Raw genomic sequence first — 576,716 nt, forward strand, 5'->3', positions numbered from 1 at the left:
CAGTATCACAATGTCATCACCAGAATGCCCTTTTGGATTTCTCCCACCCTATGATCCAGGGAAGGATTTCCTCCTTTCCCACACGATGGGCCATTATACATGGATGCCCATCAAGCCTGTACAGTTAGGTCTTCTCATTTAACTGCCACTGAGGCCAGTGCCTTCCTTGGAATCCTGGGGCAGGACCCTTCCAGCCTCAGGGAGCAGCAGTTGACCTCACACCGGCAGCTCCTTTGGACAGTTGCAGGACTTGGAGCTAGACTTTCAGGCCTCCCTGCTCCACCAAGATCTCCAGGAGGGGAAACCCTGGGACTGTTTGTGTCACTATGAGCAAGGACAGAACGCCCTTATTCTGTAGGGTGAATGATTTTAAGCCCCTACAGAATGCCTCAGGAAGGTACTTAAGGCCCACGTCTGCAGTTCTTTTCCTATTAATTTACCAGTAATAACTCAATTACACTTTTTAAAAATATATGCTAAATAGTGTTTATATTTAGAGCTGGGTTTCAGGGCTTCTGCTTTCAAAAGAATACTTTTTTTTTTAGCTAAATTTCTATTTTCTTTTCTTACAAATTATAACAGGAAATGGTGCTTTGAAATACAGGTAGCACTATATTTAAATACATCATGAAATTAATGAATTAGGAAATTAAATGTGTTTATTACTCTTAAACATTCTTCAGCTCACTTTCCTGAATTATCAAGTCTAAAGTTTTGACTGAGATTAAAAATTAAGACAATTTCTGTAAGCTCTTTTTTGGTGTGTATTTAACAATAACAACAAAAAAGCTGTGTGTCCACAATGTACAAATATATATATACACACACACACATATATAAAGAAAATTAACAAAATTTAAATATAATCTATATTTTAGTTAATAGTGTTGTGTCGATGTTGGATTTCCAGGTTTTTATTTTTGTACTGTGAGTATGTAAGAAGTGTTCTTATACTTAAGTATTTAAGGGGTAGTAAAACGTAGTGTCTGTGACTTATTTTCAAATGATTCAGAAAGAAAAACATATGGAGAAAGAGAGTGAACAAGAGATAAAATAAATGGGGCAAAATGTTTATGTGTATATATGTATATATATGTCTATATATCTATCTTCTGATGCATGTATACACACACACAATTTTTTGAATGTATATATTTCAGATGCTTCTAACTACTCTGCCAGTTAAATACATATTAATACTCCATTTTGTGTCTTAATTCAGAGATGCTTTTTAAAAATTTTATTTCTTATTTTTATTTATTTTTTGGCTGCGTTGGGTCTTCGTTGCTGCACATGGGCTTTCTCTAATTGTTGTGAGCGGGGGCCACTCCTCTTTGCAGAGCGCAGGCTTCTCACTGTGGTGGCTTCTTTCGTTGTGGAGCACGGGCTCCAGGTGCTCAGGCTTCAGTAGTTGCAGCACGTGGGCTCAGTAGTTGTGGCGCACTGGCTTAGCTGCCCCGCAGCATGTGGGATCCTCCCGGACCAGGGATCAAACCCGTGCGCTCTGCATTGACAGGTGGATTCTTAACCACTGTGCCACCAGGGAAGTCCCCAGAGATGCTTTTAATATACTTAGGTTCACATAAATCCTAGCAGCTAGAACCAAATTGGTTCCCAGGAATATGTGACCCAATGCCCATACTAGTTTCACTGTTGTTTCTTCCCTGCACGTATTTTGGTTTGCGTTTGTCTTGTGTTTTGCCTAAACTTTTTAAATTGTGATTTGTTCGTAGGCAGTTATTTCCTTTTAAATTCCATAAGAATTTGTTCAAGCTTGTGCTAAGTTTGCTTCTTTGATTATTAACATGCAGGGAAGCCACACAAGAAATATTTTTTTCTCCTGAAAGCCCTTCATATCATGTATCACATGTAAGTATATGTGAGATGCAGCTTTATTTCAAAAATTTCCACTATAATCACACTTAATACAAAAACATCATAATTGAGCCTAACAAAGTTTCTGGAGATCAGATTCGAAGAAATGTATTTTTCAAGTTCAGTGATATGAGAATCTGTGATATTACCTCTTACTGTAAGGATACAAGATGCTCTAAGTTTTCCTTAACAATAAAAATATTCAAAATTGTGTAATTTGTTTCTATAGGGCACATCTTTTCTAAGGTGCTCAAAGAATTTGCTTATTTACTGGTAGGCGTTGATTTTGATCCAGCAGAGTCATTATTCTATGACGACTGCTGCTTCACGAAGATTGAATGGCCAGTGGAGCCAGTGAGAGTAGGGCTCTTGTGTTCTCCCTGCATTTGGCCCAGAACTCTGAGAGTTCCACTCCAGATCTAACGCTGATATCATATGGGATTTTAGATCCAGATTATAATTTACTGACAGTATATTAGACTTAATCATAAGTTACAATTATAGTTGTTGCCACTGTTCTTGTATCCTGTTTCCCTCTCTCTTGAATTCAGCTTTTGTTTTGCAATAGAGAACATCCTGGAAGAACTCTTTCAGAAAAGTCTGTGTGTTATAAACTTTCTACCTCTTTGTATGTCTACAATTTTCTTTCGTTCTCTTTTATACCTGAGTTTTTATTTGCCAGCACAGAACTTGCTAGGGAGTGATGGGACTAACCATCTCATTAACTGAGCAATCCTTCTGGGAACGGAGGTTTAAGGCTGTTATAGTAATAAGTGGTGTAGACTGTACGTAATGCTTACCAGTAAGCTATTTTACAGATGGGTGTAGTGTAGATTTTCAATGCTTACATTAATATTTACATTAATCTCTAATTAAGAATAAACAGTTCGGAATAGTGACATTTCTTAATTAAGTCCATAAAACTGTCTTTGCCTTGAATTAATGATTTCCCCAACTACGTGGTCTGAACCTAGGAATTCGTCTACTCCTGTTCAATGTTTCTTAAATCCAGCCAGCCACTTCACATTTTCTAAGAGCATTGTGAAAATCCAGGGCTATATATTTTGGTAGCATCTCTAGATTTTTACTCTTTTCTGTTGGTCGTAAATTACTTGTTATGACTCCTTAAACAGTCTTATGCTAAGATTTGCTGTCATGTATCTTTCTCATATCCTCATTTAGGTTGATTAATTTTTTTCCATGTTTGCATTTTATATCTGTTTTTTCTTTCTATATTGCAGCATCAAGGATGAAAAGGATGCCCAGGACTTGATCTTAGAAAAAACCAAAGAAGTGGAGTCTTTACGAAATTCCAGCTTGGTTAAAGGAGCAAGAGTGAGTGTCAGTCACAGCCCAGGAAGACTCATAGAATGGAAAAAAGGAAAGCTAAAAATGATGATACTAAAGTTGCTGAATAATGTCAATTTGTCTAGATCTCAACCTGAAAAATGCCTTTTCATAAGAGATGAGCCCTGCTTTTTTGGGAGGGGAGGCATCTATCGTAGTTATAAGCAGAAAAATGAGACTGTTCATATGAATCTTTAATAATATCCCCAAATTTAATGAAAATAATACAATTTAACAATCAGTTTTTCTATTCACTATTCAAGAAAACTAATGGTCCCCAGCACCTCCTAAGTTTTTCTAGAAGTGATTTAAAATTTTGTAAATATAAGATGGAAATCAAAACCTTCTTATCTGATTTTGTAGAAAATGCCAGGGGCAATGGAGCGATTTGATAAACTGGATATGTCAGCTATGCTTAAGTTGGAGCCGGCTTTCGACAGAGAGCGAATTTCCAGAAAGATCCTCCCAGAGGCTGCTCCAAGCACTCTAAACTGGTGAGACCGACTGACACCATTTTTAAAACGACTTATTTATAATCTGGTTGCAAAGTACTTAAAGCATAGTTATGTGTTTAGTTTCTTCCTATGACATAAAGTTTAGTGTTTTTTTTTAAAGAATAGTTTTTTTCTGTGAAGTGAAAAGTAATGAAAATTTGAAAGCAATTAGTTACTTTTAACATATGTACTTTCAACAGGCTTTAATTGATTCTGGCATCTCTACAAAATGGTATCAATAATACTGAAAACTGAATCATCTGTGAATGAAGTTTCTGTTGTTTTCTCCTTATTTGCAAAATTTCCTTGATTCACAGGCACCCAAAATCCTCTAGTAAGAAACACCTCGTATATGTAGGAAAAAAATTTTTGAATGAAAATAGAATGAGGTAAACTCAAAATGTGGCCTATTTCCCATAGACCTTTAACTTCTAAAGGGTCTACTGAGGTTGGTTTTCTCATATTTTTAATTATAGCTTGTAACTTGTATATTGCAACATGTATATTTTTTAAAGGGCTCCTCTCTCCATTCTGTTTGCTGGTTAGTGAAGCAGTTTGTTTCATTCTTACCACAAAAATAGAGCAAATTAAACTCCAACACTGTGGATGATAATCATACAAATAGACAATAAACATAGCTAATGAATACATCAGTGTAGGTGAGGTGGTGTAATATTGGAGAGTAAAAGGAAGAAAAGAAAGAAAATTCAAACCAGTGTGAAAAACTATATATGACATCCGTTTCTTACATAAACGTGCTCCAAAAGAGTCATTTTAGTGAGATGAGAAGAAACATAAGCCTCTGAGGGCCACTTTCATGCCTAAAGCCTTATTCACTTAACTGTAATCGTTAACATGTGGATCAACTTCAGTGCAAGAAGTTGAATTATTTAAAGCCAAAAGCTTTATATGCTGCAAATGACCCAGTTATAAGACCAGTATACTTTATTAAACATGAAAAGGAAAAGACATTTCTCATTGTGTGAATGATACAGTGTAAAGAGCTATCAAATAACATCTGTGTAATCGTCCACAATAAACATGTTATTTCATCTTATGCTTAGGGCATCTCAGTTCTCATATCTGCTCAAAAGTAGGCATGTAAATCAGATTGAAAGTTAATATATATACACATTTATTTGCTCCATTATTTGGGTTCCTTATGAAACAAACCTTGATGCAGTTGTCAAATCTTTCAGTGGAACTACTTTTTTTCAGCATCATGATATATTTCGTAAAAACATGTTTGTCATTGGTAAAATTTTTCAATTCATACCAGACACTTCCCAGTTTTGGAATGCTCCCATGTGTTGCAGCATGAGGCAAACCACTCTGGCGATGGGGAAGTCGGCTGTTGTTCAAATTGGACAGAGTCGAGGCAACACGGGTCCGTGTGTTCAGAGCTGTAAGAGGCAGAGTGGGATACGGCAAAGCGCAGCTGCGGAGACGTCATGGGAGACTCCCTCAGACTTGCATCACGATGCCCCTCATCCTCCTCCGCTCTTCATCCTCCGCGAGCCCGCTTTAAGCCATTTTCAACTATCTCTTAACCTTTTTGTTCTCCACTAAGATTTCCTGACATTTGCCCATGACTCTGGAAGCTAAGAATGTGTCACCCTTTTCAATACATGGATTTCTTAAATTTTTTTCATTATGAGGGTATTAATAATATGAGAATTTAATTTAAAAAAACAACTGTGGATGTTACCTTTAACTGAAGGGGTATTTTATTGTCTTAACAGAAGCCACTTCTTATGCAAATGAGTTAGTGGAGCTTCTACCTGTGTGAGTTCCCCTTTCCTTTCATGCCACAGTTTTTTGGCTCACATTGGATTGGATTAGAGTCCCATGACTCTGGGCCTGTGCCAGCTGATGAATATTCTGGAGGGGAGGGAGTAGGCTCATAAGGAATTCAGGATAGGCAAACTCTGGAAGTAAATATTTGTCCAATAAATAGTTGTGAGTGGACTTTTTTCTGGACAATAGAAAAACCAATGTCAATATATAGAAATAAATACATATCACGTTGATATACTCAAATCAAATGTATTTCTATATATGAAGAAGAAATATTAAATAATTACCTTTTTAAACACACACCATTTACAATAGCATAAGAAATCAAGTATTTAGAAACAAATCTAACAATAGCTAAAAGGCCTCTAGGAAGAAATATTATAAAATTTAAAGAGGGACACTTGAAAAGGCCTAAGTTACATAGAGAGTTATACTATAATCCGAGATTGAAAGACTCAATATTATAAAGATATTAATTCTCCCTTAACTGATAATGTATCAATTCAATCAAGATTCCATCAGGATTCCAGTTATAGGACTAGTATACTTTATTTAAACATTTCTCAGTTTGTGAATGATACAGTGTAAAAAGCTATCAAAGAACATCTGTGTAATCTTTCAGAATAAATATGTTATTTCATCTTATGCATAGGGCATCTCAGTTCACACATTTGCTCAAAAGTAGGCATGTGAATCAGATTGAAACTAATATATACATTAAATATATATACACATATATATATTTGCTCCATTATTTTGGTTCCTTATGAAACAAGGAATGTTATTTGGAATGTTGTAAGACGTTCAGCTTGACTGAAGACTAACTGTATTAGCCCCACATTCCAGTTATGTGGGATCCAATTATAGGTCAGTCTCTTGCACTTAGCACTTAATGATGTCTTCCCTTCTTTCTGCCTCTTTTAGTAAAATGAAAGCCAGAGAGAAGTACCAATCTGACCTGTGGTTAGAAATTGAACACCTGAATAAGGGTGAGGAACTCAGATCTAAAAGGGTATGGGGCTAACTGTTGCCTAAATCAGGACCTATTGCGCTACACTTCCATGGGCCCAGCTGGCTACAAGGGAGCCAGTTTACTATGAAGGTGGGAGATTAGCTCTTGTAAGCCAGTTTAGAGCCCAAGGTTAGTGTGTGTGTGTGTGTGTGTGTGTTTCTACTCTCATTTGGTAAAATATTCGAAGAGCCATTTTGTTGGGTTTTATTTTATACAATTTAGAGATTTTTCTATCACAAAGAAAGCAAAATATTATGCTTAACTGGAACTACCTTTTTTTCAGCATGACGAAATATTTCATAAAACATGTTTGTCATTGGTAAAATTTTTCAATTCATACCAATCACTTACCAGTTTTGGAATGCTCCCATGTGTTGCAGCATGAGGCAAACCACTCTGGCGATGGGGAAGTCGGCTGTTGTTCAAATTGGACAGAGCCGAGGCAACACGGGTCCGCGTGTTCAGAGCCGTAAGAGGCAGAGCGGGATACGGCAAAGCGCAGCTGCGGAGACGTCATGGGAGACTTCCTCAGACGTGCATCTCGATGCCCCTGATCCTCCTCCGCTCTTCATCCTCCGCGAGCCCGCTTTAAGCCATTTTCAACTATCTCTTAAACTTTTTGTTCTCCACTAAGATTTCCTGACATTTGCCCATGACTCTGGAAGCTAAGAATGTGTCACCCTTTTCAGTACATGGATTTCTTAAATTTTTCTCATTATGAGGGTATTAATAATATGAGAATTTAATTAAAAAAAAAAAACTGTGGATGTTACTTTTAACTGAAGGGGTATTTTATTGTCTTAACAGAAGCCACTTCTTAGGCAAATGAGTTAGTGGAGCTTCTACCTGTGTGAGTTCCCCTTTCCTTTCATGCCACAGTTTTTTGGCTCACATTGGATTGGATTAGAGTCCCATGACTCTGGGCCTGTGCCAGCTGATGAATATTCTGGAGGGGAGGGAGTAGGCTCATAAGGAATTCAGGATAGGCAAACTCTGGAAGTAAATGTTTGTCCAATAAATAGTTGTGAGTGGACTTCTTTCTGGACAATAGAAAAACCAATGTCAATATATAGAAATAAATATATATCACGTTGATATACTCAAATCAAATGTATTTCTATATATGAAGAAGAAATATTAAATAATTACCTTTTTAAACACACACCATTTACAATAGCATAAGAAATCAAGTATTTAGAAACAAATCTAACAATAGCTAAAAGGCCTCTAGGAAGAAATATTATAAAATTTAAAGAGGGACACTTGAAAAGGCCTAAGTTAAATAGAGAGTTATACTATAATCTGAGATTGAAAGACTCAATATTATAAAGATATTAATTCTCCCTTAACTGATAATGTATCAATTCAATCAAGATTCCATCAGGATTCCAGTTATAGGACTAGTATACTTTATTTAAACATTTCTCAGTGTGTGAATGATACAGTGTAAAAAGCTATCAAAGAACATCTGTGTAATCTTTCAGAATAAATATGTTATTTCATCTTATGCATAGGGCATCTCAGTTCACACATTTGCTCAAAAGTAGGCGTGTAAATCAGGTTGAAAGTTAATAAATATACACATTTATTTGCTCCATTATTTGGGTTCCTTATGAAACAAGGAATGTTATTTGGAATGTTGTAAGACGTTCAGCTTGACTGAAGACTAACTGTATTAGCCCCACATTCCAGTTATGTGGGATCCAATTATAGGTCAGTCTCTTGCACTTAGCACTTAATGATGTCTTCCCTTCTTTCTGCCTCTTTTAGTAAAATGAAAGCCAGAGAGAAGTACCAGTCTGACCTGTGGTTAGAAATTGAACACCTGAATAAGGGTGAGGAACTCAGATCTAAAAGGGTATGGGGCTAACTAACTGTTGCCTAAATCAGGACCTATTGCGCTACACTTCCATGGGCCCAGCTGGCTACAAGGGAGCCAGTTTACTATGAAGGTGGGAGATTAGCTCTTGTAAGCCAGCTTAGAGCCCAAGGTTAGTGTGTGTGTGTGTGTGTGTGTGTGTGTGTGTGTGTGTGTGTGTTTCTACTCTCATTTGGTAAAATATTCGAAGAGCCATTTTGTTGGGTTTTATTTTATACAATTTAGAGATTTTTCTATCACAAAGAAAGCAAAATATTATGCTTAACTGGAACTACCTTTTTTTCAGCATGACGAAATATTTCATAAAACATGTTTGTCATTGGTAAAATTTTTCAATTCATACCAATCACTTACCAGTTTTGGAATGCTCCCATGTGTTGCAGCATGAGGCAAACCACTCTGGCGATGGGGAAGTCGGCTGTTGTTCAAATTGGACAGAGTCGAGGCAACACGGGTCCGTGTGTTCAGAGCTGTAAGAGGCAGAGTGGGATACAGCAAAGCGCAGCTGCGGAGACGTCATGGGACACTCCTTCAGACTTGCATCTCGATGCCCCTGATCCTCCTCCGCTCTTCATCCTCCGCGAGCCCGCTTTAAGCCATTTTCAACTATCTCTTAACCTTTTTGTTCTCCACTAAGATTTCCTGACATTTGCCCATGACTCTGGAAGCTAAGAATGTGTCACCCTTTTCAATACATGGGTTTCTTAATTTTTTCTCATTATGAGGGTATTAATAATATGAGAATTTAATTAAAAAAAAAACTGTGGATGTTACTTTTAACTGAAGGGGTATTTTATTGTCTTAACAGAAGCCACTTCTTAGGCAAATGAGTTAGTGGAGCTTCTACCTGTGTGAGTTCCCCTTTCCTTTCATGCCACAGTTTTTTGGCTCACATTGGATTGGATTAGAGTCCCATGACTCTGGGCCTGTGCCAGCTGATGAATATTCTGGAGGGGAGGGAGTAGGCTCATAAGGAATTCAGGATAGGCAAACTCTGGAAGTAAATAAAACTGTCCTATAAATATTTGTGAGTGGACTTTTTTATGGGAAATAGAAGAAACAATTAAAGAGAACTTGAGTACCCTTGCAAAGATGAGAACCAAGACAGGTTCTAATTCAAGAGAGGTGTAGGAAGCACTGAATGTAGGATAAGTGATGTAGCGTGCTCAGGTGGTGGTGCTTCCGGGGCTGAGGCTGAGGCTCCAGCAGAGAAGTCAAGGCCAGAGTATCGCTCACTACACAGCACCAGCGGATGGGGTACTTTGGATAACAAAACACTGATAGGTGGGAGTAATGATAGGTTTGACAATTTTTAGAAGGAACCTAAAAGAGAAAGACTACATATCTATCTATCTATATCTATCTATCTATATATATATAATCACAATACTTTATCAAGTTAACATTTTTATCCTGGAATTTTATTTTTACCATTAGTTTTTCTCTAAATGCTGCAGAGCAATACAATCTTTGTGCGGTATTATGTGGCATTTCTGAACACCTTTCCTTATTTGACTATTAAGCAATTGTGTTTAGTAATTTATAGCTGGAAAATTCATACTCCCGGCAATGTCAGTTGCTAAAGGTGTGCTTGTTAGAGAAAGTCTGAATTCGTGCTTTTTCTTCTCTCATATTTAAGTAAAATTATAATCTTACAATAAGAATTCATTTTGAATATATTTAAAGTTAGTAAAATTGCTAAGTGATAATGCATGGAATTTCTTTAAAGTTCCTTTAAGGAAAAAAACCTTGTAGTTGGATATTTTATTCTGTCTAAATAAATAAAGCCTTGACAATATGATAAAAGTTTTAAGTATAATTAACATTTGTTTTATGTCTGCCTGTGTTCTTCTTATAGAAACTTAGCCAAAGAAATGCATACATTTGACCCTCCATATCTGCGGGTTTCGCATCTGTGGATTCAACCAACTCAGATCAAAAACATTAAATTAAAAAATTCCAGAAAGTTCCAAAAAGGAAAACTTGAATTTGCCATGCACCAGCAACTATTTACATAGAATTTACGTTGAATTTGCCACCTGCCAGCAACTATTTACATAACATTTACATTGTATTAGGTACTATGAGTAATCTAGAGATGATTTAAAGTATACAGGAGGATGTGGGTAGGTTATATGTAAATACTACATCATTTTATATAAAGAACTTGAGCATCAGAGGATTTTGGTATCTGCAGCGGGTACTGTAATGAATCTCCTCTGGATACTGAGGGGTAATTGTACTAGGTACCTAAGAGGAATCATTTGAAATTGATTCCTGAAGTGGGGAGAAACTAGCATAGGAAAAGCAGCCATCATTGGCATGACCATATTGCTGAAATCCCCTTGGGGCTTCTAAAATTGTTTCAAGTTCTATATAAACCTAATACTATTAGGGAAAAGAAAGCTGTGATTTGACACGCAGGAGTTAATTCATGAAAACTTATATAATTTATTTATATACTTCCATTATAAGTTTACCATAAATTTGCTAAAAATTATTGTTTCGTTTGAGATGCAGAATGCTTAGATATATTAAATGTACTTAACATACACAAATAAATATAAACATACTTTGACTTAAGTATATATAGATGATAAATCAGATTACCTCTGAAAATATGGTTTGAGAACAATTTTAAAGAGATAAAGGTCCAAAAAGGCATGAACGTTAGTTTCAATTTTCTGAGTTTAATAAATGTTTGCTGTTGTGTTCCAGGTTTAGTGCTACCAGACCCAAGTTCATCTTCCTTGGCACGTTTTAATACAACTACCTATGCCGTGGCTCAGTGTGAAGTAAGTACTAAACTTCTTGAGTATGTTCTACAGCCACTTCAGAAGTCACTGATGTGCTCAGAGTAGCACTTTCTTCTTGCAATAAAACTGTTTTTAATATTATTCCCTGAGAGAGGCCTGAAGTCTTGATATAAGCACATAGGAAAGAAACAGTTTTCATGGAAAGTAAGGCTGCAAGTTTATGTAAGTTACAAGGTCATCTGTATTAGAATTAAAATAACAAATAAAATATTTTACACTGTGAACTATGACACACATACAGAAAAGTGTAAAAAACACCTCTATAGACCGCACTCAGGTGAAGACAGGAAACACGACTGATGCCCCAGAAGTGTGCCCTTCTAGTTGGTAGCAAGCCCTCCGTCTCTGCTGTGGGCAACTGCTACTCTGCTGCTCATGGTAAGGACGTCCTTGTTTTTGTTATGTTTTTACACTCGATGTATGCATCCCTACACAAGAGGATTTAATTTTAGAATGTATGTAAGTGGAATCATACTGTATATGTCCTTTTGTGTCACAGCATGGGTGAGTTTCATCCACGTGCAGCAATAATATGTTCAACTGTATTTCAATATATATGATGGTCCATTATATGAATATATTGTAGTTTATTTACCCATTCTATTATTGAGGAACCCTTGGATATATGTCTGGCTCCAGTCAGAAAACTAGGAACTATATCAGTTATTTTAATGGAGACATTTTATTTTATCTATTTATTTTGAAAAGCTTTATTTAGGTGCAGTTGATATACAACTGATGTACCTATTTAACGTATATAGTTTGATGACTTTGTACATACACATACACCCATGAAACCATCACCACAAAGTAATAGATATATCAATTACCTCCAAAAATTTCCTTGTGCTTCTTCTTTGTTGTTGTAAGAACACTGTTTTTGTTTGTTTGTTTTTTATGCTTCTTTGTTGTGTGGCATGCGGGGTCTTAGTTCCCCAACCAGGGATTGAACCCTGGGCCCCAGCAGTGGAAGCTCGGAGTCCTAACCACTTGACTGCCAGGGAATTCCTGTAAGAACACTTAACATAAACCCTTTTAACACGTTCTTAAGTGCATTTAACCGTATGGTTAACTATCGGCACAACGTTGTACAGCAGATCTCTAGAATTTATTCATCTTGCGTAACTGAAACTTTGCACTCACTGACAGACATTTCCCCATTTTCCTATCCCCGCAGTCACTGACATTCACCATTCCACTCTCTGCTTCTATGAGTCTGACTATTTTAGATTCTTCTTATAAGTGGAATCATGCAGTATTTGTCCTTCTGTGACTGGCTTATTTCACTTAGCATAATGTCCTCTGAGTTCATTCCTTCATTTTAAAACAGAGAATTGGTTAAACAGACATTGGAGGACTAAAAGTGCAAAAAGCAAACGGTGAGGTGACACAGAGGCAGGAGAAGCTACCATCTCTGGAGCTTGAAAAACAAAAGGAAGGGGTTGGGGTTTAAGAACCTAGAAGCTTAGAAGATGGGGCTGGTTCACAGAGTGTAGAAGGAGACTGCAGACCAGGACCCACTGCTGCTGGAAGGAAGGGCTCTGCAGGCAATTACAGAATCGTTGTGCACTAGGCAAAAGGAAACACCAGACTTTTCAGAGATGGTAAACACTGGCTCTTTGTCAATGCTAATTTCTGGGACACAAAGCACCACCAATGTCCACAAGTCAGCCTGGAGCTACATCATATAGGAGGTAAATGACATTTTGGGCTGGGACTGTGTCTCAGTGGACTCAAAGGGACCGTGAATTTAACCTGTGGTTACTGAATATATAATTTGAATAAATATACTAAAAAACTGGTATGATTCATGCATGATCTCTGCAGTCTGGGGAGTGAGGGAGGCCTATTACAGTAAGAAGAGCCAGATGGAAGCCCTGAGGCCTTCTCTTTGGGGTAGTCTGGTAGGCAGAATTTGAATTGACCTTTAGAATTAGTTTTTGCCACCTGCTGTACATACCCTGTAAAATCCCCTCCCCTTGAGTGTGGGGAGGATCAGTGAAAATGATAGAATATCATTCTTATCATTAGGTTACTCATCAGTTGACTTTGAGTTAATGAAAAGGGAGACTATGCTAGGTGGACCAGACATAATAAGGTGAACTCTTTACAAGAAGGTTGAGTGTCAGAGAGATGCTATTATGCTGACCTTGAAGATGCAGCCCCCGTGAGTTTTATAGCTGCAAGGAAATGAGTTCTGCTAACAGCCACATGAACTGGAAAGAGGACCCCAAACCTCAAATGGGATACCAGCCTTTCTGATACTTTGATTTCAGCCTTGTGAGACTCTGAGCAGATTACCCAGCCATGCCAAGCCCAGATTCTTGACATGCATGACTGTGAGATAATAAATGGGTATTGTTTCAAGGTGCCACGTTTGTGGTAAATGGTTACTCAGCAATAGAAAACTAATGCAAATAGTAAAGCAAAAGCAATACCAATGTCCTGGGGGCAGTTGAAGAGGGTAGTGCAAAGATTTGAAAAATGCAGGGCTGGTTGTCTTTTTCAATCTCTTTTAATCACCTACTTGCCCTGTGCAAAAGCACATAGATATTGGAGAATGCAGTAGTTTATTGAAGCTTAATCAAATGGTGCCTGTAGTTTCAGCTCTTATTCTGCATCTCTTATATTTATGGGAGAAAAATTTTAAGAAGCTCTTGTACCTGGTTCATAGTTACCAATCTTACAAATGCTTTTGTTCCTTTTATACCAATTTGTAGGTTCGGTTTTGTGCACAAAATGATTTGGTTGCTTTTTTGGCTGATGATAATTGTAAAATAATAGTGATTTTCAATGTACTATAAGAAAATAACTGTAAACCTATCTATCAAAAATGAGGATGAATTTTTTATTTACAGATAAATGAAAATTAAGAGAAGAGGATCTGTCAGCAACAAAATCTCATTAAAGGAAATTCTAAAGAGTGTAGTTTAGGCAGTAGGAAACTGATCCCAAATGGTAGGTCTAAGATAGGAAAGGAAAAAAGAACAAAGAAAGTGGTAAATATATAAGCAAATGTAAATTAGCATTGACTGAATAAAACAGTGATAATCTCTACAGAATTAAAAAACAAACCAAGATGGACTTTCAAATGGAGATAATAACATTTAATTCAAAAGAGGGGTAAATGAATTGAAAGTATTCCAAGATCCATGTATTGCTCAGGAGGAGGGTAAGGATTTGATCAAATTCAGATTTGTGGAGTTAATTGTACATGCTTTAATTTCTAGGGAAACTACAAATAGGATAGGAACAGTATTAACAAGTTCAAAGGTGAAAAAATAATTATAACCATATTTGGCTAATCTAACAAGACAAGAAAGGAGAGGAAAAGAAACAAGGAATAGATGGGACAAATAGCACAAACTAAGATTATAGAAATAAATCTCAGTAAGTCAGTAACTAAAATGATTAAAAGTGAAGAAAATTACGCCAGTGAAAAAATAAAGATTGTCAAACTAGATAAAAATAAAATCTAACATATACTGTCCATAAGGGAAACATCTAAAACATAAGTATACAGAAAGCATTAATATCTAAACAGTAGCTAAAACAAGTTACATAAATATCAGATAAAATAAAATCTAAAGCAAAAAAAATTATTGTAGGTAAAGAAAGTCAATTATATAATAAAGGTTATTTTACCTGGAAGTCACACTAATCTTAAATATATATTGACCATATAATGTAGTCTAAATATAAATAATATGGAATTTGACAGAACTACAAGAAGAAATAGACAAACTGACAACTATAGTGGAAGATCTGAACACACATTTCTCAGTAATTGACAGACAATATTTGAATAAAATGATTAACAAAAGTGGACAAATATGGAAAGTGGACAAATATATACAGTTCACATAACACATGCTGAATGCATTTTCTCTTTAAAATCACAAAACATTAACAAAAATAAGCAGATGGACCACAAACTAAGACTCAACAACAGATGTAAATGGATTGGACTCATGGAAAGTATGCTCTCTGACCATGAGAAAGCTAAGTTATAAATCAATATTTTAAAATACATGTTAAATTCCTAATGTAAATCAAGAAATACCTTTTTAAGTAAACTATGAACCAAAGGAGAAATTCTAATGGATATTAGAAAATAGTTTGAAGTCAGTAATAAAATACTACATATCAACACTTGTGGAATGCAGCTAAAGCAGTATTTAGAAAAAATTTATAGCCTTATGTACATAAGCTAGACAAGAAGAAAGCCTGAAAAGTTAATGGACTAAGCATCCATTTTAAGAAGTTACAAAAAGAAAAGCAATTTATACCCAAAGAAGGTGGAAGGCAAAAGTAAAAAAAATAATGAAGTAAAAAAGTAACATAAAATAGAATGGAACAGTAAAGCCAATAGTTTCAACCTTGATAAAACTAATAAAATTGACAAAAGTGCGACATGGTTCATTAAGAAACAAACAAAGACACATAAAACCAATATGAAAAATGATAAAACAGACATTATATCTGGGGCAGATAATTAAAGATAATAAAGTATATAATAACTTTAGACCATTTCAAAATATGCAGAAAATCATGTCAATATATGAAAAAAAGGACAAATTGTTAGAAAGTATCACTTATCGTAATCAACTCAAGAAAAAAAATGGAGAAAAGCTTATATTCCTATAATCATTAAAGAAATTGAATCTGTTTTTAAATATCTCCCCACACATAAAACTCCAGGCCAAAATAGCTCTATCAAACATTCAAGATGAAATAATTTTAATTTACACAAAATCTTCCAGAAAATAAGAAAAGAAGGAAATCCTTGTGATGGTTAATTTTATGTGTTAACTTGAGTAGGCCACAGGGTGCTCAGACATTTGGCCAAACATTATTCGAGTGTGTTTGTGAGTGTATTTTTGGATAAGATTAACATATAAATTGAGGGACTAAGTAAAGAAGATTGCTCTCCCCAATGTGAGTGGGCCTCATCTAATCAGTTGAAGACATGAATAGGTCACAAAGACTAACCCTCCAGAGAATCACTTCTTCTGATTGACTACTGAGCTGGAACATCAGTCTTTTCCTGCCTCTGGATTTGAACTGGAACTTTGGCTCTTCTTGGGTCTGAAAGCCTGCTGGCTTTTGGACTGGAACTTACACCATCAGCTCTCCTGGTTCCCAGGCCTTCAGATTTGACTCGAACTACATCATTGACTCTTTTGGGGCTCCAGCTTGTTGACTTCAGGTCTTGAGATTTCTAAGTCTGCATAATCATGTGAACCAATTCCTTAAAATAAATAAATATATATAAAATATACATATAAATATATATTTATATAAGATAAAAACATATATATATATATATATACACATACATAAGGATACATAAAAAGATACAAATATTAAAAAGAATTGGCTCACATGATTATGAAACATAACCAATAGGAGATATACATATATAGATACAGATACTGATATACATTCCTGGTGTTTCTGTTCCTCTCGAGAACACTAAGACAGATTTTGGTGCTTAGAAGAGAAGTGCTGCTGTAACATATACCTACAAATGTGGACGGCTTTGGAAGTGGGTAAAGGAGAGAGGATGGGAGACTTTTGAGGTGCATGTTAGGAAAAGCCCAGATTGCTATGAAGGGATTGTTGGTAGAAATATGGACATTAAAGGTGATTCTGCTGACAGCTCAAAAAGAAAAAGGGAGAGGTGGAGAGAAAGCCTCCATCTACTTAGAAAAATATATAAATATTCATGAACAGAATATTGGTGGAGTGTAGATGTTCAGGGCCATTCAAATGGAAATGAGGAAGAGCTTATTGGAAATTGGAGGAAAGGTGATCCTTGTTATAAAGTGGCAAAGAACTTGGCTGAAGGGTGTTCTAGTGTTTTGTGGAAGGTAGAACTTGCAAGCAATGAGATTGGATATTTAGCAAATGAGATTTCTAAGCAAAGTATTGAAGGTGTGGCTTAGGTTCGCCTTACTGCTTACAGTAAAATGCAAGAGGAGAGATATGAATTGAAGAAGGAATTATTAAGCAAAAAGGAACCAGAAATTAGAAATTTAGAAAACTCTCAACCCAGTCATATTGCAAAAAAAGAAAGCTTGTTCTGAAGAGAACACTGAGGGTGTGGCTGAACAGCCACTTGATAACAAGATCATGGGTATGACGCAGGGATTTAATGAGTCATCTCAGCAGAGGCCAGGAATAGAGATGGCATTAAACCAGCAGAGACACTGCCAGTTTGAAGTAAAGGGGACCGAGAAAGCCAGGGAGAATGAAGGAAAGCTGTCAGACTTCTTGGGTTCTACAGAAGAGGACCTAGAGCTATGTGGCTGTGAACTTGCACTATTCTTAAAGGAAAGGCAAGAATGACTCAAAAGGCAATTCAGAGATCATAAGGGCTGCCACTCGCATCATAGCCCCAGGGGACAAAACTATTTGCTGCTCTGTTTCAGAGGCAGAGCTTCTGTAGAAAGCCATGTGGGCAGGTCCCATCTAGCTGAAGGGGCAGGGTCACCCCACAGAGGAGTGGGGGGTGAGGGTGATGCTGCCACCTCGGTGGTCCAGGAAGGTAGGACATTGAGGCAAAGAGGATTATTCTGGAGCCTTAAGATCTAATGGAGTCTGCCTTGCTATTTTTTGAACTTGCTTGGGAACTGCCACCCCTTCCTTCTCTCCTATTTCTCCCTTATGGAGTAGGAAAGTCTATCCTATGCCTGTCCCAACATTGTATTTTGGAAGCACATAATATGTTCGGATTTATAGATTCACAGCTTGGAGAGGAAGTTTGCCTCAGGGTGAACTGTACCTCAAATCTCAAACATACTTGATTTAGATATTTTGATGAGACTTTGGACTTCAGGCACTAGGGATGATGCTGAAATGAGTTAAGACTTCGTGACTGTTGTGCTGGAATGAATGTATTTTTCATATGAGAAGGACATGAATTTTGTGGGGCAGAAAACTATGAAATGAATTTTGTCCCCTGCTAAATTCTCATATTGAAACCCTGATCCCCAGTGTGACTGTATTTGGAGATAGTGTTTTTAGGAGGTAATTAAGGTTAAATGAGATCATAAGGGTGAGACCCTAGTCTGATAGTATTGGTGGCCTCTTCCATGTGAGGGCATAGTGAGGAGCCGGCTGTCTGCAAACTAGAAAGAAAATTCTCACCAGAAACCAACCACGGTGGCACCCTGATCTGAAACTTCCAGCCTCTAGAACGAAGAGAAATAAATCCCTGTTGTTTAGTCACCTAGTCCATGGTATTTTGTTTCGGCAGCTGTAGTTGACTAAGACACTCTCCAAATTATTTTATGTGGCTCCTGTAACCTGATACCAAAACCCGATAAGGACAATATTAGAAGGGAAGATTGTAGGCTAATCTTACTTGTGAACATACAGAATTCTTCTTTTGACATTAATGAGTATATTGTTGGTTTTATACCTGTTGTGAAAAATAAAGGTTTTGTCTTAACTGAAAACAGAGCTTTAATTTTTAGCCACTGATTTAAAAGATTATTGAGGGTAAGGCTAGGATAACAATGTTCCTATGGCTGTTAAAGACAAAGGTACACAATCCAGGCTTTTGGCTGAAAATACAGAAGCATTCTTTGAACTGTAGTTGGAATTTTAAGAAGAACATGTATGACTTTATCTGTGCTGATAGCAATGACATTCCTTGGAACACTTCAAAGATTATATACATTGTTTTCAGTATATTTCATCATTATTGCCCAATGGTAGAACATCTTCATAAAACACATACCAAATCTGATCTTTTGTACACTCTTAGCTCTACAGTGGGAATTCCCATGAAATGCTGAACATAATGAGTTCTTTAAAAAACATTGCTAAATGGAATCCAGTTGTATATAAAAAGAATAACACAGCATGACTAATTTGGTATTATCCCTGATACACAAAGTTTGACTTTAGAAAATGAATGAGCATAACATAGTAACAGATTAAAAATAAAAACCATATATCAATAAAAGCATAAGAACATCTGATAAAATTCAACATACTTTTATGATACAAAAACAAAAGCAAAACCCCTCTTCCCAACTAGAAATAGAAAAGAACTTCCTTAATCTGATGGAAGGTATCAGCATCAGCAACAGAATTCATAGCAAACAGTGTAATTAGTGGTAAAATACTGAAACTTTTCCATTTTTATATTTAGGGACACCACAAAGATGCCTGCTATGACTATTTCTAATCATTATGAAATGGAGGGTCTTTCAATAAATTTTTAGAATTAATAAAAGAGTTTTGCAAGGTGGTTAACTACCATGTCAATGTACAAAAATCAATATACAGAGTATATTGTATGTACAGAATATATTGACTACAATGTCAATATACAGAAATAGATATATATCATATCAATATACTCAAATGTCTTTCTATAGACGAAGAAGAAATATTAAATAATTACCTTTTTAAACACACACCATTTACAATAGCATAAGAAATCAAGTATTTAGAAACAAATCTAAAAATAGCTAAAAGGCCTCTAGGAAGAAATATTATAAAATTTAAAGAGGGACACTTGAAAAGGCCTAAATTAAATAGAGAGTAACACTATAACCCTAGATTGAAAGACTGAATATTATAAAGATATTAATTCTCCCTTAACTGATAATATATCAGTTCAATCAAGATTCCATCAAGATTGAAGATTCAATATAATATATCAAGATTCAATATAATCTTGATTAAAATCCTATTTTTTTATGGAATTCACAATTTATATGGAAACACAAAAAGCCAAGAAAGTAAAAATGCTTTTGAAGAACAAATTGGCACTAAAAAGTATCAAGACATTATAAAACTACAGTGATTAAAACTGTATGGTATTTGCAAAAGCATAGACACATAGACCAGTGGAACAAAACAGTTCCCAGAAAAAATGTATTAGGAATACTTAATTTATTATAATGCTAGTAGTGTAGAACAGTGGGAAAAAGACCATTAAAACACAAGCCTTAGAGTGGAGATAGATACTTGTAACACATACAACTAACAAAGGCTCATATCCAGAATATGTGAGGAGCCCTGTAAATCAATACAAAAAAGACAGTCAACCCAGTGGAAAAGTGGCAAGAAATTTAACAGGCTACTCATAAAAGAGGAAATCCAAATAGACAATAAACGTATTAAAAGTTCTAAACCTAATGAGATGTCACTAGTTAAAATAATTAAAATAAAATGACTATAAAAGCAAGTGCTGGTGAGTATTTGAAGCAATATGAACATGCATATACTATAATTTCATTTCTAGAAATACATCCTACAGGAATGCTTGCACATTTTATGCAAGGAGATACGTAGAAGAATGTTTGTAACAGCTAAAACACAAGTGTTCATCAAAGTGTAGAATGAATAAAGAAATTATGTTATGTTAATATAATGGAATACACTATAGTAATAAAAATGAATAAATTATAGCTGCATACAACACCATGAATGAATCTCTCAGCATAATGTTGAGTGAAAAAAGCCAGGCACAAAAATGAACACACTATGAGCAAAATTAAACTATGGTTTTTGTGTTAGTCTCAGCCTATTGGTAGTGATGCTCTTGTCTAGGAATGCCCGGGGCACTCACCTGGGCCATAGTACTTGTAGTGAGTCCCACAGACATTCCTCTCCACCACCACAGGGGCCATTGTTGTGGCTGGACCAAGCCTTGTGGTTCTTATTATGATAGCAGGATGTGCTTCAGTAAACACTATCAGGGAACTTTGAGGAACAGGATTGATCACTCACAGGTCCTGGAGGGTACATGGCCTACCCAGTGGCCACACAACGAGGTGGCAGGTAGAGAGAATGGGAGAGAAAGTGGACCCAGGGCTCTGCTTTTGTTAGGATGGAGGGTAGGGTGTCTTGGGTTTCAGGGTTTCACTATTGTCTAATTTAAAGCTTAAGAGCAGGATTCAGGGCATGGGAAGGGATAAACGGGTGGCTCAAGTGGTCAGTTATCTGGGTTGCTGAGGGCTTTCTGAAAGGAAACTTCATGGCTGGGGGTGACAACTCCTTATATGGTTGTTATGCTGGTAGCTGAGTCATAGGCAGGCAAGATGTTTATTCACGATGGATGTCTTTTGTAATGGATGCCTCAGCAATCCAAAGTTTAATATCATGCACTTACACTACAATCCAAAGTTTAATGTCAGGCACTTGCACTACAGTAGTGTTTAGGGATGCAGATGTAATGTGCTAAAATTCTAAGCAAATGCAAAGAGATGATCAAAGGTAGTTTCCTTTGGGGAAGGAAGGCAGTTGACTGGGACACAAGAGGGGCTTCTTTTGCCGTAGGCGGTATGTCCCTGGTTGTTTGCATCATAATACTTAATTAGCATTATATATTTGAGTTATGCCCTTTTTCCATTTAGTTGCTACACCTCATACTGAAAACCTAGTTTGCAAAAAAAAAAAGGAGAGAGAGAGAGGATATAAACAGACCAGCTGGTGAAGTAGAGGGTAGTGATTGTGAAGAATGTGGCTGTGATCTGAGGGTTGGAGGGTGGCATATGGAGAAGGCAGCTAATGGAGGTGGGAAGACTTGAGTTTCAGTTGTGCCAGGCATTGTGCTGAGAGTTGCACACGCACGGTGGATGAGGACTCTGTCCCAGTGAGGCTCATGGCCCTACCAGGAAACACGTCTATTAGCAACAGGCAAATCTCGCTGGTTTTAAAGTTCCAGCCTTCAGTGTTAGGCTCAAGTATTTTGTTGGGAGACTTGTTGATCTCTAAAGTATTAGCCACATAGAAAATTGTACCAGGAATCAATCCAAAAGCAGACTTTTAAATTCGCCACACTAAAAAAAAAAAAAAAAAATTAATCATGAATTAATTATATGAATAGTAGTACACTGTATTTCATAACAGTGGTCACATGAATTAACAATGGAAGATACTGAGAAAATAAACTGGGCATTTGGGGATTTAAGCCACATGTCTGATGCCACCTTGAAATGAAAGCAAGCTTAAGAAGTAATTTACTAACCAAAGGTTTTTGCTTTGCACATCATCTATTATTTCTGTTCCTTATTATTTGGCCTTATTGTCTAAAGAGAGTTTATTCTGTTAGCCAAAAAACGTGCTCATACAAACCCATAGGACTTTCTAAGAGTCTACGACTAAGGTGTGCTCAGGGCTGTGTTAGCCTTTCTATAATCTCTACCAGCTCCCCCCACCCCTAAATCCCAGTTACAACTGCTATCACCACCACAGCCATCTCATGTATATTACATATTATGTGTAAAGAAAATAGCAAAACACTATTTTTATTCTCTAGAACCATATGAAGTACCATATGGAGTGTATGCAACTCCAGGAGGGCTGCCCTATAGCCTCCTCACTAAATTATGCACTATAGTGTAACAGGGAAGAGCAAATTCTGACTCCATGATTCTGTTTCTTTTACTTTAACGTTTGCTTTTCATTGTTTTTGTTATTGTTACAATCACTGGCCTGCCACAGGGAACCCTGCCCCTCTTCCTGACTGTTAAACTAAAAGGCCTTTGTTCACCTCACAGGGAGACATTCTGACCCTGCCCACCTGTGAATTGCTACAGAAAAGAAGAAATTAACACATCCCCTCCCCAATGAGGGCCAAGTGAGCAGGAGATATTTTGCAAGATAAATGGCCTTTTCACTTTACTTCCTCCCCTCCTCCCCCTCTCTGTTCTATAAAAGAAACTGGCAACCAGACCCCATAAGATGGGTTTTTTGGGTACACTAGTCTGCCATTTTCTCAGTCCGATGGCTTTCCGAATAAAGTCCTTATTCCTTGCCTCAGCACCTTGTCTCCCAATTTATTGGCCTGTCATGTGGCGAGCCGGCTTGGTAACAATATGATCTTCCAAAGTAAAGTTTAAAAATTTCTAAACATAAAAGATGGCGACCCCTGAGTGCCAGTATTCCTACACTGTGAAATAAGCAGGGGTTTGCATTTGCACCATTAGTCACAATTATTAATCACAATGATTAGTTTCTTTTACTTTCATTTAATGCCTAATCTGGTGTGGGGGAGGAAAAATTCTTGTCTACCTTCTTTGGGTCTTTGGCTGGGCCTAAGACTTAAACTGACGTAAGACAGATTAACAGGAGAAAAGCATACACATTTTATTGAATTTTTACATGTACATGGGAGCCTTCCCAAGAGAAAGAAGACCTGAAGTGACCAGAGTAAGAAGCTTTTACACTTTTTTAGTCAAAGAAACAGTAAATTTGTGAAGAATTGATAGACAAAGTGGTTTGGGTTATGGGTAATGAATGGTGAAGTAACAAGGAAGATATGGGTTGTTTAACAAGGTTTGTTTATGCAGCCTTCATGGCCTTAAATTCGCTGTGTCTGGTGATAAGAATGTCTTCCCTCCTCCTGGTACAGGGAGGGTGCCTTTCACAGGGGAGGTCTACATCTTGCCTTCAGGAGGACAAAGGAGGGTCACAGTGTCCTTGCATGGCTGTTTCTCAAGTATTTTAATTCAAATAATTAATATGTCAAAGTGGCATATTTTGGGGTGATATGTTCTGAATCTTTTTACTAGGTACCCTCAGGGATAGAATTCTTATCTTTAGTTTCTAGTTCATTTCTCTATTACCCACTGTGGATGAAATCTACCTGCTCAATTTTTTTTTTTTTTTTTTTTTTTGATGTCATGGTACCTCCACATGGGATGGAATGATGGATGTGAAACAGCACCAGCTAAAGAGAAGGTGCAGGTGGGAACAGCTGTGTCCACTATTGAAGCATTATGGCTATGGTTTTGTAGGTTGACATATTTCTAACAAATATACTAAAATAATAATTTTGTTACCCATTATTAGGAAGCATTGTAATGTTCATGACTTCCATTAAGAGTCCTGAATTCTTCACAGTGATCTCTTAAATTTTTGTTTTCCCTAACTTGTTTTTCTAGGCTGATCCAATTGAGAACATATTTGAACAGAATCTAAATATCAAGTTTTACATCAGTTCCAGATCCACATCTCCATCCTCATACAGTGGAGACGAAGCAGACCCAGTGAAGGTGCCTCTCTGGGGTAGCTTTGCTTCAGAACTTTTCACTTGTAACAAACAAAGGGAGACTGAATCCCATTCAGAAACATTGCTGTTTCTCTCCTAATCAGATGCATTGCTTAGGAAGAGTCTATAGAGAATATTAAGTTTAACTGATAACACAGGAAGATTTGAAATTCAAATGAGAAAACTGCTCCTGAAAATCAGTGAAAAAAGAAAAAATTCTAGCTGCACTTGAACAGAGAACTTAATGATGGGGTCTACTATGAAGCGAGGATTTAAAAGAGCAGAGAGCACAGTTAGGTGAATGATGAAATGGTCAGTAAAACTTGTGGTACAAAGCATGAGGGGACATGGTCTGGCAGGGAAAATTTTCTTGTTATTTGCATTGTTTTAATTAACATTACAGAGTCATGCTATAACAGGAATATTTTACACAATCATATCATAACATCAAGTCTGGTATTATGTAAGGCATAAAAATACATTTGCTAAACAGACTCACAGACTTCGAAAACAAACTTATGGTTGCCAAAGGGGAAACATGGGGGGGAGGGATAAACTAGAAGTTTGGGATTAACAAATACACACTAGTGTATATAAAATAGATAATCAACAAGGACCTCCTTTATAGCACAAGGACCTCTACTCAGTATTCTGTAATAACCTATATGGAAAAGAATCTGAAAAAGAATGGATATGTTTATATGTATAAATGAATCACTTTGCTGTACACCTGGAACTAACACAACACTGTAAATCAACTATAATATAAAATCAAAAAAAAAAAAAACAAACAAAAAATACAAATAGCCCTCAGAGGCCATCCATCATGCAAGAAACCACAAACAAACAAAAACAAAACAAAGAAATACATTTGCGACTGCACTTAAAATTAAAGATAATTTCATATCTCCTATATAATGGGACATAAAACAACTATTTGCCCTTCATGTTAATCAGAGAGCTTGACTCTCTGCAAAAGAAAATGTTTCCTCAAGTGAAAGGGTTTGGTGTCTCCCAGCTCATATTCTCCCTCTTCAAAAATGCTATTCCCTTCTTTCTCTGCATCTCATTCACCCTGAATAATCTGGGCAGGGTTCTTTGCTGCACATTTTGGAATCCTGGAGGCTAGATGGAGAGTTCTTCTGGAGACATGTGGTCTGCTTTGGAAAATTTCAGTGTGGTTTATAGCCAGGCCAGACCTTGTTTTCATATTCTGCTCAGAGCCTCTAAAATTTTGATAACACTTTTATTTTACTGTTTTAAATTTTTAATAATAAAATATTTCCATCATGGAAGAAGGTACAAGGAATAATCTATCACAAGCCCATATACCTACTACCCACAAATTTAGCAAAACAGTTTGCCATTTTTGATTCAGATAAAAAGAAAATTAATTTGATAGTGAACAGTTGAGCCCATCTAACTTCATTCTTCTTTTTCCTGGGAGGTGATTGAATATTCTGAAATGGTGTGCATTCTTCCCTTCACATTCTTATATTTTATATCATAAGCATGTATCCTTCAAGTTCACAGGATTTCTTGGTCTGCTTAAAACACACAAATATTATCCCTATTGTTTTACAACTTATTATTTTCACACTATTTATTCATGTCAAAACATCTCATTAATTTTAACTTCTGTGTAGTATTCCAGTGTATAAATATACTTGGATTCACATAACCATGCTCCTTTTGATCGGTTGATGACTTTTTTTCCTTATTACAATTTCTCTATTATAATGAGCCTGTTGGGACCCACTTGCCTATATACATATGGGAGAATTTGTTAGTTGTTGGGTGGTGAAATGCATATTTTCAATGTAAAATTTTGCCAACTGATGGCTTAATTTTTTTGAAACAATCACAAATTTTACAGAAATATTTCAAGTAGAGTATAAATTTATTTTTCCTAGACTATTTGAAAGTTGTCATTTGATTTTCCATCACCTTGAGTTCTTTATCTTGTACTCTGATCAATAAGAATATTCTCCTACTTCCTATACATATATAATACAACCATCTCACTAACATTGATGCATTACTATCATCTAATCCTCAGACCACTTCAGGTGTCACCAACTGTCCCCATGTGTCCATTATAGCAAAAGAATACAGTTCAAAATTGTACTTTGCTTTTGGTTGTCATCTCTCATTAGTCTCTTTCCATATAGAAGAGTTTCTTAGTCTTTCTTTTACTTCAGTACCTTGATACTCTTGAAAGTCACAGGCTGGTGTAGAAGAGAATGTCTCTCTTTTTATACAAGTGTTTCCTCACGACTTGATTCAGATTATGCATCTTTGTTAAGAATATCACAGAAGTGATACTGGGGTCTTCTCATTGTATCCTATCAGGTGGTATATGATTTTGATTTATTCCATTATTCCATTATTCCATTATTGATGATGTTTACTTTGACCTCTGCACTAAGGTGAGATTTTTCCAGGCCTCTCCATGTTGAAATTACTTTTTCTCCTTTGTAATTAATAAGTACTTTGTAGAGAGGTACTTACCCCATTTCTCACCAAACTTGCAATTTATTTATATCTGTATGGACACATAGTATTTTTAATTTTATCCATGGCTTATAATCCATTATAGTCTTAATTTATTCTGGCGTTCAAATAGCTGTACAGCTCATCTGTATTTTCCCAGCCCTAGATTTAGCCATTTCTCCAAGGCACTCTGATTGCTTTTAGTGGAAAATGGTATTTAGAAGTCAATATCTGGGTGTTAGGTGTGTTTATTGCTATTGGGGTATCAGTATTCCAGAACTTTTTATTGGATAGAGATGGAGAAAAATATATTATATATCAGTCTCTCTATATGTATCTATTTATCATCTATTTGTCCATCTACCATCTCTACCTACCTAGCTGTCTACTTACTTACCTATAAAAACTATGAGTTCATACACATGTTCATACCTCTAATTTCAATCCAACGTTATAGGGTTCATTCTGGTTTTCTCTCTTTCCATATTTGTAGCTCCTTTCTGTGATGATAGTGAAAAACTTGCCTTTTATTATTCTCAATATGTTTTTTATTTGAGTGACTCTATTCTCTGTGACCAATCTGCCGTCTCTGCAGCTAACCCATCACTTCTCACACTACATGGGCTCTGCGTCCCCACCTTAAATTACCCTCCATGTGCATGCTCTTCTCACCTTGCTGGGCAATAGAGTCTTTAAAAACCAGTTTCCACTCTCACTTAGCAGCATGTAAGAGTTCTCATTTTGTTATACCCATGTCAACCGTTGCTGCTACTAGACATTTGAAATTTTGTAGTTCTGATGAAGTGGTGTCTTATTATTGCTTTCATTTTGTCATGCAGAGATTTTTAATTCTAATTACTAAAATTTATCAGTCTTTCCTTTTATTGCTTGAGCTTTTTAATTGTTTTCTAAGAAATCCATTTCTATAGTATCTTTCTGTCCCCAAAGCTTTGAAAAGATTTAAAGTTTTGCTTTTTTGCATTTAGGTCCTTAAATCACCAGGAAATTATATCTTTGTTTGCTATGAAGTAGGAATCTAACTTTTGCCACCCTGATACCATGAAAATTAGTTGTCCAAGTACCATTCACTGACTAGTCTATCATTTCCCTAATAATTTGTAATGTCACTTCTGTCACATACGAGCTATTTTTAGTTAGTTACTTATTTGTTTTGTTGTAAAATATACATAACATAAAATTTTCTATTTATTCATTTTAAGTGTAGAGTTCAGTGGCATAAATTACGTTCACAATGTTCTGCAAACATCACCATTACAGTATTTATTTCTCAAACTTTTCCATCTCCCCGCACAGAAGTAAGTTTTATCCTCATTAAACAATAACTTGTCATTTCCCTTCCCTTCAGTCCCTGGTAAACTCTGAAGTACTTTGTGTCTCTATGAATTTGCCTATTCTATATATTTTATATAAGTAGAATCATACAATATTTGCCCCTTTTTGTCTGGCTAATTTCACTTAATATCTTCACATTTCATCTATGTTATAGCACGTGTCAGAATTTCAATCCTTTTTAAGGCGAAAGAATGGACAAGTAGATCAATGGAATATAATAAAGAGCCCAGAAGCATACAGTGGACCAAAGAGAGTCTCTTCAACAAATGGTGCTGGAACAACTGGACATCCACATGCAAAAATATAAACCTAGACACAGACCTTACATTCTTTATAAAAATTAATTTGAAATTGATCATAAACCTAAATATAAAATGCAAAACTACAACATAGGAGAAAATCTCATTGACCTTGAGATTGGTAATGAGTTCTTAAATATAAAACCAAAAGCATGATCCACTAAATTATTGATAAGCTGGACTTTATTAAATTTAAAAACCTCTGCTCTGCAAAAGACAATGTCAAGAGACTAAGAAGACTAGCCACAGACAGGGAGAAAATATTTGCAAAAGACAAATCTGATAAAGAACTGTTATCCAAAACATACAAAGAACTCTTAAAACTCTACAATAAGAAAACAAACAATCCTGCAGTTTAGCACCTTGGTATTTACCCGAATGAAATGAAAACTTACCTCTACACAAAATCTTGTACGTGGATGTATATAGCCACTTTATTTATAATTTCCCAAACTTGGAAGCAACCAAGATGTCCTTCAGTAGGTGACTGGATAAATAAACTGTGATACGTCAAGACAATAGAATATTATTTAGTGATAAAAATAAATGAGTTATGGAGCCATGAAAAGACATAGGAATCTAAAGTGCATCTTACCAAGTGATAGTAGCCAATCTGAAAGGGCTACATACTGTATGATTCCAACTATATGACATTTTAGAAAAGGCAAAACTACATGCTGTAAAAAGATCATGTAGTTTCCAGGGGTTGGGGGTGAGGTGATGAACAGGCAGAGTAGAGAAGATTTTTATGATTGTGAAACTATTCTGTATGGTGCCATAATGATAAACATATGTCATTATACATCTGTCCAAACCCATAGAATGTACAAGGCCAAGAGTAAACCCTAATGTAAACTATGGACTTCGTGTGATTACGATGTGTCTGTGTAGGTTCATCAAGTGTAACAAATGTACCACTATGCTGGGGGATTTTGATAAAGGGAGAGGTTATCCTTGTGTGGGGCAGGGGCTGTATGGGAAATATCTGTACTCTCCCCTCAATTTTGTTATGAACCCTAGAGTGTTCTAAAAAAATTAAGTCTCAGTAAAAAAGTCTATTTCCAGTTATTTATTGCTCTTATGTAGAAATATGATTAACTTTTGTGTTAATTTTGTGTCATGAGTTTGTCAAATTCATTTAACAGTTCAAGATTTTCTTTTTCTTTGACATTACTAGGCATTTTCTATTCAGATAATTAATCATGTCATCTGCAAATAAGATAGTTTGATTTCTTGCTTTCTGATCTGTATGCCTATTATTTCTTTTTCTTTTTTTTAACATCTTTATTGGAGTATAATTGCTTTACACTGTTATGTTAGTTGCTGCTGTATAACAAAGTGAATCAGCTATACATATACATATATCCCCATATCTCTTCCCTCTTGCAGCTCCCTCCCTCTCACCCTCCCTATCCCACCCCTAGATGGCTTCACAGGACCAGATGGCTTCACAGGCGAATTCTATCAAACATTTTGAGAAGAGCTAACATGTATCCTTCTCAAACTCTTCCAAAATATAGCAGAGGGAGGAACACTCCCAAACTCATTCTATGAGGCCACCATCACCCGATACCAAAACCAGACAAAGATGTCACAAAGAAAGAAAACTACAGGTCAATATCACTGATGAACATAGATGCAAAAATCCTCAACAAAATACTAGCAAACAGAATCCAACAGCACATTAAAAAGATCATACACCATGATCAAGTGGGGTTTATCCCAGGAATGCAAGGATTCTTCAATATACACAAATCAATCAATGTGATAAACCATATTAACAAATTGAAGCAGAAAAACCATATGATCATCTCAATAGATGCACAAAAAGCTTTTGACAAAATTCAATACCCATTTATGATAAAAACCCTCCAGAAAGTAGGCATAGAGGGAACTTACCTCAACATAATAAAGGCCATATATGACATACTCACAGCCAACATCATTCTCAATGGTGAAAACCTGAAACCATTTGCACTAAGATCAGGAAAAAGACAAGGTTGTCCAGTCTCACCACTATTATTCAACATAGCTTTGCATAGTTTTAGCCACAGCAATCAGAGAAGAAAAAGAAATAAAAGGAATCCAAATCAGAAAAGAAGACGTAAAGCTGTCCCTGTTTGCAGATGACATGATACTATACATAGAGAATCCTGAAGATGCTACCAGAAAACTACTAGAGCTAATCAATGAATTTGGTAAAGTAGCAGGATATAAAATTAATGCACAGAAATCTCTGGCATTCTGATACACTAATGATGAAAAATCTGAAAGAGAAATTAATGAAACACTCCCATTTACCATTGCAACCAAAAGAATAAAATACCTAGGAATAAACCTACCTAAGGAGACAAAACACCTGTATGCAGAAAACTATAAGACACTGATGAAAGAAATTAAAGATGATACAAACAGATGGAGAGATATACCATGCTCTTGGATTGGAAAAATCAACACAGTGAAAATGACAATACTACCCAAAGCAATCTACAGACTCAATGCAATCCCTATCAAGCTACCAATGGCATTTTTCACAGAACTAGAGCAAAAAATTTCACAATTTGTATGGAAACACAAAAGACCTTGAATAGCCAAAGCAATCTTGAGAAAGGAAAATGGAGCTGGAGGAATCACGCTCCTTGACTTTAGACTATACTAAAAAGCTACAGTAATCAAGACAGTATGGTACTGCTTATTATTTCTTATTCTGCCTGAATAGGAAAAGTGGTAGTGAACATCTTTGCCTTGTTTCCATTCTTAGGGGAAAGCATTTGGGTTTTCATCATTAGTGGTAGTGCTTGCCTTAATTTGTTGTAAATGCCCTTCATCAGGTTAAGGAAGTCTCTTCTATTCCTAGTGTGTTGAGAGTTATCATGAATGGGTGTTGAATTTTGTCAAATACTTTTTCTGCATCAACTGATATGATAATTCCCCCCCCCCTTCGGACTGAAGATAGTCTCTTTTTAAATAAAATAAAATTAAATTGGAGCTAAGGCATCAATAAATTGCCTCATAGGAGGGATTCTTTATTATAGTCATTCTATGAATCCATATGAAAAAGTCTATTTATTGGGATGCATAGTAAAGAGGCATTTTTTTCTTCATAACTTTGAAAATTTGGCAAATGTTCTGAATCTCCTGCATTTACTATCAATTTCTTGTATTTTTTCTCCATTGTATTTTTCATTATTCAAGTCTATGTACTTATATGCTCTGCTCAGCTGTGCAGCATCTTCACTTACAATCAAACCTTATTCCCCAGTAACATCTGTAAGCATCCAATTCTTTCCATTTCAAAACGTATTTTCTACTATTTCCTCGGAAAGAAAAATTTTATATCATATAGACAGCCAAATTTCATATGCTTTTGAAGTCTAATTTAAGAAATGTAATCTAAGTTACCTGCACCCATTTTTAGATTATTAGTATTCACAAAATCTTGCTGAACCCTCTATAATTGATTTTAATGTATTTCTACATATTTACAGGCATAAATCCCTTCTACATTTATAAGACAAGTAGTTCAAGAAATCTTTTGAAGATTCTGATCGTATATCTACTTAATGAAAGTATCTTTAAATACGTTTATGATTAATATTCTCCTTTTAATGTAGTCTACATGCACATGCTATGACACACATTTAAAAATAGCCAAATTGATATAAAGTATATGAAATATACATATATTTTGTTTGTAGAAATTGAAAGCATAGATTTAAATTACTTAAAATATATTTTCAACTTTGTGAGAATTTTAGTTTTATTGTGTTTTTGTCTAACAAGTATTATTCTTTTGTCTTACTTGAGAAATAATTTAATTCTTATAATTTTGGTGACATAGGTAACTTGCCTATATTTATTTTTGTCTCTTTGATTCAGATCACAGATTCTGCTCACCTTCCAGTTCACACACCAACGATAAAGAGAAAGGAATATCATAATAGAATCCTCTTTCCAACTCAGGTACTTGATTTAGTTATAAACTTAGCAGGTCCTTGAAAAATGAGAATAAGTTCATTTCAGTCTCTAACCCCTCCCTCCCTCCTCTCCCCTTCCCTCCCTCCCTTTCTCCTTTCCTCCCTTCTTTCTTTTCTTCCTTTTTTCTTGGAGACTTCTGGTTAAACATAGTAGATTCAAAAATGCCTACACTTTTGCTTTCTAATGAAACTTGTTAAACAGACTAAAGAGAGAGAGTAGACAAATAAGTCAACATAATTTTGAAAGATGGAAGAACCTGAGTGAGGGGTTAGGAGAGCTGAGAAATATGAATGTCAGGTGCTTAGAAATGACTTGCCAAAAAGTCACAAGATAATTAATACTTTGGAAACCTAGAAGGATTCAGGGATTAGGGACACCAAGTCCTTTAGGAGGCAGAGGTGACATGTGGTGCTGAAAAGAGGGGAATAAATTGAAGATCTGAGAAAAAGCAGGTAGTCCCTGTACACACTCAGGGCCCATGGCAGGAACTGCAATCTGTCCATGTCACAAATCAGTAAACAGAGACAATGAAGGTGAGAAAATTTCCCAACTAGTATTTGGAGACACTGGATTTTATTGTAATTTAGATATTGCTAATTTACGATAACAGTAATTTCAAGCCAAAGAGGCATGATACAGAAATGGAAAATCCATAGTGGATTGTCAAATTGTTGATAATTTTGTGAAGACATCTGCAGTTTTATTTGTTGGGGTTTCTACACCTAGAAAGTGTAATATGGCTTGCTTAATCGGAGTGTTCCAATTCCCGGAGCACATTATTTTTTTATTGATAATAGAAAATGAAACATAATTTTCTATAGAGAAAAAATTTAAAATTATTCTTTTTTTTTCAAAGAAGGTAAAAAAAAACATATTATTTTTGCTACCCCTCCCCAGTAAAAATATGTATACATAGGCAATTCTGACTCCATTCCTAGTTAAGGAATCATTTGAAGAATTTATCAATCTAGAATTTTTAAATGTTCAGGATATATTAGCTCAAATAAAGGCCAGGCTTAATTTATTTGGTTCCAAATAGTAGTAATGAACATTTGATCACCACTTAAATAATTCTCCTTCTTCTTCTCCTCCTCTTCCCTTCTCTTCTTGATAATTTTTGGATCCTTTAATCAGTATTTTCCAACTATGAAGTAATTAAGGGCAAGAATCTTAAATGCTGGTAAGAAAAGGGGGAGCTGCTTTTCTTGGCATATAAAATGATATTTTGGGCAGGGTGGGTTGAAGGAATCACCAGAATCACCTTTTCATAGTTATTTAACCGTCGATGTATGTTTGGTCTCTTCATTTTGTAGCATAAGACCCACAGGTTTTTCCTCACGTCCTTTACCGTTCCCACCAAGTGTCACCAGTGCACATCTCTGATGGTGGGCTTGATAAGACAAGGCTGCACCTGTGAAGGTAAGACCCGAGGAAGGGACATGGAGTCAGAGCCATAATACTTGTACCTAAGTGTTTTAGTCAACTCGGTGGTTTAGTCAGCTGCCATAACAAAGCACAGAGACTGGGTGGCTACTAAACACAGTCATATATTCCTCACTGGCTGGAAGTCTGAGATCAGCGCACCAGTATGGTCCAGTTCTGGTGAGGACCCTCTTCTAGGTTGCAGACTGCTGACTTCTTGCTGTGTCCTCATGTGGTGGAAGGGGCCAGGGAACTCTGTGGGGTCTCTTTTTTAAGTGCATTAATCCCATTCATGAGGGCTCCACCCCCATGACCTCCCAAAGTCTCCACCTCCAAATACCCTCACATGGGGATTAGGATTTCAACATGTCAATTTTGAAGGAACACAAACACTCAGTCCACTGCATTTAGTTGGTAAGAAGAAATTTCGTTCTCTTTGAATTGTAGAAGCATGATGGTGAACTGATTACTTTACTAAAAATTCCTCTGAATCTGTTTCATATGAACGGGTGATCTTTGGGAGCATTTGGGGGGGACCTCTGCATTGTGCAGCTCCAAAGAGCCTCATGCCCTCATAGCCTGTGTGAACAGCACCCCAGGGAGGCATGCTGTGTAGTCTGCCCATGCAGGCAGGGCCACACTTATTAGGAAAATGTGTTTAATGAAATTTTGTTCTCTGTAGCACTAGTAGAGTATGAGGATGACATCCACCAGCTTATGTGACAGGAAAATGGAATACTATCCTTGAGTTGTAATCCTTTTATTTTACTCAATGAATTTATTACAGTAGATATCGTTGAAAGAAAGAAATATATTTTTTGGAAATATCAAACAGTGGATCACAGTGCTACACAGGCACCTCATACGTCATCCTAGGGAACAGACTCCGTACTCATTGGTTTCCCCAGCCAGTCCTGTCGAGTGTCCACTCAGGGACACACAGTGCTGAGCAGGACAACTTTCCTGCCCTCAGCATTGTGACCGTCAGAGATGCCTTAACCATAAATGTGTCCTAGCATATTAAAGCAAATAGGATTTTAAATGGGGAATTATGTGCCCATACAATTCTCCTAGGGCAGCAGAGGCAGGCTCTGAGCTGAGCTCCCAGGAGCATCTCCTGCTGCCAGCATTACTCAGTCTCTGCTGAGCCTGGGACAGCTCCACCTTTGTCGCAAGAAGATGGTGAATCTGGAAGCTGCCACCACTGCTGCAGCCCTCAAAACCTGCAACTTCTGCCAGAGTCAGGAAAGACCCTGTTGCTGCAGAGTTAAGAGAGCTTCCATCAAATTCAGAAACCACCACTGCAGCTGTGACCTCACACTCCCTCTGTCAAGATCCAAGCCAGTAAAATGGATGTGCTACATCAGGCATCTCTCCCATCTTGACTCAACTCAAAGTCTTACAGAGAGTTATCTTATTAGTGGAGCTTACATCAGGTCCAAAACTTAGTTCCAAGGGAGTCTGGGAAATGTAGTTTTTAGCATTTCACCTCTACAGTAGTAGACAGAATTGCAATGGGGGTTGAGGGAGTCAAACCATCATATCCCTTACAATCATATCTCTTTATTTCCCTCAAAAAGCATGTGGGTTCTCATGTCACACAACCTGTGTAGAAAAAGCTCCAAAAACTTGTCCCGTGCCTTTTCATCAGAAGAAAGGTGCCTTCTGTCTAGACTCACAGAAAGGCATGGGAACAGCCTATGAAGGCCATGTCTGGGTAAGTGTCAATATTTTTGTTTCAGATGAAGTCTTAAAGAGTTTATTATTCACTTTTCACAATGTGTGCACAATATTTTTCAGAAATATTTATGATATGTTATATGATATTAATTATATGCAATTGAAAATCATCTGAAGAATATGATTTCAGAATAAAGTTTAAGTGTCCCCGATAGGATATTTTCAAATTTCCCAAAGTTTTCTGTTTAGACCTTACTTTGCAATGAACGAATGCTAAAATCCCTTCTAATGGTGTAAATTTGACTTCCGGTCAGTAATAATAAATTATGAAACTAAAAGTGATAGAATCTTCTTCAGAAATATTTAAAATCTGAGTTGAATTTGAGGCTACCAAAATTGAATTTAATCTTAGGTAGAGGCAACGCTGTGACTAGTGTTAATGGAACTGGTATTGATCTTATTTTCACAACCTAAGAATTGTTTAGTCCTCAAAGGAATTATGTTATATAGTTCTGTTCCAATCTTTAACAAGTGGTAGATTTGTAACACATATTTTTTTCATTTTTATTATTTTAATTTTATATGTAATAATTGGGTAGTATTTGATGTTTCAGCTTGGATTGCTTTTATTTGTTTTTTGAAAAATAAAAACTAAAGACTCCAAAGAAAGCAGGGATGAAAAAAGGATGGCAGAGGGCATTGGCTGTAGTGTGTGACTTCAAACTCTTCCTGTATGATATGGATGAAGAAGAAGACTCAAAACCCAATGTTGTAGTTAGTCAAGTGATTGACATGAGGTAAGCTTCGAAAGGGAGAGTATTTTTTATCAAAAAAATCTGGGAATTAAAAATGGTTTCTGAAATTTTTAAAAATAGTGTTGTCATTTAACTTATGTTAAGTTTCTAATTTTCTCCATTGCCATGTGAACTTTAAAATAGAAGATTTTTGCCTAAAGTTTGCATCATTACCTCTTGGGTATGGATTATAATTGTGTAATATTTGTAATAGTTTTTTTAATTATTTTTTTTAGTCAGAAGTTTATATTCTTATGTGTGTGTGTGTGTATGTGTGTGTGTAGCAGAAAAGGAAATACAACCTTAAAACCAGATGCTCTTTATATTGAGATATAATTCATATATTATAAAATTCACCATTTAAAAATGGGCAACCCAGTGGTTTTTAGTATATTCACAAGGTTGTAAAACCATCACTACAATCTAATTTTAGAACATTTTCATCACACCAAAAAGAAACCTTTATTAGTTAGCAGTTGCTCTACATTCACCCCTGCCCCCAGCCCCAGCAACCATTAATCTGTTTCTATCTCTATGGATTTGCCTATTCTGAATTTTATATAAATGGAATCATACAACATGTGGAGTTTTGTAACTGGCTTCTTTCACTAAGCATAATGTTTCAAGACTCACCCATGTAGCATATATCAATACTTCATTATTTTTCATGGCTGATGCCCTTTATCAGGTTGAGAAAACAGCCTTCTCTTCCTGGTTTGTTGAGTGTTTTTATCTGTAAGGGGTGCTGGATTTTGACAAATGCTTTTTTTGTGTCTATTGAGAAGATCACATGATTGTTTTCCCCTTAATTCTCATGATGTATTACATTAATTGTTACTTGTATATAGAACCAATCATACATTCCTGGGATAAATCCCACTTGGTCATGGTATCTAATCTTTTTAATAATATGTTGGATTGGGTTCAATAGAATTTTTGAAGATATTTGCATCTATATTAACACAGGATATTGGTCTATAGTTTTGTTGCCTTTTGATATTTTTGCCTGGTTTTGGTATTAGGATAATACTGACCTCAGATTAAGTTGGAAAGTACTCTCTTCTCTTTTATTTTTGAAAGAGTTTGTGAAGGATTGGTATTAAATATGTTTGGTAGAATTCACTAGTGTGGTCATCTGGTCCTGGGGGTTCCTTTATGGGATATTTTTTGATTGCTAGTTCAATCTCTTTACTTGTTATAAGTCTATTGAGATTTTCTACATCTTCTTGAGTCAGCTTTAGTACCTTGTGTTTTTCTAGGAATGTTTCCATTTTCTTTAGATTATCTAATTTTGGGAGCATACACTTGTTCATAGTATTCCCTTTTATTTTCTGAAAGGTCAGAAGTAATGTTCCCACTTTACTTCTGACTTTAGTAATTTGAGGTTTCTTTCATTTTTTCATGGTCAGTTTAGCTAAAAGTTTATCAATTTTTGTTGATCTTTTCAAAAAACCAACTTTTGGTTTTCTTGATTTTCTCTTATTTTTCTATTCTCTGTTTTATTAATTTCCACTCTAAACTTTATTATTTCCTTCCTTCTGCTTGTTCTGAGTTTAGTTTGCTCTTCTTTTCCTAGTTTCTCAAGATGGAAAGTTAGGTTATATATTGATTTGAGATTTTCATTCAATTATCCTTTCTGACCCCTTTTCTTTCTCCTCTCCTTCTGGGACTCCCATTATATATATTTTAGTATTCTTCATGGTGTCCCAAGGAACTCTGAGGTTTTATTAAGTTTTCTTCATTCTTTTTTCCTTCTTTTCTTCAGACTGGATAATGTTAATTGACCTGTCTTCAAGTTCAGTGATTCTGCTTTCTGCCTGCTCAGTTCTGTTGTTGACCCCTTCTGGTGAATTCTTCGTTTCAGTTATTGTATTCATCAACCTCTGAATTTCTGTTTGGTTCTTTTTTGTATTTTCTATTTCCTTATTTATATTTCCTACTTGGTGAGACATCATTCTCATACTTTCATTTAGTTCTTTAGGCATGATTTCCTTTAGGTCTTCAAACATATTTAAAATAGCTGATTTAAATCTTTGTCTGGTAAATCCAACATCTGGGTTTCCTCAGAGATAGTTTCTATTGATTGCTTTTTTCCTGTGTATTGGTCATACTTTTATGCTTCCTTGCAAGTCATACAGTATATATTTTTTTAAACTGGACATTTCAAATAATACTATTGTCAGCTCTAGTTATCAAATTCTACTTCTTCTCCAGGATTTGTTATTGTTGTTTGTTGTAGTAGTTGTTTGTTTGTTCAGTGAATTTTTCAAGCTAATCTATAAAGTCTTTATTCTTAGTCATGTGTAGTTATTTGACGTCTCTACTTTGTTAGCTTAGTAGTTAGCTAATGATTTTGCAGAGATTTCTTTAAACATCTGGAACCAGTGAATCTCCCACACTTTGCTGAAGAGCTCTGTGTGCAAGTGGGGTCACTTCTTCAACACTCAGCCAGGCAGTTGACAACACGTTATACTTGTGCAAAGCCTCAAGAATATTGGAAGAGATAATGGCAGAAAACCTCCGAAATTTGATGAAAAACATTTATCTATGCATCCAATGTCAGCCAGAGGTGAGAACTTATGTCCTTCTCTGGTCTTTCCTGAGCATATGCATAACCCTAGGCATGTTCACAGTTCTATGCATGTGCATGATGCTCTAGATTCTTAGCAATATTTCAGACCTTTTCAAAACCCCTATGGATATCTCATTTTCTAACTTTTCCTTTTAAGAGTTTTGGTTAATCTATTATTTTGTCCAGCTGTTAAGCACTGCATAGGCAGCTATGCAGTTAAAATGCTTGCATGAAATAGTTTTTTATAAGTTCCCCTTGGGGAATAGACATTTCCCTGGGAGACCTCTGAATCAAGCCTAATACTCCAGCTCCTTTCTCCTTCCTCCTCCTCTTTCCAGGTCCCTCAGGTGTCCAGTGGCTTCTAGGATGCACTGTGAATGCAGGCTGCCATTTTTCAAGGCTACTGAGGAGGTGGAAATGGAGCATGGGACTAGGGCGAGTTAAGCTACCACAAAGCTCATACTTCTTACCAAGATTCGGCTTTTTTTTACTTTTTTATTTTAAATAAATCCTCCTCAGATTGCCACAAACCTTGGTTAATTTATAGAGTTCTAAAAAAGTTGTTTCTGATGAATTTTGCTAGTTTTCGCATTTCTTTTATGAAGGAGAGAATCTTCAGAGATCCTTACTCTGTCATTGTTGCAAATGTCACTCCAGACACTCTTTAAGTGTTTAATAAAGAATATTGAATCGGTGAACTTATAGAAAGTGTATCCTTCGGGGAAAGGCAATATGCTCTCTGCTCCCCCTGATTCTTCTGCATCTTTTCGGCTCCTCTACACTTTTCTCTTAGTGTCTCTGAGCATCTGTCCTTGGCCTTCTTTTCTTCCTTCTCTGCACACTCCCTGGGTGGTCCCTTCACTTCCTGTGGCTCCAGGTAGTGAGACATTTATTCATAGTATTCCCTTATACTTCTTTTCCAGGTGTAACCTGCACTGTGATGGCTGTGTGCTTGCTCAGCCTGAACTTTCTCCTTATCACAGATTCTGTGGGTCTCTACATTCATCCTGTCTTATTTTGATTCCTTACTCACAAACTTTGTTTTGTATTCTTCACCTCAGCTAATGTCATCTTTGTCAGAAATTTGGTATTACCTTGAATAACTGATACAGGAAACTAGATAATCTTGAAGGTGACTTTAGAAAGTTACTCTTGATGTAGATTTTTAATAAGTTGGTTTGGGAGTGTGTGTGTTTGTGTGTGTGTGTGTGTGTGTGTTTCATTTTGGGGACAGGGAAAATTAAAGTGGTGCTGGAGCCAAGGAGTCCAGCTTACAATTGTCCATCCTTCAGATCAAATGAGTGTCTGCATTAAAGCGGTGGCTGCAGGAATTACAAAACAAGAGACAGGTGCAGGAAATATTACTAAAGTGACCTCGTGGGACATGGTGAGTGGCAGAAAAAGGAAGATGAAGAAAAGAGTTGCAATACCAGATGGTACTGAGGTTTTAAGTCATCAAGACTGAAAAACTGAGGGTCACATTGACAGCTGTAGGGATATAATGGAGAATGGTAGCATTGGGGGAAAGAAATGAGTTTGTTTTAAGTGTTGGAGAAGCCAAAAATTATCAAGTGAGCTGAATCAAACGGACTTCTACTTTCAACCAAGACGGAGTAACAGGGGCCATATTTATATTTAACCTTCCCCATGAAATAACAAAAGAACTGATTTAAGGTTCTGGATATCAGACAATGAAGGGAAGTAAATGAGGTGAGCTCTATACTTGCCCCAGGTTACTGCCTTGTGAGAGTTTCCAGTATATAACACAGAAATTGGAATCCCAGGCAGACCCAGGTGAACTCCCTGAACTGAAGAGATGAAGCTGAGAGTCCAGAGAGACCCAGTAGCCAGAGTTCACAGGACAAAGTACAGAGCTAGAGAGGAGAGAGTGAGAGAGAGAGAGAGAGAGAGAGAGGGAGAGAGGGAGGGAGGGAGAGATTGAGAGCATGCACTAGCTCTGCATGGATCTACAGAGGATCTAGCTTGAGGATTCAGCAGATTACTGATCAGCACATGCATGTGAGGAAAACTACAAAATGTTAGCAAATCGAATCCAATATTATGTAAAAATTATATTGCATCTTGAGCAAGTGTAGTGTATCTCAGGAAAGCTGGTTTATATTAAAAAATCAATGTATTTTACCATATCAAAAAATGAAAAAGATCATGTCAGTAGATACAGTAAACACATTTGACAAAATCATATATTCTTGATGAACACTTAGAAGGGAGCTTCTTCATCCTGATAAAGGGCATCTATGAAAATCCCACAGCTGACATCATAATTAGTGGCAAAAGACTCAATGCTTTCTCCCTAAGATCAGGAACAAGACAAAGATGTTTGATCTCACCACACTTATTTAACATTGTATTGGAAATCCAGGCCAGGGAAGAAATAGAAATAAAATACATCCGTGTTGGAAAGAAGGAAGCAAAATTATTCATAGACAAAATGAATATCTATGGAGAAAATTCAATGTAATCTACAAAGAAGCTATTAGAACTAATAAATGAATTCAGCAAGTTTGCAGGTTGCTTGATCAATATATAAAATAAATTGCGTTTCTTTATACTCGCAACAAATAATCAGAAATCAAAATTAAATAAGTAATGCCATTTGCCATAGCATCAAAACATAGGGACTTCCCTGGTGGTCCAGTGGTAAAGAATCCGCTTTCCAATGCAGGGGACACGGGTTCCATCTCTGGTTGGGGAACTAAGATCCCACATGCCCTGGGGCAACTAAGCCTGCGAGCCCCAACTATTGAGCTTGTGCACCTCAATGAGAGAGCCTGTGTACTGCAAACTACAGAGCCCATGTGCTCTGGAGCCCTTGCGCCACAACTAGGGAGAAGCCCACACACCACAACTAGAGAAGCCCAAGCACCACAACAAAGAGACCATGTGCTGTAACAAAAAGACCCCACATGCCTCAAGGACGATCCCATGTGCTGCAACTAAGACCTGGCGCAGCCAAAAATAATTAAAAAATAAATAAATAAGGAAAATAAATAAAATAAATAAATATTAAAAAAAATACTTAGAAATAAATCTGACAAAAGATGTGCAAGACTTGTACACTGAAAACTATAAAATATTGATGAAAGAAATTAACAAAGATCTAAATAAATAGAGAGAGAGACTGTGTTCATGCATTGCAGAACTCAATATTTTAAAAATGTGATTGTTCTCAAAATTGGTCTATAGTTTTAACACAATCTTAATCAAAATCCCAGTAGGCTTCTTAATTCTTTTTGTAGAAATTGACAAGCCGATTCTAAAAGTCATAGGAAAATGCAAAAGAGTTAGAAGAGCCAAAACAGCTTTGAAAAAAGAAACAAACCTAGAAATATATATACAAATATATATAATATTTCTAATATACATATAAAATATATTTACATATATATTTTTAACATGCACATAAAATATACTTTCATATATAAAACATTTGTAACTATATTTCTGCATTTTCTGTTACTTTAATATATACAATATTTTCAACAAGTTGCAAAATCTAGCAACAAATGAAATTGGAATTTTAGATATCTATGTGTAAAAAAATCAACTTTGATTTATACTTTTTACAATATACAAAATTTAACTCAAAATAGACCATAGAACTAAATGTAAAACCTAAAACTATAAAGCACCTAGAAGTAAACATGGGAGAACACATTTCTGATCTTGGATAAGGCAAATAGTTCTTAGATACAGCATAAAGCACAACAGGTAAAATTTAAAAATTGATAAATTGGACTTCATCAAAATTTAAAACTTCTGCTCCTTGAAATACATTGTCAAGAGAAGTAATAAGAGCTGCAGACTGGGGGCAAATCAAATATCTGGCAAAGGACTTATATCTAGAATATATAAAAATTCTTAAAACTTAATATTGGGTTGGCCAAAAGGTTCATTTGTTTTTTTCTCTAAGATGGCTCTAGTAGCACTAAGTTGTCTTTGACTTCATTCGAAACAGTTTTGTTAGATTGTATGTGACAGCTGTCATATCAGCATGCATTAAAAAAAAACTTATCAAAATTGGTGGATTTTTGTGTAGCCTTTTTAATATTGAAGATGGAAGGAAAAAAGCAACATTTTCGGCCCATTATGCTTTATTATTTCAAGAAAGGTAAAAACACAACTGAAATGCAAAAAAAGATTTGTGCAGTGTATGGAGATGGTTCTGTGACTGATCAAACACGTCAAAAGTGGTTTGCGAAGTTTCGTGCTGGAGATTTCTTGCTGGCTGATGCTCCACGGTCGGGTAGACCAGTTGAAGTTGATAGCGATTAAATCGAGACATTAGTTGAGAACAATCAACGTTATGATTATGTGGGAGATAGCCGACATACTCAAAATATCCAAATCAAGTGTTGAAAATCATTTGCACCAGCTTGGTTATGTTAATGACTTGATGTTTGGGTTCCACATAAGTTAAGTGAAAAAAACCTTCTTGACCATATTTCCGTGTGCAATTCTCTACTTAAACGTCATGAAAAAGTTCCATTTTTGCAACAAATTGTGATGGGCGATGACAAGTGGATACTGTACAACAATGTGGAATGGAAGAGATCGTGGGGCAAGAGAAATGAACCACCACCAAACCACACCAAAGTGTATATGGTGGGATTGGAAGGGAGTCCTCTATTATGAGCTCCTTCGGAAAACCAAAGGATTAATTCCAAGTGCTGCTCCCAATTTGACCAACTGAAAGCAGCACTCAACGAAAAGCGTCCAGAATTAGTCAACAGAAAATGCATAATCTTCCATCAGGATAACGCAAGGCTGCCTGCTTCTTTGATGACCAGGCAAAAACTGTTACAGCTTGGCTGGGAAGTTCTGATTCATCCTCCGTATTCATCACACATTGCACCTTCGGATTTCCATTTATTTCGGTCTTTACAAAATTCTCTTAATGGAAAAAAGTTCAATTCCCTGGAAGACTGTAAAAGGCACCTGGAACAGTTCTTTGCTCAAAAAGATAAAAAGTTTTGGGAAGATGGAATTATGGAGTTGCCTGAAAAATGGCAGAAGGTAGTGGAAAAAAAGGGTGAATACATTGTACAATAAAGTTCTTGGTGAAAATGAAAAATGTGTCTTTTATTTTTATTTAAAAACCAAAGGCAATTTTTGGCCACCCCAATAATAAGAAAATAGCCCAATTTAAAAAAAATGTGCAAGGGATTTGAAAAGATACTTCAATAGAGAAGATACATATGTCAAATAAGCACATAACAGATACTTACATGCTCAACACCATTAATTATTAGGTAAATTCAAATAAAATAACCATGAGGTACCACTTCACATCATAAGAAAGACTAAAATTAAAAAAGATTATTTCAAGTATTGGGAGGATGTGGAGGACCTAGATCTCTCATATATTGCTTTGTAAATCATATAACCACTGTTAAAAAGAGTTTGGCAGTTTCATGAAAAGCTAAACACACACCTAATATATGATCTAGTCATTCTCCTCCTAGGTATTTCTACCAGAGAAAGCATATGTCCATAAAGACATACATGAACATTCATAGCAGCTTCATTTAAAATAGTCCCAAACTTGAAACAACCCGAATGCCCATTAATGGGTGAACAGATATGTTGTGGCATAGCCATACAATGAAATATTACTCAACAATACATAGAAATGAAGTGTTCATCCATGTGGCAACATGAATGCATCACAAAATTGTTATGCTGAGAAAAAGCCAGACAAAAAGACCACATATTGTATATTTCATTTCTATAAGATGTTAGAAAATGCAGATTAATCTAGAGTGACAGGAAGCAGATCAGTGGGGGAGGAGGGAAGAGTGCTAAGGATGGGGGGTAGGGGTTACAAAGCTGTACAAGGAAACTTCTGGGGGTGATGGACATGTTCATTACCTACAGTGTGGTGATGGTTTCACAGGTGTATACATAGATCAAAACTTACCTAATTGTTCACTTTAAAAACGTGCAGTTTATTATATGTCAAGTCTATCTTGGTAACATTTACAAAATATACAAATGAGCTGATCTGAGGGCACATGGCCCATATTCTAGGGACCATGGCTTTGGAGTCAGACAGGTGCTCCTTCCTAGTTCCCTGTGAATGGTGAGTCAGGGACAGCCCAGAGTTAACTTGCGTTTTCTGATAATATGCGACAGGCCGGGTACTGCTGATATAATATTTTGACCACTGTCAGTTACTACAAAAAAGAATGTTAAAAATCAGGGAAATTAAAATTGAGGATTATGTTTATGTATTGTTTTACTCACTTTCAGGTGACTCTACTCACTCCCAGTGTCTTGCTTTTCCTTCAGGGATGGAGCGTTTTCTGTTAGTTCAGTCTGGCCCTCTGATTTTATTCCTGCAAGGAGAAAGGAAATGCCTCGTATGTTTAAGGTAAGCTTGCATACTGTCATTGGATCCCTTGTATGTTTTGTTTCATCCCTTTTCTGCCTGTTCCTAGGGGTCAGGGCTCCTTGGGTTACTGAAGGTACCTGGAGGTTGAGATTTTAGAAGTGCTGTGGGATAGTTTCCCTCCCTCTCCCACTTGCCACAAGAAATCTAGCCCTTTATTCTTATTCAAAAATACTATAAATAGCTTTTTTGCAGGTGTCACATCTTTCATTCTACAGTTAAATCTGAGACTTAAGATACAAATGTTCCTGAGGGTGTCCATTCATTCCACACTAAGGTAACAGGACAGATCTAATTCATAGCTGAAAACAGGGGAAGCTTACAAAGCAGAATGGTACTGGGGTGGGGGGTGTGAAAGAAGAAGGAAAAAACAGTAACAGAGGAAGAGAGACCATATACTTCCGGATCAGACATAGAGGAAGGTCATCGATTCATGGACCTACAGTAGCATGAATGTGCAACTTCTAAAACTAGAGGTACTTTGTAAAATAAGTCTCCTCTGAGACAATATTTTGAAGTCATAATTCAGATTCAAACCAAGAGTACAAAATGGAAAAATTGGGGAAAGATGTTGTTTTGCAAACTCTAAAAAATAGACACTCTGCTCTTTAAAATTCATGTAAAAAATAAAAGTGATTCTGGAATGGATTAAATAAAGTGACAGAGAAAGCAAAGGACTGTTATCCCCTCGAGACCCATATGGTTACAGTCAACCTAGGAATCTTGGTTTAACAAAGGCCAGACAGGAGTATTCTTAGTTCCTTAGTGCAAAGATAGACATCTATTTAGACTGTACCCAACCACCAAGAGACTACAAAGACCTGGCCATTTGGAACTGACTTACAGTGGGAATTTATGATGTCATTGCTGCTAACTTCATGCTCACAAAAGAAAGTTTTATATATTAGAGTTCTGCTAGCTTAATTATATACCTTAAAATTTAAATCTGATTTGCCATTTACTAGTATAATGTAAGTTATAGGCATGTAGCAACCAGGAAAACATGTGTTTTTGAATATTTCTAACTTAACAACAAAAAACTCCTGAACATTCTGTAATATCACAATTGATTATGATGATTGCCATTGCAAAACACATTGCCGTTTCAGAGATAATCTAAAGATGCAAAGCTGTGTGTTAGAATTAAAGCAATAGGGAGACTCAGAGTGGAGGTTCTGGCATCAGACTGCCTGCATTCTACCCTGCTGTGCTCCTGTCCTCTCACTGATAAAATGGAGAGAATAGCAGTAACTACGCACTGAGGTTTCTGTGAGGATTTAATCAATTAACACATGTCAATTTCTTAGAGCAGTTCCTGGTACAGAGTCAGCATTCAATAAATGGTAGATATTTTCATTTGATGAAGTACAAGATTTTAGGTAGTCAGAGAACACTGGTGGTTTTATGAGGATCAAAATAGAAGTGATTCTGACACTTTGCTTTTGGCCTGCTTCTGATACTCACGTCATCTATTTTACTACCAGGAAGAGGGTAATGTTATTTAACATTTCGTTTAACAATGGTGAGTTTTATGAAAAATGCTAGACAGGCTGGCATAAAGAATGTTTGCTTTCTTATAACCTAGATATTCCTTAAATCATTCTAGGTCACAGCTTCCCAGCTCTCAGCACCTAGTAATAGATATTCAATCCCAATCTTAGCAGATAGCGAGAATGAGAAGAGTGAGTGGGTGAGCGTGCTGAGTGAATTGCACAAAATATTGAGAAAAAGTCATTCCAGAGACCGCTCAGTCTATGTTCTGAAAGAGGCTTATGACAACAATCTACCCCTGATCAAAACCACCCAGACAGCTGCAATCATAGGTATGGATTTACAACATTTATCCCGCTAGGTTCCTACCTTTCACCACAGTCCCAATGTTGAAATCTGAAAACCTTAACTTTATCCACAATTCATCTGTCAGCAAAACCTGAGTGAATGAGGCTTACCCGGAGGTGGAGGGTTGTCTTTCCACTTCTATCCCACAGCTACTCATCAGATTCTCTGCAAAAGTATACTTGATTATATGATGGCTCCCCAGGCCCTGCCTAAAAAGGTGTTTCTTTAATCTACCTTTCAAATCTTTTCAATCTACCTTTTCAAGTCTGAAAAATTATGAGCTCCCAAACACATCTGGCCCCAAACACATAAGGGGTGTGACCTTGTGTGTAACTGTGAACTACCTACCTTAAGGGCAGAGACTGTCTTTCAAATCCCAACGCCCAATACTCAATAAATAAGTGAAAATCAAGTGAATCAATGAATGAAATGCTAAGATCAATACTGAAAGTTTTATCAATAGACAAGAATACCTGCATTTCTTAAACAGCATTTCTTCTGCATTAGATACTGGTGACAATAGAGCCACTTAGCTATTTCCTCCTGGGGGTCACGGAGCTAGTTACTAAACTTCATGTGTTAAATGCAGATAATTCCAGTTTTTCAGTTATGGAGAGAATTAAATGAGCTTATATATGTAATATCTGTGCTTTGTATTCAAACCTTCACGTAATGTGCTATCTTTGCACTTTTTTAGTTCTTACTCTGTTGTGACATACCTCCCTATGCTGTTTTAGCTCAGGCCAAGGTCACCAAGTTATTTTATAAAATTTTTTCATTCATGAAACATCACTTATTTATAGCAAATTTGACAGTTTATCATTACTTGAATATTATACTTTCTCTAAGTATTCATAAAGATTACTTTGTAAAATGATCTTTCTGCTGAGAAAAGTAATGTTTTATTATGCTTATTTCTGTAATGTGAAAGAAAAATCCTAGTGCCAATTATTTATTTTTATGTTTCTTTTCACTGTAGTATTGCTAAATATATACTTAATTTGACTTCTAAACTTTTTCAACATTGATAAACTTGTCCAGTTTATCTTATTAGCTTCACTTAATGTTTACCCCCAAAAATACTTGATATTTTAATTTATGTGTCAAATATAGATCACAAAAGAATCGCTCTGGGAAATGAAGAAGGGTTATTTGTTGTCCACGTTACCATAGATGGTAAGGAGAGTATTTACTGTTCTGGAATAACTTTAAACTCTAATAGTAATAATATCAGGTTCTTCTCTTCTTTTCTGTAAAAGAAATTTTCCACATCTGGGTCGATGTGTTTTCAAGTCAACTGATGACTTTTCTACTTTCAGAGATCCATAATCTTCCAGAGTCCAAATATCTTTTTAAAAAAAATTTTATTGGAGTATAGTTGATTTACAATGTTGTGTTAGTTTCAGGTGTACAGCAAAGTGATTCAGTTATACATATACATGTACTCATTCTTTTTCAGATTCTTTACCCATATAGGTTATTACAGAAGATTGAGTAGAGCTCCCTGTGCTATACAGTAGGTCCTTCTTGGTTATCTATTTTATATATAGTAGTGTGTCCAACTATCTTCACAAGTGATTTTATCTAATAAGTGCACTGTAAGAACTTAGTTTACCATCTTCAAGTTGGTGCATGAAAGGAAACACTTCTGCTTGAATCCCCCTCCCCCATTAGTACATTGACACCACAAAGAGTAACAACATAAAGTGAATACTTCCCAGATAAGACCGCAGAGTTCTCTGTTTCTGTTTCATTTGTTTTTGTTTGGCTCTCATGGTTGTTTGAGGGAGAAATGGGGGAGTAGATGAAATGAAGAGGAGTCATTGTAATATAGATGTTCTCTTGAATGTCTTGCACTCTAATGATAAGTTAGTTAAAGGAGAACCTGCATTTGAAGGGCATTAGCTAGTCTCCATTGAAGGCTTCCCATGCTGTGTGGGTGACCCAGTCCTGGCGAGGAGACCCATGAAAGGTCCACCAGGTGCCAGCATAAGAGCAGGGACTTGTCTCTTTTTGTTCAGCACTGTATCCTATGCACTTAAACAGTGCCTGGCACATAGTAGTCAATCAACAAATATTTGTGTAATAAAGGAATCAATTTAGTGCCAGAAAAAAAAGGACAGTTTTTTTTCCCTAAAGAAGCAGTATATTGGGAATTCCCTGGTGGTCCAGTGGTTAGGACTCGGCACTTTCATTGCCGGGGCCCTGGATTTGATCCCTGTTCAGATCTAGATCCTGCAAGCTGCATGGCAAGGCCAAAAAAAAAAAAAAAAAGAAAAAGCAGTATATTTCCACTTGTCAGACATTGAGGGTGTTCGCCTTGCTGTCTGGAATCTCAGGACTGAGTTTAGTGCTTTATTATGCTAATTTTATGTTTAAGGTAATTATGTTATCTATGGAATAATTATCTTTTTTTTTTTTAACCTATATAATTTTTGATCTCTTATCCTCTTCCTATCCCTTTTTGGTCCTTCTCAAACCTACCCTTTGAGTTTATGTCTGTGATTTTATTAGAACCTGATTTAAATCCATTGGAGTAAAAATCGGAAAGAATTTTAAAATAGGAAAACATTCTTCTGCACAGCAAAGGAAACCATCAACAAAAGGAAAAGGCAACCTATCGAATGGGAAAGAATATTTGCAAATCATAGCTGATAAGGGGTTAATATCCAAAATATATAAAAACTCACAAAACTCAATAGCAAAAAACCTAAGCAATCTGATTAAAAGATGGACAGAGGATCTGAATAGATATTTTCCCAAAGAAGACATACAGATAGCCAACAGATACATGAAAGGTGCTCAAGATCACTAGGGGAATGCAAATCAAAGCCACAATAAGATATCACCTCATACCTGTTAGAATAGCTATTATTAAAAAGCCAAGAAATAATGTGTTGGTGAGGATGTGGAGAAAAGAGAACGCTTGTTCACTGTTGATGGGAATGTATATTGTTGCGGCCACATGGAAAACAGTATTGAAGTTCCTCAGAAATTAAAAATAGAGCTACCATATGATCCAGCAATTCCACTTATGGATATTTATTCGAATAAAACAAAAACACTATCTTGAAAAGATATCGCACCTCCATGTTCCTTGCAGCATTATTTGTAATAGTCAAGATATGGAAACAACCTAAGTGTCTACCAATGGATGAATGGGTAAAGATGTGAGATATATATACATACATACATATATATATATATATATATATATATATATATATATATATATATAAAATTCAGCCATAAAAAAGAAAGAAATCTTCCCATTTACAACAACATGAATGGACTTCGAGGTTGTTACTCTAAGTGAAAGAAGTCAGACAGAGAAAGACAAATACCATATGATCTCACTTACATGTGGAATCTAAACAAACACGTTCATAGATACAGAAAACAATCTGTGGTTGCCAGAGGTGGGGGTAATGGGCAAAATGGGGGAAGGGGTTTTAAAGGTATAAACTTCCAATCATAAAATAAATAAGTCCTTGGTATATCATGTACAGAAACATGATCATAGTTAATAATACTATATTGTGTATTTGAAAGTTGCTAAGAGAATAGATCTTAAAAATTTTTATTACAAGAAAAAATTGTAATTATCTACAGTGTTGGATGTTAACTAGATTTATTGTGGTGACAATTTCTCAATACACACAAATATTGAATCATTATGTTGTACACCTGAAGCTAGTATAATGTTATATGTCAAATATACCTCAATAAAGAAAATAAAAAAATAAGAAAACATTGCTATTTGAAGGTGACTTGCTGTTTTATTTGTAGAGAAATTACTCAAGTTAATGACACTAAGAAGATTTATCAGATCATTTTTATTGGGAAAAATTTCTTAATTGCGTATGAGTAAAATTTGGAGAACAGTTGAAATAAGTAAACAGAAGTTATTATGAATTTTAAAATGACTTACAAATATGCTTATTTGTGTAGAAATTATTCGCATTGGCTACATGAAGAAGATTCACCAGATTGAGCTTATCCCCCATGGCCAGATGGTTGCAGTGATCTCAGGACGAAGTCACCATGTGCAGCTGTTTCCCATGTCAGCTTTGGATGGACGAAAGACTGATATTCACAAGCTGGCAGAAACCAAAGGGTGCCAGACCGTGACTTCTGGAACAGTGTGCCAAGGGGCCCATACATGCCTCTGTGTGGCTAGGAAAAGCCAAATCTTCTGTTACAAGCTGTTTCAGAGCAAGAAAATTTCTCACAGAAAATTTAAAGAGCTCCAAATCCCAACCAATATCCAGTGGATGGGCATCTTCAGCGAACAGCTCTGTGTAGGATTCCAATCAGGATTCCTGAGATACCCCTTGAGGAGAGAAGGAATTCCATACAGGATGCTGCACTCCCATGACCCTACACTGTCATTTATTGCACATCAACCAGTGGATGCTCTCTGTGCAATTGAGATCTCTAGTATTGAGTATCTGTTATGTTTTAAGAGCATTGGAATTTACACTGACAGCAGGGGCCTCAGATCTAGGCCAGCTGAACTGATGTGGCCAGCAACTCCAAGTTACTGCTGTAAGGCTATCTTACAATTTATTTCCTTGTCTCTCTGTACATTTCCAACCTTGTTATTACAATTCTATATCATATGACTAAATATTGTTAATGACGGTTTTATTTTTGAAAACTACATCACTGAAGAATTTTCCTAAGTTGTCTATGTCTTTTTAAGTAGAATAGCTCTAAAGAAGATATATCTAAGTCATACATGTGAAATAACTTAGCCTTTAATTTATACTATATTCATAGGATAATTTACCTTGAATATATTCTTAATCCAGGTTGTTGCTTTTTGTAAGCTCCTAAGTAGATATCTTCATGGTCACTGAAAACCACATAAGCATTAATTACCATAAGAAATAGTTACTAAGTAGATTACTTTTTGCCTTTTAGATTTAGCTTATGTAAAGTCTACATAGAATGTTCCTAAATAATTTTAGCCTATTTGATATTTCATTGATGCAGGCCATCATTTTATAAATTTAATATAGCATTTTTTATTCACTTAGAGAATAGTAATTGAGCACTTAATATGAACTTACTATGCTAAAAGTTAAGGGCACAATATTAAACATGGTGAAATAGTCTGTATCTTTATTGAGATTATAATCATGATATGAGATCAATAATTAAGCAAGTGCTGTGATAGGGGAGTACAGTATTCTACAGGAGCACGTACGAGGGACACAATCTAAACTGGTGAGTCTGGAAAGGCCAGCTAAAAAAGCGAGAAGCGTTTTTTTCTTTCAGCACTTAAAAAATGTCATTCTATTTTCTTCTGGTATCCATTGTTTCCAGTGAGAAATCAACCATTTTTATTGTTGTTCCCTCTGTCTTTTCTATTTGGCAGACATTAAGATTTTCTCATTATCTTTGGTTTTCAGCAATTTGACTGTGATATGCTTACATGTGATTTTCTTTGTATATATTCTGCTGGGGATTTTCAGGACTTTTTGGATCTGAAGATTGATATCTTTCATTAATTTTGGAAAATTTTTAGGCATTATATTTTCTAAAAATTTTTTTAACCTATTTTCTCTTTTCTGGAGATCCAATTACATGTATATTAGACCTCTTGACTTTGTTCCACAAATCGTTGAGGCTCTGTTTTTTAAAAATCTTTTTTTCCTTCTCTACTTCAGTTTAGATAATTTATATTGATTGTATCTTCAGTTTCACCGATCTTTTACCCCTGGTTTGTCCAGGGATTTTTAAGCATTTCAGGTATTATATTCCTCTGTTCTATAATTTCAAGTATTTTTTTGAAATTTCCATTTCTTTGCTGGATTTCTCCTCTCTGCCAATTTGTTTATATTTTTTCACAGTCTTAAACTATTTATATAATTATTTATAATTATTCCAACATATGGCCTCTATGGGTCTGCTTCTACTGAATTTTTTTTTTTTTGATTAAAGCTGTTATTTTCCTGCTTTTTTACAAGTCTTATTATTTTTTTATCTTTGCTGGACATTATGAATGCTATGATACAGGGACTCTGGGTTATATTATGTATTTCTCTAGAGAGTGTTGTGTGCTTTGTTCTGACAGACAATTAACGTACTGATGGATCACTTTAGTTTTTCTGAGGCTTGGAATTAGACTTTGTTAGGGCGGGCCTATTTTGGCTTTTCTTCTAGTCCTCATGCCCAAAGAATGACCTTTCTGGGTCTCAACTGAATGCCTAGGGTTTTCACCAACGTCTCTCTACTCTGTCTGGTTCAGAAATCTCATGTCTTTCCAGCACTGTACTACCTATGAAATTTCTGTTCACTCTCAATGCTCTGCGTGAGTCTTGTGGAATCTTGCTCTGTCTGTGTGCAGTTTTGGATTTGGCCAGGAACTTCGAGGGAACAGCTGTGCAGATTTCTGGGACACCTTTCTTTGTGGCTCTTTCCTCTGTGTACTCTGCCTTGCAAATTCCAGACACATTAGAATCTGTTTCCTCTGCCTGGCAAAACTTCAACTCTCTGCTTGGGTTCCATTTTCCTACATAGCAGTTTTGGAGATTTCCGTTAGGCAGAGAAACAGCGGAATGTGGGACCCACCTTATATATTTATCTTCTTTTAGGAATGGCAGTCCTGTGCTGTCTACTAACTAATGCCTAAAAACAGTTATTTCATATGACTTGTCCATTTTTATATTTTTATGTCCATTTTATAATTATTGATGGTGGGAGGGTAATTCCAATAGCAGACAACTCTGTCATAACTGGAAAAGGCCATTGATACTGCATTTTGTGAGGAACTATAATAAGGTCACTGTTTCAGACATGGAGTTCAAGATAAGAGTTCGAGAAATGGGACTGGAGGAGTTCTCATGAGCCAGATCACAGACGCACTGACATGGTTAGAGATGCACTTCAGAAAAATCCCTAGGCTCTAGTGGTGAGGTAAACGATAAACGAGAGATCAGACTGGAGCCCAAGAGACCAGCTAGGAGGTCATTGTAGAAATTGTGGATTAAAATTATGTACGGTAGAGACAGTTGGGATAGAGAGGAGACAAGTTGAGGGATATTGAGGAGATATAATTGACAAAACTTTGCTTTACAAAGCTTTGATTAGAAGTGGAAGCTCAGGGACCAGAGAATCAGGATTTCCTAGTTGAGCAAATGAGTGATGCCACTGATATTACTGAGATAATAAAACACAAGGTGGGACAGATTCAGATGGGCAGAGGAGGAAGGAATATGATAACTTAATTTTTTTCTTTTTTGTTGAGTCGTTGAAGTATTTGAAATAAAATCCCAAACATTATTTTCATTCCACCTCTACACACCTTAACATACATCTCTAAAAATATGGTCATTTTCTCATAAAACTATTACCACCTCTGAAGAAATTACCAATGATTCTTTTTTACCATCCAATAGTCCATATTAAAATATTGCTGATTATCATAAAGACATCTCTTTTGACAGTGTATTTCTTGGAATCAGAATCCAAAAATGGTCCACACATGGCATGTTGTGGTTAACTCTTAAATATCTTCTAATCCTGAGTGGTTTTCCACACCACTGATTTGCTCTCCTGTAGGATGTTCTACAATCTAGATCTGTCTGTTTCCTCGTGGTGCTTTCTAACTTCTTCCTCTATGTCCTGAATTTCCTACAACTGAAAATGAGCATTAACGGCTTCTAAATAGAGTAATTTCTTACTAGTTTTGTATGTCACACTGAACACATCAGAGCACACAATGTCTGGCCATCCCATTTGTGGTAAAGCTAAAATCAATGACTAGTTTCTGGCATTATCAGCCTGGTTCCTTGGACATGCTGAGTTTGTACTTCCAGTGCGAGAGTAAACAGAGTGAGAGAGAATAGGACATAGGCCAGAGGACCAAGAAACATAAATATTAGAGAGGTGGTCAGAGGGCAAGAAGCCCACAAAGGAAACTGAGAGGGAGAATTGTAGGAGGCAAGTATCGCTGAGCTTTCAAGTAAGACAGAGACTGAAACATGTCTGTTGGTTTTAGGAATAATTGACAGTTAATGACTTGTAGTGAGAGCAGTTTTAATGGATGGGTTAAGACACAAGTCAGATTGCCATGGACTGGGTGTCAGTAGGGCTGGGAAGTGGAGGATGTGAAACGTAAATGACACTTTCAAGAGTTGGCCACAGGAAAAAGGAAAGAGTGGCACAACATGAGTGTAGGAAGTGTTGTTAATTATATTGCTGTTGCTTTAATGGGGAGACATATTCATGTTGAGGTGAGTATTTAGGAGCCATAAGAGGTTATTATTAATAAAGTGGAAAGTTCCAAAAATGTTACTGGCTGGAAGTTCTTTCTGCTTTGTTCATTAATTTCACTCCCCAGATATACTTTTCTAATCTTACACCATATTCTTTTTGGGAGTTGACCTGGTTTAGGAGCCACAGATTTTGAAATGTTATGGAATTTCTTAAAAAAGCTGCTGTTAGATGTAGGTGTTAGAAAGATTTTTGTCAGATTTTACATACGTGTTGTACTATATAATTGGACCCATGTGCATCATTTATGTGCCATTTTAATTTATGTTAACCCTGTGTATCAAAAAAAAGATTTTGATAATTATAATATTATTATGGGATTCTCTTTGGATTCCACTCTGAAGGTGTTTTTATAATGTATTTGGGCGTAGCAGATATAATTAATCATGAATACCATATGATTCCATTTATTTATTTATTTATTTAACATCTTTATTGGAGTATAATTGCTTTACAATGGTGTGTTAGTTTCTGCTTTATAACAAAGTGAATCAGCTATACATATACATATATCCCCATATCTCCTCTCTCTTGCTTCTCCCTTCCACCCTCCCTATCCCACCCCTTTAGGAGGTCAAAAAGCACTGAGCTGATCTCCCTGTGCTATGTGGATGTTTCCCACTAGCTATCTATTTTACATTTGGTAGTGTGTATATTTCTATGCCACTCTCTCACTTTGTCTCAGCTTATCCTTCCCCCTCCCCGTGTCCTCAAGTCCAGTCTCTACCTCTGTGTCTTTATTCCTGTCCTGCCCCTAGATTCTTCAGAACCATTTTTTTTTTTTTTTTTTTAGATTCCATATATATGTGTTAGCATACGGTATTTCTTTTTCTCTTTCTGACTTACTTCACTCTGTATGACAGATCTAGGTCTATCCACCTCAATACAAAAAACTCAATGCCGTTTCTTTTTATGGCTGAGTAATATTCCATTGTATATATGTGCCACATCTTCTTTATCCATTCATCTGTTGATGGACACTTAGGTTGCTTCCATGTCCTGGCTATTGCAAATAGAGCTGCAATGAACATTGTGGTACATGACTCTTGTTGAATTATGGTTTTCTCAGGGTATATGCCCAGTAGTGGGATTGCTGGGTCATATGGTAGTTCTGTTTTTAGTTTTTTAAGGAACCTCCATACTGTTCTCCATAGTGGCTGTATCAATTTACATTTCCACGAACAGTGCAACAGGGCACCCTTTTCTCCACACCCTCTCTAGCATTTATTGTTTGTAGATTTTTTTGATGATGGCCATTCTGACCGGTGTGAGGTGATACCTCACTGAAGTTTTGATTTGCATTTCTCTAATGATGATTAGTGATGTTGAGTATCCTTTCATGTGTTTGTTCGCAATTTGTATATCTTCTTTGGAGAAATGCCTATTTAGGTCTTCTGCCCATTTTTGGATTCGGTTGTTTGGTTTTTTTGATATTGAGCTGCATGAGCTGCTTGTAAATTGTGGAGATTAATCTTTTGTCAGTTGCTTCATTTGCAAATATTTTCTCTCATTCTGAGTGTTGTCTTTTCGTCTTGTTTATGTTTTCCTTTGCTGTGCAAAAGCTTTTAAGTTTCATTAGGTCCCATTTGTTTTTTTTTGTCTTTATTTCCATCTCTCTAGTAGATGGGTCAAAAAGGATCTTGCTGTGATTTATGTCAAAGAGTGTTCCCCCTATGTTTTCCTCTAAGAGTTTTATAGTGTCTGGCCTTACATTTAGGTCTTTAATCCATTTTGAGTTTACTTTTGTGTATGGTGTTAGGGAGTATTCTAATTTCATTCTTTTACATGTAGCTGTCCAGTTTTGCCAGCACCACTTATTGAAGAGGCCATCTTTTCTCCATTGTATATTCTTGTCTCCTTTATCAAAAATAAGGTGACCATACGTGCGTGGGTTTATCTCTGGGCTTTCTATCCTGTTCCATTGATCTAAATTTCTGTTTTTGTGCCAGTACCATACTGTCCTGATTACTGTAGCCTTGTAGTATAGTCTGAAGTCAGGGAGCCTGATTCCTCCAGCTCTGTTTTTCTGTCTCAAGATTGTTTTGGCTATTCGGGGTCTTTTGTGTTTCCATACAAATTGTGAAATTTTTTGTTCTAGTTCTGTGAAAAATGCCATTGGTAGTTTGGTAGAGATTGCATTGAATCTGTAGATTGCTTTGGGTAGTATCGTTATTTTCACACTGTTGATTCTTCCAATCCAAGTACATGGTAATTCTCTCCATCTGTTTGTATCATCTTTAATTTCTTTCATCAGTGTCTTATAGTTTTCTGCATACAGGTCTTTTGTCTCCTTAGGTAGGTTTATTCCAAGCTATTTTATTCTTTTTGTTGCAATGGTAAATGGGAGTGTTTCCGTAATTTCTCTTTCAGATTTGTCATCATTAGTGTATAGGTATGCAAGAGATTTCTGTGCATTAATTTTGTATCCTGCTGCTTTACCAAATTCATTGATTAGCTCTAGTAGTTTTCTGGTGGCATCTTTAGGATTCTTTATGTATAGTATCATGTCATCTGCAAACAGGGACAGCTTTAAGTCTTCTTTTCAAATTTGGATTCCTTTTATTTCTTTTTCTTCTCTGATTGCTGTGGCTAAAACTTCCAAAACTATGTTGAATAATAGTGGTGAGAGTGGACAACCTTGTTTTGTTCCTGATCTTAGAGGAAATTGATTCCTTTCATATAGCATTTTTGAAATGACAAAATTTTTGAAATGGAGTACAGATTATACTGATTCCCAGGGATTAAGGAAGGAGGGGAGGATGGAAAGGAGGTGAGTGAGATTATAAAAAGGCATGATGAGGGATCCTTGGAGTTATTTTGTATCTTGACTGTGGCTGTGAACACCTGAACCTACACAGGTGATATAATTGTATATACCTTCACACATACAAACAGACACACACATGAGTGCTAGTAAAAGTGGGGAAATCTGCCTGAGATGGATAGGTCAGCTCTATCAATGTCAGTATGCTAGCTTTGCAAAATGTTACATTGGGGAAAACTGAGCAGAGCATGCAAGAGATCTTTCTGTGTTTTTCTTACAACTGCATGTGAATCTATAATTATCCTAATAAAAATTCCAATTAAAAAATGAATCATGAACCCCATGCTTGCTGTCACCTCCTCTCCTTTTCCCAGGTTACAATGCCCCATATCTCTCAGTGTACAGTGAAAATGCAGTGGATATCATTGATGTGAACTCCATGGAATGGATCCAAACCATCCCCCTCAAGAAGGTGATTTGACATTGAGATCATGTGACTGATGAATTACTGACTGAAAATGGAGACTCAATTGTGCCTTTGCTGGACTTACTAATGTGTACTTGGTGATTTGAAGGCTTAGCTAAGAGTGAAAATAACCACCAAAACCCACATGGGTTAATTTTTTTACTAGTACAAGAGCTATTTTGTGATATTTAGTTGCACTATATAAGGTAGGATTATCATGATATAAATAAATGTACTATTTATTTATATAGATAATATAATATGAATATTTATATCATACATTATAGATGTTACTTCCCACATTCAGTTTAGTTACTTGTGTTTATTACTAATTTTCACTTAGTATAATTTTGCATACTGTGAAGGAAAATTTTACTGGCAAAAAAAAAAAAAAAAAAAAGGAAAAGTATATAGCCAAAGCTGTTTTTAGGATTCTCAATTAGATTCTCACAGATTCATAATAAAATAAAAATTTTGTATCTTTACTACAAATAATTTAAAATTTATGTAAAATTTAGAAGTAAAAACCTCTATTTTGTTAAAAGACCACTGAAGATTTAAGAATGATTAAATTCTGGCATATGTGGAGTATACGTAGCAGGAGCCACCAAAAAGGAGTTTATACAGGAAAGGATGAAGGAAGTATTTACAATTATATGTGAGATTTTGCCTCACTTTAAACAATATAAGCAATGGGAAAAGCTTTTGTAAGGACGGTCCCACTATATAAAATATTAAAATACACTTTTCCAGCATTCTAAACGTGAACCAGTCACATTTATTGTTTGATAAAATGAATTCACAAGGCAGATGAATCTTCTCAGGATAATTTTTTAGTTACTAATAATGTTTTAAAAGTTAATATAAAAATTAAATAGATTGCTATTTAAGTTAGTAATGTTCAGATTTCTTTAATCTATGATATTCATGTTTCTGAAATTTTATCAATATGAGTTTGTAACACCATTTATTTTCTTTAATTGATGTTTTGGGGGGCTTTTTTTTTTTGAGACTACATTATTCTGAGGGGGGAGTTTAAGTAGAATATACTTATTCTTAATTCTTTATATGTAAGCAAATAGTCATAACTTAATTTTAAAAAAGTATTCATTGAAATGGTAATCTTGCTTTTTTATTATTTTAGGTTCAACCCTTGAATAGTGAAGGATCCCTAAATATTTTGCTTTTGGAAACAATTAGATTAATATATTTCAAAAATAAGAAGACAAGTAAGAAATGACTTCTTAGTAGAAGTAATTCTAAGAGACCATGTCTCTAACTGACTGCCCAAGGTCACAGAGCTAGTGAGTGGAGAGGGTCTGATTTGGACACCTGTGCCCCTTACACACAGTCCTGGGATGTGCTCCCGGCAAAGTGGTTCTCCTTCATCCTCGCATAGCAGTAGAGATAAAAGCATTTACTTGTGGCACACTCCAGCTATTTTTAAGCAGGACTGATGGTTGGACATAAGCACCTGGAAACACTAATCTACCATTTGAATGCTCACTGTGAAAATTCATTCACTTCCCAGCAGGCTCTGCGTCCAGATGTGCTCCAAGCTGCAGTGCACATGGGGGAAGCAGACGCGGCCCACCCCACCGCCCTGCTCCAACTTCTCCCACCTACATTTTAGACTCTAGCAGATTTAGAGTGTGAGAAAAGCCACAGGGATTCATTTGTCTTTCTTTCTATTTTATTTATAGGCTGGAATACTTAATGTAGCAGAGAATTATTTTGCTGGGGCTGCTAAAAAGTGCCACAGGGTTGGACAGCTTAAACCACAGAAATGTATTGTCTCACAGTCCTAGAGGCCAGAAGTCCGAGATCAGGATGTCAGCAGGGTTGGTTCCTTTTGAGGGCTGTGAGAGAAATCCTTTTCCCGGCCTCTCTCCTAACTTCTGGTGACTTGCTGGCAATCTGTGTGTTCCTTGGCTTTTAGATACATCACCCCTGATCTCGGCTTTCATCTTCATGTGGCATATCCCCTGTGCATGTCTGTGTCCAAATTTCCTCTTTTTATAAGGACACAATCAGATTAGGGCCCACCCCAATGATTTCATCTTAACTTGATGATCTGCGAAGATCTTAATTCCAAATAAGGTCACATTCACATGCTCTGGGGGGGTTAGTATGACAACATCTTTTGCGGGGACACAATTTAACCTATAAGAAGCTCTCTTATTTTCTTTTTGTAGTCTAAGACACTTTTGAGTGTTTCTGGGTGACATTTTGTTGACTTCTAGATATTAAGAACTTAAACAGAGTAAGTCTTAAGTCTAAAGAGGGGTGCATCTTTCCCCAAGATCAGAAGAGGCAGCAAGTAGAGAATGACTTTTACCTCCAGGAGAGAAGAAGTGGGGTCTCCTTACCCCACCTCAACACCTCTTCCTCCAGCAGTGGACCTCAGAAATGCTTTGCTCAGTTACAATTATTGTAATTGTTTTCATTTACAGAATGACTGGCCCTTTATGCTTGCCCCTGAAGCATAACAGACCGTTTTGATACCCTTTAGCCACAAAAATCTGATAGGAGAAAAACATAGCATAGAAATGTGAGGGCAAATCAAAGTGGAAAGACACCAACATGATTGACCTCTCCTTCCAGTGAAATGATGTCATTTCATAGATAAGAGTAACAATAAATTCATATTTAAGTGTTGCTTACACTGAACATTAATACTCTGCTTCTATTCTTGAGAAATTTGCATATTCATCCATTTTTAACTTCAAAAAAATCAGAGCAGTGTGATATTTGTGCAGTTAATGAACAGTTGTGAAATTAACATGAGAAACTGGGTGGGAGGCCTCTTAACAGTTTAAAGAATGACATTGCTTTTTTTGTTTTAAAATACGTATAGATGGAGATGAGCTGGTATTTCCAGAAACATCAGATAATCAACAGAAGCAAATGGTCCGACACCACAGCAGCAGGCATCGTTATTCCTTCCGGGTTCCCAGAGGGAAAGGGATGCTAGTGAAGGGGCTCTGATGACCACCCTCTCACGTGTGGTCCAGAGGGACCACTTGAGGACCACGTGATATTTGATGTAATTCGGAAGAAAAAGAAATAAATCTGTGAAACTCAGGTGGAGACATCTGTTTGCAGCAGTGTTATGTTTATTTTTCTGTGCAGCTTTAAAGAAAACATTGATGTAGTGAGTATGAATGGAAGTATAATACGTGGATACATTTCTCTGTGAATGTGGAATAACTGAAATTCGGTACCTAAGCCTCCACATAATGCAAATATAGAACACACGTGTATACACACCATAATGTATGCCACTGAGGCATTTTGCGAAGGAATAAATAGTACTGAGCTGCATGTGGATTGATTGCTCTCTGACTCTGGAGATGCCTTCCTTTGACTTTAAAAGAACAGTCATTCTCTTATTGCCTATTACTTGGTGGTAATTTCTATAACTGAATAAGTGGAAAAATAAGCTGATCTTCTTTGGATTACAAATAAAAACTTTTCTAGAGCAGTGCTGTTTCTTTTAAAGGAGCCGTAATTATACGAAAAATATATAATAGGACAGAGCTTCTTTGATGTCTGTGGCTGTTAAATGCCATGTGATTTGTACCAAAAACTTTAAGATACTTAATTTTTAAAAGTATCTGGGAAGCACAGAATAACTGAATATTCTCTCCATTCACCAAATTTGTAATTGGATATACCTATCATTTGCCCTTGAAAAAGTCACCAGTACAATTTTGTCTTTGTCTTTTAAAGTTGATTGCAGTAGCATCTCTGTTGATTAATACCTAAAGTAATAATTTTTAATAAAGTAGTACTTTTGAAAATGAGGCTGAAGATCTTCTGATTTCAAACATGAGAATTCATGAAGCATTCACCTAAATTGACTGTTTCCTTTTAAAAAAATTTTTTTTTCATCTTTATTGGAGTTTAATTGCTTTACAATGTTGTGTTAGTTTCTGCTGCACAACAAAGTGAATCAGCTATATGTATACATATATCCCCATATCCCCTCTCTCTTGCGTCTCCCTCCCACCCTCCCTATCCCACCCCTCTAGGTCACCACAAAGCATCGAGCAGATCTCCCTGTGCTATGCAACAGCTTCCCACTAGCCATTCATTTTATATTTGGTAGTGTATATATGTCAATGCTACTCTCTCACTTCGTCCCAGCTTCCCCTTCCCCCCCCCTCAAGTCTGTTCTCTAAATCTGAGTCTTTATTCCTGTCCTGCCCCTAGGTTCTTCAAAACCGTTTTTTTAGATTCCATATATGTGTGTTAGCATACTGTATTTGTTTTTCTCTTTCTGACTTACTTTACTCTGTATGACAGATCTAAGTCTGTCCACCTCATTACAAATAACTCAATTTTGTTCCTTTCTATGGCTGAGTAATATTCCATTGTAACTATGTGCCACATCTTCTTTATCCATTCATCTGTTGATGGACACTTAGGTTGTTTCCATGTCCTGGCTATTATAAGGAGTGCTGCAGTGAACATTGTGGTACATGACTCTTTTTGAATTATGGTTTTCTCAGGGTATATGCCCAGAAGTGGGATTGCTGGGTCATATGGTAGTTCTATTTTTAGTTTTTAAGGAACCTCCATACTGTTCTCCATAGTGGCTGTATCAATTTACATTCCCACCAACAGTGCAGAGGGTTCCCTTTTCTCCACACCTTCTCCAGCACTTATTGTTTGTAGATTTTTTTTGATGATGGCCATTCCGACTGGTGTGAAGTGATACCTCATTGTGGTCTTGATTTGCATTTCTCTAATAATTAGTGATGCTGAGCATCTTTTCATGTGTTTGTTCACAATGTGTATGTCTTTTTGAGAAAGAAAAACAGAGCTGGAGGAATCAGGCTCCTGGACTTCAGACTATACTACAAAGCTACAGTAATCAAGACAGTATGGTACTGACACAAAAACAGAAATATAGATCAATGGAACAGGATGGGAAGACCAGAGATAAACTCGCATACATATAGTCACCTTATCTTTGACAAAGGAGGCAAGAATATACAATGGAGAAAAGACAGCCTCTTCAATAAGTGGTGCTGGGAAAACTGGACAGCTATATGTAAAAGAATGAAATTAGAACACTCACTAACACCATACACAAAAATAAACTCAAAATGGATTAAAGACCTAAATGAAAGGCCAGACACTATAAAACTCTTAGAGGAAAACATAGGCAGAACACTCTATGACATAAATCACAGCAAGATCCTTTTTGACCCACCTCCTAGAGTAATGGAAATCAAAACAAACAAATGGGACCTAATGAAACTTAAAAGCTTTTGCACAACAAAGGAAGCCATAAACAAGACAAAAAGACAATGCTCAGAATGGGAGAAAATATTTGCAAATGAAGCAACTGACAAAGGATTAATCTCCAAAATTATATAAGCAGCTCATGAAGCTCAATATCAAAAAAAACAAACAAACCAATCCAAAAATGGGTGGAAGACCTAAATAGACATTTCTCCAATGACTATCTTCTGTTCTTTCCCTTTTCCACCATTAGAGAAGAAGTGGTGCTGGAGACAGCCCCACCTGAGACTGGCCTGTTCTCATGCCCAAGGACTGAAAAATGCACTAGTTTCCAGACATGTATTTTATGGCGAGGTATTTTTATGTATGCAATAACTAGTCTGGTTGCTTCTGAATTTTTTTCTCTGAAAAATTCCTGGTTTCATCTTTACTAAAAATATTAACATTAATAATTCAAATCTGTTTAATGTCTTATCTGTTGGAAAGTATTTTATTTTGAGAGATTTCTGTGACAGGGACAGCCAATTGGGGTTTTATTTTAATAGTAAATTCATAATCATGTCTTAAAGTAAAAATAATAATAAGTGAAATAATAATAAAATTCCTTATATTTGAATCTCATTCCTTTGAGGCAAGGACATTAAGTTAAGAAGTATTTACATGATATCTTCCACCAGTTTAAGTGGTTTTTCTTTTTTCTTTTTTTCTCACTACCTGTATACTCTTGAGACTTCCTATGTGCATTTGATAATGCTGGTGTTAGGATTTTCTGACTGCATTGCAATGCCTATATTTCTGGGTTGGAGGATTTGCAGAGGTTTCTCTGGACAGGCAAGGAAGGGGAGAAGCTTATTTGACTCTTCACATCAAAGAAGGAAGTGAGAAAGACAAATATCATATGATATAGCTTATATGTGCAATCTAAAAAAAAGGGTACAAGTGAACTTATATACAAAACAGAAGTAGAGTCACAGCTGTAGAAAACAAACTTATGGTTACCAGGGGGTAAGGGGGGGAGGGATAAACGGGGAGATTGGGATTGACATATACACTCTACTATATATAAAAGAGATAACTAATAAGAACCTGTTGTAGAGCACAGGGAACTCTACTGAATACTCTGTAACGGCCTAAATGGGAAAAGAATCTAAAAAAAAAGAGTGGATATACGTATATGTATAACTGATTTACTTTGCTGTACACCTAAAACTAACACAACATTGTAAATCAACTATACTCCAATAAAAATTAAAATAAAAAAAGAAAGAAGTGAGATGGTGAGGGGTGTGATGAGAGAGGGAGGGCACTAGGAAATCCATCTTCTCTGGAGCTCCTGCTCTCTGAGTCCCCTGCATACCTCTCCCAGCTGGTTTCACTGCTCTCTCCTTGGTGAAGTAGGCCTTTGACATGTGGTCTTAGCATAACCTGGGTAACAGTCTGTATCTAGGGCAGTGGTTCTCAAAGAATGGTCCTCTGACCAGCTGCGTCAGCCTCACCTGGGCACATGTTAGAAATACAAATCAGAAATGGGACGGGGCAGCAATCTGTGTTCTCACAAAAATAAACAACATATAAATCAAAACAGATTTCAGGAGGAAACAAGAGGGAAAGGAATAATAAACAGGACAATCTTAGTATATATGCATAATTATGGCTTAATAAATAAGAATATATGAGTAGTATTTTATATCACTCATGTTATAAATAAGAATTCTTGAAACAAAAGTGATGTGGTATACAGCTAAGCTTAGTAACTGACCAAATAGGAAATAAAGACTCCAAAACATCTTTGGAGATCTTTTTAGATAGAAGGCTCCTAATTGTCTCCTCCAGAAGATTATTTTCATTAACAGGAGCATGAATAATTGGAGCATGAAATATTCAAATATTAGGTACTACTAAGCAATCAAAGGAACTACGGACCCACAGAACGCTGTGGACGAATCTCAAAAACATTATGCTGAAACAGAGGAGCCAGAAACACAAAAACCACACAAAATGAACAACTATGTGACACGATTCCATTAATATGACGTCAAAAGCAGGCACACCTAGTATATGGTGATGGAGGTCAGAGGAGTGCTTCCCTCTGCGGAGGGGAGGGGTAGTTATTAATGTCAAAGGGGAATGAAAGAAATTCCTGGGGAAGGAAGTGTTCTACATCCCACTCTGGTTGGCAAATTACATAGGAGTGTAACCGAAAGTGGGGTCCAGCTTCTCACTGCTCAAAAGCCAATAAACAGGCAAGGTTGGTGGAAAGGAAAGTTTGCTTTATTTTGGATGCCAGCAACCGGGGGTGGACACCTGTCCAAAGGCTGAATCCACATCACTGACAATCAGTGGGCAAGAGCTTTTATAGATGGAGGGACGGGGCTACATGTAGAAACAGCACAGTCATCTCTGACAGTCATCTTGAAATTGGTCATTGGTGGTCTGACCAACGTCATCTTGATTGTTTTAGGTACAGTTAATCTTCAGTTCCAGGGCTGATTTGTTTCCATTTCTTTGAGGCCAGTTCTCAGAATTGTGGCAGCTTATGTCATGGCTACAGCCTGGTCATCATGTAGTTAACTTCTTCTACCTGGTGGGGGTTTCAGTGTCCATAAGACAGCTCACAGGACGTGGCTCAGAATATTACCTGAGACCTTAAGGAGGAACTAAATGTCCTTGACTATGCTTCATGACTAAACTATTATTATTTTGTCTCCTTTGACAGTTTTCCTTTGTTTCTGCATTTTCCCACTTCTCTGATTAAACTTATTCCTTGGCTAAAGTTTTTCCACAGACAAAAGCAGGCTGAGGACATGGCGAGGTGGGGGAAGGACCATAGGGTCCTGCTCCATTTCAGGAGTCTACGTATGGAAAACTTCATCCAGCTGTATATTCAAATACATGCCCTTTAGTGCTATTTAAACCATATCTCTATTAAAAGGAGTAAAAAGAAATGAAAAAGTAGAGAGCAAAAATATGGGACAAATATGAAAAATGTTTATAATTGATTCATTTGAGAATATGGGCATATGCTTATTACATTATTGATTGTAACTTTAAAAAATGTCTCAAAATTTTAAAAATTAATAAAAAAATAATGAATGAACTACCCATTCCCCCCAGATCCTCCCTCTTAAACTGAAAAAATCATGACCATAATACAACAAACACATATGGGAATGTCCTGAAAGGTGGGAAGAAGAAAGGGATCTCGGTCCTTGAGGAATGACATGGCAGTGTGTACCCTGGTTCCCTTATTGTTTCCCAGTATCCCAGAGAGGCTGCTGCAGAAGCTTCTTACCCAGAACCACTAACAGGCATAGGAAAAAAAAAATTCCAAGAAAAGCCTGTTTCTCCTAGCCAAAGGACTAGGAAAATTGTGCCTACTAGAACAGAAAACCTTTTTGACAATACATGATCTATTCACGTTAAAAATCAACAGGAAAAACACCCTCTCCCACTGCCATGTGGCTTTGGTGGGGCTTGGCAATGAGCTGCCCTTTCAGTCTCCTTACTCCTGCTCTGCAGAAGCTGATGGCAGTGCTTAGATTCCCCCACCCATGGTGTCAGGGGCCAAATAGGAATCTGATCTTCCATCTCCGGCTTGGCAGAAGCAGGAAGTGCTCTAATTCCCCAGCCTTCATAAAGCCAGAGAGCTGAGGGCTTCCACCCACCCTGAGAAGACAGAGGACTTAATGAAAGGTGTGAGTTGAGGCTGGTCAGAATTTCACCTTCCCCCATCCCCGATGTGGACAAAGTGCAGTGGAGAACTGAAGCCCCAGACCCAGCGGCTGCAATGAGACTGACCATGGCAGGGCTAGTCAGCACTCCACTGTCCTCCTTCCCCATCTGGTGTCAGTGGGGCTCAATGGGGAGCTGAGCATCTGCTCCCACCAGGCACCCACAAGTTGGGACATGTAGTGAAAAGAAGACTGGTCAACAGACTGCATAACCCACCCTGGTTTCAGTAGGACCTGGTATGGAGCTGAGCTTATACCCCAAATTGGAGGCAACAAGGTGGTGTGAGACAGTGCCCCTCCTTGACTGGGAAGTTTTCAGTAGAGCCAGAAGGGAGCTGGACTCTAGCCCACCCTTCAGCAACGAGACAATGGGAGTCAGCACACCAGTTTTGCAAGGGTGATGTCAGTAAGTCCTTGCAGGAAGCTGATCACACACCTGCCTGGCTCTCATGCTACACCTCAGTAAAGGGTCTGCCTGCTAAAATAGGATATTACATAGGATCCAGTGTCATAATATAACACCCAAAGTGTCCAAGATACAACTGAAAGTCACTAGTCACACTAAGAACCATGAAATTCGCAACTTGAATGAAAAAAGTCAATCAATATACATGCACATGGAGAGGGATCAGATGTTGGAATTATCTGACAAAGATTTCAAAGCAGACATCACAAAAACGCTTCAGTAAGCAATTACGGATTCGCTTGAAACAAATTTATAAATATAAAATATCCGTAAAGAGACAGAAGTTGCAATAAAGAATCAAATGGAAATTACAGAACATAAAAATGCAATAAAAACAAAACAACAAGTCTCTGGGTGGTCTCAGCAGTAGTGTGAAGGAGACAGAGGATAGAATTGGTGAATTTTAGGACAAAGCAACAGAATTTATCCAATCTGGACGACAAAGAGAAAATAGAGTGGGGTAAAAAATGAAGAGTCTCAGGGACTTCTGAGACTATAAAAAAAACCTAACATACGTATTACCAGAGTCTCAGAAGGGGAGGTGAGAGAATGAGTGAGACTGGAAGAGTATTTAAAGAAACAATGGCCAAAAATGTCCCAAATTTTCCTGAAGACACAAACCTACACTTTCAAAAAGCAGAGCAAAATCCAAATAGGTCGAGATCGATCAAGATAGCAGAGTATGAGGATGTGGAACTCACCTCCCTCACATGAACACATTAAAACTGTATCTACTTGTCGAATACTTCTCACTGAAAACTAACTGGAAACTTGCAGAAAGAATCCTGTACAAACAAGGCTGTAAGAAAGATATGCATGTAGATCGGGTGGGAAGGGGAGAAAAGTAATCAGGGCAGGATCTGTGCCCCGGTGGAAGGCTACTGCTTCCCATCCCTCAGCCAGGATGTCCCCAGTAAAGCATGGGGCCCAAGGGTCAGCACAGTTTGCCAAACCTCAGGCGTCATCTTAGCTCTGGATGCCCTGGCCAACCACTGGTCCCATCTGCACATTTTTACAAACTCTTGGGACATCATGCGATACTGGTCCCTGTTGGGTAAAGAACTCAGGGAATCTGTTGCCTCACAGATGCCCCAGATATAAATCAAGGTCACAGATGTCTCTACATGGACTAAGGCCACAGTTCATGGCCTCACCAGGACAGTTCTCATCCCCTTGGGAACTCTGATAGGACCAAGGTCCTCTTTTTGCTTCTCAAGATGCATCATTGCTGGCTCTTGACAAAGGTATTCTATAGAGCTTCCACTCCCCCAGAGGCCCCAGCAGCTGGTTTAACTGCGAGGTATAATGGCTCCTCAAAGACTCCTGTTTAAGTTATTATACAAGGTGGTGAATGGACTCCCAGGTGGGCGTCACTGTTGCCTCAGGCATTAATTAGTCTACATTCACAACCCCTGGGCACACACACGCCCAACATCAATGCCACATGTTTTCATAGGTCATTCAATTGCCTACAAAGGGGACCATCTCTAAAGTTCATGTTTTTGATGATCCGTTATCAAGGTTCAATATTAGGTGCTGCCTTGACATCTGGAATTGGGGTGGGGGACTCAAACAGCCTAACCATCACTTTCCCTCCCCATTGTGTTCCTACAGATGAGGTCCCGTAGTCAAACAACCATCTTCATCTCAGGGAACAGGCACGGTACTTGCTTATGCCCAAGAGGTGAGTTTTCATTCCCTGCCCACCAACAGCATTATTCCAACCAGCCCTTCCACTCTCCTGTGGGCACTTCTCCTTTGTTACTAGAAAGTTCACCTCTCAGGGTCCCTGCTGGTCCCCTCTGGTCCCAACACATCCCCTGTGTGACCATGGGTCCTCCTCTCCTGGGCTGTGAGTACATGTTGTTGTCAAATGCAAGTTCATGTGCCTGGTGCAAAGTGAGACCAAAAAAATGGAAACATTGGAGTTTGAAGAGAAAGGTTTATTGCTGGGCCAAGCAAAGAGAACAGTCAGCACATGTTCAAAAGTCCCTAACTCCCTGATGGTTTTGGGGAAGAGTCTTTATAGGAAAAATTTGGGGTGAGTGATGCAGGATGTGTGACTTTGTTTGGTGGTGAGGTAATAGGGCGATATTCCAAGAATTTTGTGCTCAGCCTGAAGTTGCCGTCCTCCACCTGGGTGGGAGCCTTAGTTCCTGCAGAAGAACTCAAAGGTATTGTCATGTATATTCCTTCAGGAGGAACCAGGACTTTGTCCCATCACTGCACTATTGTTTCTTGACTGCTCCTCCTTTGTTTCTGCATTCCCTCCCTTCCCTGATTAGTAACTGTTTGGATCTGCCCTTTGGAACTCAGAGAAGGTCTAGGAGGCTGAAGCCTTCTTCCTACAAATAAGAAACGAGGACAGGGAAAGGCTTTTGTACCCGGGAGGGCCCTGCAGGGTCCTGATTGGTTTCAATGTGACTAATAACCTGTTGACCATCCCATCTGTCCAGTATTGGGTGTCATGTGTCCAGGGCAGGAATCCCTCCCTTATCAATGGGGTGATCAGAAGGTGATTGCATCCCTTCTCACGGCAGCCACAGTGAGCCTGATAAACCAAGTCACACGCTCTGCTCAGAGCCCTCCAGGGCCTCTCCCCTCACTGGGGAGCAGCCTGTGTCCTTGTGGGCATCTTCGAGGAGGAGCATGGCCTGGCCCCCTGGCCTCCCCAGCTCAGTGCCCTGCCTCTCGCCCTCGCCAGCTGTCCGAGTCCCAGGCTCCTTCCTGCTCCTGGGAGCCCCCCTGAGCGTTTATCCCCGCTGAGACCTTCCTGGCACACTCTGCAGGCCACCACTGTGCCCTTTCCTTACTCCCTTTGTGTTTTGGCTCAAATGTCAGTTTTCAGCCACTTTTGCTAAGCATTCTATTTTGACTCCCAATCCTCACTTCATATCCAGCCCTCCTTGCCTTGTTTTCTTCGTAGAACTCACCATCAACATCTATGTGCTTTACTTATTCGTTTGCTTTTCTATCTCCCCACTGGAAAGAATTTTGTGCTCAGCAAAGTGTTGTGTGGTCATTAGAGTGAGTGGTCACATTCTAACCTCCCTTTGCCACCTGGCCTGGGTGGCTCCCTTTGCTCTTTTTCTAGCTCAGCTGTGTATTTAAAAGGTGGTTATCTACCCTATGCGTTTGTATGAGGAGGTGGGGCCTTTGGGAAGTGAATAGGTCATGAAGGTGGAGCCCTTACGAATGGGATTAGTGCCCTTATAAAAGAGGCCCCAGAAAAACTTCACCTCTTCTGCCATGTGAGGATACAGCAAAAAGATGACCATCTATGAACCAGGAAGTGGGTTCTCACCAGATACCATATCTGCTGGTGCATTGATCTTGGAATTTCCAGCTTCTAGAACCATGAGAAATAAATTTCTGTTGTTTATAAGCTACTCAGTCTATGGCATTTTGTTATAGTGGCCCCAGTGAACTAAGACACATAGTAAGTAGCAACACTGACTCCACAGCTTATGCTCTTTTGTGTGCTATTGTAAATGGAATTGTTTTCTTAATTTCTTTTTTAGATTGCTCATTGTTGGTGTATAGAAACACAACTGATTTTTGTGTGTTGATCTTGTACCTTGAAACTTTATTGATTGGTTTATTAACTTTAACATTTTTTTGTGAATTCTTTGTGATTCTCCATGTATAGGATCTTATCATCTAAATACAGTTTATGTCTTCCTTTCCTAAAAAAAATAAAAAATAAAAATAAATAAATAAAAAATAAAAGGTGGTTATCTAGGTGCTATTCAGTATGGGAATGTGTTTGTATAGTCTGCCTGTGGCTGGACCCAGAAATCCCCAAACCTGGAAATCATTTCTACTGCCAGTGTGAACTTGCTGGGGACCTCGCTGCATCACCTTCAAGAGCTGGTCTCAGGGAGATCTTAGGTTGCCTAGGCAATGATTGTAAACATGGTTTTTGAAATCCTAAGCAGTATAAAGAGTGTTGGCAGCCTGTTTACCAAGGCACATGGGGCTATGACCATTGTAGGCCTAGTAACATTATCTTTGACATAAACAATATTTTAACTCTTAAGATCTACTATTAGATATTATTTTCTTGACTGCTACTCATTTCTTTTTATTTCCTGTGTTCATAGGAATAACACTGGTGGCAGCTCTAGCTCTCTTTTAATTTGGGGAAGACAACGACACCCCCTGAATACGACACAGTAAAGCCTGAGTAGGCATGAACGAAATATTCATTGTGCAGTGTTTTTAGCAAAATTAAATTTGGAATGGGTAAAAGTGTAGGCGTGCATAGTAATTCCTATGTTTCATGGCAATTAGACACTCAAATGGAAAGGTCACAAATCACTGAGTAACGTTACTTCTACAGATAAATCAGTGTTTACATTTCTTCTTCTTTTTGCTTTGTCATATGTTAGTGTTCACTTTATCTCTGATGGCTTGTGGTTAATTATCATCGAACCACGTTAGTGATTACAGCTCTAGGCCCCAAACTATCTTATCCATCTGTATCTTAGACACAGTTTGGTTGGAACTCAGCAAACATTTGTTGAATGAGTGAATGAATCCCATTTCAGCTTCTTGCCAGCTAGTGGTCTGTACCTTTTCTCTCTGAGTACTGCAGAGACCCAGGTGTCTGAGTCTGGGGCCAATGGCTAAATTTGGATCAGCCTCTCCTCTGTGCTTTGGAAGTCACCCTCACTCCTCATTTATTAGGAGCCCAGTCCAGACTCAGGTGCAGGAGGGAAGGCAGAGGATAGTGTGGAGGCTGCGGTGAGCCCGAGGCGGGGGAGCATGTCCAGTCCCCTCTGCCCAGCCGGGGCCTGAGACCCACACGTGCAGGAGGAAAGCCAGTGTCCAGGGCATCCTGAAATCATCCCTTCCCACCAATGCCAATACCAGAAATGCTCCCAATGGATTTGGAACCAGAAGAATAAAATTCTGTAATTTCTAAATTTTCTGAAATGAGCATGTATAGCTTTATAAACAGAAAAACAGTGATTAAAACACACCACACACATAGCGTTCCATGAGTCCTGGGAAAGCAGAGTTGGTTGGGAGGTTAAGAGGTATCTGACATTTTTCTGTGTGTCTTAGTTAATGTTCTTTTAAAAACCTGTCAGAATTTAACTTCCGGAAATGCAATGTTCAGGAATGTAAACATTCACACATCACAAAATATTAAAATGTATTTGATGTGTGAAAAACATGTAAATATCCTAGTCCCTGTGTCTTTGCTTATGGATTGTATATATCTGGTTGCTTCAATTGCTGTTTATGATTTTTTTGAAAGATCGTATCTTTAATATGAATTTAATTTGGGGTTGCTGTGTAATAAGGTATTTGGCCACTAGGTGGCGGTGTTACACAGTGCAGACCTGGTCTAGGTGCTGATGAGACTAAAAACAGGCTCCTTTGACTATGTCCATGTTAAAGCTCTAGAGCAGTAAATACGACCAAAACACAAGACAAAAAATAAAAATAAAAAATCAATTATGTCATTAGGAGTTATTCATTGTTCTTTGTTAATGTTTAAAATTTGTTGTTTCAAATTCCATGTAAAGTATATGTACAGTATGTGAAAATTATATTAAAAGAATTCTGTACTATCTAAAATCAAATTTCTGTTTATATATATGTACATACACAGAAATATATAAATCTTACTGTTGTAGTTACAGCAGGAAACAATGACCTTTTCTGTCATTAAACAGCATTTGATTTTTCCACATATATTTCTCTTTTCCTCAGCTACCAAAAAAGTAACAATGAAGTTTATGTACTTATTTATTTTGTCTAGACAGTTGCTGATTACAAAATCAATAACTTGGACTATCAGGAAAGGTAAAGTTACATGTCAAAATGGCTTTTGAAAGTTCTGTCATGTTAATATCATTCTGTTGTCATACAGAACTCAAAAAGCCTTTGCTCTGAACAGATTTTTTTTTTCTTTTTAAAAAATATTTTTTCAATTTAATTTTATTTTTTTATACAGCAGGTCCTTATTAGTCATCAATTTTATGCACATCAGTGTATACACGTCAATCCCAATTGCCCAATTCATCACACCACCACGCCCCCCCCACCGTTTTCCCTGCTTGGTGTCCATATGTTTGTTCTCTACATCTGTGTCTCAATTTCTGCCCTGCAAACCGGTTCATCTGTACCATTTTTCTATGTTCCACATATATGCATTAACATATGATATTTGTTTTTCTCTTTCTGACTTACTTCACTCTGTATGACAGTCTCTAGATCCATCCATGTCTCAACAAATGACCCAATTTCGTTCCTTTTTATGGCTGAGTAATATTCCATTGTATATATGTACCACATCTTCTTTATCCATTCATCTGTCAATGGGCATTTAGGTTGCTTCCATGACCTGGCTATTCTAAACAGAGCTGCAATGAACACTGGGGTGCATGTGCCTTTTTGAATTATGGTTTTCTCTGAGTATATGCCCAGGAGTGCGATTGCTGGATCATATGGTAATTCTATTTTTAGTTTTTTAAGGAACCTCCATACTGTTCTCCATAGTGGCTGTATCAATTTACATTCCCACCAACAGTGCAAGAGGGTTCCCTTCTCTCCATACCCTCTCCAGCATTTGTTGTTTGTAGATTTTCTGATGATGCCCATTCTAACTGCTGTGAGGTGATACCTCTTTGTAGTTTTGATTTGCATTTCTCTAATAATTAGTGATGTTTAGCAGCTTTTCATGTGCTTCTTGGCCATCTGTATGTCTTCTTTGGAGAAATGTCTATTTAGGTCTTCTGCCCATTTTTGGATTGGGTTGTTTGTTTTTTTAATATTGAGCTGCATGAGCTGTTTATATATTTTGGAGATTAATCCTTTGTCCGTTGATTCGTTTGCAAATATTTTCTCCCATTCTGAGCATTGTCTTTTCATCTTGTTTATGGTTTCCTTTGCTGTGCAAAAGCTTTGAAGTTTCATTACGTCCCATTTGCTTATTTTTGTTTTTATTTCCATTACTCTAGGAAGTGGATCAAAGAAGATCTTGCTGTGATTTATGTCAAAGAGTGTTCTTCCTATATTTTCCTCTAAGAGTTTTATAGTGTCCGGTCTTACATTTAGGTCTCTAATCCATTTAGAGTTTATTTTTGTGTATGGTGTTAGGGAGTGTTCTAATTTCATTTTTTTACATGTAGCTGTCCAATTTTCCCAGCACCACTTGTCTTTTCTCCATTGTATATCCTTGCCTCCTTTGTCATCGATTAGTTGACCACAGGTGCGTGGGTTTATCACTGGGCTTTCTATTTTGTTCCATTGTTCTATGTTTTTGTTTTTCTGACAGTACCATATTATCTTGATTACTGTAGCTTTGTAGTGTAGTCTGAAGTCAGGGAGTCTGATTCCTCCAGCTCTGTTTTTTTTCCCTCAAGACTGCTTTGGCTATTCGGGGTCTTTTGTGTCTCCATACAAGTTTTAAGATTTTTTGTTCTAGTTCCGTAAAAAACGCAGTTCTAGTTCCGTAAATGGGTGCTGAATTTTGTCAAAAGCTTTTTCTGCACCTGTTGAGATGATCATATGGTTTTTATTCTTCAATTTGTTGATATGGTGTATCACATTGATTGATTTGTGTAAATTGAAGAATCCTTGCATCCCCGGGATAAATCCCACTTGATCATGGTGTATGATCCTTTTAATGTGTTGTTGGATTCTGTTTGCTAGTATTTTGTTGACGATTTTTGCATCTATATTCATCAGTGATATTGGCCTGTAGTTTTCTTTTTTTGTAGTATCTTTGTCTGGTTTTGGTATCAGGGTGATGATGGCCTCATAGAATGAGTTTGGGAGTGTTCCTTCCTCTGCAGTTTTTTGGAAGAGTTTGAGAAGGATGGGTGTTAGCTCTTCTCTAAATGTTTCATAGAATTCACCTGTGAAGCCATCTGGTCCTGGACTTTTGTTTGTTGGAAGATTTTTAATCACAGTTTCAATTTCATTACTTGTGATTGGTCTGTTCATATTTTCTATTTCTTCCTGGTTCAGTCTTGGAAGGTTATACCTTTCTAAAAATTTGTCCATTTCTTCCAGGTTGTCCATTTTATTGGCATAGAGTTGCTTGTAGTAGTCTCTTAGGATGCTTTGTATTTCTGTGGTGTCTGTTGTAACGTCTCCTTTTTCATTTCTAATTTTATTGATTTGAGTCCTCTCCCTATTTTTCTTGATGAGTCTGGCAAATGGTTTATCAATTTTGTTTATCTTCTCAAAGAACCAGCTTTTAGTTTTATTGATCTTTGTTATTGTTTTCTTTGTTTCTATTTCATTTATTTATGCTGTTATCTTTATGATTTCTTTCCTTCTGCTAACTTTTGGTTTTGTTTGTTCTTCTCTCTCTAGTTCCTTTAGGTGTAAGGTTAGATTGTTTACTTGAGATTTTTCTTGTTTCTTTAGGTAGGCTTGTATAGAATGACGCCATCAGAAAATCTCTCCCGTTTTGGATTAAGTCACTCTGAGTGGATGTTTATTGCTTTCAAACAAAAGAGCATTAGTTAGGGTAGTAATATGGGTAGAACATTCTATGAAATAGAAAAAGAATTGAGAGCTACGTCTGGGCAGAGATGGCTTTTACACCAGTCTCCTCTGCTCCCCTCTGTGAAAATCACTTAAATAGCCTCTTAAGAATGTCTTACCTAATACTAAGGAGTAATCAGCCATTTCAAAGTTAAACTAGTTACTGTTTATTAAATAATGTGTTTAAAAGGACGAAAAGCTAAATCTTGAGGATTTCAAGGTAAGATTTGGTGAGATCACAGAATCTTAGCACTGAAGGGTCCATGCAACCGTGCACGAATCTGCCTGTGATGTCCCTCTGAGTGCTCCTCCCTCCTTGTGGAGTGAGCCCCATGCAATGTGCCCTTTATTTCATTTGCTCTGTGTCTCAGACCAGGAAGAATCAATCCAATCCCACTGTGATCCACTGCTGTAAAGCTGCTTTTTGCCATCTTTGGACCTGGTCACCTGTAAACATATTCAGTGGTCCTGATGCTGGAACAGTGCCCAACACGATGCATGAGGCAAACGTGAGCTGGTTCTGCCCTCAGGGAGCCTCGGTGTGGACACCCAGACATCCAGCCTCTTAGCTCTGGCTCCATAGTCTTGAGCTCGTTCTAGTCCTTGAGGAATTCTTGAGATCAGAAGTGTTCCTGCAGCCACCCACACGGAGGCATGGACACAGGGCAGCTCTAAAATCAGGTAGACTTGGGTCAGATGTGACTTCAAATCAAGTTAGAAGGCAAAATTCTTGTAATTATTTTCAAAGGTTTCTCTAATTTTTACAAATTCCTTCAATCCTACCTCCACAGCAAATCATCAGAGGCCAGAACTTGCTAAAATGTTTTTTCTTTAATTTCATTTTTTTTTTAAAGCTCTTTATGCCCTTCTGCAATATGCATTTGCAGGATCTCAAAAAATCTGAACTGGTCTACTTTTGCACATTTACAACAGTGTCAACTTTTTCAAACAAACAAACATGCAAATTTTTAAATTGGGGTTTTAAATTTCAAAAACATGTTCTTATTTTTAACTGAGATAGAAATGAAAACAAAGTGTAGCAGGTGTAATAAAAAGAATTTCGCAATCTAGTGTCATTTTAAGCATAAACGTTCGATTGCGACACCAATAATCATTGGTGCACTATATTGATTATGCATTGATATAGCTGTTTCCTTTACCAGAAAAATTCAAAGATGGTTCAGAAAAAGATAAGTTTGAGCCTTTGGGGGAAGATCTGAAACAAACTGAACCTTTGAGTGACATCAGAGTAGGATTCCCTGTCATAGCTATTGGAGAACTGTATAAACCAACTGGATCGATAAATGACTGGGATTTGGCAATCAGAGGATGTTATCATATAAGTAGTGTGGTAGAATCCTGTTACTCCTCTTGATGTGACAAATTTTACTAATCATCCAGAGGGGATTTCTCCAGAGTCATGTCCTATTATGGGATGGATTGTGTCCCCCCCAACTTAAGTTAATATTGATATGTTGAAGTCCTAACCCCCAGAAACTCAGAATGTGACCTTATTGGGAGGAAAATTCTTTACAGAGGTTATCAAGTTAAAGTCAGGTCATTAGGGTGGGCCCTACTCCAATATGACTGGTGTCTTACTAGTAGGTCAGTTTGTTTATTTGAAATTTTTCTTGTTTCTTGAGGTAGACCTATATTGCTATAATCTTCCCTCTAAAAACTGCTTTTGCTGCATCCCATAGATTTTTGGGAAGTTACACCTTTATTTTCATTTGTCTCAAGTTATTTTCTGATTTCCTGTTTGATTTCTTCATTGACCCATTGGTTTCTTAGTATCATATTGTTTAGTCTCCATATGTTTGTTTTTTTTCCAATTTTTCTTCAGGTAATTAATCTCTAGTTTTATACTGTTGTGGTTAAAAAAAAAAACTTGATATAATTTCTATCCTCTTAAATTTGTTGACACTTGTTTTGTGGCCTAGCATGTAATTTGTCCTGGAGAATGTTCCATGTGCAGTTGAAAAGAATGTGTATTCTGCTGTTTTTGGATGGAATGTCCTATAGCTATCTATTAAGTCCAACTAGTATATATGGTTTAAGACCACAACTTCCCTACTGATTTTCTATCTGGATGATCTGTCCTTTGATGTGAGTAGGATGTTAAAGTGATCTGCTCTTATTCCATTATTGTCCATTTCTCCTTTTATATCTGTTAATATTTGCTTTATATATTTAGGTCCTCTTATATTAGGTACGTATATGTCAACAAATTTTATATCCTCTTTTTTATTGATCCTTTCATCATTATATAATGCAATTCTTTGTATTTTGTTTTAGACTTTATTATAAATTATATTTTGTTTTTCTGTTTGCTGTGAGTATTGTTACCCCAGCTTTCTTGTTGTTTCCGTTTGCATGAAATTGTTTTTCCATCTCTTCAATTTCAGTCTTTGTGTGTCTTTACCTCCAGAGTGAGTCAGATGTAAGCAGCATATAGATGGGTTCTTTTTTTATTTACCCAGTCAGCCACCCTAAATCTTTTGATTGGAGCAGTTATTCTATTTATATGTAAAATGATTATTAATAGGTATGTACTTTTAGCCATTTTGTTAGTTGTCTTCTGGTTGTTTTGTAATTCTTCTCTGTTGTTTTCTTTTTCTTTTAGCTTCTTCCCTGAGTTGATCATTTTCTTTAATAGGATAGTTGTGTTCCTTTTTCTCTAGTTTTTGTGTATCTATTGTTAGTTTTTGATTTGTGATTACCATGGAATTACCATGTTGACCTATAACTATATCTTCTTGTTTTAATATGGTAGTCATGTAAGTTAAAATGCATTCTAATAGATCTATATTTTTTCCTTCCCTCCCATGGTCTGCTTTGTTCCTTTGTAATACAGTTTATGTAAAGAAAAGTGTTAATCCATGTTAATATTTGTGAAAATTATTGCATGCAGCAGTATCTTCTTGAGTATCTCTTTTTCTTATGTGAATTGAACCTCTTTTCTTTTTAATTTGTAGATGTGTACTTTTTAAAAAGACAAACAAATATTGTTGTAGACCTATATGTACCAATTCCTTAGTCTTATATTATAGGTATGTTATAAAAATGGATATTTCACATGGCTTTAGAATGTTTTACAAGAAAAATAATTACATGATTATGACCTGGCTACTAAAATGCCTATATTTTTCATCATGACATTGGGTGATCCTAAATTAACAATCATTTTCATCAAAGAAAAATTAAGTGAATATATATTAGTCTTGGAAAATAATATTATAAATTTATAAGGTTATTAAAACTATAGAAGAAATAGAGAAATACAGAAGAATGTAATTATTTTAATCATAATATTACTGGCAGGATGAGAAACAGGAGCTCCTGCTGTGGTGAACAACTTGTAGCATGTTAGAATTTCTTTTTTGATTATTTTTTCTGTCTCTGAGATAAAACAAATTATTAATTAAAATTTGTAAACTCACATATTGTTTTGTTTCAAGGCAAATTGTGCTCAGACTGAGATGGTCTTTGCCATTATTTTATTCAACACAGGTTCACTCTGGGAATTATAATCATTTCACAGGCTAATAGCATACAGGATAATGTCTCTTAATAAGCCAATAAAGAAATAACATACTACAAACCAGCGAGGGATTAATTGCAGTATTTTTCCAGGTAAGGGGAGATGAAAGGAATACAGTCCAAATTTAGCCAAAGTGTAATTTTCTACTAGTTGCTTTTCAGGAGAGACAGCTTAGTGACCCAAAAATTGACATCCAGCTGTCGGTGCAAAGGTAAACTCCTTTGTTCGTACAGCACTTTATCTGGGAAATAAAGATGCTGATGTTGATAAAAACAAGATAAAATTTGCAGTTCTGCTTATGGTTTTCACAACTGCCATGTGGAGATTGGCTTTACCTAGACAGGAGCTAATGCTCCAAGGTCTGCAGAGAGCTATTCACTTCAGCAAACTTTGCCTTGCTCAGACCAAACACTCTGGAATAGTCCTCACAAACTCTCTGAATTCTTTTTCAGGTAGATTGCCTATTTCCCCTTCATTTATTTGGTCTTGTGGGTTTTTACCTTTCTCCTTCATCTGCAACATAGTCCTCTGTCATCTCATTTTGCTTAACTTACTGTGTTTGTGGTCTCCTTTCTGCAGGATGCAGGGTCATTGTTCCTCTTGCTTCTGCTGTCTGCCCCTTGGTGAGTGAGGTTGTTCCAGGGGCTTGTGTATACTTCTTCGTGGGAGGGACTGGTGCCTGTGCTCTGGGGCGTGGAGCTGGGTCTTGTCACTCTGATGGGCAGGGCAGCATCAGGGGGTGTGTTTCAAGTGTCTATGAACTTAGTACAACGTTCGGCAGCCTGTCTGCTGATGGGCGGGGCTGTGTTCCTGTGTTGTTGGCTGTTTGGCCTGAGGCATCCAGCACTGGAGCTTTCAAGCAGTTGGGTGCAACCGGATCTTAGTGCCAAGATGGGTCTTAGTGCCAAGATGGGGAACTCTGGGAGAGCTCATGCCAATTAATATTCCATGGGGCCGGGAATTCTCTGGCGGTCCAGCATCCTGGACTTGGTGCTCCCACCCTGGGGTTCCAGGCCCAGCCCCTAGCCACGGGACCAAGACCCCACAATCTGCACAGCTCTGCAAAAAAAAAAAAAAAGGAAAAGAAAACAAATAGTCAAACAAAACCCAAGACAAATAACAAAAACAAAAACTAACCAAAACACAAACAAAACACACAAAGAGAAGAAAGAACAAGAAAACCACCAAACAAACCAAAGAACCCCAAAACCAAAACAAACAATAAAATCAAAGCTAACAAAACAAAACACAAAACAAAAACAGAAAGCAAACTAAAAATATAAAGCAAAGAAAAAACAAACACACAAAATGACAAAACAAAAAATAGAAAAAAAACAAAAAAGGAAAATAAAAATAGAAAAATAAAAAATATACTAAAACATTTTTCTAAATCTAAAAATTGTTTTTAAAATAAAAACAACAACAACAAAACAAAAACAAAAAATTTTTTTCCTGAGGTCTTTGCTATCATTGTCCTTGCCCCCTCAGTGAGCGACAACCAACCCCTGCTTCCCCAGGAGGCCCTAAACTTAAAACCTTTTGCCCAGCAAAGAAAACCATCAACAAAACAAAAAGACAGTGTACTAAATGGGAGAAAATATTTGCAAATAATATGACTGATAAGGTCTTAATATAGAACATATATAAACAGCTCATACAACTCAACATCAAAAACAAACTAACAAACAACTTGATTAAAAAATGGGCAGAAGAACTGAATAGACATTTTTCCAAAGAGGAAATGAAGATGGCCAGCAGGCACCTTGAAAATATGCTGAACATCGCTAATCATCAGGGAAATGCAAATCAAAACCACAATGAGATATCACCTCACACTTGTCAGAATTGCTATCATCAAAATGTCTGCAAATAACAAGAGCTGGTGAGGATTTTGAGAAAAGGGATCCCTTCTACACTGTTGGTGGGAATGTAAATTGGTGTGGCCACTCTAGAAAACAGTATGGAGGTTTCTCAAAAAACTAAAAATAGAACTGCCATATGACCCAGCAATTCCACTCCTGGGTATATATGTGAAAAAAACAAAGACAGTAATTTGAAAAGATACATGCACCCCAATGTTCATAGCAGATTTATTTACAATTGCCAAGATATGGAAACAACCTAAGTACCCATCAACAGATGAATGGGTAAAGAAGATGTGGTATATTTAAATACAATGGAATACTACTCAGCCATAAAAAAAATGAGATTTTGTCAATTGCACCAACATGGACGAAATTTGAGGGCATTATGCTATGTGAAACAAGTCAGACAGATAAAGACAAATAGTGTATTATATCACCTATATGTGGAATCTAAAAAAATACAACACACCAGTGAATATAAAAAATAGAAACAGACTCACAGATATAGAGAACAAACTAGTGTTTACCAGTGGGGGTGGGGAGGAGCAATAGAGAATGGGGAAGTTGGAGGTACAAACTATTGGGTGTAAGATAGGCTCAAGGATGTATTGTACAATGTGGGGGAGTATATAGCCAACATTTTATAATAACTGTAAATGGAAAGTAACCTTTAAAAATTGTATAAAAATTAAAAATTAAAAAAAAAAACTAAATCAGGGAGCTCAGGAGACCCAATGCACCCTGACGCCTTGGACTATCTCATTGCCCCTTCACTGGGGGAGAACATTGATAACAATGTGCCACCATTAATAGTCCCAAAATCAAAGCATAAACTGTCAGACTCTTCTTTCATGCCATGTGCTAAAGAGTGCACCAGCAATTTGGAGAAGGGACTTTTAGGTAGAGTTTTACTTCAGAGTAAAATAAATTTCTTCCTGGATCTTCGAATAAGCTAGAATGAACAACAGAATGTGGGATGCAGGAAATTAAGTTGCGCACCTCTTGGGAAAAACATTTTCTGGTGAGGAAAGAATTGTGTGGATGTGATGGCTATCTCTCTGGGGTGGCTGCTGGATTTTGTCTAAGTGCTACATCAATGACAGCAGACATCGGCCAAAACATTGTATTGCCCAGTGAATCAAGAGCCATAAGTGGCAGCACATTCCAAATCAGTGGACAATTAACAACACAGTTTATTCTGAAATTCCAAATTAGGCCTAAAAGGTTTAGTGTAAAGAGGAAGGAAATGGAAATTCAAAAACCTGTGTTGCATTTTTAAATTTTTCATCCAAGGCCTACTTATCCATGAGGTAAGGTAGGTCAATGAAGTGGTTTAATTTTATTTATGTATTTGTTTGTTTGTTTGTTTGTTTTTTGGCTGCATTGGGTCTTTGCGGCTGTGCGTGGGCCACTCTTTGTTATGGTGCTCAGGCTTCTCATTGTGGTGGCTTCTCCTGTTGTAGAGCACAGGCTCTAGGCACGCAGGCTTCAGTAGTGTGGCTCATGGGCTCTAGAGCACAGTCTCAGTAGCTGTGGTGTATGGGCCTTCTTGTTCCGCGGCATGTAGGGTCTTCCCAGACTAGGGCTCGAACCCGTGTCCCCTGAATTGGCAGGCAGATTCTTAACCACAGTGCCACCAGGGAAGCCTGGTTTAATTTTAATTTCTTTTAAAATTTCTTTCTCTTTCAGGAGAAAAAATGAATATAATAATAATGAGTATATAATAAAAAATTAACTTGAATTATATTAGTCTTTATACTAAGGTAGTCTTACAATTTAATTTTTAATATTTTTAATTAAGGAAGTGGTCCAAAAGGCAAAAGTGCTCATTATGTTAGAGAGAATAATGGCCCCAAAGATGCCCACATCCTAATCCCCAGAACCAGTGGCTCTTTTACCTTCCACAGCAAAACGGACTTTGTACATTAAGGATCTAAGGATGGAAAGAGGATCCTGGACTATCTGGGGGGCCCAGTGTGATCACCATGGTACTTATGACACAGAGCAGATGTCAACGAGAGAGGGAGGAGATATGATGACAGGAGCAGAGGTGCAAGCAATGTGCTTCAAAGGTTGAGGATGCGGCCATGAGCCAAGGAATGTGGGCATTCAGCAAAATCTGGAAAAAGCAAGAAAATAGATTCCCCAGAGCCTCCTGCTGACACCTTGATTTTAGTTCAGAAGACTCACTTCAGACATCTGACCCCCCAAACTGTAAGATAATAAATTTCTGTTGTTTTAAGGTACTAAGTTTATGAGAATAGTTACAGTAGCCAAAGGAAACTAATAAACCTATGAAAGTCATAAAAGTCCTATTATCAGGACTTAGGCAAAACCCTTAAACAATCTGGTTTTAATTTTCTCCTCTGTCAAATACAAGGATTGAAGGCAATCTCATTTCAAACTCAGACTATTTCAGGGGCCAGACATGCAGCATAAACTGGTGACTCTAAACCGTGTCAGGGGAAGGAAACTGTGGGCCTGTGGCGGCGTGGTACTTGTGTGTCCAAAACACACTCAGAAGAATGTGTGTAAAGAAGGGCCCAGAGTTCCTCTTAAAATCCTCACAGACTTTTAAAGGAGACAGGTCAAATCCTCAAAACTGTACATGAACTCGGAACATTTTCACATCATATGAAATAGTAATATATACCAATGCAAGATTTTACAGTTGAATTGTTACCTGTGTGTACAAAGTGCGTTCTGAGATGTGGCAGAATATTTGGCATAATGTGTAGCCTACTGAGGAGATTACTTTGAAAAGAGAAGAAAGTCTTTAGATTAAAGGTCCGGAATTATCACAAAATCAGACCCTTTCCTATGTGCATCTGAGGTCCATCTAGTTTCACTTTGTAAAATGAGAAGTGTTTGCTTATTTGCTTTTACAAATGATTGGAAATCAACACGTTTTTCTTCCTTTAGGGAGGAAAAAGGATTCACTGAGCTCAGTTTTCTCTGTGTTCTCCCTTTCTTCTCAGAATCAAGATTGCAGTCAAGTTTATGTCTTGATACAACCAAAAATGACCCAGTCGGTATCGGCAAGCTGTGCCTTCTGCAAAATGAGAGGTCTGCATTGCAGATGAATATCACGGCTGCATTTTTCATCTGAGTGCAGTAAAGTGCAGTACTCATTTTGCAGTACAGTGCAGTACTCATTTTGATGAGTAATTTAAATATCACTTCATAACATTAAAATCAAATAAAATGTATAATTGTTGCCTAAAATCAAGCAGTCCTCAATGTCAAAATAATTCTTAAATGGCGTACTTCACCATTGTGAAAAAAAAAAAAAAAGCTTTTCATTTTAAGGATTTTCTCTCTTTCTTCAGAAAAGCCAGCAAAAAATATCATTTGGATATCAGAGCTAAAAAAAGAGTTAATACAGGTGACTAGTTAAGTATTTGCCGAATATTTCCCCACTAATTAAATTGTATTATATATATGATATTGAATCCATGTTCTCCTAACCTACTTGCACTTAAATTATAATAATAGTAATGATAGATATTTTAAGCCAACTTGACTTTTCAGAACCATGTGAAAGTCAATTTCTACTATACATTAACACCTAAAATAATAAATTTAATAATGATAGGAAGATATTATGTTAAGAACAATGACAATTAAACCAGAAAATTACTTCTTAAATTTTAAAACTTCAGTTACAAGTTTTTTCATTGATTTGGAAATTTCTTTACTAAGCCTTTCAACAATAGGACTTTTCATCAGAATCAGAAAAAAGGGAAGATGTATTATTAGTGTTTAATATCAAAGTATCTTTGGGAAAAATGTAGTTCTGCAATTACCAAAGTTATTTCAACATATGATATTTAAAATTCAGTAACAAATGAGTGGAAAACCAACAGAACCTAACATATAAAATTAGACTTTTAGTTAATTATCATTACTGAATACAAATCCTGGAAGATGAGTTTGTAGAAAATTAATATTATAATAAACCTATAAAAATATTATTATAAACCATAAATATGTTGATAGTACAAACCAAACAATGAGAGCATACATTGGTGCAATAGTTGATAGAGGCAGACTTCTAATCAGTGATCATGTCAAAGATCAATATTTAAACAGATATTTCTAAGTGCTCTCTTAACCAAAACATGAGGAATCAGTGGGGACAGAATTCAGTTGATAGCCTCATTCTTCTAACAGTATAAAATATGACGAATAAAGAAAGCTCATCGTTAAATTATCTCTTTTCTAGCAATACATAGATATTTACTTGCTTGTTATAAACCATTTACATATTTTAAGGTAAATGAATTAAAGATTTTAAAAAGTCAGGTAGAACAAGATAAGAAATTGTAGGTACAAACATGTTGAAGCAAAAACACATAAACCCCGCCGTTGCATGGTCTCAAAAATTCAGTTAGAGTTCTAAGGTCTGATTTAGGTTTCCACCTCTGGTTCATGCCATTTGCTCTACCACAACAATAGGGATGGGGTAGTATGCTAAAGTTAGGACATTAAAAAAACCATTAGAAAACAGATACCTCGCTAAACTGAATGTTTATTTGGTGTGAATTGAGGCTGTTTCTTCTTAACGATATGATTCGTATTAAAACTTGTCAGGACACAGTAAATTAACTAAACGTAACTTGGGGAGAAGTTTTACTTTTTACGGAGATAAAATTAACCGTTTTAACTCTCACGATTCAATAGCATTTAGTACAGTCACCATGTTGTGCAACCCTTACTTCTATGTGGTTCAAAAATATTTTTATCGCTTTAAAGGGAAGACCTACCCATGCTTTCTTCTACCTAACCCCTGGGCAGTCACCAATCTGCTTTCTGTCTCTATAGAGACATCTATTTGGATATTTCATATAAGTGTAAATTATACAGCATGTGACCATTTATGTCTGGCTTCTTTCACATAGCATAATTTTCAAGGTTCACCCATATTGTAGTATGTATCATTATCTCATTTCTTTCTTCTTCCCATCTTTAATGAGGTATAATAGAGAAATAAAAATATATATTTAAGATATACAACTTGATGTTTTGATATACATATACATTTTTGAAATAATTGCCACAATCAAGCCAATTCACATATCCATCACCTCATATAATTACCACTTTCTTTTTTCTTTCTTTATGGTGAGAACACTTCAGATCTACCCTCTTAGCAAATTACAAGTACACAATGCAGCATTGTTAACTGTATGCACATTGTTGTATACTAGATTTCCAGAAATTATTCACCTTGCATAACTGAAACTTTGTACCTCGTGATCAATACCTGCCAATTTTCCCATCCCCTCATCTACTGTCAACCACTGTTCTGCACCCCACATCTATGACTATTTCAGATGCCACATAAAAGTAGCATCCTGAAGTGTTTGTAGCTGTCTTTCTGTATCTGGCTTATTTCACGTAGCATAATCTCTTTCAGGTTCATCCATGTTGTCACAAATAGCAGCATTTCCTTCATTTTAAAGGCTGAATAATATTCCATCGTATACAGGCATACCTTGGAGATACTGCAGGTTTGGTTCCAGACCGCCAAAATAAAGCAAATATTGCAACAAAACAAGCCACATGAATTTTTTGGTTTACCCGTGCATATAAAACTTATGTGTATACTATATTATAGTGTGTTAATGTGCGATAGCATTGTGTCTAAAAAACCAATGGACTTACCTTAATTTTAAAGTAATGCTAATTGGGAAAATGGCACCAATGGACTTACTCAATGCAGGATTGCCACAAACCTTCAATCTGTAGACAACGTAGTATCTGCAAAGCACAATAAAACGAGGTATGCCTGTTTATATACCACACTCTATTTATCCATTCATGAATCTACAGACACTTCAGTTGATCCAATATCTTGGCTACTGTGAAAAGTAAACATGGAAGTGCATATGTCTCTTCACGATACCGATTTCATTTCCTTTTGCTGTATACCCAGAAGTGGGATTGCTGAGTCATAAGGTAGTTGTATTTTTAATGTTTTGAGGAACTTCAATACTGTTTTCCTTAGTGGCTGTATCAATTTACATACCCAACAAAAATGCACGAGGGTTCCCTTTTCTCCACATCCTCATCAACACTTGTTATCTTTTGTCTTTTTGATAATCGCCATTGTAATAGGTGTGAGGTGATATCTCATTGTGGTTTGACTTGCATTTCTCTGACAGTGATGTTGAGCACCTTTTCATACATCTGTTGGCCATTTATATGCCTCCTTTGGAGAAATGTCTATGCAAGTCCTTTGCCCATTTTTAAAAATAAATTTATTTAATTAATTTATTTATTTTTGGCTGCGTTGGGTCTTTGTTGCTGAGCGTGGGCTTTCTCTGGTTGAGGCGAGTGGGGGCTACTGTGTTGTGGTGCACGGGCTTCTCATTGCAGTTGCTTCTCTCATTGCAGAGCACGATCTCTAGGTGTGCGGGCTTCAGGTGTTGTGGCGTGTGGACTTAGTTGCTCCACGGCATGTGGGATCTTCCCAGACCAGGGCTCAAACCCGTGTCCCCTGCATTGGCAGGCGGATTCTTAACCACTGCACCACCAGGGAAGTCCCCCATTGGGATTTTAATAGGGATTGCATTGAATCTGTGGATCACTTTGGGTAGTATGGATATTTTAATGATAGTAAATCCTCCAGTTCATGAACATGGGATGTCTTTCCATATTATCAGTGTCATCTTTAATTTTCCTCATCCATTTTTTATACTTTTCAATGTAGAGATCTTTCACCCCTTTGGCTAAATTTATTCCTAAGTATTTTATTCTTTGTAATGAAATTAAGAAAGGGGTTGTTTTCTTAATTTCCTTTTTTGGGTAGGTCATTCCTTTTGTATAATGACTTCTATATGCTGATTTTATATCCTGCAAATTTACTAAACTCACTTATGAGTTCTAACAGTTTTTTGGTTTTTATTTATTTATTTATTTACTTACTTACTTACTTTTGGGTGCGTTGGGTCTTCGTTTCTGTGCGAGGGCTTTCTCTAGTTGCGGCGAGCAGGGGCCACTCTTCATCACGGTGCGCCGGTCTCTCACTATCGCGGCCTCTTGTTGCGGAGCACAGGCTCCAGACGTGCAGGCTCAGTAGCTGTGGCTCACGGTCCCATTTGCTCCATGGCATGTGTGATCTTCCCAGACCTGGGCTCGAACCCGTGTCCCCTGCATTGGCCACTGGGCCACCAGGGAAGCCCCTCTAACAGTTTTTATTGCTGTTGTTGTTGAATCTTTAGGATTTTCTACATGTATGATCATGTCATCTGCAAACAGGTAATTTTACTTCTCCCTTTCTGATTTGGATGCATTTTATTTCTTTTTCTTGCCTAATTCCTCCGTCTTCCAGTGCTATGTTGAAGAGAAGTGGTAAGTGTGGACATTCTTGCGTTCTTCCTGATATTAGAGGGACAGCTTTTAGTTTTTCACTGTTGAGTAAGATGTTTGCTGTGGTCTTTTCTTTTTCATATGCCTTTATTGTGTTGAGGTACATTCCTTCTACACCTAATTTGTTTAGAGTTTTTATCATGAGAGGATGTTGAATTTTGTCAAATCCTTTTCTGCCTCTATTGAGATGATCATATGATTTTTCCTTCATTTTGTTAGTGTGCTGTATCACATTGGTTGATTTGTGTATGTTGAACCATCCTTGCATCCCAGGAATAAATCTGACTTGAGCATGGGGTATGATAATTTAAATTTATTGTTAAAATTGGTTTGCTAATACTTTGTCGAGGATTTTTGCATCTATGTCTATCAAAGATATGGGCTGTAATTTTCTTTTCTTGTAGTGTCTGTGTCTGGCTTTGGTATCGGGGTAATGCTAGCCTTGTAAAATTAGTTTGGAAGTGTTCCCTCCTATCCAATTTTTTGGATAAGTTTGAAAAGGATTGGTAGTAATTCTTCAAATATTTGGCAAAATTCACCTGGGAAGCCATCTGTTCCTGGATTTTCTATTTTGCTTTTTTTTAAATGATTGATTCAGTCTCCTTATTTGTTATTGGACTGTTCAGACTTTCTGTGTTATCTTGATTCAGTGTTGGTAGGTTGTATGTTTGTAGGAATTTATCCATTTCTTCTAGATTATCACATTTGTTGGCATAATTGATAATGGACCCTTATGATTCCTTTATTTCTGAGGCATCACTTATATTGTCTCCTCTTTCATTTCTGATTTTATTGAGTTGTCTTTTGAATTTTTTTCTTAATTCGTGTAGTCAAGAGTCTTTCAAATTTATCTTTCCGAAAAACACCACTTAGTTTTGTTTCTATTTTCTATTGTTTTTCTGTTCTCTGTTTGATTTATTTCTGCTCTAATCTTTACTATTTCCTTCCTTCTGCCAAATTTGAGATTACTTTTTTCTTCTTTTTCTAGTTCCTTGAGGCATAAAGTGAGATTGTTTACTTGAGGTTTTACTTCTCCTTTAATGTATGCATTCATCACTACAAACTTCTCCTGTAGTACTGCTTTTGCTGCATCCCATAAATCTTGGTGTGTTGTGTTTCACTTTAGTTTGTGTCAAGATTCTCTTAAAATTCCCTTTTGATTTTCTCTTTGACCCAATGGTTGCTCAAGACTGTATTATTCAACATGATAAATATAATTATCATTGCTGTGTGTTATGTATGAAGGTTAAGAGAGTAAATCCTAAGAGTTCTCATCACAAGGAAAACATTTTTTTCTTTTTCTTTTATTTTGTGGCCATATGAGATGATGTTCACTAAACTTACTGTGGTAATCATTTCTTTTTTTTTTTTTTTCCTCTACAGTTTTAATTTTATTTATTGATTGATTGATTGATTGATTGATTGATTGATTGATTTATGGCTGTGTTGGGTCTTCGTTTCTGTGCGAGGGCTTTCTCTAGTTGTGGCAAGTGGGTGCCACTCTTCATCGCGGTGCGTGGGCCTCTCATTATCACAGCCTCTCTTGCTGTGGAGCACAGGCTCCAGACGCGCAGGCTCAGTAATTGTGGCTCACGGGCCTAGTTGCTCCATGGCATATGGAATCTTCCCAGACCAGGGCTCGAACCCGTGTCCCCTGCATTGGCAGGCAGATTCTCAACCACTGCACCACCAGGGAAGCCCGGTAATCATTTCTTGATGTACATAAGTCATATCTTTAGGCTGTACACCTAAAACTTATGCAGTGCTCTATGGCAGTTATATCTCAATAAAAGTGGAACAGGGGAAAAGAGTATATTGTTTAGTTTCCACATATTGGTAAATTTTCTTGTTTTCTTTTCTTTATTAAAATTTTGCTTTTAATTTAATTCTTTGCTGTGTTGGGTCTTCGTCACTGCATGCAGGCTTTCTCTAGTTGCAGTGAGCAGGGGCTACTCTTTGTTGTGGTGCACGGGCTTCTGATTGCGGTGGCTTTTCTTGTTGCGGAGAACAGGCTTTAAGGCGCGCAGGCTTCAGTAGTTGCAGCACTCGGGTTCAGTAGTTGCGGCACGTGGGCCCTAGAGCGCAGGCTCAGTAGTTGTGGTGCATGGGCTTCGTTGCTCTGCATCATGTGAGATCTTTGCTTACCAGGGATTGAACCCATGTCCCCTGCATTGGCAGGCAGATTCTTAAACACTGTGCCACCAGGGACGTCCAGATATTCCTGTTTTGTTACTCTTATGGGATTTCTAGTTTCATACCATTGTGATCAGAAAAGATACTTGAAACTATTTCAGACTTTTTAAATATGTTAAGACTTGATTGTGGCCTAACATATTATCTATTCTGAAGAATGGTGTGTGTGTACTTGAAATGAATGTGTATGTGCTGCTGTTGGATGAAATGTTTTGTATATGTCTGTAAGGACCATATGGTCCATAGTGCTGTTCAAGTCATGTTTGTTGATTGATTTTCCGGCTGGGTGTTCTATCCATTATTGTAACTGGGTTATTGAAGTCCCTTACTATTCGTGTACTGCAATCAATTTCTCCATTTAACTTCGATATTTCCTTTAGAGCTTTCTGTGCTCTGATGCTGGATGCATATATAATTGTTATATCCTCCTGTTGAGTTGACTCTTTTATTATCATATAGAAACCTTCTTTGTCTATACAATTTTTGACTTAATGCCTATTTTGTCTGTTATGCATATAGGAACTCTCACTTTGTTTTGGTTGCCATTTGCATGGAGTATCTTTTTCCATCCCTTCACTTTGAGCCTATATGTGTCTTTTAATCTAAAATGAGTCTCTTGTAGACAGCATAAGGTTGGATATTGTTTTTGTATCCATTCAGCCACTCTACGCCTTTTGATTGGGAAGATTAATCCATTTATATTAAACTAATTATCGATCAGTAGGGACTTACTATTGCTGTTTTGTTAATTGCCTTATGTGTGTTTTGCAGCTGTTTTGTCCTCTTTCTCTGTAGCTTTATTTCATTGTTGTTTGATTGTTTTTCTGTAGTGATTTACTTTGATCCTTTTCTCTTTATCTTTTGTTTATTTATAATAGGCCTTTTCTTTGTGGTTAGCTGAAGGCTACATAGAAACCTTGTAGTTCTAAACATCTATTCTTTTACTCCCACCCAAACTTTGTGTCCTTATAGTCAATTTCCTTCTTTTTATATTGTTAACAAATTTTAACTTTTATCTCAGGGTGAAAGTACTTTATACAGCACCATTACAGTGTTATTATGCTATATTTGTGTGTGTGTGTATGAGTTTACCATTGAAATTTATGCTTTTGTTTGCTTTTGCATTTCTGTTCACATGTTTTCATTTCAAAGTGATCTCCCTTAAGCATTTCTTATAAGGCAGGTCTAGTAGTGATGAACTCACTTTGATTTTGTTGACTTTATCTCTCCTTTATTTTTAAAGCATAATTTTGCTAGGTATGGTCATTTTTGCTCACAGGTGTTTTTTTTTTTTTCAGTACTTTGACGATATCATCCAACTCTCTCCTGGCCTGTAAGGTTTCTGCTGAGAAATTCACAAATTGTTTTCTGGGAGTTCCTTCATATGTGCCCAGTCACTTTTCTCTTGTTCCTTTCAATATTCTCTCTTTGTACTTCACATTTAACAAGTTGATGATAACGTGATTGTGTGTAGTCTTCTTTGTGTTGATCCTATATTGAGCCCTTTGATCTTACTTCTACTGCTACACTATTTATTTTCTAGATATCTTATATCCTTTTTGTTCTTCAGTTCCTTCATTATTACATTCTTTTGTGGTTGATGTGTTTCCCAGTTTACCATTTTGATTCTCTTCTTATTTCTTTTCTGTATATTTGTGAGGTAGTTTTCTTAGTGCTTATCCTAGGGGTTAAAGTAAACATCTTAGTTTTATGAAAAAACGAATTTGAAGTAATAACATTTTCATTTAATAATAACACAAATTCTGCTTATTTACATCCCGCATCCTCGTTTACACTGCACTTGTCACAAATGGCATCCTTATGTATTGTGTGCCCGTTAATAGCCTTATAATAACTATTTTATATATTTGTCTTTTAAATCACATTTTGAAAAGAGGCGTTACAAACCCTAACTGCAAATGTGTTGGCCTTTTAAACTTAGTGTAGTTACCTTTACCATTGTTCTTTAATTCTTCATATAGTTTCAAGTTGCGTTTCATTTCAGCCTGAAGGATTCCTTTAACAGTTCTTATTGAGCAGATCTACTAGTAATGAACTTCATCAGTGTTTCTTTATATGAATGTCTTAATTTTCCTTTATTTAAAAAAAATCTGGTAAAATATACATAACGTAAAATTTATCATCTTAACAATTTAAGAGTGCAGGCCAGAGGCATGAAATATATTTACACTGCTGTGCTATTATTACCATCATCCATCCACAGAACTTTTCATCTTGCAAAACTATAATAGTCTGTATTCATGAAACAACAACTCTCCATTTCCCTTGCCCCCTCACCCCTGGAAACCACCATTGTACTTTCTGTCTCTGTGAATTTGATTACTCTATGTATTTCATATAAGTGGGATCATACAGTATTTGTCCTCTTGTGACTGGCTTATTTTACTTAGCGTAATGCCTGAAGGTTGATCCATGTTGTAGCATGTGTCAGAATTCCCTTCCTTTTTAAGACTGAATATTGATTTGTTGTTTGTATAGGCCACATTTTGTATATCCCTTCATCCCTCAATGGACCCTTGAGTTTTTTCACCTTTTGCCTATAGTGAATAATTCTGCTATGAACATGGTGAACACATAACTCTTTGAGTTCATAATTTCAATTCTTTTTGAGTATTTAATAGGAACTCGAATTATGGGATCATATGGTAATTCTATTTTTAATGTTTTGAGGAACGACCATACTGTTTTCCTTTCTGCGTGCACCATTTTCCATACCCACCAACAGTGTACAAGTGTGTACATACTACTGGATATTAACCTTATCAGCTATAGGATTTGCAAATATTTTCTCCCATTCAGCAGGTTCGTTTTATTTTTGGATGAAAGAAGTATTTTTAAATTTTGAATACCTAGTTTATCTATTTCTTTTATTACCTCCACTTTTGGTATCATATTCAAGAACTCTTTGCCAAATTTCATGTCATGGTTTTCTTCCCAGAACTTTCTTCTAAGAGTTTTATAGTTTTAGGTCTCACATTTAGGTCTTTGATTCACTGAGTTACTTTCTGTATGTGGTGTAAGGTAAGGGTCTACCGTCATTCTTTTGAATGTGGATATTGTTTTTCCAGTACCATTTGTTGAAATCGCTATCCTTTCCCCATTGGGTGGTCTTGGCACTCCTGTTGAAAATCATTTGGTGATGTATATACGGGTTTAGTTCTGGGTTTCTATTTTGTTCCACTGGCCTATTCTCCGTCCTGTATGTGTGTTTATGCCAGTACTATTTTGATTACTGTGGTTGTGTAGTAGGTTTCGAAATCAAGAAATTTGAAACTTCCAATTTTGTTCTTTTTACACATTATTTTGACTATTCAGGCCCTTTAAATTCCATATGAACTTTAGGATGAATTTTACTACTTCTGAGAAAACCTCACTGTGATGTTTAAAGAGATTGGTTTTAATCCGTACATCCCTTTAAGTCGTGTTGACATATTAACAACATTAAGTCCTCCAATCTGTGAACACAAGATGCCTTTACATTTATTGGTGTCTTCATTAATTTCCTTCAGCAACGTTTTCTAGTTTTCAATGTACATGTCTTTTGTCCCGCTGGTTAAGTTTTTCCTCATCTTTTACTATATTTCATGATATTTTAAATGGTAATTTTTTTTAACTTTCCTTTTCAAACTTTTCATTCTTAGTGTATAGAGAAACAACTGATTTTTGAGTGTTGATTTTGTATCTGGCAAATTTTCTAAATTCATTTATTAATTCTAACAGGTTTTTTTTGGTGCATGTGTGTTGTCTCTGAACAAATATAATTTTATTTCTTCCTTTCCGATTTAGATGCCTTTTATTCTTTTTTCTTGCCTTATTTATTTGGCTAGGAATTCCAGTAATTTGCTGAATGGACGTGGTGACAACAGGCATCCTTCCTTTGTTCCTGATCTTAGGGAGAAAGATTTCACCACTGAATATAATAGCTGTTGGTTTTCTATCTGTGACCTTTGTTATGTTGAAGTCATCAACTTGTATTCTTGGTTTGTTGAGTTTTTTTTTTTTTTAATCATAAAATGGCATTGAATTTTGTCAAATGTTTTTTCTGCATCAATTAAGATGATCACATGGAGTTTAGTCCCTTCAATCTGTTTATGTGCTATACTACATTGACTGATTTTCATATGTTGAACCAACATTGCCTTGCAAGAATAAATCCCATTTGGTCGTGATGTATAATCCTTATAATGGGCTGTTCTGTCTCTTATTATCGCCACCTGCGATCAGGATGGTGCTGTTTTACCAAACATTCTTTTCACATTAACAGGTTTAAAAATTGCTCACTATCAAAGTATTTCTTCAAGTCATCCTTTTAGAAATTAGATTTCCCCACAAATGCAGAGCTTTGGATTCCAGCATATAATTTATCAAATTCTTTTTTCATACTTGAAATAATCACAAGAGTTGGTCGATGCCACATTTCTGAAGCCCTGACATTAAGGAACTAAGCTGAAAGGATATTTCCCAGGCTTAGGGTTTCAGGAAATTGCAGGTGGAGTAATGTCAACAATTCACAGGACTCTGATATAGATCACTAGTTTTCATTCTCCCAAATAGAAAAACTCGCCATGTGACCCTTCGTTGGCTGCTCTAGTAGAGCAATTTGAATTTTGCTGACCTAAAGTAAGTGAACAGTTTATACAAGCTTTAAGTATTGGTCATTTGAAAGAATTCTCTTGTTTCTGAGTATCGTGCCTTTTATGTTTCTAATGATACTTGCTTGGAATTCCTAAAAAGTATAATTATTTTTACTTTGGAAAGTGCTGAAGTATAGAGTACAGTATAGGATAGGTATGTGGTATGAGGTTTGTTATTTAATTTCCTTAATTTAAGGTTGTTAATAATTTTCCTGAATCAAACCATTTCATTTGTATACTGCCTTTGTCATGATTTTGGAAATGTACTCTATGTCTTATTGTCATTATTATTCATGAAATTCTTTAGGAATTTACATTCTTTCTTCAGTTGGGCTGTGCAAATGGGAAGCCACTTTTCTTCCTGCCATATACAAATTTATCCAGCCCACCAGAGATATGTAAAACTGCATGAGATTTTTTCAAAGAGAAAAGTTAATACACATCTTTCTTTTTTTATTTCCACAGTTACCTGAACCATAACCATTTTATTTTGAGGGATGATTAGTGTACTGAAGGAGAGTGATGATGACAACTGCTTTTCTTGCTGAACTTGAGAAAATAAAAAAAATAAAGAGGTGAAGAACAGGTTAATGAGGTAAGATTATATTTTTATTTGTTATTTCCATGCTACTGAACCTCAGTATTAAAAATACTTCAGGTTAAACATTATCTTCCTTATGATAGCAATTATACTGCCCTTGAGAATGTTTTACTATACCTTTAGAGCTATGAATCTGAGATTGTAAGTCTCCATGTCATGATAGGAGTTACTCATCTGTACTTTTGTCCAACTCTCCCATTTTTCTGCCATGTTGCCTATTTTTCATTAATTTGCAAGAGTTGTTTATATATTCTTTCAATGAGCTGTTTGATACTTACAGCGTAAACTGCTGATCACTTTTTTTGTGGTGGTTTATGATAAACAAAGTATTCCATTTTAAGTTCCTAAACTTCAATATTCTCTTTAAAGCTTAGGGCTATTTATTCATTGTTTTGGTGACACATTACAATTTTATTTCATTTTCTTACTTTTAAAGTTGAGGTAAAATTCATACATCATTACATAAAATTCAAACAAAACAAACCATTTTAAAGCAAACAATTCAGGGGCATTTAGTATTTTCACAATGTTGTGCAAACACTGTCTCTATCAAAACATTCAACACATATTCATCACCCCAAAAGAAAACCCCATAGTCACTGAGGAGTTACTCCCCACCCCCCTTATTGTTGGGGCTGAATAATATTCCATTGTATGCTTACAATGGATAAACACCACAATTTGTTTATCCATTCATGTGTTGATGGACATTTGGGTTAACTTTTTGATTATTGTGAGTAGTGCTGCTATGAACATTCAATAAGTTTTTGTGTAGACAGATGTTTTAAGTAATCTTGGGTATACACATAAGAATGGAATTGCAGGGTCATGTGGTAACTTCATGCTTTCCAAGTTGGCTGCACTATTCCACATTTCCACTACCAATGAATGAGGATTCCAATTTGTCCACATTTTTGCCAACACTCGATACTGTCTGCCTTTTTAATATATCCATCCATATAGGTGTAAAGTGCTATCACATTGGGTTTTTTTTTAACATCTTTATTGGAGTATAATTGCTTCACAATGGTGTGTTAGTTTCTGCTTTGTAACAAAGTGAATCAGCTATACATAAACATATATCCCCATATCTGCTCCCTCTTGCGTCTCCCTCCCACACTCCCTCTCCCACCCCTCTAGGTGGTCACAAAGCACTGAGCTGATCTCCCTGTGCTGTGCGGCTGCTTCCCACTAGCTATCTATTTTACATTTGGTAGTATATATAAGTCCATGCCACTCTCTGACTTCGTCCCAGCTTACCCTTCCCCCTCCCCTTGTCCTGAAGTCCATTCTCTACGTCTGCGTCTTTATTCCTGTCCTGCCTCTAGGTTCTTCAGAACTTTTTTTTTTTTTTTTAGATTCCATATATATGTTAGCATACAGTATTTGTTTGTCTCTTTCTGACTTACTTCACTCTGTATGACAGACTCTAGGTACATCCACCTCACTGCAAATAACTCAGTTTTGTTTGTTTTTATGGCTGAGTAATATTCCATTGTATATATGTGCCACATCTTTATCCATTCATCTGTCGATGGACACTTAGGTTGCTTCCATGTCCTGGCTATTGTAAATAGAGCTGCAATGAACATTGTGTTACATGACTCTTTTTGAATTATAGTTTTCTCAGGGTATATGCCCAGTAGTGGGATTGCTGAGTCATATGGTAGTTCTATTGTTAGTTTTTTTTTTTTTTTTTTTTTTTAATTTTATTTATTTATTTATTTATATTTATTTTTGGCTGTGTTGGGTCTTCGTCTGTGAGAGGGCTTTCTCTAGTTGCGGCGAGCGGGGGCCACTCTTCATCGCGGTGCGCGGGTCTCTCACTATCGCAGCCTCTCCCGTTGCGGAGCACAGGCTCCGGACGCGCAGGCTCAGTAGTTGTGGCTCACGGGCCTACTTGCTCTGCGGCATGTGGGATCTTCCCAGACCAGGGCTCGAACCCGCGTCCCCTGCGTTGGCAGGCAGATTCTCAATCACTGCGCCACCAGGGAAGCCCCTATTGTTAGTTTTTTAAGGAACCTCCATACTGTTCTCCATAGTGGCTGTATCAATTTACATTCCCACCAACAGTGCAAGAGGGTTCCCTTTTCTCCACACCCTCTCCAGCATTCATTGTTTGTACATATTTTGATGATGGCCATTCTGACCAGTGTGAGGTGATACCTCATTGTAGTTTTGATTTGCATTTCTCTAATGATTAGTGATGTTGAGCATCATTTCATGTGTTTGTTGGCAATCTGTATATCTTCTTTGGAGAAATGTCTATTTAGGTCTTCTGCCCATTTTTGGATTGGGTTGTTTGTTTTTTTGTTATTGAGCTGCATGAGCTGCTTGTGTATTTTGGAGATTAATCCTTTGTCAGTTGCTTCATTTGAAAATATTTTCTCCCATTCTGAGGGTTGTCTTTTCGTCTTGTTTATGGTCTCCTTTGCTGTGCAAAAGTTTTTAAGTTTCATTAGGTCCCATTTGTTTATTTTGGTTTTTATTTCCATTTCTCTAGGAGCTGGGTCAAAAAGGATCTTGCTGTGATTTATGTCATACAGTGTTCTTCCTATGTTTTCCTCTAAGAGTTTGATAGTGTCTCACCTTACATTTAGCTCTTTAATCCATTTTGAGTTTATTTTTGTGTATGGTGTTAGGGAGTGTTCTAATTTCATTCTTTTACATGTAGCTGTCCATTTTTCCCAGCACCACTTATTGAAGAGGCTGTCTTTTCTCCATTGTATATTCTTGCCTCCTTTATCAAAAATAAGGTGACCATAGGTGTGTGGGTTTATCTCTGGGCTTTTTATCCTGTTCCATTGATCTATATTTCTGCTTTTGTTCCAGTACCATACTGTCTTGATTACTGTAGCTTTGTAGTATAGTCTGAAGTCCAGGAGCCTGATTCCTCCAGCTCCGTTTTTCTTTCTCAAGATTGCTTTGGCTATTTGGGGTCTTTGGTGTTTTTATACAAATTGTGCAATTTTTTGTTCTAGTTCTGTGAAAAATGCCATTGGTAGTTTGATAAGAATTGCTTTGCATCTGTAGATTGCTTTGGTCATTATAGTCATTTTCACAATGTTGATTCTTCCATTTCAAGAACATGCTATATCTCTCCATCTGTTTGTATCATCTTTAATCAGTGTCTTATAGTTTTCTGCATACAGGTCTTTTGTCTCCTTAGGTAGGTTTATTACTAGGTATTTTATTCTTTTTGTTGCAGTGGTAAATGGGAGTGTTTCCTTAATTTGTCTTTCAGATTTTTCATCATTATTGTATAGGAATGCAAGAGATTTCTGTGCATTCATTTTGTATCCTGCTACTTTACCAAATTCATTGATTAGCTCTAGTAGTTTTCTGGTAGCATCTTTAGAATTCTCTATGTGTAGTATCCTGTCATCTGCAAACAGAGACAGTTTTACTTCTTCTTTTCTGATTTGGAGTCCTTTTATTTCTTTTTCTTCTCTGATTGCTGTGGCTAAATCTTCCAAAACTATGTTGAATAATAGTCGTGAGAGTGGACAACCTTGTCTTGTTCCTGATCTTAGAGGAAATGCTTTCAGTTTTTCACCATTGAGAATGATGTTGGCTGTGCGTTTGTCATATATGGCCTTTATTATGTTGAGGTCAGTTCCTGTATGCTTACTTTCTGGAGGGTTTTTATCATAAATGGGTGTTGAATTTTGTCCAAAGCTTTTTCTGCATCTATTGAGGTGATCATATGGTTTTTCTCTTTCAATTTGTTAATATGGTTTATCACATTGATTGACTTGCATATATTGAAGAATCCTTGCATTCCTGGGATAAACCCCACTTGATCATGGTGTATGATCCTTTTAATGTGCTGTTGGATTCTGTTTGCTAGTATTTTTTTAAAAAATAAATTTATTTATTTATTGTTGGATGCGTTGGGTCTTTGTTGCTGTGCTCAGGCTTTTCTCTAGTTGTGGCGAGGGGGTCTACTTTTTGCTGCGATGCGCGGGCTTCTCAGTGTGGTGGCTTCTCTTGTTGTGGAGCGCAGGCTCTAGGTGTGCGGGCTTCAGTAGTTGTGGCTCGCGGGCTCTAGAGTGCAGGCTCACTAGTTGTGGCACATGGGCTTAGTTGCTCTCCATCATGTGGGATCTTCCCGGACCAGGGCTTGAACCCACGTCTCCTGCACTGGCAGGCAGATTCTCAACCACTGTGCCACCATGGAAGCCCTGTTTGCTAGTATTCTGTTGAGGATTTTTGCATGTATGTTCATCAGTGTCATATTGGTTTTTAAATTTTTTATTTCCTTTGGACTTCCCTGGTGACACAGTGGATAAGAATCTGCCTGCCAATGCAGGGGACGTGGGTTCGAGCCCTGGTCTGGGAAGATCCCACATGCCGCAGAGCAACTAAGCCTGTGCATCACAACTACTGAACCTGCACTCTGGAGCCTGTGAGCCACAACTACTGAGCCTGCGTGCCACAACTACTGAAGCCTGCGTGCCTAGAGCCTGTGCTCTGCAACGATAAGCCACCACAATGAGAAGCCTGTGCACCTCAGCGAAGTGTAGCCCCCGCTCGCCGCAACTAGAGAAAGCCTGCACACAGCAACGAAGTCCCAATGCAGCCAAAATTAAATAATATGTGAATAAAATTTGTATTTCCGTAATGTCTGCTGTGGTTGAGAATCTTTTCATGTGCTTATTGGCCATTTGTATACCTTCTTTGGAGAAATGTCTACTCAGATCCTTAGCCCATTTTAAATTGGATTATTTATTTGTTATTGATTTGTAAGAGAGTTCTTTATATATTCCAGATACACATCCCTAAGATACAGGATTTGAAAAAAATTCCTATTGTGTGCATTTCCTTTTATCTTTCTTGATAGTGTCTTTTGAAACCCAAAGCTTTTACTTTTGTTTGATGAAGTACAATTTATCAATTTTTTTCTTTGGTTGCTTGTGCTTTAGTTGTCCTATTTAAGAAAACAGTGCCCAATCTGAAGATTTACATCTGTTTTCTCAAAGCTTTATAGTTTTACTTCTTACATTTATGCCTATGATCTATTAATTTGTGTGTATGCCATGAGATAAGGGTCCAACTTCATTCTTTTGCATGTGGCTATTCAATTGTTCTTAGCACTATTTGCCCATTGAATTTTCTTGGCACCCTTGTTGAAAACCAATTGACCATAAATGTATGAATTTTTTCTGGACACTTAATTCTATTTCATTTATCTCTATGTCTATTCTTATGCCAATACCACAGAATCTTCATTACTGTAGCTTTATGGTATATTTTGAAATGTGGTAATGTGGAGTCCTCCAACTTTTTGGGTCCTTGAGACTGGCCCTTCCTCTCTGAATGGTCTCAGCACTCTTGTCAAAAATCAATTGATCCTATATGTGAGGGCTTATTTCTGGGTTGTCTATTCTGTTCCATATATATATATATATATATATATATATATATATATCTTTATGCCAGTACCACACTGTTTTGATTATTGTAACTTTTTAGTATATTTTGAAATCAGGGATGGTGATTTCTCTAGTTTTGGTCTTCTTTTTCAAGATTTTTTTGGCTATTTAGGGTCCCTTGAGATTTCATATGAATTTTATTTCTGCAAAAACCTCTGTTGGGTTTTTGACAGGGATTGCATAAAATCTATAGATCTCTTTGGCAAGCATTTACCTATTAACAACATTAAAATTTTCAATTCATGAAAATAGCGTGTCTTTCCATTTATTTGTGTCTTCTTTAATTTCTTTCATCAATATTTTATAGTTTCAGTGTACTAGTCCTTCACCTCCTTAATTAGGTGTATTTCTAAATATTTTACTATTTTTGGTGCTATTTATTGTAAGTGGAATTGTTTCTCAATTATCTTTCAAATTGTTCATTGTTAGTGTAGAGAAATCTGATTTTTGTGTTGATTTTTTATCCTGCAACTTCACTGAACTTATTTAATGGTTTCCTTTGCTGTGCAAAACTTTTAAGTTTAATTAGGTCCCATTTATTTCTTTGTGCTTTTATTTCCATTCCTCTAGGAGAGGGATCTAAAAAAATATAGCTGTGATTTATGTCAAAGAGTGTTCTGCCTATGTTTTCCTCTAGGACTTTTATAGTATCCAGTCTTATGTTTAGGTTTTTGATCTGTTTTGAGCTTATTTTTGTATATGGTGTTAGAGAATGTTCTAATTTCATTCTTTTACATGTAGCTGTCCAGTTTTCCCAGCACCTCTTGTTGAGCAGACTGCCTTTTCTCCACTGTATATTCTTGCCTCCCATGTCATAGATTAATTGATCATAAGTGCATGGGTTTATTTCCGGGCTTTCTATCCTGTTCCATTGATCTATATGTCTGTTTTTTGTGCCAGTACCATACTGTTTTGATTGCTGTAGCTTTTCTGAAGTCAGGTAGTGTCATTCCTCCAGCTCTGTTCTTTCTCAAGATTGCTTTGGCTATTCAGGATCTTTTGTGTTTCCAGAGATGTTAAAATTTTTTTTGTTCTAGTTGTGTAAAAAATGCCATTGGTAATGTGATAGGGATTGCATTGAATCTGTAGCTTTCCTTGGGTAGTATGGTCATTTTAATAATATTGATTTTTCCAATCCAAGAACAGTAGATCTTTCCATTTGTTTGTGTCATCTTCAATTTCTTTCATCAGCATCTTATAGTTTTTGGAGTACAGGTCTTTTGCCTCCTTAGGTAGGTTTATTCCTAGGTATTTTATTCTTTTTGATGCAATAGTAAATGGGATTGTTTCCTTAATTTCTCTTTCTGGTATTTTATTGTTAGTGTATAGGAATGCAACAGATTTTTGTATATTAATTTTGTATCCAGCACTTTACCGCTGAGGTCTAGTTTTCTGGCTGTGTCTTTAGGATTTTTTATGTATAGCATCATGTCATCTGCAGACAGCGACAGTTTGACTTCTTCTTTTTCCAATTTGGATTCCTTTTATTTCTTTTTCTTCTCTGATTGCTGTGACTAGGACTTCCAATACTATATTGAATAAAATTGGCAAGAGTGGGCATCCTTGTCTTGTTCCTGAAGTTAGAGGGAATGCTTTCAGTTTTTCACTGTTGAGTATGATGTTAGCTGTGGGTTTGTCATATACGACCTTTATTATGTTGAGGTATATTCCCTCTATGCCCACTTTCTGAAGAGTTTTTTATCATAAGTGGTTGTTGAATTTTGTCAATTTTTTTCTGCATCTTTTGAGATGATCATATGGGTTTTATTCTTGAATTTGTTAATGTGGTGTGTCACATTGATTGATTTGTGGATATTGAAAAATCTTTGAATCTCTGGGATAAATCCCACTTGATCATGATGTATGATCATTTTAATGTATTGTTGGAGTTGGTTTGCTAGTATTCCATTGAGGATTTTTGCATCTATGTTCATCAGTGATATGGGCTTGTAATTTTCTTTTTTTGTGACATCGTTGTCTGGTTTTTGCTATCAGGGCGATGGTAGCCTCATAGAATGAGTTGGGAAGGGTTTCTTCCTCTGCAATTTTTTGGAATAGTTTCAGAAGGATATCTGTGAAGTCTTCTCTAAATGTTTGGTAAACTTCACCTGTGAAGCCACCTAGTCCTGAACTATTGCTTGGTGGGAGTTTTTAAATTACTGATTTAATTTTATTACTGGTGATTGCTCTGTTCATATTTTCTATTTCTTCCTGGTTCAGTCTTGGGAGATTGTACCTTTCTAAGAATGTGTCCATTTCTTCTAGGTTGTCCATTTTATTGGCATATATTGAATAGTTGCCTGTAGTAGTGTCTTATGGTCCTTTGTACTTCTGTGTATTTTTCATTTCTAATTTTATTGATTTGGGCCCTCTCCCTTTTTTTTCCTGATAGGTCTGGCTAAAGATTTGTCAGTGTGTTTAACTTTTCAAAGAACCAGCTTTTAGTTTTATTAATCTTTTCTATTGTTTTTTTAGTCTCATTTATATCTGCTCTGACCTTTATGATTTCTTTCTTTGTACTAACTTTGGATTTTGTTTGTTCTTTCTCTAGTTGCTTTAGTTGTAACATAAGGTTGTTTATTTGACATTTTTCTTGTTTGCTGAGGTAAGTTTGTATCAGTATAAGCTTCCCTCTTAGAACTGCTTTTGCTGTGTCCCATAGGTTTTGGATCATCATGTTTTCATTTTCATTTGTCTCTAGGTATTTTTTGACTTCCTCTTTGATTTCTTCAGTGATCCATTGGTTGTTTATTAGCATGTCATTTAGCCTTCACATGTTTGTGTTTTTTGCAGTTTCTTTGCTTATAGTTGATTTCTAGCCTCATAGTGTTGTGGTCAGTAAAGATGCTTGATATGATTTCAGTTTTCTTAAATTTACCAAGACTTGCTTGGTGGCCCAGCATGTGATCTATCCTGGAGAATGTTTCATGTGCACTTGAAAAGAATGTGTATCCTGCTGCTTTTGGATGGAATGCTCTATAAATATCAATTAAGTCTGTGTGGTCTCATGTGTCAGTTTCCTTTAGTACATTCACAATATTGTGCAACCAGTACCTATAAGTTCCAAAACATTTTCATCACCTCAAAAAACACCACATACCCACTGCACAGTCACTTCCATTCTCCCCTATTCTAACTCCTCATAACCATCCGTCTTCTGTGTCTATATGTTTACCTATGGATATTTCATATAAATGGAATTGTAAACTACATCATCTTTTGTGTATGACTTCTTTCATTTAGCATAGCTTTTATTTTTATTTATTGATTTATTTTGTTTATTTTTATTTTTGGCTGCATTGGGTCTTTGTTGTTGTGCATGGGCTTTTCTCCAGTTGTGGCGAGTGGGGGCTACTCTTTGTTGCAATGCAGGGGCTTTGCATTGTGGTGGCTTCTCTTGTTGTGGAGCATGGGCTCTAGGCATGCAGGCTTCAGTAGTTGTGGTGCACAGGCTTAGTTGCATCCATGGCATGTGGGATCTTCCTGCACCAGGGCTCGAACCCGTGTCCCTGCATCGGCAGGTGGATTCTTAACCGCTGCACCACCAGGGAAGGCCCTAGCTAGCTTTTAACTATTCACCCACATTGTAGCATTTATGAGTACTTCATTCCTTTTTATGGCTGAATAACATTTCATTGTATGTATATATTACAATTTGTTTATCCACTTATCTGTTGATGGACATTTGGGTTGTTTCCATCTTTTGGCTATTATAAATAATACTGCTGTAAAGATCTGTGCTCAGGTTTTTGTTTGAACCCCTGTCTACAATTAGTTGGAGTCTATAGTTAGGAATGGAATTGCTGGGTTGTATGGAGTTCTGTTTTTAACTTTTCAAGGAACTGTCAAACTGTTTTTACACAATGACTGAACCATTTTCTACTCCCTACAGCAATGTACAAAGGTTCCAATTTCTGCACATCCTTACCAACACTTGTTATTTTTTTCTTTCTTTTTTTAAAAATTTTAGCCATCCTAGCGCGTGTGAAGTGGTATCTCACTGTGGTTTTCATTTCCATTTTCCTAATGACTAATGATGTTGAACAGTTTTCATGTTGGAGAAATGTCTATTCAAGTCTTTTGCCCACTTTTTAATAGAGTTGCTTTTTGTTGTTGAGTTATGAAAGTTATTTATATATTCTGGATACCAAATACTTATCAGGTATGTGATTTGCAAATATTTCCTTCTATTCTATAAGGTTATCTTTTCACCTTTTTTTTTTCAAGAATAAGCATTTAATACTTAGTTATTATTAATGATACTCCATTTTTTTTAATATTAATTAATTTATTTATTTAGGCTGTGTTGGGTCTTCGTTTCTGTGTGAGGGCTTTCACTAGTTGCGGCAAGTGGGGGCCACTCTTCATCACGGTGCTCTTTTCACCTTTTGATAATCTCATTTGGTGCACAAAAGTTTTTAATTTTGATGAAGTCCAATTTTTTCATCCTCAATAATATTAACAGCTGATTTCTCATCGGAAACCATGGAGGCCAGATGCAGTAGTATTGCAGGAAAATGGGGCATAAGAGGATGGTCGGGTCTCAGGTGAGTTCCTGGGATGGGCTGCCAAGAAAGGGTCCCTGGCTTCACGCAGGAAAGAATTCAAGAGCAAGCCATCGTAAAGTGAAAGTGAGTTTATCTAAAGTGATACACCTTCAACAGACAGAACGCAGGCCATCTAAGAAAGTGAGAGTGGCCCCGAGGTATGGGATTGTTAGTTTTATGGGCTGGGTAATTTCATAGACTAACAAGTGGGAGGATTATTCCAACTGTTTTGAGGAAGAGGCAGGGATTTCCATGACATGGGCCACTGCCCACTTTTTGGCTTTTTATGGTCAGTCTTGGAACTGTCATGGCACCTGTGGGTGTGTCACTTAGCATGCTAATGTATTACAATGAGCATATAATGAGGCTCAAGGTCTACTGGAAGTTGAACCTTTTGCCATCTTGGACCTAATCAGTTCTAACCATGTTTTGTCGTATCCCATTCTTCTCAATGGCTATGTCATTCTTTTAATGGTTGTGCCCTGCCTCCTTCCATCTTGTCTCAGTATGAGGATATATTCAAGTGCTGAGAGGAAAGAAAGCTTGTCAAATGAAGTATTCTATATCCAACAAAACTATCCTTCAAAGATGAAGAAAAATTAACATATTTTGAGCTATACAAAAACAAAGAATTCATTGGTAACAGACCTACCTCACTAAAGGGGTGACATTAGCAAAAATGTCAGAGTAGATAGTTCCAGGGGCCTACCCCTCAATAGAAACACTGAAAAACCGAGTAAAAGTGATAAGAATCAACTTAGTCAGAATTGTTGAAAACAGGTTTATAGCAACCAAGAGAAGGCTGACTCAAGAGAAAGTCAACTTTAAAATGGTAGGAAAGCATTGCAACATTTTTACTTGTACTTGACCTACACCCTTCATCAGCTTGGCAGCGGTCTTGAGAAAAGAAGCTTTCATTCCCAGCATGGGACCCTGGTCCCTGGTTCTAGAGGGAGCAGAGAAGCCCTTATTTGCAAAGAATTGTGTTTGTCTGCTTTGACCTGTCTTGGATACTACCTGAAAGACTGGTAGAAGGTGCCTGTCTGTTTCATCTAATTTGGAATTCTCTCAGGCCAAAAAATTGACTACACAGATGGCATTCCTCAGAAACATTGTAAGGCAAATGAACAAACTTCTTCAGCCCAGGGCAAAGGATTACAGTTGAGGAAAATAATAAATACGCAAAAGCCTGGGAAGAAAAGCTAGGGAAAGACTTCCTTTGGGACATTAGGGCTTTCAAAAGTGCCTGTGTATAGTGGGTAATTTGGAAAGACATGCATATAACCTAGGCGTGGCACATGCTCAGAAAAGACCTGAGAAGATTCTGAGCTTTCATCTCTGGCTGATCTCTAGGCTCAGCACAAACAGGAAGTGAAGGTGAAGGCAGAGTTGTAATTGGCCTGGCTATGCAATAAAGGAGTGCCTAAACACGGAATCAATCTGAGAAAACTGGGAGAAGTTTTTATTTTCCTCTTTTTATTCTTAGGCATTAGGGGACTTTTAGCTTCCTAGCAACTTTTCAAACCCTTATGAACATCTCATTACCCAGTTTTTCCTTTTACACTATTTGGCTGGTCTATTGTTTGCCCCCACTATTATTCACTGCCTCAGGTCACTGCAAATGTAAACAATTGCCTGTAATTGTTCTTGACAAACACCCCCAAAGAAGGCTTTTCACACTGAGCTCTAAGGTCAAATAAAGTTAGTCCTCAAAGCAGGGTTCCCAGGGAACCACTGGTCAGATCATGTCATGATAATTCTCTGGTAATGGAGCTTTGAAAAATCTCCAAACTTGTTCTGATCCTTCCAGTGGCTGGCAGGCTGCTGCTTTTCACTGTGATTGGGGGCTGTTAGTTTTCAAAGCTACCATGGATCTGGAGAGTGGAGGATGGAACTTGTGCAAGTTAAAACACAACAAAACAAACTTAAAAGTTTTTGCACAGCAAAGGAAAACATAAACAGAACAAAAAAGACAAGCTATGGACTGGGAGAAAATATTTGCAAATGATGAGACTGACAAGGCCTTAATTTCCAAAATCCACAAATGGCTCCTACAACTCAATAACAAAAAAACAAGCAACCCAATCAAAAACTGGGCAGCAGATCTAACTAGATATTTCTCCAAAGAAGACATACAGATGGCCAACAGGCACATGAAAAGATGCTCAACATCATTAATTATTAGAGAAATGCAAATCAAAACTACAATCACCTCACACCAGTCAGAATAGCCATCATTAAAAAGTCTACCAATATAAATGCTGGAAAGGTTTTGAAGAAAAGGGAAACCTCCTACACTGCTGGTGGGAATGTAAATTGGTACAGCCACTATGTAAAACAATATGGAGGTTCCTTAAAATACTAAAAATAGAGTTACCATATGATCCAGCAATCCCATTCTTGGGCATATATACAGAGAAAACTCTAATTCGAAAAGATGCATGCACCTCAATGTTCATACCAGTACTATTTACAATAGCCGAGACATGGGAGCGACCTAAATGCCCATCGACAGATGAATGGATAAAGATGTGGTATGTATGTATATGTATATATATTGATTAACCAAGATGGCGGAGTAGAAGGACGTGCTCTCACTCCCTCTTGCGAGAACACCAGAATCACAACTGGCTGCTGGAGAATCATCGACAGGAAGACACTGGACTTCACCAAGGAGGATACCCCACGTCCAAGGACAGAGGAGAAGCCACAGTGAGACGGTAGGAGGGGTGCAATCAGAGTACAATCAAATCCCATAACTGCTGGGTGGGTGACTCACAGACTGGTGAACACTTATACCACAGAAGTCCACCCACTGGAGTGAAGGTTCTGAGCCCCACGTCCGGCTTCCCAAACTGGGGGTCCGGCAACGGGAGGAGGTATTCATAGAGAATCAGACTTTGAAGCCTAGTGGGAATTGATTGCAGGACTTTGACAGGACTGGGGGAAACAGAGACCCCACTCTTGGAGGGCGCACACAGAATAGTGTGCGCATTGGGACCCAGGGGAAGGAGCAGTGACCCTGGGGGAGACTGAACCAGACCTACCTGCTAGTGTTGGAGGGTCTCCTGCAGGGGTGGGGGCTGGCTCTGTTTCACCGTGGGGACAAGGACACTGGCAGAGGAGGTTCTGGGAAGTACTCCTTGGCGTGAGCCCTCCCAGAGTCTGCCATTAGCCCCACCAAAGAGCCCAGGTAGGCTCCAGTGTTGGGTTGCCTCAGGCAAAACAACCAACAGGGAGGGAACCCAGCCCCACTCATCAACAGTCAAGTGGATTAAAGTTTTACGGAGCTCTGTCCGCCACAGCAACAGTCAGCTCTACCCACCACCAGAGCCTCCCATCAAGCCTCTTTAGATAGCCTCAACCACCAGAGGGCAGACAGCAGAAGCAAGAAAAACTACAGTCCTACAGCCAGTGGAACAAAAACCACATTTACAGAAAGACAGACAAGATGAAAAGGCAGAGGGCTATATACCAGATGAAGGAACAAGAAAAGACCCCAGAGAAACAACTAAATGAAGTGGAGACAGGCAACCTTCCAGAAAAAGAATTCAGAATAATGATAGTGAAGATGATCCAGGACCTCGGAATAAGAATGGAGGCAAAGATTGAGAAGATGCAAGAAATGATTAACAAAGACCGAGAAGAATTAAAGAACAAACAAACAGAGATGACCGATACAATAACTGAAATGAAAACTACACTAGAAGGAATCAGTAGCAGAATAACTGAGGCAGAAGAACGGATAAGTGACCTGGAAGACAGAATGGTGGAATTCACTGCTGCGGAACAGACTAAAGAAAAAAGAATGGAAAGAAATGAAGACAGCCTAAGAGACCTCTGGGACAACATTAAACGCAACAACATTCACATTATAGGGGTCCCAGAAGGAGAAGAGAGAGAGGAAGGACCAGAGAAGATATTTGAAGAGATTATAGTTGAAAACTTCCCTAACATGGGAAAGGAAATAGCCACCCAAGTCCAGGAAGCGCAGAGAGTCCCATACAGGATAAACCCAAGGAGAAACATGCTGAGACACATAGTAATCAAAGAGGCAAAAATTAAAGAAAACATGTTTCTAATGTAGTTCACTTTGCATATCCACATAGCAATTTTAGAAAGTAATTGAAAAAATATTTGGATTATTTAAAAATGAGAACAATGAGGGAATTCCCTGGAGGTCCAGTGGTTAGGCCTCGCCTGGCCCTTTCACTGCCATGGCGTGGGTTTAATCCCCAGTCGGGAAGCTGAGATCCTGCAAACCGTGTGGCGAGGCCAAAAATAAAAATAAAATAAAAGAGAACAATGAAGAAATTGTTTTAGGGGTAGGACTTATTTTTAAGAGTATTAGATTATTTTAAAACAATGGGGAGGATTAACATAAAAGTAGCAGAATATATGACAACTGGGATATTTATTTGTAATTAATTAATTATTTATTTTTTGGGCTGTGTTGGGTCTTCGTTTCTGTGCGAGGGCTGATTCTAGTTGCGGCGAGCCGGGGCCCCTCTTCATCGCGGTGCGTGGGCCTCTCACTGTCGTGGCCTCTCTTGTTGCGGAGCACAGGCTCCAGACGTGCAGCCTCAGTAGTTGTGGCTCACGGGCCTAGTTGCTCCGCGGCATGTGGGATCTTCCCAGACCAGGGCTCGAACCTGTGTCCCCTGCATTAGCAGGCAGATTCTCAACCACTGCGCCACCAGGGAAGCCCCAACAACTGGGATATTTCTAATAATCTTGGAGGCATGATTAACTTGTTTACATTGCCATCCATTTAAGTAACTTAACATTTAAAATTTGTGACTTGCTTTTTATCTAAGGTTGAAAAAAAAAGAAGTAATTAGGAGCCTCTGTTGATCATTACAATTACAAATGTCTTCAAGCAAATATTTAGTGTGAGGATTTAATGGTCCTCAGTATGAAAGACTAGGGTTCGTGACAGTGCTCGCCTGCCCTGTCTCAGTGTTTCTACCAGGGCACTTGCTTCCTGGCTAAAGAAGTTATGTTTTTAAATTCTGAAGCCCGGTTTATTCTGAAGACTGGTTATTAAATGGTTTCCTCATTCTTGGGAGTCTACATTCATGCCAGAAATTTCTGTCTAAGACATCATAAGAAATCAAGCAAGTGAAAAATTCCCAGTTGGTTGACAGCTTCTTATACATTATTTTAGGTCTTGTAAACACTTCATTTGTTTTTTCAGCTTTTCTGATCATGAAATTTAGTTAATTCTGACATTGTTAGAATTGCTTTCCTGACTGTTCTGATTTATACCTGATTACCATTCATTATATTCGGCATGTATGTAGGTGTGATACAATTCAATGACAGCTACCTCCTTTCTAAAATGAGAGATTTGGGTAGTTTGTTGCTAGGGCATAATTTGCAGTAGAAAATAAAAGCTTCTACAATGACAGTAACGTTTGACTTTTTTTTTTTTTAAAGGATACTTATATGATCTCTGACCTTTCATTCCATCCCCCTTCATAAACTCCTTTTTTTTTCATAGTTTTTATGATACTATTTAATCATAGCATTTTATCTTAACAGACTACATTTTGTCAGATTTCTTTTGTGAGTTTTGTCACTTCTGCTTAAAGTTAAGGATTCCCTTCTCCTTCTCTATCTACTTTGCTAAGTGCTACCTTTTCTGTAAAGCTTTTTCTTTTCTCTTCTAAGTGAGAACCATTGCAGGGTCTTTCCTGTGCTCCCACAGACCCTCAGCACACCTCTGGTAGAGCCCTTACCTCCCCCTTCTCCATATAAAATTGTGAACTCTTGTGGGAACTCTCCCTCTTTACCTTTGTTTTTGTATTCTGGGTCCTTGAAACAATGTGACTTATAGTAAGAATTAAACATGTTTTTGGTTTGATGAAGGGGATTATGAGAAGTTGTACAGATGCAGGCATATTTTATCAATTCAATGAAAAATTTCATACTTTTTGAGTGTTCCATATAATAATAGATACGATAAAGTAGAGAGAGGTTCTTTTTGGTAGTACCAGAGAGGTCATTTCGACTGTTGTCCTGTTTGACAAGAACTGACTTTTTTGTGTTTCTTTCCAGCATACAAGACAGTATCGGGAGTTAATGGTCTACTAGTGATCTTAGATCATGTTAAGGTAATACCACTATCATTATCGTCTAACCATTTAAGAAGTTAAAAGCATAGTATTAAGTACTGTTTAGTACACTTTAAGTTTTTTGTTATGATTCTTTTAAGCCATTCCTTGGTCGGAATGTCAGTGCTATATGGAGACAAGAATTTTAGGTCCGAAGTCAGAAGATGGGATTCTAGTACTGGATCTGTTGTGGATTCTGTTTGTGGCTTTGAGTCCCTTGTCTGTAAAATTTAAAATTTTATTTGTTTGTTAATCATACCTCACAGGTTTATTAGGAAAACAACAGTAATATTTGTGTGTTTTATGACTTGTAGGATATTATTTAGATATACTGTATCTTGTGGCTCTTGTCATAGACTACTGTGTGTTCTAACTACTTGTTACATTTTTGTCTTCTCTACTAAATTTTAAGGTCTTTGAGTGAGTAAACAATGTTACTTTTGTCTTTGAGGGCCTGACACTGGTATTCAAGTAATGAATAAACAACAGATTATCTCAACAGTGACTAAAACCATAAAGCAGAGAATAGTTTTTACTTATTCAGTTTGTTGAAAGACTCTTTAGTTACATGGGTTTTTTTTTAGCCACACCTATACATAAGAATTATCTTAGAAAAAGAGGCATAGAATATAGTCTATAATTGAATAGACTTCACCCTGGGTGAAGCCGCCTGCCTGAGTTCAGTGATTAAAATATCTTCAGAGGAGATAATTTGTATAATATGCTCTGTAGAACAGTAATTCTGCATTGGTTGTTGTTGGGAGTGGATGAGGGGGAAAGGTACACAGTTATGAGTTTGTGGAGAGAAGTAATGGCAGAAGTATGTTTGGCATGTGGCCCCTCTGGAAGCAGAAAATAAAATGAAAACCATTTCTTAAAGGAAAGGGCAAAGTGCACTGTCTCTTCAGCTTTATCTCTAAGATATTTTTGTGCATGACAAGGTACCTATACAAATTAATTGCAAGATTAAGCATATAGCTTACTCCTGGCCACAGTTTCATACTAGTCTGCAGTTTGATTCAAAGCCTCAGTATACAAGTTGTACAGGGTTTAGGCAGGAGCCCGTTAATATTTTGTGAAAGGATGAAGCATACACTTTTATTTTTGGGGGAAGTATTGAAAGCATTATTTGCTTTTTTGTCCTTTATTTCTTCTTTTTTATATACTTTTTATTGGATAAAATTGTTGACTCATATTTTAAAAATATGGAGCTTTTATATTAGTAAATATATTTTCAAAAACAGTTAAAAATATTCATGCTTCAACTATGTTAAGCGCTGAACTCAGCACCAAAAATACACAATACAAATACGTTAAGTGTCTAATTGGTAAGTGCTATGAAGGGTGAGTGCAGGATGCTATGAGAGTCAATAATGGGAAGGACTTAGAAAACATCTTGGGGGAAGTAATTTTAAGAAAGCTGAAAAAGTTTTATTGAATGTTTGTTTGGGGTATAACTCCAGCTGAGGAAAAACTGGTAAATAAAGTTTATGTAGTTGTAAGAATGGCTTTATACCACCAGATTTAGAGTGTTTTTTGTTTGTTTTTAGTTTTTGGCTCCTGTTTTTAACTTAAAACATACACATAGGATCAAGGAATAGATAATTTTATACAAATTGTATCAGAATAGATGATGATGGAGACTGCTGTCCAACTCATTTTCTGAAGGTAGCACATCTTTGATTCCCAAACCAGACAAAGGCTAGTATCAGAAAAGAAACAATGTAGCTAGTCTCATTTACAAGCACAGATTCCAAAATTCTTAATAAAAATGTTCTCATGTATTGGATATTAGCAAAAATACACTTTAAAACTCAACAGGATTATGACAAAGTAGAATTTATTCCAGTAATACAAAGATGATTTGATATTAGCAAATGTCAGTATAATTCAGGTCATTCATAGATTAAGCTAGAAAAGCTTATGCTCTTCTCAGTAAATACGGAGTATGTACCTGATAAAATTACTTGTTTCTAAAAAACAAAACAAAACAAAAGAAGAAGGTGGTCTTAGAAATAAGGGCTAGAACAAACTTTTCAAACCTCTTTAAGGATATCCACCATAACCTACAGCAAACAGCGTACTTAAGGAGAGCCTCTAGCAACCTTCCCATTTAAATCAGGACCAAGGTGAGGACCGCTGTTGTCAGCACCACTGTCCGTCTGTGTTCTGTCTCTGCGCTTGGCCCCTGATCAGTGCTGTGCGGAGAAGGGATCACAAGGAAGAGGCACAGCTGTCAGCATTTCTCGGCGGTATGATTAACTAAACAGAAAACACAAGTCATTCAGTGGACAAACTATTAGAAACAATGGTGTAAAACAGTGTTGCCGGATACAGAGGATGTCTATAGAAATCAGTAGTGTTTTGCATGCCAGAAGTAACTACTAGAATAATTAGGAACTTTTTACAAAAAACTGTGAAACTTTGTTGAAAGACATAAAAGAAGACTTCAAGTAACTGGAGATTCCACATTCATGAATGGAAAGACTCAGAATAGAAAAGATGTTGATTCTCTCCAGGTAACAAAATCAGTTAGAAATACAGTAAGAATAAAGATTTGGTGAGGGAGTAAGCAGATAGTTCAGTGGAGCAAAGTTAAAATTCTTAAAACCAACTCTCCTCACACCTGAGAATTTGACTTGGTAAATGATAAAGGCTACATTACAAGTCGTGCTACTTGTAGCACAAATTACATTTGTGCTACTCAGTAAATATTGTTGGGGTATTTGGCTTCCTGTATGAAAAATAAAGATAAAAATGAGAAAAATAAAATTACATACCAAAAATAAATCCAGATGGATTAAAGACCAAAACATGAAAAACCTATTAGAAGACAGTATAGAAGGCCATTTTTATGACTTCAGATTGGAAGGTTTTCCTACACAAAAGACACAAATCATAAAGGAAAACAAGTCATTTTATTGCAAAAACTTCTGTATGATAGGATACCATAAACAAAATTAAAAGACAAGGAAGACTGGGAGCAGATATTCGCAAAAGGATTGATATCCAGAATCTATGAAACTTACCTAAAAGTAAATAAGAAGAAGCAGATGTAGTTGAAAAGTGAGGAAAAGATATTATTAATAAGGCCATTATAGGAAATGAAGTCTGAATTGTCAGTAAACATGAAAAGATGCTCAATATTAGTAGAATCAGGAAAATGCAAATTGAAAGATACTATTTTTTATTTTATCAAAATGGTAAAAATTAAAGTTTAATAATGTAAGATTGACAAAGATGTAGGGAAAAGATACTTTTCTATCCTACTAGGGAGTTTGTAAAGTAAAAGGTTCCTTTGCAGAGTAATTTCACATAACAATGGACACAGCCTATAGCCCACCACTACGGAACCAGCTACCTTAGGGAAACTTGGGCCCACATGTGAGAATGTTCATTGCAGCATGTTTGTAGTAGTTTAAATTTGGAACAACCTTGAACACCAGTGGTAGAAGAACAGCTGAATAAAATGTAGTGTCACTTGATTTTATTTTAGCTATATCTGTTCTAACATTGATTCTAGATGCCCATTTATTCATATTAGCATCGCCAGAATAAGTGTCCTACAGTCAGTGTTGATTCACAGATGCATTGGCAGATGTTTTCCTTCACATCACACAACGTAGTGATGCATTTTTCAAAAGATTCTGTTAATCAAATAAGGTAAATATGACTATGACAGATCCAAAACATACGGTGAAGTGGGAAAAAAACGAGTTGCAGGATGATACATTTAGTATGTTGCCATTTAGGTAAGTGAAACACTACAGTATATTTTTGGAAACATGCAATTTAAAATATTAAAAATGGATTAGAGGAATACATTTCTGGTTAGGAGAATTAGATTGAGGAGGGAATATTAGCATTATTTATTATAATAGTAATTATTTTATTGTTCAGTTGCATTTTATTCCTGTCCTCCCAAGGCACAAGGTGATTACACAGCCCAGAAGCAAACATCATTTCTGAGTAGTGGGAACATAGTTTTTTAACTTTCTGTAGTCTCAAAGCTTAAAAACATACACACAGAAGGAAAGAATTTAATTGCCGTGGTTTCATAGATTTAAGATCCTTCTCTCTGTACCTTATGCTGTGTTTGCCAGTATATGTGCCAGTGATCAGTGTTCTAAGGACTTACACTACCTGAGGATATTCTAAACTCTGGATGTATACCTGTGTGCTTCGGGGAGGTGTGGGGTCTGCATGTGCATACGTGCTGTGAAAGACAGAGCATATAGAGTATTTTGAGGAGCTTTTAAAATGTTGGTTATTGAGCCTTTATTTTTTTCCTATTTAGTTTCCCAGATATGCTGAGATTGTGCACTTAACACTACCTGATGGCACGAAGAGGAGTGGGCAAGTTCTAGAAGTTAGTGGTTCCAAAGCAGTGGTTCAGGTAAGCATCGCTTTCAAAACCTGGCCAGTTGAACGTTTTTCTGATCACAACAAACATAAGAAACACCAATAGTTCTTTTTAGTAATTATCACATAAGTATACAGATCTTCATCAACTTATAGGTGGGGTGACATCTTGATACACCCATCATAAGCTGAAAATATCGTAAGTTGAAAATGCATTTAGTACACAGAACCTACCGAACATCATAGCTTAGCTTAGCTTACATTAAAGGTGCCCAGAACACTTATATTAGCATACGATTGCACAAAACCATATAACACAAAGCCTATTTTATAATAAAATGTTAAATATCTCATGTGATTTTTTTTTTTCTCATGTGATTTTTCTGAAGTACGGTTTCTACCAGATGTGTATTGCTTTTGCACCATCATGAAGGTGAAAAATCTTAAGCCAGGGACCCGACTGTTTACTGGCTGTGAGGGAAGAAAAGTATTTTTTCATGTTTTCTTGCTAAATGCCAGCCACCAATATCCATTCTAGCCCAATAGCTCCACTGGTAAAATGGCTTTTTAAAAAAATTTTTTTAATGGATAAAATGAAACAGTCACATAGAAGGGGAGAGATGAAAAGTAGAATTCAGAGCTTATGGGCTGAAACCAAAATGAGATCTGAGTCTACTCCTTTAAATTGTCTCTGATAATTCCTAGTTTTTAATGTTACTGATTATAGGAAGTGCCAGTTTTCTCAAATAACATATTGCCCTAAAAAGTAATCTAGAGCAGAGGTCAGCAGAATTTCTGTAAGGGGCCAGATAGTAAATTTTTTAGACTTTGTGAGGGTTGCGCCTAAGGTCTCTGATGCATGTTCTTATGCTTTCTTTTCCTTTTTTTTTAAAAAACAACCCTTTAAAAATGTAAAAACCATTCTTAGCTTGCTTGATGGATTTGGCTGCAGGCATGACTCTGGGTCAGAGGTTGACAGTTTGGTTCGTCGTCCACCATGAACACGTCTTCAGTCATGAGGCTACAAGTAGTATATACGTTGATGTATTTTACTTTATAAGGGCTGACAAATAAATCTTAAGCGCTTATGATCTAAATTTCCTTTACCCTTCTGTTTACTTTTCTCTCTTGATAGGTATTTGAAGGGACTTCAGGTATAGATGCCAAGAAGACATCCTGTGAGTTTACTGGGGATATTCTCCGAACGCCAGTGTCTGAGGATATGCTTGGTAAACGGATATTATTATTCATGCTGAGCAGAGATCTGCTTCCTTTTTAACGTCTTTGCAGGAAGTCTTTTTAAAGATTGTGAAGATTTGAGTCATTGTCCACTCTGTACTGTCTCGTTACTGTTTACCAGGTCGGGTATTCAGTGGCTCAGGAAAACCCATCGACAGAGGTCCTGTTGTACTGGCTGAAGACTTCCTTGATATCATGGGTAGGGACAGAAAATGGGTTTCTGTGTTTTGGGGAAAATAGCATCTACCTATCTTATACCTTTGTCAGAGAAAGGGTGATTTTTATGATACTTTAAGTAGATAACCAACATACTCCATGTTTGATTAATTATGTTTTGTTTATTATTTAATAAATTTATTTTTCCTTGAGGTTATCTTAAATTTTTATATTTTATTTATTGTAAAATATCACCAGGATATATCTGAGATGTAAAAGCCATACTGGCTTTGAAATTAGGATTTCTCTCTTATTTGCTATACATTACATTTCACTTTACTACCATATAATTTGTGAATCTACAAAAGATTAATGGAAAAGAATATTTAAACAGTTTCAGATTTCAAAAATAACTGATTTTTTAAGAGTAGAAAGAAATGCTTTATATGCTTTATATGGTTGTAGTCTTAATGTAGAGACATATTAAAATTTTCCCTTTTGGAAATGCATTAGGCCAGCCAATCAATCCTCAGTGTCGGATCTATCCAGAGGAGATGATTCAGACCGGCATTTCGGCCATAGATGGCATGAACAGTATTGCTAGGGGGCAGAAAATTCCTATCTTCTCTGCTGCTGGCTTACCGCACAATGCGGTGAGACCTAGAATCTGTTTGGTATGAAATTTAAGGAGAAAGAATTTCCGAGTGCTTCACTCTTAGTGAGAAACCAAATATAGGATTTTCAAGGTAAATGCCCAATGTTACTGTTTATATAATCCAATTACATTGACTCTTTATCTACACATATCTGACTTCTTGCTTACTCTTAGGAATCTGCAAAAATTACAAAATAGTTTCATTGGGTAAAGCCCTTTAAGACAACCCAGTTTCATTTATGATTACAGTTCCCCAAAGTTTAGGGTAAAATTATTTTGTTGTAGAAATATTATTTTAGATTTTAACTTGGTTCTTTTGTACTCCTCATCAGATTGCAGCTCAAATCTGTCGCCAGGCTGGTTTGGTAAAAAAATCCAAAGATGTAGTGGACTACAGTGAGGAAAATTTTGCGATTGTATTTGCTGCTATGGGTGTAAGTATTATCTTTTTCTGTTTTAGTATGAAATGTAAAAGTGCTTGTGTTCTTAGAACAATGTAGAAAACTACACATATATTATTCGATTTATCTCTAGGCAGAGAAGTTGCAAGTTGGCATTTTGGGCAAACCATGGATTAGTATTTAGCATTTGACTGTGGAATGTAAAAATAATTCCCTTTGTGCCCAAAGCAAGCTGTTTACTCTGTTGGCTTTTGTGAACGTTTTGGGGGTACTTGAACCTTTAAAAGAAGGAGCAGTGCAGATCTATAGCTTGGCCTTCATCAGAAATAAATATTGGCGGGGGGGGAGGGAAAAAGAAAGAAAGAAATATTGAGAATTTTTCTTCTCCCAGCACTGATGAAGTCATTGCCATTTTGGTAAACATGGAAACTGCCCGGTTCTTCAAACCTGACTTTGAAGAAAATGGCTCAATGGACAACGTCTGCCTCTTTTTGAACTTGGCTAACGACCCAACGTAAGTAAACAAATAGAGCTGTTTTCCCCCTATTCATGCAGCCTTCTGGTCAAAAATGTCACATTACACTAAGGAGGTAGAACATTAGAGTGAAAGCTGCACAGGCCTAGGTATGAGATAACCGTATTTAAATTCCAGCTCTGCTTCTTGCAAGTTATTTGGTTTTGGGTAAGTCACTTAGGCTGTGAAGCTCAGTGTCTTCTTTCATAAAATGTGATAAATAATACTTGTCTCACAGAGTTGTTGTGCATATGAAATGAGATAATAATGTAAGTTACCTAGCACACAGTCCATACTCAATAAATGACCTTTTCCTCTTACCTGCAAAATCTGGCCCCTACTTCTTTCATCCCTTTCTCCTTCTCTCTCTCTTCCTTTCTTGCTCAGTTTTGAGAACTATATAGTTCTGAGAAATTATGGGGCATTTATAAAATAAATCAATTTAGCTGTGTAGCACTAAGTAATTCTTATTATGTAAATGCATAAAAGAACTCTGCCTTACTTAAGAACTTTTAAAGTAATAATTGCTTAACCTTCCTCAATTTATGTGAAACTTTAAAAGGGAGACTGTACTATTATTTCTGGAATCATTTTGTGTTTTTTTTGGCCTTTTTGTTTGAGTGACGTAGGACTTAATGTTTCATTTCAGTATTGAGCGAATTATCACTCCTCGCTTGGCTCTAACCACGGCCCACTTCCTGGCCTATCAGTGTGAGAAACATGTATTGGTTATCCTAACAGACGTGAGTTCTCATGCTGAAGCACTTCGAGAGGTAATTTTTTTTCTTAATTAAAATGGATTATCTTGTCAGGGTTATCTTGTCCCTCTGCAAGTTTTCATTTTTTTTAAAATCATGTTTTTTAAAATGCATTGCTCATATATTAGTAGAATACCTTAATTAATAAGAAAAGAAAATATTACTTTTGTCAACCTAGTTGAAATGATTAGAGGACGAGATTTAAATTATTAGCCTATTTATCATACTCTCACTGTCTCCATTGGTTAAGACTGGATTCTTAGAGTAAATGATGCAAGCTATTTAATCAGTTACTCTCCCAGGTAGTTCTGTCTCTGTCCAGACTGTAGTTTTTAGCCCTTTTCAAGAATTCCATTTTTAATGATGTAAGTTTTTATTTATTTACATAAGTAAAGACTATACTGTGGCAGAACCCTCTTCAGAACTTTTTTTTCCTTTAGAAAACTCAGTGATTATTTAGAAACAATATAAGATTCTAGCAGTTACCATCCAGAAGTGTGGGGTGTTTGTTCTAATGCAAGTTACTGAAATTTTGAGTGACTTGCTCTTTTAAGTGTGCAAAAAAGGGAAGAAGACTTTTGAAGAGACAGGCTTTATAAATATCTAGCTTAAGATTCCCTAAGATCCATCATCATATCTCACTCGGCTACAGTGCTTTTTCATCGAAGGACTTCTTTTCTCCCATCCATCACAGATACTTTTCTAAAAGGCAGTAAAAATAAGTATTAGAAAAGTGAAAATTAAAAAAAAAAAACAATTTACAAACCCTTTTATTAGTATTATTAGATTCGACAGACAATTATTCTATCAAATTGCCACTAAAGTTTTCTATATGTTTATCTTGCTTTCTGTATTATCTCCTTTCACATTGATAAAAGCTGGTCTGCAGGCAGGCCACGCTTTGAGTAGCACTGCTGGAGCATACTCTTGGAGGAACCAAAGTAGCGGTTAGAAGTTGGGCTTAATGACTCACAGTTCTTGTTGGCTGTAGATTAAAATGTATGCATATATTCTAGTGTGCATGTCTCTAAGAGAAAGACCATTTATTACTATTCTTGTCTTGTGCGGTGATCCAGGGAAATCATCTGGCCCTTGATTGCGGTTGTAAGTTGGGGTTAATAACATTAACTTCCTCATAGGGTTGTTGTGAGGATTAAATTAAATAATGTATGTAAAGTGCATCAGATGATTTCTGATATATGTATTTCCTTCCCTTTTGATCTTTTCAGGATTAGCTTATGTAAATCTGGCAAGATCCATAACATGAAGGAAACCTTGTGAACTGAGACTGTTCTCTTAGTTTTAAAATGTACTACCTTTGATTTATAAAATTGCAAGCAGATTTTCTTCTAGCCAGCTATTTGAAGATTTGTGTTATGGCAGTATGATTTTAGCAAAAAAACTTCTGGTCCCCAATTGTCAACATTTTTGTTGCAGAATAATCTGAATTTATGTCGCTAGATTTTTCTAAATCGTTTCTAGAGGTGATATTTAAAACGAATAAGATGATATTTCCAACTTTGTAATTTGGCATGTTCAAACAAATGTTTTCTAACCAAGCTTTAATTTTCATTTTCTGGTATGTGATACTGTTCTCCTTGACTCACTGTCAGGTTTCAGCAGCCAGGGAAGAGGTTCCTGGTCGACGAGGTTTCCCAGGTTACATGTATACAGATTTAGCCACACTATATGAACGCGCTGGTAGAGTGGAAGGTAGAAATGGCTCTATTACTCAAATTCCTATTATCACCATGCCTAACGATGGTAAGTTTTGGGTCTTTGGATTATAGCATCCCTAATCGTTGTAAGGACTTTGATTTGAAGAGAGAAGACCATCTATCTTTTTGAGTTGAAATTCTTTTGAGAGTTTATCCTCCAGAAGTTTACCTTACTTAGTGATTTGTTTCTAATAAAATTTTTCATTTCAAAATTACCCATAATTATTATTCTTTTGTAGAAAAATTTTCTTGTAATTTTAATTTTTATTTATTAGCTAGTATTTAGTGTCTACTATTTGCAGGACACTGGTCTAGATGAAAGAAATGAATTTTTAAAAAATGTATGGGCTCTACTTAATGTAAGCCTCTCATTCTAGTTGGATATTTTTTAAATGTCTGTGCATCAGTAATTTAAGGTAGCCAAAGTGCCAGATACGGAGCACAAATGGTAAATGCCACGAGACTCTAGAGATAGAACGATCATCAAAGACTTGCTAAAAATTACTTGGTTTTATCATGTGTGTGTAAGTGCACAGTGCAGTGCCTGCCTGGAGGTATGCCCAGCAGCTCCCGGGTGAGACTTGCAGCATTCCCCTTATGTTAGTGTCTTTTTGTCTTTATCTCAGTCTTTTAAAAACACTTTTTCAAACTATTTTCAGAAACAGTAATAACTCATTATAACTGAGCACTGTTCTAAGTGTTTTGTAAGTTTTGACTCATTTGATTTTCATAGCGACTTTTTAGATGCTCTCGTGTGAGGCACAGGGAGGTACAGTGTCACAGTTAGGAAGTGGCGGCTTTAGAACCCAGGCAGGGGCTTCCCTGGTGGCACAGTGGTTAAGAATCCGCCTGCCAATGCAGGGGACACGGGTTCCAGCCCTGGTCCGGGAAGATCCCACATGCTGCAGAGCAACTAAGCCTGTGCGCCACAACTACTGAGCCCGTGCGCCACAACTACTGAAGCCCGCACGCCTAGAGCCTGTGCTCCACAACAAGAGAAGCCACCACGAGAAGCCCGCGCACCGCAATGAAGAGTAGCCCCCCCACCCCCGCTCACCGCAACAAGTGAAAGCCGTTGCGCAGCAACGAAGACCCAACACAGCCAAAAGTAAATAAATTAATAAATTAAAAAAAAAAAAAAAAACAAAAAAACCCAGGCAGTCTGAATACTACCTCTGATGTGAAAATGATTTGTTCCAAGGAAGTAGCTACAAAATTACTCTCTGTAATTTAACAGACTTAGAGATGTCTTGCTCTGTAGGACCTGCGTGGTGCTGCCTGTGTAGTGTTGCTTAACTTGTTGAGCCTCTCCGTATTTTCCATGTTGAAATGTTGTGTATCCCTCTGGGATAGCTTATGGACTGAGAATGTTCTCTCAGTGTACATCAAATTGGCAAATCTCTGCAAATGAACTTTGTGTTTAAAATGGAACTTTATATTTGGGGGAGAGAGAGCATAACTAGGAGAAATAGTACTTTTTATGAAGATAGCTAATTTAACTTGTGCCAACACATGTCTAACTGTGCTGCAACCAAATAAGTGAGACTGGCCAATACGGTAACCTCTAGCCACATTTGGCTGTTTAAGTTCTAAAGTTCATTAAAATCAGATAAAGCTTGAAATAAAGTTTTTCAGTCACATTAGCCGCATTTCACATGTTCAGTAGCCACATTTGACCAGTGGCTGCCATATTGGACAGCACAGATAAAGCACTTTTCCATCATCACAGGAAACTATTTTCTATAGCACTGTTTTAAGTAGTGCAGATTGACTTCCTGTGGTTTTGTTTATATGAGATGGACACTTTAACTAACATCAGGTGTCTTTCTCTGGTAGATATCACTCACCCCATCCCTGACTTGACTGGATATATTACAGAGGGGCAGATCTATGTGGACAGACAGCTACACAACAGACAGGTATTTGAGAGTTGAATGATGCTCTAAGCCTACAGATCTATTCTTCAGTTATTCTTTAGTGACTCTGACGTTGCTCTTAGGAATTATTTATTTAGAAAATATCAAATTGAATTGTTTTTAATATGGCTATAAAATTGTCATTTCTGTAATACTAAAATCCTGGTGTGGAAAAGAGTGCCAGAATTAAGAATTAAATTTCCACTTTCTTTATTATGCCTTAAAATGGAGTGAGTTGTTCAAAGAACTTTTTTGGGTCTTCTGTTCCATAACGGTATAATCTACCACTTTTGTTATTAATACAAGAACAGATTTTTCAGAGTTTCTTCTTTGTCTTTTATTGTTAAAATGTTTTTAATTGAGGTATAATTGACGTAACATTACATTGGTCGCAGGTGTACAATGTCATGATTTGATGTTTGTATATGTTGCAGAGTGATCACCACAATAAGTCCACTTAACATCCACCACCTCACATAGTTACAACACTTTTTTTCTTGTGATGAGAATTTTGAAGAGCCACTCTTCTAGCTACCTTTAAGTATGCAATACAGTATTATTAACGTACATAGTCACCATGCTGTGAAAGTTCCATCCCCATGACTTACTCATTTGATAACTGGAAGTTTGTACCTTTTAACCTCCCTCACCCATTTGGCTCACTCATCCCCTGCCTCAGGCAGCCACCAGTCTGTTCTCTATCCGTGAGCTTGACATTTTTTTGTTTGTTTTTTAAGGTCCCATATATGTGAGATTATATGGTATTTATCTTTTTCTGTCTGGCTTATTTCACTTAGCATAGTGCCCTAAAGGTCCATCCATGATGTTGCAAACAGCAAGATTTCATTCTTTTTTATGACTGAATAATCAAAAACAGATTTTTTATTGGTTCTTTAGTAGATGCCAGCTTCTGATACCAGCTTTTAGGTGAAATTATTGTTAATCTTTTTATGTGTGATTTTATGAGTCAGAGTTCAGAAGACCATTTGGATTTGCTATTGTAGGCAGATGTTGAAAATTCAGTTTTTTAATAGAATCTTGTACTGTTTTGTAGATTTTACTTTTTGGATTTGATTCTCAAAAAGAAATCTTAACCTGTAAAATGTTTCTTACTTCCTTTTCTTACCAGGAAGAGATATTAGGAATCACCTAGGAAACAAATGTAGCAGTTTTATGCAATTTAAGCAATAAAAATGAGTTTCAAAATCCTCCTTTACTACCAGTAAAGCTGGAATTTTGTACTTAAATATAATATTTTCCCCCTTCCCCTTTTACCCAAGATTTACCCGCCTATTAATGTGCTGCCCTCGTTGTCTCAGTGAATGAAGTCTGCTACTGGAGAAGGTATGACCAGAAAGGATCACGCCGATGTATCTAACCAGCTGGTACGTATGTTTTCTCCAGGATTGTGTTTAAAGAAATGAATACTTTCTCAGTTCATGCTGCTGTCTTATACCTCTTGTCTTTCTTCCATATCACTTTTCTTCTCCCCCCATCAAAGTAGAATTTTAATATAGAATATATAATATAGAATACTGGAATACAGAAACATTCATTAGAGCCAAACAGTCTTTTTCATAAGGATAACTGCTCATGACAAAGATTAAAGATCACATGCTTGAAACCCACCTCTAATGATGTATGAGGTAGTTTTTAAATAAAAAAGGCATAAGACGATTTTGTTTTTATTAGTAACCTTTATTATAGAGTATTTCTGAAAGACTATTCTAACTAATTTTTTGTTTAACATATTAGGCAATCACCAGAACGCTAAGGGATACAGCTGTGTATATTCTATGAAATCCTTGGTTTCTATAGTCCTGAGATTGTATACCAAGCATAATTAAAGAAAAATACATTTGACCTTAAAGTAGAAATGATAAATAAACCTACTGATAACACAGATATTTTTTTTTTGAATAGAATTTAGAGATGGATTTCTCCTATTGTGTAAGTTGTGATTTTTAAATGCTCTACAAAATGGAAGCTCATTGATATATTGAGGGAGTGTATTTTTTGTAGAGTGTTAGTAATGTCTATGTATTGCATGCCTGAAGACTCCTTCCTTAGTGAGACTGCTGTATAATAAAGTCTTTCCAATACTTGCATATGTGAATTATGTTTGGAAATAATGTGAAATACTGTGAAGATAGCTACAGCAATACACTTACAATGCCCAGAGTACCGTTACCATTTATAAAGGTTCATGTAAACCTTTTTTCTCTTTAGTATGCATGCTATGCTATTGGTAAGGATGTGCAGGCCATGAAAGCCGTAGCTGGAGAAGAAGCCCTTACCTCAGATGATGTGCTTTACTTGGAATTTCTGCAGAAGTTTGGGAGGAACTTCATTGCTCAGGGTAAGATTACTATTTTCCTATGAATAGAAACAGCATCATATGTAGTTTTGAGGACTTCTTTCCTAGTCTGCGAGAATTTACATTGGTCTCCATACAATTTTCCTTCTGAGTAGAGAAGAGGTTCTTCCAGCCGCCTGCCATGTCTTTGTTCTTAGCCCTCTGGTTCCTTCCCCTCTACCTTCAATTTCTTTATCCATTTATTTAGCTCCTGTCTTATTTTTTATCTTCCTTACAACCGGCCTTCTGCTCTCCTACCTCCATTGCCACTTCTCCTCGCTCTTAACCTCTCTGCAATGCTCTCCTCTGGCTTTGGGGGTTTTGGACTTTCCCAGTCCCTCTGTTTTCATCCTCCTGATTTCTTATCTTCCTGCTTCTTAATTGTTAATGTTCCCAAAGGCTTAATTACCTGTTCTTTCTGTGCTTTTTCCCCCTATGCTGATGACTAACTTGCTATGTATGAGCCTTGACCCTCTTTCTGAAGCTCTAATCCCACATCTCCAGCTAGGAAGCCTGTGTTTATGCCACCATCCTCTCTGGCTCAGCGTGGTGAGAACCAAAGTCTTTTCCCAACTGACCACCTGCCTAGCAATTCCCTTTTCAATGTCTGTCTACCTCTGGCATGACCATTACCCTAGTTAGCCCAAGCTCAGGAATTGGGCATTCTTAACCCTCTTCATTTATTCTCCAGTCATCAAATATTTGCTAATTTCCATTGTTCTCCTTTGAAACATCTTATCCTGTTCTCTTTTCATTCCTATTAAAAAAACTTAGGCCAGTGTTTCTCAAAGTTGAATATGCTTTTGAATCTACCAGGGATCTTGTTGAAGTGCAGATTGTGATTCGGTAGGTGTGGGTGGGGCCAGAGAGCCTGTATTTTGACAAGTTCCTGGGCGATGTTGAAGCTGCTGATCTCTGACGACTCTTTGTGTCCCAAGACCTAGTCCAGACCTTTGTCCCATCATCCTTGGCCGTTAGTGCCAGCATCTTCACCAGTCTCCCTGACTCTCTATGTGCCATTGCCGGGGTAAATTTAGTATTAATTTTATTGATTGTCCTTCTGTTAAAAAGTCTATAATGGTTTTTATTACACAGCATGTGTAGGGCTTTCAAGCTGTTTTGTTTGGTCTCTTCCCTACCACCCCTGCTAATGCTGGTAAATTCTATTTTTGACCTCAGTGATACTTACAAACGATGTGTTTATTTTGGAATAATGCATCAGCTGCACACTTAGGATTTGTGCACTTTTCTATTTGTGTGATACATTTTTTAAGTACCATTAAAATCCCCAGAACATATGATTGTTGGGTTTTCTAAAAAAAAAAAAAAAAAAAAAAATTTATGCAGAACCTTAATATCTTAAAAAGATAAAAATTATTCTGGTCGAGAAAAGAATGCAGAACTCTAGCCACTCTAACTCCTTAGTTAAAAAATGAGATTTATTTGCAGGATAAGAATGATTCTGCTATTAAAAATAATAATAGCAATAGCAAGTTTGAAAACTTTCACGTGGACCTATTCAGGTGCTTCATTGGCATTTAAGGCCTTCTAAGTATCTGTACTAGCCTCCTTCAGGTCAGCCTGTGTTGCTGGGAAACTGCTTTTCTCACTACTCTCTGGACAAAACTCTGGGTCTAGTTTCCATTATTCCGTGGAGTGTTTTTAGATCCCACCCGTTGTTAAACACACACACGCACGCACGCACGCACGCACGCGCCCAACGTCTCGCCTGCGGGCTTTCTCCCTTTTCTCTGATTCCCAGGGGTACTTACTGTCTAGACCCTCATTTCCACATTTGGTCACATCCAGTCCTGGGAGACCTGACTGCTTTGTATCTCTTTTTTATACTTCATGCTCACAGTGCTAGACCCATAACAATAAATTTTGAATAACGCTGATAAGTTGGAAGTACTTGGCCTTTATTCATCTAATCTCAATTTTTTGTAAGGTCCTTACGAAAACCGCACTGTCTATGAGACTTTGGACATTGGCTGGCAACTGCTCCGAATCTTCCCCAAAGAAATGCTGAAGAGAATCCCTCAGAGCACCTTGAGCGAATTCTACCCTCGAGACTCTGCAAAGCATTAGCTGCTACTTCATCACTGGCTTGATGCTCTTGTGAAATACTGGTTCTGTTTTCTTTATTCCTTTTGCACTCCCCCATCCCCACCTTTGTGTTGGAGTTTACTGTGTTACCCTGTAATTAAAAACAAAGAATAGGTAACATATTGTGCCAGTGTTGCAATGTTTTAAACTGCTAGCAGACTTTAAAATATCCCCTGTTCCGAAAACCTGGAACTGCAGTGCTTTGTTTAAAGTAGCTGAGGGTTGGAGGTGAGGTTTTCTTACTGATGTGTGTATTTGTACGTAGTGGTGTAGTTAGCTGCCTAGTGTCCTCATTATTTGGGTCTCTCAGACCTTCCCCGTCCACCCCCTCCAGAGTATCACTATCTGAAGTTACAATGCTTTGATCTCCAAACTAGGGACAAGATAGGGTCTGAAAGACGCTTCCTCTCCGAGCCGAGACGCTTTCCTGAGCGCTTGTTTTTAGACTTTGGTGTGCCTCTGGGTCTGCTCTAAGCAGATGGCTTTTCCTGTCCACCTGCTGTTTCCTATTTAATGAATAGGTTAGAAAAGGAGTTTCCTTTTCCTCTTTGGTGGGGATAAGTTTCAACTCCTGTGTCTTACTGTTCTCCCTCCCTCTGAGTAACACAGAATCATGCAGCTTTTGCCCAACTGGCATTGATCTGATAGTAGTGAGATGCCCTGTCTTGATGATCCCTTACTGGGTTTCCATGCAGAGGAATCATAATGAAAATAATTAATAGAATTCTTGGTTGGAAAGAGTTGGGATACAATTTTTTAAGAAAGAAAAAACCTATATCGGTTCTACATTCGGACATGCTAACAGTGGTTTTAAGTTTCTAAAGTGTTGACCGGATGCTAAAGGCAAGGTGGGGAAGAGAAATCTCTTCTGTGTATGGAATCTTTTATATATATATATATATAATCTATGGATATTTTAAACTCTGTTAGATAGCAGCCTTTGGAAAATCCCCTATTTGGTCCTGCTTTCTGACCTATCTGCCTTTTCAGGGTAATCTTGTGGCACAAGTGATAGCATTTAAAAGCTTTAGTCTTTTAATTCCTCCTCCTTCCTGCTGCGAGCCCTGAGCTGTCTTCTGTGCACTTCTGACATGTCTACTGTTTGGTCTCTCTGTGTTCTTTGTTACTTGGGTGCAGTAGCAACTTCTCTGTGCATTCCATCTTTCTTTCAAGTTGTGTAAAGTTCTTCACTTTTTTTCTCTGAGGGTGTAGGGGGTGGGGGGAGTCAGCATGATTATATTTTGATGTAGAAAATGTGACCTGGATATAAAATGAAGATAAATATTAAATTAAATGGAAGTTACCTAAAGTGACTCTGTATCTTCTAATCAGAAAAGCAATAGCAACAAGCAAATATATAATAATGCACCTCTCTTTGATTGACAGTTTTGAACATCATAACCAGTATTGTGAACCAACCCCTTGATTCACAATATTATGAACCATGTCCCCTTTACAGGGACATGGCCCATGTTCTGTACTCTCTGCCTTTTAGGCTGCCCTTTCAAGCTCTTTTCAGTAATACCTCTTCCAACATATTATAGTTTGATCCAAGGTTGAGAGTTGCTAGGGTGTGGGGTTGTTTGTTTGTTTATTTGTTTGTTTTGCAGATCGTTAGTGGCTGTAAGTTCTCTGAAACTTGAAGTTTTGATTCAGGGTCCACTTAGCATTTTCGAGAGTTACTAAGGTGTTTTATAGCATTCTTTGTTTCAGACATTCTCAGGACCTCTAGAGCCTGTCTGCCATGAATGAAAGAGGGTAATAAATGGAAAATGAAATACATACTGAAGCAAGCCAAAACTTGCTTCAAATAAAATCTGAAATAGATGGTCCAGTATATAAAGGAAACATACTTGTTAAAGCACAGGGATGTGGCATCACGGTGGTCTCCCATTTCTTTCCCCTCTTCAACTCAGAGTGACATTTAGGAGATGTAGAGGAAGAGGCTCAGTCATAGCAAGAGTAGTTAGACCTGTGTTCTGATTCTGGTGCTGCCACTAACTGTATGGTCTTGCTTAGTCATTTAACAGATTTGTATTCCTTTTAGGTTATTATAAGGACTAGAGATTTTGCTTTTTATATCGCTTTTTAACTTATGTAAAAAAAAAAACAGTTTGTTGTATTGGCATGTGTCTATTTCTGTATTCTCTATCCTATTCATTGAACTATGTATCTATCCTTCCACCAATACCACACTGTCTTACTTATAGCTTTACAGTAGGTCTTAATATCCTCTAACTATATTCTGCTTTCTCAAAATTGTTTTACTTATTCTGGTTCCTTTGCCTTTACCTTTTGTTCATACATTTTAGAATAAGCTTGTCCATGTTGACAAAAAAATTCTGTTGGAAGTTGACCTTTTATTATGTTGAGTCTTCCAATCCATGAATGCGATATGTCTCTCCATTGATTTAGGTCTTGTTTGGTTGTATCATACAGATCCTCTATTAAAATATTTATAATCAAATATTTCATGTTTTGGAAGCATTGTGTTGGTTTTTTTTTTTAATTTTTCTTTTTTTATTTTTGTCTGTGTTGGGTCTTCGTTTCTGTGCGACGGCTTTCTCTAGTTGTGGCGAGTGGGGGCCACTCTTCATCGCGGTGTGCGGGCCTCTCACTGTCGCGGCCTCTCTTGTTGCAGAGCACAGGCTCCAGACGCACAGGCTCAGTAGTTGTGGCTCACGGGCCTAGTCACTCCACGGCATGTGGGATCTTCCCAGACCAGGGCTCAAACCCGTGTCCCCTGCATTGGCAGGCAGATTCTCAACCACTGCGCCACCAGGGAAGCCCCGGCATTGTGTTTTTAGTTTTGGTTTCCAGTTGTTCATTGTTAATATTTGGAAATATGACTAATGTTTTTGTGTTGATCTTGTATCCTGAGACTTTGTTAAAATAATTGCCACTTATTAATTGCTTCTTAGAGATTCCTTGGGATTTTCTATGCAGACAGTCATGCTATCCATGAGTATGGACCGTAATATTTCTTCCTTTCTAATCTGTGTGTCTTTCTTTCTTTTTCTTGCCATGTTGCACTGGCTAGTACCTACAGTACTAAGTTGAAAAGGAGAGATGAAAGAGGACATTCTGACCTTCTTTTGAATTTAGGAGGAAAACATTCATTCTCTCACCATTAAGTATGATGTTCACTGTCGGTTTTTTGTAGATATTCTTTACTGGGTTGAAGTAGAGCCCTTCTATTCCTTGATATCTGAGAGTTTCTGACATGAATGTGTGTTGAAGTTCATCAAATGCTTTTTCTTCATTAATTGATGTGGCCATGTAGATTTTCTTCTTCAATCTATTAATATGGCAAATTACGCTGATGATTTTTGAATAGTAAACCAAGCTTGTGTTCCGAGAATAGACTCCATTTGATCAGAGTGTATTGTTATTTGCTTCCTTCTTCATGTGTTGATTTTATTGTGCAATTTTTTTCCCGTTTCCGTGTGTGAAAGCTTAGATTATTGATCTGAGACCTTCCCTCTTTTCTATTATAAGCATTTAGTGCCATTCGTTTCCCTCTTAATAGTGTTTTGTCTGGATCCTTCCACATTTTATGTGTTGTATTTTCATTTTCACTCAGTTCTATTTATGTTAAAATTTTTCCTTGAAATTCCTCTTTAACCATGGATTATTTAGAAGTGTGCATCTTAATTTCCAAATGTTTGGAGGCATTCTACTTCTTGTTCTCATTTTTATACAATTTAAAGCTTAGACTGTGGACACAGTGGAATAAAATGCGATTGTGTTTGTTTAGTTATTTTATAGAGGTTCTTCAAATATCACTGGAGTGAAGTTTTCAAGTATTAGTTTTACATAGTAGTTCTCAGTCTTTTGCACTTGTAACCATAAGAGAGTTCCCTAAAAATATGTAACCCTGGCTGCTGGAGCCATGTTTATCAGGGGCAGTTCACAGTCACAGGAATAGTGGGGAGTTTGTGGGTCCCCACTGCACACTTTGTTCTGGGCCAGCACACAGGGATCCAGTAGGGATCCAGGGTCCAGGAGAGGGACCCAAACTTTGGGCTCTGGTGTTTATATTGCAGAATCAGGGAAGCCCAGGTCCCGTGTGGGCAGGAACTAGGACCAGCACTGGGACACACAGGACCCAGGTCCAGTCCCTCTCCATGGAACGAGCACTCAGGCTGAGGGAGGCCCAGCCTCTCTCCTGCTGGTCAGGGCTGAGCCAAGCTGCGGTTGCAGCTGTATTGCTCAGTAGGCCCATGGCTGAGTCACCAGCTATGACAGCCTTAAGCCCTGGCTATGGGTAGTGTCCATGAAGTCTTGAGGAAGGCCGGCCTTCCTCCTGCAGGGAGGCAGTTTTGAACAAGTTAGCCCTGCCCTGTCACTACTTCAACAACCAAAATTTTCATTACTCCCTCTTGCTCCCCAACCCCACTCAGATAAAAGCATAGTTTCTCATGGGGTGGCCAACCTTTTATTTTTCAAACATTATCAACATCATTTCATACAAGAAAGGACATTCGAACCCCAATTAACTAAGAAGCACATATTGCAGAATAAGCTCATTTGCCCTAAAACAAGACCCTTAGCTATTTCCATGGACCATCCTTGATTTCTCCATTATGCTGCTGAGTAGTGCAAAGTTGGTGCTCAAGAACTCCTTGGATGATGGTGTGCTATCAACAGCTGCTGTGAAAGCAAGAAGCTGGCACCCTCAGTGGCTATATGGGCAGAGGAGTTGAGGAGACAGTAGGTGATGGCTCTGTGCTGTCAGTGAGGGCTGTCCTCTGCCCGCACCCCTTTTAATCCCTTTGTATCCCTACCACCTGAGGAATGAAGGCAGTGATGAGTTATTGGCAGAATTGCCCTGTCTGATAAGAGGGTCACCTGCAAGCCAGAGGGCCCAAATCCTCCCTGGAACACATCACTCCCTACCCACCACTTAACAATTCCCTTCAAACAAAGGTGCAAATTTGTAATAGCTGTACCGTTAAGATATGCCGTCTGTGATTCGGACAACTGTGACTCCTTGCCCTGTTCTTGGAGGAACATGACATTTTGTAGGGAGAACCCAGGCCAGGTGGCCAAAGTCTCTGTCAAGTCTGTTTCTTCAGCCAATACTTTGATTCAAGTTGAGGGTGGTGGAGATGAGTGGGCCTTCACCATGATAGCCTTTCCCTGGTATCACTGGCCAAGGTTCCCTTTGGTGAACACTACATACAAAAGCTTGCCCAGCACATGCCTCGCTCTCAGACGAGCCGTGGCCATGCTGCTCCTGGGATTAGGCACCTCCTTTGTACACCCTGTGGATGGTGCTCATTTCCTTGATTCTGTAAATGGGTCATTTGTTAAACTATTATTTCTTGAGGCCTGTAAACTATTATTTCTTGATGTCTGTGCAAGTTTCAATTCTGCAATTTCTATTTCATTCTTCTTACGGATTGAAAAACACTAGTGAAATTCCTCATCTTACAATCTATGCTCCTTAACATTAACCGTAGTCTTCTTAAAGTCCTTGGTCTTGCTCTCTCAAAGGCTCCCTGGGGCTTGATTCCAGTGGGCTGGTGAGGTGGACACCACTGAGCTTGACAACATGCCATACTCCACCCAAGCCTGGAGATCTCCGGTGTCTGGGGGAAAAGGCAGGGGCCGTGAGACAGGAGACAAGAATGGAGGTAAATTAAGGGGTGAAGCCCAGGGAAGAGTCCATATGTCAGTTACAGGTCAGCTATGTGCCCTGTGTCCGAGAAGACGCCCCTCAGTGTGGGATGACCAGCTGCTCTCAGAGAGAGCGAGGCTCCTGGGCCCGGCTTCTCATGTGATACTGGGGCAGATCCTATGCACAGAGGCTGTGGCCTGCAGGGGGCGTGTATCAGCACCTCTGCAGGGTTGAGGGGCCAAAGGGGGCCATGGGCAACCTCTCCCAGGAGAAGTCACCTGCCCTGGGGCTGGGGCATCAGTCCCTCAGACCCACACCATCTACCTTTCTACCTGGGTTCCAAGCCCAGCAAGGCACAATCCTGACTTCCCCAGTGTAGGATTTCCCCAGTGTGTGACAAGCCAGGCTGTGGCCACCTACCCCGAGGGTATAGTTCAGCGGGGCAAAGCCCGTCACTGCCCCCTGGTGAAGCAACTACAACAGAAAGGTGAGCTTTTGAGAGCAAGGGTCAGGAGTCAGGGAGGAGAGGCAGAAACCCAAGAACGGACCCATCGCCTGAGCCCACATCCTTGTCCACCTCTGTGGGGTCAGTCAGCCTCCAGTGTCTGCTCTGAGATCACAAGACCCCACAGTACTGGCCATCACAACCACCTGCCTCAGAACAACACAAGAGGACACAAGAGCAGGAGGTCCATATGATAAGTGTGGTCTGTTGAGGAGGTGCTCCCTGGGCCAAGTGACAAGACATGTCTTCTCAGGGCACAGCTGCCCCCAGACTCAGCATAAATGTCTGGGCTGTGAGCCCATTGATTCTGGGAAGGGCACCAGCACAAGGTGAACAGATGCTCCATCCTTTGCGTCAGGCAAGCCAGGAGCCAAGCACTGACAAGCAGCCTGTGTTACACCCTCATGTTTCACAGGGCAGGAGCCTCGGGGTGGGGGGGGGGGGGATGGGGCCTGCCCTGAGGTCACAGCAGAGAAGGTTTGCTGCTGGAGGGCCACACACAGGACAGCTGTATAGAATGTGATCAAAGGCTCTCTGGTGCTTCATGCCATTCAAAACCAGGGGCTCTTAAACAGCCCGAGGGTAAGATACCGCCAAATCCTTGCTGAAATTTCTGAGCCCATCCTCAGATCCCAAATTTTGCCCAGATTGCCAAAAGTTTCATGGACTTCGGGTCAAGGACCCGATTCATCTGGACTGCTCAGTGCACAGCAAGATTGCCAGGACGGGGCCTAGGGATCTTGCCCACACAACCGTCCCTGACATTTGCTCCTGGAGAACCACCTGCCCAGCTACCGACATCTCCTCCTTCCCTCTCATCAGGCTAAATGCAACTGGGAGAAAGGCAACACAAAAGGAGGCAAATGTGGAAACATAAACCCGAGAGTGCTGTCTCCCCCAGCCAAGACTAAGAGTCCATGAGTCTACCCACTGCACTCACCTGAAAGCCCCCACATATCACCAGGAGCACAGAGAGCACACAGGCCATCAGATACACCTGACCTCAATTTCCTCCTGAGAGAGCACTCAGGGGCCTCCCTGGGATTTGGAGGTGTCAACAATTCACTGCACTGTGGCTTATGCCACAGAGCAATTTTGAACAAGGATTAGAGTACCAGTAAACTTTAAGCACTGCTTTAAGTCCAATCACTTTCTGTTTAAAGAGAGAGGAATTGGGACTTCCCTGGTGGCGCAGTGGTTGGGAATCCGCCTGCCAATGCAGGGGACATGGGTTTGATCCCTGGTCTGGGAAGATCCCACATGCCGCCGAGCAACTAAGCCCGTGCTCCACAATTACTGAGCCTGCGCTCTAGAGCCCACGAACTACGACTACTGAGCCCGTATGCCACGACTACTGACGCCCGCGCGCCTAGAGCCCGTGCTCCGCAACAAGAGAAGCCACCGCAATGAGAAGCCTGCTCACCGCGACTAGAGAAAGCCTGCACACAGCAACGAAGACCCAACGCAGCTAAAAACAAATAAATCAATTAATGAATTTGAAAAAAGAGAGAGAGGAATGGAATATTTTAAACAGAGACATATGAGCCTTTTAAAGGGCAAAAACATGTTGCTTACAGCTTTTCACATGGAAAAGAAAACAAAAAGTGACTGGGTTTGCCGTTTTCCTTGAATTTGTCTAGTACTAGCACTAGATAATATTGACGATCTTCACGCTTGATCACAAACAACATGATGCTGTAATATTCAAACTGTTGGTGAAACTTTTTTAATCTCATGATTTACTCTGGAACAATTGTGTTGACATAGGTACTGATGGTGCAAAAGCAAAGGTGGCAGAAGTGCTGGCACCTTAACCCAAATCAAGGCGTAGCACCAAACTGTACTAGTTGGGCTTGTATTCACTATCATACACTTGTATTAACAGTGCCAGTTCCAGTTAAGAATGTTCTGTCTTCAACAGTAAAAATGATTGATGTTAGTAAATCTTGACCATTGAAATTGAATATTTTATAGTGGATGTTGAAATTCAACATACAAACATCACACATCTGTATATCAAAGGGAGTGGGAAAAAGTTAGATCAGATACTGATAAAGAGAAAGTGGATGACATGGATGATAGATGTGAAAAATTAGCTAAAATGTAGCACAGAAAGGAAACGGTCAGAAATTATGAAAGAGAAATGTATGGACCTAGAGTCTGCTGGTGGCTTGATTTTGGACTTTGCAGCCTCCAGAACTGTGAGAAATATACGTCTTTTGTTTAAGCCACCCAGTCTGTCGTAGTTTGTTATAGCCCTTTGAGCTAAGACATATTTTAGTACCAAGAAGTAGCAAATACCTAAATATGTGGAAGTGGCCTTGGAATTGGATAGTAGGTAAAGGCTGAAAGAGATTTGAAGTGCATGCTAAAAAAGAGCTGAAATCACCATAAAGTCCTTTCAGCCTATACCTATTAAAAGTGATTCTGGTGATGGCTCAGAAAGCAAAGAGGCACACTGGAGAGAAAGTCTCCATCTTTGTAGAGAATACAGAAATAATCATGAACAGATAGAAATATGGACGTTAGAAGCTATTCTGGTGAGGTGTCCAACAGAAATGAGGAACACATTATTAGAAATTGGAGGAGAGGCAATTCTTATTATAAAGTGGCAAAGAACTTGACTGAACTGTATTCTAGCATTTTGGGGAAGGTAGACCTTGTAAGTGATGAAATTGAATATTCATCTGAGGAGATCGCTGAACAAAGTTTGGAAGAAGTAGCTTGGTTCCTCATCACTGCTCCTAGTAAAACACATCAGGAGAAAGATAAATTGAAGACCAAATTGTTAAGCAAAAAGAAATCAGAACTTAGAGATTCGGAAACTTCTTAGCCTATCCATATTTGAAAGTGAGAAAGCTTGTTCTGAAGAAACTCTAAGGGTGCAGCTGAGCAACCCTTTGAAGAAGAGATCATAGGTGTGATATTAATTTAATTAGTCATCTCAGCAGAGGCCAGGAGTAGAGAAGGGACACTTCCAGTTTGAACTAAAGGGGACAGAGAAAGCCAGGCAGAATGAGGAAGGCTGTCAGAATTCTTGGATTCTACAGAATGGGAGACTAGAGCAATTTGGCTGTGAATGTGTACTCCTCTTGACGAAAAGGGAAGAAGGACCCCAAAGGTGATTCCGAGGTCATCGGGTCTGTCAATCCCACCACAGGCCCAGGGGGCCTCAGTTTCAAAGTGTGAGATTGTCGCCCTCACAGAGAGTCATGGTGTAGGTGGAGGCCCTACAGAGAGCTGCAGTGTGGGTGGCACCCCACCAAGCTGAAGGAGTGGGGCTGCCCCACCGAGCTGTGGGGATGATGTTGCCACCGCAGCAGGCCTGGAGGGCAAAGCATCAAACTAAAGAGGGTTATTCTCGTACCTTAAGATCTAATGGGATTGGCCTTGCTAGGCTTTGGACTAGCTTGGAAACTGTCACCCCTTCCTTCTTTCCTGTTTCTTCCTTTTGGAGTAGGGATGTCTATCATATGCCAGTCCCAACATGGTATTTGGAAACACTTAACTTGTTTGGGTCACAGATTTACAGCTACAGAGGAATTTTGCCTCAGGATGAATAGTACCTCCAGTCTCACCCATATGTGATTTAGATGGTGTTTAGATCAGACTTTGGACTTTAAATTTTACAGTTGATGTTGGAATGAGTTAAGGCTTTTGAGGCTGTTGGGATAGAATGAATGTATTTTGCATACAATAAGGACACGAATTTTGGGTAGCAGGGGCAGAATGCTATGGACGTATATCCCCCCCACCAATTCTTATGTTGAAGCCCTACCCTTCAATGTATTTGGGGATAGGGCCTTTGGGAGGTAATTAGGGCATGGGAATGGAGCTTTCATAATGGGTTTAGTGCCCTTAAAAGAAAAGACACAAGAGAGATCCCTCTTTCTCTCTGCCACGTGAGGACGCAGTAAGAAGACAACCATCTGAAAAGTAGGAAGAGAGCTCTCGCCAGGAACTGAATATGGCACCTTGATCTTGGACTTCCAACCTTCAGAACTGTTAAGAAATTACCGTCTGTTTTTCAAGCCACCAGGTCTATGGCATTTTGTTATAGCCGTCCAAGCTGATGAAGACACAGAGAATCTATAAGATGGTCTAATATACATATATCCAGGGTTCTAGAAGTAGAGACAGGAGAGAATGAGTAGAAGTAACATATGAAAAAGATAATATTATGTTCTAGATGAGATGAAGAATGTGTATTATCAGTGAATGAAGCAAAATAGATCACATGGAGGATACATTTTTTTAACCTGAAACTAATCACAGGTCAAGAAACTGGAGAACACAAAAGACAACAGACAGTCTTCCAAAAAACAATTATCAAGGAAACTGATCACCCACCTTGAAAGAGTGTATTGATGGCATAATTTGAAAAAAACAGTAACAAAAACCATATTCGATGGAATAAATACTCAAAGTTCTGAAAGGAAAAACTTTTCCTCTGGAACTGATTACCCTGTCACATTATAATTTATAAAAGTTCACCAACGAGGGAACTGATAAATTATTTTTAATGTATGCATACAATGCAAAATTATAAATTAAAAAATTAAAGAACATCTAATATATCCATTTTTCTTAAAGTAAGAATGTTGAAAGAAGAAGCCAAAGGCAATATGATTTACATGACACCATATATAACCAAAAATATTGTTATTATACATAATTTTGATTATCTACAGCTCTGCCAAAAGCATAAACATTTTTATAAGATGGATATATACCAAGTTCTTGATGGTGGCTATCTTTCTCATTGTTGGTGAGAGGTGTAAAATGGGACAACCCTTACGGAAAACAATATGAAGTTTCCTCAAAAAATTAAAAATATAACTACCATGTGATCCAGCAGTCCCACTTCTGGGTATGTATCCAAAAGAATTCAAGGCAGGATCTCAAAGAGATATTTGCACACCCGCATTCGTCGTAGCATTATCCAAAATACCCAAGACGTGAAGAAACCCAAATGTCCATCAACAGATGAAGGGATAATGGGGTCTATAAACACAAGGAAATATTTCCTTCCTTGAAATAAAAGGAAACCATGTCTCATGCTACAACATGGATAAACCTCTAAGACATTATGCTAAGTGAAATAAGCCACTCATCAAAGGACATATCATAGCCACTCACATGAAGTAGCTACAGTAGTTAAAATCATAGAAACATACCAAGGTGATTGTCAAGATCTCAGGGAGGAGGAGGGAGAATTAGGGAGTCTCTGCTGTCCCAACCCCCGCCTGGGTCCTGGGGAAGGAATCAGAACTCAGAACCGGGAGAAGAGGCTTTGGCCAGCAGGGAAGGGGGGGGGTGAGGCCGAGGGCGGGTCCACAAAGGATCAGAGCATCTGAGTGCATTAGGAGGAAGGGGCTTCAGAGGTGGGCCAGCACAGGCCATGACGGGGGCTAAGCAGGCTGCGAGGGGGGGCAGTTCAGGGAAACAGCAGGGGTCTGCTCCCTGCCCCTCATTGTTTGCTCGTCTCACCCTTATGAGCGGGTCATTTCCCCTGCTCTGATGATTCAAAGTCTCTGCCGGCAACCGCAGGACGGTGACTGAGGCCTCCACACTCCTCAGCATGGATCCCAGCTCCCACCCAGATCTGGGGCCACAGACACCTCTCCCCCACCCCTGCTGCCCCTGTGAGCAAGCTGTTCTTGTGAAACACGGTCATAGTTTGTCAGGAGGAACTGTTTTCTATGGGAATACAAATCAGTGTTGATACCGATACACACACATGTCCAGCCATGGGTGGAAAGGGAAGGGACAGTAGTTCTGGGGTGTCTTTGCACACCCCTAGGCCCCTAAGGCCAGTCCCCACAGCCACAGCCAGATGGGTCCTCCTCCCTCAGTTGAACGAGATGCTGCTGCACGGAAATCCCACAAGTTCCACAAAGGGGCCCAACTGTCGTTTCCCTTAGACACACCTGTAACAGGTGCCCCATGAATTTCCCCGCGCCCATTCCCCTCGTTGCATCCTCACTGGGATTAAGAGGTAGCTGCCTCAACCACTCTCCACATTGCAATAATCCCAGTGGGACTAGAGAACGCTCCCGCTATGACGAGGCAGACAGTCCTGTCCCCATGGCCAAGACTTTTCCTGTCTGGTCAGGCCACCCACACAGGAAACCCTGGAGGAGCGGAGGGTCACCCCAGCGCCATCGCCTGGCCACTTCAGGGAAGCAGAGAGCAGCTCCATAAAGACAAGGGCCGTCTCCAGGCTCCGTCCTAGAAACTGGTTAGTGTCCAGAGGGCTGAGAGGCACAAAAGCAGCTATCCCTCCCCAGACGGTTCAGGGATGCAGAAGATGCTACAGATGCCCCAGAAGGCCCCTAGCCAAGCAGGCTTTAGAGAAGGGGATGATGAGGGGGTCCCTGGGGAAAGTGAGAGCTGTGCGTTCCCAGGGGCAGCCTGAGGAGTCCTTGTCTATGTGGAGGAAAGGTTTGGCCACCTGTAGATCCATAGCTCCTGTGACCTCCCTCACCCTTCCTTCCTCTCAGGATCGCTCTCTGTGGAGCAGCTCCACACGAAGAAGATGACAGTGGCCTGAGAGCATTTCCCACCAAAACTATCTTTATTCACCATTTTCATACATCACTCCGAAGGTCCTGCCCACACCCACCTCCCCCACCTCCCTAACCCCCCACATCCTCCAGGATCAGCACTGGGGTGAGGAGGAGCCCCTAGGCTCCCCTGGGGGCCGCCCTGGGGGGCTCGCCCTGGAGGGCCGGCCCGGCTGTTCCCTACTGGCTGCAGTGCTTCCTCGTCTTCTTCCTCCTCTTCCCTGTGACAAACGGGTCACGCTTTCTCTTTCTCGGCTGTGAGGGGCGAGCCAGCCCCAGAGCCAAGGCTGGCCTGGCAGAGACCCTGTGGCCAGCCCCGGGGATGGGCAGCTTCTCAGCAGCAGCTGGGCGCCCACACAGAGCCCGCTTCCTCGACTTGGGAACGGCTGGTGGAGCTGGGCTGGGGCCTCTTCTCTGAGGGGAGGGGGCCTGGGGAGCACTCTGGGCCCCCCAACCTCCAGGGGAGGCCAGGCCTGAGGCAGGGGCAGGTGTCTGGGACAGCCCGCAAGGCGGCAGGCTCTGCGGAGAGGCAAAGAGGAAGGCCAGGCTGGGAATCGCCTTCTCGTCCTCACTGGACGCGTCCCTGGGCCCTCGGGCCTCCGGAACAGGAGACGCCTCTCTGAGAACAGACGCATCCCTGGGTCCCAGTAGAGGGCCAGTGCGCCTTTGACCCTGGGGAGGGGAGGGCCGTCCGGCCCGGAATGGAGAGACCTCCTGACGTCCTCGAGAGGGAACAAAGACTTTGGGCCCGAACGGGCCAGTGTCTGTTCTGATGGGCCTATGAAGAGCCTCAACATCAATCTCTGGTGGGCAGGCTTCATCACTGACTCCTACATGGCGGTCTTGGTCGTGCCTCTGGGCATCTTGGCCGGCGTGGGACTCAGATGGACTTGAGCCCATTCCGGGTGCACTGTGGATCGGGGCTGCCGGCCCACCCTCGTCCTCTTTCAAGTCCAGGAGTTGTTTCTGCACCAGCTGGTAGGAGGGAGGAGGACAGTGACGGCTCCACGCGCACGTGTGAGAGGAGGAGCACTGGGCAGTGGGACAATGGCCCTGGGGGGGAGGAGGGGACGGGGGACCCCAGGACTAGACTCCAAATACAGACACGGTGGCATTCCTGGCATCCTCCTGCACCTTATTCCCAGCTGTGTGTCCTTCCCTCCGCTCCCGGCTCCCCATCCTCTCCTTCCTATCACCCTGTGCTGCACCCACCCCAGAGAGGGCCCTTCCCCATGCCAGGCCTCCGAGGCAGGGAAGGGATGGACAGAGCCATGTGGGCCTCCTGTTCTGGGGCCCTACCTCTCCCCTGCTCACTGGGGTCCCTCCGTGCCCTGGTCTTCCTGGGTGTCCCTTGTCTCCCCTGTTCTCCCTGCGATCCCTCCCTCCTCTGGCTCCCCTGGGCCACCTGGTTTCCCCGGTCCCCTGGATCACCTGGGGTCCCCTCTCCCGTGGAGTCCCCTGGCTCCCTAAGTGTCCCTCTCCCTCCCCTGGCTCACTTCTTCAGGGCTGAGTCCTTCCTCCTGCTTCAGCTCCTCAGCAAGGGCCAAGAGATCCAGCTGTGGGTCTGGGGAAAACAATTCTGCCAGGAATCGAGGGTGAATGACTGCCTCCACCTCGAACAGAAAGAAGAGGCTGTGAGCATCCTTGGCCAGGAGTGGCCTGTGACACAAGAAGACCAGGAGGGAAAGTGAAAAGCAGAGACCCCCCCCCCAACTCTCCTCCACAAGGCGGGGATGGTCAGCACACACACACACACACACACACACACACATGCACATACACAGTCACACACAAAAGAGCACATATACAGATGCACATACACAGACACACAAAGGCATACACACAAACACAAACATATACACACATACATCTGCGTAAACCTCCCCTAACACCGGGCTCAGGAACAAGGAGCTGAGCTCAAGTCCCATCGGCCTGAGCAGAACCCAGATCTTGGGTGCTGAGAGTTCCATGCCCTGGCATCTTGTAGACCCCAGGCTCCAGGCCCAGCCTACCTTGGTGACAGAGTCTTCCCGGGAACGCAGCTCGTCAATGTAGCTCAGGAGACACGGGTCCAAGTAGGTGTCATCCTCTTCCTGCTTCAGCTCATTTCCGTCCTTTCCACACTGTGCATGTGACTTGCCTCTGGCTGAGTGGACGGGCCCCACCAGCGCCTCCATCCTGTCCACATACTCCCTCACAGTCTCAGGGGGAATCTCCTTGGGCGCCTTGGGCACCGCGGTCCGCTGGGATCTGTGTGGCTTCGGGTGCGAGGGCTGGGCCCTGGGGCCGGACATCCTGGGAGCACAGGCTGAGGCAGAGCAGGAGGAAGGGAAGGAAGGTGAGGGACTCCCGGTCCACCTCCTGACCACCGAGTGCACGTTGGTGAGGGCATTGTTTGGGGGACGTTGATGTGGGAGTGGGAGGGGTCAGGACCATCTGAAGCCTCATGCACAGTTGGAGAGGGGAGGTTAGGGGGTCATCTAAGAGAGTCACAAGTAAGGAAGTGGGGAAGCTCCAATTTTCTAGGGGTCTCCCATCAAGCCCACTTCTTAGGCAGACTTCGTGTGGGGTCCTTTGACAGGGAGGTGTGAGAGGAGTTACAAAACTGACCAAGTCAATACCCCGTAGTGACAAAGGGCAGCTGAGACCCCACCTCCCCACACCCCGCCTCGGTGGCTGTTTTGGTTGAAAGACCAATGCCCCTGTCTTGAAAGAAAAGGATCCACATGGGGACGGTGGCCAACCCTAGGCCCCTGTTACCTGTGCCTTCAGCTCCAGTGGGAACCTGGGTGCCTGGCTGAAGGTGCACTTTCGGGGCTGGGGGCCCCCGAGGATCCAGCTTCGGTGGGGCTGGAGGAGGCAGGTCCTGCACGCACTGCATGCACTGCAAATGCTGAATGTGCATCTCCTCCTCGGCCGCAAATTCCATGAACCTGGGGGGTGACGGAGGCAAAGGCCACCCTGAGAAAAAGGCCTGGGTTCTGCAGCCCAACAAAGGCAGCCAAGAATGAGGCACTGGGACAGGATGTGCCTTGGGGCCGTCAAGGCCCTGTGAGGTGCTGTCCACAGCAGAGAGCTGCTCCTGGAAGTGATAACAAGATCTGGGACCCTTCCTGCCTCACCAGCACTGGAGGGCATTCAACAGCATAGACCCAGGTCGCTGAATTGAACCAGGTCAACGGGACACATGGCTGACCCAGGGGGCACCCTCCTCATGCCCCCGTCCCCATCCAGGACCACATGAAGGGCTGACAGCCAGAGGCTGGAACAGGCATGTGTTCCCCACAGGGGTCCTTGCCCGAATCCAGGACACTGAGCTAGGACTGAGAGTCCTGCAACATAGACCTGGAGACAGGGCCCAGGAGAGGCTGGACGATGTGGATGCTGAGCTTAGAGGAGAGGCCTTCCCTTCCTCTGAGAGGCGCTCGTTTGTTTGCTTTTGTTTCTTAAACCAAGGGGATTACCATGGAGCAAACACTGGAAGGGCCGGAGACCCTTGGGCCGATGACAGCTGGCTTCCCCAGCCTCTTCAGGGATGCCAGGGTACCCACTCAGGGCACTTTTCATGAGGAGAGGTGGTCCCAAATCTATGTTAGTGGCCGCCAGCCACCCACCACTAAGGAAGCAGCAGGCTGGCGGGTGGAGCTCTTTCCCCGGCCCAGCCCATATGGCCGGAGTGGGACCCCTACTGGACTCACAGCTTCACCCTGCCCCGTCCTGAGACCTTCATGTCAAGGCAAGGGTAGGTCAAAATCAGGGGAGGGCAGAGCTCCTGGTGGAGGAAGGACAGAAGTCTCAAAGTCTCAAGGTGAGGGAGGGGTTTCTGGAGGACAGTAGGGCCCCTGGGCTGCGGGGCCCCTGTGCTGGGTGACAGCCCTTCTCCTCTGTCCTCTCTGATGAGCACCCCCACGGCCAGACCCTGCCCTCACCCACTCGCCTCACCCTCCACGCAGCCCCTGGGCCCAGGACGCTGACTCACTTGTCCGCCCTGTCGTAGTAGATCATCCGGTCAAGGTTGCTCAAGCGCCGCCATTCCTGCACGGCCCTCCGCAGTCCCTCCTCCAGCGGCACGGTGGGATTCAGGCGGGCCACGGATCGAAGCACTGGGCTGTAAGCCCTCAGGGTCAGTCTCCGGGCCCAGCCCAGCCCCCACCTGCCTGACCCCACCCGCCCATGTGGACCACACATCACTCAACCCAGAATGACTGAGCAACAGGAGGGTGAGAGGCGGGCGTCTGGGAGGGCAAAGACAAGCCTTCCCGGCCACTGCTGTCACCGCCTCACACTCACTCAAGGACGACCATCCACTCCCAGGCTAGAGCTGGGACATTGTGCCTTGGGGAGCTCTTTTCCTCCTCAAGGCTGCATTTTCATCATAAAAATCACCATCATCAATGAGGCATGGCATGTGCCAAGCAATCTACTAACACTTCATAGATTAGCCCATGGCGTCTTTGGCACAGTCCTCTGAGTGAAGTGTAATTGTCCCCTGTTTACCAGGGACCGGAGGTTTAGGATGGAAATGCGTGCCAGGCTCACAACTCTAGTGGGAGAGAGCCCACGCCCTTAGGAGAGCTCTACCATCACCCTGTTCCTAGTGGAATTCTCCACAACGAAGTGGAGGCATGCATAAAGCGCTCTCCTGGGCCCCGCGCTGCTCCCCCTCCTCTGAAGTGACCTCCCCTGGCCATGTACGCTCACGTCCTGTATGAAGGACACGGCACCACAGGAGAGTGCGGCATCCACTCCTTGGCTCCTCACCTTACACCACGACCCTCTCTGACTGCAAGTCTTCAGTCCATATTACCATGAGAATCATGGAAGAGCAAGCTGGCCAGACTCACAGGGTGGTGGGGCCCGTTGAGATAGGGCACATTTCAGTCCTGATGTCACGGACTGGCAGGCCCACCCATGTGACCGACAATGTGCCCTCTCATAGCGTGGACATCGCCCTCACACCTTCCTTCCAGTATCCCTAGAAACCTAACGTGCGAGTCCATCCCCAGTTCCTCTTTATCTAAAAGCTCCCATAAGCTCAGGACCCCCTGCGCGTTCACTCACATGAGAAAGCAGGAAAAAGCTTCTGCATCAGGACTCAGGCGAAAGTGTCTCCGGGCCAGGGGCTTGAAGCGCTGCCAACGGCGGAAGTTACTGTACTCTCTCTGGGGGTTAGAGGAGCCATCCTGCGAGGCGTTGGACTGGTTGGTGGCCAGGCGGCCCTCCCTGGAAGTGCCATGTGGCCATGGCCCAGAGTTCACTGGGCGAACGATAGGGGCCAGCTGGGCAGCTGGTGGTGGAGCTTGAGGAGGAAAGCCTGGGGTCCAGCCTCCCTTGCCAGCCTGACGTCCTCGAGAGGGAACAAAGTCTCTGAGCACTGTTCGGATGGGCCTATGAAGAGCCTCAACATCAATCTCTGGTGGGCAGGCTTCATCACTGACTCCTACATGGCGGTCTTGGTCGTGCCTCTGGGCATCTTGGCCGGCGTGGGACTCAGATGGACTTGAGCCCATTCCGGGTGCACTGTGGATCGGGGCTGCCGGCCCACCCTCGTCCTCTTTCAAGTCCAGGAGTTGTTTCTGCACCAGCTGGTAGGAGGGAGGAGGACAGTGACGGCTCCACGCGCACGTGTGAGAGGAGGAGCACTGGGCAGTGGGACAATGGCCCTGGGGGGGAGGAGGGGACGGGGGACCCCAGGACTAGACTCCAAATACAGACACGGTGGCATTCCTGGCATCCTCCTGCACCTTATTCCCAGCTGTGTGTCCTTCCCTCCGCTCCCGGCTCCCCATCCTCTCCTTCCTATCACCCTGTGCTGCACCCACCCCAGAGAGGGCCCTTCCCCATGCCAGGCCTCCGAGGCAGGGAAGGGATGGACAGAGCCATGTGGGCCTCCTGTTCTGGGGCCCTACCTCTCCCCTGCTCACTGGGGTCCCTCCGTGCCCTGGTCTTCCTGGGTGTCCCTTGTCTCCCCTGTTCTCCCTGCGATCCCTCCCTCCTCTGGCTCCCCTGGGCCACCTGGTTTCCCCGGTCCCCTGGATCACCTGGGGTCCCCTCTCCCGTGGAGTCCCCTGGCTCCCTAAGTGTCCCTCTCCCTCCCCTGGCTCACTTCTTCAGGGCTGAGTCCTTCCTCCTGCTTCAGCTCCTCAGCAAGGGCCAAGAGATCCAGCTGTGGGTCTGGGGAAAACAATTCTGCCAGGAATCGAGGGTGAATGACTGCCTCCACCTCGGACAGAAAGAAGAGGCTGTGAGCATCCTTGGCCAGGAGTGGCCTGTGACACAAGAAGACCAGGAGGGAAAGTGAAAAGCAGAGACCCACCCCCACTCTCCTCCACAAGGCGGGGATGGTCAGCACACACACACACACACTCACACATGCACATACACAATCACACACAAGAGAGCACTTATACAGATGCACATACACAGACACACAAAGGAATACACACAGACACAAACATATACACACATACATCTGCGTAAACCTCCCCTAACACCGGGCTCAGGAACAAGGAGCTGAGCTTAAGTCCCATCGGCCTGAGCAGAACCCAGATCTTGGGTGCTGAGAGTTCCATGCCCTGGCATCTTGTAGACCCCAGGCTCCAGGCCCAGCCTACCTTGGTGACAGAGTCTTCCCGGGAACGCAGCTCGTCAATGTAGCTCAAGAGACACGGGTCCAAGTAGGTGTCGTCCTCTTCCTGCTTCAGCTCATTTCCGTCCTTTCCACATTCTGCATGTGACTTGCCTCTGGCTGAGTGGACGGGCCCCACCAGCGCCTCCATCCTGTCCACATACTCCCTCACAGTCTCAGGGGGAATCTCCTTGGGCGCCTTGGGCTCCGGGGTCCGCTGGGATCTGTGTGGCTTCGGGTGCGAGGGCTCGGCCCTGGGGCCGGACATCCTGGGAGCACAGGCTGAGGCAGAGCAGGAGGAAGGGAAGGAAGGTGAGGGACTCCCGGTCCACCTCCTGACCACCGAGCGCACGTTGGTGAGGGCATTGTTTGGGGGACGTTGATGTGGGAGTGGGAGGGGTCAGGACCATCTGAAGCCTCATGTACAGTTGGAGAGGGGAGGTTAGGGGGTCATCTAAGAGAGTCACAAGTAAGGAAGTGGGGAACCTCCAATTTTCTAGGGGTCTCCCATCAAGCCCACTTCTTAGGCAGACTTCGTGTGGGGTCCTTGGACAGGGAGGTGTGAGAGGAGTTACAAAACTGACCAAGTCAATACCCCGTAGTGACAAAGGGCAGCTGAGACCCCACCTCCCCACACCCCGCCTCGGTGGCTGTTTTGGTTGAAAGACCAATGCCCCTGTCTTGAAAGAAAAGGATCCACATGGGGACGGTGGCCAACCCTAGGCCCCTGTTACCTGTGCCTTCAGCTCCAGTGGGAACCTGGGTGCCTGGCTGAAGGTGCACTTTCGGGGCTGGGGGCCCCCGAGGATCCAGCTTCGGTGGGGCTGGAGGAGGCAGGTCCTGCACGCACTGCATGCACTGCAAATGCTGAATGCGCATCTCCTCCTCGGCCGCAAATTCCATGAACCTGGGGGGTGACGGAGGCACAGGCCACCCTGAGAAAAAGGCCTGGGTTCTGGAGCCCAACAAAGGCAGCCAAGAATGAGGCACTGGGACAGGATGTGCCTTGGGGCCGTCAAGGCCCTGTGAGGTGCTGTCCACAGCAGAGAGCTGCTCCTGGAAGTGATAACAAGATCTGGGACCCTTTCTGCCTCACCAGCACTGGAAGGCATTCAACAGCATAGACCCAGGTCGCTGAATTGAACCAGGTCAACGGGACACATGGCTGACCCAGGGGGCACCCTCCTCATGCCCCCGTCCCCATCCAGGACCACATGAAGGGCTGACAGCCAGAGGCTGGAACAGGCATGTGCTCCCCACAGGGGTCCGTGCCCGAATCCAGGACCCTGGGCTAGGACTGAGAGTCCTGCAACATAGACCTGGAGACAGGGCCCAGGAGAGGCTGGACGATGTGGATGCTGAGCTTAGAGGAGAGGCCTTCGCTTCCTCTGAGAGGCGCTCGTTTGTTTGCTTTTGTTTCTTAAACCAAGGGGATTACCATGGAGCAAACACTGGAAGGGCCGGAGACCCTTGGGCCGACGACAGCTGGCTTCCCCAGCCTCTTCAGGGATGCCAGGGTACCCACTCAGGGCACTTTTCATGAGGAGAGGTGGTCCCAAATCTATGTTAGTGGCTGCCAGCCACCCACCACTAAGGAAGCAGCAGGCTGGCGGGTGGAGCTCTTTCCCCGGCCCAGTTCATATGGCCGGAGTGGGACCCCTACTGGACTCACAGCTTCACCCTGCCCCGTCCTGAGACCTTCATGTCAAGGCAAGGGTAGGTCAAAATCAGGGGAGGGCAGAGCTCCTGGTGGAGGAAGGACAGAAGTCTCAAACTCTCAAGGTGAGGGAGGGGTTTCTGGGGGACAGTAGGGCCCCTGGGCTGCGGGGCCCCTGTGCTGGGTGACAGCCCTTCTCCTCTGTCCTCTCTGATGAGCACCGCCACGGCCAGACCCTGCCCTCACCCACTCGCCTCACCCTCCACGCAGCCCCTGGGCCCAGGACGCTGACTCACTTTTCCGCCCTGTCGTAGTAGATCATCCGGTCAAGGTTGCTCAAGCGCCGCCATTCCTGCACGGCCCTCCGCAGTCCCTCCTCCAGCAGCACGGTGGGATTCAGGCGGGCCACGGATCGAAGCACTGGGCTGTAAGCCCTCAGGGTCAGTCTCCGGGCCCAGCCCAGCCCCCACCTGCCTGACCCCACCCGCCCATGTGGACCACACATCACTCAACCCAGAATGACTGAGCAACAGGAGGGTGAGAGGCGGGCGTCTGGGAGGGCAAAGACAAGCCTTCCCGGCCACTGCTGTCACCGCCTCACACTCACTCAAGGACGACCATCCACTCCCAGGCTAGAGCTGGGACATTGTGCCTTGGGGAGCTCTTTTCCTCCTCAAGGCTGCATTTTCATCATAAAAATCACCATCATCAATGAGGCATGGCATGTGCCAAGCAATCTACTAACACTTCATAGATTAGCCCATGGCGTCTTTGGCACAGTCCTCTGAGTGAAGTGTAATTGTCCCCTGTTTACCAGGGACCGGAGGTTTAGGATGGAAATGCGTGCCAGGCTCACAACTCTAGTGGGAGAGAGCCCACGCCCTTAGGAGAGCTCTACCATCACCCTGTTCCTAGTGGAATTCTCCACAACGAAGTGGAGGCATGCATAAAGCGCTCTCCTGGGCCCCGCGCTGCTCCCCCTCCTCTGAAGTGACCTCCCCTGGCCATGTACGCTCACGTCCTGTATGAAGGACACGGCACCACAGGAGAGTGCGGCATCCACTCCTTGGCTCCTCACCTTACACCACGACCCTCTCTGACTGCAAGTCTTCAGTCCATATTACCATGAGAATCATGGAAGAGCAAGCTGGCCAGACTCACAGGGTGGTGGGGCCCGTTGAGATAGGGCACATTTCAGTCCTGATGTCACGGACTGGCAGGCCCACCCATGTGACCGACAATGTGCCCTCTCATAGCGTGGACATCGCCCTCACACCTTCCTTCCAGTATCCCTAGAAACCTAACGTGCGAGTCCATCCCCAGTTCCTCTTTATCTAAAAACTCCCATAAGCTCAGGACCCCCTGAGCGTTCACTCACATGAGAAAGCAGGAAAAAGCTTCTGCATCAGGACTCAGGCGAAAGTGTCTCCGGGCCAGGGGCTTGAAGCGCTGCCAACGGCGGAAGTTACTGTACTCTCTCTGGGGGTTAGAGGAGCCATCCTGCGAGGCGTTGGACTGGTTGGTGGCCAGGCGGCCCTCCCTGGAAGTGCCATGTGGCCATGGCCCAGAGTTCACTGGGCGAACGATAGGGGCCAGCTGGGCAGCTGGTGGTGGAGCTTGAGGAGGAAAGCCTGGGGTCCAGCCTCCCTTGCCAGCCTGACGTCCTCGAGAGGGAACAAAGTCTCTGAGCACTGTTCGGATGGGCCTATGAAGAGCCTCAACATCAATCTCTGGTGGGCAGGCTTCATCACTGACTCCTACATGGCGGTCTTGGTCGTGCCTCTGGGCATCTTGGCCGGCGTGGGACTCAGATGGACTTGAGCCCATTCCGGGTGCACTGTGGATCGGGGCTGCCGGCCCACCCTCGTCCTCTTTCAAGTCCAGGAGTTGTTTCTGCACCAGCTGGTAGGAGGGAGGAGGACAGTGACGGCTCCACGCGCACGTGTGAGAGGAGGAGCACTGGGCAGTGGGACAATGGCCCTGGGGGGGAGGAGGGGACGGGGGACCCCAGGACTAGACTCCAAATACAGACACGGTGGCATTCCTGGCATCCTCCTGCACCTTATTCCCAGCTGTGTGTCCTTCCCTCCGCTCCCGGCTCCCCATCCTCTCCTTCCTATCACCCTGTGCTGCACCCACCCCAGAGAGGGCCCTTCCCCATGCCAGGCCTCCGAGGCAGGGAAGGGATGGACAGAGCCATGTGGGCCTCCTGTTCTGGGGCCCTACCTCTCCCCTGCTCACTGGGGTCCCTCCGTGCCCTGGTCTTCCTGGGTGTCCCTTGTCTCCCCTGTTCTCCCTGCGATCCCTCCCTCCTCTGGCTCCCCTGGGCCACCTGGTTTCCCCGGTCCCCTGGATCACCTGGGGTCCCCTCTCCCGTGGAGTCCCCTGGCTCCCTAAGTGTCCCTCTCCCTCCCCTGGCTCACTTCTTCAGGGCTGAGTCCTTCCTCCTGCTTCAGCTCCTCAGCAAGGGCCAAGAGATCCAGCTGTGGGTCTGGGGAAAACAATTCTGCCAGCAATCGAGGGTGAATGACTGCCTCCACCTCGAACAGAAAGAAGAGGCTGTGAGCATCCTTGGCCAGGAGTGGCCTGTGACACAAGAAGACCAGGAGGGAAAGTGAAAAGCAGAGACCCCCCCCCCAACTCTCCTCCACAAGGCGGGGATGGTCAGCACACACACACACACACACACACACACACATGCACATACACAGTCACACACAAAAGAGCACATATACAGATGCACATACACAGACACACAAAGGCATACACACAAACACAAACATATACACACATACATCTGCGTAAACCTCCCCTAACACCGGGCTCAGGAACAAGGAGCTGAGCTCAAGTCCCATCGGCCTGAGCAGAACCCAGATCTTGGGTGCTGAGAGTTCCATGCCCTGGCATCTTGTAGACCCCAGGCTCCAGGCCCAGCCTACCTTGGTGACAGAGTCTTCCCGGGAACGCAGCTCGTCAATGTAGCTCAGGAGACACGGGTCCAAGTAGGTGTCATCCTCTTCCTGCTTCAGCTCATTTCCGTCCTTTCCACACTGTGCATGTGACTTGCCTCTGGCTGAGTGGACGGGCCCCACCAGCGCCTCCATCCTGTCCACATACTCCCTCACAGTCTCAGGGGGAATCTCCTTGGGCGCCTTGGGCACCGCGGTCCGCTGGGATCTGTGTGGCTTCGGGTGCGAGGGCTGGGCCCTGGGGCCGGACATCCTGGGAGCACAGGCTGAGGCAGAGCAGGAGGAAGGGAAGGAAGGTGAGGGACTCCCGGTCCACCTCCTGACCACCGAGTGCACGTTGGTGAGGGCATTGTTTGGGGGACGTTGATGTGGGAGTGGGAGGGGTCAGGACCATCTGAAGCCTCATGCACAGTTGGAGAGGGGAGGTTAGGGGGTCATCTAAGAGAGTCACAAGTAAGGAAGTGGGGAAGCTCCAATTTTCTAGGGGTCTCCCATCAAGCCCACTTCTTAGGCAGACTTCGTGTGGGGTCCTTTGACAGGGAGGTGTGAGAGGAGTTACAAAACTGACCAAGTCAATACCCCGTAGTGACAAAGGGCAGCTGAGACCCCACCTCCCCACACCCCGCCTCGGTGGCTGTTTTGGTTGAAAGACCAATGCCCCTGTCTTGAAAGAAAAGGATCCACATGGGGACGGTGGCCAACCCTAGGCCCCTGTTACCTGTGCCTTCAGCTCCAGTGGGAACCTGGGTGCCTGGCTGAAGGTGCACTTTCGGGGCTGGGGGCCCCCGAGGATCCAGCTTCGGTGGGGCTGGAGGAGGCAGGTCCTGCACGCACTGCATGCACTGCAAATGCTGAATGTGCATCTCCTCCTCGGCCGCAAATTCCATGAACCTGGGGGGTGACGGAGGCAAAGGCCACCCTGAGAAAAAGGCCTGGGTTCTGCAGCCCAACAAAGGCAGCCAAGAATGAGGCACTGGGACAGGATGTGCCTTGGGGCCGTCAAGGCCCTGTGAGGTGCTGTCCACAGCAGAGAGCTGCTCCTGGAAGTGATAACAAGATCTGGGACCCTTCCTGCCTCACCAGCACTGGAGGGCATTCAACAGCATAGACCCAGGTCGCTGAATTGAACCAGGTCAACGGGACACATGGCTGACCCAGGGGGCACCCTCCTCATGCCCCCGTCCCCATCCAGGACCACATGAAGGGCTGACAGCCAGAGGCTGGAACAGGCATGTGTTCCCCACAGGGGTCCTTGCCCGAATCCAGGACACTGAGCTAGGACTGAGAGTCCTGCAACATAGACCTGGAGACAGGGCCCAGGAGAGGCTGGACGATGTGGATGCTGAGCTTAGAGGAGAGGCCTTCCCTTCCTCTGAGAGGCGCTCGTTTGTTTGCTTTTGTTTCTTAAACCAAGGGGATTACCATGGAGCAAACACTGGAAGGGCCGGAGACCCTTGGGCCGATGACAGCTGGCTTCCCCAGCCTCTTCAGGGATGCCAGGGTACCCACTCAGGGCACTTTTCATGAGGAGAGGTGGTCCCAAATCTATGTTAGTGGCCGCCAGCCACCCACCACTAAGGAAGCAGCAGGCTGGCGGGTGGAGCTCTTTCCCCGGCCCAGCCCATATGGCCGGAGTGGGACCCCTACTGGACTCACAGCTTCACCCTGCCCCGTCCTGAGACCTTCATGTCAAGGCAAGGGTAGGTCAAAATCAGGGGAGGGCAGAGCTCCTGGTGGAGGAAGGACAGAAGTCTCAAAGTCTCAAGGTGAGGGAGGGGTTTCTGGAGGACAGTAGGGCCCCTGGGCTGCGGGGCCCCTGTGCTGGGTGACAGCCCTTCTCCTCTGTCCTCTCTGATGAGCACCCCCACGGCCAGACCCTGCCCTCACCCACTCGCCTCACCCTCCACGCAGCCCCTGGGCCCAGGACGCTGACTCACTTGTCCGCCCTGTCGTAGTAGATCATCCGGTCAAGGTTGCTCAAGCGCCGCCATTCCTGCACGGCCCTCCGCAGTCCCTCCTCCAGCGGCACGGTGGGATTCAGGCGGGCCACGGATCGAAGCACTGGGCTGTAAGCCCTCAGGGTCAGTCTCCGGGCCCAGCCCAGCCCCCACCTGCCTGACCCCACCCGCCCATGTGGACCACACATCACTCAACCCAGAATGACTGAGCAACAGGAGGGTGAGAGGCGGGCGTCTGGGAGGGCAAAGACAAGCCTTCCCGGCCACTGCTGTCACCGCCTCACACTCACTCAAGGACGACCATCCACTCCCAGGCTAGAGCTGGGACATTGTGCCTTGGGGAGCTCTTTTCCTCCTCAAGGCTGCATTTTCATCATAAAAATCACCATCATCAATGAGGCATGGCATGTGCCAAGCAATCTACTAACACTTCATAGATTAGCCCATGGCGTCTTTGGCACAGTCCTCTGAGTGAAGTGTAATTGTCCCCTGTTTACCAGGGACCGGAGGTTTAGGATGGAAATGCGTGCCAGGCTCACAACTCTAGTGGGAGAGAGCCCACGCCCTTAGGAGAGCTCTACCATCACCCTGTTCCTAGTGGAATTCTCCACAACGAAGTGGAGGCATGCATAAAGCGCTCTCCTGGGCCCCGCGCTGCTCCCCCTCCTCTGAAGTGACCTCCCCTGGCCATGTACGCTCACGTCCTGTATGAAGGACACGGCACCACAGGAGAGTGCGGCATCCACTCCTTGGCTCCTCACCTTACACCACGACCCTCTCTGACTGCAAGTCTTCAGTCCATATTACCATGAGAATCATGGAAGAGCAAGCTGGCCAGACTCACAGGGTGGTGGGGCCCGTTGAGATAGGGCACATTTCAGTCCTGATGTCACGGACTGGCAGGCCCACCCATGTGACCGACAATGTGCCCTCTCATAGCGTGGACATCGCCCTCACACCTTCCTTCCAGTATCCCTAGAAACCTAACGTGCGAGTCCATCCCCAGTTCCTCTTTATCTAAAAACTCCCATAAGCTCAGGACCCCCTGAGCGTTCACTCACATGAGAAAGCAGGAAAAAGCTTCTGCATCAGGACTCAGGCGAAAGTGTCTCCGGGCCAGGGGCTTGAAGCGCTGCCAACGGCGGAAGTTACTGTACTCTCTCTGGGGGTTAGAGGAGCCATCCTGCGAGGCGTTGGACTGGTTGGTGGCCAGGCGGCCCTCCCTGGAAGTGCCATGTGGCCATGGCCCAGAGTTCACTGGGCGAACGATAGGGGCCAGCTGGGCAGCTGGTGGTGGAGCTTGAGGAGGAAAGCCTGGGGTCCAGCCTCCCTTGCCAGCCTGACGTCCTCGAGAGGGAACAAAGTCTCTGAGCACTGTTCGGATGGGCCTATGAAGAGCCTCAACATCAATCTCTGGTGGGCAGGCTTCATCACTGACTCCTACATGGCGGTCTTGGTCGTGCCTCTGGGCATCTTGGCCGGCGTGGGACTCAGATGGACTTGAGCCCATTCCGGGTGCACTGTGGATCGGGGCTGCCGGCCCACCCTCGTCCTCTTTCAAGTCCAGGAGTTGTTTCTGCACCAGCTGGTAGGAGGGAGGAGGACAGTGACGGCTCCACGCGCACGTGTGAGAGGAGGAGCACTGGGCAGTGGGACAATGGCCCTGGGGGGGAGGAGGGGACGGGGGACCCCAGGACTAGACTCCAAATACAGACACGGTGGCATTCCTGGCATCCTCCTGCACCTTATTCCCAGCTGTGTGTCCTTCCCTCCGCTCCCGGCTCCCCATCCTCTCCTTCCTATCACCCTGTGCTGCACCCACCCCAGAGAGGGCCCTTCCCCATGCCAGGCCTCCGAGGCAGGGAAGGGATGGACAGAGCCATGTGGGCCTCCTGTTCTGGGGCCCTACCTCTCCCCTGCTCACTGGGGTCCCTCCGTGCCCTGGTCTTCCTGGGTGTCCCTTGTCTCCCCTGTTCTCCCTGCGATCCCTCCCTCCTCTGGCTCCCCTGGGCCACCTGGTTTCCCCGGTCCCCTGGATCACCTGGGGTCCCCTCTCCCGTGGAGTCCCCTGGCTCCCTAAGTGTCCCTCTCCCTCCCCTGGCTCACTTCTTCAGGGCTGAGTCCTTCCTCCTGCTTCAGCTCCTCAGCAAGGGCCAAGAGATCCAGCTGTGGGTCTGGGGAAAACAATTCTGCCAGGAATCGAGGGTGAATGACTGCCTCCACCTCGGACAGAAAGAAGAGGCTGTGAGCATCCTTGGCCAGGAGTGGCCTGTGACACAAGAAGACCAGGAGGGAAAGTGAAAAGCAGAGACCCACCCCCACTCTCCTCCACAAGGCGGGGATGGTCAGCACACACACACACACACTCACACATGCACATACACAATCACACACAAGAGAGCACTTATACAGATGCACATACACAGACACACAAAGGAATACACACAGACACAAACATATACACACATACATCTGCGTAAACCTCCCCTAACACCGGGCTCAGGAACAAGGAGCTGAGCTTAAGTCCCATCGGCCTGAGCAGAACCCAGATCTTGGGTGCTGAGAGTTCCATGCCCTGGCATCTTGTAGACCCCAGGCTCCAGGCCCAGCCTACCTTGGTGACAGAGTCTTCCCGGGAACGCAGCTCGTCAATGTAGCTCAAGAGACACGGGTCCAAGTAGGTGTCGTCCTCTTCCTGCTTCAGCTCATTTCCGTCCTTTCCACATTCTGCATGTGACTTGCCTCTGGCTGAGTGGACGGGCCCCACCAGCGCCTCCATCCTGTCCACATACTCCCTCACAGTCTCAGGGGGAATCTCCTTGGGCGCCTTGGGCTCCGGGGTCCGCTGGGATCTGTGTGGCTTCGGGTGCGAGGGCTGGGCCCTGGGGCCGGACATCCTGGGAGCACAGGCTGAGGCAGAGCAGGAGGAAGGGAAGGAAGGTGAGGGACTCCCGGTCCACCTCCTGACCACCGAGCGCACGTTGGTGAGGGCATTGTTTGGGGGACGTTGATGTGGGAGTGGGAGGGGTCAGGACCATCTGAAGCCTCATGTACAGTTGGAGAGGGGAGGTTAGGGGGTCATCTAAGAGAGTCACAAGTAAGGAAGTGGGGAACCTCCAATTTTCTAGGGGTCTCCCATCAAGCCCACTTCTTAGGCAGACTTCGTGTGGGGTCCTTGGACAGGGAGGTGTGAGAGGAGTTACAAAACTGACCAAGTCAATACCCCGTAGTGACAAAGGGCAGCTGAGACCCCACCTCCCCACACCCCGCCTCGGTGGCTGTTTTGGTTGAAAGACCAATGCCCCTGTCTTGAAAGAAAAGGATCCACATGGGGACGGTGGCCAACCCTAGGCCCCTGTTACCTGTGCCTTCAGCTCCAGTGGGAACCTGGGTGCCTGGCTGAAGGTGCACTTTCGGGGCTGGGGGCCCCCGAGGATCCAGCTTCGGTGGGGCTGGAGGAGGCAGGTCCTGCGCGCACTGCATGCACTGCAAATGCTGAATGCGCATCTCCTCCTCGGCCGCAAATTCCATGAACCTGGGGGGTGACGGAGGCACAGGCCACCCTGAGAAAAAGGCCTGGGTTCTGGAGCCCAACAAAGGCAGCCAAGAATGAGGCACTGGGACAGGATGTGCCTTGGGGCCGTCAAGGCCCTGAGAGGTGCTGTCCACAGCAGAGAGCTGCTCCTGGAAGTGTTAACAAGATCTGGGACCCTTTCTGCCTCACCAGCACTGGAAGGCATTCAACAGCATAGACCCAGGTCGCTGAATTGAACCAGGTCAACGGGACACATGGCTGACCCAGGGGGCACTCTCCTCATGCCCCCGTCCCCATCCAGGACCACATGAAGGGCTGACAGCCAGAGGCTGGAACAGGCATGTGCTCCCCACAGGGGTCCGTGCCCGAATCCAGGACCCTGGGCTAGGACTGAGAGTCCTGCAACATAGACCTGGAGACAGGGCCCAGGAGAGGCTGGACGATGTGGATGCTGAGCTTAGAGGAGAGGCCTTCGCTTCCTCTGAGAGGCGCTCGTTTGTTTGCTTTTGTTTCTTAAACCAAGGGGATTACCATGGAGCAAACACTGGAAGGGCCGGAGACCCTTGGGCCGACGACAGCTGGCTTCCCCAGCCTCTTCAGGGATGCCAGGGTACCCACTCAGGGCACTTTTCATGAGGAGAGGTGGTCCCAAATCTATGTTAGTGGCTGCCAGCCACCCACCACTAAGGAAGCAGCAGGCTGGCGGGTGGAGCTCTTTCCCCGGCCCAGCCCATATGGCCGGAGTTGGACCCCTACTGGACTCACAGCTTCACCCTGCCCCGTCCTGAGACCTTCATGTCAAGGCAAGGGTAGGTCAAAATCAGGGGAGGGCAGAGCTCCTGGTGGAGGAAGGACAGAAGTCTCAAACTCTCAAGGTGAGGGAGGGGTTTCTGGGGGACAGTAGGGCCCCTGGGCTGCGGGGCCCCTGTGCTGGGTGACAGCCCTTCTCCTCTGTCCTCTCTGATGAGCACCGCCACGGCCAGACCCTGCCCTCACCCACTCGCCTCACCCTCCACGCAGCCCCTGGGCCCAGGACGCTGACTCACTTTTCCGCCCTGTCGTAGTAGATCATCCGGTCAAGGTTGCTCAAGCGCCGCCATTCCTGCACGGCCCTCCGCAGTCCCTCCTCCAGCGGCATGTTGGGATTCAGGCGGGCCACGGATCGAAGCACTGGGCTGTAAGCCCTCGGGGTCAGTCTTCCGGCCCAGCCCAGCCCCCACCTGCCTGACCCCACCCGCCCATGTGGACCACACATCACTCAACCCAGAATGACTGAGCAACAGGAGGGTGAGAGGCGGGCGTCTGGGAGGGCAAAGACAAGCCTTCCCGGCCACTGCTGTCACCGCCTCACACTCACTCAAGGACGACCATCCACTCCCAGGCTAGAGCTGGGACATTGTGCCTTGGGGAGCTCTTTTTCTCCTCAAGGCTGCATTTTCATCATAAAAATCACCATCATCATTGAGGCGTGGCATGTGCCATGCAATCTGCTCACACTTCATAGATTAGCCCAAGGACTCTTCGGCACAGTCCTCTGAGTGAAGTGTAATTGTCCCCTGTTTACCAGGGACCGGAGGTTTAGGATGGAAATGCGTGCCAGGCTCACAACTCTAGTGGGAGAGAGCCCACGCCCTTAGGAGAGCTCTACCATCACCCTGTTCCTAGTGGAATTCTCCACAACGAAGTGGAGGCATGCATAAAGCGCTCTCCTGGGCCCCGCGCTGCTCCCCCTCCTCTGAAGTGACCTCCCCTGGCCATGTACGCTCACGTCCTGTATGAAGGACACGGCACCACAGGAGAGTGCGGCATCCACTCCTTGGCTCCTCACCTTACACCACGACCCTCTCTGACTGCAAGTCTTCAGTCCATATTACCATGAGAATCATGGAAGAGCAAGCTGGCCAGACTCACAGGGTGGTGGGGCCCGTTGAGATAGGGCACATTTCAGTCCTGATGTCACGGACTGGCAGGCCCACCCATGTGACCGACAATGTGCCCTCTCATAGCGTGGACATCGCCCTCACACCTTCCTTCCAGTATCCCTAGAAACCTAACGTGCGAGTCCATCCCCAGTTCCTCTTTATCTAAAAACTCCCATAAGCTCAGGACCCCCTGAGCGTTCACTCACATGAGAAAGCAGGAAAAAGCTTCTGCATCAGGACTCAGGCGAAAGTGTCTCCGGGCCAGGGGCTTGAAGCGCTGCCAACGGCGGAAGTTACTGTACTCTCTCTGGGGTTTAGAGGAGCCATCCTGCGAGGCGTTGGACTGGTTGGTGGCCAGGCGGCCCTCCCTGGAAGTGCCATGTGGCCATGGCCCAGAGTTCACTGGGCGAACGATAGGGGCCAGCTGGGCAGCTGGTGGTGGAGCTTGAGGAGGAAAGCCTGGGGTCCAGCCTCCCTTGCCAGCCTGACTAACTCCAACAGCTGGAGCAGTCACAACGGTCCCCATCACAGGGGTTGCTAAGAATACGGGTGCAGGACATGCAGCACTCCTGCTAAGGGCCCCTGGAACGCTCCAGTTGAGGGGGGCCTGAGTAACGACAAAGGTCTGAGTCTGGGGGGCCTCCACTGTCCTCCCCTGTGACCTGACTTGGACAGTGAAGTTGCAAGCCCCAGGGGCACTGGGGCCACGGCCACCATTAGCCACCAAAGGCGTCCTGGGGAAAGCTGGCAGCAGCAGGCTGCTGCCAGGAGGGAATGCTGGGGTGATGGGACGTGGCAGGTGCTCCTGCCAGGGTGGCCGGTGCTGGGCGCCAGGAATGGGTGGAGGGAAGGACACTGCCGTGAAAGTAGACAAGGAGGCACCGGGGTTCATGGTCACATCCGTTCCCAGCACTGGACATCCTGTTGAGGCAAAGGAAAGGAGTGAATGGAGGAGGAGAATGGGCAAGTGGGACTGAGGCTTTCTGTGGCATCAGAGTGTAAATCTCCACAGGTGAGGGACACTTGGCAAGGGAAACTGTGCAGCGTGCAAATGTCTTCAAGTGATTTTCATGCCCTGACCTCCAGTTGAGAATTATTCCACTGGTGACCCCGCGCCCATCCACCAAGGTCCCTGACCCCTGTCTGCCGAGAAGAAATCGCCTCAGCAAGCACTGACTTGGAGAGCCTCCCTAAGGCACCCCCTGGCACCTAAGCCTCACAGGCTGTCTCCTAAGACCTGGAACTGGGTGGACATCCGCTCTGTGAGAAATGCCCCTCAGCCGGCGTACTAGCAGGTAGGGACCTTCTCCAAGGTAAGTTCTAGGCACCCAAAGGCCCTTTGTGGACAGGTATTGTGTAAAATATTAGGGCCCCACCTCCTCCTCAGTCCTCCTTTTCCTGATGCTCAGTATAAATCCCCTCTTTCTTTCCTAGCCTCACAAAACAAAACAAAATGCTGGAAAATATCTCTCTAATGGAATCCCGATACAAACCCATAACATTGGCCCAGAATGCACCTGCATCTCAGAACAACCCACAGCAGACACGTAACATGGGCCACGTCCTGCCACCCCCTCCCCAGTGCCCAGAGTCACTGTCATCACTCAGGAGTTCTGTTCCTAGGAGGCGGGGGTGGGGGGGTGGTGTGTGAGAAGTAGGCACGTGTCCCTTAGATTCTGTCATTTCACAGCCAGTGATGGCTCCAGAGGATTAAACAAGGGCCAGGGAATTGTCATGTTACATTGGTCATGGGAGTACAGACCGCCTGTGGTCCTTCCCCTTCCAGCTCCCAATAACGGAAAGAAAATCTGAGAAGCAGGCATAAGCCAGTTGCCATGGCGATCAAATTGTCTGGAACACATCCCTGTTCAGGAGAACAAGGTACACAAAACGGTGCACCTAATTAATCAGAACAGGTGTCATAGGACGTGTAATAATAACACAGAAGATCTTCTTTCTGCCCCTTCCCCCTTTAAAAGAGGAAGCAGCCTTCAGACACATTCCACCCGAAACAACCCCACTCCACATCCGTCCCCTGTCCATGAAGGAGTGACAGGAAATATGAACAAACTCTTCCTCTCAAGGCAGCCTGAGGGTCCACCATGAGATACTGGATGAGATGAAGTAAGTCTGAAGAACTGCGATTCCACAAAAGGAAGAACAATTCAGAACAACTCAGGAACCTGAGCCCTCTCTTGGCTGCAGTTACACGGTTGCCCATCCCCTGTTGAATCCCAAGCAACAGTTGCCTGAACTGAGAAGTGAGCTCTGGGCTGGGAGGAGTGGACGAGGTGTGGGCTGCGGCAGTTAGAGTAACCTCCTGCCTAGCTCTCGGAGAGGGCACTTCACTGCAGGTGTGGCCACACACAGCCCCACTGAACAGTTTTCTCACCAAGACCATCTCTCCCCACGGCCCCCTTAGACACAGTATGCTCCTGTTCAAATCCCTTAGAAAGATACGGTGAGGCAAGCTTCAGGTGCCTCAGGAACACAAGACAGGTCTAGGCTTTCCTCATGACCCTCCCTGTGTCACCACCAGGACATCACACACATCCTTACACACACGTTTCAAAGTGGCTTGTCTCCCTTCTAGAAAGAATCAACCTGCCTGCTGCCATCCTTTCTCCATAGCCAGGGCAATTCCTCTTGATCCGCCTCCAATGACCCCTCCTCCCCAGTGCAGTCTCAGGTTTCTTCAGGCTCCCCAGTCTCCCCAGGTGAAATGTCCTCGTGTGTCCAGTGCTCTCTTCTCCCTCTACTTCAGTCCAACTGTGTGCCCACCGTGAAGTGTCACGTGTGAACCCGAAGGATGTGAGGGATGGCAGGGTCTCTGAGAACACACCCCCAGCCTATAGGCTTACCTCCTTCTGAAGCCATCCTGCAGGCTTGGGCACGGACTACTGCTGCCTGGTAGCCTCAATGAGAAAAGTCAAGACCAGGACCCAGAGAGTGACCTGCTTCAGCAGACGCTCAGGATCCAAGTGAAGGAGGGGCAGGTTTGAATCATAATAGTAGAATGTGGCTGAAACATTCTGCAGTGGGGGAGGGGCAGAGGGCACGTGGGTCTGGGTAGGGTGGGGGTGGGGAGACATTCCACGAGGGCTCTGGCAGGTAGGCAAGAACCGGAAGTTCCTTCCACCTCACACAGTGGCAACACAATTGGCATGTGCCTCTTTACGCAGTTTATAGACTGTTTTCTTGATTCACGGCACCGAGGTTGGACTTGACAGTCCCTTCCTTTCACTTCTTTTTCCATCAACCTAGTTTTGTGTCCCTCAACACACTCTGCTTCCTACCTGGCTCTTGACTTACTTCAACAGAGACTAGACTTTCTGAACAAAATTCAGAACGGTTAGTCTGATAAACACTTGGGTATTTATGGCCACATGGAACTGAGTATTTGAAATTAGGATTGTCTCAGCAGATCCAGTGTCTTTGACTGCTGTATGTACATCACTCCTAAGGGAGTGGTCCTTGTGCTCCAACCAACATCCAGCAGGACCAGCCTTACTAATGAGCCTTTGTGCTGGAAAGCCCCCGTCCATCAAAAAACCGTCATGCAGCCCCCATGTCCAAGACCAGAATTCACTAAATGTCTTTCTCATAATATTCCATGGTTGTAAAAGATTGAGTTTTTTACCTTTTAAATGATTTTAGTATAATATTTTAAGCGAGCAACACCTTCTCATGGTTCAAAATTAAATTGTGCAAAATGGAATATGCAGTGGCGAGTCCTCCTCCCACCTCTTTCCCCTGTCAACCCAATCCTCTTTCCCGGAGGAAACCAGTGTTATCTCTTTCACTAAAATCTTCCCAGAGATACGTCATGCAACTAAAAACGAAGGCAATCTGTTTTCAGTTTTTAAAATGCCTTCATTTTTTTTCTAGTTGAAAATTCATATATGTTCCAATATATCTGAGGATATTTCCAATGATTGTCTTTGTACGGGTATCGTGGCTCCTCTGTTTCTGCACTAGATTCCTAGAACAAGAATTTCTAGTCTCTTAAATTTCAAAGCACCTGAAAGAATAGGGTGGCTCGATCTAGTAAAGAAAAGTAACAAATGCCTAACTGAATTTGACTTTTGAATTTCACATAAACAATGAATTCATTTTTAGTACAACTTTGTCCCATGCAACATTTTGGACATAGTTTTACTGCAAAGTCTTTCCCTGTTTATCTGAAATTTACATTTAACTCGAAATCTGTATTTTATCTGGCAACACTACCAAAAAATCAGAACATACTAAGCTATTATCAGTTACTCATCCTTATGAGAAAGAGAACTTGGAGTGATGAGACTCAAGTGTGCACCTTGGCTCCAACAGAAAACACAACTGTAAACATACACAAAATCTGCAGGCTCTTTGGAGGAAATGGATTTGGAAGAGCCATCATATAGCACTGAACATCTTGGCTTAGTAGGGGTAAGGACAGAAGTAAGGAACAAGAAGGCAGAAAATCTTCTCTTTCCTTATGTTAAAGGGACTAAACATCCTAGAGCCCTGGTTTTTCCAGGTGTTAAAAGTCCACTACCCATGAGATGGATGTGCACCTTGACACAATGCCAAGAGTTTATCCACCAGTGTCCAATCCCCATTCAGACAAGCCCACTTCCATCTAAATCCTAGCCTGCAAGCCCTGCTTACAAGTTTGTTCATTTCCTGTCTGCATTACATACACTCACTCTTTACCATCTAGGCTCATCGTTGCATATGGCCCCATCTGCATGGGAATCATGGTAGCATTCCTTTTACAAAACTTGTTTGATTATTATTTTCATATTGAGAATCCATGTCAGTCAGTTTACCACTATCAAAATGATATGAAAGAGTATTCGTGTTTTGTGTTGTGAGAAGAGAGGACTGTTAGGAAACTTGTCAAGGGAGATGAAGGCTGAAAACCTCAGAGGATAGCAAACAAATCTCTTGGGAGATGAGATTCTCTCACTGCTGTAGCTGCAGTAGAACTCCAACTGATTGTGGGGTGTTGGGGAAGGAAACAGAGGTTTAGAAGGACTGTTCCACAGTGTGAAAAAGACTCATGTTGGTGCTTAAGAAGTTCCTTGCCCCTTGTCAGGAAAAATTGACTCAGAAGAAGATGAGAAGATAAGGTGAGAATATTTCAAGCAACATCATGGTGAACTTTATATCTAAAGAAACTCCTGTCGGGGACTGAAACAAATAAACAGTTTGGGAATATTGCTCAGTACTGGAGCTTTTACAATGAAGGAAAACTCAGATGATTTTCAACCAATAACTTCATACTAGAGGGATGGTGAGGCAAAATATTGTACCCAGGCACTCGAGAAAGGCAGGCTTCCTTGTTGCTTCCTCCCTTTGTTCAGTCATTCAACCAATTATTTACAAGATTCTCACTCATAATTCTGATACAGTATTTGAAGGACTCTTCTCAAGGCCACTGATACAAAAATTGCACTGTGCAAAAATTAGCCAGTCCCAATTCTGCAATCACTTTTGTAATACTTCAAAATCCTACACCCGAGAGACAGAGAGAATCAAATTAGCCCAAATGTAATTTGGGAAGAGCAGTCACAGAAGGGAGTATCTAAAAGTCCTTTGGATCATGGTCTCTGACTATTCCTGCACAGAGGCTGCGGGCAGGCATTGACTACTGAGAAAAAACAACTCTGGACATGCATCACAAGCCTCAGAAGACAGTTCATCTTCCACTCAATCAGGAAACGTTAAAGAAACAAAGAGATACAATGTTTGTGTCTTGTGGAGTTTTCAAGTCTGGGCACTTGGGAGGCGCTTAGTGCTGTTAGATGTGAGGGGTCTTCAGAGGCATCCTGTTGAGTGAGAAATGCTCTAATCTTGCAATTGACCAGAAAGAGGATCTGATGATTGAAGTTTCTTTGGGAAGTATTACAAAGTCAGGTCAGTAAGTTGATCCCGCTACTATTTTTGTTGTTGTTGTTGTTTTTAATGCCAACTGAAAGTCTGCAAGATATTACAAAAAAGGAGGGAGGGAAAGTGAAATTGTTCCCATACTACCTGCTGTGTTGAAATTGACCCAGATTGTCCACTCTCTCTCAAAGTTATTAAAAAAAAAAAAAAACCGTACAAAGGAAACACCTGTGAATCAACATTTATTGAAAAACCTCCATGTATTAAATACACTGAGAAAAAATATTCTAGTAGAGTAAATGCGTTTGGAAAAACTCTAGGAACGGAGTCAGGAGACAGTATCTTAAGAGTGTTTCCCAGGTCTGAATTCTTTGCTAGAATTGTTCTTTAAAGGAAACTTCAGGCTTGCTAGGAAAAAGGACCTACTGTTTTTTGAAAGGCATAAAGAAGAACCAAGGAACTGCAGTCCAAAGGGCATGAAAGCACTTGCCCCAATTTGAGGCTACTGTGCTTAGAGCAGAGCTCTCCAGAACTCTTTGTAGCTAAGTGCATGGGTTTCACGTGTGCAATAGAAAAGTCACGAGTGCACATCTCACAAGAGCTGGTTTTAAGAAGAGACCATCACGAAGGTTCCCAGCGAGGAGCGTCGCCAGAGATGCTCCCTAGCGTGCCCGACCCTGCATTTCTCTCCTCTCCTGCAGAGACCTCCTGGAACAGATCCCCGCGCGCCCCGCGCCTGCACGCCTGCGCACGCCCACTGGGGCGGGGCTCTCAGGCACGCGGACCGCCGTCCTCCAACAGCTCCTGGCGTCTGTTGGGGCAGTTGGCTCGGCTCCAGAAGACAGGAGCGCATGCGCGAGCGCGGAGGTTGGGGCCCCAACGGCCGTCCGGTGGGGGCGGGGCCTGTCATGGCCGCCTCTGGAGTCAATTCCAGGAACCCTGAGGTAAGGGGTACGGGGACTTTTCACCCCTCAGGTGTCACCGCTCTGCGCTGGTGTTCACCCTGTGGGTTATTTGTGCCCTTGTCCGTGTAAGGAGACTCCCCACAATGTGGATTCACGCCCCCATAGAGCTCGATTCCCTTGAGGGGTTTACCCCAGGGTTATTGGCACCACTGGGGAGCCGGCTGCATGAAGGGTTCAGTGATTGTGGGGCCTACAGTGGGGGGGAAATAGTGTGTGTGAGCTATTAAACAGGTGCCCAGGTGCCGTTCTAGACTGCGCGTTCTGAAGAGTACAAAAGCTAGAGGGACATTCTTGCGAGTTGAAAACCCTCATCTGGTTCCAAAGGTGTAGCTCGGGTGATTGGAAAATGAGTGAAGATCGAAGGAACACACTCATGGTTTCACTAGTGTCTTCCTTCTTATCATAAAAACATCAATCAACACTTATGTTCAAACTGCATTCTTTTGTCAGTGATGGGAGCAACTTTGCTGAATGTGGTAATAAACATGTATTTGTAGTCTGATGTCAAATCATGATTGATTTGCAAGCATAGATGGGGTCTGTACATATTTAATTGGTTGGTGGGAATCTGATATGTAGTCAAATGTGTGGGTTGGTTTTGTCTGTGGATGTTTGTGTCTGAAGGGAGGTCATGCCTGTGTTTTTGTGAGAGTGTGTAAGAGTGAGTGTTGTACTTGGAGGGTGTTGAGATGTGACGCAGGCATACTCAAAGAGTTGGTGGTTAGGTGTTTGTAATTTGGTGTTTGGGGAATATGTTTACATGTGTTTTTTTCACCCATGAATTTGGGGATTTATGTGTGTCTAATGGTGGATTTGGCAGGATTATCTGCATGTGCATAAGGGCAATGTCAGGAAAAGTAGTGGTGTATATTACTTTGGGTGTCCAGTCTGTTTATTTTGTATATTTGGGGAATGTAGGATGATCATTTGTGTATTCAGGGCATGTTGTATGGTTATGGGGTGTTTGTGTGTGTGCATTTTCAGGAGCTGTCTATGTATATTTGGATGTGTAGAGGGCAAGTCTGTGACTATTTTCTGGGACTGGTGGATGTTGTATATGTAGGTATGTTGTGTTTGTATGATTCTGTATTCTGCAAGATGGCAGAGTTAATTCTGTGTGAGAGGTTGGGAATGTGGGGTTATGTATATGCCAGTAGTGTGGTACTGTATGTGTATTTGGAACAAAGGGCATATAGGATGATATTATTGCATATTTGTAGTGTTCTGGGTAATTGTGGTTGCATTTGGGACTTGTGGAGAGTTATGTGTTAAATGAGTTTGTGTGTGTATTCAAGGGGCATGGCCACTTGGAGGAATGTTTGCTGAGGCTGTGCATTTGTAATTTTCAGTAGGAGCCTCTGAAGCTTATGTATTTTGGGAAGTGAGTATATGTGTATCTGATAAAGAGGTGGGGTTCTATGTCTCTACAGGGAAGTTGGACAATTGCATTTCTATGTATTAGAAATATGTGATACGGGTATTTGTTAGTACTTGCATATGTGTGAGCTGGCTCCTAATAGCTAGGGATAATTTGATATATGGAAGTTGTTTCATAAATGGTTTGCTGGAGACACTTGCATGTATCTTACTTGTGTATTCTAATCTGTGTGTGTGTCCATCATCAGGTTCATGCATTATCAAAGTTTGTTCATAAGGTATGGAGTTGTTAGGAGTATTCAAAGTGTATTTCTTTGGAGAATGCTAGGGTGTTTATACATGTGTTTGGTAGGAGTAAGAGGTGGTCTGTCTATATATTCAGGGTGAGGGCAGAAATATATATATATATATATATATATAAACACCCCCACACACATATACAGTTTATATGTTGGGGTAGTGGTGGGGAGCTTGTATTCTGGAGAGGTAGCATAATGTATAGTGTTTGGGAGGGGATCTGTATGTTCAGGGCTTGGGAATATTTGCATGTGTGTGTCCATAGGTGTGTGAGAATTGTGTATGTATATTAGTAAGACTGCAGAGGTTGTTGGTGTTTTTCTGTTTTGAGTGTGTCTGAGCATTTGGGGTGTATACTCATGAGGAGTTTGTGGGTGTGTGTATTTGTGATTTGTGAGTATATCAGGAGGCTTAGAGTCCTCTATGTGTCTATTTCCAAATGTAATGCCTGAAGAATTTAGTGGTGTTGCTTGTATGTGTGTTCTCAGTATTAGTGAGGTGGACTTATATGTACAGTTGACCCTTGAACAACACACGTTTGAACCACACGGGTCCACTTATAGTGGATTTTTTTCCCAGTAAATACTACAGGACTACTACACGATCCATGGATGCAGAACCACTGCATGGAGGGTTGGCGCCCTAACCCCCAAGTTGTTCAAGGGTCAGCTGTATTTGATAAGAATAGGTTATTTGTGGCTGTGTGTGTTTTTGAGTTCCTGGGGCTTCTGGGGTATGTATTCTGGGGGATGTGAGAGTTTAGTTTGTGTGTTTGGAAACCAGTAGACGGTGTAGGTTATGTGTGTGTGCAGGAATCCTGGAGTATATGTATTTTAGGGCTGTGGGATTGCATATGGGTCTTTTTTGGGTTGCCCATGAGACAGTTGTGTACTTGGTGAGCCTGTGTGTTTAGGTACTCAGTGTGTACATCTGGATGACATATTGGTTGCACGTGTTTGTTTTCAGGCCCATGTTGTGTGTGTATATATAGTTGTGAGAGTGGAATGTGATTATTCAGGGTGAGTAAGGTTTTGTCTGTAAAAATTTAGGTAGTAAGAGGTAGTCTGTTTGTGTATTTATTCAGGGTGAGGGTAGAAATGTACATGTGTGTTCAGGATATATATATATATATATATATATATATATATATGTATATGTACAAACACATGTGTATGTGGTATCCTTTTGGTTATATATCTGTGATGGGAGTTGAGGGTTCTACTTGGGGTGTAAGTGGATTGTGTGCACAAATTCATAGGAAAAGGTATGGGATGTGCTGGAACTGGTTCATACTATCCTGGGATAGTCAATGGTGCATGTCTCTTCCCAGCTCTGTGTTCAGTGATGTCAGGTGGGTAGCTTGAAATTGGTCATGCTGGGAATATTTATACCACGTAGATAGCATAGATGAAGTCTTTCCCACCTTTCTCGGAGAGTTTTTTAGCACTTACCAGCACACCACTGATGTGCGTGTTTGGATGTATGTATGTATGAAGCAAGAATATTTGGGCATCGGTGTGTACGTATGGGACACCCATGTGAATTGTGAGTGGGGCATCTGGGGCTATGGGCCCCTGTATATGTGCATTGACCCTGGTAATTGTGAATCATTGCATTGCTCCTATCAGGTTGGTCTGTTCTTTAGGGCCAAAGAATCCCCATAAATGTTGTTGATTCCCAGTAGAAATCATGCAGATGGATACAGGGGTGTCTGTACCTTAGGCAGGTGGACACTCCTTCAGCATTTGTGTGGTCCTAGCATCTGGGTCCCTAGAAGGGGGGGCCTGGTGGACAGATGGCCATGCAGAGCAGAACCTTCACAGGTGTGTTGTTGGCGTGACAGGCAGCAGTCAGAAAGTCACGGGGCTTCCTGGATAGGAGGTCAGATGACCAAGGGCTCTCCCAGGAAAATACCGAGAATCAGTTGGACAGCTACAGGCGTTACTGGCTCTTCTGGGGCACAGCTGACGTGCAAGGACACCCTCCACATGGGGTCCAGAGCCACGTGTCCCTGAGCCCAACTGCCCCAGGGTGGTGGGAACTGTTGCGTATCAGGCTGGTCAACTGTATCACTAGGTCTCAACCAACCTGTCTCCATGGAAACCTAAGTCCTCAGGGATAGGCAAGACCTCTAGGGATCAGTGAGCTGACAAGGACAGAGGTGAGGAGGCTTTGTCCCTGAGGGAGAGTTGGGGACTGAGACCTGGAGAGCCTGGGGAGTCCCACTCTGAGGAGATATGGCTCTGATGTTCCCAAACCCTTTAGACATGTTCTCTGTTCTTTTCTGAAGGCTCATGATGCTTCTAGCAGTGGGAAGCTTATCTCAGTTTCATGCTTCTCTGATAGGATGAACTGACCCTTTTATTCACTATTCCACATCGAGCTGCAAACCCATCAGATGGAACCACGTGATCATTGTGGCCACCAGCTGACCCCACAGCCACCTTGTGCCTCCCTTGGACCCACCCAAGAATTTCTGAGCCTTCTTTATGGTGAGTCTTGTGGCCTTTTCTCCCTCATTGTGAATCCTCCTGCCAATAAAACATGCTGTGAATGTTAACAAAAGGAAACCTCAACTAGAATTGGAGTCTGGAAGGCCCGTAGAGGGAGCTCTCATGCCGTGTCACTCATCATCAATTACCCCAACAGGAAGAGGTCATTTACTGACCCCAAACAGGAAGTGCAACCACTTTACTACCCCAGCTGGAGGAGGGAAGGCTTCCTTCCTGGCCAGCAACAAGAAATAGAAAATAGAAATAGCTAATAGAAAATTCCGCAGTTTAGCCAATGAGAAGCCATTGTCACCTGAAGTTTCACTTTCCTCCAGTGAACTTTCATTTTTTCCCTTGATGATGACTTTCTTTCCGTGTCCCACCCTCTTTACTTTAAAAGCCTTCTGGGACTTCCCTGGTGGTCCAGGGGCCAAGACTCTGCTCTTCCAATGCACGGGGCATGGGTTCGATCCCTGGTCGGGGAACTAAGATTTCCACATGCCATGTGGCGTGGCCAAAAAACAAAAAGCCTTCCATGTTGTGTAACCCGTTGGAGTATCTCCCTTTCTATCAGATGAGATGCTGCCTGATTCATGAATCGTTTAATAAAGCCAATTTATTCAAACTTCAAAGTAAATCTTCAAATTTACTCAGTTAAATTTTGTTTTTTAATACATTGGTGGCATTCAGAGGTGGCCACTAACAGTTGAATATGTATCCCTCCAGAAATGTTCTGTATAAAAATATGTATGTGCACTTTTCTAAAATCCACTCTCATGATTCCTCTTGCTAACAGGATGATTTTATGATTAAATGCTTATCTTTTTAAAAAGAAAAAGATAAATATATTGGTGGCAGTGATGGGATCTGAAGCAAATTTCTGATAGCATTTGGGACAAGGAGAAACAGGTGTGGTGCCCACAACTCCTTTGAGTTCACTGTCTTTCTTGCCATTCCTGAAGGTTGTTGGTAAGTTCCTCTTGGTTTGAGCTCCATTCTCTTTGATTGAGTTTGTGGTCGCAATCTAATTGGCTTTCCTTTACAGGGCAGGTCAGTTTGGCTGGTAGAGGATTCTCCCTGAGGCCAAACCCGTAGCCTTTCAGATGGAAATTCCCAGGACACAGTAACATCTCTTGGTTATTGCCAGTATATTTTTGAGTGGTAAACCCTAGCCCCTAATTTTGTTCCCTGGATTCCACATTGGGCACTGCTGGCAGTGTAGTCTGCACTTCCCCATCTGTTTGGCATCAGCCCTCAGTTTCCATGCTTGGAACTGTTGGTGGCGGCTATAGTTCTCCATTTTGTTAGGCATCAGTTTGCAGTCCCCATTCCTTGGGATTTGCGGGTTGGATCTTTTTCCTCAGTCCAAGGATCCCTGGGAATTGGCGGTGGTGCATACCAGGCCTTCTTTTGGCCAGGACATAGTAACATCTCTTTGTTACTGCTGATATATTAAGGCGCAGTTCTTTTGTGTGTTCTTTTGGGTTGACAAAGGCTAGCTAAGGAAATGAGATCCTTTATCACCAAAGAGTTGAGAATGCCAGCTTCTGGCACACCTGCTTATTTTATATTTGAGAACTATGGTCCTGGAGGCTGTAGATATTTAGAAAGATGGCAAAATTATACTAATATTGATCTAGAATTACAATGGTCATTGTGGGGAATGTTCCAGTTAGACAAGATTGTTCATTTGAGGAAAACACTGGAGAGCAAGGGTTCCCAAATTGGACAGGGAGAATGAGATGCCTGCTTTAATTGGTATGTAAAAGTTTACAGAAGGTTTCAAGATTCCAAAATAGCTTCGTTTAGAGACTTAGAACAAAAAGCTAATGAAAAATTAAAGAGACAAAAGGTACCTGAAACAAAAGACCATAGGACGGATGTGACTGCAGATTTAACTCCTACTGTCCCCCCCTTTCCTTTTTCACCTGAGTACTCTTGTTTTACTCATTTTCTGTCTGAAATACTTTTCTATTCCCAAGAGAATATTTAACAATTGCCATTTAAAGTCAAACTAGCTGAGGTTGCAGGTGAGCCCCCTCAGGTGTCCTTTATCCCTTGGTCAAAGACTGAACTGAGAGCTATAGTCAAAGAATTCTCTAAACCTAGGGAGGAACTCCCAACATTTTTTGAAGAATTTAGAGTCACTGTCACGGCCTATGTCCCCAGACTGCTAGATCTTTATCCGCTTGTACACATGTTGGTAGGACTGGGGGAAGCCCCAGAATGGACGCGGGAAGCAAAATGACATAATCCCTAGGATGATATTCAAGATCCTCAACCTAAAAAGGCTTGCAGAATAACAACTGACCTTTTATAAACTATTCCTAAAATCTTCCCTGCTCACACTTGGTCTATTATTAATTGGCCTAATAATGATTGGCCTGTTATTCACTCATACAAACAAAAGAGGGGTGAATCTGTGGAAGACTTTAGAGCCAGTTTGTAGGCTCTCTTTTTACAGCATTTGGGGTTGCAAGCAATAAAAAGGCCACTCAGCCTACTTTAACTGCCCTCTTTGTAAATGGATTATCTTCTGAGATTAGTGGATTGATAAAAGGGCAGAAAATAGGCTGGGAGGCTGTAGGCCTGACTGAACTCCTGACTATAGCTGAGCATTTTGAAAGGACCTTGGAGCAAGATCACAAACAGAAATCCACCAAGCTCATAGCCTTACAGTTACAGCAGCTCTAAGGCAAGAGACACAAAATAACACCTAGGCCTCCCCCCATTACAACCTCCTAGGGGTCCATGATCAATTCGATGACCCAAAGTTGATGTTTCATTTGTAATCAGTGAAGACACTAGAAAAAAAGGTGTCCTCAAAGGTCCTATGCAAACTCTTCACAAATGCTCTCGTATCTGTCTCAAAGGGAGGCCCCCCCCCATGACCCTCTCCCCTAGTTGGCAGAACTCCAGAGGTTCTCTGGTAAACTATTACCAGCAATTACCTTAAACAGCCCAGAGGAAAATAGAATGAAAATTGATGAAAAACTGCCAAATTTCAGTTGATACTGGAGCTATGCTTTCTACTTTAAACCCCACTCTCATATTTTACTTTGAAATCTGCATTAAACCCTAACCCTAACTGTAAACATAATTACCTAACCCTTTAACACCCTATCCCTAGCCCTAACCAGAGCTGTGCTTTCTACTCTAAAGCCCACCCTCAAAGAACAACAGGTCCCTCTGAGTCAAGAGGATGTTTCCATAGTGGGAGTACCTAATAAAGTTCAGAGAGAATTTTTATCTCAACCAAGATTCCTTTTTGCTATGCAGTATAGCCCCAGTTAATCTATTCGGTAGAGATCTCTTTTCTAACTTAAAAGGGCCAGTACATTTTGCCTCCAGTGGAGATCTCACCTTAAACTTTCCTGATCAACCTGAACCTGATTATTTATGTTCCTTACAATCTGTCCTGGACATAAAAGAGGAAGTTCAGCAAAAGTTCTCTAATTTGGTGGAGATGCCTGCAAATTTGGGGGCTACTTCTGACAGTGTTAACATGAGAAGAATAAAAAAAATGCAAACCTATAAAGATTCAGATAGATGTAGCTAAACCTCTCCCTAGGTTTCCTCAACAACTATTAAAGCCTGCGGTCATACAGGGTCTCACGCCTATTGTAGAAAACTTAATTTCTCGGGAGGTAGTCATTCCTGTACTCGTCCCTGCAGCATGCCAATCTTGCCTGGTTGGAAACCTGGCAGGATGGCGATTTGTCCAGGACTTGGAAGCCGTTAATAAAAATAGTTATTCCCTGTTTTCCTGTTGTTCCAAACCTAGCCACCCTTCTGTCACAAGATTCAACTGACTTGGAATGGTGTACTGTTGGAGACCTTTGTTCACCTTTCTTCAGCATCCCGGAGACCCAACAGCCAATATCTATATGCCTTTACTTGGAACAATCAACAATATACCTGCACTTTTATGCCTCAAGGGTTCACTGGGACCCCTTCTTTTTTCTCCCAAGTACCTCACCAAGATTTAAGTACCCTCTAGTTCCCTGAGAAATCAACCTTTTTACCATATGGAGATAACCTCCTGCTGTACTCAGCTACTGTAAAGATTCCATAAGGCATGCATAAAAGATTCCATTTATTTGCTGCAACAGTTAGCTGAGAAAGAACACAAAGGAAAAATTACAATTATCTCTAGACACTGTTCATTACCTAGGACATAATCTAAACACTGAAGGAATTCAGCTATCTGCAGAGAGAATTAGGCTGATACAGGAACTTCCTAGACTCACAACTAAGTGCTAGCATTGTGGATTTCTAGGTTTAGCTGGTTATTGCAAGCTCTGGGTTCCAAATTTTTCTCTGTTACCTCTTCCACTCTATGAACTTATTAAAGATTTAGTCCCTGAATCCTTTGCTTGGGAAGATAAACATAAGCAGGCTTTTATAAGGCTAAAACAAGCACTGCAAGAGCTGCCTGCCTTAGGGTTACCCAAATGATCAGGTTCAGGTTGATCCGGAAACTTTAAGGTGAGATCTCCACTGGAGGCAAAATATATTAGCCCTTTTAAGTTAGCAAAGAGATCTCTACCTAATAGATTAACTTTAGGTTATTCAAAACCTTTTACTTGATTTGTGCATGAATGGCATAATCAGGCCCCGCGGAACTATGTGAGCATGGTAGTAAACATAGGCCTTTTGCCTATTATAGCATGCAACTTGAGTCAGTTGCTTATGCCTATCTCAGCTGTCTTAAGGTTATAGCCACAACTGCAAATTTAGTGGAAGCCTTGGCAGATTTGACTCTAGAAAATGAAGTTTATTTGCAAACTCCACACATTGTCCACAGTCTTCTTAACTCTGAATTGACAACGTTTCACTGCAAGTGTCACTAGATTCACTTCCTGTGAAATCCTGCTTTCACCACCTAATCTTTATCTTAAACTTTACAACGTTCTCAATCCTGCTACACTACTACCTCTGTCTCACAAAGGTGAGGACCATGACTGCAAGGTAACAGTGTCCCATGGGAATTCCCTGGTAGGCCATTGCTTAGGACTCCGAGCTTCCACTGCAGGGAGCGCGGGTTCGATCTCTGGTCGAGGAACTAAGATCCCACAAGCCACGTGGCGCAGCCCAAAACAAAAACAAACACAAAACACAAAAACAAAACAAACAAACAGAAAACAATGTCCGATTTTGTGACACCGTGTCCTGAGTAAAGATGTTACCAAGTCCAAGCTTGCTGTGCTTGCCGCACGACAGGCCAATAAATCGGAGATGAGGTGTTGAGGCAAGGAATATAACTTTATTCGGAAAGCCAGCAGACCAAGAAGACGGTGGACTAAAGTCTCAAAATAAGCATCTTGTCGGGGTTTGGATGCCAGTTTCTTTTATAGCACAGAGATGGGGAGGAGATGAGGAGGTAAAGTAAAAGGGCCATAAGTTTTGCGAATATCCCCTGGAATGGCCAGCCTCAGGGAGGGGATGTGTTAATTTCTTCTTAATTGCAGCCATCCACAGGTGGACAGAGTCCGTATGTTTTCCTGAACAAAGGCACTTTGGTTTAACATTCAGGCAGAGGAACAGGGTTCCCCGAGGCAGGCCATTATGTACAGACAGTATCCTTTTAGTGAACAAAAGCAGCAGAAGGCAAAGGTTAAAGTCAAAGAAACAGATCCAACGTGTAGTCAGATTTGGCTCCTCCCTGTTACAATTCCCTACTGTCAATGTCCATTCCACAGTCTTGTGGAAAAGGGGGTGACGGCCCTTCTAATTGCTTCGTCAAATGGAACTTTCCGGCAGTGTCCACCATCGGTGCCAGTGTTCCAAACGTTGTTTTGTTTTTGTTGTTCCTCTCTGGAAAGTGTCTCCTTTACACCTGTAGCCTTAAAAAAATATTCTCAGCCTAAAAGTTGAGAGTTATGATCTATTTGACGGGAATTTTGAGAGCTTCAAGCCTGGGAAGCAGCATCTCAAGTTAAGGAATTTGGCAGTTTTCTATGTATGGGAAGATGCAAGAGTCTGGGCTCACTGAAATCATTCATTTGATATGTACCTCAGCTACCCGGGGCCTGTATCCTATATTCTCATATCCTGAGTTTCGTCAGGGCTCACCGGCTCACGTTGGAGGGCTGCAATCGCTAATGACTGATGTGTCAGGCAATATTCCATTTCTCAGATCCTCTCCTCTTGGTCAGGATTTTGACCAATATTTGGGAGACATTTCAGGATCAAATTTTGTCCCACGGTGCTGGGAGGCTCATCCCAGGTCAGGGGAGAATTCTTGATATGCCACTCCAGGTGCTAGTTTTTGGACTAGGCCCTATTGATAATTAAAGATCCTCTGGATCTTCTATCTAATTATGACCCAGGAGACATTTTCCCTTGTTGCTTCCTCCCATACCTAGAATCACACTATTACAATTATTTTATGTTATAAATGTGATCTATTTCCTCAAGATGTTTAGCCATAGAAGTATTGTTGCAGGCCTGGTTACATACTGGGTACTGTAAGAGACACCAATCTTATAAAATAGACAGGATATAAGTAATGCAGCTAGTAACGTTAACAAAGACACAGTGCAGCAGGGAGACACAAAGAGCAAACAATCTGGAAACAAAGAACAATGATCAGTGTAACTACTTGTAATCCAATTGCAATAGCGAGCGACCAGAGGTACCATACCTGATTTAGTGAGCCATCCGCTGTTTCAGTGTACCAGCAGTGCATACTTAGACATGCACGGCTTAATCTTTGAGACAAGCATACGCTACTGGAAGGATCAACCAGGTAGAGAGAAAAAGATAAATGTTTCAATTCTGCTTACAAGGGTATAATTTAACAAATTACTGTAAGTCATAGTTAGTTTAAGGGGAGGGTTTTGCTTACACCTGGAAAACACAGATTTAAAACAGTCATTTTTCAGATAGAAACCATAAAAATTATAACCATAGTCACCAGTTTACCCAGTCATGTGCAACTAATCGTTTTTGTTAACAGCTTTATGAAGCCATCAGGTTTCCATTAGAATTCTTCAAGATCTTACCCAGTTCACCTTTATGGTCTGAAAACCAGAAACTTGTATTTATCCGAAGGTCCCTTCTATAAATCTTCTTGAAGAGGAAGCATTTTTGCAAAGGCATCAGAGTGAAACCATAGCTGTGTACAATGACGAAAGACTTAAGAAGGCACTTTTTTTTTTTTTCGGGGGTGTAATTCAGATTTTATTGCTTATTATGTCATTCCATACAACTTTAGGTAAACACGTTGAGAAAATATACTGGGAGTATTAAACAGATGATGGCAATATTGATGAAAATGGTCAAGTGTTTTACATAAGGTAGTTAAGAGGCACCGCTGCCACCATCACCACCCCCCCCGAAATTTGTACATTTCGTATAAAAAGAGTAAAAATAGTTCATTGGCATTTAACTAGCATTATTCTTTGTAATCTATGAACCACGATATGCCTGAATAATTTCAGAATCTTCAGAGCAAAACAAAGCATTTTCTTCCACTAGCAGACATAGCAGTTTCAGTTACTTTAAAAAACAAGCAAACAAATCAGCACAACAAAAATTATACACACAACCCCAAAACAAAAAAGTTGGCATATTCCAGTGGTCCGGAATTTTGACGTTTCTATCGCATTAATTCAAGAAATAAAATGTGATTCAGCATTTTAAAATGAGACAAGCTTCTTCACCATAGTTATACTTACTTTATAATTGAAACGATTTAACTGAAGCCAATGTTAACCCAGCAAAAACCATGGCTATAACTCAAACTGCTCTTTTGATAAAGAAACTTCTTTAAAAGTTAACTATTCTTTAAAAACTCAGACCCGAGCTGCACAGGTGTAATTGAGGAACCAACAACTGACTCTTCCAGAAACCACAGCAGCAGTTCTAAGTGTTTTTGAAGCTGGGGAGTATATACAGAATCACTGTAAATAGCACATACACATCAGTAACTTCCTGCTAAAACAGCATTTGAAAGACTTCTATGTCTATTTTTACAAAGATGAGTGGGCTGAGACATACATTTGGCTACTTGAAAAGAAACAAAGAGAAGGCATGTTTAAATCTGATTACGATGCAGTTGACAAAGTAACGTGGTTACTGCGGTGACATGCAACACTTTCCGATAATAAAGAGAATTCTGACTGGTAACATTTTACCAGGACATACCAAATTTTAGGAACTCCATATAATCTGTAGAATACCTGTATCATTTGGCATACAATGTAACCTAAGAAGATTTATTGCTTATTTGACAACACTTCCGGTGTAATTCAACATACCAAGTCAACCCAATTAGTTAATATCTCTCTTTGGGATGTTTCAGGGGCCCTTTGAAGCACCCCAAAGTTAGCTAGAGCTCAAAGGAACTTCATTATAATTTGATTTGGGAAGTTTTGTCCGAAAAATAAGGGTTTAAAACAGTCAGATAGGATCACATGTCACTGTGAAACAATAGTTATTCAGTTAGCCAAAGTAACAATAAAAGATTTCAAAGGCAAGTACAGAACAGATCTCTTAAAAGGTAGAAAAACTTAAAATCTGGTATCAAAGGCAGTCCAAAATCTTAAGAAACCTTGTCTTCTTAACAGAGAGAAAAGAGAAATTCAAGTTTTGCACCAGCTTACTTTTAAAATTTATTGACTCAATTAAACTTATTTTAAACTTAGTCAATCCTGACCACGTACAGAACTCTTTTTTTCAGGGTCCACTTTCCATAAACCTTCTGTCACTTATTTTAGCACAATTCTGACTTTCAAGTGGTCAAATATCTGGAGAGACTAATTTTAGATAGACCTTCCTAAAAGATAAGTATTTTAAAAAGTTCACCTAAAGCTCTTATTTCATTTGCATTTTCTTTCCTTAAAAGTTTCTTCACATCAGGTTATTTCCTTGCTGTCAAATTTGCAATAGATATAACAAGATTTTATTTAGCTTATATTAAACCTAGGCACAATAAAAGTATTACACTTAATGTTGATGACTCTAACAGCATGTCTATATTAATTAGATCAACAAACGAACGTTAGTACCAGGTCTTAATTAATACTGAATATTTCCCAGTTGACATGAACCTGAAGCTCATTTAGCTCAATTTCTCTTGTATTTAGAATAGTTTGGTTTGTAAGTGCTCACTTTTCTTTAAGCCAATTAAATAGAGCTCATCCACAAATCAACCTCAGCAATGTTATCCAAAGGCAAAGACACATACGAGGACACAAACATACAGAGACGTCATAGTTGTCATTTCCAAATTTCAGCAGGGAGTCAGGTACAGCCATGTGAAACCCATCAGTTTACAAAAAGAGGTTGGATTCAAATTAGGTTTCTGACAGATGGAAAAAATCAAACTCACTTGTCTAGATGGCTGAATTTTTACAGAAAAGACACTTAGGTTTTTTATTTATCCTTGATAAGTCAATTTCTAAGTTACTTTACCCTCTTTTAAAAAGATGCATTTTAAAAAGATGGCAGAGATGAGGGTTCCGGAGAAGACCAGAAAGGACGTTTGCATCTCAAAGATACAGGCAAGTTTTTCCTAGGATGACTTTGTTTCCCCTTTGTTTAATATTTACAAGCCTCTTAAGATAAACAGGGAGGGTTTGGGGAGTGGTATCTATCGGAGAGTCAATCAACTAGTTCCCCACTGTCAAAGTTCCCTGGGGCTCCTGTGGGGAAATTGGAATCGGACGCCTCAAGTCCAAGGGCGTCGCCTGGCCTCTTATAGGTTGTCAGCACAAGGGAAATTGCCCTGCTGTGGAAGTGGCTCCCGGTCCAAATTGGGTGGCCTGTGGAGTCTTAGATGGTGATACTAAATCCGGCTCCTGTGCTCTGCGGGTTAACACAGAAACTTCTATTTGATCCCCGTGGGTAGGGGAAACAGGAGGTGGTGAATATGATGGCAGCATGGGGGGAGGGTGGGCAGTTGGAACAACTGCCGGTGCAGCTTGCTGTTTTGCAAAACACTTGTAACTGCGAGATCCTATAAAAGTTGAGTGAGCAATTCAGGGGCTACCGCCCTTCTGACCACATATTTTGGGTCCGCACCCTATTACAATAGTATATCATGTGTTTTTTAGTCATAGGTTCAGGGCTATGTTTCACCCATTTATCTAATATAGGCCCCAAAGGGCTCTCCTTCAGGGTAGATGGAGTATTTCCCATTGTGTACACCAAGACGCAAAAGACGCAAGCAAACTCTGGCATCAGTGCACACCAAACCAAGACCAAAACCAACGAACCAGTTCCCAAATCGGTTCTGAGGGGGTATAGTGGTGTAGAGAGCAGCCGTCTGGTCCAGAAGCCCACAGGCAGCTAGGAGGAGCTGTGTTAGTCCAAAGGCTCCGGGACACATAGTCCATTCTCAGCCCAGAAGGAGCAGCCAGGGGGAACCAGTGGGAGGGCTTGACTAATTGACCTTTGTGCCTGCTATAAAGCTTATTGTTTAGCTCTTCGCCAGTAAAATATGGAGGGTTTGTACGTGGCTGCATAAATGGGTCTACGAATGATGGACAAGTGTGGTATTTGTTGCCTCCGAAGTGTGAAGAGACCTAAGTAAGACGAGTTGGGCTTGCTATAGTGTGTTGGGGGGCTGAATAGTTAACAGCTGAGGTTTAGCTGCAAGAGGAATTTCCTGGCTTTTAAAGGATCAGTTAATGCCCAGAAATTTAATAGTTGTGGACAGCCCTTGAATTTTCTGTGGGGCAGTAGGCCACCTGTATGTTATAGATGGGTCACCAACCATGTTAGGGCCTCATGCACCAATCTCCTGAGGGGCTCTGGATTAGAACATCAGTATAGTGCCAGACGGTGCAAGGGGACACCAGGTCTTGCCAGCAAAGACTGTGGGCAATAGCTGGGCTGTTAAGATAGCCAGTAGGCAGACAGGTTAGAACACACTGGGTGCCTTCTGCAGTAAAAGTAGACTGCAGCTGGGACTCCTCAATAACTGGTACTGAATAGAACATAATAGCTAGATTGTCACAGCAAAGTAATTCCCTGGAGCCCTTTGGATATCCTTAATTAACTGGACAGTGTTGGAAATGGGAGCCTTAATAGTGGGGATCAGCATTGATATTTCAGTAGTTGCTTATAAGGCGCCACTCATTAATAGCAGGCTTTAATAGCAGCCAAATGGGGGAATTGAAAAGGAGAAATGGTGCGTTTAATGACTTCTTCTTGTCATAAATTTTGAATTTTGGGCTGCAATCCCACAGTGCCCTGTCATACATGTTATTGGGGGATATTTGCTGTCTTAGGTGGCAGTCTTATGGGCTCCCAGTATTCGGCTTCCACCAGGAAGATCAGGGATTTGGGTTTGTTCCAAATGGCGTTGCGGTACATCAAGGCATCCATAGCTGTAACGGGAAAGGGTAGGGCCAAAGGGGCTACCACCACTACAAGATTTTTAATAAAGATTGTTTCAGTAGTGACATTCAATGGAAGTTGAATGCTTTCTACTCCCCTATTATGCGTTGTAATCTAACGTGTGGCCCTTGCTTATAATTGAAGGGTTTCCCAGGAAGCACTGTAATTTGAGCTCCAGTTGTCAATGAGAGCCATAAGAAAAGTTGTTTATGTGTGTCCCAAGGATAATTAGAGAAGTATATGGGCAGTTGTCCCAGGGGAGGGCCACACTCCAGGGATCTGCCAGATCCCTAAGGCAGAGGCCTTGGCAGAGGTCAGGGTACAGGATTCAGAGAGGTGACAGCTGCCCATCACTCCAGTCTGCTGAAGAGTCTGTAACGCCTGAGCAAAAATTTCTACCTTGTGCTTGGGCTGTCCCAGGGTTACGTCATTAGGGACCCCGATCTCCAGAGCTGCCAATACAGGGAGGTCTGTTAGTCATCCCATGAAGGATGGAGCTGTGTGAAGCACCACCCCTTGGTGGAGACCAATAATGGTCCCAGAAGTCCCTATATCCCTTAAGGGTCCTCTGTTGGGTTCCTGGCTGATGGGGCAGCGGGGCCCATGTGCCTTTACTGGCAAGTGAGATTTGGGGCTTCAGAAAAATTATCTTTCTCATATCTAGCTACAACATGGATGCAGTCCAATGCCTGTTGTACTGTATCTGACGTTTCTTTGAGTTGTAACAGCATGGCTTTATAATTAGGGGGAACACAGTTCTCCCCCTTCCCTTGGAGAAATGTTTTCTAGAAAAATTTGCATTTCTATCATGGTATAGTTACATGTCTCTGTTTCTTGTTCATGCTGGTCATCCGATGTTTTGGTGCAGTGGATGGTGACAGGGAATACCTGGAAGGGAGTTTTCCTCTTCCCTGACTCATATGCTGCCACTTCCCATTTAGGGTGTCCCAGTCAGCCTCGGTGGGGTCAAGGGATGATTTGCAACAGCAGCAAGAATTGCAGCAACATAGGAGGCACTTACCTCAGCGGCATTTGCCCACTTGGGGTGCCATGATGCCCCTGGTAGAGCTGCCTCTGTCATGGGTTAGGGCTGTGTGGGGAACTCATGGATGTATGTTTGGGGTATAGGACGGTTTGGGGTAATAGTAAAGCTGTGCAGAGACTGTGTATGTGTGATCTGGGGAGAGATGAGGGGCCTGAGTGCCTTTATGAGTGTACGGTTGGTGTAGCATGGTGCGGCTGGGTGGTGGGGCTGGTTCTGGGTGTTTTGAGGCTCTGTGTGCAGGCATTTGAGAAGAGGTAGGGGTATGCATTTTAATGTTTTGTGTGTTGGATCTGTGTGTATTCAGAGTATAGGGGTTATACATATGCTCATCCTGTAGGGTAAGAGTTTAGGGAGTGTATTTTTGGTGTGGAGGAATTTGCAGAGACTGGGGTTGTCAGTGTAAATTGGGGTTGCTAGCTGTGTGTGTATAATCAGGGGATGTGACAGAGGCTGTTTATAGTATCTCAAGAGGGAGATGGGTGTATGTTTGTACTGGGGGTGTGAGTTCATCATGTGTTGTGGGGGGAGTATTTAGGAGAAGGTTGGAAACATTGTGTCTCTCTGATGGTATTTTGTGTTTGTCTCAGCTTCTGAGGCATTGTACATACGTGGATGTTCACAGCTGTGGGGGGACTGTATGTGTTATATTTGGATTTGGGGGGTTGTGTCTTATATTAAGAAGTATGTGAGTTTGGTTTGAATGTATTTGGCTATTGTTGAAGGGTTTGTGTGTTTGCATTGGGGGGTTATATGGGGTTGGGTGGATTTTCGTGGGATATAAGGATTTAGGTGTTTGATTATCGGGGGCCGTTGGGGGTGTGTTTTTGTATTCAAGACTGTGGCTGTGATGTTATTGGGGTCTGTAGTGCATGTATATTGAAGCAGGAGGGTTCTGGGCACACAGGCATCTGCTTATAGGTAGGGAGTTTGTGTGTTTGAGGATGTTTGGAGCTCTGTGGGGCTGTGTGATGGTGGCACAGGCGACTGTGGGCAGGTGGAGTGTGTGTTGGGCTGGAAGGGAAACTCGAGGGCATGTTGGTGACTGTGAGGCGCCCATGTGAACTCCCACGTGGACTGACTTTGTTCCTTCTGACCTTCTATGGCTTGTACCCATCCTGATCTTCTGTGGCAGCTACTCCCCTGGAATGGTCAGCAATACTCTGCTCATTCTTAGCCAGATGAGTCAGGAAATGTCACTTCCTCTGGCAGCTGGATGTGTCTCTTGCAAGTGAGTGGTCCTGGAGTCCAGGGTGCAGGACTGGTGGACAGATGCCGAGTGAGGCTGATTCCCCCATGAGCCCTCTCCTCAGTGAGGTGGCCAGGAGGTCAGGGCTGTATCTCCAGAGGGTCAGACATGGCCAGTCCTCTCTAGAATGTGCTGGAGGGGCCAACTCATTGAACGGACCCTGCCAGGAGATAAACAGACCCCGAGGACAATTCCTAAGGGAGAAGTCTATACCTACCCATCTTCCGCTTTCTCCTTTGGATGGCCTCTACCACAAGGTAAAAGCTAAGCCCCTCACACGGCCTTTCTTGGCCTGGTCTTACTGACCGGCCAGTCTCTCCCCACATCCTGTCTCACTCTGGGCCCTCTGGTGATACCAGCATGAGGCCCCCCTGCATGTCAGTTCTCACCTCCTTGCCTTGGCCCTTGCTGCCCTTGCTGTTTGTCCTGCTCTTCCTCCCCCAAGGCCGTGAGTCACCTTCTCCAGGTGGGAAGGATCCACTGAAAATGCAAATTTGGGTAATTACTGCATCACCTGAGTCTCTAGCACGTGCCAGGCACTATGACGCTTGCCAAATCCATAAAAACCGCACAAAGCGGATGTGCTATTAGTTGCACTTTGCAGGTGATGAAGCTGAGGTTCAGAGGTGAGCAACCATGACCAAGTACCCTGTACGTACCAGAATAGCAATCAGACTGGTCAACGTATCCAATAAAGCCAAACATTAGTCTGATCAGGACGCCTAGATGCCAGGCTGTAAAGGCGCAAAATATGTCCCAGCAAGAGAAGGAGCAGTGCCAAGTACCCCAGCAAAGAAGCAGAGTTCATATCCTGCTTTCTTAATCAAAATAGCTGCAGATCAACCCACAGTTTCCTAGTCTGTTAATAGGAGGAAAATACCAATGTGCGTTGTCCTATAAAACTACCTTAAGATAGTATGTATGATCCCGAGTGCTTTGGCAATGACCCCAAATCATCATCATGAAGTTGGGATACTTCTTAAAACACTGCAAGTCTTACACACTGGTATATAGAATCTGTAAAGTCAGTTCTTTGGGTAATGGTGGTAGGTAGAAGTGGCCCAGAAGGACAGAAGACAGAAAATAGAGCAGAAACTATTTGTCCAGAGGTGACAATGGGTCATAGCCAAGGTTCAAGCATTACTAGGGAGGTGGTGAAAATAGTAATGGGCATAGAGTGTAATAAGTCAAGGATATCTAATGTAGTTTCCAATGAAAGTTTGTGAAAGACATATAACTAAGAAGATAATAGGCTGGGAGGTGAAATAGTACAAAACATTTGATATATTTTTTACAAGGATAAAAGAAGATAGAAATGAACATTAAAGAAGTAGGTCAAATAGAAAAACTGTAAGATGGTAATAACCTCACAATATGATGAGGCAACTTAGATTTATTTTGTTTAAATAAATTGGTAGACTATATTTAGAGTAGTTTTAAGTTTAAAGAGAATTTGAGCAGAGTATAGAGTTCCCATACACCCCCTCACATCTATTCCCCAAACCAAAGTTTCCCCTATTATTAACGTCTTGCATTAGTGTGGGGCATTTTTTACAATTGATGAGCCAAAGTTCATACATTCCTATTAACTAATATCCATAGTTTACATTACAGTTTACTCTGTTGCATATCCTATGGGTTTTGACGAATGTATGACAAGCATTGACCATTACAGTATCATACAGAATAGTTTAAGTGCCCTACCTTTTCCAGGATGTCATATAGCTGAAATCATACAGTATGTATCCATTTCAGTTTGGCCTCTTTCATTTAGCAATATGTGTTTAGGGTTCCTCCATGTCTCTTCCATTTAGTACTCTTATAGCTCAAGCTGCCATAACATAATACTATAGGCTTGGTGACTTTAACAACTCACAGTTCTAGAGGCTTGGAAGTCGAAGATCACGGTGCTGGCCAATTCAGTGCCTGGTGAGGGCTCTCTTCCTGGCTTGCAGACAACTGTCTTTTCCCTGTGTCCTCACATGGTGGAGAGAGACAGAAAAAACTCTCTGGTTTCCTCTTACAGGGGCACTAATAGAGCCTAATCCTCATGACATCATTTAATCTAATTACCTGCCAAAGGCCTCATCTCCAAATACCATCACTTTGTTAGAGCTTGAATATATGAATTCTGGGGGGACAGAATTCAGTTGATAGCCTCATTCTTCTAACAGTATAAAATATGACGAATAAAGAAAGCTCATCATTAAATTATCTCTTATCTAGAGTTTCTGTCCCCATGTAGTTATCAACTCCTGGGTAAGATAGCCTAGGAAAGCAAAATTTTAAAAAACACATGAAGAAGTTTTTTTGAATCTCAAAATGATTTGAAGGCAAGAAACAGTGTTTGAGAGAAAATTGGGGAACCTTACTTGCATAAGAAAAGGTGATATTCCTGTTCAGAGTTGAATGCCATTTTGGAGCCAGTCAAGCCAGGCTGAGGAAGCACATTCTAAGCAGAAGCAATAAAAATTGTGTGCAAAGAGCCAGGCTTGTTCTAGAAATTAAACAAGCCCCACTGTGAATGTGGAAGAGTGAATGAAGGGATGAGAAGCAGGATAGGTGAATGGAAACTAGGTTACAGAGGCCTATGAGTACAGATGGGCATATGCATGTAAGAACACTACTCATGGCAGGGAAAGAACCACCTGGATGTATCAGAAGGAACAAGTTCTTAACACTCACAAAGGGAAAAAAAAAAAGAAAGCCTGGTATTCCCAGCTAGAATGGAAAACTGTTTAATACATGAGTATTCAGAGTAGTTTTCAATCCTGAAATGTGGGGAAAAACTTAACATGGTCTAAACATTACTTGGGTTCCACCTAAAAAGCTTAAAAGCAAGACTCAGAAGGATAAAATTATTTTTAAGTAATTTAATTGCATCCCAGAACAAAGTTCAAGAATATGTACAGAAATACTAAAATATTTAGCACCAGAAAAGGAAAATCTACAGTGACTGTCATCCAATAAAAAAATTACCAGGTATATCAAGAAGCAGGAATATAGAACCACAATGAAGGGGAAAAAAAACCTAATTAAAACTGACCCAGAAATAGAAAAATTAAAGCATTAGTGGACAACAAAACTAAAGTAGATATTATAATTATATTTCATATTTTCAAGAAGCTACAGGAGGGATTGGACACGTAAAGGAAGGTATTTTTAAAAAAGCAAATCAACGTTTTAGAGATTAAAACTAAAATAGCTGAGATTAAAAGTACATTGGATAGAATTAACAGTAGATTAGACATTGCAGAAAAGAATTAGTTAACTGAACAAAAAGCAATATACATTATTCAAAATAAACACACAAAGAAAAGAAAAAAAACTTTAAAAAGATATGAATATCAAGAGAATGGGAAGTCAAGTCATAGATGGGGAGAAAAAATTTGTAAAAGACAAATCAGATAAAGGATTGGTATGAAAATATACAAAGAACACTTACTGCTTACCACTAAAAAAAGAGGACAACCTGATTAAAAGTGGACAAAAAATCTAAACTGACACCTCAGTAAAGAAGATATAAAATATCAAATAGGCATATGAAAAGATGCTCAACACCTTATGTGTTTGGAGAACTGCAAATTAAAACAACAATGAGAAACCACTATGCAGCTATGAAGAGGACAAAAATTCAGAACACTGACAACACCAAATGCTGGTGAGGATGCAGAGCAATAGGAACTCTCATGATTGCTGTAGGGAATGCAAAATGGTACAGACTCTTTGGAAGACACTTTGGCAGTTTAATAAAAGAGTAAATATACATTTACCATAAAATGCAGCAATCAAGCTCTTTGGTATATACCCCAAAGAGCTGAAAATTTACGTCCATACAAAAGCCTGCACATGAATGATTGTGGCAGCTTTATTCATAATTGCCAAAAATTAGAGGCAACCAAGGTGCCCTTCCATAGATGGATAGATTAAAAACAAACAAACAAACAAAAACCTGTTCCACATTCATACAATGGAATATTATTCAGCAATAAAAGGAAATAAACTACCCATGAAAAGACATGGAGGAACTTAAATGCATATTACTAGGTGAAATAAACCAATCTGAAAGGGCTACGTACTGTATAATTCTTAACTATATGATATTTTAGAAGGCAAAGCTATGGAGACCATAAAAAGATCAGTGGTTGTTGGGGGTTTGGGAGGAGGAAGGGAAGAGTAGGTTGAATAGGTGGAACACAGGGGATTCTTAGGTCAGTAAAAGTATTCTGTGTGATATTACAGTGGTGAATACATGTTGTATTAGTCAGAATTCTCCAAAGAAGCAGAACCTATAGAATACATGCATGTGTTTGTAACAGGGAATTAGCTCTTATGATAATGGAAGCTGAGAAATCGCACAGTCTGCCATCTGTAAGCTGGAGACCCCAGAAAGCTAGTGATATAATTCAATCCTAGTCCAATGGCCTGAGAACCAGGGGAGGTGGTGATATAAATTCCAGTCTGAGGTCAGGAGAAGATGAAATATCTCACCTCACACCATGAGGCAGGAAAAAGGGGCAAATTCTTCCTTCCCCCAGCTCTTGTTCTATTCAAGCCCTCAACAGACTGGATGATGTCCACCCACACTGGGGGGGGGGGCAATCAACTTTACTGAGTCCACCAATTTCAATGCTAATTTCACCTGGAAATTCCCTCACAAAATATACCCAGAAATAATTTTTAATCTGGGTCCCCCATAGCCAGTTAAGTTGACACATGAAACTAATCATCACAAGTCGACCCTGTGTCAACATGACACCCATATGCATCTCCTCAAATCTTACTTAATCCCCAAATAAGACAATAACAAGGTCTTAATTCCACTTAATATGATACAACAATTCTGAGTCCAATCAAAATACACTAACCCTATCCCCAGAAGAGGAGGTAAATCCTTGTGATATAACTTAAAGTACTATAATGTAAAATTAAGAGTACTTCCATATTATGATATAAAATCAATACAACTCATGTTACATAATAAGGGAATATGAGAGAGAAAAAACAAATACACACTTAACACAAATATATTCATAGCAAAAAAAAATGGTGTACTCATGACAATTACAGTCCTCGTTTCTGTACGTGGTCAGTTATAGCTGGTCTTTGTAACTACTTTCTTATACCCATTCTGTATTCTTTCTATCTTCAGCAAGCACCTCAGCAGATCGTGGTTCTTCCCTGGTGGGTGACCAAATCCTTCCTTCTTGAATAGTCTGGGTCATTAGTAGCCCTGCCTAGACTGGGTTGTTGTAGTTTTCCACTGAGCTTAATCAAAGGACGTGGTAATACTAAGGGATGCCTTAAGCGATCTACTATATCCAGATACACTTTTCCTTACTTCCGTGTGGAAGAGTAGTCCGCAAGTAGTATCCTTGTATCAACAAACACTTTACTTTCCTTCTTTGTCTGTTGATTCAGAGGCATGAGGAGCCCAAGGTAGCTGGGTGTTAGTCTTAACTCCCAGTTCTTTGGAATCATTGCTGTGTCTCCTGGTAGAAGCATTTTCCCCTTTGGAACTCAGACCAGCAGAGCATAAGGTCACAGGAACAAAAAGCAAAAATTTGATAGTGGGTCACTAGGGATAATACTGAAGAGTTGAAAATAACTATTCTCATTTTTGTCCCTTAAAATTCCTGGACCCGAGAATCCTGGCTATGGAAGAAAGAGGACCATATATTGGACTCCAATTCAGAGCATATACAACCCTCTGGAGAACCTTGCCCTGGGACAAGCAGAGGTATTGTCACATAGCCAGCCCTGTAACTGAGTCTTCAGAAGGCCATTCCACCATTCTATCAAGCCTGCTGCTTCAGGTAAGACTAGTGAATTCCAAGGGCCCATTGCCTCACTTCATCTGCTGTGAAATGTATTCCTTGATCTTGAGCAACGCTTGCAGAATCCCATGACAATGATAAGTCATTCTGTAAGATCATGGATGGTAGTTACGCAGAAGTGACGTATGCAGGAAAGGCAAATCTGTACCCAGAGCAAATGTCTATTCCAATAAGAACAAAATCCTGCCCCTTGCACAATGAAAGCTGTCCAGTGTCATCAGTCTGCCACTGACTAGCTGGCTGATCACCCGGGGAATAACACCATATTGAGGGCCCACTGTTGGTCTCTGCTGCTGGTTGATTCTTTTTGATTGGGAATTCAGTAGTGGCTGTAGCCAGGTCAGCCTTGATGAGTGGAAGTCGATATTGCTGAGCGCATGCGTAACCTGCGTCCCTGTCACCATGGCCACTTTGTTGATGAGCCCATTGGGCAATGACAGGGGTGGCTGGGGAAAGAGGCTGACTGGTCTCCAGAGAACAGGTCATCCTATCTACTTGATAATTAAAATCCTCCTCTGCTGAGATCACCCTTTGATGATGAGCATTCACATGAGACACAAATATCTTCATGTTTTTCAACTATTCAGAGAAATCTGTTCACATACCTCTTCCCCAGTTTTCTTTATGACCAACTTTCCAGTCATGCTTTTTTCAATTCCTGACCACCCAGCGTGTCTGACCATTTCTCCTTCCAAGTGTTTCTCCCTCAGCCAGGTGCATGGCCTCAAGTTCTGCCCACTGGGAGGATTTCTCTTCACCACTGTCCTTCAGAGATGTCTCAGAGAGGGGCTGAGGGCAGTAGCTATCCACTTTTGGGTAGTGCCTGCATATTGTGCAGAACCATTTGTAAACCAGGCCTGCCTGAGTCTCCCTCCGTCAATTAATAGTAGGGAAGTCCCCTTGACGTCATAGGTGCAGGCTGGGAGAGAAAAGGTAGTGTAGCAGAAGTGAGGACTGTGGGCCTTTGAGCTACTTCTGCATGGAACTTACTTGTGCCTTCAAGACCTGCTCTGGCCTGATCACATATATACCATATCCATTTGACGATGGAGTGCTGCAGTGCATGTCCTCTGTTATGGCTTGGTGGTTAAGATACCACTTAGTTCATGATGGGCAGCTCAGGTCACATGGTAACTTGATGGCCCAAGGTTAAGTGTTCAGTCTCTACAAAGTTCAGTAGCAGACCTCTTGTTTCTCAAAAGGAGACTAATTACCAAAATGATGGAAGGGCCTTGCTCCACAGTTCTTAAGGCCTGTGCTTTGATTCACCTATGAGGGCCTTCAAAAGGCTCCAGACAGCATCCTTATTTGCCACAGACATGTCAACACCATTGTGTCTTCTGGATATTATGGCCCAAGTGGCAAAGCAGCTTGCACTGCAGCCTGGACTTGTTACACAGCCTTCTCTTGTTCTGGGTTCCATCCTAAACTAGCAGCTTTTGGAGTCACTTCATTAAAAAGTCTGGAGTAGCACATCCAGATGAGGAATATGTTGCCTCCAAAACCCAAAGAAATCACTAGGAGCTGTGCCTGTGCTTTGGTTGTAGGAGGTGTCAGAGACGACAACTTATCCTTCACCTTAGAAGGGATATCTTGACATGGCTCATACCACTGGGCCCCTAGAAATCTCACTGATGTAGGAGGCCATGGCATTTTGTCTTATCTATTGTCTGTCCTCTGACACATAAATACCTTACCAACAAATCTAGAGTAGTTGCTACTGCTTGTTCACTAGATCCAACCAGCATAGTGTCAGCAATGTAATAGACCAGTGTGATATCTTATGGAAGGGAGAGTCAGGTGTATTTTCTAGCAAACTAAATAATGGCATCAGGCTGGAAAGTTGATATACTCATGAGGTAGGACAGTGAAGGTGTATTACTGGCCTTGCCAGCTGAAAGCAATCTGCTTCTGGTGGGCCTAATGGACAGGGATGGATAAAAAGGCATTTTCCAGACCAAATCCATATACTTACATACCATTTACCAGGGTGAGTGTTAACTTTCTCAAGCAATGAAACCACATCTGCAACAACAGCTACAATTGGAGTCACCACCTGGTTAAGATTATGATAATCTACTGTCATTCTCAAGATCCATCTCTCTTCTGCACAGGCCAGATAGGATGTTGTAGGAATCACCACCCCTGCCTCCTTCAAGTCCTTGATGCTGGCCGTAAACTCTGCAGTCCCTCCATGAATGTGGTATTAAATTTTATTTATTGTTTTCCTAGGTAGAGGCAGTTCTCCTGGCTTTTACTTCGTCTTTCCCATCATAATAACCCTCCCTCCACAGGTCAGGGAACAAATGTGGAGAATCTGCCAGCTGCTAAATATGTCTATACCAAGTATACATTCCAGAACTGGAGAAATAACCACATGATTGGTTTGGAGAACCATTGGGCCCATGGTGAGACAGAACTGAGCGAAAACTCCATTAGTCGCTTGACTTCCAGAACCTCTACTCTGACTTTTGGGCCCCTGCAATGTTTTAGGTCTCTTGGAATTAGTATAATTTCAAAGCCAGAGTCCGTTGTTCCCCAAAAGGTCTAATAATTTCCTTTTCCCCAATGCACAGTTACTCTGGTAAAATGCCAAACATCATTCTGGGGAAGGCTGGGGCAAGAATTGACAGTATAAACTTTCAGAGTGCACTGGGGTCCTTCCTCAATGGGGCCCAGCCTCTCCTTCATTCCAGGGGTTCAGGATCCATAAACTGGCTCATGTCTAGGAATGTATTGAAGGGATGTGATTCTCTGTTTTTATGATTTAGGTTCGACTTTTATTCACTTGACCTAGAACTTTTCTGCTTATACAGAGAAGTACAAATTTAGTAGGCTTCCTATCTATTTCACTTCTAGGAACACCATGAGCAATTAATCAACACCATAAGTCAGCATGAGTCAGACTATTCTGATTGCTGCTTTGACTCTGCTGTACATTAAGGTAACCATGTCCACTTTGCCTTCAGTGGTTGAATATTGTCACTTGGCCCCTACCACCTCAGGATTCAATTACCCTCTTTCCATTTAGCTTTCCCAATGCAGTGACTGCATTTCCCACTGTGAGGTCTGATCTACAGAGAAAGCAACCATAGAGTATTCAAGGTGTCAACTGAAAAAAAATGCACAACTTAAAAGTTGAAAATTATGTTGCATTTGGAACATAACTGAGGACTTAAGCCTGGGATACAGCCTCTCAGATAGCTCTGGGGACAGTTCCAAAGAGAAACAGGATATATAGGAGTTTTGCAAAAAAAACCCAAGTAATCAAACATCAAAACTTTCCTGCTAATTAAAGGAAAACCAGACATCTCAAGTTAACGATTTTAACACTCTTCTATGTATGGGAAGATGTAAGAATCTGGGCTTAATAAAATTATTCCTTTGATATGCACCTAAACTATCTAGGGCCAGTATCCTGTTCTTCTACATCTTAAATCCCCTCAGGGTGCACTATCAGGGGTGGCTGCAGTGGCTGGTGGCTTGGTGGCTGCAAGATCCTTTGTTTACTGGTATGGCAGGTGACATTCTTTGTCCACAAAGGATATTGGGGATCCTCTCATAGATTTATTCCTCACAGTATTGATGGAAGGTAAAACTTCTGGAACCCCCCAGTCAGGTGAGCAGGTTTTAAGTGGCAAATCTACTCTAACATTCCTCTATCCCTAAGCCTCTGAAGTTCTTCTCTAGCTTAAACTGAGGCAAGTCCAGCATTTCCAGGGTACTCATGGGGGGCCACCTTTTGGCCTATGTTTCAGCCAACCAACCAACAAAACTGCTAGAGCCCCTTCTAATTCCTCAAGCTGCAACAGTAAATGCAGAAGCCCTATTTAGTGAGCCCATACATTCAGCCTCATTCAACCTTATAAGGAATTCCTTCTTCCATTTTCCCACCCCTTTAGTACTTATTCCCACACATTTCCCAAGATTTTGTCTGTGTAACTTAGAAAATGGAAGTCATTATTTTGGAATGTAATGCACTTCCTCATGAGTCACAGATTGTATCCCACCTTTAGGGACCTGCTGAGCTTGAGTCTAGTTAAAGGTCCAGAAGTAAGGTGGGGTGGTAGGGGTGGGTCCTGAGGAGACTAATAATTATGTTACATGACAATTGCGTCAGGGGAGGCTATGACCCTTTCCTCAGGCAATGCAGGGTTAATCCCCTCAGGAGATGGAAAGGCTGATACCCTGTATGTAGAGAGGCCGCTTCCACTGGGGTTGAGGAAGCCATCTCTGCTGGGGCCGGGGAGGCCAATACCACTGGTAATAAAAGATTCATCACAGTTTAGGGGCTCAATATCCCCAGCTTCATCAGGATCTTCCCACGGGTCCCCATCCCGACTTATAAGATCCAGTTCTTTCCCAATCAATGCCCTCACATTGATTCAACAGTAGATGCCCTTCAAAACTGGGAGTTCAACTTGCATTGTAATTCAACCAGTCGCACGATGAGGTTCTGTGCTTGATTTCCAGCCCTGTAGCTACAGGAGACAGTGGTCTCCTTCAGGGCACATGGTCATTTATGTGGCACTTGAGCTGGGAGTTCAAATCACCAAGTTCATCCTTTTCTTTCAGTGACATAAGAAGCAACAGAACAACATAATTATATACACTGGTTTTCCAAAAATGTTCAAAAGTATCATATACGTTCATCCCAGAGAAATTAAATTTTATGTCCATGCAAATATCTCTACATGATTGTTTCTAGCAGCTTTGTTTGTAATAGTCCCAAACTAGAAACAATAAAAATGTTCTAGAATAAGTGAATGGTTAAACAAACCGTGGTACATTAATACTATGAAACACTACTTAACAGTAAAAAGGATTAACTACTGATACATGCAAGTACTTGGATGGATCTCAAAAAACATGCTGGGTGAAAAAAGCCAACATTTGAGGTTGGTGTTTGAAGGTCACATATTATATGAATACATTTATATAGCATTCTCAAGATGACAAAGAAGGAGACAGATAAGTGGTTGCCAAGTTTTAGGGATGGTGCATGGGGGCCAGGGTGGGAGGAAGGTAAATGTGACTATATATCGGGGTAACAGGAGGGAGATCTTTGTGGTGATGGAACAGTTATGTATCTTGATCTTGGTGGTGGCAACACATGTGATAATATGGCACACATATACCTTGTAGCAATGTCAATTTCCCAGCTTTGATAGTATCCTATTGTTACATAAAATGTAACCAATTAGGAAAACCGGATGAAGATTACTTGGGGCTTTACTGTCCTATTTTTGCAACTTCCTGTCAGTTTATAATTATTTCAGAAGAAATCATTAAAAAAAGTAATGTGTTCAAATAAGAAAAAGTCTATATAGAAGTGTTTTTTTGAGGGTGCTAAACTCTTCAAGACAACTTCAACTTTCAGGCAGTCATTTTATCATTTGTAACATAATAAGAGAAGCAAAAATTGTTTTAGGGACTATATCTTGGGGAAAATTTAATGTAATTTTTGACACACTGTATTAGAAACATTCGTTTCTGCTGAATAATGTTTGCTAAATTTTGAGATAGGTTAACCACAGGTAGATAAGTCTAGTAACCAATGAATAACATGAACAGAAAGGCAGTCTCTTAAGATACGTGATATCATGCTCTATGGAATTTTTCATTAATTTAGACAATTTTGTAGAGCTCCGATGTCAAGGTAAGTGACAAGTCCAAAGCTGCTGAAACCTAATGAGAATTACAAGAGGCTGCATGGTAAATTGTGGCAAACCGATTCCAGCGGTCCCCAACTTTTTTGGCACCAGGGACCAGTTTCGTGGAAGACAGTTTTTTCCACGGAAGCAGGGGGGATGGTTTAGGCAGTAATGTGAGCTACAGTGGCGGGCGTGATTCAGGTGGTGATGCAAGCAGTGTGGAGCAACAGATGAAGCTTCTCTCTCTCTCTCTCACCCCCACTGTTCACCTCCTGCTGTGCCCCCTGGTTCCTAACAGGCCTCGCACAGTGGGTTGGGGACCCCTGGATTAAGCGATGAAAATAAAGAGTTACAGAGCTGGTATAGAATTTAAAGACTTCACAGTGACATATTGTTTGAGAGACTCTGAAGTGATTTCGTGGTGTTTCCAAGTTTGCTGGGGACTGGGGACCAGGCCCAACCCAGACTATTTGGCCCCTGTACCGTGATCTTCCGTGAGAGCCAAGTTCTGTTGCTTTCCTGCACACTCCCCGCTCTTTCCTCACAAGTTGTCTTTGTAGCACTGTGCAGCTTTAGCCAGATTTCAGGGCACAGAAAGCCTGCCTTGAACTGAGAGCATCTCTCCCACACATGCGCTTGAGGGCAGCCTGGGCTCTGCTCAGCTCTGAAGAGTCAGTCTTCCATGAACCCTATTACAGTTAAGGAGCTTCTCTGTAGCTTAAAATACTTGAGAAAGAGGAAAGAAAACTATTGTAGAAAGTATCTAATTGGAGCTATCCCAATCATATTTTTCATCAATGACTTTTGTGAATCCAGGCTTTTATAAGTGCAATGATTCTGACACATTTTTAGGGAGAAAAGAGAGTGTTCTTTCCTACTTTAGTTATACTCTTTCAGTCACTGTAGTTTCATATTATTGAATGTACAAGACCAAAAACATCCACATATTCATATTCGCATTTGGAAAGATGTGCTTTAAAAATTTCTTAAATGCATTCTCACTATCAAAGTCACAAGAATACCTTCTGCAATAGGGAGGAAAAGGTGACTTATTTCTCTGTAAAATCAAATATGATACAGACCAAGTGGTAGGCATTCAATGAACGTGGCCCCTGAGACCATGTGTGGTGGTGATAAAGCCCTGGGATAGGAGTGCTGGCCAGGTCCTTGGTCTCTGGGTGAGTTCTCTTCATCTGTTCCATTAGAGGACTGGTCCAGAGTCCTTTCAGCTTACGCATTCAATGATTCTGTCCCACTAGTTCTTAGGCAAAATAAAACAGAACAAAACAAAACAAAATCAATAAAAACCACTTAAAAAGTAAATGAGAAAACTCTGCCTGACCTAATGTGAAGGAGTCACTTACTGTTCCCTATTTTGAATGGTATCCTTGTAATACCTGTAAGTGGTTATCTATCTGGGTATTAAAATGTTTTCATAAGGACTTGCTGTACAGCACAGGGAAAACACTCAATATTTTGTAATAACCTATATGGGAAAAAATCTGCAAAAGAATATGTATATGTATATGTGCATATATATATATATATATATATATGTATGTATAACTGAATCACTTTGCTGTACACCTAAAACTAACACAACATTGTAAATCAACTATACTTCAATAAAATAAATAAATAAATTTTAAAAATTGTGTTTTCATGAGTAGATGCTCCATGAGCGAGCTGCTGGCAGGGGAAAATGCAGTGTGCTGCATCCGTGTGCTTTTTCTGTGCCAAGTATTATTTGAGGAAGGAAAAAAAACCTGCAACAATTCTGCTTTTGCAACATGACTTGAATCACCAGAATGTCTAGAATTCCTGTGTTCTCAAGGTGCTATCTTTCAGTTAGCATGGAATTAAGGAGATGAGGGGAATGGAAGTCTAAAATTCAATCCTTAACTGTGAAATGCTTATTAATGGAGGTACATAAAGCTTAATATATTGGAAAGTGTGTGGACTCGGTCATTTAGTACAAAATATTTAGGGCTTACTATGTGACAGGCACCGTGTGACTTGCGGTGGATGTGTAAGGCTTGGATGGTGTTCCCAGGAAGCTCAATATTTAGTGTGGCATCTTCACTCTAGTTCTGCCAATAATTAACCATGTGAGCACTTTGGAGGCTGTTTCATTGGCACTAAAAAGGAAAATGAGAGCACAGGGCCTGAGTCTCTCAGGGGTCCCTGTTTGCTTCTATGAACCTGCTGAGAGTAAGGAATGTATTCATGTGTCAGTTGGAGGATAAACTGTTACGTTCTCTTCTTCTTTTGATGTATGTACATATGTATGTATGTGTTTATTATTTATTGATTTAACTGAAGCTTAGGATTCTTTTTTTAATTTGGTTCTTCAATTATACTCTAAATAGAGTTTGTTTACAATAGGCTGTTCCTTGACAGCTTTCTTCTGGGAAGACATGAAAATACAACAATTAGGTGTATCAACTCATTCAGAATGACAATGAATGAAGGGAGCAGATTCCCCTTCTTGGTGCCTCTGGCAGCCAGTGTGAGGGCCTGAACCTTGGGCTCAGCCATAGGGATCCTGCAACCCAAGACTGAGAGTCGTGAAACAAGTGGGGAAAAGATTAAGAAGCAGTCGGATTTTATTGTTGTGATTGCAGTTGTGGAGTTCTTGGGGGAGGGGGGCACCACAGCAGGCAGGAGCAATGGCCTGTCCAGCTATATGGATGGGTCCAGGGCAGCTGAGCTAGAGCTCTTCAGTGGCAGAAGCAGTACCCTGGGTCACATCTTTCTTTTTTCTTTTTTTTTTGATTGGTATCATTTATTTTTGTTAATTAATTTTTATTGGAGTATAATTGATTTACAACATTGTGTTACTTTCTGCTGTACAGCAAAGTGAATCAGTCATACATATACATGTATTCACTCTTTTTTAGATTCTATTCCCATATAGGTCATTACAGAGTATTGAGTAGAGTTCCCTGTGCTATACTGTAAGTTCTTATTGGTTATCTATTTTATATATAGTAGTGTGTATATATACATCTTGACCATTTCTGTGACACATTGTTTTATAGGACCTGACTATTCTTCTGAACTAGTGACCACTTCCACTTTCACTTGTGAACCATTTAATGACCTGCTTACAAACCCTTTTCTTCCTGTCACTAAGTTGCAACTCTGATTACTTAGAGATGGTCTGACCCATAGGAGGGATGCGTCCACCAGCTGGCACAACAGTGGCTCCACTGAATTAAAGCTGATGCTGCCCCTGGCATCCTGGGCTCTGCTGATCACTAGGCAAGCTGGGAAAAAAGTGTTATGAGATGGGTGGGAGAAATCCTTTCTGATGATCAAAGGGATCTTGTGTCCTGCCTCCCTTCATCTATAGCTTATGAAAATTCAAGAGGCAACAACACCACATTGGCTGGGCTGTGAAGGTCTCAGTTCCTTCAGAAATGAAGGTCTGGATCATGTCACCAAGTGAAGACACCAATGAGCCTGGTGCTGGCTGAGAACAAGGTGACCATGGAGCAGAGAGTGGCTGAGGGACGTCACAGTATCACGAATGATGCAGAAGCACATGCCTACACATGTTTCCTTCCATGCTCCATAACTCATTTTCCTCCCCCATCCCTTTCCCTTGTCAGACCATTCTATATAGACCACTATAGTGATGGTTACATTCACCATTACTCTGTGGGTTTCTGATGATGTAGATGTGCCTGTGACCGTCTTAGAGGAGGATTAGACAACATCCAGAGACCCTAGGATTGGGGCTGGATGCAGAGACTTGAGGTTTTCTGCCTTTGGTGAGTGGGTGGTACCCTTCCTTATCTGAAAGAGAATTGTGTTCAGCAAGACTTACAATTTCTGGAATTTGAAGTGTGTATGTTACTGACCAGGGTTCTTGGCCTCCTTTATCAACAGAAATTGATCAGAGACCAGACAAGAAATTCAGGCAAAGCTTTATTGGGACCCCTGCTGCAGCAGGGGGAGCGAGAACAAGCAACAGGTTCCCTTGCTTGCTTCCTGGGGGTGGGGGTGGGGGCAGCTGGTTCCTTATATGGGGGGGAGGTAGTGGTGTGTCCCGGGGTTGGGCCGGAGGGGTGACTTAGGTGGTCTGCCCACCCCTTTGGTGGTGCTGAGTGCAGGGGGCATGCACAGAACCCAGCCTTTGCTCCCGACCCCCGTTTTTGCTTCTAGCTCTTCAGAAGTGGCAGTTGGGCTTTTTTGGTCTTTCTGTATCTTTTGTCCAGAATTTGCCCCAACTGTGCATGCACGCAGTTATTTTTAGTCCCTTATAGTTTCTTTGCATTTTGTTGCTCTAAGAGACATTTGTCCAGGTGCAAGCACTGCAGCACTGCAGCAAAGGCTCCCAGGTCCCAGCCTGTTTCATGTACATGAATAGATGTAAATCTGGGAAACTGTGCTTGTTATTTTTCGACTGTCCAGCACCCACCCGCCCCTGACTCTGCGGAATTAACCCAGATGTGATTTCCTATTGAGAGGCAGCGTGTTTCCTGCTACTGTGGAAACCACTTCACCTGCAGATGAGAGTGGGGCTGTGACCTGCACTCTGTGTTAAGCAGGTTGTTGTTCTTTTCTTCCACCCTTTTTCTTCTCCTTCTTCTTCTTCTTCTTCTTCTTCTTATTATTATTTTGGGATAAGAACACAACATAAGATCTATCCCCTTAGCAAATTTTTAAGAGCACGTACAGTGTTACTAACCAGAGGCACTATTCTGTACAGAAGATCTCTAGGACTTATTCATCTTGCATAACTGGAACTTTGTTCCCTTTAACTAACACCTTCTCTTTTCCCCCTCCCCTCAGCCCCTGCCAACCACCATTCTACTCTGTGCTTCTGTGATTTGACGATTTTAGATTCCTCACGTAAGTGGTATCATGTAGTATTTGCCCTTCTGTGTCTGACTTATTTCACTTAGCATAATTTTTCCACATTCATTCATGTTGTCACAAATGGCAGGATTTCCTTCTTTTTTAACACTGAATAATAGTCCATTATATATATCTCACATATCTTTTATCCATTCGTCTGTTGATGGACATTTAGGTTGCTTCCACATCTTGGCTATTGTGAATAATATTGTTGCAGTGAATGTAGGAGTGCAGAAATCTTAATGAGATCCTGATTTCAATTCCATTAACTATATACCCAGAAGTAGGGGAGGTTCCTCAAAAAAAACTAAAAATAAGAGGATTGTTAGCTCTTGGTTGGTCCTGAACAGGCAAAAATAAAGGGGGCAGCAGGGTCCAGCCAAAAGGCAAATATGGTCCTGCCCCCTCACCCACTCCCACCCTTGATCCAGGGGTATTTGGTTTCTACTTATTTCCCAAGCCCAGTCCTTCAGCCTCTTATTGATTCTGTGAGCCCATAAGATGCTTTAATAAATTCTCCGTTTCTTAAGAAAAATTGTCCAATAATGTTGCTCCCAACAAAGAATTATGCTACTCCTTACTGTCAAAAGGAATTTTAGCATTTATAATTCAGAGTTTACTGAATTGCAGTATAGTGCAGGCCTTGTAGTTTCATTACGAAGGAAATCCTGGTTTACTCCATTAAAAATCTGTGACCTAAAATAGAAGTTGAGTCAGATTTTTATTGACTCAAACAACAACGAAGAGTTCTGTTCTTGTGGAGTTTTGATAAATGCCTTAAGAAACTTAAGGATATCAAAGTGATTTAGAGAATTTCAATAACCTTCCCAAAACATGTTCATACATGCTATCCTTATTCTAAATTGAGAAATGTGTAATGCAGTTGTATTATTTTGTGTGTTGATATTAATAACACATAGAGGTTTTTCTTTACTTTCTGATCATGAAACTCCACCCCTAGGGAATTCTGGCCTTTCCATGAAAACAAAATTCTCCATAAAAAGCTGTGGGGTGGGACCCTGGGATCCCACTCCAGCAGATGCCTTTATTTGATTTGATTACTTGTGTTGTTCTTCATCCCATTAGTTCCTTGCAATAAAAATTTCAAATGTTGCTTGTGAGACTGAAATGCCAATTAGTTGAATCAGATGAGAATCTGGGTCGATGATGATGAGTCCTTATACCCTTCCCACCTCCTAGGGTGTGAAATAGGCAGTTATGCCACATGGTATTTCCATATAAACTCTATCAAAACATAAGCTTATAAGTAATGACAAAAACTGAGACAATGACTTACCTCTATAAAATATATTTTGAGATAGAAAGATATATGTGTAAGTCCAGCTGTAAATTCAGGCTCAATTCTGAAAGATGATTATTATTCAGACCCTGAAAGAGTTTTTTGTTTTAATTTATTTTCTTGAAGTATAGTTGACTTTACAATGTTGTGTTAATTTCTGCTATACAGCACAGTAATCCAGTTATGTATATATATATATACACACATATATATGTGTGTATATATATATATATACACACACACATATATATGCGTATATGTATATATATATACACACACACATATATATATATATATATACACATATATATATATATATATATATATATATATATATATGCATTCTTTCTCATATTCTTTTCCATTACAGTTTATCACAGGATACTGAATATAGTTCCCTGTGCTATATGGTAGCACTTTGTTGTTTATCCATCCTATATGTACTAGTTTGCATCTGCTAATCCCAAACTCCCAGTACTTCCCCCCACCCCCCCACATGGCAACCACAAGTCTGTTCTCTACAGACCTTGAAAGTGTTTTGAATATTTTGGATTAGATAAACAGGAAAACAAACATTCCATATTCTATCAAGAAGGATGAGAAAAAGGAATCAGGTAGATGTGTTCCAAATTTTGAAATTTTAACTTCAACTAAATATGAATGCATATCCTGTGCCTCCCCTCAAACAGATTTACATTTAATTGAGAGTAGGAGGAAAAATTCTGTTCTGAAAGAGACAGAGACTGTTTATGGGAATCGAGACGATTACTTCTGAGGATGGGAACAGTAATAATAATAGTTGAATCTATAAAGATCCTGCTATGGCCAGGCATTGTACCAAGTCTTTCACATGCGTTAATTCATTTAATCCTCACAGCACCTCTGTGAATCTGACATATTATTATCTCCATTTTACAGATGAGGAAGCTGAAGCACAGACAGGTAAATGACTTGACCAAGTTCCACAGCTTCTGTGAAAAGCTAATTTTCAAAGTAAACATTTTAGTGCTATTTGACTTTTTAAACTATGTGCCTCTATTAATTTTGTGACTAAAATTTAAAAATTCCAATTGAATAGAGATTTTTTGCTTCCATTATATTTTTTTCTGGAAAAAATATTATTAAGTTTGCCCCCAAATACCACTGAATTATAAAGTTGCTTTTTACAGTTATACATCCAAAACTTAATGCAAAATTGAGATCTAAAGATAATAGGCAATATTTTATATTGGTGTTTGTAATATCAGGGCACAAACTTTTAGAACTGACTTCGTTAGCCAGCCCTCCTGTAACTAAATCTATTTGGAAATCTCAGCCTATTATCTTAAGGTGTCTTTAAAATGAATTATCAGAGTGGCTGGGCACATCTGTACTTAAAACACTATTTGTCTAATTGCTTCTACTTAAGTAAACATTACATATTACTAGAGATTTCAAATTGATTTTAAATTAAATAAGATCTAGTAAAACAAAGAGCAACATAAACTGTTTTAACTTGCCCCTTGCTTTTGTTGTTTTGTTTTGTTTTTTCCTTCTTTTCAAAGAGCTTCTTACTGATTTCTTCAAAGGAAATCAGGAAACTCTACATGTTTAGATAAAGTTCTATCTATATCATAAGACCCAGGACTTCAGATGAAAAATGTTTTATAGATAATCCTCCTCCTCTTGAAATATTTATAATAATCCAGGACATACCTTCTGGTCAATCATATCATCTAGATAAATACTATTTTTAGTTTTTATTACTTATTCAGTACCTATGGAGTATTACATAATGCAGTGTAGTCCAATTTATATATGAAATACAAATTTAAATAACAGAATTTGGTGTATAGTGCACCTTTATTTCTTTTAAACATAGACATATTTTAAGAGGTGAACTTTATCAACTTTACATGGACATATCTTTTTGGAAGTGGAGTATTAAGTTTGAATAGAATAAAGGTTTCCAAATGGATATTGGCTAATATATGCATTTATATATATACATATGTTATAAAAATAATTTTGTTTTATTCTCTAAAACATCACATACATGTTTTCATCCTGGGAATCATTCCTATGTAAGTCAGTGCCTTAAAATATATATGCTAATAAACAATATTCAATGTGCTACAAAAATAATTTAGTTAAATTTTTAAATGAACTTACCTTCTAGTGACCTCATTTCAATATTTATAGATTATAGGAATGAAGTACAGGAAACTGAATTTTACCTTATAGGGAACTTGCATTCAGGAGCACCATCAATTTTAGCCTGCAATGATTGTGCAAATATGTCTAAGAAAAGAAGCATGCACTTAGATGCAGAAATTCTTCCATCTTACAGCTTACAGTGTTTAAGAAGTTGATCTATATGCATATATAATAAGAAAGCTTTTAAAAATATGCCTTTGAAATTCAGTTGTTTATACAAATATTTTTAGGACAATAAGTTTGAAGAATATGACAAGAATTTAGAGCACCAAAGTGTTTTGTTTTTTGTTTTAATTGCCAGGTGGTTAAACATCTTTGTCATAAAGCTACAGTAAAGGCACTCATGTGAAATGTACATGTGTGAGGTGTAAGAAGGGATCTCCTCTCTTGGTTACACTATTGCCAATAGCTATTTCAGTCTCGTGAATTCAGACATAATTGGTTGATGCTCCAAGCTTAGAGTCCAAAATCATCCACATGTTTTTGATTTAAATCTCCCAAGATCTTAGATAATACTAAAACAAGGGTGGGGAGATGTTATATGGAGAACAAATGGAGCACAAGTACAATGAAATGTGATTTTTCACTTGATGAAACACAGGTGAATTAGAAACTATAGAAGAGAGTGTACAAAATACCCCAAATAACAGCGATCTAAAGTCACTATTAAAAGCTAGCTTTTCATAGGATATTTTAAAAGAATCAAAAGAAATCATTTTTTTTGGTTTTAGTTCTTCAGCATTATTTTTTTTTTTTTTTTTTTTGTTCCTCTGTATGTGTTGTGTCTTTTATTTTCTGGATATTTTAAAGATTTTCTCCTTATCTTTACTCATCAGTAATCTGAGTATGATGTGCCCAGGCTTGGTTTTCTTTGTATTGATATTTATCATGTTTGGGGTTTTCTTTTTTTTTTTAAATTAATTAATTAATTTATTTATTTTTGGCTGTGTTGGGTCTTCGTTTCTGTGCGAGGGCTTACTCTAGTTGCGGCGAGCCGGGGCCCCTCTTCATCGCGGTGCGCGGGCCTCTCATTATCGTGGCCTCTCTTGTTGCGGAGCACAGGCTCCTAGACGCGCAGGCTCACTAATTGTGGCTCATGGGCCTAGTTGCTCCGCGGCATGTGGGATCTTCCCAGACCAGGGCTCGAACCCATGTTCCCTGCATTAGCAGGCAGGATGTAAACCACTGTGCCACCAGGGAAGCCCCCGAGTTCTTCAGCTTTTTTATAAGATAGCCTCAATTTAAAATAATTACACTAATTAGTTTCACTCAGTAAGAGAATGCGATTCTGTGCAATCAGTTTGTCAGACATATATCACAAAAGAAAACAACCGAATAAAATAATGGAGCATCCCTTCTCCAAACCGTCTTCCTCTCTGTTGCGCTCATGTTCCCTCTTTCTAACACCTAATTTCTATCCGTGGCAAGCCCTCCACCTCGGGTGACGCTTACTGTGTGAGTCCCCATAAACCAGACGTCCATCTGTTCTTTCTTTCTTTCGATTACTTCCGATGATAAAGCCACTCCTCTGTTACTGAGGTGGTGGCAACAATGGGTATTTGTAGTGCGCTCCATCTTTTGTATGCCCTTCATTGAAGGCTGCTGAGTTGGTAGCTTCACGAAGGAGGATGCACTCTTTGGCATTTGTACGTGTGTGTTTGGGGAAGAGGGTTTTGTAATCGTTTTCATTCAGAAAGAAATGCTGACAGCTTCACTCCAAATTAATAGTGTATACTTTTCCGTGTCATCAATATTGACATTTGGAAATCTTATTCATTAGTCTGTGATCTGGAAGGAAACTATTTTAATGGCTCTTGGCCCTTGCATCTGTGATTCTCTTGTCATTGAAATCTGTAAAAAACTGATATTAACTCTGAAATTTTATACTTTTAAACATTATTGACTTCCTGGGAAGAAGTCATATGTTAGAACCTTACAGCATACACTTCAGCTATAGAAAAACTATTAAGTGCTGTTTATTTAATTTAATAACACAGATCTAGGCCATTTAATTTTTTAGCCAGATTTATTAAGATATAATTCACATATGATTATAACTCATCCATTTAGAGTGTAAAATTCAGTCGTTTTTAGTATATTCACAGATATGTGCAGTGATCACGACGGTTAATTTTAAAACATTTTTGTCACCTCAAGAAGAAATCCCATACCTATCACCCTACTATCCCCACAAGCCTCCTAGCCCTAAGCAATCACTTACTGCATTTTTGTTAAATCTCTAAAACCTTCATGAATCAGCACTTTGCTACAAATCTACAACTCTCTCTGCCACTATTTCTTTAATTAGAAACTTTATTTTTTTGAGCAGTGTTAGGTTTACAGAAATATTAAGCAGATATAGAGATTCCATTTATTCTATTCTCCTGCCAACGCCCCATTCCCTTTTCCCCAATTATTAACGTCTTGCATTAGTGGTACATTTTTACAATTGATGAACCAATACTGATATATTGTTGTTAATTAAGTTTTACATTAGAGTTCACTATTTGTGTTGTACGTTCTGTAGGTTTGGATAAATGTATAATGACATGTATTGACCATTACAATCTCATACATAATAGTTTCACTGCCCTAAAAATTCTTGTAATCTACCTGTTCATCATTCCTCTCTTGTCCCTAATTCCTGGCAACCCCTAATCTTTTTAATGTCTCCATAATTTTGCCTTTTCCAGAGTGTTGTAGAGTTGGAAGATTTTCTTCCATGTTATCTTCCAGAAGTTTTATAGCTTTGTGTTTTATATTTAGGTCTGTGCTCTATTTTAACTTAATGTTCGTGAAAGGTGTAAGGTTTGTTTCTAAATTCACTTTTTTTTTTTTTTTTTTTGCATGTGGATGTCTAGTTATTCCAACATTGTTTGTTGGAAAGACTACCTTTGTTCAAAATATTGCCTCTGTTCTTTTGTCAAAATCAGTTGACTGTATTTGTCTTGGTCTGTTTCTGGGCTTTCTATTCAGTTCCATTGATCTATCTGTCTATTCTTTTGCCCATACCACACTGTCTTGATTACTGTTAACTTTATAGTAAGTCTTGATTTTGGGTAATGTTAATCCTCCAACTTTGTTCTCTCCCTTCAATACTGTGTCAGCCATTCTGGGTTATTATAAACTTTAGAATCAGTTTGTCAATATCCACAAGATCACTTGGGATTTTGATTGGGATTAATTAAATCTGTAGATCAAGTTGGGAAGAACTGACATCTTAACAATTTTGATCATCCTATACATGACCATGTAGTGTCCCTCCATTTGTTTAAATTATTTGATTTCTTTCATCACAGGTTTGTAGTTTTTCCTCATATAGATATTACACATATTTTCTTAGACTTATACCTAAGTATTTCATTTTTGGGTGTTAATGTAAATGATATTGTGTTTTTAATTTCAAAACCCAGTTGTACATTGCTGGTGTACAGGGAAGCAATTAATTTGTATATGTGAAAAATGTATCCTGCAACCTTGCTATAATTGCTTATTAGTTCTCAAAGTTTTTTGTTGATTCTGTGAGATTTCCTACATAGATGATCATGTCATCTACAAAAACAGTTTTATTTCTTCCTTTCCAATTTATATACTTTTAATTTCCTTTTTTTGTCTAATTATATTAGCTGTGAATTCTAGGACAATGTTGAAAAAATGTGTTGAGGCGATATCCTTGCCTTGTTCTTATTTATTTATTTATTTATTTATTTATTTATGGCTGTGTTGGGTCTTCGTTTCTGTGAGGGCTTTCTCTAGTTGAGGCAAGCGGGGGCCACTCTTCATCGCGGTGCGTGGGCCCCTCACTATCGTTGCCTCTCTTGTTGTGGAGCACAGGCTCCAGGCGCGCAGGCTCAGTAGTTGTGGCTCACGGGCCTAGCTGCTCCGCGGCATGTGGGATCTTCCCAGACCAGGTCTCGAACCCGTGTCCCCTGCATTAGCAGGCAGATTCTCAACCACTGCGCCACCAGGGAAGCCCCCTTGCCTTGTTCTTAATCTTAGTGAGAAAGCATCTATTTTCTCACTAATAAATATATTAGCTGTAGGTGTTTTGTAAATTCTCATTATTAAGTTGCAATAGTTCCCTTCTATTTCTAGTTTACTGAACGTTTTTGTCATGAATGAATGCTGGATTTGTCAAATGCTTTTTCTGGATCTATTAATAGGACCATATAGTTTTTCTTCTTTAACCTGTTTATATGATGAATTACACTAGTTGGTTTTCTTATGTTAAACCAGCCTTGTATACCTGGAATAAATCCCACTTGCCCATGGTGTATAATTCTGTTCATACATAGTTGGATTTGATTGACTAATATTTTGTTCAGGATTTTTGCAACTATATTCATTTGTCTGAATTTTTCCTTTTTTTTTGTAATGCTTTGTATGCTTTTGGTGTTAGGATAATGCTGGTTTCCTAGAATGAGTTAGAAAGTATTCATTCTAGTTCTATTTTTAGAGAATAAGCATACATTTTCCCTAAAATATTTGTTAAAATTCACCAGTGAACCAATCTGGCCCTAGTGCTTTCTTTTTGGCAGGTTATTAATTATAGTTTCAAATCCTTTAACAGATATAGGCCTATTGAGATTGTCTGTTTCTCCGTGTGTAATTTTGGTGCTGGAACAACTGGACAGCTACATGGAAAAAAAAAAAAAAGATAAAGAAGATGTGGCACATATATACAATGGAATATTACTCAGCCATAAAAAGAAATGAAATGGAGGTATTTGTAATGAGGTGGATGGAGTTAGAGTCTGTCATACAGAGTGAAGTAAGTCAGAAAGAGAAAAACAAATACAGTATGCTAACACATATATACGGAATCTAAGGAAAAAAAAAAAAAGGCCATGAAGAACCTAGTGGCAAGACGGGAATAAAGACACAGACCTACTAGAGAATGGACTTGAGGATATGGGGAGGGGGTGGGGTGAGATGTGACAGGGTGAGAGAGTGTCATGGACATATATACACTACCAAATGTAAAATAGATAGCTAGTAGGAAGCAGCCGCATAGCACAGGGAGATCAACTCGGTGTTTTGTGACCACCTAGAGGGGTGGGATAGGGAGGGTGGGAGGCAGGGAGATGCAAGAGGGAAGAGATATGGGAACATATGTATATGTATAACTGATTCACTTCGTTATAAAGCAGAAACTAACACACCATTGTAAAGCAATTATACTTCAATAAAGATGTTTAAAAGATGTTTAAAAAAAAATGAATCTAGACAAAGACCTTACACTTTTCATATACATTAAATGGATCTCAAAATGGATCATAGAACTCAATATAAAATGCAACAGGACTTCATTAAAATAAAATAATAATAAAATAAAATGTAATGCCCCCAGTAAGCCTTTTTAGATTCTTAAATCATGTGTTTCTCCCTAATTATGCCTTAATTTCCCCTGGTTTATACCTCTGCAATATTTATAAAAGAAATCTTGCATGTTATATGTACATGCCTATCAAGTCCATTGGACTGTGACCTCGTTGAGGGCTGGTAGGATGTGTCATTCATCTTTGGTGCCAGTTCAACATTTGTTCTGGTACAAAATAGTAAGTAGCATATATCCTTTGAATTGAACAATGCAGAGTTTTTGTTAATTTAAAATTCAGTTTCACAGGCCTACAATTACTAAATGGTATAGGGACACAAAACTCTTTATAACTAAAACATTCACGAGTCCATTTATGAAATCAGTGTCCTCTCAGCTCTCCTTTGCTCATCATAGTGGAATTGATCCCCACCCACCAGGTCAGGTGTTTGATTAGTTCTTTTTGATAGGGGAATGGTGCCAGTAACCACTAATCAAAACAATTGCAATGAAGTTGATTGCAAGGGAAAGAGTCCCATCAAAGGAGTATGATTAGACTTGGTAAAAGAGGGGCAAAGGGAAGGGAGAAGGAAAAGCAGAAGTGTACAAGCAATCTCCCCAAGTAAGGGGGAAGACCAAAAAGAAGGAAGAGTGGGGCAGTGGTGGAGGTTCTCCGCAGGGTTCTCTCCAGGCAGACAGTGGGAACAAGCAGGGCAGGGAGGTGGTGGTGAGTAAGGACACCTCAGTGTTGTAGGTGTAAGGACACCTACAGTATGGAGCTGCAGGCTTAAACTTACCAGAATAAATCTCAGCTTTGGATAGGAGCCTGTTATCAGACCCACCCTCAAATCACTAGGCACTAACTATCCTGTGGAAAAGGGCAGAGTCCAAAATTTTGATTAAAAATAATATATGAGCTTAAAACAAATATAAGCCTACATATTTTTAACAGAGAAACTTAACATATCTACTAGATATTGGGAAATCTGAGCTCTTATGAACCCAAATAAAAGCAGGGAAAAGATAGCAGAGATACTGTTTGAAAGTGACTGGTTTTTTGGTGTGTATGTCCATGCAGGTAGCCCTTACTTTGTGTGCCCATGGTTTGTTGACTGGTGCACATTGTGCTACTCACAATTGCTCCTTGTCAAAGTGTCATTTTCATAAACTCATGACTCTCATGCAAATGTAAAATGAGTATATGGCACAGATTTAATGAACCCATTAATAAGAGAACTGGCATGATGGTAGTGCTGATTCAAAAGAACTAAATGGGGTAGAAGCTTTTATAGTAGCTGGAAGAATTCTTAAATAGGATTACTGATTTTAGATAAAAAATAGCTAATGTTCTGTAGGGAAAATCAGCTAACATTCTGAATTTTGGAAATTGTATTTTCCATCAGAGAGGAATCATTTGCATCCCTACTGAACAGACATTATTTGTATTGCTATCTGACAGAAATCAAGGTACCAGTTAACATCAACCCCTTCAGAATTACACCATACCTTTATCAATAGTAAATAACGAGTTAAACAAAGATGCAAAGGTACATGCCTAGAGATTCAGATAATCCGCAGGCAGGCCTGATAATCAAACCCTAGCATAACTAAGAAAGAACAGGCAAAAGTCCCTTTAGTTTTTTTCAGGCTTTTGGATAATTTTCCTTAACACCATTTTACAAAGGTTTTTCTCTTCCGTATCTTACTGATGTCAAGGAGACTAGAATTACTGGGAAGGGTATTCTCAGATATATTATCAAGTTATCCCATTGTAAAAAATACCAAAAACCAAAAAACGAATCTTGAAGCTATCCACATGATTAAAGAAAACCTATACCATGTGGGGGACAATTTTGAGTGAGAGCAGAAACTGCTCTTAGAAAGCATAGTATTAGTGAGTTCTTACAGGCTCCCAGGTAGCTACATCATCAGAGAGAAGGAAGCACCAGAAGAGGTATTTTACCCATGTTTGGTCAATACGAGGGAGTGCAGAATTGCTTTTGACACAGTCTAGAGGCTGACATTGATACCATGCCAGAGACCCGTAAGCATGTTGTGCTTTCTCAAAGGTCTTCTCTGTGAGCTGAGCTGCCTTCGAACTTAGAACATGAATTTTATGGTTTTACCTTGAACAAGATTCTGGAAATAGTTTATAAAATAATATCTGCATATAGGCCTCACCTTGGAGAGAGCTCATTACATTCCTGGGCACTGCAGTGCTACCAGATATCATGAGAAATAGAGGCAGGACAAGAATACCAAGGGAGGGTTGCTCAGCATAGATGACTGATGTGACCATTGTGATGATTTGGCCAACTCCAAAGTTCATTCCCATGTCACCACTAAAACATTTTTTCCCCTTCATTGCTAATGTCTGAGAGGAAATTTCTTTCCTCTACCCTCTTAGGTTTATTCTTAGGGGCCTGCAAAGTAAACTGACAAATGACAGAATAATGGAAGAAAAAACATAAATTATTTTAATTAATATTTTCTGTGTGAACGACTCCAACAGGAAGGAAGTGAAACTCAAAGAAGTAGTTAGACTTGGGGGCTTATATTCCATTTTTAAGAAAGGAAAGGGGGTTTGGAGGAAAGTGAGTAGGAAATATATGGGGAACCTGATGGGAGATAAGCGCTATTTTCATAAGGTTTGTTTATGTAGACTCATCTCAGTGCCCATTCTCCACCTTTGGTGACAAGAGTCACTCTCTTCTTCCTGGTTCGGGAGAGGGGGCCCCGGTCTCAGGGAAAATTCATGCCCTGCTTTTAGGGAGAAAAGGGGAGGGAAGATTTCTTCCTGCATCTGCTGATTTTCAATTGCTTTCAGCTCAAAACCATATTTATGCCAAAGTGGCATTTTTTTTTAAATTTATTTATTTTTGGCTGTGTTGGGTCTTCGTTTCTGGGCGAGGGCTTTCTCCAGCTGCGGCAAGTGGGGGCCACTCTTCATCGCGGTGCGCGGGCCTCTTATTATCGTGGCCTCTCTTGTTGCGGAGCACAGGCTCCAGACGCGCAGGCTCAGTAGTTGTGGCTCACGGGCCCAGTTGCTCCGCGGCATGTGGGATCTTCCCAGGCCAGGGCTCGAACCCGTGTTCCCTGCATTGACAGGCAGATACTCAACCACTGCACCACCAGGGAAGCCCTCCCCAAAGATTTTTATTGTTCCTTTATAAACTTGCCCTCCCACCCCTCTTTGCTCTTCCCATCAACTGACCATTAGACATGATGCCATTAGACGTCAGGTTAATTTGCATATAGAATTTTATATAACTAGAATCATACAGTATATATTGTTTTTTGCCTGGTTTCTTCCACTGCATAATTATCATGTAATTAATCCACATTCTTGCACTTATCTATAATGTATTTATTTTTATTATCGACTATTCTACTATATGGATTTACCACAATTTGTTTATCCTTTCACTTACTGATAAATATTTGTGTTGTTTCCAGGTTAGGCATTATAAATAAAACTTTTGCTATCATTAATCTTTTTAATTTTAGCCATCTAATAGGTGTGTAGAAGAATACCATTGTGACTTTTGTTTGCATTTCCCTAATGACTATCATATAGAATAGCTTTTTATGTGCTAAATTGCGTTACATATATCTTTGGTAAAGTGTCTATTCAAAATTTTTGGCCACTTTTTCAAAAGGTGGGTTTTTTAATTTGTATTATTATTTAAAAAAATTAAAGTATAATGACACACAACATTATATTAGTCTCAGGTGTACACATAATGATTCAAAATTTGTATATATTGCAAAATGATCATTGCAATAATTCTAGTTAACATCCGTCACCATACATAGTTACAAAATTGTTTTTTCTTGTATTGACAACTTTTAAGATTTACACTCTTAGCAACTTTCAAATATGGTATACAGTATTATTAACTATAGTCTCAGTGCTGTAGTTTACATTCTAATGACTTATTTATTTTGTAACTGCAAGTTTGTACCTTTTGATCCCCTTTACCTATTTCATGCATACCACCATCCCCCACCTCTGGCAACCATTAATTTGTTCTCTAAATCTATAACCTTGTTTTGTTTATTTGTTTGTTTCTGTTTTCCTTAGATTCCACATATAGGTAAGATCATACGGTATTTGTCTTTCTCTATCTGACATATTTTGCTTAGCATAATGCCCTCAAGGTCCATCCATGTTATCTCAAATGTCAAGATTTCTTTCTTTTTTTATGACTGAATAATATTTCATTGTGTATATACACATTTTTTTTATACATTCATTCATCAGTGGACACTTTGTTTCCATATCTTGGCTATAGTAAATAATGCTGCAATGAACATGGGGGTGCATATATCTTTGCGAGTTATTGTTTTTATTTTCTTTGTCTAAAAACCCAGAAGTGGAATTGCTGGATCACATGGGAGTTCCAGTTTTAATTTTTTGAGTAACCTCATACTGCTTTTCACAATGGCTATACCAATTTACTTTCCCACCAAGAGTGCAGAGGGGTTCCCTTTATTCCACATTCTTGCCAATGCTTATCTCTTATGCTTTTGGTGATAGCCATACTAACAGGTGTAAAGTGATATCTCCTTGTGGTTTTGATTCCCATTTCCCAGTAATTAGTGATATTGAACATCTTTTATGTGCTACCTGTTGGTCATTTGAATACCTTCTTTGGAAAAATGTCTTTTCAGATTCTTTGTTCATTTTTTAATTGGATTATTTGACTTTTCTGCTATTCAGTTGCATGAGTTCCTTACATATTTTGGATATTAACTCCTAATCAAATGTGTGGTTCACAAATAATTTTTCCCATTCCATAGGTTGCCTTTTCATTTTGTTTATTATTTCCTTTGGTGCTCAGAAGCTTTTTAATTTGATATAGACTCACTTGTTTGTTTTTTATTTTGTTGCTTGTGCTTTAGGTGTCATATCCAAAAAAATCATTGCCAAGATCGTTGTGAAGAAGGATTTTTTTATGTTTTCATCTGGGAGTTTTATGTAAGCCTGGTTTCAGAGCTTACATTCAAGTCTTTAATCTATTTCGTGTTAATTTCTGTGTATGGCAGAAGACACTGGTCTTGTTTTATTCTTTTACGTGTGGTTGTCCAGTTTCCCCAGCACCATTTATTAAAAAGACTGTCCTTTCCCCATTGTATATTCTTGGCTCCTTTGTTACAAATTAATTTACCATATACATGTGGGTTTATTCCTGGTCTCTCTATTTTGTTTCATTAATCAATGTATCTTTTTTTTATACCAATATATATCATAGTTTTGATTACTATAGCTTTGGAATATAATTTGAGATCAGGGAGCATGATGCCTCCAGCTTTGTTCTTCTATCTCAAGACTGGTTTGGCTATTTGGGGTCTTTTGTGATTGCATACAAATTTTAGAATTTTTTGTTCTATGTATGTGAAAAATACCATTGAAATTTTGATGAGGATTGCACTGAACCTGTAGATTGCTTTGAGTAGTATGGACATTTTAACAGTATTAATTTTCCCAACCCATGAGCACAAAATATCTTTTTCTTTGTTTCCTCTTCAACTTCTTTCATTAATGTCATAGTTTTCAGTGTACAGGTCTTTCACCTCCTTGGTTAATAAAAGTGTGGGTATCCTTGTCTTGATCCTGATCTCAAAGGAAAATCTTTCAGCTTTCCACCATGGTGTATGATGTTAGCTGTGGACTTGTTATATAAGCCCTTTATTATGTTGAGGTATAGTCCCTCTATACCCATTTTGTTGAGAGTTTTTCTTAAATGAATGTTGAATTTTGTCAAGTGCTTTTTTTCTGCATCTATTGAGATGGTCATATGATTTTTATCCTTCATTTTGTTAATGCAGTGTGTCACATTGATTGATTTGTGGATATTGAACAATCCTTGCATCCCTAGAATAAATTCCAGTTGCTTAGGTATGTGATTCTATTAATTACTGTAGAATCTTGTTTGCTAATGTCTTGTTGAGGATTTTTGCATCTATGTTTACTGTTCATCAGGGATTAAATCTTTGGGAAAGAAATGGGTGATCCAAAATGATTAGGTTATAAAACATGTTCTTATTAGATTCTTGTATTTATTTTTATTAGTAATTATATGAGCCATTTATTGATTTTATTTTTTTGGCATCCTTTTCTGGTTTTGGTATCAGGGTAATGCTGGCCGCCTAAAATGAGTTTCAAAGTGTTTCCACTTCTATTTTTTGGAAAATTTTGAAAAGGATTGGTATTAATTCTTCTTTGAATGTTTGGTAGAATTTACCAGTTAAGTCATCTGGTTCTGGACTTTTTTGTTGGGATATTTTTGATCACTAATTCAATCTCTTCTTGGTTTGTTCAAATCTTATTATTGGGTTTTAAGAGTTCTTTATATGTTCTTTATAGATACAAGTTCTTTATCATATATGTTACTTACAAGTATTTTCTCCAGTCCATGGCTCCTATTTCGATTTTCTTAACTGTGAATGCTTTTTTCAAAGAGCAGACATTTTTATCATGATGAAGTCCAGTTGATTGATTTTTTCTTTTATGTATTGTGATTTTAGTGTCATATCAAAGAAATATTTGCCTAACCCAAGTTCACAAAGATTTTCTCCTATGTTTTCTTGTAAAAGTTGTATAATTTTAGGTTTTACAATTAGGTCTACAATCCATTTTGAGCTAACTTTTGTATAAAGTGTGAGATATGAATGAAAATTTATTTTTTGTTTACACAAGGATCAAATTGCTCCAGGACTATTTGTTGAACAGACGATCTTTTCTCTACTGAGTTGCCTTTGTAGCACAAAATCAAAACTATTATGTCATGAGTTTTGCCCAAACCCAGTCAGATTCCCATCTTGAAAATCCACCTTAAACCATTGGAGTTCAGACCCCTAATCTTGTAAATATGTTCCCACAACTCCTGCTTCTGATAACTGCTAAGATTCTGCCAAGGTGGTGTTCTCACTCGCTGATGGAGGTTTAAAAAACTTAGCGGTGCTTCATGGAGAGATAACCAACTGACAAATTCCAACCCAATCTGATAATTTCTCTATTTTAAATTGAAATAATTATTTAAGAATGTGTTTAGATAGGAGATATTATACATAATTAGGGTTCATTTTGTCAGGTGTGATTTCACAAGAAATTTTTTTATCATAACTTAAGATTTACTGTTGTGAAAAATATTTGACAGTAGCTTTTGAAAAGCACAATTAGTCAAATTTGCACTTAAAATTATAATTCTTTTATTTTTAAATTAGAACTGTTTATCCTTTAATATTTAATAAGGGCTTCATAGGAGTGCTTCTCACTTTTATTTGTTTATTCATACAAAAATTACTTTTGGGAAACATTAGTTTGTAACACTGCAACAAGAAACTACAGGAACTATAGGACTAAAAACAGTAACATTTGGTCACAGCAACTCGTGGCAAACATAATATAAACTACAGCTTAGAGACCACGATGGTATAGATTAAATCTTTGGGATAGAAATGAGTGATCCAAAATGCATTAGGTTATAAAACATATTCTTATTAGATTCTTGTATTTATTTCTGTTAGTAATTATAAATATAAGCCATTTATTGAAGTCTCATGATATTTCTAGCCATGACCATTTTCCAGGAAGTGTTTTTATAAAATACACGTGATTTTATTCTCATATTAAAAATGTGGATACTGAGGGCTTCCCTGGTGGCGCAGTGGTTAAGAATCCGCTTGCCAATGCAGGGGACACGGGTTCGAGCCCTGCTCTGGGAAGATCTCACATGCTGCGGAGCAGCTAAGCCTGCAAGCTACAACTACTGAAGCACACGCCTAGATCCCGTGCTCTGCAACAAGAGAAGCCACCGCAATGAGAAGCCTGCGCACCGCAAGAAAGAGTAGCTCCCGCTTGTCGCAGCTAGAGAAAGCCCACGAGCCCAAGGCAACCAAAAATAAAATAAATAAACATAAATACATTTTTTTTTAAATGTGGATACTGAGATTTAGAGAGCTCTGGTGAGGAGCAGAGCTCCAACGCCTTCCTCGTCTCCTATCCTGTTGGGCTCTGTACCCTCTCCTTCCCTAGGTCCACAGAGCCTCAAGTCTATTGAAACTGATTTGGTCCTCTCTGCTCAATGTCAACCTGCCTGTTTTCTTTGTTACTTCTTTGCTCTAATACACTACCCAGATCGTGGCTTGGAGGATTTGTATGCAGGGTTATTTACCATACACAAGTAGGAAACCCCTCCCCGTGTGTTCTTCGGTCTCTGGCCATGGCGTTGGCAGTAGTCTGGGCTCACTCTCACTTATCACTGAGCCTCTGATTGGAGTCCTGGCGGCCGAGGCACTGTCACTCATGACAGCACAGCCTTTCTCCTTCGATACTTTCATAATCTGAAAATGAAATGCACATCTTTCACTGGTAGATTAGAAATAGAATTTTCTTCTCTATTTTTCGTTTGCAGACTAGGTTTTAAAGCCTCAAGTGACTGTGTGAACTTTATCTTGTCTCTGCCAGCTGTCTGCATCAGCAGCATGGGGTGACTTTGGTTGCCAGACCTTTCTCATGCTATCCACCTATCAAATGGCTTCAACCCAGGGTCCCAGGAGTGTGCTGGTTTCCTGAGGAACAAAATCCTATCTTCCAATAGAACGCTTACTTCCAGCTACTCACTGGCACATACAGAGTCATACAGAGTTTGTAAACCTAGCTTTTCTTCTTACTACTTGGAGATTAATCCTATAATGCCCTCATTCTTCCAGAACAATAGTTCTCCACATGAGAATTAAACAATTGCTTCTTTAAGCCACATTGAGCCACATCTGGCAGGAAATGTTGTACTGAAAATTGGAAGATCTAACTGGTGGCTGGATTTGACATCGCTGAGTCTTTTGTAATATTCTCTGCTTCATTTTGCTGAGAAATGAAAGTTTGCATTAGGTGGTCTGGAGTTGTGAAACACAAATGTGGACATATGGAAAAAATTCTCAAAGCTCTTTTTATTTTTCTTGAAGTGACAATATTGCCTTATGTTTAAATCCATTGAGTAGAATAATATTACTTATTTAAAAGCCTACATATTTTCAGCTTTATAATATCAGGCATGCCTATGGAAAGAAGCCTTTCATCAGAGAGGGGAAATAGTGAGCATTTAGAATGACAATTGTAATTTTAGCAGTTTAACTGGGACTTTTTATTTTTCATTATTTGGTTAAAGGGCCAGATAGTAAATATTTAGGCTCTGTGGGCCTGCAACTACTGAACGCTGCCACTGCAGAGTGAAAGCAGCCTTGGACTGTACTTAATGAATGGGTGTGGCAGTGTTTCAATGAAACATTGTTTAGACAGGAACAAAGCAGATTTGGACCTCATGCCAGTTTGTTGACCCTTACCCTAGAAAAAACTCTGAGTTTCACATTCTTTTTTTATATCCCCATGACCCTCCTTTTTAAAATCATCTGCCATCTATACCGTGCAGTGCAATGTTAGGTTGCCAGATTTATCTTTGTTGATTGTAAGTATGTCTCCCAAACTATATATTTATATGAAATTCAAATTTATCTGGGCATGGTGTATTTTACCTGGCAACCCTATCCCAGTGACCTTTTTCCCACATATTCCACCTTAATTTGGAGCTTGATGTCCTTCCCTAGATCAAAATCTTCTTTGGAAAATGTCTGAAGTTCTTAAAGATCAGCTGAGGGGGAATTTAGGGCCACACTGCCTTTCCTACAATTGCCTTTGTTGCATGTTAGGAACAATAATGAAGGAAAAGGAACAAAGTTTTTGTCTCAGGCTAAATACAAACACATCTGTACTTGTGCAAGAGAGGTTTGGTGGAGCCGTAATTTCCTTTCCATTCCCTGAACATCTGCCCTGGTCACAGGTTACCTATTGTTTCTAGGTAAGTGAATCCTGATGGAGTCAACATGGAGGACGATATTCAGAGAAGAGGGGTCTTAAAGGGATATGATACAGAAGAGAACCTACCTAGTACAGAGTAAATGCTTCAGTGCATACATGTTCATTATCATTCCCTAGTCCTTTAACATCCCAATTATTTCAATTCATTCAATATAAAATATTCAAAGAAAAATTCTGCCCATATACTCTGTACTTGCTTAATAAATAAGCATCATTAAAGTTAAAATTTAGAAGAATGAGACTATACAAATCACAAGATCAAGGTATTATTTCAGTCATTCTAAATGATGTTGGTATTTGAGTTCAAATTACATTGCACGCTGGCTCTGAAAGGGGCAGAATTATTTTCCAGAAAGTGTTGGCAAAGATCTGCTAGGCTGTGAGAAGTTGGTTCTCATGTACTCTGGGCTGTGAGAGAACACTGTGTCTTTTCCCATAAACAAGAGGGAAGGTGAACGGGCTCTGGGGACTTCTGATGGGGAAGATAATGAAAGGTGCCTTCATACCTCAGCTGTTCAGCACCATTAACCTTCCCAGTAATTGAAACACACAAAAGGGGGTGGTAAGTGAGAGGCCTCCCTCTCATCTATTACCTGGCAGGTACAATTACTTAAGCCTTCAAATAAAGGAACGACTTTAGATTCCTTTTCAACCATTCTTTACAAAAAAATCAACCAAAGCTTTTTGTTTTTTAACTCTAATGTTATAATCATTTCTTTCTTTTGATTTGTGCCTGTGGATTAAAGCATACCCAGCTCAATAAGGTGGGCATTTGTTATTTAATTAATGTAACTAATAAAGTCCACCATGTAGAAAAGGTTACAGCAACAAAAAAAAGAGGTCTTAAAGGTTTACCATAGGAGACCAATTTACGATTCAAAGTGGTTTTAGACTGACAGGCAAAAATAAGATTTCATTTTCCACATGGAAATGAAAAATACAAATGCAAAATTTTAATCTAGTTCAAGCTGAGGAATAACATCATATTGTAATTACAATACAAGGAAAATGAACCTAATCCTATAAATGTGTGTATGGACATGAAGGAAACTAGTTTTCATCAGTTATGTCAATGACATAACAGTAGAGCAATGGAAGTGTGTGTGTATGTGTGTGTGTGTGTGTGTGTGTGTAGGGAGTTGTTAGTAACACTTCTCTATGCGAATTATACATGTACATATAAGAATGTATTTCTGTGATAAGACAAGAACATCTAGAAAAGCATTTTAAAAAGTAGTTATCTTTGCAAAAGCTAAAAGTTCCTATAATTAAAAAGCAAGTCATCCAGCTCATGTCACATACTCACAGTATCATCCAGTGGCATTTATATCAAAACTTGCTATTATAAGTTAGATTCTATTTGCTTTTGAATCTACTTGAATTATGCAGCCATTATTTGAGCTAAATTACAAAAATGTTAAATGTTTCTATTATCTAAATCAAGATGAAACAGAAAGATATTTCAAAGTTTCTGATACAATTTTTTTTTTTTTTTAAAGGGGAAGAGGAGGAAATGAGGAGTCTTTTTTTTTTTAATTGATTGATTGATTGATTGCTATGTTGGGTCTTCGTTTCTGTGCACGGGCTTTCTCTAGTTGCGGCAAGCGGGGGCCACTCTTCATCGCGGTGCACGGGCCTCTCACTATCGTGGCCTCTCTCGTTGTGGAGCACAGGCTCCAGACGCGCAGGTTCAGTAGTTGTGGCTCATGGGCCTAGTTGCTGGGCAGCATGTGGGATCTTCCCAGACCAGGGCTCGAACCCGTGTCCCCTGCATTAGCAGGCAGATTCTCAACCACTGCGCCACCAGGGAAGCCCTCTGATACAATTTTAAGTGAAAATGGTGAGAAAGTGAAGCTGCCAGATGGCAAATATTTAATTTCTGCTCAGTTTTCTTACATCACAAATACCCTGTGCTGGGCAGAGACTGAGGTCTAAATGGTCCTCATTCTTCACGCTCCTGGATTCACCCTCTTTGACACATGGCTTTTCAGCTCCTTTTACTGAAGAGGCAGAATCTGTTCTCCCGACCCTTGATCCCGAGTTAGGTTATGAGATTTACTTCTGTCAATGGAGTGCCAGCTGATGTGACACACGAAGATCAGAACAGACTTGTATTTTTCTGCTTCTTCTCTTAGTTCTGTGCCACCGCAGTGAGAGGTGCCTGGGTTTGTTTGCTGTGCAATGATACACAAGTCCAGTCATCTCAGATGGGGCCATTCTCCATCAGCGGACAATAGCCTCCCCAAGGCAGGTGCGCAGGAGACCAGAACACCTGCTGAGCCAAGAGTGTGGTCTTGAGACCCCTGAGCTCAGTAAAGTGGTGTCTGCCACTGAGGTTTCTGGTTGATTCACAACATTATTATGACAGTAAATAACGGATATTGCTGCTTATGTTTTTGAACTCCCATTTTTCAGTTACATTTCTATTTGGAATAGTGTGGTAAAGTAGATGTCAATGGATTCAATGTTTTTCTAGAGTTTCTGTATTCCTTTTTAAAAACAGCTTTGAGATATAATTCACCTACTGTACAATTCACCTACTTAAAGTGTCCAATTCAATTGTTTTTTTGTATATTCACAGAGTTGTGCATTCATCTCCACAATCTATTTTATCAATTTTATTGATAAAAAAAATTTTGGAAATTTTATCAATTTCCAAAACAAGAAATCTTTCTTTTTCTAGCCTACAAGTCTCCCATCTCCCACAGCCCCAAGCAAACACTCATCTACTTTCTGTCTCTATAGGTTTGCCCTTTCTGACATTTCATATCAATGGGCTCATATAATATATGGTTCCTTATGACTGACTAATTTCACTCAGAGTATTTTCAAGATTCCTCTACATTGGAGTACTTCATTCATCAGTACTTCAGCCTAAAAAGTATCACTGGAATTATGGAATAAACTTAATACTTAAGGGTGTATTTTTTTAATTAACCAGCACTATTACGAGTTCTCAGTCTTGTTTTAAATTTAAAAAGACTTTTAATTATAATCATTAAAATGCTTATGGTTGAATTTAGATTCAATTCTGTGCAATAAAATCAAATTGGTTATAACACAATAAAGGCCGTATATGAGAAGCCCATAGCTGATGTCATACTCTGTGCTTTTCCTCTAAGATCAAGAATAAGAGAAAGATGCCCACTCTCGCCACTTTTATTCAACATAGTATTAGAAGTCCTAGTCAGAGTAGTTAGGCAAAAAAAAAAAAAGGAAATCAGCAGCATCCAGCTGGAAAGGAAGAAGTAAAATTGTCAATATTTGCAGATGACATGATATTATATATAGAAAACCCTAAAGACTCCACCAAGAAAACACTGTTAGAACTAATAAACAACTTTAGTACTGTTGCAGAATACAAAATCAATATACAAAAATTGGTTGCATTTCTATATGCTAGTAATAAAACAATACCACTTACAATTGCATCAAAAGAATAAAATACCTATGAATAAATTTAACCATGGAGGTGAAAGACCTGTACATTGAAAACTATAAGACACTGATGAAAGTAACTGAAGAAGACACAAATAAATGGAAAGATATTCTGTGGCTCATAGATTAGAAGAATTAATATTGTTAAACTGTCCATACTACCAGAAGCAATCTACAGATTCAATTCAATCCCTATCAAAATTCCAATGGCATTTTACACAGAAACAGAGCAAAAAAATCCTAAAATGTGTAAGGAACCACAAAACACCCTGAATAACCAAAGCAATCTTAAGAGAGAACAAAGCTGGAAGCATCATGCTTCCTGATTTTAAGTTATATTACAAAACTATGGTATGGCATTGGTACAAAAACAGGCACATTGCTGAATGGAGCAGAATAGAGAGCTCAGAAATAAACGCACACATATATGGTCACTTAATTTATCACAAAGGAGCCAAGAATATACAATGGGGAAAGGACAGTCTGTTCAACAAATGGTGTTGGCAAAACTGGACAGCCACATGCAAAAGAATAAAACTAGACTACTACCTTACACCATACAAAAATTAACTCAAAACGGATAAAGACTTGAATTTAAGACCTGAAATCATAAAACTCCTAGAAGGAAACATATACGGTAAGCTCCTAGACATTGGTCATGGCCATGATTTTTTGGGTATGACACCAAAAGCAAAGGCAATAAAAGTAAAAATAAACAAGTGAGACTACATCAAACTAAAAAGCTTTTGTACAGTAAAGGAAACCATCAACAAAATGAAAAGGCAACCAATTGAATGGGAGAAATATTTGCAAATCATGTATCTGATAATGGGCTAATATCTAATATATATAAAGATCTTGCACAACTCAATAGCAAACAAACAATCTAATTAAAAATGGGCAAAGGATCTGAATAGACATTTTTCCAAAGAACACATACAGTTGACCAACAGGTATAGGAAAAGATGCTCAACGTCACTAATCATCAGGGAAATGCAAATCGAAACCACAATGAGATATCACTTCACACCTGTTTGTATGATTAGCATCAAAAGATAAGAAATAACAAGTGTTGGCAAGGATGTGGAGAGAAGGAGACACTTGTGCACTCTTGGTGGGAATGTAAATTGGTACAGACAGTATGGAAAATAGCATGGAGTTTCCTCAAAAGATCAAAACTGGGACTACCATATGATCCAGCAATTTCACTTCTGTGTATTTGTACAATGAAAATGAAAACACTAACTCCAAAAGATATATGCACACCCATGTTTATTACAGAATTATTTACAATAGTTGAGACATGGGAACAACTTCAGTGTTCATTGATGGGTGAATGGATTAAAAAAATGTGATACACACACTGGAATACTATTGAGCCATTAAGAAAAAGGAAATTTTGCCATTTGTGACAACATGGAGGGACTTCGAGAGCACTATGCTAAGTGAAATAAGTTAGAGAAAGATAACCTATGGTCTCACTTATATGAGTAATCTTAAAAAGAAAAAAAAGGAGCTCATAAATACAGAGAACAGATAGTTGGTTGCCAGACTGGGGGGATGGGGATGGGGGTGGGAAGTAGGTGACATGAGTGAAGGGGGTTCAAAAGGTACAAATTTCCAGTTATAAAATAAATAAGCCACAGGGATGTAATGTATAGCATGGTGAATATAGTTATTAATACTGTATTGCATATTTACAAGTTGCTGCAAGTAAATCTTAAAAGTTCTTATCACAAGAAGAAAGAAAAAAATCTGTGACTGTGTATGGTGATTGATGGTAACCAGACTTACTGTGATGTTCATTTTGCAATACACACAAATGTCAAATCATTGAATTGTACACCTGAAACTAATATAGTGCTCTATGTCAATTATACCTCAATAGAAAAATTCTTAGGTCAAGATCAGATGTTGATTTTAATTTTAAATTAGAAAAGGACTTTTAAGGATACACTCAACTCTGCCTCCCTCTTCCTACCCCAAAGAAGTAAAGAAAAATTGTGACCTTTTATGCCTTTCATAAAATTAGAAATTTTGTTTAAAGGGTATAATATATCTCAATTTAAAAAGTTTAAAAAAAAAAAGAATTTTTTTTCCTGGACACTCATGTAGTTGATTCTGTGAATTTATCCTTCTTTGTGATATGATAGAAGGAAGTTCTAGAATCTCCCTTTTCTCTATATGTATGCACCTCAGCTGCTGCCATCAGTGGACATGTGTGCAAGATGATATTGGAGACTGTGGTGCTTGAATTGGGTAGAATGCTGGACAGCTGACTCTGCACTTCATTTTAACGTTAAGCCTCTCTGATTCTACTTGTGCCAGAATGTCAGGAAAAGTGTGTTGTTTATGCACAATCCTGTGAAATGTTTATTAAGTACTTTTGGAAATACCATGCAGTATTGCTTTTATACTTCAAGTTCTTAGTTGTGGTTTGTTCTATCTTAGATACCAGTGTTTGTTAGTCCCCAAAAGTCCTCCTGGGTTGAAATGGGCTGAATTGGAAAGAAATATTATAAGCAGATAAGGTAGGGGGTCTATGGAGAAAGAAAACCAGGCATGGCTTTCTGGACATAAGAGAACACCTATTAATTTAGTACAAGACATTTTGTGATCTAAGCCTGGCCAGAGTGCTTGCCCTTGAACAGGTCTCAGTAATTAAGGATCTTAAGGGAAAACAAGAATGCTGACTGTTATCAGACAAGAGAAGTAGCAATAGTAATAATGTATCAATTGTAAAGACTTCCAGTTCTGTTTCCATGGTAAAGATTAGCCTGAAGCACTCAACCACCAGGTCAAAAGGAACCTAAGGGATGATGGCGTTGACCTTTTCTGATCCTCCGGATTTCAATCAACTAAAGCCTGGGCTCTGCCTACCTCCCAAGTCCTTTCATGAATATACATGTACCCTTAGCTTAAAACTTCCCCAGTTTTGCTGTTTGGGGAGACACTGCTTTGGGAAAGATCCCTGGTGTTCTACTTACTTGCTGCAAGTAACAAATCCTTCCTTCTCTCACTCTTTGTCTTGGTTGTGTCTTTTGGCTCGACACCCACCAAGAGGCGAACCTAGTTTTTCGGGTAACAATATGAGGCTGACCATTCTCTAGCTGAGATTTTATGTAATTAGATGCATAATCCTTTGGTTGTTAAAACCAGGGCTTCCAAGGGCTAGTTATAGGGAACATAGCTCATCAGAGATAACCTGCAAAGACACCGTGCAGTGTGTTTTTTATCACATATGTGACAGTTTTTCTCCCTGCAGTCTGTCTCTCCATAATTGTTCTTCAGGATTTGTTGCCTGGGGGCTTATGGGAAAAATGACTCCTAATAGAAATACTATGATATTTTATTCACAGTATTCTTTCAGAGGATTTAATGATAAATCTGTTCCCATTACAAGAGTAAAGTTCAATGTATTCCCAGATTTAGATAAAACACGCAGAAATAATTTACAGGGAGAAAACTGCTGAATAAAGAAGAAAAATGAATGGAGTCATGTTTTGATCTATGGAGAGCATTGAGAAAGGATTTCATTCGGGTGGGGTGAGTTGATCCTTCCTCTTCTCGGTAGGGAATCCTGAGTGCACAGACTGCTCCCAGGTGAGCAGGAAAACAGAAGACTTTGGTCAGGAACTGCCAAGGGTGTAGTTTCACTTAGAATCTACTTTCCTAGGCAGCCTGTCTGCACTTACACATATGAGGGTCCACACACTTCTGAACATCGGAAGTTGATTTCTTGTCTTTTATTTGTGACGTGTGCTGATTTCAAGTTCTCTTTTGTGTTTGGTGTGAACTCTGCAGACACATACATATATGCGCGTGCGTGATTTGTGGGGTTTGAATCATCACTTATAGAAATGTGCAAGATTAGATCTACACATTTTTTTCACCTTTCCTTTGTTTTGATTTTTTTAAATTTAATTTAATTTTATATTGGAGTATAGCTGATTTACAATATTGTGTTAGTTTCAGTTGTACAGCAAAGTGATTCAGTTATACATATACATGTATCCATTCTTTTACAGATTCTTTTCCCATATAGATTATGACAGAATGTTGAGTAGAGTTCCCTGTGCTATACAGTAGGTCCTTGTTGATTATCTGTCATCTTTCTTATATAAAAGAGCAAAGGGCTGTGGAAACAGGTCACAGAATGCAGCGGACTGCCCCTGACCTGCAGGGATTTAGCTTGGAGGCCTTGGTGGTCCCGTTAGGCATCCTTTCTCCTCTGAGCCTGGAGCTCTAGCATCAGCCTACCTGATCCAGCGCCCTGTGGATGAGCATGGTGTTATGTACTTGACATTCATTTTCTCCTGTAACCCTTGGATCAGTTCTCTGCTGGTAAGACTTCTATTATCTTATGAAACAGACAACGAAGCTAAGGATCACAGATGCTGAACAGCTGCCGGGGGTCTCACGGGTGGGTACCAACTCCCAGGGCAGCTCTGGGGCTGGTATGTGGAATGCTCAGCAGTTTCCATCCCTTTGTGGGGGTTTCAGACCTGTAATTTAATAATGGCTCTATGACTGGCTATCATCACCATTCTACAAACAAGAAAAGTGAGGCACAAAGCCACGAAGTCTCCAGCGAAAGAAGGCAGCTGGAAAGGGGTAAAACTAGGCGTCGCATCAGCTGTCTGCTAGCAAGTCCCTGCTTTGGGCCCTGCTTTGCCTGGTCTCTTCAAGCCTCCTCACCTGGGGCTGCCCTTGTCTTGGAAGATCATGTAACAGCCCCAGTGCTGTCCAGTGGTCAATGCTGTGCACTGCACAAGGACATCTGCCTGCAAATCTCAATCCCTCGTGGGCTGTTTCATCTCTGACTTGGAAAATCCATCCTGAATGTCTGCTCAAGTAATTTACCAGCATTGTCCTTTTTGGTTTTAATTGACATCAATTATTGAGGCGCCTTCTAACCCATTCTAAATGGATTTCCCATGAACAACTGAATAGAGTTTTCACAGGTGACAACTTTTCTGTTTCAGAGACCTGAGGGCCAGTGAGAAGGGGTTTCAGAGCTCAGCTGACCTGGTCCAAGTCTGGCTTGCTTTGTGACACATCCATTAAACTCTCTGAGGTTAGTCTGTCTATCCATTAAATGGGCATAGTAACGTTTACTTCAAAGGAATGCTGTGACCATTTATTTAGATTACACACACACACACAGACACACACACACAGACTGTCTGTTGTATAGGCTTTAAAAAATATTAGACACTTAATGTAAATCATTAATTTATATTTGCTTTAAAAATTAGAAATACCATATTCAGGTTCTGGGACATGTATTAGGCACTAGGAAAATGTCTGACTAATAAATGAAGGTCACTCTACCGCTTGTGGCTTTTTTCAAGGTTCTAAATGCACCCTCCGAGCAAGCTTTGCTCAGTGTTTCCCGGGACTGCTGATTGATGGGGTGGGTGGGAAGAGTTCCTGATTCCCAGGGGCCCTGAGTAGGAGTGGAGAAAGCTGGAAAGTTGGGATCAGAATCTACATATTTGGGTCAAATTCTACTTGTAAATTCTGTGGCCTTGCCAAGCTATTTACATTTTCTATTCCTGTTTTTGTTTTTTACCCAGGTTGCAGAATAGAAATAATAAAAACAGCTTTTCTGCTTTGTTCTCAGGCATATAATGCCCTACTCAGGGTTAAAGTTACTTTCATATTCTGATCACTTTGGATGGTGCAAGAATGCCTGGACACTGTTCCTAAGTCTCAGCACATTTGTCATGAGTCTGGTCACAGTTTTAGGAGAGTATTGATCCTAGTGATGCCATGCTCATACCTCCTTCATTTACATCTGCTGGCAGCCTCTTTAGGAAGTAGAGGAGGCCATGTGACTTACCTCAAGGTCATGGATCTTGAAATCCTTCTTCCTCCATGGGCCATCAGGCCTCTATCTGTATACTCTGAAACAATTTATTTATCTGCTTATCTATCTATCCATTTATTTATCTATCCATTTATTTATTTATTTAAGATGCCTTTTCTATTCCATCATTTTTCAATATGAACTTTTGGGTAATTGTATTAAAGAATTTGAATGGAAAAGAATACACATACAGTATATAGAAGTTGATTCAAAACTCTTCATTCTTCAATTAAGTGTATTCAGTTTACCTACATAAGGTCACTTCCCTGATGATATTTGGAGTAAGATTCCTTCTCCCAGGATGCCAGTTTTTAGTTTTATATATCTGCTGACCACAATTCTCAAATCTCCAAGTAGGAATATACATAATAAAATGCTGACATTATAGTAGAAGTCGGGTCGGTGTTTTAATTAATTATTTTTTAATTTTAATTTTTTCCAGCTTTATTGAGATGTATTTTGACACATAACACTGTATATATAACCGTATATATTTCGAAATGATTACCATAATAAGGTTCTTTAGGTTTTTATTTTTAAATATGAATCATTAAATGAGTTGGGAAAACAAAAGCAGTCTTTTTTACAACAGTTCTCAGTACATGTAAATATTTTCTTCAAACCGGGTTAGTTACTTGTCCTAACTTCTTTTCAACCAAAAAAAAACTCACATTTTTCCTAGCATCGGTGTTAATGCTCAAGCATCATCAGCGTGGTGAAGCTCGGTCTCAGACTGAAGTCCACTGAACTGCTCAGCTGTTCAGAGTGGGAAACCTGCCGGTGAAGGAGGTAGGACCGCGGATTCGGATTCAGATTCGGAGCGAGCGCAGGTTGAAGACCTTCACCGACTTGACTCGCACTTCCTCCCGCCACCGCCAGGAGCGCCCGGGACGCGTGGAGCTCGCAGCGCGGCAGGAGCGGGTGGGGGTGGGGGTGCGGTGGGGGTGTGGCTGCAGGTTGGGGCTCCCGCCCCGCCGGCTGCGCGGGTTCGCCGAGCCCGGAGGAGGGAGCGCTAGCTACCCCGAGCGGGAGGGAGCTTGCAGACTCCGGCTCAGAGCAGCTGTCTGGACACCTTGGGTTTTGGGGTGGGGAGCCCCGGCGACTGTGAACATGGACTCCGCCGCGGGAGCCTGTCTCAGGATGCTCTTTCTTTTGTCTGCCCAGCCCTGGAGTACATTAGCATCAGGGAATACTTGTGAGTACAGCAAATCTTTTAAAACTTATACTGTTAACTGCGAATTCGTGTTTTTTAAAAAAAATAATTGAATTTTACAAATGGAATCACTGGTCTGCTTCTGAAAATGAGGCATTTAAAAAACATCGCAAAGTCCCAACGCTTGGATAGGGTGGTTTACAATGGTTTTTCCACTTGTCAAGTCTGTAATACACAAAGCCTGTTTTGACTTGTCTGTGAGCTGAATTTTGTCTGTGTGCTGTTGTTTTGAATATTCATTGAGAAAGCTCAAGTTCTAGTAAAACCTAAAATTAGCATGAGAATATTGAGGCGGAGAGAGACCAGAGAGAGAGAATAGCAGGAGATGAGGAGAGAAGAGCATGCCAATATGTCATTTATTTCTTTTTACTATGAATACATTTTGCAGGATTTATGTCAGAAAGGAAATCGTTGGCCGACCTGGCCGGGTCCTGCATTAGCGTAGATGTTTGCAGTTGGCGCCCTGCGGAATCGGGTACCAAGAACTCGGGCGCTGCAGCGGCGGGCAGGCTCCGCAGCAGAGCCCAGGCGGCAAACCTGGCTAGTCCCCAGAATTACGAGAAGGATAGACCCCTCAGAATTAGAAGGCTTTTGCTTCAAGGAAAAACATAACCTGCCATTCAGGTTCATTTGCAAGTGCACATGCTTGTATATTGTGATGTGCTGTGTTTCTCATTTTGTTGGTTCAGTGAAGATGTATTAACCTCTCAGTTCTGGACTGGCAATGTGAGTCTGATCTAAAGATGCTAGCCAAATTGATTCAGCCGACCTCAAGGCATTTTAATCTGGAAATCGGAAAAAGTTTTCGAAGTGTTATTCAGATTGAAATCTCCATCATAGGGCTTTTCTTTCCTTAAGGGATTTGAAGAAAGCCCCCTTAGTCCTACATCCAGGCCCCATCCCCCTCAAGAATTTTTTAAAATCAGGTTGTAGGGAGTAAGGCAAGCTATTATGCATTTCAAGAAAGTGCTAGTAGGCATGTTAGAAACCGACCTTGCTGCTGGGTATCCAGTTTTATCTGGGGGTGGGGTGGGCTGGGGAACTCTGCCCTTACCAGGAAGTTTGTGCTAAAGTGAAAAGCATTTTGTACAAATAGTTACCCTTCCAGCATTCATCCATATATGCCCCGAGGCTGTGATAAGTTTGTGTTGTCATCATTTAGTATCAGCTGATTTAATGCCATATTATATGAGTCACTCCTGAAAATGAGCCTTAGTCTCCTTTAAGAAAATACTGCCCCGTGTTTCAGACAGAATTTTAATTTAGCTTTGGGCACAATTTCCATGAATTAATTAAAATGGAGGCATTTACATGAAATCCTTAGGTCCTGCAGTAAAGCATTTATCACTTTGCTAAGAAATTAAAAATGTAGTACTAAATGATTTGCTAGTATAAAAGAATTATAGAATAATTTAACATAGTACACTGAGGTGCAATTAAAAAGTCACCAGAGGTCACTCTTACTTAAAGGAAACATGGCTTCAAAAATCCTTCCCTCATAAGAGAAGCAGAGTGCTGTGCTGCCTTTCTTGTCTCCTTAGTTGTGATTACAGGATATTGCAAGATCAGTTATTTTGATATTTCTTTATTTTCTGTTTGTATTTTATTCCCTGAAATCCACAGAGGTATCATGTTCTTCATACTGAGCATCTTTTTTAAGAGTCACATGCTCTGAGGTGCTCCATGTCTGAATATCCAGGCAGATATCCTTTTCTGAATTGAATATATCTCTAAGCTCAGTTCGTCTGGGTCTCTGGCTGACTCTTCAAATGTCAATGCTAGTTTTCACTTTTCAGCTTCTGTTTTATTTAGATGTGCTTAGTACTCTGATTAAAAGTTCAGTAAGTTAAAAGTACCTATGTAAATTTGCATGGCTAAGAACATTTTAGATACTATAGTGTCCTTGGTCACCGCAAAGATGGCTACTATAGTTGTTCAAGTGTCAAGTATATATTTAAATGTCTTTGCAGACTTAAAGATTCATAGAGGGTACACAGACTGTGTTTGATAATTGCTTGCTAATCTCATTTGACAGTATCCTTTGTAGCAGTAGAAGTAATGGTGAATGAATCTTATTATAGTCTAGATTAGCTAATTTGACCAATTGGATTTTTCCTTAACTCTCGAATATTTGGGAGGTGTTTGTTTGTATGTGTAGATGTATATAGAAGCAAGGTATTTCAAACCCATATTTGAAATTTGTTACTACATAAATCAAGGTAGAGGGTTCTTTTAGTCCTGTCCCATCATTTGAGAAATTCTAAAGAGGAGTTTGCCAGCAGGATGGGATTTAGGCTACCAACAAGAAATCACGAACACCAGCATTTGCTCAAGTCTTTTGATCGCTAACCTTTTATTCCTAAGAAGTGTTTTAAGAACTCAAGTAATCTTTTCAGACAAGACTTTAAAACTAACAAAAATGAAATATTCTTAAGCCCTGATAAAATAATGAGAACTGTATGTAAATTTTTAAAAAGGTAAAGATCTTCTCCCCAAAAGTATACAGTGACATTTTTCCTCTATTTACAACTGGTTCTCAGTAGTAAATTAGTCAGACGGGGGGGGGGGTGGGGGGGGGTGGGGGGGGGTCAACCTGGGTGAGGTTCTGGCATAAGACATACTCTCATTCAGGACTTGGTTGAAACATTTGACATCTCAGAAATTATCCATGTTTTGACATGAATCTTTATAATTAATGGGAAATTTTAAGTCAGGAGGAGTCTACACAGGGCGAGAGTAATGTTTCTAAATAGCCAAAAACATGGGCTTTTTTTTTTTTTCTCTTATTCTCTGTCTTTTTGGAGATAAAACAAGTTGAATGGACAGCATCCTCTAGGACCTGATATTTAAAAATTGTGCATCTCTACTTGGTCTGCCTTCTAGAACTCTTTGTATTTAGTCAAGATGAAAGTGTTATTCTAATGGAGTTATCCTCTTAAATAGAATGCAAGAGGAAAGTTAGAATATAGATTCCAAGTTAGAGCCCTGTTTTCCAGAAGTTGTTGTGCAGACAGTGGTTGGTTTGCTCACTTCCTACCATGAGCCACAAGTGGAAGAGGGCAGTAGCTCTCTGTTTTAGGATTATCCCTGTGAATCTACTATTTGCCTATGAACTTTCAGATCTTTTTGGGGGGGGGAGGAAGAAGAGATATAATCTGAATAAGAAAATGTCAGTATTTTGATTGCATATTTAGTATTGTAAATCTGTCTCCTGGATCGCATGTCACTTTGAGGAGTAATGTCCACTCTTTCCCGATTAAGGAACAACACAATTGGAAGTTAATTTACAGCTGAATTATTTTCCCCGTATAAGTAAAGTGCCAGCTATAGCTAGTAGCTGCTGTCCTCCCTAACTCTACTCCCCAGTGAAAAGAAAAAGGACTGAAGTCTCTGAAAAGGACTGAAGCCAGTGTTAGACATTTCAGCCGCTGTTGATGGTGATTATTTGACGTAAATGATGATATTTATAGACCCAGGGGTTCATTTTAGTGAGTGTTACACACTCATCCGCACCTTGTTAAATCTCAGTACTTGTAATTTTCTCTAGAAGTCTTCTTTTGTTTCCTTCCCCTGTCAAAAGTGCCCTTCTTGTTGTGAGAAAAAAAGATGTATTTCTGGCCCACTACAGGTGGGGCACACAACTTGAATCACTGTTCTAGGAGTGGTAATCAGGATTTGTTTTTATCCAACAATGTCTCCTCCCTGTTATGTCCTGCATATGTATGAGAGGTCTCTGCCCTTGGTTGGGGGAGCAGATCAAGCCCATTTTGTTGGCCAGCATGGGAGACAAACATGTGCTCTTCATGTAATACCTAGTGCTTGATCTAGGCAAATATATTAGCACCTCAATTTGAAGATTTGTATCAGATTTGAATCCTTTCTTCACTGGAGCAATGGCTCCTTATGTGCTAAAGTGTTACTGTATCATCTTTAATGAAAGTTTATTAATATGATCCTCTAATAGATATTATCACACAATATTATTCTTTTAAAATAAAAATAACATAACACAGTATAATAGTGAGACACTTGTTGTATAAATTATCCTAACCCAATAACATGATTAACCTTAAGAATTTGGTATAAAAATACATGAATTGCAGAATGGAGGAACTGAACATAATGCTACAACTGCTAAGAAGTATAAAATCGTGAGAATTGATTTAAGTGAATGTCTAATAGTGTGTTTATCAAATGTCTCTTCTCAAGGGTATTGTTTGTCAGAACTCCTGTCATTTCAATGGGCACAGATTCTTTGTAATTATTTGCTAAGTGTCATCAACATATTCTATTGCTATGTGAGCACAGTCACTCTCAAGTAATGCCATGTGTGCTAAGACAATACAGTCCATAAAGAAGTTTTCATCTTGGGTAATATGGACTAAAATCCTGCTACTGTTTTAATTGGTGCAGGCTTCTTTTTGTCTCAATAGTGTGCTTAGTGGTTTTCTAGAGTGAGTCGAATCCTCCAAGTTAATCAGGATTATCCCTGTGAATCTACTGTTTCTTTATGAATTTTCAGATCTTTGGGGAGGAAGAAGAGATATAATCTGAATAAGAAAATGTCAGTATTTTGGTTGATATTTAGATTGAATTACTTATGTCTACCTATTTCTGAAAGGCATTAGACCATATGTAATATGTTCCTTGGTTTAGGGAGGGAGCCTGTCAGAAGATGTGCCCCTGGAGCAGGTGAATGGGGAATCCATTCGTGATTCAGTGAAACATGTTGGGGAAAATGAGCATAGAATATGGAGAGAGGTATTTAGTAAGCACTGGAGCTTGGACTTGTTGGAAAGAGTCTTCAACAAACTGGTAAACGGACCGTTTTTTTAAAAAAATCATATTTGAATAAACTTCCCAGAAATACTGAGGTCAGAATATTTTTGAAAACTTCGGGAAAACAACAGCATTTTTTTCTCCAAAAAAACTTACAAAGTCCATGTGACTATCAACACAGAGTGACAGGCAATGCTAGAGCTGTGAGGGTCCTGAAGCTTATGCAACTGGGGGAGACTCTTTAAGCAAACAAACAAACAAAATGACCCTAAAGACACATTATCAGTGACCCTCCCACGCCTGAAAGCCTGTTCTGGGGAGAAGACTGGAGCGCAAGAATGTCTGCTCCTTTGAGTTGATTTGGAAAAAAAACCCCAAATCATTCAAGAGTACTAAATAAAGGACATATTCACTGACAAAAATCTCAATTAACTGAGCAAATTTGAATTTGAATTTTTCCCTTTAAATCAAAATCAGAAGTTGAATATAAAAGTATACTTATAAAAGTATAAAAGAGTTCAAACAATTTGGAATGAATAGATCCAGGGTTGACCTGCAATTCTAATTCTAATCCTGACAAACAAATATGAAATTAACCTCTGGATCTTCTCCCCACTTAACTTTTCAGAGCCTTTAAAGGCTTGGCTTCAACATACAAAGTTCTTCAGAGTAACTTCCAAAGTGTCCCCACTCAATCTGCCTACCTGGGGCCCGTTGCGGTGCTGATTGCTATAGGCTCTGTTGCATCATATTGAATAACTTTTAAAAACTGAATTATTTATGTCTACCTATTTCTGAGAGGCAGGAAACCATATGTAATACGTTCCTTCAAAATATCATACTTGTTTTTTCCAGTTTGAGTTCTATGGCATAAGGTTAAAATCTGTGTGCTAATTAAAGTTATACACAACTTGTAAATACTGTAAAAACTAACACAACATTGTAAATCAACTATACTCCAATGTAAAATAAAAAGTTAAAAAAAGAGAGGGTATGATAGAGTGACCTTTTGACATTATGCAGGAACATTGTTTAATAGGCCCACATGATTGTTTAATTACCTAGAAGTATGCACCCATGTCTGACTTGGTCATTTACCATTTGATTGGAGTTTAGACGCTGAAATTGATGATTTCTTTTTTTTTTTTTCAGGTACATATGGTAACTACAAAGGTTTTATTGCCCTGTAGGACATTGATCAGTTTTTTTGTAACCTAGCAATCTCATTCTAATGTTCTTCTATAAATGCCTGTAAATTCCTAGTTTCTCAAAATGCTCTTTTACTGGATTAGTCATTAATGAGTTTATGATTCTTTGGCATGCATTTGTTCTATATTTGTATGTGTTGTGTTTTTAACTTTTTGAAAATAATGCTTTGACATAGAGATTGCGCATGTCTGGTAGGTGTACACATAACCTTGTGTGATAATACATGTGCTTAGTTTGAGTGTTGCTTTACAATAAATTTCCTTTCTGGTTCATTAGAAACTTTACTTTTCAATAATAATATAGGGAGTCTGGCTCACCATAAAAAATAAAAATATTCTCCTTAGTTTCCAGGTAATGGGTATTTTCAGTGTACTGATTTGAAATAGAATTGAAACATAAAGTACTTGAAATTTTGAGTAGTTTAAAGTTAGAAACTATATAATTTTTATTTAAATATATGCCCGTTTAATGGACCAGTTTAAAAAAAAACCTCCCTCCAAGGCTGTTAATCACAAATGAAAAAATGATATATTTTATCTAGGCTATGGCTTTTATTAAGTTTTTACTCGGTAGTACATCAGGAAAAGATACTCATGGAGGATGTGCTAGTTATAGCTAACTCATGGAGAGAAATTTGAAAAAAGTTTGTTTTTTAAACTGGCAAATATGATACTTTTGGATGAGTCATTTTAGGGATATGGTAAATGGTGTATCAGATATTTAAATTTATGTGTTCCTAAGTTGTATCACCAGTGGTTCCATCTCTGGCCTTAGTGGCTGTCACCTGTGGAGAAGGAATTTTTATGCCACGTGTTCACTGGACCACTGTGGGAGGAAGGGGATGGTGAACCTTGTTTGGAATCAGTGGCAGTTTCGATAACCTCAGAAGCCACTGAACGCTGTGGCATAGACCTAGGGTCCCCACATGATCGTTTCAGTAGCATCTCATTACTTGGGGTGTTCGAGACCCAACAGAGGGTTTCTCTGGAGCTTAGGAGCAAGCAGTGACATTGCTGCTTGGATGATGCAGGAGCGACCTGCTGCCTTGAGACATAAGACCAGGTGCCACCTGCAGTTCTCAAGGTTGTAATTAGTTTTTATTTTAACATTTATAAATCCTCAGGCAGCCAAAGAGCTTGATAAAGTTAAGCTAAATACACTCTTCCTCGGAGTGGTGAATTGGTGGGAGAAGTGGCAGAATGAACCATGTGTGTGTACGTATGTTTGTGTGTCTTAAGGGAGGCTGGTTGGGTAGAGAGACCTGCTGAAGGAATTAAAAACCACTGTCAATAGTTGTAAGAGAGGCTCAGATTGGATTAGGTGACGATCCAGTTACGTGGGATTGAGCTATTTCTTACTTGTTACCATGCAGAACGGATATTCTCCACTTTGGATTTCTGAGCATGTGAGCAATCAGGAAATACAAAGACATCTGCCCTGACCCAGTTGAGCCCCAGTTGAAACTATTGCCTTCACGTGTCGGAGGTGTTTTGTGTTCTAGGATATTGCTATGCAGCCACCGTTAGAACCAGCAGCACTTAACCTGCCTCTGAGGCCTTCCCAGGTCCTGGTTCCTGTTAATACAGTTCTAAGGAATGGCTGGTAGGATTTTGATTTAAAGGCGAGTAGATATAATAAAGGGAATCTGATTAGCATGCGAAAATAATTCAGTAATTTGATTCAGGTCAAAGAAAGTAATTTTAATATAAACTTCTATTATGGAAGAAAATATTTTAAGAACTGTTAACTATTTTAATGTCTCAGATTTGGCTGATGTAAGAAAAATAATATGTTTCTATAGACATCTGTTCAAATGTTTGGAGATTATCAAAATTAAGGATTTGTCATATAGCTTTACGTTTGCTGTGTCTTTGATGATTAGAAACTTGAGAATAAGGACATTGCTGTACACTAAAAGTATAATAATATAACATAAAAAGAAAAATATAGCTGTGTAATGTCATCAAGCTGGCTAGCTGCTGTGTGTCTGTGATTCTTAGGCTTCTCTGCAACGTTGTGTTAATTCATGGAAGTTTTCTTCTTTTAATTAATTAATTAATTAATTAATTTTTGGCTGTGTTGGGTCTTCATTGCGGCACTGAGGCTACGGGCTTTCTCTAGTTGCGACCAGTGTGGGTTACTCTTTGTTGTGGTGCGCGGGCTTCTCATTGAGGTGCCTTCTCTTGTTTCGGAGCATGGGCTCTAGGCGCAAGGGCTTCAGTAGTTTTGGTGCGTGGGCTTAGTTGCTCCGCGGCATGTGGGATCTTCCTGGACTAGGGATCGAACCCGTGTTCCCTGTATTGGCAGGCGGACTCTTAACCACTACTCCACCAGGGAAGTCTCGATTCACGGAAGTTCTGATAAGAAAACCTGTGAGCCTTGACATTTCAGAGCACATCCTTTTCTATGGGGTGAACCATGCCGTCATTGCGAGGGGTTAAAAAAATTGGGGGACTGCAAGAGGATATGTTGACTAGAGTTTAGTTAAGGTATGTATAAGAGAGTTTAAGGGAGCAAACGCCAAATTACTCTTTGCTTTCTTAAAGTGACAAGGAACATTTCTGAAAAATATTTTTTCTGGCATAGAACACAGTAGAATTGACAGATCTCAGAGTCAATTACCTATTAGAGGTAAGTCAAATGATCTATTTTGAACTATGGTACAAGGTTAACAAACATAATATTGATTTTCCAGATTATAAGAATAAATTTTGGATCATAATTATTTACTATTCTTTTGTCATGATGAACTACTGATCTGTTTTAAGAAACCTGAAAACCTGATCTTTGGGAGATTTGCATCGCTATTGACTGATTTCACCTGTTCTTCTTCTAAGTGATAGGATTCATTTGTTGGAAGATAGGCTGCATGTTTGCCTAGGGAAAGTTCCTTTTCCTCATGAATATTGCTGCAAGGTGAAGCAGGAGTGGGGAGATACATCCTGCAGGCTATTGCGCATTTGAGCATGAAAAGGACATATGTTGTATCTTAATCACCATCCCAGTTCCCTAGGGATGAGACTGGCTTACCCACCCTCCCAAGGCCTCCTTCCCAACCCCCAGCATCAACATGCCCAGAGCCTTCATGAGCATCTTCTTCCATTTTCTTAGATGGAGGTGATGCCGAATGACTTCCTGGGTTGACTTGCGTGGATTTGGCCAGCCAAAGAGGTGTCCTTCCTCCTTCACTACTTCCTGTGGGATCCATCCCCCTGAGGTCTTCCACTGTTATTCCATTTCCCAGGTGTAAGAGGGACTGAAGTGGGAAGATGGCGGTGAGAATGAAAAAGTGACACTGCACACAAAGAACACTTTCAGGACTTAATGGTTGTTTGATTCTATGTGGAGTAATAAGAAATGGGAGTGTGAAGGACTGGGGTATTGGCAAGTGACTTCAACAAAACGGGGAATTGTTGGTTCACATCATTTCATTTCAGGCAAGGTTAGATCCAGATGAGGCTGTGCCATCAGGATCAGCCTCTCTTCATGTTTCCGCTCTGTCTTCCCAGTGTCAGCTTGATGCTCAGGCAGGAATCTGCTTGGTAGCTCCATGTCCAAGGTCGACCTTCCTGATCACAGTGGTAGAGAGAATGCTTTCCTCTATTTGGACTTTGGTCCTTATTACCCTGAAGCACTAAGCATGTATTTATTTGTTTATTCCCTCAACTCAAGCTCCAGGAAAGCAGACACTTCCTCTTTCTTTTTTGTTGTTATTCCTACTTCCTAATCCCCAGAGCACAGGGATGGTCCTGGAAGACAGTGGGTTCTCAATACATATTTGTTGGATAAGTAAAAAGGTGAATGATTCTCTTTCCCCAAACATCCAGCAAGATCCCCAGATCTGACTTCCACTGTTTTGTCTGTGTTGTGACTGCTCTTATCCAGCTACTGTGACAGGAAAGGTTGGCCCTCATGACCAGTGGTGGAGCCAGGAAGTGATTGCAACTTGATCCTTGACCAGGTGCTTTGACTGCATCACTTTGACAAGAAAGCAAAATGCACAATCCATTTAGGTAATTAGTTTAACATCTATTATGAAAAGCACTAGCTTTCAGGCTCTTACTGGCTTCATAGAACAGATGCTTGGTTACATGTCTCCCTCCTTAATCAGATTTTAAACTTCCTGAAAACAGAATCACGCTTCTTTGTTCCTGCAGTGCTTTGCTGATGGTACTCAGTAAGTACCAAATAAATGGAGAAATTAATATATTTTAAATATGCTACCTTGAAAGTATATAGAATATCTGCAGAATCCCCCTGTGTATTTTATAATCAATTTTTAGGTGGCCTAATCAAAATGAATTTTTATGTGACTATCCCTGAGCTCTCTACTAGCCAACTGATTTGTTCATGGAAGGATCCATTGGCTGATTTTGAGTGTTTTGTTTTCTTCCAGTAGGAAAATGCCTGACATAACTTCTGACCCAAGGCTTTGATAAAAAGCATGGTGCCTGTTCTAAAAGTTGCTGGGAAGCCCTGAGGGAGAGCTTGAAAAGGCCAGGTGTCAGGGGAACTACCAAAGACCAACAAGCAGCAAAGAGGAGGCCTTCTGGCAGGTATTATTAGGCAAGATGACTGTTATCTAGGGAGATCTTGATCAAGTCTGATCTCAGCAAGGCTCCATATTCAGGAGGAGCCTGAAACAGAGGTGCCTGGGGGCAGTGTGTAATTGGCATTCTCCACAAGCCTGGTTCATAGTGTCTACCTGATACTTGAAGCAGCATCTAATCCAGGTGGGAAAGGCTCACTGCACATCAGGGCAGAGGGCTTGCAGGTGCACAGGTGGCCATTGCACTTCAGTGTAGGTGTCCAGTTGTCTCCTTGACACCCGTGAGGCTAAATTCATTTGGGTCACAGCTGCCTCTGGGAGTGAGAACCATGGACTCTGTGTCCAGTAACCTGCAACATCAAGTGGAAGCTCCCATTGTGCTTGCAGACTTGACCCCCTGGTCTAGGATGAGGCATTTCTGAGTCAGTTTATGGCTGGCCATTATTGTCAACAAAACCTGTTACTATCTTTGAGAAGTTTTATGACTAGCTAGCTCAAAGGCATGACAAAATGCACATGCTATCACTTAAAGACTACCTCTATTTTCAAACAAAGATCGTTCGTATTTTCAGAATTACATAGAAGGGCCCAGTGGAGGTATAGAAATGAAGATGATTCCAGCAGCACTCCTTCAAACAGCATAAAACTATAAAATTCAACAAGATGTACTAACATAATGAGTCACACTTTCAGATAGGCAGTGGAGTGGAGTGGTTATGAAAGGAATGTTTGGATTAGGTTTCTGCTTCCACTGATTAATGCCAGCCGTGTGACCCTGGGTAATTTGCTTATCCTTTCTGTGTCTCAGCTTCCTTGTCTCCAAAAATATAAGTAATAATTATAACCCATCTCATAGACTTGTTATGAAGATTAAATTAATTAATATATATAAATAATGCCTGGAACATAGTAAGTCCTCAGTGAATTTTAGCCATTACTATTGCTCCTGTTGATCTCAAGTGTAAAATCAGAAATGTGACTTTGGTCCATGACTTTGGGTAGAATAATCAGATAAGGAATTTTAGGGAAAGGCATTTATACTGGGTATTTCCATTATTCAAAGTCTTATCACTAATACTGCAAGATTAAGACAATATTACAAAAGAAGAATATTTAAAAATAAGTTTATGTCATAGAATTAGAAACTCTAACAGTACATTGATATGTTTCAGCTTTCTGTAATATTATATCTCTAAGCAATAAAGCTTTTCAGATTAAGCTATTTGGATTAAATTGTCACTAGCAACTTTGACTTCTTTCGGTTTTATATATTTTTCCATTAGCTGAAAAGGACTCCCCAGATCAAGACAATATGCTGCTGAAACATATACTGCTTGTTATCTGGCTGTTTTTTATGAAGTCTTCTAAGACATATAGTATCTGACCATCAATATGGGTTGTTTGACATTTATGATAGTGAAATGAGTGTTAGTGTCCAAGTCAAACATATTTTGTATGCTTTGGAATGTCATCTCACTTAGAATGGGTATGAAAACTTTGGTGTGGATCCTTGGAAAGAGAGCATTACTGCTTGATTGTGAAAGGTTAGGTTTAGCCCCATCTCTTGAATTTTCTCATGTCTGCTTTTCTTCAGTCATCCCATCACTGACTTATTCAAACCCTCTAAATCTCTGGCATTTACTATTGTTGTCTTCATTATTTTCCTGTCTCTACCTCACCTCCTTCTGATCCATTTGCTATCCTGCTGCCAGAATAATCTTTCTAAAGACCACTTACCTGATGATCTTGCTTTTCTGGGTAAAGATTTTCGAATCTTCCCTCACATCACACACACACACACACACACACACACACACACACACATTTATTCCTTGAAAGGTCCCTTCCCTTCACTTACTGTTCCTAGTCCCTCCTTTAACTGACCCTAAACTACAACCACCACCTAGCTACACTGGCATTCTTCCATCAGGACTTTCAGTTACCCCTCCCTCTACTTCTGGCACTTTCTCTCCATGTCTTGTCTTCCTGTTGAATATAGTCATCTAGGCTCTTACAGATCCATTTCCAGGAAACATATGCTCACAATAAAAATAAAAACATAAAATGTAAGAGGAAGAATCATCAGAAATAATAAACTACAGAATTAGACCAAAATAAATGTATATATTGAAATAGATTTAAGATATAAAATTTGTTTTATATGTATAAAGAAATAAAAGAGTAGAAGAATGGAAAGAATAAGAGACTATCAAAATGATCAAGTAGAATTGAAAAAGAGTAGTATTGAGAAATGAAAAATGTAATCACTGAAATAAAGAATTTAGTGAATGCTGAAACAGCAGATTAGACACAGGTGAAGAGAGACTCAGCAAATTAGAAGACACATTTGAAATAAATAACCAGCATGCACCACAGAGAGATGAAGAGATGGAAAATATGAAAGCTAGGTTAGGGGACAGGGTAAAGCGATTGATTTTTGTATCTGATCTGAGTTCTAGAAGGAAGAGCATGTGGGAAAAAGAAATACTTAAGAGATAATCTATGGGAATTGCCCAAAATTGAAGAGAGTCACCAATGTTTAGATTCAGGAAACCTCTCAAATCCCTAGTGATACAAAGGAAAATAAATTCCCACCCAAAACAACACTTTATATTGGAACTGTAGAACACCAGAATCAAGAGATGTTAAAAGCAGATAAAAGATAAGTATAACAAATAAACAAACAAAATCAGAGACAAGAACTGTTAAAGTTCTGAGAGGGAATAATTACCAACCAAGGATTGTAGACTCATTGACTTTCTCTTTCTTTCTCTTTGAAGAATGAAGGTAAGATAAACCATTCACAGAAATATAAAATCAAAGAGCATTTAAGGCCAATTAACCTTCACTAAAGAAGTGTTAATGGATATACTTAGCAAGAAAGAGAATTATTACAGAGAGCAGTTATGAGTACTTATAATCTAGTAGCTAGAAACAAATGGCAGGTCCTCAGGTATAATCACATATTTGAACAGTAATAAAGCTGTTTGTACAACAACATCTTGATGAAGTTGATGGAATTCAAAGGAAGAAGACAAGATAAATCTAAGTGAACAATTGAAAATATAGTTGGAAAAGGCTTACCAGACTTAAAGCATTCTAAGGTCCCTGCATTATTTTGTTTAATTTTAGGCTTTGTTAAATTGTTAAGCAGAATGCAGTGTAAAATTTTAAGGATGACCACTTAAAGAAGAGTAATAAGACATATACATTTCAAACCAGTAGGAAAAATGGAATAGGATGGGGGTAGATTTCAGTCTGTTCAACAGAAAGCAAGAAGAGAGGGGAGGAGAAAATAACTGAGAAAAATAGACAAATAAGCATAAAATAAAATAAAATGAAGTGATAAGGATATAGAGATTTGAATAAATTATTTCCAACTTTGATTTTAAGGATATATATATAACAGTTAGAAAATATTATGCAGGCTTTTCAATTACATGTGGAATATTTACATTTTTACTTAACCATAAAACCAGTTTCAATAAATTTAAAAGAATTAGTAACATAAAAATAAAATTTCTTAAAACTGAAAAGCAATAATGTATCTCACTTATAAAAGCTCACATTGTGCTGAGTTAGATGAATGGAAAACAATAATTAAAAAAAAAAATACCTAGAACAATGGTCACATTTTAAACCACCAAAAATAATGATATAAACTTATTTGCTATAATGGAATGAGAGCTAGTTTAACTTCAGCAGAGCTGTAATACAAGAAGCAAAAAGAAATATAGAAACAAGTATAAGTTCTGAAGGAAAATAACTTTTTTACTAGAAACTATTATTTAAACCATCGTAAAACATGAGTGGAGAGGATGAAGAGGGAGACTAAAATCTTGCTAATGTTCTTTGAGACATAAGTAGAATTTAACCATGGACATTGTTTAAAAATTGAGATAAAGTATTGCGTTATAAATAGAAGGATGATCAGTAGAAAAATAAATTAAATGTGATATTTTGTGTGCTTTTCAAAATCATGAAACTGATTTTCCTCCTCAGAAAAAGTCCTGTTTTCTGTTTCATGTTTTAATATGATTGCATGTTTTTTCATTCATTGTTCTTTCATCTGATAGTGAGAATATTCTTGGTTAAACAGTGAAAGTTTGTTTGTACTTTAGAATAGGTGTATGAGGCTGTTTAAGCATGTGGATTTTTTTACCCAATCTATTTTTTTTATAGACTACTGTTGGCTTGCGGAAGCAGACCTGTGAAAACTGTTAAGGATGATGAGTAGCACCACTCAGTGGATTTGGGTGACACAATATAATTCATGTCCTTAACATCTTACTATTATTATACATAGAAACTTTCACCAATTATTGTTGCTGATAAATAGCTGAAACATTTTCCTGTAAGTGATTAAAATATTTGTCGATTTCTCAGATTTTTAAATAGAATGAAATTGGATCTTATCATGAATTTTCTATAAAAATCTGGAGTTCCTTTTAGGTTAACAGATTTGTATCTTTTATAAACTAATTTTAAGTTCTATAATCTTATATCATGCTTATATGTAGTCTTATGTATAATATACATATAGTCAGGTTTACGAAAGAGAAGGCCATTTCCATACCTGGTATAATTCAACAAATTCTGTGAATTTTTAATTTCCACTTGCTGCAGAATTAAAATGTTTCACCTTCTATTTGACATGAGTGCTGTACACCAGCACAGTTTGGAAGTTTTGTACAGAAAGAGAAAAAAACACCCTCTTCAGAAAAATTTTTAAAGAAATGTTTAGTTGTACTTTGTGAAACTAATACCAAAGAGCTATTTTATCTTTTTTTTTTTTTTTTTTTTTTTTGCAAATATGGACATTTTTTTTATCATCTTTTTTGGAGTATAATTGCTTTACAATGGTGTGTTAGCTTCTGCTTTATAACAAAGTGAATCAGCTATACGTATACATATATCCCCATATCCCCCATATCTCTTCCCTCTTGCGTCTCCCTCCCTCCCACCCTCCCTATCCTACTCCTCTAGGTGGTCACAAAGCACTGAGCTGATCTCCCTGTGCTATGCGGCTGCTTCCCACCAGCTATCGGTTTTACATTTGGTAGTGTATATATGTCCACGCCACTCTCTCACATTGTCCCAGCTTACCCTTCCCCCTCCCCATATCCTCAAGTCCATTCTCTAGTAGGTCTGCATCTTTTTTCCCATCTTGCCCCTAGGTTCTTCATGACCATTCTTTTTTTTTTTATATATTCCATATAAATGTGTTAGCATACGGTATTTGTTTTTCTTTTTCTGACTTACTTCACTCTGTATGACAGACTCTAGGTCCATCCACCTCACTACAAATACCTCAATTTCGTTTCTTTTTTAAGCTGAATAATATTCCATTGTATATATGTGCCACATCTTCTTTATCCATTCATCTGTCGATGGACACTTTGGTTGCTTCCATGTCCTGGCTATTGTAAATAGAGCTGCAATGAACATTGTGGTACATGACTATTTTTGAATTATGGTTTTCTCAGGGTATATGTCCAGTAGTGGGATTGCTGGGTCATATGGTAGATCTGTTTTTAGTTTTTTAAGGACCTCCATACTGTTCTCCATAGTGGCTGTATCAATTTACATTGCAAGAGTGTTCCCTTTTCTCCACACCCTCTCCAGAATTTATTGTTTGTAGATTTTTTTATGATGGCCATTCTGACTGGTGTGAGATGATATCTCATTGTAGTTTTGATTTGCATTTCTCTAATGATTAATGATGTTGAGCATTCTTTCATGTGTTTGTTGGCCATCTGTATATCTTCTTTGGAGAAATGTCTGTTTAGGTCTTCTGCCGATTTTTGGATTGGGTTTTTTTTTTTTTTTTTAACATCTTTATTGAAGTATAATTGCCTTACAATGGTGTGTTAGCTTCTGCTTTATAACAAAGTGAATCAGTTATACATATACAATATGTTCCCATTTCTCTTCCCTCTTGCATCTCCCTCCCTCCCACCCTCCCCATCCCATCCCTCTAGGTGGTCACAAAGCACCGAGCTGATCTCCCTGTGCTATGCGGCTGCTTCCCACTAGTTATCTATTTTACATTTGGTAGTGTATATATGTCCATGACACTCTCTTACCCTGTCACATCTCACCCCACCCCCTCCCCATATCCTCAAGTCCATTCTCTAGTAGGTCTGTGTCTTTATTCCCGTCTTGCCACTAGGTTCTTCATGGCCTTTTTTTTTTTTTTTCCCTTAGATTCCGTATATATGTGTTAGCATACTGTATTTGTTTTTCTCTTTCTGACTTACTTCACTCTGTATGACAGACTCTAACTCCATCCACCTCATTACAAATACCTCCATTTCATTTCTTTTTATGGCTGAGTAATATTCCATTGTATATATGTGCCACATCTTCTTTATCCATTCATCTGTCGATGGACATTTAGATTGCTTCCATGTCCTGGCTATTGTAAATAGAGCTGCAATGAACATTTTGGTACATGACTCTTTTTGACCTATGGTTTTCTCAGGGTATATGCCCAGTAGTGGGATTGCTGGGTCGTATGGTAGTTCTATTTGTAGTTTTTTAAGGAACCTCCATACTGTTCTCCATAGTGGCTGTATCAATTTACATTCCCACCAACAGTGCAAGAGGGTTCCCTTTCCTCCACACCCTCTCCAGCATTTATTGTTTCTAGATTTTTTGATGATGGCCATTCTGACCGGTGTGAGATGATATCTCATTGTAGTTTTTTTTTTTTTTTTTTTTTTAATTAATTATTTATTTATTTATGGCTGTGTTGGGTCTTCGTTTCTGTGTGAGGGCTTTCTCTAGTTGTGGCAAGCGGGGGCCACTCTTCATCGCGGCACGTGGGCCTCTCACTATCGCGGCCTCTCTTGGTGCAGAGCACAGGCTCCAGACGCGCAGGCTCAGTAATTGTGGCTCACGGGCCCAGTTGCTCCACGGCATGTGGGATCTTCCCAGACCAGGGCTCGAACCCATGTCCCCTGCATTGGCAGGCAGATTCTCAACCACTGCGCCACCAGGGAAGCCCTTAGATAGCTTTTTTGTGTCTGGCTTCTTTTGTTTCATTTGCGATTCATCCATGTTTTTGCAGTAACAGCTCTTTCCTTTTTATTGTTCCTTTTTATTGCTGTAGAATATTCCATTTTATGACTATACCACAGTTTGGTGGTTATTTGATCCCAGTTTTTGGCTATTATGAGTAAAGCTGCTATGAACATTCATGTATAAGTTTTTGTGTGGACATTATGCTTTCATTTCTTTTGGGTAAATACTTAAGACAAATGGCTAGTAAATACCTAGTGAAATTTCTGGACATACATTAAGTGTATGTTTAACTTTTTGAGAAACTGCCAGATTTCAAAAGTGGTTGTATCATTTTACATTCCCACCAGCAATTTATGAGACTTCCAGTTACTCCATGTCCTCATCAACATTTGGTATTATCAGTCCTTTTTAGCTTAGCTATTCTGATGTATATGTAGTGTTATTTCATTGTAGTTTTAGTTTGCATTTTCCTGATGACTAATGACGTTGGGGACTTTTTCATGTGATAATTGGCCATTGACATATCTGTTCAAGTCTGTACCTTATTTTCAAACATTGGGTTGTTTATCTTTTTTATTATTGACTTGTGGAAATTCTTTATATATTCTGGATATATATCCATTGACAAAGGATATGAGTTGGGAATGTTTTCTCCTACACTATGGCTGACCTACTCATTTTCTTATGACTTTTTTTTTTTTTTTTTTTTTGCTGATGACATGCTTTATTATTATTATTATTATTTTTTTTTTTTTAACATCTTTATTGAAGTATAATTGCCTTACAATGGTGTGTTAGCTTCTGCTTTATAACAAAGTGAATCAGTTATACATATACAATATGTTCCCATTTCTCTTCCCTCTTGCATCTCCCTCCCTCCCACCCTCCCCATCCCATCCTTCTAGGTGGTCACAAAGCACCGAGCTGATCTCCCTGTGCTATGCGGCTGCTTCCCACTAGTTATCTATTTTACATTTGGTAGCGTATATATGTCCATGACACTCTCTTACCCTGTCACATCTCACCCCACCCCCTCCCCATATCCTCAAGTCCATTCTCTAGTAGGTCTGTGTCTTTATTCCCGTCTTGCCACTAGGTTCTTCATGGCCTTTTTTTTTTTTCCCCTTAGATTCCGTATATATGTGTTAGCATACTGTATTTGTTTTTCTCTTTCTGACTTCCTTCACTCTGTATGACAGACTCTAACTCCATCCACTTCATTACAAACACCTCCATTTCATTTCTTTTTATGGCTGAGTAATATTCCATTGTATATATGTGCCACATCTTCTTTATCCATTCATCTGTCGATGGACATTTAGATTGCTTCCATGTCCTGGCTATTGTAAATAGAGCTGCAATGAACATTTTGGTACATGACTCTTTTTGACCTATGGTTTTCTCAGGGTATATGCCCAGTAGTGGGATTGCTGGGTCGTATGGTAGTTCTATTTGTAGTTTTTTAAGGAACCTCCATACTGTTCTCCATAGTGGCTGTATCAATTTACATTCCCACCAACAGTGAAAGAGTGTTCCCTTTCCTCCACACCCTCTCCAGCATTTATTGTTTCTAGATTTTTTGATGATGGCCATTCTGACCGGTGTGAGATGATATCTCATTGTAGTTTTGATTTGCATTTCTCTAATGATTAATGATGTTGAGCATTCTTTCATGTGTCTGTAGGCCATCTGTATATCTTCTTTGGAGAAATGTCTATTTAGGTCTTCGGCCCATTTTTGGATTGGGTTGTTCGTTTTTTTGTTATTGAGCTGCATGAGCTGCTTGTAAATTGTGGAGAGTAATCCTTTGTCAGTTGCTTCATTTGCAAATACTTTCTCCCATTCTGAGGGTTGTGTTTTCGTCTTGCTTATGGTTTCCTTTGCTGTGCAAGAGCTTTTATGTTTCATTAGGTCCCACTTGTTTATTTTTGTTTTATTTCCATTTCTCTAGGAGGTGGGTCAAAAAGGATCTTGCTGTGATTTATGCCATAGAGTGTTCTGCCTATGTTTTCCTCTAAGAGTTTTATAGTGTCTGGCCTTACATTTAGGTCTTTAATCCATTTTGAGTTTATTTTTGTGTATGGTGTTAGGGAGTGTTCTAATTTCATTCTTTTCTATTTAAAAATCTGAGAAATCGACAAATATTTTAATCACTTACAGGAAAATGTTTCAGTTATTTATCAGCACCACTTATTGAAGAGGCTGTCTTTTCTCCATTGTATATTCTTGCCACCTTTATCAAAAATAAGGTGACCGTATGTGCTTGGGTTTATCTCTAGGCTTTCTATCCTGTTCCATTGAGCTATATTTCTGTTTTTGTGCCAGTACCATACTGTCTTGATTACTGTAGCTTTGTAGTATAGTCTGAAGTCAGGGAGCCTGATTCCTCCACCTCCGTTTTTCTTTCTCAAGATTGCTTTGGCTATTTGGGGTCTTTTGTGTTTCCATACAAATTGTGAAATTTTTTGTTCTACATCTGTGAAAAATGCCAGTGGTAGTTTGATAGGGATTGCATTGAATCTGTAGACTGCTTTGGGTAGTATAGTCATTTTCACAATGTTGATTCTTCCAATCCAAGAACATAGTATATCTCTCCATCTATTTGTATCATCTTTAATTTCTTTCAACAGTGTCTTATAGTTTTCTGCATATAGGTCTTTTGTCTCCCTAGGTAGGTTTATTGCTAGGTATTTTATTCTTTTTGTTGCAATGGTAAATGGGAGTGTTTCTTTAATTTCTCTTTCAGATTTTTCCTCATTAGTGTATAGGAATGCAAGAGATTTCTGTGCATTAATTTTGTATTGCGCTACTTTACCAAATTCATTGAATAGCTCTAGTAGTTTTCTGGGAGCATCTTTAGGATTCTCTATGTATAGTATCATGTTACCTGCAAACAGGGACAGCTTTACTTATTCTTTTCTGATTCGGATTTGTTTTATTTCTTTTTCATCTCTGATTGCTGTGGCTGTAACTTCCAAAGCTATGTTGAATAATAGTGGTGAGAGTGGGCACCCTTGTCTTGTTCCTGATCTTAGAGGGAATGGTTTCAGTTTTTCATCATTGAGAAAGATGTTGGCTGTGGGTTTATCATATATGACCTTTATTATGTTGAGGTAGGTTCCCTCTATGCCTACTTTCTGGAGGGTTTTTATCATAAATGGGTGTTGAATTTTGTTGAAAGCTTTTTCTGCATCTATTGAGATGATTATATGGTTTTTATCCTTCAATTTGTTAGTATGGTATATCACATTGATTGATTTGCGTATATTGAAGAATCCTTTCATTCCTGGGATTAACCCCACTTGATCGTGGTTTATGATCCTTTTAATGTGCTGTTGGATTCTGTTTGCTAGTATTTTGTTGAGGATTTTTGCATCTATGTTCATCAGTGATATTGGCCTGTAGTTTTCTTTCTTTGTGACATCTTTGTCTGGTTTTGGTGTCAGGATGATGGTGGCCTCGTAGAATGAGTTTGGGAGTGTTCCTCCCTCTGCTATATTTTGGAAGAATTTGAGAAGGATAGGTGTTAGCTCTTCTCTAAATGTTTGATGGAATTCCCCTGTGAAGCCATCTGGTCCTGGGCTTTTGTTTGTTGGAAGATTTTTAATCACAGTGTCAATTTCAATGCTTGTGTTTGGTTTGTTTATATTTTCTATTTCTTCCTGGTTCAGCCTTGGAAGGTTGTGCTTTAATAAGAGTTTGTCCATTTCTTCCAGGTTGTCCATTTTATTGGCATAGAGTTGCTTGCAGTAATCTCTCATGATCCTTTGTATTTCCGCATTGTCAGTTGTTACTTCTCCTTTTTCATTTCTAATTCTGTTGGTTTGAGTCTTCTCCCTTTTTTTCTTGATGACTCTGGCTAATGGTTTATCAATTTTGTTTATCTTCTCAAAGAGCCAGCTTTTAGTTTTATTGATCTTTGCTATTGTTTCCTTCATTTCTTTTTCATTTATTTCTGATCTGATCTTTATGATTTCTTTCCTTCTGCTAACTTTGGGTTTTTTTTTTGTTTTTCTTTCTGTAATTGCTTTAGGTGTAAGGTTAGGTTTTTTATTTGAGATGTTTCTTGTTTCTTGAGGTAGCATTGTATTGCTATAAACTTCCCTCTAGGACTGCTTTTGCTGCATCCCATAGGTTTTTGGTGATCGTGTTTTCATTGTCATTTGTTTCTAGGTATTTTTTGATTTCTTCCTTGATTTCTTCAGTGATCTCTTGGTTATTAAGTAGTGTATTGTTTAGCTTCCATGTGTTTGTATTTCTTACAGATTTTTTCCTGTAATTGATATCTAGTCTCATAGCGTTGTGGTCGGAAGAGATACTTGATATGATTTCAGTTTTCTCTAAATTTACTGAGGCTTGATTTGTGACCCAAGATATGATCTATCCTGGAGAATGTTCCATGAGCACTTGAGAAGAAAGTGTATTCTGTTGTTTTTGGATGGAATGTCCTATAAATATCAATTAAGTCCATCTTGTTTAGTGTATCATTTAAAGCTTGTGTTTCCTTATTTATTTTCATTTTGGATGGTCTGTCCGTTGGTGAAAGAGGGGTGTTAAAGTCCCCTGCTATGATTGTGTTACTGTTGATTTCCCCTTTTATGGCTGTTAGCATTTGCCTTATGTATTGAGGTGCTCCTATGTTGGGTGCATAAATATTTACAATTTTTATATCTTCTTCTTGGATTGATTCCTTGATCATTATGTAGTGTCCTTCTTTGTCTCTTGTAATAATCTTTGTTTTCACGTCCAAGTATTTATTTTATCTTTATATATGTATCTAATGAGATACCTGAGAATGCACTGCTTTATTCAATAGTAATCTAATTTTTTATTTACTTGTTAAATATGTGCGTGCACGCATGCGTGTGCATGCGCGCGCACACACACACACACACACACTTCCTAAAATGATTGGGTTTTCTACTCTTGTAACAGCAGTGGCCTGTATTTTTGAATAAACATGAACAATTAAACATAATGATTGTTTTATGGAAACTTTTTGGTCAGAGACCCAAGTTTTCAGTGAACTGTTGCTGTTAATAATTAAATAATTTTTAGGTAAACATTACATTAAACAGCAATGCTATATTATAATAGTGTACCTCAGTAGATTAAACCTGAAAATATTTACCAGGAATTAATTGTTTTAAAACTTTAGGTGTCATTTGGATCCAAATTCTAAAATATAAAATTTTCCTTTTTCCCCTATATATTTTGTGTATATTCGTGGAACTCTACAAAGAAGTTACTGTCTTGTTTTTTTTCCCCTCTGGCAAAATGAGAAAAGCGGTATTTTATGGAGGGATCATTAACAGGTACTTGTGCTTTGAATGGATTGATTGTACTTGCTGCCTTTAGCTATGAACATCTTTTTGACAACTGTCCCCTGTTGAATATCTTGGAGAAAAGAAGGAAGAGAGGAAAGGAGGAAGACGAGGAAGAAGGAGAGGGTGGGAGGAGGAGAGATGGATGGACAAAAGGAAAGTATTTCCAAATTGCAAGACAGCGTATGAATGGAGTTTTATCCTAGTTAGACAAGCTTTTTGAAACTCCCAGTTGATTATTTAAAGCACCAAATACACATTTCTTTGCAATGATGTGTATTCTCTTTTGTCATTCTACCACAAAGCAGTGAATCTTTAGCTTTGGAATATGTTGGTTATTTTATTTTCAATTTTTTCCAATGAAAATGCCCAAATTACCAAACATAGTGTAAAAATTTCTTGTGTAACTTAAATCTTGTCCTAAAATTTTAACAATTGTTATAGTATTTATGGATCAAATATTATAGTATAGGTGCTATTTTTTTGTTAAATTTTGTAAGTTTTTAAAGTTACATGGACTTTTAGAAGAAGCACTCCTGTAAATATAAAGGAACATCTAACCCTTTCATGTTCATCACAGGTTTTTAAAAAAATTGTGTGCAGCAGTTTTTAACTCTTCTACAATCATATAATACAGAAAGAAATACATAATTTTGTCTCCAATTTTTAGTGGAGAAAATTGAAGGATAAAAAAAATCTCTAAAGTTTCAAAATAAATTATTCACTCAAAAAATATTCATTAGGGGGCTTCCCTGGTGGCGCAGTGGTTGAGAATCTGCCTGCCAATGCAGGGGACACGGGTTCGAGCCCTGGTCTGGGAGGATCCCACATGCCGCGGAGCAACAAAGCCTGTGAGCCACAACTACTGAGCCTGCGCGTCTGGAGCCTGTGCTCCGCAACAAGAGAGGCCACGATAGTGAGAGGCCTGTGCACCGCGATGAAGAGCGGACCCTGCTTGCCGCAACTAGAGAAAGCCCTCGCATGGAAACGGACCCAACACAGCCAAAAATAAATTAAAAAAAAAAAAAATTTATTAGGTCCTTGCTCCATGAAGCAACTTATATAGCAGCAACATTTGTAGAAGAAAATTATGTGATTTTGGCAATTACAGTAATTTGGTAATTCACGTGAACAATGTATGAACAGAAAAATATAAAATTGCACACTTTTTTATTGAGTAAGTTTGACTTGTAACATTGCATATGTTTAAGGTATACAGTATGTTACTTTGATACATTTGTATATTGTTAATGTGATTGCTGAAGTAATATCACATTATATAATTATAATACACATGATCACATTATATAATTATAGTACAGTATTACTGTCTATTTATTATACTGTTCATTAGATCTTCATGGCTCATTTACCAATTCTTACAAGTTTGTACCCTTAAAGACCATCCCTCTTGTCCCTGTCCCTGGTAACCACCGTTTTATTCTGGTTTTCACAGGTTTAACTTTTAGATTTCACATGTGACATCATACAGTACTTGTCTTTCTCTATCTGACTTACTCTCTTAGCATAATGTTGTAGCAAATGGGAGGATCTCTTCCTTTCTCATGGCTGAATAACATTCCACGGTGTATGTATACCACATATTTTTTTACCCATTCATCCACTGATGGTCTTTTGGGTTGTTTCCGTATCTTGGCTATTGTGAGTAATGCTGTGATAAACATGGGAGTGCGTATATCTTGTTAAAATCCTATTTTCATTTTCTTTGGTTGTATACCCAGAAGTGGAATACCTGGAGTATATGATAGATCTACTTTTAATTTTTTGAGGCGCTTCCATCTTGCTTCTATAGTTGTTAGACTAATTTACATTCCCACATCCTCACCAGCATCTCTTGGTCCTTGTCTTCTTGATGATAGCCATTCTCACAGGTGTGAGGTAATGTTTCACTGTGATTTTGATTTGCAGTCCACTTATGATTAGTGATGTTGAGCATCTTTTCATGTGTCTCTTGGCCATTTTGATGTCCTTTTCGGAGAAATGACTATTTACTTCTTCTTCCCATCTTTTAACCAGATTGTTTGTTTTCTGTTATTGAGTTGACTGAGTTCCTTATCTATTTTGGATATTAATCACTTATTCGATAAATGGTTTGCAAAATTTTTCTCCCATTCTGTAGGGTGTCTTTTCATTTTGTTAATTAATTTATTCTTTTGATGTGCAGAAGCTCTTGAGTTTGATGTAGTCCCATGTTTTGATTATTTTCTTTTATTGTTTGTTCTTTTGGCATCATGCCCACCAAATGATTGCCAAGACCAATATCAATAAACTTCTCCCCTAACATTTTCTTTTAGGATTCTTATGGCATCAGGTCTTATGTTTAAGTCTTTGAGCCATTTTGAGTTAATTATTGTGAGTGGTGTGAGATAGGGGGTCTACTTTCAGTGTTCTGCATATGTTTCTCCAATTTTTCCAGCACCATTTGTTGAAGAGGCTATCCTTTCTCCACTGGGTATTCTTGGCTTCCTTGTTGAATACTAGTTGACCGTATATGCCAGGGTTTAATTCTGGGCTCTCTATTCTGTTCCGTTGGTCAATTTGTCTTTTTTCCCCCCAAGTACAATACTGTTTTTCTACTATGGTTTTGTGGTATAGCTTGAAATCCAGAAGTGTGGTATCTCTGGCTTTGCTCTTTTCTCTCAAGATTGCTTTGGCTGTTTGAGGTCTTTTGTGGTTCCACACACATTTTAGGATTGTTTCTTCTATTTCTGTGAAGAATGCCTTTGGTATTTTGGTGAGGACTATGTTCAATTTGTTGATGGCTTTAGAACTATTGATATTTTAACAATATTAACTCTTTGGATCCATGAACATTTGTTTGTGTCTTCAATTTCTTTGATTTTGTTTGTGTCTTTCCATTTGTTTGTGTCCTTGATTTCTTTCAGCAGTTTTGCAGTTCTAATTGTACAGATCTTCCACTTCCTTGGTTAAATTTATTCCTAAGTATTTTATTGTTTTTGATGCTATTGTGAAAAGGATGGTTTTCTTTATTTCTTTCTCAGATGCTTTATCATTAGTGTAGAGGAATGAAATTGAGTTCTGTACGTTGACTTTGTATCCTGCCAATTTACTGAAATTGTTGATTAATTTCAATAGTTTTTTGGCTGATTCTTTGGGATTTTCTATATATTCAATCATATCATCAGCAAATAATGACAGTTTTACTTTTTCATTTCTGATTTGGATATATTTTATTTCTTTGTCTTGCATAATTGCTCTAGCTAGGACTTCCAGTACTATATTGAATAAGAATAGTGAGACTGGGCATCCTTGCCTTGTTCCTGGTCTCAGAGGAAACACTTTCCATTTCTCTCCATCAGGTATAATGTTACCCTTGTGTTTGTTATACATGGCCTTTATGTTGAAGTATGTTCCTTCTATACCCAGTCTGTTAAGGGTTTTTATTATGAAAGGATGTTGTTTTATGTCAAATGCTTTTTCTTTCTCTATTGAAAAGATCATGTGATTTTTATTTTTTCTTTTATTGATGTGATGTGTTGGATTTATTGATTTGCATATGTTGACCCATCCTTTCATCCTAGGAATAAATTCTGCTTGGTCATCGTATATACTTCTATTAATGTGTTCTTGAATTTGGTTTGCTAATATTTTGTTGAGAATTTTTGCACCTATGTTCATAGGTGCAAAAATATATAGACCAATATCAGGGATATTGGTCTATAGTTTGCTTTTCTTGTGGTATCCTTATCTGGCTTTGGTATCAAGGTAATGCTGGCCTCATAGAACAAGTTTGGAAGTGTTTTCTCCCCCTCAATATTTTGAAAGAGTTTGAGGAGGATTGGTATTACTTCTTTAAATGTTTGATAGAATTATCCAGGGGAGTTTTCTGGTCCTGGAGTTTTCTGTGTTGGGAATTTTTAAATTACTGATACAGTGTCTTTACTCATTATTGGTCTGTTCCTACTTTCTATTTCTTCCTGATTCAGTCATGGTAGGTTGTGTGTTTCTAGAAATGTATCCATTTCTTTTAGGTTGTATAATCCATTGGCATATAATTGTTCATAGTAGTCTCTTATGATTCTATGTATTTGTGTAGTATCAGTTGTAATGTCTTCTCTTTTCATTTCTAATTTTATTTATTTGACTCTTCTTTTTTTTCCTGAGTCTAACTAAAGGTTTGTCAATGTTGTTTATCTTTTTGAAGAAACATTTTGTAGTTTCCTTGATCCTTTCTATTGTTTTTCTGGTTTCTATTTCATTTATTTGCATTCTGATACTTACTATTTCCTTAGTTCTGCTAACTTTGGGCTTAATTTTTTCTTCTTTTTCTAGTTCCTTGAGGTATAAAGTTAGGTTGTTTACTTGAGATTTTTCTAACATCTTAATGTATTTACTGCTATAAACTTTCTACCCAGATCTGCTTTTGCTGCATGCCATGATATTTGATATGTTGTGTTTTCATTTTCATTTGTTTTGAGATATTTTTTATTTCCTTTTTGATTTCTTCTTTGACACAATGGTCGTTTAGACGTGGGTTTACTTTCCACATGTTTGTAGATCTTCTCATCTTCCTCTTGTTGTGGACTTCTAGTTTCATACCAATTGTGGTCACAGAAGATAGCTGATATGATTTCAGTCTTCTTAAGTTTGCTAAGATTTGTTTTGTGACCTATCATATGATCCAGCCTGAATGTTCTATGTGCACTTGAGAAGAATGTGTGTTCTGCTACTGTTGGATGGAATATTCTATATGTGTCTATTAAATCCATTTGTTCTAAGGTGTGGTTCAAGTCCACCGTTTCTTTGTTGATTTTCTGTCAAGACAATCTATCCATTGCTGATAGTGGGGTATTGAAATTCCTGCAATTACTGCATTGTTGTCTATTTGTTCCTTAATATCTATTATTACAAACTTGTATATTTCAGTGATCAGGTTTTGGGAACGTACATATTTATTATTGTTATATCTTCTTGATGTAGTGACCCCTTTACTGACCTTCTTTGTCTCTTCTTACCTTTTTTGGCTTGAAGTGTGTTTTGTCTGATACAAGGATGGCTATACCCACCTTCTTTTCATTTCTATTTGCTTGGAATATCATCTTCCATCCTTTCACTTTGAGCCTATGTGCCTTTAGAGCTGAAATGAGTCTTCTGTAGAGAGCATAGAGCTGGACCTTGTTTTTTCAGCCATCCACCCACTATGTGCCTTTTGATCAGTGAGTTCAATCTGCTTACATTTAGGGGTAATTATTGATATGTAAGAATTTACTATTGCCATTTTATCTTTTGCCTTCTGCTTATTTTGTCTCTCTGTTGTTCCTTTTTTCTTCTCTTTCTGTCTGCCCTTATAAGTTGGTGGTTTTCCATGGTGATTTGCTCACTCTCCCCTTTTTTATGTTTATGTTTCTGCTCTAGATTTTTGCTTGTGGTTACTATGAAGTTTACATAAAACATCCTACAGGTAAAATAGCCCCTTTCCTGCTGATGCCAGTTTATCTTCATTCACCTATAAAGGTTTCATCTGCTTACTCTTCCCCTTTTATATTTTTAATGTTAGAAATTATCTCTATGCTGTGATTTCATTAACAAGTTGTAGTATCTATAGCTATTTTTAATGCTCTTTTCCTTTAACCATTATATTATAGTTAAGAATTTAATATACTGTTCTAGAAAAGATTTACAGTATTCTAATTATGAGTATTTATCATCTTAATCAGAGTTTTGTGTACTTTTGTCTTTTTGTTTCAGCTTGAAGAGCTCCTTTCAACATTTCTCATAAGGCAGGTCTAGTGGTGGTAAACTCCCTCAGCTTTAGTTTGTCTGGGAAAGGCTTTAATTCTCCTTTATATCTGAAGGATAACTGCCACATATTCTTAGATAGAAATTTTTATCTTTCAATATTTTGAATATGTCATTCCACTATCTATCTCCTGACCTTCAAAGTTTCTGCTGAGAAATCTACTGTAGCCTAATGGGGGTACCTCTGTAGGTTGCTGTCTTTTTTTTTTTTTTTTCCCCCTGGCTGCCTTTAAAATTGCTTCTTTATAATTGAATTTTGACAGCTTCATTAAAATGTGTTTTGGAGGTCTTTCTGTGATGAGATAACAAGATATTCTGTTAGCTTCGTGGATCTGTATATTCATCCCTTCCCCAGATTTGGGAATTTCTCAGCTATTATTTCTTTAAATAAACTCTGTCCCCTTCCCACTCTCTTCTTCTGGGATGCCCATTATTCTTACGTTTCCCTTTCCAATAGAATCAGATATTTCTCATAGGCTTCACTTTTTAAAAATCTTAGCTCTCTCTTTTCTTCCACCTGAATTATTTCTATATTTCTATCCTTGAGCTTGCTAATTCCTCTTCTACCTGATTTGCTCTATTTCCAGTGCATTGTAATGCATTCTTTATCTCATTTATTGAGTTCTTCAGCTCCAGAAATCTGATTCTTTTTTAGAATTTTAATCTCTTTGGTAAAGTATTCCTTCTGCTTGTTATTTTCATTCCTAATATCATTGCATTGCCTTTATGAGTTTTCTATTCAGTTTCTTCGTAACAGCTATTTAAAAGTCTTTATCAGTTAGATCACAATATTCCATACCTTTGGGTTTGGCTACTGGAAAATTGTCTTTCTTTTTTTTGCGATACCGTATTACCATGATTCCCTAAATAAAAAATGGAACACCATTTTTATTTAGGTAAGACTTTGTTTACTTTGATCCTAAGAATGCAACAGGTTGGCAGTTAGGAGCCTTCCTTTCCAGAAGGTGGCGCTATGGCACAAGTTTTTGGTTTCTCTTACCAGCGTTAACTAGTGGCTTCTGAGATTGGGAACCCACACAGTTAAAACAAAACAAAACAAAAACAACAACAACAAAAACAACAACAACAAAAACAACGCGTGGTGGCAGAATGTGGGCGCAGGGGGGAGGTGTGTGTACTTAGCACTTGGGGCTTTGTGGGTGTCCATGGCCTGGTAGAGGTATCCTCAAGTTGGGATGGGGGTGGTGTCCCAGGGGTCCTTGGGTGGTCGGTCCCCTTGCCTCCAGGGGCAGACAGCAGGAGACATTTGACTTCAGTTCTCTTTGTCTGTCTACTTACCTTTCCTTTCCCTCTGCCCATTCACTGCAGTCTCTCCTCAGAGAGAGCAACTGGTCCCGCCAGCTGTAACACACGTGGCTGGGCAGACTTCCAGTCACTGCCTTCATCCTCCAGCTCCTCTGCCAGAAAGGTGGTGCTGGCTCACTGCCAGAACAGCAGCCGCCTTCTGTGCTGTCACAGCCTCCTGCCACCAGCTCTGCAGCCACTTACCTCAATCCCTGCTACCTACTCCATGGTCCAATCCACCCACTTTGGATGCACAGGTGGATGGATCTCTTGGATGTCGTTGTATGCTGTGGATAGGTGCTTTTTTTTTTTTTTCTGGTTATGGACGTCCTAATAGTTGTAAATCAAAGGAGAGCGAGAAAAAAGGAACGATTCACACTATCATGATACTGACGTCACCCCAAAACTGCATATTTCATTGCTCTGTGACTATTTCAACAATTTGAGTAAGTTGTGTGGAATATTAGACTTTGCCCCTTAAATGGGTATTTCAGATTTATATACAAGCAAGGAAGTTTTCCAGTTAATGAGCTATAGATAGTGAAAGTCTTTTTAAACTAAATATTTAAAGTAATATCAATACTAATATGAGTCAACAGCTGAGTTTCCCAAGTGCATCTTTCTGGGCACTAGCATGATAGGGCTTCCGATTTTTGAAAGTATGTCTTTTACACTGCCCAACTCTCCAATTCTGGTTTAATAACCACAGAACATAATACAGATACCAGGGCTACTCATATGAAAACTGCAATTTAGTGCACACTCCTGGTGGCCACGTTGAGGGTCTCTCCTGGCACAGCTGAGGTTTTCATCCGCTGCAGAGATCTCTCAGCTCCTGTCCCGAGTGCTGTACATTTCCTTCTCTGAAGAACAGAATGTGTCTGCCTTAAGTACACAAATAAATCCTCTCACTAAATCAGAATTTCAGGGGCAGGGATGGGGAATTGCCCCTTGGGTATCAGTGTCTGAAAAACTGCTGTGTCTATTTCTCCCCTGAATTTCATTGCACAAAATTATACAATCTTGATAAATCTAGAGATGTTACTTCTAACACAGACATGTTCTCATCTTTCCATTTGTGAATTATTTTTGAAAAATATCTGAGTGTGTTGGATTGCTGAATTTTACTGACATGCCCTGTTTAAGCAGGAATGAGAATGCCTTCTGAAGTGAATACTTCATTGGCAGTCCCTTCCTATTAGTGAGAACCCCTCTTCTCTATCTATATTTTCCTGGGTCCCACTATCACATACCTACCCCACACCCAGCCTGGAAATTAAGACCGCATGATTTTTCTGTTAGGATGAACTTGGCTGTTTCAATGTTTTAAGCTCAATATATGTCAGGGTTGAAATAGAACTTAGATATGGAGATTTAAGAAAGTTGCTCTCGGACTTGTGATCAATTTAATTCAGCAAACATTTATCAAATGCTTACCATGTGACAGGCACTGTGATAGAAGCTGAAGAAATAAAGATAAATAGTGGTTCTTTAAAAAAAAAAAAAAGTGCTGTTCCTGTATGAGAAGCGGTATGATTCATTAAACTGGCACAAGTTATAATTTTAGAAACACTCCCACCACTGGGAATCAGTTCCTTTTGTCGAATATAATTTTTCAGCAGTCATGAGTGAATAATAATTGGGATAATTAAAATTGACCTTTAAAACAGATCTAAATCCTTGTCTGCTTAGGGTGCTGAAGCAGGACAATCCATGAAAAACTACAGCCATTCCCCCTCCAGATATTTGATTCCTCTGAAGGCTGGTAGAGTCACACACCCTTGCACAATTTTAAAACCATGAAGGGATAGAACTAAGTTTTATAAATGGGCTCCAGGATGTATAACTGGGGAAAAAAAAACCCTGAAAGTTTCTCTTCTTTCTCAGTAAGTTATTTAAATCATAGCACTTATTTTTAAGTGAATACTCAGGGTAGTTGATAAAGAGAAAGCCCCCCTGCCCTTTTTTAAAAATAAACTTTATTTTTTGAGCAGTTTTAGGTTTATGTAAAATTGAGCAGCAAGTACAGGGATTTCCCATATACCCCCTTCCCTCACACATGCTTAGCCTCTGCCATTACCAGCATCCTTCTCCAGAGTGGTGTTGATACTTTTTTTATTTTACAATTGGTGAACCTGTGCTGACACATGATAGTCACCCCAAGTCCATAGTTGATGTTTCACTCTCACTGTTGTACATTCTGTGGGTTTGGACAAATGTATAATGACATGTATCCAGCATTATATTATTGTACAGAATAGTTTCACTGCTCTTAAAATCCCTTGTGTTCCTCTTATTCATTCCTCTCTCCCATCTAAACACGCAACCACTGATCATTTTACTGGCTTCACACTTCTGTTTTTTCCAGAATATCATATAGCTAGAATCGTATGGTATGTAGCCTTTAAAGACTGGCTTCTTTCACTTAGTAATATGCATTTGGGTTTCTTCTGTGTCTTTTCATGGCTTGATGGATCATTTCTTTTTATTACTAATGTTCCACTATACGGATGTACCACAGTTTGTTTATCCATTCCCTACTAAAGGTGTCTTGGTTGCTTCCAAGTGTTGGCGTTTAATGACTAAAGCTGCTATAAACATTTTTGTGCCTGTTTTTGTGTAGACATAAGTTTTCAACCCCTTTGGGTAAATACCAAGGAACAGACTTTGGATTGCATGTAGGAATATGTTTAGTTTTGTAAGAACCGGCCAAACAGTCTTCCAAAAAGGCTGCACCATTTTGCATTCCCACCACCAATGAGAGTTCCTGTTGCTCTACATCCTTGCCAGCATTTGGTGTCATTAGTGTTCCAGATTTTGACCATTTTCATAGGAGTGTAGTGGTATCTCGTTGTTTTAATGTGCATTTCTCTGAAGACATATGATGTGGAGCATCTTTTCATATGCTTCTTTCTCATCTGTATATCTTCTTCAGTGAAGTGTCTGTTAAAGTCAGCTTAGGACCATTTTTTAATTGGAGTTGTTTGTTTTCTTATTGGTAAGTTTGAGTTCTTTGCATATTTTGGATAAAAGTCATTTGTTCGATGTGTATTTTGCAAATATTTTCTCCCATCCTATGGCTTGTGTTTTCATTCTCTTGACTGTCTTTTGCAGGGCAGAAATTTTTAATTTTAATAAAGTCCATCTTATCAGTTCTTTTCTTTCTTTTGCCAATACACTGTCTTAATTACTGTACCTTTATGGTAAGTCTTGAAATCAGGTAGTGTCATTCCTACCACTCTGTTCTTCTTCAATATTGTTTTGGCCATTCTGGGTCTTTTGCTTCACCACATAAACTTTAGAATCAGTTTGTTGATATCCACAAAATAACTTGCTTGAATTTTGATTGAGATTGCCTTGAATCTATAGATCAATTGGGAAAAACTGAAATCTTGACAATCAATATTGAGTATTGTCCATGAACATGGAGTATCTCTCCATTTATTTAGTTCTTCCTCGATTAATTCCTCAGAGTTTTGCTCATATAGATCTCATGCATATTTTGTTAGATTTATACCTAAGTATTTTATATTTTTTAGGTGCTAATGTAAATAGCATAGTGTTTCAGATTCCTAATTCCACTTGGTCATTGCTGGTATATAGGAAAACAATTGACTTTTGTATTTTAACCTTGTATCCTGTGACCTTGCTATAACCACTTATTAGTTCCAGGAGTTTTTGCATAGATGATCTTGTCATCCATAACAAAGACATTTCTTTCCTAATCTGTATCCCTTCTATTTCCTTTTCTTGTCTAATTGCATAAACTAAGACTTCTAGTAGGATGTGGAAAAGGAGTGGTGAGAGGGAAAATCTTTGCCTAGTCTTGTTCTTAGTGGGGAAAGTTTCAAATTTCTCACCATTAAGTGTGGTGTTAGCTGTAAGTTTTCGGTAGATATTCTTTATCAATTTGTGAAAGTTCAACTCTATTCCTAGTTTACCAAGAGTTTTTACCATGGATGGGTGTTGGATTTTGTCAGATGCTTTTCTTCATCTATCGATAGTACCATGTGATTTTTCTTTGTTAGCTTGTGGATGTGATGGATTACATAAACTGATTTTTGAATGTTGAACCAGCCCTGAATACCTGGGACAAATTCCACTTGTTTCAGTATGTAATTCTTTTTCTATTTTTTAAGAATCTGTTAAAATTTTTATTTTATTTTACTTTATTATTTTGTTTTTGGCCACACCGTGTGGCTTGTGAGATCCTAGTTCCCTCACCAGGGATTGAACCCGGGCCCCCTGCAGTGGAAGCATGGAGTCCTAACCACTGGACTGCCAGGGAATTCCCTGTAATTCTTCTTATACATTGTTGGATTTGATCGCTGATATTTTGTTGAGGATTTTGCATCTGTGTTCGTGAGAAATATTGGTCTGTAGGTTTCTTTTCTTGTAATATCTGTGATTGGTTTTGGTATTATGGTACTATTAGCCTCATAGAATAAGTTAAAAAGTATTCCTCTGTTTCTATCTTCTAAAAGGGATTATGGAGACATGGCATGATTTCTTCCTTAAATGTTTGGCAGAATTCACCAGGGAAGCCCTCTGGACTTTGTGCTTTCTGTTTTGGAAGGTTATTATTATATTATTAAAATAATTATTTGAATTATTGTTTCAAATTTCTTAATAGATATTTGTCTTTCTCTGTCTGACTTATTTCACTTAGTATGATAATCTCCAGGTCCATCCATGTTGCTGCAAATGGCATTATTTCATTCTTTTTAATGGCTGAGTAATATCCCATTGTATATATGTAGCACATCTTCTTTATCCATTCATCTGTCCTCAACAAAATACTAGCAATCCAAATCCAACAATACATTAAAAGGATCATACACTATGATCAAGTGGGATTTATCCTAGGGATGCAAGGATTTTTCAGTATCTGCAATCAATGGCTGTGATACACCACCACAAGTTAAAGAATAAAAACCATATGATCATCTCAATAGATGCAGAAAAAGCTTTTGACAAAATTCAACACCTATTTATGATTAAAGGCTCTCCAGAAAGGGTCCTAGAGGGAACATATTTCAAAATAATATAGACCATATACAACTAACCTACAGCTAACATCATACTCAACAGTGAAAATCTAAAAGCATGTCTTCTAAGATCAGGAGCAAGACAAGGATGTCCACTCTCACCACTTTTATTCAACATAGTTTTGGAAGTCCTAGCTGTGGCAAACAGAGAAGAAAAAGAAAAGGAATCTAAATTGGAAAAGAAAGAAGTAAAACTGTCACTGTTTGCAGATGATATGATATTAGACATAGAAAATCCTAAAGGTGCTACCAGATAACTACTAGAGCTCATCAATGAATTCAGTAAAGTGACATTTTCTTTGCTGAGGAATTTTTAGTCTACTTTAGAACATAATGCATATTGAAAAGATGCCATTTATATACAGTTGTGTATAAACTGGATTTGAAAGTTCTGAAGAAACTAAGAGCATGCATCACCAAGGAGCTGTAGTAATCCAGAGGTTTGTCTGGGACTGTTTTTTATTTATGGAGGGGGTAGATTTAAGTAGTTTTAGGAGGAGGTCAAGGGTCTGGAAAACACTCAGATAGTGTCACTTAGATTGAGAGGATTAAGGCAATTATGTATTCCCCAGCTATGGGAAGTTCCAAATTTCTAAGATTTTACCTGGAGAAAAGAATATATATATATAATTTTTAAAAACAGAAGCTGAAATATTGTTTAATAATTTCAGTATAAAGCAGGACAAACAATAGGCTATTGATTAAAATGATGTTACAATAGGTACAACTACTGAGACAATGTTTGCTCATTTAATACATAAGAACTTATTCTAGAAGCATGCACACAAGGCTGTTCCGAGCACTCTGATCTGAATCACACATAAATCATGAACAATTACGGTGTGTCTGTATTTTCTACAAGACACGTTACACTGGCTCATCAGTTTCCCTTTAGAGTTCCCAAGCTTTTCTGAGAACATTTGAGCTTCTGAGTACATTTGAACTTTTGAAGGAATAAGTGCATTTCAAAACTGAGATTATTTCATAGAATAATTTCTTATTAATATGAGTGTTATTATGAAGAGAAATGAACTTGCTTTAGCCTATTTAACTGTAATATTATCTGTCTATTTTCATTTGTTAATTCTTACAAGAGTATTACTTGTACTCACCTCATATTCCCCCTAAGTGGTAAATAGTTGTACTTTTCAGTTGTTTCGCCATCTCGTTTGTTAAAAACAATTATTTATGAATAATTGTTGTAGCTTTGAAGCATTTCAGGATTCATCTTTTTTTTTGGATAGAAATAGTATGTATCAGACTATTGATAAGAATAATATTCAGTGGAAATCAAATATTTTTTAATGATTCCAGAAAAAGGAAATTAAATTGTGTCTTCACAATTTTGGCTCCAGGAATCGTAGTATAAAATATAGACATTTCAGATTGAAAACAATGGTTAAGGAGATTTTTGGGTGGCATCTGAGACTTCACCTTACTTGAATGTAATTTAGTTAAAAACACAGTGAATGTACAGAAAACACTGTCCAAACACAGGGCTGCTCTTTTCCAAGTACCTTATTGGACATGGTCACGTTTTTTGATCACGTGCATTCTCAAATTTGACTGTGTGGAAGTGAATTGGAACAACCAATTAGGGTTGTAAAGAAAATGATCACTTTTAAAATTGTTTCTCAAAGACAAAGATGACTTCATAAGAGCGAGTACATCTTACTCTTTTTTTTTTTTTAAAGACTAAGATTCATATGCCTTCTCTTTTTTTTTTTTCTTTTTCATATGCCTTCTTTTGAGGAAAGAATAAAAAAATGAGAATATGGCTTGGAACGTTGAATGCTGCCTTCTATATCTCTCTATAGGGAAAACGTCCTTATAGAATATTTTGAAGAAGCTTATGTGATGACTTGTCTTACCATACTGAAAATAATAAAAGCAAACACTATTAATCCTCATAGAAACCCTATGAATTGTGTGATTCCCCTTTGTCCAGGTGTGTGATTCAGTTGTGTGACATCCTCATTGTACAGATGAGGTAACTGAGGCTTAGGGAGGGCCAGTGATTTCCCAAGAGTAGGCAGCTTGGTAAATGTCATGCCCACACCCTGTCTGGCTCCAGAATCTACACTTGGTCCTCACTGTTTCCAACCCAGAAAGGAGAGACCCCAATACGGTGAGATGAGAAAGATGTGAGCAGAGGGGACTGAGTGGGGAGCGTCTGGGGAGACTCAGAAAGGAAGCCGTGCTGGGGGCGGGGGGGGTAGGCTGGGAAAGGAGCAGGCTTCCCAAGCTAAACAGTTGATGGAGATAATCTTCACTTACCCTCAACCAGCTCTGTGACTTTGAGCAGGTTACTTAGATCCCTGGGACCCCTTTACCTAAAGGGGGAATGATGCAGGCCTGGTCTGCTCAACAGGCAGAGAAATTGTCCCCTGAGAAATTGTCACGTTAACATTCGAGTTAGCACAGCTGACTGTGGATTGTGGATGATCCCAATCTTCTGGAATTTTCTGAATGGCTAATAATGCCCCAGTAATGTCTCAACAGCTTTGTACTTGCAGTGCACACACTCACAACGGGTGTTTCTTTGCTCTTCCTTGTGCCAAGCACCCTTCGGGCACTTTGCTGAAGCCTGACCCCTTCTCACAGCAATGCTTGTAAATGCATAAAATGTATACATAGGGTTACAAAGTAAATAGTTATATTGAAATGCTGATATCAATGTACTAGAAATTGTAACATAGTGTCTTCTTAGTTATTAGCGCATTAAAAAACAAGATCTAGTGGTGACTTTAATAAATACTGTTATTTTGAAGTAAAGGGGACCATAAACAATATTTCTAGATGTCTGTGACAACGATTGCTATTAAAATATCTGTAACTTATGTTGGTAACATATGCACGGGCACTGGTGAGTATAGTCTGGTTTGTCTACATTTGTGACTGAAGAATATGCTAAATTTTAGCTAGAGGTTAGTGAAAATAAAGATGTAATTTTTTTCTATTCATCTCAACAGACCCCCTATATCATATTTGTACCACATGTTAAGAACCCCTGAGCTGTGTGGTTCACTGCTTCAAGTTCTGTGAAAAACCCTCCTGAGCTTTGATTGAACTTCTAATGAATCTTTAGATCAAGCTAGGGAAAACCAGTACCTTAAAAGTAGTCTTCCTATTTGCAATCATTGTAGTCTGAATTTATGTAGTTTTTCTTTAATGTCTTTCAATACAATTTTTATAATAATCTCCATAAATGTCCTGCAAATTCTGTAAGATTCATTCTTAGATACTTTATATGTTTTGTTAGTATTTGCTATTCTATTTAATTTAATTTCTAACTATGGATAAGTTTAGAAATACTATCAGCTTTTGTATAATGAATTGTTAAGCTAGCCAATGACTTTCAGAATTTCTACCTCCATAATCATATCATCTGGAAACGATAACGGTTGCTCTTTTTTATCCAATTTTGTGCTTTTAATTTTTAAATTTTCTCTTACGTACTGATAGGACTTTCAGTGCAATGTTCAGTAGAAACAGTGGTGTCTGTGAAAGTGTTCTTTCTGATTTTCCAGGAAATACTTTTAATATTTTCCCATTTAGGAGTGATGTGCTGGAACCAATTTTTAGCAGCTAGCAAGAGCCAATCATTAACTTTCATGAATTTTGCATGAAAATACAATCATTACTAAAAATTAAATTATATAAACATAATTAATTAAATCATATTAGAACAAAAGTAATACATTCTGAAAACGCACCACTTGCTACTTTATTTTATGTCATCTTGCTGTTATCAGTGCTCTTGAGGTTATTTACATACCTTGTGTCTGCGTGGTGAAAATACTATATAATGATTCTTTTTCCAACTTCCTGGTCAGTGACATCACGTTGATAGCTTTGAATTGGCCATGGTACGAGTACCATGTTTGCCACAGGCTCTAGCATTTTCCTAGCCTGTTAACTAAAAAGAAAGGAAATTAAGGAAGAAGAGAAGGGAGGGTGGCAGGGAAATAGGAAGGAAAGGAAAGTAAAAGGGAAGGAAGAAGAGAGGAAGAGAGGACAGGAAAGCTTTAATCAGTGTATTAACCCGCACATGGTGTTTCCCCCCAGATAGCTGTGACGCTCCTCTGGCGTCTGCCCTGCCCCGGGCTTCCTTCAGCAGCTCCTCAGAGCGGTCCAGCAGCCACGGCCCTGGCTTTGCAAGTCTTAATCGCAGAGACGGTGAGTCTGCAGCTGTCTTCTTGTCAATCCACCCTGATTCTTTCCCAGAGAGAATTATTTTCATTTTTAGTTCATATTCCTTCTTATAGCTCAAAACTTAATTATATTGAGTTTAATGAAACTGAAGAAAGCAGCAGGTTCATCATATCTGCTAGTATTCCTCTGCTAGCTTTCTTCTTCCTTATGATCCATTTTTTGGTTTGTTTTGATATCTTCCTTCCCTATTGATTGCCAGCAAATGATCATCAATAAGATTTATGAGAAGGGAATGATTGGAGTCTAGATTTTTTCCAGGGTTATCATCCCTTTTTAGTTTTAGGACCGGCGACAGAAGGGTGACTAGTCAAGTGCGCTGGTCATGAATAACTACAACAACACAAGAAGGAGCCAGTGCTGCAGCCACTGGGGAAGCCTGATGTTTGCAAGATGTGAAGCTGCCAAAGGATGTCATGGGAAAATGACTCCATTCCCAGGACTTGGCCTGGGAGGAGACCAGGTGAAGGCTGCTACTGAAAATAAAGATTCCCTTCCTATTAGTGGGAAGGGAGTGAATGACTTACTTTTTGGAAAGGTCCATTTTTGCTACTTGAATGTTGTCGAGTGAATTACCTCTTCTATTGCACAAATACTAATTCAGTGGATTAAATAAGTGAATACATACACTTCAAATTCAAATGCTTTGCTACTTTTTTTGATTAACTTTTATTGGAGTACGGTTGCTTGACAATGTTGTGTTAGCCTCCGCTGCACAACAAAATGAATCAGCCACACCCGTACAGATAGCCCCTCCCTTCTGGACTTCCCTCCCACTTCGGTCACCACAGTGCATTAGGTAGAGCTCCCTGTGCTATACAGTATGTTCCCATCAGTTGTCTATTTTATACATAGTATCAATAATGTATATATGTCAATCCCAGTCTCCTAATTCCTCCCACCCCACCCCTTTCCCCCTTGGTATCCATACATTTGTTCTCTACGTCTGTGTCTCTATTTCTGCTTTTGTTTTGCTACTGTTTTAAGGGATAGATTTTTTAAATGAAAGATTAATTCAGAAAGTAAAAGTGAAAATTAACTGTGTCCCATGTAAACGCACTGCTGTAAATTCTGGAGATACTACTAAGGAATTGAGTGTTTTCCTCCCTTTCTTTGACATTTCTAAGATCAGAGTTAAAGTCCAGCTTGAACTTTACTGTGTCCTTAAGGATCAAATTTGAGAACCTAGTAAGTGATCAAATAGATTGGCAGGGAAGAGTAAGAACACAGGTGAAGAAATTCAATGAGCTCAGTATGGGAAGGCATGTCCATTAATTGTCCACCTTCATGGTCTTTTCCCAGGAAAAAGCATTTTGTGGCCAGATAATTACTCCTCAAAGCATCATTCATAATCATTTTTAGCACCCCAGTAAAAATATATTCTCATTGAAACCAGATTTCAATGAGATCAGTTATCAAATTACCCATTTTCGGTCTGGTGGTTATTCTAATATCAGCTTAACATCTAAACTTTCCAGTGGTTTCCCTAAAATTGTAAAAACTAAATAAGCCATATTTAATTAGTTTAAAGAGGCCCGAGGGGCTTGTGTGTTGTGTTTCTAATTTGCATGTGTAGAGTATCTTTATGATTCAGGCCTCCAGTGCTATCAATATGGTGGCACTGGGAAGTTTATAAACATTAGAAGGAAAAATCCTGAAGCTTAAGATGAACTTATTTCCATTATATTTAATTAAAAAACTAATAACTCAGAATATTATAAGCCATCATTATAAAATGGTAAGTACAAAGCTTATCTTTTATATTTAAACTACTCTCTTTGCAAATTTAAATTAATTATTTTAAGAGTGGCAATCAACTGATGAGGGTTTTTTTTTCATGGTTGTTGCTACTCTGATTGCATATAGTGTACATTTCACTAAATATCCCTAGATATTACCACCTGATTTCAGACCCATTTCTAAAGCATGCTTTAGACAGCACAATTTATCAATATTCCTTCTGAAGGATTATCTATATGTGTTTTCTGTTAAAAGCCAGCATCCCAGAGTCTTTATTGACATTTCCTTTGCCTTGGTAAATGCTGGAGAACATATTAGTTCACTTTAGTTTAGATTATTATGATGTAAAATGTGGATAGTATGAAATGTGGATGAATATAATGAGGGCGATGATTCTTCATATATAGTAGTTTTAGCTTTTTTGAATATTTTGTGTATGATCTAGTGAGGAAAATCATGTTAGACTCCCTGATTGTATGGTTAAAATTTCCTTGGTCTGTGTTGTGGTATTTGGAAGTTTTAAAGAAGGTGGTCCGTCTTACACCCCTAGTTTCTTATTTTGCCCATAAGTCATTGCGCTTCTAGAATGTTCATTAAGAATTAGAAATGTCTCAAATATCACAGCTTCCACCAAGAACTTTATACATAGCAGCTGATCAATTCATCTACCTGATACATAAAGGTAGTAAGAGAATAGCCTATACATAATTTTTGATTGTATGTGTGTGCATATATATAAATTTGACCCACTGTATAACCCCCCAAAGCCAAATAATTCAAACTTTAAGGCACTTTATGATTTTAAAGTACTTCACTGATTCAACACATAACAAATGTTAATTAATTGACTAGAACTTATTGCACATTTCATGTTTTCTCTTTTACATATTTTTTACTTATGCAGTTTATGTATTTATTTTGTTTTCTATTAATTTATGAAAAGTAGTAAAATATTTCTTAGGAAAGACTTTGCAATAAACAGAAGAAAGAAGTCTATGAAGGATATTAAGAGGAATGAGCAGAGGAGTTAGGAGGGATCCAGGCGTTTCTAGGGACAGGTGGGCCAAAGCAGAGAGATGCAGACCTTGCATCTTTGAAAACCATGATTCCTGAGCATGTTACCACCTGTTTGCCAGTGTTTTCTGTGAGCTCCCTAATGGAAGTGTTGGTTATTGTAGAGATAGTAATGGGCTAGTATCATCACTCAACATTGGACTGAGTGCTCCTGGAGTTTACTTTTGAAATTTCTAGTCTGGTTCCTCTAGCATTCCCATTTTGTTGAAGTCTGGGATTGGGTTCCAGATAATACATTTAACAAAGTATCCCCTCTGAGGTCATACACCTTACCTTTTTATACAGAGAAACACAAATTACTGGAAATGCCTGAATGTATAATTTTTCAGAACTGATGGATTTTTTTTTAAGGGGTAAAACACAGACACGTACATGTATTCATATACCTATTCAAGAAAATTGATGCCATTAGATAAAAATGTAAAGTTCTTGAAGCTTTACATCTTTACAGTCAAATTGGGTTTGACTATTCATGTTAGCTGAATTTGTTTCCATCAATATTAAATTGATATTTCCTAGAATTACAAGTGACCTAATATTTCTCATATAAAATCAAGATTGCTGAAATCTGTGTATTCTAAATAAGAACATGCTATAATATTGACTTCATTTTTTTCTTCTCAAAAATCTCCTAAAGGAACTTTATGCAGTTTATCCAAGTTTATTCAAAACAAAAGTTAAAAAACCAAAACCAAAGGTAAAAAAACTACCTTAGAGTAAACCACGCTGGACTTTCATTCTAGATCTTGCATGTGAAAATAACCTTTTGTTTTTACAATTATTGTTACTGTAGGTGACCCTTCATGAAACTGGCTTTAGCATTTCAGATGCTGCTTTCCAACTCCGGATAACATGTTCTTTTTAGCCACGTGACGTGTCCTCTTTAGTCACCGCAGGCATGGTGGTGAGATGAGTGGTCTGGCCAGAGCTGATTGAGATGGATTAGGAGGAAGTGTACACACATTTTGTTCTCCTTTTTTGTTCCCCCAAAGTGCTTGCATAAACAATCATCCCCAGAAAGAGGGACAACTCCATTCATGGCCCAGATGCTGAAAATCACACCCTCTAATGCGGCAAGCCACTCATCACTGACAGTGCAAATGAGACTGCTTTAAATTTAACTTGATCAAAAATGGCATATCAGATTACTATATTGTGTATTGCAAACAGAAAGTAGATGGAGACAAGCTGAACTGACTGGATGTTTTCTTTTCTCTTTGTAATTCTTCACCTTTCCCGTACCGAGACATTGATCATATTTCCTCACAAGAGACTTATGTGTTGGTGGAGCCAGGAAAGATTTTGTCTAATGCTCCCAATACAATTGATGGCTGAGCATATTAGCAACAATTCTCAGCGTTAAGATATTTATTTCTCACTTTAAGAAGTACATTTACTAGTACAAGTTAATACTCCAGGTTTTAGCAGGAAATAAATACACATGATTAGATTAGGAGAAAATGCTTAGGCCTGGGCATCAGACACTAAATATTTTCTTATAACCTGGAACATCTGATTATTTGGACTCTGCAATATCCCAAATAAGCTGTGATGTAAAATTCACTGTTTTTTACAAAGAAATGTTAGAAAATGGAAAGAGTGAATAATAATTTAAAATATCTAGACGTATATCAACTCCTGATATAAATCAGAATATTACTGAATACATCAAAAATGTTTGATGCAAATCTTATAATAATAAACTTGTCCCTCATATTTTTTCATAAAATCGTAGTTCTCCAGTATTTCTATCTTTTATTCACAGGCTAGGTGCCTGGTAGAACTGGTCAGTATTCCCAAATACTAGTCTGAGCAATTCAGATGGCAATAAAAGGGCTTGCAAACCAGATTTTTATAAAGGCATATGAATGTACTGGGGAATTTTTGCCTCTGGATGTCAGATTTTTCATTCTGTTTATCTGTGCTTCCTAAAAGTTTTTAGACCTATTAGGGCCAAGACACATTCTTTTTCCAATTTTTCTTAACAAATGATCCTGCAGATGCAACTGTGGGTATTGAGTGCAGTGGACAGGCCAAATGTAACAGCATCCATGTAAAATACACCCATGTTCTAAAGCACAGAGCACTGTCTTGGTGACCATGCAACTTTATTAAATCACGGCATGATGGTAGCATGTGAGAGGAGAAGCCCCCAAATCCCAGGGTTCGTGCAGACCCTGCCGTACAGTTGTCACACAGAACTCATCTGCTCAGGTTTTCCCATGGTCCTTTTCAAGGTCTGGAGTCTCCAGGTTACCTCCATAGAACCTAAGATGCTAGATGAGACAAACCAGAACAAACCAAACATGTTTTTCAGCGTTGTCAACAACCTTCAGGGAGGCAATGTTGTCATTTCTCTCTACCAAGTAGCCCAAATTATAGCACTACCTCCAGAATAAGGCAATCCTCAGTCTCTTTTGGATTCAGTGGACTCTTTTGAATGGGTGAGCATCTTCCAGGGATGCTCAGATTTCTTTGTTCCTGCTTCTTTCCAAGACAGTGTTTGGGTTTACAGAAGGGCTGGTGCCCTCATGCAGCTGGATGGTGGGGCTTCTCACGTTGGGGCTCAGCTCCTTGCTATCTGCTGAAGGGAGTTTGTCTGCTTTTAACGCTGAGGGTTACTTGGCACCTGCTCCTGAAGCCTGTGGCGGATTTACCTCTTGGTAAGACCGTGTTCCCAGGGAACAGGTCATTGTCCCCTCCGGGATCTTTGCGATGTCACTTCTTGCCTCCCTGAAGCCTGACCATGAGTCTCATTTGGTTTCCAGCCTGAGCAGCCTTGGTTACAGGTTTAATCTGCCTTTGCCAAGTTGACCTTCTGTTCAGATCCAGTCAGACTCTCATCTCACTTCTGTGCCCCCTTTTGATGGCCTGTGGGCAGTCTGGTTCACCATACCAAGGGGAAAAAGATCGTCAAATGGTTTTGTCCTGGCAGTTTAGTCCAGAAGTAACCTATCACTTCCACTCAGAGCTTGTTGGCCAGAGCTGGTCACATAGCCCCACCCAACCACCAGGGAGCGTGGAAATCGCAATCCTCCAAGTGCCTGGAAGGTAGAAGAAGGGAAATAGTTGGCAACCATTAGTAATGACTACACAGCCCCTTACAAGGTGATCTCCCAAAATTCCAAATGGAAGCCAAGACAAAGCCTTTCCACAGCTTGCTTATTCCTCTCACTTTTCTGATCCCCCTGGGACTTTGTTCCTGAGCAAGGTGTCTGAATCACCCTCCTACCACCTTTTACCCTTCCTCCATTTCCTCTCTTTCCCACGATCGTCTGGGTTCCCATCTCTTCTTCCTGCCAAAGAGGGAGACATCACACATCCTGTTTCCTATTTTCTTAGTTGGTCTTTGCCCTCCCTGGCTTCTCTAGGGCTTCATGGGATAATGATCACTGGCTAACAGGATTTACCAGAGAGGAATGAAAAACACAACAGTTTATCCTTGCAAAATTATGTCTGTGTTTATAATCTGCCCAGTAAGTATCTTATGGTGGCCACAGTTTTGCCATAGTATTTTTCCAAGAGTAAGTACTGCCTATGATGTACTTGACAACTTCCCAAAAGGTATGTGGAAGCCCTTCTAAGCACTATCCAAATTCAAAAATAGTTGTCTAGCAAATTCTACTCTGTTCTTTTCCAAAGTAATCACTTTTATATCATGTATAATATACAGAAATGTTCATGAAAGTTATTTATTTAACAGTATGTATCCTTGACATACACCATGATGTCTTTGTTTACTCCACTTTTAATAAATATTATTGGCATCCCTATGGAGATATATTTTGTCCCATCACATATTGCTTTACTCATCCAATGCAATTGCATTACCTCTTGTAGGGATATTCCCTTTTTTTTTGTTTGGAGTCACTGATGAAAGACGTACCAAGTGAGGTGACCTTCAATCCTGCCAAAGGGGTGAGGTTCAATTAGCAACCTTTCATGAGGCATCTGGGATCACTGATGATACATGGATCCTATGTGAAATCAAAGCACACAGGAGTCTTGAACTTCTGGTTTAACTTGTGGCACAGAGACTGGTCTAGGAAGACCACAGCCAGTGACATAGGCTAATGGAATATCTCAGTGGACCCTGTGGTCAGCTACTCCCACCTTTGCTCTGAACATTAATGAGGAGCTTCTGGACTAGGGGCTGACTGGAAGATGGTATTTCAGGGGTTCTCTGTTCTCTCTGTCCTGTGATCCTTGCAGTAGACTCTTCCCTTGTTGCCATGTTTCCTCCAAGGAAATCCAGTGGAGCAGGCTTTTCTCTGACACAAAATAATGCCATACTTTGCTGGGGATGAATGCCTACACCCCAAAAAAATGCACCTTTGTCAGTAGTATTTACATTTTGTGATGCTTAGACCTCATCCTTTTTGCATTCTCATTTTACTACTCTATTTTGTATAGCAGCTCATCTGTACATATCTCTTTTTATCCAAGGCTTCCACAGTGTGCTTACAAATTGTAATGAATTCAGCTACATAACATCACTAAAGAAAATGTAAGTTTTACCATCAATGGACTTTTTTTCCAAAGGCTTCTGGCTAACTGAGCAGTCAAGTATGGATGGATAATTTAGTACTCATGGTTTTATTTCTGAGCATCTCACCCTTGCATTTCCTGACATGATCCTACACTGAATTTAATTAAAAAGAAAAAGGAGCTATTGCCTTAAGAAGAGTAACGGTGTGTCCCTGGGAAGTGGTGGGGGCCTTGGAGCAGAACGCCTGGCCTCCTGCCCTTCTGGGCATCCTGGATTCCCCACTGTTCTCTACATATCAGAGGGAGATGCAGCTATTCTGAGTGGCCTCAAGAATGATCTGGAATCATATCTGTTCTGAATAACTCAGGGGGCCTCTGAAAGATGCACAATGATGCTTTTATAGAATTAGACCAGATCTCAGAGCTGCATCTCTCATAAACATGAAGATTTCACGGGAGATGCACGAATAAACTTGGTCATACATTTTATTCAGTCATGCATGAGGTATTTAGTACATGTTCGGATGGTTTATAGGCTTGCTGGGCAATTCGTATTTTATTTCTAAGGTGAGAAATTAGCAAAATCATCTTATAGTCTTGTCAATACAGAACTTCAAACACATAAGAACTGCAAAGCCTGAGATCAACTCAGATCTGAATGCCTCTCTACTGTGTGTTTCTTTAAAACTTGGTCAGGAGTGTCTATGAGAGAAGCAAAACAAAACACACAGTAGCAATGGATTTTTGTTTATTTTATGCAGAAAGAGCTGCAGCGATGAATGTTAATTGCCAAGGGCATTGAAAGTTGTCCCTCGGGACACTGCACACAGAACTTAAGGGAGTCACGTGTGAACAGTCACACTGTACTTTTTTTCTTTAATATCACTGGCATTTAATTTGAATCACAAATTAACAAGTATACACTTATTTTTTATTTAAGTTTAAATTGTCTGTTTACAAAACCATTATAGGGTATGTCTGCATTTAGTACAGGAATCTGTTTTACAATTAGGCAGCTCTGTGTGATTTTTTCATTATGGATGCACTTTTTGGAAAACTACCTGTTATCTCCTGCTCAGGCTGCTAGCAGACTGCAGGAAGCACAGCAGAAAGGGAATCAGAGGTTACCTAGACAGGTCCAGAGGGAGGATTTCTGCATTTTTTTACATCCTGATAGCCAGAAATGGTATATGTAGATAGTTGGAATTGCTCCTTAAGAAATCAGAGCTGGAGCAAATGCTTAAATTTCCCTCAGCAATGTAGGCAGGGTTGTGACAAAAACACCAATATATAAATCCCAGAGATCTCTGAGTGGGATGGTCAGGGAGCATCCCCAGGGCCTGCCGCCCTATGGCCCCTTTTTCCTGGGAACATCTGTTACTCCTGCTTATCTCACCCTCTCCCCACTCACCCAGCCCCGCCTGGAATCTGGAATGAGTTTTCTGTGAATTAAGATGCATTTAAGTGAGGAAAGATATACACAGAGCTTGATGAGCTCCCATTTGAGACAATGTAATGAAAATCTTGGAGGGAAACTTCCCTTAGTTACAATTTCAATTTAGCCATTTACTTGCTTGACATTTAGATGCCCTGGAGATAGGTTAGTCTGTTCACTTCAAATTATCCCACTTGACTTTGCTTCCTTTGGCATCTTTCTGCTCTGGACCTTGTTCCAACTTGAAGAAGGCATGAGCTATTCTCCTTTTCAACTCTGGGTAATTTCTACCTCTGGGTAATTTCCCCCTCTGCACAAAGCTGACACTCATTATGACAGTGCATGCCCCGTGGCCACCAGGGGCAGGGGTCATTTTCATCTTGATCAGTGACCAGAATAATTAAGGCCCTAGCTGAGAGTTTCCTGTTCAGCCTTTCCTCTCCCCAAAGACACAAGTCACTGCCTGTGTCTGAGCCAACGAAAGGTGGGGGAAAAAATCACACAGGGATAACTAGAGACAGAAACCTTCCAATATATCTGCCAGTATATCAATATAAAAGACAGTCTGGTATTGATAAGCAAACAATACTGAATAACTGACAAATCGCAGGGATATGTTCTTAGAAGGGGTAGAGAATGAAAAGGGAGCTAAGCTTTTATAAAATACCCTCACCCGAACCTAAAATGATTGTTTTTTGCTTGTCTGCAAAGCAGAGACTGTAACACCCGTCCCACTTGCCGGGTGCATGGAGGAGTTGTGAGGTAGCACTTAGAGCATCTGGGAGGGTCCTGAACACATCACATGCTTGTGACAAGTTTTGGCTTTCCTCATTTTCTCTCCTTTATCTAGTATAAAGTGGCAGGTAACGGGCCATTCAGTAATGAAAAGACTGCAATGCCCCACACTCTGGATGTCACCCCTCTTTCACCATGACTGTCTCCCGTCTTGCGATCGTGTGTGGGAGAGAAAGTATTGTGCTAGATGCTCTAACACAGCTTCTTGTTGAATTCTCATTGCAGCCCTAAAGCATACCTATCACACTTTGCTGGGAGGGATGTTTTGTGTTCAGTGTCCTAAGCTGTGGAACCTTGTTCTGTGCAAGTCAGACCCTCTGGACATGTTTTCCTTTGTATGAATTGTGACACTTTATTCAACTAAGGGGCTGAGGCAGGAGACAGGACGGTGACAATGGAAAAAGACAGTCTGTGGTGTGGTCAGGGGAAGAGCTGGGTGGGAGGGCAAGTGCCTTTCTTGTGGGTTCAGCACTGGTGACTCCAAAACAGTAATTGCAAATCCCTGGGCTCTGTTTCAGGGGGTGTTGGTTCCCAGGGGGAATTTACTGAAGATTTGCAACATTGAATAATGCAGGCTGATCAGTTTCAGAACCACTGCTCTGCAGCTAAGAGCTGGTGGGGCGGCTGTGCTCAAGCGTACCCACTTTAATGTTGTTTCAGTGTATTTTGTTTTGTTTTCCATTACAGAACAGAATCTCCCTTACCCGTCAGTAAAACTGTTCGAGGCTCCCTAAAAGTCCTCAGGTTACATTTGTGCATTTCCCACTTTTTCCAGTCATTAGAAAAAAGGGCATCTACCCCGGTGGACTGCGTGCATGGGCAAATGCACAGTAATTCAACATCATCACCCTACAGGGGTCTGGGGATTACGCCGTGGCTGTGTTACCCAGCTGAAATGAATTGCTTTGCAGCACAGGGAATTCTGTAGTTTCATTACTTTATCAGAGTACCTACTTAATCAGATAGCTTAATTTGCATACCAGTAGCACCTTCTCACCACAGGTAAGGAATATGAAATGTTCAAGGTTGATTACCTGCAGATGGTGAAGAGTGGTTGACAGAGACGTGGCTGCATCTGTGGGAGAGGCTGGTCCCAGGGAAGATGCTGGAAGCATGCTGACGCTTTTTACTCTGTTGTGTTTCTGTACATGTGGTGCCCGTGTTGATGATACTTCCCGCTTCAAGAGAGATTAAAGATGACAGAGAAAGATTGTGAAATGCAAAAAGAAGAAGTATCTTCAGTACATTCTTTACAACCTTGATACTAAGAATACAGGACATTTAGCAGTTTCGCAGAGATTGAAACTGATTCATATAAAACTTCAAATGTAGAACCTTTAAGTTAAAATGATCAGCTAAAAGCCAACACCTAATTTCTGACTTCTTTTGGCAATTATTATAAAATTACAGGCGGTTGCAGAGTAATGTTACTTGGGACTGTTAGTTAACCCTCAGCTAGAACCCAGAAGGACTTAGCATTCATCAAACATTAGATGGGACCTCTGCACAAATCAGTAGAAGTAGCAGGGAGGTGTTGGGTGGTGATCAATCTTGTTATTAAAGACAAAGAAAGACTGAAATCTATCACAGGTTGGAAGACACTAAGGAGACAAGGTGACTAAATGCAATGTGGGGTTCTGGAACAGAAAAAGGGAGTTAGTTAGTGGAAAAACTGGAGACATCAAAAGAAAGTTTGTCGTTTTGTTACCATTGTACCAGTGTTAATAGCTTAGTTTTGATCAAAATACCATGGTGATGTCAGATATTAACATTAGGACACACTGAGTAAAAAGTAGACAGGAACTCCCTATCCCATCTTTGCAACTCATTTGTAAATCTGAAATTATTTCAAAATAAAAAGTTTAATAATGCATTACAGAACAGCCAGAGTTGTGGCATGTTTAAGATGTGGATCAAAGGAAAAGACATTGTGCTTGTGGTTGAGAGGAAATTTTGGAATAAAGATTGCAGGAAATGAGGAAATCTTAGAAAGAATTTGAGTTTTAAAGAATTTGTAAGCTTTAAATTTTGCTAAGGGTTATACACGTAGTGCCATTAGCGGAGGACATAGTGAAGCAACAGATGTGCCCACTTGCTAGTTTCACCTCCACACCCTGATGTAAGCGCTCCACTTCCATTTTCCCTTGAGCTGTCTTGTAACCATGTCACACACCTCCTGACATGTACTTGGTCGTAACAGCTTTTGTAAACAGGACATGGATGTTAATAATAGCCCCTAATAAAAAAGATAATAAATGTTGTCTAAAGTGTCAGACCTTATTATGAGGGCCTCAAATTAGATGTCAGAACAATGGGGAAAATTTTTTTTAAAGCTAGTTTTTTTGTGTTAAGGACTGTTTACATGACACTGTGTTTTCTAGACATGGATAATTAGCAAAATATCAGTTCCAGAATGCATTTCAGACCTGTTTCCCAATTTTTCTATTGCATAATAATTTAAATTCAGAAAATTTAATATGACATCTGAATCCAAATTCAAAACTCATGTTTCTGTTAAACTAGAAGAACAAAATATATCAATAATACATTCACAGGTATCCCTAATTCTTCGGTGTCTCACAGGCACTGGAGAAAACAAAGCACAGTAATTTCCACTCTGTGCCTATTGTCTTGAATACCTGAGAAACTCCTCCTCATTCACTTCCTCTGGGTTCTCGCTCACCCTCCTTGCTGCCTTTTTAGAACTCTCCCTCCCTGCACAGAAATCACTTTCACCTCCACCCCTCCCATATTGCATTTCAAATTGTTCTTCGAAATGTCTGCTTCTCCTATGAGTCTGTAAGCACCTTGAGTGTAGGGCTATGCCATAGCCATCTTTGTTATCCCAACATTCAACATTGTACTTTCTCATGCTGGGAATCCACAATTAAGGTTTTCTAGCTTTATTTTCCAACAAAGGAAAGTTTGTTATTTTCCAGCAAGGAAAGTTTGCCCTTTGTTTATGTCCAACAAAGGGCAAGTCATGCATTGAAGCCAGTAACGACACTAGTTCCAAGCACTGATGTAATGGCATGGTGTTTTGTTGTCCACCTATTACATTAAGCAATTTCACTTAGCGGGACACCCCAATACCAGAGAGTCAGGGGTTATGAACTAAGAAACAAAACAATTAATATAGGCTTCATCCATTTACATTTAACCTGTGTTTTTATTTTGTGTTTGTGTGTGTGTATGTGAGCGTGTTTGTATAATTCTGAGGCATTACATAATGCAGAATTTGAAACTATGATTTTCATAAATCTTATTTATGACCCCATTCTTACAGGTTAATATAGATTTCAAAGATTTCTCTGTCTTTACCGGTTTTCTTATTTTTATTCCCACAAAAAGGAGCTGGTGGCTGGTCTCCCCTTGTGTCAAATAAATACCAGTGGCTGCAGATTGACCTTGGAGAAAGAATGGAGGTCACAGCTGTGGCCACCCAAGGAGGATACGGGAGCTCCGACTGGGTGACCAGCTACCTCCTGATGTTCAGCGATGGCGGGAGGAACTGGAAACAATATCGACGAGAGGAAAGCATCTGGGTATGTGCTTTATTGAAAAGCAGTCTGTCGGAGTATGAATTATGCCAGTTACTGCATGTTGCTGCCCAGCTGTCAGATCAAGTATAGAACCAGAGCCTCCTAAGTTACTTGAAAATGTTTCCACTGAATGTAAGCCACATGTGACGTTCCAGAATACACCGTCCGTGGCTAATTTATGAAATAAGTAAAACAATTTTATAATGTAGCGAAATATTGAAAATGTCTTCCCATTATTCCTTTAAATAGTGTGAAGTCTAAGGAATAAATAAGTCACATACGACTGATTTTATTTTTGTTTTATAACAAACACAATAGTTTATATTGCCTCAGCATTTTTAAATAAAGCAAATTCATTTTCTCTGTGCCCTCTGATAAACTGAAATTTCTGAAAGACCCTGAACATGTAAAAATAGATGTAATGGAGAGTCTCTCTGTGGAGGACTTGTTGAGGGATATGTTGAGTTCCTGCTCCAACAGGAACTTGGGCACCATGTGGCCCCTTGTAATTTATGGACAATAGATCCCTAGGATTCTTTGGAATCATAACTATTTTACATCAGTGACATAGTTCCTACTTCTGATTACATATCCATGCTTCTTTTAGAAGAATTAAATTTTGTTTGCTTAACTTTTTGAATATTAAAATTGATGTAATTTATTCTTTATTAAGCATTTCATATCTTTAAATCACAGTCTGCTCTGAATGAGAAGCTCTAAAAGTAGAGTGTTGTAAAGGTCTGCAGCAGGTTTGCAATTGGCTGATGGGGTGTGGCCTGAAGAAGATTCATCAGGTGGAGAAGAAATTACTTTTTTCTTCTTATTAAAAATATAATTTAGATGGTTGCCAAGAGCCAGGGGAAGGGAGTAATGGACTGTAAGTGTTTTAATGGAGACAAAGTTTCAGTTTGAGAAGATGAAAAAGTTCTTGAGATGGAAGGTGGTGGTGTTTGCACAACAATGTGAATGTTAATGTCCAGAACTGTACACTTAAAAGTGGCTAAAATGCTAAACTTTTTGTCATGTATATCTTACCACAATAAAAAATACACAGTGTATCTTCCATTTAATTTAGGCTAAGAATGTTGTATAACTTAAAAAAAATTTTTTCTTAATTCTCAGGGTAAGAAGAAAATTGTCAGCTAAAAAGCCGTTATGTCTTAGCACATAGCTTATCTATAAAAGTAACAGGCAACAAAATGATACTATTCGTTGTGTAACAAACTGCCCTCATTTAAATTTCCTTAGAACTCTGTAACTTATTATAACTTAATAGATTGTGGTCTACTTAATTTCTTATCCCTGGAGCTTTTATTAGTTAGTCAATAAATGTTGATGCAAATTGAATCAAGAAAAACTAGTTAGTTGTCTAATACTAGATAAAAGAACAAAGTGGGAAGGGCTATGTGAGTGTTTTTAGGGCTGGCTGACCTAAGGTTTCCAAACAAGTAATTGCCATGTGTATGATCCGAAGCAGATATTAATGTTGTGCTTATTCTAAGAACACCAAGTCCAAAGCAGGGTTAAGGTCAATATTGCTTAAGTAAGTTAAAGCTTAATGAAACATCTACTTACATAGAGAACTTTTGTTCAAAATTAAATATTATTTTTCAAAATTAGTTAACTAATAGTTAATGCCTACTTATTCCTCATTGTATTAATTAAGGTTCATATTTTCGCCCCGCTCCAATCCCATTTGATTGAGCAACTCTAACAATTCTTGTTTTTAGTTAAGCAGGTTGGAGAGGAATCATATGTAAGCATCATCACCCTCTGCTGATTTCTTTAAAGGTCAGGCACCCTTGGGGAAGTAGGGTCAAGAATATAGTGGCATTATTAACCCTAGATCATGCAGGTGAGGACAGAAGTGGACCCCCTCAATCCTATCCATCCTATCACACAATAAACATGGGTAAAGTGGCCTGCCTTACACTCCTGCTGAGCTTGCATCCCTCCCTGTGTCCCCAGCACTTCATGGTGCCTGGGGCCGAGCACGTTGGTAAATGTTTGCTGAATTAAAACGAATGAGTGGAATCTACGTTCTGGCAGGATGCCTTCCTTAGCTCCCTGCTCTGTGCTTTTCTGTAGCCCTTGGTCTCAACTTAGTGATCCTTGAAGCTCCAGTGGAGGTGTTTCTCCTCTCTTACATTTTGAGCTCCTTTAGGAAAAGGGCTCATCCTCACATCTTCTGCGTGCACCACCGTGGGTTAAGTGAATTCATCTCCTAATCTGGGCCCAACTATACACAACTGGCATTGACAGCAGTAAATCACACTAGTTGATGATTCTGACATTATACTCACAGTTTCTTTAAAAATTGGGCTGGTTTGGCTGCTTTCCAGACCTCTCACAAAATGTCAGCTGCTCTTAAAAATCAACCATACACTTTACCAGAGGTTCTACCCCTTCTTCACGTGGTTGTTTTAGATATGAATTGCTGATGTTAACTTGAGAATGAATTTAAATTTTAAAAAATGTCCTTGAGATATTATACTCTTCATTAGTGAAAGTAATATGTTTATTCATGGTGCCATTTACTTAATTTCCTATCACTGCTTTAACACATTTTCATGGATTTAGTGACCTAATACAAGACAGAGTTATTATGTCATAGTTCTGTAGGTCTAAAGTACAGTAGACCTGGCTGGGTTCTCTGCTTAAGGCATTTTTCCTGGAGGCTCTGGGGAAGACTTGTCCTTCAAGGTGTCTGGAGATTCCCAGAACCTTCCCCAGGTTCCATGATTTGCTGGGAGGATTCACAGGACCAGTGTGTAGTCATACAGCTATGATTTAGCACAGTGAAAGGACACAGAGCAAAATGAGCAAAGGAAGGGGGTGCTTGGGGTGAAGCCCAGAGGAAATCAGGCCCAGGTTTCTACAGTCCTCTCCCAGGGAAGTCATACGGGACTAGCTTAATCCCCCAGCAGTGAGTTACAGAAACCCACATGGAATATTACCAACCAGCTGAGCTCATGTACTGGGGGCTGGTCATGTAGGCACCCTCTGCCTTGCATGTAACAAAATCCCAGACTCCCAGAAGGAAGGCAGGTATTGAGTATGAACCACAGTGTTTGAACAAACATTAGGCACAGTAAGCCACCTTTATCATTAGAGTCTTGGGAATGGGCCAGCCTTGCAAGCAGGCCTTTCAGAGGGCAGCAGTCAGGACTGCCCTCCTGATGCTTCTGCATACACACTCACTCACTTCCTTGTGGGTGTAGGACTGAGACACTGATCTCCTGTAGGTTGCCAGCTGGGGGCTGGTCTTTGCTCCTAAAGGTTTCCCACATCCCTTATGCTTTCTGTGTGGCCTGTTCTTGCAGCAGGGGGTCAAGTCCCTTTCATCTTTAAATTGCTCTTTGTTCTTGTTCTCCTTCTGCTGCACCTCTCTGATTTCCTCTTCTTCTAGCTGGAGAAAGTCCTCTACTTTAAGGGCTCATGTGGTTAGACTGGATCGACTTGGGTAATCCAGGACAGTCTTCCTAACCATAATCCCATCTGCAGAGTCCCTTTTGCCATGCAAAGTAACATATTCACAGTTCCTTTCTTTAGGGCCTGGACATCTTTGAGGCCTTTCTGCCCACCCCACTGTATTTATACATCTCTGATGTTTTTTTCTTTCTGCATTTGGTATCCTTTCCTAGCAAACACATTTCTCATTGGATCTGAAGATGTTTTCCAGAGTCATATGAAGTCATGTTGCAGGGGTATCTGAGCACCTGCTCGCAGTTGGTGTGTCACAGGTGTCCCCCCTGAGAGGCTGCTGCCCCGCCATCACTAGTGTAGCTCTCACCCACAGCAGTGTCCCCAGCTCGTGGCCTCGCTGATGTAACCTTGACCCCCAGCAAGAAAGACTGTGTATTGGCTTTCTTCTCAGGAAGCCTCCTTCTACTTTTATAAGAAAGTCCAAATCAAGCACTCCTTCTCTGGCCTTAAAAGTTTTGTGGATGTTCTCCCTGTCATAATTATTTTAAGTGACTTTTCTTGTTCTTCTGGGTCTATCTGCTGTCTGTGCTAACTTTGTCCACTAATACATGTTAACTCTTTCCAAATTCCAAAAACTCTGAGAAAAAGGTCTATCCTAACTGCTTACTGGAAATGGACATGAGAAGATAATAAGACAAAAGGTCTTTACTTATGTTACTTTGGGCAAGTTGTCCATATGCTTTGCCACATGTCTGCCATGGAATATTAATTAATATGTGAAATGCAATGTATACCTCTCTAAATTCTCAAAATTATAAAATTGAGACATGGCTGGCCACAAAGTCTTTGACTAAAGGATTTGAGGACTGCAGGTCCAGTTACTGAAGGCTAGTTATCCAAATTGACTTTCTTAAAAAAAGAAATTATGTTCTTCACTGGTGATATGTTCCACTTTAATATTTTTTCTTAATGAGTGACTGCTTCCATGGCTGAACTGGATTTCTATGTGAAAATGACCAAAAAAATTAAACAAATACTCAGATCTGTGAAATACATTCCAAAAGGGTTTTATTTAAATGGAAATATAGGCATGTGTCTTACATGACAGAAAAGGCATCACCATCTCTCACCAAGGGATGCACTACATCTCAGGACATACAAACTCTTTTGATGTGCAGAGTAAATGTCCTCACTTGAAATGTAGTGGAAGAAGTATCACTGTTTGAACAAGTTTAGAAGGGGTGCATTTCCTATACGATGTGAACAATCATGGTTTATATCGGTCATTTAGTAAACCAGATGGCTTGACCAAGCTTGGTGCTAAACGTCCATAGGACTTAGAAGATGAGTTTGCAACTTCAGCCCAACTAAATCAGGAAGTGGCCAGAGTCTTAGGACGCTGAGGATCATAGAACAGCATTGCAGTGAGCAGTGCAGCAGATCAGTGATCACTGACAAAGCTCACTAATGTTTATTTTCTACTGTTTCCCTGAGAATATGTCAGCCAACACTTACATCAATCTACTGTGACTCTTAGATTCATTACAAGAATTTTGTGGGGCAGCCCTTGCGAACCAGGATTCTTACCTGCAAGCTAATGTGAGCTCTGAGCTCCCTGGGGGCCTCTGGACCAGGCTGGGGAGAGGTGTGGGCGCCAACCACTGTCCTGCTCTGAGTCTGGGTCTGTGAGCATCCCTGGTGGGCAGGAGAGGTCTGTGAGTGGGCAGCCTAGAGCGCTGGCAGTATTCTAGAGGGGTGTTGGGGCAGCTCCATCACCACCCTCCTGGGCACCTATTTGGTCTTCTTGGGACCCTATAGCAAGCCTTGTCCTTCCCAGACCACCTGCCTGCCCTGACTCTCTCTTCTCCCTCCCCATTCCAGTTGTTTGGGATCAATGGGCTGACTCAGTGAGAGCCAGGCCAATACCCACCTCTCCTCTCAGGAGACCGTGCCTAATGGTGTCCACTGCAATGGTGTCCTCTGTTGAGGCTTATCTGGCCCAGGGACCACTGTGTCCCTATTGGCCATGGGGACCTTTCCTCCTGCAATTCCTGGGTGTTTTTTCTTCTATTTTATCAATACTTTGTCTTCATTCTCATCTCCTTACTATTTCTCCCTCTTCTCCTCTATCCTTCTATTCTTTCCTTATGTATTTTTTTCACCTATCATTAAATACTTTTCTCCTTATTTCTCTCTTCTCTCTCCATTTTTCCCTATATCCCTCTTCTATCTGTATTGTTACAAATTCTAGAAAATCAACTTGAATCAGTCTAGGTAATTTGGGAATCCGACCACACGGAGAAGGGGAGGATTTAGCTGGGTCTCTGGAATGGCTGTAACTAAGAGGCAGCCCTGCCCTGTGCCTTCTGTGGATTAGCTTCTGGCATTCATTTTCCTATATTGGTTCAAAAATCTGAGGAAATGCTCGGACTTACTTGGCTCTGGCTGAGGGGAGTCTCAGATCTCACCACCTGTGAAGAGCCGATCTGATCAGGACGGCTCCCAGGCCACCCTACACTTAGCACCGAAGCCCCTGGATTGGGGGGTGGGGCCATGTAAAGACTTGATGTCCACCCTAATGGGGGCACTTAGAAGGGAGGGATGCTGGTAGGGCCATATTATCAAATTTCCTGTTCTTTGTCTCTCTCTCTCTCTCTTTCACTCTCTCTCCATGACCTTTTGCTTTCTTTTCTATTTCTCTGCTTTCCTCTTCTTATACATCTTATCTTTCTACTCCTCGCCTTCCCTTTTTCTCTATGAATTAAAGGACCTAGATTGCTATGAGTCCTGCTACTCAACATGTAACCTACGGACCAGCAGCATCACCCGGGATCTTGATACAAATATGGAATCTCAGCCCCCACCCCAACCTATTGAATAGAATCTGCATTTTAACAAGATGAGCAGGGGATTCCAGTACAAGCTAGATTGTGAGAAGCACTGACTGGGATGAACCAAGTCCCATCTGTGGAAGAAATTGTTTTGCCCCTTAACTATCCTCCAGCTCCCTGGATCAGAGGAGACTGTGCCGCCTGCTCTAGGATGCAGCTTATCCCACGCACGTGTTAGCCTGAACAGGTGATGCTCTCTGTAACAGGGCCTCAGGAAGCTTGCTCCAGTGCCCTCTGACTGCAAGACACCCTCTTTCTCCCTGATAGTCACCAACCTAGGGGGGCGGAGCCCAGGTATTTTCTCATTGTTATCAGTGAATAACAATCAAGTGGTTAAAGTTAGTCCTATCTTTGAGAACTATAATATTTCCTGAATCGCTATACTCTGCATTCATTAGGAGTTTATTCTTCGTATTAAAAACTCATCAGAACTCTAATTCAGAAGTTATATCCTTTATGAATTTAAGATGGAAATTGTTATTCAAAATGCATTGAATTAAACTTAGAATTTAAGTGCATTTTTCTTCCTATGCAGGCCCTTTGTGTGAAAAAGTCATTCTTCTAGGAAAGGACTGGCAAAATATATTTGAGAAAAATAAGAAAAGAAATTACTTGAAATAAACATAAGTTCTAGTATAAATAATTCTATTTAATAGATTTCTTTCGCCTTGAAAAAATAGGTAGCAGTAGGTCCTTAAATGAATATAAAATAGACATAGCAAATCGTTTGAACCTTTGTTCTTCTTTAGATCATTTCCAACCTAGAACACCAAGTAGACTAATTAATAAGGCTAATTAATATTGTATTGAAAGATTCACAACAGTCTCACAGTGCTCTAAGAGAGCAACAAAGGTGACCCCAAATTTGCAAGGCAGAAAAAAGACACGGAAATACTGGAAGCATGGGGGTTGGGAAGGGGACTGTTTGTTATACCTGCACCACTTCATTTATTTAAGAGAAAGAGCTGATGCACATATGGCAAAATATTTACCTTGTTAAAATAAATCTAGATTATCAGTACATGCATATCTGTTTTGGGGGGATGTTTGAAATATTGCATAATCAAATTAATAAAGAATATTGGATTCAGGTTTAAAAGAATTACGTTTACTTGGTATAAATAGAAAGATCATATGACTGTGTAGTTTCAGAATAAAGAGGGATAAGAACAGTGTCAAATCATAATAAGAAAAACTGGACTCAGAGATAAGGAGGGTTTGTATGTAAGGAAGCAGACACTCTGCTAAGTGTGAAGCTCTATTGGCAGAAGGAGCGGAAATTCTCTTGACAGAGATTCCTGCTAATTCAGTCATTTAAATATATGTTGGTTTATTTCAGGTCTAGGTTAATACATTTATTGCTAATGAGTTGATGACTCAACAGAGCCAAGCCCCACATCAGGTAGGAGGTTGCAAAGAAGGGTCTGCAGAGTGTGCCTTGGCTGTCTGAGGCTTGTGCCAGCTCCAGGCTTGCCGATTTCAAGTTTGGCTCTGAGACTGGGTGGTTTTGGGCAGAATAGGAGCAGCATTTCAATGATTCTGTATCGATCTCTTCCATGTACTTGGCCTTGTCAGGGACACGGCCCTCTCCTTCCTAACCATTCACCTCATTACGTCAAGTGCATTGATCCCCGAGGCAGTGACTTTGTACCATGGACAGTCTTGTTGATTGCACTTACCATTGTGGACCACAGTCGAATTTTCTGTACATGTCTCCCCCTCCTGGGCTCTGAGAGTTGTTAGGTCAGGGGTTAATCTCCTTAGAGGGCCAGGCCTATTACAGATTCTCAATAAGGAGTTGTTAGATTGAGTTAAGGAAAAGTTGCTGTTCTCAAACAGACCTCAACCCAGATGGTTAGTTAAGTTAAAACTTAGCCAACTGTGTGATGCTGCTTGTGTGATGGGAGGCTTTTGGTGCCAAGCCTAAGTGTAACAAGAGGCTTAACACTTCTTCCCCACAAAGTTGTACAAGGACGATGCCCTACTGAACCTGAGAGAGAGGTGGTTCCATTTGCCCTTCATTGCAGGTCTCAGTGACAATAGAGATAAAAGCTGGATTTGGTCTGTCGAAAACTCTCAGAGCAGCTGAAAAGGTTGAGGCAGAGAAGTGAATGAGACACCTGAGCTGCTTCCACAAAGTAGCCGATGGGTCCCTGGAAAGCCAGGATCCAGTAACAACTGCCTCTTGCCAGGGCCAGCTGCATTCGGTGGGTGTGGAGCGTCCTTCCTTCCATTTGTCGATTACACTCCTTCCCAACTTGAAAACCTTCACTCAAATCCCTTCTACTCTGTACTAAAATTGTGTAGACACGCCCTTCTTTTTCTACTCCTAGGATTTTTCATTTTTATTTCTCAAGTATTACTTTTCTTTTGCCATATTTATTCACCTCGTGCTTATTTCACATCAATTCTGGCATCAGGGACTACAGCTTGTTTATCCCGACATCCTTTGTACCTACTTTATTGCTTTGCAAAAGTAACGATTTTGCTCATTTGAATTGCCAGGTGTTATCAGGTTGGGAGGGAGGGGTGTGGTGGTGAGTAGAATTTTAAATATGCAGCAGGATAAATAGCAACTCTTGAGACATCTTACAAATTACAGTTTTACTTTTCCTGGAATGAAGTAGTTCCAGAAGTGGTGTTATTAGAGATATATGGAAATTAGGATATATTTTATGAAAAAGGTATATCTTAAACAGTAATATGAACAGAGTATGGCAGAGTTGTAGGGGAAATAGCTTTATAAGTAGACTTTTTTATTCATTTGGGAGATGGCAAAAATATTGTTTTTGATCAAGAAAAGTAAATGATGGAAAAAGTGAATTTTTACAAAAAAAGGTGCTCCGGCAGCAGACTCATTGAAAGGAAGTGCTGCAGAGCCAAGTTTTGGGAAGGTGGAAGGCAGGACAGCCCAGGGAGCATCTCACCAGGGTTTCATGGAAATTCTTCCTCGTGACTCAGTTCTGGCAGCTTAGCTTCATAGGATGTTGTACTAATTGTGGGTCTCATAGGGAACGACAGTCAAAGTCTACAAATTCTACAATTTGCACACATAATGTAAATGTACAGAAGGCACAGATATGCTATGTACTTCAGGCTATTCATGGGTGATTTCCTGGGTCTGTTGTTTTGACATAAAAGACTCAAGTGGTTTGGTACCACACTAATTGGGATCTTGCGAAAATGGCCCACAGCAGAGGTGGAGTGTTTAGAACACTGCTGTGTTCACAGCCCTTCATAACTCCTATGGTTTCTGCACTCTGCAGTCCTTTGCCACTTAACAGTTAGAACAATTTTCTGCCTTTGATGCAGACCACATTTTATATATTTGTATAGACAAAAGCAATGATGAAATTTTAAAATTTTGCAAAACAGGAAGACAGGCTTTGAGTACTTTTTTTAATATTAATATCACAGTCTCAAAACTCTGAGATGTTGAGAATTTCTGATCAGCAAACCTCAAACTTTCAGAGTGGCTAAGATTAGGGCAGCAGTTGAGAAGCTGGATGCTGTTCAAGCATGTTTAAGGGTCTCAGACAGAGAGAAATATTGGTTTAGACCAGGGGCCAGCCAACTTTCTCTATAAAGGGACAGATAATAAATATTTTTGGTTTTGTAGACCATGCAGTCTCTGTTGTGACTGCTCAATTCTGCTGTTGTGTGAAAGTAGCCAGAAGCAATATGTAAATGAACGAGTGTGGCAGTGTTCCAATAAAACTTTATTTAAAAAGCCACACAGCCAGCTGGTTCTGGGTTTAGATTGCTTACCCCTGGTCTAGTCCACTTTGTATCTATTTAAGGTATGATGTACGGATTCAGTATGAAGAAATGAAAATTACAACATCAGTGTGACACAATGTAACCTCTCCCACTTGAACTCCACAAAACCTTTGCTAATACTCTTGCTTAGGACAGTCCTTTTCAAACTGTGTCCTAGAAAAACTTCCTTTTCATTTTAAATGTATGCATGTAATTTGATGTCTTTCAGAATAGGATATAAATAGTATACATCTGATCTATGATATTATTACATAGCATTTAGCATAAAACTAAGGTTAAAAAGAGAATCAATTTAAAGAAAACTATTAAACCAATAAGAAGTGTTATACTGAGTACTTAGTGAGTGCCTGACACTGCTTCATGCGCTTTATACATATTTATTAAACACATCCTCACAACAGCCCTCTTATGCCCAGTTTACAGAAAAGGACACTGAGGCATGAAAAGTTCAAGTTCACTATCCTCAAATCAGAGAACTAGTTAGTGATGTAACAAGGATTTGAACCCTAGCTGTCTGGCTGCAGGGCCCACACTCAAACCACCTTAGCACAGTACAGAGGCTTCATGTTGGAGGTGAATAAAGTGATGATACAGGATGGGGATCCTCTTCCTCAGGGCGTGGGAAGCAAGCACTCTCAGACAGTGCTGGTAGGAGCATAAAATGGCATAAGATGGGGATATGCCCAAAGCATATACCCAAAGCGGGATCTTGAAGAGATGTTTGTACACCCATGTTCATCACAGCATTATGCACGTCCTTGGAGGACAATTTCTATAAACTTAAGTGTTCAAAAGCACCCGCTATTTAGAGCGCTGAAGATGACAGCCCAAAAGGAGTAATGCTTTTAAGTCCTGTCAATATACTGTCTACACCAAGTAACAATTCCACTTCTAGGAGTTAGTCCCACAGGAACACTCAGAGGTGCACAGAAAGTGCCTGTAAGAAAACTAAGTGCATTGTTTACAGTCAAGATCCAGTTTTCTGTCAATAGGTGAACACAAAGAAATTACGATACTCCATTTTATGGAATAGTATAGTATTATATGGAATTCATTCCTTTGAAAACAATGGGGTTATTTAATTAATTGATCTGTTTATTTATTTGAGGTAACGTTGGTTTAAAACATTATATAAGTTTCATGTGTACAAGATTATCAAATGCATTTATTCATAATGAGATTTAAGAAACATTTTTTTTTTACAGCTAGGAAAAGGGATGTATTTATTGTGCTTCCATTAGAAATTTCCAAGATGAACATATACGTATATGTGCATGTAAATGTAATTAGACTATTTCTGGAAGCATACAAGATAAATTATTAATGGCATTTCTCATTCTGGGTAAAGATATGCCATGAGTACGCGATGAATGGTATTTTTAAACTACATGCGTATATTGCTGTTCAATTCAATACCAGGTTTTGAAAGGATTAGAGGAAAAAAAGCAAAGGAAATACAAAATAGTTTTTTAATTGTGGTAAAAAAACATAACATTAAATTTACCATCCTTACCATTTTTAAGTGTACGGTTCAGTGGTGTTAAGTATATTCACATTGTTGTGGAATAGATCTCTAGATCTTTCTCATCTTGTAAAGCAAACTTAAACCCACTAAACACAAATTTCCCTCCCCATCCCCTCAGCCCTTGGCAACCATCTCTCTACTATCTGTTTCAATGATTTTGACTACCTTAGATACTTCATATTAGTGAAATCATACAGTATTTGTCCTTTCGTGATGGTTTATTTCAAGTAGCATAATGTCCTTGAGTATCCATATTATAGCACATGACAGAATTTCCTTCTTTTTAGGGCTGCATAATATTCTATTGTATGTATATCCCAGATTTTGTTTATCAGTTGCTATGGTCTGAATGTTTGTATCCCACCAGAATTCATACGTTGAAATCGTAACCCCTTAAGGTGATAGTATTAGTAGGTAGGGGGTTTTGGGAAGTGACTAAGTCTTCCACTAAGAAAGGGCTTAGTGACTCATAAAGAGGCTCCAGAGAGATCCCTACCTGATTCCAACATGAGAGAATGCAACAAAAGTCTGAGACCCAGGGCTTCCCTGGTGGCGCAGTGGATGAGAGTCTGCCTGCCAATGCAGGAGACACGGATTCGAGCCCTGGTCTGGGAAGATCCCACATGCCGCGGAGCGACTAGGCCCGTGAGCCACAGTCGCTGAGCCTGCGCGTCTGGAGCCTGTGCTCCGCAACGGAAGAGGCCGCGATAGTGAGAGGCCTGCGCACCGTGATGAAGAGTGGCCCCAATTGCCGCAACTAGAGAAAGCCCTTGCACAGAAACGAAGACCGAACACAGCCATAAATAAATAAATAAATATAATTAAATTAAAAAAAAAAAGTTAAAAAAAAAAAAAAGTCTGAGACCCAGAAGAGGGCCCTCACCCAAACTTACTGGCACCCTGACCTCAGACTGTCAGCCTCTAGAACTGTGAGCAATAAATTTCTATTGTTTGTAAACCACCCAGTCTGTGGTATTTTGTTATATCAACTTGAATGGACTAAGAGATCTATTCATCCATCTACGGGCAGTTGGGTTGTTTGCACCTGTTGGCTATTGTGAATAATGCTGTGATAAACATGGGTATACAAATATCCCTTCAAGATCCAGATTTCAGTTGTTTTGGACATATACCCGGCAGAGGAATTGCTGGAGCTTATTATGCTAATTCTATTTTTACTTTTTTTGAGGAACCTTCATATTGTTTTTTATAGTGGCTGCACCATTTTGCATTTCCACAAGGGTTCCAATTTCTCTGCATCCTCCCCTAAATAGTGTTTTTATTTGGTTCCCTTACCCACTGAAATAGCCTCAAGATATGTGGGGAGATGCAATCCACATGGGCCCTGAGTGCTTGTGTGCGCTTTCTAGATAGGCTAAGAGTGAAGGCTCTAGCTGCATTTTATCCAGGCCATTCTCAGGGTGTGCTAGAGAAACAGCAGTCCTGAGAGATGAGAGGCCAGCCTCCCCCAGGCAAGGAGCAGGTCTGCATCTTCTCATTACACGAGCAGTGAATCCCCCGAGCGTGGTGCTTGATCCTCTAAGGCAGCCCACTGCCTGCAGCATCATCCGTCCTGGACCCTTTGCATTACCTGCAGCACATAGGGAGGTTCATGGGAAACCGAGGCAGTATTCACTAAGCCGTGTCTCTGCCACGTGAACAGCTTCCAAAATGGTGCCATTTCTCAGATGTCTTTCTGGATGACCATGAACTATACGACGCTCAGTCTCTCTGTGCTGGTGTTTGGAATGCTTTCAGTTATCGTCTTTTCTCTTTCATGGTGCTTTTGTGCTGATCTTGTTTCCCAAATTATACACTCGACCTAAATTATGTCAAATATAAGATCTGTGTACTAACTGTTAGAAGTCAAACCATTTATATGGCCTTTTTATTGAACATAAAATATATAAAAATATGCTCATTACTTACTTGAGATTTTCAGCTCAAATTGGGATTTAGACTTAAGTTTCCTTCATGTAAGTAGATTCTAAGTCATTTCCACAGTGAATATATTCCTAATACAGGCTTTTAGATGATATAGATAAGAGTAAGTACTATTTCAAGTTAAGAAAAACCTTTTTGGGTGACTTTCTTCTTTTTTAAAAATTAATTTTATTGAAATAGAGTTGATTTACAATGTTGTGTTCATTTCTGCCATGCAGCAAAGTGATTCAGTTATGTATATATACACATTCTTTTTCATATTCTTTTCCATTATGTTTTATCACAGGATATTGAATATAGTTCCCTGTGCTATACAGTAGGACCTTGTTCTCTATCCATTCTATATATAACAGTTTGCATCTGCTAATCCCAAACTCCCAATCCATCTCTCCCCCAGCCCTCCTCACTCTTGGCAACTTCAAGTCTGTTCTCTATGTCTGTGAGTCTGTTTCTGTTTCCTAGATAAATTCATTTGTGTTGTATTTTAGATTCCACATAGAAGTGATAGCATCTGATATTTCTTTTTCTCTATCTGACTTACTTCACTTAATATGATAATCTCTAGGGCCATCTGTGTTGCTGCAAATGGCATTATTTCATGCTTTTTATGGCTGAGTAGTATTCCACTGCATATGTGTACCACGTCTTCTTTATCCATTCATCTGTCGATAGACATTTAGGTTGTTTCCATGTCTTGACTATTGTAAATAGTGCTGTAATGAACATTGGGGTGCATGTATCTTTTCTAATTATAGTTTTCTCTTGATATATGCCCAGGAGGGGGATTGCAGGATCATATGGCAACTCTATTTTTAGTTTTTTGAGGAACCTCCATACTGTTTCCACAGTGGCTGCACCAGTTTACATTCCCAGCAACAGTGTAGGAGGGTTCCCTTTTCTCCATACCCTCTCCAGAATTTGTTATTTGTAGACTTTTTAATGATGGCCATTCTGACTGGTGTGAGGTGGTACCTCATTGTAGTTTTGATTTGCATTTCTCTAACAATTAGCAGTGTTGAACATCTTTTCATGTGCATGTTGGCCATTTGTTTGTCTTCTTTGGAAAAATGTCTATTTAGATTTTCTGCCCATTTTTCAATTGGGTTTTGTTGTTGTTGTTGTTATTGAGTTGTATGAGCTGTTTGTATATTTTGGAAATCAAGCCCTTGTTGGTTGCATCATTTGCAAATATTTTGTCCCAGTCCATATGTTGTCTTTTCATTTTGTTTATAGTTTCCTTTACTGTACAAAAGCTTGTATGTTTGATTAGGTCCCATTTGTTTATTTTTGCTTTTATTTCTATTGCCTTGGGACACTGACCTAAGAAAACATTGGTACTATTTACGTCAGAGAATGTTTTGCCTATGTTCTCTTCTAAGAGTTTTATGGTGAGGTGGCTTTCTTCTGGCATATATAAGGGTAAGCTAGGGCTTCCCTGGTGGCGCAGTGGTTGAGAATCTGCCTGCCAATGCAGGGGACACGGGTTCGAGCCCTGGTCTGGGAGGATCCCACATGCTGCGGAGCAACTGGGCCCGTGAGCCACAACTACTGAGCCTGTGTGTCTGGAGCCTGTGCTCCGCGATGGTGAGAGGCCCACGCACCGCGATGAAGAGTGGCCCCAGCTCACCGCAACTGGAGAGAGCCCTCGCACAGAAACGAAGACCCAACACAGCCAAAAATAAATAAATAAATTTATTTAAAAAAAAAAGGATAAAATCAATCAGTTCAATTTAAAAAAAATAAAATAAAAAAAAAATAAAAGGATAAGCTGTCTCTGAGATGATATTACATTGGTTTGGATGCATGGACAGGAGTGCATCTGTCTGCCATGCACCCTAAATACCTATAGGGTGAGCTCCGGACCTGAAGCACATGACTCATCTTCCAGTCATTTTCCCAATTACCCTGTGGTATGCTTGAAAACCTCTGCTTATTTTATTGGCATACTCTACCTTTCACTTTGTCCTTGAGGAGGGATCAGTTAAGAGCTAAGGAAGAGCAGTTTTGAAGAAGAGTCGAAGGTCAGGGCACTTTTCTAGAAGGAGCTGTGCATAAGAAAGAAGAAGGGCAGGTGGTGGAAATACCAGAACTTAGCCTCACACTACAGCTATGGCCAAGGGAGAGAAGTTCAAAATAAATAATGTTTGATGTGCATTAGACAAATGAAGTTTATTTGGATTTGAACTCCTGTCTTCTCTTTTGTGTTTTTTAATGTTCTTAATCATTCAACCTGAATGGCTTATCTTTCTCTCAGAGCTTTGAACATTTTAATGATTCAGTATCCTTCTTTTTTAGAAGAGAGAGAAGAGAAAAATCACTTGAGCAGTGGAAAGAGATCCCTGGGGAGCTCTTGTGTATGCTGCAGCAAATGCTTTATTAGCTAAAGTTCCCACTGATGGAAAATTCAGACATAGGAAAAGCTCCTACATATTGGAAGAAAATTTGAGAGTTACCAAAAAATATCGTCAGAATGGAATGCAAAATTACTGTGGCAACACTTTTTCATCCATATATACCCAAGTAATAATAAGTGAAATGGTCAGTGAATTACATCGCCAATAAGTTTTCTATCCTTAGATTAAATAAATAATAAATACATGAATCACTTATTAAAGGAACCTGACTGTGATATCTAGGGTCTTTTGAAAACCCTCCCCTGTCAAACAGTACAGGGCACCTTGAAACTGAAAGGAATTAAATCTCTCCCTGTATTAGTTTCCTAGGGCTGCTGTAACAAAGTACTGGAAATTGAGGGGCTTAAAACAACAGAAATTTATTCTCTCATAATTCTGGAGGCTGGAAGTCCAAAATCAGTGTCTTGGCAGGGCATGGGCAGGGCAAGGGTCTCGGGAGAATCTCTTCCAGGTCATTCTCTTAGTTTATGATGTTGTCAGTAATTCTTGGAGTTCTTTGGCTTGTAGATCATCACTCCAATCTCTGCCTCCACTGTCATGGGGTGTTCTTCCTCTGTGTCTTTATTTCATCTTCCCTCTGTGCATGTCTCTTCTCTTCTTGTAAGGACCCAGGTCATATTGGATTAGGGTCCACTGTCATGACCTCATCTTAACTTGATGACTTCTGCAAAGACCAGATTTCCAAATAAGTTCACATTCACAGGTTCCGGAGTAAGAACTCCAATATATCTCAACGTGAACATGACAGTGGCCTGGAAGGACAGAGGTGGCTATAGTCAAACGATGCTTATCGTAAAGGAAAAGAGGCACTTTCTCATTTTGTTTGTTGTGCCCACTTTTTGTAAGGGAAGAAGAAGATTAATCTGGAATTGATGAGAAATTGATAAGAAATGCTCTGGACACCATGGCAAATGGAATGTGAGAAAATGAGCAAACAACACCCCTGAGTACTACAAGGAGTGGCATCTAGAAAGGGAGGCTGGAGTTTGTGTCAAGGTGAAGAACCGTGGTTGGTGTCTGACATTTACTGGGTGTTTATTGTGAGCCAGGCATGGTTTTAAGCATTTCAGGTGCATCATATCATTTAATCTTTCTCCATGAGTGTCTTCATTTTACAGACGAAGAAACTGAGGCTCAGAGTTACACAATGGTCAATTTCTGTGTTACTCTGGAATATTCTAAGGTATGATTGAAGTAGCCCTTTATTTTCCTGTTTATTATAATTATTAATTATGTGCAGTGAGATAGATTCCCAGAACACACAGAAGAAAGAGAGGATGAGAGGGAGGAAGACTTTACAACACAATCGTGTTCTTGGTGGGGCAGAGGCAAGTCTGGGTCACCTTAGGGCTGGGTTTAGGAGGTGAGGGTGCACCCAAGGGCAGTGGTCAGAAAAGACCTGGAGAACTGCTGACCTCAGGATCCTGAATGGACACCTATGTGCTGTGGTTTTGCCGTTGTCCCAGCCCAGGCTGTGGCTCTGTTCTTAGGGATCTGCCATCTTTGCTCAAGGTTCCACATAGAAACAAAGATGCTGGATTGTTTGGTGCCTTTGTGAATTCTGTCTGCCTACTGGGAGTGAGATGTAGAATAGACACAGATGTTCCTGCCAGGTTTGGAAGCCAGCGATGAGGAGTTCAGCGTTGGACAAAACGCATTCCCTGCTTCATAAAGGGGTGTGGACTTCCTCAGCTCAGGACCTGGGGTGTCTTGGTTCAGGGAAATGAGAGGCAGAGCAGTTCCAGGCCAGGCTTTGCTTTTCTGCCCTCTTATCTGTACACAAGCTCTCTGAGCATCAGTTTTTCCTGAGTCTTTGTCCTTTACTGGTCCTTTCCTCAGTCATAGGAAGCCCTCAAGATGCATCAAGATGTATATTCCCTAAATCAATCTCAACCCAATGCCTGGTCCTCAAGAACTACCTTAGGCCAAGAATCAACCAGGGAAGGGGAGGAAGGATGAAAGGAGGATGCAGGGGAGAGGTGCACAGGTAAGGGTCCTAGCTCAGCTGTCACCTTCAGAACAGAAGCAAGTGGCCTTGATTGTTCACACCTCACTTTACCTGCCTCCAGATTGGAGCCTGAAGAGCTTGACTGGATTCAGTTCTCTCTATTAGAAAGTTGTTAGGTCATTTTCAAATTTCATTTTAATTTATTTTCTCATTTACACTTACTTTGGTTTTGCTTTCTGCTTTTTTCTCCTGATTTTGGCTTTATTACTTTCAAGTAACACTTTTCTTTCAATCACCATTTTCTTCTTCTTAATGCCAGTTTACGTTGTTTGCTAAGGGCTGATTTTGTTACCTTCACTCCTGTTCTGTCTATTTGACAGCCCCCTGAGATGATCTGTTTACTGCACTGTGTTCCCCAAGAAACAGTGGGGAAGCTGCCTAACAGACAATCTCCTGGGAGACTTTCCGCTACCCGTTTTCAGTGGGAAGCAGTTTCAGTCAAAACTGGCTCGCTCATCATAGCTGGGTAATATAAGCATCCAAGTCACAGGGGGTGGGAGCACGTGGCCTCTCGGCGTTTATCTTGATTGAATCATGGGTGTGTAACTTTCCGTCGTTCAGCTCTTGATTTGTATTCATGATTCAGAGTTCATTACCTTAAGATAAAAAAGGTGTTCCTGCTGGCAAGAGCTAGATAAGATTGTGGGCAATTTGAGACTCTCACTGTGTGAAGTTGATGATGACTATATTCCCTGGTAAGAACTGAGAAATTCTGTCCTGTCCTGCCACCACGTGACACCAAACAAGGTACAGTCGCAATGGGCTTTGTGTCACTGACATGAAATTGAGGGTGGGCGTGGTGGCACCCACCCAGAGTGCCCAGGAAATCTGCAGCAGTGGCTGGGACGAGTAGAGTTTCCCATTACCACAGGGAGTTCATAGGCAGGAAACTTTCTGTTTCTCATTGTATCAGTCTGGGTCTCATTGCTAACATTTCACCTAAATGAAAATGCACTTTTACTTTGTTTAAATTTTTCTTGTGGTAAAATATACATAACATATAATTTACCCTTTTAAGTATTTTAAGTGGCATTAAGTACACTCACATTGTTGTGTCACTATCACCCCACTATTCATCTTCAGAATTTTTTTGAGAGGTAAAACAACTAATATTTACTGTGTATATTTTTTGTACAATTTTTAAAGGTTACACTCCATTTTCAGTTATTACAAAATATTGGCTCTATTCTTCGTGTCGTACAATGCTACCTTGTAGCCTCTCTTACACCCAATAGCTTGTACCTCCCACTCCCCACCCTTTTTTTGCCCCCCTCCCCCCGGTAACCACTAGTTTGTTCTCTATATCTGTGAGTCTGCTTCTTTTTTGTTATATTCACTAGTTTGTTATAGGTTTTAGATTCCACGTGTAAGTAATATCATACAGTGTTTGTCTTTCTCTGTCTGACTTCTTTCATTCAGCACAATGCCCTCCAAGTGCATCCATCAGAACTTCTTTCATCATCCCAAACTGAAACTTGCTACCCATTAAAAACTAACTCCCCATTTCCTTTCTTTCTCCAGGCGCTGGCAATCACCATTTTACTGGCTTTAGAAATTTGAATAGATACCTCATATAAGTGGAATCATATAATTTTTGTTCTTTTGTAACTAGCTTATTTCACTTAATGTTTTCAAGGGTCATCCATTCTGTGGCCTGTGTCAGAATTTCCTTCATTTTAAGGCTGAATAATATTCCACTGTATGTATATCCCAGATTATTTTAATCCATTCATCTGTTGGTAGATATTTGGATTGTTTCCACCTTTTGGCTATGGTGGATAATGTTGCTGTGAACATGAGTGTACAGATATCTCCTTGAGACCCTTCTTTCAACTTTTTTGGATATATACCCAGAAGTGAAATTGCTGGATCATATGGTAATTCTATTTTTAATTTTTTGAAGAACTGCCATAACGGTCTTGCAAGTGGCTGCACTGTTTTACATTCCTACCAGCAGTGCACGAAGTTTCCTATATATCCTTGCCGACACATCTTATTTTCCATTAAAAAAAAAAAAATAGCCAATCTAAAGGGAGTGAAGTAGTATCTTACTATGGTTTTGATTTGTATTTCCCTAACAAACATCTTTTTCTATGCTTATTGGGCATTTGTGTATCTTCTTTAGATAAATGTTTATTGCAGTACTTTGGGCATTTTAAAATCACATTGATTTTTTTGTTGTTGAGATGTACAAAGTTCTTTATATATTCTGGATATGAACCCCTTATCATATATATGATTTGCAAATATTTTCTGTTGTTCCATTGGTTGCCTTTTTCACTCTGTTGATAATGTTCTTTGATGTATCCAAGTTTTAAATTCTGTTGTTATGTTTTGATATTTCTTCTTTTTCAATGTAAGCATTTATAGCTATATGTTACATTGTTATCTATTTTGGCTTATGTTGTCTGTACTTTTGGTTTCATATCCAAGAAATCATTGCCAAATCCAATGTGATGAAATTTTTATACTATGTTTTCTTCTAAGTGTTTTATCGTTTTAGGTCTTATGTTTAGGACTTTGATCCATTTTGAGTTAATTTTTGTATATGGTGTAAGGTAAGGGTCCAATTTTATTCCTTTACATGTGAATATCCAATTTTCCCAGCACCAATTGTTGAAAAGACTGTCCTTTCTGAATACATGGTACCCTTGTTGAAAATGATTTGTAGATCACTTTGTGAAACATTGACATCTTAAAAATATTAAGTTTTCTAATCCATGAACACAGAATGGTTTTCCATTTATTTGTGTCCTTAATTTCTTTTAGCAATGTTTTGTAGTTTTCAGAGTACAAGTCTTTTGCCTCCTTGACTAAGCTTATTCCAAAGTATTTTATTCTTTTTGATAATGTTGTAAATGGAATTGCTTTCTTAATTTTATTTTTGGATTGTTCCTTACTAGTGTATTGAATTGCAGCTGATTTTTGTGTATTGATTTTGTATCCCGAAACATTGTTCCCTGATCAGTTCTAACAATTTTGGGGGGGGGGTGGATCTTTAGGGTTTTCTACATATAAAATCATGTTGTCTGCAGAGATAATTTTACTTCTTACTTTACAATTTGGATGTCTTTCATGCCGAATTTCTCTGGCTAGGACTTCCAGTATTATGTTGAACAGAAGTGACAAAATCTAGCATCCTTTTCTTGTTCCTGATCTTAGAGGAAAAGCTTTCAACCTTCACCAAAAATTATCATGTTCAGCGTGGGTTTTTCATATATGGCTTTTTATTATGTGGAGGTAGTTTCTTATATTCTTAGTCTCTTGAGTGCTTTTATCATGTAAGTGTGCTGACTTTTGTCAAGTGCTCTTTCTGTATCAGTTGAGATGATCCTGTGCTTTTCCCCTTCATTTCATTAATACTGTATATGACATTGCTTGTTTTCTATACATTGAACCACCCTTGCATTCCAGAAATAAATCCCACTTGGTCATGGTGCATAATCCTTTTAATATGCTGCTAAATTTGATTTACCAGTATTTTGTTGAGGATTTTTGCATCATTGTTTATAAGGCATGTTGGTCTACAGTTGTCTTTTCTTGTAGTGTCTATGTGGCTTTGGTATCAGAGAAATGCTGGCCTCAGAATGAGTTAGAGAGTGTTCCTTCTCCTTTAAGTTTTGTAAGAGTTTGAGAGGATTGGTGTTGGTTCTTCTTAGTTCTTCTAAATATTTGGTAGAATTCATCCATGAAGTCATCTGGTCCAAGGCTTTTCTTTGCCAGGAAACTTTTGGTTACCAATTAAATCTCCTTACTAGGTCTATTCAAATTTTCTGTTTCTTTTTGATTTAGTTTTGGTAAGTTATGTGTTTCTAGGAATTCATCCATTTCACCTGGATTATCCAGTTTTTTAGTGTACAGTTCATAGTAATCTCTTATAATCCTTTTATTTCTGTTAAATATGTAGCCATGTCTTTGTCTTTATTTCTGATTTCAATTATTTGAGTCTTCTTTTTTTTATTTTCCTTAGTCAATCTAGCTAAAGATTTGTCAATTTTGTTGATTTTCAGCGAACCGACTCTTGGTTTCATGGATTTTTTCTATTGTTTTTCTAGTCTCTCTTTGTTTATCTCTGCTCTAATCTTTATTATTTCCTTCCTTCTTTGAGCTTTCAATTTAATTTGTTCTTCTTTTTCTAGTCCCTTAAGGTGTAAGGTTAGGTGGCTGATTGTGATATGTTTCTTCTTTTTCAATGTAAGCTTTTACATTATATTTTCCTCTAAGTACTGCTTTCCCTGCATCCCATGAGTTTTGGTAAGTTGTGCTTTCATTTTCATTTTCATTTCATTGTTTTCTTGATTTCCTTTAGTTCTTTGTTGGTGTATTCCTTTAACGTTTTGAGCATACATAAGATAGTTACTCTAAAATCTTTTTCCAGTAAGTCCAAAACCTGTTTCTTGAGGTATGGTGTCTGGATATTTATTTTGTTCCTTTGAATGAGCCTAGTTTTACTGTTTCTTTGTATGCCTGGTGATCTTTTGTTGAAAACTGGGCATTTTAAAAAACAGCCACCTCTCCCAGTCTTCTTATACTTGCTCTACACAGGGGAAGACCTTTGTAATCAGCCTAATGTGATGTCTTAGGGTCTTTTCAGGCCTGTGTTGTCTCTGGACCAGTGTGTGTGTTTTTTTTCCCCCAGTTCTCCTATTTATACATCTGCTTTTAAATGTCTTGCTTTTCTAAGAGTCTCACTCTTGCTTACTCTTGGGGCCTTAGCTGTCCTATTGTACTCCTCAATCAGTAATCTCTTGTCCTTGGTGTCTGTGGGTCTATAGTTACCTTTGCAACCGTTTTTACAAATCATACCCGCTGCTTCCCATGGCTCCCTTATTCTGAGATCTGAGCCATTTTTGTTTGTCTGAACTCTGAGTTAGGTGTCAAAAGACCAATCCTTAGGCAGCCCACAGACAGGTTAGAACATTGCAGATCAGTCTGCTCTCTCTCAGGTTTGCAAAAGGGGGCTGGGGATCTGGCTGCCACTTTCCTCAAGCTGCACTAAAAAGTGACTAAAAAATGCCACAGGTTTCCTACCCTTTTAAATGTGACATTTTTTTGATGGTGTGTTCGCTTGGTTGTTGTAGATCTTTGACTCTTTTCTATAGTTTCTATAATGCCTTTTTAGTCTGTTTCTGGTTATGTACTTAAATCAAAACAGGAACATATTCTCGTCACTGCTGGAAGAAAAGAGTCTTTACTCTGCCAACCTGTCACGTGTGATGGATAAAAGGGCCCTTAGGACTGCACGTGGACACTGTCACTTTTTACAGAGAACCAATTGACCTTGTATAACTGGAGATGCTTCCCCTCAAACACAGCTCTGCTCCCTCTGCTGAGGGTGGTGTCAGTCTCTCCTGATGCTGCTGGAAATGGAACACTGCATGCCTGGACACCCCACAAAAATAAAGGGTACTGACGTGCTCCCAGACCAATACTTGTTCAGGAAGTGAGAGAAGTACTGTAGATATAAAAACATGCCAGTTTCTAAGGCAGCCTTCACTCCACATAGGAAGTACATGGCCAGGATTTGATTTGATAAAAAATTAGTATCACAGTTAGAAACCAGACCTGACCCTGAGCTCCTTTAATGACTTCATCTAATGTCTCCCTGTTGACCCACCCAGGCCTTATCTTATCCTGTGTCTGGCTATCATTGGCTCTGCCGGTCCCCTAAGCCCTTCCCTGCCCCAGGATCTCCTCTCTCTAGGTGCATTTCAGGTGACCTACACTTACCAATTTCTATCAGATGTTTCCTGAGGGCCATCTGGATGTGATCCTAACAACCCGGGCTGAGTGATGCCACTTTGTGGATTCACTAAATGACACATTCCTGTGGGTCACGTCCTCCCAGCCCAGCGGCCCTAACAAGCACCAGCACGGAAGCTGCTGGCAAACGCTGGGAGGAGCCCTCAGTACTGCAGGGAGCTGCCGGGGGCAGCCTCTCAGGGCCCCACACCCAGGGCTCATCCCAGGAGACACTCCTGAGGAGGGGAAGGCAGGGCTGTGCCGTTGAGGAAGGAGGGACCGCTCACCTCTCTGACCTCGGGCTGGAGAAGGATGAGGGCTCGGGACCGCGGAAGACGGCAGGGAGCTCGCCCTCCTCCCTGAGAGCTCGGTGAGCTGCATCCAGGCGAGGAGGTGAGACCCTGCTCACTGCCCCTCCCTCCGGAATGCAGTCACTGCTACTGAGAACTCTACCCCAGCCCTGATTTCATTGTGGATGGTTAGAAAAAAGGGAAAACAAACAAAACTAAAACCAAAACCTGACTCTGCACCAGAAGATAAATGAACTTCCATGTGTATGTAGCACCTTTTAAGGATTTGTCTAATTCCAAATGAAATGATCTCTATTTTAACTCATTACTGATTACTAATTTTCTTCATTTCAGATACAGTCTATAACAATAGATTCCTGTCTGTGTTCTGAAGCAAATCCCCCAGCCTCGCCTCCCACCCCTGTGGGGCCTGGGGAGGGGGGAGGCATCTTCCCCCAGAGAAGGTGGGCATATTCCCCCCTCTCCCCCGTGCCTCCCTGGGCACCCCCTTGCCTGGGGACTGCGGTCTCCCTTCCTTACTCTCACACTCAGGGCCCCTCACAGAGTGGCCCTGACCTGACTCCCCAGACTCTTCTCACCATCCTGTTTCCTAAACTTCAGCCAAGTTCCGCCCAGCATCCTGCTTGTCCGGAGAGTGTACCACCTTCTTCCAAGTCCAGGCCTCTGCATGGTGGTTTGCTCTACCAGAAATGCCCCTCCTCTTGTGGCAACAGTTTAAATTCCTCATTATTAAATTACAAATCTGCAGCCTCCTCCTCCTTGAGCATTGCCTGATTTCCCAGCAAACGTATCTGCTGCAATTCCCTGCAGAATCACGTCAGGTCAGGGGCCACTTGGTGCTAGTTTTGGTTCCTGCATCCCAGCCCGTGCATCCCTGAGCGCACAGCTCCGTCTCATTTGTCTCTGCCTTGGGTGTTTCCTCATCAGTTAGTCTCCGTAAACGTTGTGAGTGAAGTATTTTCTACATTTCCAGGTATAAGCAGCTGCCATCTCATAAGATAACTTTCTTAAAAGAAGTGATTCACGGTGTATAGAGCATATTGTAGTTTAACCAGTGGTGGGGGGCAGGGTTGATACAAGTTTCTTCTCATTATTCCTAATACCAGCTCACCAGAGTGATGCTTAAAGGCAAAGACAGTTATGCTAATTTTTGCAGAATAATTTTTAATTCACAAAAACCATTAATTCTAAGACTGAAAAGTTGTATGTGAGATAAGCGTATGGTTAATACATCCACAAGCAAATTTTTACAGCCCTGGGACATTATGATGCCCTTAAATCCTCTTGGAACAGGTTGAAAGTTAAACTGCATTGAGGATTTCTGAATTGCTGATACTATGATATACCACAGTTCTATAGTTCATCTAAATTAATAAAATGAGATTTAAAAATCACATTCAAAATTGAGCAAAAGCCAAACTAACTCTTTTCGTATTAATTAAATGATAATAGTGAGAAGTATGATTGTCCCTTTCGTAAAACATACCAAAATTATATGTTAGATTACATTCACTTAGCACAGAATGTCTTTCAAAAATAAATTGTAAGCACTAAACAATCTGAGGGATACACCTGCACAGTTTTAGTTGCATATCTGCGTGTACATGACTGACATGCCTGACAGCTTGTAATTCATGTTTTAAAAAATGATTCAGTATTTTAAAAGAATATAGCAGAAGGATAGCTTCTTATGCCTAAATCACCTGTTGTGCAAGGTCCTCACTCTAGTGCATTTTACACAATAGGGTTTTATTAGTCATAAACCATGGCTGACAGTCATAAGCGCCAGTGTAAATGGGGAGAATGAAAATAAAGATGGGGCCTGAGACACTGAGCTATTGTGAGCCAAGGTCCGGGAAGCAGACTCTCTAATAGCTTATTGGGTGTCTAGGAGCCAACAGAACCTTCTAGATAGTCTGTATAGGAAACTTTCCCAAACTACATACATTTGGAATTAAAATTCCATTTGCTGCCAGTATCATTGTAAATGGGGGAGTAAGTCCCCCTTGTAGGGTCTTTAAGGGCCACTGCAATATTTCTGCAGAAGAAATTACAGGGTTTATTATACTCACAGGTCCTAGAGGAGAAGACAGGGCGCACCTCACCATTCAGCAGCCACCTAGCAGGTGGGGAGTCGAGAGAGAGTGAGGACCTTGGGCAAGTCTGGGTGGAGCAGAAACAAGGCTTGAGGAGATTTCATTGTTTCTTGGAATGTCTAAGTCACAGTCGGGGAGGGCAAAAAGGGAATCTTGCGGCAGGAACCAGCCTGGGCACACCCATGCACCTGGTCCCCTGGGTGTTGAGGCAGCAGGAAAATAGGAAATTTAAAAAAAAATTTACAATCCAATCATCTTCACTCTTTATTCTAATTTTCAACCTTATTTTCCAAAATATACAATCCTTCGTTCTCCGCAAGTTAGGGAGAGGAAACTGGCTTCCTATTAGTTAACGGTGATGCAACATTGAAACACTGGACATCCTGCTGAGGTTTCCATGGTGTCCCCTGGGCTCTGCAGCACCCAGCTCCTGGAACTTTTCAGACTCCTCAGTGAATTCATTATTGTTTAAAAGAAAAGAACACCCCGTCTTTCTGTTTTTGTTCCTTCTGTCACTGTTTTTATTCTACCTTGCCTCATTCTACAAACCATCGGCCATGGAACTCCTGTATAGTTTTTCATTGTACGAAAAACACCAATACATCTTCCATCGTGGAGGTAGTCAGGGCAATCACTGTTACCTCTCTTTTGCACAGAAAAATGGAGGCTCATGGAGATTAAGAGATGTATACAAAGTTGGAATCACAAGAGGTCAGGAACTCTAATTTAGTTCTTTGGACTTAAAAAAATATTGTTTTCTCCACAAATTCATCACTGCCTCACTAAGTTTATATGTGCAGCAAACATGGACAGAAGGCTCTTAGGTCTGGGCATTCATCACTACCTCCAGGGACGGAGCCCAGGGGCAGCAGTGCTGAGAGCTCTCACTGCCCTCAATCTCCCCCTTTGCTCCCCTGAGCTCAGGTAGGACCCTGCGGGCAACTCATATGGTCCCCCAGGGCTCTCCTAATGGGTCCAACATTGAAGCCAGGACACAGACCCCATGGGGCCTGTAAACTGCCTGCCCATCTGCACGAGGATGACAGGCAGACTCAGTGATGGGGCAGGCAGAGCCCACACAGAAACAGTAAGGAAGTCACCTGCTCCTCTGTGCTTCATTGAACCTTTGAGAGACAGGCACGGAACCGAAAATGCCATCCTTGTATCAGGACACCTACCACACTTATGTCACTTTCAAACACAAAGTCAAAGAGACTTTATGTCACTCAAAAACACAAAGTAAAAGCTTCTTCAAGACAGGAGGTGAACAGGAGAATTCTATCTTTGAATATTCCTACAATATTTGTAGTGAGTATTTAACATGAAAAAAGTAGTCAAAGTATTTTTCTTAAAATCACCTCCTATGCAGCTATAAAAATCTTTAAGAAAAATAGTCCAGGATAGAAATATAATAGAGACTGCACACATTCATGAATTTATCTGCCTCCTAACAAGTCCAACTTGTGAAGTGTAGAGCATTTTATATGTTAGAGGCATAATTATAAATCGCTAAAATACCCGCTTGATCACACTGCAGTACATTTTCATTGCTTTACTTGAATGCTCACCTAAGATTTTTCTCTGAAATGTACTCAGAGCAGAGACAGTTATACAATGAAAGTGAGAAATTGTAAGAGCGTAACACTGTCTTAGAAATAGTCCATGTAGAAACCACTTACCCCAGCACAATCTTGCCACATGTTTTATGTTCTGTCCACAGAGCCAGCCCATGGCAGCTCATAGTAAGGCGGTCAAAGAGAGTGTTCTGTCCTTTCTCTCTTACCTACTCAGACATCAACATTTTCTCCTGCTCTTTCTGTGTCAGCTGCTCTCAGGTGAGAATAAAGGAGGTGAAAATGTGAGCTTTCCTAGGAAAGCTCTGCCTCTGTCTCCCATCCTCTTCAGAGCCTTACACGGCGCCTGCTGGCAATTGTGGTTCAAGTAATATTGTTGGATGAATAAACGGATGAGAGACCCTGACTTAAAAGAGTCACTTTGTTGTACAACAGAAACTAACACAGTATTGTGAAGCAATTATACTCCAATAAAGATTTATTTTAAAAAATAATTAATTAATTAATTATTTTAAAAAAAGAATGCCACAAAGGGTAGTTCCATTTCAGAAAGACACTTCTTAAGATTGAAAAGTCTTTGAGATTCACAGTAAATCAATATTTCAATGCCATGGTGGCCCCTTAGACACTATGGGGAAGACTAGAAGGGATATTTTGAAAGACACTGACCATTTCTAGTATATTTCAAATCGTACCTCATGGTTTGCCCAGTGATTATAAATTTGATGCTGTTCATCATATAGTCCTTCTTTATAGTGAGGCGAGCGGGGGCTACTCTTCGTTGCAGTGCGCGGGCTTCTCATTGCGGTGGCTTTCTCATGTTGCAGAGCTTGCGGGCTCTAGAGCACAGGCTCAGTAGTTGTGGCGCACAGGCTTAGTTGCTCTGCAGCACATGGGATCTTCGTGGATCAGGGCTCAAACCCGTGTCCCCTGCATTGGCAGGCAGACTCCTAACCACTGCGCCACCAGGGGAGTCCCTGTAGTTTGTCTTCTATAGACGTTTATTCATCTGTAGTAGCCTGTAGTAGTCAGGTGTTAAGTTTAAAGCATTAATTCTGCTATCTTGCTTTTTTAGCATTTTTGTGAATGAGATAAATCTTTGCTTTTACTTATTTGTAAAGAGTATATTATATTACATTATATATTTGCATTTCTGAAATTTTTATAGCTAAGACATGATAAAAACATGGGAAGATCTGCTAAACTAAAATGGGGAATTTTCTTCTAAAACTTCGATCTAATGTCTGTGAAATAATCCAGAAGAGAAGTAATAACAAGCAGTTTTCTTTATAAACCAGGGAACATCAGTGAACTCTTCCTTGCATTTCAACCAGTCAGACTGATTGAATTCATATTTAGGTGAGAGTGATTACGCTGTCGAGACAATTAAGTGAGGTGATCTAAGCCAAGTGCTTGGCTCAGGGCGTCATTTATGGGAAGCTCTCCACAAACACACAACATCATTATCATTATTATTTCATGAATAATTTGATAATATATTTGCTCCTGGCTTGGATTCTTCTCTCTTGGATACTTTTGCTAGCACAGAATTTTTTTTCAATTATTGTAAATTTCACTAAATTTTGGAAACTGATGATCTTTTGTTGCCTAATGGTAAAATACCATCGGATTCTGATTTGAAATGGTACATAGAAAAACTCCTCTCTCATGCAGTTAAGAAGTGATTAGTTAGCAGTGTGCAAAACATTCAGGTAGAAATAGTGCCTCCAGGAGTCTCTATTTCAGAATTCCCCAGATAAGGGTAAGCTCCCTACTCCCTCATGTAAACCGACATGTTCATGTTATTGTAGCATGGTCTGTCATCCCGTTGGTTTGGAAGGAAACTAGGATGGTAGAAAGAAACATGCAGAAAGATGCAGTCCAACTTAAGTAGAACCTGTTTTTAAAAAGTGACCCTGTGATACTAGCCCATTAAAAGCTCCCTTAGAAACCTCTGACATCCCCAGGGTCAAACGTGCCTCATTCAGTGGCTGTTTCATTCTCTCAGTCCAGTGGGTGTCATCCTAGGCACAAGCTCCACCATCACCTTTATTTTTGTTCTTCACTCTGCCCAGATCAGAAGCTGCAAGTTGTTAGGGAACCAAAAGTGCAGCCCCACTAGAAATGGGTAAAAAAAAAACCCCAAATGTTTGTTTAGATGATACTATCTATCAGAGCTGGAGAGACATGAAGCCGATCATGAGAGAAGAGTCTCTGCTGTATACTAATGTGAACTTTTCTGGAACAACATGCTCTCTTTAGCTTTTCCACATGTCTAATCACTAAGAGCTTGTCTAGCTACATGAGAAAAACAAAACCAAAATCCCCACAACTGCCTAGAAGCTTATCAGTATCAGAAGGGTACATCATTTTAAGTCCATTCAGTATAACACCATGCAGCTGTTAAAAAAGAATGAGCAACACTGAGATGTTCTGACATGGAAAGATCTATAAGACTTGAGTGGTTTAAATGGAAACAGGAGGTTGGAGAATAATTTGCAAAATATGATTCCATTTCTGTTAAAATGCATGAAGACAGCTCATGAGTGCACAGATTAAAAATATGTATGACTATGATGGTAAAGGACTAGAAACACATCCACTGATGGTGACCCCTGGGAAGAGGGTGGGCAGGTGGGTAAGAGATGATTTACATGTTTTACTCTGTACACTTAGTCTTGGAATATTTTATAAGAATGTGTTGATGTCTATAAAGTAAATAATAATAAGAGCAGATACTTAGCACTTACTATGTGCCTGGCACTGTTCCTCAAAGCATGCTTCTGAAGTGAATACTGTAATCATTTTACAGATGGAAAAACCGGGACACAAATGGGCTGAGAAAATTGTCCAAGACACCCCATTTAGTGATTGACAGTGAGGTAAACAAATTTATTCAATAGCATAAAGAGGGTTGGATCACATGAGCTCTAAGATCTCTCTTATTTTTTTAAAACGTTTGTTGTTGTTGTTCTATTTTATTTTTGGCTGTGTTGGGTCTTTGTTGCCACTCATGGGCTTTCTTTAGTTGCACCCAGCAGGGACTACTCGTTGCAATGCACGGGCTTCTCATTGCAGTGGCTTCTCTTGTTGCGGAGCACGGGCTCTAGTCATGTGGGTTTCAGTAGTTGTGGCCCACAGGCTCAGTAGCTGTGGCCCACGGGCTTAGTTGCTCTGCGGCATGTGGGATCTTCCCGGACCAGGGCTCGAACCCATGTCCCCTGCCTTGACAGGTGGATTCTTAACCACTGCACCACCAGGGAAGCCCTCTAAGATTTCTTGAGTGATCATGTCTCAAAGGGCTAAGAGGCTGGGCTATGGATTCAGATGTCCCTTGTAATAATCCAGCTCTGCAACTGGCTAGTTGTTCACCAGAGGCAGGTAACTGAGTCCTTCTGAGCCAGTTTCCTTATCTGTACAAGGTAGAGTAGGCACTGCCTCACAGCATTACAAGTGAGGACATATAGGGAGGAATGCCTAGAGACCCAGTTGGACCCTCAGAGTTGGTATGGAGATTATTTTAAGCTCAAAACATTTGGGAATCAACAGATGCAGAAAGAGCTTTCCTTATTTGACTAAAAGCAGACATTTCTGAGAAATGAGGCTTCTATGATTCCCTCTTCAAGACAGGTCTACTCCCAGGAGAGAACTCAAGAGTAAACCTACCACAAATCCCCTCTCTGGGGAGATTCGCATAGAAGAAGGAAAGACCCCTTGAACGTGCAGACACAAAATAATCACAAAATTACTTATCTTTCATTTATTCTTCTAAAAGAATAGAAGTCCTTTCTTCCACTTTCCTTTTCTCTGCTAAGTTAGATATATAAACCTCTAACTTTAAACATTTAGTGAGATAGTTACTTCTCTTGTTAGCTCCCATATATGTGAATAAACTTCTTCTCCTGTTAAACTATCTTTTGTCATTTTAATTTGCAGGCCCCTAATTACTAAACCTAATAGGGCAGAAGAAAAGTCTGCTTCCTGACACTAGCAATTGGTTGGTGAATGATACCATCATTGCCTGTGACTCTGAAATCACAAGATCATAGATTAATCTGCATATCTAAAGAGTCCAACCTGTACTCTGAGGTTAAAAATAAGATCATCAAAGCATACTGAAGTATGGATATAAACATTTTGAAATGATAAAGATCTGGCTGTACACATAACATGTTTCTTCAATTCTGTAAAATTTTATGTAGGTGGAAATTTTACTGCAGAAACAAACTCAAAGACTGAAATTACATGAATAGAATATGGTGTAGCAAAATTTAGAGCTGAGCAAATGTGACATATAGTTAACGAGATGCATGCTTTTTATTATGTCACATTTTAATTAAAAATGAATGGTAATCAGTTCACAATAGTGACTTCAGTTGATCCTGCTTCTAAATGGTTAAAGCAAAAATAAGCTCCTGATCTGCTCTTCAGAAGATTAACTATGGCCATGGTAGATCTTTTTCTCTTTCCCTTTTGGAAGAGAAAAGGGGAGGGTGTCCCCAGGTGACAGGGACTGGAGTCTTGTGGGCCCAGCACACTTCCCTGTTGGGAAGAGGATGGAGGAAGTATTTGCTTACATTTCCCCCAGTGCCTGGAACCTAAGCTGCAGCTTCCCTAGAACATTGTTAATGATGAGAAGGATCTCATGGCAGAGGGATGGTGGCCGCCGTGCCTAAACCAGGAACCTGATGCCTTCCCTGTCTTAGATTGTGGAGTTTCCTACCAGAAAATCTGAAAAGAAAGGATTTATGGGAAGCAGTAAATGCAGAAGTAAAAGACAATTTTTTTTAAGCAGATATTCATTTTTAATTATTTAATTATTTATTTATTTATTTATTTTTGGCTGTGTTGGGTCTTCGCTTCTGTGCGAGGGCTTTCTCCAGTTGCGGCTAGCGGGGGCCACTCTTCATCGCGGTGCGCGGGCCTCTCACTATCGCGGCCTCTCTTGTTGCGGAGCACAGGCTCCAGACGCGCAGGCTCAGTAGTTGTGGCTCACGGGCCTAGTTGCTCCGCGGCATGTGGGATCTTCCCAGACCAGGGCTGGAACCCGTGTCCCCTGCATCAGCAGGCAGACTCTCAACCACTGCGCCACCAGGGAAGCCCAGACAATTTTAATAAACCATAAAAATGGTTAAGTTGGTGCTGGGTTGGAAAGAGTGGCTTCTGTGTTCTTTAAGCTTTTCTGTACTATTTGAATTTTCTAGCCAAGTGTGCCTATGTCTATTATTTATTTTTTATGTCACCAGGGATTTTCTGACTAGTGAGACCACAGACTACATTTTTTTTCATTGTTATTTTCTATCAAAAAACAATGCAATACATACCATTTTTAAAAAGGAAACGAAGAATTTCTAATCATGCATCAATAAAAAACAAAAGAGCACAAACATACATATATATTTGAACATATTGAGCAGATCAATATGTTAAAATATATAAATGTTTGCATAGTGACCTGAAATAAATAGATTATTTAGTCATAGACCTTTTCATATGCATTCTATAGTAAGTCTTCTGAGAGATGAACTTTAATCTTTCCATCCAGAACTTTGGAGTATCTGAGATTTTGCCCTATTTGCAACAAGTTAAGCTGCCGTTTTCCATGGATGCAGGTAGAAGACAGAAGACTTATGGGTCAGAAACAAAGGACTCTATTACTTACTTGGTTACTCATAAACCACTGCAGCCAGCATGGGCATCCGAATATTTGCCTTGGTTCTCCTTGACCCTGAGTCACACAGGGGCTGTGTGGATAGGCCCAGATGGATGCCTGCACACACAGTGGGTTATAATACAAGAGTTCAGGGAATCAGAGTCTTTTGGGAGGTAAGCATGCTTGCCCTTACCTCTGGAAGAAGACATTATCTTACAAGGCTGTTTTCTATCTAAACATCCTTGGAAAGATAGCTGAGAATAAAGGGCTGTCGGTGCTTCTGTTTGTAAGATGTGCAGAAATGTGAGAAACCCATGGAGAATTGTCTTACCTCTGCTCTGACTAACACACAGCCTTTTACTTTTCTTATGAAATGGCAATTATATGTTGCAAAGGACTTATTTCACATTTACTTAAACTTAGTTTTCAAATATATATTTTTTTGTCCTATTCTAAGATTAACTTCTCTTGTGTAAGAGTTAATTTTGAAATTACAGTGTGAACCGTATGACCCTAATCATTTTGGTTTAACAGTATTGCTAACTCAAATTTAAAATGCTGAGAAAAAAGCATCTCTATTTTGTCACTAAAACTACCAAAACAGCTTTAAATACACAATTAGTTTAAAAACAGCTGTTTGATCTTGACATATTTTTTTTAAAGAGCTTTTTGATGTGGACCATTTTTAAAGTCTTTATTGAACTTGTTACAATATTGCTTCTGTTTTATGTTTTGCTTTTCTGGCCCTGAGGCATGTGGGATCTTAGCTCCCTGACCAGGGATTGAACCTGCACCCCCTTCATTGGAAGGCAAAGTCTTAATCACTGGACCACCGGGGAAGTCCCGATCTTGACATATTTTTAAACATATTTGGCTAAATCCTATTTAAGTTAACACTTCCTCTGAAATCGGAATTGTGACAAACACTGTAAGAGAGCTACTATTTTTTGCATAAATGAGAGCAAAATCTTGTGGTAGTAAGTATGTTTCCCTTACAAACATAGTGTAGGATAAATCTAAATATTCTGATTTGAGAAGAAAATTTTGAATGGAGGAATTTTTCATTCCACTATTGCAGGATTGTCTACTTTTCCCTAATATTAAAATGGACAGTTAGCCTCTTGAAAGAGGTTAAAAATCCATACGGAATGTCTCAGAAGGGTTTAGTTGTTCAGTGGCTTTCACTCTTCCTCACAAATTATTTAAAAATGGAATTTTTGTTCAAGATGTCTACCATTAGCGTGAAATTTATTTTCCAGTTTTATTGAGACGTAATTGACACATGACATTGTGTAAGTTTAAAGTGTACAACATAATGATCTGATGTATGTATATATTGTGAAATGATTACCACAATAAGTTTAGTTAACAAACATCACTTCACATTGTTACACATTCTTTTTCTTGTGAGGACAAGTGTGAAGTTTGATGCTTACCTGGTTCTCTTCTTTTGGACTTTGGCAAATCTAAGAATTAATCCTACCACACATAGCCTATACTAGTCTACCCAAATCTAACAGTTAGTAAAGACATTAACACATTTATCTGTTTGTATGTTTTATTGAGCACAAGATAATAATCTCATTCTCAGAAGCAATGAAATCACCGAAAGAGCCAAGTCTTGAGAAAGCCTCGTAGAGTTGCCCTGTTACTAGATAAAGCGCTTGGAATATATAAGTATGTTGTGTCACGCGTCTTCCTGTGACCTGTGATTGTTACTTGAAAGTGTGGAAATGCAGAACAGATCTCCTGTTATTATGAAAGGCCCATCTGTGACAGGTGGAAAGGAGGACGCTATGTTAAGAGCTTGTTCTGTGCAGTTCTCATGGAGGTGACTTGTGTCCTATAGGGAATGTCTCCAGGCTGCATTCCACTCTGGGTTATTTGCCTCTGGCAGTTCTCCGTGATCACTCCTGTATTGGGGTCCCCCACGCCACTCCCAGGCTCCATGATTCACTGGAAGGACTCATAGGAATCAGCCTAGGGTTATATTCACAGCTGTGATTTATTACAGCAGCAGGACACAAAGTACAGTCAACAAAGGAAAAGGCAAGTGGACCAAAGTCTGGAGGAAACCAGAGGCAAGCTCCCTCAAGTCCTCTGCCAGTGGAAGCACACAGGACACGCTTAAGTCCTCCAGCCATGAGGACAACATGTGTGAAATGTTGCCAACCAGGGGAGCTTAGCCTCAGCCTAGGAGCCCAGGCTTTTATGGGGGATGGTCATGTAGGCACCCTCTCCCTGGTACATATCAAAATCCCAGATTCCAGAAGGAAAGCAAGTGTTCAGCACCAACCACATTGTTTGCATAAACATCTTAGGCAGCAGTGAGCCACTCTTATCAATTCTGCGAGTGGTGAAAGCCCTCCCAAAATTCAGGTGCCTAGACACCAGCAAGCCTTTCTCAGGATGGTGACTCAGGCCTGCGATGTTATCACTGTTATCTCTTTTGGTTCTGATTTTTTTTCTTCCTTTCCTTCAGTCTTTCTTACCTTCAATCTTATATTCTATTATTTTAATAAGATGATCTGATTTAACACCCTTAGTTTCTTACATGAAAATACCAGCATGGTCCTGCGCTAAGGTGGACAGAACACACCAAGTCCTTCTGAAGCTCTGGAGGCTCTGCTCCCGAGGAGGGCACGACCAAGGCCCTTCATTCATTACCTAAGAAATGGTCATTCCCTAGTAAGGCGCTTAATCTGTCACATTTCAAAAATAAGTGATGCCACATTTCAAAAATCAGGACTCAGGGTAATTTCCCTGAGTCCTTAAGAGCGATGGCTCATAGAGGACACCTCTGGACTGGCCCTCTCTATGGGAGAGAACAAGGAGCCTGCGCTAGAAAGAATGGAAAGGCCTAGAAATGACCAATTGGCCCTGAAAATTGAGTCAGTGAACAAGTGTCTGTTAGGCACGGACGGTGTGGAATGTGGTTAAGGATGGTCTGAGTTAGCTAGGAGGTACCATCGTGGTCCTTCTCAGACACATACTCTTCCGGGAATTCAACTGGCAGACACAATTAAACTTGAAAACTTCCTGAATTTCAACAATGCCACCGAGTGCCTTCTGCTTGCCAGAACTAGACTGGTCAGTGATGGTCTGAGGAGAAACTTAAACTACTTTGGAAATAAGGCAGACTTAGAGAGTGGTAGCGAACATGGCACCCACCTAGCATACAAACCTTGTGAGACCCTGAGGGTCATGAGTTTAATGGATTGTGGCTGAGCTGTAAGGGACTCACTGATCCAAGTCACTCAGCAAGGCCACCACAGGCCAATCCAGAAGCTAAGAGTATTATTTTCCTCGGGCTGCAGTAACAAAATGCCACATTCAGACGGTTAAACAACAGAAATTTCTTTTCTCACAGTTCTGGTAGCTAGAAGTCCCAGATCGAGGTGTTGGCAGGGTTGGTTTCTTCTGAGGCCTCTCTCCCTGGCTGACAGATGACTGTCTTCTTGCTGTGTCCTCACATGGTCTTTCCTCCGTGTGCACACTTCCCTGGTGCTTCTCTGTGTCCAGATTTCCTCTTCTAGTAAGGACACCAGTCAGATTGGATTAGGACCCACCCTAATGGCCTCCTTTTACCTTAATCACCTCTTTAAAGACCCTTTCTCCAAATACAGTCACATTCTGAGGTACTGGGGGTTAGGGCTTCAACATAACAGCAGGTTAAAGGAATTCCCTACCATTTGAAGTAGTTTAATGTTGAACTAAACACATATTGGTATCACTTTAAGTCAATGGAACTTAATGAGAAATCTTCCTAAATTTTGTACAAATGACCCAATTTGCATATTACTATTTTCAACATATACAGGAGGCCACTGGGTTAGTGCTATTCTCCCAGTAGTCCTAAAACAGTCTAGACTCACAGTTAAATACTTTAATTCCTTTAATTTCATGAATTTATTTAATTCCTTGAAGCTGCTAATAGAATATGCCCACTACCCAGCACTCCTTTGAGGCATTCCTTAATAACACTAACCATACTTCATTTTCTTCTTTTGTGTTACTCTTGAAGTTTAGAAGCCAATTCATTTGTCAGAACTAAATTTGTGCCATGTATCAAATAACATACTTTTATTTGCAGTGTTCTAGTATTGTTTTCAACAGCCATATATTGATTTTGAGACAGGCTGGGACCCGGGACCCTTTGCTGGGACCTGGGGCCCTTTGCTGCAGTGTTGCAGTGCTTGCACCTCGACACACCTCTCCTCGAGCAACAAAATAACAAAGAAACTGTATGGGACTAAAAATAACGACGTGCACGCCCAGTTGGGGCAAATTCTGGACAAAATATACAAAGAGACCAAAAAACCCAACTGCCACTTTTGAAGATCCCAGAGCAAAAGCAGGGTACTGCACGTGCCCCCTGCACACAACACCACCTAAGCGGTGGGCAAACCACCTAAGCCACCCTTCTGGCCCGACCCCTGGACACACCCCTGCCCTCACGCCATATAACAGGGGTCCCCAACCCCCAGGCCGCAGCCTGGTAGGAATCAGGCTGCACAGCAGGAGGTGAGAGGCAGGGGAGCGAGTAAAGCTTCATCTCCTGCTCCCCATCGCTCACATTACTGCCTGAAACATCCCCCCACCCCACCCCCTGCCGGCCCGTGGAAAAATGGTCTTCCATGAAACCGGTCCCTGGTGCCAAAAAGGTTTGGGGACCACTGCCATATAAGCAGCAAGCTCGCCCCCGCTTAGGGAGCACGCAAGCAAAGGAACCTGTTGTTTGTTCTCGCTCCCTGTTGTTTGTTCTCGCTCTGCTGCAGCAGGGGCCCCAATAAAGCCTTGACTGAATTTCTTGTCTGGCCTTTGATCAATTTTTATTGTTTAAGGACGCCAAGAAACCTGGTCGGTAACAATTTCAAAATATGGTCTTGATGTCATTGGAAGTAATTTTTTTCTGACTTTTTCTCTGTTTTCAACATCTTTGCCAGCAAAAGATATGTTCCCAGATGTCTTCTAAAATGTTTTCTTCCTGATCATTTAGAAAGATTGGGAAAGAAAGAGTATTGAGAAACTTGAGCTGTACTTTTGCTGCACAGGAAGGGTGAGCTGTGTTCCATCCTAGATTAATAATATTTCAAGCAGGAGGGAAAAAATAAAGTAAAAGCCTATAACTTTAGCAATGTGTTTGAAAAATACTTGATTTCAATAATATTTCTATCATGCTTACGTTGCCGCTGTCTAAACAATACAGATAACAAAAGCATGTCAATTAAAAGCAGCATTTAGGACCCAGTTTCACAGATCTGCATTGGCCCTGGGTTTCGGATTATTTCAGGGCCAGGCGCTGTGAGTTCCTGTGTGGTGTAGTTGTGCTCAGCCATGGGACAGGTGGGTTCTCTCTTGCTGTAGGAGAAGGTGGTGGGACACACGGAGATGGTTATCTCTCTCTGCTTTTGACTCTCCTGACTTGCTTCCACCAAGAGGCCATAAACCCAAACTGGAAATACTGATTAAGTGCATACTTTTTCCAACACATTGACCACAACTTGAGATTTTCATGGCGGAATATATTACATAAATGTCTGGAAAGCAAATATTTTAAGTGCACTTTAGGTAGATGTTTGCTTACTTTAATCAAGCAGAAGGAGAGATTATTCTTTTACCTTCTGGAACGTGTTGAGGTAAACTTATCTACAGAAGGGAAAACTTTAGAGTTCACCTGGTACAAAGCACACTCATCTGGATAAACTGAGGGTGTTACCGAGTCCAAGCTCGTTCTGTTCACCGCACAACAGGCCAATAAATCAGAGATGACGCATTGAGGGAAAGAATACGACTTTATTCGGAAAGCCAGCAGACCGAGAAGATGGCAGACTAAAGTCTCAAAATAACCATCTTATCGGGGTTTGGATGCCAGTTTCTTTTATAGCACAGAGATGGGGAGGAGATGAGGAGGTAAAGTAAAAGGACCATAAGTTTTGCGAATATCCCCTGGAATGGCCAGCCTCAGGGAGGGGATGTGTTAATTTCTTCTTAATTGCAGCCATCCACAGGTGGACAGAGTCTGTATGTTTCCCTGAACAAAGGCACTTTGGTTTAACATTCAGGCAGAGGGGCAGGGTTCCCCGAGGCAGGCCATTATGTACAGACAGTATCCTTTTAGTGAACAAAAGCAACGGGAAACAAAGGTTAAAGTAAAATAAACAGATTCAACATGTAGTCAGATTTGGTTCTTCCCTGTAACAAGGTCTCAAAGAGTGAGTGACTCCCTCCAGGTCACATATTTGGCATCACAAACTGTATTACTGAATTTTTAGTTCACTTGATAAAACTAAAGTGAAAGGATACTTTTCTCAAGTTTATTCATGTATCAATGTTGTAGTATTTTGCAGTTCAAGAAAATATTAAAAATAATTAACAAGACCATTTGCTTTAAAGCAATTTAGTACAACTTTTTCATTGTCTTATTATAGGAAGTAATTTTAGTATACTTTTTCATGGTCTGTGAACCTCTGGAAATAACAGGAACAGAGTATTATTATTTTTAACAATAATACATATTATTGTTCCCACATTACTCATGAAGAAGCTTAGAGTTGGGAAGATAAAATGTTTTGTCTAAGATCTTCACGGTCCAGCAATTAAAAAGGCCAGAATTAGAACATGGGGATTTCTGTGTGCCCTTTTAATCCCAACAACATCCTACCCCTTACCTCAGAGGTGGTAAAATACTCTTAACAGTGTGCTTGAATTATGAATCCCTGATTTCCTAGTGACAGAGAGTAGAGACAATCTTCATTAATTTTTAATGCATTGAGACCTATTGCTATAAGCAGTGCCTCTCACATTTTGAAGCAAAGAATTGATGTAAAAGTCTTTCTTAAGTCACAAATACTTCAAACTGAAACTGATAAATGCATTATAGGCATCTTGAAGGTCGTTCAATACAGCATTGTGATGACTCAACATTACACCAGAAACCATGGCCTCATACCGATCCTTTCTCATGATTGTTTAGATGCCACTGATGTGATTGCTAAACAAGCTAAATAAGGACTTGGCAGCTTTTCAGAAGCATCATCAATTTCTAAATAAATTATTTTGGAAATACATTTATAGCATGTGAGTGGACCACACGCCACAGACTCTAGTCACTTTCGCACGTAGCTAAAAAACATGCTTGTAGAAACTGAAAACTCTATCAAACAATATTTGTTCTTGATAGTGGATAAAATGTTCAATTGTGATGTCCTTAAGCTATTGACTATTGAGTCTACATCAAACTGAAGTGGTTCTGGTGATCAATAGTGCGAAGAGTTTTGTTGCTTTGTTTTTTTAATTCTGTAATAGCTAACAGAGGAATGCTATAAAGGAAATGGTTAGATTGTAAGCCTATAAAATTCCTTACACTAACTCATCAAAATTCCAGGATAGAAGAGTCTTGTTCCTACTTTACACATGAAAATGCTGACTTCCCCAAGGTCACAGAGGTAACGAGATGGAGAAGGATTTTGTGGAAGCTGGTTGCCACAGGTTAGCTCTGCATAGGACTGCCTAGTCCACTGTTGAAACTCTGAACCTAGAGTAGGGCTGCTGAGGAACCATTGGTGGCTTTTCGCTTCCATGGAGGACTTTTCTTCCTATTCCTACGAGCTTCATTATTTCACTTGTTAGAACAAAGCAAGAGTGGGCCTTTGTTCCCGACATTCTATGCTCAGCCTGTACATTTATGTCTGTTCTAGAAACACCAAAGCAAAATTATATAATCCAAATAATAGATTATGCCACATTTTTAAAAGATAAACATTAGCTTAGTAAAAAATATGAGATTATTTCAGTAATAAGCCCCAAATGTGTGAGTGGCATGCTAGTAGAGATCCTTTCTACTCCAAACTCATTTCATTTAAATTTCTGTATCTTTAAAGAAATGTATCAGTTATTTATATTCAAAGGAACTATTGATAGTTCTGTATAGGACAAAAATAATGTAATTTCTTGAAATTAGAATTAATTAAGATAATCATATAGGTATACATATATGTATACATAGGTACATACATTTCAAATATTTGATTGTGATTAAAATCACATATAATGAATGTTTTGTGTGCAGATCTCAGAAGTTGTAGAGTGTGTTCTTCATCTCCTCTATTCATATACTATTAACATCGATTATTCTCACCTGAAATATTTCTTGAAGCGTACTCTGTCTCAAAAAAAAAGAGTATTCTGTCTTAAATATCATTAAAACAAAAAGAGAAACTCCTTTTGCTGTAGGGCATTGTCATCACACCAAGCTGAGGTACAGTTTTCAGAGTTTGTATTCAATAAACAAAATACTTCAGAAAGAAGTAATATTATATAAGGAAAATAAAACAATTTAAGTAGCATTCCTAGGAAATAATTTCATTATGTAGTTCATGCTGAGGTTTACAAGTTTTGTCAGCTACTAAAATAAATATCAATTTTACTTCTTACCTTGAATTATAACCTTAGAATTGCAGCAGATGTAAGAGGCAATGTTCCTCTCCTGACTGTTTATCTGGAGGTCTTGGACATTGAACCTGAGATTAAATGTAAAGACGGGATGCAGAGTCTGACAGATGAGCTCTCTCTACCAAATGCACCAGTAATAATCAAAACACCAGCCACGGCCACAAGCAGGGCATCCACCACTCCTGGAGCATTTACCTCCAGGTGGGGAGTGGGTGGGTTACATTTCAGACATTATCTCACTTAATTCGTACTCAAATATTTAAAGTAGGTTTTACCAAACTGGTTTTGTAGACGAGGGAACTGTGACTTGCAGCAGATATTACCAGCTTAAGGCCACGCCTTAGGCAGCGGTGGAGCTGGGAAAACGCTGCTTCTACCCACATCAGCCTGGGGTCCAGTGTAAAGACAGGGAGTGGACATTCTTGAGTTCTTCTTTGGAGCATAGAGGCAGTGAAAAGAGCTTACTTGATATTGGCACAACGGTTGTTAACACTTGAAAGAAAAGATGATGTAGGTCAAAGATTTCACTTTCATTGAACAAGAGAAATGATTGAGTGCCTCCATGGTGGTGTTTCATTCATTAACCAAGAAGTTTGTTCTAACATGTGAAAAAATGAAGCTCTTAGGAACAGGAAGAAAAGTCCTGCATGGAAGCGAAGAGCCACCAGTGCTTCCTCAGCAGCCCTACTCTAGGTTCAGAGTTTCAACAGTGGACTAGGCCGTCCCATACAGAGCTAACCTGTGGCAACCAGCTTCCACAAAATCCTTCTCCATCTCGTTACCTCTGTGACCTTGGGAAAGTCAGCATTTTCATGTGTAAAGTAGGAACAAGACTCTCTATCCTGGAATTTTGATGAGTCAGTGCAAGGAACTTTATAGGCTTATAATCTAACCATTTTCTTTATAACGTCTGGGACACGCGCTCTCATTACATTTGAGTTTTCTGGGTTTTTTTTAGTTCCATCTATTTATACCAAGGAAATCTCCCTGGTGGTCATGATTCACAAACTTGATTACTGGCTTTGTTTGGTCTGGTTGTTAAACCTGGCTCAGCATTTCACAAAGCTAAATAACTAGGCAAGCATCATTTCTTGTAGAACTAAAGAGTCTTGCTCCTGGGCTGCGTAATTGTATCTGGCTGTTTGTATTAACTGCATGGCAGGTAGGTGGGTTTGTCCCCCTAGTGCAAGTGAGCGTGAGAAAGCATCGACCCCTTTTGTTCCCTAATTTTATTACTATTAAATGGAGAACTATTATGTGAACACCTTTGACTTCTGGATAATAAAATTTGTGAAATCAAAGAGTGCAGAACTTGAAGGTGACCCATCCCAAAATATACTACATTTTATGTTTTCACTGTGGGTTCCAAAAATTGGTGAAATTTAGATAGTTTTTACATTTGACAGTAGATTTCAGAAGAGACCCATACCTGAGAGCCCTTACTCTGTTTTCAGAGCTTAAACCGGTCCGGTCTTGGATGGGGCAACGTTTTCTGTTAAGATGCTATATGTACAACAACATCATGCATTCTTTGTTTTCCCTTCTTGCTGATATTTACATTAAAAAGAACACCATGAAAAAGAAGTCACACTCCTTATAACAAGTTCCTTTGCTCTCATGCTGACCCCTTCTAGCATGAAGCCAGATGACTACGGCTAAGAAAGCACACCTCTGTCTTGTAGCAGGTGGCATTGATGTGTTTCTCCCAAGCACCCCCTAAATGCTGATGACTTGGGGCAGCCTGACAACACACAATGAACACAGGGATTGAAATCCGAAGCCCCAGGATCTTGTCCTGGCCATGCTGGATAATAGCTGTCCTGCCTCCACAGAATCTTTTCATTTTCTCAGGCTTGAGTTTTGCATTTATAAGTTACAGGTTTTGAACTAGAACACTGATCAGGTTCCCCCCTAGATCTCAAATTTTTGTATCTAGGATTCTTATTGCAAAACCTGCAGGTTACCATTGTGCTTGATTGTCCTGGATGTGAGGTTGCTTGTGAGTGTCTTGATTGCTTGGAGGTTAGGAAATGATTTAAGGGATGAGTAACTTTCTAAAAGCAAGCCTTCAAAAGTAGCAGGTTTATAGCTGGTTTAATTTTGCCATTGAAACTTAAACTACCCTGCAAATAAGGAAAATTTAGATGATGGTCACTAATCCAGGCATTGAAGAGAGGTTGTCACATCCCTCTTAAATGTTAGCAGAGTTTCTCGAAAGCAAACATCCATTTGCATATTAACAAAATGAAGCATTGATCGCTCATTAGCATGTGAGGTGACAATAGGAAGACGATATTCTGCAGACACACTGACGCCTTCTCCATTTTCTCCCAGGGTTTCCCAGGAAACACAAATGCAGACAGCGTGGTGCACTACAGACTCCAGCCTCCCTTCGAAGCCAGATTCCTGCGCTTCCTCCCCTTAACCTGGAATCCCAAGGGCAGGATTGGGATGAGGATTGAAGTGTATGGATGTGCATACAGTAAGTGGTGTTTATTCCCCGATGGAAATCGATGACGGAGTGATGTGTTCTAAACACCAAATTGAAAACTGAACTTGACTTCTTCAACCTTTTAAATACCTGTGCATGTAGAACTGGGTTTATGGAAAGTCTTGATAATATTATAGTTATTTTAAGGTTGAATTCAGAGGAGGACCTGAAATGAGCCCTAGAATCTTAGATTCGCAGAGCTTAGCAGAATATCTGTTTCATAGCAGGCAGTTCATAAAATGAACAAAGTTCAAATCAAGAACAGTTACATATTGTGATTGATGGTGCCGTCTTCTGACACTGGGATGATCCTCCTGTGGGAACACAGGTGAGTGCGTGTTCCCTGTTCCCCATGATGACTCACTTTTCCCTCTACTTTACTTGCATCGCTGTGGAACCTTCTTTTGAACATCATTTATGTATTATGTCTTCCCTCTTTTCCCCACTGATGATAAAAGTAAAAGAGCTGGCAGCCAATGTGAGCATAAACGTGACCATAAAAGCATTCAGTGACATATATAGGGGATCAACTCTACAGCTGCCATTTTGAAGGTCCAGAATATACTGGTATTTCTTAAATTAACACAAAATGAAAAAATTAATATAAAAAACAATATTCTAGAAAACTGGAGAATAACCCAAAGAATAAGTTGGATGGGAACATCTTGGGTTTTTGGTCACACCTCATTCTGTACCTGATCAGACCATTAACTTTGCAGAAAAGTGTAACCATAAGATCTACCGTATACAGGATATTTAATGTGTCAGATCCTACCTCCTACAGACATTTTCTCATTCAACTCCCACACCAACCAAATGAATTCAGTATAGTAGTAATCTCACTGCTTCAGAGAAAGAAGAAACTGAACCTTGGAGAAATTAAGAAGTTTCTGGAGCTATTACATATTGAATCTAAGATTTAAAACTATCTGTCTTTTTTCCTAATTTTGTTTTCATAACTACCATACTCTTCAGACATTGATTTCTTTATTCCCTCACTTGTCATATATGAATTTATTTTTTTGCAGAGAACTGTATTGGATGTGGGGGATGCTTCTAAAATTATTTATTTCTTTGTCAGGATTTTATGAGAAGTCATAAAATTGTACAAAACAAATATAAAATGCTGTAACATGAACATGGGGCATGGGGAATAGAGTATTCAGTCAGTTGGGTGAGAAAAGGAACCTTTCCAGCAGTCGGTTTTCAAAGTAGAGGGCATGGGCAGTGAGACAGGAGGCAGGGATGGTGCTTGTAGGAAGAAATAGCATATATAAATTGTGGGAGCAGGAATTTAGTGTTCTCGTGGTACAGGGATAGGGGTGGACATGAGTTGTTGAATAGCAATGGTATCATGTCCACTTTGGTAACCCAACAGACAATGGGTGGTTCTGGAGGTGAGTCTCACCAAGCCACCCATCCCATATTCAAGGGTCACCTTCAGCCTCTGTTTCATACCCCTTCCTAATGACCTATCCCACTTTGGCTCTGCTTCCTAACCCCGCCTCAGCTCTCTAGTATTTATGAGTCCATGGAACATTTAGCATAGATCGTGTTGCATTGCTATGAATCTATTTTCCCTCTTTCCATTGATCATTAACTTTCATTCTTTTGTTTCTGGGATCTTTTGGTGTGCTCACTGCTGCAATGGCTAGGACACCTGATATTTAGTGTTTCTCTTTGATCCCATGAAATTAGTGTCTCCTTTTCCCATTACTCTGGAAATAACTTGAGGTTTACTGAATTCAAAGCAGAACGTGCTGTTTGATGGGGATTTGCCATTAGCTTGACATTCTTCGTGAGGAGATATTACTCTAGTTTCTTGGGTTAGAGGTCGGTACCAGGAAGATCAAAGCTGCGTGTCTGATCCCCTGAAGGGCCAGTTGGCTGTACAGCTGTCATGGAACCTGTGTGCATCCTAAATTGAGCAAACACGAGCTGTTGGGCATAAGGGACTCCTAGCATAAAAATGCAAACGGAAAATAATCACCACTATTTGTAAAGCAGCACAAAATACATTCCTCAATAGTAGTGGCTCTGTTTTGTCTTCATTCTTATTATTAATAATTATTCAAGTGCAGCACTTTGCATTTTTATTTTTGGCAGTAATTTAGTGTGATATAGTTTACAGCTCAAAAAGTGATAATTATTATCTTTTTTGATGTGTATTTCCACTGCTCTGTTGATAGTGAGAGAATGTCCAAATTGCTTATCTTGGCATTTAATGTCTCTTATATGCGACTTCTCTTTCCAGTTTCATCTCTTTACATTCCATTTACAATGATATTTACTATTCCTGTAAAAATTGCAGATTTTCATGTCTTCTTGGCTTGGCATATATATTTTCACTAACTGAAAAGCCCTTCCCCCATTTCTAGAGTAGAAATGGAGTGCATGGGGTCTTCTTAGAGCCCCTGCTGACCTGCATACCAAGGCTAGTGTCTGGCATGGGGTTCCTCACTTTCCCTCGCCCTGCCCCTCTCTAGCAGTCCCCTCCATCCAATGTCAACATTCCCTATGTACTTGTTCTAGGCTTTGTATTCCACTCTAAAAGGGTTTCTGTTTGAGTTTTAATCCACTTTCTTAAGTTTTCAACAACATTTACATACTGTGACCAATTCCAAGTTGACATCCTTGACACAGGTATCTGAAGCCCCGCACATCTGGATAATTATCCCCAGTTCCACCCTCATTTCTTTAACGAGGTTGTTAGTCATCTTTTGGGTCTCTTCTGTCCCTTCTTTTCTGCCATCTACTTTGTCTCCCCATGTTCGTGCTCCGTGTCATTCTCAAGTGTTCCTTTGTCATATTGTGTTGTATTAGCCCCACTACTGTAATGTAATTTTATGTTTATCACTGTGTTTATAGTTTGAATAAGAGAGGGAAGGAAGGAAGACAGGAAAGGAGTAGGGAAGAAAGGAGAGAAAGAGTGCATAAATTGTTAGAAACGTGGACTAGATAGGCACAGAATGGTAAGCCCCGTGGGGGTCTACCAGTCATCCATGTGGCACTCTAGTCCTGTGTCAAATCAGGCATTGAAAATCAAATTGGTTAAGAGGGAATAGAAGAAAGGAATAGAACATATAATTGCCTGTTTTAAAATCTTGTGTTTATTTAAAAGAATACATAAATCACAGCAAGATCTTTTTTGACCCACGTCCTAGAGTAATGAAAATAAAAACAAAAATAAGCAAATGGGGCCGAATTAAACTTAAAAGCTTTTGCACAGCAAATGAAACCATAAACAAGATGAAAAGACAACCCTCAGAATGGGAGAAAATATTTGCAAACGAAGTAACAGACAAAGGATTAAACTGCAAAATATACAAACAGCTCAGGCAGCTCAATATCAAAAAAACAAACAACCTAATCCAAAAATGGGCGGAAGAACTCGACATTTCTCCAAGGAAGACTTACAGATGGCCAAGAGGCACATGAAAAGATGCTCAACATCACTAATTGTTAGAGAAATGCAAATCAAAACTACAATAAGGTATCACATCACACTGGTCAGAATGGCCATCATCAAAAAATCTACAAACAACAAATGCTGGAGACAGTGTGGAGAGAAGGGAACCCTCTTGTACTGTTGGTGGGAATGTAAATTGATACAGCCACTGTGGAGAACAGTATGGAGGTTCCTTAAAAAACTAAAAATAGAACTGCCATATGAACCAGCAATCCCACTACTGGGCATACACCCTGAGAAAACCATAATTCAAAAAGTCACACGTACCCCAGTGTTCATTGCCGCACTATTTACAATAGCCAGGACATGGAAACAACCTAAATGTCCACTGACGGATGAATGGATAAAGAAGATGTGGTACATATATACAATGAAATATTACTCAGTCATAAAAAGGAATGAAATTGGGTCATTTGTAGAGATGTGGATGGACCTAGAGTCTGTCATACAGAGTGAAGTAAGTAAGAAAGAGAAAAACAAATATCGCATATTAACGCATATATGTGGAATCTAGAAAAGTGGTACAGATGAACCTGTTTGCAGAGCAAGAATAGACACACAGACGTGGAGAACAGACATGTGGACACAGGGAGGGAAAGAGAGGGTGGGATGAACTGGGAGATTAGGTTTGACATAAATACACTACCATGTGTAAAATAGATAGCTAGTGGAAGCCTGCTATATAGCACAGGGAGCTCAGCTCGGTGCTCTGTGATGACCTAGATGGATGGGATGGCAGTGGGGAGGGAGGTCCAAGAGGGAGGGGATATATGTATACATATAGCTGATTCACTTCATTGTATAGCAGAAACTAACACAACTTTGTAAAGCAATTATACTCCAATTAAAAAAAAAAAAAGAATACATAGACTGTTGCAGTGAAAAAAATGTAGGTTTTATATAACAACATCAACATGTGTCAATATTTATAAATCTGTTGTTAACATTCTATAAGAATAATGTGTATTTTGAAATATTTAGGGAGAATATCAAGAGAAAAGTCTGCATATGGAACTTCCTTCTGTTCAGTACTGGTTCTGCTCTAAGTAGATTTCAGTTTTGAAAATGCATTAATAGGGACAGAAGAACATAGGATGAAAGGAGAAATAGTCACCATGACAAAGAAAAACTCTGGAAGTTAATAATGGTCTTTAGTCATATGAGAGAACACTGATCTGTATTATCCATTCCAATTATGGCAACAGTAGAAAATACTCAAACTCAATTAGAAAAAGTGTCAGTTCAATTCAGTACGTGTTTACAGAACTTTAACCCCATTCAAGGCCCCCCACTGAATAAAAGAGTAAGGCACAATTTCTGTCCTCCAGGTGCTAAGGAGCCAGTGCAGGTGAGGGGAAATGTGGATATTTTGTAGACCAGCTAAACTTGGGCATAGGTTTCTCATTCTCAATTTATGTTCAAGTATAAATAGAAGATAGATTTTTATCTAAGGGTAAAAACGATAAATTTTGCTAAACTTTGATAATATAGCCTTATGGTTTTATCTGATATTAAGTAGAAAAATATTAAAGTTAAAATAATATTAACCCTAAAATCATATGAAACAGAACAGCCTCTCATATTTTTGTATATAATAGACATTTGTTTAGTGCTATTTTAATTTATTTAATTTCAATTAAAGTTATTACACAATTACTCACTGATTTATTTTAAATCACCTCCCAAATTATTGCCTCTAAAGGAATACATGTAAGGCTTTTGCTGAAAGTAAATATTGAAAGACATACCAATACACACCTAATAAAGTGCAGCAGAACAAAGTGGGTTATAGTAACTAAATTAGTCTAAAGGAATAACTTCTAGGCATTTAAAATGTTATAATTTGTTACCAGAATTTTAATCCTGAAATGACCTGTGATGTTTGAAAAACCTCAGAGTTGGACAATAGGACCAATTATTAAGAAAACGGAATCAATCTCTTATCAGGAACATTGTTCTTTCACAAGTACATAAAACTTAGTGAGTTTCAAATTGCTTTCTTGACCTGATTCACCCCACCCCTTAACCTATTCTTCTTCTAGTTTTCCTGGTCTTGGCTAATGATTCCATCATTCACGGGAACTTACACTAGAGACATGGGAGTCACCTTTGACACATGTGTCCCTACACATCTAAAGAATAGCAAATTCTGAATATGCTCTCTCCAAATTATACCCTAAGTAATCTCAAATCTCTCCAACTCAACTCACCCACATAATGCAACTCAAGACTTGCCAACAAACTCTTTTCTTTGCGTAAGTGGTTTACTTGGCTTGAAATGCTTCTTCCCAAGTTTTTCACCTGTCTGTCCACATCCCATCATTCAGGTCTCCACTTAAATATCTCTTCCTCAGAGATGTAGTCCCTGACCGCTAGTACAAATTTGGTTCCTCCAAATTCCTCTAAATTTGTTAAGTGTCTGGCTGGTCAGCCTGTCAGTGCTTTACCCCCAACAGCATTGAACTCTCAGGCTGGCTGCAATGTTGGCCTTCCCTTATTGCTTGTCACTGAGATAGCTGTTGTTGGCAGTGTCCCTTGGGAAGGAATTTTCCATGTGCTTGGCTACGCAGCCCTGGTAGAAGTTCAGTGCCGAGGGGCTGGGGGTGGAGCAGCCTCTAGCTGAAAGAACACAGATTCCCACTGTCCTTATTGAGGTTCAGTAGATTTTCTTGAATGTATGCTTCTAGATCTGTTGTATGTCTGTGGTCAGTTTCCAGTGTCCTTCAGTTGTTATCCTTAACATTTTTTTTTCAAGTTTTATCATTGCTTTTGAGAGGTAGGATTTGCCGGGCTTCTCAATCAGCCATTTTAGAAGGCTCACCCTTTCAATTATTTTTAAAAGACATTTAAAATCTACATGATAATTTCCTTGTAAATTCTGGTATTCTTCATTCCTTTGTATTAATCCATATTTCCATGTATCCTTTTCCTTCTGCCTCAAAGACTTCCTTTAATTTTGCTTGTAGTGTGGATCTGCTGGTGAGAAATTCTTTCAAATTTTGTATGTCTGAAAAAAGTTGTTATTTCACCTTCATTTTTGTAAATTGTTTTCACACAATATAGAATTCTAGGGTGACATTTTTTCATTTAGTACTTTCAAAATATTGCTCTGCTGTTTTTTCACTTGCTTTTCTTCTGGTGAGAAATTTGCAGCCATCTGTGTCTATGTTTCTACGAGTGTGACATATCTTTTTTTCTCTAGCTGCTTTTAAGGTTTTGAGCAATTTGTTTCTGATGGTCTTTCATTTTGTTTTATTCTGTTTCTCATGTTTGGAGTTCATTAGGCTATTTGGATTGGTGGTTGTATAGTTTTCATCAGATTTGGGAAGTTTCAGTCATTTTTTCTTCAAATATTTTTTCTAACGTCCCCGGTCTCTTCTTCTTAAGGGACTCAGTTACCACATATATGAGTTAAAGCACATATTAGGTTGCTTGATTTTGTTTTGTCACACACCTCACTGATGTTTTATTTATTTTCTTAAATTACCATTTTTCCCTTTTATTTCCTTTCAGAATATTTCTATTGCTGGCTTCAAGTTCACTAATTTCTTCTTCTGCAGTGTTTAACCTGCCAGTAATCCCATACAGTGTATTTTTTCACCTCAGACATGGAAATTTTCAAATTTTAGTATCTTTTGTGTATCCATTTGACTTGTTGAACATATGGATGGATGTTATAATAACTACCTTATTGTCTTTCTTTGCTAATAATAATCTGTGTCAATTCTGTGTAAGTTTCAATTGATTTTTTTTCCTCAATATGAGTCATACTTTTTTGTATGCCTGGAAATTTTCAATTAAATGCCAGACATTTTGATTTTTAGCTTATTGTATATTTTTGTATTCTTATATGCTTGAGCTTTGTTCAGGAAACATTGAATTGAAGGGGATTTGATCCTTTTAGGTCTTGCTTTTAAAATTCGTTAGCTCACACTAGAGCAGTGTTTAGTCTAGGGCTCACTACTGAGGTAAGACCCTTCTGAGTACTCTAACCAAGGACAGTGAACTATGAGGTTTCCAGTCTGGATGATATGAATGGGCACTATTCCCAACCCCATGTGCATGTTAGCACTATTTCCCAATTAATCCTTTCAGATGGTTCTTTTCCCAGCATTGATGAGTTTCCTTACTTGCATACACTGATCAGTGCTTTGCTGAAAGCTCAAGAGGGGTGTATTGCAGATCACCAGTGTTCATTTTTTCCTCTCCAACCTCTGCCTATGGACTTCACATGCTTTGTTCTTACCAGGCTTTTGACTCTGTCTCCTCTACTCAGGGAATCTGCTGGGCTTTGCCCCAGTTTCTCCTTCCTGCTCTGTGAGATGGAAACTCTCTAATGCAGTGCCCCAAGGAGTTGTAGGGCTTATCTTGTCTGTCTCTCTTCTCTGCAACATCACTCTCCTTTATTGCTTGAAGTCAAATATCTTGAAAACTATTGTTTTATGTTATTTCCTTTTTGGTTGCTTCAAGTGAGAGAGTAAATCTGGCCCCTGTTACTCCATCTTGGTCAGAAGCAGAAGTCATAAATGCAGTTTTAACTGTTGTTGCACCTCCTTTTCTTTGCCTACTGCTCTAACAATAATCATGTAGCTAATGTCCATTGTGGACTTGCCATGTTTCAGGCACTGCTCTACACACTGTATAGATATTAAGTTGTTTAATAATCATATTAGTGTTATGTGGGAGAGACTTCTTTATCCTTTTACAGCTGAGGAAACTGAGACACAGAGAGGTTAAGTAAGTTTTCCACTATAGAACCAGTATTCAAACCCTTATAGGACAACTCCATAGTCCTTTCTCTGAGCTACTACTCTGTGTTATGCAGGGCTATTTGTGGGAACAGATCCAGAGGCTGTAAATATATCAGCACAAATTTAGTCTCACTACTGGTAAAATAGATTTCCTTCCCTAACTGACAAGTATGTGTGGGGTTTACTTTAATAATATTGTTAGTGATGCAGTTATCAAAATATAACCTCAGTTAATAAAACTAATGATTATAAATTAAAATCACATAAAATTGGAAAAACACTTTCTACTTTCAACTAAGTATCACATTTCCTGCTACTCTTTTTAGAATGTAGGTTCTGTACTCTTACAATAGGGGAAACTATCGCTTCCTATTTCAGTGCATAATAAGTGACTTCTGTGTCAAGTACCCCAATTATTTAAATAGTTGAATTACATACAAGAACATTTTTCATGCGGGTTTCTTATAAAAGTTAAGTATGTTGCTAAGTGGTAGTTTAATGCATTATTTTGGTGGTTGCATTCAAATAAATATGATGGATTATTTGTATTAATTATGGACATATAAAATTTTATTTGTTCTTACAACAGTCCAATAGCAAATATCTCATGCTAGTGGACCGATAGAAAAAAGGTCACCTTAGCATTCATTACCAGTGACCTCTGAGACTTGAAAGTTGGCTTCTCTAGGTCACTCCATGGTCAATGATATGAGGGTCAAGGAAGCCTCTACTTAGTGGAGATTAAACTCAAAGGGGGCCACCTGGGGCTCTCCGCCATCCACAGTTGGAGAGCTCACTGCTGATAACCTACTGAGCAAAATACTCTCTATCCCAAAATATGAGTATATTTTTTTAATTTACATTTTTTAATCTATTGCTTTTACAAATCATGTTTGAGTAAATAGGGCTAATTTTTTTTTAATTGTATTTATTGACTTGCCAATTTGTTTTCAAGTATTCGGGTTACTTTATGAACATTTGTAAGTAAATGACATTTTATAAAATGGATTCTCTATGATGAGGCCTATAATTGACTTTCCAATCTAAACATTCCTGTTAGAAATCATCTTATGATAATGCATATTCTTATTTATTGTGTGGGCTTAACTGGAGAGCTTCTTGATTAACAGTGTAGCCCATTTTTTGAAGCATTGTTGGCTACTTTCCGATGACTGTGTAAATTTTATGTGAAGGGTATTGTGTGATGATACGATACCTAGATTACCTTGATATTTTGCATTCTTTTCAAACATTTTCACTAGAGAAGAGCCTTTCTTTCTCCTACTTCCATCCTAGGCTGTAAGCTATTTCCTTGTCACTGTAGTTTCCTAGCAACCCACAATAAGACACTAGGATATCACAGGTGCAATATGTATTTTCACGACAGTAGAAGTGAGAAAGTGAGGGAAGAACCATCAGCTCCAGGAAGGCTGGGCCATGTCTGGCCATGTTTTATCCCAGCATCCAGCAGAGTTTGTGATACTTAGAAGGTGCTACATCAATATCAACTGAAAATAAAACTGTACTTGTGGAATGGATGGAAATTGGGTTGGGGTTGGGGGAGAGGGAGGATGGAAAGAAAATGGTCTTTTAATAACAAAACTATATTACGCCAAAGCAAAATGCTTGCCAAAGTAGAATTTGAAGCTATGGAAGACTGTCTATATAGAAACCAATCTTTAATATTATACAAAAAATATGTAGCCAGGATCTGAAGTATTGACCTATTCTTTACCTTATAAAATATATATTCAAGAATAGCCACAAGGTGTATTGAATTATGCAACACGAAGGTCAAAAACAATAATGAAATTTGTGATTTCCTATATAAAATAGGGTTTTCGATTTTTCAATCATAGAAAGATTGCAAAATGTCTGGTTGTGAGCTCATTCTTACTGCTTAACAATCAAAAACCAAGCACATCAACCATCACTGGATGGTTCTGCAGATTGGGGGATGGCAAACTTCTTCTGTAAAGGACTGGCCAGCAAATATTTTAGGCTTTGCAGGCACATGTGCTCTCTGCCACCTACTCTTGGTTTTTAAGCTCGTTTTTCAACAAATCTTTAAAAATTAGCTTATGGGACTGTACAATAACAGGCTGCAGAGGGATATGGGAAGCTTAACATTCCAGACTTCTAAAAGCAATTCCTGAATTTTATCTATCTCTATTAAACCTCTTGAATTGAGCTTAAGTTTATTCTCATTTAAGATTTTAGTTAAAATCTCAGGACTGTTACAAAGTACATTATTTTTAAGTGGTTTTGCTTTACTCATTTGGCTACCTATCTATATTATAATTTAGTCACTTTAGGCTTAAAAAATCTGTCAAAATACATGTTGAACCTGCCTCATAAGATATAATTTGATGACTCACATGTGGTTAATTGTTCTAGGTACAAGTGTTAGTGATCACATTAGAAGGAAAGTCAAAACATTAGGACAAAAGAGGTTTTTTAAGGCCATTCTTTTGCGTTTCTATCACCTAATAAATGTTTCACTACTCCATTTTGCTTGAGGGGAATATTCCAGGGAATATAATTTAGGTGCTTTAGAACAGTGGTTCTCAAAATATAGTCACAGACAGGCAGTATCAACATCACTAGGGGACTTGTTAGAAATGCAAATTCTCAGGTCCCACCCCAAACCTGGTTAGACAGAGACTCTGAGATGGTGCCCAGCAATCTGTGTTTAACAAACACTCCAGGAGATTCTGATCCCAAGAAGATCAATATTACTATTACAAAGCAAAAGAGCAACAGGGAAGATGAGGACAAAAATTATTCGATCAAAATAACCCTGGCAAAATCATTTACGGAAAAAAATTTATTAGCTAACTGCAGTAATAAGCCTTAATTATTATCATTGCCTTTCAGTGACACATAAACTGTACTGCAAGAATGTGAAAGCATTTAAACTCTTTATTATCAAGTTTTCATTAGTTTGTCATCTAATACTCTAAGGGACATCATTTGAATTTGACAGAGTTATGTTTTTATCAGGCATGTTTATTATGCAATGAAGAATAATTATTTGCTTACACAACTTATAGACAGAGTGCAGTGTTTATATATTTTACACTATGTATGTGAATCAAACTTCTGAATTTTCAAAAGGTAGCTGCATAAAATGGATGATTCTTCTAAGTTGTGAACATAAAGGGTTTTCTGGAAATATTTTAGTTAATCTCAATAAAATGCAGGTCCAAGTATACATTAGTCACAACTTTTTGTGAAATTAAATAAACAACATCCTATCATTGGCTTGAAAGACATCAACTTCATATTTTATTGGCTTTCTCTTAGACCTTTATTTATGACACAAATGTATTATTAATTAAAGGACAATTATGTCTTTTCTTTTTACTTGTGAAATAGGAAAAATATGAGATTTTTCTGGGTAATAAAAATGACTTTGTGTGCATCTTGTTCTGTCTTCAGTTGGTTTCACTGTCTTTTTTATACTAATGATAAAATATAACTACTTAATATAAACTGAGTGCAAGTGACCTTGATAGTTGGAAAGATAAGACACTGTCAGAAAGTCGAGAGAACATGGCAGCAGTGTAGCAATGGCCTGCTGCACCAGAAGAATTTTCATAGTATGCTTAAGGTACAACACAAAATAGGTGTGCCCTTTTGTGCTGTCACTGGGCCAAAATGTTGGGAGAAAAATACATCCTGTTAACTGAAGACATTTTAATATGAGTTTAGAGTAGTATTTAGTATGTCTGGAGTCTTTATGTGTGTCTTTTATGGACAGACAAAAGTATATCAAAGTGACTGCTTATGTGGAAATTGTTAAAAGTCAAAGCTGCTTGTTCAGAAACAATTAAGCCATTTACATTGAGTGACACTGGTATTTTACCTCTTACCAGTGTGTGAGAACTATTATAACTTCAGAAAAACAGAAATGTTGAATGATTGTTAAACATGCAAGGAGACTTTATTCAAGGGAGATTGACTTCAGCTTTTTTCATGATCTTTAATATTTACAGGATAAAAATAGGCCAATAAAAGACAGGAGCAATTAGAATTATTCAACGAAAGTATTTCTAGATGATACATTTTGGGGACAATGTCAGAAAAGATTAAGAGTGGAGTTTAGATATATCAACTACCAGTGTCAAGAGAAAATTGGCAGTAGAGTTTTTTCCCCCTGCATTAAACAAACCAGAGATATGCTATGTATGTGTATGTGTATGTTGACTTACACATTTCAATGCACTAATAAGAATATATTATACTTAGACCACTTTTTAATGTCTTCCACTGTAGGATCTGAGATGGTTCATTTTGATGGGAAAAGTTCCTTGCTGTACACATTTAATCAGAAATCCATGAATCCAACAAAAGAAGTTATTTCTTTGAAATTTAAAACCAGAGAGAACAATGGGATTCTACTCCACAGAGAAGGACCAAATGGTAAACATATCACCCTGGAGTTAGTTAAAGGAAAACTCATCTTATTCCTTAATTCAGGTAAAAAATTACAAGGTGGTGTTTTTGGAAATACTATTTAGACGAAAGTATCTTTTTATGATGAATTCTTTCACAGTTAAGTAGTTAATTTAAAACCAGAATACTTTTGGATGTGAGGGCGATCTGGCTGTGACATCTGTCACCCCATTGATCGCCAGGGTTGATTTGGCTGATCTGGCTGTCCAGGCAGGTGTCCCCTTCCTCCCTCACTGCTCCATGTGTGTCCCTCCCGAAGCTGCGGGCTCGGTCGAAGAGAACGACCTTCCCCGATAGAGAAGGACCGTTCTTCAGTCAAGGCTATACGAGTAGCTGTGCTCCCCTGCTAGAACCTCCAAACAAGCTCTCCAGGTCCATTTGTAGGAGAACATAGGGTAGTCAAGCTTCCAAGACTCCAGACACATCCAAATGAGGCACTGCATGTGGCAGTCTGCTTTTCTTTAAATTAAAAAAAAAAAAAAAAAAAACTTTTAAGAAAGAAAGCAGACCCTATAAATAATTACTCTGAAGACCGGAACTGTCCAGGCAGATGGAAACATGGTCACCTACAAGTGAGCTATACTAAGAACAACATGTGTGTATCTTGAGTACGCCTTTACGTAAAAAGTTTTATAGCTTGATAATTGTATAAGATCAGTAGCAGATGCTCAATAAATAACCTGATAATATCATAAAGACAAGAGTGGCTTATCGTAAATTTTTGAAGTAGTCTTGTGAATGACGTCCTAGAAAGAAAATATTTTCAAGAAAAATGAAAATTCAGTGCATAATAATAATAAAACAAGTAAGATGGAATATGTTACTCAAGATCAAAAAAAGATTGTATTTAAGACTAAGATAAAAGTAGCTGACCAGTTCATGGGATAAAAGGATGTCAGGAAAGTGTAATTGTTGTGAGAAGTGCTGAACTTCAAAATATTGTAGAAATCTTGGTATTGAACTGGATGGAACAGGGCCTTTACCCTTCCTCTCTTTTCAGGCGATGCTAACCTGCCCTCCCCTGATGCCCTCATGCTGGGCAGCCTGCTGGACGACCAGCACTGGCATTCTGTCCTCATTGAGCTCCTTGATACAGATGTCAACTTCACCGTGGACACGCACACTCATCATTTTCGGGCAAAGGGAGAGTCCAGCTATGTGGATCTTGATTATAAGGTGTGAAAATGACTTTTTAAATATTACAGATTTTATCATTTAAATGCGAAGTAACCTTCTAGAGAAAATACTACTACATAGAGAAATTTCCTTTCCTAGTAATTCAGAATTCTGGTAAAATATTCCCTATGGGTGATAATTGCACAGTGGGAGATGCGTGCTTGAGCTATTGAGACATTTTATCCCTTACAGATGTTAGTCTTCACATGAGAGTAAATAGTCATTAAGTTTAGGAAATCTATACCTGAAGAGCTACCAATAAAACAAGGAACGTCTTTAAATGCAATTGTTTGCACAGTTCTTCTGTATTCCATCTGGTGTTTGGCTGTGAATATTACCTTGGAGATTTCTGTGTTTTAGGGCAATCCTAAACAGGAATAGCTACCTAGGATAACTTGGAGAAGTAATCACCGTATATTCCAACCTGATTTTTTAAGTAACAAGAAAACCAAATGCACACAACTCAGAATACTGTTTCTTGGGATTTTTAAAGGCCTAACAATATTTGCAGCATGTTGCCTATGTGTGTCTAACCTACACTGAAATGCAGCATTTGTTCGGCCAGTTCTGCTCAGTGCATCTCTCAGCAAGCCAGATTTCAACATTCATTTGGTATGAGTGTCCTCAGCAGCAAAGACCAGCTGGAGATTCTGGTCTTGAATGATATTATCAATGGCTTTATTATTCTAACCTATCAGAGTTATGGCAAAGACCAGGATCCTACAGGCTGGTTTATAAAGTAGAATATCATCACAGTAGGCTGCATTGTCACACAAATCAAGATTTACCATGGACATAAGGATGCAGCATTCTTCATCAACAAAAATGACAGAGCCATATGAGCAGCAAATTGTAAGAAGGATATTTAACTTATTTATCTAAATGTAACAAATAAAACATTGGGAAATCTGCATATGAAGCTTCATTTGAAATTAACATGATAATGTAAAATAAGGCCAAATAGATTTGAGACAATTGTCACTATACCTGCTAATCATACATGTTTAAGCAGATACTCAGAAAATCATTAAACAATATTATTTATGTCATTTTTTTCTTTCTAAGATCAGCTTCGGAGGTATTCCTCGACATAGAAAATCAGTGGCGTTCCCACATAAAAACTTTCATGGCTGCTTTGAAAATCTCTGTTATAATGGGGTGGATATCATTGATTTGTCCAAGAAACACAAACCACAGGTCCTCATCATGGTAAGAAAGTCTATATGCAAGTTCAAGAGAAAAGGGAGCTGTAAGTTTTTTGATTGATTCAGCTTTAAAATATACCTCTTCTGAAGGCAGGGAAGGTACAAATCATATGTACAGGTATCCTTGGGGGATTGGTTCCAGGACCCCCCTATTGGAGCAATCCAAGAATGCTCAAGTCCCTTGTATAAAATAGCACAGCATTTGCATATAACCTAGGCACATCCTCCCACATACTTTAAATTGACTCTAGATTACTTACAGTAACTAATACAATTGTACAATGTACAATGTACAGTAACTAATACAACCATTGTAATACAATGGTTGTAATACAATGCAAATGATATGTGAATAGTTGCTGGTGCAGGGCAAACTCAAGTTTTGCCTTTTGGACCTTTCTGGAATATTTTCTCTAAATATTTTCCTGGTTGGTTGAATACGAGGATGCAGAACCCGGCATAAAGAGAGCCTACTGTACTTTTTCGTTCATGTTTGGTTTAATTTTTATATAGGTATGGAAACAGATGAATACTTTCACAAAGATGTTAAAGTACAATCATATAAAGCTTTTTAATGCAGTGTCTTTTTTTTTTTTTTTTTTTTTTTTTTTTTGGCTGTGTTGGGCCTTCGTTGCTGGGCGCGGGCTTTCTCTAGTTGCGGCAAGCGGGGGCTGCTCTCCGTTGCGGTGCACGGGCTTCTCATTGCGGTGGCTTCTCTTGTTGTGGAGCACGGGCTCTAGGCACGCGGGCTTCAGTAGCTGTGGCTCACGGGCTCTAGAGCGCAAGCTCAGTAGTTGTGGTCCACAGGCTTAGTTGCTCCACAGCATGTGGGATCCTCCCGGACCAGGGCTCGAACCCGTGTCCCCTGCATTGGCAGGCGGATTCTTAACCACTGCTCCACCAAGGAAGCCCATGTCTTTTTTTTTTTAATTAATTAATTTATGTATTTACTTTTGGCTGCATTGGGTCTTTGTTGCTACATGCAGACTTTCTCTAGTTGCCGAGAGCGGGGGCTACTCTTCATTGCGGTGCATGGGCTTCTCATTGCAGTGGCTTCTCTTGTTGCGGAGCACATGGGCTTCAGTAGTTGTGGCACGTGAGCTCAGTAGTTGTGGCTTTCGGGCTCTAGAGCGCAGGCTCAGTAGTTGTGGTGCACGGGCTTAGTTGCTCCACGGCATGTGGGGTCTTCCCGGACCAGGGATCAAACCTGTGTCCCCTGCATTGGCAGGCGGATTCTTAACCACTGCACCACCAGGGAAGTCCATGTCTTTCTCTTTGATTGGTTTCCTCTTCCTTCTTTCTCCCTTCTTTCCACATGGCTAGTCCCTCCATCAAGCTGAGATGTTACTAAGCTAGCATTTGTCCTTCCTTCTTTGGTCCATAATATTATACCAATCTATAAAGGAATCCTCTATAGATAGGTAAGCTCATACTCACACATGTATTTATGAATTTATATGCCTCCACATTTGGCATTGTTTAAAAAAAATCATTTTATATAAGCTTTTCTCCATCTTGATTTTCTGATTCAACTATACCTTGTAGGAATTCTTTTCAGTTATCAGGAATAGTTCCACGTTAGAATTTCTACGTCACTTTCCATTATGAAAGTGTACCATTATTTATCTAGTCATTTCCTACCCAAGGCATCTGCTTTAGCTCTACTTTTTCACAACTATAAGCTCACAATTGCACATGTGTTTTCAGATACTGGGGGCTTTCATTTTGATGGGACAAAGTTCCAAAAGTAGAATTTCTTGGTTGAAAGTTTGAAACAGTTTTAAATTTTAATAAATGTTTGGATTGCCTTCCAAAAAGCTATAACATGACACTCCCCACCAGCAACGTATGATAGAGCCCTTCCATTACATCTCAGGCAGCCACATGTTCCACATCTGTTAGACTCTTGCCAGCTCAAGGAACATGAACTAATATCTCATTGTTACTTCATGTTTATGTGACTACTGGTGAATTAAATAATCTTTTCACCTGTTTCTTGTCCATTTGGATTTGCTTTTCTGATCATTGTTCAGTCTTACTCTTTTCCCTATTTTTTATTTTATTATTTTTTTAACTTTTTGTTAATTTATAAAAGAGTTTTATATTTGATAGATAGTCCTTTGTCATTCATAGTCCATATATTTTTTCAGATTTATCAATTTTATATTAAACATTATATGATATGTTAAGTATATAAATATTTTTCTTTGTATGTGGTCAGTAGGTCTGTGTATTTCTTTATAGCTTTGGAATGTCTCTAAAATCCTATAACCTATACATGGTCTCATGGATTTTCTTGTAAGAATTTTTAATTGGTTTTATTTATCTATTTATTTTTAATTTTTTAAAAATTAAGTCTTTGTCTGAAATTTATTCTTTATGTGATATATGATAAAGTTTAATTTTTATATGCTGCCTTATTGATATCCATTTGTTCCTACACTATTTAGTAACTAACCCAAACTTTAGCCCACATAGTTGAATTTCATTACATACTTACTTTACATATATTCTCAGATCTTTTTGTGGGTCCCTTATTCTGTTCCACTGCTATGTCTATTCCTGTAGTAATAACACAGTGACTTGATTACAGTGACTTCATAGTATGCTTTGCTATCTGGTAAGTTAAGTTCTGCCTCACTGTTTTTCTTTGCATTGTATTTTTTGGAGAGAAAGGGCAATGTTTGAGCATTTATTCTTCTATCTGAAATTTATGAAATTTTTTTTAATCCCAGGGAAAATTTTTGTAGAGAGCTTAGTTGGAGTTACATTAAGTCCTTCCCATCCAGACACTATAATTAAAAATAGTTTGTTCTTGGAGCAATAGAGGTATCCTAGGGATTAAAAGTCTCTTTAAAAACAGAGTTATATAAAAAATAAAAACAACCTGCTAGGCAGGTCAGATCTTAGGCTGACTGATCGCCCTGGGTGACTTGGTTTGTGAGAGCTTCGGAGACAAAACCAGCCTGCCTATGGCAGGACCAGCCTGGCCATATCCTTTTCTTCAGACGCACAAAAGCGCATCTCCTACCTAGAGTAAGATGTATCTGTTACCTGAGTGACACACTTATAATCTCATTTACATAACCAAGGCAAGTACAAGAAAGTTCGTGGTGTAAGTTATGCTTGGTGCTAGCCTTCACATTGGATAAAGACATCTATCACCTCAAGGGAAGAAAACTGTCTCTTCTACTCTTGTATCCCACACCCAGCATTAGGCCTGGGAGAGATGTGGCTTGGGATTCCTTTGCAAATGCTGAGAAATGGAGAAGATGGACAATTTCTAAGAGACTCAGAAATAGGTTTGCCCAGCTGAACAGTGCTTAGAGGGACCTATAAGGTAAATCTGGATTTAAGTTTCATGGGGAAGCCTAATTTTTAAAGGCCTAGATTGCTGGATCATTGATAAGAAATTCTGTAAATTTTGGAAAATCTGTTGTCAATGAAATGGAAACATCCCTCCTATGCCTTCCTAAAGCCTCTTTCACTGTATTCACAGGGAAATGTGTCCTTCTCCTGCTCACACCCTCAAACTGTCCCCATGACTTTTCTGAGCTCCAGGAGTTACTTGGCTTTGCCAGGCACCCCCGGAGAGGACAAAGTGTCTGCCATCTTCCAATTTCGAACGTGGAACAGAGCAGGGCTGTTGCTGACCAGTCAGTTTCAACACAGGTCAGGAGCTTTCATCCTTGTTCTTAATGATGGAAAACTCAAGCTGAGTCTCTCCCAGCCTGGACATCCAGTAAGGGACGTCACAGCAGGTAATAAACGTCTTCTCTGAGATGGTGTATAGGTATTTGCCATGACTGTACCTTCTTACATGTAAACCTAAGATTGGTGATCTCTAAAATAAATGAATGACTGAATCCATGAGATATTCATAATCCTACTAGAGGGAACTAAATTCTTTTTTCCTTTGAAATAGGTAACTCTAGGCTGTTGGTGTGTCAGTCAATGTGACAGAAGTTTACCTACATCAAAGCATAATTATCAAAAAGTTTAAAAATAAATGATTATCAACTTATGGTTACCAAAGGGGAAGGAGAGGGAGGGATAAATTAGGAGTTTGGGATTAACAGATATGCACTGCTATATATAAAATGGATAACCAACAAGGACCTACTGTATAGCACAGGGAACTATACTCAATATTTTGTAATAACCTGTAAGGGAAAAGAATCTGAAAATGAATATATGTATTTATATATGGCTGAATCACTTTACTGTACACCTGAAACTAACACAACATTGTAAATCAACTATACTTCAATAAAAAAATAAAATTAAAAAAAAGAAAAAAATTCATTTATAAGTTTGTGGTCAGTAACTAGCAGTAAACTTGAAATACTAGAAGACATTAGCCTAATCCCAAGTAGTCTTGAGAAAATAGATTTCTTTGAACTGCCTTTTAAACCTATATACACATTGATTTTCAAAATAATGTAAGTTATTTTTCCCTCTTACATCAGAGCCACTGCTTCCTTTGTACCTACTTGTTTTTGATAAGGCTTCTACTAACTGAGTGAATGTTCTGTAGTTTTCTGAGAAGAACCTGTTTATTTCTAGACTCACTTCTAAGTCATGTTATTTTTGAACTTTGGGGACTGCTTTGCATTTAAAACTGGTAAAATTTAAACCCAACCAGGACCATGACATGTCATTCCATGAATGTTGAATGTGAAAGGAATATCTTGCCTGACGTATGGTTATCAGTTTTGGACTGAAAAGCTGGGAATGAAAATTAAATTTTCCCTTCTTTTTATAAATAAAAAATATATGATGGTCAGCATGCAAATGAACTGAGTTGATAGTGTCAACTCAGATTCAGTAAATTGCCTAAATCTTGGTTTGTGTAGATTTATAATTTATATGTAATATGAGCTAAAAGAGATAGCTTTTTAGTGTTGTTTCACGTGGGTACACACCACCCTTCCTCCCAACACACATATATATTAGTTATTGAATTTTTTGTAAGCTGGCACTGACACATTACATAAATATTTTATTGCACCAATTTTTAAGGTTTTACAGTGTAATGTGCTATTTTTCAGAAGCAAACCAAAGAGAAATTTCTCATGATGCTTGCTGCTTGCTTAAGTAGCATTTAAAGGGGAATCTTTTATGCATTTGAAATAGTTGAAAAATAAAACAGGCTGCAGTTTATTTCACTTTAAATCTTGTATCAAGTACCCAACCCATGTATCAGATTGAAACTTAAATTTCATTCAATGACATTGAAAAGACATCTTTTAGCGTATTTCCAGGTTTTAGATAATTTTTCCCAATAGTTATCTCAAGATAGTTCTGAAGAGATTGAGAAATGTACCAGGAGTGGATAATCTGGTGCATGTGTGTTCATATGGCTGGGCCCAGGTGGGGGAGGGTCGTGGAAATAGAGGAAAAGTGGGAGCAACAGAGGAAGAGGGAGAAAATGAGTGTGCGTGTTCACCGATGGAGTTCCCTTTATGTAAGAAAACACACAATTCCACCCTTTGCTAAATTGTCTCTACTGCCGTGGTCGTTATCTCCTTTTATCAGAAGAAATTACGTGACTTAAGCAAGTGAGCGGGGTGTATGTGAGGACTCCCGTCCCACGCATGTTTCTAAGTCTGCCTCTGCTCCTTTGATATGTAGCCCACTTCTTCTCCTGAAGACTCAGTGTCTTCATCTTTAAAATGACACTAATATGATTTATGGTGAGAATCCAGGGATATAACATATACAAACCCTTAGCACAGCACTGTTTATTAACAACTTCTGGTTATTAGTATTTCAACATTAGTCCCACAACCATGGCATCCCCCCAGATTGAAACCTTTCGAGGGGCTGGAGGATTGTGATAGAATTAGCATCATCTTCATAGTAGCACAAATCAAAAATACAAAATCTACTCTCTGGTCTCCATCCAACCTTTGACAATAGTGTTGCTTGGGAAACAGGCTGTCCTTTCATCAGAAGTGGGCCGAGTTGAAACCACACTAAAGAAAAACAAAGGATGAGAATTATAATGGATAGATGGAGAAAATGAATCTAAGTGCCTGCATTTTATTTTTAAATTAGAATGACCACTTTTTCTAAGAACAGTCTTGTATTATATAGGCGAATGGCATCTATTATAAATTCAAGGAGATATTCTGAGGGCTTTCTGCAAGTTCTCCCATGAAATAACTCTGTATGCTAGATAGGTAGAGAGGGAGAGAGGGAAACAAAGGAGGCGCGAGAAGGGGAGAGAGGGGGAGAGAGAGAAAGAGAGGAACTAGTTCGCAAAATCAAACTAAATACTGGGTTTTAATGACAGATTTTAAGTGGACATAGTTATCATACTGACAGGTGTACTATGTAGCCTTTAAGAGAAACAGCAAATGATAAGATTGGAAGGAACATTTAGAGATTTTTGTTGTTGTTGTTGTTCATTCTCTTTAGATCTAGGATTACAGAACTTCTTTCAAAACTTTATTTCAATTTCATAATATATGTTTTAAGTGTCTAACCTAAATCCTCCATATTCTAGTTCTCGGCTTTTCTCATGATCTTTCATGAACCAGTGTTGAGTCTTTGAAAATGTTTCTGGCTTCACAAATATAAAACAAAAAGCAAGAGTCTAGCATTTGTATTGTGTGTACATGTGCACGTGGTAGAAGTAACTGGTGACTTTAAAACTGTCCCCTCCCTGAAAGTGAGAAAGTGTTGGGAAGTATCATAACTAATATTTCTGAGAAAAACAAAGTTATAGCTGTTTTCACAACAGGATCTTTGACCTTCTGGGTCATGTTAGAAAATTACCCATTCAGGTGGATCTTGAGTCCACGTCAAAGTCATTAATGAGAGATCAAGCAGAAAAAAAAAAGCTGGTTTGAAGAGCATTTGAGGGATGTGGATTCGCACGGTCAATTGGACTATACATACCAAAATATGATATTAAATTAGATAGGATGGGTTAACTTTCTACCAGAAATACCACCATATTTTGGGGGTGGGGGCGCTAACATCCCCATTGGACTCTAACATAAATTCCCACAGGTTGACTTTTAAACTTATAGAGCTGTAAACAGTCTGTACCTTTATCATTCATAAAATATATTAGTTAAATATATTGGGACATTCCCGAAGATGCTCAGATTAGAGTCATGCCATCTCACTAGCATGCTCACGCATGGCATCAAAAAATCAAGCAGTCATCCCACTGTTGTTTTTCAGTGAGTGAAAGTATTTCTTTATGACCGCCTTCCCTGTTGACCAACATAATTTCTAAAGATTCCAATTATTCCCTGCCCCCCTGCCCCCTTAATTGAAACATGCATCTCTTGGGACTGCTGTGGGAGTTGCAGTGGCTTCCTGTAAGGGGAGGAATCCCTTGCCCTTGGCCAAGTGACTCATTTTGGCCAATGGCACGTGAGCAGAAGGAGCCTGGGCCACATCTGAGTAGAAGCTGCCAACGCCATAGCAAGATTCTCCCAAGTGCCATTTTCTCTAAGTCGTGAGACAGGGATGGGGGCTGTGCATTAGCCTTGGTCCTGCATGAATAAACACCTGGAACACAGAGGACAGAGACCCAGCTGGCCTAGAGCCAGAGCAAGAAACAAACCCTAGTTGTTACTCATTGAAACTTGGTGGTTGTTTGTGTCCACAAAATAACCTAGTAGAAACTAACACAAATTGTCTGGGTGTGTGTACTGGGACACATACTGCTTATTGATTTATCTGCATGACACAGCATCGGTTTTTCATTCAATAGAAGACCCAGAAGGTAAGTCTGTAGGAGAGTCATGCACAGTTGGTAGCTGGTCAACAATTCAACTAACTGACCATTCTCAACTCCACCACTTGAAGAAAATATAGATATTTCTTCTCACGGATTCAAGAGACAGTGCTGCTTTTAAAGGACTGATAATCTTTTTTTTTTTTAAATAATAATGTAATAATAGCTTGATATACTGTATCAAATTTGGAAAAAGAAGAGAAAATGTAAAAATGACATAAAATGAAAAACACAATTCCCTCATCCAAAAATGAAGGTTAATATTTAAGAATATTTCTTGCCACTCTTTTCCATGTTTATGTAATGCTTGAATATGTACCCATACACATACTTTAATGTAATGCTTTTATAACTTTATATTCTATGAATTTTCATGTTTTATTAATACTTAAATTATTATTTTTAAAGACTGCCAGTATATTTTTTTCTAAATAGTCTACCCAGATGATTATAGATAATGACAATATATGAAAGTAAGAAAAAGTTTTTATTTTTATCACTTACATTTTTGGAAAATACCTGTACTTCTCGACATCTCAAATGAGATGGACTAGGTGAGACTGAAATACGTCCGATGCCATGCAATTGGAAATATTTTATCATTTCATGATTGTTCAGGGTCATTCATGGAAATTGTATTCAATTAAGGCCCTAAGACTTGAAGAAACCAATGCTGCACTTTCCAAGGCAGAATGTTTGGGCGATCCACTCTTGTTTCCTCTTTACCCCTTTCATTCAGATTTCTTTCTTTTCTTTTCTATTTGCACATTTCTGACTAAATTGAGTGGTGAGAAAGTGAAAAACACCCCTGGCAGTGTGCATATAGGCCATAATATTCCTAACTGAACATAATAATTTTTGTCATTACATAAACAAGTACCAGACAGGCCAGTCCGTGACTGTGGTGGATAAGATGCAAGGACCCTCTGCAATTACAAAATTTATTCAACAAGCCCCTCTTCCTACTGACATGGGTAGCACTTTCCTCTAGATTAGAGTGACCAGCATACCACATCACCTAATTACCTACTTAGAGCCCCCTAGCCAAGCCCACATCTACCCTACACCTCTCTCTGTCTCTCTGTGTCTTCCGTGGTGCATTCTCCATTGCCCAGCCAGCCAAATGACCTGGGTGGGCTTCAGGTGAGTTCTTGGTGGTCTGTGGCAGGTGGTCCAAGGTAGGTATCATATTGTTTTCAAGTACTTGCTCTGTTTACAGGCATCTGTAGGGTTTATAGGAATCTCTTTTAACCCATTTTGTTTACTTCCAGGTGCTGGATTGAATGATGGGCAGTGGCATTCCGTGTCCTTATCTGCAAAAGGGAATCACCTGAGTGTGATGGTGGATGGTGAGGCCGCCTCCATGGCTCATTCCCTGCGTGGGCAGGTTGATTCAGGTGACACCTATTATTTGGGGGGTAAGTGAAAGGAACTGAGCTACACTGGCAATCAAACCATCTTTATCTTTCTAGCTCCTGCCTTCTAACCCATGTTGTTAAATGAAAATTATTACCGAAGAATGATTTTTCTCTTTCAGTTATAGTCATTGGGAATGCTGAGTGGACAAAGATGATAAATTATGGTCTAAAATGCAAGTCTACTAGTTGGCTTTGTTTAAAAGTGCACGTAATAAGATTGGTTTTAAATTCGGCACTTGTTTTCAACTATGGCTGCACATTGCAATCACCCGGAAAGCTTCAAAATTCTGATGCCTGGCTGCATCCCCAGAAATCCTGATTTAATTGGTCCCGAGACCTGGACAACAGGTTTCCTGATGCTCTCTGGGTGATTCTATGTGCAGACAATATTGCGGGTCATTGCTCTCTCTCTCTCACCCTTAATACCTTGCCATAGGGAATTTTCTTAATGCCAAGTGACCCTTGTAACCTTTCCTTCAGATTTTATGTGCCAAGTTTATTGCTGCATGTGGGTGTTCTTCTTCTGTCTGTTGGCTTCTCTTCTGCCTGGAGCCTGGCTACTCAAAGTGTGGTCCATGGACCAGCAGCATCAACATTACCTAGAAGCCTCTTAGAAATGCAGATGCACCGTCCCTGACTCCTGACCAGAATCTGCATTTCACCAAGATCCCCAGGTGGTCTGTTGCACTTTAAATTTAAGAAACATTCTATTCCCACTGCCTGTACAAAGGGCATCATTATATACAACAGAGGAAGAAATTAATTTAATGGCTATTAATATGTCACTCACTGCTTAGTGATGGACTTTACCAAGACCGCACCAGGCCATCTCCCCGGGACTGTAGTGCATGGGTGTTTGCTTGCTTAGTGGACCTTGATTGAGTCCATCCAGGATCTTTTCCACCAGGGAGGGGGAGCTTCTGAAGGTAATATATCTCCATCCCTGGGGCATTCAAGTGAAAAATTCTGAGCCATTGGAAGCTTAGAACTGTCACCTGTAAGATTTATTTTTTAATCTTGGCTTGAAGTCCTCTCTGACGTTATTGCTGTTTTGCACTTTATACTTGTTTTTTTCTAAAATAAGTTTGGAATCATGGTGGAGATAGCTTGATAGCCCAACAAGAAAGTATAAAATTCTCCCTTAAGAACTGACAACAAGCACATCAACCATGAATCAGGTTCTTTAATCTTTCAAGTCCCCTAAAGCAACCTTTACTGTGAAAGGTGGAATTGTGCCAGCAGCTTTCAAAGATCAGATTGCTTTCTTTCCTTGCTTGTTAAATGTGACGCATTTCTGACCCAGATACTCTTTTAAAACTTTACACTTCTGATGGATTTTGTAGCTCTGGAGAGAAACAGATTCCTTCAAAACTAAATAAAGAATTTATCCAAGAGCTATAATTTAGAAGTTAAAAGATTTTGAAGTACTAAAAGATATAGAAAGAACAATCTGTGCTCTAGTGTTTAATGACACAAAATAAAATACCTTTAACATTTTGTATTGAAAAGTAAAAAAAAAAAGTACTTTTCTAATCATCTTTCATGTTGAACATTCTACATACTCAGAATGTGGAATGCACAGCTACATGAGAGTAGGTACTTGCCATAAATATTTACATACTGATGTGACATGAGTCAGTCGTTACTATGAAATAGATCATATGCACACATTTTAAGAAGACTACTATTGTTTCCTAAAAGAATATATGTGGGTGCATCCCCTCATCTACAGAATTAACCACTACAACACATTTGAATCTTCCCTTGCTCCTCCAGACTTTCATTCCCCTCGTTAAGTATTACCCTGCTTTTATTAAACCAATCTTTGTATTGCTTTTCTTTGTAATCTATCATGTATGTAGGTAACTTTAAACAATAAATTGTCTTGTGTTGCCTTGCTTTTAACTTTATGAATAGGATAATCCTGCATTCATTCTTCTGTGACTTGCATTTTTTTTGTTCTACATTAGTTTTTGAGGTCCAGCGATGTAGATATGAATAGCTAATCAATTTTCATGGCTGTATGCTTTTTGATGCATATTATACCATGTTTTACACATCTATTTCACCATTTTATGTTGATAGACATTTTGATTGTACCCATTTCTTATTATAAAAATGTATAAATATTGGTACAGCTGCTAAGAACCATCTTACCAGTGATTTTTAAATTTTCCTTATGCACAAACTATCTGACTTTCCTAATAAGTACAGTCAATTCAGTGAAACAACAGTCAGTATCATGGTTTTAGTGGCACGCTCCAATGGTTAAGATGAATGAATGCTCAAGAACCCACAGTTGTCACATTGGTTGTGCACATAGACCCAGCCATTGGCTCCACTAATATCTATGAAAGGACCCTAGAGCTCTAGAGGAAATGTGTTGAAAATGTATAAAGAGCCTTTCTTGTGTATTTTCATAAAATTGTGCTGATGTGCAGGCTGTCTTGTTAATATAGTTTCCAAGAAGAAAGTGTCCCTAAGATGAGTGGAATTACAAAGTTTAAACATTCCATGAGACAGTATAATGACTTTTCTTCGTTACAACTTTCCTATTTTTCTGATGTAATTCTGTGTTGGCACTGAGTGGCAAAAACAGAACTTGCAGTCACAGCACTTTCTTCCTAACCAATGTATAAATTTAGAGTGACCTCTGTATGCATGGCTCTAAATATCCAGTTGATTCCTACAGAACAGTTTCAGCCACTGAGTCAAACGAACTTAGTCAACTGTACATTTTATATCGACACAGCAACATCTTTTTTTCCTAGAGAAAGAATATATACTATTTTAAAAATTCAAGTAATGCCTTTGCCAAACTAAAACAAACAAAACCAAAACACACTAATTTACTAATGTTAAATAAAAATGTGGATACTATTTTTACTCAAGGAAAACCAGGAGAGGCAGGTCTAGGACCAACAGGCATGGAGTTCTGATTCTCAATAGACTTTATTATATTCACAAGTTTTATGCACATGTAGAACCCTTGCTCAGGGCCCCTTTGTCTGCATAATTCATTGGATGTTCCAGCCCTGTTCTGGGTAAAGTAGGACAGGTCAGCTACAGCTTGAGTGGAAGCTCTACCCTGAAAACTCCAATGTCTGGGTAATTTATTCAATCCAAAGAATACCTTATGTCAGTATCTGTTTACTTATCTTTTTGATTAGTGTCTGTCAGTACCAGAATATGTGTGATGTTGACATGGAAGTGAACTTCATCCAATCCATGCTTTCTAGCAATATTTGGACTAATAAAGCCAGTGTTCCTGGGTCAACTAGGTGAAAGCCAGTTAATGATATCTGATTTTTCACGGAAAACAATACCCCGTGTTCTGAAATACCCCTTGACCAGGTTTCCTTCCCATTACTGGTTTTCTTGATGGATAGTCAACTGCAAGTTTCCAATTATCATTATATGATCAGTCAAATTTCGTTGCAATGCTTCACTGTAAAAGCAGATGACTACGGCTTGCTGTTAGTTAGGGTGACCGTATAATTTCAGGACACTTTAGCAAATGAAGGAGATGATCTCAGTGATTATTGCAGGACAGAAGCATAAACCAGGGCTCTGTGGCTACCTGGAAGTCTCTATTTTGGCCTGGCAGTCTCAGAGCACAGCTTTCTTACCGTGAGAAGGGTCATCTATATACTAATAGCAGCATTTCTTAAACGTCCCATGAGAGATCTGTGATCTAGATATCTCATTTTCCTTTTCTGCCTTTTCTTAATCTCTGCTTTTTTTGTAATTTGTCTTTCAACAGCAGTTTCACTATAGTATACAATGGTCAGAATGGCCATCATCAAAAAATCTAGAAACAATAAATGCTGGAGAGGGTGTGGAGAAAAGGGAACCCTCTTGCACTGTTGGTGGGAATGTAAATTGATACAGCCACTATGGAGAACAGTATGGAGGTTCCTTAAAAAACTAAAAATAGAGCTACCATATGACCCAGCAATCCCACTACTGTGCATATACCCTGAGAAAACCATAATTCAACAAGAGTCATGTACCACAATGTTCATTGCAGCTCTATTTACAATAGCCAGGACATGGAAGCAACCTAACTGTCCATTGACAGGTGAATGGATAAAGATGTGGCACATATATACAATGGAATATTACTCAGCCATAAAACGAAACGAAATTGAGTTATTTGTAGTGAGGTGGATAGACCTAGAGTCTGTCATACAGAGTGAAGTGAGTCAGAAGGAGAAAAACAAATGCCGTATGCTAAAACATATATATGGAATCTAAAAAAAAAAATGGTTCTCATGAACCTAGGAGCTGGACCGGAATAAAGTCGCAGACATAGAGAATGGACTTGAGGACATGGGGGGGGGGGTTTGGGGGGGGGAGGGGAAGCTGGGACGAAGTGAGAGAGTGGCATGGACATATATACACTACCAAATGTAAAACAGATAGCTAGTGGGAAGCAGCCACATAGCACAGGGAGATCAGCTCGGTGCTTTGTATCCACCTAGAGGGGTGGGATAGGGAGGGTGGGAGGGAGACGCAAGAGGGAAGAGATATGGGGATATATGTAAATGTATAGCTGATTCACTTTGTTATACAGCAGAAACTAACACACCATTTTAAAGCAATTATACTCCAATAAAAATGTTAAAAAAAAAAAGATATATCAAGTTTTTCCAGATGCATCCAACCCTTCAGTAATTTTCTTACAAATTAAATGTGTGCATTTTCTCATAAGACAAGAAAATGGTAAAGGAAAGCTGTAGAGTTAAACAGTTCTTTATGACATAACATTAAATTTGAAATGTCAAAATCCCATTGAGGTTAATTTATGAGGTTTCATTGTGCCTTTAATGGTTTCAACCTGATACAGGCCTTGGCTTGTTTTGAATTCTATTTGTCAGAAATACAAAACATTAACGCCTCAGTCACTGAAAGAAAAGTAAAGATAAACTGTGTGTATTTTATGAAAATTCTTAGGTAGAAAGCTAGTATTTATTATGCAGGAACAAGAAGAGGCTCTATCTTTAGTTTTTGTTCTTTGAAAGTACACCAGTGATTTCAAGACAGAAGTACAAAGAGAGATGAATGAAAAACACATAAGTACAATGAGCAAAATCTTTACTTTATAAAATTACTTATTCCATTTGATTTTAAAAATAAGAATCTGATAAAATAACCTCAAACCCCAGGCTGTAAATATTAACATAAGTATTCCTGAATAGTTAAATTATTGGAAAATACAAAGCAAAAAGACAAATAATTATGACACTGTATCTAAAAAGTTAAAACAGTTCTGGAAATGATATAAATGAAACATAATTTTATAAAGCAAAGCATAAATAAAATAGGTAAATTTCGTGTGAAACAAAATTTACTTGACAATTTTTGGGAATTAAAACAATGTTAATTATTAAAAATGTTGTGCTTCTTTCATATTTGCACATGAAAATGAAGTATTCAGTTCAGTAAATGCTTTGACCTTTTGTCCTATGTAGGGCTGTTGGTGTGTTCCCTAGGAAGCTGCCTCTGCATGGGAGATTTGTGTGTGGGTGGTTGAGTGGGGGTAATTCTTGGGAACAACACCTGGAAGGTTGAAAGAGCAGCTGGGGTGGGCAGAGAGACAAGTTGAACTGCAGTGCAGTTGCAACAGAAGTCTCTGAATACCCCAAGGGGGAGTCTGAAGCAGGGATGCCCTTCAGGGAGGTCCCAGTTGAGAAAATGGGCCTCTGCCACTGCATTGCATCACTCCATTGTATTCTTGGGCACTGTTGTCCCTGGGGAGGGGCACAGCCTTATGAGAGTCAGCTCCCTTCAGCCTGGCAGATCCTGGGGAGAACCTCAGTCTTGAATAGGGGGGAATAATGGAATCTGGGCTCTGTACAGCAGATTTCCCTAAATTGTTGCCTTTTACAGAAACGTTTCACAATGACAGCATTCTCTTACCCTAACTTTCTTTTTTTTTTTCTTTATAAATTGTTTTCTTTAATCCAAAAAGGAGTGGGAAATGGGGAGGGGGGGTTCATTTAATTATTTAATTTTTTGAGGATCACCTAAGCCCCTCCACCACTTTCTATTATGAAAAGTTTCAAGCACACAGAAAAGTGGAAAGCAAAGTACAATGAACACCCATACGCATACCACTGAGTTTCAATAATTAACATTTTGCTATATTTGCATTTTCCCCTGAACCATTGAATATAAGCTACATACATCATGACACTACACTTTGAGATATTTCAACATACATCTCCTAAAATATGGATATTCTCCTACATAGTATCATTTTTGCTCTTAACAAACTTGACAGTAGTTTCCCAAAATAATCTAATACCAAATCTATAATCATCCCAATTGTCCCCAAGATGTTTTTATGGTTGTTTTAAACACTTGAATCAAGATCCAATCAAGCTTCATGCAATGCAAACAGCTATGTCTTTTTAGTTTATTTTAATCTAGAAAAGTCTCCCATTTCCACCTCTTCCCTCTGATACTGACTTTGAAAAGCCTGAGCCAAGTGTGTTGTAAAGTGTCCCATATTATGCTCTTACCCTAACTTTCCCCTTCCTCTCTTACATTGCCAATCTTGCTGTAGGAAAATTTAAGAACCTGTGATTCCTTTAGGGGACAACTAAGTGGAGGGTAGGAGGGCGCTCAAAACCCTGCTGGGCCCCCATGTGGAGAAGGTGGTTCTAGACCCCATCTTACTTTGATTTTGATTTCAAAGCCGTGTGCTTGCTCATAATCATTATAAGAGCATTGTCTCTTGGGAAACCTAGGAGGATAAAACAAAACCACTCTATGAGAATTGTGGTGGGTGAGTTACAGCAAACCAATTAATGGCTCTAGCAGAACTTGTAAAATTTAACTCTTATTATTGAAATTAATCAAAACTCATTTCTTTTTTTTTCATAGAATATTCTGTGTTGCTTATTTTTCTCCATTATTTGCAATGCCATATCATTATGAGATATTGTTAATTTGTCTACGTGTTAATGTTGAAAGATATTTGACTAAAGTGCCTAATTAAAAAAAGAAAAATAAATATAAATTGCTATTAGATTTCTTAGACCAGTTATTATCAAAAGTGTTTTAAAATATGCCTGTGCATGCACACGCATGCACATACAGAGTGGATATTTAACAGTTTTTAGATGAATGGAGGATGTCCAGGTCAATTCTCAATTTAAAATTATTTTTCAAGCATTTTAAATTTAGCAAGTCCTATTATGCCTGTAACTTTTTTTCTGATTCTACTATCACATGCCCTTAGTTCATCTAATAATTTAACATCATGCTAAAAGGAGTGATTTCTTGAGTATGCTTTCAAAAAAGAAATCAACCTGCTTAAATTAAATGTACAGTAATTCTATTTGTCAGATTTCACATCTTCCCTTCCTTTCATCTCTCCATAAGCCTGGCTTTAGTTATTATTTTTACATGTTACCAATACCAACAAATTTTGTTCTTGTCAGCTCTTCACCACCCTATCCATGGGTAATGTGACCTTCCCAGATGGTGTAGGAAGTCTAATCTTCAGGTGTCTGCAAACAGGGGGAGGTAGCAATTTTTGCATATGAGAAATACCGTACAATATTTTTTCATAACTATTTTCTCCTGTGTGTGTCTCCATGTTCATTCAGGCTGTCCCGACAACAGCTCTGACCCTGGATGTGCAAGTCCCCTGGATGGATTTCAGGGCTGCCTGAGGCTCATCTCCATTGGTGACAAAGCGGTGGATCCCATCTCCATACAGCAGGGGAAGCTGGGGAGTTACCGTGACCTCCAGATAGACACCTGTGGCCTCACAGACAGGTAGGCAATCTCATGTCAGCATGCCTGTTTTCAATTTTTTGATAGTAGATTACAAACAAATGAACCGCTGGAAAAGAGCATATTCTTGCCCCTTCTCCATTACTGATATCCATTCCATAAGGAAAAATTATATTTACATTGAAAACAAAAATGACAAATTTTAAATAATTGCTTCTTTCCAATGATATTTTCTTAGAAGACACACTCTAATGAATTTTCCTTGTGTATGCCTCCAAGCTCCTTAATTCACACAGAATACTATTGATGCTGTTATAATTATTGATTAGTACATACTTTAAAAAATTCGAACATTGCACAAAACAGATTAGAATATTCTAAAGAGATCATTGAGGACCCGGAAATAAAAATTCTATGTGGTCAGCTGCATTCACCTTACACTCCCTCTTCTACAGGAAAAGTGAAAAGTAACTCTTCCTTTGAGAAAGGTTGAAGCTTTGGGGATTTCTAGTGATGTTGTAAACACAGTAAAGAATGGAGAGAATTCAGTTACCACATACTGAGCATGGTACCACTTCACTGAAGAAGACAAGAAAGGCAAAGCTTTAAAACAATAGCATATTAAAATTGCTAAGCATTGCAACTTTACTGCAGTTATTTGTTAGTCATGTCTGACTTTTAAGTAATTTTGGCTAAAAGGGATGGCTTAACCATCACACATTCAAGTTTTTTTCTGTGACTGGTATGTCTGACTTCTCTGCAGTAGGAGTGCATTAAGTTCGTGTTGAATAAATATACACACTCCAGACATCCTCACACATCCATACACGGGCACCTTTCCAAAGTTCACACTGCACAGAGTCCTTTGTGGAGTAAATCTAATCTAAATTTAACACTAATTGAAATTCCCTGTCATGTCCAATTAACTACAAGTTACAGTGCAATCTAGCAGTGTATGAGAAGATCATAAATTCCCAGTATGTAAAATATTGACTCACAAGAATTTGAGTTCTTTAATGCAAATGTCCATGGCCATATGTTCACATTCTATTCATTTGTAGAGGAAAAAAAATGATTTAAAGAATTTAGAAAAAACTCTCTACCCTAATTTTCAGATTATAAAAATTTTTTTTGGCATGGAAAGTATAACATCATCTGCAAGTTATAATTGCAGCCAGCTCTGGCATCCTGAATCTTGGTATTGGGAGAGGGTTAGAGATGCTCTCTTGGAAGTAGAGCACATCCTCTCACCCATGGGAATGGCTTTTAGTGGGTCAGGAGGGTGGGAGGTCACAGCTCACTGCCAGTAGCCTGGTTGTCACTTCGGTCGCGAAGCTCACAGAAAGTTATATTAGTGCTTGCAGAATTCCATCACAACACATGTGTAATCACAATATTTATCTCACATAAAGGTTGCCCCTTTGTGCATAAAGGTCTTTATTTCAAAAACAGAACAAAAAACCAACGTATCTCTGTGTGTGTGTGTGTGACCAAAATAGAAAAATAAAATAAATTTCCACATCACATTTTTAAAAGATTTTCAGGTATCTGTGCCAGTCTATGGAGACATCTGTGGTATTAAGTTATCTTCTATAAAATTGAGGCTCATGGCAACTTTGTAAGTGGTTATAAACATAGCTATTGGCACTTTGGATGGCCTATATAGTCACTACTTGTAATTTTTTATGGTTCAACATCTAAAGACATATCCTTACTCTCCATTCTTCTTAATACTAAAAATATTCATTTTTTCTCAACCCTTTAGTCCATACCTACTAACTGCATGTCCAATGCACCATGAAATAGATTCACTTAAAAGTGCAGCAAAGCAGACACTTACACCTGGGCTGCCTTCGGGCGCTGGGCACTGTAAACAGCCAACCACCCAGCCCACCACTCTGCCTGCCCAGAGCAAGTCCTAATGTGCTCAAGTGAATCTGAGATTTATTATTAAAATGCAGCTAGCTTTATAACTTCTATCCATCGGGCACAGGAATTAATAATTCATGATACATAGCAGCGTTCCTCACACTGCAAATGCTGAAAAGATGTTTGAAATCCTAGCGATACTTCTTAGGAAACTTTTCTGAGCCATATAAGGACTTGTGCATGACGCTCTGCCTTCCTGTGGCTCAGATGACACTTTATAGGGAAGGCAGCACAGTCCTTTGGGACAAGGCTATGGGGAGGGGAGAGCAGTGAGGAGGGATCCTGTCTTACACCCTTTGGGTTTTGGACATTAGGATTTCATGTCCTGTAACTCAGGCTACATAGCTCTTTTCAGGTTCCTTTTAGGCTCAGGTGTTTGCTGTCTAGAGCACCCCCAGCCATGGATGGTGATGATGGGGTCACTTTTCTCACTTCCACTGCCTTTGGCCCAACATTAATCTTCTAGATGCTAAATATGACACTGTGCATCATACATCTTGGGGTTCTTTTTAATAGAAAATAACGCATTTAGAAGAAAATTAATTACCACAAACTTTAAGTTCTTATTTATGAAAAAAAAATCTTATCCCAAAACATTTCTAGGTAAACTATGATATTCTTTATCACAGAGCAGTCATTTTCACTGCGTTAAAAAGTATGGAATCTATTCTAGTATGATTTTAGAGAGTTCCAACGTGTCAAAATGAAAGGCATGAAGTTACTTTGTTCAAACGAGGGGTAAAGGGGATGGGCCCTGCTCGGGTCAAGCCACCCTTTCAGTCCAATGGGGTTCTTCGGTAACATGATCTGAAATGCCACCACTCCTAATAGTCTGTGACTCTGCTATAGACTGTCCTGTTCTTTGACTGTTGTAGTAATTTGCTGACTGGCAAGGTTTGGATGCCCCATCGTAAACCTCTCCAGAAAGATAAATAAGTCGGGCACCATTTATTCCACACGTGAATCCCAACTGGCCCAAGCTGATTTTGAAATTCACAGTCTTAAGGTTGACAAACTGTTCTGAAATTTGTCAGAAATTAAAAATAAGCAGATCCAGGAAAAATTTCAAAAAATCTATTATGTATCATTTTATTTCTTTTTAAAGTAAAAGTGAGTTTGCCTATTTCCAGTTCTTACTGACAGTTGAAATTTTTCCATATTTTTCCAAAGAAAACCAAAATAGTTCTTTGGTTAGATCTACTGGAATTTCAGTGTCTGCGAGTGTAATTTGTGCAGTAGTAGAGGAGAAAAAAATATCATAAGATAGCCAGATGCTCCCTTTCATCTTTTGTTTTTCCTACTTTCCTTTTAACGATGTTTGTTTTACCTTATCTGATTTGCAGATAAGTGGCTGTTGGGGAGCCGACTGGGATGAAATAGGGGTGTTTGTTGCTCTCTGGGTATTTCTACATGTTCATTCTGTCCTGTTTTCTAAGCAGAGATCTTTTCATTGGTGTGAATCTCTCTTTTTCTTAATACACTTTGTGGTAGTTTGTTATGGCAATAATAGAAAAATAATATAACATTTATATAAAATTATGTATAAATTTATAAATCTATACACACACATATTTTCTTTCTCTAAGGTGAGATTTTGAATACATTTTAGTTTTATATACTTGCCTGTATTAAGTCCCTCACAATGAACATTTTTTAATTAATACACTTTATTTTTTTTTTAATATTTTGGGAACTGGTGGGTTTTTTTTTTTTTTTAAGTATTTGTTTATTTATTTATTTATGACTGTGTTGGGTCTTCGTTTCTGTGCGAGGGCTTTCTCTAGTTGCGGCGAGCGGGGGCCACTCTTCATCGCGGTGCGCGGGCCTCTCACTGTTGCGGCCTCTCTTGTTGCAGAGCGCAAGCTCCAGACGCGCAGGCTCAGTAATTGTGGCTCACGGGCCCAGCTGCTCCGCGGCACGTGGGATCGTCCCAGACCAGGGCTCGAACCCGTGTCGCCTGCATTGGCAGGCAGATTCTCAACCACTGCGCCACCAGGAAAGCCCAATACACTCTTTATTTTTTAGAGCAGTTTTAGGTTTGCAGAAAGTATAGAGAGTTCCCCTTTATCTCCTCTCTTCCCAGTCTCCTCTCACACAGTTTCTGTATTAACATCTTGCATAAGTGTTGTACATTTATTACAATTGATGAACCGATATTGATACATTCTTATTAACCAAAGTCCATAGTTTACAAGTTCACTCTTTGTGTTAAACAGTTCTATGGGGTTTTACAAATGCATAATGTTATGTCTTCACCATTACAGTATCGTACAGAATAGTTTCACAGCCCTAAAAATCTCCCATGCTTCACCTACTCAATCCCCCTCCCTTCCCCCAACCCCTGGCCTGGAAATCACTGATCTTTTTACTCTCTTCGTAGTTTTGCCATTTCCAGGATGTCATATAGTTGGAATCGTGCTCTACGTAGCCTTTCATTTTGTAATATGCATTTAAGGTTCTTCCATGTCCTTTGTGGCTCATTTGTTTTTAGTGCTAAATAATATTCTGTACCACAAGTTCATCCATTCACCTACTGAAGGACATCTTGGTTACTTCCAGGTTTTGGCAATTAACAAAGCTGCTGTAAACATTTACGTGCAGATTTTTGTGTGGAAGTAAGTTTTCAACTCATCGGAGTAAATACCAAGGAGTACAATTGCTGGATCATTTAGTAAGAAGATGTTTAGTTTTGTGAGATACTGCCAAACTGTCTTCCATTTTGCATTCCCATCAACAATCAATGAGAGTTTCTGTTGTTCCTCATCCCTGCCAGTATTTGGTGTTGTCAGTGTTTTGGATGTTTGCTATCCTAATAGGTCTATAGTGTTATCTCATTGCTTTAATTTGCATTTCTCTACTGACATATGATGCTGGGAAGCTTTTTATATTTTTATTTGCAATCTTGATACCTTCTTTGGCCAGGTGTCTGTTCAGATCTTTTGCCCTGGGTTTTAATTGGTTATGTCCTTATTGTTGAATTTAAGAGTTCTTCCTATATTTTAGATACCAATCCTTTGTTAGATACGTGTTTTGCAAAAGTTACCCGTTAGTCTATAGCTAATCTTTTCATTCTCTTAGTGTCATTCATAGAAAAGAAGTTTTTAATTTTACTGAAGTCCAAATTATCATTTTTTTCTTTTGTGGACTGTATCTGAAAAGTCATTGCCAAACCAAGGTCACCTAGATCTTCTCCTATGTTATATTCTGAGAGTTTAACTGCTTTGCATTTTACATTTTAAAATTCTAAGATCTAGTTTGAGTTCATTTTTGAGAAAGATGTAAAGTCTGTGTTTTTATTATTATTTTTTGTGCATGTGGAGACCCAGTTGTTCCAGCAGTTATTTGTTGAAAAGACTGTCCTTTCTCCAGGGAGTTGCCTTTGCTTCTTTGTTAAAGATGAGTTGATTATTTTTGTGTGAATCTGTTTCTGGGCTTTCTAGTCTGTGCCATTAATCTATTTGTTCTTTTGCCAGTGCTGCACTGTCTTGATTTCTGTAGCTTTGTAAGTCTTGAAGTTGGGTAGTGTTATTAGTCCTTTGACTTTTTTCTTCTTCAGTATTTTGTTGGGTGTTTTGCCTTTTCATATAAACTTTAGGATCAGTTTGTTGATATCCACAAAATTACCTGCAGGGATTTTGACTGAGATTCCCTTGAATCTATAGATCAAATTGGGAATAACTGAAATCTTGCCAATTTTGAGTCTTACTATCCATGAACATGGAATATCTCCACTTATTTAGATTTTCTTTGTTATACTTCATCAGAATTTTGTAACTTTTCTCATATAGATCTTGTATATGTTTTGTTAGATTTATGTCTAAGTATTCTATTTTTTTGCATAATGCTAATGTGTTGTGTTTTTCATTTTAAATTTCAATTGTTCATTGTTCATTTATAAGAAAGAATCCTGCAGCTTTGCTATCATCACTTATTAGTTTCAGAAGTTTTTTGTTGATTATTTGAGATTTTCCACATAGACAGTCATGTCATCTGTGAACAAAGATGGTTTTATTTCTTCTTTCCCAATCTTTGTACCTTTTATTCCTTTTCTTGTCTTATTGCATTAGCTAAGACTTCCAGTATGATGTTTGAATAAGAGTGGTGAGGGCAAATCTTTGCTTTGTTCCCATACTTAGAGGAAAGCATCTAGTTTCTCACCATTAAATATAATGTTGCTGTAGGGTTTTGGAGGTTTTGTTTGTTTGTTTGTTTGTTTAATCAAGTTGAGGAAGTTCCTCTCTATTACTAGTTTGCCAAGGTTTTTTGTTTGGTTGGTTTTATTTTTATTTTATCGTGAATCAGTGTTAGATTTTGTCAAATACTTCTTCTGCATCTATTTAGGTGACCAAATGGTTTTTCTTCTTTAGCCTGTTTATGTGATAGGTTATAATAATTTTCAAATTATTTTTTTCAAATTTTGGAGCAGACTTGCATACCTGGAATAAATTCCACCCAGTTATGTTGTGTATATTTTTTATACATTTTTAGATTCAATTTGCTATTATTTTGTTGAGAATAGCACTTATTTTTGATAATGAAAAAATTAAGTAACATTCTTGCAATTAAAAATTTTAATCTTATAAACAAACATTAAACTCTCACTTTCAGTTTCAAAAAGTGAGATGTAACAATGTCCATGAGATATAAGTGGTTATTTGGTTTACCTGAGTGATTTTGTGGTTTATTCAATTAAGTGGGGGAAAAAATAACAATAAATCCCTTAGTCTTAAGTGATCTCTAAATCTAATTCCTAGAGGCATCATCAGTCTGATCTAAAGTACATGACATTCAGAACCCCTGGCACTGTGATGCTATATGGATAAAGAGTTTCTTCTTTTTCCTGACTTCCTTCCTTCTCTTTAAAATGTTTCCTTATGTACTAAGTCAACATGGTAACATATTACAATGTGGTATACATATATCAGTTAGCTTTGGCTGTGCAATAAATTATCTTTAAAACTTACTAGCTGAAAACAACAACTGTTTGTTTATCTCACAATTCTGTATTTGCTGCTGGGCTCTCTCTCATGCATCTGTGGTTGCCTGGGGGATCAGCTGGCAGCTGGTTGACTTATAATCCCCTCAGTCACTTGTCCTGTGGTTTGAACCTACAGGGGTGACTAGACAACCTGAAAAAGCCCAGGTTTCTTCATGTGGTTGTGCTTTCAGGGTTCAAAACTCAGTAAAAGAGCAAGCCCACTGCCCAAGCACTTTTCTAGCCTCTGCTGTGTTAGTTTGCTAATGCCTCATTGATCCAAGCAGGTCATATGCCCAACCCAGATTCAAGGTGAAGTAAGCTACACTTTTTGATGGAAGTATCTATAGGTCACACTGCAAGGACATGGAAGCAGGGATGGGAAATGTGCTGTCTATGGCCATTGCAAGCAATTTATATCCCTGTCATGTATGAAATTAATCTTGCCTTATTTTTGAAAAAGCAAACACATTTTCTGATGTAATGAGATGTGTAGAAAATTTGTCTGTCACAAATACATGACAGTTGGTAGCACCTAATGGATTTTTTAGTCTATGATTGATATTACATTTGGAAACCTTGATGACAGACACAACAATTTTTGTTCATGTTGAGATTTTTCTGGTCAAGTCACGGTTTTTATCTGTCTTTCATTACAACATATTAATATTAAGATACACATTTATCATGACCAAGTGTGGGAAATAGTGCTGTGTCTGTCTTCTTCTAGGTGTTTGCCCAGCTATTGTGAACATGGGGGTGAATGTTCCCAGTCCTGGGACACCTTCTCCTGCAACTGCGCACACACTGGTTACACCGGTGCAACCTGCCATTCCTGTAAGCCTCACACTTCATTCATTCTCCTTTCTGTTCTGATTGCCATGTAGTTCTATTTTTCTTTCCATTATTTTGTGTATATGTGTGTGTGTGTAACCATGTGCTAGAAAGCAACAACAAAAAATAATTATTTTAGACACTAATTTTTGTCTGGTTTATTTTTTTATTTTTATTTTTTTAAAGTATTTATTTATTTATTTATTTATGGCTGTGTTGGGTCTTCGTTTCTGTGCGAGGGCTTTCTCTAGTTGTGGCAAGCGGGGGCCACTCTTCATCGCAGTGCGGGGGCCTCTCACTATCGCGGCCTCTCTTGTTGCGGAGCACAGGCTCCAGACGCGCAGGCTCAGTAGTTGTGGCTCACGGGCCCAGCTGCTTCGCGGCATGTGGGATCTTCCCAGACCAGGGCTCGAACCCGTGTCCCCTGCGTTGGCAGGCAGATTCTCAACCACTGCACCACCAGGGAAGCCCTGTCTGGTTTATTTTTAATCAAATTTATTTCCTATTGATGATAAGGCAACTAACAGAAATACATATATCATAGGATAGAAAAAAATAGTAGGCAAAGGAAAATAAGTATAGGAAAATAAAATATAGTCAAAGGATAAGTTAAATCTAGATCTCATGATCTTATATCTTGTTCTCTTCCTCGAGCAGAATCCAATTTTAGTTCTCAAGCCCTGTCTACCTAAGTAAAAAGCATGAGTTAGTAGATTCTCGATATTTATAAAATTTAACAAGAAAAGTCTCAGAAGAAGTGCAGGATGGGAGCTAACACGGTAGGGCTTCTAGGCATCAGTGACAAGCCAGGCAAATGCTCAGGTCCGTTGCAATGTTGATGTTCTCTGATGATGATGGTGGTGGTGATGATGATGATGATGGAACTTACTGGAACTTACCATGTACTTGCACGATTCTAGTTCTCTGCATGTTTCAACTCCTTTAATCCTCAAAACAACTCTAGGAGGTAAATGTATTTTTATCTACATTTTACACCTGAGGAACGAGAGAGGCTAGGTTGTTTACCCAAGGTCACATTCTCCATCTCCTCTCAGTGTTGTTTCTTCTGTCTAGAACACCAGTCTCTTTTCTGAAGAATTATTCTTTCAACTTTAAAGCTAACAAAACTTTATTGACCGCTAATCTATTAGCTTATGACAGAGCCTCTGAAATGCCCTTGGTCTTCTAATTATTGGCTCTTGTATATGTTTTTCTTTTAGTTTTTCCCTATTTGTGTGTCACTGCTGATATTTCTGAATCCCTTCTCTGGTAGCACCCCTCTCTCTGGGTCTTTAGAGAGAGAGAGCATGATATGAAAATTCACAGATCTCACCATGTTCAGTCCCTCCTACTGGGAGAATACATTGCACTTTTAAAAACTCTTCCCTGTGAATTATTTAATTTTATTTCCACATATGGGAGAAAAGCAAGAGTTTGGACTGGCATAAATTTGTCTTTATGGCAAGTGAATCCCAGCGAGGCAGGCATCGGTGTTGGGATGAGAGCCCTGGGTCCTCAGCCCTGAAGGTTCCACAGAGGAGCTCAAAGCATCTTAGAAGACAAAGGGAGGTGACTTATGCCCTAAACATCCCATAAGTTCAACCAGAGCAATTCCACCTGCAACTCTATTTACTGTACTAGTGCCAGGTGAGAATTTCCCAGGGTAACTCTTCATTTGAAAAGAGCTGGACATCTGGGAAACTTGAGGCTAAGTGACTTGGCCAAGTCACAGTTAGGAATGGGGCGATCTCTTCCTTAGAGTGTCCTCCATCACACTTAGCAAGGTGTCTTCTATGAAGCAGATATCTGCTGAATATTAATGAGTAAGAAATATGGCTAAAATGCTATCAGTAACTGTGATCTAAACATCGCTCTAAACAACACTGATTTTAAAACTAACATATATATATATATCTGTTATATATATGTAGGGTGTTTCATTTGTGCCCCATGATTTGGTCTAATAACTGAATTGACTTTATTGGGATCATCTAACTGGTAAGCTACATGAAGATGAGATATTGCCAAATCAAAACAAATGATCACGAGACCATTATTTTTGGGTCTAAGTGCACAATTAATACATGTGTACATTCGTGTTTAAAGCAAGCTTTCTCCTAGGCATTCCTCCTCTACTCTTGTTTCCTAGGCAATTCCAGCCCCAACCCAAACACAAACACTGCTATCAATTTTCGTGTATCCCTCTGGACACTTTTCTAGGTGGTCATGAGCATATGTATTTATAGAAATGTAAACATGAGCAGCCAAAATGCATGCATGGTGGAAAAGCAATCCATATTGTCTCTGTGTCCATCAGTGTAGATGGTAGTAGCCGTGACATTGATTTGGGACAATCTGATACATTTGACACTTGGCCATGTTTAACAAAAGGATGTTTACCTTTGTAAAACCTCTGGACAAAAAGCATTCCCTTCATGTTCTTTTTCTTTGAGATGAGAGAAAAACAACCCCTCGATCTCTCCCTGGGTTTTTGTTGATTATTTGAAATAGGCAAAGTTAGAAGTGTAGATAATCCAGTCATTGTAGCATGGCATAAAGCCATATCCTACTCGGATCGCTCCATTTTGTGGATCTTGCCTAACCACCACCTGAGTCTGTCTGTGTGGATGCCAAATCTGATCGTTAGAGCTGGCTTAAAGATCCAATCCATCACTCTGCCAGAATCAGCGCTGCACTTCTGTCCCAGCAGCCATTAGCGGCTTTTCGGGTTTTCAAAGGGTTTTTCCTGTCAAGGCAGCGAGTGATGCACACTGGAGATGTTACTTGGTTGATCACTCATTTAAATGTCTTCTGAGTATTAACTGAGTCCATCATTTGCAGATGCTAATCACTTGCCTTGTACACAGCGAAACATTTATTGTACATGTAGAAAATTCAATTATGAATTAAGATAAATTAAAACTATAAAGAGATATTTCATAGATATTATATATATTTCTTTGAATTTCAATTTTCTTGAATTATTTGCAAAGCATTTAAGGATGTTTCTTTTTAAAGCAAACTTTAAAAACTGAATGAAGAAGAGTTGCTGATTTGTGAAATTCATCTCATTGAAAAAAATGCATTTCACATGTAAATTGTTTTAAGTAAACAAAGGGTATAATTAGAGTAATTTATAAAATAACATGATTATTTAGATAAAAGCGGATGATTTAGGGAGATTAAGCCAATGCACTTCAGGTGCTTAGGTATTATGAAACAAAAAAGAATTAGACAACAGTAAATCCAGTTACCACAATTTTGAAAAGAATCCTGTGTTTCTAGAACATACAGGATTCAGATCCACATGTCCCACAGTGATACCTCCTAAAATCTTTCACTCCGTGCTGCAGAATCTTCACTCTATCTGACTGAAACAGGGAAACACTCCTCTAAAGAAAACGTCCCTGAGAGCAATGCAGAATGAGTGTCACTGGGGAAAGTATCACTTAATTCACAACATGGAGGGATCCATCCCACTGTAGCTCCTGTCTGAGACCCGTGTTCTTTGCAGCTCTCTACGAGCAGTCATGTGAAGCCCACAGGCACAGAGGAAGCTCTTCAGGGCTCTACTATATCGACTCAGACGGAAGTGGCCCGCTGGGACCATCCCTTGTATATTGCAACATGACAGGTATGCTAATAAGCCTTTTTTATGACAGTTAAACTCATGTAAATACTTGCTGTGCATGAAAAACCCAGATGGGGAAAGTAGAGTTTACCTACTGGCAGCTTTATGTAGATGTGCATTTTGACTGTAATTGTAATATGATTGCTCAGAAGTATTAAACATAATGTTCTAAAATAGTTAAGAGGTGGCAATTAAACGTTATGTTCTTTCTTTGTGCAAAATTAACAATAACTCTTTGCTTATTAATCTGAAACAAAAAAGGATAAACTTTATTTCTTAGTTCATGTCAATAAATGCCAAAGACTTAGGAGAATATTCACTTTTCAAATTTATGAAAACATCCATTTGTATTCTTTTGAATCTGTAATCACATGAGTTTATCTAGGAGATAATAAATGTTTCTAAACTGTATATACTTCAAGTAATAATATTATTCTTGTGCAACTGTATAAATAATATTTTATTTTCCTTAGAAACCTAATTATATGTTAAAGGACTTGTTTATGACATATTGTTTATGATGCCTTTAATTCTTTGAAACTTTTTAATTTAACATCTCCGCCTAAAGCATAGGACCACAAAGGACCAAAGCATCCACTTTAATGAATGACAGCTGCCCTGATGGAATTGATACAAATTCTTTATACCTCTTCTGTACCTGTATCTATGTGTGTCTGTACCCATAACTTTTCCTCCATGCTCGCATAACATTTTACCAATAAAAAGAGGACAAACCTCCAAGAAAACTTTCTGTTACTCTAGCAGTGTAGACCTAACAGGTACTTCAACAACCACAGAATTTGACTCTGCAAATTCTGAGCTAATGATCAGAAAAAAATCAACTATAGATGGTTCTAAGGCAACTATAACTTAGTTATAATTTTGTTCTTCTGTTATTATGGCTACATGTCACCCTTACAGGGTTGCAATTCTCACAAGGAGGGAATTATTTATGGGTAAATTTATGATGATGCTTTGTGAGTAGCTTACAATCCTGGTGTGGTTTTTTTACCTACCATTTCATACATGAAACAAAATCTGAGCATTTTGGCAGTGATTAATCATATGATTAGATCTGAATTCAGTCAAATATATCTTCCAGTCCCAAAACTACCCCCAAAGTTGGTACAGAAAATGCAAGAACTTGCAGGGCATTGCACTAGGTGTGAGTATGGCTCTTTTGGGCTTTGGGGTAAACATTTTATCATAAATACTGACCAAAATATTGCAGTGTGATGACAGAGTTAAATACATTGGCTTACCTTTACTGAAAAATGTGTGATCAGTGAAATATGTTAGGAAACAGCCCAGGGGATCATTCTAGATATACTGCACTCCAGTGGTTTATAACAGGCCTTCAAGTGATTTCAATTCCTGCTTTGATTTTCTTTCATTACCATGGCTCAAGCGAATGCCAAGAACAAAGAAAGCTAAATAAAGTTGCTAGCATCCCAATAAAACATTTCCCTTTATCAATTAAGTTCTTAATTATCACAGAATAGTCTAGGGCATGTTAAAGATTTTCATACATTTTATCTTGGGTTAATTCTATGAGCAGAGTTCCATACACACTGAAAAATTCCAAGATTCTTCTAGAAAGGTGGAAATAATCCCAACTGGCACATTCCAAAATGAATGAAGTTTCAATGACTGAAGCTATTTTGTTAATAGTTAACTATTGGCAGGCTGAGGTCAAGTTTATAAGGAAGGGTATTTGCTGCGAAGAGGAATAACCGAGAGATGAGGGCCCGATCTTCTGCAGTTTATGGTTGTAATAAAAGAAAGATATTTTAGTCATGCTAGTGAACACACGGTCTAGGCTTCCCCATGAAGCTTTAGTTGTGCATATTTATAAAGCCCCTTTGGAATGTGTAACTATCTCAAAGGTGTTTTGTTTTAATGCTAATTTGATACCATAGCTGATGTATTTTGATTCCCTGCAATTGCTGTTACCTTTTCAGAGCGAACCTTGGCCCCTACCACCAGAGACAAGAGTAGTTACCATCAAAATGCAAAGAGCCAGTAAAAACAGATGCCCAGCTTTTGATTTCAGGTAACTTAGAATAATACCTGATGATATACAAGCAGGTTTTTCTTACATTAGAGATGAGAAAGAACCTCTAAATAAGGGAGGGAAAAGGCGAAATCTACTGATTAACCCTCCTGGTCGGTTTAGACACACGATGGCCTTGAAAACTGTCTGCTGAGGATGTGAATCATTTCCTTCCCCGGGTGACCTGAAGAAACGTCCAAGTAAAGGCACAAAACTGAAGAGTTGCAAAAAAGCTTCTGACAACATCGAACACATGTGTACTCAGCGCCTACCCCGAGTCAGGCACGGCTGTGGCCACAGCAGGGAATGGATCTGAACACTTCCCTCCCCTGGTGGGGGGTGCTTTCTGGGGTGGGGAGCCAGATCATTGACAGAAGCGAATCAAATACTTGGCATGTTGGAAGGTAGCAGGTGTTGTGAAGAAGAACAAAGCAGGGAACAGGGTCACAGACTGTAGAAGGATGGGTTACAGTTTTAAATAGAGGGATCAAGAAAGGACTCAGTTGGAAAGTGACATTTGTGCCAACCACATCAAAGAAGCGACCCTGAGAAAACCTGAGGTGGAGCTTTCAAGGGGAGGGAGGAGGCAAGTGCCGGAGGCCTGCAGCCTTGGGGAGCTGGCATGTGGGACAGACTCAGGTGGAAGGACTAGGAGGTGGCCTTTCCTCAAGTCACGTGGCTGGAAAGGGGCTGGTCCAGGATTCACACCAGCTGTGCTGTTTGGGCCTTTAACCATCACGGTGCACCAAGAGGAAGCAAGGAGACTAGTTAGGACGTTGCTCTAGTAATTGAGCCAGGATGGTGGTGGTGGGTAGCAGGCTGGGAGCAGAGGAGGAGGAGGAGAGACATGTTGAGTTAGAGCCCGTGGACTAACCGATGGAGAGAAAGAGAGGCATCAAGCAGGGCTCCTGTATTTGGATCCGAGCCCTGGAAAGAAGGTGCAGGTATTATTCACAGAGACGGAGAATTCTTGGGAAGGACCATGTTTGTAAGGGAAGACCAGGATTCCAGTTGTGAATAGGTGAGGTTTGGGTTGCCTATTGGTCATTTAGTTAGATAGTGGAGATCTGTTGGTTATAAAACAAGTGTAATGTATCTTCTTAAAGCCTACTGGGTGGTTATAACATCCTTGGCAATACAACCTTTTAAAAATATAATTTGGAGTGTGACTTTACAAATTAATTTAACCTGACCAGAGGGCTTCTGTTTGCTTTACTGTCACTATCCAGCAGGATGGAGCTTCTCCAGGTCCCTACGTGTTTGTTCCCCAAGGGGAAGCTCTGCTTTCCACAGCCAGATTCTGCGGGGCAGTATCCCAGGAGAGGCTGTATTATTATTAAGCTTCTCTAGAGATGCTTATGTGCACACGGGTTTAGAAAGCACTGTCGTGTAGCTGAGGATCTTTGGTTTTAGCGGGCACAGGCTACTCTATCGTCCAAAAAATTAAAATGGAAAGGGAACAAAGGGCATCACAGAATGGAGAAATAAAACCGATGCAGATGTAAAATTTTGGTGCCGCTACTCATTTCACGGTCCAAGCAATTAGCCTGTTGTTCCTATTTATGTAGGTTGCTGTGGGTGAGGTTTAATGATCCATCACTGAATCCCTGTGGCTCTGATGCATCCACAAATGCAACAGGAATGGTTCACATCTATTAAGATAAAGTATGAGACATTAATTCTCTAAATTAAATATCTTCTAAACTCTCTAACGTAATCTTGGAAAGTTTTAAGAGCTGTAAGGTGTCTATGTGTGTGTATGTGTTTGTGTAGGGATTCATGAAAATTATTGCTAATCATTTAAGGATTTATATTGATGTGTAAATGTCTATTATTAAAGCATACTTAATAACTATATATCTTCATATTACATTGCAAATGAACAAACATTACATAGAGATTATTGTATCACAATGCATTTTGAGTAATTAAAGGTTTTTAGAGAAGTTTATAGTTGCCTAGCTCTCATGTAAAACTCCTGAAATTAGTATATTCTTGTTCTATGTGAAAAGATCAATGTCGTAAGGGTTCCATAACTATGACTGAGATGGAACATCAAGTGGATCATTAACACACACACATACCCAAGATGGAGAGCAGGAGTTAACTACTTCAGTGACGATTTCCAAATACGATGAAATACCAAGGATTTTTATTAAACTCAACACCGTAAGGAAAGCAATGTGCTGAAGACAGAGAAACACACAGGCCAGTCCAAAGACCAGTGACTACCTCCAGCAGCTAGACAACAAAATATTTAATGAAAATTTTTTTAAAGCCAGATTTTTCCTGGGGAAAATCCAAGGAATGAACCAAAGTTACATCTAAATGGTCCTTACTGCCCAGGGGTCATATGAGGTGCCCCCTGACAAATCTGCTTATTGGTAGAGGAAGATCTTAGGGTCCTGATTCTGTTCTTCCAACCTGGAAATATGTCCACTATGAAAAATTTGCCTTCTCCATGATGCTGTGATGCCTGTGGACAATTAAACACCCTCTAATTATTAAAAAACAAGTACTAACACTTGGAAAAATATACAAAAAACAGAATTCTAAACCAATGGTTAAAATTATATCCTTGGAATAAAGATGCAGATGTAGAGCATGGACTTGAGGACACAGGGAGGGGGAAGGGGAAGCTGGGACGAAGTGAGAAATTGGCATGGACATATATACACTACCAAATGTAAAATAGATAGCTAGTGGGAAGCAGCCGCACAGCACAGGGAGATCAGCTCGGTGCTTTGTGACCACCTAGAGGGGTGGGATAGGAAGGGTGGGAGGGAGATGCAAGAGGGAAGAGATATGGGGACATATGTATATGTATTCCTGATTCACTTTGTTATACAGCAGAAACTAACACACCATTGTAAAGCAATTATACTCCAATAAAGATGTTAAATAAATAAATAAATAAACTTAAACTTGCCTAAAAAAAAAAATCAGATTTCAGAATGAAAAAAAAAAATTATATCCTTGGTAACAGCCTTCAAAAATGTAGTACTAGGACACACTCTGCATGTATTTTTTAGTACCTTTAGTACAGAGACAACCAAAACAAGACAAAATAGTAAGCTATTTTGAATGGACTGCTTGTGCAATTTGTTGACGGACCTATTCCCTTTCTAAACAGAAGAAACAAAACATAACTTCTTTGATGGCAAGATGAGGAAGGCCAATGGCTCTACTCACTGAGAGAGATAGAACTGTTTGTGCCCACCCTAAACCCAGGGTAGTTGTTTGCTATTTTCATAGTTGTGAGGTTCAGAAACTGCTTCTCAGACCTTGCATTGTGAGAATGATCGTCACAGAAAGAAGATAGGTTGCAGTCAGAGCAGTGATTCAACGTCCAGTCCATAAAAATCACCTGGAGGCTTGATGAACAAGCTGAGGACTGGGTCTATGGCATCCCTGCCCATTGCGCCTTCGGATCTTGATTTATTGACTCAACAAGTTAATAATCCAGATTTTTTTACTCATTATTATTGCTGAGTCACTTGCCTTTATGCAAACCAAGCAATTGTGTTTCTTTTCTTTTTTTTTTAATTGAGGCGTAGTTGATTTACAATGTTGTGTTAGTTTCAGGTGTACAGCAAAGTGATTTAGTAATACATACATATGTATCTATTTTTTCAGATTTTTTTTCCCTTATAGGTTATTACAAAATATTGAGTATAGTTCCCTGTGCTATATAGTAGGTCCTTGTTGGTTATCTATTTTATATATAGTAGAGCGTAAATGTTGAATCTAAAAAAAATGATACAAATGAACTTATGTACAAAACAGAAATAGACCTGCAGACATAGAAAACAAACTTATGGTTACCAAAGGGGAAGAGGAGGGGATAAATCAGGAGTTTGGGGTTAAAATATACACAATTGTGTTCCTTAAACATCCTTTTCCCTGTGTCAAAAATTGTGTCAGGCCTCCAGCACTGTGGTTTAGCAAAGGGCAGTCAGCCCAACTGCTTTACACATAACTCATGTCATTTTTTTAAAAGCCCTCTATAGAATGGGTATTGATTCATACACCATGAACCTGCATCTCTTTTATCCTGGTTTTTGCCTAGAAAGAACCCTTCCTGCCCCCACTGGGGGTACATTTTCTGGCCGGCCTCCTGCAGCTTGTAAAGGTAGTTCCTAAAACAGGCAGTCTAGCGTGGTTGGCAATGCAGAGTTTCTAGAGCAGGTCCTGTCACTGTGCCCGAAGGGAAAAAGGACAAATGCTTCAGGAAAGTTTATTTTCCTGCTTTTCTGTCAGCCACACAGTCTGCCCTGGCCTTATGGGTGAACAAAGTGAATGGTCTTGATGAACAATAAACATATAGATGTTCAGAGAGCAGTTAGGCCAGCAGCATGCTTGGTTCATTGCCTTAGCATCCAAAGGCGGCTAGACAATAGCGTTCAGTCTTTAGATGCTGCCTGGTCCACTTTCCCCATTTACCAAATATGGAATTGGAGGCTCAGAGGATTTTTTTGACTTTTCCAAGACCATCGATTGTAACCCATATCTCTTATTGACCATGACCCTGTACTCTGTCCATATCTAATTTTATAAGTGCATATATAATGTACTCTCTGAGGAAATTTCTTTGCTCTTGTGCTGTGTGGTAGGCTGATAAACAAGGGAAAGCACTAATAATATCTCCCAGTAACTGAGCTCTTGGGAGGTTTCAGGCACGGGGCCAAGCACACATACATGTTGCCTCAGGACAATATATGTCGTGTTGAGTAAGTGTCAGTTCATGTTAAATAGCAGATGCCTACCCTTATGAATGAGCAGACACACAAAATTGTATTCAGTGTGACCTAGTAAATGAAAAGATCATCCTCTGAAATCCTAGGGGAGAAGGCTGTGAAGTAGCTGCATTCCCTTGAGGATATCCAGTTGTATCTTATAGCATTTTCTTGTGTTCAGAATATTAAAATAAATCATGAAAAGCCTCAAGGCCCCAGATCTGTGGCAGCCCTTATGAGGGTCTTCATACAAATAGTGATCAAGAGGGCCCACAGGTGTGGGGCTGGGATGAGTGCCACCTCCGGGCCCTCCCAGGGCCTGGAGACTGTCTGCTTAGAGCTGTCGTCTCTCCCCTTCAATAAAACACACACACCAGTCATCCTTGGCTTTGACAAACAGATGACATGGCAGGGCCCAGGGCCTCTGAGATCTAGGGCAGGGCCAGGTGAGAGCTGACCATTGTCTTCCTCAGGGCACCCATTGGACATTCAGAGCAGCGCAGCTGGCCATTCCCAGCACTATGGGCACATAAATGCCCAGGATCCAGTTCTATTTTCTTCTGGAGTTTTTTCATTGGAAATATAGTAGAGGGCTCAGATGGGTAAGGCACTCTGGGAAGGTTACAGATCTCAGCACTCTTTGAAAACTTTACCTACTCAGAAAGCTCAGCGACTCACGCTGGGTTGCTTAGAAATGTGTGGCAAAGTTACATAGTTTTGTGAAGTTGGGCAAGTGAATTTTTCTAGACTTCCATTTCCCTTATCTGTGTGGCCAGAGGGTTGGGCTGGATAAAAGGTTATAACAGTGTTTCTCTCTGGATAGTAACACAGGGGGAGAAATTCTGAGAAGGCTGTTGTGGGTCTCTATTGTAATATTCAGATTATTTTTGTGGATCCAGGAATGGCTGCTAGTGTTTACATCAGTCTGTCCTTATTTATCATCCTGAGTGCATCTTCTTGACCAGCTTTATCTGGAGATAGATGTGACAAGTTAATCATTTGGCATACTGCCTTCCCAGTCTTCTCAGAATGTGTACCCTCTTCCCATCAGAAGAAACAGAGGCAGCTGGCTTCATTTCCAAAGAGGTGGTGTTCGGACACAAATTGGACTTCATTTCAGGCATCTGTGGGAGAAGGGATTTTTGCCTTTACTTTCCTCGAGGTCAATTTCCAGATCATGAGCGATGGTCCCACAAAGTATAAAGGCATCATATTTTTCGTGAAGTCTTTTTTTCTCAGGGAGATATTGAAATAAGCATAGCAGATATGCTTTCAATGTGTGTTTACCTGAATCTGTGGAATAAAGATCTGGTTCTTTTTCCATCCAACCACTTGTTTTGCTATGAAAGACTCCTTGTATAGTTCAGAGGTCTATTATAAAGTGTAGGAAGTGTTGCCAGTTGCAAAGTGGATCTAAGTTGGCAAAACAAACAGAAGGAGGAGGATGTCATATGATATGGTAAGTCAATGTCATTATTTATATCCTGCTTACAAAACCAAACCATCAAGTTAACTTGGCTGCAGGTTCATTTGTCTGAGCAAACGGTCAACCAGGTGCCACCAGTGGTCACCCTGCTCCTGTGCAGAGGAAAGGCTCCAGTGAGTTGGATGAACACGTTCTGATAGGGTCTAATTCAACAATAGTTCAAAATTCCTGTTTAAATTTGACCACTATTAAAATTAATTACCTCAGATCCAAAATTATGCTTCAGACTACCGTGAATAACAGCTAAGTATTTTTCCATCATGCTGGTCACTTAAATTCCTTAGTCTGTCTCCTCGTGCTTAAAGGCTAAGATTACGTGTCATGTCAAAAGGTTCCTTTCTACTCATAGTTTTGAAATAATATGTTGTGGAATATTAGGGAAACAATGTGTCTTTGTTGGGGTCTTTTAAATAATATTTCTAGAAAGGGCAACCATTTAAAGTATTTTTTCAGAAGGGCAGTTTTGAGGTTCTTTTCAACCTTTCCCTTCTCTCCACTTCAAAAGATTTCTATTATTACACCTTAGCCATGCAAGACCATAAATTTATCATACTGACCACTAGCCTGTATGAACTATTCAGGCACATTATTTTTCTTTGTGCCCTAAGCCATGAAAATAAATGACACAGTGGCATGGGAACTGATGAACTCCTAAGCCTAACACAGTCTTCTGCATGGCTCCCTGTACCCTCATTTCATTTGATGGAAGAAACCCTGAGGGTGAATGGGAGTAGGTAATTACCAAAAATAATGCCAGACGCATTTAAGTAATTTTCCAGGAAAATGTTGAAATATAAAATGTCTAGTGAAAACATGATTAAGGGAGAAACATAATCTATGGATTTCAAGTTGCCATAGGAACACTCACAGCGCCCTTTAGTGAGCAGAGAGGCAGGTGATCTGTTAAGTCTTTTTTCCTAATTGAATATAAAACTGCATTAGTCATGCTGACTCACAGTTTGTTCCTTTTCTTGCTAGTTTTTGCATATTTTGTGATGTTCTTTTCCATAGGCTTTGAATTGGAGGTTTTTCCATGGCCCTTAGCGTTCTTTTCCCTGGATCTCTGGATGTATTTGATGTGTTAAGGGTTTGCAAACACCAGCATGGCTGTAGGTTTTTCCCAGACCCAAACTCTCAGGGCAGGAAAGGAGCAGGGGACCCCTCACTGAGTTCCATTCAGCATTGTTTTGATTTTTGAACCTTGCTCATGTATTAGCTATTAAAAACTAATAAAAAATAAACTCCACAAGACTGTTTCCTGCCCTTGTAATATGGCAAGTTTGTATGGATACTGATCATTTTATCAAATACATATTACAGAGGAAGTTATATGACATGACATTATAAATATGGTTGAATTAAGGCAGCTTGAACTCAGCCTTTTAGCCACTGAGCCATGGGCCTTTTATACTGTGGGAGCTTCTATACATTCATGGTGGGAGGTTATTTTGGGGAAGATAAAAGAAGTCAAGGTGTTTTTCTTCTGTTATAAATATTGTGGAGTGTGCATTGTTTTCTAAATCTCTTTGAAAAATATAGGTAATCAATGTAACAGAAATATGCCAGAATTTTCCAGCAGGCATTCATGTAGCTATGGTTACTGCTAGGAATTGTTATATTAGATACCCCAAGGCACTGTGTCTTTTAGTGCTGGCCATTGAACAAGTTGCTGACACACTATTAGTCAATTTTTGTCAAAAATACTTATTTTCCATTATTTTGCATGATCAAAATAATGGTTTTGTGGGCTGCTTGTTCCTCAAATGTGTCTTTTACACATTTCTTTGATTATCAGAGGAAAAGATGCTCAGTGAGATGAGGAATATGCTTGTTAAAAACGTAAGTATATACGCGATAATCTTTCGCTTTCCTCTTACAGTAATGGAAAGACAAAAATAAAAGCCAAAAAGTTCTGTTTATAACTTTGAGTGTTATAATACAGAATTTAAAAAATTGACCCCCTGACAATGTTGACTATAGTAATGGTAATGCAGATTTCAATAAAGAGAATCCCTACTGTTAACATTTTAAGAATTCCACTCGCTGATTCCGATGTCAAAGAGACCTGATTGCTCCAAAAATAAAAACCTTAATTCAGATAAAAGATGCTTCTGATTTCCATATTTATGTTTAATGATTCCATTCTCATCACAGTCTCCTTTCTCCCTCCCAACCTCTCTTCTGCCCACCAGACACTGCATGGACCTCAGTGCAGCACAATGGCTCCCACTTGGTTAGTGTCAAAAGCTCGAATGGAGAAAGCCCCCATCCTGTGTTTTTCAAGTACACAGCCAGCATGGACCAGCTCCAGGCCGTAATTGACGATGCGGACCACTGCCAACAGAAGCTGACTTTCCACTGCAAGAAGTCAAGGCTTTCAACTCCCCATGGTGAGTAATCAGAGTAATCAGACATTGTGGGCTGTTGTCCCCACAGGTCACAATGGCCTGCCAGAGATGCATGAGAATCTGTGCCCATAGTGCCCGGATCACATCTGAAGTGACAGGGATACTCTTCTTTGGAGCAAAGACCAAGGTCTTTGCTCAAAGCCAGGAATGATCTGAAGTTTCTCCCTGGACTCAACTGGGCAACTGAGCAGTCAAAGCCTCCTACGGAGGCCCCTGGAATGCTCGGTGCTCATCTGCCACGAAGGGCAGGGACGTCTTAATTCTGTTTTATCTTGGGAAGGATCGCTAACAACAACATGGCTTAGTTATCTGGAGGTGATTATCCCATAATATTCTTTTTCATAGACAATGCAATTAGTGTCTGGGCTAATTGTTAATTAGGGAACAATGTTGGTATCAACGGCTCTTTCACACAACGTTAAGTGCTAATAGTTTATTTCTCATATCTTTTCGTCTTTTGAAAATTCTTATTTTTAGTTTTATATTTTCTTCCTTTGAAAAATCCCATTTTGTTGGAATGTGCAACCTCACTGCCTTCATGAAACTGCTCGGTTTTCTGGAGGCTGACCTGCCCCTTCTCTGGTTAGGCATCTGGGGAGTGGAATGAGTAGGGGGCAGTAGGCAGGTCCTCTGAGTTCAAGCTCCTAGGACTTAGACAAGTCCCTGCCACTCAGCAGCTATGGGACTCAGGAAATCATTTTCTCTTTTTTGAGTCTTCAGAGCTAAGAAATGACCTTGCCAGAACTTAATTGCACCACGTCTATAAATGGCATGAAGTAAATGCTACTTATTTGCATCTCTCCAGTTTATTGAATTTTTAGTTAGTGCTAGTGGGTTTAGTACTTACTGTTAGTTGATTGATGCCAAATAGATCACCGAGCTAAAATTGTATGTCCCCAGAAGAATGAGAAAGCTGCCTCCAGGAGAGTAAATTATTGTTATGGGTTGTCTAACCAGGGAAAACAAGGCAAAGACAGAGTAGTGTTGGAACCAACCACTAACAAAGTCATAAAACAAAACCACCCAGTGAGTCATGGAGCAAACTCATACAAACTAGCAGATGGTCTATTCCAGAACCTGGACACGACCCAGATCAGCAAAGGATTCCCGCCTGGAGGGCCAGTGTCTGCCTATTGATTTGCATGTGGTTGTTCAATTGTTAGCCCTTCGATATGTTAATAAATATATAAAACAGCAACAGCAGCAACAAAAACAAATATTTCAACAAGTATTTAATTGGGGCTGGGGGGAAAGATGGAAAGAGAAAAGACTTATAAACTTAATAAACACCTGCTAAAAAAAACAAAATAAGGAACTTCATTAACTATACATGCTCAAGTTATTTGTATTTCTTATATGCTGCTACTGGAGGATTGTTGGTACAAACTTAATTTAAACAAATTCACTACAGACCTATATATTTCCAGAGGTGCTTAATTAAGGTTGAGTTGAGGCAGGCAAATAGTGTAGCCCAATACACCTTAAAATTGTTGCACTAATTTGCTCGGTATTATCAATAGACACAAATGGGTGTGCAGAGCTTTGATTCTACTCTTGTGCGGAAGGAGTGAAAACAGCAAAGCCTGGGTCCCTCATTAGAAGGTTGCAGTGTGAAAACAGTACAAGGGGACTGCAGTGTGGGGAACAAGTAGCTCAGGAATTTTCTAGGGTAGGTTGGGGAATGTCAGTCAAAATTCAGTTTTCTCTCAAGAATTTTCCACTGTTCGAATTCTCAGAAGTTATCAGGAGACTGAGGTGGTGGTAATCTTGAGAGGAGATATAGCAAGTCTGGGGCCTCAGTGCAGCAGCTCTTGTGTAGGTTTTGTTTTCCAACAGGGCCAGGGAGGGGCAGAGGGCCTAGGATCTTGCTAGGGTTCTGAAACATTTTTCCTTCAGCATCTTTAAGGTCTCTGTGTTACATGTAGTTTCAGGGGATATGATTACAGGTGGCTAAAGAGGAAGTTGTATGACAGTAAGTGTTGACTCTAGGAAACCATTTGGTTACCATACTATGAATGCTTAAGGCCATTGAGGATTGTAGCTGTGGCTGGAGAGAAGGATAGTGAACTATGGGCTAAAATAATTGAGGAAGTGGAGCCGTGCACCCTGGTCATTGATATCTCTCCTATTCCTTTTCATTTCAGCCTCTAATTCTTCTTCATATTATGCCTAATTATTTCTTATGCAAATTCTTTAAGTTACTCAAAGGAATCTTGAATGGAGCCACATGCATTTTGTACCTTTAAAAACACTTAATGGTTTTCACTTTAGAGAGAAAAATCTAAACACACAGTAACACATTGGCATATAATGATTTCTCTGCTCTTCAAATTGATGAAAGAGGATGTTGAATAATTACATTTTTAAGATGGAATTTTGAAAAATATCTATTACGTACCTATTAAATAATACACTAAAAAGATATTCCACCCCCTAAAGATAAGTTTTCAACACATTAAAAAAAAAAAGATGGTTGATATTGATTTCTTGGCACACATGGCACCCACTGGGCCTGCAGTGCGTGGTAATGAATGCAGTCCATGTGTTTACCAGCTGAGAGGTTGTCAGCAGAAGCAGAAGTCTCATTGAACCGGGAGCCGTAATGAGCAGTGGTGATTGTAAGTTAGGGAGAAGTTGTTTCAGATTCTTAGTGGGGGCGTGATGGGGACAATTTAAGAGATTGAAAGAGCACATGAAAATGGAAGGGCATCTTTGCAGAATTGATGTCACTTCCGTTTCCCCTCCTGCCCTGATTCTCTGTTTACTAGGGACTCTTTCCCCTCCACCCTCCCGTGTGCGCCCTCTTTCCTGATCATCCTGCCCCAGGTGTACTGTAATCCCACACTGGGGCTTCAGCAGCATCTTTAGCGTAAATGAGCAGTCCTGCAGAGCGGAGGCAGCCTCTGGCCCTGTCACTTAATTATACGTTGCACTGAGGAGGGGAATGTGCTGAAGAACTGGGTGTAGTTGTCTCGGACTTGCTCAAGCCGAAGACACCTCAGGCATGAAGAAGGCTTATCAGTGCCATTTCTTTAGTTTCCAAACACAGAGCAACCCATTCAGTGTAAGAAGAAGCACGTCTCCAAGAAACTTTTAGGACATGCTAGGAAGTACATGTCTTAAACACATGCCAGTGTTTTTAGCTAATAAATAAAGTGAAAGAAATCCATATTTTGCATAATAACAGTAAACGTTTTAATGGCATTTTAGGATCTCAGATTTTAGATTCAGTGTGTAAATTACTGTGGTTTTTATTTTGATGACAATTCTTTCTTGAATGTTATTTCCAAAGAAATTATGTAAGTGGAGTCCTCAAGAGAAGTTTGTAAATATCGTGCCTGAATGAGTTAGGGACTACGTGCTCATTTTCTGATAAAAGAAAAAAATTTGGTGACAACGTAAGTTTTGGCATTAAAATATATTTTTTTAAACAGTTGGGAGTCCTCTTAAAAATGATCCTATTGCAGAGTTAAAATATGCTTACTTCTAAAATAGTCTCTCTATGTTTTAAATAGAGGGAAGTAAAGGAACTATATTGGGGAGGCAGGTAGTGGGGGGCAAAGTAGGTGTCACCTTTCTCATACTTGTCTTTCAGATGGAACCCCAGTGAGCTGGTGGGTTGGAAGAACCAATGAAACACACACTTACTGGGGAGGTTCTCTGCCTGATGCTCAAAAATGTACTTGTGGATTAGAGGGGAACTGCATTGATTCTCAATATTACTGCAACTGTGATGCTGACCGGAATGAATGGTGATTTCCATATAATTTCCCTGTGCAAACTGTAATTTTTTTATTGCTTAAACTATGTACCTTAGGCAGACATTGGACACAACAGCATAATAAAGAGAAAAAAATTAAAGTATTCCCTAGCAAGTTAAAAGTATAAGCTTTGATGTGTATGATATCATTAATCTGAAGCCTAAAATATTAGGTAGCTATTTTTGTTTACTTGTGAGTAACTAATCATGTCCATTTTATTTTTCTAGTAAGACAAAATAGGAATTAATGTTTCCCATTCACTGAAAGTGAAATATCTGACTTCTTAAAGTTAAGTTAAACCAGTTAATAAGATGACCACCCCTTGGCTGACCCAGGGCTGTTTGCTGACCTTCCTAATTTCCAGTTTCGTTTTCTTAAATGGCCACACAGGGGAAACCAGACAAGGCCTTGAGTCCATGAAAGGGGATATACAGAATACAAAACTCTCCATGCAACTGGAGGTCTCAGAAGGCTGCAAACCCAAAGAAAAGGTAGACAAGGACAAATCTTCCAGTAGGCACTCTGGGTAGAAAAAACTAGCTCCCTGAAAACTCATGTCTACAGACTTGCCCTCACACAGATTTGGAGCCCAAATTTATATAACTTGGATGGTCCTCAAATTAAGTTAACACAGCCACAGGTTGGCAGCACCACTGGCTCATCATAGGATTACATGAGATTCTCACTGGAGGCCTGCCCTCCCCCTTCACACAGACCTCAAAGGATTCCCACAGATAAAATGCCACCAAACATGAGCTCACAATCCAGGGTTATACAACACCAGAGGACAGATGTGGGAGGCAGAAGAAACTGCAAAGTGTAGATGAGATGCCTAAAAGTCTCAGATCATGGATGCATTCAAAACATAAGATAAAATAAATATGGGAGCTGCTTGAAAAATCAAAACTGGAATTGAAACATGAGAAAGTGATCAGATCCTATTAACAAAGATGATTGTGATTTGCAAAAGAATATTAGCCAATGATAATATTTACCCAATTTAAGATTTGTTGGATCAGATATTAGACACAAGTGATCAGAAAATTGGTGAAATGGAAAATATGTGTAAATAAATGACACAGAACAGATAGAACAGAGAGAAGCAAAATGGGATCGAGAAAAGCAGTGACATGGAGGAGTCATGTGGAGAAGATTGAAAATGTGTCTGATTAAAGTTTCAGAAGAGAAGATTTGAGATAATTAAGAAGAGGCAATATTCAAAGAGCAGAAAAATGTCCAGATTTGAGAAAACATTAGAATACCAAGCAGGATAAATAAAAGTAGATCCATATCTAGACACACCATGGTGAAATCAAAGAACACCAAAGAGAATGTTAAAAGGAGCAGAGATGAAAGCAAGACTCTTAAAGGAAGGACACCCAGCCAGCAGACCTCCCCTGAGCAGCCCAGGACCCAGCCCACAGAGGGTGGGGCACACCCCTCACAGGGCGGAAGTGAAATAACTGTCAAACTCCCAGTGTTTACCCAGCTGATATTTTAAAAAGTGGAATAAAATTAAAATCCAGACAAACAGACACTGAAGAAATTTACCACTAGCAGACTCCACAAGAGGGATTTTTAAGAATGGTTTTCAGAATGAAAGAAAGTGATCTTATAAGGAAGGTCCCAGAGGCAGGAGGAAATATTAAGGAAAAAAAATTGTAAACTCAGAGGTTAAAAACTAAAAGAAGAAAATACTAGACACTGATAACATGTAACTATATGTATGAATTTGAAACATGAGAAAGCAGTCAGATCCTGTTAACAGAGATGATTGTGGTTTACAAAAGAACTAAAAGAATGTTTAGAAATAAAAATATTATTGAAATTTAAAACTTGTTTTGTAAATATTTATTAGAATTAAATTGCTTAAAGTTTATGTCTTAAAATTTGTGTAGCCTCTAAAGAATAGAAACAAAGCATGTAATATTCCAATCAGTAGAGGGAAGAAAGAAAAAATGGGATTTTAAAAACTTAGTTAATACAAAAGAAGATAGAAAGTGAGACTTTAAAAAAAGAGAAAGCAACAAGTACAAGATAAAAACTGTGTGAGTAATCATGCACAATAAATGTGACAAAAATAACCATTTAAATCCAGATGTCATATTGAATTGAAAACAAATATATCTTGTTTGTAAACCTAGGCATATTGAAAGCAAAATGCCAAAAAAAAAAAAAATTACCAGGCAAATATACGAAAAAATAAGTAAAGTTTTAAGGTTTAATGTGGACAAAGGTCACTATTACTATAAGATATTGCTTAATTTCACTATAAAAAACCAACAATGCTAATAAACTTGTATGTTTCTAATAAAAATGACTCAGAATGTATACAGAAGAAAATTGACAAAACTGAATGAAGAAATTTACAAATCAACCATGATAAGAAGAGGTTTAAATGTACATCTGTTTGGGGGCTTCCCTGGTGGCGCAGTGGTTGAGAGTCTGCCTGCCAATGCAGGGGGCACGGGTTCGGGCCCTGGTCTGGGAAGATCCCACATGCCGCGGAGCAACTGGGCCCGTGCGCCACAACTACTGAGCCTGCGCGTCTGGAGCCTGTGCTCCACAACAAGAGAGGCCGCGATAGTGAGAGGCCCGCGCACCGCGATGAAGAGTGGCCCCCGCTTGCCGCAACTAGAGAAAGACCTCGCACAGAAACGAAGACCCAACACAGCCAAAAATAATAAATAAATAAATAAGTTAATTAGTTTAAAAAAAAAAAAAAAAAAAAAAAAATGTACATCTGTTTGTAATTGGTAATCAAATGAACAAAAATTAGTAAGATAGAATATTTTCAAATGAAATTAACAACTTGATTTGTTGGGAACATAAAATTGTAGAATACATAATTTTCTCAAGCACGTGTACTGCGTTTTTGCAAACTGATTTTCCCAATATTCCATAAAGCAAAACTCAAAAAATTTTACAGTAGTTGTTATCCTATGGGCAGTTTCTCTGATTACAATGCAATTAGGTGAGAAATGAATAATAGAAAGATAAAAAAATATACATGAGGCAATTCAAAACCACAATTGGAAAGACTGGAAACAAGGAAATAAAGATACATTACTCATAGAAAATATGGTTGTCAACAAAGAAAACCTAAGAACATACAGAAATATTATTGAAATTAATGAGAGTTTGGTAAGGCTACTTACTGAACCTTAGAATAACTGGATTCTTATCAAAAATGTGTTACTATAAGAAAATATAAAAACCACTAGCAAAAGGAACAAAAGGGTATAGTACCTTGGAATATGCAAGACTTTTATAAAAAAGACATCATAAAACTTTATTATGAAAATACAAGAAGACCTAAATAAGTGGAGACATCACACCACTGCCATGAATAGGAAAACTAAGCATCTCTCCTCCAAATAATTTTCTTGATTCCATTTAATTCCAAACAAATGCTAAACATTTGTTTATTTTGGGGGTAGTGACAAACTGGTTCTAAAATTTATTTGGAAAAGAATGGTACATGAATAGCTAAGACGATTCTGAAAATGGAAACAATGTGGGGAGACCAGCCCTACAAGACGTGAATAAGTCTTATGATGCCGCAGTAATTAATACAGTGTGAGTTTGCCAAAGGGATGAGCCAGTAGAACAGCTAACCCCAAAAGAGAGCCTGGGAGCTTTCAAAATGTGTAATTCTGGGTGATGAAAATTATGCTGTCACCAGTCCCTTTTTCTCCCCAGCAATTATAAAACTTAAAGTTGACCCAGTGCTTCTCCCCTGTGCCTTTCCCAACAACTCAAAGTAGTCGAAGCTCCATTATATCTCAAAAAAGTCTACTGAAAAACAAACAAACAAACAAAAAAACCCAGAAGAATTTCTAGAGCATTAGAAACTAAAACCAAAAAAGGTGGATTTGGAAGTTCTGTTACTGAATGTTTAAAACTGTTTGTGAGAAATTTTCATACCTAGATATTCATGCAATCTTTACAAATTTTGGAAAAAATTGAGAAGCAAGAAGAAAACAGATATAACTAAAAATTAGGCAGTTTTGAATGAGTCTGGTGAACATGGCATATAATATCTTGCATAAAGCATGGACAGTGGGAATGACCTGTACTAATAAAGAATTTTTAAATAAGAAGAGTTTAAAATTTTCTCAGATTCAGGAAGGTACTTTGCAAACAACAAAAGGACAAAAAGACTTTATGATGCTATCTGCCTTAATGCACACTACATGCATTATGATTTTTTTAAAGTTTTTTTCAGGGCTGTGAATGCATTGTCAATGTTAAAAACAGAATTAAAATGTAGCTTTTTGCGATATAGAAAGTGTAGCTTTTGAAAGGTTCCTTAAAATTCAGAGATCCTCAATGAAGAACTTACGCACTTGCATTTTTCCTCTAAGATGTTCTACCAAAATAGCAATCACGGGAATTAAAATACTATTCGTAATGTTTACTGATATTTAATACCAGGAATTGATTTGGTGTGCTCTCCCTGTGTTTATAACAAAATAAGTTTCCAGACTGACCCCCTCCCCATAATCCAGTGGCACCTTCTAGCTTGTGAATACTGTTCCCAACAAAGTCAGGTGTTATGTGCTTGGGATGAAACCTGTGTACTTCTAACAGCAGGAGTTGCAGGGGCTTCACCAGATAAAGCCATGTTGTTTAATTCAGTCTGATTTTTTGACACAATCTGATTTTTAAAAATTGTTTCTTAAATGTTAGGGCTTTATTTCATATTTTTCATATCTTACCATATGCACTGCCAGTCACTTTGTTCAAATTTTTAAACAAAATAAAAATCTTAATAATTTTACATTTTCTAACTTAAAAGAATATTTTGATGCCTAGCAGAATTGGAATGATTAACTATTAAGTTAGGAAGATTTTTTTGCAGGAAAGCTGTCAGGTTGAACCGTGTGAAACAGCTGATTTTTTGACCTGCAAAAGTGGCAGTTTCAAATGTTTCAACTTGTACATACAGGAGTGAGTGGTGGCTTTGTAATTATTTGGAATTAAAACTTACTAGGTTCTACACAGAACAATAAATTAGACAAACTAGTATTTGTTCATAAATCAGAAGCATGTATGTAATTGACGTGTACAATGAAAAATATGAACAGCTTCCAAGGTATAGAAAAATCTTCCTACTTTGTCCAGAGAGGACGGTGGTGGTACAGCCAACTTACCAGCCAGGTTCTCTGGCTCCTGTTCCAGTCCTATTGTATTAAACCATAGATATTAATATGTCCCCAAATAGTCACTTACATGATGATATTATTAGTATTGTTATTGTTATTATTTATAACATCCACTGGGGGGCATTGATGGTGGGTTTTATGTTCACATCCCCAACACACAGGGCCTGGCAAATAGAAGATGCATAATAAGTGTTTGTCGAATGAATGGATGGTGACAATCTTTGGCAAAGCACTTTCCCATGCATTAGCCCATTTATTAATTTTAAGAATATATTGTATCATATCTTCATCATGGTTTTGAATCAGTATTTTGTTTTGATTTTGTTTTTAAATTTACGGCTTCAACAAATAAGGAAATGCCTCATAACCACAGTAGGAATTTCTGAAACTTTAGCAAAAACAATAGTCCAAGAATTGAAAACCTAAGTCTTGTCAGTCAGGTGGTTTTGTTTTTTGTCTTTTTTTTTTTTTCTTTTAATGAAGGAAGATTGCTCTTGCTTCTGTAAATTCTGCATTTAATTATTACACAGTGGCTGAATTGGAAAGAGCAATGAGCTGCTAATCGCACTGAAATGTAATCTCATGCCTGTATCCATGACCATAATTTTGGACCTGCCTGCTTTCTTCTCTATGGTCACGTAGATGAACAAAAGTCTCTGGTCCTCAGAAGACCTCATTCAATATATTAGTATGTTTGTAAGTGTTCAGATGAGATGTTTGATTTCCCTACTGTTAGGTATTTACAAATTTAGCTTAATACCCCTTGAACTGCAATCAAAGACTATTACTTTTCTGTACATTATTCAGAATAATGTTAAGGTGGTTGTATTTGTTTTCTAGGACCAGCAACACAGTAGTCCTTTCCCATAAGAAGCACTTGCCGGTCACTCAGGTTGTGATGAGAGACACAGGGCGACCACATTCTGAAGTGGCTTATACATTGGGGCCTCTGCTCTGCTCGGGAGACAGTAAGTAGTAGCAAGGGGAACTGTCTTCATCCCTGCTAATACATTTCAATGTTTTAAGAGAAATCGAACTGCCTGGGTTCATAAAAACACTGTCTATACTGATAATCTGTACTTCATTAGGAATGTATTAACTTTATAAAATAAGTGTATATTGTTAATGTAATTGAGAAAAAACATATTACCTCTGGATTATGTAGAGGTATCTTTTATATGACATTTACATGAGACTGTGCTGCAAAGATTCATGGAATCATCTGAAATATCATATCACTTGTTCAGCAAACATCTAATATGTACCTACTAAGTATAAGGCACTTTGCTGTATGCTGAGATGCCTGAAATTGGTAAGATAATGAGAAAATGAGAGGACAGAACCCATCAAGTGTATCTAGTCATTAATGCCTTCTGGCAATTCTGAATTTTTACACAGGAAGCCTCGATGCTCCTAACTCCACTTACCCCTCCAACTGCATCTGGATTTCTTGCGTATCCTTCATGCCCCCAAAATAACTGAAATAAAATATGTGAGTTCTATCTTTAATTTTCATCCTTCTACTCTCTCTTGAATATCAGGTCTTCTCCTCCATCTCGTCCATTGCTCCCCAGAAACTGCTTTTTCCAGGTCACCAATGAGAACTCAACATTTCTAAATCCAATTCTTATTCTCTGATATCATCTGAGTTGACCTGTCAGCAACTTTGGATTCCTCCCATGATTCAAACTTCTTTAATTCACTTTCTTTACGTGGTGGCCAGCATACCACAAAATTTTCCTACCCTCCTCTCCCCAACCTTCCCTCACCTCGCCAGCGGGATAACGTTGGGGTTCCCCAGGGCTCTATCCTCCACCCTCTCTCCTCTCTGCTGTCCATTGGTGATCTTCTCCCATCATCTCATGGCTTTAAATATGGCATGGGCATCAATGACCTCCACGCCTATACCTATACCCAGTCTTCCTGAACTCCCGACTCCTGCATCCAACTGGCTATTCCGTACTTCTTCATTCCAATTGGCATTTCAAACCCAACTTGTCAAAAAAATGAGAAAAGAAAAAGAAAGCATTTCCACACCAACCTTCCTCAAATCAATGCATAGCAACTCTGTTCTTCCTGTTGCTTCTTAGACTGAAAACATTACAGTCACTCATAACTTCTCTTTTCTATCATAACCCACATCTAATTCATCAGCAAATCTTATTGGTTCTAACTGCAAAAATGGATCCAGAATTTATCTCCATTACCACCTGTACCTGGATTGTTGCTGTGGCCCCATAACTGGCCTACCTGCTACTGTCTCTGCCCACTTAGCTGATACTCCATACAAGACCCAGAGGGAATAAAATCAGGTCATGTCAGCCCTCTGCCCCAAACTCTGTACTGGCACTCATCTCAGAGGAGAGGCCAAAGTACAATGTCCACAAAGGCCACAGTGGCCATGTTGCCCTCTGAGCCAGGCAGGACCACAGTGGGGCCTGTGGAACCACAACCCTCCCTGGGGCCCCATAGGAGGTGTTGCCATGTGAGGGAACCCTGGCATTTCTGAACCTTGCTATTGGAAAAAAAAGAGGGTCCTATTTCAGATAATAAAAATACTGAGATGCAGATAGTCCAAATGTAGACAGCATATGAACGTGCCTTGACTCAATGATAGTATAGTTATTTTTCTCACTCATAACATAAATATGCAAACCACAGTTCTCTTTCTGGGGAAGGTGAAGCAAGTACAACCCACCCCATCTCTCTCACTGAACTCACCCATAAAACCTGGACAGAATGCATGAAGCAGTTATCTCAGGACTCTGGAAAGCAAATAGCAGCAGGGAAGAGAAAGCAAAATTCACCATTTATTTTTTCCTCCAGTATCTCTCAGCCGCTGGGTCCCAGATGGAGAGAGTCCCAGGAGAAATCCTCTAGTCCTGGTTGGAGGAGGGGACAGGGAACTCCTAACTGTGAGAGAGCACAGTAGTCTCATTTCTCCCCTTCTCTCTGTTTTCTGAGGTTCCAGTTCCCAGGCAGCCCCATGGCAATAGTGGTAGAAGCTGCCTCAGAAACGCACAAGAGCCAGAACTCCGAGGAAAGGCATCTTCTGCTCTGGACAGGAGAGCCCTGACTCTACAACAGTGGCAGACTCATGTTACTTTTGTTTTCTTTCTCTGTTCACCCATCACTAGGCAATGGACATATGTACAGGTGCAGGAATGAATAGGAAAGCACAATAAAGCAGGCTGAATAGAGCCCTAGTTTTCTGGTTGTATGATTGAAAAGGGAGCTGCAGGGAACTGGAAAGTATCTGGAAGAGCACAGAGAGGGAAGAGTTCCAGAGAGTGATGCCACAAGTTGTCTATGAAGTCCTGGGTTCACCTCAGAGCTACACGTGCCTGGATCTGGTCCTAATTATAGACCAAAGTTGAGAACTGAAGAGGCTACCATCCAGGGCTCAGACTGGCCACTGAGTGGTGCAAAAGTGAGGCAGAGCTGAATAGTACTGCAAAAGCTTTGAAAACTGGACAGCCATAGGAGCCATGGACCATGCACGGAGGGCAGGTTGGAATGTGTGGCCAGATCCTAACCAGGACAGCTGCCTGCAAGATAAGAAAAATATCAACATGCACTTTGAATTTAAGCAAAGTCCAGAGTTTGTTAACATAATATTTTAAAGATCTAGGAAATAGTCCAAAATTACTTAGCATACAAAGAACCAGAAAAATCCAAGTTTGCATAAGCAAAGGTAATCAACAGATACCAGTGACACAGAGGTTAGAATTATATGATAAAGAAACTAAAACAGCTATTACACAAAAACTCTAACAAGTAATAATAAATGCTTTTGAAACAAATAGAAAAAGAGAAAGTTTCAGCAAAGAAATAGGATATATAGAGGAGAGCTAAATGGAAACTTTAGAAATAAGAAGTACGGTGATGGAAATGAAAGATGCACTGGATGGGTTAAATAGCAGATTTGAGATGAAACAGTCAATGACACTGAGGATAGATAAATAGAAAGTATCCAATCTGAACAAGAGAAAGAAAAAAGGTTGAAAAAAAAAATGAACAGGGCCTCAGGGACCTGTGGGTTAATAATAAAATATATAACATTCATGTAATTGAATTTCCAGAAGAAGAGAGGAAAGAGTGCTGGTGCTGAAAAAATATTTGAAAAAATAATGGCTGAAAACTTTTTAAGTTTGGCAAAAGAGAGACTTGAGAAGTTGAATGAACCTGAAACAGTATAAACTCAAAGAAATTCACATCTAGACATATAAACAAACTGCTGTGAAAACTAAAGACAATGAGAAATTTTTTGAAATCAGCTAGAGAGAATAATGATGCATTGCCTATAGCGAAACACCAATTCAAATGACAGTAAGTTTCTCATCAGAAATATAGAGGTCAGAAGGAAGTGGCAAAACATTTCTCAAGTGCTGAAAGTAAAGAATTGTCAGTCCAGAATTCTATGTTAAGCAAAAATATACTTCAGGAATGAAGGTAAAATTTTAAAAAATTTCAAATGAAAGAAAACTGAAAGCATTCATCGCCTGAAGACATCCTTTAAAAGAATTTCTAAAGGAAGTTTTTTTTAGATAGAAAGGAAATGATATCAGAAGGAAATTTTGAACTTTGGGAATAAAAAACTCGACATTAGAAATGGTAAATAACTGGGTAAATTTAATAGATCATTCTCCTATTGAGTTATTTTAAATATATCTGAGCATTGAAAGCAAAAAATACAACATTATTTCACAGGGTCACAGGGTTTTAATTTTATGTAGATATAATACACATGGCAACAACAACATAAACAGGAGTAGGTAAAAGGACAAAATTGTTGTCAAGGTTTTTACAAATCACTTGAAGTGGTTAAAACATAGATTCTAAGCATACTAAGAAAGGTAAGTATATATATTGTAATCCTTAAAAGAACCAATTAAGAAACTGCTATACAAATAGAATACTGAAAGATGTTTAAATAACCCAAAAGGAGACAGAAAAAGGAAAACAGAAGAACAAAAAAATAGAACAAATAGGAAAAAATAATAAAATGATAGAACTAACATATCAACATTTGTATTTAATGTAAGTGGTCTAAGTAAACCAATTAAAAGACAGATTGTTATGACTCAACTAAAGGCTGTCTATAAGAAATTCAATTCAAATATAATGACATAATAAAAGAATATGATGGAGAAAGATATACTACACAAACACGAATTTAAAGAAATCTGGAGTTTCTATATTAAAATTTTTGCTTGCAAGCAAAGAAAATTAATACATATAAAAAAGGACCAAGAAAACCGAAGAATCTTAAATGTGTATGCTAATAACTGAACTTCAAAATACATAAAGCAAAAACTGACAGGGTGGAAAGGTGAAATAGAGAAATTCATAATTATCATTAAAAAGTCCAATACTGCTCTCTCATTAACTTATGGAACTAATAGAGGGAAAATCAGCAAGGATATAGAAGACCTGAATGTCACCAGAAAACAAATGAATCTAATTGACATTTATAGAATACTCTACCAACAGTAGAATACACATTCTTTTCACATGCACATGAATCTTTAACCCAGATACAGCATATTTTGTGTCATAAAACAAACTTTAGCCAATATTAAACAATTTAAATCTTAAAAAATGCAAGATTTGACATAATTGAATTAAATTAGAAATAAATAAAAAAGATAGTGAGAAAGTCTCGAAACACTTAGAAATTAAACACCAAACTGTCAAATAATACCTGAGTCAAGGACAAGGTCTCAATAGATATGATAAAATATATTGAACTGAATGAAAATTAAAATACAGCATATCAAAATTGGTAGTATGCAGTTATAGCAGTGCTTAGAGGGATATTGATAGCAATAAATGCTTATATTATGAAAGAAAAAAGATCTCAATTCAATAATGTAAGGCTTCACCAAAAAAAAAAAACAACTGGAAACAGAAGAGAAAAATAAACCTAAAGCAAGCAGAAAGAAGGAAATAATACAGAATAGAAATCAATTAAATTAAAATCAGAGTATATAGAGATCTATAGAAACCAAAAAAAAATGATTCTTTTAAAATATTAGTAAAATTGATAAACCTCTAACAAAACTATCCAAAGAAAAGAGAAGATAAAAATTATCTATATGAGAAATGAGAGTTGGGATAACACTACAGACCCCACAGACATCAACAGTATAGTAAAACTACACTACAAACAACTCTATGTGTATTAATTCTACAACATAGATGAAGTGGACCAATTCCTTAAAAACTGCTAACAGCCAAAACTTTCTTAAGATAAACCAGACAACTGGGATAGACTTAATAGTATTAATGGAATTGAATTTGTAGTTAAAAACCTTCTGAAAAAGAAATCCAGACCAAGATTGTTTCACTGATGAATTCTACGAAAGAAATAATACCATATCTACACAATCTCTTTCAGAAAATAAAAGAGGAGGGGCTTCCCTGGTGGCGCAGTGGTTGAGAATCTGCCTGCCAATGCAGGAGACACGGGTTCGAGCCCTGGTTTGGGAAGATCCCACATGCCGTGGAGCAACTAGGCCCGTGAGCCACAACTACTGAGCCTGCGTGTCTGGAGCCTGTGCTGCGCAACAAGAGAGGCCACGACAGTGAGAGGCCTGTGCACCGCAATGAAGAGTGGCCCCTGCTTGCCGCAACTAGAGAAAGCCCTCGCACAGAAACGAAGACCCAACACAGCCAAAAATAAATAAATAAATTTATTTTTAAAAAAAGAAAATAAAAGAGGAAATTCTTTCCAACATTTTAAGGAGAGCATTGCTTTGATATCCAAGCTAGACAAAGAAAGTGCAAAAAAATGATAACTGCTGATAATGTTATTACCAACATAGATGCAAAAATCCTCAACAAAACATTAACAAATAATCCAGGAATATTTTTAAAAATGCACACCACCAACTGCAGTTTATCCCATGATGCAAGGCTGATTCAGTATTTGGAAGATGATCAGTGTGATCTACCACATTAACAGTTTAAGGAAGAAAAATCACTCCAGATGCTTTTTCTGTATCAATTAATATGAACATTATAATTTGAATTATTATGATTACAAATTCAACATGATAATTTACATCATAATAGCATTTATAATAAAATTCTTAGCAAACTAGGTATAAAAGGAAAATTCTTAAGTTTAATAGGACAGTATCTATACAAAACAGCTAACATCATAATAATTGGTGAAAAACTGAATGCTTTCCCCCTAAGGATGGGAACAAAATAAGGATATCCAATCTCACTATGTCTATTCAACAACTTTGATCATATGGGAAGTCCTAGCCACGGCAATAATGTAAGAAAGAAAAGTGCATACAGGCTGGAAAGCAAGAAAGAAAACTCTATTCACACGTATATACATACAATTGCCTACATAGAAAATCTCAAGGAATGTACCCCCTCCCCCCCCAACAAAAACAAAAACAAAAACCCTACTAGGTCTTATAAGTGAGCTCAACAAGATCACAGGATACAAGGTCAACAGCAGACAAATCAGTCATATATGCTAGCAATGTATAAATGGAAACCAAAATTTACAAGACAAAGTCATTTTCAATAGCTCGAAAGAATGTAATACTTAGGTAACAAAAACATGTATAAGATCTGTAACTCATCAAAAAATGACTAAATACTGAATAAAGGAATCAAAGAATCTAACTAAAAGGAGAGATATACTGTGTTCATGGATTGCAAGACTCAATATAGGAAAGATGTCAGTTCTCCCCAAGTTGAAAACACACTTCACCAAAGAGTATATAAGAGTGGCAAATAAGCACATGAAAAGATGTTCAACATCATTACCTATTAGGGAGGGCAAATTAAAACCACAACGAGATACTACTACACACCAATTTGAATTGCTAAAATAAAAGAAATATATACTCACAATATCAAATGCTGGTGAAGATATGAAACAACTGTATCTCTTATACATTGTTAATGGGAATTAAAAATGGTACAGCCACTCTGGAAAACAGTTTGGCAGTATTTTGTAAAATTAAACATATATTTACCATATGATCCAGGGATTATACCCCTGGGAATTTACCCTAGAAAAATGAAAACATATGTCCACACAAAAACCTTTACACAAATGTTTATAGCAGTTCTATGTGTAACTGACCAAATCTGGAAAGAACCCTAGTGTTCTTGAGTGTGGACAAATAAACTGTGGCAGATCCATATGATGGAATATTACAGAGCAGTAGAAAGGAATAGATATTGACATGCAACAGCTCGAATGAATCTCAAAGGCTTTATGTTGAATGAAAGAAGCCGATCTCAAAGGGTTGCATACTGCATGACTCTATTTATATGCTATTTGGAAAAGGCAAAGCTATAGGGACAGAGACTAGTTCATGATTGCCAGGGCTTAAGGGTGGTTGGAGGTTGTGACTATAAGGAAATAGCAAGAGGGAGGTTTTTAGGGTGATGGAACTGTCTTTTATTCTGATTTTAATGATGGCTATACAAATCCATGAATGTATTAAAAGTTATATAACTGTATGTCCCTAAAAAGTCAATTTTACTTGATGATAATTCAAAAAATAATATTGTTTTTAAAAACACACGGGTCATTTCCAAAGTGATTGTCCCTCCACTCAGTTGCAACCACGTCCAGGTTCTTAATCCTCAAAAGAATCACTGTTTGGACATTCATGTCATGGCTACATGTTCAGAAGAACCACAAAATGAAGGCTTTTAAAGATAAATAATGCACTGAATGGTAAAAATCCTAGAAATATAAAAAGTAATTGTTGTTTGTTTTGTTTCATTGTTATTTTCACTGTCTTTTTTTTTTCTTTTTGTAAACAGATTCATTTTGGAATTCAGCTTCCTTCAATACTGAGACTTCATACCTTCATTTCCCTACGTTCCGAGGAGAGCTTAGTGGTGATGTGTCTTTCTTTTTTAAGACCACAGCTTTTTCGGGGGTGTTTGTAGAGAACCTGGGGATCACAGACTTCATCAGGCTAGAGCTGCGAGGTGAGTTGCCCACCCTGGGCAAAGCCATGGGGTACTCAGTTATTAACAATAACCTCGTTAGTAACGTAATTTCTGATGTATTGCCATGCTTCCTTTGTCAGTTGTATTTCTTGATTAAATGCTAAAATTCTATGATTTTAAATAATTATTTTTAATAGAAAGTAAAACAGTGATTCACGAAACATACAACAGTCTATACAATTCCTTGTTGTCTTAATTCTATGTGCAATCAGGATATTAAACCAAACTGGTCAAATAACTGCTGACTAAATCACAAAATTATGTGATTTAATTGACTAGTCATATTGTTTATGTATGCAGGCAAAGCTTAATTTCTTACTATGTGAATTTCACATAGTGCTTTTAAAACTATATTAAGATTTAAACCACCTTTAAATAAACTCACTTATACCTATGAAGTCAGATAAAATGTTAGTTTTATTTCTATAGGTAAATATCTCTATTGCTTAGGGCTTAGCAAGATGAATAGTAGGTGGATGGAGTTAGAGTCTGTCATACAGAGTGAAGTAAGTCAGAAAGAGGAAAAACAAATACAGTATACTAACACATATATATGGAATCTAAGGAAAAAAAAAAAAGTCATGAAGAACCTAGTGGCAAGACGGGAATAAAGACACAGATCTACTAGAGAATGGACTTGAGGATATGGGGAGGGGGAGGGGTAAGATGTGACAGGGTGAGAGAGTGGCATGGACATATATACACTACCAAATGTAAAATAGATAGCTAGTGGGAAGCAGCCGCATAGCACAGGGAGATCAGCTCGGTGCTTTGTGACCACCTAGAGGGTTGGGATAGGGAGGGTGGGAGGGAGGGAGACGCAAGAGGGAAGAGATATGGGAACATATGTATATGTATAACTGATTCACTTTGTTATAAAGCAGAAACTAACACAGCATTGTAAAGTAATTATACTCCAATAAAGATGCTAAAAAAAAAAAGATAAATATGTGAGGTGATGGATGCATTTACTATATGGGGGAATCCTTTCACAGTGTATACATATAACAAATCACGATGATGTACACTTTAAATAACTTACAATTTTATATGTTAATTACACCTCAGTATAGCTGAAATTAAAAAAAAAAATTCTCTAAAAAAAAAAGAAAAAGATGAATCGTAAACTCTAAGAAGAAATATGTTAAAGTCAGCTTTGCCTTTTGCTTTTGCTTTTGCTTTTTTTTTACCAACTCAGAGTGACATTTGTCTGCATCAATATCATGGTCTTCTTTCATAAGGAGGATGTCATGTCTACTCAAGACCAAATTTTCTCCCCTGTGAATGAACTTGACCAACTCTCATATCTTTATTTCCAGCCCCTGCAGAAGTGACCTTTTCCTTTGATGTGGGGAATGGGCCTTGTGAGGTCACGGTGCAGTCCCCCACTCCCTTTAACGACAATAGATGGCACCATGTGAGGGCAGAACGGAACGTTAAAGAAGCATCCCTTCAAGTGGATCAGCTCCCTAGGGAGACCCAAACTGCCCCAGCTGATGGGCACGCCCGCTTGCAGCTCAACAGCCAGCTCTTCGTGGGTGAGTGCTGCTAGCGGCTTGTAACTGAGCTGTGCTGTTGAGTGCAGAGGTGGACCGAGAGAAAATCACAGCTACAACAGTAGTGATAATAGCAATTGCCACAACGACTACTATCAGCCCTGGTGGGAGGCAGAGATATTGAATAAAATCCTCTGAACTGAGAAGGAACTTTGGGACTGAAAATCGAAGCAGGCAACTCCATAAAGTGCAATTAGGAAGTTTATTGTGGGTAACTTACATCCAGGGGCCGATGAGCCAGAGACATTCACAGCTGCACTTCGTGCCATGGAAAAGGCTCCTGGGGGATTTAAAGGGGCCAAAACTAAAAATAGAATCTGACTACCGAGTGAGAAGCACCATGGTCAGGAATCGGGATTTTTTTTCTCCCCAAGGGGGTCTCATGACCACCTGCATCAGCAAAAGGCACTCTTCCAGTTTTCCTATCAGGTGAAGGCAAGGGTAAAGGTTGATAAGGAACTTATCTGGCTGGGATGCATTCCTTGTGAGTAAGCTAAAGCTCAGTCACCCAGAAAGAGGAGGGGGTGGGACTGCGGGCCTCAAATGGAGCTGACAAAAGGGAGTCAGTGTGGTTCAGCCACACAGACACTATGCACCAAGAGCTCATGTAATATAAATATCTCTGCTATAGATTATTGTACCCAATTTGCAGATGAGATCATGGAGGCTCAGAGACATCAAGGGACTTTTAACCATAGAAACCCAACTGGAAGGAAAATCCAAACTCATGTTGGACTGATTCCCAAGCTTGCACTCAATATCATAGACGATTCATGTTTGTTTCAATTACTTCTTATCCATACTATTTATAAAACAATTAGCCATTTTTATCCATTTCTCTCACTTCACTTCTCAGTATAGTTAGAGAACCAGCCCTGTAATTGGGACAAAATCCTCCAGAGTCCCCTCAGAAACAGGCCATAGGAGCCCAGGTAGGCTGAGGCCGCCTCCTGTGACTGGGCACAGCAGGGCTTTCCCCAGCCCAGCACCTGGTTCCTCTCAGTCCTGCACCCCCTCTGCTGCTCTCTTATTGCAAATGCCTTGTTTAGACCCAGAGCTGGCTCATTATTCTGCTGTCCATTCTTTAAAGATTAAAGCTCTGGGCAGTGGGAGTCTTCCATCTAACTTACCTGCTTATTCTTTATTATTGTTTGTTTTTCCCAAAGGGAGAAACGAGTTTTGCTACATTACTTTTTAGATAACTCTATTCTAATTTGGAAACTAAGCAGATTAATGAAGTAGCTCTCACTTGGTCTTTTCTCACATATTTTAAAGTAAATAAGGACACAGTCCAATTAAACATTGATATAAATCACAAATTAGCACACAGTCTGCTTTGCCAGGTGATACCTTCTGCCGTGTCCAGGAACTAATGCTATTCAGTGAATTTAAGTGTGTGTGTGTGTGTGTGTGTCTGTGTGTGTGTGTGTGTGTGTGTGTGTGTGTGTGTGTGTGTGTATACAGCCCATGGCACCATAAAACAGCTTCAAGCACAGTTAGTTCTTACTGAGTTGAGGCTTCATTTTAAATTATCAAACTGCAAATCAAATTAAACAACTCTATTTTCTGATTTATAATCCCGAGGATTAATTAGCGGAATTTCTAGGAACAAAGGTTGGATGGAAATCTACCTAGAACTAGTGTTTCCACTATGGTAATGTTTCTAAAGCCTGAGGAGTTAGTTGAAAATTCAGATTTAGGGTACCTTCCCCAAGCCCACTGAATCAGAATCTTTTGGAATAAATCCAAAATCTGTTTTTAGCAAACACTCCAAGTGACTCCTGTGCTCCCATATTTATTATGCTCACATGAGAAATGATAGAAATATAGGGAGATATATATTATTTGGTTAATGTTATACCACCTGACCTCAGAGCCGCCAGGATGGAGTATGAAAGGCCTGAGGTCCTAAATTTTGGTTTTACCCCTTCTGCCTTCTTTTTCTTTGTTCTCGCCTCAATTCCTTTTCACAACTTTATTAGTGAGAGCTCTTCTAAGTAAGAATTAGTATTTTATATATGTGTAATACATATACTATACAAATATATATACAAATTTGTAATATATATTATATTAAATACATACACAAATTTATGTATTACAAATTTATAATATATATTACATCGCAGATTTTCAACTATGTAACCTTTATTATGCATGTCATTGTTTGTAAAGTTAAACTTTAAAAAGCATCAATGGTGTTTATTTTGTTCTTTAAGAAAGAAACAAATGTAAAAAAAGTCTTTCTAAATATAACTTGAAGAAGTATTTTTAGAACAAATATTTACCAAGTTCAACTTAAAAAATATTTTCATTAATGGTTTATTCAGTGCCATTTGATGATTCTTAACTTTTGACCACAGCCAACGTTTGCAGAATTATATTTGTTCATAAAACCTTGGACAGATGAATTTTCGTTGTATGGCCTCAGTTCAAAGTGGAGATGAAATCCCGAAGAAGACACCCAGGAACGTGTTTGCATTTGCAGTGTTTCCCTTGTAGGTGGAACAGCAAGCAGACAGAGAGGCTTCCTGGGATGCATTCGGTCTCTGAGGTTGAACGCACTGGCCCTGGATCTGGAAGAAAGAGCCACAGTGACGCCAGGAGTGGAGCCAGGGTGTCTGGGACACTGTAGTAGCTACGGACACCTGTGTCGCAATGGAGGGAGGTGTAGAGAAAAACGCAGAGGGATCGAGTGTGACTGCACCTTCTCTGCGTATGATGGGCCATTCTGTGAGAATGGTGAGTGTGGGAAAGGATGGAACATTTGAACTCTATGAAGACGTTTCTGGCATTTGACACTGTAAAGAAAAGATAAGGCAGTTCTCTGTAATTAGCTGAAATAGAATTGTTTCTGTCCCAAATGCCTCCATTTCACTTGGCAGGAGGTATGATTCTATTCTTGTGAAGGCCGTTGACTGCTTCTGTTAGATCTGATGTCATCCCCTCTGGGTTTCTCAGAGGGTCATCAATGCAACACTTTGAGGAGAGCAATAACCTTTTAACTATATGTTTACACTGGACATTTACTTTTCTGTAAACCTACGATGAAGCCTTTTGGAGGTAATAATAAAATATTGTTACTCAGTTTTGGGTTACGGGAATATGGAGAGATTAGCTTTTTATTTATACTTTATTGTTTTTCATCTTAAATTTTTAAATTAAAAAACAGCAAAGCATACCATTATTATTTTCTCTTTTGAGATATATAAGGATTAGAGATATTCTTTAAATATACAGAAATATACATAAAACAAGACACGTGCACTTACATATTGCTAATATAACCAAAAATGCATGTCATTCCAGAAATTTCTGCCTATTTTGGAGCTGGCTCCTCAGTGATTTACGATTTTCAACATTACAATGACACCTTCAGTAAGAACTCTAGCTCCTTTGTGGCTTTATTTCATGAGGATCTGACATTGATGGGAGAAATGGCCACACTGAGCTTCCGGACCACAGAGATGCCCAGCTTACTGCTCTATGTGAGCTCCTTCTATGAGGAATACCTTTCAGTTATCCTTGCCCCGAATGGTGAGTATCTTTACCAGACGAACAAGAAGACCGACTTAGGAGAAATCAGGACCATAAGGAGGGGGGTGCTAAACTACAAAGAAGAAAACACAAGTGCATCCCTGTGACACCCATGTTATTAGGGTTGATTTGTTTCCATGATAACCCCAAATGTTTCTCACTAGCGTTACCATTTCAGTGATTAAATTAAGATGGCTTTCTTCTATAAATGTCTGATCATTTCATGTATCTGATGTTCAACTGTGCTTCTTGTTATTGGTAGGGAGTCTTTCCTTCTGCATGTGAATAAATTAGTGTCACAGTTCATTTTGAAAGAAGGTATTTTATGCATGGAAAATATTTCCTCCTTCTTGGAAGGGAAGTAAAGAAGTGCATTAAACCATATAAAAGCCAATTTCCATGAGCATCAGATAAATATGATTGTTCTTTACCCATCAGTGTTTGGGAAGTCAGTTATGCCCTATCTGCATACAAAGAAAAGTGGGAAGAGAGTTACCTAACCCATGGTCACCAGTAAGAGAACAGAACCAAGACTTTCCAAGTTAGAGAGCAAAACCAAGCTTTAACCTTTTCTCATGGAGAATAAAGGGAGAAAACTTCTGGAAAAGATTTCTATGATCGCTAACTGATAGGATCCATTACAGGTGGTACCAGAGTTACCAGGTAGAGGGTGCATCTATGAAGGAGAGCAGTGTGTGGATTGGAAGATTTGGATATTGTAGCAAATCACTCACTTCTGTCTTTTTGCTGCTTCTTGATTATGGCAGAAACCTTAGAAAACATTTCTGGTTGTGCAAAAAAATATGTATATATATGTGAATGTCAGTGATACATTAAAATGCATTAACATAAGTCACATTAAAAGAAGTTATGCATATAGAAACTGAATGTTAATATAATCTTGCTTGAGGTTTTACCATTTAATAATATGGATACCACATGAATAATTAACTTCAAGCCTAGCTTGGCATTTTCATATGCTTAACTTAGACTTTTTCCTCTGGTTAAGGAAAATGGAAGAACTTGGAAAAAGACCATTTGGTCTTGACTTTTAGGACTGTGTAATTGAATTCTGAATTTGGCCCCAGAACATCACATAAATGATTACTAGTCCAGGAAAGGTGACTATTGTGCACTCAAGTAAATGCTCCATAGATTCAAGTTATATTAATTTTTTTTTAAATGTGCCTTAGAACCTGCATTGGCGGTTTTTATAAAATTCTATTTCAGTTTAAAATGTCATTTTTCTCTTCTTTAGGAAGTTTGCAAATCAGCTATAAGCTAAACAGACACCGAGAACCTGATGTTTTTAACTTTGGTTTTAAAAACCTGGCTGATGGACAGCTTCACCAGGTGAAGATTAACAGAGAAGCAGCAGTGGTCTTTGTCGAGGTAAGGTTGTAAATTCAACAACAGCAACAATAATCAAAATTGTGATGCTCAGAATGTATGACCTAAAGCAAAAATTTGATAATAAATCCTAGTAAAAGAAATGCACACCTGGCACTCTTCTTCCATAAGTCTTGCTAGGTCAAGGTGTTTTGTTTTGTTTTGCAATGTCTGTTTGTTTAGCAAGAGACTGTCAAAATTATTATTAATATTTGACCATTTAAAATGCCAAACTGTCCTCATTGGTTTTACTTTATTTGGTTGGGAAATATTGCCTAGTTTATCATAGTGACTACTGGAGGTATTTCAGTGGGAACCTATTCCCATTGGGTTACAAAAGAACAAATGCTACAGAAATTTAAACACAAGGGAAAAAGCAAGATCTTGCTTAAAGTGGGAATATATTTAGAAAAACATCGGAGTCTTTAAGTCACACATTGTCACTGGGTTTTGAAGAATAATCTTTTATACTGAATCTGTATGAATAATACATTTTTCTGCTCATGTTACAAATTTCCTCTAAATAAGTAAAAACTTTGAGGTTCAAAGTAGCTCTTGCATTTCTTTGTGGATTGTACCAATTATAGATACTTAAATCATAAAGACAAATGTAGGGGGACGGGATGGGCAATGAGGTGGAGTTGAATTTGAGGTGTTACAAGAATTGTTTATAATACACTTTTCTCCTTTAACCTTTGTGATAGCAGGAACATATAGCTTATTTTTTTTATCATTTTTCTTGGTCTTCCTTTGATTCCCATCCTCTTATCATCAAAATTGCTTGACATTTTGATGTTTATATCATGTGGAACATTTAATAGGTTAACCAGAATGCAAGGAGACAAGTCATCCTGTCTTCAGGGACACAATTCAATGCTGTCAAATCCCTCACGTTGGGGACAATTTTAGGTAAGTGGAAGAAAGAGAGCCCCCTCCCCCCACCGCCCAGTGCCTGGGATTGGAAGTGTTAGTTTGCAAACACGGGAAGCATGCATCATGCTGAAAGAAGCTCCTTGATATATGCATGATTTCCCAGTGAGTGACAGTCAAGGTAGAAGCTTGTACTCTTGTCTGAGTGCGCATATAATCACGAGTAAGTGCTGCTTGCGAGTTGAACAAGGGCGTTCCTTGAAAAATGCCTCCACACTTACCCTCTCACTTGGCAATCAAGCATAATGAAACTTTGCATTTTTCTAACAATTCAGGAAAGAAAAAAATCAAAGCAGATATAAGTACACAAATTCTATAGTAATCAGGGGTCAAATGCAGAAATCATTTTAATGATAAATCTAGATTTATGTTTAAGAAGGAAGAGAAAAGGCTGCTTATTTTCTGTTAGCAAACAAGCTTTGGGCTGTGGTCTGGGCCCTGCCTTGCCTGTGGGCTGAGGTGAAATGTGTTCATTGCTCCCAGCTACTCTTGGAAAATCACAGCCTAAATATCCTACAGACATCCTTTATGGCTGCCAGTTATTAGACAGCAAACTCTTGACGCCTTTTTTTTCCCCTTGTCACCAAGAATTACATTGAAATAAAAACAGATATTGAAAGTCATTTCTTTTATTTTTGATTATATATAAACTGTATGTTTTATTGCTATTTAAATGATCTCTAGGGGAAATCCTCTTGTGGCATGTTTATTATTCCTCCTCTGGTACTTGATACTCATATGGCTATGTTTTGTCCTAAATAATCGATGGAAACTTATTAGGTGTTCAGCCATTTATACATTGATTCTTTCGGTCATTTCTTCTACCCCACAGATATATATTACATCACCAACTTGAGAATGTTAGAAAAGGCACATGAATGGATGTTCAAAATATGTCGAGAATCACAGTAACTAGTAAAGCTATCACGTCTTTCAAACAGATGATGGGCAATGAAATGGTGACTTCTTATTTTTCAGACAGAGGAAATGTTATGAATGCCAGTGCTCTCCAAAGGTGCTCTTGTAAATGGTAATAACAAAAGTGTAACATTTAGACGCTGCAGCCTAACTGTTAAAGCAGCCCAACTGTTAAAAAGGCACATTAAGCCCGTGCCCCTTCACTGGTAAGAATATAGTTTTAGCATGGTACGGTGAATAACAACTTCAGGCTGAAGCGGTGGTGGTCCTGCATTGTAATCATGCCTTAAAGGTAGATAGAGAATCTGGCCTTGACGATGTATTGACAGAGTGGTAGCTTGTGCTGAAGGTCCTTTCCTGTGGTTCATTGTTCTAGTCGCGCTTCCCACATGTGGGATAGTAATGGTACGGTTACCACAGAAATAACAATGAGAACATTTGTTTCCCACTGAGTGCTGGGAGATGTTTATACCTACCACAGCCCATTGTAAAGGTGAGTATTCCAGTCTCCAATGGGTGGTCTCGATGTTTCTCAGGCATTTCTGACATCCCTGTTTTCATGATATTAGTAGATTTTTTTATTCTATTTAAAATTGTGGCATAATCTTAAAAGAATTGGAAAAACAAACAAACAAAAAAACAAACCCCCCAAAAAACAAAAACGAATTGGAAAAACAATTCAAAGGAATACTGCTCCTTCAACTTTTGTCCCTGAGAATAACAGTATATGTTTAAATAGAGATTATGAAATTCCTAAAAGTTCAAAGACCACGCTGAGCTTTAGAGAACAGTGAGATAGAACCCTATCCTTGGCTGTCAGCCCAATAGTTATAATTGTTTTTAATATCCAAACGGAGAAGAATTTGCTCTCTTTTTTATCTGATATTGAGCTCTACTCTCTGGCCCGACGGATCCTTGGTCTGAGCAGTGAGTAATTGATCGCCCAAGGGGTGTGCAAGCTGCAGAGCTGAATTTTTGTCGAGTGGGTGCAGCTGTGTGTGGAATTCTGGTTCTGTGTGCCCTCAGATCTGATCCCTCCTCCACTGCCAGACAGAAGTCCGTGTGTTCTCCTTTTCCCAGCCCAGAGGACAGATATGGTCAATAAACAAAACAAACACAGACCACACACAACTTCATGCCCTCAGTGACTCCAGCATCTGACAGGAGAGATGAGGCATATTCAGAAATGTCTGTCACCCAAAGTATGAATAGAAAGTTGCCATCAGTAAGTGTGAAACTGACAAAGGAATATTTTTAAGAACAATTTGGCTTCAAACGTATGATCTATAAAGAAATAGGCAATAGATTACAGAAATCGACTTAATCACTGAACTGCATTATATGAAGGAGATTGTTTTAATAAAAAAGTAGAATAATAAATTTTGTTATATAAATTTTTATTTTCCTATAAGTTAATATATAGAGGACAGTAGCATGGGACTGAAGGTGTTAATGTTTTTATTCAAGGATGATATATTCAAAAACATCTCTCTCAGGCCACAAAAATTAAAGTTGAAACTCAGCAATGAAGTTTATAGCCTGAAGCAATTGAATCTAATAAAATTATAAATATTCATTTCATCTGTAACTAGAGGTATATATCTTGATCAAAGGCTAATAAAAAGTTTAATGTTTTGGACAACTTTATTTTAGGATGGCTTCTGTTCTGCTGCCACTCTCAAATCAGTTACTGAGTATAAGAGGACTACAGTTTTGCGTTCAGATTTGGCGAGTGTAAGCAGAACTGCCTTTCACTAACTTATAGTAAAGTAGACCAACAGATTGGCTAATAAGGAGCTATTAATTTCCCAAATAAAGTAGTCCCAAACTATGACAAGTCATCAAGTACTTATTTCTTGTTAGCTATTTTGACTCATTGACTTATCCATTCATTCAGAAATGTTTGGTGGTCCCTAATACGCACTTATATTTCATTGGACATTTCAAATGCATCATAGCAAAATATACTACTGTACCTGCCCTCAAAGCACTTGTGGAATAATACAAGATATAGACAATAAAACAGTGTTCTAATGATTAACTAATCTAGTTAGTCATTATTATTATTTACCCTAGTGTGCTATGGAAAAATGGTTCAGCATCATCTTCTAATTAACATGCTCTTGTTCTTTCCATTCTTCAGTGATCTTATTAGTGATGACCAATCAGGTTAAGTTTTCCCAATTACTATAAAATAATTTTAGTATAATCCTACTTTAATGTAAATCTTTAGATTTCTAGTGTTCTATGTAGTTTTAACTCTGATAGGATTTATACTCCCAAAGTATGAGAGCTTTAAAATACCAAGTAAGGCGCCCTAGCATTTTTGCTAAATTTTGTTTCTCTAAAGACCTTTGTATATTTGATATTCTATTCATTTTGTTTTTTGTGCATTTAGAAAAAAACAACAAAAATAACAAACCCAAAATATCAAAGCAAAACAAAAATCTGTTTTTGAAGTGTACAGACTAAAGATATGTCTTCCTATCTCTTCCTGGGGGAGAATACAATTCACATCAATATAGTCATGTGAGTAAACCTTAGTAGGCCAATTATCTGTGGGGGAAAGAAAATCCACTGAAGGATTGTATGTTGAAAAAGAGCTCCATATATGATAATTGGGTAATAAATCATTCATGGAAATTACCTGCTGAGATCTGCATAGAGAGACTAGAGTTTAGATATTAAAAACTCCATTGACTTAAGTGACATATATTAGTCTTTCCTATGCTCTGCCTAAGAATTTATCTCATTTAGAAGAAATTCACATAGAAAGACACAAGGAGTTTATAAAATTTCAGGAATATGAATGTAAATGCAAAACTCCTCAACAAAATATTAGCAAATCTAATGCAGTAATGTATAAAAATTATTATATGCCATGACCAAGTAAGATTTATCCCAGGAATTTAAGGTTGGCTCAACAGATAAAAATCAATGTAATGCACCATATTAATAGACTAAAGGACAAAAACCACATGATCACCTCAATAGACCCAGAAAAAGCATTTGAAAAAAATCCAGCATGCTTTCATAATGAAAACATTGAACAAATTAGGAATGAAAGGAACTTCCTCACATGGAAAAGGGCATCTGCAAAAACCCCACAGCTATTATCACACTTAATGGTGAAATAATGGAAGTCTTCCCCTAAGATCAGTAATGAGATGACGACGTCCACTCTTACCACTTTTGTTTAAGACTGTAGTGCAGGTTTGAAGGAGGGCTGTTAGGCAAGGAAAAGAGTAAAAAGTATCCAGATAAAAAAGGAAGAAGTAAAATTATCTCTATTGGTCAAGGACACGATCTCATAGGGAATCCATGAAAAAAGCTATTAGAGTTAATAAACAGTTTTGGCAAAGATACAAGACCAACACACAAAAATTTACTATATTTCTATATACTAGCAACGAACAATACAAGAATAAAATGAAGAATGAAATAATAGAATAAATATTCTATTTACAATAGTATCAAAAAGAATCAAATGCTTTGGAATAACTTTAACAAAAGAAGTGCAAGACATGTACGCCGAAAACAACAAAACATTGTTGGAAGGAATTATGTAAGACTTACGTAAATGGAAAGGTATCTGTGTTCATGGACTGAAAGACTCAACATTGCTAAGATGGCAGTGATACCCAAGTTTTTCTACAGAATCAACACAATTTCTATCAAAATCCAAATGGCCTTTTTTTTGCAAAAATTGACAAGTTGAACCCAAAATTCATATGGACATGCAAGACAATCTTGAAAAGAAGAATAAAGTTGGAGGTCTCACCCTTCATGATTTCAAAAATTAGTACAAAGCTACAGTAGTAAAGACTGTGTGGTATTGGCATAAGATAGACATATTGGTCAGTGGGCTAGATTGAGAGTCAAGAAGTAAAACTATATATTCATGGTCAGTTGACTTTTAACATTGGTGCCAGGACCATTCAATGGAGAAAAAATAATCTCTTCAACAAATGGTGCTGGCCCAATTGGATATCCACAAGTTTAAAAAATCAGGTTGGACCCCTACCTAACATCATATACCTTGGATTAGGCAACGGTTTTTTTAGAGAAGTTTTCTTAAAAGCCTTGGGTTAGATCATGGATTCTCAAAAGCGCAAGCAGCAAAGAAAAATATACTGGATCTCATCAAAATTAAAAACTTTTGTAATTCAAAGGACACTCTCAAGAAAGTGAAAAGACAACCCACAAAAATGAGGAAAAATATTTGCCAGTCCTGTATCTGATAAACAGAATACATAAAGAATTCTTATAACTAAACAGTAAAAAGACATAACCCAATTTAAAAATGGCCAAAGGATCTGACTAGACATCCTTCAAAGAAGATATACAAATACGAACATGAAAAGATGTTCAAAATCATTTGTCACCAGGGAAATGCAGATCAAAACCACAAGATACCATTTCACAACCAATAGGATGGCTATGATCAAAAAGACAGACAGTAACAAGTGTCATAGAGGATATGGAGAAATTGGAACTCTTGTCCATTGCTGGTGAGAATGTAAAATTGTGCAGCTGCTGTGGAAAAACAGTTTGGCAGTTCCTTAAAACGTTAAACATAGTTACCAGGTGACCCAGAAATTCCACTCCTAGGTATATACCCAAGAGAATTGAAAATATATATCCATACACAAAAGGTGTACACAAATTTTCAGAGCAGTATTATTAATAATAACCAAAAATTGGGAACAACCCCAGTGTCTGTCAACTAAGGATTAGGTAAACACAAGTGGTGTACAATGAAATATTAGCCATAAAAAGTAATGAAGTACTCATACATGGGACCACGTGGATGAACCTTGAAAACATTATGCTAAATGAAAGAAGATAAACACAAAAGACCACATAATGTATGATTTCTTTTATATGAATGTCCAGAATAGGCAAATTCATAGAAACAGAAAGTAGTTTAGGTTTTCCAGGGACTGGGAGGGAGGTTGGAGTGGGGAGTGACCACTAATGTATACGGGGTTTCTTTTGGGGTGATAGATTCAGCAATTACATGCTGGGAAAGGTTTTACAACTCTGTAAAAAAAACCCACTGAATTGTACACTTTAAAAGGGTGAATTTTATGGCATCTGAAATGAATCTCAAAAATAAGGAAAAAAATCCATTAGAGATTTATTTCTTTTGCTAATGCCTTTTCTGCACATGTACCTGGGAGAGTTAGAACACTGAGTCATAACTGGACATTTATTCTCTAGTGTGAATGAGTTTATTCAAGAACAGGGTTTGATGGGAAATAGAGGGGGAGAACTGGAAAGGCCCAGGGTTAAGGACCTCTGAGATGGATTGAGGGCACATCAAGAGAAGGCTGGACAAGCCTAGTCACAATTTTAAAAAGAGCTGATGAGCTAAAAGCAGCAAACATGTAGATTCTGACATTATTTCCTTGTCATGTGAAAGGGTGGCAGAGACTATTGAAATGTCATTATAGGAAGAGTTGATATGATTTACTAAAGAATGTTCTTCCAGTAAATACCTGCTGGGAGTGCTTGTTAAAGTGCTTAGGGTCCCAAATCACCCCTGATTTCTTCCCAGGTATTGGTTGCAAGTGCCAGGGATAGTTTGGTGGGGTGGGGTGGGGTGCAGGAAAGGGGGAATAATTCACTTCTTTCTGACTCTGAAAATCAGGTCCCTCCAACCCTGAATTGTTGGAAAGACAAGACTGAAAAATTCTGTCTAGCATGATTTTCTAATTAGGTCATTTATTTAGCTAGCATAAAGGAAGTTCACTCTGGTTTCATCAACTCCAAAATAAATAGCAGGTTGATATTTATATTCAGTCTAGCCAATTTCATTCACTAAAATGTTTTTAACATTCATCCGTGTTGTTGCATGTAATAGTAGTTCACTTGCTCTCTTTGCTGGATAGTCTTTTATTGCATGAGTATACCACAGTTTGTTTATTCTTATGTTGATGGGCAGCTGGATTGCTTCCAGTTTGGGACTGTTAATCTCCTGTATTAGCTTTATAGTTGTACCTCTTTGTATTTTTTTATCAGTTACTCTTAAGATTAATTATTCATCCTTGATTTATTATATACTACTTTGAATGTACACTTCCCAAACTATGGAAAAACCTTATTTTTTTTCCATTTTACTTCCTCTTCCACCCCTTTTGCCATTGTTGTCATGTATTTTACATATTATTTTTTCCACAAGACATTATTATTGCTGTTGTTTTAAACAGTCGATATTCACTTCAGTTATCTACGTATTTACCCTTTCTGATGCTCTTCATTGCTTCCTGCAATTCCATGGACAATTCACTTTGTTTCCTGATTCTTGTTTGCGGATGAGAGCCTCAGGGAATCTTGGAAATGCTCCTTTTGCTGTTCCACTGTTTACCGCCGGTGCCTTTCAGAAACACTGCTCATTGTGGGTAGCAGAAAGCTCTTCACACACATTTTAATTCTTTGTTCCTTCCTTTTCCTTGTGAACCTTTTGTTAACATGCTTGTTCCTCACAAAACCAGAAATCATCTCGTGTGTTGGAATGCATGGCCTTGGCAATATATTTTAAAGGCAACACTACCCAATACCTGAGACAGTTGAGAATGTCTATGTCCTGAATTGTTGGAAATTTGATGGTGCTCTCAAGATTTCATACCATAGACATTTTTTAAGAGAAAAAATATATTAAATCTGTTTTTATCCAAAGTGATTTAAGGGGTTCTACTCGAAATTACAGTAGAAGTGAACTTTATCCTCAGCCCTTAGCTCACTTTTTCCTAAACATGACTTTTCTTCACATTCACGCTCAAACCACTTTCCCTTCCCCTTCTTTCCTAGCATGAAACTGCACCTGATTTCCCCTTACTTTCTGTTGATGCCTGTGTTCTCAAGCTAGAGGTTTATCAGACATTTTCATCCTGACGTGTAAATTTCTAATAATGCACTAAGTATTCTCCTAAGGTTCTTCCCCCACCTTTTTTTTCTCTTTACACTTTAAAGGGAAGAAAATTTTTGAGCCAAAAGGAAGGAACTTAATGATGGAATTTCAGGAGTCAGCTAACAGGGAAGATAGATTTGCACTCATTGTCTTTCTAAGCACAGTTCTGTTAATTCGGATGCTGGCTTTGTGTGGACCTGTTTCTGGGAAATGCAGCTTGGACCATAAGACTTGCCTCTACTCCCAATGCAACTTGTTTGTGCCCCTGAACCTAGGAACTATAGGGCCAGCCCAGCAGGCAAGAGGAGGCAGGAAAGTGTGAATGAGAGAGCTGGGGTAGGAGTTTGCCCTCTGGACTGGAGGAGGAGTACAGAGCAGAGTCTTAGGGTGGTGTGCGAAGACCGTGGATCCTGGGGAAAGTTTGCCTTGCAGAGAACTCAAGACTTCCAAAGAGAAGGTCAACATTGCTCCACATTACCGTCCCCATCCTCTCTGCTCCTCCTGGAGCTGAGAAAGGGATGGATTATCGGGCCACATCCTTCCTACCATGGTGAGGCTGAGGGTGAGAGACCTCTTCCTATGCTTTATAAGAAGTCAGATAGTCTGAATGCAGGTCTGCTGCTGACTATAGGGCAGAGAAGCTGCACTGTCCACAGTTGTCAGGACTGTGTATCGTATAACATCCTTAACCATGGAGTCCCAATAAGCAGTCCCAATAAATAAATAAGGAAATAATGATGCCACCACTAAGGGAATCTAAAAGCAAGAGTAAGGGTAGAGAAAGAAGAAAAAGCAACAAATAAAATTTCTTGCATCAAAATAGAGCTATTGAAGAAGACAGAAGACAACTAGGATGAAACTTGGCACTCAAAGAGATTTTAATAAAGGCACACACACAGACACAAGCACCAACTCTGGGAATTAAAATAAATATGATTTTTCAAAATTTCACTGGGTGATCTAAAGGAGAGAATCATCACTGGTTATCCTTAAATAGTGGCACGGAGTATCATGTAGATGAAATGTCTCAAGCCACAGAGCAAAATGATTAAGACGTAGAAATTAGGAGGGAAAAATAAAACAGATTTGGAAGTTAGATCTAGAAAACCTAATATGAATAAATAGAGATCCAGAAAGAGAACTAGAAGCAAAGACAATACTTATGTATTAAAAAAATTTCTCTGAGCTAAAGGACAACCTGAGTTGCAGATAGAAAGGACTCATTGATTCTGATGAGAAAAGACACACATCTGGGGAAATTCTGGGAAAATCCGTGAATTACAAAACCATAGAGAAAAATCTTCCAGACTTTGTAGACAGAAGTTACTACAATGGAAAATAATGATATTGACATCAGCATCCAACTTCTCATTTGCAGCAATAGAATAAAAATGAGAGAATGATATAGTTATACTGCTAAGAAGAATGGTTGCAACTCACGCATCTAATATATAACTTATCTGACAAGGTTAAAAAAAGATATTTTGCATAACAAGGAAAGATTGAGATTAAATACTAATCAAGCTTCCCATCTTAAGAAAATACTAGAGAATTACTCCAATCAAAAAATGAACCAAAACCATGACCTCAGGATGGAAAATTGACAGGAAACTATAAGCACCAAACCTTTACATATATTTATACCCACATGTACATGCATAACATAGTTACAGCTACATGATTAATGATAGGCTATCCAGGTACGTATAAATCCACCCATACACATTCACACTCACAAATCCACATATATGTATAAATATTAAGTACAGAGTCTTGAAATACAGGAAAATATAATGTGATATGATATGCTACTGATGTTTCTTTCCTTAGTAACAACACTAAAGACATGAAGTTAGGTTATCTTTAAAAAATAAATTCCACAAAATTGGCCTAATTCATTATGATAAATGTCTGCCTGAGATTCCTTCTGTTACCCTTGCCTAGTAGTGCTCAGGTCAGACTTTGACCAGGAACAGGAAAGCTAGTGTTTGTCCAACAGCTAAAACTTTTATTTTACCTGTAATTTTTTTTTCAGATGTTAGCCTTGCAAAAGTCCTGTGTTACTATTGCAGTGTCTCCCATTTTATTTCTTCTTGACATTGTCTCAAGTATACATAAGCAAGGGTGCCTTTCTTTAAGAAATAGATAATATCTGAATGCAAAATTTAAAAAGTAAAGTCATCTTTAAAGTACCCTTTTAATTGATAATCCTTTAGTTGGGTTGTGCCTAGCTCATTTTACTTCAGTGTACTTAAGGAGCTACCTGAAATTCCACGTGCATAAAGCTCTTTGATGTCTCGTATAATCAACTTGGCCAAGGTAGCTATATGTGTCAGACAGATGTCTATTATGATTATAACAATGCAAATGCATGCCCCCAATTTTAGTTGTTCTTAGAGGTCTTTTCCATAGCAAACATTTACTTTTGCAACTTTAAAATCATGAACAGAATTTTGTAAGCCCAAGTAACTCCCAATACATTTGCTGAAAATCTCAAAGTTAGGCCATTTTTCTTGAAGGTACAGCTCTTTTCCAAGCCAGAAGAAATAAGGATACAGAATATTTGGTTTTCCAGAATTATAGACTGAAATAGTGAGATGAAGTTTAATAGGAAAAACGGTGAGACCTGTAATAAGAGTCAGGAAATCTACCCCATGAGTTTGTATAGGAGGCAACACTTGACCTCTCCTCTCTTAGGGTCTATGGCTGGACCTGAGAATTAAATTGACATAAGACAGATTAACAGGGGAAAAGCATACAGATTTTTAAATGTACATGGGAGTCCCTACAGGAAAATGAAGACCCAAAAAGCGGATAGGCCCAAGTGTTTATATATGAGGTTGAACAGAGAGTGGTGATTGTGAAAAAGTAACTAAAATGTATGAGGAGATGAAAGGAAGATAGGGGTTATTTTAACAAGGTTTGTATGTACAGATTTCTCTGGGCTGGTCTCCTCATCTCTGGTCATAAAAATGTATTTTTCCTCCTGGTACAAAAAGGGCAGCTTTCGCATAACAGTTTTATCTCCTGCTTTCAGGAACAGAAAGCGGATGTCAGTGTCCTTGTACCTGCTGTTTTTCAAGAAAATAATCCTTATGCCAAAATGGCATATTTAGGGGTGGCATATTCTGCTACCCTTCGAATAGAAGCTTCAGGGTATGTTGTTTAACTTTAGCGACAATGAGGATGTGTTTAGTTACCATGACATTCTGTAAAACTCAGTGGCATAAGATGGCAGCCAACTATGGACGTACATTTTTAGCTGGAGCCAGTGCAAGTAATCTTTTATCACAAGGTCGGTCCTCTGAATTTCTCAGGTCACACCTTGAGAGTGACACATTTTTAAAAATTCCAGTACCCAAACTGTCCACAGAAGGGTGGTAATGGGACTAAATTTATTCTTTGATTGTAAAATATATATTGCATGCATCCTATGTAACAGACATTAAGCTAAGTGCAGGGGAAGGCAAGAATAAAACACACTGCCCACCAAGGGCTTTCCACATGTTGCATGAGAGAGGGATGATCCAAGGAGAGTGACCTTCTGCAACTGATGCACCAGGCAAGGCTAGCTGGAAGTGTGGTTACACACCCCTGGCTTCAGAGTTCAAATGCCACTATTCAAAAGTCTATAAATCGCTTAGCACAATGCCCAGCCTATGGGAATCATTTGGTAAATTCTTGGCAGCTGTTTATGATTGTTTGAAAAAGAAGAGGCAACGAGCCTTTCTACACAAGGTGAAGTGAGAGGGAGTTTGACAGCAGATGCCAAAGTTGCCTCATACTGATGTGGTTGCCTCTCTGGGGGACATGGAAGCTTCCCAGACTGACACATTTAAACTTGAAGTCTACAGCTAAGGGCCTTTGGTCAGATTTCGTGCCCACAGAGCAAGCGCACTGCAGGATGTAATCATAACTGAAATGAACGGATTGATGTTCTCTCCTGGGTCAGTCGCTGCTCTTCTTCGGTCTTTAACCAACTTCTGTCAGTTGGGGATGAGGGCGGGGATCAGGAGGGGGTTGATGGGGGCAGAAGCCTTGATTTATGGACCCGGGACAGAGACCACCTTTGTGAAGAAGGGGAAAGGAAGTGTGGGGCGGCGTTCCCAGGGCAGCACGTGCAGTTACGGAGAGGCCCTCTCTGTGGGGGTCAGAACAGTCAGCCTGAATAAAGTGTTAATTGTGAGGGAACTGCAGAAGGGATTCCCAGAACGCTGCTGTCCCCCAACCCAGGAGACCTAGATTACCGGCCACAAATCCTGTTAAAACTATTTTGAAAAATGCATTGGCGGAGGATTTCATTCGTCAGTGCCCCGTGACTGCATCCGAAGGAGCTTCACTTGACTCTCACGGGGAGTGCGCACCCGCAGGGCATCAACCAAGGCGGCAGGTACCGACTCTGGCTCTTTCCTAAAAACGAAGGGCTCGGAGGGAAGTTCAGTTCATCACTGCTGCGCAGATGCAGGCTATTCCTGCGTCCCCGCCAGTCGCTCCTGAGCCCTAACGGTGTGTCCTACTTCTTTGCCCGCAGGGCCTCCCGGCGCGGACCGCGACACGCTGCGGGCTGGCGCGCACGGCTTCACCGGCTGCCTCTCGGCAGTGCGCTTCGGTCCCGCCGCCCCGCTGAAGGCGGCGCTGCGCCCGGGCGGGCCCGCCCGGGTCACTGTCCGCGGACACGTGGCCGCCGCGTCCCGCTGCGCGGAGGGGGCGGGGCCCGGAGCTCCAGCGCGGGAGGCGACCCGACCGCTCGCAGGCGGCGCAGGTGCGTGGCCCTCCGCCCGCGGTCACTCTGCGCCCGCGGTCTTCCACCCAGTCTTCATTCCAGAGGTTTCCAAAAGTCCTCTGTTCGTACACCTTCCCATTCCCTGGTCTTTCCATTCTCGGTTCTTCGTTTCAAGTTCATTTCTGTCACTGCGTTGTCTGCTCTTCTTTCAAATGTGGATTTCTCAAAAGTTCTCCTTTCCACTCTCCTCTGTCATTCTTCCTTTTTCTACTGTAGGTCGTTCTGGAGCAACAGATGAGGGAGAGCCCTTAGTTAATGCGGACAGAAGTGACTCCGCGGTCATCGGAGGTAACGAGGCCGCGAATGACCTCGTCCTTGGCGTTGTTGTCACTGTTAGCAAAGTCCAAAAAATATCCGTGAGAATCCGTGCTGATTGTGAGGTCAATGGCAGTGGCAGGCCACATACAATTGCTCATGTTCTTGACGTGATTGTACCGAATTCAGCTCCTTTGGAGATACTTAGGAGAAGGAATCGATCGCTCCACTGAAACACTTTTTAAAGGATGGTTGCCAAACTACAGAATAATAAGAGAATTTTCGTTTGAATATAGTCATTAGTATCTCTCAGGATATATACATATTTAAGGTGCATTTACTTTTACTTCTTTGATTTAAAATAGCCATGGACCTCTCAGTCCCTTAGCCCAAAACATTTAAAAATAAGATTAAAAATAAAACATATATTGGGAGAAGCACCTAAACTATGCAAATTGTCATTTTCCTGAACATAAAGATATAAAACTGTGTCTGGCATCAAGCTTATCTTAGGATGGAGAGATAGATTAGATAGATAGAGATATCCATCAAATAAATCCATTCATCTATATGTATATATGTGTATATATATATATATATATTTGAAGAAGTAAAAGTAATCGCATCTTAAATATCTTCTAATATATCCTTTGAAGCAAAATTTATCCAGGTCTGACTAAAAAAATTAATATTCAATTCTCCCTCCTTATCATTCAAAGAACGTTTTAATTTGTTTAATTAGGTTATTGAAATGTGAGTAAGTTGCAAACTCTGCTTGGTGAGTAGAAGTAAACTGCTCTCCATTCCTTGCTACCTCAAAGTGAGGTAATTACTGCTAGATCTGGGTGATAGGACTGGGGGTCCACTGTTCAGGCCGGCTACACACCTGCTCGGATTGGATCTGTTCATTTTGTCTGTATCCATCCAGACACCAGTATTCTCCAGATAATTAGGAAAGTATTCAGACATTTTAAAGTGCTGACCAAATCTATGTAAGAATTTTAACATTTCCAGTTTTGTCTCAACTACTTTTATTTTTGTAATGAGTGAGGAATATGACCTCCATTTTATAACTCCAAGAACAAATAAGAACCATAAATGTTATTTAGAATGCATATCTAAAAGGAATAACTTTTGTGTTAAAATTTAAATTAAACCTTAATCCTAAATCATTCTAATTTATTTTTAATGAGAAGACTTCACTATAATGCCAAAGCTAAGTGAAAATAAATCAACTTAAATGTGATTAACATTTACAAAGTAGGAATCCAAGTTCAAACTTTCACAAATTATCATAGTTTGTTCCCTTTTATTAGCAAGACCAGAGATAATAGTCAAATTGATGATAGAACAAAGATGTGGTCCTTAGGGTTTTTCTGCTCTTGCTGAATATCGTTGGCAAGATGTAGTGTCATTCTCCTGAGAAATCCTACTTGGTTCCTGATACATGGGATGGAGAATGAGGGCACAGAAGGTCTTAGGAACAGAATGGCTCATTTTACTAGGCACACAATTCACTTGAACCTGCCTTCCATCTGTGTGGTGGCTGGTTGCTGGGTGGTTTGTCAGTTACTGAGTATATAGATCTTCAGTGTACTTTTCCAAAAAGAGGTAAGAAGGGGTCTGGGTTCCTGATATCATGTGCCCAGGAATCTCTGTGGCCAGTTATACCCAACCAAGCTTTGAGTTTGTTGGGCTCTGTTACACTTGCTTATGTCTGTCCCAGAGTATAATGAAGAACCCTCATTTTGCAATACAAATTTTGATTTATACAACTAAGCAGTAACATATGTTGGCTTACATTTGTTAAATGGAGATATTATTTAATGCCTGTGTCCATCATCTTAAAACTATATTCACTAGTGAATGCTTCTGTTTATCTATTTGTTTCAGAATGGATTCCTTCTTCACTAATGTGATATGGCTTGAGTAAACATTCCTATGGCTTAGCTTGACAGTCTCAACCCTGATGGTGCATTAAAATAATCTGAGGAGCTTTTAAAATAATGCTGATACCTAGGCCTCCCACCAAAAGATTCTGAGTTATTGTCTGCTATGCAGCCAAGGTTGAGAACCGCTGGCAAACCTAATGTCTTCAGTACATTTCCAATAAGAGAAATGTTTTCCTTTTACTTTCCAGATAACTGAATGTTATTAATATGTCTACAATTTCTTATAAAATGGTATATTAGTTATCTGTTGCTGCATGACAAATTACCACCTATTTAGCAGCTTAACACAATCCACATGTATTATCCTTCAGTTTCTGTGAGTCAGGAGTTTGGGCACATCTCAACTAGGTCCTCTGCTTAGGGTCTCACAATGCTGAAAATCAAGGTGTCTCATCTGGGGTCTTGGGCTGGGGTCTCATCTGAAGGTTTCACTGGGGAAGGAGCCACTTCCTCAGTTGCATGGTTGTTGGCTACATTCAGTGTCTTGCAGAGGTAAGACTGAGAGCTTCTGAATTTTTGCTGGCTCCTGGACAGAGTCTTTCCTTAGCACTTGGAAGCCATCTGCAGTTCCTTGTCATGTGGGGTTTCCCACCATGGCTCTTGCCACCTCATAGCCAGCAGGAAGAAAGAGACTCTAGCAAGACAGATGCTACAAGCTTATATAACATAATCATGTAATCATGTACAAATAATCAGGTACAGCCCATCACCTTTGTCGTATTGTTTCGGTTAGAAGCAGGTCACAGGGGCATCACACAAGGGTGTGGACCCCCCAGAGGCAGCAATCACTTAAGACTCTGTTGGTCTCATAGAGATAGATGGGATACACACCACATTACTGTAGTTCAAGTGTATCAGCATTAAAATTTAATCGAATTTTCATTAAAATACACATAAGCATTTAATCACTCTGTGGTGGGGCTACTCACTCTATACTTTTAAAATAATAAAAACCTGCTTGCTCAATTAGCATGAAGTGTAAGCATAATCTAAGAGACCTCATTGTGTTTCTGCATTTTAGTGTGAAAGCATTAATTGAAATCCAATCATGATATGTCTTTAGGATTAAGGCATAAAACCTCTGTGTCTAAAGTTTGCATGGACTTAGAAGTACACTTAATGTTATAATACCACTTGGTTTCAAATTTTCTGATGATAAATGATGCTAGGGTAGATTCTAGCTAGGCTGACATTTACAGTTTATAATTTGACTTTGTGTTTTCCTTTCTCTCTAGGTGTGATAGCAGTTGTGATATTTATCTTGCTCTGCATCACTGCCATTGCTGTACGCATTTATCAACAGAGATGGCTATATGAAAAAAATGAGTCGAATATTCCAAAAACTGGAGACAATGCTGAAACTGCTCTGAAAAGTGAGCTCAACATGCAAAGTACAGTCAGTGAAAGCCAGAAAGAGTATTTCTTCTGATCAGCAGTGGTCGTTTACTTATTACTATGATGGTGTGACCGTCTTGCTAAGCCACAGGCTCGCAGTGGATGAAGCCCCCCTCTTGGCCTCCTGGGACAGACGGTAGGTGTGCAGCGCCATCAGCTTGCTCACGCATGGTCCCTGGAGGCCCTGCTCAGTGCTCCTTCTTGATCTACTTACGTAACAGTGACTTAGGTGTGCTCATTAATCACTGTATGGCAGTTTCTGACTGTTCTGACTTTATCTCTAAAATTGAAATGAATTTTGCATAATTACTTTGGGTTTTAAGTGAGAGTAAGAATTTGAGCTGTGGCCCTACTCTTAAAAATTCAACACGGAGGTTTATGAAAGTCAAAGTTGGACTCTGATGTTTTGTGTTACATGGAAACCTACATTATGCTTCCTTTACCAATCACCTACTGACATTTATAAACCAGGAAGTGCTTCTCGGATGGCCTTCAGCTGCATTCCCATATTCCTGTGAACCAGAGCCCAGTGGCCAAAAATGCATTAGAAACCTGAAAAACATTTTTTTGGCTGATTGTTTTTACTATTTGTCTCTTTTAAATCAGTTTTGATGCATTTTAGTGATGAAATGAGTGTTGAATGTCAGCTATGAAATTCTGCTAGTAAGTTCAGATACGGAACAGAGAATTCATAGGTAGAAAAATGTGTAAATGATTTCAATCTGTGATAATTTGCTTATCTTTCTTTGTAATTTGTCATTATACTCTTTGTAAATTGTAATAACGATCACCTAATGAGCTCACAAAAAATGTATATTTTCTAACTAAACTTGTGCCCATATATAAACTCCATGTTTAACATTGGAAATGTATCCTCCATCCACATCTGAATGAAATATAATCCTAAATTTATTTCCTTTATATATGAGGTGATTAAGTCACTTCACTTTTCTTTGTAGTCCTGTGATGTTTTTTTCTGAAGGTTATGTGAGCAACCCTTTGATTTCCTGTGACTCTCTGGCCATTTATTAGGGAAGAAGTCACATTTTGAACCAAATATCTTCATTTTCCTTTCTAAATTTTGAGCCAATCTAGGCAAAACATTCCCTGAGTTATCCTCTCACCTTGTTACTACTTGGAATATCAGCAGAAGGATGCTTATGTTAAGGGAAGATACAGGTTATATGATTTGAACTAAATTTGTCATTCCAGTCAAGATTCTAGGATCTTGAGATACGTTTCCAACAGAGCACCTAAAATCAACTAGTTCATTTTAAGTAGGGTATATTTGAATACTAGGAGAGCAAAAAATTCATATTAACTCTGGGGATTGATCCAATAACTACTTTTGTGGCAGTGGTCATTAGATAATTGCATGGAGTCACCATTTGTGCTGAAAAGCCAGTTATATTAAAAATGCACTGCCTTCTCTATATCCCACCTGCCACGTGGCTGCCAGGTACTTTGACCACAATAAGACTATCTGGATTTATATGCATTTTGCCTTGCTATTACATTTGAGTGTATACCTACTTTTCTGTGTTCTTTTTAAAGAATGGGAAAAGAGATCCTTTATATTGTCTTTTCTCAAAAAAAATTTTCTTATGGTTTTGTATTAATTTTCTACACAGTGTAACAAACTACCACAAATTTACTGACTTAACACTGCACACATTTATTATCTCACAGTTTCTGTGTGTCAAGATCTGGGCATGGGTTCACTGAGACTTCTGCAAGGTTGCAATCAAGTGTCTGCCAGGGCTGTGTTTTCACTTGGAAACTCAGCTAGGGAGGGATTTGCCTTCTTGCTCCCATGATTACTGATAGCATTCCATTCCTTACTGCTGGAGGATTGATGGAAGCTTGCTTCTTCAAAGCTAACAGAGGAGAGAGAGGGACTCTAGAGCAAGTCTGCTAGCAAGAGGGAGTCTTGTATAATGTAATGTGATCGTGGGAATGACATCCCATACCATGTGCCATATTCTGTTGGTTAAAAGCAAGTCACAGGTCTCACCCATACTCAAGGGGAGGGATTATATAAGGACCTGAACCAGCAGGCTGAGATCATGGGGACCCCTTTAAAGTCCATCTACCATGGATGGTATAATCCATGGTAGATAATATTGTATCTATATTCAGGTTTCTTTAAATAAATGATGAAAAAAGTTTAGGATGTCACTATAGCAATATATAAAGGACCTACCTTGGTAAATGAAAAACTACATATATGTAGTTTTTTTCCCAAAGGAATGTGCAGTTTGGGGAAGGATTCAACACAAAAATTATAGGCTCCATTAAACGCATAGCTGAGTGTAAACATCATTAAATCACTGCAGCTTTAACAAGTGATCACCTTATGTTCCAAAAGAATGCACCACTTTGGTACCTGAAATTTTACAGATTTATAGATAGTGAAATCCACTGCACCATGCTCTCTTTTCTAAAGGGAAAACTTTAAAATATTTTTACCAAACTTCAGTGATGCATCATCCACTTTCCCTGACTGATTTGTAAATTTTTCCTGCTTATTTATTAATAAAATAACATTTTTGAATTAAATTAGGAAAATATTTTAAGAAAAGTTGAATGAAATTTGAATTATGAAATTATATTGTTTCTCCCTTAAAATATTAAAAAATGTGCAAATTATACATTCTGTAGTGGTGTGTATATTACTTTATCTCTACTGTATATATAGGGAATACCGTGATCTGTTAATATTATTTATGGTGGTATTTAACTTATCATACGAAAAGTGAAACACAAAGTAATGGATATTTACTGACTACTACTACAGCTTAAAATACCTATCAATATAGATATTTAAACCTTTGCCAGAGAACAATAATTTAACAATCACTAAGTTATTTGTTGAATGTTTACTATATACTCATAACTAGTTAAACATGATTTTCCCCAGACAGTTGGGTTTCTAGAGCACTAATTATATATACAGATTCCAGCAAATAGCATCCTTCTATGAAATAAAAGTTCAAACATAATAATTCCTCAAGTTTTATTTTCAAATAGAAAAGGAAAATAGCATATAATTAACACTCATTATTGGGGCTAGAATTTAGGAATTTCTGTTTACTTCCTTATGAAGTGAACCCTTCCCCCCACTACCTCCCCAGTATTATTTAGTAATGTAGAAAAACATTGGGGAATTTCTATTGTTTGTCTAAATAAACACTGCTTCTGGAATTGTTTTTCAGTTTCTTTCTTGTACAACATTTGATGGATAATAGCTTTCAATGGATTTTTTAAAATAAAATATGATGCTCATGGTCCTTGCCTTGAAAGAAGACAAATATGATTGAAGCACTTTCCATCTAGTGTTAAGTCTGACTATGCAGTTGCATTATCAAGCCATTCTTTAAACAAAGGAGATGAAATGGACATATGTTAAATAAAAGCATGTTTATTGGGTTACTTAATCTACTGTTTTGCAATCCACGTACAAAAATGTTTGAGTCCCTCTGTACCTTCAATAGATCCTGGCTGTCTCTTTCCCTTTTTAAGTGTGTCTTATGGTGAGTGGCAACATGGAAGAAAGAATGAAAAAGAAAGTGATAGACATAAAATGGTCTGCACACAAAGTGGTGGGGGAAATGGATTTGGTGTTTATGTATACCCACAGCCTCACAGGTGCCCATGGGCACATTTATAGGTTGGGGGATATTAACAGATTTTGTGCACATTGAAAATAACTTACTACTTCAGCTGAAAAAAAATATTATTAATGATAGATCTATGAACAACCTAAACCTACATATGACTATTATCACTTTTTGAAAGGATGAAAGTATTCATAAACAATGGTTTAGCAAATTTAAGTTCAGAAAAAAAATCAAATTTTTATCAAAAACAAAAAACAATTCATATATTCTCAGAATCATAGAGATTGTCTGTTGGCAGGAGCATTAAATATCCTGCCATCCAATCCTTTCCTCTCCCTTCACAGGCCTTCTAAGCCAGTCTAAGTTGCTTCGTCCAGGGTAACAACCATTTATCAGTAGTTAAGTTCGGTTACCTGAGCCTTGTTTTGCTCTACATGTTCTCACAGGTGCAGCTCTTGCTAGTTACTGCTGAAAGTTTCATCAGAACATCAGCCACTAATATGTGGTGTAAGTTTAGTACAAGTATGGGTGGTGTTTTAGGAAGATAGGTGTGTGTGCCTAAGATGTGTGGCTGAATTTATCATATATAGATCAATCACATTGCTGGGAAAATAAGCTGCTACTTCCTATGAAACCTCTGTTTCAGAATTACTAGTAATGCAATACATTTGCCATCCTTTGATTATGACTGAAAAATGACGTATATTCACTTTATTGTATTATTGTCTGTGTTAAAAGTGTTACCAAATGCAAGTTTGTGTGCCCGATGCACAGTGAGGCCAAACAAACTGAAGTTTTGGAGTAGATAACCGTTTATTGCAGGGTCATGCAAGGAGATGGGTGGCTGGTGCCCAAAAACCCACAACTCCCTGAAGGGTTTCAGCAAAGCATTTTTAAAGACAAGGTGAGGGAGGGGCATGGTTAGTTGTTGCAAACTTCTTGGTGTTGGAATCCTTTGTTCCTGCAGCTGTGCATGTAGGTCAGGTCATGATGTTCCTATAAACAGCTAACAAGACAAATGTTATCCTCTCTTCTGCAACTTTTTATCTCTATATAAATGGAGAAGTGTTATACTTTTAAAGGTCAAAGCCTTGAGAATACAGGCTATCCTGTATATTTCACGCTATAGGCAACATTCTTTTACAAAATGTGCAGAGCCAACATGGCTAAGCACAGGCAACAGGGCACATAGGTTAAAGTAAAAGGAACAGATATAATATGGAGTCCGATTTGTTCTTCTCTATTACAAAAGGATGAGATGCTGGATCCAGAGTTTATCACTGACTTTGTAAATACACATGCTCTCAGGTCTAAACTTGCCCTTTAGATTTGAAAAATGAAATTTTATAAACTACCTAACATTTAAGAAATTTCTTAACATAGAACATCTATAACTGAATGTAGCACTTTGCATAACTAATCTTTGACTTTAATTCTTAAAAGCAACCAATGAGGTAAAATGTTTATAATTATCCCCTCTTTACAGATCAGACACCTGCAGCACAAGGGCTTTCATTGCTTAGATGAGTGTCACACAGATAATTAATTCCTGATAGACACAGTGGAATGCAGGTCCTGACATTTCCAACAGTTGACTTGCTCCCATTTTCTGCAGCAAGTAAATATAAACCGTGGCTAGATTTATCTTTTGTTTCAATCTTTGAAGATATGATTTATATGTTTAAAAATATGAAATTCAAACTGTTCTGCCTAGGAACACACTCACACTGACACACAAACACACACACACACACATACACACGCAAGACTTTCTACCTACCGGTGCCAGATTTATTCTTTGAATGTTTCCTAGAATGTTTAATGTGTATAGAGAAATACCCATGTTTTCTTTACTGCTCAAAATTTTAAGCACATATGAATCTATCAAATAGAATTTTTCTTAACATTTTATATACTTCCACAATATACAAATTAGCTTATAAATATTAGCTTTATAAACAAAATTACTTTAAAAAATTAGCTTTATAAATAAAATCAGGCTGACTAAAACCATCATCAAATTACCTTAAACATTTTATTACTTAGAATGTTTAATATGTCAGTTTCTCCTAAATTTTTAAATTAACTTTAAAATCAGAAAAAAGAACACTCAAATTATGAATGTGATTACAAAAATTTTTGTAACACTTATGCCCAACCTATTACAAAACCATTGGCAATGTGGTTTATATTCATTTGTATTGTTTTCAGTGTTTCTACTTTGCTGAGGTTATAGCAATATTTATGCTCATACCTTCTAGGGGATTTAACAATTTGCTTCACCTAGAATAAAAATACATCTCTCAGACCAGCCAGGGTGCAAGGTTTCAGCTGCCAGCCAAGGTTCTTGGCCAGGATGTGTACTGGCTGTATCTTCCAGTGTCTTATGAATAGACTGTGAATTCATTATTTTGCCATGCTGTTTGACCTGATAGCTATTTGGTTATTTTATGTGATTTTCAGAACCTCTGTTTGGGGGTAATAAATTACTTTTTTAAAAAACTCATCATAATTTCATTTATTCAGCCTTTCCTACTTCTATACATAAGCCTATAACAATTCCTTAAATACAGAGATAAACTAAATTAAGCAGAAAATTCACTGATTGGTAATCTAATTCTAATTAGAATTATTTCTACAATAATTTTTAATAACAACTATATTTTATCTCCATCATATCAAGTTTTCATTAAATGGATCTTTACAGTCTCAACTTGTTCAAAGATCTATAATTAGTATGATAATTGGTATTCTCTCTTGTCTCATCAAATTGAGTCAAATGGAGTCACCTGACTCCATCATTCTTCCAGAATTCTTCCAGACTTTTTTTTTTTTTAAAGGATCCTTGCTTTCTGTTCACAACATGCTGTTCCATAACATCTTGCTTTACTCTGTCCTAAGACAAGAAATTAACTACCCTCAAGGAGTTATCTTTTCATTTAGTAAAGTATTAGAAACTGAAATAGAAACAATATGAGAATGTTTCTCATGCGTACTGCTGAAAGGTAGGATTGCTAAGTCACTTTAAAGACAAGGGTGGAAAGAATATTTTAAGGTAATCTATTCAAAGTGATATTCCCAGTTTAAAGTTAATGATGCACATAGATTTTTCTAACAAAAAGTTAAATTAACCAACCTATATGAAGGGCTTAGCACAGCCCCTCACCCATAGTATATGCTATTATAATTTACTGCTTTGGTTGAGTCAATTGATACTTTGGGGATCTCATATATATCAAGTAAGCTGAAATGGAATTTAAAATGATTATTTGGCTATTTTTTCAATATGAGCCGTGGATTCAAATATTTTAAGCCCCATGGGGAAACTGCATCCACTGAAAGTAACTAGTGGGACTTCCCTGGTGGTGCAGTGGTTAAGAATCCACCAGTGCAGGGGACATGGCTTCAATCCCTGGTCCAGGAAGATCCCACATGCCATGGAGCCACTAAGCCTGTGCGCCACAACTACTGAGACTGCGCTCTAGAGCCCACGAGCCACAACAACTGAGCCCGCATGCCACAGCTACTAAAGCCCGCGCACCTAGAGCCCATGCTCTGCAACAAAGGGAAGCCACCGCAACAAAGAGTAGCCCCTGCTCGCTGAAACTAGAGAAAGCCCACACACAGCAATGAAGACCCAACGCAGCCAAAAATTAATTAATTAATTAATTATAAAAAATACACATTCATTGAAAAAAAGAAAGTACTAGTTAATTGCAATTTTATCTCCATGCTGGAAACATTTGGGCCATTATCCCTATGAGCATAGAGAAGTAATAGAAGTAATACAATGCACTATTACTCAGCCATAAAGAGGAACAAAATTGGGTCATTTGTAGAGACGTGGATGGTCCTAGAGTCTGTCATACAGAGTGAAGTAAGTCAGAAAGAGAAAAATAAATATATATGAATGCATGTATGTGGAATCTAGAAAAATGGTACAGATGAACCTATTTGCAGGACAGGAATAAAGACACAGATGTAGGGAATGAACCTGTGGACACGGTGAGGGGAGTGGGATGAATTGGGAGATTGGGATTAGCATATGTGCACTGCCATGTATAAAACAGATAGCTAGTGGGAACCTGCTGTATAGCACAGGGAGCTCAGCTCAGTGCTCTGTGCTGACCTAGATGGATGGGATGGGGGGAGAGTGGGAGGGAGGTCCAAGAGGGAGGGGATATATGTATACATACAGCTGATTCACTTCATTGTACAACAGAAACTAACACAACATTGTAAAGCAACTCTACCCCAATTAAAAAAAAAAAAAAGAGAGAGTGATGTGGTCCTCCACATCAGGAGAAACTCACAGTTACAGGAGCAGGGACACCTGAGGGCCAGGCCCTGATTGCCCCCCACATTTGGGGCCTGCACACCAGGATCAGAGTTTTAAGCTGCATGATTACTAAAGTACCAACCTTTCTCTTGTATGCAAATGCAGGCATTCAACCTAGAATTCTATACTCAGAAGATTTTGAAAAAGGAGGGCAAAGTCAAGATATTTTGGATAAACAAAAAATGAGCAAGTCTGTCCCATTAAGAGCCTCATTAATGAAATTTTAATTAATTGTGCTGCTCAGTAGAAATTTCTACGAGGATAGAGAAGTAGTTACCAGCCACACTGAGCATGTGAAATACCGCTACTCTTGTAAGCAGCTCTTCACTGGAAACCGCCCTCAGCAGGGAGCCCCTTTCCTTGCCACTTTAGCAAAGCTATATTGTAACTAACTTTTAACCAGTCACCCCCACGCTCTACTTTTCTCCCGCAGGAGCACTCCTTTCAAATCTTTTAATCACACAAGACCTTGCCTATCTTGTTGGTTCTTTCTGTAGATCAAAAGAAGTAGGAAGGACGAATAAGTAATTAACAGATGACCACATCTCTTCCCTAGGTTCCCCTTCAGTAATCTCAGGAACAGACTGTGTGACCAAACTGTGTGAACAAGGTAGCATCTAGAGGAAGATCACAAGAAGTCCACGAGCCTGCATGCAGTGGGGGATGGCTAGGGCTCTGACCCTCTATCTAAGTAATTAATTGAGATTACTTCCCTTCTCTCCGTTAAAACTTTCATGGCTGAGCAGACTCTTCGGAGGTGGTTTTTTGGAGACAGAGTCTGCCGTCTCCCCAGATTGCCGGCATTCTGATTAAAGACAACTTTCCTTTCTACCAACGTTTTTGAGTTTGATTTTGTAAGCAGCGAGCCGCAGGACCCGATTCATTCAATAACACTCTGACTTAGGAAGTAAATTTTAATTTTGTTTAATGTTAATTACTTTAAATTTAACTAACCACATGCAGCTAATGGTTACCATACTGGATGGCCCCAAAAGATGTAAAACAAGCACAAAGAAAGCGTTCCTAGGAACTGTAGGGTCTGAGATGCAAGAAGGAATGAGGTGCCCAGAGTTAAATATGTGAATAAATCAGAATAAGAACTGAATATACAAAATAATAATAACAATAATAATAATGTTCTTGTAGAACTTTTAAAAAGAATGAATAACGTCAATAAGATGGTGAATCTATTAATATTCAGATAAACTTAATATTAATAACATGGTAATTGCATACCGTTCAACTTAGTTTGTTCTAGGTTCTTACATTGTTAGGGAAGAGGGTAAGGGCATGGTTAAAAAAGAGACACTCTGCTTTAGAAGACCACTAAAGAGCCAAAGGAGCATGGGTGGGAGAAAATTATCTTAGTATTCTGGATTGAGCCCTTTGTATTTAGGGGCAGACTGCTGGCCACTGGCATCTCCAACTATCCAGCAACCCTTTTTCAAAGGGATTAAAGGGTTCAGGGAGCAGAGACACATGAGACATTTATACAAAAGCTATCCTTTGTATCTGATTCTTCCTTCCCACCTGAGCAGTGGGGTGTTACAGAGTGTTTGGAGCTGTGTGGTCCTTTCCTCTTAGATAAAGTGTCCCAGGCAGGAAGAGGATGCCAGACATCAGCAGTCAAAAATCTTTTCACAAAATGTCTAAGTCCTGGTGGACTCAAGTTCTTCACTTACTCAAGGAACAATTCCTCCAATGTAACACAAAATATTTCAGGATAAAGAAGCACATTTGTGATAGCAAAGCCAGACAAAGAAAATATAAAAGACAGGTTTAGGTGATGGCTTGTTGAAGGCTGTACCCAAGGAAAGAATGTTGAATCTTGTCAATGCTTTTTCTGCAACAACTGAGATGATCATGTGGTTTTTGTCCTTCATTCTGATAACGTGGTATATTATACTGATTGATTTTCATATGTTGAATCATCCTCGTATTCCAGGAATAAACCTTCCCTGGTCAAGGTGTATATCCTTTGAACCTACTGTTGAATTCAGGTTGCTAGTATTTTGTTGAGGGTTTTTGCATCAAAATTCATCAGGGCTATTGGTCTGTAATGTTCTTTTCTTGTAGTTTCTTTATCTGGCTTTGGTATCATGGTAATACTGGCCTCATGGATTGAGCTTAGAAGTGCTCCCTCCTGTTCAATTTATTTGAAAGAGTTTCAAGAGGATTAGTGGTAATTCTTCTTTAATTGTTTGGTGGAATTCTCCAGTGAAGCCATCTGGTCCTTAGCTTTTCTTTGTTAAGAGGTCTTTGATTACTGATTTAATCTCCTTACTAGTTGTTGATTTGTGTAGAATTTCTAGTACTTCATGATTCAGTCTTGATAAATTGTGAGTTTCTAGGAATTTTTCCATTGCTTCTTGGTTATCCAATTTGTTAGCATACAACTTTTCATAATATTCTCTTACATTTCTTTTTATTTCTGTGGCATTTGTTGTAATGTTCCCTTTTTAATTTCTGATTGTATTTATTTGAGTCTTCTCTATTTTTTTCTTACATAATGTAGCTAAAAACTTGTTGATCTTTTCAAAAACTCAGTATCATTGAAAATTTTTGTCATGTGTTACAACATGGATGAATCTTGAAAACATTATGCTAAGTGATATAAACCAATCACAAAAAGATGACAGCTGTATGCTTCTGTGTATATGAAGTGTCAAAATTATTTAAATTCATAGAAACAGAAATTATAATGGTGATTACCATGGGCTGGGGAAAGGGGGAAATAGGGAGTTTTTTGATGGGTATAGAGTTTCAGTTTTATAAGATATAAAAGTTCTGGAGATCCGTTTCACAGCAAGGTGAGTATACTTAATACTACTCAATCTGAATGCTACACTTAAAAATGGTTATGATAGGAAATTTTATGTTGTGCTTTTTTTTACGATAATTAAAACACACACATCCCAGTGAAAGCCTATTCTCTCTAGCCAAAGGACACAGGATGGGCAGCCTACAAGACAGAAAGCTTTTAGACAAGAACTGCTCTACTCCAGACAACACCACAGAAAAATCTGTAGTCCCATCCTCAAACATGCTACAAAATATCACATGGGGATCCTAGACTTCTACTCTCACAAAGCTATAATGAATTACCCCAATCCATGCTCCCCACCAGTGTAGTGTCAGAGAAGGTTCATTAAGCAGTCCCGACATTCATCCCCACCTGTTGGTATCATGGAAAGCACATGGGAGGCTGGATTTTCACCCCTACCCAGTAGTAGTATGGTGCCCCTACAGGGGTGATGGCAAAAGAGGTCTGGTGGATAGTCAGGACTTTCCCTACCTGCCTGTGAAAACAAGACTACTCCCCACTCCCAGCAGTGTTGTTGGAGGCCATAGAGAGAGAAATCACAAGATACTTCTACCTGTCCCAGACAGGGAGGTATCGTAGAGACCCTAGTGTGGAGTCAAAACCCCACCCCTGCCTAGGAGTAAAAAGAACCCCTCATGGGAGATCAAAGGAGGCTGAGTGGAAGCACTTGTACCCCACCTGCCAGAACTAAGCTGGTATTCCCCACTTCCTCTATATGACCAGTGTGAAAATAAGCTAGCTAAAATAGGAGGTTTAAAGAAGATGCACATTGTCATTATATTTATGAGGTATTATATTTATACCCCAAATATTCAGTTTCAGTAGAAAATCATTCATCCTATCAAGAATGAAAGAAGATCCCAAACTGAATGAGAAAAAACAATCAATGGATCCCAAGACCAAGGTGGCAGACATGTTAGAATTATCTGACAAAGACATTAAGTCAGCTATCATAAAAAAGCTTCAATAAGCAATTATGAGCAAATAAATTTGACTATTCTATGTAGATGTGTAAATCTTTTTGAGGTTATTATACTTGGAGTTTGTTAAGCTTTTTGGATGTGTAGATTTTGATTGTTTTAATAAAATTTGATGAGTTTTTAGCCAATATATCTTCAATAAATTTTTTTCTGTACCTTTTTCTTTCTTTTCTCTTGCTGGAATTCTTATTATGCATATGTTGGTATACTTAACAGTATCCCACATCTCTCTGAGGCTCTGTTTATTTTTATTCATTTTTTCTTCTTTCAGCTCCTTAGATTGGATAATCTCACTTATCTTCAAATTTAATTATTCTTTCTTCTTCCAGTTCAAATCCATTATTAAATTTTTTTGGTGAGTTTTTAATTGTAGTGAGAATTTCTATTAGTTCTTATTTATAATTTCTATGTCCTTATTGATTTCTCAGTTTGGTGAGACACTATTATCATACTTTCCTTCAATTCTTTAGATGTGGTTTGCTTGGTTTACATTCTTTGCATGTATTTATAATAGCTGACTGAATATTTTTGTATACTAATTCCAACAACTAGGTCATATCAGGAGATTTTCTGTGGTTGATTATTTTCCAGTTTCTTTGCATGTCTCATAATCTTTTATTGAAAACTGAACCTTACAGATACTATATTGTAACAAATCTGGTATCAAATTCTTTACTCTTCCCTGAATTTCTTATTATTGCAAGGTTTCTGTTGTTATTGTTGTTGTTTCTCTCACTGATGCTTATTTATCTAGGTACTTTTCTGGACTAATTATACAGATTCTATACTCCCTGCAGTGTGTGGCCACTGAGTTCTCGTCTCACTTTTTTTAAACTTTTGTTTTTACTTTTAGGCCAATATTCCTAGGGGCCACTGCTGGTTAGTATAATTTATTGGTCAGCCAAAGATCTACAAGATTTCCTCAAACTCCTCATTTGTATGTCTTCCACTCTTTGACAAGGGACTGTATGTGAGAAGGCTTGCCTTCAAACTTCAAGCAGTTTATAAGGCAGCCTTAGCTTTCACTTCCTGCTTGTGCAGGGCCTCAAGGTTGAGTGACTGGTTTCTTCTCCTTTCCCAGGTCTTTATTGGGCATGCACAAATTATTGCACCTGTACCCAGCTTTTTAGATACTCAGGAATATATGAAGATTTTAATAGTTCTTACGGTTATCTTCTTTTCCAGAAATTCCTTTAAAAATGCCAGCTAAGCTCTTGTTTGCCTCAACTGAAATAATAGACTTAAACAGCTGCAATGTCCCCAAAAGATTGTTATGGTTTCAGAAATACACTGGGGATAGGGCATATCCTTCCTTGCTTCCCTCTCCCTTTTGATCTGAGCTCTGAGTTTAATCAAATAGTCACAAAAGCCTGGAACTAGAGATTTTCCAGAAAGCTGGACATTTAGGAAAGATTTTGACTGTGCCATTGGGGATGTTTTAAATGAAGTTCCAAAATAGGTCAATCCTCTCCATTGGCTGTGAGACTGTCAGTGACTATCATGCCACTGAGCTGGGGGTGGGTTGGGGGGAGGATGGGAATTAAAACACTCCGAATACCATTATCATACCAAGGTTCAGTAGTTTCTTTTGGACAGGTGGTTTTCAGTTTGTTCTGTGGCTTGGTTAATTTTCAGATCTCAAAAATAGTTAAATTTAAATGTCTCACTGTCATTTTGTTGTTTTTTCATGGGAGAGCAGTTTGCCAAAGTCCTCACTCTGTCATTTAGAAAACATGCATTCCAGTGTGTTTTGTGGTTGGACTAGGTCAGTGGTCCTCCTTCAGTGTTCCCACAAGCTGCTCTGGTTCTCCTGGTTTCTGACAGTTTGTGATTGTGACAAAAGTGCTCTGCTACTAACATTGAAAAAAGTGATATTTTCCTAATTCATAGGAAAAATACATTTCCTCTGTTAGGTTTAATTTTGTTATACTTTTGGCATTTAACATCACCTTATTATTTAATATCAGCTGACATCTGATCTAGCACAAATGATATATTAGAGTTACTCCTGGTTTACTCTATCAACGATGCATGTACTCTTCAAGAATATTTTTAGAGGTGGGTGAGCAGGGCCTGCAATACGACTCATTATTTTATACCCTCGAGCATATATCTTAATAATTTGTATTTAGTGGAAGTTCAATTCGTAAAGAACTATACATAGAAACAGAAAGAGGCAATTATAATTCATTGTAGGAAGTAGAATGAATCGACACTTTCTGGCTGAGAGAAGTATGCAGACAAAATACAGTGAGGCATAGCTTGAATTCAAGGCATCACAGGAAGTGTGGTTTTAAAAAATAATAATAATTGTGTGCATTCATAAACATATTAGTCCAGGTCTTTGGCTGTAAAGATTCCAGGAAGTTGGAAGACTCCTGGGGTGTCCAATGTGGGGATTCCAGAGCATGATTTGGAGGGATCCTTTTGTTCACCAAGCTACTGAGAACCCACGTGACAATAATGTCACTAAAGAGACATGGAAACCACTTGAAATGATGGTAAATGTAGCACAGCAGTATGGACAGAAATGCGGGAAGAGAACCAGAAAGCAGACCAAGAAGCCTGAGAACCTCCAATGATTATTTCCATCTTTGTTCATCCACTTTTTCAAAATACCTGGCATTTTTTTCTTACTGTCATCTGTTCTGCAAAGATTCTTCAGAATCTTTATGCTGCTGATGATTTGGAAAGTTCATGCCCCCGTGAAAGAGAGAAAGAGGTCCCCCTTCTGGAGCTGAGGTTTATCTGCATCTTTTCTGATAGACCATTGGTTGTCCAAGCCAGAGAAGGAGAGGCAGAGCAGGGCAGGTGCTTGGTAATGCAAAGCTGACCATCCACAGTATAAACATATTTCCTGCTCTTTGTTTTCCAAATTGTGACAATTCGTTCTTTTTTTCTCATAAACAGGTGGAAGCTGCTTTGTTTCCCTTCCCTCCAACTCCGTGTCTCACAATTACTGGTAGGGAATTTACATTTTAAATTTGGTCTGTAACATATGGTTCATAATAAGCATTTTCTCTTGCAAACCGAATTGTGTCCATGTGGCTGTGACCCTGAATGGTCACAAAGGAAAGGAATGGTCACTTTACATTTCTAGACCTCAATATTATTATTGACTTGGGCTTATTTATATAATGAGTTTAAAATCATTTAAACATAGGTTTTGTGTGATCAACTTCCTGGTCATAAAGCACTGCTTATTTAGAATAAAACTTTTCTGTTGGAAGGCTTTCTGATACTTTCCTAGTCATCAGTCGAACATATAATTTTATTTTCTTCCAAAAAAACTGTAGGTATCCAGACAAAGGCATGCTCTCATGCATCTCCTCTACTTCTTGGTTTTCACATCTGCAGAATGATTAGTAACTCAGTACTGAAGAGACTAAGTAAAGCACAATTTTAACACTAGTGCCCCCCCTTCATCCCCAGAACATATGTGTTAATTATTCTGATTTTTAAAAAAATCCTATAGTATGTCTTCTGAACACATGACCTAGACATCTGTGATAAAACCCTGGGGAATGAAAGAGCTCATTGTGAGGCCATCATATGGTCTGCATGCATGTGAATATTTCATACATCATCATCTGCATTTTATAGCTGTGCTATGCATATGTACTGGTGCATTGCTGCTAATACTCTCTGCACACTGAAGTCCAGTCTGTAGTTTTCTTTATTCACCATGAGGATGTTATGCTGGGAGAAACTGCATGGAGCCTTCCTTCGAGAGACTGATATCTACAGGAATTAGAATTTCCTTCCATAACAGTGACCAGAACTAAAAGCAGAAGCGCTTCTGATGTGCCATCTGGAATTGTTCAAACATCTGTCATCTGAAGGGACCCCAGGAGCTTCTCACAGATTTTGGAGGGTCTCTGTGGAAGACTTCATATCCTGCAGGCACCAGCCTGTCATCTTTAAAGCCTGGTGGGCAGGCAGACAAGACCCACTCAGTATCACACCTGTTCACTGCTGCACTGGCCACCTGCTGATACCTCAGCCAAGGGATACAGGAGGAGAGGCAGTACAGAGGGCAGCAGATTCCACATGACATCCTAATTAGGTTCACTCGTGAGCATTTCTGAGATGTGGGCTGTGTAGGGAAAGTGTGTGCCTCGGTGGAAAAGTGTGCATTGCCTGCATAGGACAACTTTCTGGGTAATCTGATGCTGACTCCGTAGGAGCTATTGTACAGCTCTGCAAGTTGTAGGTAACTGTCACCAATGTAGAATAATTCTTGCCTATAGATGTGCAAATGAAATGTCTGGAGGGACAGCCCTCCTATGAAAAAACTGTTTTGCCTCCATTTGTGCATTCTGCTTGGTTCTTTCATTTAATTAATAAGTTAAACAAAATCTTTTTTAAAAAATATCTTCATTGGAGTATAATTGCTTTACAATGTTGTGTTAGTTTCTGCTGTACAACAAAGTGAATCAGCTATATGTATACATATATCCCCATATCCCCTCCCTCTAGCCTCCCTCCCACCCTCCCTATCCCATCCCTCTAGGTCATCACAAAGCATCGAGCTGATCTCCCTGTGCTATGCAGCAGCTTCCCACTAGCCATCCATTTGACATTTGGTAGTGTATATATGTCAATGCTACTCTCTCACTTCGTTCCAGCTTCCCCTTCCCCTGCTGTCTTCAAGTCCATTCTCTATATCTGCATCTTTATTCCTGCCCTGCCACTAGCTTCATCAGTACCGTTTTTTTAGATTCCATATATGTACTTTAGCATACGGTATTTAAACAAAATCTTTAATGCATGTATATTTTATATGTTTATGAGAGTCATGATTTTCTCCTTTCCGCAAATTATCTTTAATAACTGCCAGGAGTGACGTCACCAAGAGGGAGATATAGGTTGTTTCTGACTCCACTCCCCTTTGCAAGAAGAACAACTAACAACTATTCATGAACAAGATATGACTGAGAGAATCCTAGAACACTGGAATGAGGCTGAAGCACCCCCTGTACCACAGAGACCAAGACCGACTGTGTTAGAAAGTTAAGAGGAACACTGACTGCATTGCCCCTCCGACAGGACAGGGCAGCCTCACACAGAGAGGTCTACCCTGAGCCTATTGTTCCTCTAGTGGGAAAAGAGTCCAGGGGGGGTCAACCAGCACACCCAGCACTGTGGGTTGCTTTGTGGGAGTCCCTACTGTGGTCTCACCCCCATGGGGATTGTAGGGGATTTGCAGAGCTCAACCACTGGGAATCTGGCTATGATCAGAGAAAGGGGGCAGGGGCTTACAACAACCAGCACGTGGGTCTTGGCCGACTGAGTCCATACCTGCAGTGCCTAAGTAATAATCCCAACAAGTGGCTTTGCTAATCTGCAGAACCAACTTGGTGGCAGACTCTGACCAGAGAACTCACTGGGGTGCAGAACTGCCTGCTTCAGGTCCTCGAAGGAAGAATTTTGCCAGCCCTGGAGCCTGGTTTGCCCATCACCCAGCAAGGAGTTGAGTCATAGCCCCATCCACTAGGGAGAGTGTCTCCTGGCCCCATCTGGCCAGAGGGCTGGTGAAAGCCTCTGGAAGCTGTGTAACCAGCAATGCAAAAGCCAAGAAGTGGGCAGGCCGTGTTGATCAGTCCCAGAATAAAGCCAGTACTAGGCGTGGAGGGTTCCATGGCTATAACCAGAAGGGAGATTAATTTATAGTCAAGGCTGAGGGTAGCTCTTGGCTCCCCCAAATGGGAGAGGCCTGGAGTGGCCTTTTTCCATCCTGCCCAGGGAAGGGAACTTATACAGCCATATATATACTTATACTGTGAGTATACTTATACTCACAGTATAAGTATAACTTATACAGCCCCACTTGCTGTGGAGAGTGTCTCCTGGACCCACCTGATCAGAAAGGCAGGTGAGAACACCTGAAAGCTGTGTAAGCCAGCAACACTCAAACCCAGAGACATGCAGGCAGAGCTGATAATGGGCAGACCAAAGCCAGTGGCCCCGTTCCATCAAGGAACTTGGGGCATGGATTGGCTTGAGGTAAGACAACAAAAAGCTTTACCAGCTTTAGAGCTGCTTCTCCCACTGATTTTACTTATTAGGGTTTATCCTTTTTTTTTTTTGATGAGTCTGGCTAAAGGTTTATCAATTTTGTTTATCTTTTCAGATCTTAGTTGCATTATCTTCTATTTTTTTTAGTCTATTACGCTCTGATATTTATTATTTCTTTCCTTCTACTAATTATGGGTTTTGTTTCTTCCTTTTCTAGTTCCTTCATGAGTAAGGTTAGGCTGTTTATTTGAGATTTTTCTCATTTCCTGAGGTGGGCTGGTATCACTATAAACTTTCTTCTTACAACTCCTTTTGCTGTGTCCCATAGGTTTTGGACTGTCCTGTTTTTGTTTTCATCTTCCTCCAGGTATTTGCTGCTTTTTTCTTTTATTTCTTCAGTGACCCAGTGGTTGTTTAGCAACATATTGTTTAGCCTCCACGTGTTTGTGTTTTTTTTAACAGCTTTCTTTTTTCTCATAATTGATTTCTAGACTCATAGCTTTGTGGTCCGAAAACATGTTTGATATGATTTCAGTCTTGTTAAATTTACTGAGACTTGTTTTGTGACCTAGCATGTGACCTATCCTGGAGAATGTTCCATGTGTACTTGAAAAGAATGTGTATATTCTGCTGCTTTTCTATGGAAGTTCTACTTCTATCTATTAAGTCCATTTGGTCTAACGCATCATTTGAGGCCAATGCTTCCTTATTGATTTTCTGTCTGGCCAATCTATCCATTGATGTAAGTGGGGTGTTAAAGTCCTTATTATTATCGTGTTACTGTCACTTTCTACCTTTTTGTATGTTATTTATTTGCTTTATGTATTTAGGTGCTCTTATGTTGGGTGTATATATTTTTTCAATTGTTGTATCTTCTTGGATTGATCCCTTTATTCCTTCTTTGTGTCTTGCTACAGTCTTTGTTTTAAAGTCTATTTTGTCTGATATAAGTATTGCTACCCTGGCTTTCTTTTTTCTTTTTGTGTAGAATACCTTTTTCCATCCTTTCACTTTCAGTCTGTGTGTGTCTGTGTGTGTCTTTAGGGCTGAATTTAGTCTCTTGTAGGCAGCATATATATGGGTCTTGTTTTTGTAGCCATTCAGCCACAATGTCTTTTGACTGGAGCATGTAGTCTATTTACATTTAAAGTAATTATTGAGAGGTATGTACTTACTGCCATTTTAATAACTATTTTGGGATTGTTTTGTAGTCTTTTTTGTTCTTTTCTTCTTCTTTTGCTCTCCTCCCTTGTGATTTGATGACTATCCTTAGTATTATGTTTGATTCCTGTCTCATTTTTGTGTATGTATCTATTATAGATTTTTAGTGTGTCATTACCATGAGGTTTATATATAGCAATCTACATATGTACACATGTGATTATTTTAATCTACTGATCTCTTAAGTTGGAATTCATTTTAACAGCCCTGCATTTTTACTACCCCTCCCTCCCAACATTTAATGTATTTGACATCATATTTGACATCTTTTTGTTTTGTGCATCCCTGAAATATTTATTGTGGATATAGATGATTTTACTACTTTTGTCTTTTTAGCTTTATAAGTGGCTAATCTACTACCTTTACTGTATAATTGCCTTTATCAATTAGATTTTTCCTTTGTAACTTTCATATTTCTAGTTGTGGCCTTTTCTTTTCCATTTAGAGAAGTCCCTTTAACATTTCTTGTAAACCTGGTTTCATGGTGCTTTTTAGTTTTTGCTTGGTGGTAAAACTCTTGATCTCTCCCTCAAATCTGAATGATAACCTTTCCAGATAGAGTATTCTTAGTTGTAGGTTTTTTCCTTTCATCACTTTAAATATATTGGGCTGCTCCCTTCTGGCCTGCAGAGTTTTTGCTAAAAAGTCAGCTGATAGTCTTATGGGAGTTCCCTTGTATGTAGCTAGTTGCTTTTCCCATACCGCTTTTTTTTTTTAATTTTTAAAATATTTTTATTGAAGTATAGTTGATTTACAATGTTGTGTTCCATCACTGCTTTTAATAGTCTCTGTCTTTAATTTTTGCCATTTTAATTAAAATGTGTCTTGGTGTGGTCCTCTTTCGGTTGATCATGTTTCAGATTCTCTGTGCTTACTGGACCCGGATGTTGGTTTAGTTAGTGATGTTTTCAGCTAATATGTCTTCAAAAATATTCTCTGCCCCTTTCTCTCTCTTTTCTCCTTCTGGGACCCCTGTAATGTGACTATTAGTATACTCAGTGTTGTCTCAGAAGTCTCTTAGCCTGTCATAATGTTTTTAAAAATTCTTTTTTCTGTTCAGCTTGAGTGCTTTCCCCTCTTACCTATTTCATTGTAGTTTCTTCTTTATATCATTTCTTTCTGCTAGTCTTCAGGTTGTTCTCATTGATAGTTTCTCTGTAAGTAGTTGTAGTTTTGATGTGTCTATGGGAGGAGATAAGCTCACAGTCTTCCTGCTATGTCATTTTGGCCTTTCCTCTCCTTCTGCAATAACTTCTTTGATGCAATAAATAAAATACATTTTTCATTGTTGATATACTCATTTTCTATGGACATATAATAAAATTTAAAGTATTTCCTTATTAGTCAGGCTTCAGAATTTTTTGGAATTTATTAATTAATAAGCAGATTATTTATAGTTTCTATTTAGTGCTATTCTCTACTTACAGGACACTATAAAATTTGCATTATTTGGGTCAGGGAAAGCAGTATCTAAACAATAAACTCAGATTTAGAAGTAGAGATAACATATACATTTCTAAATAGCATAACTGCCCCGGTTAGCTATTGGACTGGGTCATGAGTCATGGAATGCATTCAATTGGTTGTGTTAATTACAGTTTGGCTTACTTTACTTTTTAATGAATGATTTGTATTCCAACATCTTAAATACTTTCTCTGCTCCTGGAATGAGAGTTACAAAGGACTGTAATTTCTAATTAAGCTCTCAAATATTAGCAATTCTTCTTTTTTTTTTTAAATTAATTTATTTATTTTTATATTTTTTATTTTTTATTTTGGTTGTGTTGAGTCTTTGTTTTTGTGCGAGGGTTTTCTCTAGTTGCGGCAAGCGGGGGCCACTCTTCATCGCGGTGCACGGGCCTCTCACTATCGCGGCCTCTCTTGTTGCGGAGCACAGGCTCCAGACGCGCAGGCTCAGTAGTTGTGGCTCACGGGCCTAGTTGCTCCGTGGCATGTGGGATCTTCCCAGACCAGGGCTTGAACCCGTGTCCCCTGCATTGGCAGGCAGATTTTCAACCACTGCACCACCAGGCAAGCCCAGCAATTCTTATAAATTATTTATAGTATGCCTGTTGGATGCAATCTGGATTGATGAGATTTTAGGAAACACTTGAATAATATTATTACCAGTCATCTGAAATCTGGGTTAGGCCAACAGAGATGCTAAACTCTAAGTGATAATACTCACATCATCTGGATTCAGCAAGTCCAGAATAACTTGCTCACCAGATTCTGGTTTTCATATTAGAGTATTGCTGCTCCTTCTAAGTTTTCTTTGCTGAGTCCCCTTCATGTAACTGCTGAGTGTCAGAGGCCCTCAGTGCCACTTGTGAATCTTCTCATGTAGCTATACTCTCTCCGTGGGTAATTCCACTGCCTCTCAATAAATTCAGTTTGAACTTCTCCAGACAAGTGTGTTCACTTGTAAGTCAAAAAGATAACTTAAAATATAAAAACATCCAAATGGAACTCTTGGCTTCCTCTTTCCCCTGTCCTGACTTCCTCAATATTTTCTACACCAGTCAACACCACTGCTATCTACTGAGTTACTCCAGTCCAAGACTCACATCATTCTTCTTTGGCCTCAAGTGTCTGGCTTACTGTTGCTTTGAGGTCCTAGAATGTGCATGGCACATAGGAGGTGCTCGCCCCTCTGTCACTGAAGCATTCAATGGGACATATTCCCTGAAAAGGCAGGAGAGGTGAGGGTCCTGCACTCCATGGTGGGACATGTTAGGACTGTCCTTTGACTGAGATGAAATGTTTCTTTTTATAAAAGTTGGAAAAAGGGAGAGGAAAGTAAAGGCACACATAGATGTGTTATTGTGCTACTGAAAATATGACAAAGTCTTTTCTCAGTGAAGTGTGAACCAAGGACAGCTCATGTAGGTAAAAGTGACTTTAGGTTGGGATAGTTGAAAAAATTAGACAATATATCAAAGTGTATTCTATATTAATAAGAGATAGAGCTTACTAGAGCAATGTAGTAGGATTGCTGGGCACTTCTGAGTGCTCATTTAAGATGGTTGTGAATTAATTACAGTGATGTCACTCAGCTTTTCTAATTTTATCCAGTAAAAATCAGCTACTTGGAGCTGGCATGAGATAGTTGGCTAAGTTCATTTTGATAGGAACTTGCAGAGTGAGTTTGAAGGAAGAATGAGGGGTGAGGAGCAAGCCTGCCCTTTGCTGATTTTACTGTTAACCAGTCAGTCTTATTGTAATTGAGTGGAAGTCTATATTTTCAATAATTTAAAATCATACCTCTGCAGAGTGCTGGGTCTTCCATAAATCCTATTATAGACTATAATATATAGATCATAGAATATTCAATAGTAATTGATAAGGTATCATATCAGGGTTCCTGCTGACCATTAGGACCTTAGCAATGAACCCTATTAACCTGGCTTTTACTTGGCTAGGTGCTTTCTTTTCTGCTTTTGAATAGTTATTAAAGTAAGAGAATATGGCATATTAAGGTGTACTAATCAGCTTTTCTGTCACAATAAACCACTCACAAACCTCAGGGCTTACAACAATAAACGTTTATTTCTTGTTATCTCTTTGCCAGTGGCTGTGGGTCTGCCCTTCACATGTGCTTTTCCTCTGACTCACTCACTCTCCTGCCTCCAGGTCCCACTGGTACTCAAAACCACCAGCCATGGCATGGGAAGAATTCAAAGTGACCCAGCTTATTGCCTGTTCACCTGTGCACAGACTTGGAACACCTTCTTGTTTGCCCACACATGGAACAGGAGGTAGATCTAGATCAGCCCTTCCCCATTCACACAACAACTCTTACCCTATGCAGTGGTAAGGGAGGGGAATTTGAGATAAAGTGTAAGAATCTTGCAACTCCCCTGGAACTGTGCTAAGTCAACATTCACTGTGGCAGTGCCACATCCAATGGATGTTTCTTTGACTTTACGTGGTGTTTCTGCCCATTTAATAATTAGATGTCAATTTCATCCTTCTCAAAATTTTCATTTCATGACATCATTTTCTTTGACAGCACTCTCTCCAGATTTCCTCTTCTTTTCTGGTCTCCCTTTTTCAGGACACCTACAGCCTTCTTTCTCCTCTGTTTTCTGTCTTCAGCCTTCACAGATACTTTGAGTCACCAGATTTATAGCTGAACTTTCAATCACCATTTCTTTGCTGATAACAATAAAATTATCTATCTATCTATCTATCTATCTATCTATCTATCTATCTATCTATGTATCTCTCCAGATCTCATTCCTTAGCACCAAAGCCACATCCATTATTTGTTTATTGAACAGGTACTTTCGAAGCAGTAACCAATAGGAACTGTAGTGAGCATTGGGGATAGAGCTAGGAACAAAACAAAACCTCTCACCTTATGAGGCTTATATTGCAGTAAGGGGAATGATATAAATTTAAATAAACAAATGTATAACATGTCAGATAGCTATAAATGCTTTGAGGAAAAATTAAGCAGGATAAAGTAAGGGCTGGACAGAGTGTCCTGGGATGCGAACTGAGGTTTGTCGTTCAATTTGGGGTGGTCAGCAGAGATCTGATCCCTGTAGAGCATCATATGATGGTAAGGAGCACCGTAAGAATTAGCTTTGATCTTACATTTGTTAGGCAGTTCAGAATCCCAGATCCTAAGTATGGAAATTTTATGACAGTGAGGTGAATAAAATCACAAAAAGGCAACAATTCATTCTGTGATTCAGCAGGCATAGTACAAGTGATTAGACCTTTGTTTCAATATTAAGATACTTAGGGAATCATCATTTTATCATGTAATAATAAATGCATTAGTCTAGCATTGATACATACACCAAAGTTGAATAAACATAAAAATATAGATATTATTTAACATTATGTAGAGTAAAAACATCATAATTATTTAATAAATAAATTATAAACATTACCCAGCTAGTCCCAGTGGCATGACTTTCTCGCAGTGCAGATAAACAATATTTTTTATTTCAAACTAAGCTCCTGTATTAGTCAGGTGTGCAACAGGAAACAGATGACACACACCAGGAAGATTCTTCAAGGAGTGTTTATTTACAAAGAATCTAATTACAAAGTGTGGGCAGGCTTCAGGGAAGCCACTGAGGACAGTACAGGGACCCAAGGCTGGAAGCAGTAAAGCTGCCATGACCCCTAGTCAGAAGGCACATGGGGAGAGATTATCAGAATCTGGAAAGAGGAAGAGTGCATAGAACAGGCGACCTGAGAACAACAGTGACCTTCTATCTTGGGACACAGCCTGAGACAACCACACAGAGAGAGAACTAGGAAAATGACACCTAGACCTCTCTCCACCTCTCTTTATTCTCCTGACAGAGCTCCCCACTGGCCAGAGGGCACAGAAACTCATTGCTGTCATCCACACTGGTTATTCTCAAGCAGAGGGCAAGGTGCAGAAAAGTAGAGAAGGTACCTATAAGTCCAAGAGCCTCCAGGATGAATCAATGAGATGGAACTGCGTAAAAGTTGTGGGCTCACTTTTTAATATCTAGGGTTTGGAAATTGTAAACTTGGAAATTTATGTTTAGAAAAATACTAGTTGGTATCTTTAAACATAAGTTTATCTTTTTAAAATCCAAGTAAAATTTAACTTATGGCAAATTCACAAACTCTGGGCCCATCACTGAATAATATGGTGGAAAATGCTAGAATGAACACCTATGTATGTCTTCTCATTCTACCATGAACATATTTCTGTGAAAATGTATTCAAAGAGGAGTTTACCTTTTACAGTGGTGATCGTGTAATTGGGGCTCAGCAGTTGAGTTTCTGCAGCATAAAGAGCAACATGGTGAAGGGGCTTCCCTGGTGGCGCAGTGGTTGAGAATCTGCCTGCCAATGCAGGGGACGCGGGTTCGAGCCCTGGTCTGGGAAGATCCCACATGCCACGGAGCAACTAGGCCCGTGAGCCACAACTACTGAGCCTGCGCGTCTGGAGCCTGTGCTCCGCAACAAGAGAGGCCGCGATAGTGAGAGGCCTGTGCACCGCGATGAAGAGTGGCCCCCACTTGCCGCAACTAGAGAAAAGCTCTCGCACAGAAACGAAGACCCAACACAGCCATAAATAAATAAATAAATAAATACATAATTCCCATTTAAAAAAAAAAAAAAGAGCAACATGGTGATGGAGGTGACCTAGTGGGATATATCCATCCAGAATTTGCAGGATGGCTGTAGTGGATCAGTGAGTCATTCAAGAAGTTCTTAGAATTCAACATAAAATTCATTGCAACGTTTATCATCCTGGTCAAGGGTTTCTTGGAACTACGTTGATGAAGACAGTGGAATAATGAAGGCACATTAATGTAGACAGTAAGATGGGCTGGGTAAATAGTCTTGGTTTTCAGGTGTAGTATTTCCAAAGAGTTGGTACCTCAGTTAGAGAAGTTAAGGCAAGCCTTATTATTGCTATGTCCAGCCTCTATCAACAGGGTTTCCAGGAAGACTTATAACTTGGATAAAAGATTCTTGGGAAAAATTCTCCCTTCAGAACAGCAAAGGAAACCTGTGCCACCTCACTTATAATTATTCAGTGGCAACTCTCGTGGGGGACTTGGGGACCATGTCTCCCCATTATCTGCATAAGCCCTGTTCTGCATATCAATCTTGTGATGTGCTGGGCAAATGTAACTTCAATTCTTCTCTTCTCAGTTTGATTTCTAATCCTTGATTAAAAATAAATAGGGCTTCCCTGGTGGTGCAGTGATTAAGAATCTGCCTGCCAATGCAGGGGACATAGGTTCGAGCCCTGCCCTTGGAAGATCCCACATGCCGCGGAGCAACTAAGCCCGTGTGCCACAACTACTGAGCCTGCGCTCTAGAGCCTGAGAGCCACAACTACTGAAGACTGTGCACCTAGAGCCTGTGCTCTGCAACAAGAGAAGCCACCGCAATGAGAAGCCCGCACACCACAACGAAGAGTAGCCCCCACTTACCGCAACTTGAGAGAGCCTGTGCGTAGCAATGAAGACCCAATGCAGCCAAAAATAAAATAAATAAAATAAATAAATTTATAAAAAAGAAAAACACTGCAGCAAAATATTTTAAAGATAAATTAATAAATAAATAATGGTACAACCAGAGATTACTAGATATATGCAGAAAAGATGAAAGAGAAATACAAAGGTAGGGAAAATAAAAAACTAATTCCCTAAGGAAAGATCAATAATTCAGGAAACAGAAAGAATTGTGTTATTAAAAATTCGAATTAGTATTTTCAAAGCGATTCAAAGAAATATTGCATATATAAAATACTTTCCCAAACAAGATATTAAGAAAATGAAAATAGTTAGAAATTAAAATTGCACTTGGAAAATATTTTTAAACATGAATTTACTAGTTGAGCTGGAGGATAAAGTTGAGTCAATTGCCCAGGTTCTCTCACTGTCAACAAAAACAATAAAAGGCCAAATCTGGAAAATTTGATATCGATTTAAGAGGTACCAACTAAGGAGTGATACTCACCATCCAGCTCAACAAGGATTGAGTCATTACTGGAGTTGCTGACCTTCAACACACCCTAAAAGGAGTTCAGGGTGAAGATCAGGAATGAGGCACACTGTTCTAGGAAAACTGGCAGAACAGGTCTTCAGATAGTTAGATATTTTCAGGAGAAAATTTTATGAACCCAATTTCTTGCACCTTCCCATACTTAGGAAAACACTAAAATCATTAACTAAGATACCTGTGCCTTGTGACTAGCAGCATCCTTCTACAGAGATGTGTGCTTGATTGCACATACCCCTTCTCCAAAATCACGTGTATGCTGATTTCTCCCTCTACCTTTTTGGAGCAGTTCCTCAGAGCTATATGAGAGGCTGTCCCCCAAGGCTGTAGTCTTCAGTAAGTTCCCAAGTAAAACTGAAACTCACAGCTCTCATGTTGTGTGTTTTTGTTTCAGTCAACAGAGGTGACAGTGTTGAACCTATCTAAGACTGGTACTCTAGATACCAGTTATAGTTGAGGAATTCCCACTCTTTTTGCGTACTGAGAAATGACTAACTACAAATAACACCCTACCCTTCCCTATCTCCTCTCAGAAGAATGAATGAAAAATTTCCCACATCTTATTGTTGTGGTTTTTGAAATCTCAACATCCTCATAAAATTTCAAAACAACAAAGATACGTGAAGATTAGATGGGCCCTCCCTGGAAAAAGCATCTTTAAAAATTAAGTGGATGATATATAATAAAAAATGGGATTGAGAGGCAGAATAATTTTGATGATGTGTTGAAGTCATAGTAATCTTTGTCAAAAAGAGAAAAAGAATAATAATTAGAAACTCTAGAGAAAAAAAATCTGAAAAAGAAAACAGTGGTGCAAATGTGATGCAAATTAAAATGAAGTGTAATTTTGAGTAAGTAGTAGAAAATGAGAAAATCTAATTTACCTTGGTGCTAGAACCATTTTTCTCTGAGTAGCCAGGAATCATGACCTTAGATTAACATAGGAGTATTTGATGAGGCTCTATAGCAGAGAATGTTTACATGCAGTTGTAACACTAATAACTTGGTTTGGATCAGAAAAAAATAATTACCCTATTCTTATATAATAAAATAGATTTTAAAGACTTTAAGTAAAGTCTAAGATATAGTTGAAAGAAGTTGAAATGTGTGGCGGGGGGAAAGAGGAAGAAGGGATTATAAGGGCACTTGTGTTCTTTCTCATCTCACCTTCTGGGATTTCAGAGGTCTAGAGATGAGAAAAACAGATACGTTTATTACTTAAAATTATAAAAATAAACAGTATAAATGTGTAATAAGGAATATGGCTTTTCTCAAAGAGAGGTATGGCCTTTGTTCTCAACTAACTTCTACTCTAATAATTCACTGAGTGATGGGAGCATTTTTGTTATTCATGGTGGCCTCCTGAGCTACACTTGATGGTTTTTCCTAACAAGGTGATTTAGGGTGGGTCCCTTGGGCCCTGTGATAAAGCATGACCTCCAGGGAGGGGAAAGGGGGTGAAGATTTAGTTCAACAAGATGGGCAATGAATAAATCAATTATGCCTATGTAATGAAGCCTCAATAGAAACTCTGGACTCAAAGATTGGGAGAACTTCCCTGGTTGGCGATAGTCTGTGTGTATTGTCACCATTGTGACTGGGAGGGAGTGTTGTCATCCATGACTTCATGGGAGTTATGGAGTCATGGCATTCTGGAAAGCTCTGCATTTGGACACCTCTCAGATTGCTGCCCTGTGCATAGCTCTTCCCTTGGCTGATTTTAATTTCTATTTTCTGCTACGCTTAAAACTTTATTCATTAGTATAGAGCTTTTCTAAGTTCTGTGAATCATGCTAGTGAGTTTTCAAACCAGAAGGTGATCATGGGGACCCCCAAATTTGTAACAAGCTGGTCTGAAGTTGAAACTGAGCAGGTGGAGGATGGCAATTTCAGGCTCAACAGAAGATCCTAGACCACCAGCCTCTTTACTCACCACCAACCAATCAGAAGAAAGTCACACACACCTTGCAGTTCTTACCCCAAATTTCACCTATAAAAACTTCCCCCTGAAAACCATTGAGGAGTTTAGTGTTTTTGAGCATGAGCCACCCGTTCTCCTTGCTTGGTCCTGCAATAACCTTTCTCTGCTCCAAACTCTGACATTTCCATTTGTTTGGCCTCACTGTGCATCAGGCACACGAACTTGCATTTGGTAACAAAGTGAGGGTGGTCCTGGGCTTGCTCTGAAGTGAGGGTGTCTAAAGCCTTGGATATGTTAGGGGAAGCACTGACCAAAACTGCCCCCCCTGGCCAGGCAAGATAGTAACCACTTGCATGAGTTATCTTACAACAGGAGGTCCTGGTAAGGAATGTGGAACTAACAAGCTACCACCAGCCAGAAGAATTCGGGAAAGGTCAAAAGGAGAGCGGAGACTCTAGTCCATATGTCCTACCAACCTGCCAGAATCCTCCTCACTGGAATCCATCTTGGCTGAGTGATGCATGCACCACCAGGAAAGACCCTGAATCAGAATTGGCCAGAGACAACCCAGAATCTAACCCCATTACCATAAAATCCGAGACTGCAAGCCATGTGGCACAGCAGTTCTCCTGGGTTCCCTTATCCTGCTGCTCTCCACCCGGGCACCCCTTCCCAATAAAGTCTCTTGCTTTGTCAGCATGTGTGTCTCCTCAGACAATTCATTTTCGAGTGTTAGACAAGCCCACTCTTGGGCCCTGGAAGGGCAACAGACAGACTTGGCAGACATGAAGATTGTGTCCTTGAGTTTGGCTAATTCTGAGTAATAACTAAAGAGAAAATAAGTCTCAAATTTTAGGAGAGAAGTTTCAAAGTTGTCTAACGAAAAAAAAATTAAGAAATAGTAAAAGAACCAAATTATTTTAAGCTGCATTTGTAATCACTAGAAGACCTAAGCTATATATGTTATAAAATGGGTTTAAAGACGATTTTCAAAACAAGGTGAAAAGATAAAATCATATATCTAGTGAAGATATAACATAAATATGTGTTAAATATTTTATTTAACTTAGTATTAATGAGTAAAGTAGGAAAATGTTACAACTGGTTCAAAGGAGAATCCCAAAATAGACATATTCATACATCAGGAATATTGAAATAAATTTTTTACTGGAGGTAAAACTGGCTTTTTCCACTTTAGGGGAGAAAAATAATTTTCCCTCTACCCTTCTAGGTTCTTAACTAAACTCCCCACCGACAAAAAAAAAGACAGATTAACAGGAGAAAAACAAACAGAAGTTTAATGACATGTATACCTCCTCTATACCTCCTTTCATACTCAGAAAAACAGTAACACCCCCAAATGGCCCAAGTTACCTCCTAAAATACCATCTTCAGCTAAAGAAAAAAGAAAGAAAGACGTTGGAGGGCGGGGGAGGCCAGTTATGGGAGGTTATCAGGCAAGGCACAGTAAATGAGGGCATGGTTGTTATGCAGATTTTTTTGTTTGTTTTAAATTAATTAATTTTTATTTTGGACTGCATTGAGTATTCGTTGCCGCGTGTGGGCTTTTCTCTAGTTGCGGCGAGCGAGGGCTACTCTTGGTTGCGATGCACGGACTTCTCATTGTGGTGGCTTCTCTTGTTGCGGAGCACGGGCTCTAGGCACGCAGGCTTCAGTAGTTGTGGCAGGCAGGCTTAGTAGTTGTGGCTTGCAGGCTCTAGAGCGCAGGCTCAGTAGTTGTGGAGCACGGGCTTAGTTGCTCCGTGGCATGTGGGATCTTCCCAAACCAGGGCTCGAACCCCTGTCCCCTGCATTGGCAGGTGGATTCTTAACCACTGCGCCACCAGCGAAGTCCTGTTATGCAGATTTAAGTCCTAGCCTTCTTCAGTGATAAGAGTTTCTAGAGATTTAGTCATCCTCCTCTTCCCTTACAAATGGAGATTTCCCTTGTAAATGTAAATGTCTCTTACAAAAGGGTAACTTTTACCAGTTTTCAGAGCTTTTCCGGTGTCTGCAGTTTAAAAAAAACAAACAAACATGAGCTCAAGATAAACCTTATGCCAAAGAGGTATGTTTTGGGTGGTATATTTTGTTCCCCTTCACCACAGTGGGTCGGTCAATTGAATGCCCACCTTAAAAAGTTTATTTGCATGTCTATAGACGAAAATAATTTAACATTGCTATTAAAAACTTTCCCAAATGTTAAGTAGTTGAGAGGCTATAAAAGGATCAGAGCAAGCACAGAATTAGTCGCATAACCTGGAAGAATGTACTCTAAACAACACCTAATTTTCCAATGAAGCACAAATTTTTACCATAATGGGTACATCTGGCTGGAAGAACTGAGAGTAGAAATTTATGAGCTTGGGGGATTTCTCTTCATTATAAGCATAGCAGTTCTAATTTATTTTTTTTTTACATGTCATTGTGAAAAAATTTCATGTGAAAAGCCTAATGCAAAAAATATGAAATAAAGGAAACCTTATCTCAGACTTTGCAGCTAAGAAGTTAAGTGCAGAAACAGGTAAACTTAATTTCTACAAGCTCCCTAGACTGTATTTTTCATAACTATTCCTTGAGCAATTATGGATAGAGGTAAACCCTAAGCAAAACAAGTTATTTAAAAATCTCTCTTTCTTTTAATTTTTTTTTAAGTATTTATTTATTTATTTATGGCTGTGTTGGGTCTTCGTTTCTGTGCGAGGGCTTTCTCTAGTTGTGGCAAGCGGGGGCCACTCTTCATCGCAGTGCGCGGGCCTCTCATTATCGCGGCCTCCCTTGTTGCGGAGCACAGGCTCCAGACGCGCAGGCTCAGTAGCTGTGGCTCACGGGCCCAGCTGCTCCGCGGCATGTGGGATCTTCCCAGACCAGGGCTCGAACCCGTGTCCCCTGCATTAGCAGGCAGATTCTCAACCACCGTGCATCCAGGGAAGCCCAAAAATCTTTCTTATATGTCCTTGCTTCATGTGCATGTCTTTATCATAAGAATTGTGTTTGTGAGCTTTACCTATGTAATTAAACAACCCAGTTGATGCAAAGAAAAAAAATCAAAACTCTCCCAAAGCAGTGACAACCTTGCAGCTGAGCTCTGGAATTGTCATTATAAACAGTGAAGAAGCAATGAAAAGAGTGGCTAGAAAAATTATAAGTTAGGAATTGAGATTTACAGGAGCTTAATTTAATTTCCCTAATGCCTTTTTCTATTCTAATATTCCTCTCCAGACCACAGGAGAATAGTCTGTATTTGAGATAACACAAGGACAGTTCTGAATGTTGCCTGGCAAGACATTTTGTAAAGTATAATGAGCCTTCCAGATTATAAAAAATAAAAATGAAAAATAAAAAGAGCTCTGGGACTTTAAATATAGCATTGGAAATGGAATCCAGTGAGCTCAACAAATTGTTTAATGCCATCTGCTCATGGTATGGCTGCACCTCTTGTCCCCTAAGAGATTTTTTCAAGCAGGATCCCGGATTGCTGCTCAGTGTTCTGTTAAAAACACAACAGACTCGGGCTTCCCTGGTGGCGCAGTGGTTGAGAATCTGCCTGCCAATGCAGGGGACACGGGTTCGAGCCCTGGTCTGGGAAGATCCCATATGCTGCGGAGCAACTAGGCCTGTGAGCCACAATTACTGAGCCTGAGCGTCTGGAGCCTGCGCTCCGCGACAAGAGAGGCCGTGACAGTGAGATGCCCGCGCACCGCGATGAAGAGTGGCCCCCACTTGCCGCAACTAGAGAAAGCCCTCGCACAGAAACGAAGACCCAACACAGCCATAAAAAAATAAAAATAAATAAATAAATTAAAAAAAAAAAAAAAAAAACACAACAGACTCAAAATGGAGTCGTTTGTGCTAAGCCCCATCTCACCAAACCAAGACTTAACTTAATTACAGTTTCAACTCTCCCAGAAATGGAATCTTAAACCAGTCAGTCAGGAACTGCCTAGTCAGCACTAGGAGTAATCTGCCTGATAACCCTCTGCCATCCCCTTACACTTTACTATAACAAACCTGATTTTTTTTTTTTTTTTTTTGCCTATTATAACTTCCTTGTTTCCACTTCCTTCTGCCTAGAAAAGTCTTTCACTTTGTACAGCTCCTAGGAGCTCCTTTCTATCTGCTAGACTGGATGCTGCTGGATTCAAATTGATTTTTGCTGAAATAAAGTCTTAACAGTTTTAATATGCCTCAGTTGAGTTAAACTAAGTTTAACTCAAGTGAAAAGTTTTAACAGCTCCTAACACTGAAGCTGTCGGCTGTGAGGGACATGCTACAGTTTTACAACTCACCTTTGCCATCAACAGGTGCAGAGACAGGTTCACCTGGAGGCTAAGGAAGCTTAAGCTTGAGGCTCCCAAGTGTGCCAGCCTGTTCCAAGGCCTGTATACAAATCTCTATTGCCTGCTTCACAGAGAACCCCAAACGGGTTTATAAAACCTGGACCTGCTACATCCATAGTCCAACTAGCAAAATTCACAGTTGCATTAATCGCCCCCTCCTATCCATTCTGATACTGAGCAGGACCCTGTAGGGCTCCTGGGCACAAAAGCCTTTCTATGTCCCCCATTTCTTGATTACAGGAAATAGGCTTCATTCAGCCTCCATGACCTTCCCTGAGTTCCAAGGAGCAGATTCAAACAATTACTAATTAGGGAAGGTGCGGGGGTAGTGGGGGATGCAGAGACCAGGGAGGAACAGTCAAGAGAAACAATAGTGCAGTCTTAGGGCAGGGTCCTGGTTCCCCCTAGGGATATACATAACAGTATCTTTGGGCTGTTTTGCAGATACTGAAACCCACACCAGGTGGGAGAAGTTAACAGTTTGCTGCCCACAAGCATGTAGACCCCAGACAGGTTGGAACCAGGTTGATAACGCTGACTCCCATTTACCTCACCACCAACCAGTCAGAGGAATATCCACAAGCTGATCACACCCTCTTTGAGCCATTACCATAAAACTCCTCACTACCCCCTGCAGGTTGGGACACACAGTTTTGGGGGCAGTAACCTGCTGCGGCCCCCTTTGCCTGGCAAAGCAATAAAGCTATTCTTTTTTACTTCACCCAAAACTCTGTCCCCGAGAATTAATTCAGTGTCGGGGTACAGAGGCTGGATTTGGCTTCAAATCCATCCCCAGAACAAATGTTTTACTTCTCTACTTCCTTCTTCTTTTTACCTGCTTTACCTCAGTTAGGTAAAACAGGCCAACGGCAATTGTTTCTTTACTCTTAGGAATCGAAAGACTTAAGAATGCAGAGTTCTGGATTCTCAGTAATGTGTGTATTCAATTGCTCAGCAAAATTTATTTCTCACTGCTTTGGCATGTGCTGAGCATTAACAATGCCAAGGTAAATTAGACATGTCCCCAGACAGCAAAGGAGCAAGCCATCTGGTAAAGAGAAACAGACACACAAACAGGTCCTAAACTCCTCTAAGATCCATCATCCCAATGAGAACAACCAAAGGCTATTTATTCAGTGCTTGCTAGAGCAAGGAGGTCAGCCGCCATCACTTGCATTTGGCACAGACTCAAAGTCAGACAGAAGAATGGAGACTCTTGAGAGTGGGAAAAATCAAAATTTCCAGGTAAAATGTTGTAAAAAGTTAATAAACAGAAACCTCAATTAAAATAGAGTCGGAGACCAGAAAGGGGAGCTCTCACACCCTACAAGGATAGCAGAGCCCAAGAGGAAGAAGAAATACTTCCTCTTTTTGCCCTGCAAGAGCTCAGCCAATGAGAGACTGTCATAACTCAGCCAATGAAAAGCAACCATACATTCAACTCTCAATTCCTCCAATGCACTCTGTTTACTACGGCCCTCCCAACTTCCTTTTCCCCTCTATAAAAGAGTTCTCCTCTTCATTTTTGCTGGGAGACTTTCACATGGCTTGCCATGGTTACTAATCCTAAATTGCAATTCTTTGTTGATCCCGAGTAAACCTAATTTTTTTCTGGAAAAATAACTGGACATCTGTAGGTCAACATTTTTGTGGCCCATACAGGAATACAGAGAAGACCCCCAAACTCTCCAAGGCTGGTGAGCAAACAGGTGCAGTACCCACATTGAGCCCTTTGTTGCTCACTGTTTTTCTTGCCAACCCTGGGGTTTGAAGGTAAATCTTTCTCCCGGATCCAAGCTTTGGCCCTCATTGCATCTTGAAGCTTTTCAGGTTTTATTCGGGATGTATTTTAAAGTTTTTTCCTCTCTGGTTAAGGCTTTGTTCTATATGTGAGTATTCATTTGACACTTTGACCTGACTTTGAAATCAGATTGTTCCAATTGGACCTTGCTAGCCTTTGGCGCATTCCTTTTGGAACAGGGGCTTTTCCTCTGGGAGCTGGCTTGTCTTCAACCCATTCCTTTGGGAACAGGGGCTATTTCATTGAACTGTGCCCTTTCAGCCTTAGGCCAAATTCCCTTTGGAATAAGGGCTGTTTTATTAGAACCGTGCTGAGCAGTTTCAGCCTGGCTCCTCTGGGATCAGACTGTTCCCTGAAAACTAACTGGTTTTAGGCCTCAAGGCTATTTGGCCTATTTGAGCTGTTTAGGCTATTTAAAAATTATTCTCTTACTGTAGAGAAAGACTTCTGAGAAGCTGGATTCTAGTTATATAAATATTTTGAGGGTGCCCGCCCCCCTTCAGGGACCATGACCAGTTTCTGTGTTTGAAAACCATTGTCCTTCTTCATGTTCATTTCTTACTAAATGGACTGACCTGACCAAAGGCAATTTAGAATATCAGTGGCCATTATGAGGGACTTTTGAAATCCCTAAACTTACTTTAATCCTTCTATGCTGCTGCCACCTCATCTACACACTCAGTTCCCTCATACTAATTCTTTTATCAAACTTCCCTTTTTCTCTGAAACTCTCCCCACTCCCTTTTCCTCTGAACTTATCAGAACCTCTCCCTTTAACATAAAGCCTTCTGAGGACCCAGAGGCTAAACCCTTCGTTTCTTATATTTCCTGGAGTAAAAAGCTGAACTGTGAGCCAGAGTCAAAGATTTTCCCAAAGTAACCAAAGATCCTCGCAGACTTGCTGAGGAATTTAATATAGTCATTCACACTTATTGACCTGGTTTCTCTGACTTATATCAGCTGGTTCATATGCTTGTCAGTGAAGGTCAGGCCCAGTATTCAGTGAAACTGATCACTGGGAACATTCTGAAAGGTCTCTAGAATTATTTACAATCGGGAGACCAGCCTGGTTACATGATCAGGCTTGGGCAGTGCCAGGCAGTTTCATCAGGAAATTCCCAGGGTTTTTCCAAAGCCTGATAGCTAGAACAAAATTCAGGCTCGCACACAAAAATCTGATGAACCTGTTCATGACCATTATAATTGACTTCAGATTGTTTTTAAGGAAAATTCTGGTCTTCCTTCAGACATTGATTCCAGCCAGGTAGCTTTTAACTCTATGTTTATTAATGAGCTGAACTTGGACCTCCCCCTTCTTGTAAAAAGGACCATGATGGAATGGGAAACCATATCCACTGAAGATTTAGTTAATCTGGCAAATCAGTTTTCACAGTCTAGATGAGTCACCTAAAAACAAACACAACAACAAAAAAAACACTCTTAAGATTCTTAATCTTCAATTCTAGCAAATGAAGGCTCCTAAACAAATCAAAACCCTCCCAGTTTCTGTTATTGTTGCAAAGGACATTGGTAAAGAGATTGTCACAAATTCAAGTGCTTTATGTGCCTTCGGCTCTCTAACGAGCCTTTCCAATGTACTCCCAGTTCTCAATGGAGGGGCTCCAAGGAACTATAGAGTCTCTTCCAATCCTTCCTCTTAATCAGTTTGGAGAAATATTTCTCCAGATTCGGATGAATCTCTTCCAGTTCTAATTGACATTGGAGCCACAGTCTCGGGGCTCAACCCCTGTACCCTAAAACAGCCCCTGACTCAGAGTACTAAAACAGTTCAAATGGTGGGGATCTCTAATGAACCTCAAGAGGTTCCTGTCTCTGAACCTATTGCCTTTTGTTTAGGCCCTTTGAGAGATACATGCCCTTTTCTCCTTTGTTCCTCTGCCTGTACTTATTTATTAGGCTGACACTTCTTAGAGAAGTATCATGCCAAAATTTCTTTCTCCCAAAGGGGGTAAATAATTCTAGAAATTGATAGTAGTCATCTAAGTAACCAACCAGGTGACTTAAATGATCCTTTGACATCTTTTATTTTTTCTGTCTCTGATGGTACTAGAGCTGATTCTGGAAACACTGATCATTTGTCCCTATTGAATCAGCTACCATTTTCCTTAGAATGAAAATCTCCAATTGAGGTTGGCAAATTCCCCAGTGCACCTCCCATCCAAATTTAAATAGACCCCTTAAAAATTTCTTCCTAGAATTAATCAATACTCTTAAGTAAAGAAGTCCTTCAAGGGAGGAAGCTAATAATAGAAGATTACAAGGCTTAAGGTCTCATTTTACTTTGTACTAGTCCCTGTGACACTCCCATTTTACTGGTGAGAAAACCTAAGTGCCAAGGGTAGAGGTTTGTCCAGGACCTCTGCACAATAAACAACATTGTTGTCCCATGACACCCTGCTGCTCCTAACTTTCATCTGCTACTAACATCTATTCCCACTGGAAGCCAGTTCTTTACTGTAACTGATTTAGGCATTTTATTCTTTAGTATTCCAGTTGATGAAGCTAGCCAATACCTTTCTGCCTTCACTCCGGGAAGAAAAACAATTTTCCTGGACATTAATGCCTCAGGGTTTTACTGAGAGTCCTTATTTCTCACAAGCCCTGAAGGCTGATCTGGATGATACAAAGTTCCCTAGAGATTCTACTTTGTTGCAACATAGGATGATTTGCTTCTTTGCTCTCCTTCTCAAGTCTCCTCACAGGAAGACAGTATCCACTTGCTAAAAATGTTTAGCCTTAAAGGGACATAACGTCACCAAGGAAAAATTACAGTTTGCCCAAATCCAGTTTTGATATTTAGGGCATCTGATATCAGAACAAGGGCTACACCTAGATCCAGATAGGCTTCACTGTGTCCTAAGTTTCCTAAAACCCAAACATGCGGTTTTCTCAGGTTAGGTGATGCTTGCTGAAATTGGATTCCAAATTCTCTCTTATGGCCAAATCTCTGTATATTTTGCTAAAGAATAACAACCCTGGCCCAATTTTATCTGGAAAAATCAGATGACATTGACTTTAAGGCCTCAAAGGAGAGTTTGATGAACCCACGTGCCCTTGGGCATTCCAATTATCACATTTCCTTTTCCTTTGTGTGTATGAAAAAGAAGGAAATGTCCTTGGGATACTCACCCAAAAACATGCGGGCCGCCATCAACCCCCAGGATATTATAGCCAGCAACTGGACTTGTACATGGGGATACCCCTTGCCTTAGAGTCATTACTGTCGCTGCCCTTTTGGTCAAGGCCACTGAGAAAATCATTGTGGGATCCCTTTCAACCACGTTTGTACCTCAGGCAGAAGCCTTCCTGAATTCTTAGCACACTCAACATTTCTCAGTCAGGTACCTCACCTCCTATGAATTCCTCTTGTTAACTGTTCCTCATTAACTCTTTTATGTTGTAATAACCATAACACTACTAATCTCCCCTGCATCCTGCACCACTGCATAATCCTGGTGGATCACCACCTGACTCATCAGGATCTGCAGGAAATTCTTTTCAGTAATGCTGACTTCTCATAGTTCACTGATGGTTCTTATTTAAAATGTGACAATGGCAAATGAGCTGGGTATGCTACTGCAACTTCTTTTAAGGTTGTTGAGGCAGCATATTTACCTACAACGCCTTCAGTCCAACAGGCTGAATTATACACTTCTATGGGCCTGCACTTTAGCCAAGGGCAAAACTGCCAATATTTATACTGATAGTTTAGTATATATGCTTTTGGAATAGCTCATGATTTTGGAATGTTGTGGAAGCAACGTGGCTTCCTTATTTATAGTGGAAATTAAATTTAAAATGGTCCTTATGTTCAGGAATTATTGGATGTAATATTTTTACCTGCCATTTTAGCTACTATTAAGATTCTGGAGCATTCTAAACTTGACTCTCTGGAAGCTAAGGAAAATCACCTTGCTGACATTTCTGCAAGGATTTCTGCCCTTAAAGGAACTGACAGCAGCCAAAGCTCTGTCATGGTCCAAAGGGATATTTCCCCAAATGATAACTTAAAAAAACTGGCTATAGAAGCCTAGTTGGCCTCAGAAAAGGAAAAGCAATATTGGAAATTCAACAACTGTTTGATAAAAAAAGAAAGCTCTGGTTCTGACCAAATAACAAGCTAGTCCTATCAGAGAATTTAATATTCCCATTCCTCACCACTGTACATACATTAAACCATTGGTCTACTGACAAAATGATAGCATTCATGAATCAATATTGGTGGGGAAACATTAACCAGTGCCTATCTCAGTTGTCCCATTTGTCTGAAATTCAAACCAGGGAAACCTGTTCATACTGCTCCCAGATATTTTAAACTGCCTAATGGACCGTTAGACCACTAGGAATCTGGCAAATGGATTTCATACAATTTCTTCTCTCTCATGGATATACATATCCATGTCTGTAAGTTTTCACACTAAATTGCAACCTTCCGTTGCAGACAGGCCACTGCATCTTCTGTGGCCAAAGTCCTTTTGGAAAAGATTATCCCTGCCTGGGAAACTCCTCTCAAACGTCATAGTAGTCAAGGAACTCATTTCACTGGCCAGTTGCTTCAACAAGTCTGTGCTGTTTGGCTCGTTTTACAACACTTTCCCTGTGCTTACCATCCTCAATCCTCTGGTTTAGTTGAACACACTAGTGGCATTATTAAGACTCAACTGGCAAAATTGTGAAGGCCTTCCAAATACCTTGGCCAAAAGCAATGTTGTTGGGCCTTCTAAATCTCAGATCTACCTGATCTACCCATTTTGGAACTCATAAACTCTTACCCTTTGACATAGTCACAGGGCACTTGATGCACTTGGCTCCTGCTTCTTTTGACCCATAGTCGATAAAAGAAGAGATACTCCAGTATTGTAAAGGCCTAATTGCTTCTACTAAAAATAACCATGCTTTGGTAGAACAATCTTTTCACAGTGTGCTTTCGGAAGATGAAGTACTTAAGCATCATACCTTGTACCTGGTGATTTTGTCCGTTGAAAAAGAGACCTCCAGAAGGACTCTCTTCAACCTCTTGCTGGAAAGGCCCCTATCAGGTACTGCTAACCAACCCTTTTGCTGCCAAACTCCAGGGAACAAACTCTTGGATTCACATGACACAACTAAAGAAAGCACCAATCTCTGACTGTACATCACCTGGTGACCTGAAAATAAAGATTTCTCAGAATTGAAGCAGATGCCATCTGATGAGACAGATTTCCCAAGATATCCGGACCAGGTCTGTTGGAAGTTAGTCTGCCAAATCACTGATGATGACATGATGTAATTTAGATGATCTCCAATGTCTATGATCTTGATAACAAACGGACTTTAGAAAATAAGTACCTGAGAGTTTTTTCTTCTACCCCTCCTTGTTACTCTAATGTAACCCCAATATATTTCCAACCTGTGCACTTTCCCTCCAGTGTTGGATGCTACACGGAGGAAAGTTCCTTTGTGGCATTGATGGACAAAAAGCTGCTGAAATCAGAATACCTGTGGCAACTGCCAAATCTGTCCTCTATCTTTGAGCTCTTTCTCTCTCTCTCTTTTTTTTTTTTAGATTCCAAATATAAGTGAGAGCATTTGACTTTTTCTTACTTCACTTAGCATAATGCAGACTTACTTCACTTAGCATAATGCATTCAAGGTCTATTCATGCTGTCACACATAGCAAGATTTCACTTTTTTTTAAGGCTGAATAATGTTCCATTTAATAGATTTATAAGATATTTCCTTTGTCCATTCATCCATTGATGAACACTTAGGTTACTTGGCTATTGTGAATAAAACTGCAATTAACACAGGGGTGCCAATATCTTTTTGAGTTAGTGTTTTCATTTTTTTTCTTTTTGAACAAGTACCCAGAAGTAGAATTGCTAGATCAAATGGTAGTTCTATTTTTAATCTTTGAGAAACCTCCAAACTATTTTCCATAGTTGCTGGTACCTATTGACATTCCCACCAACAGTGCACAAGGGTTCTCTTTTCTCCACATCCTCACCAATACTTATTATCTCGTCTTTTTGATAACAGCCATTCTAACAGGTGTGAGGTTACATCTCACTGTGGTTTTGATTTGCATTTCCCTGATGTCCCATCATATTGAGCTCTTTTCATGTACCCATTGACCATTTATATGTCTCCTTTGGAAAATTTTCTATTCAGGTCATCTGCCCATTTTTTAATAAGACTGTTTGAGAATTTTTGCTATTGAGCTGTATGAGTGAATGTGCATTTCTTTAAAAGAAATTTATATTTGAATTTCTGACAGGGCTGTTTAAAAGACATATTTATTTGAGTGATATTTTTCTTAGGAATTGAATCAGCTCTTTAAGCAGCCAAACAATGTAATTTGTTTACGCTAACATGATGATTAATAGTTACAAGAGCAAGGTGTCAGGAAAATTGTAAATGGCTTTGAATTGGCTGTCCTGACGGCACCTCCATTGGAGTTTCTGCCTTCTTTCATTCTTTTGAGCTATTATGCATTCTGTGGGCTGTAGATAACTTATAGCAATGCAAATGATTCTTGTTCATAGACACACAAATGAATTGTCCAGTGGAAATGCAATTGATTTTCCTCAGCCAGTTTTACATCTATTAAGCAAATTCCTTTTAGCATTCTTAATATTCTTTATATTGTCCGCTCTTTGGATTCTTTTTCAAATTGCTTATTACATTTTGCTGGCTCCCTTATTAATTAATGAGCTAAATAAATCTCTACCACGTGTTCACTTTGTATTCCTATGAGAAAAATAATTTTACCTTTTAAAAAAAATCCTGGGGCTTCCCTGGTGGCACAGTGGTTGAGAATCTGCCTGCCAATGCAGGGGACGCGGGTTCGAGCCCTGGTCTGGGAAGATCCCACATGCCGCGGAGCAACTGGGCCCGTGAGCCACAATTACTGAGCCTGCGCATCTGGAGCCTGTGGTCCGCAACAAAAGAGGCCGCGATAGTGAGAGGCCCGCGCACCGCGATGAAGGGTGGCCCCCGCTTGCAGCAACTAGAGAAAGCCCTCGCACAGAAACGAAGACCCAACACAACCATAAAAAAAAAAAAAAAAACCTGTAACAAAGGGAATTTCATAAATACAGAGATAAAGTACTTCTTTTTAGATAGAATTACTTTCTAAGTTGGTGCATTCTCTTGATATAAACACTGGTTGTGAGTCTTGACAGTTACAGGTAAATGAAAATGGCTATATTCATCAATCAATGAGTAAAAATATACTTGTGAAGAACCCAACAGATGTGTTTAAGTGTTTCAGGCAAGAAGATAAGGAGCATTCCTTTCACATCAATGCAGCATATGTGGTGTATAAATATTGAAATGGCCAAGAGAAAATCTACACACAGATGCCTTTTGAGATCTGAACAGCAGTATACACTTTCTGTTTGTAGCACAGTTGTTTCATCTAAAGAAGTTCCAATTAAACTTCAGGATATGCTTTAAGCTTTTAATATATTTTTTTAGAAATTCAAGGCAAGGAAAATAAATTTTGTTCTTTTATTAGTGCCACCCATATACCTAGATGAATTTTTATTTTCAATTGAAATGGCTTGTTTTAAACAGATGTTAAGTGCGTGTGACTATACATTGCTTTACGCAGCTGGTATAAATATTGATGCATATTCTAAATTATGGAATAATGAGGAAGATGATAGTTTTAGATTTTTGATCAGAAACTTAGTAACCATTTCTATGGGTGATGTAAAAGTAAATATTCCTGGGGTTAAGATATTTTTTTATGTAGACTATTTCATGCTGCATAACAAGTCTGATGATTTATATTTGTTAAAAATAACATGGCAATTATAAAACGTGAACATACATAAGAATAAATTTCAAACAAATCTAACTCAGTGTAAGTTAAAGTGAATATATTTAGGAATTCAGATTTAAGTAGGATGTGGTTGGTTATACACTTGAACAAAAAAGAATAGGGGGTGCAAAAAAGTAGTAAAGAGTTACTATTGGTTGATTTGACAAGGGACAGATACACACAGAATCAGTCTTGTCACCATATATTACTGATCACTTTTATTACTGTCATATATCAACCATACTTTACAAGCATGGAACCAATTTGTAGTGAAAATGATAATGTTGATGTACAATTATATTTTTCAATAAAGCATTGATCTTAGGTTGAACCACAAATTGCTTAACAATTGCGTGATAATGTGCACATTTCCTCAAAGAGCTGACATGTTGATAGTTGTAGGAAAGTGTAGCATGGGAGTACATGATATCTACTTAATTATTTTTGCATGTTTTTATATGTTTTTTCAAAACATCTTCACAGTTTAATTATATTACCATAAAGATAAATGACACTTCTTGAAAACTTTCTTTTCAAATTCCAGGAAGCATCCTGGCAAAGCAAACAAACAAAAAAGAAAATATCAAGGTCAATAATTTTTAAAAAATGTTTCTGCTTTTTTATGACTACCTGTGGGATAGAAAAGACTTATTTACTTCCAGCTCAGCAGATAATATGAATGGAAACCATTTAATATAATTAAATCATCTCAAATTGATTTAGCCTGGACTTGGAAGGAAACAGGGCAATTATAAAGTTAAACAATGAACCTCCATGGAAAACAGTAATTCAGGCTCTACTTTAAGAATCTTTTCTCATGTTTAGAGGAATATGTGGCATCTTAGTGGCATCAGAAAGGTATACAGATGAGCTTGTGTAGTGGGGTCACTAAAAGAACTCATATTGCTTTATTTGTCAAATATTGATTTGTCATCTTAGCCTCCATGCATTAGGTAAGCAGAAAACCCAAAGTTAGTAACTTTGGACAGTCCAATCAAAGTTAGTAACTAAATGGACAATCCAATCCATCTCTGGTCTGCTCTGATTACAAAGTGCTCTAGGCAGTGAGGTAATGTTCAGACTCAAGGCAGTTTCCCTTCCCCCCACACTCATGTGTGTATTTAAAGCAGGAATATGAATCTTCCATATGTTACCAGGGTTGTGGACATGAGGAGGGGCCTCCAGTGTCACTATGTCCTGGGATGTCCCCTGGGACATATCCTAGTCACTGGGTGCCCTGGTAGCTTCCAGCATCCAGGGCTTCACCATATTTTGTTGCTTGTTCTTGGGTTTGGGAATATTTCTGGATGGTGCCAACCACAGTTCCCTACTGACTCAGCTTGCCTTTCCCTCTTGCTGAGTTCAGACCACTGAGACTTTGCCATTTCCCCATCTGGCCAACTGTCCCCAGTTTCTGCTCTGGGGTTATCTGTCCCTGCCATGGCACGTCCTGCAGAAGCAGGTCTCACATGCTCATACCTGGGCTAAAAGGCAAAGCCAGTCCATTGAATGGTCAATCTGTTGAATGACTCATTTGCAGAATGTGTTTCTTTTCACTCATTTTCATATTTTCTTCATATGAACATGTTAAAGAATGTCTAGTTTATTTGCACCAGCTCGCTGTGATTGTAGCTGGAAGCTAAAAAAGAGAGAGGCAAGCTGATGGGACATAAGAAAAGTCTGTCCATATGAATGTGCTGGTGAAATAGATCATTTCTTCTTAATAGAGTTTTCCTATGAATATATTCTTCTCACTGCTGAATGCTTATTATAAGTCTATTCACAAATAATGTATACATTAGGAATATATTCTTAAAGAACATATTCTTTTGCATATATATATATGTATCCTTGAGTATGTTCTTCAATAGAAAGAATATTATATGAATGCATTCTGATGAATAAGAATATATTAATAAAAAGATAGTCTTAACCTTTCATCTTATTCAGTAATCTTATGAATATATTTCCATTCTCTAGCTCTCTTTCTATTCCAAAGTCTCCAGAATCAAGATCAAGGAGGCAGTGACAAATCAAGTGTTCTGTAAAATGCTGTTAGGAAGGAAAAATGAAAACTGGCTAACTAAAACTAAAGTGAAAAGAACTTAGTGAAGTTGGGATGGTGCTCATTTGATGAAGGGCCTATAAGACTCTATTGCTGAGCTGAGCTTCGTGTTGCCTGGGAAGGAAGAACCAGGGAATTCTCTCTGGACTCTTCCTCTGTGTTCCATAGAGTAAGAGCTGGATGTTTCCCAATGTTTCTCTTCTCTTTCTCTTGTGACATTCTTGATGTTCTTCCCATCCCAAGAAAACAGAGACTCTAGACCTATTTGGGTGAAATTCACACACTCATACAGTGAAAAGATGATAATTGTTAAAAATTGACATCACAAACCTTGGTTTCTAAACTTGCAAATCTAGGTATGTTCAACTCTATCACCTACAAAAATTGGAAAGTTTTATGTATCTGGTGAGCCTTGACTTGAATATTTTCAAAGATATTATTTTTTTGATATGCATACTTACTATAACTTTCTCTCGAGATGTAAACATTATGTTATCCATTTTCATCTATTTGAATTTCCTCCTATTCATAATGTAGACATTTTAGTCATTCCTATGACATGTTAATGTGTGTCACCAACAGAAACCCCTTTTGAACTACTCAAACAATTACATCCTGAAGTAACCAAGACAATGCATCATATAAAATTTAAACTATAACAAAAATAATACGTGCTTTGAATGTTCATTCAAATGTTTCTGATCTTGAAGGAAAACCATTGGGTTTAAGCCCAGGAAACATAAGTTCAGACAGAGGAGGATATCAGGACTGCAAGGAAGGATCATTCCAGCAAGTGACCAAGAGAAAAGATAAAGCAGAAATATCAAGGAGAAAAAAATGTGTTTCTTCAAGGAAGGCTCCTGTGGGTGGTATGGAGGGCACTCCTCACCAAGCACACTGGTTTATTGGTCAGGACATTTATTTTTTTCATTATACCCAGAATTTATCAAATTTTCACAGTTGAATGTGAATGGAACTAAAGAGAGCAGGGTAGCGACCATAATACCAATTTCATAATTTACATCAAAAAAGCAAACCATCAGGTAGACAGTATATTAATATTCTCTTATCAGAAATTTTCTCTCCATGTAGGCAGTGGTACCCAAAGTCACATTATCATCATGAAAACCTTGGGGAGGGGAGCAAGGAGAGGTGGTGGGGTGATTGCAGAGGCAGATGCCATCAAGCAATGTTAGTTGATGTATACAAAAGCTTAAGTCACTAGGTCACTTGGAACAGACAGGACAAGGTTAGATTAAAAGTGTGAAAGTATGCCTGTCCTGGAGAGATGGTGTCTGACCTAGATGATCACGATCCTTATTATGCAAGAGGTACACTTTCCTGGGATCTCTGTTCCTTAACATGATTGTGCACTGGAGGCACCAAGACTAAAGTGTCAGACCAGATGTACATTTTGAGCTAAACCAAAATAAGTCCAACACTAGTACATGGACATCAGGACACACTTTTTATTTTCAACTGACACGTCCATGAGATCAAAAATGATTGAATCTGCAGGAAAAGCTTAGCATCACCTTTATTTATCTTTAAATGAGGTGTTTATTAAATATTTACCAGATATCAGACTTGAATATCATGTCAATAAGAAACATGGTAGAAGACAAGACCAGAGAGTGACTCACAAGTTATATCATGCGGACCATGAAGTTCAATATAGATGGTATGGATTTTAATCGTAACTAATACTGTTAGCAATTGAAGAGTTTTCAGCAGGGAAGTAAAGCATGTTCATTTTTAGTAAAGTAAAGCAATAATAATAGGATTAAATTTCCACACATGCAAAATTAACTCTTTAGAAAAAAAATTTTTTTCTTTTCTCTTTGGCCGTGCTGCGCAGCTTGTGGGATTTTAGTTCCTTGACCAGGGATTGAACCTGGGCCCTTGGCAGTGAGAGCATGGAGTCTTAAACACTGGACCGTCAGGTAATTCCCTAGAAAAAATTCTAAAAGAAAATATTTTAGAGAGAAACAATGTTACTAGTTGGTAGAAGCTTTCAATAGATTTCAATCTCAAGCCATGTACAAATATAAATTTTAAATTAATTGCAACCTTTAATGTAAACATAAAACTGAACAAAAAGTAAAGAAAAATGTGGTAAAATAACTTTGTGATATTGTGTGGGGAAAGATTCACTAATCAAGACCCCGAAGCACAAACCAGAATAAAAAATATAATTAGATTTGACTATATTAGAACTGTAGCTCCTATTTAGTGAAAGGCACGATAAACTCAAAGGTGTCAGGTCGAGAGGACTTGCTCAGTAACTAAAACTAGTAAGTGGTTAATACAAAGAATTCCTACAAATCAGCCAGAAAATCCAATAGAAAAATTAAGAAAATATACAAATAGGCATATTATAGATGGGGACACTCAAGAGAAAAATAAGCATATAAAAATGATCTAACTTACAAATAATTCTCTCCATCCTAATGGAAATAAAAGTGTAATGTCAAATCATGTTAAATATCGGTAAGAATGTGGGGCAATAAGGGCAGTCACACATGACTCGTGAAATTGCTAACTGGTCCAGCCTCCCTGGACAGGAAGTTGTTACACCTGGTCAGGATATATGTGTATTTATCAACCCCACTACCCAAAAATCTCACAACTAAGCATAGAGGTGCAGCTGTTATGGCCCAGGGCCCACAGAAGACCTGGCAAAGATTTTCAACACACTATTTTCTTTTGTAGGGAAGACTTGGGCCAACTTAGGATTTTTCAATAGTAGAATAAGTAAGTAAAATAGGGTCTGTAGAGAATAAAGAAGAAATGATAATAGCTAGTAAGTACACAGTGCTTAATATATACTGGGCACTGTTCTAATACATGTATTTATAATATGTATATTATTAGTATATATATGTGTATCTTCACATATGTAATATTATAATACGTATATGTATTATGATATATATAATACATTCATATATGTTTTAGCTCATTAAAAGCAATATATTACAAATCTTCCCATATAGGGAAAGACACAAGAGGTACAGAGAAGTTAAGAGAATAGTCACAGCCATTGAACTGGCCAGAAGGGAAGCCCAGGTGGGCACCGTGCACTCTGGCTTGGCACTGATGAGCAACGCTGAAGGAATAACTAAGAGTATGAAATAAGATGCGAATTAATCCTAAAAACACAACCTAAAAAAATTTTTTTTTTTAATTTTATTTATTTATTTATTTATTTTTGGCTGTGTTGGGTCTTCATTTCTGTGCGAGGGCTTTCTCTAGTTGCTGCAAGTGGGGGCCACCCTTCATCGCGGTGCGCGGGCCTCTCACTATCGTGGCCTCTCTTGTTGCGGAGCACAGGCTCCAGACGCGCAGGCTCAGTAGTTGTGGCTCACGGGCCCAGTTGCTCCGCGGCATGTGGGATCTTCCCATACCAGGGCTCGAACCCGTGTTCCCTGCATTGGCAGGCAGATTCTCAACCACTGTGCCACCAGGGAAGCCCTAAAAATATTTTTTTAATGAGGTTTATGTATAGCACGGTGCTTTTCCAAAAACATGCACAGAACAATATACTCTTCAAAAGTAAATTCACATCTAAATAAGCACAAGAGTAGGGACGTGTTAGGAGAAAGAAAATGCTTTGGTAAGGTGGCACAGAGGCACCTGTTGGCCCCTGACCAGTACAGAAGCTCGGATGATTGGTTCCCAGGCCCGGGGGAGATCGCCTCCTCTACCAGAAAGGTAGACAATGTCATGACCTAAGCAGTTGATGGCATTGGTTGCAAGGGGACTCTGGCTTCCTGGAGGCCGGGTCATGGCGAGCCTGGAGAAAGGCGATGCTGTGGTCCATGACTGCCTGCATCACTGGAGAAGATGCTTGTGGACTAGGACTGAGGCCACCTCCCCACCCACTGGACCTCTGGGCTGTGAGGTCCAGGGAGGATCCAGGGATATAGAGGATACCTGTCACTGCTGCATTCCCTTTAAGTGGGGGGGGGGGGGGAACCACTGGCTGAGAAAAAAGGGAATTAGGTCACCCGAAAGAAGACAAAACTATAGCAACACACCAGTAAGAAAACTTGGAGGGTCAGTGTAAACTTCTTCCATCTGTGAGTCATGGTAATTAGAGGCTTTGCTGTGAACAGCTTCTCAGGGACACCAGAGATGACCCCCTTGCCCCTTTTGCATTGCCTTGTGTTGGTCAGTCTATTGGTAGGAGAATGACAAAGGCCAACAGAATGTTGACCTTGGCTCAAGGTGGCATTGGCCCAGGGATTTTCCTTTTGTATCTCCAAAGGAGATGACTATGTATATCCAAAGGGAATCTCTATGTGTCCATCATCTATGTATCTATGTATCTATCTATCTACCTATCTAACATCATTCTCGCTCTCCTTCTCTTTCTCTGTTATCTATTTAATAGAAACTGCAGACATTTCAATGATTCCATATTAAGAAACTTCATGAGGATCACAGAAAAAAAAAGAACATTTCTTTATTCCTTTGTGTTCCTTCCTAATCTCTCAAAATCCAAATAATCAAAAGCCCAAACTCTAAATATATTTCTATCAACCCCTTGATATAAATATAAGGCATATAATGAAATTTACATGTCTTGTGTCGCCCTGCCCTTCAATTTTTCATGTGTTTCTGAAGACATTTGTACCATTTAAAACTATATCAGCATTTAAATTTACACAAAACATTCTCCTTGCTTTCCTGCCTAGGACTCTTATCTCATTCACACTGACAAAAGAAATATACTGGGGAAGATGACTGCTTACTAATGTTTAGGATTTTTTTTTTGTACTAATGTTTTAGGTATGTTTCTCACTCTAATGAAAGCTCCATGAGAATTAATACCTAATTAATTTTTTTTAGTGAATAAGCAAAAAATAAAGAACTGTTTTGGATAAAAGCATTTTTTCTATTGGGTTCTGGGTTGACTTATTCTGAAGATAAAATCATAACTCATAAGCAATTATTTCTAATCTAGGTTATATATTTTAATTAAAAGAATAATTTGATATATTGGAAAATTAGTTCAAGAAAAATGAAAATATGGAAAATTCAGAAACATCAAATGCCAACTTACCAATGCATGTTGCCTTGAATTTATATTCCTGTACCTGGAGACAGTTGTGGAATAGAGTCAATTCTCTGTGTCAACACTTATAATACATTTAATGTTAGGATCTGATATTAAATTTAAACCCTCATTTTCTTTTTATTCAAGAGTTGTTTAAGGAAAGAACCTGGGCTTTCATACAGGATAAATAGGCTACTATTGTGCTCAATTTTAGATAAACATCTTTAGTGTCCTATAACACACATTTTTGTATCAAGTTTTTCAATTTTGTGAAAAACAAGTAATCTTAGAAAGCCATTACCATCATGTTCTCGGTGTCCCCTGAAGGCATGCTCTGATTTTCTGGCTTGGCACTGATGTCTAAAGGAATTGCATTAACATGGACCAGGCTTGTTGCCTAGAGAAAAGGATTTAGATGTGCTGTGAAAAAATGGACTTTGCGTGATGAATTTTCTGGTTTGATAAGCAAAGCGGTATGAATATATCACTCTAATATAAAACTTAGTGATTTGAAATAAGGCAAACATATCACTTAATTTACCAGTGTAATGATAACATGTGCACTGTACAAACAGATATAAGAATGCTGGCTTGCTGCCTGGTGCCTGATGGGCAGGATTTGGAATAGATACACAATTTCTTTTTTCTATTTAGCAAAGCCCTTACTTTCTCAGATTTTCTCTTTCATCAAATCTTACAGCCAACACCCAGTTTAGCTAAGCTCTTACCTGTTAGGAATATGTATACATGCCCTAACTCAGAGGCACCTCCGCGAGCTGTTTGTGGCCAATGGGCCACCAGTTTCATTGTGCTCTGGGGCCAGATTTTGTGCCTCTCCAGATTCCTCAGCTGGTATCAGTCTTATGGGCCACCTTCCAGTCGTCAGTCACTCCCTGCCCCTTCCTGTACAAGGACTATGCTCTGCTGACTTTTCTGTTTAAAATTCTCTACCGATTGCCATCCATCCACTCCTCTGTGTTGATTAAAGCCTCCTTATCCCTCAGATATGGGCTTACTAGTCAAATCTCAGAGCAGCCTTCCCTAAGCCTTCAGTCCTGTGCTTTATAAAACCATCCTTATAAGTTCTTCTTCTTTTTCATCAGAATGAGGGTTTCAGTTCCCTGGAACTGTGTCTTATATCAGCCTGTATAAATGCAAATGCATGAATCAATGAACAAATAGACTCTCTAGATTTCTGTAAGCATGTAAGAGAAATGCGAAGGCCAACATGAGGGCCTTCTAATTTGGGGGCAGATATAATTGCATATATAAAAACGAATCCTGATATGTTGCTTAAAATATCCCAGGTATTGTTCTAAACATATAAGGTATTTCAATTTGCTTACCTTATGTAACAATTCTATGAGGTAAGCTATTATTATTATTATTTCCTATTTTATAAATGAGGACCGTGAGGCAGAGCGAGGTTAAACAGAGTCCAAGGTTGGTCATTTTAAGTAGGCACTGAATCTTACTTGGTATGATCAAATTTTTCACTGGGGAAGTATTTTATTTGTTATTATAAAAAATTGTGCCTGGTAACATGACTATTTGCTGTCTTTGATCTTTTGGCTCAGAGTAAACTTGTGGGAGCAGATAGTAAAATGGTCAACAATAGGCTCATCCAGGGAAACTGACTGGTTCCTGCCCTTGTGTCTAATCCTGTCAGGACGGGTGAGGACAGGCCTTTGGGCTGGACTCACCTGTTGGGCAGCACCAAGGACAGATGCTTTTGGGGAGAACTGGCCATGATCTTTAGAAGAAGAAGAACACGGGGAATTTCATGTTTCTGTCTTTCTGTTCTCACTTGCACCTTCCTTTTTCTAACGGGTCTGTTCTTTTAATGCCAGCTCCTCTCTGTTTTTCACTTTAAAGGATTTACAGCACTTGGTGGGAGGAGGAGTTTGGGTATCATGATATGAGCTAGAAGAAATGTGGACACTGCTTTGAGATTTATCCCCTTTTTTGTTCAGTTATGAAGTAAATATTTCTGCTGAGAAGATTATGCCTTCTTTTTACAATATTTTAAACTATAGCTATCGTGCTGTACATTATATCCCCATGGCATATTTATTTTATAACTGGAAATGTGTACCTTTTGTCCTCCCACCCCCATTTTTCTCACCACCCCAGCCCCTGCTTCTGGCTACCACCAATCTGTCTGGATCTATGAGTTTGTTTTTGTTGTTGTTGTTTTGTTTCATTTGTTTTTAGATTTCACATATAAGTGAGATAATATGGTATTTGTCTTTCTCTGTCTGACTTATTTAACTTAGTGTAATGTCCTTAAGGCCCGTTCATACTGTTGCAAATGGCAAGATTTCATTCTTTTTTATGGCCAAATAATATTTCATTGTGTATATATACCACACTTCTTTATCCATTAATCCATCAATAGACAATTAGGTTGTTTCCATATCTTGCCTATTGTGAATAATGCTGCAATTAACATGGGGGTGCAGATATTTTTTTGAGTCAGTGTTTTTGTTTTCATCAGATAAATACCCAGACATGAAATTGCTGACTTATATGGTGGTTCTATTTTTAATTTTTTGAGGAACTTCTATACTGTTTTGCATAGTGGCTGCACCAATTTACATTCCCACCAACAGTGCACAAGATTCTTTTTTCTTCTCATCCTCGCCAACACTTGTTATTTGTGGTCTTTTTGATGATAGCCATTCTGTTATGCCTTTTAAAATCATCTTTTCTCTTCCTTTTTCATCATACTTAATAGTTATACAATCATAGCATTGTATGACTGTAGGATTTAATCGTCTTATTTTTGAGATGAAGAGACCAGGATCCAGAGTGGGTGGTGACTTTGTTAAAGACCCAGAATCGAAGAGCCCTGGAGGCTTAGAGCCCTGAGTTGTTGATGGACGGGGCTCACAGCCTCTGGTCCCAGGGTGTTTTTTTTTTTTTCCACTATGGTGGGGATTAGAAAATGGTGGTGTGAGTGCTAAATTCTGATCAGGGACAAGGTTTAAATTTTTTGCCCAATTAAATATTTGCAGACTTAGCCTAAAAACTGGGACTGCCTGCCTTTCTTGAGTATGCGTTGATATCTAAATACTAAGAAGAGCGTCCCCCACTTGGTTCACCTCTCTGCTCAAAGGTTATCCTACTATTAAGGATTTCCCCAACTGTCTTATGAAACAACAGCAAGCTCACTCCACCACTGTCATGCCCCCTGGCCCTCCCCTGTGCACCTATAGCACTAGACATCTGACATTTCTTTGGGTGTTTGCTCACCACCCATCTTCCTTCAGTGGAACTTTCACTCCAAGGCAGCAAGAGTTTTATTTTGATCAGTGTTTACCAAACATCTAGAAAGTGACTGACTTATGGTATTCACTGAGTGAATACTATATTTATTCGGTGAATAAATATGGCTTATTTTTATTATTTTATATTTATTATTAAATATGGTCATCATCTTTATTTGAAGAATAAATGAACATTGCTCATGACATACAATGCACTGCTGCTGAGCAGTGGTTCCACTCTGCATGGAAAATAGACCATCCTGTTTGCCACAGTGCTTATCAATCCCATGATGTCTCCAAAACTGAGGCCAAGTAGATTCAGATGCCAAGTTATTTCATTACTAATTTGTAATATGTTCTGAAAATTCCACAGGAGGTAGTGTTGGCAAAAGTGTAACAGAGTCGGGGTGAGCCTGATTTTGTTTTCTAGGTTGGTGCCATGGAAAATATAACAAAATGATTTACACTCAATTCCAGCTAGGTAACTGTGTCTGGAGAAAAGACAACACGCTAGCTAAATTCTAGATGAGGTTTTCTAAACCTGAGGCCAGGGATGGCTTCAGGGTATCTATACACAGGCACAAATATATTTCTTTTATATTCTTCCTGCTCTTTGCAAACGGTCTTCAAACAAATACGTATTATATCATTTTGCCCCAGTTTCATTTTGCCCCAGTCAGAAGTAGGATTGCCACGGGGTCAGTGTGCAGTGTCAGGAACACACCAGGACACCTAGAATAGCATCACCTTGTGAGGACTGAGAGCACGCAGGCACCAAGACGAGTGGTGTGGCCTCCAAGGACACCCCAGTGCCCATTTGCCTGGATCATGGAAGATGTCTGGTTGCTGGAGCAGAGGATTTCAGGGCAGATTCACCTGTAAACTCCGTAGGCAAATCATCTGCACAGTAGCTGCTTCCGTTTATTCTCTCACCAGCATTGTGGGAGAGCTCCTTTATCTCCACTTTATCCATGCTTGATTCTCTCCAATTCTTTCATTTTTGCAAGAGCAGATAACGAAAACTGCAATCTCATTATTGTTATAACGTGCATGTCTCTAATTACTAATGGGTCTAAGAATCTTTAAATATATTTTTAATTTAAGTTTTCTATTTCTTAAACTGCTGGTACTTTTGCCCTTTTTCTTTTCTTTTCCTTTCCTTTCCTTCCTTTTATCCTCTGCCTCTCCCCTTTCAGTCCCTTCTCTCTCCCTCTCTGTCTCTTTCTTTATTTCAAAGGAAAAAAATCCTCATTGATGTTTAGGAAGTCTTTGTTTTGGGTGTCAATATTTTTTCTTTTACCTATGCTGCAAATATCATTTTTCATCAATTCGTAAAAATGTTATTTATTTTTCAATAATTGTAGAGTCACAGATGTTGAAAAGCAAAAGGACAGGAGAGGTACCATGTACCCTTCACCCAGCTTCCCCCAATGGTGACATTTTCATAATTCTAGTGCAATACCACAACCAGGAAATATGTGATAACAGGAAATTGACATTGTTGTAATCCAAAGAGCATCTTTAGAATTCACCAGTTTTACCTGCACTCATTGGTGTATCTGTGAACAAAGGTCTATGTAATTTTATAACCAATTGTTTTTTTATCTTAATCCCTGTTTCTTATGTTGTGCAGAAGTTTTTATGTTGATGTAGTCAAATTTCTTTTCCTTTATGATATGTGATTTTTTTTATGGCCTTGCTTAAAGAAAAAAATCTTTTTCTACCCCAAAGCCAAGAGAGTATTCTCTTTTTTATCACTTTAAAGATTTGTAGTTAACATTTATGTTGGCCACCTGGCATTTATTGTATAAGATGGTTTGAAGTTGAGGTACAATTTTACTTGTTTCATACCAGAAAACCAGCTGCTCAGGCATCATGTACTATAAAGTCCATCCTTCTTTTTTTCTCTGATTTTCTATGTAACCTGTATCATATATCAATTATCATATAGAAATGTAGCTGCTTCTGGACTCTGTAGTTTGTTCCATTGGCATATTTTTTTTTACTCTCTGTGCTAAGATCAAATTCTTTTAATTCTTTTTAATTGTAATAAATATGTGTGTGAGACGTGTGTGTGTGTATATACATGTAGATATGAACTTCTTGTTCTTCTATCTCAGAATTTTCTGAGTTTTGCTAACAACCTTGTTAAATAAATATTATATTGAAATTTTGATTGGAATTATATTAGATTTATCAATTAGTATGGATTTATTTTTATGTCTTTATAACCTTGAATCTTCCATTGCATAGCATGTTATTTCACTCTGCTTATTCAGTTTTTTTTTCTTTATGATTTTTCTATATTAAATCCTGGCCAGAAATATGTGATAACAGTTTTGAAAAGATTCTTTTACAGTTTTCAAATGCTATGACTAGTTACAGTAATGCTATTGATATCTGTGCATGGAAATTACAACTAACAAACTTGGAGAATTATTATATTCTAATGTCTTGATTTATTGGATTTTATGTGTAGGCAAATAATGGAGTTAAAAAATTTTGACAATTTCTTTTGAAACTTTTATCATCTTCCATTTTTTTTTTTGTCTATGCTATAAATTCTTGTACAGTTCTGAGGAAGAATGATCCTGGGAAATTTTATCTTTATCCAAGTTTAAGATTTATAGTGCAATATAACATATACCTTTTATCAGTATACATTCTACTTAGTACTTGCTAATCAGTTTCATTGTCATTACTGCTGTTGCTCATTGTTTTCTATTAGGAATTAATATAAATTATATAAATGTTTTTCCTATATAACTTCATATACCATATTTTTTGCTTTAGTCTGTTAATATTATTAGGTTTTCTAATTTAGAAAAATCCTGATATTCTTGGGCTAAAAACTATTTAATGACAATTATTATTCTTTTAATATATCCCTGAATCAGATTTGTCGATACTTTATTTAAAAATTTTCTATGAAAGTTCCTAATGTTCTTTTTTTTTCTGAATTTTTGAATTTTATTTTATTTATTTTTTTATACAACAGGTTCTTATTAGTTATCCATTTTATACATATTAATGTATATATATCAATCCCAATCTCCCAATTCATCACACCACCACACCACGCCCCAGCCACTTTTCCCCCTTGGTGTCCACACGTTTGTTCTCTACATCTGTGTCTCAATTTCTGCCCAGCAAACCAGTTCATCTGTACCATTTTTCTAGGTTCCACATATATGCGTTAATATACGATATTTGTTTTTCTCTTTCTGACTTACTTCACTCTGTATGACAGTCTCTAGATCCATCCACGTCTCTACAAATGACCCAGTTTCGTTCCTTTTTTTTTTTTTTTTTAATTATTTATTTATTTATTTATTTTTGGCTGTGTTGGGTCTTCGTTTCTGCACGAGGGCTTTCTCTAGTTGCGGTGAGCGGGGGCCACTCTTCATCGCGGTGTGCGGGCCTCTCACTGTCGCGGTCTCTCTTGTTGTGGAGCACAGGCTCCAGACACGCAGGCTCAGTAGTTGTGGCTCACGGGCCCAGTTGCTCCGCGGCATGTGGGATCTTCCCAGACCAGGGCTCAAACCCGTGTCCCCTGCGTTGGCAGGCAGATTCCCAACCACTGCGCCACCAGGGAAGCCCTCTTTCCTTTTTATGGCTGAGTAATACTCCATTGTATATATGTACCACACTTTATCCATTCATCTGTCGATGGGCATTTAGGTTGCTTCCATGACCTGGCTATTGTAAACAGTGCTGCAATGGACATTGGGGTGCATGTGTCTTTCTGAATTATGGTTTTCTCTAGGTATATGCCCAGTAGTGAGATTGCTGGGTGATATGGTAATTCTACTTTTAGTTTTTTGAGGAAGCTCCATACTGTTCTCCATAGTGGCTGTATCGATTTACATTCCCACCAACAGTGCAAGAGGGTTCCCTTTTCTCCACATCCTCTCCAGCATTTGCTGTTTGTAGATTTTCTGATGATGCCCATTCTAACTGGTGTGAGATGATATCTCATTGTAGTTTTGATTTACATTTCTCTAATGATCCGTGATGTTGAGCAGCTTTTCATATGCTTCTTGGTCATCTGTATGTCTTCTTTGGAGAAATGTCTATTTAGGTCTTCTGCCCATTTTTTGATTGGGTTGTTTGTTTTATGAATATTGAGCTGCATGAGTTGTTTATATATTCTGAGGATTAATCCTTTGTCCATTGATTAGTTTGCAAATATTTTCTCCCATTCTGAGGTTGTCTTTTTGCCTTGTTTGTAGTTTCCTTGGCTTTGAAAAAGCTTTTAAGTTTCAGAAGGTCCCATTTGTTTATTTTTGTTTTTATTTCCATTACTCTAGGAGGTGGATCAAAAAAGATCTTGCTGTGATTTATGTCAAGGAGTGTTCTTCTTATGTTTTCCTCTAAGAGTTTTATAGTGTCCAGTCTTACATTTCGGTCTCGAATCCATTTTGAGTTTATTTTTGTGTATGGTGTAAGGGAGTGTTATAATTTCATTCTTTTACATGTAGCTGTCCAGTTTTCCCAGCGCCACTTATTGAAGAGACTGTCTTTCCTCCATTGTATATCCTTGACTCCTTTGTCATAGATTAGTTGACCATAAGTGCATGGGTTTATCTCTGGGCTTTCTATCCTGTTCCCTTGATCTATCTTTCTGTTTTTGTGCCAGTACCATATTGTCTTGATTACTGCAGCTTTGTAGTATAGTCTGAAGTCAGGGAGCCTGATTCCTCCAGCTCTGTTTTTTTCCCTCAAGACTGCTTTGGCTATTCAGGGTCTTTTGTGTCCCCATACAAATTTTAAGATTTTTTTGGTTCTATTCCTGTAAAAAATGTCATTGGTAATTTGATAGGTATTGCATTGAATCTGTAGATTGCTTTGGGTAGTATAGTCATTTTCACAATATTGATTCTTCCAATCCAAGAACATGGTATATCTCTCCATCTGTTTGTATCATCTTTAATTTCTTTCATCAGTGTTTTATAGTTTTTTGCATACAGGTCTTTCACCTCCTTAGGTAGGTTTATTCCTAGGTATTTTATTCCTTTTGTTGCAATTGTAAATGTGAGTGTTTCATTAATTTCTCTTTCTGATTTTTCATCATTAGCCTATAGGAATGCAAGAGATTTCTGTGCATTAATTTTGTATCCTGCAACTTGACCAAATGCATTGATTAGCTCTAGTAGTTTTCTGGTAGCATCTTTAGGATTTTCTATGTATGGTATCATGTCATCTGCAAACAATGACAGTTTTACTTCTTCTTTTCCAATTTGGATTCCTTTTATTTCTTTTTCTTCTCTGATTGCCATGGCTAGGACTTCCAAAACTATGTTGAATAATAGTGGTGAGTGTGGACGTCCTTGTCATGTTCCTGATCTTAGAGGACTGCTTTCAGTTTTTCACCATTCAGAAAGATGTTTGCTGTGGGTTTGTCATATATGGCCTTTATTATGTTGAGGTAGGTTCCCTCTATGCCCACTTTCTGGAGAGTTTTTATCATAAATGGGTGTTGAATTTTGTCCAAAGCTTTTTCTGCATCTATTGAGATGATCATATGGTTTTTCTTCTTCAATTTGTTAATATGGTGTATCACATTGATTGATTTGCATATATTGAAGAATCCTTGCATCCTTGGGATAAATCCCACTTGATCATGGTGCATGATCCTTTTAATGTGTTGTTGGATATTGTTTGCTAGTATTTTGTTGAGGATTTTGCATCTATATTCATCAGTGATATTGGTGTAATTTTCTTTTTTTGTAGTATCTTTGTCTGGTTTTGGTATCAGGGTGTTGGTGGCCTCATAGAATGAGTTTGGGAATGTTCCTTCCTCTGCAATTTTTTGGAAGAGTTTGAGAAGGATGGGTGTTAGCTGTTCTCTAAATGATTGATAGAATTCACCTGTGAAGCCATCTGGTCCTGGACTCCTGTTTGTTGGAAGATTTTTAATCACAGTTTCAATTTCATTGCTTGCGATTGGTCTGTTCATATTTTCTATTTCTTCCTGGTTCAGTCTTGGAAGGTTATACCTTTCTAAGAATTTGTCCATTTCTTCCAGGTTGTCCATTTTATTGGCATAGACTTGCTTGTAGTAGTCTCTTAAGATGTTTTGTATTTCTGTGGTGTCTGTTGTAACTTCTCCTTTTTCATTTCTGATTTTATTGATTTGAGTCCTCTCCCTCTTTATCTTGATGAGCCTGGCTAATGGCTTATCAATTTTTTTTATCTTCTCAAAGAACCAGCTTTTAGTTTTATTGATCTTTGCTATTGTTTTCTTTGTTTCTATTTCATTTATTTCTGCTCTGATCTTTATGATTTCTTTCCTTCTGCTAACTTTTGGTTTTGTTTGTTCTTCTTTCTCTAGTTCCTTTAGGTGTAAGGTTAGATTGTTTATATGAGATTTTTTTCTTGTTTCTTGAGGTAGGCTTGTATAGCTATAAACTTCCCTCTTAGAACAGCTTTTGCTGCATCCCATAGGTTTTGGATCATCATGTTTTCATTGTCATTTGTCTCTAGGTATATTTTGATTTCCTTTTTCATTTCTTCAGTGATCTCTTGGTTATTTAGTAACGTATTGTTTAGCCTACATATATTTGTGTTTTTTACGTTTTTTTTCCTGTAATTGATTTCTAATCTCATAGCGTTGTGGTCAGAAAAGATACTTGATATGATTTCAATTTTCTTAAATTTACTGAGGCTTGATTTGTGACCCAACATGTGATCTATCCTCGTGAATGTTCCATGCGCCCTTGAGAAGAAAGTGTAATCTGCTGTTTTGGATGGAATGTTGTATAAATATCAATTAAATCTATCTGGTCTATTGTGTCATTTAAAGCTTGTGTTTCCTTATTAATTTTCTGTTTAGACGATCTGACCATCGGTGTAAGTGAGGTGTTAAAGTCCCCCACTATTACTGTGTTACTGTCGATTTCCTCTTTTATAGCTGTTAGCAGTTGCCTTATGTATTGAGGTGCTCCTATGTTGCATGCATATATATATTTATAATTGTTATATCTTTTTCTTGGATTGATCCCTTGATCATTATGTAGTGTCCTCTCTTGTCTCCTGTAACATTCTTTATTTTAAAGTCTATTTTACCTGATATGAGTATTACCACTCCAGCTTTCTTTTGATTTCCATTTGCATGGAATATCTTTTTCCATCCCTTCACTTTCAGTCTGTATGTGTCCCTAGGTCCGAAGTGGGTCTCTTGTAGACAGCATATATGTGGGTCTTGTTTTTGTATCCATTCAGCAAGCCTGAGTCTTTTGCTTGGAGCATTTATTCCATTCACATTTAAGGTAATTATCGATATGTATGTTCCTATTACCATTTTCTTAATTGTTATGGGTTTGTTTTTGTAGGTCGTTTTCTTCTCTTGTGTTTCCCACTTCGAGAAGTTTCTTTAGCATTTGTTGTAAAGCTGTTTTGGTGGTGCTGAATTCTCTTAGCTTTTGCCTGTCTGTAAAGCTTTTGATTTCCCCATCGAATCTGAATGAGATCCTTGCTGGGTAGAGTGATCTTGATTGTAGTTTCTTCCCTTTCATCATTTTAAGTATATCATGCACTCCCTTCTGGCTTGTCAAGTTTCTGCTGAGAAATCAGCTGCTAACCTTATGGGAGTTGCCTTGTATGTTATTTGTCATTTTTCCTTGTTGCTTTCATTAATTTTTCTTTGTCTTTAATTTTTGTCAATTTGATGACTATGTGTCTCGACATGTTTCTCCTTGGGTTTATCCTGCCTGGGACTGTCTGCACTTCCTGGACTTGGGTGGCTATTTCCTTTCCCATGTTAGGGAAGTTTTCTACTATAATCTCTTCAAATATTTTCTCTGGTCTTTTCTCTCTCTCTTCTCCTTCTGAGACCCCTATAATGTGAATGTTGTGTTGTCCCAGAGGTCTCTTATGCTGTCTTCATATCTTTCCATTCTTTTTTCTTTATTCTGTTCCTTGCCAGTGAATTCCACCACTCTGTCTTCCGGGTCACTTATCCGTTATTCTGCCTCAGTTATTCTGCTATTGATTCCTTCTAGTATATTTTTCATTTCAGTTATTGTATTGTTCATCTCTGTCTGTTTGTTCTTTAATTCTTCTAGATCATTGTTGAACATTTCTTGCATCTTCTCCATCTTTGCCTCCATTTTGTTTCCAAAGTCCTGGATCATCTTCATTATCATTATTCTGAAATCTTTTTCTGGAAGTTTTTAGTTGTTTTTCTGGGGTTTTATCTTGTTCCTTCATCTGGTGCATAGCCCTCTGCCTTTTCATCTTGTCTCTCTTTCTGTGAATGTGGTTTGTGTTCCACAGGCTGCAGGATTGTAGTTCTTCTTGCTTCTGCTGTCTGCCCTCTGGTGGATGAGGCTATCTAAGAGGCTTGTGCAAGTTTCCTGATAGGAGGGACTGGTGGTGGGTAGAGCTGGGTGTTGCTCTGGTGGGCAGAACTCAGTAAAACTTTAATCCGCTTGTCTGCTGATGGGTGGGGCTGCGTTCCCTCCCTGTTGGTTGTTTGGCCTGAGGTGACCCAACACGGGAGCCTCTTTTCTGGGGCTAATGGTGGACTCTGGGAGGGCTCACGCCAAGGAGTACTTCCCAGAACTTCTGCTGCCAGTGTCCTTGTCCTCACAGTGAAGCACAGCCACCCCCTTCTCTGCAGGAGACCCTCCAACACTAGCAGGTAGGTCTGGTTCAGTCTCCTATAGGGTCACTGATCCTTCCCCTGGGTCCTGGTGCACACACTACTTTGTGCGTGCCCTCCAAAAGTGGAGTCTCAGTTTCTCCCAGTCCTGTTGAAGTCTTGCAATCAAATCCTGCTAGCCTTCAAAGTCTGATTCTCTAGGAATTCCTCCTCCCATTGCCAGACCCCCAGGTTGGGAAGCCTGATGTGGGGCTTAGAACCTTCACTCCAGTGGGTGGACTTCTGTGGTATAAGTGTTCTCCAGTTTGTGAGTCATCCATCCAGCAGTTATGGAATTTGATTTTATTGTGATTGCGCCCCTCCTACCATTTCACTGTGGCTTCTCCTTTGTCTTTGGATGTGGGGTATCTTTTTTGGTGAGTTCCAGTGTCTTCCTGTAGATGACTGTTCAGCAGTTAGTTGTGATTCCGGTGCTCATTCATTTTCTTTTATTGGAGTATAGTTGCTTTACAATATTGTGTTAGTTTGTACTGTACAGCAAAGTGAATCAGCTATACATATACATATATCCTCTCTTTTTTGGATTTCCTTCTCATTTAGGTCACCACAGAGCACTGAGTAGAGTTCCCTGTGCTATACATTAAGTTCTCATTAGTTATCTATTTTATACATGGTATCACTAGTGTATGTATATCAGTCCCAATCTCCCAATTCATCCCATCCCCCTCTTTCCCCCTTGGTATACATAAATTTGATCTCTACGTCTGTGTCTCTATTCCTGCTTTGTAAATAAGATTGTCTATACCAATTTTTTCAGATTCCACATATATGCGTTAATATACGATATTTGTTTTTCTCTTTCTGACTTACTTCACTCTGTATGACAGTCTCTAGGAAAGGTCTTAATTTTTTTGTACCATGTTTTCCAGTATTGGTATTAAATAAAGGGAGAAAGGTACATGTAAATCTAATGGAAATTCATTCATAAATTCAATATTGAACAAATGATTATAGAACACTAAGTGTTCCAAAATTTGGGGCCATCATTTTGAATAAAATGATGTTAGCAGTGTATATATATATATATATATATATATATATATATATATATATATACAGTATGTATATGTATATACTGTTTGTATATTTATTATATAATGTATAAAATATATATTATATAGCATATAGTAAAATCAAGCCATCATCCATTTTAACTTTGATTATTCTAGTATAAGTTTATCAATGTAAATTAGTTTACTTCTATACAATGCCTCAATTGAATTATATTTGCTAGCTGTATCCACCAATAGGAATGTATTTATTAACAATAGATCTATCACCATATAACTAAATGGTTAATTTGAATCAGATCAAATGTGTTGCCATTGAATCACTTAACATTCAACCTGTAGTCAACTCTAGTGATTATTTACAGCAGATTTAACTCAATGAGTGTTCGTTCTGGGGACTGAATAGTCCTATATATTCTGATTTTAGCCAAACATAAGGTACACATTGTATCAGGACAGCTTCTAAACCTAAAAACACAAATCATGGATAATTGTTAGGTTTCTCTGATACATTTTTTCTAGATGTTTTATATGTGATAGAATAAGGAGCTTATTAAAGATATCTGATTCTTCAAATCCAATTGTCAAAAAAGTGACATAACACATTAGCATTTTCCCTGATAACAGAGCTTCTTTGCTAATACTTTTTCTTAAATTATCTTTTAAGCAATTTCCCTCTTACACATTGCTTAACAGTCATTTATGAGGTATGTCAAGACAAGTGAATATTTGAGAGATAAGTATTCATTGCGGGTTTTTAAAAGACTGCATTATTATTCTGATCCTTTACGTTGGCATTCATTGAGCAATAACCTTTTTATCTTGTGAGTCTGTGTGGTGGTTCTGCTGTCTGCTTGCAGTTGGTATTATTTCATGTACTAGAGTTGCAATACTGCCTAAAATCCCTACACAACACATTTGGAAGTGGAGTGACTGACAGCTGTTATACTGCAGATATTCTCTGAGAGGAGTAGAAATTTAAGCTATTAGTTCCCACTGACATTAATTCAGTTTATTTTGTGCCATTAGCATGTTAATTAACTTATGATGATCAAAGAAAATGGGACACAGAAATTTTGAGACGAGGGGGAGGAATGGCTCCTGTTACTGTAGGCAGATCTAGGTGGAGCCCTCCATGTAGGGTCTCAGGCTCCAGTGGGCTGTGGCATTTGTCACTGGCCATTGGTGTGAGAGGGTTGAACCCCAGTATACTGAAGAGTTGAGAGAGTGAAAGAAAGTACAAGAGAGAGGCTCCAAATAATCCTCACATTTATATTTGGAAAGACCCTTGATGTGTCTAATAGATAAATGTACACAATCACACATCACATCGGGCAGTTAGGAAAGTGTCTGCTTGACGGTAGGAATTGTGTTAACACACATCTTCATTCTACACTTGGGTCTGAAACAGCAAGTGTTAAGTACATGACACAATCTGAATATGTATAATTGACCTCAAAAATTCCTCCACAGTAAACTCATGGGAGTCAGTGATGTGACTAAACCTCTCCAATGCAAACACATCCTACTCCTGCATGTGGCATAAGTAGAGTGCTCAGAAATAGAGGATGGAATCCTGTCTACTCAGCACCAGAACTCATCCCACTCGGGAATCTGCATATGTGAAGGCTCTAGAACAGTGGGGACAAGTGACCAAGATGGAGGAGGTCTCAGAACTGGGTCAGATGAAGGTGTTTGAAAAGTAAGCCGGAGGGACAGATGGGTGGAGCCAATGATCAGCAGGTACAAAGGTAAAAAAGTGGCCATGAAGAAGGTGAACTGCATTCATTTACATTAGTTGCAAGTAATATATTAAAAATGCAAGTTACTTTATGATTAAAAATGTAAAATTTTGCTTCCGTTTGACTTTAAATCATGCATACTGTCACAAAAAATAAAATTTGTTGACAACACCACCATTTAAAATCATAAGGGTAAAATATGTTTGTGTAATGTAGTGAGTTGAGTAAGGCCTCCCCATTATTGATGTTCACCCAGAACCTCAGAATGTGACCTTATTTGGGAATAGGGTCTTTGCTAATGTAATTTAGGTAAGGATCAAGATGGGGTCATACTGGGTTAAGCTGGAATCTAAATCCAGTGGGAGTGTCCTTATAAGAGACAAAAAAATGGCACATGGAGACAAGAAAGTAGGCCACATGAAGATCGAGGCAGAGATTATAGTGATGCTGCCATAAATCAGAGAATAACAGAAGCTGGAAGAGGCAAAAAAGAATCCTTTCCTAGAGCCTTTGGAGAAAGCGTGGTCTTGCCGGCACCTTGATTTTGGACTTCTGGTCTCTAAAAATATGAGAATGAATTTCTGTTGTTTTAAACCACCTGTTTTGTGGTAATTTGTGGCAGAAGACCTAGGAAACTGATATAGATAACTTCTATGATAATTGACAACAAACAGATATTCAAGAAAAATAAAAATAATACAGGCTGGATTATTTTAGCCTTTATATCAACACAGCCACAAAATATAACTTTTTGTATTTTTTGTGGAGAAAGGGGCCCAGAAAAGCAACCGTTCCTAGGGCCCATACAAGTCATAATGAGACCCTGCAGATAATAAGGATAAAATTTGTCTACCAACCAGAAATGTACAGACATTTCTACTAAATACTACAAGTGTTACTTAATACTATTTGTTTTTTATCCCTCCTCCCATCATTTTTTGCCTTCTGGCACTGAGTTTGTTTAGACAGCAGCAAACTATTTGCTTTTTCCATAACATGTAACTCTAGTACCAACAATCTTTTATCCTTGAAAGAATCTTGAGCCCTGTCATTAGTTTCTCTCTCATCTTCTTAGTGGGCAGGGCTTAAAGAAAACAATCTAGGTAGCAACATTAAGGCTTTTGATATCTTTGGCCCTTTACTAGGGTTGTTTAAGCTTCTGTATGTGCCCCACCCCTATTTCTTTTTGTTTTAAATTTGACTTCATAAGGAATGCACAGCTAATAGGAAGAAAGACATCTATTTGAAGCATAGATATATCATACTGGAGGACACACAAACCTAATAGAAGTGCTAACATGTATAATTAGAGGACAGATATAGCTAATTGAAAAGGATGCATTTCTAACTGGAGGGCATGATTGTCTACTGGAAGAGTATGCATATTTAAAAGGTAGAAACAGATATCTAACTGGAGGGCACACATATATAATTGGAGGCCATAAATATCTAATAGAATGACTGCATTTCTAATTGGAAAATAATGGATTAAGAAAATAATACCTGGGTATTGAGTATGGAAGTTTCTATGGAAATGAGGATTATGTGGGCTAAGGGAGGTACAGATAAAATGATTGTCCTCAAGGAGATATCTCACCCAGAATAATGTGATAACTAAAGCTATAAAAATCAGTGAGTTCATATACATTAATTTACTCTTCCCTAACATATTTATTATTTTGTTATACTCAGCATGAACACTTCATTTAGCTTTTAGGTTTATTTTGACTTTAGTAACTTAACTTATCATCTCATCAGTTAATGAATAAAAGCAATAAGTAGTCACAAAATTCTTCATGGTCAGGGCATTTCTGATCTGATCTATTAATTATATGTACCTGCATCTGTATTCTGAAATTACTTTTCTCCGTATCTTAAAATTATATCTTAGTTCATAATAAAAATATCTCAAGATGTCAAAAAACATTTAAAAATAATTAAACTGACAAGTCCTTTGGAATAGTCCTGATAATTATATAAATATGAGCAATTAAACTGCCAATATGCTTTGTAAGATTTCCAGGAGTAATATGAATTTGAAGTTAGTGACATTATGAATAAACATGTAAACTTTGACATTCATTGAATTCATTAGATGTTCAAGCTTTGAAAAACTTGACTCTCTTCAGCTGTTAACTTTGATTTTGTTTATTTCTTGGCTTGTTTTCATTTTATTTTGGTTCTGTTCATTTATAATAAGATTGACATTGAAAATGAGGTTTAACTGCCTCATTTGGGCAAGGCCCAGCAGCCCTTTAAAAATACCCTGGAGGACATCATCCCATGGCTGGACATGCATGTCTGGCAAGCTGAAAAGGCCACTGAAAAAAAGGAATTTTATTTTGTTATTCTTTGTTAACTCCTATCATATTCTTTTATCAAAAAAGTTGATTTTCAACAGAGTGTTTTATTTATTACTAGAATGTACCTATTGTGTGCTGGTATGTCCTGAACACCTACAATAGAACATGGTGTATGGTAGGCCTTGCATACATATTTTGTAGGCATGGAGGGAAGGCAAAGAGAAAGAAAGAAACGGAAAGAAGAAGGGAGGAAGGGAGGGAGAGAAAGGATATTTTTGAATATATGTTTATATATGTTTACACTATTGACAGAAAATCAAGAGAATTAAACTTCATCTATTTGGAATTGTAACAGCATGAAATGTACATTTGTTTTACCTACACATTAACAATACACAGCTGGTGGTTTGATTGAAAATACTTTTAAAATTTTAGTTGTGATTATATTATATATTGCAATTGGACAGAAAATTTTATTCTGAATAAATTTTCCCAGGAAACAACTGTATTATATTCCATAAAATAAAATAAGAATTTTTATAATTTGTAAAAACCAATGTCATCTATCAACAGCCATGAACAAAGTGACTCGCTTGAAAGTCATTCTAGATCACTGCTTCTCAATAGAACTTTCTGCAATGATGGAAATGTTTTTTATCTGTGTTGTTGAACACAATAACCACTAGCCCCATGTGGCTATTGAGCTCTTGAACTGTCATTAGTGTGACCAGATAACTGAGCTTTAAATTAAATTTAAATTTAAATTTAAATATTAACATGTAGCTAGTGGCTACTATATTGGATAACACAGCTCTAGATACTGACTAGAACAACTCTAGATGATTGATGTGTCAACAATTACTATGCTTACCCTTAAAAAATCATTTTTGGTTGTGGTAGACCTATTCTAAAGGTGGCTTCTATGAGCCCTGCTTCTTGGTGTTTATTTCATTGTGTGATCCCCTCCCCACTTAAGTAAGGTTGGGACCTGTGAGTTGCTTCTGATAGAATATGGTAAGGGTAATGGGAATCTGTGATTACTGATATGATTACATTGTATAAGATGCAAACCATTTCACTAATAAGCTCACACTCTCTTCCCTGCTGTTTCTGATGAAGGAGGAAGCTTTGTTGAAGAGCCCACATGGCAAGGAACTGGGGGTGACCTCTAGGAACTGAGGCAACCTCCAGCCAACAGCCTGCAAGGGCTTACACCTGACAGCCAGCCAGAAAATAGGGCCCTTATTCCTATAACTACAAGGAATGGATTCTGCAAACAAATTGAGTGAGCTTGGAAGCAGACCCTTCCCCACTCCAGAATTCAGGTGAGACAACATGCCTGGCCAACATCTTAATGAAGGCTTGCAGAGGGCCAGCTAAGCTGTGCTCAGACTCCTGACCCATAGAAACTGTGAGATAGTAAAGGTGTGTTTTTTAAAGCCTGTAAGTTTGTGGCAATTTGTTTCTCAGCAGTAGATAACTAATACAAATGTCCTTCAATATATGAATTTAGGAGACAAGAAATCTTTAGTGTAATAAATCTTGTAATGATTACTGCTGTGGCTTGTGTTAACACACACGATGAATTACTAATAGATATATTTTCTGTAAGTCTTTTAGTTCTGTCAAGTCTTTCTGTTTGTGTTTTTTGCCTGTGCTCTTGGAAAGGGGTGAGTCTGTAAACTTTCATTCTGATGTTGTAGTTTTTGATGGAGTAACTGTCAGCCTTGGCTCAGCTGAGGCCAAAAAAGGGATACTCTAGTCACACCCCCTCACTGCTGCTGTCATGCCATGTGCTCTGTGCCTGTTAGTTTGAAGCAACTTCAAACCCCATTTGAAAGGTTCCAAGTCAGCTGAGCCTTTTTAACAGAACTGTAACTGAAATAAAAAGAGTGAGGATCTTGTGAGGATCTTCCTTCTTCTAAACACTATCCAAACCATTTGTGATTTAAAAAGTGATAAGCCAGACTGTCAAAAAAACTTCACATTAACATGAAAGAGATTTCAAATATTCTTTACTCCCTATTTTATCAAATGGGCATTTTTTGAAATCTATAGATATAATCCACACAATCTTTAAAAAAAAATCGTTCATGTTCATTATCTGGGTTCTTGACACTAGAACCAATCTTTATTGACTGAATTCAGTCAATAATTCAGTTTTTAAATGACTCAGTTTTTAAACTGAACTATCAAAGCAGTTTAGGTGTGCAGGCAAGTCCACATTCATACACAAGTCCTGTCTCATCCTTGAGCTGGCAGAGAAAATGCTGAATGTCCAGTGCACAGCAATGGAGTCAAGTTCTCCCCAGGAGACTGGTCCCATTAGAGTTTCCTATGTAGTTATAATGTGTGACAGTATCCCACATTTCTGGTCCCTCAGACTGAAGGAAGCTTATCAGGCCTTCCTGAACAATCCAAAGCCAGCTAATACTTTGATCACTTTACACTTCATCCATCACCAATCAGTTCAGCTCCTTTTCCTTTTTTTTTTTTTTTTTGGAAAGAAGTAAGACGACAGCACATACTTTGCAGAAATGATGTGAGGGTAATTCAAGAATCAGAGAGTGAAGGATATTTTAAAGAAGTGTGCAGCCAGCCAGCTGTAAAAAGAGGAAGTATTGGCAATGTGTTCATAAGCCAGAAAGTTATTTAGAGATTACTATGAAGGAGCAATGTAGTTCCAAAACTCTATACAGAGCAGTTTTAGAAATTCATTCATTAACGCTCAGAAGCTCAACTACCTGGTTATGAAACACTTTGTCATCTTCAATTATTATTAATTATTAGTAGCTTCAGTTATTAATTAAAATGTCTTGAAATTATGACTGTATAATACCTACTAGCTCACTCTTTTTTTTTTTTAAATGAAGTCGATTTTTTAAATTAATTAATTTATTTATGGCTGTGTTGGGTCTTCGTTTCTGTGCGAGGGCTTTCTCTAGTTGCGGCGTGCAGGGGCCACTCTTCATCGCGGTGCGCGGGCCTCTCTCACTATCGCGGCCTCTCTTGTTGCGGAGCACAGGCTCCAGACGCGCAGGCTCAGTAACTGTGGCTCACGGGCCCAGTTGCTCCACGACATGTGGGATCTTCCCAGACCAGGGCTCGAACCCGTGTTCCCTGCATTGGCAGGCAGATTCTCAACCACTGCGCCACTGGGGTATCCCCCCAGCTCACTCTTTATTGAGTACAAACAGGTAGTAATTTAGGACAAATGAAGTTACAACCACTTGTTTATAAAATGCACATGCCTCTTATATTGAGAAGAAAAAAAAATGGCAGGATTTCAGAGACAACTAAGTAATCATGCTTCGGCAAATATAACCATTCCCAGTCAGGATTTGTTCTCTTATTTCCTGAATTTCCACAAGATCCTTTATGCCAAGCCTTTACCAGTGAGCTTTCTTTTCCAGATATGCCCTTCTCTGACTGCCTGGATAATTTAGTCTGATCCACATTCAGAGAAAATTCCTTGAGTTAAAACTTTATTTTTTAAAGCAATTTTAGGTTCACAGCAAAATCGAGGGGAAGGTACAGAGCTTTCCCATAAATCACCTTCCCCACACATGCATAACCTCCCTTTTTATCAACATCCCCCACCAGAGTGGAACATTTGTAACAATTAATAAACCTACATTGACACATCATGATCACTCAAAGTCCATAATTTATATGACAGTTCACTCAATGTTACATGTTCCATGGGTTTGGACAAATATGTAATGACAACATCATCCTATGGTATCATACAGAGTGCTTTCACTGCCCTAAAAATCATCTGTGCTCCACCTATTCATCTATATAAAACTCCTGGCAACCACTGATTGTCTTACTATCTCCATATTTTTGTCTTTTCCAGGATGTCATGTAGTTGGAATCATATAGTATGTAACCTTTTCAGATTGGCTTCTTTCACTAGGTAATATACATTTAAGAGTCTTCCATGTCATTTCATGGCTTGATAGCTTATTTCTTTTTAGAGCTGCGTAATAGTCCATTGTCTGGAAATGCCACAGTTTATTTATCCATCCACCTACTGAAAGATATTTTGGTTGCTTTCAGCTTGGGAAGTTATGAATAAAGCTGCTGTAAATAACTGTGTGCAGGTTTTTGCATGCACATAAGCTTTCAATTCCTTTGGGTAAATACCAAGAAGCATGATTGCTGAAGCATGCCAAAAGAATATGTTTAGTCTTGTAAAAAAGCACTGAACTGCCTTCCAAAGTGGCTACACCATTTTGCATTCTCACCAGCCATGAATGAGAGTTCCTGTTGCTATAACATCCTCTCCAGCAGTAGGTGTTGTCAGTGTTCCAGATTTCAGCCATTCTAATAAGTGTGTAATGATAGTCCATGTTTTTTAATTTGCATTTCCCTGATGACATATGATGTGGAGCATTTTTCATTTACTTATTTGCCACCTGTATATCTTCTTTGATGAGATGTCTGTTAAGGTCTCTTTCCCGTTTTCATACTGGGTTGTTTGTTTTCTTATTGTTGAGTTTTAAGAGTTCTTTGTATATTTTGGATATTTCTTTATCAAATGTGTCTTTTGCAAATATTTTCTTCCATTTGTGTCTTATCATTCTATTGACATATTTTACAGAGCAAAAGTTTTTAATTTTAATGAAGTCCAGCTTATGAATAATTTCTTCCATGGATCATGTCTTTGGTGTTGTGTCTAAAAATGCATCACCATACCAAAGGTCATCTGGATTTTCTCCTATGTTATCTTGTAGGACTTTTATAGCTTTGCATTTTATATTTATGTCTGTGATCCATTTTGAGTTAATTTTTGTGAGGTCTGTGTCTAGAGTGGATATCCAGTTTTTCCAGCACCATTTGTTGAAGACAATATCTTCAATCCATTGTATTGCCTTTGCTCCTTTGTCAAAGGTCAGTTGACTATATGTATAAGGGTCTGTTTCTAGGTTCTCTATTCTTTTCCACTGATCCACTTGTCTATTCTTTTGCCAGTATGACACTCTCTTGATTTCAGTAGCTTTATAGTAGGTCTTGAAGTTAGGTAGCATTAGCCCTCCAACTTTGTCCTTCTTCAATATTGTGTTGTCCATTCTGAATCTTTTGCCTTTCCATATAAACTTTAGAATAAGTTTGTTGATATACATGAAATAACTTGCTGGGATTTTAATTGCAATTGCATTGAATTTATAGATTAACTTGGGAAGAACTAAAATCTTGAAAATATTGAGTTTTCCTATCCCTGAACATAGAATATCTATAATTTATTTGGTTCTCCTTTGATTTCATTAGAATTTTGTAGTTCTCCTTATACAGATCTTGTACATATTTTGTTAGCTCTATACCTAAGTATTTAATATTTTGGGGTGCTAACATACTGACATTGTATTTTTAATATCAAATTCCATTTGTTCATTAATGGTACATAGGAAAGCAACTGATTTTTGTATATTAACTCTGTATCCTACAAACTTGCTGCAATCACTTTTTAGTTTCAGGAGTTTTTGACCAACTCTTGTTCATCTGTGAACAAAGAGTTTACTTCTTCCTTCCCAATCTTTATATTTTTTATCTTGTCTTTTACATTAGCCAGAATTTTCCATACAGTGTTGAAAAGGAATGGTGGAGGGGAAATCCTTCCCCTCTACTTGATCCTAGTGAGAAAGCTTTGAGTTTTTCATCATTAAGTATAAAGTTAGCTGGAGGATTTTTGCAGATATACTTTGGCAAGTTGAGGAAGGTCATCTCTGTTCCTAGTTTACTGAGAGTTTTTATCATAAGTGTTGGACTTTGTCAAATGTTTTTTCTGCATCTACTGATATCATCATGTGATTTTTCTTTTTAGCATGTTGATGTGATGGATTATATTAATTGATTACCAAATGTTGAGCCATCCTTGCATACCTGAGATAAATCCTACCTAGTTGTGTTGTATCATTCTTTTTATACATTGTTGAATTTAATTTGCTAATATTTTGTGGAGGATTTTTTTTTGTGTGTGTAGGATCTATGTTTATGAGAGATATTGGTCAGATTTTTTTGGTGGCTGGATATGTCCATTTCTGAGGAAGGAAGGTTGAAGTCTCCAAGTATGATAGTGGATTCATCTCTTTGCAGTTCTATTAGTTTTTGCCTCACATAATTTGATGCTCTGTTGTTAAGCACATACAAGATAAGGATTGTTATGTCTTCTTGGAGAATTGACCCATTTATCAATATGTAACATGGTACATTTTTTTCTATGTATTTACATTTGTTCTATATATAAAGTGAGTTTACATATAGAATACCTAAAGTGAGTTTTTTATTGGCAAAAATATAGTTGGGTCCTGCTTTTTGAGCCACTCTGACAATTTCTATCTTTTAATAGATGCAGACTGTTGACATTCAAAGCAATTATTGACATAGTTGGATGTGTAATTTACCATATTCATTACTGTTTTTTTATTTGCTGCCCTTGTTCTTTGTTCTTATTTTTGTCTTCCACTTTATTCTGCCTTTTAAGGTTTTAATTGCACATCTTATATTCCATTTTCTCTCCTTTCTTAGCATATCAGCTTCTTTTTTTACTTTTTTAAGTGAATGCACAGGAATTTACAATATGCATTTATAGCTAATCCAAATCCACTTTCATATAACACTTATACTACTTCATGCATAGTGTGAGTACCTGATAACAGCAAAGTAATCCTAATTCCTGCCTCCCATCCCTTGTATCCTTGCTTTCATTTATTACACTTATACAAATGTGTGTATATATAAATATATACCCATAAACATATGTATTTGAATACACTGTTGACATTATTATTTTGAATAATTGTTATCTGTTTGATCAATTAGGAATAAGAAAAACATATTTTTTACCTTCACTTTTCAATGGTCTTCCTTTTTAATATAAATCCATATTTCTGATGCATGTCATTTCCCTTCTTTCTAAAGAACTTCTTTTAATTTTTTATGAAGGCAGGTCTACTCACAACAGATTCCCTCAACTTTTGTCTGTCTGGAAAAAGTCTTTATATTTCCTTCACTTTTAAAGGATAATTTCACAAGGTAAAGAAAGAGTTCTAGGTTGGTGGTTTTATTTTCTCAATAATTTAAATATTACAATCCATTCTCTTCCTTTTTGCATGTTTTCTGAGAAGTTGGATATATTTCTTTGCTCCTCTATAGGTAAGGTGATTTTGTTTCCTCTAGCTGTATTCAGGACTTTTGTTTTATCTTTTATTTTCTGTAGTTTGAAAATAATATGCCTAGGTGTACTTTTGGAGGCATTTATCCCATTATTTGTCTCTCAAATCTGGGGGCCATTATTTGTCTCTCAAATCTTGGGGCCAATCCACCTATTGAGCTGCATGAGCTGCTGGTAGATTTTGGAGACTGTGTCCTCCTTTTTCTTACAGATTGAAGAAGAGTTGTTGACTTTTTAGTCTGTCCACCTTTTTATTTGTTTGGATGGAGTGGTAACTTCTAAGCTCTTTAGATGTGGAGAATATCTGAACTTTATAAGAGAACAGGAGTTATATCTGTTTTCACTCCTGTATCTGTAGCCTCCTGCCCATAATTGGTGTTTGATAAATATTTGTTAAATAAATAACCAGCTGCTGATCAGTTTTTCAGGTCAATCAGTGAAAGTCATCATGAACCTCAGTAGCTGCAGAAAAAGTCCAAGGAATGAAGAAATCTGATTCTGCTCAGAATTTGGAGAATGTGTTATTTCTTATTCTATAACATATTTTTTATTTTAAAATATTAACTAATTTAAATACCTAAAGTTTTAAACCTAAAATAAATTTAAATACTACCAGAGCAGTTTGATGATATAATGTTTATTGACTCCAGCACAAAAAGTTTAAAAATCTTCCTCATTGAATTTTGAGAATAAAATAATTATCTAATATTTAGAAATAATTCTGGTGTACATACTTTGAAATATATAAAATTTTAATCAAGTCATAATATGTTACAGTCATTCTAATATATGAACAAGAACATAATCTAGTCAGAAATGTTATGGCCTTTCCATGAACCTAAATTCTACAGGTGATTTAATAGGACAAAGATTAGTTTCTGACAGTTTTATTGGTGTTTAATTGACATATAATAGTACACTGCACATATTTAAGGTGTACAACTTAATATTGGCAAATGTATATACCTCTGAAATCACAACCACAATCAAGATAGGTCTTGAATTCATATTGGTAATAATGGCTTTCTTTTTAGTCCAAAATCATCCCAGGTTCTCATAAAGTTGGAATTTTTATTGCGTTGTAGTATACAGACCTATTTCCCTTTTTTTGCCACATCTTTATTGGAGTATAATTGCTTTACAATTTTGTGTTAGTTTCTGCTGTACAAAAAAGTAAATCAGCTATATGTATACATATATCCCCATATCCTCTCCCTCTTGAGCATCCCTCCCACCCTCCCTATCCCACCCCTCTAGGTCGTCACAAAGCATCGAGTTGATCTCCCTGTGCTATGCAGCAGCTTCCCACTAGCCATCCATTCTACATTTGATAGTGTATATATGTCAATGTTACTCTCTCACTTTGTCCCAGCTTCCCCTTTCTGCCCTGTGTCCTCAAGTCTGTTCTCTATATCTGCGTCTTTATTCCTGCCCTGCCACTAGGTTCATCACTACCGGTTTTTAAAACTCCATACATATGCGTTAGCATACAGCATTTGTTTTTCTCTTTCTGACTTACTTCACTTGTATGACAGACTCTAGTCCATCCACCTCACTACAAATAACTCAGTTCTGTTCCTTTTTATGGCTGTGTAATAGTCCATGGTATATGTATGCCACATCTTCTTTATCCATTCATCTGTCAGTGGACATTTAGCTTGCTTCCATGTCCTGGCTATTGTGAATAGTGCTGTAGTGAACATTGTGGTACCTGACTCTTTTTGAATTATGGTTTTCTCAGGGTATATGCCCAGTAGAGGGATTGCTGGGTCATATGGTGGTGCTATTTTTAGTTTTTTAAGGAACCTACGTACTGTTCTCCATGGTGGCTGTATCAATTTACATTCCACCAGTGGTGAACGAGGGTTCCCTTTTCTCCACACCGTCTCCAGCATTTATTGTTTGTAGATTTTTTGATGATAGCCATTCTGACTGGTATGAGGTGATACCTTATTGTGGTTTTGACTTGCCTTTCTCTAATGATTAGTGATGCTGAGCATCTTTTCATGTGTTTGTTGGCAATCTGTATGTCTTCTTTGGAGAAATGTCTATGTAGGTCTTCCACCCATTTTTGGATTAGGTTGTTTATTTTTTTGATATTGAGCTGCATGAGCTGCTTGTAGATTTTGAAGATTAATCCTTTGTCAGTTGCATCATTTGCAAATATTTTCTCCCATTCTGAGGGTTTTCTTTTCATCTTGTTTAAGGTTTTCTTTGCTGTGCAAAAGCTTTTAAGTAAGTTCCTTAGGTCTCATTTGTTTATTTTTGTTTTTATTTCCATTCCTCTAGGAGCTGGGTCAAAAAGGATCTTGCTGTGATTTATGTCATAGAGTGTTCTGCCTATGTTTTCCTCTAAGAGTTTTATAGTGTCTGGCCTTACATGTAGGTCTTTGATCCATTTTGAGTTTATTTTTGTGTATGGTGTTATGAAGTGTTCTAATTTCATTCTTACATGTAGCTGTGCAGTTATCTCAGCACCACTTATTGAAGAGGCTGTCTTTTCTCTATTGTATATTCTTTCCTCCTTTATCAAAGATAAGGTGACCATATGTGCGTAGGTTTATCTCTGGGCTTTCTAACCTGTTGCATTGATCTATATTTCTGTTTTTGTGCCAGTACCATACTGTCTTGATTACTGTAGCTTTGTAGCATAGTCTGAAGTCAGGGAACCTGATTCCTCCTGCTCCATTTTTCTTTCTCAAGATTCGTTTGGCTATTTGGGGTGTTTGTTTTGTGTTTGCATACAAATTGTAAAATTTCTTGTTCTAGTTCTGTGAAAAATGCCATTGGTAATTTCATAGGGATTGCATTGAATCTGTAGATGGCTTTGGGTAGTATAGTCATTTTCACAGTATTGATTCTTCCAATCCAAGAACATAGTATATCTCTCCATCTGTTTGTATCATCTTTGATTTTCTTCATCAGTGTCTTATAGTTTTCTACATATAGGTCTTTTGCCTCCATAGGCGGGTTTATTCCTAGGTATTTTATTCTTTTTGATGCAATGGTAAATGGGAGTGTTTCCTTAATTTCTCTGTCTGATTTTTTGTTGTTAGTGTACAGGAATGCCAGAGATTTCTCTGTATTCGTTTTGTATCCTGCAACTTTACCAAATTTATTGATTAGCTGTAGTAGTTTTCTGGTGGCATCTTTAGGCTTCTCTATGTATAGTATCATCTCATCTGCAAACAGTGCCAGTTTTACTTCCTCTTTTCTAATTTAGATTCCTTTTATTTCTTTTTCTTCTCTGATTGCCATGGATAAAACTTCCAAAACTATGTTGAATAATAGTGGTGAGAGTGGGCAACATTGTCTTGTTCCTGATCTTAGAGGAAATGCTTTCAGTTTTTCACCATTGAGAATGATGTTGGCTGTGGGTTTGTTTTATATGGCTTTTATTATGTTGAGGTAGGTTCCCTCTATTCCCACTTTCTGGAGAGTTTTTATCATAAATGGGTGTTAAATTTTGTCCAAAGCCTTTTCTGCATTTATTGAGATGATCATTTAGCTTTTATTCTTTAATTTGTTAATGTGGCTTATCACATTGATTTGTGTATATTGAAAAATCCTTGTATTCCTGGGATAAACCCCACTTGATCATGGTGTATGAACCTTTGAATGTGCTGTTGGATTCTGTTTGCTAGTATTTTGTTGAGGATTTTGGCATCTATGTTCATCAGTGATATTGGGCTATAGTTTTCGTTTTTTGTGACATCTTTGTCTGGTTTTGGTAACAGGGTGATTGTGGTCTCAGAGAATGAGTTTCAGAGTGTTTCTTCCCTCTGCTATATTTTGGAAGAGTTTGAGAAGTATTGGTGTTATCTCTTCTCTAAATGTTTGATAGAATTTGCCTGTGAAGTCATCTGGCCCTGGGCTTTTCTTTGTTGGAAGAGTTTTAATCACAGTTTCAATTTCAGTGCTTGTGCTTGGTCTGTTTATATTTTCTGTTTCTTCCTGGTTCAGTCTTGAAAGGTTGTACTTTTCTAAGAAGTTGTCCATTTCTTCCAGGTTGTCCATTTTATTTGCATATAGTTGCTGTAGTAGTCTCTCATGATCCTTTGTATTTCTGTGGTGTCAGTTTTTACTTCTCCTTTTAAATTTCTAATTCTGTTGATTTGAGTCTTCTCCCTTTTTTTTCCTGATGAGTGTGGCTAATGGTTTATCAATTTTGTTTATCTTCTCAAAGAATGAGCTTTTAGTTTTATTGATCTTTGCTATTGTTTACTCCATTTCTTTTTCATTTATTTCTGATCTGATCTTTATGATTTATTTCCTTCTGCTAACTTTAGTTTTTTTTGTCGTTGTTGTTCTTCTTTCTCTAATTGCTTTAGGTGTAAGCTTAGGTTGTCGATTTGAGATTTTTCTTGTTTCTTGAGGTAGGATTTTATTGCTATAAACATCCCTCTTAGAACTGCTTTTGCTGCATCCCATAGGTTTTGGGTCATCGTGTTTTCATTGTCATTTGTTTCTATGTATTTTTTGATTTCCTCTTTGATTTCCTCAGTGATCTCTTGGTTGTTTAGTAGTATATTGTGTAGCCTCCATGTTTTTGTATTTTTTTACAGTCTTTTTCCTGCAATTGATATCTGGTCTCATGGCCCTGTTGACAGAAAAGATGTTGACATGATTTCAATTTTCTTAAATTTACTGAGGCTTGATTTGTGACCCAAGATGTGATCTATCCTGGAGCATGTTCTGCTTGCACTTGAGAAGAAAGTGTATTCTGTTGTTTTTGGATGGAATGTCCTATAAGTATTGATTAAGTCCATCTGGACTAATGTGTCATTTAAAGCTTGTGTTTCCTTATTTATTTTCTGTTTGGATGATGTGTCCAAGCAGAAAATTGGTGTAAGTGGGGTGTTAAAGTCCCCTACTATTATTGTGTTACTCTGGATTTCCCCTTTTATGGCTATTAGCATTTTCCTTATGTATTGAGGTGCTCCTATGTTGAGTATATATATATTTACAATTGTTATATCTTCTTTTTGCATTGATCCCTTGATCATTATGCAGTGTTCTTCCTTGTCTCTAGTAATAGTCTTTATTTTAAAGTCTATTTTTTCTGATATGAGTATTTCTCCTCCAGCTTTCTTTTGATTTCCATTTGCATGGAATATCTTTTTCCATCCCCTCACTTTCAGTTTGTTTGTGTCCCTAGGTCTGAAGTAGGTCCCTTGTAGACAGCATATATATGGGTCTTGTTTTTGTATCCATTCAGCCAGTCTCTGTCTTTTGGTTGGAGCATATAATCCATTCACATTTAAGGTAATTATTGGTATGTATGTTCCTATTACCATTTTCGTAATTGTTTTTTTTTGAAACTTAAAAATATTTACTAATTCATTTATAATAACAATAATCAACCTATTACGTGTCAGCATAAATCACATTTTTAACAGAAAATATCTATATTTTCCAAAACAAGAGAAAATATATGAGAAGAGTGGCATGTTTTACGTTAAGTTCTTTTTACATAAATTTACATCACTTTTTTTTTATTCAAACAGAAAGTCACAAAAATTATAATCATCCTCATCAGTTCACTCAGTCCCATGTAATTAATTTTTTTTCCATCTTGATCTTTTGTTAGCACTTTTATGAATTCATCAGTTTTCCATTAGAGTTTTGAAAATGCTTATTCATTCAGTTCAGCAGTATAGTCAGTTACCAGAAACCTGTACTTAATCAGAGTCTCTTCCATGAATTCCTTGAAGATGAAACCCTTTTATAGGAACATTTGCAAAAGAATCAGAGTACACCTAGAACTGTCTGTAAATGACAAAAGACTTAAAAATGACCACAGTTAAAGATTTGATGAAAGTTCATAATAATGCAATTGACAAGGAAATTTAGTTATTTCTGAGATATACATTTTAAGGTAATAACTAGAATTATGACTTATAACATTATACCAGAACATATAAGATTTTTAGGAATTTCATGTAATGTCTGAAACATTTATATTAACATATTTCCATACAAATAGCCCAAAGAAAGTTTAGTATTAGTTGTTTTTTTTGTGTTTTTGTTTGTTTTTTTATACAGCAGGTTCTTATTAGTCATAAATTTTATACACATCAGTGTATACATGTCAATCCCAATCACCCAATTCAGCACCCCACCATCCCCATCCCACCGTGCTTTTCCCCCCTTGGTGTCCATAATTTTGTTCTCTACATCTGTGTCTCAACTTCTGCCCTGCAAACTGGTTCATCTGTACCATTTTTCTAGGTTCCACATACATTCGTTAATATACGATATTTGTTTTTCTCTTTCTCACTTACTTCACTCTGTATGACAGTCTCTAGATCCATCCACGTCTTTTTATGGCTGAATAATATTCCATTGTATATATGTACCACATCTTCTTTATCCATTCACCTGTCAATGGGCATTTAGGTTGCTTCCATGACCTGGCTATTGTAAATAGTGCTGCAATGAACACTGGGGTACATGTGTCTTTTTGAATTATGGTTTTCTCTGTGTATATGCCCAGTAGTGGGATTGCTGGATCATATGGTAATTCTATTTTTAGTTTTTTAAGGAACCTCCATACTGTTCTCCATAGTGGCTGTATCAATTTACATTCCCACCAACAGTGCAAGAGGGTTCCCTGTACTCCACACGCTCTCCAGCATTTGCTGTTTGTAGATTTTCTGATGATGCCCATTCTAACTGGTGTGAGGTGATACCTCATTGTAGTTTTGATTTGAATTTCTGTAATGAGTAGTGACGTTGAGCAGCTTTTCATGTGCTTCTTGGCCATCTGTATGTCTTCTTTGGAGAAATGTCTATTTAGGTCTTCTGCCCATTTTTGGATTGGGTTGTTTGTTTCTTTAATATTGAGCTGCATGAGCCTTTTATATATTTTGGAAATTAATCCTTTGTCCATTGATTTGTTCTTAATTGTTTTTGGTTTGTTTTTGTAGGTCTTCTCCTTCTCTTGTGTTTCCTGCCTAGAGAAGTTCCTTTAGCATTTGTTGTAAAGTTGGTTTGGCCATGCTGAATTCTCTTAAATTTGCTTATCTGTAAAGCTTTTGATTTCTCCATCAAGTCTGAATGAGATCTTTCCTGGTAAAGTAATCTTGGTTGTAGGTTTTTCCTTTTCATCACTTTATTTCCTGCTACTCCCTTCTGGCCTGCAGAGTTTCTGCTGAAAGATCAGCTGTTAACCTTATGGGGATTTCCTTGTATGTTATTTGTTGCTTTTCCCTTGCTGCTTTTAATATTTTTTCTTTGTGTTTAACATTTGTTAGTTTGATTAATATATGTCTTGGCACGTTTCTCCTTGGGTTTATCCTGTCTGGAACTCTCTGTGCTTCCTGGACTTGACTGACTATTCCCTTTCCCATGTCGGGGAAGTTTTCGACTATAATCTCTTCAAAAATTTTCTCAGACCCGACTCTTTCTTTTTTTCTTCTTCTGGGATGCTTATAATTTTGGATGTTGATATGCTTAATGTTGCCCCAGAGGTCTCTGAGACTGTCCTACAGTGTGCTTAATGTTGTCCCAGAAGTCTCTGAAGCTGTCTTCCATTCTTTTCATTCTTTTTTCTTTATTGTGGTCTGTTTCAGTTATTTCCACCATTCTATCTTCCAGCTCATTTACCCATTTTGCTGCCACAGTTTTTCTGCTGTTGATTCCTTCTAGGGTATTTTAAATTTTTGTTATTGTGTTGTTCATTATATATTCATTATATATATTTGTTCATTATGTATATTTGTTTGCTCTTTAGTTCTTCTAGGTCCTTGTTAAATGTTTCTTGTATTTTCTCTATTCTATTTCCGAGATTTTGGATCTACTTTACTATCATTACTCTGAATTCTTCTTCAGGTAGTTTGCCTATTTCTTCTTCATTTTTTTGGTGTTGTGGGTTTTTATCTTGCTCCTTTGCCTATAAGATATTTCTCAGTCTTCTTATTTTGTCTACTTTACAGTATTTGAGTTCTCCTTTCCCTAGGATGTAGTGTCGTAGTTCCTTTTGCTTCTGTTCTCTGCTCCCAGTAGTGGCATTGGTCTAGTGTTTGGGTAGGTTTCCTGATGGGAAGGACTGGTGCCTGTGTTCTGGTCAGTGGAGCTGAATCTTTTCCCTCTGATGAGTAGGGCCGTGTCACGTGGTGTGTTTTGGTGTGTCTGTGAGCTTAGTATGACTTTAGGTAGTCTGTGTGCTGATTGGTGGGTTTGTGTTCCTGCCTTGTTTATTTTTTGGTGTGAGGTGTCCAGCTCTGGGAATTGCAGACATTTAGGTGGAGCTGGGTCTTGGATTCCTATAGAGGCCTCTGTGAGAGCTCTCAGTGATTAATCTTCCTTGGGGTCGGGAATTCTCTAGTGGTCCAGCATCCTGGACTTGGTGTTCCCATTCCAGAGCCTCAAGCCTGACTTCCAGTCATGGAACCCAAACCCCGAAAGTTGCTCATCCCGGCAATAAAGGGGATTTAAAAAAAAAGGATTAAAAAAAAGAAGACTAACAAAACCCCTGACAAATTGTAAAAAATAAAATCAAACAAACAAAAACAAAAACAGGGAAACATGCACACACACAAAAGAAACAAGAACAGAGTCAAATTAAACAAAAAGCAAGAGAACAATCAGACAAACAAAAGAACCCAAGAACAAATCAAACAATTAAAAAAAAACTAACAATAACACAAAATCAAAAAACAAAACCAAAGCAGAGTGCCAGTTGAAGAATTTAGCAAAGAAACAAAACAAACCAACAAAAATGATTTAAAAAATAAAAGAAAGAAAAAGAGAAAAGGAAAAGAAGACAGAACAAGAGAAAAGCAACCCAGAAATAGAAATATAAAAAAAAAACAAAAAATATATTAAAGAATGGAAAAAAAAGACAAAACCCCAGAGAAATGGTAAAAACGGAATCAAACAAACAAAAACAGAAACAAGGAAAAACACATGCAAAAGAAACAAAAACAGAACCAAATAAAATAAAAAGCAAGAGAACAACCAGACAAACAGAAGAACCCCAAAACAAAATCAAACAATTAGAATCAGAAATAAGAAAAACACAAAACTTAAAGACAAAACCAAAGTAGTGTGCCAACTGAAGAATAAAGCAAGGAAACAGAACAAACCAATAAGAAATGATTTAAGAAATATATATATATATATAATATATTAAAATAAAATAAAATAAAAATGGAAAAAATACAGGACAACAGAAAAGCAAAATAGAAATGGAAATATAAAAAATATATATACTAAAGAAAAAGAAGGAAAAAAATAAGGGAAAAGAACACAGAACAACAGAAAAGCAAAGTAAAAATATAAATATATAAAAAAAATAAAAAATATGTTATAAAACATGAAGATCCCAAAAGACTAGATAAAACGAAAAAAAATACTAAAACAACAACAAGAACAACCAACCAACCAATCAAACAAAAATCAAACAAATGAAAAAAACCCCCAAAAAAAGCCAGAACAAACAACAGAGTGAATCAAAACATGATAAAATTAATAGTAATAATTATGTTTCCCTGGGGTCTCCCCTGTAAGTGTCCTTGCATATGCCATGAGCCACAGCCCACCTCTGCCTCCCCAGCTGGCACTCCTCTGCCTCTAGGCTGGTCTCTGGACCTGTGGGGAGCACTCAGACTCTGATGTGGCCCAATTCCTGCGTGTGCTGCCCCAAAAGTCCACAGCTGCCAGAGCTAGACCGTTTTCATTTGTGGGAACACTCATTGTCTACTCAGATATTCCATGGATGCAGGGTCTACCTAGCTGATTGTGGGGATTAATCTGCAGCTTGTAGAGCTGATGGAAAGATTTTCAATCCTCTTCCTTAGTCACCCCATCCCTGGGGTTCAGCTTTGGTTTTATCCCCACCTCTGCGTGTGGTCCACCCATAGGAGTCTGGTCCTGAGGCTGCCTTGGAATTCTTGGGTCTGCCCCAGTGAGGCCAGGGCGCAGAGGTGGTATGACTGCTTGGGTCGCAGGAGCCCTGGGGGCACCAAATGCACAGGGAAGCCTGCAGCCACGGGTGCAAAATATATGGCCCTAGTGAAGGCCTTTTCTGGCTTTTGGGATGAGGCACGTGAGGAGTCACCCTGAGAGGTCTTCTTTTATTGTTTGTCAGCAGGGGCCAGCATGTGGGGAGAAAGAGGCTACAATAGTGGCTCCTCTCCCTCTGTGTGACTCAGCAATAGTGCCCTACTGCCATGGAAGTCGGTCTTCCCCTGTAGGCATTCCCTGCTGTGGATTTCCTCCTTCCCATCTCCCTACAGCCAACAGTAGTTCTCGCTCCAGGCCTGTTCTCCAATCCCCATGCTCCAGCTCCCAGCCCCCTTGCACACCTGTGAACACACGTCCCAGTCCAGGGCACATAGGGCTGTGGTACAGACCTTCTGTGTATTTCTCACTCTATCCTGCCTGCCACAGATCAGCCACCTCACCCTCTTTTGACAACTTCAAATGCTTCCCTTCTGTCCCAATTGATTTCCCTGTCAGAGAGGGGGTTTCCCCAAATTTGGGAATCTCTCCTCTGCTTCAGCTCCCGTGCTCTGGGCTGTGGGTCCTGTCCTGCTTCCTCTCCTCCTCCTTCTCCCTTCTTTTTTGTCCTACCCACTTATGCAGGGATATTTATAGTCTTTTCTGGTGTCCAGTGTCTTCTGCTAGTGTTCAGCAGGTGTTCTGTGAGAATTGTTGCATCTATAGATGTATTCCTGATGCATCCATGGAGAGAGATGATCTCCACATCCTCCTACTCCTCTGCCATCTTAACTCTCCCAATTTCCCTTTTAACGAGGCAAGGGGCTTTCCTTTGGTGCCCCATCACCCTACAAAGTGGGCCAACATAGTGTCTGCTCTCCAAGGGCACAGGTAACCATCACTGTTCCTTCCTGGGCTGTATGTAAGTAAATGTGTGAGGGGACAGTGGGCAGTCTCCAGGGCACTCTGAGTGTTACTTACACCTGGATGCTTATTAGATGATAGGCTGGTGGCCACCTGGAATAGCAGCATGAAGCAGCCTCTGGATGCTGTATCAGCTTCTACTCAGCTCCAGGGATTTGTCTGCAGAAGGGTCTTACCCACATCTCTGTGCCCCCAGGTGACCCTGGTCAAACCTCTTCTGTAGGGCTCACTCTTCCCCAGTAACCTTCAGGAGCCCATCTCCCGATCATCTGCTGTCACTCACTTTAATAACTGGAGTCCAGAGAGACTCAGGCTGTAGTTTCATTCATTGTTCTGAAGATATTTCCACTGTCCATGGAGATATTAACTGTTCTTTAACATAAATATGTGTTTTTGTTATTCTCTGTTAAGATTTTATCTTTTTATGTGGTTCTAACACTAAAGGCAATACTTAGTGCAGAGCAGGCATCTAATAATTAATTTTTTGGAAAAAGCATGAATGAGTTGATGAGTCTTTAAAATATCCAAACCTCTTAAAATACAACAAAAATTTTCTTTTACACTTTTTCATAATCAGACTTTTGCTGACGTTTTATGTGGTATCATGCGAATTTACAACCATAAACTGCTGGTACTGATTAACTCATCCTTTGGGTCCAGCTTTGTCTTGAGCACTTGAGGTGAATTTCTTTATCTAATTTGATCTTCACAACACCTCTGTAAGGCAGGTATTTATGACAGTCACCAAGGGGCAGAGGTTAAGTGACTTGCCAAGGTTACCTGTCTAGTAAGCACTGAAGTGAAACAAGTTTTGTATTCAGGCAGTTTGAAGTAGGAGATGAAACTTTTAGGCTGTGAGTTATAAAACCTCCAGTTTTTTAACTTGAACACCTTTAATATTGTGAAAGATATTTTTCCTTGGTAAATATCAAATACTCTTCAATTGAAGAACTAAAATTATCATGTATTGGCATGTAAAAATTGTCTCTTAGTACATTTGAACCACTAGTATATGAAAATATCGTTTCTATAAATGCTTACATCTAATGTAAGAAAGCACTCACGACTAGTGAAAATAATATTAAGAGCTAAAGAAGAGAATATACTTTCTGGGATGGCAAAATTATGAAAAGAAGTATTGATACGACGAGGCTTCATCTTTTAAGCCAAAGAGCATATTGGCCTCAGAGATGATGAGAGACCAGTGATGGGTTCTTAGCTGTGGGCACTACCAGCCTGACCTCCACCACAATCCCCCGAGGTCTTTCATCTCTGGAGTTAGGTCCAGAAACAAAGTCATTATAAGTACAATGATGGTAAAACCAACATTGCCTTTTGACACCCTACAAACAGGACAGTGGGCTGAACACTAAACCCTAATGCCATGATCTAGTTGTCCTTGTGCACAGCTCAAGCCTATCTATGTGAAGGATCAGGGCACGTTAAGAGAAAAGCCACATGGGGGTGATTAAGACTGTAGCATGGTCTCCTAGGTGGTAGTCAGGATGCTCATTGATCTGGGATGATTGAAGGACAAAATAATGTATTTTATTTTCTTTATCTATCATTTTTTTTGTACATGTGAATCTAATACTTATTGGAAATTTAAATTTAATATTGATCTAAATTAATATTAATTTAATATTTAAATCTAACATTTATTGGAAATTATTTATTTTTATTAAAAAATCATGCAAATTATGTAAATTGAGTTCTGAAGGTCACATATTAAAACAGTTTGCCTCAGAGCTGCAAAATTATTTCAAACAATGGGGATTCTGGTTTCTCCCATAGACTCAGATTAATTGGACTGTTGCTAGACTTATCATACCAATAGTGGTCATAGTCATTGGGTATCCTTTATATACATGATCTAGGTTTATTTATATCAGACTGCCTGTTTCTTCCTGTGTTTGGCCAGTTAATTCATGTTTAAAAGAATCTGAAACTCAGAGTCATTTGCACTCAAAATCAAGAGGGCTTCATGGCAGCAAAACTTTGAATAGACTGTAATTTCTCTTGACTAGCAAGTATGAACTTACAAGTTATCATAATTCTTTTGAGAGAAATAATTATATTTAGTAGTTTATGTTTGTGTCTAGAACAGAATAGCTAAATTTTATTAGAGCACTCGGTAGAGTTTTGACGAACTGTTTGACCACTTTGTTTTAGCTCTTGGCATGAAATGATGATTTTCACAGACACAATCCATTTCCTGATGGAGCTGATTATCTACCGGTGAAATAGCAATTTTGGGGGAGCCAAGATCTTATACATGAGCCACAAATACCTCAAGGTCTCATTTTACTTGAGCCACAGATGAACCTAAAGGCTGACATTTAAGTACGTAAAGGAAAGTAGTGGGGTGGGAAAGCAGGCAGTGGGGAAAGTGGCTTGGAGGGAGCCCCACAAAACAGGCACTTGTTGTGAGGAGCAGCAAATTACAACTGTGAGGAGCAGCGAATTAATGTTCACCTCCAAACACCAGCAAAAAATCCAACTTTGTTTTCAAGTTTTTCAAATTGTAGACCTCTCACCCAAATTCAACTTCCCCATTTGAGATTCTATGAAAATTAAAACAATTCATTGACTTTCTGGATTTCAGTGAGCTTTTGGACTTTAAGAATGGTTAATTTTACCCAAACATGGTAGGCAATAGAACATTTTCAGGCTTTTATTTTATCAGAAATAAAATACCCTCCTACAAAATGGTTTTAATTGAAATAAAACACTAAACTCTATCATTATATAATCATAAATCTGAAGTCTTAAATTAAGCATAAGTTTTTGTGAAATCTTTGTATAAAGTGGCATGTTAACCACAGGCATTGAACTGACCTTTGCTAGGGCTTATCACACTTCAATGAAAGTGACAAAAAGAGGATCAAAATATGGATAAACTTTAATTATCCTTAGAAAAATGAGAAAAATAAAGACAGTGTTACAAAGTGATTTTTAAAAAATTTTAAAGACTCCTTTTTTTACTATTAGGTCTATTTTTTATTTTATTTCCACTGATGTATTTTTCATTTTGAAGTAGTAGTAATAACAGCTACAAAAGGCATAGACTTGGAGGTGGGATCATGATGGCAGAGTAGGAAGCTCCTGACCTAACCTTATCCAAAGGACACCCAAGATTACAACTACAAATAGAACAACTCTCTTTGAGAATGACCTGAGCTAGCAGAATGGCTGTTCTACAATTAAGGACATAAAGAAAAACAAAACACATTGAGATTGGTAGGAAGGGCAGAGACACAATCTAATCAGGACCCACAATCCCGGTGCAGCAACCCACATGCAGGAGGGGATATCACAAACGTGGGGGTCCTCCCTAAGGAGTGAGAGGTCTGAGTCCCACAGTGGGCACCTCAGCCCTGGGGACACACACTGGGAAGATGAGCCCCCATAACATCTGGCTTTGAAAACCAGCAAAGCTTAAATATGGGAGACCTGGAGGGCTATCAAGCACCTAGAATTTGCTCTTAAAGATCTTGAGCACAAACTCACTCACTCTGAGTCACAGCACAGAGGCAGCAGTCTGAAAAGCACCTAGTGCTTTAGCCATCTTGTCAAGCTCACTCCAGCATGCCCCCAGCCTGCGCCCACTTCAGCCCCAGCCAGTCCACCAAAGCCACTTGATACACACAGTCTGCATAGCTACAAAGCTCCTACACAATGCCATACCTTCAATACAAGAAGTAGTAGTTTTGCCTGATTCATAGAAACAAACACAGAAAGTAAAACAAAATGAGGAGACAGAGGAATACGTTACAAATGAAAGAACAAGATAAAACTCCAGGAAAAAAAAAAACTAATGAAATGGAGATAAGTAATTTACCTGACAAAGTGTTCAAAGAAATGGTCATAAAGATGCTCACTGAACTAGGGAGAAGAATGGAGAAACACATTTATAACTTCAACAAAGAGTTATAAAATATAAGAAAACCAATCAATCAGAACTGAAAAATAGAATAACTGAAATTAAAAACTCACTAGAGGGAAGCAACCACAGATTAGATGACACAGAAGAATACATAAGTGATCTGGAAGACAGAATAGTGGAAACCACTCAATCAGAACAGAAAAAAGAACAAAGAATTTTAAATACGAGGATAGTTTAAGGGACCTCTGGCACAGAATCAATTGTATTAACATTTACATTATAGGAGTCTCAAAAGATGTAAAAATCCTCAACAAAATATTAGTATACTGAATTCAACAATACATAAAAGAATTATACATCATATTCAAGTGGGATATATTTCAGGAATGCAAGGATGGTTTCACATTCATAAATCAATCAGTGTGATAACCACATTAACAAAGCAAAGGATAAAAACCACACGATCATCTCAATAGATGCACACAAAGCATTTAACAAAGTCAACATCCATTTGTAATTAAAAAAAACCTCTCAATAAAGTGAATATAGAGGGAACATATATCAACATAATAAAGGCCATATATGACAAACCTACAGTCACCATCATATTCAATGGTGGAAGGCAGAAAATATTTCCTTTAAGATCAGGAACAAGACAAGGATGCCCACTCTCACTACTTTTATTCAACGTAGTATTGGAAGTCCTAGCCTCAGCAATCAAACAAGAAAAAGAAATAAAAGACATTCAAATTGAAAAGGAAGAAGTAAAACTATCACTATTTGCAGATGACATGGACTATATATAGAAAACCCCAAATATTTCACCAAAAAATTATTAGAACTAATATATGAATTCTGTAAATTTGCAAGATACATAATAAATATACAGAAATATGTTGCATTTCTATACTCTAATAACAATCAGAAAGAAAAATGAAAGTAATCCAATTTATAATTGCATCACTAAAAATAAATATCTATAAATAAGTTTAACCAAGGAGGTGAAAAGACATATACTCTGAAAACTATGACATTGATGAAATGAATTAAGAAGACAGTGGAAAGATATACCATCCTCACTGATTGGAAGAATTGATATTATTAAAATGTCCATACCAACCAAAGCAATATACAGAGTCAAGGCAATGCTAATAAAAATTCCCATGCTATTTTTCACAGAAATAGAACAGTCCTAAAATTTGTATGGAACCACAAAAGACCCTGAATAGCCAAAGCAATCTTGAGAAAGAAGAACAAAGCAGGAGGCCTCATGCTCTCTGATTTCAAACTATACTACAAAGGTATAGTAATCAAAAAAGTATCATATTGACACAAAAACAGGCACACAGATCAATGGAACAGAATAGAGAGCCCAGAAATAACCCCACACTTATATGGTCAATTAATCTATGAAAAAGAAGGCAGGAATATGCAAAGAGGAAAAGACAGTCTCTTCAATAAATGCTGTAGTGAAAACTGGACAGCCACATGCAAAAGAATAAAACTTGACCATTTCTTATACCATATGCAAAAATAAACTATAGAAGGATTAAAAACTTATATGGAAGACCTGAAACTGTAAAAATCCTAGAAGAAAACATGAGCAGTATGCTCTATGGTATTGGTCTTAGCAATAAGTTTTTGGATTTATTTCCTCAGATAAGGGCAACCACAGCAAAAATAAATAAAGGGGACTATATCAAACTAAAAAGCTTTTGCATAGCAAAGAAAACCATCAACAAAACAGAAAGACAACCTACTGAATGGGAGAAGGTATTTGCAAATCTTATATCCAATAAGAGGTTAATATCCAAAATATGTAATAAACTCATACAACTCAAATAACAAAAAAACCTAATAATCAGATTAAAAAATGGGCAGAGAATCTGAAGAGACATTTTTCCAAAGAAGACATACAGGTGGGCAATAAGCCCAGGAAAAGATGCTCAACATCACTAATCAGAGAAATGCAAATTAAAACCACAATGAAATATGACTTCACACTTGTTAGAATGACTGTTATCAAAAAGACAAGAAATAGCAAGTGTTGTCAAGGATGTGAAGAAAAGGAAACCCCGTGTACTGTTGGTGGGAATATAAATTGGTACAGCCAGTATGGAAAACAATATGGAGGTTCCTCAAAAAATTAGAAAGAATTATCATTTGATCCAGCAATTCCACTTCTAGATATTTATCTGAAGAAAACAAGAACACTATTTTAAAAAGATATATGCTTCCCAATGTTCACTGCAGCATTACTTATAATAGCCAAGATATGGAAGCAACCTGTGTCCATCAGTAGATGACTGGATAAAGAAAATGTGAGATATATGCATATATACATATATATATATATATATATATATCTCCATGTCAACATGGATGAATCTTGAGGGTACTATGCTAAGTGAAATAAGTCAAAGAAAAATACCATATGATCTCACTTACATGTGGAATCTAAAAAACAAAACAAAGAAACACAACAAAGTAAAAACTGACTAGTAATAGATACGGTAAACAAACTAGTGGTTGTCAGAGCAATGGGGATGAGGAGGATGGACAAAATGGGTGAAAAGGGTTAAGAGTTTTAAGCTTTCAGTTATAAAATACATAAGTCACAAAGATGTAATGTCCAGCATAGGGAATATAGTCAATAATATTATAATAACCTTCTATGGTAACAGATGGTAACTAGGCTTATCGTGGTGATCACATGGTAATGTATGAAAAGATCGAATCATTATGTTGTATACGGAAACAAATATAATATTGTACATCAATTATACTTCAATGAAAAATTAAATTAAATTTAAAAAACAAAGAGTCATATGTTTGTGTTTAAAGGCCTTCAATGGCCTTATTTGGCCAGAAAATTTGGCAATGCTATGTTTCTCCAGGGTGTGTGTGCTCTCTCTATTTCTCTGTGTGTTTGCGTGTGTTTTATGATCTCTGAAATTTATAAAGTCTGATGTAGGCAGTGATTCCATGCTTTTAATTCTGAATAAACCAGGAAGTATCATTGGTTCCATAAAGTTTTATGGAAAATTCTCAAATCTAATAGCACATCTGTTTGCTTGCACTCATACACGTCTTATCGGACTGATACTAACAGCTACCCTGTATGGCACATAACTTGCTTGTCTCAGTCCCCCATGTAATCCTGCTCTGAAGCAGCTCTGCAGTTCCTGTTTTGCAGAAAATCTTGGCTCTGCCTGCAAGCTCTCAGACGTCTCCCATGCACAGGTCTGAATCATTGTCTGGTATTCACCTCTTATAAGAGCACCTAGTCTTTCCCTGAGTTTGGCCACCTGTTGGGTCATATGGGTCCTATCACCCACTGCAGGACAATAAATGCTGTAGTGAAAACTGTGGCATGTCAAGTTCATTTCAGGGTACTTGACTGTGAATTCACTTTTGTTGTTGTTTTTGAATAAAATTAAAGTTGATTGAAAAAATGATTGTTAAGGATGGTCTATAGGAATTTTAATTCCTCGATTTCTCTCAATCCACTAATTTATTTTTCTATTAAGCCAGATAAAGTGTGAGCTTAAATGTCACTTTCATCAGGATGAAATAAATAATGTGTGAACCATTCTTTAGCCCCAGCAGAGACCAGTTTTTTCTGAAACACACTTTTGCATTATTACTATCATCTAACTTTGAGAGATTTTTAAAGGAGCAACCCCATGAATACACCGTGCTGTTTAAAATGTTGCTTAGTGTCATACTCAGGGTCTACTGTATGAGGTCCTCGTGGAGTACACTTATCTGAGAACAGACCAATAACCTGGTACCACATCTGGGGATCTGGTCACATTACAGGTCAGCCTTGTGGCTGGGACTCATTCCTCTGCACTGAATCCTAAAAATCTGAAAGACAAATTAATTGGCTACTTCTGCAGCTGTCATAGACCAGGTTTATACATCTGCCTTACCTTTGTCAGATTTTCATCACTTAGATGGGGTTTGCTGTTGCAATTGTTTAAATATAAGGCAGAGTATGCATCAGAAAACATTTAAAAGATGCCTGTCTACCATGTGGGCATACAGTGCCATACAAAAGAGCAGCGGATATAATGCTGAGATAGGAAGGAGGCAGGCGCAGAGTCTCAGTTAAGTAGAGACAGATTTTTAAGGAATTGAATACATAAAAATCAAATATTTTCAGTACAAGAAATGACAAATTTTTATAAAACATAATGGTATCAGAGAGAGGAAATATAAGAATTTTATTACAATATCTTTTCTGCTTCTACTCCTATAATTTAGTGAACAGAAATTTTATTGAAAGATGTTATTGGGTTTTCTTTTGGAAATGTATTTAATGGACCCTTCTCTTCAGGCAGGGAGTTTTTAAAACCTCCTGACACCTCCCCCTGACCTTCTGCCTAATCACAGGCTGTAGAGCAACAAAGTCTGAGGGGCACCAGTGTCCTGGAAGCAAGTCACCGCATGACTCCAACTCCCTGGACCCTCAGAACAAATGACTCCTGGATTGGAAAAAGAAATTAGGAAGGTCACATATCCCTCAGTTGACTGGAATACAGGAATCTCCTGAGAACTAATTTATTCACTCGGGGAAAATGAGGGCTTTGGAACCATATTGTTTTGAAGTACTACCATGGAGAACTATTGTCTGTGGAAAGAGTGCTCTGAAAAATGCCTCCTACCCTGTGACTATGACCAGTTCCATGAGCTGGACTTACACCTCTTTCAGGCCTGGACACCCCCAACATAGAAATTCCTGAAAGTATAGCTGTGGTATTTTTCATAGGAAATTAAGAGCTACTCAAGTTTTATAATGTACATGAGAATTGATATTCCATAGTGATGTGGTAGAAATATTTTTGAGTCTTACTTTAGTTAGTTTCAAAGAAGATTGTCCATATTTTGCCTTTACTGAAACTGACAGCATGGAAATAGTGGTCAAATGAATTGAATTATTTTACCATGGCTAGATGCACAGGGCCGTCCTTTACTCCTGTAAAATATTTACTATAAAATGCAGGTATAAGTATATGCAATTTGGATCGACTTAATAAAGCCTTATGAAATATTGGACTTTATATTAGTAAAATTGTCAGTCATGAAAGATTAAAAAATTGCATGGCCAAGGGAAATATTATAATTTATGAAAACTTAGCTTGAGCCATAAACATGAGTCCCCAGATGTAAATGTCAAGACAGTTGAAACTTAATTAACATGAGTTAGAGGAAGGAAAGTTTAGAACATGTGTTTGTGTCCCATTTCTTGGCCATTTCTTAATGCAAATAAAATACTTTCTTAGAGCAGTTGTCACACTGAAAGATTTGATCCTTAAATTAAGAATTGCTTAATTTGTTCTCCTCTTGAATCATAAATTTTACAAGTAAAGTTTGTAATTTTGGCATAAAATAAATGCTAGAAATAAAAATAAATTCATTTGAGGTTGATTAACGATTGGTGCTATTTTTAACAATCTGATATTGGCCTGTCGTCAATACATTTTTTTTCAGGCAACCGAGTTGAATTTTTCATATCAATCTGTTCATTTCAGTGGATTCAGTTTGCTAGTTGTGTCTCCCTTGTATGCTTTCGGATGCAGTAACACCAGCACCAGCCTGTTCCAACCATGGGATGCAGTGTGCTCAATACCACACATCTCAGATTTCTAGAAAATCAACAGTAGCAAATGTTCCTGAGATCAGGCTATCCTGCCTCTGGGATCGCTGACTTCAGTGAGATTAAGTTGGCTCCATAAATTTACAAATTTTATGTCCATTAGCTATTGCTGCAACAATAAACAACCCCAAAGCTCAGTGGCTTAAAGCAGTGCTCCTTATTATGTCCCAAGCTGTGAGGCTGGGGATTAGCTGATGTCTGGGCTTGGCTCATTTCTGTGAGGCTTACTGTAATTGGCTTGTTTTCTGGTTTTATTCTCTTGTAAATGCCTCTGTGGTCAGTTATTTTCAAGTTGAAGGAAGTGAATGTGGTGATGTCACAGCAGATTCCTAAACAGTCCTTTAATACCTCCATGGTTTCTTCCCTTCCCCATTAGCACAACCCACACCTGCTTCTTAGGCATGAGGTGTGTGTTGGGGTGTGAGGGTTGGGGTGTCTCCCCTGCTTCAACTGTGTCCTGTGCACTTTCTGGCTAAAACTTCTAGTGTGTACCGGGAAATCATCAATACTTCAGCTGTCAGCACAATTACAGACTCTATCCCTCTGTCCATTGTTGCTATCATTTCAATGGCACTTTGGGAGGAAAGTGAGAAAACAAACAAACACATCCACATACATATTTAGTTCACCATTTTAAATTAGAAAGCCAAGATTGAACTTCAAAAAATAAGTTCATTGTTAATCATTTGGATTTAATAAACGTTAATATTATGACAATCAGTACTTTTGTACCTAAGCTTTCAAGTAATGTTTTTATAAGGTCACATCTGTTATTTCTATTTTCTTATTAATTTTATCAAAATGGACTTTAAATTATTTATAATATTTAGTCACCACATTTCTTACTTTATCAAATTAGAAATTTAATTAACTTCTCATACAAAGACTTCCATGAAAGGGTTTTGTGTGTGTGCAAAATTATAGAGAGAATGAACTGAATTAAAAAAAAAGTTTCCAATTCATAAAGCACACTGGGGAAAGTAGATCCCTATGTAGCATTTAAAGTACTGCTTCCATGCTTCTACCTTTATAATATCTTCTTAAGTCCACTTGGAAACATACCAAGGTTTAATGTCTCTGTAACTCTATTGCCAAGATAACATCTTCACAGTCAAATCACAGTCTATTTCAGCGTCTCTTCACATAATTAATAATTCCTTGCAGATATTCAGAATGCTTTACCCAATTTTAGAAAATGGTTTGCATGTGCCCATGCACACACACACAAACACACACACACACATTTTAAAATGAGTAATAATTACATTATTCAGCAATTTGCTGAGGTCATTTGCAATATCTTTATGAAAATATAGCTCTATTGAGCATCAATGATGTTTTACAATAAGTAGAACAATTATGCTATGAACATATTCTATTATACATAAAATAAATTTCTAATAGAGAATCAATGGCTATCTTTAATATTTTAAACCTGCATTAAAGAAACCACTTTCTTTAATATTTTAATTCTGCATTTCAGAACTGTTTCTCAAATTCATCCTCTATTTCTCTGTCTAGGGTATTAACTGCTATTAGCTGCTTCCAATGGTGGCCTTATTCCAGAAATGAAATTTTTTATTGTTTAATGATAATCATTTATCTTTCTATGCATGTGTTTAACAGAGAGACGCCCTGTATTGAAGGGAATATTAAGATCAGATTTCACTACTCAGGGGAAGTTGAATGTGATGAACATCTGCTCTCAAGGACCAGAGTAGATATCATGAGCACATCTACCTGCCCTCCCAGATCAGGAGGCTGACAGTTGTGTGTTCATATGTTGTAACCAGTCCTTTTGTAAAGGAAAGTGGGGTCCGGCTGCTCGCCGCTCAAAAGCAAATAAAGAGACCAGGTTGGTGGAAAGGAAAGTTTGCTTTATTTTGGATGTTGGCAACGGTGCGGGGGGGAGGGGGGCTGGGAAGCCTGTCCAAAGGCCGACTCTCCCCCATGACAATCAGGGAGCAAGAGCTTTTATAGAGAGAGGGAGGGGGCCACGTGCAGAAACAGCACATTCATCTCTGACAGGCATCTTGAAATTGCTCATCGGTGGTCTAACCAGGGTGATCTCGATTGTCTTAGGTACAGTTAATCTTCAGTTCCAGGGTCGGTTTGTTTCCATTTCTTTGAGGCCAGTTCTCGGAACTGTGGCAGCTTATGTCATGGCTACCGCGTGGTCATCATACAGTTAACTTCTGCCACCTGGTAGGGGTTTCAGTGTCCATAAGACAGCTCACAGGATATGGCTCAGGATATTATCTCTAGCCCTTCAGGAGGAACTGAAGGTCCTTGACTATATTTAATGACTAAACTATTATTATTTGGTCTCCTTTGACTGTTTTCCTTTGTTTCTGCATTTTCTCACTTCTCTGATTAAACTTATTATTTGGTTAAAGTTTTTCCATGGACAAAAGGCAAGCTGAGGACATGGTGGGGGGGGGGGGGACAAGGACCATAGGGCCCTGCTCCATTTCACTTGTGCTAAGTATTCATCACACAGGGTTGTTTTTTGTTGTTTGTTTGTTTGTTTTTTGAAGATCTAATTGGCTTTATTCATTGATTCATGACCGGGGCCATCTAGCAACTAGAAGGGCCCCGTAAGATGTTATACAAAATGGAAACTTTTTATAAGCAAAAGGGTGGGGTAAGGGAGCTATTAGCAAAAGAAAAGAAGGGATTATTTTTAGGCCAAGACATCTCTTTCCTGCGGGGCTGGACCCTGGGGAAACTCACTGCAGGACATTCACAAGTCACAAATGGACGGGCTCTCCCAGCCTAGTAGTACTCGTTTTCTAGCCTGGTTTTTGGTCTCAATTTGATGGGCTTGTTCTGCTAGTTAGAGCAGTGATTCTTAACCTTTTCTGCCTGTTAAAACCACTTGGGGGAGCTTTTTAAAAAGTACTGACACCGGACTACATCTCAAACCAAGTGAACTAGATTCTCTTGTGGGTGGGGCATAATGTCATTGTGTGTTTGTGAGTAAAATTTTATCCTTGTGAGGCCACTTAACTTTGTTCAGCCCAGACTTTATCACTCTTTAAGTATTTCAAAAATGCACCCCAGTGATCATAACAGACTGATACCAAGAGTTAATGTTTGTATGTAGTGCTAAAGAGAAAGCTACAGGACCAAAATAGCATCACCTGTGCGAAAGCCCGTGATACCAAACACAGGGTCTTATTTATTTTTCTTGACAACACCCTGGAGAGAACAGACTTCCCTCAGGAGGTAATGTGAAGACTTGGAGAGCTAAACCATTTATCTAAGTCATGGACCTGAAAGGAGCTGAAGTGGCTTTAAAACCCATGCCTTACTGATTCAAATGCTAGTATCCTCTAAAATAATGGTTTTTTTAGTAGCATGTGTTTCAAAAGCGAACTTTCTAGGTCAGCATATTATTTCTCACTTTCTTTGTGAGCATGTACTTCTCATAGGTTCAATATTGACATCTTTTCTTGATATTCACTTTTTAAAAAAAATAGATCTTTATTGGAGTATAATAGCTTCACAATACTGTGTTAGTTTCTGTTGTACAACAAAGTGAATCAGCATATGCATACATATATCCCCGTATCCCCTCCCTCTTGAGCCTCCCTCCCACCCTCCCTATCTCATGTCTCTAGGTCTTCGCAAAACACAGAGCTGATCTCCCTGTGCTATGCGGCTGTTTCCCACTAGCTAACTATTTTACATTCGGTAGTGTATATATGTTAATGCTACTCTCACTTCGCCCCAGCTTCCCCCTCCCCTGCCCCGTGTACTCAAGTCCACTCTCTATGTCTACGTCTTTATTTCTGCGAATTACAAACATCCCACTTGAGTGAAGACCTCCTCTGTGCCTTTAGATTGCTAGAACGGTGACGGGATCAGAGCCCGAGACTGGAGAGCAGGTTAATGTGAACATGGGGTCCTCATGGCTATTTGAGGTTAAACGGTATTTCCTTAATCCTTTCTTCTCCTCGAAGTATGAGATTAACTTACAATAATTCAGTTATGTTGGCATGTGGCTATGAGTGAAGGTTCTTTCTGCTCTGATGCCTGCCTTAGGAGTAACTCAGAAAAAGGCTTCAACTGAGCTGAGCTGAGCTTGCAGGTCAAAAAATCAAGATGCGCAGGAAATGTGTTTCCAATACATAGTCGTGGAGTGTTACACCGCAGGCGCTCAGAGAGGAAGAGTTTCTCACACAGAATTTTGCCTGAGTCTTATCCAGTCCCTGGTACTTGTCCCTGGGTATCTCTGACCCAGAGTGTTGGAGAGCATCTTTTTCTTGCACTAACTTGAGCTTCTCTCTTGGCTTCTAATGGGACTGAGAAGCAGATAATAGAGGAAGATGGGTTTGCTATTGTAACCTCCTCCTAACCACCCAGAATATATTTCTGCAGCTTTCCTGCTCCCAGGTAAGCAGCTGTCAACAATGATCTCCCAACCTCCCCTTCATACTTCCAGGTATATCACTTTCACTGAAGATTTACGTGTTAAATTACTAGTGAGATTATTGATCAATACTTGTTACTTGAAAAGAGAAGCAGTATTGCTCCCTTAAGTCTTGGACTCATTTCTCACCTCCAGTTGCTGATGTTGAGGATTTCTTTCTTACTGAGCATTTCCTTCTTACTGAGCATTTCCTCAATATTTACTGACGGTTGGGGCGAGCACCTATGCATTATCACAACATTTGCCTTCTTCTGCCCAAACTGAGGACTTGCTTATCATATAAAACTGAATGGTGTCTGGTAAGATTGAGAGGAATACAGGCAACCTTTAACGCTCTATTTTTCCATTTAAAAATAATGGCTGGCAATTCAGAGACTAAACTCTAGAAATCACTTAGGACAGTGTGGGTTAAACTCTGAGAAGAGGTTTTTTGAGGAAAAATGTCGCAGGGGACAATTGCCTGGAGAGAATGATGAAGTCATGGGAATTCTCCTGGAGGTCCGGGCCAGGAGGGGCAAAGGGGTGTACGGCACACTGACTTTGGAGGTGGGGCTCGGTGTTCTGCCATCTGGGAATGAGGCTTTGGAAGAAAGAGGCTGGCGCTGAGGGTGAGGCTGTGGGCAAGAGAAGAGTCATGGAGACAGTAAAGCTGTTCACAGTGCCCAGGAGATGTCTTTGATTGACAGATGAAAAGAACTAAGCCACAGAAACCATCTCAAGTGCAGAATTCCTTGTTTAAAAGAGTTAGAGGATGAAAATGGGGATCTAGAAGAGCCAGATTGGTAACCAAAAATTCTAGTGCAGTCCTTGGAAGCTTGCACAAAAAGCTAAGATGCAGATTGCAAATAATATTAGTATATTGAAATATAAATATTATGAATGTTATTCTCATAAATAACTTCGAGGAATTTGTGAAGTGAAGGCATATCTAATACGTTATAAAAATATATAAATACCATTTATTTATAAAAATCTGAGCTAATTATAAACAAGTATAATTTATATCTTGGGAAATTCAGAGAAGAAATGACAAACCAAATTGGCCCAGAGAAAGGGATACAATTGAATTTTAGATGAACAAGGGTGTGACTATATATGACTAAGATGAAAGCTTGAACAAAGGTGGTTAGTGTACACTGTGAAAACGTTGAAAAAGACAAAAGAAATACCAAATGTCAGAAGGATACAATCCCATCTTGGGTTCAATTACAGTTGAGGAACTGTTCTTAACTAAAGGAAAGTAAAAGGGTAATGACAATATGTGATCCTGAGTTGGGTCCTGAAACAGGAAGATAAATAGCTATGAAGGGCATTATTGGTATAACTGATAACATTTAAATAAGGACCGTGAGTTAGAGGATAGTACTGTATCCATGTTAAATATCCTGATTTTGAACATTGTGTAAGAGAATGTCCATGCTCTTTGGAATTACAGAATAAAGCATTTCAAGGGGAAAGGGACAAATACAAATTCAGAATTCAGAAAACAAGCAAAGAACAGCAATAACAAAAAGGGGAAGGAGCATTCTTTGTTCTACTTTTATAATTCTCTATATGTTTGAAGCTAAATTAAAATGAAAAGTAACCAAAACACCATATTTGAATTGCCTTTGCCCACTGGGACCTTTTAGCCAATTCTACTGTGTCCATCTAAGTGAGATCCCTGCCCAGGGAACAGACTTGGGATAGCAGCTCTGTGAGCCAGGAGCCCAGGGGTTCCCCAGTGCAATGAAAAGGAAGAAAGGATATTTTATCCATTTAGTCACTTTAGAGGGTGTTGACTGAAAAAAAAAAAAAAAAAGAAGCACAATGTGAGAGTTGTGAGTTAAGTTTCATTTGGGGCAAAATGAGGATCATAGCCCAGGAGACAACATTTTAGATAGCTCTGAGAAACTGCTCCAAAGTAGTAGGGGGGGAAGGTCAGTATATATGTGATTTTGGTGGAGTTCATGCACGCAGGCACATAATTTTTGCAGAAGGTTGCTGCTCGTCATGAGGAGCAGACATCACCATCACAGATTTTCGTGCTTTTATAGATACAAGGAGATGCAAGAATTGGCTCAGAAAATCTTCTCCTGAAAATATCTGACTATCTGAAGACCTGTTCTGCCAGTTTTTCCCAGAGCACAGAGTGCCTCATTCCTGATCTTCACCCTGAACTCTTTTCAGGGGGCGTTGAAGGTCAGCAGCTGCAGCAGCTCATGATTTAATCCTTGAAGAGGTAAATGGCAAGTGCCAATTTGCAGTTGGCAAGGGAGAGGACTTTGCTGGGAGCCAGCACATCTGAGTTAACTTCTTCCTTTAAACTAATCTATGTGGTGACACCAAATAATGAATGACTCAGATTTTAGATATTATACTAATGTGGTTTGACAAGACAGTTGTTATCACTTCCTAAGAACCAACTTCATCTTCCCATGTGCCTCACTTAATTTGATTCTTAGATATTTATTTCTAAGAACTAAAACTTGTTTTAAAACACCAAATAGAAACTAATTTTCTGATAGACTACAGGTTAGTATTTTCTCATACAAATCTAATTTAAATTCCAACCAGAGAGTTGTGTCATACAATTTTAATTACAAAGGCAATGTTTTAATATTGTTAGCTGTGTTAAAAGGTACTTTTTTTTTACAGTTATTACAAAATATTGGCTATATGCAGCATAACTGTAAATGGAGTGTAACCTTTAAAATGGTGTAAAAAATGATACTCTTTTAAAAAGAAAGGGATAAATCATGACTCTCATATAAGCACAAAATAAACGTGTGTCAAAGATTTTATTTAGCACAAGGGAACCAATAAAGTGTTACAAGTAGTTAAAAAGAGAATTCAAAATATACACATTTGTAGAATTCAAAACATACAAAATTGCTCAATATCCACATGATAATACTCAATCGCATTTCTAGGGACCAATTTGTTTTTCTAAGGATAAGAAAACTTACTTTCCTATAAAAATTCTACAACTTGCAGAGCTGTAAAATAGATCAGACAATGAAAGGTAGAGATAACCCAAAATGTCCTAGACAGGACACCCAGTAATCTTTTTTGTCCATTTCAAAGTCTTTCTCAATTTTTCCTGACAGTTACTTTAGGGAACTACCAGGATTAGGCAATAATTATTCCACGAACCATTCATAGATCAGCGCTTGGCTTCGTCAAGTAGGGATCTTTGTTCAAAAGAGGCAAAAACAATTTTGGAAATAAAACACCTTACTCTGGAAATCTTTTAAACTCAACGGGCCAAGAAGTTTTTTCTAATTTTTATTTATTTATTTTTATTTATAACATTTAAAAAGGTTGTGTTACTAGCTTAACACCGAAGAAGCTGTAAAAATGTTCTTTCTCTTTCATTACTGGGTAGGAAGAAGGGTCCTGGTCCTGGGGCCAGACTCATCCTGGTTACTTCTAGCTGTGTGACTGTGGTTAAATCACTTCCCTTCTCAGGATCTCAGCTTTCCCATCTGTTAAGTGGCCATAAGAACAGGACTACTTCATAGAAGTGTTATGAACATGAAAATAGTTAATATGCCTGTGTGAGGATAAGTCTAAAATTAATATTATCAATTGGATGTAAAACTGAGAGGATTTCGAATGGTCTAACTGAGGCAGGAGATAGATGGGTCCCTGGAGCAAACAGTTGGAGTTCGTTCTCTGTGGACCAATACAAAAGGGAGGAGGCGTCACCCCATTGTAAGTGATGTTATCTACCCATAGGCCTCTTTGGTAGAATCCATCTTGGCTGAGAGATGTGTGCGCACACAGGGGAGGACCCTGAGATACACCAAATACAGACTCTGAACCAGGCAAAGCAAGATGATTGGCCAAAGGAAACCTGGAAGAAATGTCCCATATAAGTGATTTAAACTGCCACGAGGCTGTGACTCTCTCTTTGAGTCTTGTGTCTATCCACATGTACTGTACTCTTTTTTTCTCCTAATAAATACTTGTTTCACTACTTTCCGTCTTTGTGGGAATTCTTTTCTGCAAGGCCAAAGGGCCAGGGCCTTGCCACTGACCACTGATCTAGTGGCTGTAGGATTCGGCGCTCTCACTGCCGTGACCCTACCTCAGTCTCTGGCCGGGAACCGAGACCCTGCTTCAAGCCGCTGCAGGCCAAGGTCCTCCGAGATCATAACCACAGTTCCGCTCCACACTCCGCTCCTGTGGACAAGGTGCACTAGTCAAGCGACCCTCCTTATCTAACAGACCAGGCATGGTGCCTGCTTAGCCCTAAGGACCAGGCTTCAGCTCCCTGCCAGCTTGCAGGCTTATTCAAACCAGAGAGTGACATCCTCCTGTGGGAACCGGGGAGAGTCCACCCTCTTGACACTACAAAGCCTGCCTCCCCCAGCCTGGTTGTTCACTCTGTTCCCAAGGGCATCCCCCGTGCAGCTATGCATGGCGTGTGCAGTGCCCTTCTCCCTGTGTGGCTAATAAACTGCTGTCAATTGCACCTGCCCGGTGTCCTGTGTTTGGCATCCTCATAACCCTGGGGCAGGAATTCCTCCTTCCCCAATGGAGTGAAGAGATTAAAACAGCATGGCACGTGACAAGTGCTCAATAAATGATCGTTATAATTTGTATCCAGAAATGTCATCATTCCTGGTGCTGTGCAATGTAGATTTGCACCATAGTATTTAGCTCATTAACAGCAAATAAATTCGCTTTGAAATAACAGTGGGATGACACTTTAATATTTTAATATTCACTCCAGCTGACTGCTACAAAATAGTCTGAGTTTTCTGGGATGCAGGAAGTCTGGATTTCATGGGTAATCTTCTGATATTTAAATTCGGGCAGCAAACTTAAAAATGAATGTCATCCTCTGTGGAGCAAACCAAGCATGCTCGGGGGCTTTTAGGCCTGGAAATCTCCTGTTACAACTGAAGTAAAACTTCAGATGGGATTTCTGGCGCTATAAGGGCAAACACAAATTTTTTTAAAAAATTAGTTTTTCCTGGTGCAAAAAAGAGCAAAGTAATTTCCTCCTCCCCCCCCCTTTTTTTAGAGCATTTACTTTAGAAAACTTGTAACTGTAAATTCTTTCTCTGTCCTTTTGAGATGTATGTAAATCCTTTTTAAAGCTTAAACAAGCCTCTCGCCACTTTTACACCCCAAGACAGTTTTTCTCAGTGATCCAGGAGCCATCTCTTTGAAATGTATTTATCAAGGAAGATTATGCCCTTATCTCCCAGTCTCAGCAGGAGGGCAAGAGCCTAACTGCCTGCCTCCAAGTTTTAAAACTATTTCTTGTCATAAAGACGTGAGAAGTTTATTTTTCCTTTGGATAAAGGCAGTTAGCTACCACAGATGGCCACCCCAATTACCAAATGAATTTAGGATGAACTACTTGTGACAGATGGTGCTGTCCCGTCCTATAACATGAGGGTGAATTATCATCTATCTTGAGATCATGTACATAATGGATCTTAGCTGCCCAGCTGTACGAAAGGGTTAAATTTTCTTTCATTTCTTTCGCAATGTCCAATGTCGTTAGCAGACTGCCTGTGATGTGTGGTTCAATGCTTATTCAATAATAAAACGGTTTTCTTTTTCTTCTGCTTTTGTGCTGAGGTTTTCTAGGATGGCAGGGGATTTTGTTTCTAATTTTTCTCCCACACTGCCTCCTTCCTGCACAATTTTCAATGATTACAGCAAGCAGGGCTCTCCAAAGTAAAGCAAGTGCCTCTCGGTGGTCTTTATCACTTGATGGCTTACTTTTGGTAGCTCTGGCTGTAAAATGATGTATCTCGCTGAGATGTGTACACCTGTGCCTTTCACACTGCTTACTTGTTTTCTGTTGTTGGTCTTTGAGCTGTTCCCTAAGCCTGATGTGACTGTGGACAAACCAGTTCAGAAGACACAGCTTGTAAGCACTGCACCCTTCTGACCTGAAAGTGATTTTCACACATTCAGTCTTAGACAGAAACCATCCTTAATAACATGCAGAACATTTCCTCATTGCCCCTCTACTCTCTCCTTTTCCAACAAGCCAGGGAATCCCTTGGCCAATCACTCCCTCTAGACACGGGGGTGGGGTGGGGTGTTTCCTCCTCCCTCCCCACCCTCTCTTCATGAATTTATCTCTTTTCCCTGATACTGGCATTTAACCTTTCAAGATCCTTTCCTGTCTGGATGGCTTTATTTTCCAAAAGCCCTGAGGACTCTCCTTTTAAATACGTCAACATCTATCATTGAAACTGCTTGCTGTCATTTCGGACGGCTCCGAGGAGCTCTGGTCCTCTATGTCTGAGGGCAGAAAGAATTCAGCGAGAGGCAAAGTGATAGATAAGAAGTGATTTATTAGAATAGGATGCTTGGGAGGCTTACAGTGGGCAGGTGAGAGGACGGTGCACTTAGTGGGCTACAGTTTTATAATCAAAGGAAAAGGGGGGGAGGGAGAAATGAACACTTCCTTCCTCATTCTTGAGTAGACATCAAGCTTCCATCATCAGTTCCTCCTCCAGGTTGGGCAGGGGAGTTTTCTTGTCCCTACATGGTCAAGCTAGGACTGTCATGGCACTATGGAAAAATTATTTTAGGTCTCAGTACAATGAGAGTCTTTCACTTTGAAATGTCACCTTTCCATAAATTATTGTTTTTATTTGTGCAGAGAGCATGTCCTAGGGATCATTAGCTTACTGAGCTCACTGGGCAGGATGTCAGGTAGTCTCATGCCACCTCTGTTTTATTGTTTTGGGGCGTGTCTCGTACTTCTGTTGAATGATTTGGTTGCTAAGCAAGCCCGCTTGGTTTTGTGGTTAAGCAAACCTGCTTTCTTGAATAATCATTAACTTACAGGGGTCTCCCATCTTTCTTTCTACTTACAATCCCCTAGTGGGATTAGCTATTTAATCACCTACTTTGTTCCTTTACTCTGTCCCTGTCATCATAAAAGAGTTTAAACCTAAGGGGTAACTTCCTGCAACTGCATGTCCTGATATTATCAGCCAGTTCTCGGGTGAAACAATCTGCCTTCCACAGTGGGGAAAGCAGCAGCTTTGCAGCCTTCCCCACATTTCTCCCTCCACCTGTTTCCTTTGTTAAAAACACTAGGTTTCTTTCTTTCTCCATCCTCATACCTCAATTGTCCTTGTTAATATCAAGTTCACAGATATTGTTTTCTCATTTTCCCTAGTCATCCCCAACAATAAGTATTTACTCTTTTGAGGCCAGAAAAGTCTTAGTTCTACATATTTCCTAGATTCCAAAATACCATCAAATAGAAGGGACAGCATAGAATAAATAAGTTTTCAGTAAAAATTAAAAAAAATGAACATTACCACTTTGAAATGTAAGTATTATTTGAAAGGTGAATCCTGTTTTCTGAAATACTAAGTGATGAATTTGTACTTTATCATCAAGAAAATACAGTATTTTCTTTTACCCACAAATAAGTAGACAAGAGTCTATGATATTAGGTATATTTTCTCTCCAGCACCTTCAAAGAGGAGAAGAGGCTATAAAAAGAATCTTAAATTATAAATCTTAGAAATCAAAGAGAGAAGATCATAGCCATATATTCTGAGGTTGAGACTTGCCTGTTTTCTTCTTCCCCTCTGTAGAATAAAAAATGTTACCTGCCATTTCAGTCAAGAATGAATGTTGTCCACCATCAAGCCACCAGCCACTGCAGCTCCCCTCTGACAATGCCCCCTGAGGGGAATTCAGATTAGAGAAAAACAAGATACTGGCCCTAGATAGCTAAGATGCATGTCAAAGGAATAATTTCAATGAGTCCAGACTCTTGCATCTTTGCACACATAGAAAAGCAGTAAAATCATTAACTTGAGATGTCTGTTTTTCTCTGATTAGCTTTAATCTTTTGATGTTTGACTACATTGTTTTTTTCAGTAAAAACTCGTATATATCCTGGCTCCTTCCTTAACTCTGGGGAATATTTCCTCAGAGCTATCTGAGAGTCTGTCGCCTGGGCTATAGTCCTCAGTAAGGTCCCCAAGTAAAACATAACTCAAAACTTTTAGGTTTTGTGTTTTTCTTCAATCGATACCTCTGAAGATGTGAGTGCAATTTTTTTCTTTGATTTCTAAGTCAACTAGAAAATTAGTGCATTTTTAAAAAAGTGCTAAAGAAAATTCAATGATCAGAGCATTAGGCTAAATTTTTTTTTACACAAATAGGCCTTATTGCTATGGGTTCCAGTGACTTCAAACCTCTGGTGTTGTATTCTTTACATTAGGTTCATACCTGTGCATGCTGTGATCACCTGTGGTGCACATTAACGCCATTGTATAAACCACTGCTGCACTTTCTGTATTTAAATTGCACAGCCCTCCCCCACCCAAGGTGCTTAAGTTGGGCAGATGGGCACAGGAGAAGTAGGAGCTGTGCTTTTGATCTCTCTGTGCTTTGGTCTCTTTGCCCTGTAAGCAGGTGCTGATGACCGCCTCCACCCACCCCCCCTGTCTACTGCTTCCCATCACTTTCCTTCCTTTTCTCCATCCCATTCTCCTCCTATTTCTCTTTCAATATTCTCTTATCCTCCTTGACTAATTTCTCTTTTTTTTGCAAAATGTGCTAAACACTTCACCAACTACAAGAAGGAAAATACCTTTCCTTTGTCATTCAGTAATCCGAGCTCCATTCAAAATTCTTCTAAATATACATGTCTCATATTACTGATAAAATCATGATCCCACTTCATCTCTCTTATCTCCATTCTGTTTAATAAATTAGCTAATTTCATCTAAATCTATGTATGGGTTTTGATGCGTAAGATGCAGCAGGGACATGGGCAGGCTCCATGGTGCTCTTTAATACTGAGCATCATTTGTTTTATGAGGTCATTAATAATAACTGTGGAGCCCACATCATTCACTTAGCACCATCTTCTAGCTTTGTGGGTTCTCCAAGGAGGAAACTAGAAGAATCACAGTGAAGAAAGGGCCAATCTTCAGTTCTCTCGCTGATGAGAGGCAAAACTAAGCCATCCATGGTCGAGGGGCTCCAGGGCTGTGGGCTTGGCCATTTGCTTAGCTGAATTCAGAACATCTTTAGATGTTATGAGAGCCAGTGACCCAGACCAGATGAGTATATCCAACTTGTGTGTGTGTGTACACCAGTTGTCCCACCCTCAGTTCAGCACTGTACCTCTCAACACTGCTGAGCAGCATAATTAGAATTCACCCCTAATGTAGCTTCATGGATGCCCAACACAAAACCATAGGATTAAGTAGTACATTTCTCTGTGCTTCTCTCCCTGTCTATCTCTACCCAAACACATACACATGCACATACACGTGTGTATACACACACACAACGCTTTCTCCAAAAATTTTTTGCTAATTATTTTTGAGTGCTGGTTCGAAAAGGCAAATTCGTATTTCCATATTTTAAAAAATTTGACTTCACTATTAATTATTTACTGGAGAAGAGACCCATTAAGATCTATTGATTCCAAGTATTGTATAGAAATATATATAGAGAGAGAAAATTAAATCTTGTCATCTACCCATTTAACCAAAGCATCTTCATGAGGAACATTAAAATAAATAGTTATGCAGGTATATTACATAAAATATAGGCAAGAAATACACTTACTCCAGAAAATATTTAACATAGTGTCTTACAGGCAAGGTACAGATTATCTGAAAAAATGTACATGTACTCAGAGTTTTATAATGGCCTTTTAAGATGTGGTCAGAATTGACAAAGACTGTATGATACAGCTGACTTTTCATCTAGTTTACTTTTTTTTTTCTCACAAAAGAAGTTGTTTCCTTAAAACAAAACTGCATAAAATTCTCACTGAATAAATTGATCAAGGTAAATAAATCAAAATCAAATTTACTTCTATTTGATGAAAACAGAAGCAACTGTGTTGAAGATAAAATAATTTTCTTCAATTATATATTTATCCCTAAAGCTATGACATTTTTTCTAGAGTCACAATCAGTGAAAAATTTTACCTAATGCTTAGGATCATAATGATTTTTTATTTTAAATAGTGGGTAATAATATTATAGCTTTTATAATTAACCAACACTTAACAAGCAAGACTGTTAACTCATCAACTTCAGTACAATGATATTTGCTATTATAGGAGACTGACCAATGAAAACAATTAAATGATGTCAACATGTCAAGTGAATGTAATGCTGGGCAGCATTTGTAAAATCTTGAACTTTTATTTATAACTCTTAAATAGCTGTTCAGGAGTCTGAGAGTCTGAAAGTCAGTCCATTGATCTGAGAGGAAGAAATCAGTCAGGTGAATAACAACTACCTATACTGCAAGGTTTTTGTAACATCTTGATTTTTTGCATGAATGCATTTTTCTATTACTTTCTCCAGTCTCCATCTCTGACAAAGTTCTGAAAACTACATTTAACATTTTTCATTTCCAAGGATGACTTCACTTAATTCTTACCGAAGATGGTCTTTTCTTACATTGACTCTCTCTTTAGAATTTGATAAGAGAGGTGGGCAGCTTCTAGGACGGCCTCCCATGATTCTGCCTCCTGGTCTTCCAGCCCTGTGTAATCACCTCCCCTTCCATGTAGGCTGTACAAAGAGAAAAATGGCAAAAGTGATGAAGTGGTATTTCTGAGTTTAGTTAACCCAAACCTGTGAGCAACATTTCCTGGAATGGGCATCACTGCAGGGTGAATTAACCTGTACTCCTGGAGGCATGTGTTGTCACCAGTTCCTGAGGCTCTGGGGGTTCTGCAGTGCATATTGAGTTGTTCTCAGCTTTCCTCTCTGCCTGTGTATGATTGGTTTCTTTGAGTTTGCTTTCTAGCTTGTGTTGTTGTTTTCTTCTCTATTTTACTATAGTTTCACAAGTACATGTCTTTCTTAAAATCCACTTACCGTCCTTCTAGAAAGATGTGGTGAGGGATTAGAGGTAAACATTACATTCCACTGAATAGAACTCGAAGCCCTTGATATTTTTTTCTCCTTTATTCCACCTGATGTATAGACTGAGGAACTCAGACTTATTCTTAGTAGAAACACAAGATCCAAAATACAAGCCTTACTCACTGGGACTCTACCAGGAAAGCAAAATGTCAAAGTAATATATTTCTATATTTCTCATAGAATGTTATCACATTTCTTATGTCTAAGTTATCTGCTAAGTTCTGCATTCAGAATATGCTACTTCTGACCTTATCCATATGTTTTTAGTGTCTCACATGATTCTTTATTCAGCTGAGTTCCTTTAAGACAATGTAGTCTCTTGAATTTGCAATTCAGGTAAAATATGAGTTTTACTTTTACTTCACAAAACTTTCATTTCTGCTACACAGTTTCAGTTTAAAGAAGAAATTCTGTAAGCTTCATAGTTTATTAAATATTAACTAAACAGAATAGGTTTTTATCTTATTTAAATCCATTAAGTCTCAAAAATGGGCATACTGATATTCATCGGAAATGTTTGCACAAATTTTGCTTTGGTATTAATTCTAGTATTTTGTAAATATATTTCAAATGTAGGAGAAGCAGGAAAAGTAAAAATAGTATGTTTTTTGTGCTCTGTGGGTACGAATGTGACACTGAGACATAGCAGGAAAAAGAGCGTCTACCTGTATATTTTACAAATATTTGACTACCTTCCATTCTACAGCATATATTACATCATTTAAAGCTATGGCGTGTATAAGTGCATATTATCTCTCACAGTTATCATGTAACAGTAATCATGGTACATGTCTTCCCACTCGGGATCAAAAATCATTCTTTAGGCAGATTGTAAATTTTTAAGAAAGTTTTTATCTAAAGGAAGGAAGCTCATTTGCCTGGCCTCCTCTGACCGTATCTCTTTTCAATAGTTCCTTTTTCCTACCCATTTTTTTCCTCTCATCTGGGAATTTAGATAAGTTGATGTGGCATATTACTTTGGGGTACATACTGGCTGGTCAGCACAGCTGGACACATAAGGACACATGGCTGCTTTGAAGCTCTCTTTGCCAGTAGACACAGGGATCCACAGTACTCCCCTGTGTACTTAATTACAATAAAGATGATGCATTCTCTGTACTTCTTCAAAGAGAATGAAACCCCAGCAAAGTTTCCAACATGGGAGATCTTATCCTTATGGGAACAACATCAAATTCCTGTACAGACCTATGAATGGCCTCCTTCTTCCCTAAAAGTGCCTCATCATAGCCCAGACCAGGCCTATTTTCAGCCCTGATTTTTCTGGCTGTCTCTGAACACTTTGACACTTTCAGACACTCTCTTCCCCCTGGTGTTTGGAAACCCCTCTCCCTGGCTCCCTCTTTCTTTGACTCTCTTCAGTCAGGGAAAGTCTCCTGGATGTTCAGTCTCCAGGATGGCATGAATCAAATATGAGCAAGATACAGTTGTAATATCACTCTTAATATTTTTATTTTTTTAAATGTGTTTTTAATTTTAAAGCTTTTCCCCCCCATCTTATTTCTTTCTGGATTGAAGATCTGAGTATTCATTTTCATAAGAAAATGTACAATAGACATATTAGCCTGATTTTACTTATATGTTTATTAATTTTTTATACCTGCTTAATTTCAAAAGAGATCTATGGTGACTTTACAATAAGAGGCACAAATATAACTGAGCCAATGAAAACTGTTTGAAATAATAAAAGTCCATTAATAAGAAAAGAGAAGATAGATGTATAATTGATATGCCTAGAAAGGAGAGAAATGGAATCATATTAAATGTTCAAGTAAAGCTACAAAAGGCAGAAAAAAAGTGTAAGAAAAAAAAAACAGGAGCAAAGAACAAGGGCAACAAATAGAAAACAGTAACAAATATGGTAGCTATTTATCCAACTATTTTCATAGTCACTTTGAACATCAATGGTCTAAATATACCAATTAAAAGGCACAGACTGTCAGAGTGGATCAAAAAACCACACCCAACTATATGACGTCTACAAAAACCCCACTTTAAATATAAAGGTACATATAAATTAAAAGCAAAGAGTCAAAGAAGGATATACCATGCTAACACTAATCAAAGAAAAGCAGAAGTAGCTATATTAATTGCAGAGTGGCTTCAGAACAAAGAAAATCATCAGGGATCTAGAAAGTCATTACATAATGGTAAAGTGTGTTTCATGGCATCAACATATGTAAAGCAAAATCTGATAGAACCACAAGGAGAAATAGATATATCCACTATCACACATGGAAACTTTAACACTCATCTATTAGAAATGGACATATTCAGCAAGCAAAAAATCAGTAAAGACATAGTTGAACTAATAACACCATCAAGCAACATGATATAATGGACATCTATAGACTACTTCATTCAATGACAGTAGAACACACATTCTTCTCAAGCTCCTAGGTAAAATTGACCAAGATAGACCACATTTTGGGCCATGAAACACACTTTAACATGTTTTAAAAAGTAGAAATCATACAATGACTGCTCTCAGACCACAGTGGATTTAAACTAAAAATCAATAACAGAAATATAGCCAGAATAGCCCCAAATTTGTGGAAATTAAACAACATACTTCTAAATAACACAGACATTAAATAAGAAATCTCAAGAGAAATTAAAAACTATCATGAACAAAATGAAAACATCAAAATCTGTGGGATGTAGCAAAAGCAGTGCTTCAATGGAAATTTATAGCATTGAATGTGTATATCATAAAAGAAGAAAGATCTAAAATCAATAACTATGGTTCTACCTTAGGAAACCAGAAAAAGAAGAATAGGTTAAATCTAAAGTCAGCAGGAGAAAAGATAGTGAAAATTAGAGTAGAAATCAATGAAAATGAAAACTGGAAATTAATAGAGAAAGCCAACAAAACAAAAAGCTGGTTCTTTGAAAAGATGAATAAAATCTATAAGCTTTTACCTAGGTTAACTAGAAAAAGTAATATAGTCAAAGTTCTAAAAAGAAGATGTAGGGCTTCCCTGGTGGCGCAGTGGTTGAGAATCTGCCTGCCGATGCAGGGAGCACGGGTTCAAACCCTGGTCTGGGAAGATCCCACATGCCGCAGAGCAACTAGGCCCGTGAGCCACAACTACTGAGCCTGCGCGTCTGGAGCCTGTGCTCCACAACAAGAGAGGCCACAACAGTGAGAGGCCCGCGCACCACGATGAAGAGTGGCCCCCACTTGTCGCACCTAGAGAAAGCCCTCACACAGAAACGAAGATCCAACACAGCCAAAAATAAATAAATTAATTATTAAAAAAAAAAAGATGTAAATGATTATGTCTATATATTCAGAATCTCCACTATTAACTATCAAAATACTATAAATTTTAAGAATTATGCATTTTCATTCCAGTTTATTTTAGTTTAATAAATGGTGGTTTATTATTGGGGAAAAAAAAAGAGTGAAGTCCATTTTACCAGAAACTAAGATTAGGTTATAAATAGTATACTTAAGAATAAAATGTTGTTCAGAACTTTTTTCTAAAGTAAAAAAAGATTACTATGTGACACTATCTCTCTTTCTCTGATACAAAGTTATAGATATCTTTAAAAATTTTCAGAACACTTAAAGCATTTTGTGCTTAATCAATGGCATAGAATTGTGTTCATATATCTCATAATTGTCCAACTTCCTGTACGTAAGCCCGTTGTGTTTTCATCATTTATCATATTTGTTCTTCTGTGTTCTTTTTTCCGATATGCTCTCTCTAGATGAATTTCGAGGTTGTGAACAGTTTATGAAGTAAAATGATCTTAGAAAGCGTTGTATTTTACAGCATGATGATTTATTATGCATAAAAACTGGATTTAGTTATAACTAAATATTCAACCAGAAAGAAATTAGTACTTTGTGAGGTTTTCCTTAAACTATATGCCACTAATTTCCTAATTTGGGTAATTCTTGAATGAATGATTTATGGTTCCTTCAGTGTGTCAAGTTAAAATGTTTTACTATTTTGTTTTTCTTTGAATGGCAGTCAAGTTTATTTATCACTCTCACACATGCAAACATATAGAGTTGTGTTTTCTCTTTTGCTTTCTGCATCTCTCTCTCTAGCTTTCATTTCCCAAAGCTTTGCTTTAACTTCTTTGCCTGAAAACATATAGTTGCTGATGCTGATATTATCATTATCTTCATCATATCTTGATTTAGCTTCCGAGCATTGGGAATTTTGTGTACTATGAATATCTGTTAAATTACTCATAATGACTAATAAGAAATCTGTTTTAATAAGTAACTCTGAGATTAACTTTTTAAGATAAAAAATTTATTCAAATCGTTATCTTTGTCTTCTAGATTCCAAATAAATCTTATGATTCTTTCAATACAGTGAGCATAAGTATCAAATAGACTCTCAGGCTCTCTCCCATTGGAGATTCTAATTCTGAAGGCTGGAGCTGAGACCCAGGAATCCTCACTTGAGTTGACAATTACAATAATGCAGGAGACCTTCAAGATGGTGGAGGAGTGAGATGCGGAGATCACCTTCCTCCCCACAAATACATCAAAATTACATCTACATGTGGAACAGCTCCTATAGAACACCTACTGAATGCTGGCAGAAGACCTTAGACTTCCCAAAAGGCAAGAAAATCCACACGTACCTGGGTAGGGCAAAAGAAAAAAGAAAAAACAGAGACAAAAGAATGGGCATGGGACCTGCACCTCTGGGAGGGAGCTGTGAAGGAAGAAAAGTTTCCACACACTAGGAAGCCCCTTCATTAGTGGGGATGGGGTGGGGCAAGGGAAAGCTTCGGAGCCACAGAGGAGAGCACAGCAACAGTGGTGCACAGGGCAAAGTGGAGAGCTTCCTGCACAGAGGATCAGACCCCAGGGAGAGGACTGGGGTTGGCTAAATGAAGACAGCCTGAAGGGGGCTAGTGTGCCACAGCTAGCCGGGAGGGAGTCTGGGAAAAAGTCTGGACCTGCCAGAGAGGCAAGAGACCATAGTTTCGGGGTGCACAGGGAGAAGGGCTTCCTGCTCCATGTGCCCACAGATGGGAGAGCACCACCTAAGCAAGTTCCAGAGATGAGCATGAGCCGCAACTATCATCTTGGACCCCAGAGGTGGGCATGGATCGATAAAACTGCCACCACTGCCACCAAGAGTCCTGTGTGCAAATGCAAGTCACTACTCACACACCCCCGGCTGTGCAGCAGCCTGTGCAGCATGTCACTGCCAGGGTCCCGTGATCCACGGACAACTTCCCCTGGAGAACGCACAGCACACCTCAGGCTCTTGCAACGTCATGCTGGCCTCTGCTGCTGCAGGCTGGCCCCACGTTCCAACTATGACTACCGTACCCCTCCCTCTCCCAAGCCTGAGTGAGCAAGACAGCCATAATCAGCCGCTGCTTTAACCCTCTTCTGTCTGGGTGGGGAACAGAAGCTTGAGGGTGGCCTACACGCAGAGGCAGGGCCAAAACCAAAGTTGAACCCCAGGAGCTGTGCGAACAAAGAAGAGAAAGGGAAATTTCTCTGCGCAGACGCAGGAGCAGCGGATTATATCCCCACGATCAACTTGATAAAGCCTGCATCAGGATATTTATTCAGGAATACCTGAATAGACAACGAATGTTCCCAAAATTGAGGCAGTGGACTTTGGGAGTGACTGTAGACTTGGGGTTTGCTTTCTGTGTCTGATTTTTTTTTGAATTTTATTTTATTATTTTATAGAGCGTGTTCTTATTAGTCATCAATTTTATACACATCAGTGTATACATGTCAATCCCAATCACCCAATTCATCACACCACCACCACCACCACCCTGCCGGTTTCCCCCCTTGGTGTCAATACATTTGTTCTCTACATCTGTGTCTCAATTTCTGCCCTGCAAACTGGTTCATCTGTACCATTTTTCTAGGTTCCACATATATGCGTTAATATACGATATTTATTTCTCTCTTTCTGACTTACTTCACTCTGTATGACAGTCTCTAGATCCATCCACATCTCTACAAATGACCCAATTTCGTTCCTTTTTATGGCTGAGTAATATTCCATTGTATATATGTATGACATCTTCTTTATCCACTCATCTGTCGATGGGCATTTAGGTTGCTTCCATGACCTGTCTATTGTAAATAGTGTTGCAATGAACATTGGGGTGCAAGTGTCTTTTTGAAGTATGGTTTCTCTGGTATATGCCTAGTAGTGGAATTGCTGGGTCATATGGTAATTCTATTCTTAGTTCTTAAAGGAACCTCCATACTGTTCTCCATAGTGGCTGTATCAATTTACATTCCCACCAACAGTACAAGAGGGTACCCTTTTCTCCACACCCTCTCCAGCATTTGTTGTTTGTAGATTTTCTGATGATGCCCATTCTAACTGGTGTGAGGTGATACCTCATTGTAGTTTTGATTTGCATTTATCTAAGGATTAGTGATGTTGAGCAACTTTTCATGTGCTTCTTGCTCATCTGTTTGTCTTCTTTGGAGTAATGTCTATTTAGGTCTTCTGCCCATTTCTGGATTGGGTTGTTTGTTTTATTACTATTGAGCTGCATGTGCTGTTTCTATATTTTGGAGATTAATCCTTTGTCCATTGATTCATTTGCAAATATTTTCTCCAATTCTGAGGGCTGTCTTTTTGTCTTGTTTATGGTTTCCTTTGCTGTGCAAAAGCTTTGAAGTTTCATTAGGTCCCATTTGTTTATTTTTGTTTTTATTTCCATTACTCTAGGAGGTGAATCAAAAAAGATCTTGCTGTGATTTATGTCAAAGAGTGTTCTTCCTATGTTTTCCTCTAAGAGTTTTATAGTGTCCAGTCTTACATTTAGGTCTCTAATCCATTTTGAGTTTATTTTTGTGTATGGTGTTATGGAGTACTCTAATTTCATTCTTTTACATGTAGCTGTCCAGTTTTCCCAGCACCACTTATTGAAGAGACTGCTTTTCTCCATTGTATATCCTTGCCTCCTTTGTCATAGATTAGTTGACCATAGGTGCATGGGTTTATCTCTGGGCTTTCTATCTTGTTCCATTGATCTATGTTTCTGTTTTTGTGCCAGTACAATATTGCCTTGATTACTGTAACATTATAGTATAGTCTGAAGTCAGGGAGTCTGATTCCTCCAGCTCCATTTTTCCCCCTCAAGACTGCTTTGGCTATTCGTGGTCTTTTGTGTCTCCATACAAATTTTAAGATTTTTTTTGTTCTAGTTCTGTAAAAAATGGCATTGGTAATTTGATAGGGATTGCATTGAATCTGTAGATTGCTTTGGGTAGTATAGTCATTTTCACAATATTGATTCTTCCAATCCAAGAATATGGTATATCTCTCCATCTGTTTGTGTCATCTTTAATTTCTTTCATCAGTGTCTTATAGTTTTTCAGGTTTTTTCTCCTCAGGTAGGTTTATTCCTAGGTATTTTATTCTTTTTGTTGCAATGGTAAATGGGAGTGTTTCCTTAATTTCTCTTTCAGATTTTCATCATTAGTGTATAGGAATGCAAGAGATTTCTGGGCATTAATTTTGTATCCTGCTACTTTACCAAATTCATTGATTAGCTCTAGTAGTTTTCTGGTAGCATCTTTAGGATTCTCTATGTATAGTATCATGACATCTGCAAACAGTGACAGCTTTACTTCTTCTTTTCCGATTTGGATTCCTTTTATTTCTTTTTTTTCTCTGATTGCTGTGGCTAAAACTTCCAAAACTATGTTGAATAATAATGGTGAGAGTGGACAGCCTTGTTTTGTTCTTGATCTTAGGGGAAATGGTTTCAGTTTTTCACCATTGAGAACGATGTTTGCTGTGGGTTTGTCATATATGGCCTTTATTATGTTGAGGTAAGTTCCCTCTATGCCTACTTTTTGGAGGGTTCTTATCATAAATGGGTGTTGAATTTTGTCAAAAGCTGTTTCTACATTTATTGAGAATATATGGTTTTTATCCTTCAATTTTTTAATATGGTGTATCACATTGATTGACTTGCGTGTATGGAAGAATCCTTGCATTCCTGGGATAAACCCCACTTGATCATGGTGTATGATCCTTTTAATGTGCTGTTGGATTCTGTTTGCTAGTATTTTTCTGAGGATTTTTGCATCTATGTTCATCAGTAATATTGGCCTGTAGTTTTGTTTCTTTGTGACATCTTTTTCTGGTTTTGGCATCAGGTGATGGTGGCCTCATAGAATGAGATTAGGAGTGTTCCTCCCTCTGCTGTATTTTGGAAAGATTTGAGAAGGATAAGTGTTAGCTCTTCTCTAAATGTTTAATAGAATTTGCCTGTGAAGCCATCTGATTCTTGTCTTTTGTTTGTTGGAAGATTTTAAATCTTACACCACGATCAACTGGACAGCTACATGTAAAAGAATGAAATTAGAACACTCCCTAACACCATACACAAAAATAAACTCAAAATGGATTAGAGACCTAAATGTAAGACTGGACACTATAAAACTCTTAGAGGAAAACATAGGAAGAACACTCTTTGACATAAATCACAGCAAGATCTTTTTTGATTCACCTCCTAGAGTAATGGAAATAAAAAAAAAAAAAACAACAAATGGGACCTAATGAAACCTAAAAGTTTTTACACAGCAAAGGAAACCATAAACAAGATGAAAAGACAACCCTCAGAATGGGAGAAAATATTTGCAAATGAAGCAACTGACAAAGGATTAATCTCCAAAATATACAAGCAGCTCATGCAGCTCAATATCAAAATAACAAACAACCCAATCCAAAAATGGGCAGAAGACCTAAACAGACATTTCTCCAAAGAAGATGTACATATTACCAACAAACACATGAAAGGATGCGCAAGATCACTAATCATTAGATAAATGCAAATCAAAAGTACAATGAGGTATCACCTCACACCAGTGAGAATGGCCATCACCAAAAAATCTACAAACAATAAATGCTGGAGAGGGTGTGGAGAAAAGGGTACCCTCTTGTACTTTTCGTGGGAATGCAAATTGATACAGCCACTATGGAGAACAGTATGGAGATTCCTTAAAAAACTAAAAGCAGAACTACCATATGACCCAGCAATCCCACTACTGGGCATATACCCTGAGAAAACCATAATTCGAAAAGAGTCATGTACCCCAATGTTCATTACAGCACTATTTACAATAGCCGGGACATTGAAGCAACCTAGTTGTCCATCAACAGATGAATGGACAAAGAAGATGTGGCACATATATACAATGGAATATTACTCAGCCATAAAAAGAAACAAAATTGAGTTATTTGTAGTGAGGTGGATGGACCTAGAGCCTGTCATACAGAGTGAAGTAAGTCAGAAAGAGAAAAACAAATACCGTATGCTAACACATATATATATAGAATGTAAAAAAAACAAAAAAAAGTTCTGATGAACCTAGGAGCAGGACAGGAATAACGATGCAGACCAAGAGAATCGACCTGAAGACACAGTGTGGGGGGAATGGTAAGCTGGGACAATGTGAGAGAGTAGCACTGAAATATATACACTACCAAATGTAAAAGAGAAAAATAGATAGCTAGTGGGAAGCAGCTGCATAGCACAGGGAGATTAGCTCGGTGCTTTGTGACCACCCAGAGGGGTGGGATAGGGAGGGTGGGAGGGAGGCGCCAGAGGGAGGGGATATGGGGATATATGTATACATATAGCTGATTCACTTTGTTGTACGGCAGAAACTAACACAATATTGTAAAGTAATTATACTCCAATAAAGATGTTAAAAAAAAAAATCATGCAGATTCCACAGAAGGAAAACTCTGGGGGCACATGCAAGTTTGTCATCTCTTACAGAATAGGCTCACCCCTTCCTGTTAGATGACAGATGGAAGCAGACACTGTATCAGCAGTGTCCCTTTGAAGCTGGGCTGCAATTTGGGCAAGAAAGCTCCTCTGACCACTTCAAGATTGCTCTCCGCCACCCCTTCCTTGATTGAGGCCATGGGGGTAAGGCTCAAGTCACAGCCTGTGGTGCTCCCTGAGGCTCTGGCTGGCCCTGAGCCCTAAGCCTTATCTCATTAATGTGGCTGGACTGCCAAAAGCTTCCCCAAAGGCCTTTGCTTGGGTTTTAGCTCCTGTCCATACAGCTTCTAATTGAACTTCGGCTTGGATTTCCCTAGTTGATTTATTAGTCAAACATTTACTAAGTTCAGCCACTTTGGGGCCTTTTTTCATATTATTTATAAGCCCTTGGTTTACTCTAATTTTCTAAAACTTACATGAAAAGTTTGTCCATGTCTTGTCACCTCTGCATAGAGTTGTCATTCTACTTGCATCATGCAAGAGAGCTGTCTAATAACCATCTGGCTATTTACTGCCAGCCCTCATCCCTCAGCATCTGTTAAGTAGGAGATTCACTTGTACACGTGTCATTCCAAAGCTCACTATCCTAAGGGAAGAGGCATTAGGAACGGGAGGAGTTTGGTTAAGTTGATGAAAGATGGACCCCATTACGCTGCCATCTGTGTCACAGGGCTTGTTGCAATTCTTCTGAGCTCATCTGTTGATTAACAGACATTAATATTGTTTGACAACTGCCTAGTGTCAGAAATAAATCACTGGCTCATTTCTTTACCTAAATGTCGTTGATTCAACCATGCAAACATATTTGTACATCTCTCATGTGTTTAAAAAGTGACCATTTTAACTGAACATCTGCTTAGAAAATATTGGACAACATAGAATCAATGGCTATAAAAATAACTCTTGTATTGATAGCTTTAATAAACTTTTTCACTGAAACCACTTTGATGACTTATTCCCCATAGTTGGCCTTAGAGCCCTGCAGGTACACAGATGAGATGTGAGCTGCCAAAGTACACAGTAGCAGTCAACAGTAATCCAGGTTATCACAGGCACCTCTTTTCAAACCATGTGATTACCTAAATATTTGCAGCTGAGATCATACTGTTAGAAATGACTCACTGAACAGCTGTCACTTCACTTCTGAAAGGGCAGTTTCCAATAGAGGAATCTTTAAAAGCTCATCTGTGACAAGAGAAAAACTAGATAGAATATATTAAACTTTGATAGAGACCCAGATAACACCAATGTAGTTTTGCATTGTTCAAATTCCTTAAGCACCACTTAAAGTATCAAAGAATCATCTGCTAAATTAACCCAACACTTAGGTGCATATCTTGGTGGTTATCAGTTTCTTATCTGCTAGTATAGAAATTTAGGTAAATTGTCACATTCAGTGTTTAATGTGAACGATTAAGTCTCTTCTCAGTCACTTCTTAGATCTCATGTTCATTTATTGTGTTTCACCCACTGCTACCATTCCAGAGTAAACTGTAGTTACTTTATCTCTAATCCTACTAACTGGATTCCTCATACCAACTGAACTCTTATTTTCTTCAGACTGAAGCCAGAGTTCTCTTTTCATAACACAAATCTAATAATTTTATCTGCCTCTTATGTGTGCACGCCCATGTGCGCACACACACACATTATTAAATCTCATTACTTGTTTCTCATTGATCTCGGGATAAGCACCAACATCTTTCCACAGTCTCTAAGGTCCTGGATGACCAGGACCATACCTGGATCTCCAACCTCAGCCGGTGCTTTCCCTCCATCTTTCCCTCCCACAGCCACACAGCCTTTTCCCCAATTGTTCATGCCTTCTTCACCATGAAGCTTTGTGGATGGTGTTTCCCCTGAAGAATCTATCAACCCCGCAGTTAATGCTCACTCCTCCGGACCATCTCAAGCATCATTTCCTTTGGTGTCACTTTGGCAGCACATATACTAAAATTGGAACCATATAGAGAAGATTAACATGGCCCCTGGGCAAGGATAACATGCAAATCCGTGAAGCGTTCCATATTTTTCTCACCCACTTAGAGACGAATTTATGGTTACCAGGGGGGAAGGGTGAGAGGGAGGGATAGATTGGGAGTTTGGGATTGACACGTACACACTGCTATATTTAAAATAGATAAACAACAAGGACCTATTTTATAGCACAGGGAACTAGGCTCAAAACTCTGTAATAACCTAAATGAGAAAATAATTTGAAAAAGAATAGATACATGTATATGTATAACTGAGTCACTTTGCTGTACACCTGAAACTAACACAACATTGTTAAAAAATGATACTCCAATATATAATAAAAATTTAAAAAGTATCACTTTCTTTGGGAAGCCCTTCCTGCCTCTACTGTCTAGGTTTGAGTTCCTCTGTAAAATCTCAGAGAACTGAATTTCTTTCCTTCAGACCATTTACTTTAGAATAAAATAGCTTGTTTACTATTGTGTTTAATTATATCTTCTTCACTACACTTTGTCTTCATTAGAAAATAGGCTGATGTGTTTTCCTTCTCTGTAAGGTTTTCCATTTTTATTACAGGGACAGTAATAGAGTGGGTGCTCAAAATATATTTTGAATGAATGAATAAATGTGTCTTAATATAATGATGTGTCTTAATATAATGTTATATATTGTTACTAAAACATTACATTTTAAAATAACTTTCATATTTAGTATGAACCTAGAATTATACATCCAGTCTGATAGTTTTATTTATTTATTTATTTAATTTTGAGCAAAGGTATGCATTTTATTTTTTTTCATTTTTAAACATCTTTATTGGTGTATAATTGCTTTACAATGGTGTGTTAGTTTCTGCTTTACAACAAAGTGAATCAGCTACACGTATACATATATCCCCATGTCTATATCTCCTCCCTCTTGTGTCTCCCTCCCATCCTCACTATCTCACCCCTCTAGGTGGTCACAAAGCACCGAGCTGATCTCCCTGTGTTATGCGGCTGCTTCCCACTAGCTATCTATTTTACGTTTGGTAGTGTATATATGTCCATGCCACTCTCTCACTTCATCCCAGCTTACCCTTCCCCCTCCCCGTGTCTCAAGTCCATTCTCTACACCTGCGTCTTTATTCCTGTCCTGCCCCTAGGTTCTTCACAACCATTTTTTTTAGATTCCATATATATGTGTTAGCATACAGCATTTGTTTTTCTTTCTGACTTACTTCACTCTGTATGACAGACTCTAGGTCCATCCACCTCACTATAAAAAACTCAATTTCATTTCTTTTTATGGCTGAGTAATATTCCATTGTATATATGTGCCACATCTTCTTATCCATTCATCTGTCGATGGACACTTAGGTTGCTTCCATGTCCTGGCTATTGTAAATAGAGCTGCAATGAACATTGTGGTACATGACTGTTTTTGAATTATGGTTTTCTCAGGGTATATGCCCAGTAGAGGGATTGCTGGGTCGTATGGTAGTTCTACTTTTAGTTTTTTAAGGAACCTCCATATTGTTCTCTATAGTGGCTGTATCAATTTACATTCCCACCAACAGTGCAAGAGGGTTCCTTTTCTCCACACCCTCTCCAGCATTTACTGTTTGTAGATTTTTTGATGATGGTCAGTCTGACTGGTGTGAGGTGATACCTCATTGTAGCTTTTGTTTGCATTTCTCTAATGATTAGTGATGCTGAGCATCCTTTCATGTGTCTGTTGGCAATCTGTATATCTTCTTTGGAGAAATGTCTATTTAGGTCTTCTGCCCAGTTTTGGATTGGGTTGTTTTTTTTCATATTGAGCTGCATGGGCTGCTTGTAAATTTTGGAGATTATTCCTTTGTCAGTTGCTTCATTTGCAAGTATTTTCTCCCATTCTGAGGGTTGTCTTTTTGTCTTGTTTATGGTTTCCTTTACTGTGCAAAAACTTTTAAGTTTCATTAGGTCCCATTTGTTTATTTTTGTTTTTATTTCCATTTCTCTAGGAGGTGGGTCAAAAAGTTTCTTCCTGTGATTTATGTCATAGAGTGTTCTGCCTACGTTTTCCTCTAAGAGTTTTATAGTGTCTGGCCTTACATTTAGGTCTTTAATCCATTTTGAGTTTATTTTTGTGTATGGTGTTAGGGAGTGTTCTAATTTCATTCTTTTACATGTAGCTGTCCAGTTTTCCCAGAACCACTTATTGAAGAGGCTGTCTTTTCTCTATTGTATATTCTTTCCTCCTTTATCAAAAATACTAAAACTGATAGTTTTAAACATGCAAAAACTCAGGGGATATTTTTCCTCTGAATGTTACTTGAGGAGACTCCTGGAGAATAGATGTCTTCTCATCACGACTTGCCAGCAAAATAAGGCAGAAAGATTGGCAATGAACTTTGTATATATTAATTTTGAGACTAAAACAGATGTGGCAACTGGAGCCTGGACATAATAAAAATGTTATATGTCCTGACAATGTAGGATTGGTATATTAATGAATAATCAAGGGGAGAGGTGAAAGAATGTGGAAGGAAGAACAGTTTAATTGATTGCCTCATCTGAACAAGATGAACTGGGTAAGGGCAGAGGCATGTAGTAATTACAAAATTAATTGATAGATAATAAATATTTTCAGATCAGGAAAATGGAATAAAATAATTCCCTTCTCTTCACTATTCTCTACTTCTGGAACCTCACTAACCTTTATTTGGTCTATCTCAATTGGGATTCTCAATCTCTCTTAACTTCTCTTTCATTTACTTTTCTATTTCATAATATTACAGTATCATGTTCAGAGGATAGTTCTCATTCTAGCCCAAATAAATACAATTTCATTTCAGAATAAATTATAAAATTATAAATTATATTATAAATTGCTACTTCTGCTAATCTTCTGTTCACCTCATATTTTGAGGTTTATCTTTTTTTTAATGTAATTTGCACTTCCAAGATGTCCAATTGACTATTTTCATATTTTTTAGCCCTGTATTAATATAACAGCATTATTTTTTCCTTATTTACTTATTAATTTTGTTTGTATGGTTATTGAAATTAAGGAAGGAAATTGGTTTCATTTATGAGTTAATATGTATGGATCATGGATATAAAATAATCTATGAAATGAAGAAATAGACATTCTCAGCCAGAAAGGCCATGAGATCTTAGCTTATCTGGGAAATTTCACAACTTCTGAGGAATTCCACAGAATGTGGAGTTGAGTATTTCATTAGATTTTATCAAACTCTCAAGAGAAAAGAGGAGGCCAAAACTAACAGTGGCATTGTATTACAATTTCCTTATTATTCCAGTTTTTGCTTTTCATGTGGACAGTAGTAACCATGGAGAACCAAATACATATTAAAAATTCAGAAAAATGCCAGCCTTATAGGAAAAATAGCTTATGCTAGGCCTAAAAATAAAAGCCATTCTATTGGTTTTGAACAACTTAAGAGCTACATGCAAGCTCTTCTTGCTCAAACTTGAGGCTCATGAGGTTTGCAAGTGAGGGACATGTATATCATCCACAATAATCTGATTTCTTGTCAGACAGTTGAAGACCCTGCCTTGTCAAGCTGCTGTGCATTTAATGCAAGAAAGCTTAAAATTAACACAAGTGAGCTTTAATTCCACATCTCCTGCAAGATATACCTCTCAGATTCCAAATATGATAGTGTCTGAGCATATGACTTGGTGTCAGAAACTGCCAAGCCTATCTTGAATTCAGTAATAAACCTTTCTAAACCAACCAGCATGTCAATCTTTTGGCAGATATTATAATTTTTATCAATGTTGAGAAATGCATTCCCTTGAGGGTCCATTGTTAATGACACATATGGAAAAGATTAAAGCAGTCATCCCCTCCCCCATTGAAGAATAATGCCCAGGCAGATGCAGTCCCACATAGACCAGTGAAGTGAGAGCTCTGCCAAGATATTATATTTATTGTGAATAAGTGTTTTATTTTTTCAAATGAAATAAAGACATTAATTCTTCTGGAATTGTCCTTGAAAAATAATTTTTAATGGATAAATTTCCAAGTTTATCTGTTGAGTTTCTTCATTACCCATTTAAGAAATAATGATATTGTCCATTAAGTTTCTGTTGACTTGTGGAAAGTGGAAAGGAGGAAACATAAGCTCATTTGCTCATGTTTTAGGTTTCAGTTTGGTTGAGTGCAGATATTTACTGAAAAAAAAATCCAGAGATAAGTGACTCCTGTTATTATATTTCTATTTTGAGCATGTGTGACAGGAAAGCTAAAAAGTGAAAGCCATGTATTTTGTGAACCAGTAATGAACAATCAGAATTTGAAATTAAAAACGCAATACATTTATATTAGAACCTCAAAATTGAAATACTTAGATATGAATCTAACAAAATATGTGTACAAGATCTGTACTGGGGAAACTTTAAAGCACTGATGAATGAAAACAAATGACTAAGTAAATGGAGAGATATTCCATGGGTAGGAAAACTCAATACTGTCAAGATATCAGATCTTCCCAGCTTAATCTATGCACTCAACACAATTCTAGTCAAAATTCCAGCAAGTTGTTTTGTATGCATTGGTGTACAGATTCTAAAGTTTATTTGGAGACCCAGAATAGCTAACACAATACTGAGGGAGGAGAACAGAGTAGGAGAGCTGACAATTCCAGATTTAAGGACTTACTATAAAGCTACAGAAAGGAAGACAGTGTGATATTGATTTAAACAAAAAAAGATAGATTGATCAGTTGATGAAACAGAATACAGAGCCCAAGATAGATTCACATAAATATAGTCAACTATGTCAATGTAGGTTCATAGATTGTAGCAAATGTACCACTTAGGGGTAGGCTGTTGATAGTGAGGAAGGCTGTGCATTTGTGAGGATGAGGGTATACAGGAATTCTCTGTACTTTCTGCTCAATTTTCTGCGACCTAAAACTGCTCTAAAAATAGCCTATTTTCAAAAAATGTATACATTTTAATTTCCTTTAATAAGAATGATCACAAAAGAAAATATTAGAAATAGTAATTAATGAACTATAACAATATATTACAATTAAGGTGGTTTAAAGCTATGCAACAAAAAAGACAGAATTACAATCATGAATATTTATTTTTCAAATAAAATTATTAGATAAACAAGAAACATTAGGTGGTGCTAAAATAGAAACAAATCATTGAAAAAAATAAGGTATTAAGGTAAATGGCTGTGACTCACTTTACCTGTTGGGTTTTCTCTACCCTCAGATATGTCCTTCCACAATCCTGACTTACACATAATCCACACGTGGAGGGCAGTTGCCCATGGTTCAGCCTCCAGCACAATAACTTGCAGCTGTGAAATCGGTAGCCTGTAGACTCTAACTCTGGAGAAGTCACAGGAATTGGTTTCATGGATTTAAGAGAACCTAAAATGGTTTTTCTAATGTATAACCTGAACATGAAAGTATTAATTGGCAAGAATAAAAATTGCCTGGGACACATGAAAAGATGCTCAACATCACTAATTATTAGAGAAATGAAAATCAAAACTTCGATGAGGCACCCCCTCACACCAGTCAGAATGGCCATCATTAAAAAGTCTACAAACAGCAAATTCTGGAGAGGGTGTGGAGAAAAGAGAACCCACCTACACTGTTGGTGGGAATGTAAACTGGTGTAGCCACTATGGAAAAGAATATGGAGGTTCCTCAAAAAACTAAAAATAGAGTTGTCATATGATCCTGCAACTCACTCCTGGGTATGTATCCAGGCAAAACTGTAGTTTGAAAAGATACATGCACCTCGATGTTCATTGCAGCACTATTTACAATAGCCAAGACATGGAAGCAATCTAAATGTCCATCGACTTTTGGATGGATGGATAAAGAAGATGTGGTACACATATACAATGGAATACTACTCATCTATAAAAAAGAATGAAATAACGCCATTTGCAGGTATGTGGATGGACCTAGAGATTATCATACTAAGTGAAGTAAGTCAGAACGAGAAAGACAAATACCATATGATATCAGCTATATGTGGAATCTAAAATATGACACAAATGAACTTATCTATGAAACAGAAACAGATTCACAGACATAAAGAACAGACTGGTGGTTGCCAAGGGGGAGAGGTGGTGGGGGAGAGATAGATTGGGAGTTTGGGATTGGCAGATGAAAACTATTATATAGAGAATGGTTAAACAACAAAGTCTTACTGTATAGCACAGGGAAGTATATTCAATATCTTGTGATAAACCATAATGGAAAAGAATATGAAAAAGAATGTGTGTGTGTGTATATCTATATCTATATATCTATGTATAACTGAATCACTTTGCTGTACAGCAGAAATTAACACAACATTGTAAATCAATTATACTTCAGTAAAATAAATTTAAAAAAAGAATACAGATGCACACATTTGGAGAGAGTTCCAAGCTAGAGATGTAGTTAAGGGAGTCAACATCATTTCAATAGGTCAAGTCCAAGGACAAATTAGGTTTCTCAGGAATAACCGTGCAATGAGAAGAGGACCAAGATCCAAATCCTTGAATTAAGGTGTATCCATTTAAAGACAGACCATGAAGGAGAAAAGGAGGGGAAGCAGAAAAATAGAGTGAATCTGAAAGAAAAAGGAAAAAGAAACTGATGGAAATGTTTTAAGTCACAATTCTGCAGAAAAAGCAATATTAGGACTCAAATAAGCTAGATGGCTGTGGATTATGAGGATAAAAATTAGATTGGAAAGGAGTGAAGAGTAAGTGAAAGGGAAGTAAGTGGGGACAAGTAGAGACCATTCTTTCATGGAGCAGAGGAGAGATATTTGTAAGAAAATATGGCCAAAAGAGTATTTGCTTATTTTCAGAAGAGTGATAATTAAATAAGTTTAAAATCTCATGGTGAGGAGCTGGTAGAAAGGGAAAAGTTAAAGGTTCCAAAGCAAAGTGGGCTAATTCAAAGGAGGTAAGAGTAGACAGATCTGATTTTTCTGAAGGGATGCCTCAACTGGATTGGAAGGAAAGGCAAACAAGAATGTCTGGGCTGCAGACACATTTTAGGGGCACGATGTATCTCAATCTGAAGGCAATTGTCTCTCAGGACTCCACAAAATTGAATATGCCTTTGTAGAATATCCCCTTGTGGAATATGTTTTGCCATCTTACATCAGCCCCAACAAATTTCAATTCCAAGATTCAAAACAATGAGGAATCAGTCCGGAGCTCTGACAGATGTCTCCTTAATGCAAAGAGAGCAATTTCTATAATGTGGACAATTTCTGAAAACAAACAGCAGTCAGTCTTTATTACTTGGATAAACATTTGCAAGCAAATCTTTTCAACTAGGTCAATAATGTTACCAAGTGGGCTAATGTGGTATTTTGAGAAAGGTCTATTATTTATCTGATTTTTTTCTTGTCTCACAAATGTATTTGCTTACGAACCAGCATTTGTTTCTTAAAGCATTTCTCTGCTCCTGTTGAAGTGCAGTTTCCATTTGAAAACACAATATGCTGTACAAACAGCATAATTAGCCTCCCAGTGAAAGAATGAACCTACAAATGGATATGGACAGACCATATACGACAATAGAACTCTACCCATAACTTCTGCAACAATCAGCCAAGAGAAGTCAGAACTTGGTCAATGAATGCCAACTTCTTTATTTTGTGCTCCTGTTTCCAACTCAAGAGCAATCAAAGAAAGCCAAATATGGTCCCCAAACCAATAACATAAGATGCTCCATTTCTGGTTTGCCCACCTTTAGCTTCCCCAAGCCAACAGCTTCTATGCTTAGCATCCCTGAAGCCTTTCCTTTATTTTCACTTATAAAACTTTCCCACTTCCCTCTATGCCTTCGAATCTTTGCTAAACACAAATGACAGTGGTTTATCCCTATAAATAGCTTCTGGTTTTTTCTAACTTGAGTGGTCTTTGTTTATTTTCACACCAGTAACCAACTGTAAAAATGTTGCCACCCCAAGAGTTGGGAGATGAAGGCCAGGGATGGTAGCTCAGAGGTTCAAATTAAAACATAACCGCTCTGCTTCATTAGCAGAGAAAATGTCACCATTGTTCCATTAGGTCACATTTTGCATCTTTAAATTTGCAAAGGGATTGCCAGAAAATTGCTTGCATTTCTCAAAACTGCTTTACATGGTAACAAACTAGCACTGCCTACATTTAACTGTTTCAAATTCTGACTTAGTGGAATTTATTCAATGTCATATAATATGTAAATAGTATGTTAGGATTTAAAACTTCCTTGTTTTATAATGTAAAGTGTCTAGGGCAATGTTTCTCAAATTTGAATGTGCCTATGAATCACCAGGGGATCTTGTTAGATGCAAATTCAAATAAGCTCCTGAGGTATTGCAGAGCTTTGAGTAGCAAGGATCTAGGGTGTTAAGGTTGCTCATACAGATATCTGCTTTCAAATAGAAAGTGAATAGATAAGAATGAAAAAATACTAATTAGCACATTTAATTCAATAAATACCCTTACCTGAAACCCAAGAAGAAACTGAGTCCATTTAACATTGTGATGAGTTTGCAAAACTGTAAACTTTGAGAAGACAGTCCCCACAAGACTGCCTTCACTTTAACACCAGCCACAAGCTCAGAGGTAGAGGAAGAAAAGGGCAATACCCAGGGGACTGAAAGCAGAACTGCAGGTCCTAGGAGAAGTGGAGTCTCATACTCCATCCCAGGGAACACTTGGAAAAGCTGACAAGATCTATGAGGCGAATAGCCAGAATTTAGGAGAAACTTTATCAAAGATTCCTCATCCACTCTTGTGTTTCACTTACCTCCTTCTGTATAACAAACCACCCAAAACCTAATGGCTTTAAACAACAACATTTATTCAGCAACAGACAACTAAAACAAGGGAGAGTATCTTGTGGTATGGCTTACTGGGGGCCATTAGAACAATAATTCACCCCATCTTGGAAAGAAAGCTCATTAAGTTTGAGGGAATATGCAAGATCTGGACATGGAAGTATCAGCTTTCTGTGGCGACAAGGTGTACAGAAGATCACATGGCCTTCTTTTCCTGGTACCACATGAGCTTCCTGTATTCTCATGCTGCCCTGGAGAAAAGAGCCCCCACCTACCCACTCAGCCACTACAAACACATACACACACAAAAGGAAAGAGGAAGAAGAAGGAGGAGGAGGAGGAGGAAGAGGAGGAGAAGGAGGGGGATGGGGAAGGAGAAGGGAAGGGAGTGGGGGAGGGGAAGAGAAGGAGGAGAAAGGCTAAGATTGAATTTTTTGACAGACTGGTACCACAGTAGTAGTATAGCACAATGATATGACAGTAGTTGCTGAGATTTTAGATTACCCTGGAATGGGCCAAATAGGATTTCCCAACACTTGGCTTTGATTTCATATGTGTAGGAGTATCATTTGCTCTTCTCAGTCATTTTAGTAATATTCTAGTACTGCAACTTTCTTAAATTACTTCAGGAAAAGTATAAGACAACCACCACCATAATGCGATAGGGGGTGTGTGGGGGGCTAAAGTCTAATGCCTTTCCTGTTCTATGTTAAATCCTTGACCTGCCTTTGCTCATTTAATTCTCTCAGCATTCTGTACAGAATCCTATATTATCTTTGTTTTTATAAAGATGAAACCAAAGCTTAAAGGGGGTTCTCATGGACATTCTCAGAGTCCATTCTCATGACCATTATATTTCATGGCTACATAAGTGAATTACAGCAGCACCTTGTCATCACAATAATTTCACTTAGAGAAGATTTAATGCGCCAATCACAAATCTTACTAGAAGATGAAATCTTGCTCGGAATAAAAACCCAATATAGAAAATTATTTTTAGTATTATACTTAGCTCATATATTTCCCACTTGGGACATTTCCCAGTCCTGGTTTACTAATTAAACAATTAAATCATGGACTTCACCCTTCCACTAACTAATAGATTTGAGGGGGTTTGCTTTTGTTGCTGTTTTTGGTTTTGTTTTTATTGTCACTATTGTACCACATTGTGGTAATCTGGAAATTCAAGTGCTTGGTGTTAAAAATCATTATGGGTATAATTATCTTCTAACATGTTTTAATCTATAGAACATCTATATGATTTCTACATATTTGCCTCATTATTGGCTGTCCTGAAGCTAAACATAAGAATAGAAGCCATCAAATCAAGATTCACCTGTAGTACCTATAAATTTGGGTGAACTTTTCTTTTTGGGGGATACTCAAATATCCCTAGGGTTCTGACCTGTCAAGAGGGGATCCTCCTTACTCACTTGTAAGCTGGACCCTGTAAGTCAAGTACCAAGCCAGCTTTCCCAAGAGATCTTTGAAATCATTTGTTCCATAAGGTCAACTTTAGCTCCTTAAAAGTTGCTAGTCATACCTGATTAAGCAAGCATTATTCTCAAATATGACATTCTGGGCAAGGTCTTGATTGCATAATCAACTTTTCCAATTATATCCTGCTAAAAAGGAGGACAACTTCTTACTGAACTTACGCAAATCATTTTACTGCCATGCAAAGTAAGAAGTTTGAATAAAAGTTTATGAATTGTGGGTTGTCCATGTTTTGGGGAAAGAGTCAGTAAGAATAATATTACATCATTTAAAATGTTTCATTGCAGTTTACAGAAGCAGATTCTATTAAATTGTTATGAATTGTTATGAATCTGTAGAGGACAGAGACTTAAAATGACTGTGATTAATTTATTACCAGTAATTTTCAAGTGTGAGGGTTCTGATAAGAGTTCATAACAAGAATAATCAACTGACAAGGAAATCTGGCTTTTTCTGGGGCATACAAAACATGATATAGTCAGAAAGAAAAGTTTTAGACAAAATGTCTATAAGTACACCAATTTAGCATATTTTCAAAAAAGGTATAGAGTGATACATCTCATATATAAAAATGAATGAACATAATTTTTGTAAGGGAAAAATCTTGACAAGTATATAATTGTGAGATATAATATACATACTACACCACGAATAAACCAAGAGTATCAAATAAAGAGATGCAGTAAATTTGAAGTAGGTCCTAGACGTCTGTATATTTACAAAATTCCATAGGTAAATCTGATGTACGTACGCATCTGAGAACCACTGGCCTAGAACATGCTAGATTCAAAATGAAAAAGAAAGGCGTGGTCAAGTAAGCATTTTATATAATAATTTAAATTATGACTAATGATACTACACTGCCATTGCCTAATATAAGGCAAAGCACCACCAGGACTCCAAAAATACAGGAAAACTCAGCATAACTGTTTCATAATATTTTAGTGTTTCTCCTAATGTTATAACATATGGAAAGTGAGGGCACTGTCAAATTTTTGGGGATATCTCATGAAGCATATACTTTCTAAAATGGTTATGTTAAAGGGCATTTGACTTAAATTTAACTTAGATATGACTGAGCATTTCTACTGATTTGATAACTCTTCCCACAAAACTCATCAATACTAATATGTCAAAAAAATTTTAAAAAACTAGGGACTTCCCTGATGGTCCAGTGGTTAAGACTCTGAGCTTCCACTGCAGGGAACATGGGTTTGATACCTGGTCAGGGAACTAAGATCCTGCATGCCATGTGGCGTGGCCAACAAAACAAAACAAAAAACTAATTACTTTTAGTGCTCCTTTCTTTATAAGGTGAAAGAACAAATCTTTGTAAATTATCAGGTATATTCTGGAGAATCTCTGAGTTTTAGGTGCAAAAGATATCTTGAAAATTTTCATTTGTTTTTATTATATTTAGGATCTGATTTTATGAAAGTGAAAGTTAAAAAAAAAGATGTTGTCAAAGGTAATTTGGAAACTTAATCAGGATCATGGGTGCCTGAGGGAAAAAAACTGGTTACATATTTAATCAAGGTAACAATAAATATCTATAAATAAACACAGAAGGTAATATGATTGTAAAAAAAAAACCTCTTAGGTCTTTGATAAATGAGGAACCTTTGTTTTCTTAAATAATGAAAGGAATAATAATGACAATATAAAGCAGAAAAAATTATTTCAGTATATCACAGAATGCTCTCTAGGGAGCTTATACAGAAAAGTAAAATAATCCTTTGTAGTAGGTGGAATTCTAAAGATGTTCCCACAAGGTTCCTGTCCCCGGTGAGTCAATCAAACACCAATCTAGGTACTGTTATAAGGAGACTTTTCAGATAGATGTAATTAAGGCTACTAATCAGCTGATTTTAAAATAGGAGACTTTCCTGGGTTATCTGGGTAACCTCAATGTAGTCCCACAGGCCCTTAAAAGTGGAGGAGGAAAGAAGAGAAGGCTTTAAAGATGAGGTAAAAGTGGAGGTCAGAGACAATAAAAAATGGAAGACTTGATCGCCCATTGCTGGCTTTGAAGCTAGATGAGGGGTTCATGAGTTAAAGAATGTAGGTGGCATCTAGAAACTGAGAAAAACCTCTATTGACTTCCAGGAAGGAAACAGAACTCAGTTCTACAACTATGAGGAACTGATTTTAGCCAACAACCCATCAATAATAAACCTAAAAGCTGATTCTTTCCCAGGCTCTCTAGAAAGGAATGCAAGCCCTGCCAACATTTGATTTTGGCCTGTAAGAATCTAAGCCAACAGCTGTATAAGGCACGCTGTGCCTGGACTTCTGATTTACAGAACTGTGAGGTAATAAATGGCTGTTTATTACTTTAAGCCCCCAAGTTTGTGGTAATTTGCTATGGTTGCAATAGAAAACTAGTGCACCATTCATATTGTAGGCAAGGCAATAAACATTAAACCCGGAAACAAGTCTATCATAATCCAACAAACTTTGCTAAGATGTTAACACTTTTCATGGTTATTCAAACTACGGTAAATAAGTCAAGGCAAATAAATTTACTTTCTAAGTTTTGTCTTTCATTATGTTCTTTCCTGTTCCAAAAATAACTGATACTTTATGTCTGATATCAGGAGTCCTGTGAGGTCAGAATTAATTTTATGGCAATGCCAAGAAATTATTAACATAAAATATGTTCATTGTTGCTATTTTTAAATGAGTCAATAAATAAAATTTTATAATTTCTCAATTTCAGTTCCGAACCGCTTATGTTAATTATCAATTTTAACCAAAGTAACTAATTTCTATTTTACAGAAGAAACTGGAGAGTAGAAAATTGTGAACTTTGCATCATATAACAGCATCTTAACAGAATTGCAGGACTTTTCAGTATTCTTAACAACTGTGTAAAACCTCAGATATCCCTTTTACAACTTCTCAAAGTGGCAAAAAATGCATACATTTGTTAACATGTCTCAAAGATATAGCTTCTCTGTGGCATATAAATTAAAAAGCAAAAGTGTGTTAACCTAAAGTTATGCTAAATAGTCAAACTACTTGGAAACGACCTAAATAGCCAACGATTACTCATTAAATATTGCAATTTAATATCAGTGCAAGTTATTGATAAGTTACTCAAAGATATTAAAAATTACATTCAAGCCTTATAGTAGGATTTAGCTATCATATCAAGCATCCATATGAAGAAGGGAGGAAAAGAAGGCTGCTGCCCACGGGTAAGAGAGAGACCTTGGAAGTGACTTCTTCAGCTTCCATCAAGTTTTCAGATTCTGGAGCCCTGGTCAACATCTCAACTGCAACCTCATGAAGGACCCTGAGCTAGAACCACCTGGCGAAACCACTCCCAGATTCTTAACCCTTAGAAACTATGTGAGCCATTATATACTTGTTGTTTTAAGTTTCTGTGCATGTTTAGGGGCAATTTATTTTGCAGCAATAACTAATTAATATGCACATGGGTGACAAGAGGCATCATGACTGTTGAATGGTCTCAATAATACACAATTCATGACGATGCTCAGCTTGGCTGGTGAACTTTTTGTCCTTTTTAATATTTTAATTTCTTGACAGCACTCAAAATCTATATTTTCATCCGTTTTTTCTTTATCTGTACAATCCTAAAGAATCATCAATGCAAGTGCTGTTAAGCTAAAAATCAATTAAAACAATTTTTATGGTGTAGTTCCTTCCCGAAGAGACAAGTGTTTTTTTTATGGACAGTAGAAAAATGTGATTTCCATTCAGTGAACACATCACTGAAATGTGCTCCTATCTTGTGATCTGACAAAATAGTTTATCTTTTTTATGGACCAAACCTACAAAGAAAATCCATGCAGGCATTTGTCATTTCTAAATGCTTCAACAAGGAAAACAAATAAAAATAAAAATCTTCCTTTTTTGGTTTACTTTTAAAGAGATTTTGTTTGTAGCAACTTTTTACAGTGTAAAAAAATGTGAAAATGAAGATTTAAAAATGATCAAGTAATTCCATAATCTTGGCACACTGCACAAGACACAAAGTGAAGATGACGCATACTGCAATAATCTACTTACTTCCTTATGTTGTTTACACCTTAAGTAATAATTTATTTTTTGAAAAGTATTAATTAAAAATGAGAATCCACACATGTTGGGCTCCAGCAGAATCATAGAATTTAAAAAAATGTTTGCCTTAATTTTGGGGGAGGCCCTGATTGTGAAATAAAACCCTAGTTATTTGTTTTCAGTTTAATTTTGGCAGTTTTACAACCAAATAAATAAGTGGCCTCTCCTTAATCCTCTATCACTGTTTTTTATTTATTTATTTATTTATTTATTTATTTATTTATTTATTTATTTATTTTTATTTATGGCTGTGTTGGGTCTTCGTTTCTGTGTGAGGGCTTTCTCTAGTTGCGCCAGGTGGGGGCCACTCTTCATCGCGGTGCGCGGGCCTCTCACTATCGCAGCCTCTCTTGTTGCGGAGCACAGGCTCCCAAACGCGCAGGCTCAGTAGTTGTGGCTCACGGGCCTAGTTGCTCCGCGGCATGTGGAATCTTCCCAGACCAGGGCTCGAACCCGTATCCCCTGCATTGGCAGACGGATTCTCAACCACTGCGCCACCAGGGAAGCCCTCTATCACTGTTTTTAAGATAAATGCTGTCATCCACAATCACACTGGAAATTTCACTGGAAAAAGTAACATTCCTTTATTCAAGCAGGCATTACGTATGAATAGAATACTCGAGTTCTAAGACTTTTCAGTTACATGTATAGAAATATTTTATCATTTTTTTTGTTATAGAAACAAGTTGTACCAGGGTTTAATAGAAAGAGCTCTATATTAAACCTGAGAAATCCAAAAACACTAAATCTAAACAAACAAAAATTATGGAACAACTTCAGTCTTATTTTTCTGTCACTTATTAAATTTATCACCTTAAATAAGAACAATTTCTCTGTAAATTACTTTCTTTAAATATTCACCTCCTTAATCGGTCCATCCATTTACTTTTCCTAATGTCCACCTCATCCAAGCTTCCTTTTCTGCTAGCTTTCTCTCCCTTCTCTTAAATTCCTCTCAGGATACAATTAAGCCCTTGAAGCCAAATAAAGGGTGGTGGAGAATTTTTCCAAAGAGTTTCTCATATTAAAGGACAAGATTTAGGAACTGCTAATAATAAATTAAGGCAGCACTCTAGGGTCAGCCAGTGCTATTGGAGCAGCATATTCAAATACTTTTCATCCTTTAGAAACCCAGTTGGAACTCCAACACTGATTTCTTGTTTAATTTATTTCTCAGCTTCCAAGGCTGAACAGGACCAGTTACCTCTCTTGGTGCTGTTCTTGGTCCCTCAGTGAGACCTCACAAACTGACCAAGTCAGGGAAGATCAGCCTATGGTGGATGGGGATACAATTTAATTTTTTTGTCTTCTTGAGCACTTAAAAGAGGATTTCCCTTTAAGCACCTTCAGCTTTTTGGTAGGAAGAGATGACTTCTTATGGGAGACCAGCATTATCCTGGTAGAGAACCAAGCAGGTTAAGAAGCATAATCACACTTATTTGTTCAAGACATGCAGGCAGAATTAGCACATTCTATAAATCAAAGATTTGAGACATTATGAAAACTATATTTTATTTGGCAACCTTGATTCTCTTTTCTGAGCTCTTGTTGAGTGTCTGGATATAACAAACACACATGCACCACCTGCTAGGTTCTAACTTCTGACTCTTTTGCTATCTGCAATACACACATCTTATTTTACAAATGCTTCTAGACAATTAGTTGATTTTTTCTAATTTGAAAAATAAAACCTAAACCCAAGTTTCAGCCTTCTCTATCAATAATAAGAAAAGAGAATAAAAAATATACTTTTCAACTGAGCTATAAGTGGATTCTTTAGTATCTAACAATTTACTCCTTTATTTTTTATTGTTTTTTAGTACTTGGCACCATCTGTAAAATTGGAAAAACAATACTGACCTCAGGTCAGTTCAGTTAAAAAAATATTAACTGATGAATGCCCTGGGATCCTGGGGTGAGGAGGACATTGTCATTGCCCTCCTAGAGCTGACAGTCTTCAGTGCCTTTGAGTACCTCACAAGGACTGTTTTGAGGAGAAGATTCAGCACTTAGTGTGGAATAAATGCCACTACTCTTCCTTATTACAAACATTCCTACTCTCATCTTCTTTCTAAACAGGGGAGCAAGCACACATTAGAATCCTTTCTCAGCTCAGATAAAGTTACTTCCTACTGATTTGGGGTCATTGGCAGAATTGGCACTGTCTGTACTCTCACAGTATTTTGCATAGACTTTTTTCTTAACAGCTTTATTGGGACATAATTCATCTATTATACCGTTTGCATTTAAAGTGTTCAGTGGCTTTTTGTATATTTACAGAGTTGTTCAACCTCATCACAATCTAATTTTAGAGCCTCTTGGTCATCCCCCCAATTAAACCCTATACCCATTAGTAGTCAATCCCCCTTCTTCCTTTCATCCTTACCCTACTAATCTCCTTGTGTCTCTGGATTCGCATATTCTGGATATTTCATATGAAATAAATCATACAGTTGTGCCCTTTTGTATGTGGCTTCTTTACTTGGCATGATATTTTCAAAGTTGACCCACGTTATAGCATGTATCAATACTTCATTCCTTTTTATGGCCAAAATGTACTCCATTCTATAGATATGCCACATTTTCTTTGTCCATTCATCAGCTGATAATTATTTGGAGTCTTTTGACTTTTGAATATTATGAATAATGCTGCTGTAAACATTTGTATACTAGTATTTGTGTGAACATATGTTTTCCTTTCTTTGGGGAAGTCTATATCCAAGTTGGAAGAGGTGAAATGACTTATGTCCTGCTCCTGACAATAAAAAATGGTACAATACTTCAAGGATACAGCAGTACTTCATTAGTTTACAAAAATGTACTTATTTATTAAACTTTACTCCTAAGAATATATCCTAAGCATTAATTTAAAAACAATAAATATATTTTGGAAAATGTTAGTTGTAGTGTTAATGATTTGGTTGAAAAAAATGCAAAGATCCAAAATATCTAATAATGAGATAATATAAATTAAAAAGACCCATGAAACATAATGCAATAAACTTAGAAATCCATAAATTTGGTAAGTATAATGATTTTTTAGAAGCATAAACAATGACAAATATGTAAAAAGCATATAAATTATAGTTTTCCTATCTTTAGACTTGTACACATGGACCAATCAAAATTAAAAGCAGGGGTTTAATTAGGGTACTGAATTTGTCAATTATTTTTTTCAGCTTTTAAATGTGCTAATTTCTTGGTTTTATGAGTATGAAGTTTCAGTTATACAAGATAACTAAGTTCTAGAGATCTAATGTAAAACATAGTGCCTAGACTTAACAACACTGTTTTGTGCATTTAAAAATTTGTTAAGAGGGTAGACATCATGTTAAGTGTACTTACCACAATAAAAATGTAAAATGATGGAAAATAGGAAAAATGGAACCTTAAACTTTTTTCAAATGGTGTAATTTTATGTATATGTGTGTGTGTGTTTGTGTGTGTATTTTTGTGAACTTCACCAGAGGGAGATTCTGATTCAGTAGGTGTTATGGATTGAACTGGGTCCCCAGAATGTATGTTGAAGTCCTAATCCACAGTACCTCAGAACGTATCCTTATTTGGAAATAGCGTTGTTGCAGATGTAATTAGCTGAGTTAAGGTGAGGTCATACTGGAGTAGGGTGGGCTCCTATCCCAATCTGATTGATATGATCGGTGTCCTTATACAAAGAGGAGAAAGACACACAGAGGAGTGATAGCAATGTGAAAATGGAGGCAGAGATTAGAGTTATGCTGCTACAAACCAAAGAATGCTTGGAGCTAACAAAAAAATAAATAAATAAAGGGGGGCAGAGTCAATATGGCGTACTAGGAGGACGTGGAATTCACGTTCCCGCACAACTAGGGCACCTACCAGGCCCCGGTGGGGGACCACGGACACCTAAGGGGACGGGAGGAAACCTCAGCAACCAGGTAGGACGTGGGGCATGGGGGGAGTGAAGGGGTGAGAAGTGGAGGCGGGATGGGACTGGAGCCCCTGAGGGGTGGCTGTGGGAGGGGAAGGGATCCCATGCTTGAAGGGGGAAACTGGGGAACCACTGGGAGGGCAGAGGATCAAAAGGGAGCATGGCCAGGTTTCCCCTGCCCACTTGGGCCCCCAGGAACCTGCTGAGATCCTGGGCCTGAACCTCTGCCCACCTAGGTCCCCTCCAGCAGCGCAGGTCCTGACGGAGTGGGAGGGAGGGAAGAGGGAGCAAAAGTAAAGGCCGGGCCTCCCGGACTGGCACCCCTGAGGGGTGGCTGGGGGAGGGAAGGAGTTCCTACACCCAGCGGACCCACCCACGGTTAGGGGTCCAGCGGTGACAGGGGAGACCCTGGGGGAGATGGTGGGGGCAGGGCACAAAGCAATGGAAGGGAACGCAGCCAGTGCTTTCCCTGTCCACTTAGGCTGTGGAAGCCTGTTGGGCTCCCGAGCCTAATCTTCTGCCCTCAGACCCTCCCTCCTGCTGTGCAGAACCCAAGCCCCGCCCCTACACCCCCACACAGGGCCCTACCTCTACACTCTGAGACCCCCTCCAAAGCGCTCGGCCTAAACCACACCTTCACTCAGGGCCTTACCTCCGAACTCCGGAACCCCACACTCCAGAGGTCTTCCTTTCAAGGAGCTGCCTCTCCCTTTCTGCAAACGTCCTAAGCAAAGGCCCCACCCCACACTTGAATGTTGCCCCGCCTAGGCCCCACCCCACACTCAAACCACACCCCCCACCCACCTAGGTCCCACCCCACCCTAAACCCCGCCCTGGCCTAAGTTCCACCCCCCCCAAACTTTGCCTCATAGCCAAGGCTTTTTTTTTTTTCTTTTCTTTTTTCCTCTTTTAAATTGGGGTTCTGTTTTACCTTGTTGATTCATTGTTGTTGATTCATTTTTGTTGATTCATTTAAATTTTTAGTTTTCCTAATAAATCTTTTATTTTTTTAATTTTATTTATTCTTTATACTTTGTTAGTGATCTCTCTTTTTGGCTCCTTGCCCCATGCCCCCTTTTTTTTTTTCTTTTTTCTGCTATGGTTTTATTTCACCTTGTTGCAGTTGTTTCAATTGTAGTTTTATTTTTCCTAATATATTTTTTAATCTTTCTAAATTTATTTTGTTTTATATTCTTTGATATTGTACTGCTCCTTTTTTTCTTTCTTCCTTCCTTTTTTTTTTTTAATCGTGCCACAAAGCTTGTGGAATCTTGGTTCCCAGCCTGGAGGTCGGGCCTGAGCTCCTGTAGTGGGAGCTCAAAGTCCAAACTGCTAGACTAACAGAGAACCTCAGACCCAGGGAATATCAATCGAACTGAGGCCTCCTGGAGTTCCTCATCTCAGCACCAAGACCCAGCTCTATCTAACTGCCTGCAAACTCCAGTGCTGGACGTCTCAGGCCAAACAACCAGTAAGACAGGAATACAGCACCACCCATCAAAAAAAAGAAAAAAAAACATGAAACGACAAAAAAATATGTTACAGATGAAGGAGTAAGTAAAAACCTATAAGACCAAATAAATGAAGACGAAATAGGCAACCTACCTGAAAAAGAGTTCAGAGTAATTATAGTAAAGATGATCCAAAATCTCAGAAACAGAATGGAAAAAATATAAGAAACATTTAACAAGGATGTAGAAGAACTAAAGAGCAAACAAACAGTGATGAACAACACAATTACTGAAATTAAAAATACTCTAGAAAGAATCAATAACAGAATAACTGAGGCAGAAGAACGGATAAATGAGCTGGAAGATAAAATGGTGGAAATAACTGCCATGGAGCAGAATAAAGAAAAAATAATGGAAAGAATTCAGGACAGTCTCAGAGACCTCTGGGACAACATTAAATGCACCAACATTCAAATTATAGGGGTCCCAGAAGAAGAAGAGAAAAAGAAAGGGTCTGAGAAAATATTTGAAGAGATTTTAGTTGAAAACTTCCCTAATATGGGAAAGGAAATAGTCAATCAAGTCCAGGAAGCACAGAGAGTACCATACAGGATAAACCCAAAGAGAAACATGCCGAGACACATATTAATCAAACTATCAAAAATTAAATACAAAGAAAAAACATTAAAAGCAGCAAGGGAAAAGCAACAAATAATATACAAGGGAATCCCGATAAGGTTTAGAGCTGATGTTCAGCAGAAACTCTGCAAGCCAGAAGTGAGTGGCAGGACATATTTAAAGTTATGAAAGGGAAAAAACTACAACTTAAATTACTCTACCCAGCAATGATCTCATTCAGATTCGATGGAGAAATTAAAACCTTTACAGTTAAGCAAAAGTTAAGAGAATTCAGCACCACCAAACCAGCTTTACAACAAATACTAAAGGAACTTCTCTAGGCAGGAAACACAAGAGAAGGAAAAGACCTACAATAACAAACCCAAAACAATTAAGAAAATGGTAATAGGAACATACATATCAATAATTACCTTAAATGTAAATGGATTAAATGCTCCAACCAAAAGACATATATTGGCTGAATGGATACAAAAACAAGACCTGTACATATGATGTGTACAAGAGACCCACTTCAGACCTAGGGACACATACAGACTGAAAGTGAGGGGATGGAAAAAGATATTCCATGTAAATGGAAATCAAAAGAAAGCTGGAGTAGCAATTCTCATATCAGAAAAAATACTTTAAAAAAAAGACTATTACAAGAGACAAAGGAAGACACTACATAATGATCAAGGGATCAATCCAGGAAGAAGATATAACAATGGTAAATATTTATGCACCCAACATAGGAGCACCTCAATGCATAAGACAAATGCTAACAGCGATAGAAGGGGAAACTGACAGTAACACAATCAGAGTAGGGGACTTTAACACCCCACTTTCACCAATGGACAGATCATCCAAAATGAAAATAAATAAGGAAACACAAGCTTTAAATGACACATAAACAAGATGGACTTAATTGATATTTATAGGACATTCCATCCAAAAACAACAGAATACACTTTCTTCTCAAGTGCTCATGGAACATTCTCCAGGCTAGATCATAAAAGCTACTAGAACTGGTTCTTTGAGAAGATAAACAACATTGATAAACCATTAGCCAGACTCATCAAGAAAAAAAGGGAGAAGACTCAAATAATAGAATTAGAATTTAAAAAGAAGTAGCAACTGACACTGCAGAAATACAAAGGATCATGAGAAATTACTACAAGCAAGCATATCCCAATAAAATGGACAACCTGGAAGAAATGGACAAGTTGTTAGAAAAGCACAACCTTCCAAGACTAAACCAGGAAAAAATAGAAAATATAAACAGACCAATCACAAGCACTGAAATTGAGACTGTGATTAAAAATCTTCCAACAAACAAAAGCCCACAACCAGACGGCTTCATAGGCGAATTCTATCAAACATTTAGAGAAGAGCTAACACCTATCCTTCTCAAATTCTTCCAAAATACAGCAGAGGGAGGAACACTCCCAAACTCATTCTAGGAGGCCACCATCACCCTGATACCAAAACCAGACAAAGATGTCACAAAAAAAGAAAACTACAGGCCAATATCTCTGATGAATATAGATGCAAAAATCCTGAACAGAACACTAGCAAACAGAATCCAACAACACATTAAAAGGATCATACACCATGATCAAGTGGGGTTTCTCCCAGGAATGCAAGGATTCTTCAATATACACAAATCAATCAATGTGATACACCGTATTAACAAATTGAAGGATAAAAACCATACGATCATCTCAATAGATGCCGAGAAAGCTTACGACAAAATTCAACACCGAGTTATGACAAAAACCCTCCAGAAAGTAGGCATAGAGGGAAACTACCTCAACATTGTAAAGACCATATATGATAAACCCACAGCCAACATCATTCTCAATGGAGAAAACCTCAAACCATTTCCTCTAAGATCAGGAACAAGACAAGGTTGTCCACTCTCACCACTATTATTCAACATAGTTTTAGAAGTTTTAGCCACAGCAATCAGAGAAGAAAAGGAAATAAAAGGAATCCAAATTGGAAAGAAGAAGTAAAACTGTCACCATTTGCAGATGACATGATACTATACATAGGGAATCCTGAAGATGCTATCAGAAAACTACTAGTGCTAATCAACGAATTTGGTAGAGTAGCAGTATACAAAATTAATGCACAGGAATCTCTTGCATTCCTATACACTAATGATGAAAAATCTGAAAGAGAAATTAAGGAAACACTCCCATTTACCATTGTAACATAAAGAATAAAATACCTAGGAATAAACCTACCTAAGAAGACAAAAGACCTCTATGCAGAAAACTATAAGACACTTATGAAAGAAATTAAAGATGATACAAACAGATGGAGATATATACTATGTTCTTTGATTGGAAGAATCAACATTGCGAAAATGACTCTACTACCCAAAGCAATCTACAGATTAAATGCATCAAAATACCAATGGCATCTTTCACAGAATTAGAACAAAAAATTTCACAATTTGTATGGAAACACAAAAGACCCTGAATAGCTAAAGCAATCTTGAGAAAGAAAAACAGAGCTGGAGTAATCAGGCTCCCTGACTTCAGGCTATACTACAATGCTACAGTAATCAAGACAGTATGGTACTGACACAAAAACAGAAATATAGATCAATGGAACAGGATAGAAAGCCCAGAGATAAACCTACTCACATATGGTCACCTTATCTTTGACAAAGGTGGCAAGAGTATACAATGGAGAAAAGACAGCCTCTTCAATAAGTGGTGCTGGGAAAAATGGACAGCTACATGTAAAAGAATGAAATTAGAACACTTCCTAACACCACACACAAAAATAAACTGAAAATGGATTAAAGACCTAAATGTAAGGCCAGACACTATCAAACTCTTAGAGGAAAACATAGGCAGAACACTATGACATAAATCACAGCAAGATCCTTTTTGACCCACCTCCTAGAGAAAGGGAAGTAAAAACAAAAATAAACAAATGGGACTTAATGAAACTTAAAAGCTTTTGCACAGCAAAGGAAGCCATAAACAAGACGAAAAGACAACCCTCAGAATGGGAGAAAATATTTGCAAATGAAGCTACCGACAAAGAATTAATATCCAAAATATACAAGCAGCTCATGCAGCTCAACATCAAAAAAAAAAAAAAAAAAACCCAATCCAAAAATGGGCAGAGGACCTAAATAGACATTTCTCCAAAGAAGATATACAGATTGCCCACAAACACATGAAAAGATGCTCAAGGTCACTAATCATTAGAGAAATGCAAATGAAAGCTACAATGAGGTATCACCTCACACCAGTCAGAATGGCCATCATCAAAAAATCTACAAACAATAAATGCAGGAGTGGGTGTGGAGAATAGGGTACCCTCTTTGTGAGAATGTAAATTGATACAGCCACTATGGAGAACAGTATGGAGGTTCCTTAAAAGCTAAAAATAGAACTACCATATGACCCACCAATCCCTCTACTGGGCATATACCCTGAGAAAACCATAATTCAAAAAGAGTCATGTACCACAATGTTCATTGCAGCACAATTTACAATAGTCAGGACATGGAAGCAATCTAAATGTCCATCAACAGATGAATGGGTAAAGAAGATGTGGCACAAATATACAATGGAATATTACTTAGCCATAAAAAAGAATGAAATTGGGTCATTTGTAGTGACGTGGATGGACCTAGAGTCTGTCATACAGAGTGAAGTAAGTCAGAAACAGAAAAACAAATACCGTATGCTAACACATATATATGGAATCTAAAAAAAAAAAGGTTCTGATGAACCTAGGGGCAGGACAGGAATAAAGGCACACACATAGAGAATGGACTTGAAGACACAGGGAGGGGGAATGGTAAGCTGGGAAGAAGTGAGAGGGTAGTACTGACATATATACACTATCAGATGTAAAAAAGATAACTAGTGAGAAGCAGCTGCATGGCACAGGGTGATCAGCTCAGTGCTTGCGACCACCTAGAGTGGTGGTGTAAGGAGGGTGGGAGGAAGATTCAAGAGGGAGGGGATATAAGGTATACGTATGCATATAGCTGATTCACTTTCTTATACAGCAGAAACTATCACAACACTGTAAAGCAATTATACTCCAATAAAGCTGTTAAAAAATATAAAATAAAGAGGAAAAGAAGCCTCTCTTAGAGGCTTCAAAGGGGTCATGGCCCTGCTGAAACCTTAATTTCAGACTTCTAGCCTCCAGGACTGTGAGACAATAAATATCCGTTATTTTAAACTACTTAGTTTGGGGTACATTTTTACAGCAGCCTTAGGAAACTAATTTAGTAGCCTTAAGGGCTGTTGTAGCACTTATCACACAGACAGCTGTTGCCTAGGTATGGCGTGCCATAGCTGTTAAGAGCACAAACATGACTGTATCATTGTTGCTACATGGTAAAGTTAGAGAGCCAGATTCTGGGGTTCAAATGGCAACTCTGCCACTTCCTACATGTCTGCTTTAATAGGGTTATGTAATTTATCTGTGATTTAGTTCCTCATCTATTAAATGCAAACAACAATAATAACAAAATAACAATACTTACCTTAGAAGGTTATTATGAAGACTCAGTGAACACTTACAACAGTACCTGGCTACCTAACACAACTATTATTACTAGCGTCTCCGTAACCTAAAACCAGATTAAAAGAGTACTTGTTATATGTGAGAGCATACGGAGTGCGTAAGTATTCAAAAGATTAGTAAAAGCTCATATATTAGCTGTTATTTTTCTGTAAGTTGCTAATACATAGTAGATGCTCATAAAGTTTTTGTTAAATGAGTAAATAGATGAAGTAAGTGTAATGTGAAGTATGTTATCACTTTATTCCTTTCTTATTTCATGAATGACTTTCTATTTATTGTGCTAATAATTTGTGTATGTGCCATAGCCACTAGTGTATTATATGCTGGAACTGTCATCTCACTTTATTTAGGACTGATGAATTTGAATTTCTCTGTAATTTCTCAGCTGTATAACTCTTAGATAAAGAAATTACTGGCCTTTATTTCCTGTCTTTATTTCCTTATTTTTTTTAATTTTAATTTTAATTTTATATTGGGGTATAGTTGATTAACAATGTTGTGTTAGTTTCAGGTGTACAGCAGAGTGATTCAGTTATACATGTACATGGATCTATTCTTTTGCAAATTATTTTCCCATTTAGGTTATTACATAGTATTGAGCAGAGTTCCCTGTGCTATAAGAGTAGGTTCTTGTTGGTTATCCATTTTAAATATAGCAGTGTGTACGTGTCAATGCCAAACTCCCAGTTTATCTCTCTCCTCCCACCCTTCCCCCCTGGTAACCATATATTTATTCTCTAAATCTGTGAGTCCTTATTTCTTTTATATGTAAAATGAGGATATTGCCTTAAATAATCTCTCAGATCCTTTTATTCTCTTAATATTCAATGACTCTGATATTCTGAAGATTAGAGTCTGAGGCTGATTCCTCTTTGCAGACCCATAGTTTCATGCAGTCTATTTGGAAAATACAATAACTTAAATCAAAATCATCTCTATAAGGACTCAACACAAGAGTTGAGCTGCCAGAGGAAACAATCATCAAGCTTTAAGATAAATCAATGAAGATTATTCAATCAAAAGAATGGAAAGAAAAAATAAAGAACAATGAACAGACCCTTAAAGAAGTGTGGAGAACCAGTGATATACCCGTATAAATGTAATGGAAGACCCAGAAGAAGAGGAGAGAGAGAAAGGGACAGAAAATTTATTTGAGGAGATAATGGCTGGAAACTTTCCAAATTTGATAGGAAACATTAATCTACAACTCCAAAAAGCTCAACATACTCCAAGTTCTCTCCAACACAAAGAAATCTACATCTAGACATATCATACTCAAATTATGGAAAGCCAAAGACAGAAAATTTTGAAAGAAGAGAAAATGACTTATAATGTACAAGAGAACCTCAGTAAGATTAACAACTGACTTTATATTAGAAGGAATGAAGGTCAGAAGACTTTGCAATGACATATTCAAAGTGCTCAAAGAAAAACCTGTCAGCCAAGAACCCTATATCTAGCAAAACTTTCAAAAATGAAGGGAAAATAAGATATTCCCAGATAATCAAGGATCTTTAATGAGGCTTCCCAGGTTCTTTCTTCCTGCATTGGACATGCCTCAGACCACATTAACATCTTAGATCTTAGCAGAGGTGTGTGATCACGTCACTTACACAGAAAATGCCATTTAGGTTGTGAATCATCCCCATTTTATACTTAGAAAAGTACATAGCTTATATTACTTTTTCCAGGGATCTATGCCCAAGAAGTCCAGATTTTTCAGTTGTTTTATTTTAAACAGGGAGCAATTTGAAACAGCACTGCATATGCTGCTGAAAGCATCTGATAGAAAAGGATTCTATTGTGTATCAGTAGCATGTTTATAAGATTATAAGATTGAGTCACCTGCCTTCTTTCCCCTGGGCTTTCCCCAACACAGGAGAAAGTAGCTCATAGACCTGCATCTCAGTCCCTTCCTCCTCAGATTGCTGGAATGTTGAAGTCAAATTATTCACAAAACACTCATCAGAGTCTTTTGGACAGAAAGTGGACATGCTGCAAATGTATGGAGAAAAAGAGCAGAACCATTAGTGCTGGTAATTGTCCATCTAAATTCTTCTCACATCAGTGGAAAAATAGATTTTTTAGCGCTTGCAGGGTATAAGCATATTATAGATTCATACTATAAGTGATTAAATTAAGACATTTTCATTTCATTGAAAACTCAAACAATGCAAGACCTTTGCAAAATTAAATAAAACTCTGGTTCTGTTGGTCACTGTAATTATCTTATTCTGGAACACTATGTGTAATTGAGTTTTGAATTAAAGTCAGTAGAGCAAGTCTATCAAAATCAATTCAATTGATTTTCGTTTATGCAGATGCATTGAGTTCTACAGTGGTTGAAGTTCTTTACTGAATGGATTAGATTCCTGATGCAGGCCCAGTTTTCATATTCCAAACCTTGCATGCCTTCTCTAATACTTTCCATAGATATTTGAAAAACTTTCCTGAACAAATAATAAGGCAAGTATGCTCACACCATGTTAAGTAATTAATTCTCAAATTAAAAACACTAAGAGTTAACTTTTTAAAACGGAGTTACTAAAAATGTAAAATACAAATAACTCTAATAGGAATTTTCCAAAAATATAGATTTATGTTACATAATATATGGGATAGAACAAAATATTAACTACCAATGGCTGTGGTCTGAATTGCTAGGGACCATCCTGAGACCAAGTAAAGGCAACTAAAACTGAGAGATCAAAATTTTAAAAAATTTTTTAATAAATAGAAAAAAGAATAAAAAAATAAAAGGAGAAGGACACCTGATTACTAAGTTTATACCCTTGGATCTCAATGTTCCTGAAACCAAATGTATCCCTCTTGAACTTCTAAATTAAGTAAATATAAATTCCCTTTATTTCCATAAACTTAACTTGAGTTGTGTTTCTGCCGCTTTCAGTCAGAGTTCTGACATATACATAGAATATTGGTGAATTTTATGGCATTGTATATCATGAAATTATTTATTTCAGTGGAATTTTCAGTGATATGCTTTTGCTATGTTTAAGGTGGAAAAGGACAGCTATATTAAATATTGAACATCATGCATTTTTATAAGATTTAAGAATATCAGATCATTTGCCAATATTATGATAATACTGATTTAATATAATAAAATGAGACAGGAAAAAAATAAGGTTTATAACCATTGGAAAGACTATAACATCTTCATTTACATAAGTAATTCGTGTCTTAAAAAATTCAAGTCAATAAATAAATGTCTTTCTTGAAATTGAGATGCATATCAATATGTATATTTAGGGGATTATTTCTTATTCCCTCCCCTAGTCCTTTACAACTATTATTAACTCGGTAGTGTTCTTGTTATAAATGATGTCTTCAAAATCAAGTAAATTGATATTCCCTCTAGAAGTGGTATGACTTCTGAATATTAAAAAAAGTACGGTCTGAAAGACTGAAAACAACTAATAAAATATTAACATGAAAACTTTGTGAAGATAATAAATGTAACTAAGGATAGTGATAAGCAGGGATATGCTGACCACTAACAATATGCTGGACAATATGATCAATATTGTATCTGAAACATCTCATTCCCTCTCTTAGCAGCATGACTAGATGGGTGTTGCTGTTATCATTAACTCCATGTTACAAATAAGCTAAGTGAAGTTTGGGGCATCTAAGTGACTTGCCTGAGTTTACAGACCTCAGAGCAGAGCAAGTAGTCAAACTCAAGTGTATGTGACTCCAGGATGGGCAGGACTGCACTGTGGTTAGATCCTGGTCAGCCTTGGTTTGTGTGTAGGCTCTACTATGTGACCTTGGACAACTTGCTTAACCTCTCTCAGTTTTCTTATTTATGTGACGGTAATATAACATGAAGACCAAGTAAATGAATACATGGAAAGTGCTTAGAGTAATACTTGGAACAGTCAACTTTCCAAGTATGGGCTCTGGTTACTGTTCTGAGTTATGTGTTTGGAATTTGGTGGGTTTTTGACAAATAGTTGAGGTATTATTATTATTATTTTTATTATTATTATTATTATTATTATTATTATTAAAATCTGATGAAATACAATTGACAGAAATTGCCAAATTTTATTTTTAGAAAAATAAAATTTTTTGGAAAAAAAATCAATAGATATGCAGATGAAATTACTTAGGTTTACATTATTCCAAAGCATTGATTTAACATCTATTCAATTAAACACTAATGATCTAACATAAAATCTAAAATTATCTGAGATGGAATGAAGGGGCAATAGAAAGTAATTTTTAAAAATACCTTACATTGATTCAACTAGACACAATGATTTTCATGTACCATCTAATATAGAGTATTTGGAGCATAGTGTTACCTCATGTATTATCACTTACATGAATAAGGGGTTCCATATCCAATGAAGTACATAACCAGAATTTTATGATGCTATTTTGCAAACTTTATTGTTATTTTATTCATAGCCTCAATATGATTACAATTTGTTAAAGCCCAATAATACTTTAAAATAATTGTCTCCAAATTTATTGCTAACTAGGATAATTAACTTTTCATTAGAGTTGCAACCACTCATATTACACTTGATGTTGTAATATTTCATAGGCTGACTGCAATATTTTAATTTTGAAAAAAATTACCATCAGTACTTTCTTTGAGTATTTTCGTTGGGTGACCTATGCATAAACTCTAACGTAGGTGTCCTAAGGGAAAAAGCGACTTTCAGTTAGACAGCAATGGGGCACTCTGTGACACTGGCTAAAACATGGAGAGCTGCTATCAAGAATGTGTTGTTTCCACATAAGAAAGAAAGTGATTCCTTTGTTGGGATGTCAACAGTGATCTTTTTCACAAAACTATGTCACTTAGCTCTTTAAACAAGCCAGAATTATTTCAGTTAAGGTATCGGAGAAAAACCCTAGGATCATCTTACATTTTCATATACCGAATCTTGAATTACAAATTCAGATACAAATTGCCTCAACTGGAAGTGGTTTCACATGATTTCTTAAAGGCAGGTTGGAATCTCTAATTGTACCATTTGGGATAGCACCCTTAGAATCAACAGTGATCAAAATGACAGTTCTACAACACATATACAATTCTTCCAAAGTTCAAAATATGGAAAGAGTAAACATTTGTATTTTCAAATTACCACTCACAGTCATATGAAAGCATATTGAAATTGCTTCATATACAGCCAACTAATCCTCTAATTTCACCGAGGCTTAAAGATAAATAGAAGAAACTTCAATTGTTCTTATTTTTGTAGGTAAGGAAAGTTGAGTGACTTGCTCAGAGTGATAGATGTAGTTCCTAGAATTAGGATTAATGGAGATTCTAAAAAAAACTCAACATATCTGAAGTAAAAACAAGATCAAGAGGGCAAAGGTGCAGGTCACTGGACCTAAAATCCCTGCCAGGAACAGTTGCCATGGCTCAAAATAGCAGTCTTCCTAAGTAGGTTTTCTGAGTTTTGGGGACTGAGATCTACACTCAGACACACCATTCTCAATATGTTGAAAACCAGACACAAAGGGACTATCCTGAAAGCAGCAAAAGAAAAATGACTCATCACATAAAAGGGAAATGCAATAAGGTTAACAGTTAACTTTTAATCAAAAACAATGGAGAGCAGAAGGCAGTGGAATAGTGTATTTGAAGAACTAAAAGGAAAAAAAAAACCTTCATCCAAGAATCTTATATCACATAAAATTATTTTTCAAAAATTAAAGGGAAATAAAGTCATTCCCTGATAAACAAAAACCAAAGGAACTTGTTACTAGCCAATCTGTTTTATACAAAACCCCAAAGGAAATTCTTCAGGCTGACAGCAGGAGCAACCAGACAGTAATTTGAATCCACAGGGGAAAAAAAACACAAAGAGCATTGGTAGAGATAATTATGTACATAATTATAAAAGGCAATACTATTGGATATTTCTTTTTCTTTCTTTTCTTAACTGATTTTAAAAGTTTATGTAATATATCTATTTTTGGGGGGAGGGCCATGCTGCGCAGCTTGTGGGATATTAGTTCCCTGACCAGGGATCGAACCTGGCCCCCAGCCGTGAAAGCGCCGAGTGCTAACCATTGTGGCACCAGGAATTCCCAAAAAGGTTATGTAAACTTATATCTACTTATCTATCTAGTATTATTATCTAGTATTATTGGGCTTATAACACATAAACTGTAATATATTTGACAATAACAGTAAAAAGGAGGAAGGTGAGAACAAAGCTACATTGGAGTAAGAAAATAATACTAGATAATAACTCACATACATAGGAAGAAATGAAGAGAACCAGAAATGGTAAATAAGAAGGTTAATATAACAAACTCTAGAAATATATACTTGCTCTCTTTTCTTCTCTCAGCTTCATTAAATTATATAAAATTATAAGTAATAATTATAAAAATATGTTCCTAGATCATAACATATATAGACATAATATGCATAGCAGCAAGAGCTATATAAGAGTAAAATATCTATATCTAGAATTAATTTAGTATAAATCTGAAACAGATTATCATAAGTTAAATGTATATGGAAACCCTTAGAACAACAACCAAGAAATTAACTTAAAAACATATAGTCAAAAATTATTTTAAAAATTAATGCTTTAAAGCATAAAATATCAACCCAATGCAAAAGAAGCTAATAAATGAGGAACAGGAGAACAGAAAAGACATAATACATGTGAGTAAATAGAGCAATATGAGGAATATGTTATAATAATAAAAAAGTCAATCCCTCAGGGATATATGACAATTTAAATGTATATGCACCTAAAATGAGAAACTCAAAAAATATAAAGAAAAACCTGGCAGAATTTAAGGGAGAAATAGACAAGTCAATAATAATAATCAGGGACATCAATGCCCTACTTTCAGTAATGGATAGAAAAACTTAACAGAAGATCAACAAGGAAATAAAAAATTTGAACAGCACTACAAACCACTTAGACCTAACAGACATCTGTAGAACACTGCACTAAACAACAGCAGGATACAAATTCCTCTGACTTGCATGTGAAACATTTTCCAAAATAGACTATATGGTTGACCATGAAACAAGTTTCAATAAATTAAAAAGGATTAAAATCATACATAGTATGCTTTCTGACAACAGTGGAACTAAATTAAAAATTAATAACAAAGGAAACTTGGAAAATTCACAAATAAATGGAAATTAAACAAGATATTCTTGAATAATAAAAAGGGTCAAGTTAAAAATCCTGAGAAAAATTAGGAAATACTTTGAGATGCATGAAAACAAAAACCAACATATCCAAACATAGGAGACAGATAAAGCAGTGCTTAGAAATTGATAATTATAAATACCTATGTTAAAAAATAAAAAAAGTAATTTATATTAGTAACCTAGATTTCCACCTTGATAAATGAGAAAAAGAAGAGTAAACGGAGTAAACTAAACACAAAACTAGAAGATGGAATAAAATAATGATGAATTGTGTGGGTTTATTCTGAGGTATCTTATTCTTCTTGATGTAATTGTAAATGAGATTGTTTTCTTAACTTCTTTTTCTGATGGTTTGTTATTAGTGTATAGAAACACAATAGATTTTTGTATATTAGTTTTGTATCCTGCAACTTTATTGAATTCACTGATGAGTTCTAATAGTTTTTTTGGTGGTGTCTTAGGATTTTCAATGTATAGTAGCATACCATCTGCAAACAGTGACAGGTTTACTTCTTTCTTCCCAATTTGGATTCCTTTTATTTCTTTTTCTTGTCACATTGCTATG

General features: G+C 38.8%; 2 protein-coding genes, 1 long non-coding RNA gene and 1 pseudogene across 14 annotated transcripts; 3 read left to right on the top strand and 1 right to left on the bottom strand.

Annotated features, from left to right (window-relative positions):
- The first annotated feature begins 2,512 nt into the window (after positions 1-2,512).
- On the top strand, positions 2,513-51,798 carry LOC309665114 (serine/threonine-protein kinase MRCK alpha-like). 6 transcript variants are annotated; one of them, XM_082471288.1, is made up of 12 exons: positions 2,513-3,210; positions 3,586-3,716; positions 11,123-11,199; positions 32,263-32,346; positions 33,496-33,541; positions 33,675-33,780; positions 35,364-35,500; positions 36,121-36,260; positions 45,142-45,223; positions 46,848-47,064; positions 48,194-48,256; positions 51,032-51,798. In XM_082471288.1, the coding sequence occupies exons 5-12, from the start codon at positions 33,536-33,538 to the stop codon at positions 51,703-51,705; spliced, it is 1,425 nt and encodes a 474-aa protein (XP_082327414.1). In that variant the 5' UTR covers positions 2,513-3,210; positions 3,586-3,716; positions 11,123-11,199; positions 32,263-32,346; positions 33,496-33,535; the 3' UTR covers positions 51,706-51,798. The 6 variants fall into 6 exon arrangements, with proteins under 6 accessions (XP_082327414.1, XP_082327415.1, XP_082327411.1 ...); XM_082471289.1 differs by lacking the exon at positions 3,586-3,716; XM_082471285.1 differs by lacking the exons at positions 2,513-3,210; positions 3,586-3,716; positions 33,496-33,541 and having other exon boundaries at positions 8,960-11,199.
- A 60,260-nt stretch (positions 51,799-112,058) lies between these two features.
- LOC309665222 (V-type proton ATPase subunit B, brain isoform-like) lies at positions 112,059-129,185 on the top strand (annotated as a pseudogene). Its single transcript, XR_014268450.1, has 14 exons — positions 112,059-112,068; positions 112,826-112,881; positions 117,179-117,277; positions 118,379-118,472; positions 118,604-118,681; positions 119,152-119,291; positions 119,626-119,725; positions 120,097-120,208; positions 120,858-120,981; positions 122,580-122,730; positions 124,521-124,603; positions 125,881-125,985; positions 126,830-126,959; positions 128,905-129,185. The product of XR_014268450.1 is annotated as a V-type proton ATPase subunit B, brain isoform-like (transcript).
- A 60,013-nt stretch (positions 129,186-189,198) lies between these two features.
- LOC309665100 (contactin-associated protein-like 3) lies at positions 189,199-424,348 on the top strand. Of its 6 annotated transcripts, XM_082471237.1 has the most exons (25): positions 189,199-190,883; positions 216,070-216,139; positions 269,730-269,840; positions 282,757-282,950; positions 327,100-327,247; positions 339,755-339,958; positions 340,935-341,110; positions 342,176-342,319; positions 345,815-346,076; positions 351,346-351,492; positions 359,112-359,283; positions 366,876-366,982; positions 370,494-370,613; positions 381,078-381,275; positions 384,889-385,045; positions 391,063-391,190; positions 399,031-399,201; positions 400,542-400,760; positions 403,281-403,520; positions 404,088-404,315; positions 405,574-405,707; positions 406,526-406,613; positions 418,997-419,227; positions 419,465-419,536; positions 422,691-424,348. In XM_082471237.1, exons 1-25 carry the CDS (start codon positions 190,725-190,727, stop codon positions 422,882-422,884), a joined length of 4,074 nt encoding a protein of 1,357 aa, XP_082327363.1. In that variant the 5' UTR covers positions 189,199-190,724; the 3' UTR covers positions 422,885-424,348. The 6 variants fall into 6 exon arrangements, with proteins under 6 accessions (XP_082327363.1, XP_082327364.1, XP_082327365.1 ...); XM_082471238.1 differs by lacking the exon at positions 419,465-419,536; XM_082471239.1 differs by lacking the exons at positions 189,199-190,883; positions 216,070-216,139 and adding an exon at positions 230,376-230,622.
- On the bottom strand, positions 197,592-203,157 carry LOC309665159. Its single transcript, XR_014266250.1, has 2 exons — positions 202,722-203,157; positions 197,592-197,819 (listed from the first exon to the last, which is right to left on the bottom strand). It is a non-coding gene; the product is annotated as an uncharacterized lncRNA (long non-coding RNA).
- Positions 424,349-576,716: the final 152,368 nt, after the last annotated feature.

This window comes from Balaenoptera physalus, assembly GCF_965194825.1.
Source record: "Balaenoptera physalus genome assembly, chromosome: 7".
Taxonomy (NCBI): Eukaryota; Metazoa; Chordata; class Mammalia; order Artiodactyla; family Balaenopteridae; genus Balaenoptera; species Balaenoptera physalus.

What these genes read in the sequence shown, in the direction of transcription:
- LOC309665100 (XM_082471237.1), top strand. Translation starts at nt 190,725, where the DNA reads ATGGAAGAAAGAGGACCATATATTGGACTCCAATTCAGAGCATATACA. An exon ending in GACGAGAGGAAAGCATCTGG is followed by an intron (nt 282,951 to 327,099) that starts GTATGTGCTTTA and finishes ATTTTCTCCCAG; the next exon opens with GGTTTCCCAGGAAACACAAA. An exon ending in TCTGCTCTGCTCGGGAGACA is followed by an intron (nt 391,191 to 399,030) that starts GTAAGTAGTAGC and finishes TTTTGTAAACAG; the next exon opens with ATTCATTTTGGAATTCAGCT.
- LOC309665114 (XM_082471285.1), top strand. Translation starts at nt 11,068, where the DNA reads ATGAACGTTAGTTTCAATTTTCTGAGTTTAATAAATGTTTGCTGTTGT. An exon ending in ATGCCGTGGCTCAGTGTGAA is followed by an intron (nt 11,200 to 32,262) that starts GTAAGTACTAAA and finishes TCTTTGATTCAG; the next exon opens with ATCACAGATTCTGCTCACCT. An exon ending in CCTATGAAGGCCATGTCTGG is followed by an intron (nt 35,501 to 36,120) that starts GTAAGTGTCAAT and finishes TAAAAACTAAAG; the next exon opens with ACTCCAAAGAAAGCAGGGAT.